Source organism: Bos grunniens, chromosome 2 (assembly GCF_055505025.1).
Source record: "Bos grunniens cultivar Pamir isolate PY7600 chromosome 2, Bosgru_T2T1.0, whole genome shotgun sequence".
NCBI classification, from domain to species: Eukaryota; Metazoa; Chordata; class Mammalia; order Artiodactyla; family Bovidae; genus Bos; species Bos grunniens.
Genome location: NC_141166.1, coordinates 102,036,250 through 102,606,943, shown reverse-complemented (window position 1 = coordinate 102,606,943; position 570,694 = coordinate 102,036,250). Strand labels below are relative to the sequence as shown.

Genomic DNA, 570,694 nt, shown 5'->3' with positions numbered 1-570,694 from the left:
CTGACGTTTGCTCTCTGTGCTGTCCCTCCAAGAAATGTTTATTAAATTTCTCCCAGAAGGTTTCTTATTGTCAAAAGCATTTGATAAAGATAAAGTCAGAATGTTGAATCCAGGCTCCTTTTAAGAAATGCTTCAAATTTGGAAATGTTCCTATTTTAGATTCCTTTTTAGAATGAGTAATGGTAACTGTTTTCAGATTGCTACGCCACACCAAACTAAATAAAACAAAAAATTAAACAAAATGGACATCAATAGCTAGAGAAGGAAAGTGTTACGTCTATGAGATTATTCTGGGGTTTTTGTTCTATAAGTTTATTTGAAAAAGAAAAAAATACCAGAAGTACCATAACGTCTGCAGTCCCAAAGGCAACGCTCTGCCAGTAACTGTCCCTGTCAATTAGAAACACAGCTAGTGTGCCATCTCTGTGATGACCATAGAATTAAAAAGGTCCACACCAGGTCACCATAAGATATCTCTTATATGAATGTTGAAAGTATCCATGAAACCACCGCTGAGGGGACTTTTCATTGGCATGGTTTCCAGCATTGGATTACCCTGCATGATTTCTCCCCACCCTTGGCTTGATCCTGCCCAGTGGTAGACAGGAGACCCTCAACCTCTGTCAGGCTATATAACCATAAGAGGCATGGAAACTTACAGCTCCAAGGGGCCTCAAAGGTCATATACCATAGCATCTTCTAGAGTTTTCTGATCTTTCTTAGTCCAGAACTCTTTCTCCTATGACTTTCTGAAATCGTGCTCCCATTCAGGTCACAGAGTCCCACCTCACCTGTCAGGAAGGGCACGTTGTGGATGTCAGGGGGCCTGGGCAACACCCCTACAGATTCAGGACTGGTCATAGCCCCTCTGCACATCTACGCAACAGCTGATGCTCTGAGGGTCAGAGGGAAGCTATTGCTGTCGTCTTTTCTTCCACAGGGAGCAGTCTGCAAAGCAAACCCAAGACATTTCTGCATAATTTACTCCCCATTTGCTCTCTACAACTAGGAAATGAAGAATAGTCAACAGTCATTGCCTGACACTCTATCAAGGGAGATACAAGGGCAATTACAAATAATAAGGAAGTCTTGTTACCTTCACTTATTTTCTGTCTTTGTGAAATGTGTGAAGCTGACATTTAATATCAACGTGCAAAAAGTCATATCCAGTCTCAAGCCTTGGCTCCCACTACTGTAGAGGTAACTTCTATAAGACAGATTGCCATTTTCTCCAAGTAGAAATCTCTAAGGATTCTCCATGGTCTGAGAAATAATATTGTGGATATTCGATGTAGAACATTGTCATCATCACAGAAAGTGCTATTCAGTGGTGCTGTCCTAGAGGAATCTTCACAGACCATATCTTGGAACATAGCATATTGCATAGGCTCGCCAACTGGTGAATGATTGACCAACTCAACTCTGTTCATGGGAGACTCAGGCTTTCTACATCACTGTTAACGCAACCTTCCCTAACTCCTCAGGCAGAATTACGCAGCAGCTCCTTGGGACCGTGTGTGTTTATGTACTTATCTATCCATTCAAAAAACATCTGTCCAGTTTGTCTATATACCGGACACTATGCAAGGCTTTGAGGACGTAGAGCAGAACAAGGAAGCAATGAGAGTGACAAGGTTATTTTGTAAATTTTTTTTTTTTAACATTCACATTTTGTACAGATTTACCAGATTTTTCTTTTAGCTTGGAAAATAAGAGGTACATAAAGTACAAAGATTTTAGTAGAAAATACCAAACTAAAAGGGATAATTAAACATCTTATCATTTCTATTTGCAGAAAGTGAATCAAAATAACAACTATCATTTGCCACACTTTATTCTTGCATATGGGATTTGGGAAGGAGGATGTCCCACCATATTAATTCACCCTACAGGGTATAATAATCTTTCATACATTGCAAACTCGAGATTTTCCTGCATTCATTCAACAAATGCAATTGCAAGTCCCTGATTTAGGTACTATAGGTGACCTTCTCCCAAAAAAAGATATGTATGTTAAACAGTATGCATATCTTTATGCTATGCTATACTAAGTCACTTCAGTCGTGTCCGACTCTGTGCAACCCCATAGATGGCAGCCCACCAGGCTCCCCCGTCCCTGAGATTCTCCAGGCAAGAACACTGGAGTGGGTTGCCATTTCCTTCTCCAACGCATATCTTTAGGCAGAGCTTAAAGTCTGTAAAGATAAGAAATGAATGTAACTACATTGCAAGTTTAAATGAGATCAGGACTCTGGGGGTGAGATTCTTGTATGTGTTAGAGGAAAACCATAAAAAAAATGATGCCATTTCAAAATAATCTCAAATTTTAATCCTGCCATGCTGGCTTTAGAGGTATTTCAAGAGGTTTCAAAATTCTGAGTGACCATCGTATATTTGTTAGCATGAATGAGAAAGAAGCAATAAGAAAATGGGTATCTTACTAAATTTGATACAAATGAGGGAACCTTTATTGAGGCTTAATTTTTTTTCAAATCTTCTTCAAAGTATGACATGTATGATTTATTTCCTTCAATAAACATTTTTTGAGTACCTATGTTATGCACAACAGTATTCTGTGTCCTGCAGGGGTTACAAAGATGAGTTTTTGTGACAAGTTCTCAATTTCTAGACTGTTTCAGTGAAGGCGACTTAACGAATCTGATTTTCCCAACATTTGAGCATTTTTCAGAAACTGACAGATCTTTATGCAAATGTTGTTGCCAAGCTGTTTGTAATGGTGAAATTATACTTTGACAGTAACTCTTTAAAATACATTAAACCCAGCTAAGGTTTTCTTTGAAATGTTGCCAATTAAGTGACTTTAATGAGCTTCTTGATGGTAATGTAATTAAAATTCAGATGTTCTAATTGTAAAAAAAAAAAAATACAGTTCTGGGAAACTTAACAGTAAAATAAGCAAATGTGAAATGAAGTAAGGCTAATTTAAATGGTGGTTATGTGGTCTTCTGAGAAGATTCTACGAAAACAATGCTTTCAATTATCCTGTTTGTAAAGAAGAAAGATGGCACCTAACAGATATTTTAAATGTATCCCGTAAAGTAGATACTTTGAGTTTATCTAATAAGACAGATTAAAAAATTCTGAACACAGGCAGTCATTCCCACCTTGTGAAAGAACTGCTAAAACACTTCCTTGGTTTTAGGAACAGGTATCCTGGCAATCTGAAGTGAAATAATTTCTAATTCAGGGAGAAATTAGTGCCTGAACCTTACCAAGCTATTCACGGGGGAATAGATCTGGCTTCTAGTGAAAGTCTCTACTGACCACCTGCTCAGATTATTGGCATGCAATACTAGCATGCTGGTCACAGACACTTCTTTTTGACACACAGGTAATATCGTTGGCAAGCTAGAGCAGTATGATTTCATTCTATTGGCCTCTATTAATACTCCATTACTTTCTCCACCCACTTGAAAAATGGCCTGACAACATGTGAGTGAAGTGAAAGTTACACACTCGTGTTTGACTCTTTGCAACCCCATGGACTGGAGCCTGCCAGGCTCCTCTGTCCTTGGGGATTCTCCAGGCAAGAATAGTGGAGTGGATTGCCATGCCCTCCTCCAGGGGATCTTTCCAACCCAGGGATCGAACCCAGATCTTCCTCACTGCAGGTGGATTCTTTACCATCTGAGCCACCAGGGAATCCCAACTATACTGGAGTGGGTAAACTATCCCTTCTCCAGGAGATCTTCCAAACCCAGGAATCGAATCGGGGTCTCCTGCTTTGCAGGTGGATTCTTTACCAGCTGAGATACCATGATTTACATATATTCTTTGGTGCGGCATTACATCTTTTGCTCTGTGGTTACAGAGTCCATATTATGTGCATAAGAGGGAGGGGTAATCAAGCCAAGATAATGCCACCATCGTTTGACAGTTCATCTTCCTTCTTTCATAATTACTGTTTATAGACCAGCAAAGACAGGAGCATCTTTGCTAACCATGAATTAATAAGGTTAGGCATTTTTTTTATGTTATAGAAAGCAAATTGTTGAAAGAAATGTCTTAACGAAATATGTAAAAATATATAAAAGTTATTTCTTTGCTAAAAAGCTACTATCTATTCACTCATGATTCAATTTGTTATGGAAACATCCTTTCTGATAAAAGACATAATAGAAAATTTATATAGGTCAAAAAATTTGCTTTTATCACACTGACATTTTGCTGAATTTCCAGCTTTAAGAGACAATGTTTTACTATATGCAAGTGCTTTTTATACCAACAGGAGACAATGCTACTCACTTTGCAAAATTGCCTTCCTTTCAAATGAATTGGCTCACATGCCAATTCTTTTAAAGATAATATGTTCATTGTAACTTATTTTAGAGGTAATTGACTGTAACAGATTAGGGCACAAATACTAAAGTTAGATTACCTGGTTTGAATCCCAGTTCAGCCACATACTAGCTGCCTAACTGTGGTCAGCTTTCACACGTTCTTTCTGCTTCCTCTTCCTTACACGTGAAATGGGGGATAATAATACTTCCTACCCCATGGCATTTTGGAGATTTAATTTAGTTGCTATTGATACAGTTCATAGTGTCTGGCATATAGTAAGTATTTGGTAGGAGTCTGCCTAGATACATAAAGTAAACCACTTTTTAGTTGGCTTCTTCAGTAAATTAATTCTCAATAAATTAATAGTTTAATCAGAAACCAATAATTTCTTCCCAGTATTAGTGAGTTTAGTAGAAATATCAGAATCATTAATCAGTTAAAAATGAATTTCTGTCTTTTTCTGAATCAATATGGCCCTTTAAAAAAAACCAATATGATGGGGAAACTCATCGACCCTAATGAATCATTTGACAATAGTAATATTGTCAATATTTGATGGTAGTAATGAAAACACCTTTGGGGAAAGCAGACCACCAAGGAAAAGTGTGCTTGAAGGACACGGACAGTTCCCTCAGCCAGCTTCACACACAGCCACAAAGCACCACACCATTCCTTCCATTCTGGTTCTGTCCTCACCTGCTGCCCTCCAAACGCCACACACCAAGTCTCCTTGCTTTTATGCAGTCCAAACTCATTCCTGTTTCAGGGCCTCGAATGTGGATTTCTTGCATTTTTCATTTGGCTGTGTCCTTGCCATCTAAGTCTCAGGCCAAGTATCACAACCTTAGAGAGAACTTCTCTGGATTCAACAGTCACTGGATTTAAAGTTTCTTCTTCCACAGCCAGACTTCCAATCACAATATCTAACTTTGTTGGCTTGATCGCACATATAACCATCAGAAATTTATATAGATATATGTTTGGAACCTAGTTCTCCTACTCAAATATAAGCTCTCTGTTAGCAGTGACCTTATCTGTGCACCCAGGAACTTGATAGCCTTTGGAATAAGGTGGAAGGATCTTGATAAACCATTGCTGAACGAATTTCTACATTTTGCAGATAGAAAGGCCTATGAAACTAGAATCCTTATGTGTGATCTCACAGTGGAAACAGATCTCACCCTTTCTGGAAATGAGCGTGTAATAGAAACTTGTCTTTTCCCCTTCAAAGTGAAGAAAAAAAAAAAAAAAAATCCCTGAGTTGCAGGTGATTCACAGTCAGGAGAATGCAGGTAGGGAGGACATGAATCTTAGCCAGAGATCTAAAGAGTTGGCCTTTGGAACAAACATTAATTGGCTTAGGAAATAGAAACCAGCCCAGTGCACTGTCCTACCTCCAACTCTCACTGCCCCTAGATGACACCACAGACCAAGTTTAGCACAAAACGTTCAGACTGAAAAAAGTCATAGAAGTCTCTGGAATGCGATCGATTATTTTAGCATCTTTCACTTTTTTTAAGTATTTTTAAGAATATATTTTACTTAATAAATATATTTTAAGTACTAGTGGTTTCTTTCACATTATAAAACAAGCATGTTTTACACTGTTTCTTTCTCCTGATCAGATAAATCATAAGTTCAAACCCAGAACGTTTGACTGGTTGGTTCTTTTAAATTCAAATTATAAACATGGAGTTATCAAAAATAAGCCAAACAAATATGTCTTTCAAAAGTTGTAAATTAAAGATCATATTTTTCTAGTTGATCATTCAACATGGGTGAATTGAACTTTCTAGGGTCCTATTGATACAGCAGAGTATGGTCTTGTATATCTGCAAAGCTGCCAAACAGAATCAAGACAACTGAATTCTAATTCTTATGATTTGAACAAGCTCCTTCTTTTCCTGAGTTTCATTTCTCTCTGTTTACCACAGTTACTGGGCTAAAGCCATGGTTTGTAAGTCCTAAGAATTAGTCTGTATTCCATTAGGTGATGGTACAAGGTAATTGCTAAGTGCTAAATCATATTCCTAAAACTGAGACCCATAAATTGGACAACTGGAGTCAATCTTGTGTTTTAATTCATTCTTCCCTCCCCTGGATCCTATCACCTTCTGGGATTAAAGTAGTTACATTTAGGATTTTTGTTTCCTCTCAATATAGATCTCTCATGGTCTCTTTTCAGGCTCTACTTGTAGAGATGGGGTGAGATAATGATGCTTTATTATTTTTGGCCACATGGCACATGGGATCTCAGTTCCCCAAACAGGGATTGAACCCATGTCCCCAGCACTGGAAGCATAGAATCTTAACCACTTGACTGCTAGGGATGTCCTTTTTTTTTTTTTTGACGAAAAATCTCATATCCCCTAGAAACACTGAGATTGAAGTGTTCTGCCTGACTTGGATGATGAAAGTGAAGTCAATGACCCAACATGGCACTTTGATTGGTGCTAATACAGTATAATGGCAGAACTAAAGAGCCTCTTGATGAGGGTGAAAGAGAAGAGTGAAAGTTGACTTAAAACTCAACATTCAAAAACTAAGATCATGGCATCTAGTCTCATCACTTCATGCAAATGGAAAAGTGGAATCAGTGACAGATTTTATTTTCTTGGGTTCCAAAATCTCTGTGGACAGTGACTGAAGTCATGAAATTAAAGGACACTTACTCCTTGGAAGGAAAGCTATGACAAACCTAGACAGTGTGTTAAAAAAGCAGAGACACCATTTCACAGACAAAGGTCCGTAGAGTCAAAGTTTTTCCAGTAGTCATGTATGGATGTGAGAGTTGGACCATAAAGAAGTCTGAGCACTGAAGAATTGATGCTTTCAAATTGTGGTGCTGGAGAACACTCTTGAGAGTCCCTTGGACTACAAGGAAATGAAACCAGTTAATCCTAAAGGAAATCACTCTGAATATTCATTGGAAGGACTCATGCTGAAGCTGAAGCTCCAAGAGTTTGGCCACCTGATGCGAAGAGCTGACCCACTGGAAAAGACCCTGATGCTGGGAAAGATTGAAGGCAGAAGTGGGCAGCAGAGGATGAGATGGTTAGGTAGCATCACTGACTCAGGGGACAGGAATTTGAGCAAACTTTGGGAGATAGTGAAGGATAGAGGAGCCAGCATGCTACAGTCCATGGGGTCACAAATAGTCAGACATGACTTAGCAACTGAGCAACAGCAACAACAATATGGTAATATTCACAAAGGAATTGCCATGACCACTCACCATCTTCCTTAGTGAGATTGATTTTATATGAATTAAATTGATAGTTGAGAATCTTGTATTGGACAAGTGCAACAGATGCCTTGGAGTAGAGTTCTGCATCTCAACCAACTGCTGAGGTCAGCTAGGCAATCAGAATAAATGAAGCAAACCAAAGAGGGGGTGAGCAGGGTCTCAGTAACCTAAGGATGGGACTCAAACAAGCTGGTATGTCCTTCTAAAAGGATAACCAGTACTGACTCAAACTGTTGCTAGTGACAATATGGGCCTATTATTTCCCAACTTGATTTTTGTCAAGAGAAGCCAGAAAACTGAACTGTTAAGTGTAAACTCTCTCTCAATTTTGAACCCTTGATAACTAATTTATGAGTAAAGAAAATTCATCTGTGTGCCAGATTTGGTCTATGAGTATTAATTTCTATTTAAAGTAATAATTTAGTTGCCTATTTTTGAATGTCAATTACATATCAAGTACTCCATATACATTATTCCACTTAATTCTCCGAACTGTAAAGTTATAATTTTAAATTAAAAAATTAAAATATGTGTATTTCTTATTAGGAAAATTAAATCAAGTTACAGAGTCCACTGAATATTCCTAAATTCAAATTTGAATTCCTAAATTCAAAAAGACCATGCTGGGCCATGGTCTTCCTACAACTCCATGGAACAAGGACAGTGCCATTTATCAGGTATTCCAGAGGAGCAAGCGGAATGCCTTTTCAGGTGGCTTTGTTACATATTACTGCCATTAATCAATGTTCAATATAGATTATCAATAAACACAACCCTAGTGGCAGGCCCTCAGTCACTGTTAGAATTTAAGTACAGTTAATGGAGTAGCCATTAAGTGACTGCTTAAATAAACATTGGTAGGGTGGCTTGGAAAATGGAGTATGGTGCCCCTCTCTATAATTCGATGATTTCTACAGTGTTTCCATCTTGTTTCTGTCCCCAGCAAAATTTTGTGTATGTAGAGGAAAGCCATCCAATATGTAAATCCAATTCGTGACTGGACTTAAAATGTCGTTAGCATTCCAATCTCCCCATCACCTCTCCTCCACTCATCAGTATTTCTTCTGGATATCTTCTCTCTGCCGTTACCCCTGCTTTGTATCTTCCCACACCTCCTACCGGCTCCCACACTATGGCCATGGAGCCGCAGAAGGGGGCAGAACAAGGGGGAAGCTCCTAAGAGACCACACAAGAATGGGCCCCAAATTGGAATCGAGTGTATCTTGCCAACAGCACTCAGGCTGCCAAAGCAGAGGCTCCAAAAATAAACAATGGAAGTCTAAACCTGAGATTTATTCCTTCAGATTAGGTTTTTAGAAAAAAAAAAATGTGGAAACTTCAAAGTTCCATGAAAATAAGCATTTTCTCTCTCTCTTTTGTTTTTAGTTAGTGGCTATCAGTGTATGTTTTAAAAAAAATATGTATCACACGGGCCTCCAGGTTGCCAAAGCACCTTCAACATATCCGGAGTACTTTTGTTATTTACTTTCTCAAGTTACAGTATCAGGAGCCATAAAACATTGTTTACTTAATCTTTGGTGAAAAAGCTGTGCCTAGTGAAACCTGCTACCCTAGTATCATTTCCTTGACATAGAGTCTTTTGCATAGTGTTTCCTCTTAACAAGTATTAGTAATTTGTCATCAAAGTGTTAAAGATGTGTGGTAAACCTTATATCTTAGATATTCAATATTCACATATTCCTGTGTCATAGCTCCCAGAAAATAAGTAAAGTCATGGAAACTATGTCTGCAACTGTTAATATGTATAATTTATTGAAATGCATAATCTTTTCATTGAAATTTTATTCATTTTTAAAAAAGAACTTCATATATCATATACATAGTTTGTTTATATGTTTATAAGTATAATGTACATATTTAAATATACATATGTATATGTATATACATACATATCTATATTTTTAAGGTTCAGTATCTAGAATATATAAGGAACACTTGCAATTCAACAACACAATTTAAAAATGAGCAAAGGACTTGAATAGACATTTTTCCAAAGAAGTTATGCAAATGATCAATAAGCACATGAAAAAAAAGTTCCATATCCTTAGTCTTTAGGGAAATGTAGATCAAAACCACAATGAGATACCACTTAATACTTAGCAAGTTGGCATTAAAGAAAAGAAGTGTCAGCAAAGATATGGATACCCTAATATATCGCTGGCAGGAATGTAAAATGGTTCAGCTGCTGTGAAAAACTGTTTAGTAGCTCTCCTAAAAGTTAAACATAGAATTACCGTACAACCCAGCAATTCCACTTCTAGCTGTATAGTCAAAAGAATTGAAAACAGGTTCTCAAACAAATACTTATATAGGCATATTCTTTGCAGCACTGATTCATGATAGTCAAAGGATGGAAACAGCCCAAACATCCATCAATAGATGAACAGACAAATGAATTGTTCTATGTACACATAATGAATATTATTCAGCAATAGAAAGAAATGAAGTACTGATACAGGCTACAATGTGAATGAACCTCGAAAACAAGCTACGTGAAAGAAGCCCAGACTCAAAAGGCTACTTTATGATTCCATTTTTATAAAGTATTCAGAATAGGTAAGTCCACAAGACAGAATGCAAATTAGTAGTTGCCTGAGGATGAGAAGACACTGCTTAATGAATAAGGCGTATTTTCTCTTGGAGTGATTGAAATGTTTTGGTACTAGGTGAAGTTGGTGGTTGCACAATATTGTGAATGTACTAAATGCCACTGAATCGTGCACTTTAAACAGTTTGATTTTGTCATACAATTTAATTTCAATAAATGATTTAAAAATCTAGTTTAAGAAACTCCATTTGTAAAGATTTTCAGCATAAGTAACATAATAATTATGACATCCTTTCTAGAATCAATAGACTCAAGTTTTTCATCTAAGAGAAGAGTATATTTCAGGAAATTAGGCTCTTGGATACTTTATAAGTATTTGTTTTGATTCATCCTCTTTGCTGATAAAAGGAATATTCCTAATCTCAATTTAAAAACTTAAAATTTGTTATACTTATTTAACTGCTTGTCATTCACACTTCCATACCTCTGGACACAGAAGAGAGGAACCCATAGAATTCACTCCCTTCAGTCATACCTTACACCTTATGAGCATTCAAAACACTTAGGCTTTCCAAATACCAGATATTTGCTTCTCTGCATCTTAAATTCTGTTCTTCCAACTTCCTGCTCAACTGCACTGAGCATAGCAGTTCTTCCAAAATGACTTTTTCAAATAGCCAACCTCAAGCTGCCTCCTACTTTGCTCCTCCCATTCTGTTTTCACATCAATCTACAGAAAACTATAAGAACAAGCTCTATTTGCCAAGACCTGTCCCATTTCCATACTCTGCTCTCAATCCTATGCTCTTTCAGTGTTCCAGCTTCTTCAGCAGAAAGTGAAATCTGTAGCTGTTGAAAAGGGTGAAAAGTCAATTGGGTGACATCTCCAAAACTCATGGAACTGATTCTTAAAAAATGAACCTCCACAGTCACTTTGGAAAGCAATTTGGCAGTCTCTCAGTAAGTTAAACATAACCCATCAATTCAACTTCTAGACTTCTTTAGAATTCTAGAATTCTACTTTGCCTGAGAGAATTAAAAACAGAACCAAATAAACACTTGCACTCAAATATTTATAGCAGCATTATTCATAATAGCTCAAAAGTGGAAACAACCCAAGTGTTCATCAATTGATGAATAGTTAAACAATAAGTGTTATAAACACATAATGGAATATTATGCAACCATAAAAAGCAACGATATACTGATACATGCTGCAGCATGGATGAACTTTGAAAATACTATGCTAAGTAAAAGAAATCAGATTCAAAAGTCCATGTACTGAGTGATTCTATTTATATGAGAGGTTCACAGAATAGGCAAATATACAGAGAGAAAGTAGATGAGTGGTTGTCAGGGCTTGGAAAGGGGCAATGGGGAACAACTGCTAAGGGTACAGGGATTATTTTGAGAGTAATGAAAATGTTCTGGAAGCAGACAGTGGCAATGGTTATACAACACATCGAATAAACCAAAACTAGTGCATCAGGGAGCCTGGTGGGCTGCCGTCTATGGGGTCACACAGGGTCGGACACGACTGAAGCGACTTAGCAGCAGCAGCAGCAGTGAATCATACAGTTTTAAAATAAAAGCTAAACTATAAAATATCTGGAATTGCCAATTGTTTGTATTTTAGACCTCTTGCTGTCTTGGCCATCTGGTGGTTGTAAATGGATTCAGACAGAAGCCAAGGCAGATTCTGAGGGGGTTAGGAGATCCCGCCTGGACTCCCACCACTGCTTTGCAGTCTTCCTCTACAAAGGCCATATGATCTGGATTCTTAGCAAGTGGCTTTAACCAACTTGGTTGCCTATTCTAAGCCCCTGAATCAGTATTTGTAATATAGAGGCAAAAATATTTAACTTATTGTGTATTAGGAGGATTAGACAGTGATATATTGAGAGATTTTTGCTTTTAGTAGACATTCATACATGGTAGCTATCTCTATTATCTTAGAGGACTTGCTCCTCATCTCTAAAATATTAAAAACAATCTGTCCTTAAACAATAGAAATATTTTCAAATTATCATTATTTTCTAAATCTGTTGTCTATAATTAAGCCTATATATGAATTTCGAGTGAAAATGAAAAAAAAAAAAGCAATCACCTAATTAGGTGGTTGGTACCCAACGAAATGAATGCCTATTACACTTTCATCCAGGTATGAAATCAAACATTGCCCTGAAATCATAATTTATACATGATTGTTTTCATTAATGTCAACTATCCTAAAGGATACATTTATGCAGGATAATTGTCCAGAAAGACATTAAATCAAATTGGTGCTTAATAAATCAAAGCAAAAGTTAAGATACTCAGCGAGTCACCTTTTTTCAATGTATTTTGACTAGTGTTGAGAGAAAGAGGTGGAGAAAAAGGTATAAGATCCAGACTTTGACTCCTAGAGTTAGCTGATCAATGTTTATGAAAGAGGATGCTGGTGACCATGGACTAGATTTATGAGAAAGTAAGGGAGAATCAATGGCACCCCACTCCAGTACTCCTGCCTGGAAAATCCCATGGATGGAGGAGCCTGGTGGGCTGCAGTCCATGGGGTCGCTGAGGGTCGGACATGACTGTGCGACTTCACTTTCACTTTTCACTTTCATGCATTGGAGAAGGAAATGGCAACCCACTCCAGTGTTCTTGCTTGGAGAATCCCAGGGACGGGGGAGTCTGGTGGGCTGCCGTCTATGGGGTCGCGCAGAGTCGGACACGACTGAAGTGACTTAGCAGCAGCAGCAGCAGCAAGGGAGAATCTATCTTTATAAAACATTAGGAAGGGGTTCACAGTTAATGCTCTGGTGTGCTCTGTAAAGATTAAAAAATCTTTAATTAAAATGGAAGTGAGAAATCAGTGTTTACTTCCTTTCCTCTGACAATATGGCAACAAAGAAACAATTTACTTTTCAGCCAGAAAGAATTAGGATGAGAACACAGTACTGAGGCCATAAATTTGTTTATGAGAGCAAAGATAAATTTGAGGGGTGATTTATTACAAAATGAAATTGTAGAAATTAATTCTGTATGTTTGAAGAATAAAATAGTGAAACAATGAATTCTTCTAAATTAGATAAAAATTCTACTTAAAAATAAGAAAATAGCCTAGAGGACTTTATAAATTAGCCTTCAGTCTATGATTATATCATTTCAATATCACCAAAAAAAAAAAAAAAACTGGGCATATCTTTACAATATATCTGATAAAATATGAGTTGGCAGCACCAGCACTGAGCAAATTTCAGGCAGGGGGCAAGAATGATTACAAGACATCATGAATAAGAAAAAGTGTTTATAACTCCATTTTGCATTTTATGCATTTTTTAGTATAGAGATTTCAAATTTTAAATATTTTAATGACTGAAGTTACTTCCTTTTACAGAAGCCTTTGAAAAATTGCAATGTTTTAATTGGTTCACATTAAACACTCTTAGAAGCTTGAGGGAAAAAAGTCTTTCCAGATGAGCAAGAGGTTGGATAAATGTAATGACATATGGTTTGTTTTTTATAGCTACAATATGCAAAAAATAGAAGCATAACACATGTATTCAATGATATATATGTATTTATACATATAAATATATATTCTGATATAAATTATGAGATATGATTATTTTGTATCAGTGTGATTTTGTTTTTCTCTTTCTTGTTCCCTTTATGAATAAAAATAACAACTGAAACTTAGAACAATTTTAAACATCTCATTATACCCAGGATCTAACGAAAGATAAAATCAACGTATGCAAAACCATGATGTTGCTTGGTCCTCTCCAACTTGTGAGCTAGGCTGTTGGAACAGGAACAGCTAGGTTGTAGGTCTTGGAACCTTGGGGTTGTAGTGGGATGGTGGGGGGCAGATACTGAGGAACTGCCTGCTGATCTTATTACAGAATTTTCTCCCACCCAGCAGGATTCCACAGAATCACTCCAGATGAATGGGTCACCAACTGTTTCTTAAATATCTCTCAGTAACAATATATCTCACATCCTTTGGCAACAACACCCCCCAACACACACTGCAGTGTTCTTCTTTTATTGCCCCTGGACCCCTGAACTCATCAAGACACTCAGGAGACTTGAAAGGCATCTGATCATTATGTGCTATATACTTAATTTCAAAAGTTTCAAAGGCTTTTGTTAAATGGCTACATTTTTTTCTTCAAAGTTAAAAAAAAATCTGAGTTAATGTAAAGTTTCCTTTCATATGCTATAGACAATTTTGGGGGGTAAGGGGGAGTGAGTTTTTTGCAGGCTCACAGACTATTTTCAGAAGATCCTTCTTATGGAGTCTGCATGCATATTGAGAGGATCACCTCTGAGAAACCAAAATGGACCTCAAACCAAAATTTTCCTCATCGGGAAAGTGTTAGCGGTCACTATTAAGCCTTTCGTGACAGGGCAGAGGCATACTCTCAAGACAGGCCTTAAAAATGGTGGAGAAGGAGCTGGGATCACTATCCCATTACCTCTGAATGGTGGTTCTCACATCCTGCCTTCATTGCAGTGGTTTTTCTGTTACCAAGACCTGGGCCTGTGCTACCTTTTTACCTTCAACTTTGAGGCCGCCATGAGTCCCTGAACTTCACTTACTTTACCCAGCTCATGTTTGATAACGAAGGGTCAAACTCTTTTACTTCCAGAGTAACTGATTGCTGCTGCTGTGCTGTGCTCAGTCACGTCCAATTCTTTGTGATCCCGTAGATTGCAGCCCACCAGGCTTCTCTGTCCATAGGGTTTTCCAGGCTAGAATACCAGAGTAGGTTTCCATTTCCTCCTCTAGGGGATCTTCCTGACCCAGGGATCCAATCGGCATCTCCTGTGTCTCCTGCATTGCAAATGAATTCTTTATCCACTGAGCCATCTGGGAAGCCCAGAGTAACTGGTGCTAATGGCCCACCCCTCCAAACTTATTTTTTTATAGTTTTGATTTAACTTTTTAGCTTGGAAATTCCGATCATGTATAAATACAATTACATAATAAAACTTCACAGTAATAACTCATCAATTTCAAAAATTATTGATATTCTGCCATGCTCTCTACCCACATATCACGCTCCTTTTTAATTTTACCATTCTTTTTCTTAGATAGAATTTTCATAAATTGAAATCACAACTCTTGGCTGTACCATTTTGACAACTGGGCATTCTTGGTAAAGCACTGGCCTTTCACAACATGGAATACTTCCACCTCCCCAGAAAGTTACCCCCAGATGATTCTCCTCTTCTGAGAGAAAACCATAATTCTGCATTTTATTTAACTTTAGTTTTGCTTCTGAACTTCTATGAATGGATTCATACTGTATGTAGTGTTTTGAGTCTAGCTTTTCACTCAGCATCATATCTATGACAGAGAAGGCAATGGCACCCCACTCCAGTCTCTTGCCTGGAAAATCCCATGGATGGAGGAGCCTGGTAGGCTGTAGTCCATGGGGTCGCTAAGAGTCGGACACAACTGAGCAACTTCACTTTCACTTTTCACTTTCATGCACTGGAGAAGAAAATGGCAACCCCCTCCAGTGTTCTTGCCTGGAGAATCCCAGGGACAGGGGAGCCTGGTGGGCTGCCATCTCTGGGGTTGCAGAGTTGGATACGACTGAAGTGACTTAGCAGCATATCTACGAAATTCACCCATATTGCAAACAATATCAGTTATTGTTCAGTAGAATTTCATGTTATGAATTCTGTACCACAATTTGTTCATTTTTCCTTTTGTTGATAAATAATTTGGTTCTTTCCAGCTTCTAACAGTTTTAAATAAAGCTGTTGTGAATATTTTTGTACAAGTCTTTTTGTGGATATATTTTTTCATTTCTTTTGGGTAAAACACTTAGAAGTAGGATTACTAGGTCAAAGCATAGCTGTACATTTAGCTCTAAAGCTTAACCTTTTCCCTAAGTGGGAAAATCAGTATTTAGAAGTACTATTTGTACTCTGGTCTTGTCTGGCCCACTACTCCACACTGCCTCCTACAGGTAAGCACTTTTATTAAATTCTTGTGCATGCTTCCAATTTTTAAAATTACAGTGATGAGTAAATAAATATCTATTTGTCCCTTTCTGTCTTCTAACCCACACAAAAAGGTAACCTACTATATATCCATAAACTGTCCTATTTTTACCTAACAACATATCTTAGAGTCTTTCCATATTGACTAATCATTAATAATAAACGGCTTCCTCTTTCTTTTTCTAGAAACTGCTCTATTGATGGCCCCTTATAGTACTTCCAACCTGTTTCTACTATACATATGCTGCAATAAAGAACACTGTATGCCCCCCACCCCGACCCCGCTGGCCTCCCAGCCCAGCTCCCGTTGTGGCCGAAGCCAAGAGCCAGCATGTCGATGCCCCTCCATCACTGCAATTTTGTGTTTAGCTTCAAGGAAAGAGTACTTTGTGCCATTGCAGCAGCTCCCTGGGCCTGGAAGGGCCCCGCTCTCCCTCATGGCTGGGGGGACACGTGCTTGCTGCCTCTGTGCTGGCCCAGACCAAGTTGGGGAAGAGGGACTAGGCGGTGCAGTCTTTCAGTGCCAAACACAGAGCCAAGGGTCGGGGGACACCTCGTGATGCCCCAGGACTTGAGGTTGGCAGAGGTCGGGCTGGGCTGGGCTGGGCAGAATCCAGTGACCTGGGCAGGAGTGCAACCCATGGAGATGTTTGAGGCAGGAACTCCAGCTCTCCGAGCCTTTGGTGGCAACACAACTGCCAAACTCATTGAGCCTATGGGCCAGGCGACCATGCACACAGACACGTGCCAGGCACACGTCTGTGCTCACGGTGAGCCCAGGCACAACTCCACCCCAGGCACGTCCAGGGAGGGATGCAGGCCCTGCACCCGGTTCCTGTGGTTCTGGGGAACCACCAGGTAGACGTGAACAGTTGACCAAAGTGGCCAAAACCTGGGCTTCCAGAAGCTCCCTGGACAGCGCACCCTTCCCAGTCCTCTGGTCTCTGTGGGCACTAATTGGGTGCACCTCAGGCTTCTGTGCCCCAGTCTTGGGGGGGGGTTGAGGGTGGGGGCAGCCCCCCAAGAACAGTTTCATTTCTCAGGATTCTCTTAGCTGAGAAAGAGCCAGGGAGCAGAGCATAGCCCCCTCCCTCCTCGGGGGCCTGATATTTCTGGAGCTTCTAAGCCACAGAGCCCACTGGCTGTGGCAGATGGGGGTGGGGCCACCCCACCTAGACCATCTTGGGGTGGGGGTGCCCGCACCCCACCTGGCATCTGAACGAATGTGGATTGAGAGAAGGGACCGACTGCTGAGCGTGGGGTCACCAAGGCCGGGCCAGAGGCCACTGGTGGGTGATGCCGTGTGTCCACCCTTAACGGATGTGGAGCCCAAGGCCCAGGTGCTGTGCCCCTCCCCGATGCTTGTGTGTGTGTCAGTGGGGCCTGTGCCCTGCCCCACCCACGAGTCTGCTGTGTCCACATGGAGAAGGTGCTAGTCCTGGTGCCCCCTCCCGTATGCCCCACACAGCTGTCCCCTGGAAACAAGCAGTGACCAGTCCATTCACCTCACCTGGGTCCACACCCGAACCACCACCACCTGTCCCCCGCCCCCCATGGTGATCACTGTACAACTTTTTTATTCACAAATTCGTGCTCCTCTCCCCCTTCAGCCTTCACCCTGGGGGATCGGTAACTTATTTGTCTGGATTCTTGGAGGTACCTCTGTGCATTTGTCCTCAGGTGGTCTTACGGATGTCTTTCAAAAGATGGTTATTTTATATGATTTGTCATGGAATTTATTCTAATAAATCATTCTTCTATCATGTGGCAAAAAAAAAAAGCTTTGTACCTTCGTCATTACATATAGATGGGATAAATTTCCAGAATGGTGCTTCAGCTTTACTGGGCTGAAGGGTGAGAGGTATTTGTACTTTTGTTTACTATTGCCAAATAGTGCCTCAAACATATTGTGATGTGTTTTACTCCCATCAGCAATGCATGAGCATTCCCCTGGTCCATCCGCTTGCCACCAGAGTGCACTGTGAACCTGGATCTTTGCCATTTGCAAACATTTCAACCCAAGTTTCATGGGCAACTGATGAAACTAAACATGTGAAACCCCTGAAACCTGTGATTTTGTGAGGTGAGATCCTAAGAGGAATTTGCTACTTAATTTGTGGCATCAACTGAAAAACAAAAATGTGGAGTCTTTGTTCAAAAATTATTAAGAATTTCAAGATGGTATGAGTAGAACATTAAGCCAAGTGTGTGGCTCCATGCAATGGCCCAGGCTGAGAATCTTAAACATCATAAAAAAAAAAATCATAAAGGAAATAAGAGATCTTTGAGTAGACATTTACTTTACCTGAAAACTTGATGTATGTTTTTGCACACTGCTCCATATAATACTCATATTTTAAATGACTTACATCAAGTTAAAGGATGTTTCAGAAAGGCATATTGTAGCTATTCTGTGGCCATCCCCAGGTACTCTCCACACAGCCTGATGGGAGAACTCTAGATGACATCTCCCAGGACTTTCCTGCTCCCAGACAAGCTGTTTAATACTAGTTACATAAATATAGGGTCACCACTTTTCCTGCCTGAGTAACTGCAATGATAGGAACTGAATACCAAGTGGAGGTTGATTTTGGGACAGTCATTGGAAGAAGATCCCCTAGTCCAAGTGGCACTTGATGTTCGTCTTAATTTCTGACAATACAATGTCCATGAGGGAGCCTGAGTTCCCCTTCCAGGGGAGGAGAGCGGTACCTTATTCAGTGGGACTCAGTGCTTCTATACTCTCAGAACGCTTGCCATTAATGGTATTGGGACCCCCAAGAATTAGTCTTGTTGGGCTGGAGATAGATGACACTAGAGGAAATTTTCTGAAAGAAGTGAGGATAGTCGTTTCTGAAATAATAGAAAGCAAGTAGAGTGGAGGGCTAAAAAGGAGTTTTGTGGTGAGCTATCGGAAGAGGGAATTTACTGAGATGCCAGATGCCATGTTAAGACCCTTACGTACAGCATCACAGGGCCCGCTTCTTAGGGCTGCTCCCACAAACAAATAGCATCTGCAAAGGAAAGAGAGACAGACGGACTGACAGAGACAGAAAGAGGGTAAGAAACCTCTATTCAAAGAGGCAAATGGAAAAAAATAAAACTGAATGTCAAGCAATTCAAGAGAAATATAGCCGATATACTCATGAAGATTGAGGCCAGAGGGAAGAACAATTTGCTCCTGTGTCAAACTAATCCACAGTGTCCAGTCATTACAGTCTGTATCAGAGATAATCCAGCCGGCCCTGAGGTGAGCCACAGTTCTCTGCTCTTTCACCCCCTCTGCTGGTGAAAGGAGTCCTCAGGTCAAAACACCAGCAAGCACAGGGAGAAGGTGAAGAAAATGAGATCGGTATTTTATACAGCCGTGCTTCTCAAACTTTAACATGCACATGAATCGCTAGGAAGCTTGGTAAAATGCAACTTACTCGGTAAGTCTGGGCTTGGGCCTGAGAGTCTGCATTTTTGGTAAACTCCCAGGTTATACTGGGGTGCTTGGACCACACTTCTAATAGCAAAGCTAACATTAATGATATACCACCAGCAATTACCAGCACGAATACCGCTTCCTGAGGTTACCTAATTTCACAGAGAACTGATCTCTTATGGTGTTTAAATAGCTCTACATCCAACAGTGGGTCCAATCCACAAAGGGAACTGTTTAAGTTCATTGGGAATATTTCTATAGTTGTCTCTGATTTACTCCTGTGCAAGTTTCATCATGCAGTTGATTATATTAAAGTGTTGGAATCTAGTTAGCAAAGGTTGCAAGGCTTTTGTTGAATGAAAGCACATTTTTAGTTTAGAAGATTCATTTAATCAACACTCATTTCTGAACAGGAAGCTGAGGCATAAACAGAGTATGTGACTTGACTGAAGCCACACAGCTTATTGATAGCAGCCAGACTAAAATCTAATTACACTAACACTGTCTCATGCTGTCTGTCCAGATGATTTCCCATTTTCCCGTTCCTCGAAGGGCATCAGACTCATAACTGCTAAATCCCATAGATCACTGAAGTCTTAAGTGGCAGATCACAAAGCTCAGTAGTATGACATATACATAGTAACTCATTCTTTTGAAAATTAGTGTCCAGCTCTGTTATCAATAGAGTTAGCCTTTAAATATGCATTGGAAGAAAGAAGAAATATTAGACCTTGTCTTATTAGCATCACCCATCTTGGATGTTTAATCCTCACTTTGCTTTATCTTTTCTTCCTGAATCCCATTTTAAACAACAGTCTTAATTGGCATTCTTAATTGAAAAGTCTTAATTGATATTCTTTAAAATTCCTCACGAAAATAATACAAATTAATTTCACATAACGTTGATGAGAAGATCCCTAATGTTTTGAGTGAGTGATTTATTATTTGGGTAGATGAAAGAATGAATTGATTATTCTATTAAGATAAATTCATTATCACTAAAGAGCAAAAAAGGGCTTCTAAGACCCTCAAATAAGGCTATGCTCAAAGAGGTTGGCCACAGACTATATAACTTCACATTCTTTTGTTCTGCAACATAAAAATTCACATCAGAGTACTTAAGTGATTTTCTTTCCCGATCAAGAGTGAAGGTGAATTTCCAAACTTCCCTTTCCATTCTCAGCCAAAAAAAAAAAAAGCAAGAGTAAATAAAAAGTTTCCTGGTCTCTGAGTTCCCACCCAATATAAGCTTATTATGCAGATGAGCAAAGTGAGTGGGCGAGTGAAATCGTTTGTAACAAAAACCCATTATTCACAGATGAAAAATTTATATTGTCAGCGTAATATCTGCAAGGCTAAACACCACTGGAGAGTATATAAAGGCAGTGAGCTTTGGTGCACAACTACAGAGCTCAGGACACTGCACACCCAAACGAGGGCTCACTCTCTCTTCACCTGCTCTGTTCCACCTCCTGGTGTCAGAAGGTAAGGTTAATATTGAGTGATTGTAAGACTGTACATTCTGTTTAGGGTACAGTTAAGTGTTCATAAGGGGGCAAAGTATTATGAATTAAAGTGCTGTTTTTTCAACTTATACTTTGTTATTATACTACGCGAGGCAGAATTGAAATGAAAAAGTGATGTAAAATGCATTTAAATAAACTTTAACATAATAAAGCCTCAAAGCGAGTCAAAGAAATAATTCAATGAAAAGATATAAGATAGAAAGAAAAACAAAGATTCAAATCAAGGCACTTATTACAAAATTTAACTAATGAAAATTGCATTTTAAAACCAGTGGTGACATTTTGAAAAACAAATATTTTTCTTCGGATTCGATAAATGTGTATACCATTTTGAACAGAAGGCGCCTTTTAAACAGCAGAAATGTGCCCATTTAGAGAGGTTATAATAGTAATTGATCCTTACCAATGAAAACGTATGGTTTTCCAGAAAAGCAAAATCAACATCATCATTCAAATATTCAAATTTCTGATAAGGCTATCAAAAAATCAAAGTCCATGAAATCAGCTCTTTGTAGATAAGACATAGCATATTCAGGGCAGAGAAGTAATGTCATCAGTTATTGGGAATTCTGTGGATGGAGCTGAGTAAAAGCACAGATTAATAATTACTATGTTTTGGGGACCAATAGTAATAAATAAACTATCTAAAATGTCTACATTCCAAAATGAAATTTTAGTAAATACCTTAAGAAAAAAAATCAGATGGTCTAAAGTACCTATTTAAGCTCTTAAGGACAAGGAACAATTTTACAAAGATCTTCAGGGGAGAAAATGATTTCATCGTGTTTTTTTGTGTTTGTTGGTTTTCACACCTCCCCATCAAATTCAGGATCTTAGTTTCCCGACCAGGGGTCAAACCTGTGGCCCCTGTATTGGGAGCACAGTGTCTTAACCACTGGACCACCGGGGAAGTTCCATGTGGTATGTTTTCTTTCACACATACTAATTAATACCTGTGAGAAGAAATTACCTAGCCAGTTTTAAAAGAATTTATTTGGCCTATGGCCCCAGTATACTTAGGGATATACTATATAATATATGTCACCTTGCCTAGATCAAAGATTAATCTTTGCAAAAGACTTCCTATTTAGGAAATATGATTGGTACCACATCTCCTTTTAAATTTGAGTGGAAATGTATAGGTTTTATTAAAGTGCAGACTCTCTCTGTAGGCTAAAGCAGGGGTGGGAGAGTAATTGGAAAGTCTCTCCTCACTGAATAAGATTTTGATACCAAAATGATGCAAATGTTTGCTTTCTCAAGTAGCAGTATTCAAAAATCCTTATTCTTAAATATTTCACAATTCTGTTGACTTTTACACAATGAATAAATAAAGTTTCAAAAATCAGTTATTTATTTAAATAGAAATATTCTACTGCCTGGGGAGGACTTCAAACACTGACTTCTCTATGGTTGTTTCTTATACCAGCTCTCCCAGAAACTACATGTTCCATATCTGCCATATCCATATCCTAATAGAAGATATTGTAAAACCTTTAGGGACATTACATGAAAGCAATTATAGTTTTCAGTTGACTTTCCAACAATGATGTAATCCTAAAGAGGAATGTTTGCTTTAATTTTTTATGTTTCTGAATTTTATGAATGTATAATTAAAAATTGCAATCAAAGACCCTGCCTATATATTTGGCAAGGTTTCCCAAGTTTTCCAACTGTATAAACTGAAGCACAGAAACACACCAAATTAGTAATTGAATATTGGTGAATAAAGGGTGAACATGTAATGCCTATTGTGTTGCTTTATCTAATTGATCACTTAGTCTAAAAGGCAATATTTCAAAGGGAAAAAAAAAATACCACTGCAGGTATTTCCAGTCCTCATGTTTTAGTGCCAAAGAAAGATAGGAAGTATGGCTAAGATGTTAAAGACAAGGTTGATAGTTTAAAATGATAATATTTGTAAAATACTCATTTCAAACCAAATGCCATTTGCTAAAAATACTCAGTCAAATTTTTAACAAATAAGCATAATCAAACTTGGATTGAAATCCCCACTTCTCAAAGTAAATATGGTCGGACTTGAAAGAAGCAGAGAGAAGTTTACAAGAAACACTGGATTTGAGATTTTCATTCAGAAAATAGAGGTGCTTGTCCTGTGGGGTCATTCTGCCCCACACTCATGCTGGTTCCACCCCACCCCACCCCATCCACAGTACATCATCATGTCCTTGGCATCCTATGGCCTCACGGGGCATCTGCTTATGATGCAAGGTATCTTGCAACATGGTCTAGGGTGTCACTAGCAGTGAATGACACATCCTGGACTCAGTCCAATTATAAAACAACCTGGGGACTTTCAAGACTTCAGAAGCAAGCATTAATTTTCTTTATGACAGTGATCTCTTAGTTTCTTAGTTGTGATTGTTCAAGTTGCCAGAAGCATTAGTTCTTGTTGCAAATTGCTTGTCTTTAAAATGATTTTTTTCCTTTAATTTAGAACAGGTCAAAGCACCCTAAAATACCTCAAATCTGTTGGCCGCTTTATAATTACAAAGTCTAGACCAAGTTACACTATTTAAAATATAAATGAATAATACATCTGAACCGACAGCTGGTATGCCAAGTTGTAGCCTGAGGCTGCTTTAAGATGGTTGAAATGCAGTATAATGTAAACGCTTGGAAGTGAAGGACTATTAATTGAAAGCCAGACTGATAGTGGAGAGGGTGGGATCATGGATAAGGTGCCATTCAAGCTAACCATATGTAGCATATCATCTACAGTGGGTATTTTCAATGTTTATCATGGACAATTTTAATTTCAAGTCTGGAAATGAGCCTTCCAATTATTAACAGAAGTGTCCTACACTAATGAAGAAATTTCATAGTGCTGCACATCTTTTGTATTCTTTTTAGCCACCAAAAAAAAAAAAAAAAACTGCAAGAAAAATATATTATAATATTTTAAATTAAACTAGAAATATAATCAGAATAAAATTGATGACTAGTGTTTTCTTTCTACTCTCAATATTTACTTAGTCAAAACTGAACTGGGCACTCTTTCTGCCCCCTTCTGATGCCTATGTCAGAAGCTTTCTCCATCTCCTTTATACTTTAATAAAACTTTATTACACACACACACACAAAAAAAAACTGAACTAATTCACCTGACACTTTTAATATGGTTGAGTGTCTTTATGTCTCCCCTGACTCTGTGTTTCAACAGGCAGCAAAAATGAAAAGCCTTTACTTTGTGGCTGGATTGTTTGTAATGCTGGTACAAGGCAGCTGGCAACGTTCCCTTCAGAACACAGAGGAGAAATCCAGGTATTAAATCTTTAGATTTGAGCCAACATAGCACTATGCTTATAATACAGCCCAAGATAAGTGTGACTAGTAAATAGGTCTCAGTAACTTGGAATAAATGCCCTGTACTGCTTTCAAACGTTTAAAGTATCATTGTGATAAAGGCTTTTCTGGAGTATAGATAGGAGTATGTTATTTCATAACTAAAGGAGTGGGGAATGTTGAAAAATACAATATATGGGAAATTATAGCTCTTCGAAATCTTTGGCTGATCCTGTCTGTCCATTCATTACTCACACTGCATGGTAGATCATTTTAATTATTCACATCAACTTTTTCTTTTTATTTCAAAAAATAACATTGTTTCCTACTAATTGTAAAATTAGTAAGAAATTTTACATGCACATTCATGATAGACAATATGCATGTACTGTATATAAATACATCCCAGATCATTTACAGCTTTGTATTGTATTTTTTCTCTTAGCATTGTATTGTTAGATTATTTTTATAACATTACAAATATCTATTAAAAGTATGATATTTAATGACTACATACTATTTCATCTTATAAAGTACAATATTTATTTAGCTACCCCTCCTCTTTTGAATACTTAAGAGTTCTTCAAATTTTCCTACAAAAAGCCTGCCAATAACATTTTTCCTACATTTCTTACTATTTTCTGAGGATTTATTTCTAGTGGTAAAATAATTATGTCAAAGGATTTGAATGAGTTTAAATTTTTTATATCTTGCCAATTTGCTTTCCAGAAAACTAATACACATACACATTCCCACTGGCATTATAGAAATACTCCTCTCACAATATCCTCCCTGGTATTTAATCCTTGCTAATTTGACAGGTAAAAATAGTATCTCATTTCTATTTTGAGTCTTAATCATATTGAATATTTCCCCACATAGCCATGCCAACCAACTGTTGATTATTGGCATGTGGATTATCCACTACATAGTTTCAAATTCGCAAGTGGGCTTTTTCTTTTCTTTCTCTGAACTTTTAATTGTCTTTCCATTAGCTGCCACATAACCAGGTGATGGAGCTACTTTTTTATAGTAATATATGCAAAACAGAATTTGGAATATAAATCTGCTGCCCAAACAAAAATGATTTGGGACGCTTCACTCTTTTAAAATATTCAAGGCGTGTTGCTCTCTTCTGGCATTATTAACATAATGAGTAGATGAATTTGTTGAAAAAAGATTTATTTAATCCTATTTCAGAAAAAGAGAAGCCAGTTGAAAAATCAGTTGCTAGAATTCCAAATCAGAGTATATTCAACTCTGGTAAAACCATGGGAATCCCATGGCAAATTAAGGTCTTTCTGAACTGCCAACTAAAATGCTGGGGGAACCTGCCTTCCAGCTTCATGTGGTTCTATATTTTGTAGAGAAGCTGCTTCTCAAATGAATCTACTCTTGAGGAGAGATGTAGTTGCACCAATCACTGTTCTTCACAGTTCATTCCCAGCTCCCCAGACCAACCCGCTCGGCGATCCAGATCAGATCAATGAAGATAAGCGCCACTCGCAGGGCACATTCACCAGTGACTACAGCAAGTACCTGGACTCCAGGCGTGCCCAGGACTTCGTGCAGTGGTTGATGAATACCAAGAGAAACAAGTAAGAATTTGAACCTGATCGGAAATGTACACTCAAATGTATTACTTAAATATGTCTAAAATTCTTCCTGACTTTCTTAAGTTATCATACCTATCAAATAATGCCCATAAACTCATTTGATTCTGATGATTTTTAAGCTTGGTGGTGTTAACCTCCGTATTATGCCTTTGCATGTCCCACCTGTCACCCCTTCAAAACTCTTGCTGCTAAGTCGCTTCAGTTGTGTCCAACTGTGTGCAACCCCATAGATGGCAGCCCACCAGGCTCCACCGTCCCTGGGATTCTCCAGGCAAGAATACTGCAGTGGGTTGCCATTTCCTTCTCCAATGCATAAAAGTGAAAAGTGAAAGTGAAGTTGCTCAGTCGTGTCCGACTGTTAGCGACCCCATGGACTGCAGCCCACCAGGCTCCTCCATCCGTGGGATTTTCCAGGCAAGAGTGCTGGAGTGGGTTGCCATTGCCTTCATTACCTACCCTCAAATGGGACATAGACTTTAAATAATTTTCCCAACTTTGGTCTTAGCAATATTTACTCTGTTGCCAATTTTACTTTAAAATTGAAAGCTGACTTTTGTGAAACTGCAAGGTTAGGAATCTAATTCCTGACCAAAAGACAAGAGTAAATTCAACATTCTCTTGTAGGGTTCAAACTCATGACTATGATCACATTCAAAGTATCCTCTAGCCAAGTTCATCACGGTAAGAAATGGAAACAGATGCAGTCTTTTTCTTGTAGAATACAATCCAAGATGCACATTAAAATTACAGCCTAGCAGCACAGCATAAAGAGAGAAGAAGGCACATAGGAACACAAGCCTATCGTAAGGCATACATTTTAATGTTGAATTTCTTTGACAGTGTTGGGGTTTTTGCTGCATGAGGCTACTGGAGGAAATCAGCCACAAGGGTTTCACAGGGATGGTGGAATTTCACAATTTCTTTGGAGGGTGGCCCACAAAGGGAGGGAGTTATGCATGCAAAGTAGCTGAAGGAATCTAAAAATCAGGAAAAGGGAATATATTTGTCCGGATAGAATGGAGAAGGGTAGAGAGAAAGAGAGAAACCAGCAAGAAGAATTAAAGAGGGTTGTTGACCAAAAATTCATAAAGTGGAGAATACAGGAAAGACGGTGATCATGGTCAAAGAAGACACTAGAAGTTCTTGCTAAGGATTACAGACGGGGCTTCCCAGGTGGCTCAGTGGTATTGAATCCGCCTACAAATGCAGGAGACATAAGAGATGCAGGATCGGTCCCTGAGTCAGGCAGATCCCCTGGAGGAGGAAATGGCAACCCACTGTAGTATTCTAAATTCCATGGACAGAGGACCCTGGCAGGTTACAGTCCATGGGGTCACAAAGAGTCGGACATGACTGAGCTACTGAGCATGCATTGGTGAAACAGGAGAAATTACAAATTTGAAAAAATGCAAACTGTCTTCATTTCTAGAGAGACAATGCCACAACTTGGCGAATGAATGTAAAAGAATCCTAGCTCCCAGGTGGTTTCTGTTGTGTTTAAGATGAAACCTTCCAGGGCTTATATATGATGGAGCAACTGACCATCTTTCTGGTCAACCCCTTCCACGGGGCATTCTGTACACATGTGAGGGTGATGTAAGGTCATTTTCTTAGCTTTCCTCACTGCTAGCCCATCATACATTTCCTTTAATTCATTATCCTGTGGTCCTTTCAATGACATTTTGTGACGCTCCTTTGCTTTCCTTTGATTCAATAAACTAACTTTGACCCCATGTGTTGGAATAGGAAATAGAAACCCACTCCAGTATTCCCGCCTGGAAAATTCCATGGACAATGGAGCCTGGCAGGCTACAGTCCATGGGGTCACAAAGTGAGTGACCGAGCACACACACACGACCCTATATGTACAAATGACATGCTGCTGCTTTGTTTTCGAGTGGCATGGCACAGTAGATAGCCCTCACACTTTTGGACTGAAGTAAGGGCAGCGTTAAGAATTAATGATACAGACAAGCAGAAGAGGTGAAAATGGGTCACTGGGTGGAGTAAGGGAGCTTAGCCTCCCTTAATTGTCATTAGATTGCCCCCATCAATCTTCACTCCCAATAATTAATGCAGCTTTCTGATGAGTCTCCTACACACCCTCATCTCCCCAGTCTCCCTCTAACCCCCCTCCACACAGAATCCAGAACCCAAAGCTGCCATTGCTTATAGGTGAGAACCATATTGCTAAAGAGACAGATCTTCAATTTAACTTTCACATTTCTTTCAGGAATAACATTGCCAAACGTCATGATGAATTTGAGAGACATGCTGAAGGGACCTTTACCAGTGATGTAAGTTCTTATTTGGAAGGCCAAGCTGCCAAGGAATTCATTGCTTGGCTGGTGAAAGGCCGAGGAAGGCGAGAGTAAGTCTGTACATTCTTATTTAATTTTTTTTTTTTTTGCTTGATGCTGAAAACTTAGATTACAGTTATCCATAAATGGATCTGCATTATGAAGCCATTAATATAGTCTCACAAAGTAAGGAAATAACTCCTGTTGGTGGGAGACAGTTTATAAAAGTCTCATCTGTTTTATCTTTGAGAGCAAGTGTTAATGATAGCGTCACACAGGTTACTATTTATCCCCCATTATTAGTTGTGTTAAAATTAGATATTAATTTGCCAGTCCAGGAAACTTTTGAGGATAAACAGAGTGCTTCTGATAACTACGCCAGGAAAATATGCTTAAACTAGGACTGTCCAGGAAAACTAGGGATAAGGGAAGAGAAGAAATACTGCTGAAAACTTAGTTTCATTTTAAATATTTACATAGTTGATGTGTTAGTAAGTATTCAGGTAAAAATGTGATGCAGACAGGAACTAAGGATGTTTAATGAAATGGCATTCAAAACAAAAATATGTAGAAACATTCATCTATTTAATGATGTATCCATTTTTTATGAGACTACCATAGAGATAGTCATTAAATTATTACAGTTGAAAATGAGCCTAAGACCTTTAGGTACTTCCTTGGATCTTACCACAGCCGAACAGACCCACAGACCAAACAGACCATCTCATTTTCTTGTGACCATTCTGATGACTTTGAATTATGAAAATCAAGAAATTCATGTTCCACTCTATTTTTTCTTTAGTTGTTTTGGCTGTACCTTATGGTATGTGGGTTTCCCAGCCATGGATCAACCCAGGCTCCCTGAAGTTGGAAACACAGAGTATTAACCACTGGACCATCAGGGATGTCTTTAGAGAGATTTTCAATAAGCGTATTGAGATTTTAAGGAGCTCTCAAGACAAAAGGGAACTAGTATTGTCACTGATTTTTAAAACAGCAGCAATAAAATTTATAAAATCAATGCAAAAATAGTCACACGAGATTATTTTAGAGTGTTTTAAAGAGATACCAAAAATTCTGTTAAACAAACCAGTCAGAGAAAATATCTGATATAGACTAAGGTTTAATCCCTTAAGACTACTTGGCAAGGCTGTTTTGATCATCATTAGTTTTATAGGATATACTATATGTTTCTGAATATGCTGCTGCTGCTGTTGCTGCTGCTAAGTCGCCTCAGTCGTGTCCGACTCTGTGCGACCCCAGAGAGGGCAGCCCACCAGGCTCCCCCGTCCCTGGGATTCTCCAGGCAAGAACACTGGAGTGGGTTGCCATGCCTTCTCCAATGCATGAAAGTGAAAAGTGAAAGTGAAGTCTCGCAGTCATGTCCGACTCTTCACGACACCATGGACTGCAGCCCACCAGTCTCCTCCTTCCATGGGATTTTCCAGGCAAGAGTACTGGAGTGGGGTGCCATTTCCGTCTCCATTTTCTGAATACAGACAAATCAATAGTTTCAATAATAAGTTCTATGTTGACAATACACTAAAATCTTAGAAGCAGCTGGAATACAGAAAAGGGCTTTGTTTCAGGTCCTGGCTCTGCACTTGTCTACCTAATTCCCTTTCTGACATTCAAGTTATGAGGCTTTTTGTGGTAAGCCTTCTGTAAATAGAAACATATGGTTTTCTCAGTGACCCTTACACAGGTTACCAGTGACAGGCAACCAATAAGCATTTCTTTGAAACGTTTAACCAAGTGCTGATTTTACCCCTCCGTTTCTCAGTTTTCCAGAAGAAGTCAACATCGTTGAAGAACTCCGCCGCAGACACGCTGATGGCTCTTTCTCTGATGAGATGAACACCGTTCTCGATAGTCTTGCCGCCCGAGACTTTATAAACTGGTTGCTTCAGACGAAAATTACTGACAGGTGACTGTATTTTAGTTCATCCCTGAAACCATCAAAACTTTCATAAATATTATCATACTGCTATGGGTTGTTCCTACATGAAGGAGAGAGTCTTTACTTTCTTGGTATACAATGAAAATTATGAATCATTCAAGAGTATATTATTATATTTGTTTTTGATCATTACAATTTTATCCTTTCACTCACTGATTCCAAACACTTTTCCTGAATGTTGGTAAGGGACAAGTCATTAGGAATACAGGTATGGAGATGTTAAGCTGGTCATATATTAATAATATCCCAAATTGCTGTGTATGTTGAAATTATAGCACAAAATACCAGTATATATGATATTTAAATACTTAATGCAATAAGTATAGCAGTAAAATTTAAATGCCAAGATTAACAGGCATGTAATAGGTTGGTTGTAATTACTTTTTATAATTATCTATATACTTTATATTTCTTGCTGGGGACAAGTTAGGATAAGCCATCTGTGAAGGTAAATATTTGAAGAGTTCAAAACACAAACGGATGTATAAAATGAGAAGATGAACAGCCTTTATCAAAATAAATCATTGAAACATTTTCTGGCTAAGTTAACTATCATCTATGTATTATACTATGTTAAATAATTGTCTCTCTCTTTTTTTTTAATTTCTAGGAAGTAAGTGTGTCATTCATTACTCAAGATCATCTTCACAATATCACCTGCCAGCCATGTGGGATGTTTGAAATTTTTAAGTTCTGTAAATTTAACAGCTGTATTCTAAAGCCATATTGCTTGCATGCAAATAAATAAATTTCCTTTTAATATTGTATAACCAAAAGATTATAAATTGAATACACCATTGTCAAAATAGTGCTAAAATATCAGCTTTAAAATATGTTAATTCAGAATTCTCTTTCTTTTCTTCTGCTAACCTGCTTAGCAATGAAATTATTTCTCTGTGATATAATTTGTATATATAAATTACTCCAATCACAACATATTTGCATTATAATAAGATAAGGGGAAGGACTGGTAGCCACAGTTGTGAAATGGGAAAGAGAATTTTCTTCTTGAAACTTTTGTCATAAAAATGCTCAACTTTCAGTATATAAAAGATAAACTAAATAAAAATTTCAAGCTTCTTCATCAATGCCTGTATTCTCTCTTCTTTATGGTCCCACTCTTTCCAAATACTCCTGCTTCCTAAGTTGGTAAGCCATAAGCCAAATCCAATGCACAGATATGGCTTCATGTTTTAAATTGCTGCACAGTACTTTAACGCTTTCAGCCAACATCAAAAAACCAAGATATTTTACATCAAAATGTTGATTTCTCATGTTTCTTGAAAAATTAGATCATCAGGCAATACTAGACCCACAAATCAAATCTCTTCTAAAGATGAGTACCAGTTGCCTCCTTCTGAAAAGTAACATGATTTTCAACTCACTATTGTGCCCCCTACACACACACACACACACCACGCACACACACATACCACACACACACACACCGCACACACATACACCGCACACACACACACACCACACACACACACCACACGCACACACACACCGCACACACACACACACACCACATACACACACCACACACACACATCTGTGAATGTTACACATTTGCATTCAGGTAATACGCATAAGTAGCCACTTTCCCTGGCCCAGTTTATTTTTGTGTCTTATTTGCCTGGCACCTGCAGACATTTAAGCTTGTCTATCATACCTTGTACCTTCATCTCCCTATCCTGCAATGTCCAGTATTTTGGGCCAGTCTGGTGCTCATTGCCATGTTAGGGGTATTTTTTTGCTGTATACAGACAACATTGCCAACTCTCTTTCTCTCTTGTATTACATAGATATAATAATCACATAACATTGTATATACTTATGGTGAACAACTTGTCAATCTGATAGGGTTGCACTCTTTACACCAAAAGTTAAAACTCAAGCAAAAAATTACTAAGGAAAAGAAGGACACTTTAAAATGCCAAGTGTTCAGAATCATAATGAAGACCTATAACAGCTGTTAATATTTATGCACCCAATAACACACCAACCACTTTCATAAAGCAGAAACTACATGAGATTCAAGAAGCAATAGAGATAAACCGATAAAAGGAAATTTAAACTCTTTTCCCTTAACACAGGATAGAGTCAGGAAAGCAACAGAGACCTAAATAGCATAATCAATAAGATAGATCTCATAGGCCTAAACTGAACTATAAATTCTGATGAAAGAAGATATTCTCCAAAATGCAATGGAAAAGTCACAAAAATTGACCACATAGTTGGCCACAAAGAAAACCTTAGTTATACAAAAATTGTATAAATTTCTAAGTTTGGAATCATTCAGACCATAATGAAATTAAGCTAGAAATCAAAAACAAAAGAGAGCTTAAAAATTTACAATGACTTGAAACTGGGCAATCACTTCTAAATAAACCATGGATCAAAGACATCGTAAAAGAAATAAAAAAAATACTTTTGTATTCTATTCTAATGAAAATACAATAAATACAAATGATAGCTATAACTAAAACAGTATTTAGGAATAAAACATAGCTCTGTCTGGGGAGAGCTATGAATAGCTGTGAAAAGAAGAGAAGCAAAAAGCAAAGGAGAAAAGGAAGGATATAAACATCTGAATTCAGAGTTCCAAAGAATAGCAAGAAGAGATAAGAAAGCCTTCTTCAGCAATCAATGCAAAGAAATAGAGGAAAACAACAGAATGGGAAAGACTAGGGATCTCTTCAAGAAAATCAGAGATACCAAAGGAACATTTCATGCAAAGATGAGCTCGATAAAGGACAGAAATGGTATGGACCTAACAGAAGCAGAAGATATTAAGAAGAGGTGGCAAGAATACACAGAGAACTGTACAAAAAAGATCTTCACAACCCACATAATCATGATGGTGTGATCACTGACCTAGAGCCAGACATCCTGGAATGTGAAATCAAGTGGGCCTTAGAAAGCATCACTATGAACAAAGCTAGTGGAGGTGATGGAATTCCAGTTGAGCTATTCCAAATCCTGAAAGATGATGCTGTGAAAGTGCTGCACTCAATATGCCAGCAAATTTGGAAAACTCAGCAATGGCCACAGGACTGGAAAAGGTCAGTTTTCATTCCAATCCCAAAGAAAGGCAATGCCAAAGAATGCTCAAACTACCGCACAATTGCACTCATCTCACACACTAGTAAAGTAATGCTCAAAATTCTCCAAGCCAGGCTTCAGCAATATGTGAACCGTGAACTTCCTGATGTTCAAGCTGGTTTTAGAAAAGGCAGAGGAACCAGAGATCAAATTGCCAACATCCGCTGGATCATAGAAAAAGCAAGAGAGTTCCAGAAAAACAACTATTTCTGCTTTATTGACTATGCCAAAGCCTTTGACTGTGTGGATCACAATAAACAGTGGAAAATTCTTCAAGAGATGGGAATACCAGAGCACCTGACCTGCCTCTTGAGAAATTTGTATGCAGGTCAGGAAGCAACAGTTAGAACTGGATATGGAACAACAGACTGGTTCCAAATAGAAAAAGGAGTTCGTCAAGGCTGTATATTGTCACCCTGCTTATTTAATTTATATGCAGAGTACATCATGAGAAACGCTGGACTGGAAGAAGCACAAGCTGGAATCAAGATTGCTGGGAGAAATATCAATAACCTCATATATGCAGATGACACCACCCTTATGGCAGAAAGTGAAGAGGAACTCAAAAGCCTCTTGATGAAAGTGAAAGTGGAGAGTGAAAAAGTTGGCTTAAAGCTCAACATTCAGAAAACGAAGATCATGGCATCCGGTCCCACCACTTCAGGGGAAATAGATGGGAAAACAGTGGAAACAGTGTCAGACTTTATTTTTCTGGGCTCCAAAATCACTACAGATGGTGACTGCAGCCATGAAATTAAAAGATGCTTACTCCTTGGAAGGAAAGTTATGACCAACCTAGATAGCATATTCAAAATCAGAGACATTACTTTGCCAACAAAGGTCCGGCTAGTCAAGGCTATGGTTTTTCCTGTGGTCATGTATGGATGTGAGAGTTGGACTGTGAAGAAGGCTGAGTGCTGAAGAATTGATGCTTTTGAACTGTGGTGTTGGAGAAGACTCTTGAGAGTCCCTTGGACTGCAAGGAGATCCAACCAGTCCATTCTGAAGGAGATCAGCCCTGGGATTTCTTTGGAAGGAATGATGCTAAAGCTGAAAGTCCAGTACTTTGGCCACCTCATGCGAAGAGTTGACTCATTGGAAAAGACCCTGATGCTGGGAAGGATTGGGAGCAGAAGGAGAAGGGGACGACAGAGGATGAGATGACTGGATGGCATCACCGACTCAATGGACGTGAGTCTGAGTGAACTCCGGGAGTTGGTGATGGACAGGGAGGCCTGGCATGCTGTGATTCATGGGGTCAGGAAGAGTTGGACACAACTGAGTGACTGATCTGATCTGATCTTAAATGTATTTGTTAGGAAAGAATAAAATTTGAAACTCAATAGCCTCAGTTTTTAACCTCAAAAAGTTGAAGGAAAAAAAGGACTGCAAATTTCAAAATGTAAAAGAATTATTTTTAAAAATATAGGAGAAAATAATAAAATGGAGAAAATTTGGCACTGAAAAGTAGCAAAGCCAAACTTAGTTCTTTGACTAGATTAATAAAATTAAGAAACCCCCAGCAAGACTAGGCGAGGAAAAAAAAAAGGAGGAAAAATTACAAATATCTGAAAGTGGGCCTCTCTAAAGAGCTCTCAAACAATAAAAGAATAATAAGTATATGGTACATAAAAATTATATGCCTGGTAAATTTGACAACTGGATAAAAAGAACAAATTCCTTTGAAAAATGTTACTTAAATAGACATAAATAGGAAGAAAATCTTAATTGTCCTCTGTTATGGAAATTGAATCTGTTATTTTAAAAACTTTTCCAGAAAAGAACCCCAGGCCCAGATGGTTTAACAGGTGAATTCTTCTAAACATTTAAGGAAGAAAAACACCAATATTACCTAAGTTCTTCCAAATAAGGAGCAAATAAAAAATATTTCCAGGTCACTTTATAGGACGAGTATAACCTTGATGAAAAATCTGACAAAGATTTTATAGAAATGGAACACAACAGATCAATCTGACTCATGGACATAGGTAAAAAAAATTCTATACAAAACATTAATGAATCAAATCTAGCAATATATAAAAAAATACTACAGTACAAACAAATAAGGAGTAAGAGAAAACAGCAATATATAAAAATGAATTGGGAAACAACCATCGAAACAGATGAAATTGAAACATGTTAGACTGTTGAGAATGTCTATGATATATTAACATAAAATATATTTGAAAACCTAGAAAAGATGGATAAAATTGAAAAGAAAGTATAATTTGTAAAAATTGACACAAGTACAAATACAAGAGCTTAAATAAACCAATTTCATAGAAGAAATGGAAAAAGAAATCAAAGAACCATCTCATAAAAACTCACCAGGTCCAGATGGTTTTGCATGGAAATTTTATCAAAAGTTCCAAAGAAGCTGGTAGTCACAATACTTCATAACTTATTCCAGAGGCTAAGGGGAGAAAAGAAGAAAAAAGAATTTTCAAAGTCTTTTTATAAAGAGAACATAAAATTGATACCTAAACTTGATAAAGATAGAAGGAAAAAAAACAGAAAATTATAAGCTAATTTCACATATGAGGTTGATTTAAAAATCCTAAAAATCCCAGAAAATAGAATTCAACAGCATATTAAAAATATTAGATAGCTAGTTGGAAGTTGCTATACAGCAACCAACACAATATTGTAAAGGAATTATCCTCCAATTAAAAATACATTAAAAATAATACACAAGGCTATGGTTTTTCCTGTGGTCATGTATGGATGTGAGAGTTGGACTGTAAAGAAAGCTGAGCGCCAAAGAATTGATGCTTTTGAGGTGTGGTGTTGGAGAAGACTCTTGAGAGTCCCTTGGACTGCAAGGAGATCCAACCAGTCCATTCTGAAGGAGATCAGCCCTGGGATTTCTTTGGAAGGACTGATGCTGAAGCTGAAACTCCAATAGTTTGGCCACATCATGTGAAGAATTGACTTATTGGAAAAGACTCTGATGCTGGGAAGGATTGGGGGCAGGAGGAGAAGGGGACGACGAGGATGAGATGGTTGGATGGCATCACTGACTCGATGAACGTGAGTCTGAGTGAACTCCAGGAAATGGTGATGGACAGGGAGGCCTGGAGTGCTATGATTCATGGGGTCACAAAGAGTCGGACACAACTGAGCAATTGATCTGATCTGATGCTTGAATTTAGTTTATTCCAAAATTATCCAGGGTGGTTCCATATTAGAAAACCAATTAATGTAATATACCATATTAAGAGATCTGAAAAGAAAAAAATTATCATTTATCTCCACACAGGCTGCATATAAAAATATAATAATATAGAATTAAAGTGTGGGGCTTCCCTGGTGGCTCAGACAATGAAAAATCTACCTGCAATGCAGGAGACCTGGGTTCCATCCCTGAGTCAAGAAGATCCCCTGGAGAAGGAAATGGCAACCCACTCCAGTATACTTGCCTGGAGAATTCATTCCATGGACAGAGGAACCTGGTGGGCTTTAGTCAATGGGGTTGCAAAGAGTTGGACACGATGGAGTGACTACCACTTTCACTTACTGCATTACCCGTTTATAACAAATTTGTGAAAGCCAGCTGCCTAAATGGTGGCGAAGATGTGGCACTGGAATTCTCATATATTCTGAGCGATAGTAAAAATGAGATAGTCACGTGGGAAAATTGGCAATTTGTTATAAAGTTAATATATGCATGTTATATATATATTACCTAAAGAAGCAGACTCTTATAAACAACCTAAATACTCATCCATCCATAGGATACTGGTTGAATGAATCAAGTTGCTTCAACAAATGGACAAACTGCACAGCCATTGAAAAATGTGTGTGCGTGTGTATGATTTGAACAAGGTTGTTCTAGTAACTTCCCTAATAGCCAAAATATTGGAAATCCAAATGTCCATAAACAGAAGAATGGACAGAGAAACTGGCATGTTCATCATAAAATATTACACAGCAATAAAAGAATAAATTAGCAATAAAAGAATAAATTACTATAATGCTAGCAACAATACAAATAAACCTCGCAAATGATATGTTATACAAAATTATCCAGACACAAAATAGACCATTCTGCTTGTTTCTATTTTATGAAGCTTAAGAACAGCACAAACTAAGCAATGATGGTAGAATAGCTCAGTAGGTGCTTCTGGGGAGGGAAGTATGGAGTTCTGAGTAGAATGGACACTGGAGAGCTTCCTAGAATGATGGAAATGCTCTATTTCATGATTAACACGGGGGTTACAGGGATGTGAACATTTATCAGATATCAGCAAAATGTGCACTCAAGATCTGTGCATGTGTGCATAAATTATGCCTTGATAAATAAATTTAAAAGTGCAAAAATCTGTGTGAATAAAACTGTATTGATATATTATTTCTAATTTGAAAGCTTAACAATACACTCTGTTGACAAGGATGTGGGTACATAGAACCTTCCAAACACTGCATGCTGCTGCTGCTGCTGCTAAGTTGCTTCAGTCGTGTCCGACTCTGTGCAACCCCATAGATGGCAGCCCACCAGGCTCCCCCGTCCCTGGGATTCTCCAGGCAAGAACACTGGAGTGGGTTGCCATTTCCTTCTCCAATGCATGAAAGTGAAAAGTGAAAGTGAAGTCGCTCAGTCGTGTTCGAGTTTCAGCTTTAGCATCAGTGCTTCCAAAGAACACCCAGGACTGATCTCCTTTAGAATGGACTGGTTGGATCTCCTTGCAGTCCAAGGGACTCTCAAGAGTCTTCTCCAACACCACAGTTCAAAAGCATCAATTCTTCAGCACTCAGTTTTCTTCACAGTCCAACTCTCACATCCATACATGACCACTGGAAAAACCATAGCCTTGACTAAACGGACCTTTGTTGGCAAAGTAATGTCTCTGCTTTTGAATATGTTATCTTGGTTGGTCATAACTTCCCTTCCAAGGAGTAAGTGTCTTTTAATTTCATGGCTGCAATCACCATCTGTAGTGATTTTGGAGCCCAGAAAAATAAAGTTTTTTATTTTTCCACTGTTTCCCCATCTATTTCCCATGAAGTGATGGGGCCAGTTGCCAGTCACATTAGGAAGTGAAATCCACATTGGAACCCAGGAATCCAGGTTACTAAGGCATCTTGGGGGTTGAGGGAACAACCTGCTGGGCTAAAGTGACTCCATCTTTGATGGTATCTAGATGCTGTGAAAGTGCTGCACTCAATATACCAGCAAATTTGGAAAACTCAGCAGTGGCCACAGGACTGGAAAAGGTCAGTTTGCATTCCAATCCCAAAGAAAGGCAATGCCAAAGAATGTTCAAACTATAGCACAATTGCACTCATCTCACACGCTAGTAAAGTAATGCTCAAAATTCTCCAAGCCAGGCTTCAGCAATATGTGAACCGTGAACTTCCTGATGTTCAAGCTGGTTTTAGAAAAGGCAGAGGAACCAGAGATCAAATTGCCAGCATCCACTGGATCATCGAAAAAGCAAGAGAGTTCCAGAAAAACATCTATTTCTGCTTTATTGACTATGCCAAAGCCTTTGACTGTGTGGATCACAATAAACTGTGGAAAATTCTGAAAGAGATGGGAATACCAGACCACCTGATCTGCCTCTTGAGAAATTTGTATGCAGGTCAGGAAGCAACAGTCAGAATTGGACATGGGACAACAGACTGGTTCCAAATAGGAAAAGGAGTGCGTCAAGGCTGTATATTGTCATCTTGCTTATTTAATTTATATGCAGAGTACATCATGAGAAACGCTGGACTGGAAGAAGCACAAGCTGGAATCAAGATTGCCAGGAGAAATATCAATAACCTCAGATATGCAGATGACACCACCCTTACGGCAGAAAGTGAAGAGGAACTAAAAAGCCTCTTGATGAAAGTGAAAGTGGAGAGGGAAAAAGTTGGCTTAAAGCTCAACATTCAGAAAACGAAGATCATGGCATCCGGTCCCACCACTTCAGGGGAAATAGATGGGAAAACAGTGGAAACAGTGTCAGACTTTATTTTTCTGGGCTCCAAAATCACTACAGATGGTGACTGCAGCCATGAAATTAAAAGATGCTTACTCCTTGGAAGGAAAGTTATGACCAACCTAGATAGCATATTCAAAATCAGAGACATTACTTTGCCAACAAAGGTCCGGCTAGTCAAGGCTATGGTTTTTCCTGTGGTCATGTATGGATGTGAGAGTTGGACTGTGAAGAAGGCTGAGTGCTGAAGAATTGATGCTTTTGAACTGTGGTGTTGGAGAAGACTCTTGAGAGTCCCTTGGACTGCAAGGAGATCCAACCAGTCCATTCTGAAGGAGATCAGCCCTGGGATTTCTTTGGAAGGAATGATGCTAAAGCTGAAACTCCAGTGCTTTGGCCACCTCATGTGAAGAGCTGATTCATTGGAAAAGGCTCTGATGCTGGAGGGACTGGAGGCAGGAGGAAAAGGGGATGGCAGAGGATGAGATGGCTGGATGGCATCACTGACTCAATGGACGTGAGTCTGGGTGAACTCTGGGAGTTGGTGATGGACAGGGAGGCCTGGCGTGCTGCGATTCATGGGGTCGGGAAGAGTCAGACACAACTGAGCGACTGAACTGAACTGAACTGAGACTGCTTGCCCTGAAGGAGGCGCTAGCAAGCTGCTGCTGCTACTGCTGCTAAGTCACTTCAGTCGTGTCGGACTCTGTGCGACCCCATGGACAGCAGCCCACCAGGCTCCCCTGTCCCTGGGCTTCTCCAGGCAAGAACACTGGAGTGGGTTGCCATTTCCTTCTCCAATGCATGAAAGTGAAAAGTGAAAGTGAAGTCACTCAGTCGTGTCCGACTCTAGCGACCCCATGGACTGCAGCCTACCAGGCTCCTCTGTCCATGGGATTTTCTAGGCAAAAGTACTGGAGTGGGGTGCCATTGCCTTCTCCAGTAGACCCCTGAGACCTGTGGAAATCAGCCAGGTAAACAGCTGCAGGGAGGGTGGCTGAGCATCAAGCCCTATGAGAAGAGTTTCAGCCAGTGAGCTACCAGGTGTGGATTCTGACCCAGAGCTCACCTCCCTCTACATTGAATGGCGCCAATGGAAGTGATATATAAGGAGCTGTTCCGTCCTTATTGTTGCTGTTCAGTCGTTCAGTGGTGTCCGACTCTTTTGTGATCCCACAGATTGTAGTCCACTAGGCTCTTTCGGAGAAGGGGATGGCACCCCACTCCAGTACTCTTGCCTGGAGAATCCCATGGACGGAGGAGCCTGGTGGGCTGCAGTCCATGGGGCTGCTAAGAGTTGGACACGACTGAGCGACTCCACTTTCACTTTTCACTTTCATGCATTGGAGAAGGAAATGGCCACCCACTCCAGTGTTCTTGCCTGGAGAATCCTAGGGACAGAGGAGCCTGTTGGGCTGCTGTCTATGGGGTCGCACAGAGTCGGACACAACTGACGCAGCTTAGCAGCAGCAGCAGCAAGCTCTTTTATCTATGGTATTTCTCAGGCAGGTATACTGGAGCAGGTTGCCATTTCCTTCTCCAGGGTATCTTCCCAACCCAGGGACTGAACCCATATCTCCTGGATTGGCAGGCAGATTCTTTACCACTGAGCCACCTGGGAAGCCCGTTCTCTCCTTATACCATGCCTCAGATTATATCCCAGGCAGAATGGCCTCCCAGTGTAATCAAACGAGATCCATCTGGCTGGCAGGTTTGTGTCCTAATGATCCTGCTGCTGCTGCTGCTGCTGCTAAGTTGCTTCAGTCATGTCCGACTCTGTGGGACCCCATAGACGGCAGCCCACCAGGCTCCCCCGTCCCTGGAATTCTCCAGGCAAGAACACTGGAGTGGGTTGCCATTTCCTTCTCCAATGCATGAAAGTAAAAAGTGAAAGTGAAGTCGCTCAGTCCTGTCCGATCCTTAGTGACCCCATGGACTGCAGCCTACCAGGCTCCTCCGCCCATGGGATTTTCCAGGCAAGAGTACTGGAGTGGGGTGTCATTGCCTTCTCCACCTAATGATCCTACTATATATATAATCTCAGTGGGACACTCTCTGGATTGTGAAGTTGCCATTCACAAAATGTTCCTACAGTTAACCCATCAGTGTGCCCAGAAGCTACACATTAAGGAGGAACTCTCCACAGAGCTGAGTCACAGATATCACACTCTCCTTTGCAAGGTACCCGTGATGATCCTACAGAGCTCACTGAGATGTGCTCAACTAGCATTAGATCCTGCACTTGTGATTTCACTCTGAGACAGGCCTCTAGCATACACACTCGGAACATGACACCAGCCAGCCAGTCCATGAGTCTCTCCCCAGGGAGGTCACCTTCCCTGGAGCTGGCTGCCACCATCCCCAAGACCCCAGAGACTCAGAGGACATAGCCCCAGCCCAGGAGCTTGCTATTGGAGATGCCAGCACCTCAGCCAACACACCTCAACTCCACTAGATATTTGGATGCCCCCTTTCTTGCATCCTCCCTGCCAGGTGGGAGATGGCTGGGTGACTATCAGCCTGGAGGATGAGTTGCAAAAACAGGTCCTGTTGGTCAGCTCAGATCAGATAGGCTTCCCCAGTGGCTCAGTCAGTGGTAAAGAATCTGCTTATGATGCAGGAGCATCAGGAGATTCGGGTTTGATCCCTGGGTGGGGAAAATCCCCCGGAGAAGGGAATAGCAACACACTCCAGCATTCTTGCCTGGAGAATCCCATGGACAGAGGAGCCTGGTGGACAATAGTCCATAGGGTCACAAAGAGCCAGACACGACTCAAGCAACTGAGCATGTGCTGTCAGCTCAGAAGACATAGATATTTTCTGAAATATCTATCTGCTTACCTCAAGAACCATGCCTCTATCAGAACATTTGCAAAACCTAAGTTCCCCACCAACTGTCTGGCTGCACTAGACATTTTCACCTCAGTGTTGTCAACCACGATTTGGCACTTGCCATCTACTTCTACAAGGATTAAATCATGTGCTGCTACAGCTTTTGACCCTCAACACCCCCTTGAAAGGAGCTCAGGGTGGAGCGCAGAAATGAGGCACTCTGTGCTCTGGGAAAAACTGGCAGAACAGGTCTTCAGACAGGATTTTTCAGGAGCTGATTTTATAAGCCCAATTCTTACATCTCTTCATATCTAGAAAAACACTAAATTCCTTCATGGTGACATCTGCTCCTCATGACTAGCAGAAACGTTCTGCAAAAATGTGCTTGATTGCCTGTGCTCCCCCTTCAACAAAATCACTCATAGATTAAACCTCCTCCCTATCTCTTTGGAGAAGTTTTCTTAGAACTCTCTGAAATGCTGTCTAACAAGCTGTAGCCTTCATTTTTCCCCAAATAAAACTTAACTTGCAACTCTCACTTGGTGTGTTTTAAGTTGGCAACGTCAAGTCAAACAATGTATTTGAAATCACGTTAATCTGAAATAAGGCACTTCCTCAAAACATCTCTAGCTTGACCTGCTTGGAGCCCAAGGTCAGGAACTTCTGGGTACTGTGTTCCTGCTCAATGTCCTATTAATAGATTACAGCCTTTCTTCCCTCCTGAGGCATCCATGAGAGACCTTGCTCCCCCATTATTCCCTCCCCCCACTTTCAGCAATACCTCCACACCCGAAATTGCCACTTCTGAGTTGAACAGTAATGTGTTGGTAAATGTTCACTGGCTCATCATCAAGGGGTTGGAGGGGGATAATGAGGAAATGCTTGATTATGCTATCTTTGTATAATGTTTTATGCAGAATGGAACATGCATGCATTCTTAGTTACTCAGTTGTATTTGACTCTTTGGGATCCTGTGAATGTAGCCCACTGGGCTCTTCTGTCCATGAGATTCTTTAGGCAAGAATACTGGAGTTGGTTGCCATTTCCTCCTCCAAGGAAACTTCCCCCAGAGATTGACCCAGCGTCTCTTCTGTCCCCTGCATGAGCAGGCAGATTCTTTTACCACTGAGCCACCTGGGAAGCCCCAGAGAACAGAGAAAATTTACTAATTGTTCAGATGGTAAAAGGAGGAAAGAGACGACTAATTAGTAGAACCAAGGAGTGGTTGTTGTTGTTCAGTTGCTAAGTCATGTTTGACTCTTTGCGACCCCTGGACTACAGCATGCTAAGATTCCTTGTCCTTCAAGTCATTTGTTGACTGAATATTTGTTGGTTGGTTTGTTAAGATGTGATGACTTTAGAACAAATTTGTATCTCCTCCCTCCCAGCCTGTGCAGATCACATGGAAAGCAGAATTGGGAAAGGTTGGTATTCAAAAGTAGTTGCACTCTCTTCTCTTTTAAACAGAGAGAAGTGGGAGAAGGAAGCAGACACAGAGATAAAATAGCACCCTTCCTAACCTAACTGGTCAAATTATACAGGTAACCAAAAAATGACTGAAGAACAAACAACATGGGTTCAGAGACTTACCTTCACAGGGCAGAACATAAGTTTAAACAATACATTTTCTGGAAACTAATTCTAAAGTTTTGCTGTTTAGAAATGCTGTTTCCCCTAGGAAATCACAAGTTCTTGCCAAGGCAGAGTTCTCACTTTCCCCCTAATGTTTTTGAATGCTCTCTCACTTTTCCAACAATTATCATTGCATTTTGATGTTTGAAATCATTTCTATCTGACATCTGGAACAAATGCATGGCATTTCTAGGAAACTAACTTTTCTTTTTTTTTTTTTCCCCCAAAAAAGTTACATTTAGAGTAACACATCTTCCTCGAAAATTCATGTGCTTCACATTCTTAACATTTTTATATCCCAGTGAGAGAAATAAAGCAGAGAGCAGTGGCAGGTCAAGTTGAAAGGAGATGAGCTCTAAAATCAGGCAGACTGGGACTTGCATGACAGCTCTGTTGGTGAATAAAGTGGTATAATAACCCCTACTTCATGGTTATGTCTTGGCACTTAACTGAGATAGCACATTCCAAGCTCATGGTGCTGTCCCCGGCACACAGTTCAGTTCAGTTCAGTCACTCAGTCATGGCCGACTCTCTGCAACCCCATGGACTGCAGCACGCCAGGCTTCCCTGTCCATCATCAACTCCTACTGCTGCTGCTGCTGCTAAGTCGCTTCAGTCGTGTCTGACTCTGTGCGACCCCATAGATGGAAGCCAACTAGGCTCCCCCATCCCTGGGATCCTCCAAGCAAGAGTACTGGAGAATACCAACTCCTAGAGCTTACTTAAACTCATGTGCATCGTGTTGGTGATGCCATTCAACAATCTCATCCTCTGTCGTCCCCTTCTCCTCCTCCCTTCAATCTTTCCCAGTATCAGGGTCTTTTCCAATGAGTTGATTCGTAGCATCAGATGGCCAAAGTATTGGAGTTTCAGCTTCAGCATCAGTCCTTCCAATGAACATTCAGGACTGATTTCCTTTAGGATGGACTCTTCTATTACTTAAATTATTTCAAAACAGTTGATAAGAAGTTAAGGTTACCAATAGTCCAATAAATACCCACTGGTATTGTTGTGGCTTTGGATGGTGAGAACATAATACTAAACAACCTTGATAAGTCCAAAACTGGTCTATTGTATAAAATCATGAATTTGAAGACAAGCACAGATATATAAATAAAGCTGTGTTAGTTTCTTATTCCTGCTGTAACAAATTACCACAAATTTCGTGGCTTATTACAACATGAATTTATTATCTTACACTTCTACAGGTCAGAAGCCCAAAGTACTGGCAGCACCACACTCCTTCCAGTGGCCCTGGGGAAATTTTGGTTCCCTCCTTCTTCCAATTTCTTGGAAATTGACTGTCTGCATTCCTCTGCATTCCTGCCTCTTTCTCCATCTTCCAAGTGCCTCTCTCTAATCTCTACTCTTGTCATCATATCTCTTTTGCTGCTGAGCCTTAATCTCTCATCTCCTTTTTGTAAGTACACTTGTGACTACATTCAGTTGAGTTCAGTCGCTCCATCGTGTCTGACTCTTTAGGACCCCATGAAACGCAGCACGCCAGGCCTCCCTGTCCATCACCAACTCCTGGAGTTTACCCAAACTCATGTGCATTGAGTCGGTGATGCCATCTAATCATCTCATCCTCTGTCGTCCCTTTCTCCTCCTGCCCCCAATCTTTCCCGGCATCAGGGTCTTTTCAAATGAGTCAGCTCTTCGAATCAGGTGGCCAAAGTATTGGAGTTTCAGCTTCAACATCAGTCCTTCCAATGAACACCCAGGACTGATCTCCTTTAGGATGGACTGGTTGGATCTCCTTGATTACATTGGGTCCACCTAGATAATCCAGATAACTTCTGCTTTTCAAGATCTTTAATTCAATATCATCTGCAAAGTCCCCTGTTCCGTGTAAGGTAATATAGTCACTGGTTTTGGGGATTGGGATGTGACATTTTGAGGGGGCCATTCATCAGTCTACAGCAAGACCCAAGACATGTTACACAGATATGACATATAGAAAATAGCAGTTTGACAGTAAAAGGCTTGGGATTTATTGTGGAACATAATATGTGCCAGAAACAGAAAGGAAATGCTGTAATTTAAACAGCAAATATGATACTGGGGTAAGATAAGAAGAAAACTATGCTGTTTATTTACAGCTGATTTGGACTTAGGAAGAAATGCCATTACCAGTTTTATATAGCGAAGTATAGAATAGACTCCAAGGAGAAAAATTCTTAATTACAAAAATCGTCATATATAGAGGAGAAAAATGTCTTCTGAAAAATAAGTGATTTTCAACCGTTGTAGCTTGTGGGGGAGGGGGAAGGTACAGCATACATCTTAATAATTAATTGTGAAAGTAAGAGTGTCAGCCAGAGATAATTAACAGAAAAGGTTGATCGTGTATTCTCCATACTCACAGAGAACTGAGAAAAAGGAAATGGGCCAAACTGCAAAGAGAAGCTGGGCTTTTAAAAAAGGAAGTTCTTGACCATGAAGATCAGACTACCAAGGGAAGCTGTGTAATCTCCATCCTTAAAGAGCTTTAAAAATAGTATAAACAGCCATCTGCACAAGATGATTTATGCATTGACCTTCAGGAGGCGGGCCCAGATCATCTCATGAAGTCCCTTCCAAGTGTGGGATTCTATGATTTAATCAGTATGTGATTTTTCTCAGCTCCACATTTTGTGAGATAACCAGCAGATGGAAGCCACGAATTCCCCAACATCATACCAAAATCATGGTTCCTCGTACTGGTAGGGCCCGGTCAAGCTTGCCAAATTGGCATCGGTTGTAAAAATCATTGAAGGACCCACCTCAAACATTTATTTATCTCCTCATGGGTGTCTGGACCACCCATGTCCACAAAATACAGATAATCTTTATATTGATTCATGTGCATTTAGCTTTCACTTAGCATAAGAGAAAATTGCATATGTTAGAAGTATTTGTCTGGTTTTAAAATCTGAGGCAATAGCTCTTAAAAATGTTATGAAAGATTCACAGACCCCCATCTGAGCAGAAATTGGACCAATCAGACACTTTGCTCTGAAAAGACTGGTGACTCACTTGGACCTCAGTGTTTGTCACTTAAGTAACAGATACAGTTCTCTGTGTATGTTTATTTGTTCATTCAACAAATATCTGAGTGCTGACTGCATTCTAGGTTATGTACAAAACATTAGAATGCAACAGTGAGGCAGACTCCCCTCATGGATCTTTGAGTCTTCTGGGAGAAACAAATAAACAGCCCATTTTGCTACAGAGGGATAAAAGCTATAATGGGGTTAGGAACATGGTGCTAACTTCAAAGGAGTAACCAACCCAACTTGAGGAGACTTTTAGGTCCCTTAGGATGAGATGGTTGGATGGCATCACCAACTCAATGGACATGAGTTTGAGTAAACTCCGGGAGTTGGTGATGGACAGGGAGGCTGTCCTGGTGTGCAGTCAGGTGTGCTGCAGTTCATGGGGTCAAAAAGAGCTGGACACAACTGAGCGATTGAACTGAACTGAACTGAACTGAAGAGGATTTCTGGGCTTCTCCAGTGGCTCAGTGGTGAAGAATCTGCCTGCGATGTAGGCACTGCAGGAGACACAGGTTCGATCTGCCCCTGGAGAAGGGCAAAGTAACCCACTCCAGTATTCTTGCTTGGAGAATCCCATGGACAGAAAGGCCTGGCATACTACGGTCCATGGGGTTGCAAAGAGTCGTACACAACTGAATCAACTTAGCATGCAAGAGGATTTCTGGAGAAATGAAGCCTAAGCTGGGATCTGAAGGATGAATGGGGGTTACTAGGGGAGAAGGTGGTGGAAACATATTTCATGGAAAGAGAACAGCCTGGCTGGGAAGCTTGCTGTGCCATGGTATGGGAATTGAGTGTCTTAGCATATGGCTGGGGCTTGGAGGGTAAAGGGAAGGTTGAAAGTGAATGGGAGGAAGGAGACAGCAAGAGAAAGTCAGCAATAAAGCTTGAGAGATCATGAGAACTCTCATGCTAAAGAATTGGGACTTTTACATGAAAGTAATGAGCTTCCATTCAAAGGTATAGATCAGGTTTGTCCTTTCAAAAGATATATTATGGTACAGTTTTGAATCCAAGGACAGGAAAACACTGACATTTGTTTTAGCAAAAGGAAGAGTTTCTCAGAAGAATATTGGGAATATAAGGAATCCAGGTAGGAACTGAACGTCGGAGCTGAGTGCAGGGCAGAGAGGTTAGCTGGGAGCCACAGAGCTTGGTGTGGGAGCAACGTGGTACTTCATTCATCTCCTATTGTTGCTTCTTGGAGCTTTGTCCCTTCCAAATGCTTTCTGTTCCTCCAGTTCTGTTAATGGTCACCAAAGTCTCCTAAATTGTAAGCTCTCAGACTTAGCCAGTTCTTTCTAGTATAAATCCTACTTGTCAATGGAGGGGACTGCCAGGCTCATCTTTAATCTAGGAGCTCACCTCTTGACCACAGAACTGTGACAGGGAGCAGAGTTGCATGATAATGAGGCAGCTGCGCTTCAGCCACTTGGATGGCAAAGGAGGGCTTGCTCCTAGATATGCAAGTGCTGCATTGCAGATTTAACCGAGTTGCTTTGCTACAACTTAGATGGAGTAATGGAAAGCCTGGAGGCACAGCCATTGTGGACTTGGTTACATACATGTCCTTGCATACAAGATGGAGCTTGTATCTAAGATCCATGAGGAGAGCTGAAGCCTCCATTAATTCCAGGAACTACATAGCCACACAAGCCACAAGCCCAGAGCAAGCTTGGAACCTCCATCAAGCTCCACAACCCAGAGAACAGGTTTCTGGGAATGTGTTCATATTCAAAGATATAACTACTGGCAGGTTCTACTCTCACATGTGAATTTCTAACCAGCATGCTTTTACTCAAATTGTTCTTTTGTTTCATCGTGTTACTAAAAAAAAGTATGACAGGTTGGCATGCTTGTTCATGAATGTCTGCAACTGTAATTTCTTACAACTTAGCTTATGATCACTATATAGGCTACCATTTACAATATCCTCTGAAACAGTTAAAATCATCTTATCAGTACTGACAAAACTTTCCTTAAATTTGTGAAGTATGAACTATAAGCCTTTTTATTAATTTACCTCCCTCGTGTTTCCATTTGTTTTCAATTTCTGTCAATAGATGTTACATTAAGCAATATATATGCAGTTACCTATTTCACCACTAGATGGCATCATACATCTTTCCTTCTAATTTGATCTCAAACCAGCATTTTAGAAAAAGGATTTGCTTTTGTTTTTGCCTGTTGTTTTTCAAAGAGTTAATCAAATTATTGCATCATTTATTGAGCGTTCATTAATGTCACTATTTATTTGTAATACTATCTTTAATCATATACTAAATTTCTATATATGCTACACGTTTCCAGGCAATTTTATTATTTCCTCTGTCAATTCTTATTACAACACCATGCTGTTTTAATTACTTTAGTTTTACAATGCATTTTAACATATTTTATCACCACCATTACTCCTCAACTGTGTCTTCAACTTCAAAATCTTTTTAATCCATTAATTTATCCACATGAAATTTGGAATGATTTCATTCCCTTAAAAATTTTACTAGCATTTTTATTGGAATTGACAATAATTTGACAATAATTGTATAGGCTAATTTTTGAGGAGGTTACATCCTTGCAGTATTTATTCCTTTACACGTAATAAATGCTTCTGAACCAGAGATGCAGATAAGAACATACTCAGAATTCTTGGCATATGCATGAGTGTGTGTGTATGTGTACAGAATAAATGATTAAATAGAGAGGGACGCATTCAAATATTCTTTTTAAAAGGAGAAAAATAACTCCTCATGTCCAACTGTAGCAGATGGGCTAAGTAAATTACTGTATAATCTCAATGGAATACTTTGCTCTACCACATACAGTGATTTCAAATGATTGTCAAATGAGAAAATGCTCATAATAAAAGGTTAAGTAAATATAGTAGATGTGAAATTATACATACAACAATTTAAAAATAGAGACAGAAGGAAATAGAATCTATGCTAACTCATCCCATCTAGGAGGTAGAATTGCAACTAATTCATATTTTATTAACACTTTCCAGACTTTTCTGTATTTCCTATAGTGAACATGTATTGATTTCGTAATCAGAAAAAGAAACCTTCTAAATCTTTAAAGCAAATAGATTTCATGGAGATTTCAAAGGTATATCATTTTCTTTTATATCTATATACAGATTGATTTATTGACCAGTTTTTAGTAAAAATACTCTTGTGTTATTCAAAGTCAGGAAGTTTCCCATAGCTCAAAAAGTTACTTTCTGTTGATTTTTTCCCATATGTTTCCCTGCCATCCCCTTAGAGACATAATCTCAAGTTGTAGGTCACTGTCTCCAGAAAGTCCCTCCACTTCGATTTCTTTTGCACAGGTCTGACCTTTCAATCATTCCCTGAGAGCAGGTCTTCACCTTCCAGTAAGCAGTAGAAATCAGTGGGTCTCAAACTTTCTGATCTCAAGACCTCTATATTTTAAAAAATTATTGACTATGCCAAAGAGATTTTTTTAGATTATATTTATCAATATTTAACATATTCAAAATTGAAACAAATTTCTATATATTTATTTTAATTTATTTAAATAAAAAAATAAGGAGGAGGTTGACCAAGATGATGACATTGGGGGCTCCTGGATGCCCCGCCTCCCACGAACATGAAGAATGTATAGCTGCACACAGAGAAATCATCTCTGAATGAAATTCGAAAGCCCTGCACACTGAGTGAATTAGAAAATGCCTACATTGGATTGGGTGGGAAATGCTGAGACAAACTCTTGCCAAAAACCCTCACCCTTGGTACAGTGCATACAATCCTGAGGGAACACTCAACTCTCAACTTCTCTCTGAAGAGTGAAGAGTTTGGACCCCACAGCTAGTGCTCCAACTTTTCAGACTCTCACTTGAGAGATGGGCCTCCCAAAACTTAGCTCTGAAGGCTAATGAGGCTTGTGTTCTTGAGATGCTTGAGACTACAGCTAACAAAGAGTTCTTAAGGGACAGGCAATCACTCACTGTAGCTACCTCCCCAGGGGTCAGCACGTAAGGAGCAAGGAAAAAACACCCATTTCCCAGTCTTTTTGTAAAAGGGGTCCATCTGCAGACTGAAAGTTGCTGCTTGAAGGTCAGGCTTCTAATGTAACATACATCTAGGGGCTGGTGGCGATTGCCGTCAGAAGATGCATACTCTTACCACTTTTATTCAACATAGTATTGGAGATGATCAAGGCAGTTATTCAAGAAAAAAAAAATTGAAGTCGTTCAAACTGAAAAGAAAAGTAAAAGCATCTCTATTTGCAGATGACATAATACTGCATATAGAAAATCCTAAAGACTTAACCAAAATATTAGAACGAGAAAAACAAATTTAGTAAAATTGCATGACATGAAACTAAATATACAAAATCAGCTGCATTTCTATACACTAACAACAAACAACAGAAATAAAATTAAGAAACAATCTCATTTACTATAGCATGAAAAAGAGTAAAATACTTAAGAATAATTTAACAAGGAGGTAAAAGTTCTATAACTTTAAGATGTTCATGAACAAAGTTGAAGAAAACACAAATAAATTGAAAGAAATTCCATGTTCATAGACTGGAAGGATTGATAATGTTAAAATGTCTATATGAAAAATAAATAAATAAAATGTCTATATGATACAATGTGGTCTACAGATTCGGTGTAACCCCTATAAAAATGACAATGGCATTTTTTACAGAAATGAAAAAAAGCAATTCTAAATTTCTATGGAGTCACAGAAGACCTCAAATAGCTAAGGCAATCTTGAGAAAGAAGAATAAAGCTGGACACATCACATTCCTAATTTTAAGTTACATTACAAATTTATAGTAATGAAAAGAGTGTGGTGCTGAAACAGAAACAGACACATAAATCAATACGGAACAGAATACCGAGCCCAGAAATAAACACATACATATATGTTCAATTAATTTTTCACCAAGGAGCCAAAAGCATACAGCGGATAAAGAACAGTCTCTGCAATAAATGATGTTGACAAAGCTGAATTGTCACATGTGAAAGAGTGAAACTGGATCCCGGTCTTGGACCATGCACAAAAACCAACTCAAAATGGACTGAAGACTTGAATGTAAGATCTGAAACAGTGAAATTCCTGTAAGAAAATACAGAAGGCAAGCTTCTTGACATTGGTCCTGATCGTAATTTTTTGGGTTTGACACTAAAAGCAAAAATAACAAGTGAAGCTGCATCAAACTAAAATGTTTTTGCTCAGCAAGGTAAACCACCAACAAAAGGAAAATACTTGCAAATTACATATCCAATAAGGGGCTAATATCCAAAGTAGATTGGAACTCATACAACTCGATCACAAAACAAACCAAATAATCCAATATAAAAATGGGCAAAGGACCTCAATAGGTATTTTTCCAAAGAAGACACACCAGTGGCCAACAGGCTGCATGAAGAGGTGTTCAATATCACTAATCATCAGGGAAATGCAAATCAAAACCACAATGAGCTGTCACCTCACACCTGTTAGGATGACTTTTATTAAATAGAAATCACAAATGTTGTCAAGGTTGTGAAGAAAAGGAAATATTTTTACACTCTTGGTAGGAAAACAAACTACAATGGAAAATACTATTAAGTTCCCTCCAAAAAATGGAAAGTAGAAATACCATGTGACAAAAGGAAATTCCACTTCTGGATATATATCCAAAGTAAACAAAACCATATCTCAAAAAGATATATGTACTCCCAAGTTCACTGAAGCATTAGTTGCAATAGCCAAGATATGGACACATTTAAATGTCTGTCAAGGGATGAATTAATCAAGAAAATGTGTGTGTGTGTATCTTGTGGTTTGTGACATGTATGAACCTGGAGGATATTATGTGAAATAAACCAGGCACAGAAAGACAAATACTGCATGTTATCACTTACATGTGGAATTTTTAAAAAGCACAAAGTCATAGGAACAGAAAGTACAGAAGTGGTTGCATGGGCTGGGGTGTGACCAGAATAAGGAGAGACTGGTAAAATGGCACAAAGTTTCAGTTATAAAATGAATAAAAGATGAATAAGATCTGAGAATCTAATGTATAACTTGGTGAATATAGTTGATAACACTGTGATTGTATAATTCAAATATTCTTACCAAAAAAGGTAAACATGTGAATTTATGGATATGATAACTTGATGAGGGAATCCTTTTACGATGTGTACATGTATCAGATACCCACATTGTAGACTTACAATTTTATTTGTTAATTACACCACAAGAAATTTGAACAAAAAACTATTGTGACTGAGACTTTAGCCTCATCTGAAGTTCTGCTGGGGAAGGATGTGTTTCCCGTCTCACCTGGGTTGTTGGCAGAACTGTTTCTTGCTGGCTGTGGGTTTGGGGCCGTCCTCAGCTCCCTGAGGCATCTACAGTTCCTTGACACCTGGGGTTCCCCAAATGGCCACTTGCTTCCTCACAGGAGAGATGGAGCACGTCCAGCAAAATGAGCTTGTTTAAGAGAATCACAAATCACCTATTCCCCATTACGCTTGGCATAGTTGGTTAGTGTCTCAGATGTATGTATGGAGCATCCTGGCTGTAAGATACATCAAATAATTTACCTGATAGAATGAGGCAAAGTCTTCATGTTCCCTAAGACCCCAGATAATAATGAACCAGCCATGAGAAGATGGAGGTTAGGAGCATTCTGCAAAAAAGGAACAGAAAATGGGAAATGTAGTTATACCTACAGAGAGACCATATTATCACGGCATTATAACTTTGAGTTTTGCTTCTGTGTCTATTTTCTCTGTCATCCAATGCTCTGTACAAGATATCTCAGAATCAGCATATATCCCTGGTGGTCCAGTGGTTAAGAAAACACCTTCCAATCAGGGAACACAGGTTTGATCCCTGGTGGGGAAATTAAGATCCCACATGCGGTGAGACAAGGAAGCCTACATGCCCCAGCTAGATAGAAGTCCACATGCCACAACAAAAGATTTCACCTGACGCAAGAGATCTTGCTGCAACTAAGACCCAAAGCAGCCTAACAAATAAATATTTTTAAGCAATAACAACAACAGAAAACTAATTATCTCAGAATCTTCAACATGTATTATACAGTAGACAATCAGCAAATTGACTTAACAAAAGGGTGAACTTTTAAATAAATAAATAAAAATTTTAAACTAAACTCATTGTAAGTTAACATAGATAACACATTTTTATGGGGGAAAAAATCCTTTATTTTCCAAAACAACAAAAATATAGTTACCAAAATGTTGTCATTTTCCATGTTTTGAAATTTATTTCATTTCTAGCTTAATATAAACCAGCTGGATTCTCATGTCTGCTTCTGAACTCAATCTGTTGTGCTCTCATACATCACATAGCCTCTGGAAAACTCCACTGTAGAGTCACAAGACAAAAAGGAAAAATGGTTAGTGATTTCTTAGTATCCTTAAGCATAAAGTTATGACTTGATAAAGTTCTGGAGGAATTCCAGGGCACCCCCCCCCCAGTCTATACTTTGAAATTCATTACTTAATTGGATTAAAACAATCATCAAATTCTTTCCTCTCTCTGTTATAATACTCAGGTACTCAGCTGAAACTGAAAAATAATGATGATGAGAGTAAAAACACTAACATAAAATCTGGTCCCTCATTGTCCACGTGATTACGTGGAACAACAACGGGACTATTTTTAAGCTAGACCTGTGTGTCACTCCAGAGGTGACTGGGTTTGTTGACGTCATCTCCCACACCTAAATCCACCACTGCTCTCATCACTACGTGGTTACTCCTTATTCCTCTTGGGAGATAGTTTAAGATTCACTCTTTTCAATTCTACTCCTCTTTTACTTCCCGATGAGTTCATTATCATAAAAGTGATGTTTTCCATGCATGCCCTCTCAATTCCTAGCTCTCCCTTCTTTCATTGATGTTGCCCGCCCCTTCACCCTGGCTACTCATTCCCATGGATATACCCTTGAATAACTGCAAACTCTCCACAGTCTCAACTTTAAACAACCTAGTTTCTGGCCAATAGCTACTGTTTTGTTGTGGTTTTTTTTTCCTCCAGTTCACTTCCTATACCCCAGTTTCAACAATCTCTCAACTCCACACAAACACTTCTAGTCCATTGAGCCTACAAACTTTTCACTGGTTCTCCTTGTATCCTCACTCGCTTTCCCATTATCCAGGTTAAATTCCATGGTCACTTATTATAATCACTCCTGTAAATTTGCTCCTAATTTCTTTGCCTTGCTCTTGCTTCATCACACTTTCTTGGATTAAAGCCCTATTCTAATTAAATACAATGTCTGCCTACTCTATACCTACACCTTCCTGGTTGAACATGGCTAGAGAAAAATCCACTGATGACATCAATCGAAATTCATAATTACCAAAATGTTCACAAGTGAGTCTTTCTTTAATGGACACTTTCATAGGTCTCCAGTAGGATCGCTCCTGAATGCCTCCCCTGAGATTCCCTTGTCTCAGACAGACAGATGCATCCTATTATGGATTGTCAAGCGAAGGGTGACCAACCATCCTAGTTTGTTTGGTAGTACCCCTGTTTCAGCATTTACAGTCCTATGTCCTAGGAAACCCTTCAGTCCTGGAAAAACAAGAATGGTGGAGCATCCTAGTCATAGGTACCCTGTACCCCTTCATTAATCTGATATCAACGCCAACTGCTAGCTTCTGGTCCTTCGCTCATTTAGGGCATTAGATAAAATCAATGATAATCATACATTGATTCACCCACACAAGTGATTCACATCTCTGGTCCATAGCAAATATTCTCTGGCTGTTTTGAAATCTGGAGGTATAAACCCTCCATCCTGCCTGAATCCAAATATTTGCAGTGGTCATCTCCAAAAGCAGCTTCTTGTACTTCCCCTCCTTTTCCTAAGAGGAATTAAGTGTGTCTTGGGCCCATTGGAACAGATTCCTCCCCATGGCCTCTGGGAGGATTTGGTGATGGCCAAGAGTCCTCAGCGGGGGTTGGGTTTAGGCTTCTCAAAAAGATACATGTTCCTCACAGATGTTGGTCATGTCTGTGTATAACCGTTATGATAAGTATGGTGAGCCCATAAATAATCCTATCCTGGGCCTACCTACCTTGCTTACTCTATGGTGGAATAATAAAAACTTTAATTACTGTTACGTTTTAAAAATAGTAGCAATTTTAGTAGAATAATAAATAAAATAAAAATGTTATTTTCAGCAAAATAATAATAACCAATACAAAATTTTAATATAATAAGATTTTTAATAAAAAAAATAACACTTTGTCTTGTTGCCATTGCTCTAAGTCTTCTGAGAATTGGGCACTAGTCTACTGAGAATCGCAACTGCATGAAACATGTTTCAAAACTCTCCAAACAGACACACTGAAGTCTCTTCTTACTTAAGTTGCAGTAAAAGAAATAATGATGGCTCAGATGGTAAAGAACCTGCCTGAAATACAGGAGACCTGTGTTTGATCCCTGGGTCGGGAAGATCCCCTGGAGAAGGGGATGGCTACCCATCCCAGTAGACTTGCCTGGAGGACTCCGTGGAGAGAGGATCCTGGTGGGCTACAGTCTATGGGGTCACAAAGCATCAGGCTAGACTGAGTGACTAACACTTTCATCATTTTCTATAATGGAGCAACTTCTCTTCCCAAAGAAATCATTTCAAAATTCTCCTCCATATCAGCTCTCTCCATATGAAAGTGATTGAGGAGTTTCAGACACGGAATGTAAACTTTTCACATCGTGATCTGGCTACGGAATATTATCTCAAGTCTATATTGGAGTTTCGGTCTCTAACTTTAATTTGAGCATTCTAGTATACAAGATTATCCAAAATAAAAACTGTACCCAGTAAGTGGCACCTGCAGAAATATGTGCAGAATATTTGTAGCAGATTGTATTTTCCACCAAATGTGATAGCAATATTTATGTTCTCATATAACCTTGACATCCTTCCATCAAGCAGTGGTATCTATCCTTCTCTCTTCAAATATGGGAAACCTCAGTGACTCACCTCTGAAAAATGCAATGTCACGGGAGCCTGACTTCCTAGATGAGGTCAGAAAGGGCCATATAGCCTCTGGCAACTTCTCTTTCTCTGGCTCTCAATCAAGACCAGCTAGATAATTGGTGGGACCCAATACAAAATGGGACTTCCCTGATGGCTCAGATGGTAAAGCGTCTGCCTACAATGCGGGAGACCCGGGTTCGATCCCTGGGTCAGGAAGATCCTCTGGAGAAGGAAATGGCAATCCACTCTAGTACTATTGCCTGGAAAATCCCATGGACAGAGGAGCCTGGTAGACTACAGTCTGAGGGGTGGCAAAGAGTCAGACATGACTGAGTGACTTCACTTTCACTTTCAATACAAAATGAAAATGAGCAGCCCCTTTTGCAAAACTTAAAAATTTCAAGACAAGTACCACAGAACACTACACCAAGCATGAGATGAGTGTGGGGCCTTGTGTGATGCACAGGTCACCAGCCAGATTTGCTGAAGATGCTTACCCTTGAAAACCAGCCACCATGTGGAGAGAAAATCTAGGCTAAACAGAGCAGTCATGTGTACCACTTCTAGCTGACAGCCCTAGAAAGATCCTCAGCCAATAGCCACGTTGACCACCTGACATGTGAGTAAAGTAGCATTCAGACAATTCCAGCCACCAGGCCTCTAATCTTCTGGATGAAACTCCAGACCTAATAAAAACAAGCTGCCTTCATTGTTAATATAACTATAGATTTTTTTTAATGCCACTATATCTTGAGATTGTCACACAGCCATGTAAGTACAACAACCTGATTTACAGACACAATACGTGAAAGACGTGCAGCCAGCCACACCTGCCCTTTCTCTGCTCTTCAAGCGTCTGCACACAACCTGTCTCCTCAGACACCAGAGTCCTCCTGTGTTCTGCTGAAAAAGCTTCAACCACCGCAACAGCACGGTAATGGAACAAGTGCAAGTCTCCCCTCTTCCTAAAGCAGCTCCTGCCTTTTAGCACCTTTGCCAGCATCAAAGTGTAATCTCCTTGAACTTCCTTGTCCAGCAGTTAAGACTCTGCACTTACAATGCAGGAGGCATGGGTTCGATCCCTGGTCAGGGAATTAAGATCCCACATGCTGCATGGAGCGGCCAAAAAAAAAAAAAAAAAGCTTAATCATCTTTCACACTAGAGCTCCCTTTACAGGGTTTCAACCTCAAGACAAGAGGGCCACTCAGAATATCCAGCCCTGACTCCACAGGCAGCCTTTGAGGTACACTCACCAATGGGACAAGCTTCCCAGCTGTAGTTTTGGGGTTACTGTATATCCAGCAACCATGTATATTAAACTGGCCCAAGGGAGTGGCTTTAGAACTTAGACCAGGGATTTTTATTTATATTTATATCAGGGTTTCTATGAAAATGAGGATCTACCTTTTTGTTAGTTAAAAACAACAATCCAGTCTGTAATCACATACAATCCATCATTTGACTTAAACAGCTGTTGGAGGCCAGTGACTTCGTCTTTCCGCCTGTTTGTTTAGTGACTTTGGAAGTCATGTCTCTCAGAATTTAAAACACTCAACCCAAAGCAATTTAATGTCATTGCACTCTAGAAAAGAACTACAAAAACCAAAGATTCCAACTAAGAAGTTTAGGTTTTACAAATTATGAAACCATGACCACAGAAAGAAGCTCATCTATTATACAAAATGATGTCATGAGTTATTTTGAAAAATATAGGAATGTTCTCAAAGTAAATGTTGTTTTTACCATAGTAAGTTATTCGGTGCAACAAGTCCCTGAAGTATCTGTCTGCTCTACTCTTGATAATTCCCAAATGTAGTCATTCCTAAGTGAAGGTGTCTTTTATCCCCTGACTTTTCATGTCAGTCATATATTAGTGCATGTACCATTTCAACGTCATGTAAGCATTAACTTAGATAAATACACACTTTAAAAAAATCTAAATAATCTCCAACTTTGAAAAGATTTCTTGGACTTCCCTGGTGGTCCCGTGGTTAAGAATCCACCTGCCAATGCAGAGGACACGTGTTCGATCCCTGGCTCAAGAAGATTCCACATGCCTCAGGGCATCTAAGCCCATGCACCACAATTACTGAAGCCCACACGCAGCTATAAAGACTCAGAGCAGTCAAAATTTAAATTTTTAAAAAAGAAAAGATTTCTTACATTTCTCTTTGGTATCCAGTTGTCAAACGAACATAAATTCAGATTTTATCAAACTTGTTTTCCATACTGAAAATGTAATTATTTGGGACACACCAAGCATAATAACACTGAAGAACTGTTGCTTTGAACTGTGGTGTTGGAGAAGATTTCTGAGAGTCCCTTGGACTGCAAGGAGATCCAACAGGTCCATTCTGAAGGAGATCAGCCCTGGGATTTCTTTGGAAGGAATGATGCTAAAGCTGAAACTCCAGTACTTTGGCCACCTCATGTGAAGACTGGACTCATTGGAAAAGACTCTGATGCTGGGAAGGATTGGGGGCAGGAGGAGGAGGGGACGACAGAGGATGAGACGGCTGGATGGCATCACTGACTCGATGGACGTGAGTCTGAGTGAACTCCGGGAGTTGGTGATGGACAGGGAGGCCTGGCGTGCTGCGATTCATGGGGTCGCAAAGAGTTGGACACAACTGAGCGACTGAACTGAACTGAAGCATAATAAAAATTAAAATTGAAATAAAATGGCTCTGTATCCTTAAGGGATTAAATTTCATTATTAAAAAATAAATTTGTGAATTTCTTTTTTCTGTTTTCTTTTTCTTTTTCCTGGACCAATCCAAATTGAACCAAGCAGGATCATAAATTGGGATATCAAAATACTCACAGTCCAGATTCTCTAAGGGACCACCCATATCACCGTAGCACTACAAAGTAGAAGTGTCAGTAAACTATGAGGAAATGTGAGCTCCTTCCTGGGAAATCCAAAAACAGGATGTTCAAGAACAATGAAAATCTGCCCTGCCTACTGGTGTATGAATGATGAGAGTGACTGGCCAACCAAATTCTGTCATGATATAAATGGAAACAGTATCATTTGGTTAAGGACTGGGAATGTTTTCACAATATTTAGCTCCAGATTAACTCACTGTTATAAGCTTGCTAAATAAAATCATCTTGCTTATCTCATTTTTTTCCTCTCTACAACCTCTCAAGATGAGTAATACTATCCACCATTACTGGAAAGAAGTCCTGTGTTCAAGAGCTACTGGCTATGTACAACACTCTTTCAATATGACAGTCAATCAGATACTGCACTCATCCATCCATCTGCTCATTCACTTACTCCTCAAAGCCAAACTTGTGGTTAGTACATATGAAGAGCACACAGTCCCGATGGGAACAGATGGGGAACTTGAACACTGCATTCCAGACTGAGTGGTGCAATACAGGAACACGGTTGTGGAGGCATTCAGGGCTCCCTGGAAGAGGTGATACACTGCTGAACGCTGAGTAGAGATAATCTAGTGAAACTGTTTTAATCCACATATTGTCTAACTCAGCACTTCTCAAGCTTTGTTCAAAGGAACACTAATGTTTGGCTTGATATCAATAAATATCCTGCGGATGATGGAATATCCCTATTAGCAGCAGTTACCCTGTGGTCTGACCTAGCATTTCATTCATTGTAAATAATTAAAGTTGACCCACTGTTTCACCAATGAACCTGCTGGATCTGATCATTCAGAATTAGCCCAACATGAACTGGCTCATTTATGCAATAAGACTCCACAGATGGGCTCATAACTGACTATTCTGTCCTGGTGGGATGAAGACATACCCCAGAACAAGTGTGGTATCATTGCACCTGACCACAATTCTCAGCTTTCCTGGAGCTAACACTCTGGGTAGCTTTTCTTATTTGCTTAAGGTGATACTGGACATTCTTTGGATGAATTTAGTGGATGTGGTTAAAAGATAATTTATTTAAAAACAAGCCAGAAGTGATAAAAGGTTATTGCTGAACCATGCAAAAATGCCAGGATTCTTGGCCTCCGGAGAAGAATTCAATCCAGGGCCAGAGACAAGGTTTGATCACTCAGAGCTTTTATGTAAAAAGTTTTAATTAAGTATTAAGGAGATAGAGAAAGCTTCTTACATAGGCATCAGAAGGGGGCAGAAAGAGTACCCCCTTGCTAGTGTTAGCCATGAAGTTATATACTCTCTAATTAGTTATTACAGTGAATCAAAAGAATGTCTGGAGGTTGTAAATACCTCACTAGACCTACTCCCATAATTTACACCTTAAGATAACAGGATCAGCCAGAAAGTTTTTTTCCAGAGACTGTCCTCAAGCAGGATACATTATTGTTATATAATCCTAAGGATTTAAAGGGACAAAAAAGTTTGTCCTTTATTCCTCCTTGAGAATTCCAGACCCCTCTCTCCTTGGGGACCCCTAGACTTCTTATCAACCTACCTAGGAAATGACTCTTTCATTCCCCCCTTTTCTTTTAGGAGAATTATGTTGCCAAGGGAAAGGGGCATTGTTTTCATTCCATAACTACTTCCTGCTGTTTAGGGGCATGGTCCCTGAATTGTTGAGGCAACATATTCTCCTAACCCTCATATTGAGGGTCTCTGATCCAGGGGCCCCAAGTAATAGTTGGAGGAGGCTGTGGCACTCATAGGAGCTTGAACAACCATTTGTAACTTTAAAGCTTTTAGACAGTTAGAAAACTCCATTATACAGTTACAGACGTAAGGCAAAATAGTCATTAAACCAAGTTAAAATCAAAATGGAAAGTCACATTATGTCCATAGTTATATCAGTCCATCTTAATGTTGTTAGATGTCATCAGTTTAAGAAGAGGCATTGCATATGATTGTTGTGGAAGGTATTCGCAGACTTGGAGAAAGTATTTTCCTTGAAGTGGAGAAGCCTTTCACTGATGAAGAGCGGAGTGCTCCACAGACCCAGCAGTTAGACTGATTGTGAAATGCTGCGTAGGAGTGAGCCCAGGACAGGAAGGCATTGTCTTGAGGATAAAACAGCAGACACAGGATTTTTGGAGTCAACAGAAGTAGGCTCACATAGATTATCAGGCCCATCTGAAAAGTACAAAGTCAGAGCATAGAAAGTAAAGACATAAAATGAAGTCACTTAGTTATGGTCAGGGTGCCACCTCTTAACTTGAGTGTGATGTACCCATGAATCAATTCCTGGCACTTTGACAGCTGTAGGAGAAGAAAGAATAACCTGGTGAGGACCTTCCCAGAGGGGTTCAAGGGCTGCGCCCCCAGCCCCAGTGTTTTTATGAGGACCTCGGTTCCTGGCTCAAATAGAGGCTTGCTTGACTCAGAGGCTGGGTCAGGAGTCATCTCCCAGAGTTCTGTTAATGTCTGTTGAAAAGCTGAGAGCTGAGTTACATAACTAGTTAATTTCAAGGCTTCAGGGTCTATAACAATGTCTGTGCATAAGAAAGGCCTTCCATAAATACATTCAAAGGGGGACAGTCCCTCCTTTTTGGGGGCAGTTCGAGCCCTCATTAAAGCTATGGATAGGACTTTAATCCAGTTGTCCTGTGTCTCTTGAGTTAATTTGCTCAGATGTCTTTTGATAATGTCATTAGCTTTTTCAACCTTTCCTGAGGATTGGGGTCTCTAGGAACAGTGTAAGTGATATACTATTCCTAGAGCTTTAGACACCCCCTGAGTTACAGCAGCTTTAAAGGCAGAGCCATTGTCACTCTGAAGGCTCCGTGGCAGCCCAAACCTGGGAATAATTTCATGGATTAAAATCTTTCTAACCTCCTTAGCCTGTTTACTAGGACAGGGTAAAGCCTCAATCCATCCAGTAAAAGCATCTATCCAAACTTGTAAGCAAGAATATCCATTAGCTTTTGGCATATGAGTAAAATCAATTTCCCAGTCCTCTCAAGGATACTTTCCACTTCGTTGTAATCCAGATTTTGCTAGCTTTTCAGTCTTTGGGTCTTTCTAATTCTTCCTCAGTATATTGTGGTTTTTCCTGTTCCACAGGACCTGTCCAGATCAAAGGCGTCTGTAGTGAAGGGGTTTCGCAAAGTGCCGCTTTTCTGGCTTGACAGTCAGCCAGCTGATTACCTTCAGCTGATTACCTTTACTCCCATATCTGTTGTGTCCTTTGCAATGCATAACAGCTACTTCTTTAGGACAATATATCACAGTTAGAAGTCTCTTGATCTCTCTGAAATGTTTAATAGGTTCTCCTGTTGCTGTTTTAAATTGTCTTTCTTTCCATATTACAGCATAAGCATGTAAAGTCAAATAAGCGTACTTAGAATCAGTGTAGATATTTACCCGGTGCCCTTTGCTTAACTCTAGAGCTCGGGTCAGGGCCATAAACTCCACTAACTGAGCACTGGTTCCCTGGGGGAGAGATTTTGCTTCTAAAACCTGTTCAGCAGTCACCACGGTGTAACCTGCTTTACACTTTCTGTCCCAAACAAAAGAACTGCCATCTGTAAATATTTCCATGTCAGGATTGTCTAATGGGGTATCCATTAGATCTTCTCAAACTGCATAGTTTAAAGTTAGAGATTGAGAACCATCGTGATCAGGTGTTTCATTTTCCTTCTCAGGAAGGAAAGTGGCTGGATTTAAATTTCCACAAACTTTAAGCTTAGTTACTGGTCCTTCTCGGAGAAGGCAATGGCACCCCACTCCAGTACTTTTGCCTAGAAAATCCCATGGACGGAGGAGCCTGGTAGGCTGCAGTCCATGAGGTCGCTAGAGTCGGACATGACTGAGTGACACTTTCATGCATTGGGAAAGGAAATGGCAACCCACTCCAGTGTTCTTGCCTGGAGAATCCCAGGGACGGGGGAGCCTGGTGGGCTGCCGTCTATGGGGTCGCACAGAGTCGGACACGACTGAAGCGACTTAGCAGCGGCAGCAGCAGCACTGTCCTTCTAACAACAATGACTGATATTTAAGAAGCCTACTGTCTGTCATCCAAACATTAACCTTAGAATTTAAGATTCCACTCACATCATGAGAAGTCAGTACAGTAAGGTTTCGTCCATTAATTATTTTTAAAGCTTCAGGTGCTAATAAAGCCGCTGCCCCAATTACTCTTAGGCAGTGGGGCCACCCACATGAAATTACATCTAATTCTCTGCTTAGATAAGATAGGTTGATGGTGAGGCCCTCGGGGTTGTGTCAAAACTCCCAAGGCCACACCTTTTCTTTCAGTGACAAACAAATTAAATTTTGACCCTCTGGGCAACTATTTAAGAAAGAGAAATCAATTTATCAAAGAAGCTTTTTGGAGCCGCAGGAGGCAAAATCATCTATACACCAGGGTGAGGTCAAGTAGCACACACCACAGAAAGCCACTCAGCTCCCAGATTTCCCTGGAGAACAGAAAAGAGTCAGGAGGGTTGTCTGTTTAAAGTAGAAAATCTGAGCAGAGGACTGTTGAAGTGGAAGTCAGAATTAGATTAGTTAGAAAAAATTTTAAGGGAGAAGAAACCTCTCCACATATCTCCACTTGTGCACAGCAGCAGCCAGCCCTCCACTAAAATCATGAGAAAAGCACACCCCTTTGTGAATTAGAAACCTGGCAGCAACCTCTGTAGGTCCACTTCTTCAGTATATTTCATGTCAAAACACATATAGAAGTCCCAAATGGGTGCTGGTAATCCCTTCTAAAACTTTCCCTCAGGATAAAATTGGCAGTCCTGGGAATACATTGTAGGAGTTCTAAGGTTTGTTTACGCTTGTCCTGTTCTTAAATGTTTGAAGCAGGATAGCACAAGTTTGAGGTGGAAGGGATGCCCTCGACAACAAGACAGGGCCCATTCTAACATCTAAAGAGATTTGATAGCCCATAGCACAGAATCCTCCTTATTTCAGATGATACTTCATACTTGCAAGCCAACTCCTTGGACACTGTGGGGCTTGATTAATTTGCACCAAGGCTCCTGTTTGGCGCAGTCTGAATAGTGACAAAGATTTGTTGAGTATTTGCTCTGTTCTAGCCTCTTCACATTAATTATTTCCTATCTTGGTAGAGAAGCAGGACTTTCTGATTCAGAAATACAAAACCCTGGTTGCTGATACCGGCAAACTTGTCCCTACGGCACCTGATTGGGACAGAACAGGAACACGCTTTTGTCCCTCATTCAGAGAGTCCTGGTTCTTTTTTCTACGGTTCACGAGAAGGCTAATGTGCTATCTTATTCTACTAAACTTCACAGAGAGGGGAGGAGTGGGAGAAAAGAGGAACTGAGAAAACAATGCTTGGCTTTCCATATGATGCCTGTGAAGCTTTCTTCCTTGAAGCAAGCACAAGCTGTATGAGAGGGTCATGTTCCTCCTCTTTCTACATCTCTTCCTCCACCCTATTTTCTTGGCTCTTTTTCTAAAACCCATCTTTGACCACAAGAAAGTAGAGTGGATTTGGGCAAAGAATGTTTGAAACAATGTTAGTTGTCTCCTCCTTATTTCAAGTTCACAAACCATGAAAAATCACAACTATTCTCGTATTTAGCATCCGTATCTAAGCTCCTGCGATAGCTGCACTGGCTCATGAGTCCTCTACCGTCACACCTCACCAGTGCTCCCTGCACGGTGATAAAAACACGAGTGAGGACACAGCACCATCTCCATACTGTGTGGATACTCAATTCGTTGTTTGTTTGTTTAATTTGGAATTTCAAAGCAAAACCAAATTGTACTTTTTAAAAAAACAAGTTTTCCAAACTATATACACAAGTGATTCTTACAGGAAATTTTCCAATAAACCATTTATGACATTTGGCTTTACTCTGTTTTAAAAACACTAAATCAATCATCACTGATCCAGTCCAGTGAGAAATGAGACTTAAAAATAAAAACCAACAAAATAAAAAGACTCATTTTTTTTAGCATTCTAAGGAATTTTCACAATTAAACACAATCATGTGTGTATGAGTATTTGTGTACAAGTAATCTTGTAAGTTTATTTACTAATTTAGCAAATATTTTTCAATCATCTACAATATACCAAGTTTGCCAACTCATGCTAGGGGCTGAAGATAGAGTAGAGATTTAATAGAATTGTGTTGTGATTATCTATTGCTGTATAATTAACCACCCCAAAACATAATTTTAACCTTACTACAGATGGCATGGCTGACTCGATGGACATGAGTCTCAGTGAACTCCGGGAGTTGGTGATGGACAGGGAGGCCTGGCGTGCTGCGATTCATGGGGTCGCAAAGAGTCAGACACGACTGAGCGACTGATCTGATCTGATCTGATCTGATAATTCATTATGATCTTTCATAGTTCAGTAGGTTGACTAGGCTCAGCTGGGTAGTTGTCATGTAGGTCTTTCATGTAGTTACAATAAGATACTGGTTGGGGCTGAAGTCACATGAAGGCTTGACTGGTCTGGATGTACTGGACCAGTACATGGTGTTTGCTTGCAACCTGGATGGCTGGACCAGCTGGAGCTAGCCAAATCTGCCTGTCTGTCTCTCTGTCTCTCAAAATCGCTCTCTCACCATCTGGTCTATGCTCATAGCCAAGTTAGGCTTCATTATAGCCAGACAGTCCCAGGTAACCAGAGTTATCAATTTCTTCCGGAGCACCGAAAGACCAAGGCAAACATTGCAAGGTTTCTTGTGACCTAGCCTCAGAAGTTATGCAGACTCAATTTCACTGAATTGTGTTAGCTACATAGGACAAGACTGGATTCACTGTCGGAGATAACTACCCAAGATCCTGAATGCAGGGAGACATGGTTCGTTGGGAGTCGTCTTTAGAAACTAACCTAGGTAAAGAAGCATGGTCCCTAACCTCTAGAAGCTTATAGTAATTAAATACACTCTGAAATAAGAGTTGTAATTTTAACTACTAATTTTGGTTTTGCCATGCTATTGTGGAAGAATTGTTGCTTTTAAACTGTTATGCTGGAGAAGACTCTTGAGAGTCCTATGGACAGCAAAGAGACCAAACTAGTCAATCCTAAAGGAAATCAATCCTGACTATTCATTGGAAAGACTGATGTTGAAGCTGAAACTCCAATACTTTGGCCACCTGATGCAAAGAATTGACTCATTGGAAAAGATGCTGATGCTGGGAAAGATTGAAGGCAGAAGGAGAAGGGGACGACAGAGGATGAGATGGCTGGATGGCATCACTGACTCAATGGACATGAGTCTGAGTGAACTCCGGGAGTTGGTGATGGACAGGGAGGTCTGGCATGCTGCGGTTCATGGGGTCGCAAAGAGTCGGACAGAACTGAGTGACTGAACTGAACTGATACTTATCCAAATTTTCTATAATGAACACGTACTGCTTTAACAACAAAAAATATACTATATTTATAACTAGCATGCTGAGAAAAGGAAAGTGAACAGCTAATCCTTATACTTATTTCTGGGACTTGGGCTTTCTAAAATCACCACTGAGGATGATAAGTTATCATAGAATACTAGTACGACGATCGGCAAAAATGAGGACACAAGGTGGCCAGGAGCGCAGTTCACAGGGCTGCAGTGTCAGCAGTCTTGAGAAAGAGGAGTAAAGCAACAGGGTATTTCCTAAATCCTCTTAAAGACAGAAACCACATCTTGACAAAGGAGAGAGTCAAAGGCTTGGACTTGTCCTGGAACACTGAAGTTCTCAAGAGAGAAGTGTCTTGGCCACTTCTGTACGAATCTGTATGAATAAAAGAAGGTGAAAGAGTAAATATAATTAAATATAGTATGACTCCACAGTGTATGAGAGCAAGAGATCAAGGCCACCCATTGAAGATTCCAATAAATTGAAATATTGATGGTGAAGAGGTGCTTTCCTGTCTCAGATGATTTTATAGATGGGAATAGGATGGCATTTCAGTGGCAGGAGCCCATGCATGGTAACCAGAATCACAGACTTAGTGGTGAATGTGGTGGCCAGATGAGCACTGAGCCATAGCTCATGTGGCTCAGCCTCAAATCTAGGTCAGAGACAATGACATTTAGTACAGAAACCAAGGTTTTATTTCAAAATAACTCAGATTCTTCACTTCACATCTCAAGGACTGTTAAAAACATTGAACTACACAGTCCACAACACCACCTTAAAATTACCTTCTCTTTCGGTATGGGATGTCTGCTATTCCTCCCCTCCAATGGGTGTTTTCCTTTCCTTAATTAGACATGTACATCTTGAATAAAATCAGACGATTCCCAGGTGTGGTCAAGCGACTAAGCAATTTCCTTAAAGAATGTCTGCAGGCCCTCTGTGCCCCTTCTTCCTTTATGCTGGCAATAATACAGATGATTTGGCTGGAACTGAAACATCTATTTTGGACCATGGGAGAGCACGCTAAGGTTAATGGAACAGGAAAAGGATCGCAAGTCCTTGATGGTCTGGAACTTCCATGACGGTGAAATACTACCTGCATTTGGACTTTGTAAGTGATCGAGGAACAATCTTCTATCTTATGTAAGCTATTATTGTTTAGAAGTTTTTCTTGCTTGCAGCCAAACATAATCTAAACTAATTTAAAGTCAAATCTGTACATTCTGCATTTGCCTTTCCTAAAATCCCTGAGAGAAACAGCCCCCTACATGAAGTCTCCAGAATCCCAGCCCCAAGAGAGAAATATCTACCCTTTCTGATGAAAGGAATGTCTGATGATTAGAGGGAAGCCTCTAACCACTCCGCCCCCTCCTTTCCTCCAGACCCCGAGGCTCTAGCTGCCTGTCCTCATTCTCAAATTCTGCAACCCACATTCCACTTACCTGTTGGGCAACAGGAGGAGGAAATAACAAGCAGGCACAGCCTAACCTCTCTTTAGGAGGAGGGGGATAAGGAATTAAAAGCTGTAGGAAGATTCATACTCTAATTGCTAAATCACACCACTATTTTCAAAGTATAACAATGAAGGAAAAATGTCAGTGTTAACAAGACACCTTTTTACATATGCAGATAACTTTATTGAAACGTAATTTTTATTTTCTGTTTGGAATGAAAAATTGAAGAGGGAAAAATTGCATAACTTTTTGGAGATGATATCTGAGAAAGAGCATGCTTGGGGCAGCAATTAAATCCTTTCCACTCTCACATTTACCTGCCGCTTGAATGCATTACTTCATCTTACCTCTAAATAACCCTGAGGGTGAATATTATTACCATCCCCTATATACAAGACAAAGTTGAGGCTCAGAGAGATAAAATGTCTTGCTCAAGTTCATGTAATATGTCAAGTTGTGTTTTTTGTTCTCCAATATTGGCTGCCTGGCACCACTTGTAGGATTAGATGTTGTCACATCTTTGACCTCAGGCTTAATGCTGTGATGATCTGCTTGAGGAAAGTAAAGTAGTAAAAGTGTCGACTAATAAGAGCTGTGTTAGTTGTGTTCCACTCTTTGTGACTTCATGGACTGTAGCCCAGCAGGCTCCTCTGTCCATGGAATTCTTCATGCAAGAATACTGGAGTGGGTTGCCATTTCCTACTCCAGGGGATCTTCCCAACCCAGGGATCAAACTTGCATCTCTTGCTTCCCCTGCATTGGCAGGAGGATTCTTCACCAATGCGGCACCTGGGAAACCCGAAGGCCAGGTGCCGATTTCCAACACAAGCTTTAAAGCAATTCTTCCACTCTCTTTTTCCTGGCATAGCCTGCATGCCCCAGGTAACTGCTGGGTCATTGATCAAATACTCAGATTTGAGCCCCAGATGATGCACAATGCACATGTAACCTGAGCAAGAAAGAACAGCATGTTTATTTGTGGGTCATTTATTCCTGTCATATAATTTAGACTAAGGTGATCAATGTGCAAAGTGAGTGAGTAAAAATCCTGGGGCTGAAAGATCATCCCATTTAAGGCAGCATTTGTTTAGCACCACCAGACATTCCAGCAGGACCCAAAGAGCAGAAGGAGTTAGAGGCAACTATCCGCTCCCAATCTCATCCCCCTTCTCTCATGGTTGGAAGTTCTCCAATCTACAGGTATATCTCAGAGATAATGCGGTTTGGTTCCAGACCATTTCAGTAAAGAGAATTTCCCATGTGCATTTTTTTGGCTTCCCAGTGCATAGGAGTTATCTTTACCTTATACTGTGGTCTATTAAGTATTCAATAGCACTATGGCTAATAAAGCAATGTAATGCCTTGGTTAAAAATTACTTTGTTGCTAAAAAATAATAACCATCATCTAAGCCTTCAGCGAGTTGTAAGCCTTTTGTTGGTGGAGGGTCTTGCTTCGATGTTGATGGCTGCTGAATGACCAAGGTGGTGGTTGCTAAAGGTTAGGGTGGCTGCGGCAATTTCTAAAAATAAGAAAACAATGAACATTGCCTCGTTGATTGTCTCTTCCCTTTACAAAGAAATTCTTTGTAGCATGCAATCCTGTTTGATAGCATTTTGCCCACAGTAGAACTTCTTTCAAAATAGAAGTCAATCTTCTCAAATACTACTGCTGCTTTACCAAGCAGTGTAACAGGCTTGTGTAATATTCCAAATCTTTTGTTGTCGTGAACTGTACCAGTACCTCAACTGTGGCTGCCATGGCTGCCAAGGAAAACCCAAGATCCCCAGATTTCACGGCAAAGAATCAGCTTGAGAGCTGGGGGACAGAAGCTTAAGGGTCACGGAAATCCTGCTGGGTAGGACACAACTTGGTCATCCTCTCCCAGGTTGTTGTGGCCTGAAAAACATTATATACAGTTTATTTTTCATTAATACACTGATTGTATTTGCCATAGCAGGTGCTTTGTTGCTAAAAATATTTTTCCACCACCAACAAATACATGGGCTCCTCATTATGCCTTTGAGCTGCATGAAGGTTCCCACATCTTACTATCAATTGAATCATGATTTATTGCTATAAGAGAATAATGAGGACATTTTCAACATCTATAAGGAAACAAAACTGCATCACTTTCAGTTTTATGGAAAATTACTGTTTGACTTTTATTTTTTGGGAGCCATTATGGATTGTAGTAACTCCTTTAAAGTTTATTTTAAAAACTCATTTCCTCTAAGGCTTACTGAAAACCCTACAGTATAGTAAACTGAGTGTAAAAACATCTTTACCAGGGCAAGTGATATGAGGAGATGTGGAGAAAAAGCCCGGATACATTTCTGATGTTTTTGTGGCAAAGATACCTTCTTTGAAAGGTCTCTGTAAACTTACTAAGAACCTGTTTATCTACGCAGGGGGCCCACATTTTAGCTATTTGACCCAGTCCTGAAGAGAGTGAAGTCTGATGGCAAAGGAAGAGGATTAGAAATCGGAACAGGAGACAACTCAAAGATTCAAAGGAGTAACGTGTGCATTTGCCAAACAGGTTTGACATGCAGTACGGAATTGATACTGAAGCCAGATAAGGTGATGTTTTACTTGCTACCGAACAACTTGACTGTGTTTTGTAACTGGATCCATTTCTATGTTCAAGTGTTCCCGAAAAGCCATGTGTGTGTGTTTCCAAAAGCTAAGAAGAAAGGGGATTTTCCCCGTTGTGGCAAAGCTAGCTGAAGAAACCTGTTTCTAGATGCTGTAAAATCCTGTAGTGGCAGCTGCTTTAACTGGACAGCAAGGGGAGAAATGCAAAAGGCAAGATGGAAACAGCCATTGTAACTGATGCTATGCCTCTCGCTCCTCCCTGAAGATTCCTTTAATAGCTGTTAGTGTTTTTTCACTTTTTGACATGAGTTCTGTATTTTAACACTCTTTCCCCAGATCTCCTCATGGCCACTTTCTCACCTCCCTCACGTTTTGCCCAGATGGCCCCTTCGAGTGAGCCTTCTCCGACCTCCCCATTCCAAATTACAGCTCTAAGCTTCCCTGGTGGCTCAGTGGTGAAGAATCCACCTGCCAATGCAGGAGACACAGGTTCGATTCCCGGTCCAGGAAGATCCCACCTGCCGAGGAGCAGCTAAGCCCGTGCCCCACAGCTATTGAGCCTGTGCTGAGTCTGAACCACAACTACTGAACCCATATACTGCAAATACTGAAGCCGAACACCCTAGGGCCCATGTTCCACAATGAGAGAAGCCGCAGCGAGAAACCCAAGCACAGCTAGAGAGTAACCTCCACGTGCCGCAACTAGAGAAAACCCCACGCATCGGTGAAGACCCAGTCCAGTCAAAAATAAATAGATAAAATTGCAGTTCTTCCCTCTCTAAACCAACATTCCCTATTCCTTGTTTCTACTTATATTATCCATAGTCCTATTTTATTCTTTTAAAGTGTAATATTTGATGCATACAAAAGGATATACATATACATGTAAATAATAAATCATAATCATAAAATAAAAAAGTTCACCACAACTTAAGAATTGAAACATTTTGAATACTCTGTCCTCTTTTGCATTGTATCCCTGGCATGTGCGCCAGGAGAATGTACATGATAGCACACATGGTCACAACACAAAACTGAAAGCAACAGAAACACCCATCAAACGAAGAATAGATAAGTGAATTATGAAAGACTCACCACATAAAATATTCATTTGGTGGAAATGAATGAACTATAGCAATACACAATGAGCATGGAGAAATCTTAGAAACATAATGAGTAGAATAATTAAGTCCCAGAAGACCAAACTGAATATGATACCACTTATATAAAGCTCTAAAACAAGCAAAACAAAATTATTAGCATGAATCTTAATAAATGTTAGCACTATGATATATTCATCATCTTTATCTTAGTTTATTATTCAAAGAGGACTCTTCCAACTTCAACATACATACATGTAAAATAATGTTTTCTAAATTCATGCCAGTTTTAAAAACTCTTAGTTCCAAAACCGTGAAACTATATTTAGACCTCTAAGCTGAAAATAAGAATCAATCTTGATATCTTTTGTTTCTTGCCCACCATAAAAAACTGGCTACCCAATCAGGTAACTGCCTCTTGAATCCGGCCTCAGTCTTCATCCAAGGTCAAATTATCCTTAGATCAGGTCATCAACTTTGAATTCTAACATTTAATAATTTCCTAACTCATCCTTCCAATTTAGTCTATTCATAAAGTATCTTTCTGTGAGTTATACAAAAGATTAATTTTTTTTAGTTTTTATTTCAATGATAAATTTCAAATTATTTAATGAACATAATTGACTTCTCAGATAGCTTAAACCTGACACAAATTTGTACTGGAAACAGTTTTATTCATTTCTCCAATTGCCACATTCATTCATACCAGGATAAACCCTCCTTTCAGGTTTCCCAGGTGGCGTTAATGGTAAAGAACACACCTGCCAATGCAGGAGACACAAGAGATGCTGGTTCGATCCCTGGGTTGGGAAGATCCCCTAGAGGAGGGTACAGCAACCCACTCCAGTGTTCTTGCCTGGATAATCCCATGGACAGAGGAGCCTTGTGGGCTACAGCCCATAGAGACTAAAAGAGTTGGACACAACTGAAGTAGCTTAGTATGCATGCACACAAACCCATCTTTCAGTCACTTTCAGATAATTTCTAAGCTAGTTCATTTTAATCCAGCTAAAACTTTATTCTCATAGAGCTCCCTCCCCCCCACTCCTAGCTCATGCTGCTTGACCTTTTATGGCTTGAAATCTGTAGGGCACAAGAGTGCCCTGATTATTGCCTCTTCTCTGGCAAGTATAGGTGAGTGGGGGAAAAAGAGTTATGGAAAGGGATGACTGGGGACTACTTGAGATGCTGTTGTGATTCTCTCTTGGCTACACTGGTTACTTATTCACTCCCTCAGTATAGCAGGAATCCAACTGATGCTCTTTACGGGGGCAGAGTGAAGTTCACTTTGGGGCATAGTGTGTTCTTGTTGGAGGGCCCACATCACCATTTGATTCTGGGGATAGGAGATCCGATCCAGCTAGACTTATTCCCATCTCTTTATCCCGTTATCTGCTGCAATTGTTAAATTTTTAGAAATTTTGTGAGCAGAATGTTAATCTGCTGGTAAGCTTGAAAACAGCCATGGTGGCTGCTTTATTTATTTTTGGCTGTGCCGGGCCTTCGTTGCTGTGTGGGCTGTTCTCTAGTTGCAGTGAGCAGGGGCTACACTCCAGTTGCCGTGCACGGGCTTCTCATTGCAGTAGCTTCTCCTGTTGAGTAAGATGGGCCCTAGGACACATGGACTTCAGTAGCTGTGGCACATGGGCACGTGGGCTCAGTAGCTGTGGCTCCCAGCCTCTAGAGCACGTGCTTAATAGTTGTGGCGCATGGGCCTAGTTGTTCCTCGGCATGTGGGATCTTCCTGGACCAGGGCTTAAACTCGTGTCTCCTGCATTGACAGGCGGGTTCTTTACCACTGAGCCACTAGGAGATCCCCTTTTGTATGATTTTTTGAAAGTAAAATTTATTAAAGTATAATATATATACACAGAAGAATGCCTGATAGATTTTCATACAGTGCAACATCCATGCAGCCAAAAGCCAGATAAAAATCCAACATCAGGGTCCACCTTGTGTTTCCTCCTAGTCACTTACAGCAGAAAAGAGAAGCCATTCTCAACTCAGTCTGGATTTCTGACTCCCAGAATCTATCAGCATAATAAAATAGAGGAAAATCTTATCTGACTTCTAACCTCATAGATGATTTATGCCTGAATAACATCTTTATTGAGATATCACTCACATTGCCATATAATTTAATCATCTAAATTATGTAATTCAATGGCTTTTAATATATTGATGAACTGTGCAACCATAAGTACAATCTAAAATTTTAAAACATTTTCATCAGCTCACAAAGAAACCCCATATTCATAAGCAGTCGTCCCCTAGTCTTCCTCACTCCTCCTTAGCTCTGAATAAGACTTTGAAATGATTATCTCTTCACATTCTTGAGATCTGACAACAGAAAAACTTAATTCATTTATTTGCAACTAATCAAACATTTCCAACAGCTGAAATTATAAACTAATCTAAATGGCATTTCTTCCCTTAGCAAATCTGATATTGATATTTCCTATAAAAACATGAATGGTGCTCAATATTGGCACTTTGTCAAGGATGGGTCGTCTGCATCTGGCTGGTGCAGTAGACAGGTACATGTACAGATGGCAGGGTGCCACCTTGGCTGTGCTGAGCACTCAGAATAGTGGCAGAGGAACAAGTGCTGCGTGTTTTTCCATGGGGACCTCATGACACTCTGTGTTCCATGAGAAAGGAGGAAACAAAGCCTTTGGCCATTTCTTTAGTCGTAATCGGTGTATCTAATGCCTAATAGTATGCCCTCCAAAATGAGAGATACCACCTATTTGTGGTGTTTGGAACTTAATTGCTAATTTTAGAGCCTAAGGAAAAAAACTTAATTATTATTCTATGAATAAGCATACTCTGGATTATCCAGATGACTACCATTTAAAGATGCCTTTTTAATGTTCCATGTTGGTTTCTTGTGTTATTCTCACAGCTGTGATAGTTTTCAAATGTGGTTGAAAATTCTTCAACACTCCTCCCATTATGACATGGGGTCTTATGCCTCCACTACCTGAATCTAGATAGACCTGCGGTCTCACTGTAACCAGTAGAATACAGAGGAAATTATCTTGTGTGACTGCTGAAGCCAGAAAAGAACATGTGAAGCAAGCTCTGCTTTGTGAGCTGGGACACTTGGGAGCTCTGAGCTGCCATGTAAGAAATGGGAGCTACCACTGAGTTCTGCCAATGATATGACTGCCCTGGGTTCCACGCATCGCGGAAGCTGAGTCTACCTGCAAAGGCACGTACTGAAGCTCCAGTCAACTGCCCAGCTGAGGTCCCAGCCCAGAGGTAGCATCAATCACCAGAGTGAAGATGTTGAGTTATCGCCAGCCCTTGAGTCTTCTCAGCTGAGCCCCAGGTATCCTGGAGAAAAGAGAAGCCATTCCCAGCTCAGTCTGAATTCCTGACTCACAGAATCTATCAGCATAATAAAATGACTATTTAAGCAGCTAAGTTTTGAGGGAAACTTATAGAAAATGGAGGTCAAACGACTTCATAGCATGTGATATAGATGAAAGATATGCAATAGTTTGAGCAACAGAAAGAAGTGGAAGAATTGAATTATCTTAAAACATGAGGTATTATAGGCATGCTGAGATCTCATGATTAAAGACATTAATTTTTTTCATGAATTAATTTTAGCAAAACATACTCCTTCATGTTAATGAGAATGTGAACTTTAGAATTCATATGGTTTTGTTTTTATTGTATCAATCAATTTTGGTTTAGTTGTATAAAAATTATAAGCAAAAAGAATTTATATGTAATTAGCCAAAGCTTATACATATAGGATATCTATCATAATAAAAATACATGTCAATCTTGAAAAAGTCTTCAAAAAAGATTGCTATTAAAGGATGCATGGAATAATCAGATTTGGGAAATACTGTCTTCTGCTTACGGAGAAGGCAATGGCACCCCACTCCAGCACTCTTGCCTGGAAAATCCCATGGACGGAGGAGCCTGGTAGGCTGCAGTCCATGGGGTCACTAAGAGTCGGACAAGACTCAGCGACTTCACTTTCACTTTTCACTTTCATGCATTGGAGAAGGAAATGGCAACCCACTCTAGTGTTCTTGCCTGGAAAATCCCAGGGGCGGGGGAGCCTGGTGGGCTGCCGTCTCTGGGGTCTCACAGAGTCAGACATGACTGAAGCGACTTAGCAGCAGCAGTCTTCTGCTTAATAACCCACCGTTAACCTGTTGCCTTTGGATTGAGTCCAAATACCTCTATAGGAAACACAAGTATCCACTCCAAAAGTATCCTGATTTCTGTCTTCCCTTTATCCATTTACTTTATGTTCTAGCCACCTTGAAGTTCTCCCCCATCTCTTTAGGAACGCCCCCTCTCCCTAAAAGACGCATCCTCAGTGCCACTTCTGTGAAAGTCTTTCTGGATTCCCCAGAGTTCTGTCCTCTGTGTTCCCACAGTGTGTCAGTAGGGTCTGGCAGGAAACAGACAGCACAGTCGAAAGAATAATTCGAGGACGTTTCTTGAAAGCAGCTATGACTGGCTGACAGATGCAAGCAGCCCCACGTGGAAGGAGAAGGGGGGTTCGATACCTCACCTCAGCTATCTCTTCCTCCAATCTGCTGCCTGGGTCCCCATTGGTTGAGCCTAACCAGAAGCCAAAGGGTAAAAGAACCCATTGATATAGCCCACTCAGATCAGCCTCCCCAGGGAAAGTACAAGGTGGAGATTGAATATGGGGGCAAGGGAACAGAAGATATCCAGGTTTTTTAATTTATTCTTGAACGACATTCTACGCTATGACCTTTTTCATGATTGCTTTCCTTTTGGACTCACCCTGCCATTAATATCTCCATATGCTCTTTGCTTGGCAAAAGCTACGAGGACTTCCCTAGTAGCTCAAACAGTAAAGTGTCTGCCTGCAAAACAGGAGACCTGAGTTTGACCCCTTGGAGAAGAAAATAGAAACCCACTCCATTATTCTTGCCTGGGAAATCCCATGGATAGAGGAGCCTAGTAGGCTACAAGTACACGGGGTCGCAAAGACATGGACACGACTTAGTGATTAAACAACAACAATCTATTAATAAGTATTTATTGAATTGATGAATTAGTAAGAAAATGACATGGTTGAAAACACCGAGAACATTACTTGTATTCTTGAATATTCCCCAATTGTTATTTTAAAATTTTTTTCTCTAGTTATTAGTTTATTTCTATTTTTTGAAATCCATTTTTTTCCCTAAAATAAGTTTTGTGATTTTTTTCCCTGAGTAAAGCAGCTATTTGTATTGTATTTTTGTTTGTTTGAATCTTGTTAGTGAGATTTTAGTTCTTTAAGCCAGTTAGGATGATATCTTATAATAAATCTCATTTTAATCTGTTTTATTTTTGTGTATATAATTGTGGGACAATTTTAATTTATAAACTAGGACACATTTATGGCACATAGTTTAAAATTTTCCCTTCAGTTTTGTACTGATTTCCTAAATTCCTTTACACTATTTGTATGGATCTTGTCAATCAAATTTATTCTGTATAAGAGATTAATAGAGGGATGCTACATTATAAGCTTTCCAGTTTCCTTGAATGATTTTTAGTATTCTATAACACTTTTTTGTAATTAAGATTTAAATACCCAATCCCTCAAGACTTGCCATACAGAGAGCTGTCAATCAAGGAATTGGCAAGCTCTATGAACGGCATGATGAAATCTTTATCCCTACTCTCTGATGCCTTCAAGACCAGCTTTTGCAAGTTGATCCTTCATTTCACATGTCTTAGAACTCACTCACACTTCTTATGCTTGGAAATGTAACACACAGAGTGACAATGTAATCCACAGCTAATAAGTTAGCGGCTATAAAAATGAACATCCACATTAACTTGCCAAGCATGGAGGCTGGAGGTGTTATACTGTACTCGTGTATATATGTCTGCCAGGGCAATAGTACATATGCCTTTGGAAATGCTTCTAAGTTATGCAGAGAAGCCGACAATAATTCTTGAACTTTGTTGTCAGGATCCAGTTTCATTTAAGAGCCAAACCAACAGCATCAAAACACTTGGCCATGATCAGCTACAATCCAACCGAAGAAGAAAACATACAAAACTAGCCCTTGGGTTGTAAATTTTGTGGAAATAAGGCTATCTCAGTACTTTCTGTTGTGAACTAGTTTCGAGTATAATACATTTTCACTGAAAAAGTAATAACAATGAAGGAATTAAAAATCTTTTCTCTGCATATCTCTTAAATCATTACACAGTCAAGTAAAATGAATAATTACTATTATTATTTACAAAAAAATTTTTATCTGAAATTTATGTCATCATTACAAGTATAAAAACATAATGCCATTGCACTTTATAACTTACATTTAAAATTGTGTTTTTGGAGTTTATTCTGTTACAAACAATATTAAAAATAATGCACTATAAACTTGCATAGCTGGTTAAAATTTTAGCCCCCATACCTTAAAACTGAGCTCTACCCATCAAAATCTAATATTACATTTACTTATCCTGTACATTAGGATAGGATGTTTGACACATAGTGTTTTAAACATTTATAAACTCTTTATATAGACATATCCTCTTAATGTGTTATACTTTTTAATAAATATAATGTTTTTAATAAATGTTTTTATTTTTAAATGTTTTTAATAATGTTTTTAATAAATATAAAGCTCTCCTCCTACTACTACTAAGTCGCTTCAGTTGTGTCCGACTCTGTGCAACCCCACAGATGGCAGCCCACGAGGCTCCACTGTCCCTGGGATTCTCCAGGCAAGAACACTGGAGTGGGTTGCCATTTCCTTCTCCAATGCATCAAAGTGAAAAGTGAAAGTGAAGTCGCTCAGTCGTGTCTGACTCTTCATGACCCCATGGACTTCAGCCTACAAGGCTCCTCTGTCCATGGGATTTTCCAGGCAATAATACTGGAGTGGGGTGCCATTGCCATCTCCAAAGCTCTCTTACCTTTACCCAATATAATTTTTTTTTAATCATGTGAATTTGTCATCATACCCATGAGGGAAGATCATCTTGAGTCCACTGGAAAGTTGAGTAGAGATTTATGTTAAATGGAAGCTGTGCTATATGTTGGGAGAAAAAGGAAGCCAGCATTATCCTGTGTCTATTATGGTACTTGTTTAATGTCTCCTATGTTGTTACCTATAAGAACCCAATGAAGTAGTTGTCATTTATTGCTATACTGATTCATATGTTAAATTTCAAGAAGGTTGGATAAACTGCCCAAATTCACAGGACTAGTAAATCATAATGCTGGGATATAAATCCAAATCTCTTTAAAAAGTATGTTTGTTTGTTTTTTTTTTTTGTCATTCCACATCCTCTTTCAATGTACAGAAAATACTACATACTCCAAGCTCCTCAAAGACAGGAGCTCTACCCAAAGCACCATTGTGAATCTGACTGCCCATCTGTCTGTTTCATCCATTTATTCTATAAGTATACAGTCAGTGTCTTCTCTGAGCCAGGTACTGTCCTAGGCCCTGGGAATACAATGGTGAACAAGACAGACAAGGGGTCCTGTCCTTAAGGAGTTCGCAGACTATGAAAAGTTCAGAAAAGCAGAGAGGCAGTGGTAATATAGAGAAGTCACTGCTACAGGGAGAGGGGAACAGATATGCCAGGGGGATTCACATTTGGCGGATCTGGGAAGGCAACTTAGAGAAAGCAGCATTTAAACACGGACGACAAATGAGGAATTTCAAACTGAAGCTGAAACTCCAATACTTTGGCCACTTGATGCGAAGAGCTGACTCATTTGAAAAGACCCTGATGCTGGGAAAGATTGAAGGTGAGAGAAGGGTACGACAGAGGATGAGATGGTTGGATGGCATCACCGACTCAATGGACATGCTGCTGCTGCTGCCAAGTCGCTTCAGTCATGTCCGACTCTGTGCGACCCCATAGACGGCAGTCCACCAGGCTCCGCCATCCCTGGGCTTCTCCAGGCGAGAGTACTGGAGTGGGTTTCCATTGCCTTCTCCTCAATGGACATGAGTTTGAGTAAACTCCAGGAGTTGGTGACGGACAGGGAGGCCTGGCGTGCTGCAGTCCATGGGGTTGCAAAGAGTTGGACACAACTGAATGATTGAACTGAACAAACAAGGAGGGCTAACCCAGGTTATCAAGCATTGTAAGGTATTTAATCTTTGAAGGGGCTAGTGGTCTTAATCTAACTTCTGGTAATGCAGGACATGGGGGATGCTGCTGGGGAGAGAGCTCCCAGAAAACAGTACTGAACAACCAGAGGTTGGGAATGGCACCCCACTCCAGTACCCTTGCCTGGAAAATCCTATGGACGGAGGAGCCTGGTAGGCTGCCGTCCGTGGGGTCGCAAAGAGTCAGACATGACTGAGCGACTTCACTTTCACTTTTCAGTTTCATGCATTGGAGAAGGAAATGGCAACCCACTCCAGTGTTCTTGCCTGGAGAATCCCAGAAACAGGGGAGCCTGGTGGGTTGCCGTCTATGGGGTCGCACAGAACTGGACACGACTGAAGCGACTTAGAAGCAGTAGTAGCAGCAGCAGAGAAGGTGGCAGGAAAGAAGGGGAAGGGAAATGAAAGGATCAATACTGCATTTGAATATAATCTCCCTGAGCTGGGTTTCCCTGGTGGTTCTGCTGGCAAAGAATTCGCTCGCAATGCGGGAGACCTGAGTTCAATCCCTGGGTTGGGAAGATCCCCTGGAGAAGGGAAAGGCTACCTACTCCAGTATTCTGGCCTGGAGAATTCCATGGACTGTATAGCCCACAAGGTCGCAAACAGTTGGACAGGACTGAGCGACTTTCACTTTAACTTCCCTGAGCTGTTTAGAGAACTAAAGAAGGAGAGGCAGATGGGGAGGGCAGGGAGCCTGGAGTCGGGGGACCACTAAGAGAAGGGGTGGTGGCCTGTGCTCTGACTGGCCTGGGAACTGGGAACAAGCACTCTTGGGGAGGGAGGGAGAGCACCCTGTGGGCTGTCCATGACGTTTTGCTAAATTTCTCAGGACAACTGAGGGGAAAGTGAAAGTGAATGCCGCTTAGTCGTGTCCGACTCTTTGTCTCCCACATTGCAGGCAGATTCTTTATTAGCTGAGCCTCAAGGGAAGCCCAAGAATTAATGCAGGTGAAATCCTATCACAGAGAACTCCACAGGAAACCAGTATTAATGAAAACTCCCAATGGATCAAAGTGGAGACTTCTCAGAAGCTCTAAAGTATAACTCCTCCTTTAAAAATCTTAAACTGCAGCATCCAGAGGGAATATCTCTAATAAAGAAGGCCTCAAGTATTTTAAGGTGTTTATCTTTGAAGGGGCTAGAGGTCTTAACCTAACTTCCTATAATAGGAAAGGAGCAATTCTTTCCTCTCTAGTCAAGGTGCAGTCATTCTATAATTGCGGAACATTTTCTTGTTTTCCATATAAAAAGATTTACTCCACAATTAGTGAGCTTTTTGGTTTCCTCCTTATGTTTGTGCTGCACCATACCATCAGATACTCATTATCTCCTTCATTAAGACTGTTTATTGGATGCACACACTCTGAAGAAGAGCATTATCTCTTTTGCATAATTTGGAGTTGTGAATTCTCACTGTACAGGGACTAAAATATAAGTGAGGGAGTTTACTTTTGAACATTAGTCAAACTTTCAAACCCAAAATGCTTCATCTATTTCTTGAAATTCCCATTATTATAGTTCATTAAAATTATTATTAATTTTTCTATTTGATTAACACTGTATATTAGCACACTGTATTCAGTACAAAGTAGTTTTTTAAAAATGAAGCTTTCTTTTTTTTTTAATACATAGTCTTTAGTGAGATAAAGGGAGATTTCCCAAACCTCCTCAACACCATTCACCTCTGACTCAAAGAACATAATAACGAGTTGCTTCACAAAATGTTATTGACTTAAGGGCTAGCTAATAGTAAACCAATATATTTTTTATAATTATAAGGCTCATATTTAATTACTGGGTATAAAATAACATAATTGGATCTTCTTTCATCAGCTACTGGTTTATTATCTTATGGAATTATGGTATCATGTTCCTGTTTTGCAACTGTACTTAAAACAACTTTTGAATTTTGGAGATTTAAAAAATTTTTTGAAGTATACTGTGTTACTATTAGAACATTGGAGAAGGCAACGGCACCCCACTCCGGTACTCTTGCTTGGAGAATCCCATGGCAGAGGAGCCTGGAAGGCTGCAGTCCATGGGGTCGCCTAGGGTCGGACACGACAGAGCGACTTCACTTCCACTTTTCACTGTCATGCATTGGAGAAGGAAATGGCAACCCACTCCAGTGTTCTTGCCTGGAGAGTCCCAGGGACGGGGAAGCCTCATGGGCTGCCGTCTATGGGGTCGCACAGAGTCGGACACGACTGAAGCGACTTAGTAGCAGTAGCAGTATAGAATGAATTGTTTTATGAATAAATTCTGGACATATTAAGTTGTACTATGTGAAACCATAATTATGTAGATCAAAAATGGTCAAGGTCAATATCATATGGTTCAAATTAAATCTTCCCATACAGATTTTCTCATCCATTTCACTATCAGGAGGAATTAGCAATGGTTTTGTTGTTGTTCAGTTGCTAAGTACTGTCTGACTCTTTTGCAACCCTATGCACTGTAGCCCTCCAGGCTCCCCTATCCATGAGATTTCCCAGGCAAGAACTCTGGAGTGGGTTGCCACTGCCTTCTCCAGGAGATTTTCCAAGCCCAGGAATTGAACTCATGTCTCCTGCATTGCAGGCAGATTCTTTATCACTGAGTCACAAGAGAAGTCCTTAACCCAATCAGTAAATGAATACTTCCTTTAAGGAAGTACTGTTCATATACCATATAGTCCATTAACCAATACCTAAAAATATAATAGCTCAGTTCAGTCCAGTTCAGTCACTCAGTCATGTCCAACTGTTTGTGAACCCATGAATCACAGCACTCCAGGCCTCCCTGTCCATCACCAACTCCCAAAGTTCAATCAAACTCATGTCCATCGAGTTGGTGATGCCATCCAAACATCTCATCCTCTGTCGGCCCCTTCTCCTCCTGCCCCCAATCCCTTCCAGCATCAGGGTCTTTTCCAATGAGTCAATTCTTCCCGTGAGGTGGCCGAAGTATTGGAGTTTCAGCTTTAGCATCAGTCCTTCCAAAGAACACCCAGGACTGATCTCCTTTAGGATGGACTGGTTGGATCTCCTTGCAGTCCAAGGGACTCTCAAGAGTCTTCTCCAATACCACAGTTCAAAAGTATCAATTCTTTGGCGCTCAGCCTTCTTCACAGTCCAACTCTCACATCCATACATGACCAGTGGAAAAACCATAGCCTTGACTAGATGGACCTTTTTTGGCAAAGTGATATATCTGCTTTTTAATATGCTATCTAGGTTGGTCATAGCTTTCCTTCCAAAGAGTAAGCGTCTTCTAATTTCATGATTGCAATCACCATCTGCAGTGATTTTGGAGCCCCCAAAAATAAAGTCTGACACTGTTTCCACTGTTTCCCCATCTATTTCCCATGAAGTGATGGGACCAGATCTTCGTTTTCTGAATATTGAGCTTTAAGCCTACTTTTTCACTCTCCTCTTTCACTTTCATCAAGAGGCTTTTTAGTTCCTCTTCATTCTTGGCCATAAGGGTGGTATCATCTGCATATCTGAGGTTATTGATATTTCTCCAGGCAATCATGATTCCAGCTTGTGCTTCTTCCAGTCCAGTGTTTCTCATGATGTACTCTGCATAGAAGTTAAATAAGCAGGGTGACAATATACAGCCTTGATGTACTCCTTTTCCTATTTGGAACCAGTCTGTTGTTCCATGTCCAGTTCTGACTGTTGCTTCCTGACCTGCATGTAGGTTTCTAGGTTTCTCAAGAGGCAGGTCAGGTGGTCTGGTATTCCCATCTCTTTCAGAATTTTCCACAGTTTATTGTGATCCACACAGTCAAAGACTTTGGCATGGTCAATAAAGCAGAAATAGATGTTTTTTCTGGAACTCTCTTGCTTTTTCCATGATCCAGCGGATGTTGGCAATTTGGTCTCTGGTTCCTCTGCCTTTTCTAAAATCAGCTTGAACATCTGGAAGTTCCGGTTCGCATACTGCTGAAGCCTGGCTTGGAGAATTTTGAGCATTACTTTACTAGTGTGTGAATGAGTGCAATTGTGTGGTAGTTTGAACATTCTTTGGCATTGCCTTTCTTTGGGATTGGAATGAAAACTGACCTTTTCCAGTCCTGTGGCCACTGCTGAGTTTTCCAAATATGCTGGCATATTGAGTGCAGCACTTTCACAGCATCATCTTTGAGGACTTGAAATATCTCAACTGGAATTCCATCACCTCCACTAGCTTTGTTCATAGTGATGCTTTCTAAGGCCCACTTGACTTCACATTCCAGGATGTTTGGCTCTAGGTGAATATCACACCATCTCACCCATACATAAAAATCAACTACTCATAAAAAAAATTCAGTGGATGAGAGGTCCAGAAATCTGATTTTGTATATGTTTGAGTTAACTTTATGATGAAGACTGACTTGTTTTACAGTAAATTCTGTGTTTGGCTGAAACTTCAAAGGGTAGTTGCTAAACATAAATGATCTCTTAGCAATTATGCCTTTCAAAACAATAGAGAAGAGAAAGCTACTGAAAATTTTCTACCAGCAATGACTTCATAGAGAAGTGTAGGGAAAAACAGAGGCTCTTCTTGAGAAAACATGAACTTTAATCAGAGAACCTGGTTAGTCCAGGCTGCTTTATTTCACTCCCTTCATAAATAAGAATGCCTAGGCCACTCCTCTGTTAAAAAAAACTGGATCTGGAGAGGACAGCAGGTCATCACGGCTAGAGCAAGAGGCACCCTATGCCTCTGAGTGTCGGAGATCCAGGAAGGAGATTCCATGTACAAAGTGAAGGTCTCTGCAGGGCCAAGGGTTGCTGTATTTTGCCACTATGTGTGATATACCAGGTGCTGCACAAAGTCATTGGATAGAAACTCTTGACAATTGTATCAAATCTTGCCAAATATAATTTTATGAATTGTATTTATATGAAACTCTACACATGTTTAGCAACACAAGTAACTTGAATTTCTGGGTCTGTTTTATCCGTATGTGCCTTCTTAGTTCCTGAAAACTAAGAGAAAGAAAAAGAAAGGTTATAAAAACAAATGTGAAGACATAGTCTCTGCTTATAAAGGGTGTATATTCTTCTCGGGCAGAAAAGATGAACTATACACACAAGAATTAGAGAATACATCTTCTCTTACAATTCCCCTCCTCTCTTGGGACATTAAATATTTCAGTTACACTTATACCACCCCCTTTCTCAAGAGCTCAAACACCGGCTGTGGAACAAACTTGGATAAAACACTTCTCACAATCCCTTTTTAGCCAGGGAGCCCATCTGGGAAACCCATGCAGTGTCTTCATATTAATTGTAAGTTCCACTGACTTTGGGATCTACCTTAGTCAGTTTTCCCCATGAGGCAATACCTCCAAAGTCTTAGATGGAAAATTAAGAAAATAATGCTAGCAACAAGCACTAATGATAAACTCACTCTCATTGGAGCCTACCAGTGGCCCTTTCATATCTTCTGTATTTTCTTACATCAGGCTTACAATACAGCCTGCAGGTGTGTTAGTCACTCAGTCATGTCTGACTCTTTGCCACCCCATTGACTGTAGCCTGCTAGGCTCCTCTGTCCATGGAATTCTCCAGGCAAGAATACTGGTGTAGGTAGCTTTTCCCTTCTCCAGGGGATCTTCCTGACCCAGGGATTGAACCTGGGTCTCCTGTATTGCAGGCAGATTTTTTTTACCATCTAAGGCACCAAAGTGCTGCTCAAAAAAGACAAAGAGGTATAGCCTGAGTAAGTCCTTGCCCTTTCTCTCGCTGTATCAACATGTCTCCCATGTAATAACTACCAAATGAGCCAGAGATTAAGACATGAAAATTGTCTTGGATTTTTTGGTGGCATGACTATGAAAGTCTGACCAGTTCACCACCCTCATTCCATCCAGTTTTAAAAGTTTCTAGAAAAATTCTGCAACACATTTTAAAAAAATCAATTGGCATTTAGAGGAAAAAATGTAAAATACACCTACTACCCAGGAAACAAGGGTTTCCCTGGTGGCTCAGCGGTAAAGAATCTACCTGCCATGCAGGAGACATGGGTTTGATCCCTGGGTTGGGAAAATCCCCTAGAGAAGGAAATGGCAACCCACTCCAGGATTCTTCCCTGGGAAATCCCATGGACAGAGGAGCCTGGCAGGCTACAGTCTATGGAGTTGCAAAGAGCTGGACAAGACTTAGCGACTAAACAACAACAACAACCCAGAAAACACTATCAATACTTGTCACCTACCTTCCAGCTCAGTGGAATCCCAGAGCACTCAGGATATCCCAGGATATTCTTTTATCATGTTTTGCAGAAGTTTCACCTGTCATTCCTCTAGCTGTCCCTTTCCCCATATCTCAGCCTTACAGAGGTCAGTCTAGCCCTATTGCATGCTCTTCTCTGTGACACCTGGGAACATCTGCTCAAAAGCTTTCAAACTGGAGTTTGGAGGTTGCTCAGGGCACTGGAATACAGACTCCAGCTTACTTCTCTCCAAATTTGACTGCAACTATTTTTTAGCCTTGGAATTCATATTTTTCAACATTTAGGTCTTTTTTTAATTTCTGCTTATTCTCTCCTATTTCTCTGTGTTGTGTAATATTCCTTTGAGTTATCTTTTTCCAAGGAATTCGAAGAACTCAGTGACTCAGCTCTCCACCCACATGCCCACATGAGGCAGGAGGTTCTCCTCCCTGCTGCCCTGAGATACAAAACTGTTTGCCTCCAGCATGGCTCTGTTTTTCCAGCTGTCGAGCAGCAGCTGGCCAGATTTTTTCCTACAGGCTGAAAATTCACATGCAGCAAAGTGGGCTATGGCGTGGCAGGGTGGATGCAAGGTCTCAAAAAGAGCACAGAGGAGAAGTGGAATCTTGGAACTCAGAGAGACAGTGAAGCTATAGAGAGAGACAAGTTTATCGATTTTACATGCCATGTACCAGGCTAGTTATTGGGAATACATGGAATAAAACCTTCTCCCCAGCCCTTAGTAGGAAGAGACACAAATGTATTAGCATTTACTCATTCAATAAATCTGTAAACACTATGTGAACAGCTATTACATGCCAATCCTTACTGGAAAATGGTGGAGTAGGAGGACATTCGATCATCTTCTTCTGTGAGAACTCCAAAATTACAACTCACTGCTGAAAAACCATCGACAGGAGAATGTTGGATCCCACCAAAAAGATACCACATGTCCAAGGGCAAAGGAGAAGCCCCAGGAAGATAGTAGGAGGGGATAAATTGAGTTTAGAATCAAACCCCATGTCACCAGAGATGCTCAGAGGGCTCAAACAAAACATTGTGCACACAAGGAGATGCCATGTCGCTCAGTCATGTCCAACTCTTTGCAACCCCATGGACTGTAGCCCACCAGGCTCTGAGGAGCCTCTCAGTCCATGGAATTTTCCAGGCAAGAGTACTGGAGTGGGTTGCCATTTCCTTCTCCAGAAAGACTAGGCCAGACCTGCTTTTGATTGTTTGGGTGTCTCCTGTGGAGCTATGGATCAGCAGTGGCATGCCACAGGGGCAGGGGCTCTGGGTGCAGCCGACCTGCATATGACATAAGCCCTCTTGGAGGAGGTCGCCATTAACCCCACCAGAAAGCCACCAGAACTTACACAGTACTGGGGAAACAGGCTCTTGGCCCAAACAAAACCTTGTGCACACCAGGACACAGGAGAAAGGGACAGTGTCCCCTCAAGAGACTGACCCAGATTTGCCCGTGAGTGTCCAGGAGTCTCTTGCAGAGGAGTCGATTGGTGATGGCCTGCTGCAGGGTCCGGGGCACTGAGTGAGGCAGTGTGCCAGGGACTTGTTGAAGGAGGTAGCTATTATCTTCATTATCTCCAGCACAGTTTGGCCTCAGGTCAGACAACAGGGAGGGAATACAGCCCCACCCATCAACAGAAAATTGGATTAAAGATTTATGAGCATGGCCCGGCCCAACACAAAAAGACCCAGTTTCCCCCTCAGTCAGTTTCTGCCATCAGGAAGCTTCCATAAGCCTCTTATCATTATCCTTAGAGGGCAGACAGAATGAAAACCACAATCACAGAAAACTAACCAATCTGATCACATGAACCACAGCCTTGTATAACTCAATGAAACTATGAGCCATACCATATAGAACCACCCAAGACAGATGGGTCATGGAGGAGAGTTCTGACAGAATGTGGTCCACAGGAGAAGGGAATGGCAAAACACTTTATTATTCTTGCCTTGAGAACCCCATGAATAGTATGAAAAGGCAAAAAGATAGGACACTGAAAGATGAACTCCTCAGGTTGGTAGGTGCCCAATATGCTACCGGAGATTAGCGGAGAAATAACTTCAGAAAGAACGAAGAGACGGAGCCAAAGCAAAAACAACACCCAGTTGTGGATATGACTGGTGATGGAAGTAAAGTCTGATGCTGTAAAGAACACTATTGCATAGGAACTGGAAATGTTAGGTCCATGAATCAAAGCAAATTGAAAGTGGTCAAACAAAAGATGGCAAGTGTAAACATTGACATTTTAGGAATCAGCAAACTAAAATGGACTGGAATGGGTGAATTTAACTCAGATGACCATTATATCAACTACTGTGGGCAAGAATCCCTTAGAAGAAAGGGAGTAGCCCTCATAGTCAACAAAGAGTCTGAAATGCAGTCCTTGGATGCAATCTCAGAAATGACAGAATGATCTTTATTCATTTCCAAGGCAAACCATTCAATATCACAGTAATCCAAGTTTATGCCCCAACCAGTAATGATGAAGAAGCTGAAGTTGAATGGTTCTAAGAACACCTACAAGACCTTCTAAAACTAACACCCAAAAAAGATGTCCTTTTCATTACAGGGGACTGGAATGCAAAAGTAGGAAATCAAGAAACACCTGGAGTAACAGGCAAGTTTGGACTTGGAGTACAAAATGAATCAGGGCAAAGGCTAATAGAATTTTGCCAAGAGAATGCACCTCTTCCAACAAGAGAAGACTCTCCACATGGACACCACCAGATGGTCAACACTGAAATCAGATGGATTATATTCTTTGCAGCCAAAGATGGAGAAGCTCTATCCAGTCAGTAAAAACAAGACTGGAAGCTGACCGTGGCTCAGACCATGAACTCCTTATTGCCACATTCAGACTTAAATTGAAGAAAGTAGGAAAAAGCACTAGACCATTCAGGTATGACCTAAATCAAATCCCTTATGATTATACAGTGAAGTGACAAATAGATTCAAGGGATTAGATCTGATAGAGTGCCTGAAGAACTATGAACAGAGGTTCATGACATTGTACAGGAGGCAGTGATCAAGACCATCCCCAAGAAAAAGAAATGCAAAAAGGCAAAATGGTTGTCTGAGGAGGCCTCACAAATAGCTGAGAAAAGAAGAGAAGTGAAAGAGGAAGGAAAAAAGGAAGGATATACCCATCTGAATGCAGAGTTCCAAAGAATAGCAAGGAGATATAAGAAAGCCTTCCTCAGTGATCAGTGCAAAGAAATAGAGGAAAACAATAGAATGGGAAAGACTAGAGATCTCTTCAAGAAAATTAGAGATACCAAGGGAACATTTATGCTAAGATGGGCTCAATAAAAGACAGAAATGGTATGGACTTAACAGAAGAAGAAGATATTAAGAAGAGGTGGCAAGAATACATGGAAGAATTGTACAAAAAAGATCTTCATGACCCAGATAATCATGATGGTGTGATCACTCACCTTGAGCCAGATATCCTGGAATGTGAAGTCCAGTGGGCCTTAGGAAGCATCACTATGAACAAAGCTAGTGGAGGTGATGGAACTCCAGTTGAGCTATTTCAAATCCTGAAAGATGATGCTGTGTAAGTGCTGCACTCAATATGCCAGCGTATTTGGAAAACTCAGCAGTGGCCACAGCACTGAAAAAGGTCAGTTTTCATTCCGATCCCAAAGAAAGGCAATGCCAAAGAATGTTCAAACTACAGCACAACTGTACTCATCTCATATGCTAGCAAAGTAATGCTCTAAATTCTCCAAGCCAGGCCTCAACAGTTTGTGAACTGTGAACTACCAGATGCTCAAGCTGGATTTAGAAAAGGCAGAGGAACCAGAGATCAAATTGCCAACATCTGTTGGATCATCAAAGAAACAAGAGAGTTCCAGGAAACTATCTACTTCTGCTTTATTGACTACGCCAAAGTCTTTGACTGTGTGGGTCACAACAAACTGTGGAAAATTCTTCAAAAGATAGGAATACCAGACCACCTGACCTGCCTCCTGAGAAATCAGTATGCAGGTCGAGAAGCAACAGTTAGAACTGGACATGGAACAGCAGACTCGTTCTGAATCAGGAAAGGAGTACGTCAAGGCTGTATATTATCACCCTGTTTATTTAACTTATATGCAGAATACATAATGTGAAATGCTGGGTTGGATAAAACACAAGCTGGAATCCAGAATGCTGGGAGAAATATCAATAACCTCAGATATGCAGATGACACCACCCCTATGGCAGAAAGCCAAGAAGAATTAAAGAGCTTCTTCATGAGGGTGAAAGAGGAGAGGGAAAAAGTTGGCTTAAAACTCAACATTCAGAAGACTAAGATCATGGCATCCAGTCACATCATTTCATGGCAAATAGATGGGGAAACAATGGAAACTTTATTTTGGGGGGCTCCAAAATCACTGTAGATGGTGACTGCTGCCATGAAATTAAAAGAAGCTTGCTCCTTGGAAGAAAAGCTATGACCAACCTAGACAGCATATTAAAAAGCAGAGACATTATTTTGTCAGCAAAGATCCACCTAGTCAAAGCTATGGTTTTTCCAGTAGTATGTATGGATGTGAGAGTTAGATTATGAGGAAAGCCGAGTGCCGAAGAATTGATGCTTTTGAACTGTGGTGTTGGAGAAGACTCTTGAGAGTCCCTTGGACTGCAAGGAGAGCCAACAAGTACATCCTAAAGGAAATCAGTCCTGAATATTCATTGGAAGTATTGATGCTGAAACTCCAATACTTTGGCCACCTAATGTGAAGAACTAAATCATTGGAAAAGACCCTAATTATGGGAAGGATTGAAGGTGGGAGGATAAGAGGGTGACAGAGGATGAGATGGTTGGATGGCATCACCAACTTGATGGACATGAGTTTGAGTAAGCTCCGGGAGTTGGTGATGGACAAAGAAGCCTGGTGTGCTGCAGTCTATGGGGTAGCAGAGAGTCGGATATGACTGAGCTATTTAACTGAACTGATTACATGCCAGACTTTATTCTAAGCCCTGGGAGTACACCAGTGAACAACACAGACAAAATCCTTGGAGATTATTGGATACAAAAATGCACGGTTGGGACTTCCCTGCCATCCAGTGATTGACTTTGCCATCCAATGCAGGGTGGTACAGGTTCAATCCCTGGTCAGAAAACTAATACCCCACATGTCTTTGGCAGGAGGAAAAAAAAAGCACAAAAATATAAAATAGAAGGAATATTGTAACAAATTCAATAAAAATTTTAAAAATGATCTACATAAAAAAATCTTTTAAAATATTTTTTTAAATGTAGATTGGATAATCATATGGAGTCTGTAGTCAGACCTCTTGGGTTCAAATGCTGGCTATGTGATACTGAGAAAAATATTTGTTAATAGTTCTCTATTCCTCCATGTCTTCCATCTGCAACATGAGGATGATAACAGTACCTGTTTCATAGGATTTTTATGAGACTAAATGAGCTAATACAAGTAAAGAACTTAAAGGAACATCCAACATGTAAAATAGGGTCCATAAATCCATAAATCAGCAGTAAAGATTGCTCCTGCAATGTAGGAATCACAGGTTTGATCCCTGGGTCAGGAAGATCCCCTGGAGGAGGAAATGGCTTCCCATTCCAGTATTCTTGCCTGGAAAATCCCATGGACAGAGAAGCCTGGCGGGATACAGTCCATAGGGCCACAAAGAGTCGGACACGACTGAGCATGAACTCACACACACAATTATTATATTCGATAATTACATTGCTATGCTAAGTCGCTTCAGTCATGTCTGACTCTGTGCGACCCCATAGACGGCAGCCCACCAGGCTCCCCCGTCCCTGGGATTCTCCAGGCAAGAATACTGGAGTGGGTTGCCATTTCCTTCTCCGATGCGTGAAAGTGAAGTTGCTCTGTCGTGCCCGACTCTTAGCGACCCCATGAATTGCAGCCTACCAGGCTCCTCCGTACATGGGATTTTCCAGGCAAGAGTACTGGAGTGGGGTGCCATTGCCTTCTCTGCGATAATTACATTACTCAGTGACAAATGCTTTGTTAAAAAGATGTAAGCACAAAGTTCCCTGGGAGCAGAGAGGCAAAGCACTTCACTTGGACAAGTGGTGGTCAAGGCCTCTTAGAGGGAATGGTACTGGAATCTGGGAGGGTGACTGGAATTTAGCCAGATGAAAAACAAGGGAAATGGAATACCAGGCAGAGGGAGCATCATGTTTGAAGATCTGGAAGTAAAGGAGAGGACAGCAATGCTTAGAAATGCCAGTCGCTTGATATAGGTAAAAGGTTAAGGAGGTGAGCTTAGAAGGAAGATGGAGAGACTAGATCACGTTAAGGAATTTGGACTTTATTCTGCATCAGAAGCCACTAACTTTAAACAAGAAAGTAATAGAGGCTGCACTGGAGTGAAATTACAATAAAAGAGGCCAGCTGGGAAAGATTGAAGGCAGGAGGAGAAGGGGACAACAGTGGATGAGATGGTTGGATGGCATCACTGACTCAATGAACATGAATTTGAGCAAGTTCCGGGAGTTGGTGATAGACAGGGAAGCCTGGCCTTCTGCAGTCCATGGGGTTACAAAGAGTCATACGACTGAGTGACAGAACAGATCAGAGGAGATTGGAAGGATGGTCTGAACTGGAAGAGAAAAAGGCCTAAAAAAGATGGAGTGAGCTTAAAGGGATGCAGACAAATAAAAGAGATGCTAATGAAGTTGATGTGTGGGGTGCCGAGTAGACACTGAGGAGGACCCCTGGGTTTCTGGCGTGGGCAATGTGGCAGCACTACCTCTTACCAAAGTGGGGCATGAGGGAAAGGCCAGAACTTTGTAGATAGGGTTGGGGATGAGCAGGGTAGTGGCAACAATAATTAATAATTAACTTACTTTTGGATAAATTGCACTTGATAGGCCTCTGAGTCATCCAGGCCAGGACATCCAAGTGACTCAGAATCCAGACTAGAGATCCCAACTACAGAGATACATCAGCATGTAGATAAATTTGCAACGTTCAGGGAACGGCCGAGATTACTCAGTTATTATCTCATTAAATCTCCACCACTCTGTGAAGTAGCTTTTTCAGAAAAGACCCTTGGGCATGTAGTAATTGAATGACAGACCCAGGCATGTCTGACTTCAAAAGCCTTTCTCTTGTCTCCTCCCAGCTGTCTCCTCGGTGGTACATTGATTGGCTGGATGAAGCTGGTATTTCTGTGTTCTTTGGTACTTTGCTGAGTTCACGAAGTCCAACACTTCTGTAGTTTCTCGAAATATAAATATTAATGATACATACCTGCCACAGTCAAAACAGGATAAGAGAAATAGAAAGCCAAGAGATACTGTCAATGAAAAAAATTATCTGTCGATCTAAGAAATTAATAAGAGAATTTTACTTGAGCAAAATTGAGGATTATAACCCAGGAAAAGCCTCTTAGAAAGCTCAGAGAACTATTCTTCCCATTAGAGGTCAAAGCACAGTTATGTAACTTTTTGAGACAGAGGGCTTTACATTAAATCATGTTGATAGTTTGCACAACCCAGATCTGTAAGTACAAAGTGAGTAGTGAGTCATGGGTCATTGAAGCCCCTTACAAGATTAAGAAGCTTATCCCCTAGGGCATCATCTCACTGATGTTCGAACAATGTTGCTGTTTATGGCTGAGAAGGTATTTTCTGCCAATGAGGAACCCTGGTTGATGCATGTGCAGTTTTATAATGCATAGTAGGGGGGAGAGACATGGCCAGAGGGCAGAGAAAAAATAGTATGCTTAAATTTTACTTAGCCTTAGAATATGAATTTTTGCTTCATTCATCGTAAGGGGAGTGATGGAGGTATGTGCAGGTGTATTTCCCAAAATGTTTTGAAGGCTTCTGGCCTTAGAAGTCCAGACAAAATGCCTATGTCAATCCTGTCAACCTCCAGGAGAAGCTACTTACAGAATAGATGGAATTTGAGAGAAGAGAAAGGGGAGGAGAGCCTCTGCCTCTGGGGATTGGTTCAAAACAGATATTCCTGAAAGGGATACCATAGCACAGAAGAGAAAATGAGAGAAGAGACAGCAAGACCTGGGAGGGAAACAGAAGGAAGAGCACCTACAGGAAGAAGCCAAGAGGACTGACGACCGAACTCTAAACATCAGATCCACAGCCCAACACTCTCCTGTGGTCTCTGGGAGGCTAACCTCTCCCACTCCAACCTCCCCTCCCTCCAAATGCTTTCTAGGGGCCTACTATTGTCTTTCAGCCACTAAGTCATGTCCAACTCTTTGCGACCCCATGAACTGCAGCATCCAGCATCACCTGGAGTTTGGGCAAATGTGTGTCCATTGAGTTGATGATGCCATCCAACCATCTCATCCTCTGTCACCCCCTTATCCTTTGGCCTTCAATCCTTCCCAGAATCAGGGTGTTTTCCAATCAGTCAGCTCTTCAAATCAGGTGGCCAAAGTATTGGAGCTTCAGCTTCAGCATCAGTCCTTCTAATGAATATTCAGGGTTGATTTCCTTTAGGATGGACTGATTTGATCTCCTTGCTGTCTAAGGGACTCTCAGTTGTCTTCTCCAGCACCACAGTTGTAAAAGCAACAATTCTTCAGTGCTCAGCCTTCCTTATGGTCCAATTCTCACGTTGGTACATGATTACTGGAAAAACCATAACTTTGACTATTCAGACCTTTGTCATTAAAGTAATGTCTCTGTTTTTTACTATGCTATCTAGGTTTGTCATAGTTTTTCTTCCAAGAAGCAAGTGTCTTAATTTTGTGGCTGCAGTCACCAGTCTGCCACTCTTTCCATTTTTTCCCCATCTATTTGTCATGAAGTGATGGGACTGGATGCTATGATACTAAGTTTTTTGGATACTGAGTTTTAAGCCATCTTTTGCACTTTCTTTTTTCACCCTTATCAAGAGGCTCTTTAGTTCCTCTTCACCTCTGCCATTAGAGTGGTATCAGATTTGTATATCTGAAGTTGTTGATATTTCTCCCAGCAATCTTGATTCCAGTTTGATTCATCCAGTATTAGGGGCCAGTTGAGTTTGGGTGAACTCTGCGAGTTGGTGATGGACATGGAGGCCTGGTGTGCTGCGATTCATGGGGTCGCAAAGAGTTGGACATGACTGAGTGACTGAACTGAACTGAATGAAAGCTTGGAGAAGGGAATGACAAACCACTTCAGTATTCTTGCCTTGAGAACACCATGAGCAGTATGAAAAGGCAAAATGATAGGATACTGAAAGAGGAACTCCCCAGGTCCGTAGGTGCCCAATATGCTACTGGAGATCAGTGGAGAAATAACTCCAGAAGAATGAAGGGATGGGGCCAAAGCAAAAACAATACCCAGTTGTGGGTGTGACTGGTGATAGAAGCAAGGTCCAATGCTGTAAAGAGCAATATTGCATAGGAACCTTGAATGTTAGGTCCATGCTAAATGCTAAGTCACTTCAGTCATATCTGACTCTGTGCGACCCCATAGATGGCAGCCCACCAGGCTCCCCAGTCCCTGGGATTCTCCAGGCAAGAACACTGGAGTGGGTTGCCATTTCCTTCTCCAATGCATGAAGGTGAAAAGTGAAAGTGAAGTCGCTCAGTCGTATACAACTCTTAGCTACCCCATGGACTGCAGCCTACCAGGCTCATCTGCCCATGGGATTTTCCAGGCAAGAGTACTGGAGTGGGGTGCCATTGCCTTCTCCATAAATCAAGGCAAATTGGAAGTGGTTGAACAAGAGATGGCAAGAGTGAATGTTGACATTCTAGGAATCAGCTAACTAAAATGGACTGTAATGGGAGAATTTAACTCAGATAACCATTATATCTACTACTGTGAGCAGGAATCCCTTAGAAGAAATGGAGTAGCCATCATGGTCAACAAAAGAGTCTGAGATGCAGTCCTCAGATGCAATCTTAAAAATGACAGAATGATCTCTGTTCGTTTCCAAGGCAAACCATTCAATATCACAGTAATCCAAGTCTATGCCCCAACCAGTAATGCTAAAGAAGCTGAAGGTGAACGGTTCTATGAAGACCTCCAAGACCTTTTAGAACTAACATCCAAAAAAGATGTCCTTTTCATTACAGGGGACTGGAATGCAAAAGTAGGAAGTCAAGAAACACCTGGAGTAACAGGCAAATGTGGCCTTGGAGTACAGAATGAAGCAGGGCAAAGGCTAACAAAGTTTTGACAAGAGAATGCACTGGTCATAGCAAACACCCTCTTCCAACAACACAAGAGAAGACTCTACACATGGACATCACCAGATGGTTAACAACGAAATCAGATTGATTATATTCTTTGCAGCCAAAGATGAAGAAGCTGTATACAGTCAGCAAAAACAATACCGGGAGCTGACTGTGGCTCAGATCATGAACTCTTTATTGCCAAATTCAGACTTAAATTGAAGAAAGTAGAGAAAACCACTAGACCATTCAGGTATGACCTAAATCAAATCCCTTATGATTATACAGTGGAAGTGAGAAATAGATGTAAGGGACTAGAACTGATAGAGTGCCCGATGAACTATGGATGGAGGTTCATGACATTGTGCAGGAGACAGGGATCAAGACCATCCCCATGGAAAAGAAATGCAAAAAAGCAAAATGGCTGTCTGGAGAGGCCTTACAAATAGCTGTGAAAAAAGAGAACCAAAAAGCAAAGGAGAAAAGGAAAGATATTCCCATTTGAATGTAGAGTTCCAAAGAATAGCAAGGAGATACAAGAAAGCCTTCCTCAGTGATCAATGCAAAGAAATAGAGGAAAATAACAGAATGGGAAAGACTAGAGATCTCTTCAAGAAAATTAGAGATATCAAGGGAACATTTCATGCAAAGATGGGTCCAATAAAGGACAGAAATGGTATGGACCTAACAGAAGCAGAAGATATTAAGAAAAGGTGGCAAGAATACACAGAAAAACCATACAAAAAAGATCTTCAAGACCCAGATAACCACGATGGTGTGATCACTCACCTTGAGCCAGACATCCTGGAATGTGAAGTCAAGCGGGCCTTAGAAAGCATCACTACGAACAAAGCCAGTGGAGGTGATGGAATTCCAGTTGAGCTATTTCAAGTCCTGAAAATTGATGCTGTGAAAGTGCTGCACTCAATATACCAGCAAATTTGGAAAACTCAGCAGTGGCCACAGCACTGGAAAACGTCAGTTTTCATTCCAATCCCCAAGAAAGGCAATGCCAAAGAATGCTCAAACTACCACACAATTGCACTCATCTCAAACGCTAGTAAAGTAATGCTCAAAATTCTCCAAGCCAGGCTTCAGCAATACGTGAACCATGAACTTCCAGATGTTCAAGCTGGTTTTAGAAAAGGCAGAGGAACCAGAGATCAAATTGCCAACATCCGCTGGGTCATGGAAAAAGCAAGAGAGTTCCAGAAAAACATCTATTTCTGCTTTATTGACTATGCCAAAGCCTTTGACTGTGTGGATCACAACAAACTGTGGAAAATTCTTCAAGAGATGGGAATACCAGGCCACCTGATCTGCCTCTTGAGAAACCTGTATGCAGGTCAGGAAGCAACAGTTAAAACTGGACATGGAACAACAGGCTGGTTCCAAATAGGAAAAGGAATACGTCAAGGCTGTATATTGTCACCCTGCTTATTTAACTTATATGCAGAGTACATCATGAGAAATGCTGGGCTGGAAGAAGCACAAGCTGGAATCATGATTGCTGGGAGAAATATCAATAACCTCAGATATGCAGATGACACCACCCTTATGGCAGAAAGTGAAGAGGAACTCAAAAGCCTCTTGAAAGTGAAAGAGGAGAGTGAAAAATTTGGCTTAAAGCTCAGTATTCAGAAAACGAAGATCATGGCATCCGGTCCTATCACTTCATGGGAAATAGGTGGGGAAACAGTGGAAACAGTGTCAGACTTTATTTTTTGGGCTCCAAAATCACTGTAGATGGTGATGGCAGCCATGAAATTAAAAGACGCTTATTCTTTGGAAGGAAAGTTATGACCAACCTAGATAGCATATTCAAAAGCAGAGACATTACTTTGCCAACAAAGGTCCATCTAGTCAAGGCTACGGTTTTTCCAGTAGTCATGTATGGATGTGAGAGTTGGACTGTGAAGAAAGCTGAGCGCCGAAGAATTGATGCTTTTGAACTGTGGTGTTGGAGAAGACTCTTGAGAGTCCCTTGGACTTCAAGGAGATCCAACCAGTCCATCATAAAGGAGATCAGTCCTGGGTGTTCATTGGAAGGAATGATGCTGAAGCTGAAACTCCAATACTTTGACCACCTCATGCAAAGAGTTGACTTACTGGAAAAGACTCTGATGCTGGGAGGGATTGGGGGCAGGAGGAGAAGGGGACGACAGAGGATGAGATGGCTGGATGCCATCACTGACTTGATGGACATGAGTCTGGGTAAACTCCAGGAGTTGGTGATGAACAGGGAGGCCTGGAATGCTGCTATTCATGGGGTTGCAATGAGCTGGACACAACTGAGAGACTGAACTGACCTGAATGAAAGGCTAATCATTTCTGACATTTGGTCTTGGGTTTTGCTGACAAGCTTGGATGGATTCACAATGATAAACTTTTTTGTAAACACTGTGATCCCCCTATCAGACCTGACTTGTTCACTGTGAATTTTCCAGTACACTGCCTGGCAAAGTAGCATATCAACAAGTATAAACCTTGATTGAATTAAAGTTAAATGTAAATAAATAATGAGCCACAGTAAAAATATTTTTTAAGAATCTAGTAGAATAGTTTAGCACCCAACTAATAAAAGTATAAAAAAATAAGTCTTCAAAGTCTGAATAAGATTGGAAAATGCTTTACTTAGTTGACATTTTTAGAACACCAGCTAGTAATACCCATTTGTTTTTGAAGTTCCCATTATATATTCTCAAAGGTAGGCCACGTGCTTAACCATAAAGTACATCTTAAGAACTTAAAAATTATTTTCTGATCATAACAAAATTACGTTAGAAGTCAACAACAATAAGAAAAGGTAAGTAAATAAATAAGTAATAAAATAAAAATCTAAAATATATTTTGTATTTTACATAATAGACTTGGCATATTGAAATATTTTTGTCTCCCATTAGTAGAAGGCAGACTCCTAGGCTAACCTTTGAGCAGCCACCAATTAGGCTTTCTTCTCAATATTGATGGCCATCACCCAGTTTCTATCTAAAAGTCTTTGGATGGTCTTTGCTTTGTTACTCACTATTCACATGAATTCACAATTCCTCTTTTAGTCACTGCTGAATTTTTTTTTTTAGTTTATCTGCCCGCTGGTGGATATGACAGAAAGTCTTAACTCTAAAGAGAAAGCATTTGTAGTAAAACCCTCAAGAAGTAGTCATTTGAGCAGTGAGCAATTTTCATATCAAAATTGAAGTTAACATGTAAATATTCAAGAAACTAAGTAACAGTGTCTTTGTATGTATAAGACTCCCATTGAATGACTTACTAAACTCTTCTGGCACTTGCCTGCATTTCCAAACATCTTTGAATATTATGACTGCTGTAGTTAAATAGCCAAAACATCACTTAAATTATTCACACAGTGTGACTGATAAAGGACAAGATAAATAACAGCCTTTGGGATGGTTGAAGAAAACAGAGATCAATAGATGAGCCATGCATGCTGCTGAAACCTTGAAATGGAGAAGTTAATTATTAAACCTGTGGTGTCTCTTTAAATATGTACGGTCTTCCTTGGCTGCAATCTTCATTCTGTATTATGGAAATAAACAAAGATCACCCAAATGAGAACAAGCCACGGCTATTTTTTCAGAGCTTAATATAGCAAGAATCAGCCCATAATGACATTTGGACTCAAAGGTCAGCAAGGGAGTGGCAGCGCTTTACCGTGAAAAGTAGTGGGGCTTCCAGTATGCTGGACCTGGAGATGGGTCTCCTGTGGGAAACAGGAGGCAGGCTGATGAGAAGTGGGGCTTCGGACAAGATTGAATTAACGAGCATATTCATCTATTTCTGGTTGGTTCTGGGTTGGAAAGAAGGGCAAAAATAGGGAAGCTGACAATCAGTGAAGACCTGACCACTTTGGACAGATTGTTGTAGAGGCTGTGAGTGAGAATTCAGTTGTCTGGCCCTTGTCTATTTGCGTGTTCAGTCTCTCAGCATTAAGATTTCATACGTTAGCCTTACCAGAGTGAACTTAGTATTTCTATCCTATGCTAGAACCAGCACTCTACAGGAGTAGTTATATTCTGGTGATCCTGAGTAATTGCCACGTCCACTCTGAAATCAGTGTCACTACAGAGCATACATTCTCAGTGAGGGCAATATCACCCCCTTGGGAGTGGTTCTTGGGGGCAAAAATAACGTTCTCTTCTGATGTATGAAGCACAGATTTATGTAGAACATATAATAATATGTATTTATATAGAACATGTAATACATAAACAGACATACAGAATTCAAGTTGAGTGTGGGGCTCAGGAAAAAAATCTCTGAAATAGAAGTGAGAGTGGGGAGAGGGTAAAGAATAAGGAAATTAAAAGTTTGAGAAACATGCTGTAGAGCCTAGATAAATACTTCTACCTAAAACAAAGCTTTTCCACCAGGGAGTTAAATAGCATCGGACCTTCCCTCTTGGAGTACCTTTGTTTGGTCATTTCTGGCTTGAAATTTCTCCCCAGTTGGTTTAGTTTCTGTTCTAAATACAACTACTGTCACTTCTCTCAAAGCACTAGGTATAGTGCCAGAATAAAGGCCCATACAGCCATAGCAGACTCCCCTGTAATATCAGTAAAAAGATCCAATTCCCACATAGTCACTCTTTTCCATTGCCAGAAAACAGATGTTAGTTCAAAAAATATACAGTGAGAGTCATGGTTTTACTCCACCATTTTGTCAAGATAAAGGAGAGTCATGTAATTTTAAACTGTATGTTTGATCCACTAAAATTACACTACAATCACTGGACTATTATGGATAAAAAAGAAATGACTGTACACTTAAAAATGGTTAAGATGGTAAATTTTATATTATTGTATATTTGACTACAGTTTTAATAAATGACAGGCTAACTTTTCACTCTAGTCCAATGCCAAGGTCTTTGCATATAGCAAAGATCCTTGTGTACATGAAGTCTTTTTTCCTTATTGTTCTTAACAGCGTACAATGAATCTGAAGGCCTTTCTGCATATAACTTTCTGATTATGTGCTCTACCACTCAGAAGAGAGTATGTGTTTCCTTCCATGGCAAATTAGATATCTCAGTTTAGTTAGAGTCCCTAGCTTTGTTCTATTGGCTCTTGCTCTTTCCTACAATGAGAGCAACCTAGTCAACCTCTCCCCTCCTTCGCTATCGCAGCCTCATATACATGTATTAGCATCACCACATCACCTCCCGTTTACAGATTGCATGTGTGCCCACTCAGGCTCTTCAGTCATGTCTGACTCTTTGTGACCCTACGGACCTTATCCCACCAGGCTTCTTTCTCCATGGGATTCTCCAGGCAAGAATACTGGAGTGGGTTGTTTCTAAAGTCTCCTGCATTGGCAAGCAGGCTCTTTACCATCTTTACCACTAGGTCCACCTGGGAGGCCCAAGCCATAAAGGAATTATCATAACCATGGCCATTTTGTAAGAATCTAGCTCCAAGGATCTTAAACATATTTTCTCATAAAATCATATAATTATGTCTTAAGTCAGTAGCTAATATAAGCAAACTGTTCAAATTTTTAAAAACCCATAGACTATTCAAAGAACAATCAAAGAAGTGCACAAAAGCCTCCTCTCTGGCTAATGTCTGTTCTAATAGGAAGCAAGAGACCTTAATTATGTATTGAGTATAAGATGAACTACTTATTTGGTATTACTGATCATTGGGGCAAGGAAAACATTTCACACTACACATGGGAAATAGTTTTTAGAGACTTGTATATAAACAAATACAAATCAACATGATTTAAATTCTTTTATGACAAGCTCCACACAGAGAAGCACCTGCCCAATCAATTTTGCAACATTCAAGTTTATGATTCTCATCCCATCTCTCGTTCTTCCATTCCTCAGCTATCCAGCCTATGCTGTTGCCTGTTTTTTATATCTAAAGTTAAGTCTGATTGTGTTCCTTCACCTGGCAAAAACTCTAAGTGGCTCCCTAGTACATACTGAATACTGAATTTAAGACTAAAGCATATGTCCAGGATCAACCTTTATACCTTATATCCTGATGAAACTAAACTAATAGATAGTCCCTAAAGATCTCCAGGTTTCTCACTCAGCCTTTGTATACAGTTATTCCTTTGGCTTGAAATTTCTTCTTTCCATACATCTAAATCCATAGGATTATCCACCTAGCTAACTATCATCTCTGTATCTCTAGGTGGAAATTAATTTGGTTGTAAATAGCACACTCGCTTGGTGGCTCAGTGTTAAAGAATACGCCGGCTAGTGCAGGAGGCCCAGGTTCAATCCCTGGGTCAGGAAGATCCCCTGGAGAAGAGAATGGCTACCCACTCTAGTATTCTTGCCTGGAGAATGCCATGGACAGAGGAACCTGGTGGCTATAGTCTGTGGGGTCGTGAAGAGTTGGACATGACTTAGCAACTGAACAACAACATCACAAGCAGAATAATCTGCCAAACTCTGGTTGGTAGGGAAAGCAGAAAATGGTATGGAAACAGATGGGGTTATTGTTGAAGGTAACCCGGAGGAAGTGACTTTTGACCTGGGTTATAAAGGACATGCGGAGAAGGCAATGGCACCCCACTCCAGTACTCTTACCTGGAGAATCCCATGGATGGAGGAGCCTGGTAGGCTGCAGTCCATGGAGTCGCTGAGGGTCGGACACGACTGAGCGACTTCACTTTCACTTTTCACTTTCATGCATTGGAGAAGGAAATGGCAACCCACTCCAGTGTTCTTGCCTGGAGAATCCCAGGGACGGGGGAGCCTGGTGGGCTGCCATCTATGGGGTCGCACAGAGACGGACACGACTGAAATGACTTAGCAGTAGCAGCAGCATAAAGGACATGCTAGAAAAGTCATTCCCACACAGGTGGACAGAGTTCTCTAATTAGGTGGAGGTCAAGGAGGGCACTGGGAAAAAGAAGAAATACCTTTGTACTTCCTTTACTTCTCTTGCAGAGCAGAGGGACAGGAGTAAGATCTGTTCAGCTCCCTCACCACTCTCAGCCCTGTCATTCTCGCTCTCTCCTTTCTTGCCACACATGAGATCCCATTTTTTCCTCACTTCCAGTTGCAGCCACCAAGAACACAGAGAAAGACCCAATGTTATATTTTGCTCATTTAATTTTTCATTTATTCCACCAACACTGATTGACTACTCTGTTCCAGGCATTTAACGAGGCACTAGAGAGAGAAGGATGGAAGAGAAAGATAAAAGAATAAATGCGATCCAAAAGTCTACAAATAATAAATGCTGGAGAGGGTGTGGAGAAAAGGGAACCCTCTTACACTGTTGGTGGGAATGCAAACTAGTATAGCCACTATGGAGAACAGTGTGGAGATTCCTTAAAAAACTGGAAATAGAACTGCCTTATGATCCAGCAACCCCACTGCTGGGCATACACACTGAGGAAACCAGAAGGGAAAGAGACACGTGTACCCCAATGTTCATCGCAGCACTGTTTATAATAGCCAGGACATGGAAGCAACCTAGATGTCCATCAGCAGATGAATGGATAAGAAAGCTGTGGTACATATACACAATGGAGTATTACTCAGCCATTAAAAAGAATACATTTGAATCAGTTCTAATGAGGTGGATGAAACTGGAGCCTATTATACAGAGTGAAGTAAGCCAGAAGGAAAAACATAAATACAGTATACTAACGCATATATATGGAATTTAGAAAGATGGTAACAATAACCCAGTGTACGAGACAGCAAAAGAGACACTGATGTATAGAACAGTCTTATGGACTCTGTGGGAGAGGGAGAGGGTGGGAAGATTTGGGAGAATGGCATTGAAACATGTAAAATATCATGTGGGAAACGAGTTGCCAGTCCAGGTTCGATGCACGATACTGGATGCTTGGGGCTGGTGCACTGGGACGACCCAGAGGGATGGTATGGGGAGGGAGGAGGGAGGAGGGTTCAGGATGGGGAACACATGTATACCTGTGGCGGATTCATTTTGATATTTGGCAAAACTAATACAATTATGTAAAGTTTAAAAATAAAACAAAATTAGAAAAAAAAAAAAAACTAAGGCACACTTAAGGCTCAAAAAAAAAAAAAATAAATCACTTTTGAACTACAAAAAAAAAAAAAGAATAAATGCAACATCTCCAATCTTTATTAGGAGACAATTTAACAAATAATATGTAGTGTTGGGCTGTTTATCTGGTTATTTTTCATTTAGACCCTCCTGTCCATCCTTCACCCTTATCTTCCCTGCCCATTGCCCCAGGAAAATGACGCCTGCAGATAACATCCTCTATTATCCAGGTTCCTTTGTCCTCTGCCTTTAGTTGGGACATACAAGCAGGAAAGACTAGAAGAAAGAGACCAGAGTATTTATTCCGTCTGTTTTTTATCTGCTTTGTGCTGCAATCTGACATTGGCTGCATCCTTCCAGGGCAATAACTCACAGGGACCCTACTTCAAAGACTCCGTTTCTTTAAAGAAGCTATTACTATAAACATCTCCAGGGATAACATGGTAATCAAAACGTGTAACCTCCAATGGTGGTGTTTCATTTATCATGGGGTACTTAAGAACGAAGTTCATGGGTAACATTCTAAGTTATGGTTTGATTTCACCACTTAGAAAAATTCTAAATCTGAGTCAAAAATCTCACTTTAGTTGCCATAATAGAAATTCATGTCTTTTCATTGTTTCCAGATTCAAGTCAGTTCGTAGACCCAAAACGCCCTGTTTGAAACAGGGACCAGAGCCTGCAATGCTCCTACAGTACATCCTTAAATCTTCTTCCCAGTCTCCTTCAGAAAGACATGGGATTTACAGCTATGTTTGAGAATGCTCAGTGAGAAGGGATATGACCAGACCTCCCAGGAGTTATTAAATCCTGGCTCTAGGAGTTAAAACATCCATTGCTATGGAGTTAGAACATCAGCCGTGTAAAGGGTACATTAATTTTTCTATTAATGCTGTAACAAATTATTATAACCTAGTGGCTTAAAACAACACAAATGTATTGTCTTATACTTCTGGAGCTCAGAAGTCTGAAATAGGTCCTACTGGGTTACAGTTGGAGAAGGCAATGGCACCCGACTCCAGTACTCTTGCCTGGAGAATCACATGGGCGGAGGAGCCTGGTAGGCTGCAGTCCATGGGGTCGCTAAGAGTCAGACACGACGGAGAGACTTCACTTTCACTTTTCACTTTCATGCATTGGAGAAGGAAATGGCAACCCACTCCAGTGTTCTTGCCTGGAGAATCCTAGGGACAGAGGAGCCTGGTGGGAGGCCGTCTATGGGGTCGCACAGAGTCGGACAGGACTGAAGCGACTTAGCAGCAGCAGCAGGGTTACAGTCAAGGTGTCATCAGAGCTGCATACCCTCTAGAGGTTCTAGGGGAGAATTCATTTCCTTATCTTTTCTGGCTTTAAGAGGCTGTTTGCATTTCTTGACTCATTTCTCCCCTCACCCACAGAGATGGTGCAGATTCCCTACCCTATACTCAGTTAACTTCCTGCTCAGCCCAGACAAAAGATGGATTATGGAACCATGTCCATTGTACCAGCATGGTAACTTCACTGGACCAGACAATACAATCCTAGTATCTGTGGCTATTAACTTGAAGAGTACTTTTTTTTCCTTCAGGGCCATCTCAAATTGCCATCACCTGGAAGAGTGAGCAGTATAATTTTACCATCTTACTTTCAGGGAAATGTCAACTATCATGTTGTTTAATCACTAAGTTATGCCCATCTCTTTTACAAACCCATGAACTGTAACCTTCCCAGCTCCTCTGTTCATGGGATCTTCCAAGCAAGAATACTGGAGGGGGTTGCCATTTCTTTCTCCAGGGATAGAACTGCATTGTCTCCTGTGTCTCCTGCATTGACAAATGGATTCTTCACTGCTGAGTCACCAGGGAAGCCCCAACTCTCTTCTCTATCATAATATAGCCTCCTGGGATCTTGATCATCTTGAAATCCCATAGAACATCACATGGGTCCATTACATTGGTGACAAGCTAATTGGACCTTGGGAACAGTAAGTAGCAAGTTCCTTATATATTTCAGCAAGACAAATATGACCACAGAATAGAGGATAAGTTCCATGAAAATGTTTGCAAGGATTCAAGGGACTTAGTAGTCTAGAACATGTTATGATATCCCCCCTAAAATGATGGGTAAGCCACTACACCCTGTGTGCCCACCAAAAAGAGTAACAGTATTTGCCAGAACTCTCTGGATTTTGGAGACACCATATACCACAACCAGCTGTGCTTCTCCAACCTATTTGCTCGGTAGTACCTATGGCTATCTGTTTTGAATGGAACCTAGAACAAGAGAGGGCTCCCTAGGTCTAGGCTATAGTGCAAGCTGCCCTGATCCTTGGATCTTAATGACCCAACAGATAATAGTTATTACAAGTGTCTGTGGCAGGCAAAGCTTCTGGCAAGCCCCAATAGGAAAATCACAGATAATCTGCCTAGGATTTTTAGAAAAAAGTCATGCCCTTCGCCTAAATATTAGTTATCTTTTGATGTATATTAAGGTTTCCCAGATGGTGCTAGTGGTAAAGAACCTGCCTGCCAATGCAGGAGACACAAGTCTGCAGTTTGATCCCTGGGTGGGGAAGGTACCCTAGAGAAGAAAATGGCAACCCATTCCAGTATTCTTGCTTGGAGAATCCCATGGACACGGAGCTTGGCCGACTGCAGTCCATGGTGTCATAAAGAGTTGGACACGACTGAAGCAACTTAGCCTGCATACACAAAGGTAACACCCAAACTCTGGGGCTCATTTTAGATGTGGGCTACAACAGTCAATGACTATTCACTATATGAAAATCAGTTCCTCTCTTTCTACAGGGCCCTGGTAGACACTGAAAACATGATCGTAGAACAGCTGGTATATTAGTGTGTGGGGCCCATTTAATACACATATAGGATGGCTTAACAGCATTTCATTGCCTGACAGTTCTGAGGCTGGGGTTGTTGTTGTTCAGTTGCTCAGTTGTATCTGACTCTTTGCGACCCCATGGAGGGCAGCAGGTCAGGCTTCCCTGTCTTTCACTATCTCCTGGAGTTGGCTCAAATGCCCGTCCACTGAGACAGTGATGCTATCCATTTGAAGGCTGAAAGACTGAAATCAAGGGATCAGCAGGGTTGGCTCCTTCTGAGACCTGAGGGAAAGGATCTGTTCTAAATCTGCCTCCTAGACTTGTAGATCATAGTCTTCTTTGTGAGTCTCTTCATACCATCTTCTCTCTATGTGTATCTGTCTCTGTTTTCAAATTTTCTCTTTTTATAAGGACACCACTCATAGTATATTAGGTCCCACCCTAATGACTTCTTTTTGACCTGATGACTTCTACAAAGACCTTGTCTCCAAATAAGGTAACTTTCTGAAAAGTTACTGGGGATTGGGATTCCAGCATATCTTTTTTGGAGGTGACACAATTCAACCCATAACTATACAACCTGAACTTCAATAACAAACTGGTTGTTACCTGGCCCACCAAATGACAAAGCTGAGTATGTTCAGCCACGTCCCATGATTAAGTGAAAATGGTATCTATAGATCCAGTAGATGAGCACAAGTGATTCAGATGGCATAAGAAAATTACATAAGCAATGAGCTTGGACTCCATGGTGCTTCTCCCTCTGCTTGGTGTTTTTCCCTAAACACACACCTATAACTGCATAGCAGTTCCTCATAAACAGGCAACAGAGAAGGGAAGAGTCTGCCTTATGCAAAGTAAGCTGGCACCAGTCACGAATGATGGCTGCTACATTATAGCCCCTCTCGGGGATGCTCTGAAATAGAGTAGAAAGAGAAATCTTCCTAACAGCGAGAACTTGGAGTAGTACATCTGTTTTCCATTGTGCATGAAAAGAGAGATGGCCTAATATAAGATTTACACTGACTTACACGTGGTGGCTAATGTGTTGGCCAGTTGGTGTCTTAGAGACTTGGGAAGAGCAAGATGGAAAGACTAGCGACAAAGAGGTCAGGTGGGAGAAATTTAGGAACGAATCTCTTGAAGTTGACCGAGTGTGGAGATATTTGTGTTTTGTGGAATACTTTCCAGAGAACAAGATGATCTGCCCATGGATGTCGGCCAGCTTCCCTGGAGCTTGCTGAAAGGATAGTGTCATGGTCGGGGTATGGAGGTTAAGCATGTGGGCCGTTGTACAGACTTCCCTTCTCCATTGCTGAGTACACGAACCGATGAGAGCTGAGGCCAGCACTGAGCCATTCCCTGGAGTCCTTTCCAGCTCCAGTTCACAGGCTGCAACCACACTATTGATTCACCTTTCCCAGCAGCTGGAAGAGGGAGGAGGAGATGGATCTGAGAAATACTTGTAAAGGCAGAACTGAGAGGAAATGATGGCCATGTGAAAGCAGCAGGAGAATGGAGAAGAAAAACTGAGACGACTCGAGTCTTTCATGTTTGTAACTGATGAGTGAGGACACTTTGAATGTAATTGGCGAATGGGGGTACTTTTAACGAAGACAGAAATCATCAGAGGAAGGTGAGGTGAGACTGACGGAAGGGATAAAGAGTTCAGTTTGGGCCTCTGAAGGTGGGTGTGGGTAAGTGGATGTGTCATAAGCAACTAGCAGTCAGAGGGGAAAATGATTCCTGAGTTCAGAAGTGCCATTCAGACTGGAGATAAAGGATGGAAACTGAAATTTATTCATAATCATATATTAATGCCCCACAGGACTTTGCATTTCGAACTTTTTACCTCTAACTTTGGAAGAGAGACTTTGTTTTGCAGCTGAGTGAACAAGTTGAAGAGGCCTTTTAGAGAGCAGGAGTGCTTATCCACAAGAGGAAGTAAGTAGAGGGACCCTAATGCAAAGGTTCTGTTGTGTATTTCAGACTGAAAGTGCCAAGTGCACAAACCTCATCTATCTTGTCTCACTTCTCTATCTCTGAAATCTAGATGAGAGTCTGATGCTTTGTATCCATACAAGTATTTGCGGGATGGGTGAAATAAATGGGAGGATATGGGGATGAATGAGTAAAGGAAAAGGGGAATGAATGAAGGAACCTACCAGGCATCCTGGGGACCTGGAGGAAGAAGCCACACCTGCTCTTTTAATTTTTTTTTCCAAATGTTCTTTGGAAGACTGAAAGATAAAAGGCCGTATGGAGCGGCAGTTAAGAACATGTACTCTGAATTCAGGCTCCACGACTTCCTAGCTGCCTTTACTTGGACAGCTGACTTAACCTTCTTCTTCCTCCCTGTAAAATAAACACAAAAATGCTTAGAGTAGCTCCTGGGAAAAAGTAAGTTGCACATAAGTGTTAGAGTTATTATTTCTGGCATCATGATGAGAAGGTAAGCCTGAAAGACAAACCAGAAACCCCCTGCGGAGAATGAATCCGGACACTTAGCCTCTAAGTGCCATTCACAAGCGAACAATCGCTTTTTCTCTCTCTGCCTTCCAGGAGCTATAAATACCCTAGAAATCCCCACCATACCATTCACTGGCAAAGGACAGAGATCTGGGTTTTAGTTTCAGCTGCCAGCAATGAACTCTCTCAGTCTGCAGAGCCCTATACCCTCTCTGGGCTAAGTGCCCTCACTTGCCCACTCGAGGTTGCGGGAATTGAGCGCAGAGGTCCCTTTCAGTGAGGGCGGGCCATGCTCTCCCGCCGACCTGCAGCCTCCGTGTTCCACGTCGGATGCCTGCCGGGCGCCCGCTCGCCGCAGCTCGGGCTGTCACACCCCTCCAGCGCGTTCCCGGGACCTCGCACCCTGCGCGTCCGGCGGCCACCCAGTGCCCCGCGCGCCCATAGGGAGGTGCCTCTCGGGCGCCCCCCGGCCCGGACGCTAGTTCTCCGGGCCGGCGCGCCTTCTCCCGCAGCCTGCCTGCAGCCCTTTATACCCTGCCAACCCGGCGCTCACTAATGTTTAACTCGGGGCTGAAACTTGGAAGCGCCTTGTGACTACGTGCCCGGAGCTCCGGAGCTGCACGCGCGTCCGGGCGGCTCGCCAGACTTCTGACTGCGCTCCGGCTCCGAAACTTCAGTTTCGAAGAGACGCAGACCATGAAGGTGAGTGATTAAAGGGCCCCCCCACCCCGCCAAGAGCCCCAGGGGTGAGTTGTAGATGCCTCTTCACTAAAGTCTCGCCAGATTACCCCCCACCCAAAGCTCGCAGATCGAAACCAGGGGCTCTCATTAGGCGGAAGCTCCAGAGCCACCCTCTGACAGGTGAAGGGACGCCCCAAGGCTCCTGGCTTGCTCTCGAACCCGCGGGGCTAAGAACCCAGGAACCGAGCCTTGGAGGACCTGGAGAGCCACGGGCAAAACGCGCGCCAGAACCCTTACTTGGCTTCTGAGGTGCGTTTAAACGCAAACATTAAATTGCCCGGAGGCCAGAAGTTCAAGGGAAAGCTCTCTTGCAACCTCCGACTCGCGAGCTCCAAACCCTCCCAGCCCCCTGTGCCCCTCTCCCAGTGCGTGCGCGACGGCAAACTCCGCTGCCTTCTGGGCAGCCGGGGCCCCGACCCTCTTACCCAGACTGGGGCCAGATGGCTGGCTCTAACTGGACCTGACCTGCCCGGCTTGCAGACACCATGGAAGGTGCTCCTGGGATTGCTGGCGATCGCTGCGCTCGTCACCGTCATCACTGTGCCCGTGGTTCTGCTGACCAAAGGCAGTAAGTTTAAAACATTTGAAAAAGATAAGACGGTTGGAGACCGGGATCAGGTTCTATTTTAACATTCCAAGGAGACCTAGGAATTTTGCTGGGGACTGGGTGGGACCAGTGTGCCAGGTCGTGGAGCTCAGGCTTCGCTGGCGTGATCGCTGCTTCTAGCGTAGCCGCTAGATTCGCTTCGTTGGTCTCCTGTGTTTAGGCTGCGAGAGACCTGCACCTGCCACGTTTTACATATGGCAAAAACATACTTCCTGAAAATAAGGGGAAATTTTGAGATCTCTTTTTATCAAATTTAAATTTAGTACCTTTTTAATCTCCGTTTTTTTTTTTTTTTCTTAAAAAGAACTTTCATGATTGTGATCTTCAAAGGAAAAGAGACAGTGTTTAAAGATCCCAACAAGCTGTAAGGATGCCATGAAGGGAGGGAAAAAATTAAGAAAAAAACCCCAAATACAGTTTTGAGAAAAGAAAGTCCATAGGGAACCCAGGTGGTTTTCCATAAAGCTGATGGAAAATATCACTGTGTCCATGGTGAAATTCAGGTGGTTTTCCATAGAGCTGATGGAAACTATCACCATGTCCATGGCGATATTCAGAGGAGGTGGGATCAGTTGTCTTTAGTGGAGTCTTTCATTTAAATCCACCTTGGTTTCTTTTAGCTGGCTTCACTGTTTCAGTTTAGTCCTAGTTTTTAATATAAAACATCCATATAATGAAATGCACAGTATTGGATGCAAACAAGTGAGAAAAACTAGTTTGGGTCTCCTCTGGCCCTGCTGCTGCCTCTGCTGCTAAGTTGCTTCTGTCGTGTCCAACTCTGTGCAACCCCAGAGACGGCAGCCCACCAGGCTCCCCCGTCCCTGGGATTCTCCAGGCAAGAACACTGTAGTGCGTTGCCATTTCCTTCCTCTCTGGCCCTACTTCCTTTTAAATAGTTCTTTCATTTAAATATTCACATTCTAGTCAGCTAACTGAAGTGCCTTCTCTGATGGTCTAGTCAACCAGGAAATGTGTAGACAGTGCTTATATACTGGGAGGTCTTATCTAAATTTCAAAGTGACAGTTCAGAATTAGTTTGTAGAACCATCAAAAACCATGTTTGGCCAGCAATTTCAGGGCCAGGGCAAAGGTGCCAAAGGTTAAATAACTGAGTCTGTTGACCTATTGATAATAACTTTTAGTAACTTAAAAAACCCATGGCTACCACCATTTTAGGCTATTAAATGGTGGGCATCTGTCCACTTTCTCAACTCTTTGTTACAAGCTGTTAAAATATAACTGCTTTCATAAAGTGGTACTTTGTATATTTAAACAACCACACGCACACAAAGCCTTCCTGTGGGGAAAGGATGGGTCACCCATACAATCAGTAAATATTCACATGACCTACATTATGTTCCAGGAACTGTGCAGGTCGCTGCAAATCCAAAGATTAAATTTTATAAATATAAAGACCTCCAACTTCAGGAAGTTTACAAGCTAGTGGGAAGCAGATATGCAAACAAATCAAAGTAACCTGGATAGTCTGTTCATCTCTAACATATTGTGAGGCACCCAGGCCTCCTTGGCAGAATGGATGAAACTATAATTATCAGAACTTCCCTTCAAGAAAGTTGAAAGGAACAGCAAACTTTGATAATAAGTCACTTGAGATGGCAGTGGAATGAGTTAGGGGCCTGAGTCATGCAGCTGACTTCTGTGGGGTTTGTTTAAGTTAACTACAGAGATTTTGTTTTGCTGGAAGGAGTATACAGACTGGGGAGGGACTGTCTCACCATTTCCCTTAAACCATACCTAGTCTCTTCTCCAAATGAAATTTGAACAAAGATTTCAAAGACATTCTCTTGAAGGGGACTTCCAGAGAGGTTCACGTGTCTCCACCTAACTTTTATTATGATGCAGTGAGGAAGTTTAGAGAGGCTTGAGCAAACTTCTCAGAGTGTTAGGAAGATCGCTTCTGGGAAAGATGTCTCACAAGAGGTTTCTTTTGTGGGGAGGCCTGAAGGGTTAATATCAATTCCTGGAGGTAAGTTTTCAAGAAAATTTAGAATGACTTGTGAGTCATCTTAGAGACACAATATCACCTCCTCTATCTGGGATCCTACGAGGACTCTTAGCAAGAAAGAAGAGTGAGCGGCAGGACTTTAACCTGTGAATGATGGAAAATTTTAGTGTGCCTGCAGTGTGGAGCAGGACAGTGGGAAGGTGGACGGACATGGGACAAGGCTGGAGGGGAAGAAAAGGAAGTGACCAGGAGATTGATGATGCAGAGTAGAATTTGGAGGCTATAGGGATACTCAGAAATGTGTATGATTAGACTTTGATAATTGGAAACATAGGGAGGAAGGGGATAGGGTGGCTGAGAACTCCTCTTAAACTACTGGTGGAGATGTGGTTTCATTGTGTGCTTTATTTACACTTAGACAATCAAATTACTTTTCTCTTGTATTTCTTAATTGGCATGTATGTATATTTGAGGAGAAAAAGGAAATTATCTTGTTTCAACTCCTCCATTATCATAAGGAACAAAGATAAAAGCTCAGCTTTTTTGCCAAGCCACCAATACCATTTCTGAACCACAATAAGGGATAACCTTTTTACAAAGGATCCAGACACGTCACCCAAGAAGCATCCCTTGATATTGTCCATCAAGGTTTTAAAGTCAAAACCAGAAAGGAAGAGAAGAAGTGAGATGGGAGAAAGGAAATATAAATGAAAAGGAAAGGAAGTGGGGGGAAAAAAAGAAAGAAGGAAAGAGGAAAGGAAGAAAGATTTTGATAGAACAACAAAATAAAGTTTTGGATTACGTGCAAAGCAAAGTATTAAAAAGCCAAGAGAAAAAGGAAGAAGAAATGAGCAAACTCAAGTTCATCCCCCAGAGAGGTTGGTTTAAAAGGTTAAGTGTTTCCATATGAAGAGCTGACTTAGGCAGAACTCTGGACACACTTGGAGCAGAGAGAGAGATGGAGACAGAGAAAGACGAAGGTGTGAGCTTAATACTGTTCACAGTACTTTTTTAGAATAAAAGCTTCTTGAGGTCAGGAGTTATGCATTTCACCAGGTAATATCAAAAGTTTACCTCCTTCTGTATATATACTAACAGATTGAATTTTGTTTTTAATTCCTCAAATATCCTAAGAGAGAAGGATATTGCATATTTAGACATCGTTTTTCAGAGAATCAGCAATAAAATGTATAAAAATAATTTACTCATAGTGGAATTGAAATCTTCATGGCTTAGAGGCAATAAAACTTTCTCACTCAGTATTTGCAATCCCTTTAATTCCCTCTTTATGATATATTATAGGCTGAGTTTTTTAAATAGTTGTCAAATTGTTTTGAGTTTTGTTATTTGTCAGATAGTTTTCTTACTGGGTTTTGTTATGGGATAGAGACATATCGGTTCTTCTTGTATTCTTTCCACTGCTGTAGCAGTAAATTTCCTCAGTATCTTCTTTCAGTGCATAGGAAATTTGACTGCTCTGCCATCCACCAGTAATAAAAGAAAACCCAAATGTGAAGGAGGAGACAGGAATAATCAGAGAAAAAAAAGATAACATCTATGAAGTTTGCCTGAGGAAGTCCAGGATCTATTCCAGATTTTAAAACACAGAAGCAAGTCTGAATGAAAGCTTTGTATATTTCAGAGGACGAATTCTAAACAAAGAGCCCTGTAAAAGCTCTAGCTGACTCCAAGCTCACTCAGTTATCAAGCTTTGTAGAGTGTTCCTGAGGTCAGTGAGTTGGCCTTTTTCAGGCCAGCTATTTTGGCTTTTGGTTCCCTAGCTATAGGATGTGCCTTAAATTTCTCTATCTTAGACATCTTGCCTCTCGTCTTAAAAGAGGTCAGAAAAAGGGAAAGCTATTTGCCTAACCGATGGTCAGAGAAAAGTGACATCAAGAGACTGACTAGAGCTAGATCAGTGTGCTTGAAATTTTAAGACTTAAACTGCTGAACCTAGGAAATGTGACAGTAAGTACATGCAGGACCACCTTCCTTGTGGAAGAGAAGGTGCAAAGATGTAATAACCAACACAGATTCACTCTGTGCCAGGTACTGGGCAGGGGTGTTCAATACACCTCTCATTTGATCCTTACAACAACCCTTTGACAGAGGTTATTATTTCCAGTTTTACAGAAGATTTAGAGAAATCTTGAGAGGGCACTTTAGTTATTTATTACTGCATAATGAATTGTCTCTAAACTTAAAACAAATATTTGTTATCTCACAGTCTCTGTGGGTCAGGAATTTGTCAGAGGCTTAGCTGGGTGATTCTGGCTCAAGGTCTCTCATGCGGTTACAGTCAACACATCATCTGAAGGCTTAACTGGGGCTGGGTAATCCACATCCAAGCTCTCTTATATGGCTGTTACCCAGAGGCCTCAGTTCCCTGCCAAACAATGGGCCTTTCCAAGCAGCTGTCTCCCCTTAGAATGAAGGATCTAAGAGAACAACCAAGTAGGGAACCTCAGAGTCTTTTTGACCTAGCCTCAGATGTTCTGTGCCACCACTTCTGTTGTGGTCTATTGGTCATACACACCAACCCTGACACAAAGTGAGAGGGCATTGCACAGGCTGTGAATATTGGGGTGGGGCTCAGTGGGGCCATCTTGGAGGCGGGCTACCAAAGAGATTAAGGAACTCGCTCAAAGTTCCACAGAGCTGGGATTCATGCTCAGACACCACGCTTCTACAGTTGGTACTTTGTGATTAAGTATAAAATTAATGTGGCCATATTAGCATTAATGTGACCGCTTCGTCTCTATATGACTGTATTTCATTTCATGACTGCTCATCCCTGAATGCTAAGTGTTCTGGGGGAAAGTAATTGCCGCTGCTGCCTCTGTTCCTACACAAAGCTGTAGAGAAGCAATGGCTCCCAGTCCAGAACTGCATGCCACTCTTTTTTTTTTTTTGACTGTGCTGACTGTACTCCCTTGTGGCCCTTGGTCTCTTCATTGTGGTACACAGTCTTCTCTAGTTGAAGCAAGCAGGCTTAGTTGCCCTGCAGCACGTGGGAATCTTAGTTCCTGGACCAGGGATTGAACAGGCATCTCCTGAACTGCACAGCAGATTCTTTATCACCAGAGAATTCTTTGTCACCTCTCTTCTGACTGGTCTTATAGGTGTTTTCAGTGGCGATAGTTGGTCCAGGTTTAGTCCTTGGACTGGATTACACATGCTTCTAATGCATGTTATATCATTTCATTTGATCCTCACAAAACAATCCAGGTCAGAGAAGGTATTCATTTCCTGACTTGGTACACGGAATAAAACTGAGGCATAGAAGTTTAGTGCTTTGGGAGGAAGTACTAATACTTGGGAATTCAGATCCTGTGACTTCTACCCTTCCCTAAGTCTGCTGATTTCCATGTATGCTCAGTCACTTCAACCGTGTCCCATTCTTGGCGACCCCATGGACTGTGGCCCGCAAGGCTTCTCTGTCCATGGGGTTTCCCAGGCAAGAATACTGGAGTGGGTTGCCATTTCCTCCTCCAGAAGATCTTTTTGAGCCAGGGGTCAAACCCCTGTCTCCTGTGTCTCCTGCTTTGGCAGGCAATTCTTTACCACTGAGCCAGCTGGGAAGCCACTGATTTCCATGAATACTGTTTTAAAGAATTACTTTGGTGGCAACTTTTGTAACTTAATGACTTATCATCGCTTTATGGCTTTCATTACTGTAAACCAATTATCTTGTAAATATTTTTACCTTTAGTCTTCAGAGGTCCCTTGTGACCTCCCAAAGAGGGTGTGTCTCTCAATCTGAGAGCAAACTGAAACTACAAAATCAGCACTTCTGAGTTAGCTGTTTTATTTTTGCCAAGTACTATACTTGCGGTTGTGTACTGCACTTCAAAGTCACAACTTCCTAGGAAATCTTTTCAAACTTAATGATAAACCATTTGCTTTAGCTAACTGTCTGCATTAATAAGCACAAGCGATCAAGAACACAGAGGGACACAGGAAGGAGTTTCTCTGTTTCAAGCATGAATGTGGCCTGATCTTGTTTGTATTTCTAAAATGTCTTTGACTCTGGCCTAGATCATGGTGCAGGGTAGGGAGTGATTTATCCCGGTGAGAGATGATGATTACTTGGACAGGATGGTATCAGTGGAAGGAGAAGACATAAGGATGACTCCCTGAACAATTGACTGGCTGTTCCAGGCCCAATGGAGAACTTTCTTTTGCCCTCATGGTTCTGTGCTTGCCACAAGAGCTAATCTGCCGTGGTTCCCCTAACTCTCTCATCATACTTGGATACATTTCCACTTTCCAAGACAGGGCTCTGAGGGCCTTCTACATTACTCACCCAGCCTGTCAACATAAGGTCATTCTTTAATCCAGCAAATATTTATTGAGTATTTTCTACATCAGGCACTTTGTTGATCACTGGAGATATAAAAATAATAGACATGGCCCTTGCCCTCAAATAATTCACAATATTAAAAGAAGCATAAACATTAACTATAATAAAAAGCCCTAAGCGGCCTTCTAGTAAATGATCAAAGTGCTGTGGAAGGTCTACAGAGAACATGATAAATGCTGCCCAGGAAAGTTCATATGGAAACCAACCAAGCATAAAGAGTTAATAATTATTGAGCCTGGATATAATCCTTCCAACCTTGGGGCCATGAGAGTAAACTGGCTCCCAGGATTGCAGTTCACCTGTGTGTTTAGCTCTCAAAAACGTAAAACCCCTCCCCCCATCCTAATTCTGTATGAAAGTTGTGTCAGATAGAATACTTTTGGCTGCAAGTAACAAAATATCTGGCCCAAAGTTATTTAAATTCTGCTGCTGCTGCTGCTGCGTCGCTTCAGTCATGTCCAACTAACTCTGTGCGACCCCATAGACGGCAGCCCGCCAGGCTCCCCCGTCCCTGGGATTCTCCAGGCAAGAACACTGGAGTGGGTTGCCATTTCCTTCTCCAATGCATGAAAGTGAAAAGTGAAAGTGAAGTCGCTCAGTCGTGTCCGACTCTTAGCGACCCCATGGAATGCAGCCCACCAGGCTCCTCCGTCCATGGGATTTTCCAGGCAAGAGTACTGGAGTGGGGTGCCATTGCCTTCTCCGATTTAAACTATAGAGTCTTACTATTTCATTATTACTTCACAGGTGGTGCAGGTGGTAAAGAATCTGTCTGCCAATGCAAGAGACAAAAGAGATGCAGGTTCAATCCCTAGGTTGGGAAGATCCCCTGCAGAAGAGCATGGCAATCTCCTCCAGTACTCTTGTCTGGAGAAGCCTTATGGACAGAGGAGCCTGGCAAGCTAGAGTCCATGGGGTCACAAAGAGTCAGACATCACTGAGTGACTGAACACAGACATTGCCTTATTGCTACTGTCTTCTGTAACTGGAGGTGCAGAAGGAGGACAGTTCTAGAGTTGCAGTGGTCCTCCCAACCTCTTCAAGAGCTTGAGGTCGCTTTCAGCTCTGCTGTTCTCATACTGCTGACTTTCATTCTCAAGCTTGTCCTCTCAGGTCGAGCTGCAGCAACACATCATTTGCTCACACAGCCATTTCACAAGGCAGAGAGATTGCTGTTCCTCATTCACAATCTCTGTATCAAGGAGGAAAACTATTTCCAGAAGTCCCCTGGCCCAAGGCAGACTTTCCCGCATGTCTCCTTGGCCAGATTTGTGTCACTTGTCTATTCTAAACTGATCTCTGGCAAGGGAAATGGATTGACATGCTTGGACTAGATAAATCAAGACTCATCTTTTAGCACCAGGAAGAAGCTCTTTCCTTAGCCCTTGGAAGGGGAAAGGGAATTACTTGAGTTGAACTGGAGATTCTAAAAGAAAGAAAGGGGAGGTCTATGTGGGCATATCAGATATTCTATGATTTCTCATTTTTAATTACATTGGAAAATTTTAATTTGCTAACAAAAGAAAATAGATGTCAAGCTAGCTCTGATCTCTAAAGAATCTGATCATATAACTCTCTCCTTCTCTTCTCTCTTTTTTTTCCTAACCAAATGAATTTATCGTAAAACAGGGTGTTTTGATGCTGCCTTTTTTTGGTCCTGAAGGAATTTTGAGCCCAGCACTTGCTTTCTCTTGGCATCCAAAATGATTAAGAATATGAAAGAATTGAGTTTGTAACATTTAAGATACAAATCAGAAAATGGAGTGGATCAGAAATATCTGAGGGCAATTACTCCCAAGTTTCTCATAAAAAGCACAGATAAACTGTTCTATTTTATCCAGTTCATAAAGGGTATTTTTGTTGTTGTTTTAGTCACTCAGTCATGTCTGACTCTTCTGCAACCCCATGGACTGTAGCCCACCAGGTTCCTCTGTCCATGGAATTTCCAGGCAAGAATACTGGAGTAGGTTGCCATTTCCTTCTCCAGGGGATCCTCCTGATCCAGGAACCCAAGTCTCCTACATTGGCAGGTGGATTTTTTTACCAATGAGCCACCTGGGAAAAACAACAAAAGGCATTATTTACCTACTATTTGCTCCTGTATCTCCACACTCCCATTAAAATGTAAGCTTCATGAGGGCAGGAATTGTTCGTGTTTTGTCCACTCCAGTCTGTAGTGCTCAGAACCTTGAGGACATTGGACACGTTCCTACTGCTGCTGTAACAGGTTACCGTGCATTGAGGGGCTTATGGCAACAACAGCAAAAATATTCTTTTCACAGTTATGAAGCCCCGAGGTCCAAAATCAAGGTGTCATCAGGGCTGTACTCTCTCTGAAGGTTCTGGGGAAGGAGACCTTCCTTGCCTCTTCCGGTTGCTGATGGTTACCAGCCATCCTTGATGCTCCTTGACTTGTAGCTCTATGACTCCGATTTTCCCTTTCATTGTTACATGGCCTTCTTCCCTCTCTTTCTGCATGATCCTCTTCATTTTCCAAGTCAGCAAAAGCCTGTCTTATAAGGACACCAGTCAGTATGACCAGGCCAGCGTGACTTCATTTTTTATATTTTTATTTTAGATTGGAGTATCGCTGATTAACAATGTTGATGGTTTCAGGTGCACAGCAAAGCGACTCAGCCATCCGTCTGTGTGTATGCACTCTCCCCCAGGCTCCTCTCCCACCCAGGCTGCCATGTAACTTTGAGCACAGTTCCCTGTGCTCTATGGTAGGCAGTATGACATCATTCAACTTAACTAATTACATCTACTAAACTCCTATTTCCAAATAAAGTCAACTTTCTGAGGTTTTCGTGGACATAAAGATTTTGGGGGGTCTACTCAACGCAGTGGTGCTGGTGGTGGTAAGTCTATTCAGTCATGTCTGACTCTGTGCATCCCTGTGAACCATAGCCTACCAGCCTCTTCTGTTGCTGTGCCCACTTCCAGGTGATCTTCCCTACCCAGGGATTGAACCCACATCTCTTATGTCTCCTGCACTGGGAGGTGGGTTCTTTACCACTAGCACCACCAGGAAAGCCCACTCAGCCCAGTACAGCTTGATAAATATTTGGTGAGATAAAGAAATTATCTTAGAGCTCATGTAAAAACATATTTTTGATGAACATTTTTAAATGTTACTTTAATTCTTATTAAAATTCTTTCATAAATATGGGGCCAAGTCATCCACCACTAGATCATGCTTACCTATTCATACAATACAGTGCTAGCAGCTTTTCAATAAAATAAATTCAGCCTTTCAGCTTACTTACAGCCTACTTAAGATGTGACTGTTCAGATTAAATTTTTAACTAACCATAGAAAATTACTTGATTAACTGGCAAACAATTTGGTATAGGTAATAAACACCAAAGAAGATGACGGGGTAGCAAAGTGTGATGGATGGAGCAAAGGGTAATTCCAGAGCATGAAGAGGGACTGTGAAAAACTGAAGACCACAGATGTGGATTGTTTATTTCAGAAATTTGCTAAGTTCAAGAGAAGAAATAAGGAAATGGCTACAGGATGCAGCAAGGTCAGTGTTTGTTTTACATGGGTGTACCCTGTGCATGCTAACAGAGAGCTGCTGCTCAGTCATGTCCAAGTCTCTGCAACCCCATGCACTGCAGCCCACCAGGCTCCTCTGTCCACAGGATTCTCCAGGCAAGAATACTGGAGTGGGTTGCCGTTTCCTTCTCCAGAGGATCTTCCTTGACCCAGGGATCGAACCCACATCTCCTGTGTTGGCAGATGGATTCTTTACCACTAGCAACCACCTGGGAAGTCCAGGACAGAAGTAAGCAATGAAAAGGAAGTGAAGATGATGTGGGAGAAGAGATGAAAAACCTCAGAGCCTCTAAGAAGTCAAGAGGAACCAGGATCTGAGCCCGAGGCAGGCCCATTTCTGACTCCAAGTGCCAAGGAAAGGGTTAAAAAAATGGCAGGACGGACAGCCAGAAGTGGAAAGCCCAGGAAAAAGCAAGCCCCTATGGTGGCTTTTGCTCTAAAGGAGGAATCATTGAATCTTTTCACTGGAAAACTTCATACTCTTTTGAACATGTGTACTGCAGGGCCTGAGTTATTCAAGATTTGTTATATTTAAAATCTAGGAAACAAGGGGAAAAGGCAGGAAGAAAAGAAACCAGTTATAAAGCTTGCATGACTACTTTTCATGAGTGTAGGGAAAAGATGAGAGTTATGAGTTGGAAGAGAAGATGGTGCTACAACTTTCTTTCCAGAAGTCATAGAGTTGCCATCCTTAATAACACTCCAGGGAGAAAATTTTAGGGTATACAGAAAGAATCAGTGCCCCTTTGACTTCAAAGCACTAGAAAAAATTATATTCTAATGTAGTCTATCTACTGTCCCAGGTTCAAATAATACTACCAAGCTGCCTGTTTAGATTATTTGCAAGCATTTCATCTAGACACTTCTATAAAGTCTAATGCATCTATGCTAACTCACAGAAACTTCCAGCAAGCATTTACCATGTACCTCACCCTGCTGAACACTAGGTTGTTTACAATGGTGGTTATGACCACAGGCTTCAGAACTCTATTGCCTAGGGCTTACTAGTCATGGGACTTGGGTCTGGTTTCTATCTACACATCAGTTTCCTTTCCTGTAAAATGGGGATGAAAATAAGTTAATAAGTGTGTGGTGCTAGAATAGCACACGGAAGGTCTCTGTGAGCCTTTGTAATGATTATTGTTTATATCTCTGGTGGCTGAGATGGTAGAGAATCTGCCTGCAATGCAGGGGACCTGGGTTTGATCCCTGGCTTGGAAAGATCCCCTGGAGAAGGGAACTGCTACCCACTCCAGTATTCTCACCTGGAGAATTCCATGGACAGAGAAGTCTGGCAGGCTACACTCCATGGGGTTGCAAAGAGTTGGACACAACTGAGTAACTAACACTTTCACTTTTCCCTCTGTATATATTTTTAACATTACAAAATTTTAACAGTCCCAGAGGCATGTACTATAATAATACTTGTCTCACACTCTTGAAAGTTTTGCTGGGTGAATGCCGGAAAGGGCAATGTCTGTGGTAGTTTTGTTTTCCAGTGATCATTTTCTTCATCCCTTGGAAGACAAACAGGTGTCACAGAGAGTAGTCTTGCTGATTATACCTATAAATCCTTCTGGAGAGTTCTTCAGTGACAAAGTATTAGAGCTTTCAGCTTCCCCAGATGAGATGTTCTCTAATCAGTTTTCTCTCCAAACTAATCATTTTTAGCTTTGATGTCTCACTACAGCTACTGACTATTTTTCAAGAGAAACCAGCCCTTTGCTAAAATAGTAGCTTGTTCCACAGGCCTCTGGGTCATTTATTTATACGGTTAAGATGTTTCTAACTTTCAACTGTTTCTCATCACCTTGGATTACACTGATTAAAGTCAGTCAACATAGTGAGGAATAAAAGCCTTGTCAATATTAATTTTGGCCACTATTATCCAGTTTCTTTATTCTCAGAAGAGTCCTAGCAAAGGGTGAGGGAGTGACTATAATCAGAATTTTTTTAAAAATAGGACAATTTGCATTTCAGAAAGGAATAAAGCCATCCTGAGGTCCTGTTTATGCTGGCTTCCTGTGTGTGCAGAGCCTCCTGGCTCTTCACTGGGGAGAAGGCAGGGTGAACTGGATTTAGTTCAGGCAGTGTCTTCAGCCTTGCATGTCTTCACCAGTGGCTATAGATATTTCCATCTTGAGCTGAAATTTGAGACATGAATATTCTGCCAATTTCACTTCTCTGCCATATATATTGAAGTCTTATGTTGATAGTTGTGTTGTTTCAAGACAATTAGAATTTCAATATCAGCTTCTATATTTCTAACTGATCTTGGCAGCATTTTTTTTTTTTTTTTTTTTCAGAATGGTTGCTGACCATTCCGAGGAATGTCCAGATAGGGTCATCAAGCCATAGCCAGGGCTGACTGCCTATTTTTGCAAGTTAAGTTTTATTTGGAATACAGCCACATCCATTCATTTACCTGTGGTCCGTGGCTGTTTTCAGGCTGCAATGGCCAACCTGAGAGGTTGCAAAGCCTAAAATATTTAGCATCTGGCCTTATAAGAAAGGAGCTTCCCTGGTAACTCAGTCAGTAAAGAATTTGCCTGCACCACAGGAGATCTGGGTTTGATCCTCGGGTCAGGAAGATCCCTTGGAGAAGGAAATGGCAACCCACTCCAGTATTCTTGCCTGGAAAATCCCGTGGACAGAGGAGTCTGGCAGGCTACAGATCACGTGGTTGCAAGAGTCAGACATGACTTAGAGACTAAACCATCACCTATAAGAAAAAGTTTGCCAACCTCAGATCTAGATGTTGTAACCCTGTAGCCAAAAGAGACTTTCCATATTACAGGTAAGATGTGTAAATCTTCACAGAGATATGACAAATATAGAAATCACAGTAGATGTTTAGCAGAGAAATTTGATATAAAAATTGGTTATACAAATTAGAGCAACAACAACAAATATTTCTGAGGTAAGTGAGAGACAGGAGCTGTAGGAAGGAGGTACCTCTAGGGCTTAGGAAAAAATGGAGAAGAGGAACACAAAAGGTCTGGATTCTGAGCTGCAAGGCGTGTGAGGCGTGTGACTGCTTCTGACACCCCCAAGAGGCAGGATGCAGCAGGTTCAGGTATAAGAAGAGAAGCGTGAGCCAGCACGGGCACTCCTTTTGGGGCACATGCTGACGGAATGGGCAAGACAGAGGAAGACCCCCTGCTCTTCTGGTCACTCCACTCCTTCTCTGTGTTTCCGTAATGGCAGGACCCAACAGGAAGCCTGAGGATGAAGGGGCCCGGGAAGCGTAGCTGTAGACTCCCTGCTCAGCATTACTGAGCAAAGAATAGAAGTGTACATTTGAGCTGAAAGACGATACGTAAATGACGGTCACAGGCATAGAGAAGTGCCATGTCCTAGTGACCGCATGGAAGGTCGGAGCCTAAGGCTCTGTTTAGACCCAGCTGCCCAGTGCACTGTTTTCCTACTGCCCAGCGGCTTGGAGTTCACAAAATTTAGAGCTGTGTTTCTGTGTCTGTGTTCTCCTGTTGATGTTGTCTGGCTTTTATCTTTTCTTTTGACAAATATTTATGAAGTGCCTACTATGGCCAGACACTGTTCTAGGCCGTGGTGAGATAATAGCAAACCAAAGGTAGCACAACACAATCAGTGTCCTCCTGGAGCTCACAGGTGACCAAGAGAGGCAGACAAGTTAAAAAATATAGTATGTCAGGTGCTATCACTGTTGAGGAAAAAATGTAAAGCCAGGAAGGGCGATACAAAGAGACTTTCTTAACGAGAAGATTGTAAACATTAGTTCAGGGAAGGAAGGTGAGGTTTAAATAAAGACCTAAAGGAGATAGGGAGCAAACTTTGGGCACATGCCAGGGGAAGAACATTGCAGGCCGAGGGTATAGCGAATTCAAAATCTCTGAGGCAGAAGTGGGCCCAGTGTGTCTGGGGAACAGTGGGGAGGCCAGAGTAGATGTAGAGAAGGGAGAGGAGAAGAGGGAGGGGGAGGAGGAGGGGAAAGAGAAGATGGAGGCCAGAGCCATGACATGGACAACCCCTCGTAAAGTTGTTTCCTTTGTTCTAAACTGTTGCTGTTCTGGAAAAAGTGCATTGTACTATTTGGTTGGCCTTTCAAAATAACCTTTGAAAATACATTGGTTACATGCCTAACAGAAGTTTGGTCATGTGACACTCTGATCTTAGAGTAAATGCAAAGGGGACACAGTCCTGGGTTCAAGGGCTCTAGCTCAATGGCAATGCATTTATCAGATGCACTTGACATCCCTGGGAAGTTTCTCTTATTGAGAAGGGAAATCTGGTGACAGTGATTATATTCCAATACCTCCTGTGTATAATAACCTTCTGTGTATAATAATCACTCCTCACAAATCCGGTAATTCCCCTAAGCTCAACATTTTCTCTCCATGTGAGAACACTGTGGATAGTATTAAACTTGTCAAAGGAGGAAGTGATGTTCGTTAGTACTGAGCAAATGATTCGATTGTGCTTATCCTGGGTGCTTTCTCAATGTGATGCTCTTGTGCTATCTTATTAGGATCATTTGGCATATGAACACAGTGAAACTTAATTAGCTTTTATTTTATATAAACACAGTGAAACTTAATTAAAAAATAAATAAATTTGCAGTCAAATTTCTAATCTCAGCAGCACTCCTAGGTACTCCCAGGGAGAGACTCTTCTTTCATCTCTCTATCTTGATTGCCTAGCACATACTTGGAAGAAGACAGTAATAGGTAGTATAACCTATGTAGAGGACTTCCTAAATTTTAAGTCCTGAGCCAAGAACTTTACATCCACTATCTCATTTCATCATGGTAGATCCCTTGAGGCTGGATAATGCTATTATTATTTTATAGATTACAAAGTTGAGGTTTTGACAGCTTCAATAATTTTCCTAAGGCTGCTGTGCAAGAATTAGGTCTGGGCTCAAATCCAAGCTCTCTGGTTTCAAAGCCACTAGGGACCCAACCCCTTATTGGTATTTGTTGACTCATTGGTGATGGGCAGCAGACCACATATGCTCCTGGTTAATAAGGGATGTGAGCTGATTTCCAGTCAGTTTCTTCTTCTGCCTTCTTGATTTTTCTTTCTCTTTTCCCATTGTCAAGGCTGCTATTTTGCTAGAGCAAATTCTAAAGTAATAGTCATTTTATGTCTTTCACATCAGTATTAAATGTTAACTGATTACCATATGGAACACAAGAACTCTGTAACCAGGTATCTTTTCCCCATGTTTAACAACTTTATGAGTTTATGAGCTGTAAAGTGTGCATTTCTTTTTAGTTGCATTTCATTGGCCATTTATTTACCAAAATAATTTAGCTTTCTGAAGTAGAAATATTTATATCATAGTTTCATACAGGTCAAAGAAGTTTAGTATTAATGAGTATAAAAATGTTCAAAATATCCTATAATCATAAAATAAATATTGGCCAAAGCAAGACTAGTCTGTGGAACTACAGCACTCTAAAATTCTTTTTTGTTCAGAAATGATTTTGATCCTATGACAAGGGCTCATTAAGATATCATATACTTTGCTGCTGCTGCTGCTAAGTCGTTTCGGTTGTATCCGACTCTCTGCAACCCCATAGACGGCAGCCCACCAGGCTCCCTATCTCTGGGATTCTCCAGGCAAGAACACTGGAGTGGGTTGCCACTTCCTTTTCCAATGCATGAAAGTGAAAAGTGAAAGTGAAGTCGCTTAGTCATGTCTGACTCTTCGAGATCCCATGGACTGCAGCCCACCAGGTTCCTCCATCCATGGGATTTTCCAGGCAAAAGTACTGGAGTGGGGTGCCATCGCTTTCTCCATCATACACTTTAAAGAGAAATTATTCTTAGGTTGAACCATTCTAAAAGCTGCTTTTCTGCCATTTTTGATGGATAGAAATAACATTTTCATTTTGTTCAATGTAATAGTTGCTCTCAGTGAAGAAAGTACAGTAAGTTCCCTACATATGAATGAGTTCCATTCCAAGAATGCGTTTGTGAGTCCAGTTTGTTCTTCAATCCAACAGAGTTAGGATTCCCAACTAACACAGTCGGTTATACGTTGTGTGTGTAATAGGTTCATATCATAATAGGTTTATAATACTTTTCATACAAATAACATGTACATAAAAAACAAACAGAAAAAATAAAAAACATTTTTAATCTTATAGCACAGTACACTGAAAAGCATAAAAGTACAGTGCAACAGCTGGCACACAGGGGCTGGCACACAGGGGCTGGCACTCGCATTCACGTCTTTGAAAGTTTGCAACTTGAACGTTCATATATAGGGTACTTACTGTATTAAAGTTAACTATTTTCTGATTTTTAATTCAAGGAGGCGTAAATCTTGGAGTTTTGGTATAATCTGATGGGTAACATATGATTAACCTCTCTGCTTGGCCAGCACAGTGCTTTGAACTGATCAAATGAACAGCATGTTCCATGCTAACCAGGAAAACCAAAGGAGCAGCCAAAGACCTTCAGGGGTGCCCTATCAGTGAGCAAGCAGACAAGGAAAGAGAAATGTGAGCATGTCCTCTGGTGTTTGACAGAATAGGTTGGCAACGAACAGTGAACTTGCCAAAGGTCAAAACCTGAACTTAGCACTCACGTCTCACAGAACTTGCTTATCTAGAGGTTTCGAAAGTGTCTTCCAATGAGCGCTGCTCGTCAAATGGCAAGGCAAAAAACAAGGAACATTTGTTGCTCTGCTTGTTCCAATTTTGCAGTGGTGTTTGGGGTGTGGGAAGCCAGGATAGGGAACCCTGGCACGCAGGGTAGTTGTAAAGGAACTTAGTGAAGGTACCACAAGTTGGTGGCCCAGGCCTTGCACCCATGTTTTGGGCCATAGCAAGAGCACAGCATCAGTGTTGGTATCTGAACATCAGCAGATGGATTAGAGTCATGCTGAGCAGAAGGGAGCCTAAATCCGGTGGAGATGGTGGGTTTAGAAATTCTGAGGCCTGATGAGAGGATGAGTCCCGCAATGTCTGAGGTGAGTAAGGTGGTGGGAGAGGTAAGTGCCCCGTGAAGGAGAAGCAGCCTCTTCTGAAGGGGTCAGCAGGTGACATCACAGAGGACTTTTGCCTCAGTTATTTTATTATTCCAGATTGAAGTGTGCTATAAAAGCTGGGCAAACACCCCCACTTAGATAGCACTGTATCTGATCTATATTGTAGGTACTCAGTTCATTCTCTTCTTATGAAATCAAAAGTCAGTGATAGACAGGAATCCCCTGGTGGCCCAGTAGTTAAGACTTGGTACTTTCACTGCCAGGGGTTTGATCCCTGGTCAGGGAAATAAGATCCTGCAAGCCATGTGGCTCAGCCAAAAATTTTTTTTTCAATACTTAGTGATAGATGTTTTATGTTGCTATGTCTGTCTTCTTATAGATATGTAGGTCTTAGTATGTGTGGACTGCTGTTATAAAACAACCAGAGACAGGTGGCTTAAACAATAAGCATTTATTTCTTACCGTTCTGGTGGCTAGGATGCCCAAGGTCGAGGTGCCAGCAGACTTCGTGCTTAGTTTCTTGTGTCCTCACATAGCAGAAGAGGCAAGAGAGCTTTCTAGAGTCACTTTGTAATTTTTTTATTTTATTTTGGTCACAAGACACATGGGATCTTAGTTCCCCAGCCAGGGATGCTACACACGCCCACTGCATTGGAAGTGTGGGAAGTCACTTTTTAAAGGGTATTAATCCAGTTCATGAGGGCTCCACCTCATGACCTAATCACCTTCCAAGGGCTTCCCCTTCCAATACCATCGCATGGTGGTTAGGATTTCAGCATGTGAATTCTGAGAGGACACAAACATTTATTTGGTTGCATGTGTATGTGTGGTTGGTGTATAAATCGACCTATTTCTATAGATCTGTCTAAACATATTCATCAGCAGATAATATTTGGAATGTGCACATCTATAACCGCTGATACTTTGATTTGTACTAATTTGGGGATATGTTTTACATCTGTCCATTTTAGACTAATAGCTCTTGATAGCATGGTATTTATTCTCTGCAATAATATTCACTTTATAATGATTTGATATATAATAGGATGATTGGATGAATATAGGCAATTGAGGGTGTTTAGTGAACAAATCCAGATTTGTAGTTTTGTAGTCCAACATGAGTCACAAATACTATTTTCTGTAGCACAAGTCTTTATTTCTTATTTAAAAGTTAGGTTCAAGGACCAGCTTCACCCACTTGTATTTTTGCTAACAAATACAAATGTTTTACTAACCTTCAGGGAAGAAACGCAGGACTGAATTGAAAAAGACAATAGTTAAAAAAAAAATCTTTACTTAACAAACTAAGCTTAAGCAAAATCAATAAAATAATAAAATGAAGTGTAGCAAGTTTATCTGCCAAAACTGAAGGTTTTATAAGCAGAAAAAAGATTATGAGATCAAATCCAAAGAAATAAAATCTTAAAAACCTTTTTTGAAGTGACATTTCCTGTAAGAGAACTACCTTTCCATGGGCTGTAAAAAATTAACAAGAGAAGATGCTGCTGGCTTTGAAATCCCTCTTAAAGAACTGCAGTTATAGGAATATTATGGTAGTGGCTGATTTTGTGAGTGTTTGTTTGTATCTATGTGAAAAATATAGAGAATTTGGAAAAAGACTTTAGGGTATTTGTAGTCAGCAGATGCTCTGGGACTGAGGAAGAGGAATCACATTGGTTTAGCTGTGCTTAATGATACCCAACACCAACCAATGAAAACTTTTTTTACTTGTCTCTATTAAGGCACGGGCTTCCCTGGTGGCTCAAATGGTAAAGAACCCCCCTGTAATGCGGGATACCTGGGTTTGATCCCTGGGTTGGGAAGATCCCCTGGAGGAGGGCATGGCAACCCACTTCAGTATTCTTGCCTGGAGAATCCCCATGGACAGAGGAGCCTGGCAGGCTACAGTCCATGGGGTCATAAAGAGTCAGACATGACTGAGTGACTAAACACAGCACAGCACGTTAAGGCACACCTCTGTGCTAGATGCTAAGGTTGATAAAAAACAAAAACCCCAAACCAATCAACAAAAACACAAAGCCTTGTCTTCAAAGAATACATGGCCTACCTGAGTAGATCACACAAGTAGGCATGGAAAAAGAGTTGTCAACACGAGGTATTAAGTGATAGGAGCCCAATGAGTAGTGTAGGGGCAAAAGTCAAAGGCAGAACTGAATGACAGAGGAAGGAAATGGAGGCTGGAGGATTGTGACAGATGGAGAAATAGTTGAGGACATTCCAGCAAGTAGCTTAGGGCAAGGAACAGAGGTAGATAAGCCTGAGAGGATCCATTGCCTCCAGCAAGATTAGTGTGATTGGACCAGAAGGTTCTTGCAGAAAGAGCAGAAATAAGCCTAGAGCCTCATGTCAGATTGTGGAGGCTGCAAGTGCCAGGTGAAGGAGTCTGAATCTTCCTGTAGACAGTGAAGACTTGGTGAAAGCTTTTGAGGAAGAGCTCACCAGATGACATTGGCACTTTAGAAAGATCATTCCAGTGATGGTGCAGTACAGGAACTGGTGTGGAAGAACCTGATGGAAGAATACCTGGAGAAAAGATTTCAAAGGAAGAGTCAATAGGGTAGATTGTTTGTAGGTGATGGTAAAAAAGAGGGAGACATCAAAATGATCTTCAGATCTTGAATTTGGGTTTTCAGTAACAGAATATAAAATCACACAATTTCCTATGGAAATCTAGTTTTGGAAGGTGGACAATTATTCTAGACAAGATATGATAGGGTTAGAGTGGGACAAGTCAAGTAAGAAGGCTGAACACAGCACTGGAAATGTGAGTGTGGGTGTAGTAGGCTAAGATAATGAGTGCAGGTCTTGTCATTTATCTAAATGGAAAGTATTCCTGAAGCCACATTCTCTGGAGTTTCCTGCAAGGAAGACTGTAGAGAGAGATGAGCAGAAAGTTGAAGACTAATTCCAAAGCATTTCTGCAGTCAATGGAGAAAAAAAGAGTCAAAGTAGGAGATGGAAAAATAATGGTCAGAGAGTTAAGAGAAAGACTGAGGTGTCACAGAATCCCAGAGAAAGGTTCCATGTAAATTTTAATTAAGGTCAAGGAAAAGTGATGGTAGAAACAAAGATCTCTGAACTAGGTGATTAGCATATCTTTAAGATCTGGTTTGTGTGGAGCAAGAGGACTTAGAAGTGAACCTTAGGGCCTCACAGAAGGATGATCTAGCTTTGTGTCACCCGTTGCATGGTTACATGACTGAAAAAGTACCTATCAAGTTGAGATATACTCAACTCGGTACATCAATTGCATATCAGAATTTAAAGACAATACAGAAAGGAAATAATGTGAAAAATCTCGTTGTCGTTGTTTAGTTGCTAAGCGTGTCCAACTCTTTGGTGACCCCTTGGACTGTAGCCCACCAAACTCCTCTGTCCATGAGATTTCCCCAGCAAGAATACTGGAGTCGGTTGCTGTTTTTTCCTCCAGGGGTCTTCCAGACCCAGGGATCGAACCCAAGTCTCCTGTGTCTCTTGTATTGGCAGGCAGATTCTTTACCACTGAGCCACATGGGAAGCCCTTGAAAGATCTCATTAGTAACATTTAAATGTTGATAACACATTGAAATTGTAACATATTTGATATGTTGGCTAAATAAAATATGCTATTAAAATTAATTTTACCTTAAAAAATTTAAAATATGGTTACTAGAAAATGTACTCATACTATATTTCCCTTGAGCATTGCTGATCTAGACCTTTGAAATTAAGCTCATTAATGTAGCACTGTGAAACACATGCTCATCTCCACTTGAGCAGCTAAATGCATGTTTACCCATCTACTCAGTCCAAAATCTTTCAGAGTGTCTTTTGCATTTTGTGAGTGTATTTCTGTATTTTGTGATCAGTGTATACTGTAGAAATCCATTTTGAAAACTTTTATTCAAAATGAGTTATCCCTTCATACTGAATATTTGACTTTTTCCCAACCAACAGATGATGCTTCAACTGATAGTCGCAGAACCTACACTCTAGCCGATTATTTAAAAAATACTTTTAGAATGAAATTCTACAACTTGAGATGGGTTTCAGGTAAGGCTTTCTGGTGGAAAGAGGGGCGGATTTTTATGCTTATTTTCATTTTATGCTTATGTTAGGTTGTGGGGCACCTTCATGGTAATAAGAATATATTCTTATTTTTTAAAACGATATGGGAAAGTATTATTTTCTACCAAAGGGTGCAAAAGGAGATAAGACAGAAAGAAACCTTAGTATTTCTTTGACATGTACTATAAAAAATTAAAAGTGAATTGAACCCTTTACAATGATGATGGGAAAATGAAGGCATATTAGTGTAATACTTATCAGTTCATGTTTTTCCAACTTAGAATTTATATGAATTTAAATCTTACATTTTTTGCATGATTTTTTAGTTTATGAAGATGTTTAATAGCAACTTGAAATATTGATCTGGTCATTTTCTCTCTTTAGATCATGAATATCTCTACAAACAAGAAAATAATATCTTGCTATTCAATGCTGAATATGGAAACAGCTCCATTTTCTTGGAGAACAGTACATTTGTATGTTTAATCACATAATTAATTCATGCTTTAAGGGAATTCTGGGGATTTTTTTTCATAACCTTTCAAATCATGAGTACTATCGTTTCTCATCCTGTTGGACTCTTTCTGCAGCATATGGTGCGGTGGATCTTTCTCTTCTTGGAATGCTCCCTGCCTTGGTTACTTTCTAGTCTCCTTTGACGATTCCTCCTCCTCTGCCCATTCTCTTACGTGTAAGTGCTCCTCAGGGTCCTGTCTTCACTTCGAGCCTCCCTCCTCACCTTGCATGCTCCCCTTCAGCATATTCCATGCATTTCCACAGCATCAGTGCTTCTCAAATACACGCTTGTAACACTAACCTCCTCCCAATATCTAGACCTCTGTTTCCAATAGCTTGCTGGCTCCTGCACATGGATAGTCTGCAGGCATTTTAAACTCAGTATCCTGAGCTAAGCTAGTTATTCCCGCTTCCCTCTCCTAGCAAAGGGAAGGCATCCTATTCTTCTTCCCAGTCTTGGTAAATAGTGCCTTCCTCCACGTCATTTAAAGCTAGAAATCTCAGAATCCTCCTTGATTCCTCTGTTATCCCCCTTATATAGCTACTCAATAAACCCTATCCATTCTCTCTTGTGATGTCAAGTGTCTCTCAGATTTCCATTTCCACTGTATAGCCCTGGTTGAAACCCTTGATTAATTTTGTGACAGTGAGTACTATATCATAACATGTATTCCTCTCTCCATTCTGTAAATCAGAACACAACTTTGCCCAAGTCCAAGGCCAATGCAACCCCTCCTCTCTCATCTCATCTTAGCCACTGGGTTGCCAGAGCATCTTTGGACAAGGCAGATAAGATTCTGTCATATCCATGTGCAGAAAAAGTAGTTCATAGCTCCATTTCTTGTATTTAGACATTACCTATTTTTCTAATTGTATGTCCTCTCTTTGTCTGACAGACCCTATACTGTATTCAGATTACACTTAGGCAGTCTCTAAATATGCATGCCCTTTCCACATCTGGGTTTACACTCTTGCCATTCCCCTTCCTGAGAAAGTTCTCTGTCTGTTCCTGATCCCCACCTTCATAGCCATCTTTCCTTGCTTAAAATCAATCCTTCCCTCCCTGACTCTCTAACCTTGATTACCACCCACCTTGCCTCATGGTCATCTGTGTAGGGGAATGTGCCCCCTCTTCTAGACTGGAACCTCCCAAGGCATGAGACACAAGTCTAGAATCATACCCTCCACATAGTAGGTATTCAACAATAGCAGTTAAATGGAATCATTTAACCTTAATCATTCTTTTTTCTACTTGATTGACAGGATGAATTTGGACATTCTATAAATGATTATTCAGTTTCACCAGATAGACAATATATTCTCTTCGAATACAACTATGTGAAGGTAAAAGAAATGCTTTTTCACTGTGACATTTAAAGAATCCTATGAGTGTGTTATTTTATGACCTATCACAAGTCTATGAATATTTAAGGTTGTTACCTAAGTCAAGCAATAGGCTCTAAAAACTCATTAATTCAGTATCAAAAGAAGAAATGGTCATTCTCCTTCATAAAAGATATATCTAATGAGTGTTTTTAAATAAATTCATTTTAGGGTTTTCAAATACTAAGAAGTTTAAGTAATATTATAGACTAAAACTATAAGTTAATAAAATAGAACTTATAATTTAAGAGTCAGTTTACATGTCTGACTTGTAATATCTAGTAATAGACTGTTTTATTTCCTTTGTCTGACAAATAGTAAGACTCTTGATTATTTGCTTTAAAAACAATTAAATGTCTCATTCCAGAAGAGATTCTGTGAAGTGACTCAGACCACCTCTCAGCCCTCAGGTCCCACCGTATACAAACCGTTCCTAAGGGGCAGGCTCGGCAGCAGTCATCAGCGCCCTGTGGGGAGCACTGAGCTTCCTCCAGTCGCACAGCCCAACATCAGATTCTCACGCCTTCAGGAGAGGTTTCAGCCTAATCACACATTGTTTTCACGTTTAGTTGTTGTTGCTCAGTCACTAAGTTATTGCTCAGATGGTAAAGAATCTGCCTGCAATGTAAGAGACCCAGGTTCAGTCTCTGGGTCAGGAAGATCCCCTGGAGAAGGGACTGGCTACTCACTCCAGGATTCTTGCCTGGACAATCCCATGGACAGAGGAGCCTGGTGGGCTACAGTCCATGGGGTCACAAAGAGTCAGACATGACTGAGCGACTAACACTTTCATGTTTAGGGTGGCTGCCAATCACCAGTGACTATAACTGCAGCTTTTTGATTATTCATGGATTTGACAATGGCTGTTGAGTATAAGAAGTTTTGAAACATACAGGAAAGATTAGAAACCTGTAGAGAGATTCTACTTAAAAACAAAACACAAAGCTGGAGATCCCAACCTCTGCCTTTCTTTTCTAGAATAAAGAGTAAATACTGAGTGGTCTTAGCTCGCATCATCACTGCCGTACTCAGGTCATGCAGACCATCCCATACTCCATTTCCCATTTGAGGATGGTGACTCCCAATCATAATATTTACCCTGGTTCATTGTGCTGGGCTCCATTTCCTGGACATGAAGACTAGGTCCTGCTAAACCAGTCCGCCAGGAACGAATCAGAAGTCTATGCCAACTTTAACACATCTGTTTCCAATTAATGAATTAGTATTTGTTTAATTCAGTGGTTCTTATTGCTATCTACAGATTAAAATCACGTTAGAAGCATTTAAAAACTCCTAAGTATCCAGGTCCAACCTCGGGTCAATAAAGTGAAGTCTCTGGGGGTGAAGCTGGCATCAGTTTTTTTGTTTTTTGTTTTTTAACATGTAGGGTATTTTAACGAGCAGTCAGGGTTGAGAACCACTGGTTAACAATTTCCCATGTTAAAGTCAAACATGTAACAACTATAAAGTTAAGATAGAAACAGCAAGGTAAATACCAGCTCAATTTATTCTTTGGCCAAGTTCAACAAGTGCCATGTGATATGTACTAACAGATATATTTCATGGGTAGACCTTGCTGGACAACCATCATTGGTAATTTGTGTTTGTTGTGTCACTGAAGTTTTCATGCGCATTTAACTTCTTTTGCTGTTTTCATTCTGTTCCCTTCATCCTGCCATCCATGTTTCCCAAGAGTATCCATGCTCCTTTTAAAACCTAAGTTAGATTATGTTGTGCCTTTGCTTAAACTCTTGTGATCAGTAGCTTCTCATCACTTTCAGAATAAAACCCAAACTCTAACCAAGGCAACCTGAGAAGCCTGGGTGATTGGACCTCAGTCTGCCCTTCTGAACTCACCACCACCCCCCAACCCTGCACTCACCATGCTTAGTCTGTGCTTACAATGGATCACCTGGGGAGGTTAAACCTCCTGCATGTCATCTGACTCAGCATAGCCATGGGTAATTTTAAGGACTCCCAAGTGAAACAGTCTTCCCTGATAGCTCAGCTGGTAAAGAACCCGCCTGCAATGCAGGAGACCCGGTTTCATTCCTGGGTCGGGAAGATCCTATGGAGAAGGGATAGGCTACCCACTCCAGTATTCAAGAAACATATCCAGAACAAAGAAAAGTCTAATTTTATTCCATTTCTCTGGAAGTCTATTTCCAGCGTTCTTTAGACCCTGCTGTGTGGCTTCTCCATGACTGAGCCAGCACATTCAGAAAGATCAGTTCTTACTTTTAAGTTGTGGCTACCCAGAGGGATGGTATGGGGAGGGAGGAGGGAGGAGGGTTCAGGATGGGGAACACATGTATACCTGTGGCGGATTCATTTTGATATTTGGCAAAACTAATACAATATTGTAAAGTTTAAAAATAAAATAAAATTTTAAAAAAAAAGATAAGTGAGTGAGTGAATGAGAATGTGAATAAGTACCAGGCAGCCTAGTACAGATGTTCTCATAGTATCTCCCCCCTTTGCCCAATGCTGTACAGACAGTAATAGTTGCATCATCTGTGATGTGTTCACAGGAGCCCTGCTAAGTCCTTCACATGCATTCTCATGTTCCCGACATTGTTTCTGTCACCATCCTCATCTTCCTAAAGAGAAAACTGGAGCTTAAAAGGAAACCTGTCTGATATTGCATATTAGAGACTTGTCTTCATCCATTTGGGTCACTATACCACCACAGACTGGATGACTTAATAACAGAAATTTGTTTCTCAGAGTTTTGGAGGCTGAGAAGTCCAAAATCAAGGTGGCACCAGATTCAGTGTGGCAAGGTCCTACTTCCTAGGTCATAGTTGGCCATCTTCTCCAAGTGTCCCCACATGGTGGAGGGGACAAGGAAACTAATATATGAGGAAATGAACCCCACTCATGAGGGCTTCCCCCCTGCACAATCTAGTCACTCCAGAGTGGCCCCATCTCCAGAATACTATCATGTTAGGAGTTAAAGTTTCAACATATGAATTTGGGAAAGGAGGAGCTACAAAGATTCAGTCTAAAGGAAGACTTGAGTCCAGGTTAGAAGACTCCAAAGCTTGTATTCTTAAACATGATCATTCCTATCTTTTTGCTTGAACCTCTCTCTGCCGTGAAGCCTCTAGGCCTCCGCAGTTCCTAATTTGATTCCTGCCTTTCCCCACCCATCCGCATTGCATGCTCTGTGATTCTTTTCTGGTAGTTTATGTCTCCATATTCCCCATTCAACTATGAGCTCCTTAAAAAGAGGGAGCCTGTCTTATCCAGTAATGCCTAATCAAGAGGATAGGTGCCAATGTTTACAGCCTAAATAGACTGATGAGTCTGTTTCAAAAGATGAAGTGAATATACAAACATCTTGGATTTCCCTTTACAGCCCCTGATAGATCTGTCATCCTGAAATGATCTCAAAACTTCTTAAATCTCTTAATATTTTTAGCCTGTACCACAACGTTTGGCTCTAGCGAGCATTATACTCTGAGGTTTCCCAGAAACAAGCATGGAGTGTTTCAAAATAATCCAGGATTCAAAAAGAAATATATGACTTGCAAAAAGAGGAGACTTAATAAATATTTGTTGACATGAGAGGATAGGAGGGTGATAAATGATGAGTGAGCAATATTATTCAAGATTAGGAGCCTGACTTGTGTCTCAGCTCTGGCAATACAGCTCGGGGTCCTTGGGCTACCCACTTCATTATTTCAGCCTCATAGGTAACATTTAATTATTTTAGTTTGGTTTATTTCTTGAATATATCCTATGTGGCTTGTGCTAGGACAGACTCCAGGTGTTTAAAGCTGAATAAGACACAATTTCTTACCTCTGGGAATATGGTAGGAAAAACAGATATATAGGTAAGTAGTTTTTTTTTTTTTTTAATTTATATCTGCATCCTCATATAAACATTAATTTTTCATAAATGCAAATATGTGATCATATTTTTAAAAAACCTTCAGTCTCACTGTTTTTCCATTTTTTTGCTTGGCCCTCTATTCCTCATGGGCTTCCCATGTGGCTCAGTGGTAAAGAATCAGCCTGCCAATGCAGGAGTCATGGGTTCAATCCCTGGCTCGGGAAGATCCCCTGGAGAAGGAAATGGCAACCCACTCCAGTACTCTTGCCTGGAGAATCCCCATGGACAGAGGAGCCCCGTGGGCTACAGTCCACGGGGTTGCAAAGAGTCGGCACGACTTAGTGACTAGACAACTGCTCCTCATCTCACTGCCTTTTCCCCAGGTATCCCATGTTGAGAATCTATTGTATATCCCTCTATATTTTATATTTGTTTATTCACTTAATTCTATGAAGATAGAGATTCTTCTTAGTTATTGCTTATTTTATAAAAATGGAATCCTATTTTCCATACTTTTCTGTAAATTGCATTTCTCACTCAGAGATACCATGTGGATATTCTTCCAAGTCATCTGCTATGGCTCTAATTCATTTATTTTTTGAATTAATAGACTTTATTTTTTACAGCAGCTTTAGGTTTACAGAAAATGAGTAGAAAGTGCAGGGAGTTTCCATATACTTCATTACCACCCCTCCACCACACTCCATCCCTGTTATTTTTACTATTATTACCATTTTGCATTACTGTAGTAGTACATTTGTTATAATTGATGAGCCAATACTGACACATTATTTTTAGAGTCCATCATTTGCATTAGGGTTTACTCTGTGTTGTACATTTTATGAGTTTCGACAAATGTATAACATATAATGACTTTTATCTGTCATTACATTAATAGTATCATACTGTACTAATCCATAAATAACTTCTGTACAAAGAAAACTCTCAGCTCAAATAATTCTACCAGCAAATTCCTTGTTATTTATCCAAATGAGCTAAAAACATACCTATGCAAAAAACCTACACACACAAATTTTACAGCAGATTTATTCATGTTTTGGCAAACATGAATATTTGTCTGTATGTATTAAAGTCTGCAGTTTACATTAGGGTTTACTCTCTGTGCTGGACATGTTTTCATTTTTCCTAAAAATCCTCTGTGCTCTTCCAGTTTCTCCCTCCCTTCACGTGAACCCCTAGGAACCACTGGTCTGTACTCTCTCTGTCATTTTGTCTTTTTCGGGATGTCACGTGGTTGAGACCATACACTATGTAGCATTTTCAGATTGGCTTCTCTAACTTTGCAATATGCTTTTAAGTTTCCTCCATCCCTTTTAGTGTCTTCTGGCTCATTTCTTTTTGTTGTTGAATAATATTCCATCGTCTGCATGGCTGGTTATGTCCAAGTTTTGGCAAACATGAATAAAGTTGGTGTAAAAATTTGTGTGTAGGTTTTAATGTAGGTATAAGTGTTCAACTCGTTCAGATATTAACAAGGAGTTTACTGGCAAAATTATTTGAGCTGGGAGTTTTCTTTGTACAGAGGTTATTTATAGACTCAGATGTTTATTAGATGTAAAACTACTCAGATTCACAATTTCATCTTACTTTCAATAACTCATTTTTCAAGGAATTTGTCCTTTTATCTTACTTTTAAAATGTATAGGTAGGAACTTCCCTACTATGTATACAAGGAAAAAAATTTTTTCTTCTTTTCTCTTAAACAAATAAAAATATCTTAAGATATTTTTTTAAATTACTTGTCTATGTGTTTGTCTTCCCTACCATACTCCTAGAGGTAAACGTATTGTGGTTGGGACTTCACCTTCCAATCTGGGGCAATGAGGTGTTCAATCCCTGCTCAGAGAGCTAGGATTCCCACATGCTTCACAGCCTAAAACCAACGCATCAAAAATAGTGTTGTAACAAAGTCAATAAAGACTTTTAAAATGGCATATCAAAAAACTCTTTAAAAAAGTGTATGGCTAAAACACATTTGACATAAGTTCTTATAATCTTTGTCTGTGGAGCCTGTTGTGTGGCTTCCCAGGTGGCATTAGTGGTAAAGAATCGCCTGTCAATGCAGGAGACAGGGGTCAGGAAGATCCCCTGGGGAAGGAAATGGCAACTCACTCCAGTATTCTTGCCTGGAAAATCCCATGGACAGAGGAACATGGCAGGCTACAGTCCATGGGGCTGCAAAGAGTCAGATAAAACTGAGCGACTGAGCACATACATACACAGAGCTCGTTGTGGTATCCCGTTTTTTATTTCTGATATATTCATTCATACTTTTTTTCTTACTCTCTGTTAGTAATTTTACCAGTGTCTTCAAAGAACCAGTTTTCAGCATTTTTGATTTTTGTCTATTGTATTTTCTTCTATTCGATTACTGCTTTTACCTTTATTAGGCTTCCCTGGTAGCTCAGATGGTAGAGTCTGCGTGCAATGCGGGAGACCTGGGTTCAATCCCTGGGTTGGGCAGATCCCCTGGAGAAGGAAATGGCAACCCACTCCAGTATTCTTGCCTGGAAAATCCCATGGACAGAGGAGCCTGGCAGGCTACAGTTCATGGGGTCACAAAGAGTTGGACATGACTGAGCAACTAACACTTTACCTTAATTATTTCTTTTCTTCTAATTCTTTGAATTTAGTTTTCTTTTCATTTTTTAGCTTCCTCAGATGGTTATTTAAAATATTGATGAAAATGAAAGTGAAAGTCTCTCAGTTGTGTCTGACTCTTTGCGACCCCATGGACTATATAGTCCAAGGAATTCTCCAGGCCAGAATACTATAGTGGGTAGCTTTTCCCTTCTCCAGTATATGTGTGTGTGTGTGTTTTAATATACATTGCCAAGTGACTTTCAAGAAAACTATAGCACTTTGTATTTTCATTACCAGTGTAGGAGAGTAAACACCTCTCCTCATCACTATCACCAATAGAATTTGAGATCTTTAAGATGTTTTGCCAATAAAATGGCTGAAAAGTGAACATTTGCATTTTTTAAAACAGATGAACTTAGCATTACTGTGATAGGTTCTGGGAATTATGTTTGCACAGAAAGTGGAACGTAAGCCCACTGTGGTCCTTTGCAGAAGCAAGGCCAGAGATAAATGATAAATGAAATCCAGAGGAGTTTGTACTAGATAATTTCTGAGATACTTTCTAATTCCAAAATTTTAAGACTCTAGATAGGGAACTATAAGATATAAAATGTGAGAATTATACAATGTTATATGGCTTTATCTCTCACCTGAGCTTCTATAGCAAGTGGTCAAGCTATCAAGAATCACAGAAGCCTGAAATGTCTGTTTTCTTTTGTAGCAATGGAGGCATTCCTACACAGCTTCCTATGACATTTATGACTTAAATAAAAGGTCAGTGACTTCCTCTCAAAATCAATTATGCTTCTTGAGTGTAATAATTAAAAAGAAAAGAAATTTATCCAAGTGGAAATATTCTTTTTATCTTTTTCCAGGCAGTTAATTACAGAAGAGAGAATCCCAAACAACACACAGTGGATCACGTGGTCATCAGTGGGTCATAAATTGGTTAGTAAGTCTCTCTTCTTTTCAGGAAAACAATGGCTCAAATCTTTCATTTGCAGAAGCTCCTAACCCTGATACAGAGCAGATTCTTAGGGAGGCTATAGTCACTATTACATAGAGTGTTATTGCCTAAAATAACATTTTATTAGACTAACAGAGTAAATACTAATACAATTCCTGAAAGTTTCTGAACTACTCTTAGGAAATTGTTTATTTCCTGGCAAAATGTCCATTAAACTCAAATTCTAACCCTGTTGTATTTTGTTTTTTGTTCTGTTTTATTTTGATAATTTTTCTTGAGGCTTTCCCACTTTTTCTGTTAGTTCTTTGATTTTTCCATATCACTATAGATACACCTCCATGTCCTGTAGTCTTAGGAGAATGTCAGAAGTCCTGAAGAATCTAAACAGGAAGACTGTTTATCTGCAGTTGACTCTGGGCTTGCAGCTGCCTTCTCTCTACTCAGCCCCTTCGGAGAGAAATGCAAAGCACGCATCATTCCGTAGAAGTGGACAGTCTTTGGGATTTGCATACACTTTACTATTCAATAGCAGTGGTTGTGGGCTGCTTCTTTTTGGTAGATAAAGGGTGTGTTTAGGATTATTTGGATATTATAGCATGTATACTTACACATTTAAAACATAAATGACTCTTCCTCCTGCTCAAATGGAATAATCTAAGGTAGTCATTCCACTTGCATACCAAAATTATTTGAGCATAAAATAATAGATAAATTTTTTAAACTCTAGGATAAAATATAACATGTTGTGTATCCATCTTTTTTCCCAATCTTTCTAGGCATACGTTTGGAACAATGATATTTATGTGAAAAATGAACCAAATTCTCCAAGTCAGAGGATCACATGGACTGGGAAAAAAGATGTAATCTATAATGGAATAACTGACTGGGTTTATGAAGGTAAAGACGTTAAAACTTTTTCAAATCAGAAAATCTGTTCATTTTCAAAGACAGTTAAACTTGTCTTTGAAAACAGGGAAATTCAATGGCATTCAAAATAGGTTGTATTCTAAAAAAGTCATCAAATCTTTAGCACTCATGCACCAGGTATCTATCTCACAGACCAAGAATTTCTTCACAGAGAATGTTACTGCTACATCCTCCTGTCACTTCAATGCTCCCATTGTCTTTGCTCTGCTGCTACAATTGACTTGTCTGTGTAGGTAGCTTTTCTTCTTTCAGTTCAGTTCAGTTCAGTTCAGTTGCTCAGTCGTGTCCAACTATTTGCGACCCCATGAATCGCAGCACGCCAGGCTTCCCCGTCCATCACCAACTCCCGGAGTTCACTCAACTCAAGTCCATCGAGTCAGTGATGCCATCCAGCCATCTCATCCTCTGTCGTCCCCTTCTCCTCCTGCCCCCAATCCCTCCCAGCATCAGAGTCTTTTCCAATGAGTCCACTCTTCGCATGAGGTGGCCAAAGTACTGGAGTTTCAGCTTTAGCATCATTCCTTCCAAAGAAATTCCAGGGCTGATCTCCTTCAGAATGAACTGACTGCATCTCCTTGCAGTCCAAGGGACTCTCAAGAGTCTTCTCCAACACCACAGTTCAAAAGCATCAATTCTTCGGCGCTCAGCCTTCTTCACAGTCCAACTCTCACATCCATACATGACCACTGGAAAAACCATAGCCTTGACTAGACGGGCCTTTGTTGGCAAAGTAATGTCTCTGCTTTTGAATATGCTATCTAGGTTGGTCATAACTTTCCTTCCAAGGAGTAAGCGTCTTTTAATTTCATGGTTGCGGTCATCATCTGCAGTGATTTTGGAGCCCAAAAAAACAAAGTCAGACACTGTTTCCACTGTTTCCCCATCTATTTCCCATGAAGTGATGGGACCGGGTGCCATAATCTTCGTTTTCTGAATGTTGAGCTTTAAACCAACTTTTTCACTCTCCACTTTCACTTTCATCAAGAGGCTTTTTAGTTCCTCTTCACTTTCTGCCATAAGGGTGGTATTATCTGCATATCTGAGGTTATTGATATTTCTCCTGGCAATCTTGATTCCAGCTTGTGCTTTTTCCAGTCCAGCATTTCTCATGATGTATTCTGCATACAAGTTAAATAAGCAGGGTGACAATATACAGCCTTGATGTACTCCTTTTCCTATTTGGAACCAGTCTGTTGTTCCATGTCCAGTTAACTGTTGCTTCCTGCCCTGCATACAGGTTTCTCAAGAGGCAGGTCAGGTGGTCTGGTATTCCCATCTCTTTCAGAATTTTCCACAGTTTATTGTGATCCACACAGTCCAAGGATTTGGCATAGTCAATAAAGCAGAAATAGATGTTTTTCTGGAACTCTCTTGCTTTTTCCATGATCCAGCAGATGTTGGCAATTTGATCTCCATTCCTCTGCCTTTTCTAAAACCAGCTTGAACATCTGGAAGTTCACAGTTCACATATTGCTGAAGCCTGGCTTGGAGAATTTTGAGCATTACTTTACTAGCGTGTGAGATGAGTGCAAGTGTGCGGTAGTTTGAGCATTCTTTGGCATTGCCTTTCTTTGGGATTGGAATGCAAACTGACCTTTTCCAGTCCTGTGGCCACTGCTGAGTTTTCCAAATTTGCTGGCATATTGAGTGCAGTACTTTCACAGCACCATCTTTCAGGATTTGAAATAGCTCAACTGGAATTCCATCACCTCCACTAGCTTTGTTCGTAGTGATGCTTTCTAAGGCCCACTTGACTTCACATTCCAGGCTGTCTGGCTCTAGGTCAGTGATCACATCATCATGATTATCTGGGTCGTGAAGATCTTTTTTGTACAGTTCTTCTGTGTATTCTTGCCACCTCATCTTAATATCTTCTGCTTCTGTTAGGTCCATACCATTTCTGTCCTTTATCAAGCCCATCTTTGCATGAGATGTTCCCTTGGTATCTCTAATTTTCTTGAAGAGATCTCTAGTCTTTCCCATTCTGTTGTTTTCCTCTATTTCTTTGCATTGATCACTGAGGAAGGCTTTCTTATCTCTTCTTGCTAGTCTTTGGAACTCTGCATTCAGATGCTTATATCTTTCCTTTTCTCCTTTGCTTTTCGCTTCTCTTCTTTTCACAGCTATTTGTAAGGCCTCCCCAGACAGCCATTTTGCTTTTTTGCATTTCTTTTCCATGGGGATGGTCTTGATCCCTGTCTCCTGTACAATGTAATGAACCTCAGTCCATAGTTCATCAGGCACTCTGTCTATCAGATCTAAGCCCTTAAATCTATTTCTCACTTCCACTGTATAATCATAAGGGATTTGATTTAGGTCATACCTGAATGGTCTAGTGGTTTTCCCTACTTTCTTCAATTTAAGTCTGAATTTGGTAATAAGGATTTCATGATCTGAGCCACAGTCAGCTCCTGGTCTTATTTTTGTTGACTATATAGAGCTTCTCCATCTTTGGCTGCAAAGAGCATAATCAATCTGATTTCGGTGTTGACCATCTGGTAATGTCCATGTCTCCAGATTAACATCAGATGTTTCTCAAACCAAGTCTACCTAACCCAGAAGTTACTGAGGAAAACTAAAAACTCCAAGAACATTCCAAAAGATGACAAAACATTGTCTGGAGATTGTGGAGTCCAGGGAAAGAACATGCCTCTTTTATAGAGGATTTGGGTTCATTTGAACTTGGATAAATTATCATTTCCTGTTTTTAAAGAAGAAAAAAAAAATAATTAGGCTTAGGGGAAAAATGGGTTCAAATAACAGAACCAAAAAAAGTTAAAAAGAATGATTCTCTCTTTTAGGGTAAAGAGTTTTATAAAATATTAGGAAAATAGTATTCATGTCTGTAGTTGCCAAGGTAAAAAGGCATTTTGAGGCTATTCCAAACCCTTTACAAGATTGCATAATGCTTATTAAAGACTCATCTTTTTTTTTTAACCTGTTATTTCTTCTCTATACTTAAAAAAAGTTAGTTTTTCTTCATGACTCAATTTTGGTTCTTACCAGTTCAAGTTGAGTTCAATCAAGTGGATAACATTGTAAGAACAACAGAAAACACTTTAAAAGACAAATAAATTCCCATGAACCAGAAACAAGTGTTAGATTAAAACTTATAATAAAATTTACTAACACTTGTCACTTAGATATTAAAAAGCATCTTTAGAACTTGTTGGACAGCACAGCACAACCTCAGGATCCCCAGCATGAGCTGGATAAAGAAATTCTCCTCCCAAAGCTCTGACCCACCCTTCCTCGGAACAGCTGGGCATCTCTAAGATAAATATATCCCAACACTAAGGTTCTTTCAAAGGTAGATAATAGCTGGAGGAATCTTGTTTTGCCTGTTTGTGACTAAGCCATTCACAAGCGAAGAATGGCTTCACAGTTCCAATGTGGGTCTGTCTTTAAAAATGGGACTTCAGTCCCTACAGGGAAATTCCTACAATTGGTTTTGTACATTTACAAATACTTAGAAAGAGCATACCTGTTTCTCCATATATCAGATCACTCTCCTTTTGGACCACCCTCTCTGCTGCAACCGTGAAGACTTGTTGGGATCAAAAAAGTGCATTCGGAGAATCCATAGGTTCATTAGTAAAAGAACAAACAAAGCTGCAGGATCTAAACAGGGCCATGTGTTGCCCTGGGGAGGGACTCTCACAGAGGAGCCTATAATCTGGAACTTGGGCCCCCTCCCCACCCTGGGTCCCCAAATAACTTTCTCTCTCAATTTCTCTGTTTTCACATTATTTCATGATTTTCTAGTTGATTATTATTTATTTAACAAAGAGCTTCCCTGGTGGCTCAGATGATAAAGAATCTGCCTGCGATGTGGGAGATCTGGGTTCAATCCCTGGATTGGGAAGTTCCCCTGGAGAAGGGAACGGCTACCCACTCCAGTATTCTTGCCTGCACAATTACATGGACATAGGAGCCTCTCGGGCTACAGCCCATGGGATCACAAAGAGTCAGAGAAAACTGAGTAACTAACACTTCAACTTCAACGTTTAGTTAATAAATGGTTTCCTTCTTTCTTTTTTAATACTCTATCTTCTAGGAAGTTGAGTACATAACAATCACTTTTGAGTATGAATATCATTTACCTGACCCAGAGATGAAAATGAAAATTTTGTTGAGAGCACAGATGAGAAGGGATAGGCAAGGAAATAACTGGGAAGAAGAGCACTCCTTACCCCCAGAGGCAGTAGTGTTGACAAGGGGGTGTGTGATTCACGTGGAGTGCCAACCACCAACCAGTTGCTATGCCAGGTGCTGGGGAAACAGACACAAATGCTACTCAGCTGCGGCTCCCAGAGAGAGACAAAGAAGCCAGCAAATAATTGTCATGGAGCAGTCTGGTTAGAGGGAGGAAACTAGGTCCCAGTGGTGCCTAAGGAAACTCAGAGTGGCAAGATGGGGGCTGTGGTGGGATGGGAGGTATCGCAGGATAGTGTGTAAGGGGGTGCTCACAGCCAGTTCAGGTAGGGCTGCAAATCTTTTCTTTCCTTCATTGTTCTTCTTTCTCCCTACCCTTGATCCCTGTATTCTTAGGACTTTGAGTTTGATCAGAGTAGTTTTATAATAATCATTGTTATGGAAAAATGTGTTCAGTATTCTCCCAAGTCAGAAAGAGACAATAAGTACCATGTGATATCACTTACATGTGGAATCTAAATGTGACTCGAATGAACTTATCTATGAAACAGAAACAGACTCAGACAGAGAAAAGACTTGTGGTTGCCAAAGCTGGGGTGGGGGTGGGGAGGAAGGGACCGGGAGTTTGGGATTAGCAGATACAAACTATTATATACAGAATGGATAAACAATAAGATCTTGCTGTATAGCATAGGAAATCATATTCAATATCCTGTGATAAACCACAACAGAAAAGAAAAATAAAGAATGAAAGAGAGAAAGGGAGAGTTCAGTATTCTAAACAACTACTAATTCAAAACATTTAACTCTACCTGCCACCTGTACTTAAACGTGACTTTACAAACCATTACCTTGCTGTCACTGTATGCATTTTATGTAATTCCATCTTGATCTGAGATTAGAACCAATGAGTAGAAGCCACGGGGAATGAGACATCAATTTGGTATGAAGACGTTTTTAGTGGGAAGTCCCCTTAGTTTGGAGTCACAAGGCCTGTGTTCTTATCTCTGGCAATTCACTCACTCTCTCTAACCTTAGTTGTCTTCTCAGTAAAATAGTCTATGAATAGAATCACCTAGGGTTCAATTAGATAAGTGTTTTGTAAATTCTAAATTGCTGCATAAGTGTGACTCAATGATATAGGTATAAAGCAGCCAAAGGAGGAGCAAGCTGCCTGATCAAGTAGCAGGTTTTCTGTTACTGCTGCTAAGTCACTTCAGTCGTGTCCGACTCTGTGCGGCCCCATAGACGGCAGCCCACCAGGCTCTGCTGTCCTGGGATTCTCCAGGCAAGAACACCGGAGTGGTTGCCATTTCCTTCTCCAGTGCATGAAAGTGAAAAGTCAAAGTGAAGTCGCTCAGTCGTGTCCGACTCTTCGAGACCCCATGGAATGCAGCCCACCAGGCTCCTCCGTCCATGGGATTTTCCAGGCAAGAGTACTGGAGTGGGGTGCCATTGCCTTCTCCGTTTCTGTTACTAGAAGTGCTGAAATAGGCAGGAATGAACAGTGGAACTTGAATTCCAAAGAGGAAAATCTGGATTCATTCTTGATTCTAGCAACTGTTGGTCACATGCTCGCAAGTAAATGACTTGCTCTCTTTAAGCCTACCTACTTTGCTTTGCTCACCTGCACAATGAATTATTATGAGAATTAAGTGAAATAATAGATGTTGAATATCAGTGTCTGGTGCATGGACAGCAGACATCAAATGTCAGCTGCTCATCCTTATAATGATTATATTTTATCATTATTATTATTACTGTAACTACTACTACAATTATCACTGTTATTGAAAATAAGCATCTGGAAAATAAACTTTTGTCAGGAGGCTGTGAAAATCAGAAAAGTAGGATAAAATGATTTCCTAATTCTAAGATTCAAATTTTTATGCTTTCGCTTTTACCTTTACACTCGCAGCAGAATATGAAATGTGTAGATGAAGTCTGCATAAAGGACTAGAAGGCTCCATCAAATCCACTTGAATCCTCTCTTCCCAGTTGATGAAAGAGGCTTTGGCATTTTAAGAGCCAGAGATTGCAAGTCCCATGAATTGACTCCATAATAAACATAGGAAAGAGCTACCTTTGCCAGAGATTGAGGATGAGTCCAACATTGTTCAGGAAAGCAGGGGGAAAAAAAAGTGTCTAACTCTTTGCAACCCAGTGGACTGTAGCCCATTAGGCTCCTCAGTCCATGGGATTCTCCAGGCAAGAATACTGGAGTGGGTTGCCATTTCCATTTCCAGGGGATCTTCCCAACCCAGAGATCGAACCCATGTCTCTTAAACCAGACGAAAGTGTTAATCCAAGAGAGTTCTCAGTTTCTAGGCAAAGGAGGAGCTCCTTGGTAGGAGTCTCATGGAGCTCCCTGCCATTCTAAATCCATCCTTCCCACATCTTTTGTGCCAAGAGGAGTAAACTCTGGGCACCATATTGGTTTGATAGCCTGGAGCCACATACCACCCACCGGTACCCTGCAGAATCGGTACAAACTGTTGACTGTTTGAAAATTAGAAAGGAGAATCAGCCCCTTATGTGAGATTTACTTTTAGTATATTTTGTGTCATAAATTTAGAGGATTATAAGATAAAGAAAAAATGTAGAGTTTATATTAAATATTGTGTGCTAAAATATTCAAAAATGGTCCAATGGGTTACTTATTTTTACAATCCAGCTCTATCCTTGAAGATTTTATTTTTATTCATTTGTATTACTCTGATTTTGGAAGCCCAGCAAATGCAAAGTGGTTCATTAGTTGAACTCTACTGTAATTACTAAAGCTAATGAGAACAATATTTTGAATGCCAAAGCCAATTTATCAGTTACTTCTTGTAACAGAACAATTTCTGTCTTTTTTCAGAGGAAGTCTTCAGTGCTTATTCCGCTCTGTGGTGGTCTCCAAACAGCACTTTTTTAGCATATGCCCAATTTAACGACACAGAAGTCCCGCTGATTGAATACTCCTTCTACTCCGATGAGTCACTGCAATATCCAAAGACCGTGAAGATTCCATATCCAAAGGTCTGTGCTCTGTTCATATAGCGGTTCCGTGATTTGATGGGAAGAGAATGGTTTCATTTAATCCTTTCCTGCTAATGAAAATATTGTCAGTCTCTCTTCAACAGCTTGCTGTGATTACTCTTGCTGAAGTCAACAGCATCTGGCAATTTTAAAGTATTTTTATTATCCCAGGAAAGAGTGTGATTTAAGGTTTTGTAATTTCTCCAAAAACTTTGAGGAATGACAAGCCGAAAAAGATGGGGAAAATGCTTTTGAAAGAAGCAGGGGGAATGAAAATATTTGAATGGAGGAAAAGAGAGGCTGTAATTGAATCAGAAGCTCATCTCATTTGCAGAAGTTGGATTGTGCCCTAGATAAAGTTGAAAAGCATGCTTATATATCAGGTTGTATTACTAACTAACAGATACATGACTAGTTTTAGTAGTTCTGTGATAAATTTGGCATTGATGTAAATTTCACACGTCCCACATTTGGAATAATAGTGTCACGTCTTGGTTTTCAAGACTGTTTCTCTCTCCAGGATGCATGTTTATGAAAACTGAAGAGCTTTATTAAGCCAAGGAAGAGGGAGATTTAGGAAGGGACCAGGATTCTTCACTAGTGTCATAAAAATAGTGGCCACACTGTTTTTTATAGGAAAATCTAATAGTGAAGTGTTTTTGCTGTAAGCAATTTGGGGAAAGGGATTTTTATTTTTACCAACTCACTGTTCAATTTGCTTTATGAAGAGCTGCCATTTTAGGAAGACAGAGGAAGTTAAAAGAAAAAAAAAAGTCGGAGACTAAATATGGGAATGTATTTTCAGTGGAATGTTATTTTTTGAAGAGTAAACTGGCAAAAAAAAAATCATAGAACCTTCTCACTAAAAATATCATATTATTTCTAATTTGTCAATTGAAAATCTATGTGTATATATAAAATAATTTTATAGATTTCTGTCACAATATTGACTGTAAAGCTCCAAAGTAGTGAACCTGAATTTGGAATGGAAATGTTGGCTTCCTAATTAGCATTTTGGCTCTGGGCTCAGGTAAACTAATTTTACTAGTGGATTGTATCTTTGGCTGAACCCAGGTAGTCTTCCTAGTGGTTAGCCATCAATCTTGTTTTCTGGAGTCAGGATATATTTATAGATTAAAATAATTGATTTTAACAAGTTTATCCTTTTTTGCTTGAAGCACATAAATTATGAATATTCATTACTTAAACGGGAGCCATTTATGTATTTCTGCCTGAATATGAGAAGGTTGCATGTCATGACTCTCCTTTAAGTTTATTTTATCTATATTAAAATGTTTAAAAGTGTCTGGTTATAATTTTATGGGCATAATTTAGCCATTTTTGTATAGCTTTAAACTTGTGCAATGATATCTTTTTTTTTTTTATTAATACCAATTCTGTGATTGTTTTTTTCCTAGGCAGGAGCTGTGAATCCAACTATAAAGTTCTTTGTTGTAAATATCAGCAGTCTCAGCCCGAACATTAATGCAACTTCCCAACAAATTGTTCCTCCTGGTTCTGTGTTAATAGGGTAAGACTCTTGACCCAAATGCTCATGCTGTAAACAATTCCACAGTTCTCAGGGAGAACACTTTCAAAATGAGTGACAGAATCAATGGCAGCATCTCATGGTGTCAACTGGCCTGGCCCATCATTCATTCTTCCATTCAACCACTCTGTTGGGCTATACCCCCCAGGCTTATAAGGCCTGCACTTGCCCACATTTAAGACCAAAGACAGAGCCCAGTGTCAGCAACAGAGACATCAGTGGTTTAATGTAGATCTACATGTCTGAAGCAAGGTCCTGGAGCAACATGTGCGCTGGTGACATGACAGGACATGGCAGCAGGCTTTGCTCCCAGAGGGCAAGGGGAGATTGCCAGTTATAGGAGGAATTATGTCAGCTTGGCTTATTAGTTACCATGGAAACCAGCAGAGGGGCATGCCCCTCACCACCCCTTTGATAAGAACACTCACTAGCTGGGGCCTGGAGCACGTATGTAGGAATGTCAGTCAGGTGAGTAGGGTGTAAGTGGAGCAGGCTCTGGTCCAGCAGGAGATGTACAGAGAGCAAGAGAACAGCCATCTTGGGTGGCCTGACCCTACACACTTTTCACCGAGTACAAACTTCATGTCTTCATGTCGGACAGGGCTCTAGGGGTGGGCTTGCAGAATGAATAGGGCAGTCAGAGTCTCTGGTATCATGGAGCCTACACTCAAGGCAGGGGAGACTAACAACCAGGTAAACAAATAAGGTTATATCATGTGAGGCAGTGAAATGTGAAGACGATCAAAAGAGGGCAGGTGTGATGGTGATGGTGGGGGGAGGTCAGGGAAGGTCTCTCTAATAAGATGCCTGTGAGGAGTGATGTGGAGGAAGAGGGGGAGATCCTGCCACATGGAGAGTTTGGGAAGCAGTAGCCAGGCAGAGGAAGAGCAGGTACAAAGTCCCTACAGAGGGAGCATGTGTGGTACCGTAGAGGCCCTGCAAGGAGCCACAGATTCCAGAGCATCTGAGTGGAGAGGGGAGTGTGGGAGGAAGCTCAGGTCACACGAGTCTTTGCAGGGCCTGGTAAGACCTAGACAAATTCAGGGGAACTGTGGATTAATTTTAGGGACCACTGCCGCCCCATGATGTGTCTCAAGATGTCACTTGCTTGAATAATCCTTGGTGGTTTGAAATTCTCAGCCTTTCCTTTATTATTCTATAAACACTAAACTGTGTGAAACTTTTGGCTATCAGGTTGCTGTCTATTTTCCATTACTTATGTTGGTTTTGCCATTGCTTCTAAATGATGACTAGCATCTATTGAGCACTCTCTATGTACCAGACACAGAGCATTACAGGCTTTATTTTATTAGTCTTTAAGTAATTCTTTCCAATAATAATTATTACTGTTTTAAAATTTTATTTACTTATTTATTTTTGGCTGTGCTGGGTCTTTGTTGCTGTGCACAGGCTTTTTCTCCAGTTGCAGCGAGCGGGGTCTAGTCTCTAGTTGCAGTGCTTGGGCTTCTCATTTCAGTAGCTTCTCTTGTTGCAGAGCACAGGCTCTATAGGTGCTCAGGCTTCAGTAGTTGCAGCCCAACAGCTCGGTAATCGAGGCTTGTAGTTTCTAGAGCACAAGCTCAATAGCTGTGGTGCTCAGGCTTAGTTGCTCCGTGGCATGTGGGATCTTCCCAGACTAGTGATTGAAACTGTGTCTCCTGCATTGGCCCGTGGATTATATACCACTGAGCCACCAGGGAAGCCCTCCAATAATTATTATTATATGCCAGATACAGATAAGAAAATGAGGTCTAGAGGTTAGAAAATGACCCAGTAGGAGTCTGTATTCAAACCTTTCTGACTTGAAAGAAAGACCTTGTAAGCACTCTGCGAGGTGCCTCTCCCTCTGTGGATTCAGCTGGTGTCCTCAGATGCCTGGAGTTATTATCAGAGCAAAATAAAAGCATCTTCCTGTTCAGGGTTGCATTGACTACATCAGGCAAGCTGGAGGCTTTGCTCTATTGTTATTAATTCATTCACTTGCTTAGAAAAGATCTGTACTAACCTATTTATTCTGAGGGAAAATTAATTGTCAATTAAAAGGTTTTATTTCTTTTCCTGAATTTGTCCAAGGATGTATAAATTTACCTGGAGGTTCTAAAATCTGCTGTTTGATCCCCTCCAGCCATCTCTCCCATCAACATTAATTAAGCACTCACTGTTTACACTCATGGATGTCCATAGGAGTGAGTCTGCCTTCCAACACTTATGATGGGGTGGAGGATATAAACTATGTCAATAAATGACTCCCAAAACGCCTATGACAGAGGCATAAACAAAAGTCAGGAGGCGCTCTGAGGAGGCGGAGATGGGTTTTCCGTGACCTGGGGAATCAAAGAAAGCATCGTGGAGAATGAGCAGATTGGGCAGGGCATGATGGGGAGGAAGAGCGTTGGAGTAGAAGGATGGCTGAGCATGCGGAAGCTCAGGACTGCCCAGGAAGGGGCTTTGGATCTTACAGATGTTTTTAAGGACCCAGCAACCTTGGTGCAAGTGAGATAAAACACAGAGGCGTGGTGCCAATAAGCAAATGGCAGGCGGCTGCTTGGGTTACAGGCCCAGTCCCCGTGCCCTCTCCTTCCCCTAGGAGTCTCAGAATAGCCACACCCATCATTGTTCCAGAAACACTCAGAATACCACTGGGAGGCACAGATGAGAGATCTGAGGCTGAAAGAGGTAAATACGTTTGCTCAAGGTCACACAGCAAGTTGGCTTGGGAGCTGGAAATAGGACAGAGGCCCCCTTCTGCCAGCCAGAGTGAATACTGTAATTAAGCTGTACTGGTCGGGGATTGTGCTTGGTGCTCTGCTCACATTGTCTCATTTATTACCCACATGCTGCTATCTATGGTATCATTTTCACGGCTATTTCCTAGATGAAGAGATGGCATTTCCCCACTTGGAAATCACTTTCTGAGGCCTAGTTGTGAATTTCAGAGCTTGGGAAACTTAAGCAATTTAAAGATTTGTTTTTCACCCTATATGAATGAATCCTTAAGTCTCTGTTCTTCATAGTTCTCTATGCTGCTCTCATGGTGAGGGCTGCCTCGCTCACTATGGGTATTTTCTATGGGATGTATTTCAACCAAAGAAGTGTTTTTGGAAATGCTACAGGACTGTGTTGTGCCTGAAATTGCAAATCTAGCTCTGGTCTCTGTTAGCATCAGTACAGCTGCAGCTTTTCTAAAACCAGGCTTGAGGTTCCTCTGGTGAAAAATTTTCTAGTACACAGTGATGCTCTATTTTCTGGCCTCCTGGGAAGATCAGCAGGGTCAGGTTCATCCAGGCAACTTATGCCTCTTCAGCTGCCTCGAAGCCTCTATGGTGTCACATGGTAATTCACTCACTCCTGGAGTGAGGCCCCCCTCTGCCCGCGCCCATCACTGATTTTCTTTCTAGGCCTCATCCTTTCATCATAGAGCTCCCAGCAGCTGAAATCCTACAGGAAGATTAGGCTCGTTTGTTAGACGGGGCTCCTCTGACAGCCAGTGAGAACCAGCCACTCCTCCAGTGGCTGCCCTCAATGAATTAAAAGTTCAAGTTGATCAGATTACACTGTTCGTTTGCATTGACTGCCTATGTTGGGAATTTTTGTTCTTTATTTCTTATTTATTTACTTATCTTTGACTGTGCTGGATCTTTGTTCAGTGTTGCGGCGAGTGGGGTCTCCTCTTGGTAGTGGTGTGCGGGCTCCTCATTGCAGTGGTTTCTCTTGTTGCTGAGCACAGGCTCAGTAGTCGTGGTGCATGGGCTTAGTTGCTCCTCTGCATGTGGGATCTTCCCAGACCAGCGAATCAAACCCGAGTCCCCTGCATTGTCAGGCAGATCTGCACCACCAAGGAAGTCCTATGTTGGGAACTTGAGAGCTCAAAATATCTGGGAGAAAATAGCAGATAACGTAAAATCGGTAAGTCTCCTAACTTTTACTTAGAGAAGTGCTTCACATGACTGGACTGAAACAGGGCAAGTTTATAGGTAGGGGTTGGGCCAATCCTACAGTAATATCTCCAGTACCTTGAAGGGGGGCTTCCCAGGTGGAGCTAGTGGTAAGGAACCTGCCTGCCAATGCAGGAGACATAAGAGATGTGAGTTCGATTCCCTGGAGAAGGGCATGGCAACCCACTACAGTATTCATGCCTGGTGAATCCCATGGACAGAGGAGCCTGGCGGGTTATGGTCCACAGGATCACATAGAAACGTACATGACTGAAGCGACTTAGCACATATGCACCTTGAAGGGTGCCTGGCACATAGCAAGTGCCTAATCAATACATGTAGAATAAGTGAATAGATAAGTTCGTGTACAGATGGTTGTGTTGGGGGGATAGGAGTTTATACAGCCTTTGTGTCTCCTCTGAACAGTTGATGACCCTTTTTCTATAAAGTGGGGACCTTCAGGGTCTTGGATTTTCACTCCAGAGGTCAGTGAACTGGACTGAAATACGCTGCAAGGTATGCAAAAAGGAGGCACTTTTGGAGTTCACATGCCTTGGGCTCTGCATCCCTCAGCTCTCCTCCATCTCACCTCCATCATTCTGGTCCTCAGCAATCTGTCAGTAGACCCAGGAGGGCTGGCATTGCTGTCAGAGCAGAGGGTGGCATGAAACCTGTGGTAGCGGTGGCAGGATGCCCGCTTCAGTGATTCACTGAATTAATCACTCCACCACCTACAGTTGCTTTTAGTGTTGTTGTTCAGTCACTAAGTTGTGTCCTACTCTTTGCAGCCTCATGGACTGAAGCACACTAGGCTTCCCTGTCCCTCATCATCTCCCAGAGCTTGTTCAAACTCATGTCCATTAAGTCAGTGATGTCATCCAACCATCTCATCCTCTGTGGTCGCCTTCTCCTGCCCTCAATCTTTCCCAGTATCAGGGTCTTTGCTCTTAGAAGTGGTATTCTTTCCAATATTCTTTCCAGTTAATAATAAGTACTTTATTTTAAGTATCTTTAACATAACAAAAGAAACATTTACACAAATTAGGGGACTTAATATCACACAACAGACATTTATTACATGCTTCCTCTTTGAAAGGCAACAGCCACTTTACAAAGGGATTCCCTGTCATGTGCTTTCAAAGGCAAGTTTCTCCTTGCACATTTAAATGGGGTTTGCTTTGTAATATTCAGTTATTCCGTCTATACACACTCTTGAGGAATAGATTTCATAGAGTGAGAAGTTTTATCCAGAAAAGAATTAAGACAGTGAAACTAACCAGCAATGTTTACCAGAGGGATGGGTGGAGATTCTACTGAGGGAGTGACTAGGAGCAGGAAATCTGAAGCCAACTGCTTATTTTTTTTTAATATAAATTTATTTATTTTAATTGGAGGTTAATTACTTTACAATATTGTATTGGTTTTGCCATACATCAACATGAATCCACCACATGGATGATTTGGGAGAATGGCATTGAAACATGTATAATATCATATATGAAACAAAACTGCTTATTTTTAATCCTGACTCCAGTCCTGTCCAGCACATGACCTTGGATGAATTACCTAACCTCTCTACACTTCTGTTTATTTGTCTGCAAAACAAGAATTCTGACATTCCTCATAAGGTGGTCATGAGTTTTATGTCAGCACTTAGACCAGTTCCTAGAACTCTCCTTGTGTCCAGAAATTACTTCACTGCTTTAGTATTAAAATCGACCGTATTCCTCTTGGACTAATTCTGTTCCAGAAGTTAGAAGAGCTGGTTGAATCACTATGTCTTACCTGGGATAGGCGGTCAGCAGCTCACGGGGATACCAGGCTGCCTATACAGTGCCTGGTCACACTTCCACCCCTCCCCCAACCACTGTGACCAGTCTGTTTTTACAGAATATAGTTGGCACCAAGGGCAAAGTGTCGTTGATGATCCCGCTTGTTGGATTTTTCTGACCTTGAGTGGGGACTTAAATCTTCCTGTAAAAAGTACAATTAAGCCATTGGTTTCCTTATGTCTTTTTCATGACTCACTGACATCCTGACCTGGCATGATCACAGATCAGGGGTGGATTATGCACCCTCATTCCATCTCCCCTGAATTCCAAATCCTAAAGAGAAACCGTGATTAAAGAGAAGTGTGTTTATATGTGAATTCAGAATTTACGGTCCACTCCACTGGTGAACCGCATTTACGGAGCCCTCGCAGGGTACAGAGTACATCTTGGGCTATGAAGAATGACAAAGGTAGTTGAAGATACAGGTTCAGGAACCTTTGATCTAGAAACAGGCAGGGAAGATGCCAGATGCATGTGAGTTTCCTGGCAGACTTCCCAAATTCTGTTGCTCAATGTTTTCAAATGGAAAAAAGTTATTTTTATATGGCTGATTGCTGAACCTGAAGCATAATTTATGGCTTTCAGTAGATAAATTAAGTACCAGGAGACCCACTAATCATGTTAGTCAGGGTTTTCTTCCACCTCACCTGCCCCTTCCTGCTACCAGGCCACTTTAGAAAAGAGGAAGGCTGTTTATTTCTGGAGTCCACTATCATTATTGATGTCCATGGAAGCCATGGAAAATGTGTGCATGTGTGTGGGGAAGCTTTTTCTCTCTAGAGAGAGGTACATGATTTTCATCCAGTTTACAAAGGGGTTTTGACTTAAAACAGTAAAAACTACTGGTACAGAACCAGGGTTAGCACTCCCGGGGCCTGCCGGCCTAATCCAGCCCCCACCCACTTTTGGATGATCCCACAAGTAAGAACGGTTTTCACATTTTTGAATGGTTGGGAAGAAAAATCATTAGAAGAATAATACTTCCTGACACGTGAAATTTACATGAACTTCACATCTCAGCCTCTGCTTGTTGGCACACAGCCACACTCATCCCTTACATATTGTCTCTGGCTGCTTTATGCTGCCAAGGCAGAGCTGAGCTGTTGTGACACAGAGCATGTAGCCCAAAAAATTGGAAATATTTACTGGCTGGCCCTTTCCTGAAAAAGTGTTCTGACCCCTGGTCTAGAAAGTTAATTTCAAAAATTGTTGTTTTCTATCTTGTGCTTCATTCTTCCATTCCCTTTGCAAGTATTTATTCCCTATCCCCAGGAAGATAGATTTGCCTTTCCATTTTCCCATTTAACTCCTCTGCCTTGGGCTCAGCGCAGTAGAGTTTGATGAGATGCCCTCACTCCTGGGTCAGCGGAAGCAGCGTTCAGCTTCTCAGACTCTGCAGCCTTGGGGTTTGGATAAATGGCACAAGACCTGTGATAGCCATTTAGAAGGAAGGGTCTTCAAAAAAGCTTCATGGGCAAGGGATATTTAAGAAAACTCTGAGGGGTTTCCCTGGTGGTTCAGTGGTAAAGTAGTTGCCTGCCAATTCAGGAGATGTGAGTTTGATCCCTGGGTCAGATGATCCCCTGGAGAAGGAAATGGCAACCCACTCCAGTATTCTTGCCTGGGGAATCCCATGGACAGAGGGGCCTGGTGGGCTGTAGTTCATGGGGGTCACAAAAGAGTCGGACACAACGAAACAGCAATGACAACTAAGGAAGTTCAAGCATGTCAACTGAAGGGCTGGTTGACAAAGCTGGGAAACCTCATAGGCTGTTCATGGGACACCAGCCGTGCAGACTGGAGAGGGCACAGTTCTTAATAAGGAAGAGAAAGGACTGAAGTAGAGAGGAGTCTCTGTGTGAAAGTGGTGCTGTGCTGCTGGGTGAGGGGCTCTAGTCTTCTTTCAGTGCCTGCCACCTGCAGCAGGGCAGCCTGGAGGCCCGGGTACTGCCGGGTATATTAACACTGTGAATGTTCCACACCATAAAGGTGAAGGATTTAAAGTGCTTTATCTAACACCTAGTCCATCCTAAGTACTTGATAAATATTTGTTGTTTGATTCAGTGTCTGTGAAAGGAGTGGAGACAGAAAGTGATTATTAATTCTGAGGAAGGACAGAGCTATTTAAGTGGCGAGGATGGGACAGGATTACCCCATCTGTTCAGAGCCACATCCACAGAATTGTAGTGAGTGCCTGTTTTGTGCCAGGTAGTATGCTAGGCCCTGGAGATACCCCATGAACCCTCAGAGAGTCTGCAGTTAAGCAGGGGACAGAGCCTAGTAACAAGAGGAGGGGACAGGGACAGCCTGTGAAGTAAAGAAGGAGCGTTTTAGGGGGAACAGATATGGCCATAGGGTCAGATGGGAAGGGGCTGGAAGAAAAGATTCCTTTGGAATCCTTGTGACAAAAGGAAGCAAGGTTTTTATCAGACACCTGACGAGAGTGATTTAAGAACAGTCATACAGAATCACACAAAGGTGTGGGAAGCAAATGAAATAACATAAATTATCCAAAGCAAATATTTAGGGAGGCTAGCAGAAAGGTAAATTATGAATTCCATGCATCTCACTATCACTCAAAATGTAATTCCAAAAATTCTTAAAGGTATGTGTTGGAGGAGGCTGCACTGCTTGAGATATCTCTATTTGTATAAATTTATGCTAAAATAACAAAAGTTTCCTTAATTTCTTCACATGATTCATATTTTGACACTTGAGAAAAGATTAGTATGATACAATGATTTGATTTTCAAAGTTTGCAGAGATATGAGTCCATTTTTCTCCCCCTTTGAAAATGAAGTTGAGAAAGGGGTCAGCTCTAGTTTCTACCTACTAGCAGGAATTTTCTAGAGAAGCACATCAAAGCATCAGAAAAGACTCAAATCTCAGCCAGAGTCCCTGGCTTCACTGTAATGCTCCTTCAAGACAGCAGAAAAGAGACAGGAAAAAGTCCCTCTTGATACCCCAGCTCCACCAAAGGCCAGTTGAGGATTTGCAAAGTCCTGAGTCACGGTATGAGTCACATATGCTACCCTGTGAGATGCTAGCTACTTCTTCCTGTCAGATATATTTTCATTTCCATTCAGATTTAAGTTTCACTTTGTGCTCTAAGAAAGGGTAAAATGCTATGGTGTTAAATGGTTTCAACAACTATTGAAAATTGTATTCCCATGAAGTTTGATTTCATCAAGCAAAATGTCTATTTGTCCCAAGGTCTGGAAATAGTCTCTCTCTCTCTCTCCTCCCCACCCTCCCTTCCTTGCATCCTTTTGTCCTCCCTTCCTTCCCTCCTTTCAGGGACCACTACTTGTGTGACGTGACATGGGTAACAGAAGAAAGGATTTCATTGCAGTGGCTCCGCAGGATTCAGAACTATTCGATCATGGATATCTGTGACTATGACAGGTCCACGGGAAGATGGATTTCCTCAGTGGTAAGGTTGAATTGGAATATTCTGCTTCCAAAGCTCCATGTGATCTGAGGGCTGTATGAAAACAGGAAGAATGCTATTAGGAAATACAGTTTGAGTTTCTATTCTTTCTGTGTCTGACCCTGAGGCAGTGAATAAGTCTTGATTGATGTTTAGATAATTTGATAACCTGTTGGTACTTCTATTTCACCTTCTTTCACTGCTCTGTTTTAGTTATGGTGACAATCACTTGAGATATAGGTGGTGGCTGGAAAACCAGAAAATGGAATTTAATGTCAAACTTCACAAAGTCCTTGCAGTCCATGGGCTGCAAGGTCAAGGAAACATGTTTCAATAGAGAAAACAGAGTATGCAGAGTAACTTGCTGAATATATGTTCAAGAAACAAAACAACTATCAAGAGGCCACAAACCTATTATTAATAACCACCCTAGGACTATGACTGCTTTTCAGCAGTAAACAGCTTTAGAAAGTAAATAGATAACTTCTAGGCTGACAGGGTGGCAACATTAAGGCAAGTGTTAATCCAACCTTGAAGTGCTGGGGGCCTTTCCAGCTCACAGACCACAAGGTTCAGCTCTTGGATCAAATTTAAAGCCCCTTAGAATAAATGAGTTTATATTAAAAAAATTAATACATTTATATTTAAAAATAAATAAATAAATAAAGCCCCTTAGAGATCAACAGCCTCAAGAGAGGCAAGTCTGGGGGAGGTTTTCTGGTATATACCAAGGACACTTCTATGAGCCCTTTTCTGGTAATGGGCTCTGTGCCTGCACACCTCCTCTCCCTGCTTCATTCTGGGTAGGCACAGGGCAGAGTTGCCTCAGAAATCTTGGGCCCTGTATCTTGAGCCACTCATTCATATGTATATAGCAATCATTGAATATCTATTTTGTTCCTAATTCTATGCATGGCTCTGGGTGGAAAAAAATATTAGGTAGCATGCCTGTCCCCAAAATGTTTATTTTCTAGTAGGGAATACTGTTATGCAGACCAATAATAATTAGCATTACTGTGAACACTCACAGTAGCCAGACACTGCAGAAACAGGCTCAGTAATGTTAAGGAGCTTGCTTAGGTCACAACATCAGCCAGAATCTAAACCATAAAACCAAGCTCTTTGCTTCCTGTCAATTGAATAATCCCAATATCAGGATAGTGTGCTCTAAAAGTGTATATGTAAGGTACAAAGGAAATCGAGGGCAAAAGAGATAATCAACTTGATTAGGGACAGGCGAAGGGAGATGGGAGACGACACAGAGGAGACGAGAGCAGCCTGGAGTAAGCTACCATATGCGGGGCACAGGATGGCATGTGGACCCTTAGATGCAAAGGCATCTAAGGTGAACAGCTTGGATCTCACAGGGGCTGGGGATACACAGGACTAGGGTTGAGGGAGAGATGCAATGTTGCTGAGGTTTGAGATATAGGCTAAGGCTCGGGTACCATTCTGAGGGGTTTGGCCTTACCCCGTAAGACAGAGGGAGCTTACTTCAAGGTTTTAAATAGGAGAGGATCATAATGAGATAAAACTATCTGTTGACTGATGAAGTCATCTGCGGGTTGAGTGGAGTGGAAAGCAGATTGGAAGGAGAACAGAACAGCAGGGTCTACAACCAGCAGATCAGGGCAATGGACCTGGGAAACCTGAAAGGACACAAACTAAGGCAGAAGCAGTGGAGAAGGGCAAAAGAAGTCTAAAAGTGGAAGACAGGGGCTAAGGAGGTTCCTGTGAGAAGAGTGGGAGGCTGGAATGATTCCCAGGTCTCTGGTTTGAATAAATGGTGCCACTAACCTGGAGAAGAATAAAGGAGTAAGAACAAGCTGGCGGGGACGGAGGAAAGATGATGTAATCTTCAGTTCTGTACTCACTGAATTGAAAATGCTACATGAGTTTTAGGGATGGCCTACGAGTTACACTCCCAGGACAGAGCTCTAGGCAAGAGAGGTAAATGTTCTAATGTAGTTATGTAAAAGGTACTAACATAAATATAAATATGTGAATAGAGAGAGCTTTCGTTTCAGTACAATAAATCTTGCTTATATTGCCACCAATTGCAGCTAAAGATAGAATTCGTATCTCATTTCTCTATTTTTTCCCTCCCTAGGGACGGCAGCACATTGAAATAAGTACCACTGGCTGGGTTGGAAGAGTAAGTTGTAAAAATTATGGACTTTTCTGTTCTGTGGATCAGATACTCAGAGCTATTTCATACGCAGATATAACAAACAAGGGCTCTATGTTATTTGTTATTAATAGAGATATTCGTTGACCTTTTCCTCATAATATTTAAATGCTCCCTCTAGCGAGACCTTTTTATAGAGAATATATAACATGTTCAGTTAAAAAAAGTAAAAGGACAACTGAAAATTCAAGAGAACAGCAGATGAAACAAAAGACATACTCTAGGCAAATTTCTAGCTCCTGGAAAGTTAAAAAACAACCGTTGCTGAGAGGCAGCCAAGATACCAACAAGATACCAAATGTCCTTGTTGACCTCATGTTTGAAGTTAGGTACTTGGGAGGCAGAAAACGCGGGTTTTGCCCACAGCCTGCACAAATGCAGGAGACACGACTGCCTACTGCTGAATCGAGGTGGCGTACACACCACACCCACTCTGCCCGTCTCTTTGGAGGAATCATATGTGGGTTCATACTTTATTATACCCCGAGGCAGAACTTTATCCAAGAAAGCAGGTGCCCCTCAGTGACTTCTCCCGCCTCACACTACGCCTCGGTCAGGGCTCACTGGCCCACTGCTACAAGACCATGGAGTGAAGCGAGCCGATGAAGGCACTCCAGCCACTGTGGCGGTGTGAAAGGGGAAGATTGAATCACACCTAATTTTTACAGCCACTTCTATTCAGCCCCTTTATGAGAGAAACAAAGTGACATTAAAAAACATAAAAATTTCTTCTCTCTCAGAGCACAGAGGTGCGGCCCCCTGGTCAGGAACACAGCGCTTCCAGCGGGGCTTGGAGCCCCCGCCCCCGAGCATTCACACGTCCTTTTTGTTCAGGCATTGATTGGGCAGAGGGGAGAGGTTTGCCAACATGAAAAGTGGTTTCCTCCATGGCAAGAGACATGCTACACTTCCTCACGACTCTTTGAAAAAAATATGTTTTTTCCTCTCTGTATTTAACCAGACAGATGCCACTTTTCACACATTTCTACTAGGCACAACTCCATCCAGGGGAAACAGGGAAATGTATTAAAAAGATAAGGCTGTGAACACAGGTCTAGAGAGGGGAATGTGTTTCCGAGCTCTGTAATGAGAACACCAAGTGTATTGCACGCCTCGGCTTGCTCCATAAATGAATTCGCTTTGAATCACTAAATAGAAGAGAGAAGCATTTTTCTTCCTTCCCAAAATGGGAGCTGATGAGAGAGGAAACAGCGAGGGTGAAGTGAACCAACAATTTTAAAAGACCATCTTCTACCTGCTCTCAATGTAGTAAGGAAATCGAAGTCGGAAAGAGACATATTCTTATCAGGCTGGGAGAGACCCTCTTCTGCTTAAACGACATTATGTTCTGAGAACTATCTTCTATCGAACTGTAGAAAATGGAAATTTTGTTCTATATTTCCATACAACTATTTTTTGGGGTAAATTGTTGATCCTATTTAGCAAAATGAGAAGGCTTATAATAAAAATGATAACTATATGAATGTTTCCGTATGAAATATACGACAGACATTCCTTATGGTATCTAGTCCAGAAATGATTAAAGAGTTTCTAAGTCTGACTTTCAAAAAAATGATGTATAAGAAACAAGGTTGGGGGCGGGGCATCCCTCAAATTACAAACCATCCTCCAACCAGAAACAGTCAAAAATAATATTAGTCTGTTTCAAGAAAGCATGTTGTGACATGGACGAAATTTACTTAATAGAACTGAAAGACTGATGCTATTTTTTTTTTTTCATGCTTGTATCACAACATCATAGCCTTATTCTCCACAGATAGAAGATGCCTAAGGGTAACAGTGACCACTGCTATATGCTGAATGTCATGTGTAATCCTCCCTACATTCTTTCGTTTGCATGCATGCATGTTAAGCCACTTCAGTCATGACAGACTCTGTGACCCTATGGACCATAGCCCACCAAGCTCCTCTATCCCTGGGGTTCTCTAGGCAAGAATACTGGAGTGGGTTGCCATGCCCTCCTCCAGGGGATCTTCCCAACCCAGGGATCAAACCTGCATCTCTTACATCTCCTGCATTGGCAGGCAGGTTCTTTACCAGTGGTGCCACCTGGAATGGAGAAGGAAACGGCAACCCACTCCAGTATTCTTGCCTAGAGAATCCCAGGGATGGGGGAGCCTGGTGGGCTGCCGTCTATGGGGTCGCACAGAGTCGGACACGACTGAAGCAACTTAGCAGCAGAAGCAGCAGCAGCAGCCACCTGGGAAGCCCATTCTTTCATTTGCTCCCCACCAGAAAGCCCTTAGGAGTTAAATCTTTTGTCTGTATTTTCTAGGAGAATTTTCTCTTGAGACCCTCTGATTGCATTTGGCAAGTAAATGAATCATGGGTTTTGAGCATAGGTGTTGGAAGGACTTTCTGAAACTAAAACTGGTACTGAGCTAAGACTAATGTGCTTTAACATGTTTCGTGTTTTCTATTATTTTCTAGTTTAGGCCTGCAGAGCCTCATTTTACCTCTGACGGGAATAGCTTCTACAAGATCATTAGCAACGAAGAGGGTTACAAACACATTTGTCACTTCCAAACAGATAAGAGAGTGAGTATTTTTACATGATTTATTTTGGGTTGATCTCCTTTTTTGGGAAACTAATTTGAAGTGGAAATCATGTGGTAAAGTCGATCACTATGTACAAATAATTAGACTAATTCAGATACCCCGGTGGTATCTGGAGTAAGGTAGGATGGGGTAAAGAGACCCAAGAAAAAGACCTGAGATTACCTGAATTCCTGATATAAATTATTTAATCCTCCCCTTAACTTTGATCAGAGAGAGAATCTAATAAACCTATTTCTTTTTAAATCCCATCAGAATTGCACATTTATTACAAAAGGAGCCTGGGAGGTCATTGGGATAGAAGCTCTTACCAGTGATTATCTGTAAGTATTCTAATCATCAGTAGGATGTCGATGTATTTGTCAGAATCACGCCCTCCTTTACCCAGAAATAAGGAAAAAATCTTCTACAAATAAAGAGTAGTCTATTTGGAATGTGTTCAGGACTTTTTTCTTTCTAACATACGGAAGCCTTAATGATTTTCACATATGCTCAGCAGACTTGATACCATGCCACCAAGCAGCACTACCTCTTGCTCTTACCTGCTTTACATTAGAAATGCTGCAGCCTCTTTTTCTTAAACGTTTTGGAACACTGAACTATTCTGGGGCATTTTGATAGATTTCAGCTGACGCCGTATGTTTAGAAGGCTTGGAGAGGCTACTGTACCTGTCTCAGCCTTCACCTGTGGCAAACGGAAAGCTCTGCGGAGGCTGTCGATGACCATGCACACGATGGCGGGTCAGGGAGTGTTGTTTTCCACTAGAACCTGAGGCACTTTTATAATTTTGTATCAGTTTCACCACAGAGGAGTTTTGCCATTGCTCAAAGCAGTTTTTGAAGGTCCTGTTTAAAAGTGGCTCTGCCACTCTCAGAAGGATAGGGCACCTGCCACCGAGTGGTCTGTTATGAAACAGAGAATATGGAAAACAGTACAGATAAATGGGGGCTTCCCTGGTTGGTAAAGAATCTGCCTACAATGCAGGAGACCTGGGTTCGATCCCTGGGTTGGGAAAATCCCCTGGAGAAAGAAAAGGCAACCTACTCCAGCATTTTTGCCTGGGAAATCCCATGGACAGAGGAGCCTGGCAGGCTACCGTCCATGGGGTTGCAAGAGTCAGACACAACTTACTGACTAACCCACCACCACCGCATAGATAAATGGGGCTTCACCTTCAGGCTAGTTGTCCAGTCTTATTTTTCTGAAAGAAGACTTTTTTGAGTCTTTACTTGTCATTTTAACTAAGGGAGTATTCCTCATATTCAGATACTTCAGCCTGTTAAAAAAAAAAAAAAAAGAGTCCCCTATTTAGAGATGATGCCCCTATTTCTGAGAAATAAAAGGGCAGGAAAAATGATACAAGTAGAGCAAGCACTAATACACATGCGCCTGTATGACTACTAATGCTGGTAGTTGAGTTAAAGGGAGTATACTTGACTTTTTCTGTAAAACATAATTAATACATTTCATTTGTTTTCTCCCCAGATACTACATTAGCAATGAATATAAAGGAATGCCAGGTGCAAGAAATCTTTATAAGTAAGAGTTTTATCAAATTGTTAATGAGCTTTTAGCTAATGAACATTTTCGGCTCTTATGTTTTCATTTTTTATTTTATTTTTTTGCCTAGTCCTAATATATTAAATTGGAACTACTATCGAATGCTTTTATTCCTGTGTAAACCAACCCATATGTCATCAAAAGAGCATGACTTTATAGATGCTTTGTGATATTTGCAAACAATAGGAGGTTTGAGGTTATCATGGATTAATTCCTGCATTTATTGCATATTAACTCATTAAGTTTCATGAGTATTTCTTGGCATTCTGATATCTTTGAAACTAGTGCCTGGCATTATTTAATTCCTTCTTTCATTTATCCCTTTATCAAGTACTTAATCTCCACCATTGGTTTTACAGAATCCAACTTAATGACTACACAAAAGTGACGTGCCTCAGCTGTGAGCTGAATCCAGACAGGTGTCAGTATTACTCTGTATCGTTCAGTCAAGAGGCAAAGTACTATCAGCTGAGATGTTCCGGTAAGTTTGAGCAGAGGGTACCCACAAAGTCCCTCTCAAGTCACTCCCTCCATCCCCTGCCCTCTCTGGACAACCTTCTCACCACCCTCCTGGCTCAGCATCTCCATCCCTGAAACCTCCTTTTCAGTGTCCAGTTTAGGAAATATTTTTCTGCCTTGATCACTTCTCTCCTATTGAATCTGAATGCATGAAATCACATAAGTCCTTTTCCCTTTCCACTCACGGGTAAGTGGTGAGTTAGCCATCCTTCTTTCCCCTTCTAACCAAGAGGCTTGCTTTTAGGCTGAAAGCATACGTACCCAGAGCTTATGTATGGCAGAGGCACTTGCATCCTTATGTATACACCAGTGTGCATTTTTAATGCAAATTATAATTGTATGCACTTGCCCCCTTAAATGAGAAAAATGTATGTAAGGCGGGTCCTGTGACTCAGCCTGCTCACAGCTTCATCTTCTATAACTGTTGTTATTATTGTTTTCTTTATTAAAAATGAAGAAATCTGGACAAAGAGAGGTAATGTGATTTCACAGGTCATGCAGCCTTAAGAAGCACAAGAGAGTTTAGACACAGGCCTCTGCCATTAAACACTAGATTACTTCTCAAAGTGAGAGGAAGAAATTTGGATATTCTGAAAAGTTGACAAGAACTGTCCATTGCCAAAAAGAGGTCTCCTTATCTGAACCTTTCTGCCTTGGCACATTTTCTTTAATATCATATTTTTCTTCCTAGTTCTTTACTATGGCTGTTTCCAGTCACCATTTTGGGGCATGTGTTTTATGTATATTAGGCACTGTGCTCAAGTTTTGTATTCATGATCTTATTTGATCCTTAATAAAACTCTGTAATGTAGATATGATTATCCTAATTTTATACATGAAGAGACTGAAGCATAGGTATGCTGTCCTAAGTCACAAAGCAGGAAAGTCAAGGACTCAATCCCAGGTCCTTAGAATGCCTCCACTGTGGTTCTGATCAAATGTAAAAATTAATAGTGTGATCCAAATGTGTCAAAATTAAATAGCTCACTAAGTAGCTTTTTCTATACATTACCTTCCACTCTGAAACCACCACAGTTGGGATAAATAGTGAAGATCTGAGCGTGTGAGAAAAACACGTTCGCATGCCAGGAAGGAATCGCTTATCCAAGTCAGGCACATTGCAGATGTGCCGCCTGGCCCAGTCCTCCATAGTGGGGACAGCAGCGGAGGGGATCTGCCCTTTGAAGGTGGGGAAGTGGAAAGTGGAGTGGCAGTGGAGTGTGGGTGGCGGGGTACCTGTCTCCTGAGCTCCACCCCTAGTGGGCAGGGCCTGCTAGAGGGTGTGGCCTCTCTGGACCTCGGAGTTAGAGCCAGGAAGGCTGGGGGCTTACTCTGGGCCTCAGAGGCTTAGTTCACAGAAAAAAAATTGGGTTCAGACATGATAATGTGCGTAAGGCACTAAGCAGGGCCAGATGTGCAATTTCTGTTTCATTCTCCAGAGCTCGGTACCTTCCCAGTAATATTAATACTTCTTAGACTCAAATTGCGCTCGTTTTAAGGAAAAAGAAAATCAGCTAACACTTATAAGCCTCTTATCCACTGTGATATTTACTCTATCAAAGCTAAGTGGTGTCAAAGTTATATCAAAGTTAAATGGTAACAAATGCTATTTTTGAAAAATATGGTATTTTTTTTAAAGCTCTGAAATATTTTTTTTTCCCTGATTATTTTAACAGGTCCCGGTCTGCCCCTCTATACTCTGCATAACAGCAACAATGATAAAGGTAACATTTTCATATTTTACCCTTGGTTTGCTTTTTAGGAAAGTGTGTGTGAATAGGAGCAACATGTGCTTAGCATAATGGGATTTTCTTCAGCTTTAGAGTGTCTTGACAATGACTTGAACACAAGGCTTAAAATATGAAGTATGTATAGTCTCATCAGTGAATCACCCACTTGTTCCTTATTGCTTTGCACAATCCAAATTCTTCACGTTGTAACAAATGCTTCAAATGTTTGTTGAGAACTGAGAGTCCTGGAAAACAATTCAGATTTGGATCAAGTGCTGCAGGATGTCCAGATGCCCTCAAAGAAACTGGACTTCATTCATTTGCATGGGACAAGTAAGTGAAATTTCTCTCGGAATGTAACTTTTCATGGAAACACCAATAAAATTATAACCAAATGTAACTTGATCTGACAGTATGTATTTTATACATAAATCTATTATAATGTTACTTTTTCATAAAATGTTCTATCACAAGAATGACTAGTTTTATATTTTTTAATCTAAAAATATAATATTCTACATAAAATATATTATTTTAAATGGAAAATATTTGGATAAAATGCACTGTTGCTAGCTAGTTCAGCGTCATCCCATTAGTAATTTTATTCTACTATTAAGTATTAATTGTGTTTTTAACAATGAAATACTAATATATTTTACCTTTAACCCAAACAGATTGAAAATGACTTGTGTAAAAAAATTTAAGTTTGGCTATAAAATGTTGAAACTTCAGTCCCAGGACAGAAATCTTGAATTTTTCCTAACTTCCTCTCCATGAGAGGCCCTAGCCTAGTGGCCCGATCGTGTATTATGTTCAGGGACCACTAAGAACAAGGGGTTTCTTTGAGTAGGAAATCCTGTCATTTTTTTGTAGTTGTTTTTGTTTGTTTTTTCCATTAAGGGCTAATAATTCATAGGGAAGGGGGGGATCCATTAAGAGTGATTTATTTTAGATTATTTTTTAATAAAAGCTAATAGTAGAAGGCATTCAGCTCCTCCAGTTTTAAGTGTCAGGAAAAGCATGGAGAGTGGAGGGTGCTTCTGAGGAAGAGCTTAGAGCAATGCTCCTGAAACTGCAGGTGCTTATGGCTCACCTGGGACCTCATTAATGTGCACATTTTGAGCCAGCCCGTGAGCGTGGGCCCAGGATTGACGCTTGTAATAAACTCCCACGTGATGCTAGTGCTGCTGGCCCTTGAATCTGGTTTGACTGGCAAGGGCTTAGGGTTTTGAAGAGCTAACTGGACTTCCTGGAACAGAAGGCATTGAATATTACAATATAACATATTAAATATTTGGATGTGACCCCCAGAGAAGAGACTGTGCATCTTAAATATAGGAAGTAAAACATTTCCAGTTAACTAGTGTTGATTCAAACAAAGGAGAGATCAAATACTGGGTTTGACATATTTTTAAAAAGCATCGTGATTGACTGATAGTTTGACATTCTACTCAAATATAAAAGAGACTAAAATTTTTGTTCTCATAAGCACATTTGATCAGAAAGCATAAAATAACCAGCAAAATACAAATTAAAGAAAAATCTACCTATATAAATATTTTACTCCAAAACTTTTCTTTTTTTCCTCAACTAAAATAATTATAACAACCAAAATACAAAAGAAAGGTGAACATAAGGAAGAAACATCTCTAGAGATAAGGATTTTTTTCCTTGTAGGTTAAATCTACTGAAGCTGGAAATAATCTTATTAAAATATGAAACAACTCTCCTCTCTCTCTTTCTCTCTCATTTTTAAAGATTAGTCTAACTAATAAGCCTGAATTTGGTAGCAAAGGTAACCAATTTATTGTTTAGGGACAAATTTTATTAACCTGATGTTAAATCAAACGGAGCGAATTAAACGGACCTGCACAAGATCGTGCAGAACAGTTTGCCCCACATAAACCTAGCTTCATTCTGCGAAACACAGAGCTGGGAATGGGAACTCAGCTTGCAGCCTGGGATGGCAACAAGAATTACAAAAATGTTATTAAATCAGAATTTTAAAATAGTGTTAAGGCCAACTAAAAATCCTAAACATCTTCAAAGAAATTCAAGACGAGGAAAACATTTTGGAGGAAAACTTAGAACATAAGCCATAAACAAACTAGATAAGTAGATCAGATGCCAAAGAACAGAATCATAAAAACAAAACATTAGCAATTCTAAGATGCACTTTTATTTTACAAAACACCAATGTATTTAATAGACCCATTAGAAACAAATTCGTTTTAACCTGAAACTAGTATTTTAACCTGAAAGAGAATATTTTTTATAGCTGAAAAGCATGCTAAATCAAAACAGTTCATTTTCTTTTTCTATTCTAATTTAACAAATTGCTAAACGCTACATGTTACTTGTCACTGACAGAGATAAGAAACCAAAACCACGTGCTAATGTGTTCTTAATTCATTAATTAATCTTTCTGTTTGTTTAGAATTTTGGTATCAGATGATCTTGCCTCCTCATTTTGATAAATCCAAGAAATATCCTCTGCTATTAGAAGTGTAAGTATTCAAGCTAAAGGAATAATGTAGAAGCTAACCATTGTCCATATTTACCCAGTGTAGCTCACTGAAAAATAGAGACAAATGCATCCTTTCTCTCTTCCTGAATTATTGTAGAGCAATTTTAATAATTCTTCCATTTTGCAATCAGAGATCCAAGCCTGTATTGTCTACCATCTTTCTAATAGAGAAGCTAGACACTCTTTTTCCCTCATAATGGCATATGGGTTTTGTTTTGTTTTGTTTTTTCCCCCTTGAACTCCAAGAGAATTTGAAAGAGATCCTCAAGTCCCAATTTGCATCCTTACCTCTTAGATATTTTAATAAGCAATAGATGGGTATTACTAGTCTTCACAGTTTCCTTATCCCTAAATTTACCCAGATATCTCTCATTGGTGGTCTATTAATTCATTCCAGTGTCAGGTTTCTCTTTATTTAGTTCCTGAAATATCATTGCCTGGTATTTTCCATTCCCATTTTTGGTGAAGAGAAGATATGATATGAGAAAGTATTCATTATATAATTTAAACTTCTCCAAGTCCTAGACAAAATTATGAAATCACAAGTCTTTGAAGAGTAAATGTGAGCTCCCATGAGGTCTAACTATGGTATCTTTGTATTTTGGGTAATTAGTAGGAAAGCATTTTACTTCAATCTTTCCAAAATTGCCCTGACTCACATATAGGGCCACAATGCCACTCTTCCTATCCCAGCTTGCCTCATTTCCCTTATTCAAAACTAAACAAACCAGCACACATGCTATGTGCCTGCTGCATGCCGGGTAATTTGCCTTATTCTGTCCACACTGCAAGCCTGTGTAGTCAGTTCTATCGGGTCCATTATACAGAAAAGAAAACTGAAAACTTGGGGATACTTTCCATTTGTTACTACCAAAAAAAAAGAAAAGAAGGAATATAGATACTAACATGAGACACACCCTTTATACAGCACGTTCCCCTGCATTTACAATTCCATGTAAGCCAAACATAAAAGTTCAGAAAAAGAGAAAGAGGTATTTTAAACTTTCAGATACACTGTTGGATTCTCATTACACCTAATTTAGTCAAATTTTGACTACAATAACATTCACTTGCTTGGGGCCTTATCCCCAGTACTGAACAAGATTCTTTACAATTAAAAAAGAGTAATGTTTTGACACAAGGGTTTGTTTAAAAAGAAAAAAAGTGATATTTTTATCTTCTTGGAATCCTCAGTAAGTAATAACTAAATCTCCCTTTCATTAGGAAAGTTTTAAAAAACATGGTAAATTCAGGCCCAGTTCTTTTCAGTGATTTTCCTCTTCATTTTCTTAGATGTCAAAATCTTTGTTTTCTATTTTTAAAAATAATGTTGCTTAATCTTCAAGTTTATTTAACCTGACACATAGTTAATACTAAGGGAACCTATTAACTCTACCAAATTTAATATCATTGAAAGGACCAGGGTATTTCACAAGTTAAAAAAAATGTTTACTTGCTTAAGAAATTCATGAATGCCTTCTTTTTCTAAAACTTAAAATGATACAATATCTAGTGTAAAATTAAAGTTGCACAATGGAAAAAAAAAAAAAACACGTGAAACTGTTAGTCAATCAGTTGTGTCCAGCTCTTTGCAACCCCATGAACTGTAGCCCATCAGGCTCCTCTGTCCATGGAATTCTCCAGGCAAGAATAATGGAGTGGGTAGACATTCCCTTCTCCAGGAGATCTTCCCAACCCAGGGATGGAACCCAGGTTTCCTGCATTGCACGCACATTCTTACCTATCTGAGTCAAAATTAAAGTCATATAATATTTGGCTTAAAACTGAAGTTCTTTTGACTGCCATCCCCAAGGAAAGGGAGGAAGATGTTAACAAAGATGTCCAAGCAGGTCTTGTCCAATCCTGTTGGCAGGGAGAGTGAACAGATGAGTAGGAGAGATGGGCTGGGAAGGGAAGAGTTACCCAAGAAGTTCTGGGTCCAGGAGTCTTGTAGATCATGCAAAGAAGACCTATTTACAAGACCCGATGACCTGGAGGGAATGTCTTGATTAACAAATGGAAATGAGAGGGCTTGATGAAGACTGTATACACAGCTATGTATGGATAAGTTACAGCCTGTGAAGAATGCAGCTATGAGAGAATTAAACTTGTTAATAAGTAGAATACCAACAATAACCCATTTTCCAATAGTCTATTTCTTTCTCCTTTGAAGTTTGTTTTTTTTGTTTGTTTGTTTGTTTTGGCTGCACCATATGGCATGCAGGATCTTAGTTCTCTAACCAGGGATCGAACCCATGCCTCCTGCACTGGGAGTGCAGTCTTAACCACTGGATCGCCAGTGAAGTCCCTTCTTTGAGGTGTCCGTTCATACTTTGACCCATTCCACAGTGCCTTGTGGAGCCTTAGTGAACAGCACTGTGCTGGCCATTGAAGCAAATGCAGTGCATATCCTACAACAGTCAAAGTCCTTAAGGAAGTAAGTGAAGTCGCTCATTCGTGTCCTACTCTTTGCAACCCCATGGACTGTAGCCTACCAGGCTCCTCTGTCCATGGGATTTTCCAGGTAATAGTACTGGAGTGGATTGCTATTTCCTTCTCCAGCGGATCTTCCTGACCCAGGGATCGAACCCGGGTCTCCCACATTGTAGACAGACGCTTTACTGTCTGAGCCACCAGGGAAGTCCTCAAGAAGTTCTAATCAAGGAAACGTGTAGTCTAAGAGTGTTTGTAAGCTCAATCAGGAAGATATATTTGAAGCTGCATTTATTGTCATCGTCATTATTTTTTCATAACACAACTCCCCTCTTCTAATTGTTAGAGTATTTACTTCTTTTATTTCCAAGATATATGCAACCTAGTAAACATTGGACTCGGAGAAAGCGATGGCAGCCCACTCCAGTACTCTTGCCTGGAATATCCCATGGATGGAGGAGCCTGGTAGGCTGCAGTCCATGGGGTCGAGAAGAGTCGGACACGACTGAGCGACTTCACTTTCACTTTTCACTTTCATGCATTGGAGAAGGAAATGGCAACCCACTCCAATATTCTTGCCTGGAGAATCCCAGGGACGGGGGAGCCTGGTGGGCTGCTGTCTATGGGGTTGCAGAGTCGGATATGACTGAAGTGACTTAGCAGCGGCAGCAGCAAACATTGGCCTGTGAAGTCTGTGTTTCATAGCAATCTTCAAAGATAAAACTGATGGGCATCTTCGGAGGAAACACACAGCCATTATAGTCATGTTGTCATGACTATCAAGTTTGACAGGACCCACTGAGAACACCCTGGCGGCTGGCACGATTTCAGGCTCATGAACAGGAAAGATGTACACTTCTTGTCCACAGGGAATTAGAAACGCAAGCCCTCTTCATTTGATTCAGGAAAACCACAAAGGCTAACAATTTGGGATTTTTCACAGATATGCAGGCCCCTGTAGTCAAAAAGCAGATGCTATCTTCAGACTCAACTGGGCTACTTACCTTGCAAGCACAGAAAACATTATAGTAGCTAGCTTTGATGGCAGAGGAAGTGGTTATCAAGGAGATAAGATCATGCACGCAATCAACAGAAGATTGGGAACATTTGAAGTTGAAGATCAAATTGAAGCAACCAGGTGAGTGACTAGGAGGTGAATTCAGAGGCTATTTAATTCCCTGCCTCCCATTTATATTTTAAAGTTGTGAAGTATAAAGAATTTCAAGTGTCCTGGGAAGAATCATTCATCCTTGGGCTGGATTTTTAGTGAAAATATTATGTTTAGACTTAGGGAATTGATATGTGTGCTACCATCTTCTAGCAATAGGGACTCAGCATTCATCAAACACATGGACAAAACAGGGATAAATGTGCCTCTGAGTAAACATCTAACTAAACAAGCAAGCCACCCCTATAGTCAAGGATAAATAGAGGAGATTGGTGTACATTTATGTCAGAGTAGGATGACAGCCATGTAGTCTTAGGAGTGGTTCCTACATTCTGCTGAGTTGAGAGTTCCTCCCCCAGTTTGGGAAAGTTGTGGAATACGACCGTTGTCACTCAGTTATAAGGGATTCTTTAAGGATGAATCACATCAGTTGTGAGACTATAAATAGATGTGGTGTGACTTCAGAAAGATTTTACTCTTAATTGGTGGTTATCCTGGAGTGCACATGTAACATGCACTGTTTTACCTGCCTTATCCCTGAAGCTACCCAGCAACCCTCAGAGATGAGTGTTCAGACCTTACACTTCAGGTAAAGACATGGAGGCTCTTAGGTTAGATAATTTGCCAAGACTGATCAGGTCTTGAATCTGGGTTTCCCTTCAACTTTCTTTCAGTTGCATTCAACCAGTAAATGGGGAATGTAGTCTTTGAGGTTCCATAACCAACTGCAGAGATGTCTGGAAAGCATAATAAATTAACGATTTTAAATAGTGTGAAATTAGAAACTAGGAAATGGAAAAAAAAATTGTGAATGATTAAATGGATGGAAGAAAATGCCTTTAAAAAAAGGAACAACCAACAAGGAGAAAAGATGACAATTTATTAAGTAATCCTAAATCTGTTAAATCAAAGTTAATGATTAGCTATTTTCCTTGAAAGTAAAAAAAATAAATAAGATTTAGATATGAGCATAAGTTGTTTTCAGGAGCGAGGCTTTGATATTTTTACAAATTCATTTTTATTTATCCAGATTTGTCCTCTGTGAGAAAGGGCATGGCTTCCAGCGCCTCTCAAGTCTAAAATGATAGAATTGTGTTACCCACAATATACAACTCTGTTTCAGAAGTAATGAGTAGTTGCTTTTCAGCAACTCAAAGGAACTATGTACAACAATACAGATGAATCTCACAGATTGTTGAGTGAAAGAAACCAGGAACAAAAGTATATACCCTATATCCACAATCGAATTTATATTGGTACAAAGTCAGGTGAAAGTCTTCTGGGATTCAATGAAAGAGTTTTTGTTTTTTTCAAAGAGAAAAATGACCCAGAGGCTTCTGGGTGATAGTATTGCCCCATTTTTTGGTTTAAGGTATGTTCACTCTGTAAAGGCTTATGAGCTTGTACACTTGTGATTTGGTACACGTTTCTGTATGTATGTGTTCTAAGTTTAAAAAGTTTACATGGAGAAGATGAGTTGAAAACTACTTACATTGAATTTTTTCTAATATTGCTTAACTCAGAGCAGTCTAAGACATATACCGTCAATTGAAAACAAAGGTTCTTAAGGTCACATATAGGTCAGTGTGAGGGTCCCCCACCTCCCTCGATACTACCAAGTTAAGAACCCCATTTGCTAGATTTTTTTTTAAGTAAACCAATTGCCTTTTGATGTAAGGCTAAGACTAAGAAATAGATGCAAAGAATATTTTTCTTCTTTCTTTACCTGGATTCCAACCACACAATTTAGTGACAGAAAGACATCTTAGTCCTTCAAGGAAGAATTGCCTCATATTTCACAGTGTTGAGATAACTAATCAACACCCATCATAAGAAGGGATGTATTTAGAGAATGGTGTTTAAGTCCTCAGGTAGGGGGCCCAGAGATATTTCTCAGCCCTACACAGATGTTCTCCATGCTCCCATGTTTCTCTATTGCAGGGGCAGCCTCTCTAAACTGAAAAACATCTGGAGAGGTTTAAATTCAATTATGTTAAAAAAAAGTGCATCTGGGCTGCAAATTTTTATATACAGCTGTGAAAAAAACAGCCAGGATTTGTTTTCTGTGAATCATACAGACACACACACACACACACATACACACACACACAGACATAATTTTTATGGACTCCAAAACAAGTAAACCTTGTTCATCTGGCTCTTAAATTTAAAATGATAGATATTGATCTCAGGTGTTTATTTGATTGCTGGCAGCAATTAATCTTAATTTCTAAGAGAATGAAATAGAGAACAAATGGCAGGGTTTCACATTTGTGCGGTTACCTTCGTTTTCTATACACAGTGTGATACTAATTCGTGGACTTCCTCCATGCATTTTAGACAGTTTTCAAAAATGGGATTTGTGGACGACAAACGGATTGCAATTTGGGGCTGGGTGAGTACTTTGGCTGATGTGTTCCTTAGTGAATATAATCCAAAACAGGATAATTTACTTTTGTTTGTACATATTTGGAGGTGTAAATCACAACCATCATGTCCATCTAAGAAGGTCCAAATGTCTTAGATTTCTGGGCAATGAGTCCTCCCCAGGCTTACACTTTTGTTTATTACAATGGGGAAAGGAGGTGAGCAAGTAAGAAGAGGCAAGAAAGAGGGATAAAGAGAAGGAAAGATAGAGGGGGAGAGGGAAGGAGAGACACTTTTTCTCAGGAGTCCAAAAAAATAAAAACTTAGAGTTTATTGCCTTTTTGTTTTGTTTTTTTTCTTTAACTTTTTTTTGTTTTTGTTGTTTTGTTGTTAATTAGTCCTACTCAGCAGAATGTCAATACTTTCCCTCTTACACCTACCAAGAAAAGGGACCTTGCAAGGCTCAGAACGGGTAGTCTTTAGATACTGCCCAATTAAGGCCAATTTAAACCTCCTCTATCCTGCTTTCTATCTCGAAAGAGGCACAGTATATAAAGATGTGAGAAATGTGGAAACTGCGACTTGCTTACCATATGTCCTTAATTCCTTTACCTCCATAAAAATAACTGTTTCCATTTCTTAGTCATACGGAGGGTACGTAACCTCAATGGTGCTGGGAGCAGGAAGTGGTGTGTTCAAGTGTGGAATAGCCGTGGCGCCTGTATCCAAGTGGGAGTACTATGGTAGGTGATGGCCCTCAGGTACAGAGATGCTGAGTGCCAACCTTCACATCTCAATGCCATAATCATTCTTTTTTAGTTCCCTGTTTCTACAGTGAAGAAGCTGATTCATCTTAGATGTACTTTATGGATACCTGTAATAAAACAGTCTTACTTCTTCTGCTGTTAGGAAAGGCTGGGTGGTATTAAATGCTGCTGCTGCTGCTAAGTCGCTTCAGTAGTGTCTGACTCTGTGCGACCCAATAGAGGCAGCCCACCAGGCTCCCCATCCCTGGGATTCTCCAGGCAAGAACACTGGAGTGGGTTGCCATTTCCTTCTCCAGTGCGTGAAAGTGAAAAGTGAAAGTAAATGCTACCTACATATTTACTTAGCAACCAATTCTGTTTCCTAAATGTCTTATCAAGAAATTATGTTTTCCACATTTTAAAACATTCCCAATGCTACGGTTCTTCAGATACCCTTCCTTACCTTTATTCTACTTTGACTTTGGGGCTTCACATATTACAAGAATAAGAAAAGTATTTCTTTCCCTTCATGTTAAGGTTGAATATAAAGTAGGATTTTGGGTGGAAAGAAGAGACTTTGGCAGGAGAACTCCTGGGGGCTTTGTTTCCACTAAGTAGGTGAAAGCCACTCTAGAATATTCTTTTCACCACTGAGAAAGTATTGTTCTCTCATACACATGTAAGGCTGTGATTCCCAAGGGGAAGGGGGAAGCAGTGGAACTCTAGGTAGTGGGGAAGAGCCAGAGGTGGTGAAAAGATGAATTATTTTCCTGTATCTCTTCTGACCCCATCTCAAGTCGTCTATGCAGTATAATGATAGAATCATTGATAATGAGTATGCTTATTAAATATTTTATGCCTTAATGTATGGTAGTATATGGTAATACCAAAGCTGTGGAAAACTCCAAAGTCAAGAGAAGCCAATGTGTAAAAGATACATCATTGTCTTTCTATTGAAAAATATTGGAGAACATGGTTAGGATTGACCCTCACATAATAGATTTGTTTTCATATAATACTTTCCTGCTTGATACTAATTGTTCTGTATGATGGCTTATTTCTGGAGACCTCTGGTGGTCAGTAAGATAATAGAAACAATCTTCATGAATTTGGAAATATATAATGGTAAGAAGAGTTCATTAAATGTATATGGACCAATCTAACAAGAACTTTCTAGAATTCCTACATATGTGAAAATTTGGACAATATTACTCAAAAATCAAATGGAAGGCGTGCATAAATGGTATTGCAAGACATACTTCTAAAAGTTTACACCGACATTAGTGAAAGTGAAAGATGCCTAGTCATGTCTGACTCTTTGCAACCCCATGGACTATACAGTCCATGGAATTCTCCAGGACAGAATACTGGAGTGGGCAGCCTTTTCCTTCTCCAGGGGATCTTCCCAATACAGGGATCGAACCCAGGTCTCCTGCATTGCAGGCAGATGCTTTACCAACTGAGCTATCAGGGAAGCCCCACATTAACCCCCGACATTAAGCATTTTTTAAATTGTATTTTAAAAAATTTAGATCTTCTTACACAAGAAAACCTGGTTAGCATAATAGGAAAGGGCTATTATGTTCTAGGACAAGAAGAATTGTGCCTGTTTGGGGGAAAAATTACTTTGCCCTTAAAAGCTATTCCTACTCCCCCACCCCATTAAACGTACATCGTGTTATTTATATTTAACAAAAAATTAGGGTTAGGGTTAGGGTTAAAAGATGAACATTTTGGGAAAGTCTTATATTTTAAAGTGTGCTTTAAAATATTATATTTCCTACATTAGTGTCCTCTAGATATGTACAATTGCATATAGTCTATATTCACTTTAATCAAAATGATAAAATAATAAAAACTCATTTTAGAGGAAAATATTTTGATTTCCATAGAAAGGGCCTGAGCAATATATATGGAACAGCTAATACTAGTTATCAATGCCAGTCATTCAAAAGGGTTAGAATGTTGCTTAATCTTATTGTTTTGATGATCTATTCTTCTAAATAATTAATTAAATTGGTATGGAAATACTGGTACAATTACAGTGACATCCATTAATTTATATAGCACAATGGAAACATATTATACTTATTTACTTACTGTAACCTGGCCATTTTTCAAAAAGTTATTTCACATTTTTAAAGTTATATTGGAATTCAGCAACAATACATTTTCTCAGTGATATTTTAAGAAATATATATATGTGTACATATAGCTATATGTATATATATATCTCTCTCCACAAAATGAGAGAAAACAGATGTTTAACTTGCTTTATGATGGAGTAGCTGAGCCAGTGTGGTGTTGTACTTCAAATAATGATAATTGAATTTTTTCCTTTCAGTCTGTCCCTCCCCCACCTAAAAGAATATGTTTTAAATGAGCAACTAGTAATTGAAAATTATGAGGTGTTTCCAGTAGGAGAGAGAATATCCTAAAGTAGGGTATATACATATGTCAGGACCAAGAAATTCAAGACAATTTAGACATTAAATGACTTGCTAATCAAGATCTTTAAGGCAGTCAGATGTTTAATGTAGTGTCCTTGTCACTGAGCACTTCACATTTGACTTTTCTGCAGGTGGGTTATTGATTGGGTTTTAGGTCACCCTGTTTTGATCTCCCTCTGCCCTCCAGGGAAGGGCTAATGGGAACTGGTTACAGGGCTGAGTGTGGAAAGACAGGAGTCTGGATGCATCAACAAGCCAAGCAGAAACGATCTGAAGAAGATACTTCTGATGGTATAACACTGCGCAAATTAAGCCATAAAGTAACCCAGTAAAAGGGGGTAAAGCTTTTATTGTATGAATTAAGTTTTTTTTTTCTTTTCTCCATCACAGACTCCGTGTACACAGAACGTTACATGGGTCTTCCAACTCCAGAAGACAACCTTGACTCTTACAGGGTAAGCAATGGTGAACTAGATCCATTTTATAACCTATTTATAAGTGGTATAAGAACATTTTTAAGTGAATCTATTCTAGAAAATATATATTTTTTTATTTCCAACAAAATTCTTGTTAAAAAAATAACACAGGTGGTTTAGAGTTACTCCAGTAGCTTCCCCTACTATATTCTGCATAATTACAGCCTTTATCGTATGCTATATAGGTCACAATATGCATTCATTTGGAAATACAAAGCAACACCAGATAATTACTTTAATTATAAAAAAATTTCCGTTTAGAAAACATGTCAAATTCAACATATTCCTTTAGAGCCCAGAAGACACTCTAAGTCTTTAACCACATATTAAAATTTCTTATGGTATTATCATAATTAAGATGTATGTACAAGCCTATAATTTTCTTATTCTTAGCCAAATGTGTACATTTTTTTTTCACACAAGATTTGAGTAAAGCAGGTGTCCTATAGGTGCAGGAGGGTAATACTCTGAAAAGCTCTTGAACCCAAATTACTGAATAGCATCCACCAGGCTGGTTGCTTGCTTGGAAGAGCCAGTGGGCAGGTTACTGCGCAGATGGGCTATAGCATCTGAAGTGGGGCCTGGGTGCAGCCATCATTGGCAGCCTGCATGCCAGTGTGGGTGCCACTGCAGGGCCAGGGCATCTCTTTGGTAGCACATTTGCTTCAGCTGGAATATCAGCCTAAGTACTAGGGACCCTTCAGGGCATTGCATCATTCCCCAAAACTTCCAGATTTTGTCATGTAAGTTGGAAACCCCTAAATGTACAGATGGCTGGGTCAGTCATCCGATGTTTACATTCTTCAGAGGATATTCAAAACTCTTCCCAGGACAGTGAATTAAAAAGAAAGAAAAACAATAACCCGTATAATTTAAGAGCACAACTTCTTCTCATCTGTGCCACAGCTCTCAGACGCTTGGGCTTTGTATTCATACATTGTATTCATACATTGGTCTAAGCCATAGTTGTACATTTTTGTAAGATGTCATCATCGTTAGGGGTTCTGAAGCCATTTGATCAAAGCACAATAAAATGCAAATACAATTTCCAGTTTTGCTAGACATGTACAGTTTAGTTCTACATCTTCCTTTCAGCTTTATTTAGCAAGCCTTGTGTGGGGTGTAGCGGAGAGGGGTATGAGTACATTTGTGTCTGAGTGTGTGTTTTCATCTCTGTTTACCAGTCAAAATACAAAAGTAACAACTGTATAAAATAGAATGCTGATGAGAACCTACTATGTAGCACAGGGAACTCTACTCAATGCTCTGTTGTGACCTAAATGGGAAGGAAATCCAGAAAAAGAGGAGAAATGTAAACGCATAGCTATTCACTTTGCTATACAACAGAAAATAACACAACATGATAAAGTAACTATACTGTAGTACTTTAAAAAGAAAAAAGAGAGAGAAAAGTAACAGCTTATGAAATGGGATCTATGAATCACCTTCTACTACAAAGCAGTCCCATAATCAGGTTGCCCTTATGTCTTCTGATTGTCCCACATGATACTTTGGATACAGTGTTTCCCATTCTTTCTCCTCCACATCCAATCAGCTGCTTTAGACATCCTTTCCCTGCTTCATGATCACATTGCTGATGCCGCGTGACCACCACCTTTCATAGTCATAACCCCGCTGCTCATTCCTTAGCTGGTGTCCCTACACTCCAGGCTGCATCGCACACAGAGGTAGGAGCTTAACCTATACTCACAGCACTTTCATGGACTTTTCCCATGGACTCAACTAAGTCCAGCTCTTATTCTTTAACCAAGTGTTTAATACCTTTCTTACAGCGGCCCTGGAATGTCATTTTCCCCCTTCCACCTCCATCTATTAGGTAGAGAAGGAAATGGCAACCCAGTCCAGTATTCTTGCCTGAAGAATTTCACAGACAGAGGAGCCTGGCCAGCTATAGTCCATGGGATCACAGGGAGTTGGACTCGACTGCAGGACTGTCACTCACTCCATCTATTAGGACACTTGTACTGCTCTCCTGGTGGACTAGCATCCTCTCTTTTGACTCACATGACGTTTTCCTTGTATGTCTCTCAATCCTCAATTTATTGTTCTTGGATTCATAGTTATTTTGTGCTCCTTTCTCCCCCCTCTGTTTTTTTTAATATAAATTTATTTATTTTAATTGGAGGTTAATTACTTTACAATATTGTATTGGTTTTGCCATACATCAACATGGATCCGCCACGGGTATACACGTGTTCCCCATCCTGAACCCCCCTCCCTCCCTTCCTCCCTCCCTGTACCATCCCTCTGGACACCTTCTGTTTTATTATTAGTCATTCATAGCTGTCCTCAATATTGTATTCTTTGGATCACCCAGTATAAAATAGAAACCTTAAAATCTTTTTTGATTTAATTTTAAAACTTCTTGAGTGGAAACATTGTTATAAAAACTATACATCTCCATCATCTCTCTCATTTTACAGCTCTAATTTTCTTGTCAGTGACCTAATCAGGATGCTTACACTTGAAAGCATCCCTCCTGTGGTGCGCCATATTTGGGCCATGGCTAAAAGTCTTTCTCAAATAATCCCAAAGTACTAAAAAAAAAATCCCCAAACATCAGAGGTATACTGCCCAGGACCCTCATCCTGACTCTAGATCCTGGTGGATGATAAGTCAAAGTTAATTTTAAAAATCCCATCTTGAAAATCTTTGAACCTCGAAGGACAGGGTGAAGTCCAAACCTTGATATCCAAGGAAGTCCATGGCACCTACCCTACTGCACTCCAAAGACATCAGCCAACAGGGTGTTTCCTCTTCAGTCAGTCCTCGCCCTAGAGGATAAATAGTTTTAATCCGCCATGTCAGCCTCTATCTTTTTCCAGATTTTCCTAGAGGCTCCTGATTCCCATCCCCAACCCCCTCTTCTCCAACTCTGCCCCCCCACCAAGGTGGCCATTTTCCTCTCTCCCCTTAGGTGTTCTCCGCGTGAGGTAGTCATGTAAATAGAAGTCACTTCCTACTGCCGATGGCAACACACGCGCGCTGGGAGCACAGAGTCACTGTCTCACTTTGCTGCACAGATGGCTCCCGAGGACTGTTTAATCCTTCCACGCCAGGAGTCGGGTTTTCTTGGCACAAAATTCTCTGCTGGCAATGGACACATTAAAACTGCCAGTACCAGGGCGCTAAAGGTTCCCAATGTGTTGCTCAGAGGAATTATTTGGGTGGGCGATAGTTAAGGTGGGCAGGAGAAAGTGAGGTAAATGTATTCTCTGTACTGTTTCTGCCCTGTAAGTTGCCTCCTCAGAAAGTGGAGAACTGAATCTGAGTACCTATATTTGGTGCACAGCAGGCTTTAGAATAAAGCTGCCCTCCTTTGTTTTTTAAATGAGTCTGTGCTTTTGTCTCTGGCAGGAATACATTCAAAGATTCTATTTTCCTCTAAGGCCCCAGCTGCCCCTCTGGACCCCCATCTTCTTTTACTTTTCTTTCCCAGGTTGTTTTTATTTCCCCCCATTCTCTCTCCTCCTCTCCTTCCCTCCTCCTACCCTCTTGGAAAAAACAAAGGAGACAATTCCTTACAGCCTTTCCCTGTTCTCTGTCTTCCCGTGGGTCAGGAGAGAAACATTTTGAAAGAGCCCTGTATAGGATAGCCTGTTGACTTTCTTCAGTACATCCAGGATAGGAATGACTGACGTGTGTAACAAGCAAGGTCTTGATCTTTGTACACTTTTTCAACTATAGAATCATTTATCTGTAACCAAAATTATAGCCTTTGGAAGAGAATATAATTTTTGATGAAACTCAGATGAGGAGAGGATTCATTATTAGGTCATTAATGACTAAGACTTGGAAGAATGTAGAGAAACACACCAAGAGAAGGACATTTTGTGAAATAAAGGTCATACTTACTATTTAGGAAAGGAACTTGAAGGAACCATTTGTATATGTAAATGGAACAATTGGGGATGTCATGTATAGCTGTGCAGCTTGTGCACTGCTAGAGGCCAGTCAGCTCCATTCACTAAGGCATGCACCTCTGGGGCTGCATCCAACCAGAAGGCGTGCCTTTGTTTATTCTTACAAAGCCACCATATAGGTTATGGGACCCTGGGACTAAGGCTTGGACCCAATGCCGTGACATAAGCAGTGATCCATAAGACCCTTTTTGTAGATAATCACCCACCTACTGCCAAGTGGCAAGATAGAAGCACTTTTAAAGAATACTGGGCACTTAAAGAGGAAGAAGACATTCATGGCCCTTAAACTCCAAGGAGCTGGTCCCAGAAGCTCTAAGCAGGCAGGCAAAGTAGAGGGATGACAGTGAAGCTAATAGGGCAGTGAAACTCTGTGGAAGCACTTTTCTTTCTGCTGAAAGTCTCAGTCAGAGTCTCAGTCCATAGCCAATAGAAATGGCAACAGATTTGAGCAAAAGAATCAGACAGACAATAAGATAACGCTCACCCCCAGTGTGTGCTCGACTCTGCAACCCATGGACTATAACCCACCAGGCTCCTCTGTCCATGGGATTTCCCAGGCAAGAATACTGGAGTGGATTGCCATTTCATACTCCAGGGGATCTTCTCAACCCAGGGATAGAACCCTCGTCTCTTGTGTATCCTACACTGGGGGGTGGATTCTTTACCACTTCACTGCCTGGGAGGCCGTCACCCCCCAATAGCAATAAGCAAATAGCAACCATGGCCCCACCCTGAGGAGTGGGTTCCTAACAGTGATGAATAGTTTCTACTTGGCCAGTCACAATTTCTACAAGGCCAAGCAAATCTGTGAAAAATCATTAACAGGGTAGACTTTCATTCACCTATTTGAGGTCCCGGTGTTTTAGTTGTTCAAAAGTTGGTGACCTTGTTGGTGGGACAAAGTATAGGGTCAAAATTTTTGAAGAGAAATGAAAGTAGTAATAAAGCATGAACTTGAGCATGACAGAGTGCCCAATATATATGGAAAAGGTTAGTGATTTCCAGATTGTGACTGTGGAGCCCCAGCATGCTTCCGAGCAGGTAGTGGGGAAGGGAAGTGGCTGAGAAGCTGGGATTTCACCTTCCCCCCTACTCCTCTCAACCAAGGGGGACTCAGTTTCATTTATTTCATTCATTTTTTTATTCACTCATTAAGTGCTTCTATGACCAGATGGGCTTCCCTGGTGGTTCAAGTGGTAAAGAATCTGCAGGAGGCCCAGGTTCAATCCCTGAGTCTGGAAGATTCCATATAGAAGGGAATGGCTACCAACTCCAGTTTTCTTTCCTGGCAAATTCCATGGCGGTAGCCTGGTGGGCTATAGCCCGTGGGGTTGCAGAGTCAGACACAACTGAGTCACTAGCACTTCACTGTTCTAAGCTCTTTACATGGATTATTAGGTCCAGTTCTCCCTCAAATTCTCTGAGATAAGTGCTTTAATTATCTCCATTTTATTGACCCAGAAACTGAGGTGCAGTGATGTTATATAAGATGTAGCTACTGAGGGGTAGGAAAGGGAGAGGGCACTTATCTGGAGCCAGTCAAGGAAGACTGTGGGAGATACAGAGGAAGAGCATAGGTGCTTTCCATAGGCTGCCCGAGGGGTGAGGCAGAGGAGCACAGAAGAGGAGTGGTGGGCAGAGCTGTTTTCCGGGGATTTGTGAAGCAGATCGGATGAACCGAGGGATAACACAGAGCAGGGCTGTGGGAAGAGCAGGCCAAATGGTGGCTAGTAAGGCAGGATGGGAGGCTGAGGAGGGAACGGATTCACAGAGAGCAGCATCAGATCAAGGGCAAGAGAAATGAGGCCCGAGTCCTGAGCCTTGTTGCCAGGAGAAGAGGGCAGCCTGGAACACACAGAAGGGACTGATTTAACTTGTAGAGGAGATTTATTTTGCATTTTGCTCAGAATTTGATAGGCTTTTGGCAAGTGTACGAAACAGTCATAGATTTGGCAGTCTTCTGCTAGCAGATTTGAAATGTTCAATCCTTAAGAACTGCTGCATCGTTAGGTTATGCAAAACAGGGTGCAATTTTGTAAATATGCCATCTTGTACTGATTTGACATTTGTTCTATTATCCCAGAATATGCCAAAGGGAGAGAGACCTTCAGATTTAAGCCAAACCTTAACTTGTTTGTTGAGTGCTGATAAAATGTTGACTGCTGTGTGATCTTTAAAGAAGCCAGTGTTGCTGGTGAGGCCTGAGGTAGGGCCCCCTGTCGGCGGATAGGGACTGTTTCCTTGGTACAGTTGTTTGATTGATGTGAACTAATAAAACACCTGATGTGCGGGGTTGAATTAATTTTTTCTTAAAAATTTTTGTGGCCTTTGTCATGGCATGAATGGTGCTTCCTTAAATAGCTTCACTTAATATTACTTATGAGGCTTTGACGGCAAGTGGGAGTCTGCGCAGGGCAAGTCAGCATACTGAGGGTGCTCTCTCATTGAAGTAATGGGGTGTCCATTAGACCAGTGGCTGCTCTTTCTACCAGATAACGATGAGTTATTTGGCTGTGAAGTAAAGGGACATTAGAATATGATGTTAAGAGGTGAGGACTTTTGAGTTTGACCTGTGCTCAAATTCTGTTTCCACCATCTATTCGCTTGAAGAGGTTACTAAATCCCTGTGAACTGCTGTCTCCTCATCTGGATGATAGGGATAATCAGACCTGTCTCATGAGGTTATTGAAAGGATTAAAGGAGACACCTGAGCCTGCCATGAAGTAAGCTTTCAAAAACATGGCAGCTGCCACCATTATCCTTGGGAAGCAAACTGTCCTTCTGGTTCCTGGATGGCACAAGGGGTAGCTTAAAAATTGTTAGACCTTCTGTTTCTCACAGTACTTCCCCACTCTTATCAGCTCTCTCTTTTATTTCAAAAATACAAAGATTTATTTGTTGGAAGGTAACTGAAGAACCAGCATGATCCAACGAGCAGCTACAGATGGTTCTTCTTGGGGCTTGAAGGAAAAGCTCCTCGCAGAGATGCTGAGGATCGGCGCTGCCACTGGTCCAGTCCTTCCCACTTCGCTTTGCCAGGCTGTTGCTGGCAGCGGGGCTCTCCGGAAGTTTCTAGCCTCGGGAGAGTGCCAACTGCACCACCATTGCATCCCTGCCCATTTATCACTCTAAGCTTCCTTTTTAGGAGCTGGTGACAGACTATTCGGCTTCTAACTTAGTCATCCATTTCCTTTTTTATTTCTGTTTCCATCGATAGGCAAGTGGGGATTATCCTATTTTGGTGGGTTGAATTAGCACAATTAAATTATTTCTGGTCATTAATCCTCCCTTAAATTAGTGCCTGCATTTCTTTCACTGGCTTTGGCTGCTGCCCTTCACTGGTTAAAGTGTGCCATACAGCGGGCTGCCAGGAGTCTTTCTCTTCGGAGAAGCCAGGGTGCTCAGTCTGGTAGGGAAGGATCAGTGTTCTGGAGGCAGGGGGACACAGCTGCATCTTTCCCAGGGGGGCGGGGAAATGTTCTCAGCAGCCTGAGAGCCTTGAAATGGGTGTGTGCCTGAGGCTGCCTGGCTCCCACGCACGGAGAGGTCCCAATGATGCATCCCCAGCGAGCAGGGGGACGTGCACATTGGAAATGACACTCTTATCTTGTGGTTGCAGGGGAAGCCTTTGTTTTATTTTTCGCTTGCTGCATTAAAGTATTTGTCTTTCTTTCTTTGTAGTGTAATATTGTTAATGTAAAACAATTTGCATCATGACACTTTTATCACAGTTTTCGTCTTTTTCTCAGTATGTTGCATTTCTCACCATGTCTAGTTCATCACAGCTACAGTGTGTACATCACAACATTTATCTTAGGCTCAGGGTTTTACTTGTTTATAAAAATTGTCTTCTTTCAGCCTGTATTCACTCCATTTAAGAAAAAAAAAAGGCAGCCAGAAACTGTTTTGGTCCAAACTCCAGTAGTTATCACATTCCTTGCTAACTGTCCTGCGTATTTATATGTCTCCTAACTATTACTCTATGTTTCAATGACATTTCTCAGTTTTATGGCTCAGGGAGGTTGTGAAGTAGCTTTTGCTCTGCACTCTGCCAAGCAAGGAAGCCCTGGGAGGCTTTTAGAGGTGGGGGGCGGGGGGAGGTTACACAGCTGTATATTCGGGTCAGGTCTAGATGTTAAAGTTGACTGTCTTTGGCAAGTGAAGAACTTGCTTCTCGGAGAAACAAGGTGAAGGAAACAACTGCGCAGGCGCAGGACGGATTCGGGCGCCAGGGCCTGGGGCTCCCTCGACTGTCAGCGTTCACTGTCCGTGTGTCAGCCCCAGCCTCTGCCGGCGCCAGGTTTGAATCCTACACTGGCCTTTTTGGTAGATTGATTTTGACCCTTTCCTCTCTCCGGGGCAGAACATCGCTCGGGGTTCTATTGCTGTGATAGGCGCCGCATCAGCCACACAGTCCAAAAATGCCTCATAAATTTCGCAGGGCCGTGCAAGGGTGCTCTCTTCCAATGCATGCACTCTTCCGATGAATTCTAAGGAGGCCATGAGCACGCAGGCGCAAAGAATACCCCATGTGTCGTTTACGGCAAATCCCAGGACAGTTCAGTAACAATTTCTTTCCTCCTGTATTTTTGCTGGAAGATCACATCATAAGTAGCTTGGAACTTTACTGGAGACTCAGTGCAGCTTAGGAGGTAAAAGAGGTTCTACCGTCAGACTTTTTGTCCAGCTCAGATTTCCTCCTGTAACCTGGTGCACTTGATTGTCTCCATGTAGAAGTGGGACTGCTATTAATAGACCTATCTCGTAGGAACGTCATTAAATAGAGCGGTGCTTTAATAAATCCTTTAAGATGCTTAGCAGAGTGGCTGGCGCAGAGCACACAGTAAACGTCAGCTGTTATTACTAATGGCATTGTGCATGGATTGAAAGTGGGCAAAGCATATTTCGGTAAATTTCAGAATGAGAATATTTTATTTCACTTCCCCTAGCTGTTCCCACTTGCCTCTGCAAAAGTAGGACGGAATATAGTGAACAGTACAATATAAGTGGTTACTTTTCTTTCATTTATCCCTTTAATTGATATTTAGCACTGTATTAAATGCTCAGAATAATGAACAATATAGACAAATTCCTTTTCTCATGGAGTTTATTGTTTAGTTGGGTATATAACAAATATTGACTGACAATGAATAAATGAATGCATAGAAGAATGGATGGAGTAACATTGGGATGGATGAACAGATGAAGGGATGGATGAATTCATATGGGACATCTCACCAGATAACACATTCCCCTAAAAGTAAAGTAAAATAAGAGTGTGACTTTTAATAAGTCCTAGATGTTTCTCCTGAAAGTTTGTGGGTAAATTCTCAATTGGGTCAGAAATGGCATATGGTCAGGACAAGTGGGACCCAGCCTGCACAGAGTAAGAGGGCCTTTGCACTGTTTTCTGGGACAAGATCACTTTGTCACTGCAAACATGTTGGGTGACTTTGTCCTGAAAGCCGTAGACAGAATGTCTTTTTTCCAGAAACACTGTTACAGCATCCTGACATCAGTGTCAGTAATTTAACCTTAAAAAAAAGCCACGTCTCTTGATTCCAATTTCAGTGACAGTAAGAGGAGTTAATCTTCCTCCCGTTTCAAACAAAACAGTGCTCAGCAGCATGTCTCCTGGTGCACAGTTCACTGATACTGAAGCTGGGGCTAGAATACAAACACTCGGACCATAGCCTCATCCTCTTCCTGCCAGACCTTCAGGGTTCCCATCCTGATGTTAGCTACAAAGATATCTGTAAAACATAAACCTTGCCTCTCATAAAGTTGACCTGATTCACCAAGATGCTGCAGGACAAGTTGACTGATCTGAAATCTGTCGGGAGGCTAATGGCCCTTCCTCTGCCCAACTCACAATGAGACAACAAAAGTAGGCTCCAGCTCACCCCTTCCCAAAGTCACTACAATGTCTGTGACATTTTTACCTTCATCCCAACTCTGCAGACATCTCCAAATTAAGAACGGATGACTAGTTCCATACTTTCAAAACGTTTTCATTCGACACCCCAGCCTCATTTTAGAAGTCCTTCCTAAGGTTATGAAGCAGCCTTCAAAAAGCTGGCCTCCCAATTTTTTCTCCTAATTACCTGGCTTGGTGCAATAGTGACATTTTCCTCAGGACAGAATGAGGCAGGCCACCAGCCACCGATGACTTTCTAAGGCCGTATTTGATCTTTGTCACCCCTCTACCCTCCCGTATGTTACATTTGCCTAGGTTTCAAACATCTGTTTCAAAAAAGGTAATGCCTGCTTCTCATTCAGAGCCTAGCAATGTGGACCAAAGTTCATATGACATATTGCAGAGTATGTTTAGTTGCAAATGCTATGTACAGGCTCTTTGAAATGTAGCATGTATGGCACCATGTGACACATGGTTGCCATGGCAATACACTTTTTGGCTGAACTACAGCATAAGCCCATGGAACATACATTACTAATATGAGACTCTGCCCTGTGCTAATGCATAGGACCCAGCCAATCTGGGATCTGGGACTTGAGGGGTTTTGCATGCAGCCTAGGTGGCAGGTGCCCTCTTCTGCATGTGCAGGGAAGATGTGGCATTCTCCCTTTCCAGTCCTTCTCCCAAGCACAGGGCATGCTGTGCATTCTGCCTTGCATGGAGACAGCATTTGCTTGAATATCGGTTTGCTATATTTTGTATCAAAGGGGGCCCCAGCTGAAAACATTTTATTTTGTAAACTGAAGTGAAAAATCAGTTTATGGCAGATCTTTTTTTGAATAATGACATTCTTTTTCCCAATTCCAGAATTCAACAGTCATGAGCAGAGCTGAAAATTTTAAACAAGTTGAGTACCTCCTTATTCATGGAACAGCAGATGGTGAGTTTCAGTTAATTAGACTTTTTAGTATCACAGACAGGTTTGCAATTTCACTACTGACAAAACAAAAGCATGAGGGGCAAGACTGTTACATTTACTTCAATAAAACAGTGTTGCTTTCCACAACTCACTTGTCTTGGGATAAATGGGATGCTGAGTCCTAGAACTTCAGACAGTCCCCTTTCTTCCTGTGCCTTTTCCTACCATAAAAGTGGAGCAGCTATTAGTTACTTTGTGTTTCCTTTCTCTCCCTGCAGATAACGTTCACTTTCAGCAGTCAGCTCAGATCTCCAAAGCCCTGGTGGATGCTGGAGTGGATTTCCAGTCAATGGTATGTAGCAAAGCTTCCTGCAAGGGGAAGGAACTTCCTGGTGGGGTCTGGTTCCCCTCTCACGATTACTTCTCTCATCAAGGTCCCAGGAGAAAGGGACAAAAGCAAAAAAGAGTCTTATTTTTCTAGTAAGAAGTTGAAGAAGTGATATACTTGAGCCAGAAACACAGTCATGTTCAATATCAGTTAGGGGTTGAAAAGCACAATATTGCGTATCTTGTGAGCATCAGATCCCTAGTCTTGTGATTGCTCTTCTAGCCCTATGATTGTCCCATCTCTCCCTAATTTGACTCAAAAGTAATCACTTACCCAGTGAAAAGTATGGCAAAGTAATTCTAAAGTGAAAGCAGCATGATAATCGCTCAGCTCAAATATGAAAATCCATCTCTAGTACGTGTTCCTAGCCCTTCTAACAAAGGTGGGGTATAATAATCAGCAAGTTTCAGTTTCTGCAGCTTCCATGTTATCTTTTGTTGAGCAACTACAGGTAATAAACAATTAGGCTGGGTTTATAAAGTCAGAAATGGCTAGAGAGTTGTTGCCTGTTCAGAGGATGTTTCTAGGTACTAAGCAAAATTCATTTTATGCACTATTTTCAGATTAAGAGAAAAAAAAAGATTATATGTGTGTGTTGCACTAAATATATTTGTGTTAAGAGCTTTCTTGTCTGTATTAGCTTTAATAGCCTGCTTTCCCTCGCTCTCTTTTAACATACACACTTTGCTCTGTGCTCAGTTCAAGCAGTACCTACTGTATTTAAAAGCGGGACAGTCATTTGATACCAGAAAACATGGCATATATTTTTGAGGTTAGATTCTTATGAGGTTATGGTATAAAGACATGATACTTTAAGCAATTTTTGAAAGTTAATTTATGTCTCCATGATATATGTTTTCCTGGCAGTGACTTCCCACTTGTTTAACATGGTGGTATGAGTTGATAAATTTTTGCCTCAGGTCATCAACTCTTCCTAAATAAATGTCAGACATACAGATAAGAAATTCCAGTGAAAAATCTTACGTGTTTGAAAAGAATACATTTGATTTTTGACTTCACTTATGCTAAACATATATATGGAATATGGAAGTAGATTTTTCTAGTTCCTTAGTAATATACATTAGGAAAAATTGCTTTTTAAAAACATTTAATAGTTTTTTTTACTGCAGTGGAGGAGAAACTTAACAGGTGATAGCACTTAATTAAAGTGGGCTTTATGGGATAAACATTCCATCCTATGCATGATGAATTTCTAAGTGTCCTTTGAGTCAAATTTGAAAATGGACTTAGATATTTTCATGTAATACACATATCCTTAAAGCAGTGTGCAGTGAAGTCAAACTCATGGTGAGTTGTCTCAGCACTTAGCAGGGACAATCGGAGACTCCTGCAAGACAGAGCCTACGTGTCTTGGAAAAGCTCTGGGTGGGGGGAGAGGGGGATAAGAAAACCTGTTTGATCATGTTTCAGTTTACAAACTGATTGAGGAGTTAAAACATGTGTGTTATGCCATGTATGCTCATGAGAACTCATTTGGATTAAAAAAAAAAAGGGCAACTGACTTCCTAATTCTGACCTCTCTCTTTTGTCTCTCCAGTGGTATACAGATGAAGACCACGGGATCGCCAGCAGCACAGCACACCAACACATATACACCCACATGAGCCACTTCCTAAAACAATGCTTCTCTCTACTTTAGCATCTCAAAATGGCATGCCATTTAAAGCTTGTGAAAAGCTACTTTTGCTCTCATTATCTCAAAACTGCACTGTCAGGATGATGCCTTAAAAAAAAAAACAAACACTCAAATCAAGAAATTTAAGTTTACCTTGTCCCCAAATTTCATATCTATAACCTGAAGTAGGGACTTCTGTCTTTGCAACAGACTTACCTTATGGAAATTTCAGTCTTTTTTTTATTATTATTTAAAATAATTTCCATATCAGTTGGTGAAACAACTAAGAATTGTTTTTATGGGAGCTTTGCAGAGGTTCCCTGAGCAGCATTATTTTCTAACCGAACTAGTGCAAATTTTGTTCTCTTCTTTGAAGGAATGGCAGGATGTGGGCAGTGATGTCACTGAGGCAGGGGTAAGAAAAGAGGGGTTAGGGAGAGAAGCTGGCAGGGCAAGGCTGTGAACCCGAGTCCAAGCCTGCTGACCCAACCACGCTACTGTCAGCTCCTCAGAGAAGAGCTGTTCACAGCCAGACTGGCACAGTTTTCTGAGAAAGACCATTCAAACAGTCTCAGGAAATCATAAATGCAAAGCACTGACTTCTGAGTAAAACCACAGCAGTTGAATAGACTCCAAAGAAATGAGAGGGAAACTGCCAACAATGCAAGGCCCCCAGGTGCCAGTTATGGCTATAGGTGCTACAAAAACACAGAAAGGGTGATGGGAAAGCATTGTAAATGTGCTTTAAAAATACTGATGTTTCCTAGTGAGAGAAGCAGCTTAAGGGAGATGTGAACACATCAGCTTGCCCTGTTAGGATATGAAAATATTTGTGTTGCAAATCCTAACTTGAAGGAGTCTTTGCATCAGTTTTTCTTACTTCATTTCTTTGAGCATCTAATTAAAAAGAATATTTTACTTTCTTGGACTTGTTTTTAAAAATCGAAAATAAGCTACAAATGTATATAGTATGATTCCCATTCTATATACTGTGGAATTTCTCCTGGTCAGTAATAAATATGCCTTCATTTTTTTCAGAGGTGTTCTGTGTCTTGAATCAGACCTAAACTGTATTGGCATATGGACATGCTTACCCAGAAAGGCTCTTGTTTATTTTGCTTGTTATCCCAAACTGCCTTGTAAACATGGAGAGGGTTCAGCTTTTGTAAGAAACAGATACAAAGAAATGTGCTAAATTAAGCAGTTCATAGGGTTTTAATCTAATATCTCTCTATATACAATTTATATTATCATACTTATATATAAGCTTTTAAAAGTCAACTTAAAGTAATTTTGGTTATTTATGTAGTATATAATTTATAATTTCATTCCAGGGAACTATGATGAGGCACATAATATCAAAAATATCATCTTGATAGCCCAGATGGCTTAGTGGAAGTTTAAAAAAGTCAACAACTTAAGTGTTTAACTAATTATTTTTGGTTGACATAACTATATTAATGAAACCATAGATTTAAGATGCTGAATTTAGCCTAGCAAAGTAAAGTCTCGATAAATGAGAACACATAATATTTTTGTTCAATTATTTGTAAAATGGCCTCATTTTTAACAATTGATTTTATAAACTCAAACATAGAAAAAGTTGTCACAGACAGGATGAGCTACAGCACAAAAATCTAAATAGAAGAATTGGAAAAAAATTTATCAGTTCAATATGAGACTGGTGAGTCGTGTATAGGAATGGACAGAAGATTCTGAAATGGTTTCAACTGTATTTTCAGAACATGGAATTGAGTGGTTTCTTCTTAATTAAGTCTCATATATTATTCATTCATTTGGAACCATAAGTCAACCCTCAAACCTATAGGGTTCTTGTCATAATTCTAATAAGAGATTTCATTCATCATGAGTAGTGAGACCAATCTTTGAAGAGTTCTATATACAGAAACAGAAACCATAGGTTACATGTTCACATCCCGGACTGAATTTAGTAATCAGAAAAGCAAAGTAAGTAGAAATTCTCCTTTTATGTTAATTGAAACTGGATATAGTACAATATCAGATATTGTTTAGATACTAATAAGATCATTTTACAACCATATATATTGTATAATATTAGATGCTATACAGATACTAAGACCATTGCATGATATCTGATAGTGTACAAGTATTGAACAATATCAAAACTCTATGAATTTATTGTTTCTTTAGTTTCAAAACATGCTCCATGTTTTCAATGGAGCCCAGGATAGTTTTAAAAATCCCAGCACATATTTTTCACATAATGAGACTTACAAATGGTGATAATGTGCTTGAAGTTAAAGTAAATTTCATCTGACCCTCATAAGACAGTTTTACTCTCCAGTAAGAGTTTTAGATGTGTTTTTTGGGAAAGGAAGTTAAATTGACAAATAAGAGACAGACAGTCTGAGGGTATATTTGAAACACACAGAACTAGTCATGCCAGTAAGATATGCAGACTTGCTTGCCTTTAACTGTCGCAGCCTCCACAGGTACCTGGATGATAAGATGCCTTCATAAGCAACCTGTTAGACCACAACAGCACCCAGGAGTGCACATCCCAAAGGAAGGAAGAAATGGTCACATCTCTATGGATACAGTGTTTCTTCTTAAAGTTTTGACCAAGATTTTTAGAAAATCACTTTTTAAATTATTTTTTAACTTTTTTTGTTGGAAACCTTGCTAAAAATGATTACACACCTTCAAACTTTCTTAAATAACCGGCATAGACCATAATTCGGTGCATCCTGATGACTTTAGGCCACCACCAGGGAAGCTCAGGGATCATATCAGGCTCTATGTCATTCTGAGTGTTTCTTATCTGCAGGTGGTCACTAAGGCTACCAGTTTCATCGCTTGGCATTTGTTGCTTTTGCTCTAAGTTGATGTGAGAATTCCAATTTATAAAACTATTACATTTGTACAATATTGAAGATTGAATAATCTCTAAATGAAAAAAAATCAGTCAATCCTAAAGGAAATCAACCCTGATTATTCATTGGAAGGACTGATGCTGAAGTTGAAGCTCCAAATATTTTGGCCACCTGATGCAAAGAGCCAACTCATTGGAAAAGACCCTGATGCTGGAAAAGATGGAGGGCAGGAGGAGAAGGGGAGACAGAGGCTGAGATGGTTGGATGGCATCACTGACTCAATGCACATGAGTTTGAGCAAACTCCGAGAGATAATGAAGGACAGGGAAGCCTGGTGTGCTGCAGTCCATGGGGTCACAAAGAGTCAGACACGACTGAGAGACTGAACACAACAAATGAAAAAAAAAAAAAAAGAATGGGTTTCTTCAGAGTGAAGTAAGAGAATCTTGTGGTTCCAATTTTGTGACAGTTCTTTCAGCAGTGTCCAAGAGCATTTTTATATACATCCTGAAAGATTTGGAGTGTGTATTCAGGATACGTCTGAGGGATACAGACGGTTGAGAGTGAGAGATGAATGTGAGTAGTCAAGCATAATGTCAGTACCTGTAAGAAAAGCTCAGAGCACGGTATTAATAAGACCAATGTCATGCTCAGAAGAAATGTGTCATCTTTCTGGATGTCACCTTTCTGTGACAGGATTACATTTAAACTCAAAACTTTGAATTAATAAAAAGAAAGGTAATTTTCTTACTGCTAAATTGACAGTGGTTTTTCTGGAATTAATCTCCAGTAAACTCAATAAAGATTCTTATTCTAAATAATCTTTCATCTGAGCAGTCACCCCAAGTTGGTCAGATTATTTAAAATACATGTATGATGAAAAGTGTGACTTAACGAAAACTCTAGTTATTCCAATAAGTTTTGCCTGTGCATGGCAGGGTTATGCTGACTTACGGTGCTTAACTCACCCCTGGTCATAGGGTTATTGGGTTTTCTAAAGCATCCTCTGACCTTATTTGTTGAACTTTCTGGCAGATGTGCACGGTCTCTTGTATGAGTCCTCTAAACCCTCTGTAGGGTTGTGTGTCCGAATCTGTGTTAAGTGTGTGCCTTTTCATACTCAAGAGACACAAGTTTGATCCCTGGGTCAGAAAGATCCCCTGGAGTAGGAAATGGCACCCCACTCCAGTGTTCTTGCCTGGAGAGCTCCATGGCAGAGGAGCCTGGCGGGCTACAGTCCATGGGGCGGCAAAGAGCCAGATATGACTGAGCAACTGAGCACATCCAAAGTCATAATATTTTTAACTTGTGAGGAAAAAAGTATTTTCATTGATTAGGTTTGGTTTCAAGTGTTAATCGCAGAAAGATGAGTGACAAGGAAAATGTAACATTGAGAAGAAATACTATTCAACCCTGTGCTGGTTGCATGAACCTGAATGACTGTCCGGTTAAGGAGGAAGGCGGTCACATCGCGCCTCCTGCTGGGCGGTGAGTGCACTCCAGTCTAGGCTAGACAGACGTGCGTTACAATCTCAGCATGGACACTCACAGAGAGGAACATTTTAAAGAACATTATTCAGCTACTTAATTTGAAAGAGATACCAGAATGCCTACCTTCCACAACAGTCACATTGTTGTGAAGATTTATGCGCTTTGCCTGGTTTGACGATTTCATAGTTTACACCAGTTCTGCCCACAGGTGTCTTGTGTCCACGGGTGTAGGGCACGTGAAGGTTCTCAGTGAGCATGTGCTTTTCTTCCAGTGCTGCCATGTCAGTGAGAATCCTTTTTGGAGCTTGAATCATTCTTAATAAACGAAGAAGCCACATCTTCTGATGTATTTTACTTACAATTCTGTCTACAGCCTTTGCTGGCTGAATAAACAGCAAAGCACAGGAAGAGCTAGGTTCTAGAGAATTACTAAGAAGGGACAAAACACTATTCTTACCTTTAGGGAGCTTATAAGCAAATGGTCTATAACTCTACACACACCAGAAGGTACAAATACATAAATCCAAAGCTAAGTCTATGGGAAGAGTGGATGAGGAGTGTGGGATCAAAAGGTAAGCAGTGGGGACGGTGGTTTCTGGACTCACATGAGCCAGCCCCTGGCTGAATTTTGCTTCGGACTTAGATGTTTTTAATTGTCTCAGGAATACTGTTGATACCATGTTTTTCTGAACATTAAAAAAAGTCAACCCCAAACACATTATATAAAGGAATACTCTTATGTGAAAGGATGTGTCATGAAGTTCTTGGGCCTGGAGTTGCTTATTAAGTACCTACAGCATAGGCTTCAGCCTGTGTGGCTTCAATCATAATACAAGTTTATAGACCACTGATAGAGAGTTTGGTTTCAGTTTCTGAGAGTCACTCTGGGCACAGGATTCACTTTTTCCCCATTATGTTTCCAATCATGCTGCCAGACTAATCTTTCCTAAAATGCATGCCTCTTCATTACTCAAAACTCTTAAAGGATAAAGTTGAAATATCCTAATATAGAATTTAACAACATTTATAATGTTTCCAACTTGTGTTCCTACCTTTTCATATGGGTCCCCACTAGTCTCCTAACATCCCACCATATTGGGCTGTCTGCTGAGTTCCAAAAATCCTATATTATCAAGTATGTCAGGCTTCTGTATTACCATATATATTTACTTTTTAATTTTATTGTTTTCAATACTGACATGTTTGAGAATCACTGCAGTTCTTGGAGTAGGTTTCCTTCCCCATTACCATCCTAATTCGTATGTTACCTCATATAACATTTTCTTCAAAGTTTGCTGTACTCAAAATTCCATCCTTGAGTTATTCATTGCTTTTATTGTACAACCGACTCTGTACACATCACATTATGTTAAAGCTATGTGTCTACCTTGCCCTTAGAAGAAAGGATCACAGTCCTATTTTCAAAGTTCCAGCACAGAAAGTAGTGGCTAACATACCAATAGAAACTGTAATGAAGTGACAGTTGTGTCCATGAGCTACAATTTTCTAAGAAAAACACCCAAGGATCTCTTTAAAAGGATTTTGAGTAATCCTTGAACATTGGGTTTCTTCAAGGTGACTGATTACAAGTAGCCTTTCAAAGTAGATATTTAGTGAATCATCATATTAACCAAATTACTCTCATAAGTTTTTCAAATGGTTATAATCTCTTTCATTGTATGAATATGTGAGAGAGATATACAGGAAAATTTGGAGAGCATTCTTGCAATGATAGTAAAATAGTCCCACATCAAGAGCAAACAGGCTAAAGTTAAATAGAAACAGAGGTAGATCAGTGAAGATTAAAAAAAAAAAACAAAAAACTGAGTCACACAAATTTAAGAGCCAAGAAAAGTCCTGAAAGATCTAGGGATTGTCTTTAAATACAAGTTGCTAGTGAATCATCAGTGGAGAGTTTCTATCATGCTAAACTACAACAAGGAGATACTCAAATTATATTTAGGAGAAAACTTCCCAATATTGAAGGCTGTTAAGTGATAGCAATTACAAAGTCAATTCATAAGTCAAGAAAAAAGTACTAACCAGTACATTAGAGTCCTGAATGCAGTTACCTCCATAACATATTGCCAGATCACGACAAAAGAACAGTAATATCATCTGACCTACTATAAAAAATAAGGAGGATGAAAATTTTAAGAAATGCTTTTCCCAAGAGGGGTAAAAACAGAAATCTAAAGAGTTTCAATGATGGGAAACCTTACTAATGATCTTGGAAGTTTTTACTAGTAATGAGTACAATGCCATTTGTATCTAAGTCACTGCTTTCTGGGAAAATGAAGAGGTACATCCTAATGTATCTCTCATCATAGTTTGCTCATGAAGTTCAAATTATTTCAATACTCTTGAAACATCAACATCACCAAGTCTTCTTGACATCATTGCTTGTGTCTAAATTTAAATATTATGTTCAAAATGTTCTACATTGATTTACTGATGAACACTAATGAAAAAAAGACAAGACACTTTGCATCACAGTTTAAAATGTGCAAGGAAATTAGTTCGGATAAATATTTATTTTCACATAACATGTCTTAGTTGTGAAAAACACAATATCCTAGTCACATTTACACATTACTTAAACTTTGCAATAAATTACATTCAAGATATTCAATAATTTTGACCAGGAATCTGAAATTAGGAGGAAATATATAACACTATGCTTTTCTTATATTTTATATGATTTCAAAATATTAAGATCAACATAGGGATAGCATTAAAATTCACACAAGAACAAAATGACTATAAAAGTACTCAGAAATACATAATTTCACTGGATATGAGTGCTTATTCAAATAGGTGATCATGTGAAGATTTTCATTCACTATGATCATCTTAAACAGAATAGTCATTAATATATTAAAGCACTAGAAGGCTGCTTTGGGGACTGACCGACATGTACAGCTAGTCTAACTCATAAAACAACGGGAATGTTTACATCTAGTGTCTGTATTATAAAATACACAAAGGCAATGCATTTGGAATGGAAAGTTTCTGTAGTTTTTCCTTGGCGTTTATAAACACAGACTTTATTAACTACAAACTCTTCTTATATTTTTTAGGCTTATGCTTCATTGAAGAAATGGCTCCTTGAAAAATTGTAAGGGGAATTTACAGAAGGTATCAAAATGTTGAACCTAGTGGAGGCCCTGTTGTTCATTTCCTTCATAAGCTTAATCACAAGAGGATTTGTGGTTTTTTTTTCACTTTCATGTACACTTATACTCAGAATATTTATAAATAGTTTGTAAAAGCCACAAGGCTCTGAATTATTGTAAAACTAGACACTGAAGATTATAAGGTTGATGATCATTGGTAATTCTTAAGAAGCAAGAACACTATGAGATTTCATCTTTATTAATTCACATTACTCAAAAATTCTATACTTTCCTTCCTCTTGTATAAACTTAGTAAAGATGAATTATTTCATATAGACTGAAATATCTATAGAAGCTTCTCAAACAGAATCTGAGATTTTCATTTAAAAGATTATTTTTCTACAACATGCATTTAGTTAAGAAATGGAAAAGAGCTCTGCAGAAAAAAAAAGACAATTGGAGACCATCAGTCTAACATTAGAACATGATTCAGAAGCAGCATTAAGCAGTCTATGACCTTTAGCAGTGGAATAAATGTACAGGAGTGGAATTTCACATACAGTGACTCACCATGTGGCATTCCACAAGTATGTATATAATAGGCTTATTTGGAAAAGACTTGTCAATGGGAGATAAATTTAACAGTATATTTCTGATAAAGATTTATATTGAAAATCTCACAAAACCTACAAAGTTTTTCTAAAGCATTTCGTACAAGCCTAGTATCTGATCATGTAATCAAAACTTGAATATTAAGCAAATACTACTTGGTTCTTTGCATTAGTATCTGATTCTTTTAAACAAGTTGTGAATAGGTTTCCATATATATTTTTCAAAATGACTTTAAGTTTTAGTTACATATAAATTCTTAAGTATTAAATATCATATTAAATCAAGGAAATGCATAAATACAATTATTAAAAATGCTTTCAAACTAACTTTTTGATTTGGGTATTTTGAAATAAGTCACTAATGCTAAGCTATAAAAAATAAAAAGAAGTAAGACTACCTTCCAAAATTCTTCTGAATGAAATTATCAGGTATCTTCAGGTCCCTAAGTAGGAAAATACAAACTAGGTAAATATGACTTATCTCTTTAAGAAAGCTATTGCTCTCGTAAAACTGACAATGAGAATCTAGTGTTTACAAATGTCTAAAATACAGCAAGGAACACAGAGATTCTTGCATTAGCTTTTGTATATGCTCACAAGGGTGTCTCACTGTTCAGAAGTTTAAACACAGTAATGAAACAAGTATTGCACTACTTACAGTATGAAGGTGGATTTGAGATGAAAGACAGAATTTATAGTACATGATCAAAGCGGTTTTATGAATAATTGTGGCACTCTTCTCTTATATATGTAAAAAATAAACTGAAGATCAGTCATAGACAAGTCTCCCTGTCAACACCTTTCCCTGAGTCAGCTTTCTTCTCTTTTCGGCTTTCAATGCTACAGGGGAAAAAGGAGAAATGTATTACTTCAATCCAGTGAGGCCCCTAGGAGACCTCATTCAGACACAAAACCCATCAATTTCAATGACCACAAGGGCCCTTAGGCATTGCTTTTTCATGCTGTGAAGCATCCATAGATAGCAACGATTAAAATCCTCTGCACTCAGTGAGGTAGAAACCCAGAACTGCAGAAAAAGGGAAATTCAAAAAACAGAAACTAAAAAACAAAACCAGACATTTTAAAAACAGCCCCCAAAGCATGCAAGATTAATACCATGGTCCTCATTTGGCCAAATGAATCATTGATGATTGTCGCAAATGCCAGTCATGCCCCTCCCTGTCTTAAGATAGCACTGTACGATGAATGACATAAACAAGATGTCGCAGTAGGTATTTCTGGGCCCTGCTGCAAGTGGTGCATCCTTTGTGAACAGACTGGAGTCTGATCTTGCGTGAGAACTTCATTGTTGTCAGGGGAACAGGCATGCCTCCGCTGGTCTGAAGGACCCGGTCACCCCGCACACTGCCCTCCAAACACCCATGCCATCTCCTCACAAACTCCTCCTGTCCATTAGAGGAATCATGTTTCACCTCACTCCTTTTGGAACAAATCCATTCCCAAGTGGCTTCTGTTTTAACTATTCTCCAATTAACTTTATCAATGGGCAACCTGGTAATGTGACACTCTCATTTTTTTAAAAAATATTTTTCCAATACACACTTTACCTAATCTCAAGTTGACAGTTTTCATGCAAAATTCAAATAACGTGCTGACACACAGGAAGCTCACACCAAGAGCACATGCTCCAGAGGGCAGCTCGGCTCCTTCCCAACCACGTGCAAAACAGGCGAGCCCCACACTGAGGCCTCTCCCCGCCTCTCCTGCTGCTGACTCGAGGGCAACCCACAGTCGGCCTTTGGGTCCCTCAGCTGCAAAACCCATACATTTTTAGTGCTCATTTTGGCTCAATATAACTATGAAATGGTTGATGGTGGGGAAACCCTTGGTTTTATATAACTCTCCTCCAAGTACAAAAGTGATAGTTAAAACCCCCTTTCTCCTACGGGGCTTCCTGTGCAGCTTTCTTAGTGGTCAATAACTTAAGACACATTTTAAGAATGTGTTTTTTAAATTGTTTTTTCCTCCAATTCAAGCTAGAAACAGCCCTTCTCAGTTGTCACCACCACCCGGCGCCATCAGGTAAGAAGTGCTGGAGCTTCTGCCATCTGTGGCACGCTGCCAGCACTGAGAGCTGGTGTGAGCGGGTGTCTATGGCACCCGGGTTTGTGCCTGCCACACTTCACAGCACACGCTCCTTACAGGTCAGAGCAAAGCAACTTTTTCTCTTTTCTTTTCTCCTTCCATGAGAAAAGATGACAGTGTGCACATGATGTGTTGAGAGGCTTAACTCTGTATTTTTAACTCCTCTATCTGCATGACTCACTTTCTTCTACTTTAAGTTCCTTTCAGATGACAAGTGTCTGCTACCCTACTTTCCAAATTAACTTTTCCCTGGGTACTACCTGACTCCCAGTCTCTTCTGGAAAACAAAGCCAATGAAAAGGGGCAGCATGGAGCAGTGGAGGAAGCCCTGGGCTTAGAGTCAGATGATGACATTCAGTTTGGGAAGCAAAGAAGGAGCTATGTGACCTTGGACTAATTATTTAATTTATCTGGGACTTGGTTTCCTCATCTGTCAATTAGTTTTGGACTAAATGGCCTCTCATTTTCTTGCACCTTGAATACCAGAATCCTGAGGCTAATAGTCTCAATTCCAGTGAGCTCTATCTTTTGAAAGATAGAAAAGCACATTCTATCTGATGAAAATTTTAAAACTTGCTCAAGACTTTCATGAAAAATATTATTGACTTGAATCTTCTTAGTGCATGGCTATTACTCTATTCCTTGCTACATCATTTTCAGGATGCCAACCAATTCTAAAGTTCCATTGTAACAAATACATTAGATGTATGTATTAAATTTATATCATATCTATTACATGCTACCACAATAAACACATATTGCATATCTATTATATACCAGGTACTCTATAAGGACCAGGGGACACAAGATGGATGAGACAAAACATAAGGAAGTCATATTTCAAGAGAGGGCAAAACATGACCCACTACCTTCATGCTGCCAGGCAAGCTATGAAACTGCTATTTGTCAATGACACCATAATAGCTGATATACACAACGTTTACCAAGCAGTCATGAGAGGGCTGAGGCCTAGCAAAACAGCGTGAAGAAACATCCAGCACAGAGCGGGGTGGGGTGGAGGGACAGAGGAAAGCAGCGAGAGAGTCCCTAGACCCCGCTTCTGCCACCAAAACAAAACCAAGTGCAGCCAGGTACCTGCCCAAGAAATGCTGCTCTTGGGTGTCAGTTTATCAAAGCAGTTGCCCACCTACTCTGAGTCAATACGGTTTTTAATGGGACCGGTTTTCACCAGTTCATTTAAATAAGCTGTGGAGGAGCTTGTCACAGGTTTGTATAGCGCTATTGAACTAGGATCAGATTAGACACCCCACGGATGTGGTAGAGCCCACAGTCAGTTCTTGGATACTTCTTTCAGTTAAACTGGATGAATATTTTTAGACAAGTAAAGTAAACGAAATAATGGAGAAAATATAACCGCTATATTCTGCCACTCAGAAGAAGGCACCTGGGCTTCTCTGATAGGCAGTAGGGCCTATAGTGGGGGCAGGAGGGAGACAACTAGGGCTGGGGAGTCAGAGACACTGGGAAGCCGGCTTAGGTCTTGAGAGTCAGACCCTGGGAAGCTGGCCTTTAGGGCTTTTCTTGCCGGTGGATACTCCAGCAGGTATAGCATTTCTACAGTTCCTAGTCGTCAAACTGCAGTGCCTCCAACAGATACCAAGAGAGAGCAGTGGCTTTGGGAGAGTGCTGCTGTTACTAGTATTGGTAGTTTTAGGATTTCTAGAAGCCACACTCTTTCTGCCAGTTTCCACCATTACGAAGACATTAATCACTAACCAATAGACATTTTATCACATGGAAAGCTACAGATTTTTATCACATTTAAAGGTAAAGAAAACTGGGCACACTTTCATTCCACAATAGTTTGAATCTTATGCTAGTGGGAACATATGTTCAAAGAATAAGAAAAAAAAAGTGGTTAGATGAAAATATAAAGGATGATCTATTTAAAATTGGATCTGCTTTTAAGCATGGTACATTGTTCACTGGAATTAATCTACTGTGAGAAGTAATCTGACATAGATATTTTAAACAATTGAATTTTTCTGGTGAAAAGCATCACATGACATTTACTTTAAGGAGTACCTAAAATATCATGACATAAAGCTGCTGCTTGAACCAAAGGAAAATAGGGAAAGCATTTTCATCTATATTGCAGGAAGAAAAGCAATCTCTAAATTTGATTGCCTCAAATTTCCCACATATTCTCATGCCTGGAATTTTATTTTGAGCTCATAAACTCGGGGTTCACATTTTTAAAAATCAGAAAAATGCCATATTTTTAATGAGAAAGGGTCCCCAAGCATATATTTCAATATCTTTGAGAAACTACCCTTCTCATGACTCTGATTTTCTTCCAAGACTTCTAGCAAAACAGAGTTACTGTGAGGATGACTCTATAAGACTGCAGCAGGGATCTTTGGGAAAGGAAGATCAAGCATGGCTTAGAATAAAATATTACTTCCACTTGAGCCAAGCGAAGAAATACATGAAGATTTTAAAGCTCTGTTAAAAGACAGAAAATATCAACCAGAAGTCTTTGAAAGAGCCTTTCAAGTAATTTTTGGAACAAGTGTTGGAGGTATCTGAAGGAGGGAAAGAGAGGGAGATGGGGAGAAAGCAAGAGAAAGAGGGAGAGGGAGAGAGAGAACTGGAAGTAATCCCCAGCTTTATGGGGTGAAGACCCCTAGGCTCTCTGCACATCCATTGCTGTTTGACATAGAACACTGAAGCAGCATGCCATTTTGGGGTGACAAAAAACCAGCAGCAAGAGATAGTCTCTAAGTTTAATATTGCTTCTTCTTCTAACCCATGCTTCCAAATAATTCTCATGAAGATAAAGCTTGCAGTTTTGGAGGCATGTTAAATGGAAGCTCTCAGCTTTACAATTTCTTAATTCAAGGGATAAATTTTCTTTTTCCAATATATAACTCTGATGTTATTACAAAATACAGTTCTATAAGATTTATTGATTTATATACGATGCATTTGTATAAGTCACGTGCAGAAAAAAAGTACTCAAGTTGCAAACCCTCTTAAAGAGCTGAGGAGTTATAGGAACACTGTAAACAGTCTGATACTGGACCTAAGCCCAAGACTCTCCATGCCTTTTGCCTCCCCAAAACTCACACAAAGAACATGGGCTGATCAGGTTTCTAGAAGACACCACTTAACAAAAGGAAATGCAACCAAGGAATAGGTTTGAGGGAAAGGGTCTTACCTTTGGGAAATCAGCTTCTAGAGTGATTAGGAAGGGGAGCTTATGACAAAAACGTAATATAAAAAATTAAGTAGAAAAAGTTAATTTAAGGTCACAAAAATAAAGGAAATTAATAATTAAACACTGTTCCAAATCCCTGTCTCTCTTAATAATAAATATTAGCATAACACAGAGATTTTTCTTCAGATCAACATCTAAGAAGACAAGATGGTTTGAACTCTTATTTATAAATTCTGGAAAATGCATTTTGGAAATCCTGTGATGACTCTTGGTATTTAAGAACACATTCTTCCCACCTCATGCATTTAAAACTGTCATCTACAGCTATAGGAGTTGTATGTAATGTTTGCATACAGAGAAGAAAAATGCATAAAACTTTCTGGAGCTGAAAGTTTTGGGGTAAAAAGGTTAGGGAAGATTTTTCAGGGCTGGAATAAGGGACTGGAAATAAACTAAATACAAAATTACCATTGCAGGTGCCATATGGGTTTTAAAAAGAACAACAGGAGAATGCAAAGTATGGTCAGACATCTAAGGGGGTCCTAAGAAGTGGATGATGAAGGAATACACTAAATCCTACTGTCAAAGAGCAGGCCAAAATGAATGTCCAAAAGTGTCCTGCACTGAAACTCATTTATACCCCGCTTCTCCCCACTGTCATAGTTTTGGAGTGAGCTTTTAATTTGAAAGGGGGATACTGAAAACATACCAACAAATGGGATCCTTGTGATTTCTAACCTCTTTTTAATTTTCTGAAATATTTTAGAACTAAGTTAAATGGAAACCAATACTATTCTTTTGCTCATGGAGTCATGTCATTAAATGACTGGGTTCAGTACAAATTCACATTATTTTAGATTTCAAACCTTTTAGAAGGAAAGCTTGACTCCTTATCTTTTGAGTTATCGGCAGTAATCAGAAGGTTCCTCCACAAGGCAGTCTTTGACATTTCATCAGAAATATTGATCACAGATGGATCATCTCTAGATAGGAGTTTACCCAAAATGAGATAATAAACATTAAATAAGAAACTGCAGTTATCTATCCATAGACACTAAATATAGGACAGTATTATGCCTCTGTACAGAATTTTTGATAATTAAAAATTCAGTATTATTAATAATTGTTCTCTCCAAACAATTTCACAACTATGAAAAATAAAAATCTAAATGAAAGATTCTAGTTATACAGAAACTGGTTTGGGGTACAGTTTTCCTAATTCTTTCCCAATGACGGAGTTTAGGTTCTGCATGTTCAGTGCTGGGCCTCTTGTCCCTATATTCATAGACCAGCATAGCACTTCACCCCTCTGCTCAGACTCCACAGTGGCTCCCATCCACTCAAAGTAAAAGCCCGGTGGATGGGCTCTAAGGCTCTGTCCCCTTGCTTGCTTCCCCTGCAGCTTTACCTTCTGCTATTACTCCCCTCATCTTTCCTCTCCAGCTACAGTGAAATGCCTCCTGATTGTCCTGGGATACCCCACAGGCTTGCTGCTCCCTCAGGGTCTTGTACTTCTCTTCCTCTGCCTATAATGTTCCTTTACATGGTATGGGTTTGGCTGAAAATGTGTTAGGGCTTTTCCATAATTTAAGGAAAGACCCAAGCAAACATTTTTGCCAACCAAATATAAATAACCCTTTCCATTCTTAGTTCAAATGTCACCTGCTCCAATAGGCCTTTGTTGATTGCTTTATTTAAAATTTCTGTTTCCATCTCCCCATAGCAACTTCATCCCTCTTTCTGCTTTGTGTTTTTGTTTCATTTTTCACCATTTGAAATATATACTATATTATTTGTTCATTTATGTATTTTCTGTCTCCCCCACCTCTATTCTACTTGAATGCAAGCTTCATGAGAACAAGGATTTGTGAACATTGGTCCTCTGCTGTTTCGCCATGACCCAGACAAAGTCTGACATTTGGTATCCACTCAACAAATATTTTATTCAGTGGCTGGGGGAGCCTGTAATATAAGGGCCTGTAATTATGCTGGATGCATTTTTTTACGTTTTAAAACTGCACCAATTATAAGTCCATTTAGAACTCTCTAAAACATTCCCAGGGCCAGAAAGGCAACCAAATATCAACAGAGATAAAACACAGGCCAAGCCAAAGAAAGTGTCACTGTGTGAGAAATCAGTACTCTTTTCTACCACAGGTAAAAATGATACTTTGCTATGGAAAAAGTCATGTTCTACAGAAATCCTAAACTGAACTCTCATACCCCTCACTGTGGACATTCACAAGAGGGCAACAAATTAAATTTTTAAGAGAAACACTGAGAGTCTGGAGCAAAACAGTTCTCACAGACTCCTTCCTTCCTAATCTGGACATCCTAATCTGTGTTCCTTAATATGTCTCATTAATTCAGCCCTTGGTAACAAAGAATGAGATCAACTAGTTTCCAAAAGAGTCATGGAGAATACAAGTTTTTCATAACATTATGTGAAAAAGAGTCTTGTGAACAAAAGAGTTTAAAAAATGCTAGCTACAACAAAGTTAAACTTTTTTTAAAAATGCCAATACTAGTTAAGATTCTTTAATATGCCAATATGCATTGTGAATCTCTAAACTGGAATGTGGTAGAGAACATTTTTCAGACTTATTAAACCACAAAATCCTTTTAAGAGGGGTACCACAGGAAACTAGGCAGATTTCTATAGAATACAGTTGAGAATATGCTGATTCAACTAAACAGTCAACAGGATTTTAAAACTTGAATATTATTTTAAAAAAGAAAGATACAGGGGAAAATGTCCTCTGTACTTATGCTCACTCTTAAGTGGTAGATGATAATTGTATTTTTTATATCTAGGAAATATGATCTTACAGTCAGACCCTGAAGATCCACTCCTATTTTTTTAATGCTATGAAAAATTTCCTCCTTAGTCAAAAGCCTTCTATGCTTTTTTCTTGGCATGGCCCTAAATTATCCTTAAGCACTTTGGGATCATATATATATAATTTTTTGCCAAATACTTTCAAACGTTTTTATTATAACTTAGAGGAGTTTGCTTTTTTTGCTATGTCTCTGCACATGAAGAAGATTAGCATATTTTGGAGAGTTACATAAATATTTCCTAAAATTACTAGTATAACTGAATCCTTCAATTCAGGAAATAGATTATCTCTTTGGAAGTGTCTTTCAGTAGGGGTAAATCCTATGTTTTTCCCAGAGTTCAAACATTTACAACTGATGGCTTTAGTGAATACCTAACTCATTTATTCCAGAATTGAATACTGATCTGTCTTCAGGTGCTACTTTAAGAGAATATGAAAGAACTTTCATGCTCATTATAAAATACGAGACCTAAGAGAACAGTTTCCCACCTCACTTCATTTTAAGCTACTTAGCCAGAGTCATGCGGCTTCTGGTGGCAAAACTGGGGCAGGATAATCTAACACCCAGTTTCAGTTCTTTCCACTCTAACAACTTCAACAAACCTCAGTAGGAATCCACACACATGAAATTCTCAAGTAGCATATATAACAACATATTACATTACTCCAGTTGGTATGTTTTTACATTTATATCTTACCTATAGTGCCCTTCCAGTGGGAGCTGTACTGTGCCTTCATCTTCCATAGCTAGCATACTTTGTTCTTCCTGGAAAGACAAATGTAAAATATACAATGTGAATCTGATGAGCCTCCATTTTACACTAAAGGAGAAACAGAAATTAATATTTCACTATCTCATTAACCTCAGAATCTTCCACTTTGTTTGCATTTATTAATGCTAGCACAGGTCCTTCCAATAAAGTATCAGCTACCAAGAACAGAAGTAATTAATGAGAGTCTCATACCACAAAGCAATTTAAATGCTAACAACAATCTCCTTCATGTCATTCAATATAAAATATGGTTAATTTCCAAGCAGATTAAAACAAAAATCTAAATTTTACAAGGACAAATGTACTGGTAATCATTTTCATTATTGTAAAGTTGAAATTACATTCCCAGAATGCTCTATTAGAAAGCAAAAGAGACATATTTAATAGAGCAGTGGTTCTCAAACTTTCGTTTACACCAGAATCATCTGGAAGGTTTATTAAACATATAGATTACTGGGCTGTACCTCGAGTCTGATTCAGTCGATTTGGAATAGGGCCTAAGTACACATCTTGGGTGATGTTGATTATGCTGGTCTGAAGACCACACTGAGAACCATTGCTCTAGAGACTTGGTAACAGACAGTAGAAGATATCTCCCTGAATGGACCAGAACACAGGAGTACTTTCCACTTAAGACTCATTATACGTTTTTGTTTTAGGCCTCAGATTTCTTCTTTAATGCAATATTCCACCCTTCTCCAAAGGGTAGAAATGTTTCATATATTCATTTCTTCATTTATAAAGTCCATACAGTCAAAGTTATAGTTTTTCTAGTAGTCACGTACGGATGTGAGAGTTGGACCATAAAGAAGGCTGAGTGCCAAAAAACTGATGCTTTCAAACTGTGGTGCTGGAAAAGACTCTTGAGAGTCCCTTGGACAGCAAGGAGACCAAATCAGTTAATCCTAAAGGAAATCAACCCTGAATATTCATTGGAAGGACTGATGCTGAAGCTGAAGCTCTGATACCTTGGCCACCTGATAAGAAGAGCTGACTCACTGGAAAAGACCCTGATGCTGGGAAAGACTGAACGTAAAAGAAGAAGAAGGCAGCAGAGGATGAGATGGTTGGATGGCATCACAGACTCAATGGACATGAGTTTGAGCAAACTCCAAAAGATAGTGAGGGACAGGGAAGCCTGGTGTGCTGAAGTTCATAGGGTCACAAAGAGTCAGACATAACTTAGCAATTGAACAACAAACGTTTTAAAAGTATATCTTTGGGATGAAGATAAACTTATGTAGCATGAAACACCCTAGTTTAATTTACAATAATGTTATCATTAGCCTTTTTCCATGTACCAAAAATTAAATGTAGTTTCTACAGATTATAGCTCCTATTTCATGCATTTATTTTCAAATGGGTCAATTAGGAATGTTCAAGTTTAGAAAACTATTTGGGGCCATTTAAAACTGTTAGAATTATTGGCCCTAACTCGAGAAATGAAATTTTAAGTTGTGGAGAGATGAAGAGCTAGGTCATTTTCCTGACCAAATGGGAACTGAAGAGAGAAAAAAAGAAAGGCCCTGGAGAGTCATCGCTTTCCCTCTTTCAGTAGCTTAGCAGAAGCTAGGCTGGTCTAAATCAGCTTTGGTTGATGTCATTTTTCCTGGCATACAAGACTATTCCCTAGGGTCCTCAACTTGCATACAGCCTAGTCTGAAGAACCACTGCCATATTTATTGATACTTAAAGAAATGGTGTTTTCTACCTCCTCTTCAGCTAGCCTACGAATTTATGAGGCAATGTGGTGGCAGGTCTTGTTTCTCTCTTGAAATGCTCTCTGTACAGACCTAACCTGTGACCAGGCAGGCTCCCCTCTGCTGAGCCCTCAGCCTCTGCTGAGGCCTTAGCCCTAAGGCCTTAGGCCTTAGAATACTTCTGCCCAACCTATGCTATGTAATAAAGGAGAGGTCAGGGGACTGTATGGGATCTGCTATTTCTCTGCTTAGAAGCTACCCTCCCAACCAACCCAGTGTTATATCTGTAGTCTGTGATACTATTGACATGTAGCTGTTATCCCTTTGCATTATGGGAATTTATTCTATTCTCTTTCTCTGTTACATTTCAAGGAAAATTTTCCTTTGAAGACCTCTCAGATATATATTATTTCTTATGTATTATGCCTGTTCCTCATGTTATGTGGAGGAACATACTCAAAGTGAGTAGACAGTATCATTGGTTTGAGTTATGTATTTAAGCACTTGTGCAGAGCTAATCTGTAGTCTAAAATGACCCACACCTTGCAAATGGATTAGTTTCTATATATGGAAATGATACATGGACCATATTAATTTATATGCACACCACTGAGGCCATGGGTAGAACACATTTATCCTTTCAGGAATAAAAGGTTACTTTTTCTATAGAAAAGGTTATCTTAATGCACATGTGAAAGTGAAAGTTGCTCAGTCGTGTCCGACTCTTTGTGACCCCATGGACTATACGGTCCATGGAATTCTCCAGGCCAGAATACTGGAGTGGGTAGTCTTTCCCTTCTCCAGGGGATCTTCCCAAGCCAGGGATCAAACCCAAGTTTCCCACATTGCGGGCACATTCTTTACCAGCTGAGACACAAGAGAAGCTCAAGAACACTGGAGTGGGTAGCCTATCCCTTCTCCAGCAGATCTTCATGACCCAGGAATCGAACTGGGGTCTCCTTCATTGCAGGCAGATTCTTTACCAACTGAGCTATCAGGGAAGCCCTGATGATGCACATGGAGGGACATAGAGATAAAATAATCAGCAATCCCCAATGCTGTTTAAGTAAAACCAATAGAAGCAAAATGTAATTCTTTTCTTGGTTGTCCACTGAAAGGTAAGATTGGTATGTAGTATCTTTTCTGATCAACTCATAATAAAATGTAGAGAAGCCAGGTAGAAAGGTTTAATAAAGAGTAAAAATTGGGGGGGGAAAAAAGAACTGAAGAGAACAACGGTGCCATCAATGCCTGGATTACCTGGCAGCAGAAAACGAAGGCTCAAGATTCAATCTAACAGCAAAAAATTGGATCAAAGCTTTGGGAACAATTTTGTTTTTTTCCTCAGATGATTTTCCACTTTTCTCTCAAATTACTTTCAATAATTATTTTGCACTCTGTGGCTTGTTAGCATGTGTGGGCTTTATACTAGTCATAATTCTATCCAAACAAAAACTCATCACCTCTAAAGATAGCATTTCCAAGCCATGCTTATCTGAAGAGAAGGGTGGCGGAGCAGCCGCTGCCTTCAGTGCCAGAAGGAAGCTGGGTGGGCCCCAGAGCTTGGGGATAGAGGGCCGGCTGCATCCCAGGCAGCTCTGTGAGGAAGCCAAAAATTGAGACTTTCTGGGGAGGAGCAGTCAAATCAGGCACTAGCCGTCACGACAATCACAACCTCTTTTATCTCCATGATACAAGGAAAGAGAGAGAAAGCAAAAAGCTTACTGGGTATCCTTAACTTTGTTAGTCTGAAATATCCTAAAATGAGTTCCATTCAGCATTTCATTTACACAGTGTCCATCAAAAATCTGCTGAGTTCTACAAGGATGATGATCAAAGTTTACCAAAGAGCACTTGAGGGGGTTTTGCCAATTTGACTACAGGAATGTTCACAGTCTGATTTGAGAACACCAACTTTTCATTCAGATAGCCAAATGTTCTGATATTAAACAAGTGAAGGACAGTTGATTCTATACCCAGGAAAAAGCAGAAATACAGAGGCTTAAAAATGAATCTCTTCAACAGCACTCAAACATTTACTGGGTATGAATCATGTGCTAAGCATGCAGTGAATAAAAAGAATAATTCAGGAGCTATTCATGAATCCAATAAGCAAATACATATTAAGCATGATTTCATGACAGGTTTTATGCTAGGTACTGGGCATACAACAATGAAAATAGAGTCATAAACCTTACTCTTAGAGGACAAGAAGGATCACTGTAAAAAGAATAGAACAAGAGGCAGTGGTATCTGGGCCAGTCTCATTTGATCAGTTTGGTAATAGAAAGGAAGAAATTTAAGTAGGAAGAAACAAGGTAATAAAAGGTAGGAATAAATAAGACATGTTTTCACAATAACGAACAACTAGCCTGGCTGGGGCAAAAGGCCTGTGCTAAGTAGAAAAGGAAATTAAAATCAGACGTAAATTGTGGTATGTTTTGATGATGGATTTACATATAAAGTTAGATAATGAATCTGATGGAGAAGACAATGGCACCCCACTCCAGTACTTTGCCTGGAAAATCCCATGGACAGAGGTGCCTGGTAGGCTGTAGTCCATGGGGTCGCTGAGAGTCGGACACAATTGAGCGACTTCACTTTCAATTTTCACTTTCATGCACTGGAGAAGGAAATGGCAACCCATTCCGGTGTTCTTGTCTGGAGAATCCCAGGGACGGGGGAGCCTGGTGTCTGCCGTCTATGGGGTCGCACAGAGTTGGACACGACTGAGGTGACTTAGCAACAGCAGCATGAATCTGAATTATGGTTTGTGATAGTGTGAAAAATACAATTCATATATTATGATATCTAACAAATGCTCTACCTTTAGTGAAACAGATAGCATTCTTCATGTAAAGTCTGTATCTATGGAGGAGTCCTCAAACAGCTCAAAGTACAAACAACAGCAGCACAGAGCCAATGTTCACAAAGGTGTCTAGAGTATTAAACATTCAGCAATTTTAAAATGGAAGGAAATTCAGAAATCAAGTTCAACCCCTTTAATTTCATGCAAGAGAACATGAAATGCAACAGAACGCATGAAGTGCCTGAGCATCTCCTTCCTCATTACTAATAGGATAGATAATGCTGCAAACATCACACACACACACACACACACATACATACACACCCGTAGAATTATTTGTAAACCATAAAATACTATAAGAGATATTCCTTAAGACTTCCAATATGCAGAAGAGCCAATACATACAACTACTCTCTTGAACGATGAAAACTGAAAAGAAAAAAAAGCGGGGAGGAGTAGTCCATATAGAATTCATATAAACAGATGGAGGCAACATACGTTTTTCATCAGCATATTTGATTCAGTTTCTCTAATTGACTTATCAAAATTATTACAAAATAAAAAAATTCTGACAGAGTAACTCTGGATTTAGAGGAATATATTCTGGTGATACAGAGTCTGGGGGTTTAGGAAAGGTCATACCTCAAATTTCAGAACTCATGAGAATCACCTGGAGATCTTGTTAACACAGATTTCTGGGCCCATATCCAGAGTTTTGATTCAGTAGGTCTGGAGTAGGGTCCAAGAATTCAGATTTATGACAAGTTGACAGGTGTTGGCTGATACAGCAGAGATCCTAGGACCATACTTTGAAAACCACTGCTTGAGGAAGAATAATATGCTTGCCTTGCTCTGAGATTCAACTAGAAGTAAGATTTGCCTGTACAATAATTAGGCCATGCTTCCTAAATCCACAACTGATGCTGATCTTTCTTAGCATAAGATATGCTCTCTAATATGTATAATCTTGGCCTTGCTCACGAGCCTGCTTCAGACAGATCGTAAGTCCCACTTGCACCCCTCCATTTCTTCCCCATAGCATATATGTTGGAGTGAACCTCCCACAAACCAAGAGATGTCAATATCATGATCACTGAGCAGAGCTGAATTTCTAGGATTTATCTAACATTAACCTCCTCTTCCCTCACTGAGGAGCAAACATTCTGCTGGGCTTTCTGCTTTATCAGCAGCCCTTTTGTCAAATGTGTACAATGTCCTAGAGAATACTGAAGTAGGAAGTAAAGTGTGTTGGTACTCTGAGCACATTTGGACATCCAGAATTTGATTCTGCAGTCTTCCCTTTACACAGAGCAATGTGCAAAATGTCAGGGTTCCAATATTCATTTCTATCCTGATTATAATCCTTTCTTTCTAAAAACTGAACCATATGCATATGCATATGCATGAAGTACATGAAAATTTGGAACAGAAGCTCTGCGACCTTGGACTGGCCTGTGTAGCTATTTATTCTGCTTAACTCATTATTGAATTTTAAGGTCAAACTAATGTTTTCTCAATGCCATAAGACCAGAAGTGGGCTACTGATAGTAAAGCCCTGAAAGATAAAGGTACAAGCTTGTAACTATCATCAAAAGGACAAGAGGTGAGTCTACTTAAAATTCAAATCTCAGTGAGCTGAGACATTTCTGCTCTTTACCATCTTTCTGGATCACAATGAGAGTTACTCAATTAATCTAAGTAATTGCAGAAATGCAACATTTTGTGTAGAACTTGTTCATTTACCACATTCATGTAAATGTCTTCTCCAGTCTTCTCCTGGAAGACTGGGCCTTGGTATAAGATGCTACAGTAAGATCACACTCTTCAGTGGAGTCCATAAGCCTCAAGCAAATGAAATACCGAAATCTGGGTTACCAAGTAGAAAATCAACCAGAATTTTAGTTTCAGTATGCTGCTGCTGCTAAGTCGCTTCAGTCGTGTCCGACTCTGTGCGACCCCATAGACAGCAGCCCACAAGGCTCTGCCATCCCTGCGATTCTCCAGGCAAGAACACTGGAGTGGGTTGCCATTTCCTTCTCCAATGCATGAAACTGAAAAGTGGAAGTGAAGTCGCTCAGTTGTGTCCGACTCTTTGCAACCCCATGGACTGCAGCCCACCAGGCTCCTCTGTCCATGGGGTTTTCCAGGCAAGAGTACTGGAGTGGGTTGCCATTGCCCTCTCCGAGTTTCAGTATAATCCTTCTTAAATCTTCCTACTCTCTATACTGATCGTATTCTTTTAATACTAATTCCAGGTTAGAAAGTTAATATCTTTAAATTATACTTTCTCTCTTCAGTTGTCAAATGTAGAATTATCTTTCGTTGCACTGGTCCGAACTATATTTTAATGTCCTACTATGGATTATTTCATGACTGTATTATTGGTTTACTTGTTTCTTTATAAGTACTGAGGATCACATTAAAGTATATCATATTAATCTAATTGAGAATTTAAAGGTCTGTAAACCTACCTGATTAATGTATTGCAAGGCATTTTCCTTTACTTTTTGTCATACTCTGAACTGAAGGATACAGCTGTAACTTTTCCTCAATAAATCCTTTATCTCTTTTTGAATCCTTTTAGAAAATACTTAGAAGATTTAGTAATATTAATTACTTCTAAATTATTTACCTACATAATCATAAAACAGTCAATAACCATTGGTATATAATGAGTCTATAATGTAAAAAGATTAGAAGCTCATTCCATAGCATCTCTGCCTATCTGAAGTTACTAAATTCCAAAATGGACATATGGCACACATACATATGAGTACCATACATATGCAGCTATGTGAATGGTTCTCAGCAATGGAAATAGCATATTCTAATACATTTATGATTACTGTCAAATTTGCTTTCTCCTATTTCACAGACATATAAAGGAAGAATATGAAATTTTCTTTGAATGAAAAAAGGGAAGAAATATTAAGCATAATATATTGTATATATTATTCATATGGATCAAGCCAGTCAATCCTAAAGGAAATCAACCCTGAAAATTCATTGGAAGGACTGATGCTGAAGCTGAAACTCCAATATTTTGGTCATCTGATGCGAAGAGCCGACTCACTGGAAAAGAGTCTAATGCTGGGAAATACTGAAGACAAAAGGAGAATGGGGTGGCAGAGAATGAGATGGTTAGATAGCATCATCAACTTGATGAACACAAATCTGAGCAAACTTCAGGAGATAGTGGAGAACACAGGAGCCTGGTGTGCTACAGTCCATGGGGTTGCAAAGAGTAGGACACAGCTCAGTGATTGAAAGACGATAACAATTATATATACATGGTATTTTTCTTTTTACAAAGTTTTAGAAGGGCAAGAATGCTCCATGGTACGGATATGGCATAACATGAATGCTGTAGAAGATATGATTGTATGCCTGGGGCTGTTGCTAGCTGATTCCTACAGAAGTAGTAAAGACATTTGACAGGAAATCAGAGCAGGAAAATAAGGCAAAATTATATTTACAAGTCACTGCATCAGAATACTTAACATTTTCATTATCAGGGAATCTAAGGAAAACCTTGTGGTCAATGAGTTTTGTATTCAAAGTTGTCTTCCTTAGAATTTGAAACTTCTTAGAAATTATTTTCAACCTAAATAAATTTTAATTATGTCAAGTATGAATAATTTAAGCCTTTAATATTTCTATACTCATATTCACTTTATTTACATTTATTTTATACCAAATTCTGTTGCATTTTTCTTGAATAGTACCTGAGGATGACAGCAAACCTTTAATAAAGCCCTAAAATCATATACAGATTATCCAAATACCCTAGTTAAAGCACTATTAAAATATCTCTCACACTTAAATGAGAGTATAAACTTAGAAAAGTAGTTAAAGCTTAGAAAAAACAGAAAAATAGTTAAAGCACTATTTTTTTTTAATTTCTCATACTTAAATATGAGTATATCAACCTTAGAAAAATAAAGATGCTTGATAACTTTATATTGACATTTTCAACATTATATCAGTATTACTTTTCATACAGTTCATGAGGTTCTTGAGGCAAGAATACTGGAGTGATTTGCCTTAGTATGCCTAGAAGTATAATTCAAAGTATGTCTTCTACAACATATAGGACAAGCTCTTCACCATGGAAATGTGAAGAAATGCCAGTCACATATTATGTAGAGATGTTTGTAGAAACATCTGAGCAGAAATCCCATTAGACTTCATGGCCTAATCTGGACTCATCTAATGGTTAAGTAAAACCTAAGACCATTGAAATGTTTGCAAACAAATTCCTCAGAAGAAAGAGGAATATGCCCATGGCTTGAGAAAATATACCACAGAGAGGAAACCAAATACATTTACTGACTGCTTTGTAGAACAAAAAAGGGAGGGAATAATGCACAAGTCTCACTAAGTATTTTCTTTCAAATTCATTTCCAGTTATACAGAAATTTTGTTCTTCTGTTTTACAACTTATGGACTCAGTCATTCTGCTAAATGATGTACTGGTCATTTTTTTTTCATTTATACTCTTTGCAATACTTTAAAAATATTATGACTACTAGCCTTCAAAATAGATCCAGATTTATACATGAATTTTAAATGTCATAAAACTTAAAACAAATTGTTTTAACATGTAAAACAGAATAGGATAAATCAGTAGTTTGTGAAAGTAATAAAATCCCCAAAGTTTCTCAAACAATATTTACTCAGTCCTAAAGCACTTTGAAAGATTGAGGGCAGGAGGAGAAGGGGACGACAGAGGATGAGATGGCTGGATGGCATCACCGACTCAATGGACATGAGTTTGGGTAAACTCCGGGAGTTGGTGACGGACAGGGAGGCCTGGCGTGCTGTGGTTCATGGGGTTGTAAAGAGTCAGACACAACTGAGTGACTGAACTGAACTGAAAGCACTTTGAAAGAAAATCACACTTGACCTAACCAAAAGGCCAAGAAGTGATGAAAGCAAATATTTCAAGAATAACTATTTTATCTTTTAATTAGAATTAGAATCTTTTGAGTAAAACTTTGTTCCCTAGGAAAATACCAACAGTAATAATGTCTCTTTTTTTCCTTCTCACATATTCAACCAAAAATCAATCACTGTTTGATCACAATTTGGAAACAGTTAAGGATCAGCAAGTTTCTGCCATCCTAAGGGGAGGAATCAGAAAAATAAACCTTATAATTCGAAGGATAATGAAGTACAAAGTATTTGCATATTTCACTAGAGTTTGCTCATATAAGACATGTGCTCTCTCTGTTCAAGTTTCAGCTTTATGATTTTACACACTCATCTTTCAAAGTAGTCCACCTGTGCTTGTTAGTAATCACTAAAGAGAAACACAATAATTTATTTTGCAAAGCTGTTACTGTGCATGTGTTGCTTTTTCTTTATAAGATATTGATTTTGCTCTGACTTACTTCTTTTTCAGCATCTTCTAGTTTCTTTTTCTTACTCTCAGGCATTAAATCATCCAACCAGCTGAGTTCCCGTTTGGTAAACAAAAAGTCCATCAATTTTCTTACAAATACCAGAGCTAACACCTGAAGGAAATAATAAAAGATGTTAAAACAAGGAAAAAATATAAATGGGAGATTTAGATTTGTTTGTTTTTTTGGTAGAAACAAGTCAACTAAAATTAGGTCTGATATTAAAGTGAAATTTTGATATATGTGTGTATAATAGATATTGTCTAACTTTTGCTTCCTTCAATTTCTTTTCTTACCACATCTCCAGAATAGTGGCTATGATTCTACCCATTATAGGAGGCATTTAAAGAAGCAATGAAAAAAACTATATTTTTGACCATTTCCTTAAAAACACTTTAAGAATATTAAACCTTTAATACCTATGCTGATAATATTTTAATCATTTATAGTCATTCAAATTCTAGTACTTTAGCTTTGAAATACTTGAAACTCATCTAAAATATTTAATAAAATTTAATTTTAAAAGTTTCCTTAACTTTTCAGATTTGCTAGTATATCTTTAAAGTTAAATTGTGCAAGTTTACATTTTCTACCCAACTTTAATTAATTCAAACTAATGTTCAGAATGATAGAGATAAAACTAGTATGAATCACTGAAATTCATATATAATCTAAAACCCAATCTTAATTACTGGTTTTAGTGGCTAAAGTTTATACCAAGGTTTCCAATAACTGTTCAAAATTATTCTATTGTTCCAATTTGTTCATGGATTTTTAGTGAGAGCAGAAAATCAGAGGGAGAAAAAGAGCTGACTTAGAAGTTTCATACCATCATGGGAAAGACAATAGCAGCTCGTGAAACTTTTATTATCCACAAAAGGCCGAGGCAACTCATCTGAATAACTGTGAAGAGATGGACTTTTCGAAGTGGCACATGCCTTAGATATATAAAATCTGGTTGATGTTTTGCAGGCATCCAGAAGAGCTTTATTCTATCAAAGAACTAAAAGATAAACAGACTAAATTGCTTTTTACAGACAACAATAAAAGTAGGACAAGTAAATGTATAATATAGTCCAATATATGGTACATCTAGATCACACTTCCATTGACATCTGGGCGTCAGGACTATGCGATTGTTAAGTGTACATTCTGAAAGACCACAACTTCAGTTTTATAATATCTCATATTTTCTCAAATGTGGATACAGGTTATAATTAAGAGAGTTTAATAACACTGATGCCAATGCTAAACATTGCTCCCTCAGAGAGTATAGCCTTGAGACAAAACATAATCATCACCCTTGTCTTCATCATCACCTGTCAATTTCTTCCTTTACTTGTCCTTTAAGTACTGGGGTTCCCTGCACCCTTCTTTACTGAGTATTTCATCCATAACCTCTGTTTCGGCTTTCACACACTTGCTAGGCTCCCAGCCCTCAGTCTCTACTGCAGCTCTTTCTGACTCGAGCTCTAGACTCACATGCAGCTGCTGTGTGGGATGTTCCTCCCTATTTTGATTCTGCTGTTTTGACCTTGCCACTCTCATCCCCATAAATGGTTTTGGTGCTGTTCCTAAAAATACAAATACCTTGGCCATAAAGATTTAACCTAGATGAATTGTTATTAATAAAGGATTTCCAGAGCAAATTTTAACAGTTTAATTTATTGATCAGTTTCCTCTACTACACTGTCAAATCATTTATATATATTTTCAATTGTATCTTATTAACATTATTTTCATCTGGATCAAGGTTATTCCTGTTTAAACTTTATCATAAAGACAGTACATTATTTTTGGACTAGATATTATTTTAATAGCTTTGACATTTTTACCCATCAAAGTTAATTTTATCAATTCAAATTTTATAGATTAAGTGTCCACAAGAATGTGAAATCTTCAATCATATTTTACTTAACAAAATGTACTGCATGTTATGCAGTTTATGCAGATCATTTTGTTTAATTTTTCTCAGGCCAAATTTTACAGTTTTCAGTGTTTCCAACAAGAAGTGATGATTTAGAAAATGACAGTTTCAATCACTGTCAGTTCTATTTTATACAATGGAATATCTCCTATGTGTTTTAAGAGTAACATTAGATTTAGTCCTTAGCTAATTCATATGAGAATATTGTAAGCAATCTTCACCAAATTTTCCAAAATTACTCGAATACGCCGAGGAACAAAAATGCCCATAGAGTCAAATGGGTGTCAGTGTAGAGTCCAGAGAAGGCAATGGCACCCCACTCCAGTACTCTTGCCTGGAAAATCCCATGGACAGAGGAGCCTGGTGGGCTGCAGTCCAGGGGGTCGCAGAGAGTCGGACACGACTGAGCAACTTCACTTTCACTTTTCACTTTTATGCATTGGAGAAGGAAATGGCAACCCACTCCAGTGTTCTTGCCTGGAGAATCCCAGGGACGGGGGAGCCTGGTGGGCCGCCGTCTATGGGGTCGCACAGAGTTGGACACGACTGAAGCAACTTAGCAGCAGCAGCAGCAGTGTAGTGTCATACATCATGTTTTACTGACACCTTCTCATATCCCCAATTCAACACGTTCCTTCTGTTTTTACCTGTCTTATGGCACAGCATGACCTTCCCTGGGGCATCTAAACCAGAATCACACATAATTGAGTCCATCCAGTGTCCATTTATTTAGTCATATTCATTTACACCTTCCAAAAAATTTGTTGAAAACCTATGCAGAGTACTAAGTGCTGAATTAGTTCCTGGTTTGTCCCTCTCTATATTGTCCACAAATATTTCACTGGGTCTTTTTATCTCTAACTCCTAAATATCTCTTAAAATTACATATCATTAAATAAATAAAACTCAGTGCATGGTGGAGATAGGAATAAGGAAAAAATAAAGTTAAATCCTCAGGGCTATAAATGAATGTTTCAATTTCTATAGAACTAATTTTTTCCCCAGCTACCATTTCTCCATGTGTGAAGTTATGTTATTGCATAACTGTACTTCAGTGTGTGGGTGATTCCATTGTTATTGCTTAAATGGCACATTTGCTTTACTTTGGATCCTTAAAGTGTTGGAATGAATATAAATGTGGTTATATATCTGAGTACAGAAACAGCGTTCATAAGAACACTATGTTCTGTTTTTCCTGCCATGTTGCACAATAAGAAACCTAGATAAATTTCTTAATATTGCCAAACAGGTAATATACAAGATTCTTCGAACAAACGGGGTAACAAATTAACACGTTTCTTGAACTGCTGATATTCTGCACATTTTTAATTATTACTGCTCAAGTACCTAATGATAGTCATGATAAATGTATTCTGAGTTTTGCATGTACCTTTGATCTTGTCCTAATATCAGCATCCCATTTCTCCATACAGTTAGCCACAATATTCCAAATAGGAATTTCAGTTCCCTGAGTTCAGGGCTCACTTAAATTTTCACTAACTCTGTTTCTTAGTGTGAGACCCTATTTGCTGTTTCATTTGTGCTATTTAGAACTCATTATACTTTTCTCATGGGTCTTTGATAATATTTTCCTCAACTTTCATTTGAAAGATTCACACCCCAAATAATTCCAAAATTTGACATTCTTGTTTAGTTCCAAAGCTCATGGGTATAATAAAATCATGTGAGTGGAATTAGGGGGGGAAATCTGTTGAAGTTATCAAAATGATTTTACTTTATTTCTTAAACTTCTGCTGCTGTATTTATGTGAGCCTGAGGCCTAATAATAAATACTTTTCACTTACAGATGAAATTAGTACTCATAGAACTTTTGCCAAAGGCAAAAAAAAAAAAAACCCAGCAAAACAAATAAACAAAACCTCTTCAGCACTCTTCCCTATCTGTCTTACCAGACCAATTCTTTAAAAAATTTTTTTTCATACATAAAGTTATAAATGAACAAATTAAATGTAGTTAGAGTAAAATTAAATGCATAACACTTCTCAAGTGTTATAACAATGAAACATTCAGTTATAACCCTAAGGATTGTACTTGATTTCTTAAGATTCAACACATCTTCTCCCAAGTTACTTTTACCCAGTATCAGGATGAACACACTCATCCTATCGACTTTGGGTGATTAGTGATCTTACAGTAACATCGTGTTAAAGTTCTATCTTGGTTCTGACATCCAATAGCATCCTCGGGCCTAAGAGGTTTTCTTCTCCCAAGGTCAGAAACTGATTTATTATTTTTTCAGGAAAAGAGTTCCTGTACTGCCTGTCCCTCAGCGTTGAGAGTTTAGCCAAGATCTTCCACGGTGCTGCTGCCACATCACACATTTTGTCCAATCAAGCAGGCTGTAGTGACCTTAAATAACCCTAGCCCCTCATGCAAGTGCATACCTTAGACAGCTACCCGCAGAGTCACAAGTAAATATAAGTTCCTAGTATAATTTCCCCAATGGCCCTTGTGATCAACAACCTCCTCTCCCTGCTCCTTATGTACCCCTTAGATAAGACCTCTGTAAAGCTCACCAAACCCTGCTCTTCCGATCTGGAGAGCCCAGTTTCAGCCTTAGCCAAGGAACCCCAAAGTGCTCCACCCACTGACCCTAATAAAGGCTTCTGCCCTAGGTCCTGTCTCTCTCTCTCTGTCTCCACTTTGTCTTGGCCTCCCCACGTGGCCCCTCAAGGCCAGGTCCTTCCTGTGAAGACCTATGAGTGATAAACTTTTCTATTTCTGTTTCTCTTGTGGTCTGTTGTTAAAGCGCCAGTTCACCATCTAACACCCTGTGCTCCACTTAAAAAGTGTTAATTTGACGAATTAATAACATTTAGTCAGATGACTGTTCCTTTATAGGTCACTGAACAGTAATGAGTCTATCTTGTCAAAGAAAAAATGGCAATTTATATTTTCTTTTAGCCAACAAAAATAAATTATACAATAAATAATCCTCAAACTAGTCTCCTTTTCAAGAAAATTTAAGTGTTTGGGAACAACAGTCTTGTTATAAAACAAGATTATTCAAAGGAAATTTTATTTATTTTTTTGTTTGCTAATGTATGTGTATTTAGTAGTATATTCATTTTTTAAAATTTAAATTTATATATTTTAATTGGAGGCTAATTACCTTACAATATTGTATTGGTTTTGCCATACATCAACATGAATCCGCCATGGGTAGAAATCTGTATTAGTTTCCTAGTGCTGCTGTAACAAATTATAACTCGGTGGCTTAAACAATAGAAATTTATTTTCTCACAGGTGTGGAGGCAAGAATTTCAAAATTGAGGTTTTGGTGGGGTCTTGTTCTGTCTGAAGGCTGAAGGGAAGAAAATTTTCTTGCCTCTTCCAGCTTGTTGGTTCCTGATATACCCTGACTTGTGGTGGCAAAATTCCAGTCTCTGCCTCGACCTTTATGTGGCTTTCTTCCCTGTGTCTCTGTGTCCTCTTGTCTTCTTATAAGGACTCCAGTCATTGGATTTAGGGTTCATGCTAAATTCAGGGTAAGCTCCTCTTGAAATCCATAACTGATTTTATCTGCAAAGACTTTATTTCCAAATAAGGTCACATTCTGAGATTCCAGGTGGATGTGCGGGGAAGGGGTACTATTCAACTCACTATAATAACATAAGCAGGAATAATTTGCCAACAGTCTCAGTAAAAATGTAAAATAATCTTGTGGCACTTAAAAAAAATGTTTTAAATTTTATTCATTTAATTTTGGGCTGCTCTGAGTCTTCATTGCTGCAGGCAGCTTTTCTCCAGTTGCAAGTTGGGGCTACTCTTTGTTGCACAGCATGGGCTCTAGGGCACACAGGCTTCAGCAGCTGCAGCACATGGGCTCAGGAATTGCGACCTGAGGGCCGTAGGGCGCGGGCTCAATAGTTGTGGCGCACGGGCTTAGTGGCTCCATGGTATGTGAAATCTTCCCAAACCAAGGATCAAACCAGTGTCCCCTGCACTGGCAGGCAGATTCTCATCCACTGTACCACTAGGGAAGTTCCTCTTCTGGTATTTTTTAAATGTGTCCACAAATTCCTTGATATTATTCTCTTCAAGCGATGGAGTCTAAATTTCCCTCCTTGTGTGTGCCAACTGGCCACAATGACTGGCTTCTAACAAATATAAGAAAAGTGGAAGTGACCACGTGTGACTCTGTAGACTGTCAGTAGGCACAGTGACTTCAGCCTCACTCTGCCTCATATTTCTCATTCAGATGGAGGTTAGGGTCTCTGTTGTGATGACACTTAAGTGTCTGATGGAGAGGCCGCTTACCAATAGCCAGAGAAGCACTACCATCTCTTGCCCTCAGCATTGGGATAAGCCATCTTGGATAAACACCTTCTAGTCCTATCCAAGCTTTCAAATGACTGCAGTTCTTGTCCACATCTTGCTAGCAGCCACATAAGGCATCTTGAGCCAAAATCACCCAGCTATTTTGTTTCCAAGTTTATGACCCACAGAAACTGTGAGATAATAAATGTTTACTGTTTTAAGCCAATAAGTTTTACAGCAATTTTTTAGGTAACAGTGGGAAATTAATGCAAAAGCTATTTTTATTTAACAAATAATTAAACAATCTATAAGGTTTTCCTTATTAATTTATAAAAATAATTCTACAAAGACAATTGCAATAATAACAGAAAAGCAAACATAAAAGGCAAAAATCACCCAGAATCTTACTACCTTAACAAATTGTTTTTCTTTCTCCACCTTCCTTTTTAATCTACCCACACTCAGAGTTTCTTAAACCTGTGGTAGTTACAACTTGTTTTCTCACTTTTTCACCTCACATTTCACTTTGTCATAAGCATTTTTACTGTGTTATTTTTATGGTCATTGTATTTATCAATTTTAAATTACTTTATCAAATTTAAATTAACCATAGATTGCTTAATCATTTTACTGTTGTTGAGTAATTGTATTGTTTCCAGTATTTTGATAATATGTGTTACAAGGAACATCTTTGTGTATACTTTTTTTTACTATTTTCATTGATCCACATATATCATACAGTATCAAAGATTAAAAGCATTTTAATATTTTATACAGTTTTAAATATACTGATATCCTTTTCTAAAAGGATTATAAAGTATAAACTTTTTACAGTTTTAACATGTGTGTGTGTTAGTCACTCAGATGTCCAATTGTTTGCAACCCCATAGACTGTAGCCCGCCAGGCTCCTCTGTCCATGGGATGCTCCAGGCCAGAATACTGGAGTGGGTAGCCATTCCTGTCTCCAGGGGATCTTCCCAACCCAGGGATTGAACCTGGGTCTCCCACACTGCAGGCAGATTCTATACTGTGTGAGCCACCAGGGAAGCCCCACAGTTTCAATATACTAATAGTAAACAGAAGTACCCTCAGATTATGAACCATTTTTAAGAATTTTTTAAGACATTTAACTGTAGACTGAAAGCTACTCCTCAGATAATGACATTTTCTTAGCTCTCAAGTGACTTTGCATCAACAGGCCTTAAGATATGTCATCACAGCTTTACTGTAGATACTTTACTTACTATATTACTATAAAGTAATTTACCTGAATTCCTTTTAGTGACGAAGCACCCATATAAAGAAACACTCCATACAGCACTGGCATAGGAATAAACTGTAAAAGAACAATTAGAAAAAAGGCACAGGTTATTTTCAAATATAATGTGGTTGAGACATTTTGTACTTCCAAAGAAAAAACACAGAAAGGTAAATATTTTAGAAGTATGGGGCAGAGCCAGAAGACACAGGCTCAAATCCCAGCTCTAGCACTTTTTAGCTGCATAGCCTTAGGTAAGTCACCTAAGCTTTCTGTGCCTTAGTTTCCCAATATCTAAACAGGGATAATAAGAAGTCTATTAGACATTTTTAATAGGTCAAAATCAATAAAATCACATGATGTATAATAAACAATTAATATCAAGTATATTTTGCTACATTAGGGAAATTTAAATGAATTCAATTATTTTAAATGAATTAAAATCTTTAAAATGAATTCAGTTATTTTAAACATAAAAAAAAAGTACATCCAATAACAATGTCCATGTAGTAGTTTTATGGAACATTTAAAATACAAAACTGTATATGTGGCCATGATCATGGCATTGCTTATCTCTACGCCTCCCCCTTTACTGCTGCTGCTGCTGCTAAGTCACTTCAGTCGTGTCCAACTCTGTGCGACCCCATAGACGGCAGCCCATGAGGCTCCCCCGTCCCTGGGTTCTCTAGGCAAGAACACTGGAGTGGGTTGCCATTTCCTTCTCCAATGCATGAAAGTGAAAAGTGAAAGTGAAGTCGCTCAGTCGTGACCAACTCTTAGCGACCCCATGGACTGCAGCCTACTAGGCTCCTCCGTCCATGGGATTTTCCAGGCAAGAGTACTGGAGTGGGGTGCCATTGCCTTCTCCGCCCCCCTTTACTAAGTAATAGTAATTGCAAATGTATCTGTCCACTGACAAGAAATTAGAAACTTTCTTTTGTGTAGGCATACATTAAATTCAGGTCACAAGTTAGTCAGAGATGAGTGACTGTTTCCCAGAACTTGATTACCATTTCAAAATTACAATAATAATTTATACATCAAATTTACTTGGCCAGATTAAATTTTTTACATACTTAAGGATTCTAAAATATAGCACATAATTTCCCTTGGTAAGAAGCTATATAAACATGATAAAAAAAATTCATCACTTTCATCACATGCCATACAATATTTACAAATTGATGGCTTAGACTCAAATTAAATTTCTTAAAGAATAATATATATATTCTGCCTTTTCTCAAATTCACAAAGGGAGATTTCATTACCTTCAGAATACTAGTCATAAAGACTGATGAGCCCATGAGAATGAAAATCATAAGCCCAGTAACTCTTTGCTCCCGAATGCCAAGAAATTTGGGTTGTTCTCCTGGAGCTGAACATTCAGATTCCAGTTTCAGGCTGTTGACATGAGTGATGGAAAGGACAGTGGCAGCCACAAACCATGGCAGGCCCATGATGGAGCACACACCCAGCATGACAGCCACCATTAACAGATCCAGATGGTACCCACAACCTTTCTGTTAAGAGAAAGAAAACAGGATTCTCATTCCACCTGAATTTGGCATAAATACCAATGACACCACCACCACAGAACAGAAAAGAACAGAAAAGAGGTACTGTTTTGAATCTTATATAACCGATTCTGAAATGCAAAATAAATTAAAGATAAAAAGAGAATAGTCTCAAAATATACAGTCCACTTACAGAAAAGCTACAGATGTTCCTACTGCAATTATGATAATAGTGACTTCTACATATTTTAATAGATATAATTCTGGCTTACTAGTACATTAGTTTCCATTCTATTTCTACTGAACAGGTAAAGTCATTATCAAATACAGTCCCTTTACTTTGGTTCCTTAAATGGGCAGGCTAATTTGTAATTCATGTCTTTCATCATTAATTTATACAAAAAATTATTGAGCATCAATTATATATCAGGCATTAGGCTGAGAAAACAAAGTAACAACTGTGTCCCCAGTAGAACTAAGAATGGCCTGGTTGTGACTAGACACCACTTCCTGACAATATCCAGGAAGCCCTTTGCTAAGAACTCCTAAAGGATAAACTCTTGTTAAGTCCTTTCCATTTACCCTCTTTTGTCTCAATGGTTGACTTTTATTGTGAAAAATAATATCATAGAACCTAAACTTCCTTTTACATACTCATTTTTATCCTAGCATAGAACTATCTTGTTCTCATCTCTTGCAGCACTAGAAAATTTGGCCTCTCCTTAAAATGACAGTTTTGTGCTTTCTATCCCCTATATGATTCTACTCCATCACTGACTTCCAGATGTTGCAAACTTCAGTGCTCTCTTGAATGAAATAGGAAATGTAAATAAGGAAAAATGGATGCATGGGACATGCGGAGGTGTGGAGAACTGAAGACTGTTCCCTTGAGGAAACTGGTTGGCTAAGAGTCCTTAGAGGACACAAACAAGATGAGGAACAGCTCTGTCACCATCACCCATAGGAAACTGACAGTGTAAAGCCTAAGAGTTAGCAAACGTTATTTTACATTCCAACTTTAAATGACTACTTCATGAGAGGTAGTGTAATAAGATGGTTAAGCGTATAAGTTCTGGAGACAGGTTCAATTCAGTTCAGTCGCTCAGTCATGTCCCACTCTTTGCAACCCTATGCACTGCAGCATGCCACGCCTCCCATCCATCACCAACTCCCAGAGTTAACCCAAACTCATGTCCATCGAGTCGGTGATGCCATCCAGCCATCTCATCCTCTGTCGTCCCCTTCTCCTGTCCCCAATCCCTCCCAGCATCAGAGACTTTTCCAGTGAGTCAACTCTTGGCGTGAGGTGGCCAAAGTATTGGAGTTTCAGCTTTAGCATCATTCCTGCCAAAGAACACCCAGGACTGATCTCCTTCAGAATGGACTGGTTGGATCTCCTTGCAGTCCAAGGGACTCTCAAGAGTCTTCTCCAACACCACAATTCAAAAGCATCAATTCTTCAGCGCTCAGCTTTCTTCACAGTCCAACTCTCACATCCATACATGACCACTGAAAAACCATTGACTAGACAGGTTGGAAGAAGCACAAGCTGGAATCAAGATTGCTGGGAGAAATATCAATAACCTCAGATATGCAGATGACACCACCCTTATGACAGAAAGTGAAGAGGAACTCAAAAGCCTCTTGATGAAAGTGAAAGAGGAGAGTGAAAAAGTTGGCTTAAAGCTCAACATTCAGGAAACGAAGGTCATGGCATCTGGTCCCATCACTTCATGGGAAATAGATGGGGAAACAGTGAAAACAGTGTCACACTTTATTTTTTTGGGCTCCAAAATCACTGCAGATGGTGATTACAGCCATGAAATTAAAAGACGCCTACTCCTTGGAAGGAAGGTTATGACCAACCTAGGTAGCATATTCAAAGCAGAGACATTACTTTGCCAACAAGTGTCCATCTAGTCAAGGCTATGGTTTTTCCTGTGGTCATGTATGGATGTGAGAGTTGGACTGTGAAGAAAGCTGAGTGCCGAAGAATTGATGCTTTTGAACTGTGGTGTTGGAGAAGACTCTTGAGAGTCCCTTGGACTGCAAGGAGATCCAACCAGTCCATTCTGAAGGAGATCAGTCCTTGGTGTTCTTTGGCAGGAATGATGCTAAAGCTGAAACTCCAGTACTTTGGCCACCTCATGCGAAGAGTTGACTCATTGGAAAAGATTCTGATGCTGGGAGGGATTGGGGACAGGAGGAAAAGGGGACGATAGAGGATGAGATGGCTGGATGGCATCACCGACTCGATGGACATGAGTTTGGGTTAACTCTGGGAGTTGGTGATAGGCAGGGAGGCCTGGCGTGCTGCAGTTCATTGGGTCACAAAGAGCTGGACATGACTGAGACACTGAACTGAACTGAACTGAACTGAGACGGACCTTTGTTGGCAAAGTAATGTCTCTGCTTTTGAATATGCTATCTAGGTTGGTCATCACTTTCCTTTCAACGAGTAAGCATCTTTTAATTTCATGGCTGCAATCACCATCTGCAGTGATTTTGGAGCCCCAAAAAATAAAGTCTGACACTGTTTCCATTGTTTCCCCATCCATTTCCCATGAAGTGATGGGACCAGATGCCATGATCTTAGTTTTCTGAATGTTGAGCTTTAAGACAACTTGTTCACTCTCCTCTTTCATCAAGAGGCTTTCTAGTTCCTCTTCACTTTCTGCCATAAGGGTAGTGTCATCTGCATATCTGAGGTTATTGATATTTCTCCCGGCAATCTTGATTCCACCTTGTGCTTCTTCCAGCCCAGAGTTTCTCATGATGTACTCTGCATAGAAGTTAAATAAGCAGGGTGACAATATACAGCCTTGATGCATTCCTTTTCCTATATGGAACCAGTCTGTTGTTCCATGTCCAGTTCTAACTGTTGCTTCCTGACCTGCATATAGGTTTCTCAACAGGCAGGTCAGGTGGTCTGGTATTCCCATGTCTTTCAGAATTTCCCACAGTTTATTGTGATCCACACAGTCAAAGGCTTTGACATAGTCAATAAAGCAGAAATAGATGTTTTTCTGGAACTCTTTTACTTTTTCCATGATCCAGCCAGGAATCAAATGCCAGCTTAAGCAATGATCTTGAATGAATCATCTAAACTTTTGTGCCTCTGTTTCCCTATGTGAAAAATGGTGATGATGATGACAAGAGACATAGTGCTGAGTTGTTCTGAGAATTAAATAATTTACAAATGATTTTCACATCATTTAGAACAATGTCTGATATATTAGCAAGCACCAAGTAAATGTTAGGGACTACCATATTTTCACAGTTGAACAAAAACTTTCTTCTTTTGTACTTACTTGTTTCAAGGCTCTTTAATAAAAATATGTATATGTTTCTTAAGGGCAGGTAAACTTATCACATAATTTCTCAGTATATCCCAGTTTTTAGTGCAATCATTAACATACAATAAGCAATCAAAAAGTCACAGACTGGCAATTTTAAAAGGAAATATGCATAACTGAAACATTTTTAGAATCAAATTTAGGTGTAATTTTAAAATAAATATAACTGTTAAATTTATTATTATGAATGTGAGCAGAAATTCCTAATTATTCTAGAGGAGTAATTTTGACTTTTTTTACAGGCAGTCTTACCAAGCTGCAAGCAGTGTCTCGTTTATCTGAAAGCCAATATAGCCTTGAAGGTAAAACATACTGAGTATTTGATGTGTATTTGTCATGGTAGTGTTTTCTTTCTGCTATTTTATTTCATTGTTTTATTAAGAAAAACACCCTTAAAATCAGTTGTACTTCCTTCCCTTTCTGCTTACCCCTGCCAAATTATAAAAGTGCAGGAAATGACAGAGAAAAGAAAATGAGAATGCCCACACAAGAACCTTTTTCCTCCTGCATTGCCACCGATTCAGTGGCACTCTTCCTTGGGTCAGCTTAGCTGCAGTAACGCTCCAGGTTCACCCAATGCCTAAACTCAATTTCACTTGTGAATATGACCCTAGACAATTTTTCGGCTAATAAATCTGGAGAGATTTTCTGCTAATAACTCTGGAGAGGTTTTCTGGAGAGAGCTGGAAGGCGGGAAGAGAAACACCTTTGTATCAGCATGACCAAGAAAGTATAAGAAGCTTCACCAGAGCCAGACTATGGTCCCCTAGTCCTTTTGCAGAACATCTTGGAAGATGTAGTTGCATAGGATAGAACTCAAATTTTAGTCCCATTGGGCTTCCTATGACTCAGTGGAAAAGAATCCTTCTGCCAATGCAGGAGACGTGGGTTCGATCCCTGGTCGAGGAAGATCCCACATGCTGAGGGACAATTAAGCCCACATGCCACAACTACTGAGCCTGTTCTCTAGAGCCTGCGAGTCCCAACTACGGAGTCCACGTGCTCTAGAACCTGTGCTCCACAACAAGAGAAGCCACCACGGCGAGAAGCCTGCACGTCCCAACTGGAGAGTATCCCCCACTCACCACAACTAGAGAAAAGCCTGCATAGCAACCAAGACCCAGCGCAGTCAAAAATAATACGTTAATTAAATAAGCAAAAATTTTCAGTCCCAAAGAAAAAGAAGGACAGTCTTAACCAGTTAGACAAGTCTTGTCCTAGGAACATAGGACAGCAAAGGACCTGATCTTCGAGCCCTTGCCACTGAGGCAGTACAATATAAATGGTGCCCCTGGGCTGTTGTGCAAATCTGTGGTAGTGCTAAGAGAGAGTGGAAGAGGTGCTAGCAGCTGAGAGATAGACACGAGAGGAAGGCAGAGGACATGGGGACTTGAGAGTCAGGCTTATGCTTTCAGGACACCCCGGTCTTTCCCACAGTATATGCTCCCTATGGCATAAGAACATGAGGAAGGCCTTCTTCATGACAACCATTTCCTATAGTTCTTGTCTTAGTGTTTCAAAAATATGACGTGGTAGCCTGGATGGGAGGGGAGTTTGGAGGAGAATGTAGGGCTGAATCCCTTCGTTGTTTACCTGAAACTATCACAACATTGTTAGTTGGCTATACCCCAGAACAAAATTATAAGTTTTTAAAAAATAAAATCACTTGCTTGCTGTTAAAAAAAATATGATACAAATGTAAACTGTGGGATGCTAGACTGCAGTAAGCAGACAAAATAACACTTTCCAAGAGAATAATTTCCTTTTTAAATTTAGAAAGCTAGCTTTGTAAAGTCCAAGCAGATAATAAAATCAAAAATACAATTTCCCCCTGATTATGTTGTACAACAATGGGAGCAGCTTAATTTAATGTGAGTCAAAGGAAATAAAGCAGTTCTGGCACTTCCACTAATTAATCATCATCCTTCATCTTGCCTTCCATTTAAAATGTCTTCAAAACCATGGTCTTTGTAACCAAATTATTAGCTGATAGGCATGCCAGCCAAAAGGAAGTATCCCTTTGTCAGAGAGAGAACTCTGTACCTTCTAACATATTTCTGTAGATTTTTTTTCTGAAATAAAGACAGAATCAGAGCTTCTATTCTCACATTCATCCATGAAACACGGGAAATGGACATATGGGAGGAAAAGGGAGCATAGCAACAGGTGATGCTACACCAGACCCCACTGAAACCAACATGCAGCAAGACAAGAGGCCAGCCAAGAGGACCATCTGATGCCCAGATGCCACTGCTGAAAAAATTCATTCCAAGCTTGGCAGCAATTTCCTGCATCTGTCAAGTTAACCACATAAAAGACTATAGATTGACATGAAGAACCAGGCTGACAAAGAGGGCAGAAAAGAACATATCAAATGCCATAATCATCAAGAGAATGTGGTGCCAAATGAATGTGGCAAATGCATTCATTTACTCCAGTGATCTGGGATTGTATTGCTGTTTATTAAAAAATGATGTCAAAAGAAGCCTGAACTGTCTACAGAAACATGAAGAAAAGCCCACAGTTATATCTTAACAGAAACTTTCTTTTCTGAAAGACAGTAGCTTTCCACTTTTAGAGAATATACTTCTTTTAAAAGTGGAAATTTTTCATGATTTTCAAAGGGATTCAGTTAACCAATGTTTATTCTACTTCTCTAGGGTAGAAACAAACAAATGAGAAATGCTAGCGAGAGTATGGATTTGCATCTACATATAATATGAATGGCAATTTGCATTCTCAAGTTTTTACATTTGCAACTCTGATGCTTTTGAGTGACCTAAAGATCATGAGGTGTTGTGAGTTAAAGTTTTGCTGGTCTTGAAATTCTTCATTCTGAGGGAGGAGTCAGTCACTTACCCTGTGAGTTGGCGCTAGACTCTTCAGCTCAACACAGCTTTATTGCATATGTAGTAACACAAAATGACAAAAAAAAATTTAGTAGTAGGAGAAAAATCCTCTAAAATAAAAAAATTCCTCTAGGAGAAAACCTCAGCAACTGGTTTTGGTAATGGAAGGGAAGAAAAAAGTGAAAAGATCTAAAACATAAGTTTGGAAGAGATAAAGAATGAAATGATGAAATTTCTAGGTGACTTGGCTATGTGATGTCGACTTAAATATATAACATGACCTCTACCAGATGCTTGATACAGAATCTAGAAATCGTCATTCATTTAACTATCTCAGGGAACACTCCAATCAAGAAAAAAATGGGTTTTCAAATAAGAAAAGAAAATCAGCAAAAGTTGATAATGTGGTTAACTTGTGGTCTGGGGATATATTCAAGAAACAGGTGTCTTTTTGTGACAGTGTGGTTCAAGTAAAAGCCAGAGAATGTGCAGACATTTCAGGGAAGCAACAGGTGGGGAGAGCGGTTATGGAACAGACCGTTACTCTGAGTAAAGAACATTCTGAGAAAGTGATTTTTTGCTGTTAACAGGAAAATCAGTAGCAGCAGGCCACGTGATACTGAAGCTTAGAGAACACAGGGTTAGAGGCCAAAAAGAAAAGAATTCAGTGTAGATAAAATATGTTCACTGGACAGAACTTACTTTGAAAATATCCGTATCCAAAGGAAATTGGGGGTGTTCAGACTCATAGTGGCCAAGAAAAGACCAACTCTTCTTCTTGTGACAATATAGCAAAGCCTTATCTGGCTTTATGATTACACCAGATTTGCTCTGTCTATTAAATCCAGGCTATTAAGGGGTAAAATAGGCATCTTTTGACTATACAGCAATTTGTACAATAAAAAGTAATGTATAAATAATATAATACAGTTTAATAATATAGTCTCAACTTCATTTTAGTGACAAAAATATTAAATGCTTTAATTCGACAAAAGCATTTAATTCTAGAAAAGAAGGTAATTGAAAGGACAACTTAAAGAATGCTTTACTATATTTTAGCTATTCTACATGATACATAAAGGTGGAATAACATAGTACATTTATTGATCTGGAGCTTTGGAAAGTCTGTGAATGTCAAGGGCCTACCATGGACTCAGGAAGAAGAGGAACAAGCATTATGTGATTATAAGGTAGAGAGACTTGGAAAGGGCAAGCATACAGGACAGCCACAGAGGTAACATCACTCTTGGCAATTCTTCATTTACTTCTACGTTCTGTCTTAATACAATTCCACTAATATTTGGGAAACAAATATACAAAGAGAATTTTTCAGTGAAATTAGTAATATTTCTGCCTAATAATAAAAGCAAAAACAAAAAAACCCCAACTTCCTTTGAAAGGGAAAGAATGATTATATAGCTTTCTTTCTAAAACAAGAGTCTTTTAGTTCATTTAAAAACACGTGTCATACAGGGAAATATATAAACTTCCATTAAAATGATAATGCAGCCTATACTGTTGACATGGGAGGATTACCATGATAATGCTCTTACGCAAAAAAAAAAAAAAAAAAACACATGCAACATATGCAGTATGAAAATACATATTTTGGTATACAATAAAAATAGAGATGAGAAAAATGGAGATATTTTCAGTTTTAAAAAATAAACTGGTGTCTAGGAAAAATGTTTTCCTACTTCTTAGAGAATAGCAGACTAACAGTGTTCAACATAAAGTTCTTAACACCAGCTTTATAGATTACTTAACTCTGTAACTTTAATAATTAGGTTGTGGCAGTATTTGCTTTTGCAGAAGGCTGATATTTTAATATCAAATATTTTTGAATGATTGATATTAAATAAGTTGACTACTAACTTGGAAATCTGAATTTCTTATTTCGAGAGCTGTAAATGATTCAAAGTTTCCAATATTGAATAATGTAGTTCAGCAGTATTTTGGAGCCAGCTCATATAGACTTATAAGAGCCAATTGTTTAATTTTCAATTTTCTTCCTGCCAATTGATGTCACTTTGGTAGCTTGAAATGGGCCATGATGGGAGTATTCACATCATGAAAATCGGCAAACATTATAAATCAGGGTATTTTTTTTACACACAGAGAACTGGTTGTTAAACATGTACCAGCACATCATTGGTCTAGTTCCTAAGAACTTAATGTGATATTTTTGTAGAATATATCTTTAATAATTAAAATTTTCCTTTGACAAAAACAAGAAGTTAATATGAACTCATTTTTTTTAAAAAGTTTTGAGCACTCTTGTTACTTTCTAAAAACAGAATAAAAAAAATGCTCTTTATTTTAAAACAGATACACATTCTCCCCAATATAATAGGCAAAATTCCTTTTCAGTAGGATTTATTGCAAATAACTGTGGTTTCTTATATTTATGTCATTACTGCTGCTGCTAAGTCGCTTCAGTCATGTCCGACTCTGTGCGACCCCATAGACGGGCAGCCCACCAGGCTCCCCTGTCCCTGGGATTCTCCAGGCAAGAACACTGGAGTATGTTGCCATTTCCTTCTCCAATGTATGAAAGTGAAAAGTGAAAGTGAAGTCACTCAGTCATGTCCGACTCTTCGCGACTCCATGGAGTACAGCCTACCAGGCTCCTCTGCCCATAAGATTTTCCAGGCAAGAGTACTGGAGTGGGTTGCCATTGCCTTCTCCATACTGGAAACCTAAGAGTTTCAAATTTCTGGAGGAGTCAGATAGAGAGAAAATAAAATTGTTTTGTTTATAACATATAATTTTACCAAATTATTTTCATAATTAGTTTGAGAGGAAGGTTTTCCCTACTCCCAGAAAACACAAGATTCAAACCTGTAATTTTTCAGATAGAAACCATAAAAGTTATAATATTCACTGGTTCATTCAGTCCTTTGTTAACTTTTGTGAAGTCATCAGGTTTTACTATGTCATTACTACTTCCTATCAAATAGTTCAATCAGGTTTTTAAAATCTTTCTAAGGTACATACTTAAAAATTCTTAAAGTATAATTTCTGTTGCTCTGACAAAATTTTTCCTAGAATTTAAAGAATATATGACGATAGCTCAACCATTATCCCATGATACCAGAAAAAAACAAGATTGTGCGTGCTCTAATTTTTATAAGGTTTGATTCAGAGTACTTTTAACCATTCAGTGATTTTGTTGGTTCAATTTAACTTAATATATTCCTATAAATGACAGTGCTCACATTACGTATCTCATACCAATGAACAACTTTATTCACAGTTGCAAAATGGCAGGGTCAGAATATAATAAATAAAATATATTTATATTTATTCTCTTTGTAAAAGAAAATCATTGAAATCTGCAATAAAACTAAACAAAGATGTCACTTAAAAACTATAACATTTATAACTTGGTTTTGATGTCATAGACATTATAGATGGAGAAATAACTAAAGAAAATTGAGAATTATTTGAAGATGCATTTTTTTCCAAAATAAATGCAATCTAATAGACAGAGTCAAATATAGAAATAGAAGAATCTCAGATGTAAGACAAATTGGTAAAACTACACTTCACCAAAACAGACCATTTCATTAAAATGTGTTAAACATGGTAAAGAACACTAGAACTTTGGCAACATTTTAAAATTTTAAGTCCTAGAGATAAGGTTTTAGAATTTAGAGCTCAGCCAAGTGCCATAAATAAATTAACTAATAATCAATTTAAGCTTATTGTAAGACAAAGTACCGTGAATATAGAAAATAAAATTATAAATCGGAAATTTTAATATTTCACTCTGCAAATGACTATAGAATACAAAGTATAATACAGAATACAAAGCATAATGAACATAACAAACATCAATTGAGCTCAGTTAAATCATAATGATTTACATTAAAATAGATGCTAAAACATACCTTTAGCTTATGTTCTTTTCTGTTGATAATGACAGCTGTAATCTGTTGGTCCATAAAAATTAGAATAGTACAAAGTAAAGCTGGAATAATAGCAGCTATTACTGTCCACCATGGATTTGGACCTAAAGGTGTAACAAACCAGCCACGATCATCTCTTGTGGGCTGTGAAAAATTAAAGAATGCACAGTTATTAACTGGATTAATAAATATCTAATCAAATGAAGTCTTACAGACAATACCAGGAAAGCCCTAATTATAAACTGATACGCCAAGTAATTATATTTTTTTTAACTTTTTATTTTTTTAAATTTTATTTTATTTTTAAACTTTACATAATTGTATTAGTTTTGCCAAATATCAAAATGAATCCGCCACAGGTATACATGTGTTCCCCATCCTGAACCCTCCTCCCTCCTCCCTCCCCATACCATCCCTCTGGGTCGTCCCAGTGCACTAGCCCCAAGCATCCAGTATCGTTAATAACAATATTCACAAAACCTGGTACCAGGCACCATTCTAAGTGTTTTAAATATTTCAGCTCACTTTTTCCTTCACAATAGTCTAAAGAAGTAACAGACAAGGAAACAGGCATAGGGAATAAATTTCTCAAGGTCCCAAAGCTAGTGAGTGGTGAAGACAAGATTTCAACTCTGATAGACTGGCTCAAAAATCTGTGTTCTCAATCAATATCTATATTAAATAAAATTATATTACCATTATCATATGTGCTATTGGATTGGCAAATTCATTCACTTTTACAAATATCACATTGACAACTGTGTATAACTCATTTTAGATGTGTATCCAGGCCACTAAGTAAAAACAGCAAAAAGACACTCAGGGAAGGGTTCTAAACATGGCTGGTGCCTGAGATGAGTCCCAGATGAATTCATTTTGACAATTCTTTGAGGAAGTCCCCAGCTCTGTTTGATAGGTGAGAAAACAAGGTTCAAAGAGATTAAGTAACTGGCCCAAGGACATAGTTGTAATGTGGTTCAAACTCTATTTCAGACCTAATTTTATTTGTTTTCCAATCCCTATCCATTGTGCAATTCTGCAAAAAGAAAATGCATTTCCCTTATTTTAAAAATGTTTCCTTATCTTTTAGGAATATAGATATTCCTACTGGAAGAATTAACAGGAAACTTTTTCAAGTGGCTTCCAGGTCTCTATTTCTGTGATTACTATTTATTTTTTAATATTAGACCAAAATTGTAGTTGGGCTGTGAGCATTTTATTTTCTGTTATATTAATCAATATTCTTTATATTTTCATGAAAATCCCAAGTGGTAGGTTTATAGCTATCATCTGAATAAAAATTAGACCTACAAAGATGGAGAGATAGTAAATGTTATGATAACTTCACCTTGAAAACACTTGGTACTTGTAGTTTTGGAGACGGGATCCCAATGGCATAGTCAATTAAAACCATACATAGAATCGTAAGAAAGACAGCAAAGTCACTCACTATGGATCGAACCTAAAGATGATTAAAACACTTGTCACTTGAAGGAACTATAAATAGTGAGGAATACTCAGGAACATAATCTAGAATCACACTTTATGACATGATATCATAATATTACATTTTATACATACTATAATGTTACTGTTAATTCTGTCATATTTATATTTATGTACCTCTGTCATTAAGATAAATATACACTCAACCTGTTCAAAATGAGGCATTATGGAATAGCTACAATGCTGATTGTACTGTTTTCAGTATTTATTTAAAATCTAAGTTTATTAAGGGAATCATGCATGGTACTTACACCAATGATGATGATAAAAATCTAAGTTTATTATGAATTCCAATGTGTGAATATTTAAAATACAGAATAACATTGAATGGAGAGAATTTGGCTAAATTTTAATACTCTTTCTCACACAGGTAACATTTTAATATGATAAACCCTCAAACACTATAAAACAAAATCTGTTTTTATTGAAGTATCAAAATAGTTAGTTTATCTGAGATATAAGTATAGCAGCAGGTAATGTGCACAATAGAGTAAGTAAAATTAAAAGTTATTCTATTTCTCATTTATAAAGTCTTCTTTGAGCAAAATCCTTAAACAATATTCAGTAAGATCTGGCTTTTATTAGGATGCCTTTATGTCACACACACAAACACATACAAAATTCAGGAGTTTAATGAAAAAATCAATTCTATATTAATCAAATTAAGCTGTTGGAGGAAAGAAATGAATCTTCCAACTTAGAGAAGGAAGAGGTAACAAAAACAGAAGTTTCTCTCAAACAGTTCTTAAAACATTTTCCCAGAGTAGAATTTTCATCACAATTTTTAGCTCATCTCTCAAAAGCCTGTTTTCTTGTTTCTCTTCTTTCTTTTCTTCTCTCTCCCTCCCTTCCTTCCTTAGTCCTTTTTTGGCTGAGTCAGGCCTTATAGGTGTTACTTTGCAGTGTTAAATATTGAACTAAGCTGTTTCTCTGTTTACTTTCTTTTCCAAATATGCAGATGCAAACGTGGTGGGTTAGGGGGAGGGACTGACACTTTAAAAATGAAAAAGAGGATAGTGTTCCAATGAGTCTTGCAGGGGCTTTCCCAATTACAAAATGTAACAGTGGCTCCTATGAGGTGTCTGTCAGGCTGGAATAGTTCCCACTGTTCACTGGGCAAGAAAGTGACAATCAGTAATGCAGTGTGCGCTTCTGAGTTCCAAAAATGAAAGTCGGAACGTGGGAGTTTATCTCTGGGATTTGAAGTTAGGAGATAAGCCTAGAGGCCATCTGCACTCCCAGCATCAGTCTCACGAAATGCTTCCTCTTCCCCACCTCACCACACCTCACTCCTAATATGGCAGCTCAATCACCCAAAAACCTTTTAGTGGCCCCTTTAATGACAGTAATCGCTCTTTATTTTGTCCTAAAATACACATATCACCGTAACATGCTTTATGCTGGTAGACATTTTGATCAGAAAAACTGTAGTCTGAGTACCTTGGTTGGAAAATAGCGGCTAGTCTTGAACTGCTTCAACGTGGCTGACAGAGTAACTGTGGAAAAGAAGAGGATCACTGACCAAAACAGAACATCTGGAACATAGGGGTGCTCGTGGCCGCAGGCTCGTCCAACATACTCCCCGTGCAGTGATTTGCATTCCTGCCAGAGAAGTAAAACAAATGGAGCTATTAAGGAAAAAAGGTGGATGTAGTTCTTTCAGAAAACTAATGTCTTAGGATCACTTGTAGTTGAGTTGCCAAGGTTTTTCATTAAGGCTCATGTTTGGATAGGTAGTGAGGAGTAAGAACTATTTCTAAAATTTTTGCTTTTTAAAAATTGAATCTATAAAACTGATTCACCAATCATCGTCTTTATTAAGTATCACATCAACCCTATAAAATAGGTAGTTGCTATTATTTCCATGTTGTATCTGAGGAAAATATGGTATAGAGAAGGTAAGTAATTTGCTATGGCCTCACCACTGCTGGGCAGCAGCAGAGCTGGTGGGAATATTATTGCATATTAAAGGAGAACAGTGATTCTCTGAATTATCTAGTCCTAAAGCTCCCAAGCAAGGTGAGAAAAGCAACAACAAAAAAATACGATATATTATTACTTAAGTGAAACTAGAAGTCAAAGATGGAGCTCAAACTTAAATTATAGAACAAAAGAGAAAAAGTACTATAGGCGCAGGGCAAAGTTCATATTCACTATGACTTTTTCAGGAGCTTCACAGGTGGCTCACGGGTAAAGAACCCACCTGCCAATGCAGAAGACCCGGGTTCCATCCCTGGGTAGGGCAGATACCCTGGAGAAGGAAATGGCAAACCACTCCAGGATTCTTGCCTGGAGAATTCCATGGACAGAGGAGCCTGGCAAACTATACTCCATGGAGTCACAAAGACTCAGACATGACTGAGCGACTATGTAAGAACAACAACAACAACAAATGATTCATGATCTTTCTTTTTTTTTTTTCCTGGTATATATTTTATAAGCCCCTGAAGAACCATTTCTAATTGCTGTCTTAGCCATGAGGTGGCAGCAAAGTCAAAAAATTTTTCTTTCTTGGAGGAAAAAACAGCATTTTAAACAATATTATTTTGAAATTGAGACTTTTTTTTAAAGCTCATATAAGATTGGATTTTACCATTTCATTTTAAAAATTAGAACATTAAATTTTAATTTTTTATTTCAAAACAGAAAAGAATGGTTTAAGTGATCCAGTGACCTTGCTAGTACCTGAGATATTCTGAGCCTGAATTAGGAATTGAATTGTGCCATGGTACAGAAAGATCTTAGGAAAAAATATGGACTGCCAGATTGATCACCAGCAGAGACTGTCCAATGAACAAAGCCTCAAGCCCTGGAGTACAGTAGGAAACACATACCTTTGAAAGATTCTAGACTAAATCACAGACCGCTACCTTGTTATCTAAAAACAAACTAGTAAAATCACTTGGGACAGTTACCTGTAAGGCTAGGATTTTTGAGAAATTTTGTTTGTATACTTTATCTAAAAAAATTCTGTTCCTTTTTCTAATCTAACTGCAAATGCTACATTTTTGCTAGCTAAAGTTGAATTCCAATTAACCACGTTAAGTTAATACAGAGCACAGAAACTTTGCTAATTGGGGGAAAAAAAAAAAAAATCCCCAAGCCTTAATTATAGCTTTAGTTTTTCCTTCTCTCAAAACTCTGTTAAAATGGATAAAGTAGCAAAAACAAATCCTTGAAATTTTTAGTCCCTTCTCTTGCCCCTTGTTCAGCTTTACTAGTAAAGCAATTACTAAGCAAAGTAATGGGATAGAGGCTAGAAAGCTAGAAAAATGATACTGATGAACCTATCTGCAGGGCAAGAACAGAGGCCCAGACATAGAGACTGGACTTGTGACTGGGTGAAGGAGAGAGTGGGATGAACTGAGAGTAGCGCTGAAACATATACATTGCCATGTACAAAATAGATAGCTGGTGGGAAGTTGCTGTATAACACAGGGAGCTCAAGCTGGTGCTCTGTGATGACCTAGAGGGGTGGGACGTTGGGGGAGAAATTCAAGAGGGAGCAGGTATATGTATACTTATGGCTGATTCATGCTGTTGTACGACAGAAACTAACACAACACTGTAAAGCAATTATCCTCCAATTAAAAGTAAATAAAAAAAAGAATGGATAAATACAAACAGGAGCTAAAAGTTCCTTTGTAAACACATTACCTATATATTTGTGATCATCTTCTATCTTTTGTGCAGATATAAAAGTCTTCCAAGTCTTGGACTTGGTTGAGTCTTGTTCTCAATTTTTGGTAATATAGAAACCATTTAAAGAATTATTTAAGTGTCTTATAAGCTATAATACATTGCCATTAGCCTGCCTAGTCACTTTAATTCAAAGCAAATTTGAAAAGTATATTTTTCTTTCTTTTAGGGGGGCAGTATGTTATTTAAAAAGGAAAAATTGTGAGCTACTATATTCTACATTTATTTTCTGGTTTATACCAACTGTACCCTTAAAACACACACACACACATGAAGTCCTAAGATTTGGAAGAGAAAACTAAATCTAAATCCTGTTCTCTTATTTTGAGTCTCACATATGGTTTCACTTATGAAAATGAAAAAAATGCTTGTTGACAAACTCATTTCTACTAATTATTCTTCAACACGTTTTAAGCTTCAACAATTTTATAAGTTGGTAAAAATTAAGTTTGATAAAATAAGAAATTAGAGTTGGCATTAGTGTCCTGCCCCTTATTTATGTATAAGCTAAATATGTAATTCTGGCATTGAAACAATTCTTAACCAATTGCTAGTTAATTGCCTGTGAATATTTTAAACCTTGTCTAGGAATTCCTTATAATGACAGATTTTGATATACTGCTAAAATATATATATAAACATAGAAACCTAAGTACTCTAGCTTGCTATAAAACACTTGAATTAAGCATTATTCACAATAGTCAAGATTGGAAATAACCTAGATGTCTGTCAATGGATCAATGGATTAAGAAACTGTAGTATAAATATACAATAGAATATCATTCACCCTTAAAAAGGAAGGAAACGTTACTGCAACAACATGAATGAACCTGTAAGAAATGCTAATTGAAACAAGCCAGACACAGAAAGACAAATACTGTATGATTTATCTTCTATGTGGAAGCTAAGAGTCAAACTCAGAAGCAGAGAGTAGAATGATAGTTACCAATGACTAGGGAGAGAGGAAAAATGGGGAAATATTGGTTGAAGGGAACAAAGTTTCAGTTATGCAGGATAAATAAATTATGAAGTGCTAGTGTATAACACAGTGACTATGGTTAATAATATTGCATTAAATGATTGAAATTTGCTGGGAGAGTAGATCTTAATTGTTTTCACCAAGTAAAAAGGTTGCTTATGTGAGGTGCTATGTGTGTTAATTAGCTTGATTGTGGTAATCATTCACCTTGTATACATTCATCAAAACACATTTTATACCTAAAATACATAATTTTTATTTGTCAATTATACCTCAATAAAGCTAGAAAACAAAATAAACCAAGACATTTACATTAAATAGTAAATCTGCAATTTGAGACTGCTTTTCAAAATAATCATTAAATGTTTATTGGACACTTACTATGCATACAGCTATTTGGGGGAATCAAAGAAAGCTAAAGTTCTTGCCATTGCTGAGTTAGCAAGGTAAAAATTACAGTTCATGAGAAATGTAACAATTCAATTAAAAATTATCCAGTGACTAATACACAGAGTAAATACTACATGACCATTTTTACAAAACTAGTTATAATAGCCATTAGCACTGTTAATAAAATTAATAAAATGCTTTTGATGATCCTGATGGTTATGCTGAGAAAAAAATAGAATAACAATTAAGACAAATCATTATAGCCCTCAATGACTTAAAATTGTAAGTTTTTTTCATTATGTTGAATACCCTTTGGTGATAAGTGCTATTTCTGGCCAAGATTAGCAATTATTCATTGCAAACAGTGCTTTTACCTAATGAAAAATACTATGAAAATTTCTACCAGAATGTTAACACCTAGTGCAGAACTTAACAAAGAAAATAATAATAATAATAACCTCAGGATTAGATTTGCTTTGTTTGATTGCAAAATATTTTTCACTGTACTCTTCTTGATCCTAAAACTTCTAATATTGATCTAGGTAGATCAATTGTGCTATGAGTCTCTTAGAAATGTATGATTCAGGATTTGCTACTATATGGAATAAATATTATTATTTAACATTAAATTATTCAAGACTATAAAACACATAGAGTAAATTTTCATATTAAATAATTTAGAGATGAAATTATTGGGTAAGTGTATTGTAGGGGACACCAAGATGAGGGACAAAAGCAGGGAACTCTTAAAATATAATATCTTTATAGTTTATAAAAGGGGAATGTAAATGGAAGATGCATTGCTGAATGGATCAACCATGTCTAACTTCTGAACAACTGTAGCATTCTTTCTTGTTCAGCTCATCATTTCTTTTATTGGTCAACTTAAATGGCTCTCTGAAAGGGAAAAGTTCGATAAATCTTTTTTCTAAGGAAAAATACAACAGAATAAATGTTAACTATAACAGAAAAAAAAATGAAAGTGAAGACATTTTAGAGCAAATGACTAGGGTAAGAAGAAAGGTAGTAAGATACAGGTCAAAGATAGAATTTTAAAAATTTTGATTCTGAAAAAAATACTTAATGAGGAAAAGTGAGAAAAATAGGCAACAGATCAAGTGCTCTTGTAAGAACTGTGTTTAGAGTTTTATAATCATGCAACAAAAAAGGTTTGTGTGTATCACTAACTGGCTCACTCACTAAAATGTGTTTCTCATGAAATGAACTAGAGTTCATATAGTTTTATGCTGATGGTTATAATGGGATTTGAGCTTATACAGGTAGGTAAATTGGCAGAAGCTTTGGACTGTAATGTTTGTAACTGAGAAGAATGGAAAAGAAACGAGAATGATTCAGATTTTAATACTTATTAAAAGCAGAATCTTTGTATTTTTCAAGTTATGAGATTTGATTGACCAGAAGTAAAGGATGTAAATATAGATGGAAATAGGTGTGCACAAATATTACAAGAGATTAAGAAAAACAGTACTTTGGCCACCTCATGCGAAGAGCTGACTCATTGGAAAGACTCTGATGCTGGGAGGGATTGGGGGCAGGAGGAGAAGGGGACGACAGAGGATGAGATGGCTGGATGGCATCACTGACTCAATGGATGTGAGTCTGAGTGAACTCCGGGAGTTGGTGATGGACAGGAAGGCCTGGCATGCTGCGATTCATGGGGTCGCAAAGAGTCGGGCACGACTGAGCAACTGAACTGAACTGAACTGAAAAAAAATAGAGACATTCAACTATGAAGGGGAAAAAAGATATCATTATAAAAAGGAAAGACAGAAATATTTTTAAAGGTATAAGATTTAACTTTGATAGATGAAAAATATGTTGTGATTCTCTTTGTTAAACGGAAGGAAGATAAGGAGAAAATGGAAGTAAGAAAACTCTTTCTGAGGAAGGTGCCAGAATTTTAAGAAAAGTGACTTTGGTTTTCCCCAAAAGTTCAATATTTATACCAAAATATTAACAAACATCCCCTCCTCCTCAACATATTCTGAACAGCTGGAGCGGTATTATGGAGCGAAGTAAAAGCATTCTTTACACAGAAGGCTGACTTAGTTCTGTCATATGGTTTAATTTAGGTCAACATTGCTCTTATTTAATGTGCTTTCAGTTAATCTAGTCACATTATGCCATATAGGTGTGCTTTTGGAGTAATTCAGGACTACTAACTACTGGAAAAGCTTAATAATGAAAGAAAACCCCCAGTTAACTTATGCATATTTGAATGGATGAAATAAAACTATCACTTTTGTAATAGTATTTATTTAAAATAATTTACCTTAGTGGCAATAATTCATTCAAAATGTCAAAAAAAGACCTTATAGTAATAAGATTCAAGACATGTTTCACTTACCGAAACAGTTAGGTTCTCCCAAATTATGTCAGAGGCAGAAATATTGGACTCCCTCCATTCCTTCAATGTATTATTACTAGGATTATGTGGCTCCACACAGTTACATCTGCAAAGACAGACCAGTGTCTTTTATGAAATAAGTATATTTTTGTGACCAGACTTAAAATAGATGTGTAAGTAGTCCTTCTTCCCCAGTCACAGCCTTCCTCCATTTGAGAGATAAGTAGTTAGGTCATCCTAAATATTCCAAAACACGCTATTTTCAGACAAATGATAGATATATTACTATCATATGTATTAAAGATATATATTAAATGTATATTAAATGTATATTAAAAATATATATACATTTTTAATGTTTCCTGGAATGAGACGTCATTCCCTCTCTGTTCCAGTCAGAGGAAATTTTTTAAAGTATAGGTTAGAACACAAGGTTTTGGGGGCCTTTTAAATCAAGATGCTTTCTAAATCTTACAACAACCATTTACCCCTAAATTATAAGTCAAGTGGGAAAAAATGATAAACATCCAAATGTATTTTTATAATTTATTAATATTGTAAAAACATATCATATATGTTTATATATATATTTCATGTTCTAGAGATCACTTAGAATCATGCTATGTAATTTTAAATTAAAGCTAAGTTGAAGTAAGAACCCTGTGTATCTCAGAATATACTTTTCTTTGTGATGAGTGATAGTCTTATTAAAACTCAAACAATCAATATGCAAAAATTTTTTGAATAGCTACTATATATGCAAGGTAACAAGATGAATGCTGAGGGTAAGAGCAAACCAGTAAGAAAAGAAAATCAATCCTCTGTCATCCGTATACTCATTGGAAGGACTGATGCCGAAGCTGAAGCTCCAATCCTTTGACTACCTGATGCAAAGAGCCGACTCATTAGAAAAGACCCTGATACTGGGAAAGATTGAGGGCAGGAGGAGAAGAGGACAACAGAGGATGAGATGGTTGGATGGCATCTCTGACTCAATGGGCATGAGTTTGGGCAGACTGAAAGATAGTGGAGGACAAGGAAGCCAGGCCTGCTGCAGGCCACGGGGTTGCAAAGAGTAGGACACAACTGAGTGACTGAACAACAGCCACATACGGGTGACATGATGAATGCTGAGGGTAAGAGCGGAAAGAGTAGGAAAGATCTGGGCAATTGTTACTACTATGTAATAGACAACAGCTTTTGATATCACATTCTTCATAACTTTGTAAGTAAATGAGAACACACAAGCAAAGATTATCAACAAGTTAATGGTCTTAGATGTTAACTTCAATTTACAAATGGTTTGTTTAAAAAATTCATTGTCTATTATTTGCCCTTCAGAGAGCATTTTCTTCTAGAAGCATTTTATAAAAATCGTATTTGGGCTCCCAGGTTAACCCACATATACTACAAAACTTAAAAATAGGTTGGACTGCTATTTTAGTGATATTAATTAAACTGTAGAACTCAACTATTATTTCTATAGGAAAATATACTACAGTTTCTACTTGATAAATTCCTTTGCCTGAGCTACAGTCTCTCTTTCTACATCAGGAATTTTAGTCTGTTCTTTTTTATCACCACTCATTCATTTTTCAAAGCGTACTCAGTGTCTATTATTATATAAAATTCTACTTGACTTGAGCAATACAGACAGGCCTGCACCTATTCTCACTAAGGATGGTTAGAGTATTCCCACCTGGGCTCACTTGGGACTGGAGCATTAAAGAAACAGAGGATTCCAATGAGAAGGCTGTTAATGAGGATTTTAAGGGGATGAGAGAAGAAGCATTAGCCCTTATGAGTAGCTGCGGTGGCCACTGTGCTATCAGAGGGAGGAGACAAAGCAAAAGGGAAACAAAGGTCTTTGAGAGGCAGTAATAGTCATTCATTAATGCAATTTGTTCAAATCTATAGGTTCCCAAGTCCCAGATTAGTTGAACATAATCACAGAACACAGGCCTTTGTATCAGAAAGCTCTGTGCTTCACTGGTTATGTGGCATGGGCAAGTTATTTAAGCACTCTAAACTTTGGTTTCCTCATAAAGTAAAATGAGGACTTGACATGCCTACCTAGTAGAGCTATTATGAAGAATATGTAACATGATATATACTAAATGGCATGTATACATTTATGCATTTTGTAATTGTTGCTCCTATCATCATCATGATTATCATCATTATTTTCTGGTTCATTTATTGGTTTTTCATAAGATGTAATAAAACTGTTAACTTTCAATTGATGTAATACAAAAAAGAACAATAGGCTTTTCTCTAACATGCTGATATTCTTTTTTCTTTTGCTTCCAATTCTTTAAAGAGAACTAAATTCTGACCAGCATTAAAATAGTTTCACTACTAAGAATCTATCAAAAGAAAGAAAATTCCCATTCAATTTTGACTCTGGGTCATTAGGTCACTAGGCAAATATAGTAAAGATAATATATGAATAGAGAGAATAATTTCATTTAAAAAATAGCTTAAATTATTAAAATTACATTAAATCACTGATTATTTTCTAAAATTAAAAATCAGATTTGGCTTCTACCTTAAAAAAGAGGACTGAATACACGTTTATTTTGTTATGACCTATAATTCACTAAGCTAAGGGATAATATAAAAAGAGACACGAGGAGGAACATCAGAAAGAGAGATATGTAAACAAACGGAATATGAAAGTCATATGAAAATAGGGTTTTTGAAAAAGCAGAACAGAAGAGCAATACTACTAATAATAGTACCTTTACATTTAATCCTTAAACTAGGTTGTCACATGAATATATCGAGACACAAGTGACATGGGGCCAAGTTTACACAGCTAGAAATTCCAGAGCCAGAATTTAAACCTAGGTAGTGCTCTCTTACTCACTCACTCACTCATAAATATATGTATATATTTATATATAAACAGATATATGTAATTACATATAAAAACAAAATTTATAAATTTATATAGGGTATATATATATATTTATATAGGATATATATATTTTTATATAGGATATATATATATTTATATAGGATATATATATATATATATTTATATAGGATATATATATATATATGTGTGTGTGTGTATATATATATATTCTTCCAACTGTAGTAAAAGAGGGAGCTTGCCTGATGAGTAAAATATCAAAGAGGGTCTTGACTAAGAGAAGAGTTTATACTCAAAAAAGAAACAGAGTAAACAGATGGAGCCAAAAACATGAGAACTAGTTTAAAGTTTGACTACACAATAGTTGATACCAGAAATCCATCCCCAACTGCTACAGACTTACATACATACCACTCCAAGAATAGCCTCAGTCTTTTCTCTAAGCAATACCATCAACACTGTAAGGCAAAATTACTTTGGACCTAGAGGTCTCTATGGAGTGAAATCATCAAATCAAATATAAGGAAGAATGAAAAAAAATGTTTATTCTTTGCAGATTTTAGTTTTTTGTGCATGTGTCATTAATTAGAAAGCATAACTTGTAAGTAAACAAAGATATAGGATGGAGGAAAGAAGGCTTCCGACCTAAGAAAGCAGTGAAAGGACTCTCAGAAGGACAAATATAGTACAGCCCAAGAGTAAATCACAGAGGCAGTGAATCACAAGATGGATGAATGCAAAGTTCCACTCTCTTTCCCCCATAGAAACTGCAATTTAACAAAATATGGACCAAAATACTGTAATGAGAATTCTAGAATCTAGTCAAGATGTTGCAGTACCAGAGTGCAAAGCTGTGAAAAGCCACATTCAAATGGATAAGAAGAGCAATTTCACTTTAATTGCCTCAGCCCCTTTTCTAAGCTGGCACAGCTCAGCAGTGGTAGAGAATAACCTGGCTCACACTTTTTACACTGAGGGTGAAGAGAAAAGTAGAGGCTGTATCTGACATTCCAGCTTTTCAGAGGGCTACTGAGGAACTGGTATCTGTCTTGCCTAATTCAGAGCACTGACAGAACCATTGTAGTCTGGATGCCTTGGTGCCACTGAGAACAAAGAAGAATGGCTAACTTGGCTTTCAGGGACGAGGATGGCTCAATGCAGTTAGGGGTAGGAGAACAATCTGAGGCTTCTCCCTCTGGAAGGAGTGAAAGGAGCATATGTCTGATGTTCAAGCTCTTTAGAAGAGTGCAGAAGGGGCTGGTATCTTTCTCACCTAATTCAGGCTGCTGATGGGGAGTCAGCATACAGCAGAAATCTGGAGGCCTCTGAGAACAAGGGACATCAAAGCAGCTTGCTGCTGTAAAACCAGGACTTCCTAGGTGGCACAGTGGTGAAGAATCTGCCTGCCAATGCAGGACCTACAGGAGATGCAGGTTCAATCCCTGAGTCAAGAAGATCCCCTGGAACAGAAAATGGCACTCCACTCCAGTATTCTTGCCTGGGAAATTCCATGGACAGAGGGTCTGACAGGCTACAGTTCATGGGGTCATAAAGAACTAGACAGAACTCAACACAAACACATATCGTAAAACCAGACAACTTGCAGTACCGCAGAGTGACCCCAGGTAGAGCAAAACATTATGAGTCCCTGGAAAAAGAAATCAGCCAACTCTACCTAATTGAGAAATTGCACACACAGGCTCAAAGAATTTACATTTCCTTCCCTCTAAGAAAAGGTTACAGAGACCCCAGAACCTCTAGTCAAGCTAATTAGAAGTCTTCTGCAGAAAGGGCCAGTCTATAAAGGCTATGAGATGTGGTTTTTATTTCAAGTGTGCCAATCCTAAAACAAAGTTATGGGATACATGAAGAAACAGGGAAACATGGCCCATACAAAAGAATAAAATAAATCAAATTTATCTTAAAGAAATGGAGGCATATAAATTACCTGACAGGGAATTAAAATAGCCATTATAATGATACTCTATGAGGTCAAGACGATGCATAAACAAAATGAAAATATCAGCAAAAAATAAAATATTAAAAAGAACAAAACAGAAAATTTGGAGTTAAAGAATACAATAATTGAAGTAAAAAAATTCAGTAGGAGGATTTAACACTAGGTTCAATTAAACTGAAGAAAGAATCAGTGAACTTGAGGACAGGTCACTTGAAATTATCCAGTCATAAGACATAAGAAAAAAGAATGAAACAGAGTGAAGAAAGCCCAAGGAACACATGGGATATCATAAGCAAATCAATATATGCATCATGGGAGCCCTGGAAGAAGAAAGAGTATAAGGGAGAGAAAGCTTATTTAAAGAAATAGTGCCCCCAAACTTCCCAAAACTAAGGAAGGAAATTATATCCATATTTAAGAAATCCAATGGATTCCAATGATAGTAAATCCAAAGAAATCCACACTAAGACACATTATAATCAAACTGTCAAAAGAAAACTACAGAGAAAATTCTAACAGCAACAAGAGAAAAGTGGATCACCATGTGCAAGAGAAGCCCCATAATACTATCAGTGCATTTTTCAGCAGGAACTCTACAGGCCAGAAGGCAGTGGGATGATGTATTCAAGGTGCTAAAAGGGAAAAACTGCCAACCAAGAGCACTATATGTGGCAAAAAAAAAAAAAAAAAAAGTGGTACTTGAAAAATGAAGGAAAAATAAAACCTTTCCATGTTTAAAAAAAAAAACAAACAGCTGAGGGAGTTCATCATCACTATAACTGCCTACAAGAAATGCTAAAGGGATTCCATCAAGTTCGAACAAAGGGATGCTGAACAACAACACAAAGCAATGAAAGTATATAGCTTGCTAGTAAAGGTAAATATACAGACATACACAAAATACTGTAACAATGGTACATAAATCACTTTTTCTGGTATAGGGGTTGAAGGACAAAAGTATTTTTAAAAACTATTACTATAAAAATATGTTAATGGATACATAATTCAGAAGGATGTAATGTTTTGACATCAATAACACAGAAAGTATAGGGAAGAGGGAGTCAATGTGAAGAGTATTTGTATGCAATGGACATGGAACAACAGACTGGTTCCAAATAGGAAAAGGAGTACATCAAAGCTGTATATTGTCACCCTGCTTACTTAACTTCTATGCAGAGTACATCATGAGAAACGCTGGGCTGGAAGAAGCACAAGCTGGAATCAAGAGTGCCGGGAGAAATATCAATAACCTCAGATACGCAGATGATATCACCCTTATGGCAGAAAGTGAAGAGGAACTAAAAAGCCTCTTGATGAAAGTGAAAGTGGAGAGTGAAAAAGTTGGCTTAAAGCTCAACATTCAGAAAACGAAGATCATGGCATCTGGTCCCATCATTTCATGGGAAATAGATGGGGAAACAGCAGAAACAGTGTCAGACTTTATTTTTTTGGGCTCCAAAATCACTGCAGATGGTGACTGCAGCCATGAAATTAAAAGACACTTGGAAGTCAAGTTATGACCAGCCTAGATAGCATACTGAAAAGCAGAGACATTACTTTGCCAACAAAGGTCTGTCTAGTCAAGGCTATGGTTTTTCTAGTGGTCACATATGGATATGAGAGTTGGACACTGAAGAAAGCTGAGTGCTGAAGAATTGATGCTTTTGAACTGTGGTGTTGGAGAAGACTCTTGAGGGTCCCTTGGACTGCCAGGAGATCCAACCAGTCCATTCTAAAGGAGATTGGTCCTGGGTGTTCTTTGGAAGGAATGATGCTAAAGCTGAAACTCCAGTACTTTGGCCACTTCATGCAAAGAGCTGACTCATTGGAAAAGACTCTGATGCTGGGAGGGATTGGGGGCAGGAGGAGAAGGGGACGACAGAGGATGAGATGGCTGGATGGCATCACCGACTCGATGGACGTGAGTTTGAGTGAACTCCGGGAGTTGGTGATGGACAGGGAGGCCTGACGTGCTACAGTTCATGGGGTTGCAAAGATTCAGACACGATTGAGTGACTGAACTGAACTGAAAATTAAGTTTTATCAGCTTAAAATAGATTGTTGTAAATATACAATGCTTTATGTAAGCCCCATGGTAACCACCAAGAAAGTACAATTTTGTGTAAAACATCCACAAAGAAAATTTAAAAGGGACCAAAACATATCACTACCAAAAGAAATCAACAAAACACAAAGGAAGAAAAAAAGAGAGGAAAGAGGGTGAAGGATAAATATAAGACAGAAAACAACTAACAAAATGGCAATAGTAAGTTCTTCTCTATCAATAACTACTTAAATGTAAATGGATTTTACTACCTAATCAGAAGATATAGAGTGGTTAAATGGATTAGAAAAAATCCAACTATATGCTATCTAGAAAAGATTTTTGATTTAGGAACACACATAGAGTGAAAGTTAAAGTATAGAAAAAAATATGCAAATAGTAACTGAAAGAGAGCAGGGGCCAGGGTGGGCCATAATCATATTAGACAAAATAGACTTTAAGTCAAAAACTGTCAACAGAGACAAGGAAGGACATGATAAATGATAAAAGGGTCAATTAATTGGGTAGATATAACAATTAAAAAGATATATGTACCTTATAGCAGAGCACCAAAATATAGGAAGGAAACACTGACAGAATTGAAGGGAAAGATAGATAATAACAATAATATTAGGAGATTTCAATACCTCACTTTAAATAATGGATAGAATCCAGACAGAAGGTGAATAAGGAAACATAGGATTTGTAAAATACTATAGACCAAATGAACCAAATATCATATACAGGGCATTTCATCCAAGAGCAGCAGAATATACAGTCTTTTCAAGCACATACAAACCATTCTCCATAAGAGATCATATTTTAGGTCACAACCCAGTCTTAACAAATTTGAGAAGACTGAAATCAAAGTAAGTGTACTTTCAAAGCACAGTGCAATGAAACTAGAAATCAAAAATAGAAGGAAACTAAAAAATTCAAAAATATATGGAAAGTAAGCAATGCATTCTTGAACAACCAATAAGCCAAAGAAGATATCAAAAGAGAAATTAGAAAGTATCTTAAGACAAATGAAAACAAACAAACAAAAATACTAAAACTTATAGGATGCAGCAAAAGCTGCACAAAAAGGGAAGTTTATAGCAACAATTGCCGATATTAAAAAGATGAAAATTCTCAAATAAACAACCTAACTTTAAAACAGAAGAGACTAAAATAATAAAAACAAACGAATCCCCAAGTTAGCAGAAGGAAGGAAATAATAATCATCAGAACAAAAATAAAACAAAAAATAAACAAAAAAATGAAATAGAAAATAGAAAAACAATAGTAGAGATCAATGAAAATGCATTATTTGTTTTTTTTTCCAAAAAATCAACAAAATTGACAAACTTTTAGCTAGATTAAGAAAAACATTAAGAAGACTCAAAATTATTAGAGATGAGATATTACAACTAATGCCACAGAAATTAAAAAGATTATAAGAGATTACTATGGGAAATTCCAAGCCAACAATTTGGATAGCCTGGAAGCAATGAATAAATTCCTAGAAACATGCAATCTACCAAGGCTGAATCATGAAGAAATAGAAATTCTGAACAGACCTATAACTAGCAAGGAGACTGAATGGGTAATCAAAAACCTCCCAACAAAGAAAAGCCCATGACCAGATGGTTTCACTGGCGAATTCTACCATACATTTAAAGAACTGGTGCCAATCCTTCTCAAGCTCTTCCAGAAACTGAAGAGGAGGGAACACTTCCAAACTCATTTTATGAAGCCAGAATTACCCTGATACCAAAGAAAAAGACATCAAAAGAAAACTAAAAAACAATATCCTTAATGAATATAGATGCAAAAATCTTCAACAAAATATTAGCAAACTAAATTCAACAACACATTAAAAGGATCATACATCATAACCAAGTAGGATTTATCCCTGGAACACAAGAATGGTTCACCAAACAAATATTAATCGTTGTATTACACCACATTAATGGAACAAAGGATAAAATCATATGATCAACTCAATAGATACACAAAAAGCATCTGATAAATTCAACATCCTTTCATGATAAAAGTACTTATCAAACTAGGAGTAGAAGAAGGCTGAGCGCCGAAGAATTGATATCTTTTGAACTGTGGTGTTGGAGAAGACTCTTGAGAGTCCCTTGGACTGCAAGGAGATCCAACCAGTCCATTCTAAAGGATATCAGCCCTGGGATTTCTTTGGAAGGAATGATGCTAAAACTGAAACTCCAGTCCTTTGGCCACCTCATGCGAAGAGTTGACTCATTGGAAAAGACTCTGATGCTGGGAGGGATTGGGGGCAAGAGGAGAAGGGGACGACAGAGGATGGGATGGCTGGATGGCATCACTGACTAACATGAGTCTGAGTGAACTCCAGGAATTGGTGATGGACAGGGAGGCCTGGCGTGCTGTAATTCATGGGGTCGCAAAGAGTCGGACACGACTGAGCGACTGATCTGATCTGATCTGATCTGAGAAGGACATTATCTCAACATAGTAAAATCCAGTATGACAAGCCCACAGCTAACATAGTAAACAATGGGGAAAAACCAGAAGTTTTTTCTCTTAGATAAAGAACAAAACAAGGATGCCCATTCCTGCCATTTCAAGTCAAAACAGTACTGAAGGTCCTAGTTAAAGCGATTCAGTTAAGGGGAAAAAAAAGCATCCAAATTGGAAAGGAAGAAGGAAAATTATCTCTACTTGCAGATTATATAATATAATACAAAGAAAACTCTAAAGATCACACGCACACTCACACACACACACACACACACACACTGTAAGAATAAATGAATTCAGCAAAGTTGCAGGATCAAAAGCAACATTAAAACATTAAAAAACTCACTAGAGTTTCTATAAACTAGCAATGAATAATCTAAAAAGGGAATTAAGAAAACAAACCCATTTACAATAGCATCAATAAGAATAAAATACTTAGAAATAAATTTAACCAAAAATGTGAAAGACTTGTACACTTAAAACTACAAAGCACGGCTGAAAGAAATTAAAGAGGACGCAGACAACTGAAAAGAAAGAAATGTGTTCATGAACTGGAAGATTTGATCTACAAATCAGTGCAATCGCTACCAAAATATCAATGACATTTTTTATAGAAATAGAAAAATTAATCCTGAAATTCATATAAAACCATGAAAGATTCTGAACAGTCAAAACAATCTTGAGCAAAAAGAACAAAACTGGAAGTCTCACACTTCCTAATTTCAAAATATATAGCAAAGCTAGAGTAATTAAAAAAAAAACAACAACAGCATGGTACTGGAACAAAGACAGATACATAGACCAATAGAACAGAACAGACAGCCCAGAAATAAACCTTCACCCATGCAGTCAAAGATCTTTGACAAGAAAGGCAAAACTACGCAATGTGGAAATGTTGAAGTCTCTTCAACAAATAATGCTGGGAAAATTGGATATCCACAAGCTAAAGAATAAAATTGGACCTTTTATCATACACAGAAATCTATTCAAAATGAATAAAAGACTTAAACATTAGACCTGAAACTAAAAATTTTCTAGAAGAAAATGGGGGAATGCTTTATTACATTGGCCTTAACAATGATTTCTTGGATATAACACCAAAACACAGTTAATAGAAGCAAAAAAATAAACAATCGGACTACATTAAGCTAAAAAGCTTTTACATAGCCAGGGAAACAATAAGCAGAGTGAGAAAGCAACCTATGGAATGGGAGGAAATACCTGCAAACTATATCTGGTAAGATAGCAATAAATATACGTTTAATGGTGCAGCCATTATGAAAAACACTATATAGTTTCCTCCAAAAAATAAAAAGAGGGCTACGGGATCCAGAAATCTCATTTTTAGATCCAAAGAGACTCGGATCTTGAAGACATGGTGTACTCCCGTATTCATTGCAGCATTGTTCAAAATAGCCAAGAAGTGGAAACCATCTAAATATCCATCAACAAATGAACTTTTTTAAAAGTGTAATTATATATACAGTGGAATATTATTCAGCCATTAAAAAAAAAGGAAATTCTCTCATATGCAGCAACATGGATGAACATTGAGGATATCGTGCAAAGTGCAATAGCCAGCCACAGAAGGGCAAATGCTACATAATTCCACTTACATGAAGTATTTAAAGTAGTAAAACTTATAGAAATAGAAAGTAGAATTGTGGTTTCCAAAGATGGGAAGAGAGAAATAAGGAGTTGCTTCAATGGGTATAGAACTTTAGTTACGCACCATGAAAAAGTTCTAGAGATCTGCCGTGCAACATCTGCTGTTCTATATAGTTATACTTTTAATAAGCAGTTAACAGGGTAGAATTAGTGAATTCTTGGGAAAGCTTGAGGACATTCAAGCGTGGAAGGCTGGAGAAAGAGCAGTTAGCAATACAAGGGGAAAAAAAAAAAGCTTTACAAGAAAAACATGTTCCAAGGAGGAAGAAAACTGAAATATATATAATGATTTTGAGCAGCTCATGAAATGTTGAAAGGAAATTCATTTTATCATGATGTTATGAACATTGTTGGGTTTTTATTCTTCACTATACATATTTTCAGTTATTTTCTTAGGACTTGCTGAAGGGATTACCACATACATTCAGTTATTAGGCTCCATTAACTGCCGGGTCATTACTCTTTTGTTTTGTTTGTTGTTGTTTTTTTTTTTAATCAAGATTTTTAAAAAATTAATTTATTTGTTTTAATTGGAGGCTAAGAAAGCTAGGGCATAAAACACTCTGGTGACATGATGCAATTAAACTCTAGCTTCTTTGCAACTGAGGTTGTTGTTTGAGTTTTTTCTGACCCAAAGAGGACTTTCCTTAGCTGTCTCTTTCCCTGGTTCTCTCTGGTATAATAACTGCCCTGTTGTTTAGTCTGTCTCTCATAAGGCTACCTACCTTCTCTTAACTGCTTCTTAACAAAACTTCCAATATTTTTAAAATTTAGTTAAAATTTTATTTTATGTGAGAGTAGAGTCGATTTACAGTGTTGTGTTAGTTTTAGGTGTACAGCAAAGTGATTCACTTATAAATATACATATATCCATTCCTTTTCAGATTCTTTTCCCATATGGGTTATTATAGAATACTGTACTGAGTACAGTTCACTATGTTATACAGTAGGGTTTTGTTGATTATGTTATACACAGTAGTGTCTATGAGTTGATTCCAAACTCCTAATTTATCTCTCTCAACTTTCCTCATTGGTATCCCTAAGTTTGTTTTCAAAGTCTGTGAGCCAGTTTCTTCTTTGGAAATGTTCATTTTTTTTTTAGATTCGATATAAAAAGTGATTTATGACCTTAAAACAATTCTATTATTGCTTCCTAAAATGATTTTTTACCAGTACAGTTGTTTCACCAGTGTGAGGGTCCTCAGAGTTCCTTATGAAACCATTCTGAAAGAACATTGTTGTCTGAATGCCAAAGGAGTCACAATACTAGAGCCATAGAAAAGAAAATGTAACCTAAACACACTACTTGACTAGAGTGAGAAATATTTATATCAATATAACTATGTAAAGGTTTTTTAAAATCTTTTTTTAAAAGGTTTTTTTAAAAAAAAAAAAAAAAACATTTTAGAACCGATCTTTACACAAATTCAGTGTAATTTAGTTGCTCAGTCGTCTCCAACTCTTTGTGACCCCATGGACTGCAGCACGCCAAGCTTCCCTGTCCATCACCAACTCACAGAACTTGCTGAAACTCATGTCCATCGAGTCGGTGATGCCATCCAACCACTCATCCTCTGTCGTCCCCTTCTGCTCCCGCCTTCAGTCATTCCCAGCATCAGGGTCTTTTCCAAGGAGTCAGCTCTTTGATCAGGTGGCCAAAGTACTGGAGCTTCAACTTCAGCATAGTCCTTCCAATGAATATTTAGGACTGATTTCCTTTAGGATGGAGTGGTTGGATCTCCTTGCAGTCCAAGGGACTCACAAGAGTCTTCTCCAACACCACAGTTCAAAAGCATCAATTCTTCGATGCTCAGATTTCTTTATGGTCCAACTCTCACATCCATACATGACTATTGGAAAAATCATAGCTTTGACAAGATGGACCTTTGTTGGTAAAGTAATGTCTCTGCTTTTTAATATGCTATCTAAGTTCGTCATAGCTTTTCTTCCAAGGAGCAAGCGTCTTTTAATCTCATGGCTGCAGTCACCATCTGCAGTGATTTTGGAGCCCAAGAAAATAAAGTATGTCACTGTTTCCACTGTTTCCCCATCTATTTGCCATGAAGTGATGGGACCAGATGCCATGATCTTAGCTTTTTGAATGCTGAGTTTTAAGCCAACTTTTCATTCTCCTCTTTCACTTTCATCAAGAGGTTCTTCACTTCCTTTGCTTTCTGCCATAAGGGTGGTGTCAACTTCATATCTGAGATTATTGATATTTCTCCCGGCAACCTTGATTCCAGCTTGTGCTTCATCCAGCCTGGCATTTCTCATGATGTACTCTGCATATAAGTTAAATAAGCAGGGTGACAATATACAGCCTTGATGTACTTCTTTTGCAATTTGGAACCAGTCCATTGTTCCATGTCCAGTTCTGATTGGTGCTTCATGACCTGCATACAGATTTCTCAGGAGGCAGGTAAGGTGGTCTGGTACTCCCATCTGTTTAAGAATTTTCCACAGTTTGTTTTGATCCACACAGTCAAAGGCTTTGGCATAGTCAGTAAAGCAGAATAGATGTTTTTCTGGAACAATCTTGTTTTTTCAATGATCCAATGGATGTTGGCAATTTGATCTCTAGTTCCTCTGCCTTTTCTAAATATAGCTTGAACATCTGGAAGTTCTCCGTTCAGTTACTGCTGAAGCCTCATTTGAAGAATTTTGACCTTTTATTTGCTAGCATGTGAGATTAGGCAAATTACTTAACACTTAACTTTGGTTACAGAATAAAGGACCACTACAATAGAATAAGAGGTAGGGAGATAGGAGGAGGAACAGAGAACTGGAAGGAAAGATAGGTTTGTTTCTCTCTTCTTACAAGTGTAAAAAATTAATAAACAGCAACCTCAATTAAATAGCCTTGGGAGACCAGATAGGGGAGCCTCACAGCAGACCCCAATAAGAAGAAGAAACATTTCCCCTTCTTCTCTGGCAAGAGCTCATCCAATTCAGCCAATGAAATGGCATGGACTGTTTGGTCACTATGGCCCTCCCAACTTCGTTTCCCCCTTTAGAAGAGCTCTCCTTTCCATTTTTGCAGGGAGCTTACATGTTGCAATGGTTGCAGATTCCAAATTGAAATTCTTCGCAAGTCCTGAATAAATTCTTTATTTTGCTAGAGAAATAACTGGTAGTCTATTTGTTGTAGGTCAACAATTTAATGGCCCTTAAGAGGATCCCCAGAAATCCCCCAAGAGCTCTGAAGCTGGTGAGCCAACAGGTGTGGTACCAACATTGAACCTATTGCTTCTCACTGCTTTTCTCACCAACCCTGGAGTTTGAGGGTGGGTCTTTCTCCTGGATCTGAGCTTCCATCTACTTTGCATTTTGAAGCTCTCCAGGTTTTACTCAGTATCTATTTTAAGGTTTCTTCCTTTCTGGTTAAGGCCTTGTTCTGTATGTGAGTATTCATTTGGCACTTTGGTCTGATTTTTGAAATCAGACTGTTCCAGCTGGAACTGGCTAGCTTTCGGCCCATTCCTTTTGGAACATGGGATGTTTCACTGGAGTTGTGCCGATTCAGCCTTTGGCCCCATTCCATTTTGAATAGGGGCTGTTATATTGGAACTGTGCGGAGCAGCTTTTGGCCTGGCTCCTCTGGGACCAGACTGTTCCCTTAGAACTGCTGGTATTAGGCCTGCAGGCTATTTGCACTGTTTACGCTATCTGAGCTATTTGAGTTGTTTGAGCTGCTTGAAAATTATTCTCTTTACTCTAGAGAAAACCCTCCAAGATTTGGGATCCCAGTTATCTAAATATTTTGAGGGTACCCCTCTTATAGGGACTCCAGCCAATTTTTATTTGAAAACCACGATTCTTCTTCAGGCACATTTCTAACTAAATGCACTGACCCAATCAAAGACAATGTATAGTATCTATGGCCATTATGAGAAAATTTTGAAGTCCCCTTAACTTTTCTTAAGGCTGAATTGGACAACCACAGCTCTAAAATTTCCAAAACTGAATGGAATTCATATTTCAATCAGTCATTTGAGGCTTCCAAATGTTATCAGGAGCTTAAAATTACCACACCACATAATAAGATTTGAAGATTTACTGAGGCAAACAAAGATAAAATGGCTTCCTAAGCCTCATGATCTTCTTCCTTATCTCAAGCCTCACCTCTTGTACTATCTTCCTCCTTTCCTGCTGTGCTATGTACAGCTCCTCTACTTTGTGGCTCAGATGGAAGGAATCTGCCAGCAATGCAGACCTGGGTTCCATCCCTGGGTGGGAATGATCCCCTGAGGAAGGGAATGGCCACTCACTCCAGTATTCCTGCCTGGAGAATTCCATAATTATAAGAGCCTGGTGGGCTACAGGCCATGGAGTTGCAAAGAGCTGGACATGACTGAGTGACTAACACACAATCTATGTACACTTAGTTCCTCCATATTAGTTCTCTCAATGAAGTTTCCTTTTTCTCTGAAACAACACACTCCCCCTTTCCTCTGAACTTGTCCCTTAAAATTAAACATTCTAAGGATCCAGAGGCTAAATGCTTAATTTCTTCTACTCCCTGGATTAAAGCAGAACTGCCAGCCATAGCCAAAGATTTTCCTAAAATAAATGAAGATTCTCACAGATTTGCTCAGGGATTTAATACTCAGTCAAATTTATCAACTAGGTTTCTCTGAATAATATCAACTAGTTCATATCCTTGTCATGATGACCAGACTCAGCATTAGATGAAAAATGACAACTGGGAAAATCCTGAAAGGTCTCTAGAATTACAGAGAGGAGCACACTAACATTATATGATCGTGCTAAGTTGCTTCAGTCGTGCCTGACTTTGTGTGACCCTACGGACTGTAGCCTGCTAGTCTCCTCTGTCCATGGGATTCTTGAGGCAAAAATACTGGAGTGGATTGCCATGGTCTCCTCCAGGGTATCTTCCCAATCTAGGGATCAAAGTCCCATCTCTCATGTCTCCTAAATTGGCAGGTGGATTCTTAACCACTAGTGCCATCTCAGAAGCCCCTGGGCTTGAAACTTGGATTTTCTAAATTTCATGCCCATCATTTAAAAGTGATGGTGTTGGACTTTTAAGTACATGGTTAACTATTTTCTTGTTAACTCTTTGCCTGAGATAGTTGAACCTCAATTTCCTTCTAAGGCTCTAAATGATACAGTGATAATCAAGATAGATACAGTCCCTGTCTCATAGAGCTTGGGGTTGAGTGATAATAAAAGCTGACATTATTTTTATAGGCCCAGTACTATGCTAAAATGCATCATATGCACTATTTCATTTACTCACACAATCCTACCAACCTAGGGATTGAACCCGCATCTCTTATGTCTCCTGCACTGGCAGGCAAGTTATTTACCACGAGTGCCACCTGAAAAGCCAATTATATGATCAGGCTCAGGCAATTGCTAGGTGTCTTCATAGGGCAGTTCCTAGGGCTTTTCCAAAGCTTATTAATTGAAACAAAATTCGGTCCTATACACAAAATCCTAATAACTCTGTTCATTACAATTACAATCAATTTCAGATTATTTTTAAAGAAAATTCTGGTCTTCCTTCAGATGTTCATTTCACCAAGGTAGCTTTTAATTCTGTATTTATTAGTGGGATGATCCTGGATCTTTCCCTTCTAGTATGAAGGAACAGGATGGAATAGGAAACTGTGTTTACTCTAGATTTAATCTGGCAAACCAGCTCTTTCATGGTCTAGATGAGTAACCTAAAAAGAAGACTGCTAAAATTCTTAATCTTCAACTCCAGCAAATTAAATCCCCTAAATGAAGCCAAAACCCTCCCAGTTTCTGCTAGTATTGCAAAGAGAATATTGGAAAGGAGATTGTTACAAATTTACCTTCAGCCCTCTAACCAGCCTTTCCAATGTCCACTCAATTCTCAATTATGTGACTCTGAGGGACTACAGGGGCTCTCCCCAATCTTCTTCCTAACTGATTTAAAGAAACCTTTCTTCAGACTGAGGATGACACTCTCCCAGTCCTAACTGACAAGAGAACCACACTCCGGGTCCTCAATCCGACTACAACAAAGCAGCCTCTGCCTTGGTGTACTAACAGTCCAAATAGTGGGCATCTCTAGTGAACCTCAAGAGGTTCCTGTCTCTGAAGCTATTTCCTTTTGTTTAAGCTCTTTGAGACATACACACCCTTTCTTCTTAGTTCTTCCGCCTCTAAGCATTTGCTAGACTGAGACTTATAGAACTATCATGCCAGAATTTCTTTCTCCCAAAAAGAGTAAATAATTCTAGAACTTCACAGTAGCTGTCTAGGAAGCCAAGAAGATGATTTAAATGGCTCTTTGACATTTTTTACTTGTTCTCTCTCTGATGGTGCTAGAGCCGAATTCAGGAAACACTGATCATTTCTCCCTATTGAATCAGCTACCATCCTCCTCATGGAGAAAATCTCCAACTAATATTGGCAAAATTCATAGCACAACTCCCATCAAGATTCAAATACATCCTTCAAAAGTTCTTCCTGGAATTAGTCAATAGCCTATAATTAGAGAAATCCTTCAAGTTATAAAGCCCATAAAGAAATGTGAGTGCCAAAGAATTGATGCTTTTAAACTTTGGTGCTGGAGAAGACTCTTGAAAGTCCCTTGGACAGCAAGGAGATCAAACAAGTCAATCCTAAAGGAAATCAGTCCTGAATATTCATTGGAAGGACTGATGCTGAAGCTGAAGCTCCAATGTTTTGTCTACCTAATGAGAAGAACTGACTCAATGGAAAAAACCCTGATGTTGGGAAAGGCAGGAGAAGAAGGGGACGACAGAGGATGAGATGTTTGGATGGCATCAACTCAATGGACATGAGCTTGAGCAAACTCAGGGAGATGACGAAGGACAGGGAAGCCTGGTATATTGCAGTCTATGGGGCTGCAGAGTCGGACATGACTGGGTGACTGAACAACAACAATAAAAGCTTACAAGGCTCAAGACTGCATTATCCCTTGTCTTGTCAGTTAGTTCCTATGATACTCCTAATTTTAGTGGGATGGGGCACAGTGGGTGTTGAGAGAGTTTATTCCTTAAGTAAGAACCAAGCTTTATTCATTTACCAAAAAAAAAAAGCTGGGGCAAGGGAAAAGACAAGTTTTACAGAAAATTTTAACAGTAATTCCCTTTGGTAAAAAGCACGGAAGTTTGTCTAGGACGTCCAAGCAATAAACAATATTATTATCCCTTGACACCCTGTTGCCTCTAACCCTCATATGCTTCTAACATCCATTCCCCTTGGAAATAAATTCTTTACTCTAGTTGAGTGATGTGGTGCATTCTTTAGTATTCCAGTTGATGAAGCTAGCCAATATCTTTTTGCCTTTACTTGGAAAGAAAAACAATTCACCTGGACAGTAATGCCTCAGAGTATTACTGACAGTCCTTTTTATTTCTCACAAATTCTGAAGGCTGATCTGGTTGACATAAAGTTCCCAGGGGTTCTACTTTGTTGTAATATATGGATAACTTGCTTCTTTGCTCTCTGTCTCAAGCCTCCTCAGCATCCATTTGCTAAAGCTTTTAGCTTAAAGGGACATTAGATTTCCAAGGAAAAACTGCAGTTTTCCCAAACCCAAGTTTGATATTTGGGGCATCTAATATCAGAACAAGAGTTACACCTAAATTTGGATAGGCTTCATGGTGTCTAAGTTTCCCCAAACCCAAAACTAAGCACCAACTGCAAGGTTTTTCTAGCTGGTTATTGGTGAAATTGGATTTCTATTTCTCTCCTATGGCCAAAAGTCTGTATTTTTTGATAAATAACCATCCTGACTCAATTTTATGGAAGAATAAGATGATACAATATTCTAATACTTAAAGGAGAGTTTGATAAACCCACTTGCCCTCGGGCATCCCTATTCTCAGATTTCCTCTGTGTTATGTGAAAAGGAAGGGAATGCCTTTAGGGTACTCAACTAAACATGGGGACCACCATCAATGTGCTGGGTGCTTTAGCAAGTAATTAGATCCTGTGGCAAGAGGACAAACCCTGCTGTCTTAGAGCCATTACTAACACTGCCCTTTTGGTTAAGGCCATGAAAAAAATGTTGTGGGATCCCTTTGACAATTTTTGTACCTCAAGCAATGTAAGCCCTCCTGAATTCTCAATCCACTCAACATTTCTCAATTGGCTTCCCCCTCTCCTATGAAGTCTGTTTGTTAACTCCTCCTCTTTTATGTTGTAATAACCTTAACCCTGATACTCTTTTCTCCTCTGTCATTGATGAAGTCTCTCACAACTGCTTAATGCTGATGAATCAACTTCCTACTACTCATGATAATCTACAGGAAATTCATTTTGGCAATGCTGACTTCTCACTGATGGCTCTTATTTTAAAGGTAAAAATGGCATATATTAAGATGGCTATGCTATTGCAACTAACTGCCTTTAATATTTTTGAGGGAGCGTCTTTTCCTCTGAGTACTTTGGTCCCAAAGGCTGAATTATACACTCTTACACAGGGTTGTACTTTAACCAAGGGCAAAACTGTCAATATTTAGACTGACAATAGATATGCTTTCAGAGTAACTTTTGAAAGCAATAGCAATAGTATGCTTTCATGATTTTTTAATATTATGAAACAATATGGCTTCTTTACTTCCATTGGAAATAAAGTTTAACGTGGCCCCTATGATTAAGAATTAATGGATGCATTCCTTTTATTTGCCACTTTGTGAAAAGTAGATAAAGTATTAGTCACTCAGTCATATCTGACTCTTTGTGACTTCATGAACTATAGCTGTCAGGCTCCTCTGTCCATAGAATTCTCCAGGCAAGAATATTGAAGTTGGTAGCCATTCCCTTCTCTAGGGGATCTTCCTGACCCAGAGACTGAACCCGGGTCTCCTGCATTGCAGGCAGACTCTTTATCATCTGAGTCACCAGGGGAGCCATCTGCCACCTTAGCTATCTATTATCAATATGCTGGGTCATTCTAAACTTGACTCTCTGAAAGCTAAGGGAAATTGCCTTGCTTACATTTTCACAAGGAATGCTGCCCTTAACGGAACTAACAGCAGAGAAACCTTTCCATGGTCCAAAGGGATATTTCTCCAAATGACAACTTAGAAAAACTGGCTAGAGAAGCCCAACAATTGACCTTGAAAAGGAAAGGCAAGATTAGAAATTCAAGAATTGTTGGTTTGATAAAAAGAGAAAGCTCTGGTTTGCACTAAATAACAATCTAGCCCTACTGGAGACTCTCAAATTCCCACTCCTCACCGCTGTAAATGCATTAAATCTCTGGTCTACTGACAAAATGATAGCCTTCATGAATTAATATTGGTAGGGAAACTTTAACAATGCCACAAAAAGTGCCTACTTTACTTGTTGGCTTGTCTGAAACACAACCCAGGGAAGCCTGTTTGTACTGTTCCTGGCCATTTTAAACCACCTAATTGACCATTTGAGGTCTGGCAAATGGAGTGATACAATTTCCTCTGTCTCACGAATATAAGTATGTTTTAGTCATGGTCTGTATGTTTTCACACTGGACTGAAGCTTTCTCTTGCAGACAAGCCACTGCCTCTTCTGAGGTTAAAGTTCTTTTGGAAAAGAGTATCCTCATCTAGGGAACTCCTCTTGAACTTCATAGTGATCTCATTTTACTAGTCAGGTACTTCAACAAGTCTGAACTGTTTGGCTTGTCTTACAACATTTTTACTGTGCATACCACCTCAGTTCTCTCGTTTAGCTGAATCCATGAATGGCATTGTGTGTGTGTGCTAAGTCACTTCAGTTGTATCCGCCTCTTTGCAACGCTATGGACTATAGCCTGCCAGGCTCCTCTGTCCATGGGGATCTTCCCCATCCAGGAATTGAACTCACCTGTCTTATATCTCCTGCATTGGCAGGCAGGTTCTTTACCACTAGCGCCACTTGGGAAGCCCATTAATAGCATTATTAAGACTCAGTTGGCAAATTTTGTAAAATTCCTCCAAATATATTGGCCAAAAGCATTGCTATTGGTCTTTTTAAATCTCAGATTCACCTCTTTTAGAATTCATAAATTCTCACTCTTTGAGACAGTCTCTGGATGCCCAATTCACTTGGCTCCTTGCCTCTTTTGAGCCATAACCGATGAAAGGCTGCTGCTGCTGCTGCTAAGTCGCTTCAGTCGTGTCCAACTCTGTGCGACCCCATAGACAGCAGCCCACCAGGCTCCTCCATCCCTGGGATTCTCCAGGCAAGAATACTGGAGTGGGTTGCCATTTCCTTCTCCAACACATTAATGCATGCTGAGTCGCTTCAGTCGTGTCCAAATCTGTATGGACAGCAGCCCACCAGGCTCCTCTGTCCACGGGATTCTCTAGGCAAGAATACTGGAGTGGGTGGCCATTCCTTCTCCAAACCAATGAAAGGAGATATTCCAATATTTCAAAGGCCTGATTACTTCTATTAAAAATGCAAAATATTTCAGTGGAGCAATCTTTTCATAGCTCACTCTCAGAAGACAAAGACCTTGAGCATCAGACCTTGAAATCTGAAGTTTTGTCATTGGAAAAAACACATCCAGAAGGACTCTCTTCAACCTTTCTGGAAAGGTTCCTATTAGGTTTTGCTAACTGAGCCTTGTGCTACCAAACTCCAGGGAACACTCTTGAGTTCACATGACACACCTAAAAAGCAAAAAATCCTAACTGGATTTTTCCAGAATTGAAGCAGATGACATCTGATGAGACATCTTTTCCAAGTTATACAAACCAGGCCCATTGGATATCTGTCACCACACCTTTGATGATGTCATATGTTCAGATGGTCTTCAATGTCTATGATTTTGATAACATGGACTTAGATAAAAAGTATCCAAGAGTTCTTCCTAGATCTCCTTGTTACTCAAATGTGACATAAATAGGTTTCAAATTTGCACATTTTCTTTCTAACCTGGGACACTATACTCAGGTAAGGTCCTTCCTTGTATTGAAGGACAAAAAACTGGTGAAACCAGAACACCTCTTTTTTAAACAAATTTATTTATTTTAATTGGGGGATAATTGCTTTAAAATATTGTGTTGGCTTCTGCCACATATCAACATGAAACAGCCATATGTAAAAATATGTCCCACACCTCTTGAACCTCCCTTACACTTCCCACCTTCCCACCCTCTAGGTTGTCACAGAGTATGGGTTTGAGCTCCCTGCATCATACAGGAAATTTCCACTGGCTATCTACTCTACACACGGTAATTCACGTTTCCATGCTATTCTCTCAATCCGTCCCACCCTCTCCTCCCCCACTGTGTCCACAAGTCTGTTTTCTATGTCTGTGTCTCCACCGCTGCCCTGCAAATGGGTTCACCAGGACCATCTTTCTAGATTTCATATATATGTGCTGATATATTTGTTTTTCACTTTCTCATTTACTTCACTCTGTATAATAGGCTCTAGGTTCATCTACCTCATTAAAACTGACTCAAATGCATTCCTTTGTGTGACTGAGTAATATGCCATTGTATATATGTACCACAACTTCTTTGTCTATTCCTCTGTTGATGGGTATGGGTTGCTTCCATTTCCTGGCTATTGTAAATAGTGCTGCCATGAATACTGGGTACATGTGTCTTTTTTAATTCTGCTTTTTTCAGGGTATATGCCCAGTAGTAGGATTGCTGGGTCATATGGCAGTTTTATTTCTAATTTTTTAAGGAATCTCCGTACGGTTCGTCATGGTGGCTGTATCATTTTACAGTCCTACCAACAGTGCAAGAGGTTCCCTTTTCTCCACACCCTCTCCAGCATTTATTGTTTGTAGACTTGTTGGTGATGACCATTCTGACTGATGTGAGGTGACACCTCATTGTAGTTTTGATTTGCATTTCTCTAATAATGAGCAATGCTTAGCATCTTTCCATGTGTTTGTTGCCTTCTCTATGTCTTTCTGGACAAATGTCTGTCTAGCTCTTTTGCTCACTTTTTGATTGAGTTGTTTTATTAGTCCTGAGCTACATAAGCTGCTTTTATATTTTGGAGATTAATCCTTTGTCAGTTGTTTCATTTATTATTATTTTATCCCATTCTGAGGGTTGTCTTTTCACTTTGTTTATAGTTTCCTTTGCTGTACAAAAGCTTATCTAAGTTCAATTCAGTTCAGTCCAGTCGCTCAGTTGTGTCCAATGCTTTGCGACCCATGGATTTCAGCATGCCAGGCCTCCATATCCATCACCAACTCCCGCAGTTTACTCAAACTCAAGTCCATTAGGTCAGTAATGCCATCCAACCATCTCATCCTCTGTCTTCCCCTTCTCCTCCCACCTTCAATCTTTCCCAGCATCAGGGTCTTTTCCAACGAGTCAGTTCTTCGCATCAGCTGGCCAAAGTATCAGAGCTTCAGCTTCAGCATCAGTCCTTCCAAGGAATATTCAGGACTGATTTCCTTTAGGATGGACTGGTTGGAGATCCTTGCAGTCCAAGGGACTCTCAAGAGTCTTATCCAACACCACAGTTCAAAAGCATCAATTCTTCAGCACTCAGCTTTCCTTATGGTCCAACTCTCACATCCATACACGACTACTGGAAAACTGATGCTTTGACTAGACAGACCTTTGTTGGCAAAGTAATGTCTTTGCTTTTTAATATGCTGTGTAGGTTGGTCATGGGAAATAGATGCGGAAACAGTGGAAACAGTGTCAGACTTTATTTTTGGGGGCTCCAAAATCACTGCAGATGGTGACTGCAGCCATGAAACTAAAAGACGCTTACTCCTTGGAAGGAAAGTTATGACCAAGCTAGATAGCATATTCAAAAGCAGAGACATTACTTTGCCAACAAAGGTTTGTCTAGTCAAGGCTATGGATTTGCCTGTGGTCATGTATGCATGTGAGAGTTGGACTGTGAAGAAGGCTGAGCCGCCGAAGAATTGATGCTTTTGAACTGTGGTGTTGGAGAAGACTCTTGAGAGTCCCGTGGACTGCAAGGAGATGCCACCAGTCCATTCTGAAGGAGATCAGCCCTGGGATTTCTTTGGAAGGAATGATGCTAAAGCTGAAACTCCAGTACTTTGGCCACCTCATGTGAAGAGTTGACTCATTGGAAAAGACTCTGATGCTGGGAGGGATTGGGGGCAGGAGGAGAAGGGGACGACAGAGGATGAAATGGCTGAATGGCATCACTGACTCGATGGACGTGAGTCTGAGTGCACTCTGGGAGTTGGTGATGGACAGGGAGGCCTGGCGTGCTGCGATTCATGGGGTCGCAAAAAGTCGGACACGACTGAGCGACTGAACTGAACTGAACTGTAGGTTGGTCATAACTTTTCTTTCAAGGAGTATGCGTCTTTTAATTTTATGGCTGCAATCACCATCTGCAGTAATTTTGAACCCCCCCAAAAATAAAGTATGTCACTGTTTCCATTGTTTCCCCATCTATTTGCCATGAAGTGATGGGACCAGATGCTATGATTTTAGTTTTCTGAATGTTGAACTTTAAGCCAACTTTTTCACTCTCCTCTTTCACTTTCATCAAGAGGCTCTTTAGTTCATCTTCACTTTCTGCCATAAAGGTGGTGTGCTCTGCATATCTGAGGTTATTGATAATTCTTCCAGCAATCTTGATTCCAGCATGTGCTTTATCCAGCCCAGCATTTCTCATGATGTACTCTGCATAGAAGTTAGAAAAGCAGAATGACAATATACAGTCTTGACGTACTCCTTTTCCTATTTGGAACCAGTCTGTTGTTCCATGTCCAGTTCTAATTGTTGCTTCCTGACCTGCATACAGATTTCTCAAGAGGCAGGTCAGGGAGTCTGGTATTCCCATCTCTTTCAGAATTTTCCACAGTTTGTGGTGATTCACACAAAGGCTTTGGCATAGTCAATAAAGCAGAAATAGATGTTTATCTGGAACTCTCTCACTTTGTCGATGATCCAATGGATGTTGTGTCAACCTGTCAACCTCTGGTTCCTCTGCCTTTTTAAAATCCAGCTTGAAAATCTGGAAGTTCATGGTTCATGTACTGTTGAAGCCTGGCTTGGGGAATTTTGAGCATTACTTTGCTAGCGTGTGAGATGAGTGTAATTATTTGGTAGTTTGAGGATTCTTAGCCATTGCCTTTCTTGGGGATTGGAATGAAAACTGGCCTTTTCCAGTGCTGTGGCCACTGCTGAGTTTTCCAAATTTGCTGCCATATTGAGTGCAGCACTTTCACAACATCATCTTTTAGGACTTGAAACAGCTCAACTATTGAAATTCCATCACCTCCACTGGCTTTGTTCATAGTGATGCTTCCTAAGGCCCACCTGACTTCACATTCCAGAATGTCTGACTCTAGGTCAGTGATCATACCATCATGATTATCTGCGCCGTGAAGATCTATTTTGTATAGTTCTTCTGTGTATTCTTGCCACCTTTTCTTAATATCTTCTGCTTCTGTTAGGTCCATAACTTTTCTGTCCTTTATCGAGCCCATCTCTGCATGAAATGTTCCCTTGGTATCTCTAATTTTCTTGAAGAGACCTTTAATGTTTCCCATTCTATTGCTTTCCTCTATTCTTTGTACTGATCACTGAGGAAGGCTTTCTGATCTCTCCTTGCTATTCTTTGGAACTCTGCATTCAAATGGGTATATCTTTCCTTTTCTCCTTTGCTTTTCACTTCTCTTTCTCAGCTATTTGTAAGGCCTCCTCAGACAGCCATTTTGCGTTTTTGCATTTCTTTTTCTTAGGGATGGTCTTGATCCCTGTCTCCTGTATAATCTCACGAACCTCCATCCATAGTTCTTTAGGCATTCTGTCTAACAGATCTAATCCCTTGAATCTATTTGTCACTTCCCCTGTACAATCATAAGGGATTTGATTTAGGTCATACCTGAATGGTCTAGTGGTTTCCCCTACTTTCTTCAGTTTAAGTCTGCATTTCACAATAAGGAGTTCATGATCTGAGCCACAGCAACTCCCAGTTTTGTTTTTGCTGACTGTATAGAGCTTCTCCATCTTTGGCTGCAAAGAATATAATCAATCTGACTTTGGTATTGACCATCTGGTGATGTTCATGTGTAGAGTCTTTTCTTGCGCTGTTGGAAGATGGTGTTTGGTATGACCAGTGCATTCTCTTGGCAAACTCTATTAGCTTTTCCCCTTCTTCATTCCATATTCCAAGGCCAAATTTGCCTGTTACTCCAGGTGTTTCTTGACTTCCTACTTTGGCATTCCAGTCCCCTATAATGAAAAGGACATCTTTTTTGGGTGTTAGTTCTAAAAGGTCTTGTAGGTCTTCATAGAACCGTTCAACTTCAGCTTCTTTAGTGTTACTGGTTGGGGCATAGGCTTGGATTACCGTGATACTGAATGGTTTGCCTTTGAAATGAATAGAGATCATCCTGTCATTTTTGAGATTGCATCCAAATACTGCATTTTAGACTCTTTTGTTGACTATGATGGTTACTCCATTTCTTCTAAGGGATTCTTGCCCACAGTAGTAGATATAATGGTCATCTGAGTTAAATTCACCCATTCCAGTCCATTTTAGTTTGCTGATTCCTAAAATGTTGATGTTCACTCTTGCCATCTCCTGTTTGACCACTTCCAGTTTGTCTTGATTCATGGACCTAACATCCCAGGTTCCTATGCAATATTGTTCTTTACAGCATTGGTCTTTGCTTCTATCACCAGTCACATCCAAAACTGGGGTTGTTTTTGCTTTGGCTCTGTCTCTTCATTCTTTCTGGAGTTATTTCTCCACTGTTCTCCAGTAGCATATTGGGCACCTGGGGAGTTCATCTTTCAGTGTCTTATCTTTTTGCCTTTTCGTACTGTTCGTGGGGTTCTCAAGGCAAGAATACTGAAGTGGTTTGCCATTCCCTTCTCCATTGAACCACATTTTGTTAGAACTCTCCACCATGATCCATCCATCTTGGGTAGCCCTACATGGCATGGCTCATAATTTCATTGAGTTAGACAAAGCTGTGGTCCATGTGATCAGAACAGTTAGTTTTCTGTGATTGTGGTTTTCAGTCCATCTGCCCTCTGATGGAGAAGGATAAGAAGTCTATGGAAGCTTCCTGATGGAAGAGACTAACTTGGGGGAGACTGGGTCTTGTTCTGATGGGCGGGGCCATGCTCAGTAAATCTTCAATTTTCTCTTGATTTTTTTCTGTTAGTTAAGTTTAATTAGATCCCACTTGTTTATTTTTGCTTTTATTTCCATTACTCTTGATGGTAGGTCATAGAGGATCTTGCTGTGACTTATATCAAACAGTGCAGAAAACCTGACTCTTGACCAGCAGTATTTTCAGAGGAAGATACTGATCAAAAGGAGAAAATGTAAAAAACCAATAAACAGAAACCTCAACAAAATAGGGTCAGGAGACCAGAAAGTGAAGCTCTCATGTCCTATCACAACAGCAGAGCCCAACAGAGAGAAGAAAAGGTTTTTTTTCCAGGCAAGAATTCATCCAATGAGAGACTTCAGAACTTGGCCAATGGAAAGCCATGGACTATTGGGTTACTATGGCTTTCCCAATTTCCTTTCCACTCTATAAAAGAGTTCTCTCCGTTTTTTCACGGGTCCTGTACATGGCTTGCCATGGTTTCAGATCCCAAATTGAAATTCTTTGCTGATCCTGAATAAACCCATTTTTTTCTAGAGAAATAACTTGCAGTCTATTTAAGTCAATACAAAGTAGAAAGTAAAGAGAATTATCTACAACCTGTGGAGACAGAAATAGAAGTATGTTACTTGTGGTTACTTGTTTATTTATAGTTAACCAAGGTTATGGGAATAATGGAACTTAAGATATGATAGAATTATTTTGGAAGGAGAGACAGTGCAACAAGAAAGGCTGGGTGTGGGAACAGAAAAGGAATTAAATCCATACGCATAACAGCAAAAGTAAATGAGTCACATTTAATATTGGTAAACAAAGAAATAGTAATATAAGCATATTATTTAGAGAAATTAGGTAACACCAAAATAAACACAAATCTAGATTAAAAGTGTTGTCTTTCAGTGAGCTGGTGCTTTGATTATAATCTTTCTTTACTATTTGTATTTTTCAGGGTATATATGGATTATTTTGATAACAATAAAATGTATCTGAAAAAATATGTTTCCCCTTGTGGAAGCTCTAAATTTACTTTCTTATTTCAATGTGTAAAAATTATCTTGAGGTCCCTCTTGTATTTAGTTTTATCTTTTTTCAGTTCAGTTCAATTCACTCGCTCAGTTGTGTCCAACTCTTTGCGACCCCATGAACTGCAGTACGCCAAGCCTCCCTGTCCATCACCAACTCCTGGAGTTCACTCAAACTCTCATCCATCGAGTCGGTGATGCCATCCAGCCATTTCATCCTCTGTCGTCCCCTTCTCCTCTTGCCCCCAATCCCTCCCAGCATCAGAATCTTTTCCAATGAGTCAGCTCTTCGCATGAGGTGGCCAAAATACTGGAGTTTCAGCTTCAGCATCAGTCCTTCCAATGAACACCCCGGACTGATCTCCTTTATGATGGACTTATTGGATCTCCTTGAAGTCCAAGGGACTCTCAAGAGTCTTTTCCAACACCACAGTTCAAAAGCATCAATTCTTCAGCGCTCAGCTTTCTTCACAGTCCAACTCTCACATCCATACATGACTACTGGAAAAACCATAGCCTTGACTAGATGGACCTTTGTTGGCAAAGTAACGTCTCTGCTTTTGAATATGCTATCTAGATTGGTCATAACTTTCCTTCCAAGGAGTAAGCGTCTTTTAACTTCATGGCTGCAGTCACCATCTGCAGTGATTTTTGAGCCCCCCAAAATAAAGTCTGACACTGTTTCCATTGCTTCCCCATCTATTTCCATGAAGTGATGGGACCAGATGCCATGATCTTAGTTTTCTGAATGTTGAGCTTTAAGCCAACTTTTTCCCTCTCCACTTTCACTTTCATCAAGAGGCTTTCTAGTTCCTCTTCACTTTCTGCCATAAGGGTGGTGTCATCTGCATATCTGAGATTATTGATATTTCTCCCAGAAATCTTGATTCCAGCTTGTGCTTCTTCCAGTCCAGCGTTTCTCATGATGTACTCTGCATATAAGTTAAATAAGCAGGGTGACAATATACAGCCTTGACGTACTCCTTTTCCTATTTGGAACCAGTCTGTTGTTCCATGTCCAGTTCTAACTGTTGCTTCCTGACCTGCATATAGGTTTCTGAAGAGGCAGGTCAGGTGGTCTGGTATTCCCATCTCTTTCAGAATTTTCCACAGTTTGTTGTGATCCACACAGTCAAAGGCTTTCTCTCTTTAAAATATTCAAAAGTTTTGCAAACATGGGGAAACCATTCTAGTATTTCTCTTACATTATACTCAGATTGATCAGAATTATATTCTCAAGTTATTTGGATTGTTTTCAACTTATAATTATTTTGAACATCAACTAATTTTAAAGTTATTATCTTCAGCAGTATCTGTCCCTGTTGGCTTTTAAAACAGGTTATTTCTCAATGCCATTTTCACTGTAATTCAAAGCTTACTGATTATATGATAAAGAAACATGTTAAATTTGCTTTCTGGTGAGTAACGTATCCATTTGTTAAGATTCTGAGATAAACAATGCTTAAATTTTCATTAACATTTCTTTTGACACCTTGAAAAATTATGTTTTGAGATTTTATGTAAGAATCTCTACAATAATGTCAGAGTTAGCATTTACTTGCAATCAAACTTTTTATGAATTTTAGTTTATAAAAGCTGCCTCACTTATTTTTCTGTGTAGAATAAGCATTGTAGAAATACTAAAAACATAAATTACTTGCGGATATTGAATACAGGACAGTTTTGTGGTGGTCTGTGTATGAGATAATTTGTATACCACTTCAAATCCTATCAGCTACACCTCTTCTTCCAGCCTGTGCTGCAGTGACCAATTCTTTATGGATTTCAACAGCTCACTTTCAAGTGCAATGCTTTGATGCCTTTCTTCAGGTTGCATCACATATCTTACTTCCTACTCTTACACTTCTGCCATCCTTAACCAATGGGCTACAAAGGCTGATAGATATATGCTTCCCCTTTTCATCCCCAGGGAAAACAATTGTGAGCTGAATTTCATAAGCCTTCAAATCAAGCATCACTCACCTATACTTTTAACCAATGCAGTAACACAATTTCTTACCAGCTTTATCTCTTTCCCAATATTACTGTATTAGCCTACTCAGGCTGCCATAATAAAATGCCATAGACTGAGTGGTTTAAACAATATAAATATATTTTCTCACAGACCTAGAGGCTGCAAGTCCAAGACCAGGGTGCCAGCATGGTTGAGTTCTGAAGACACTCTTCTGGCTTGCAGAAGACCATTTTCTCCCTGTGTCCTTACATGGCAGAGAAAGATAAGAGCACTTCCCCCCTCCTTACAAGCATACAACTGATCAGATTTGGGCCCCACTCTTATTACCTTATTTAATCTTGATTATTTTCTGAGACACTGTCTCCAAACACAGTCACTGGGAGTTAGGGCTTCAAAATATGAATTCTGAAGGGACATAATTCAGTCCACAGCAATCACACTTTTAATGTTCTTCACCCCTGCTCCTTAAGATCAATTAACCTTCAAGGAAGCCTCTGACTTAGGCTATGCTTTCAGGGGAACTGAGGTTACAGTATGTTTTGTTCTATATGTGTGATAACAGAAAAAAAGGATTCATAGAAAGTGCAGTCATGAGGAATTTTTCACAATGCTTAATTAATTCAATAAAAAGGTAATGAGTATCATGCAAGACACCATGCTAAGTGAAAGTTGCTCAGTTGTGTCCAACTCTTTGCGGCCCTATGGGCTACATAGTCCAAGGAATTCTCCAGGCCAGAATACTGGAGTGGGTAGCTGGTCCCTTCTCCAGGGGATCTTCCCAATTCAGGGATTGAACCCAGGTCTCCCACATTGCAGGTGGATTCTTTACCAGCTGAGCCACAGGGAAGCCCATGCTAAGACACCATGCTAAGTGTAGTATTAAATAAGAGACATGATCCTAGTGTTTTTTTTTTTTTTAATGCAGAAGAGAAATACAACACAGTCAATTATAATTATATAAAGACATTTGCGAAATGTACTATGAAGAGGTCTAGGTTGCTAAAAAAGTAAATAAAAGGAGAGCCACACTTTGAGTCTGGATACTCAAAGAAAACTTTAAGAAAACAAGGTTTAAGTTGAGGTCTAAAAGATTAACAAAATTTAGTAAGAAATGGTGTGGACACAGTGGTGGGGGTGGGGGATCGGGGGTGGTGGACTAGAGACAGCAAAAAGCAGGTAGAAAGGCTGAGTCAGGAGCAGACATGCACAGGGAGGTTAGCATAGCTGAAACAGAAGGGTAGTCAGGAAGAGATGAGGGGTGGGACTGTGGCATAAGCAAGGCCCAGACTGTATGAACTGAGCATTGAAGGTCCTAGTAAGTTCTCTGAATGCTAAAATGAGAACTGTAGGAAGCCTTTGAAGGATTTTGTGAAAGATTTGTTTATCCCATTGTTACTGTGGTTTTTGTAATGTATGTTGGTTATGCAGCCCTCATTTACAGTACTTAAAATCATTCGTTGAAAAGATCAGATCTAGGCATACATAGATTAATTGTAGCTCAAGCTCTCAAGAAATGACATTAAAGGGAAGTACTCAGGTCACTGAGAGGTCTTACAAGAAGAGTCAGTGGACATAGCAGGGAACTGTGGTAGGAAAGGTCCTTCATCTGGCATTCACCAAGTGAAGATTAGGACTCAGATCAGGTGAGCTACTACAGATGCCTAACCCATGTTACCCAAGACATGATTTCTGGGTCCCAGGTTGAGAGCCAAGGACAAATTCTAATATGAAAAACCTTTCCACTCTTAATGAAGATACCCAGACACTGGCCTGGGAACAAAAAAATTAACAATAGAGCTCCAAGTAGCATGTCCATAGTGTGAAGTAATATGACTACATTTTTTTTTTTAAAAAATGTGTATTTAGTTGTGTTTGACTCTTTGTCCCATTGGAATGTAGCCCACCAGGCTCCTCTGTCCATGGGATTTTTCAGGCGAGAATACTGGAGTGGGTTGCCATTTCCTTCTCCAGGGGATCTTCCCAACCCAGGGATCAAACCCACGTCTCTTATATCTCTTGCATTGCAGGCAGATTATTTACCTGCTGAGCCATCAGGGAAGCCCTAAAAAAAAAAAAATAGTAAAAGAAAAAAAAATTTTCCACACTGATCGTGAATCCTCCTCTAAATGGAGGCTTAGAGATTACACTTATGGTAGCTTCCAGAAATTATCCATGGTGTCTACAAATGTCTTGTCTTAAATCTCTTGCTCCAATTTTATAGTTGTGCTAGGATTAGATTAGGTGAAAAAGCAAGACTTGCAGGTATACAAATGTCTTGCTGCTGTCCTGCTCATACATATATGAACTTGCCAACATCTGTCTTTAAGGCAGTTCACTAGTAAGTGGTAATGTACTTCTATGATTGGAAATTCCTCCAAATGAATCTTTGTTACTTTGCCTCAAAAAAAAAAAAAAAAATGGCCTAATACTACAGGAACTTTATGGGAAAAATCTGGGAAAATACTTTTATATTCAGAAAACTTGATAAATTTATTGATGACAAAAGAAAACTAAAGTGCAAAATAAAGAAAATATGCCAAATGTCTTACAGGAGAATACAGTAAGAAAGAACTAGCATTATAGTAACTGTATGCATTAAACATACATCTAACATAAATATACATGCATATATATATATAACACAGAATTTTATTTGAAAGAAAGTTGGGAACAAAAACATTAGCTAGCCATTTGATCCCATTTATATCACTAAATCAGAGGACAGGGAAGCTTGGCGTGTTGTAGTTCATGGGGTCGCAAAGCATTGGACATGACTTAGCGATTGAACAACAACAGCAAGACACTAACAAACAGCTCATCCATGGATATTTCAGGTTATTTATGTGCATATTTTACAAAAATCACTAAATTAGTCAACTCTTCTGTTAACTTACCCCACTAAAGCAACAAAAGCCAAGCAAACTATTAGTTCTGACTCATTTGAATAATAGGCAAATATATTTAGGACCTAATTGTTAGTAAAATAAATTCTTTAAAGCTATAACTCATGCCCTTTACACTGGGGAAAATTAATCATTACTTCAAATGAAAATTTAGTCCTTGTTCAGAAATGAAAGTATTTACTGGTCGTTGTTCAAAGATTAAAGTATTAATTAGTACATTTTAAAAGAAGAAGAAATCAGGATAAAGCCTTCATCTTACTGGAAGACTCATGTAAGTTGGCTCCTGGGAACCAGGATCATGATACCTAGCTATGAGATTGACCCATCCATCTTCAGTAGCAACCTGGTCAATTCAGGGGCTGAAAATCTCTAAATGCTGGCCTCTGAGGCTGATTATCTGCACCTGGATACAACAGATGGGTATTTTGTTCACAGTACTTTTGGCCACCCTATGGTAGCGTCTCCAAAAGCGGCGAGGACAGGATCCTTTCTTTGACATGCACAGGATGGTTTCTAGGCTGGAAGAGTAGGTAAAGCCAATGGCTATAATAGGAGTCAATCCATATATACAAGAACCCAGGGGCTTTCATTGAAGACATTTGGGGCAATGAGATAAAGGTTGGACTTGCCATCAAACAAGGAACTACAGTTGAGTATTCGGTACCATGGGCTAATCAGATAGACATGGTCTTGGATAAGACAGTTGAATCTGGATTTTGAGGGTAGAAGTTTACTGAAGATATGATACCAAAGTCTGTTGGTTGAGAACACAGTTCCTGTCTTTTGGCAGACAGGTTAATGGTAAAACAGATCATGATACTCTCCATAACTATACAAAAACGGTGGCTAACATGATTGTGTCTGTCAGTGATATTATAAGGAATGAAGACCCCATATTCATGATAAACCTATTAAGATATACTTTCTCAAGAAGCTGCTCAGAAAAATTCTCTTCACAGCTGAGATTTCAAGGAGTACAATGAAATTTCTGTTTCTGTTCATGAAATTTCCCTTTTATTGGAAAATGAGAATGTTGACTACCAAGCCATATTGCATGAAGCTGTACTGCTTTCCTAGGCAATTATTCACTCCAATGATTAAAACCTACTGTGCAAAATGTTCTAAGAGATTAGAAACTGGGCTGCACACCTACATTTTCAATGATGGAATTTAAAGATTGTTGTTGTTCAGTCACTAAGTCATGTCCTCCTCTTTGCAACTCCATGGACTGTAGCATACCTTGCTCCTCTGTCCTCCACTATCTCCTGGAGTTTGCTCAAATTCATGTCCATTGAATCAGTGAAGCAATCCAACCATTTCTAACCAAATTTAAAGATTAGAGTACTAAATATGATCCAGTAATTCCACTCCTGGGCATGTATCTGGAGAAAATATGGCCCGGACATGGAAGCATTCCATAAACAGAGGAACGGATCAAGATGTGATACATACATTCAATGGAATATTACTCAATCCTTAAAAAGAATGAAATGATGCCATCTGCAGCAACATGGATAGACCGAGAGATTGTTATACTGAGTAAAGTAAATCACACAGAGAAAGACAAATATCATGATTTCACTTATATGTGGAATCTTAAAAAAATGTTAATGAACTTATTTACAAAACAGAAATAGAGTCACAGATGTAGAAAAGAAACTTATGGTTACCAAAGGGGAAGAGAAGAGGGATAAATTAGGAGGTTAGGATTGACATACCCACTGCTATACATAAAACAGATAACTTAGTAAGGACTATGGTGTAGCCCTGGGAACTCTACTCAATACTCTGTAATGATCTACATTGGAAAAGAATCCAGAAAAGAATGGATATATGCATTTGTATAATTGATTCACTTTGCTATACAGCAGAAATTAACACAACATTGTAAATCAACCATACACCAATAAAAATTAATTTAAAAAAATAAAGATTAGGACACTGAAATACCCTATTTTTCCTGGGAGGCTTCATTTTTATAAAGAGTAAAAATATAGCTGTCTTAAGATTATAAACAGAAACGTATCTTAATGCCTAAAGAAGGCATGTTAGCTATTATGAAGAAAATTATTTTTCTGCATTTATGGAAAGAATTTTCTGTTGTTTCCCATCTGTTAGCCAAAAGCAATGAAGTCCTTATGTTTCTCCTGTTTCATCACTTGTGATTTGATAAAATGAGCAAAATAAAACTAATGAAAACTATAAGCTTGAATCTGGCAGGGATGGCATGCTATATTCCTTTTGCATCTAAAACATCTATTCTTTTCCCTTCTTACTGTGTAGTCAAATACACAAAAACTATTTTAAAAACGTGTGAAGCCCAGGGGTTTTCAGGTGATCTGCTCTAAAATATAAGCACAACTTTATCTGGGTGTTTTCTTTGCTAGCTTTGCTGAAGGAGCAGATTATTCAGTGACTTTTGTCACCTTCTTAATGCTACCTACCATAAAATATTAAATAATCCTGTTGCCTTAGTTCTGAGTACAAAGAAAAGTAATATTGAACTAAATCTTGACTCTGTCCTTTAGGTCTATTTGACCTCTGAAAATCACACATCTTTGAGCTTTTATTAACTATTATATATCAAGTGTATTTTAACAATTGTGCAGGATCATGTTGAGCCTTAAAAGAAGTACCATAACACAAGTAAAACTTTCAGTACTATTCCTAAGAATTTAGCAGATGCTTAATACAAAGTAGCTATCATTTTATAAGTTTATGTCATGAGTTATAAAGTACTTTGGTATAATTGAATTAAATTTGTAAATCATTCTTACAACTGCTAGGACAGGTACTTTTGTCCCCATTTAAAAATAAGAAACTAAATCTCACCAGCAGTCTAGTACCATGGAAAGGCTCTAGTAGGGCATAGGATTTTTGGTCTGTACTCTTTTAAAGATGGAACCCATAGGCAACACATCCCAGCAAAATAAAGACCATGTGACAAGCCCACAGCTAATGTCATACTTAATGGCAAAAAAATTGAAAGCATTTCTTCCAAGATCAGGAATAAGACAAGAATGCCCACTCTTGCCACCTACATTCAAGGTAGTATCAGAAGTCTTAGCCACAGCAACCAGACAGAAAATGAAATAAAAGGAATCCAAACTGGAAAGGTAGTAATTAAACTGTCACTGTTTGCAGATGACATGATATTATACATAGAAAACTCTACAGACACCACACACACACACATACACACACACACAAACTAGAACTAATCAATGAATTGATCAAATTGCAGGATATAAAATTAATGTACAGAAATCTCTTACATTTCTGTATACTAACAATGAGAACCATCAGAAAGAGAAATTTAAAAAAATAATCCCATTTACAATTACATCAGAAAAAAGAAAATACCTGGGAATAAATCTAACTAAGGAGGTAAAAGACCCGCATTCAGAAAAAAACTATTAAGACACTGAATAAAGAAACCAAACTCAATACAAAAAAAGATGAAAATACATACCATGTTCAGGGACTGGATGAATTAATATTGTTAAAATGATTAAACTACCTAAGGTAATCTACAGATTTAATGCAATCTCTATCAAAATACCAATGCCATTTTTCACAGAACTAGAAAAAATAATTCTAAAATTTGTATGAAAACAAAAAGACCCTGAACAGCTAAAACAGTTTTAAGAAAGAACAAAATTGGAGGTTCACACCTTCTGATTTCAAACTATACTACAATGGTACAGTAATCAAAATGGTATCAAAAACAGAAACATAGTTCAATAGAATAAAGTGGAGAGCCCAAAAATGAACTCATATGGGCATTAATCTATGATGAAAAAGGCAAGAATATACAATAGAACAGGTAGCCTCTTCAGTATTGGTGTTGAGAAGGCTAAACAGCTACATACAAAAGAATCAAACTGGACTATTTTCTAACACTATGTAAAAAAATAAACTCAAAATGGATTAAAGACATGTAAAACTTTAAAGAATAAACATTCTAGAAGAAAACATAGGTGGCAGCCTCTTAGATAATGGTCTTATCAAATAAACAAATGGGACCATATCAAACCAAAAAAAACCCCAAAAAACAACAATTGTGCACAGCAAAGGAGCTATCACCCAAATGAAAAGTCCGCTTACTGAATGGAAATAGGCATTTACAAATGATATATCCAATAAGGGGTTAATATCCAAAATATACAAAGAACTCATACAACTCAATGTCAAATAAACAACCCAACTAAAAAATGGGCAAAGAGTATGAAGAGACATTTTTCCAAAGAAGATATAGTGATGACTAATAGGCACATGAAAAGATGCTCAATATCACCAATCATCAGAGGAAAGCAAATAAAAACCACAGTGAGATACTACCTCACATCTGTCAGAATGACTCTTCTCAAAATCACAACAAATAATAAGCATCAGCGAGAATGAAGAGAAAGGGAATCCTCATGCTCTGTTGACAAGGATGTGAACTGGTACAGTCACTATGAAAACAATATAGAGATTCCTCAAAAAACTAAAAATAGAACTGACCTAAACTTGAAATCAATGGAATAAGGTAATTAATGGGTTGAAAGAAAACCCTTGGCAACCCAGGACTCTATAACTAGTCATATATTCATCACAAATAAAGGTGAAATAGTGAAGGTGATCAAAAGGTACAAACTTCTAGTTAGAAGATGAATTCTGGGAATGTAATATACAGCATGGGGATATTGTTAACAATGCTGTATTGCATATTTGAAAGTTGCTAAGGGGACAGATATTAAAATTTCTCACAAAAAAAATATTCACTATGTGTGGTGATGGATGTTATTATTAAATTTACTGTGATGATGATTTTACAATATAATATATATCATTAAATCATTATGGTATATACCCCCCAAAATGGAGCCCATGTAAGGTGAGGTGGGCAAAGGAAGCTTTTTTACTTAACATCGTCTTATTTCTAGTTTAATTTTATTCTGTAAAGGAACCAAATGGCTAGGAATATTCTAGAACTATGAATATTGTCCCTAATGATATATATTTTATTATTCCAGAGTAGATTAGGAGATAACAGGGTACATATTTAATCCATAAACCATAGTATTTATAACTATGTTCTAAATTATAATTAGAAAACAAATATGTATCAACCATCTTATTCTTACACTCTTAATGTAAAAATATTGCCCCCCAAAATGTTAACAACAGGTATCTACTATATTTTTCTGCCTAAATTCTCATTTTTTTAATAAAGGTAAAAATAAATCTTTTCAAGGTCAGTTCTGGGGCCTCCAACCTTGTGAAGAAGAGATATTTTTTATATTCTTGATGATTTTAAATCTCTGGGGATGGTTTTTGAGAATAAAGTATACCGAAGGCAGTGAGGGGAAGGACAAAATTCTACCTACCTTCACTTCCCAATGGGGAATCCCAGCTAACTAAGTTTGTGTGAGTGAGGAAGCAGCAAGCACCTTGGAAAGCCACTCGACCTGCCAGCTAAAAAACATCAAGGTCCTCCTGACAGATGGTGTCCAATCCTTTGGTCAGGGATCTCGAACTCAGAGCCATATGAACATGTGCCTGGTTTTGAAACTGGTGTATGCTCCCTAAAGACATCTTATTAGAACCAGTTCAATTCAGTTCAGTTCACTCACTCAGTCATGTCTAACTCTTTGTGACCCCATCAGCAGCACACCAGGCCTCCCTGTCCATCACTAACTCCTGGAGTCCACCCAAACCCATGTCCATTGAGTCAGTGATGCCATCCAACCATCTCATCTTCTGTCGTCCCCTTCTCCTCCTGCCCTCAATCTTTCCCAGCATCAAGGTCTTTTCCAATGAGTCAACTCTTCGCGTGAGGTGGCCGAAGTATTGGAGTTTCAGCTTCAACATCAGTCCTTCCAATGAACACCCAGGACTGATCTCCTTTAGGATGGACTGGTTGGATCTCCTTGCAGTCCAAAGGACTCTCAAGAGTCTTCTCCAACACCACAGTTCAAAAGCATCAATTCTTCGGCTCACAGAAAGTATTTAAACTGCTACAGAGATAAAAATAATTATTTTAAATATCTGCATAGGTATATGTATATATAGGCTTCCCTGGAAGCTCAGACTGTAAAGAATCCGTCTGCACGGAGGAAACCCAGGTTGGATCCGTGGGTCAGGAAGATCCCTTGGAGAAGGGTATGGCAACCAACTCCTGTATTCTTGCCTGGAGAATTCCATGGACAGAGGAGCCTAGTGGGCTGTAGCCATAGAGTCGAGAAGAGTTGGACATGACTGAGTGACTGAACAGCAGCAGCTCCTTTAAGTTATTCCCCCCAAAACACCATGCAGCCCAGCCTTCATATCATGACAGCTACACCACTATCACCTCCCTTGTCCAACTTCCAGATTCCTATTTCCTCACAGCCTCATGTAAATTTGGCCACCAGGCTGGTATCACTTCATTCACTTTGCTTGCTGTGTGCACCACTCTCTTTGGGCCATGGTCTCTTGTTTTTCAATGTGCTGGTACTGTGTTAGTGAGGACAATGGCTTAAAGTGTTACTCTATTCCTGGGAGTGCATTTACATTACTAGAGTGACTTTCTGAAAGTGTTGCAGGGGGAAAGTGAATTCTGACTCCTTGTTGAAAACTGTTTCTTTGACTTGCTTTTATCATTATAATCATACTTCAAGGCTGTGCCTGGAGGACCCTGTCTCTCTGCTTGACTGTAAACTAAAGTGCCTTTGTTCAGTTCATGGAGAGATAGTTTGTCTTGCACACCTGTGAATAGAAGAGATTAACACACCTTTTCTGGGCTTTCCCTGTGGCTCAACTGGTAAAGAATCCACCTGTAATGCAGGAAATCTGGGTTCAATCCTGGGTTGGGAAGATTCCCTGGAGAAGGGAAAGGCTACCCACTCCAGTGCTCTGGCCTGGAGAATTCCATGGGGTTGCAAAGAGTCGGACACAACTGAGTGACTTTTACTTTCACTTTGCTGAAGGCTCACCATTCCTTTGGAGATATTTTGTAAGACTGAAGACCCTTCTACTTTACTTCCCCACTGCATCTCCCTCTCTATTCTGCTATTTGACTTTAGTTCCTCATCGCTTCTTTTCCTCTAATCTATAAAAGAACCTGGCATCCAGGTCCCAATAAGATGGTTATTTTGAGGTGCTAGCCTGCCATTTTCTCTGTCTACTGGCTCCCCAATTAAAGTCTCTTCCTTGCCTCAACACCTCCTCTCTCGGATTCAGTGGCCTATTGTGCAGCGAGCAGAGTGAATGTGGACTTGGTAACAAAAGTATTAAGAAATTTGGGATACAAATGTCAAGCTCATAGGGGAGATATTTTTGGGAGGGAGTCAGCTCTATAAGTGAATGTCACCTATGCCTCCTTGCAGGACTTTCTCTGCTTAATAACATTCCTCTTCCAGAAATCAAATCCAAGGAGAAAAGGTATATTTTTTAACCTAAAAGATTTATACATCACAGATACCAAGTAAATCATCATTGATCTTTCCTGAGTCCACACCTCTAATATTTGAAATCTCTGCAGATACTTCTCAGAGGCTTCACATTTATATAGGAAATTTGATAAAGATCTCTGTACCAACCCTTGAGGGCTTAAAGAGAGCTTTGGCTTAGATTTTATGTTTTTAAAATGTCAAAAGCAGATATTCTAAATAAATAAGATAAAATGAGAGAAAAAAAAAATCCCACTTTCTTTTTTTTCACCTATATTGATGAACTTAGTCCAAATAATTTTTTATCCAAACCTACAAAAAAGAAAACAAAAAAGAACTAGAGAAAGCAATGTGAGGAGACAGAATATGAGTTTAGAATGAGACCTTCTGTTAAGTACATATTATTAAGTACTAAAATAAAATTTAGTGCCTCTGTGCTTAAGATGGAAATATTAATGAAAAAAAAAAATTCTTTAGGTACATAAGAGAGCCTGGTGTCTATGACACTAGAGTTTGGATTCTTCAGCCAGAGTTCCTATATCATTCAAAACCAAGCACTTAACTGCATGACCTTAGACAAATTACTTAATCTCTCTATGTTTTAGTTTTCTTAAAGTTGGAATAGTGATATCAATCTACTTCATAGAGTTATTATGAGGGTAAAATGAGTTAATATAGGTAAAAGCATCTAGAACAGGGTCTGGCATAAGGAAATACTAATTAGGTGTTAGATATCATCATTGTGGTTGCGGTTATTACAATTGCTCTACCACCAGCTCATAGATTAGAAAGTTCAATAATCCAAAGGCAAAAGAATGGGCAGTATTGGCACTTTTCCTACATTTTTTAAAAAACGCCAGCATAAAATACCATCATTGTGTTGGACTGTTTAGCTTAAAACATATTCTTGACGAAACACAACCCCTACTATCCTTTACTACCCAAAGAAAAGTATGTGCTCTAAACCACCATAACTATATATATATATAAATGGCTATGGAATGATTAGATAAACATTATAATTAAATGCCTTCATCCAGAAATCTCTGCTTTCATTACAAGGCTAATGAAGGTGATCAGTCTTCCTTACACAAGAAGGGCCTAAGGATGCCTTCTAGAAAACATAATTTTCTAGAAGAAAATTAAGAACTCCCTTCAACATTATTACCAGTTTTAGTCCCTGAGTTGCAGATGCTCTGTTTTGCCTTTGTAAATTATTAGTACCATCCTGTGTGCACTGAACAGTAATGTTTGTGGTTCTTTCTTTTTTTTAAAGTCTCTTTATTTATTAAATCGCCTTAAGAGTGCTGTATAAGTTAGGTATTAATACAAAAATCAGAGAATTATGATGTATCTGTAGAAGTCAAACCTGTTTGTATGCCTATTCATTTTTCTTTTTCAAAAAGTATTATAAATTTCAAAAAAACTAAAGCCATATTATAGAATATTTATAAAATAAAAAATGAAAAAGAAATCTCTCAGAACCCACCAGTAACTGATTTTTTGGTATATTTCTTAAGTAATCCTTCTTATTTATATTTTCAACATATTTATGAGCATATGTTTCTAATCTCTTTGATATAGAACTATAATGTAAGTACTTTGTATTAATATTTGCTCATTACTCTTCATAACCACAATTTTTAATGGTTGTGATATAGTTCACTCATTCTTCTATTACTAAACCTTTAATCTGTTTTCCATTAAGATAACTATGTAAATAATAGTCTCTTTTGAGTACATCTATTTCCATGTTTCAGATTTTATTCTTAGAAGAGATTCTGTAAGTACTTAACACTTCTCTGTCTCTAATAAATTATTTAAACTTATAGCTATATCATATTATGCAGGAAACAGCTTTTCAAAATATGTAAAATAACTCTGCAAAACACCATCACTACTAGCTAAAACTAAAAACATACTTTTTCCATGAAATTCTTCTTAAACTTTTTCTCATCTGAATTTTATCTCCATTCATATAGCTAGTTTCTCCTTGGCCCCCAAACACAAATAACTTTGGAAGTATTTCTCACTCTCATGGCATTTTGTACCTTTACGTGATAGCACTTATGTCAAGTATAATTAGTAATTATTTGTGTGATATTTAATGTTTATGTCTTTCGGTAGATAATATGCTACACTGCTGCAGAGACTCACCTATGTTGCTACTTTTACACCCAAGTGTCTGGCAAATAGCATGTGTCTTGTTTGTTGATTCAATGATTTAACAGTTTAAAATTATTTTGTACAGTGTTATGCTAAGTAGGGGGAATATATAGGAATATATCACAGTTATTGTCTTTAAAAATTATAATAAAAATGAACTTTTACTATTTTTATTTTAATACATCATAGAAAAAAGTTCATGGGCTATAAAACCAAATTGACCTACAAAACAAAAGGCAACCTACTGACTGGGAAAGATATTTGCAAATTATATGACTCACAAAGGGTTAATAATCCAAACTATATAAACAGCTCATACAACTCAATATCCTTGACTCATTTCTGATCTTAATGGGAAAACTTCTAGTTTCTTACCATTAAATATGACATTAGCTGTGTTTTCCATAGATATTCTTTAACATTTTGAGGAAGTTCACCTCTATTCCCAGTTTACTGAGAATTTTATCACGAATGGGTGTTGGATTCTGTCAAATGCTTTTACTGTATTTATTGGTATGATCATGTGATTTTTTTCATCCATAGTCTGTTGATGGGATGCCTTACATTACTTGATTTTAGATGTTGAACCAGGATTGCACATCTGAGATAAATTCCACTTGGTTGTCATGTATAATTTTTAAATACATCATTGGATTTGATTTGCTAAAATTTTGTTAAGAATTTTTTGTATCTATGCTCATGAGAGAAATTGGCCTATAATTTCTTTTTTAAAAAATAATGTATTTGTCTGGTTTTGGTATTAGTCTAAGACTAGCCTTATAGAACAAGTCAGGGAGTATTTTCTTTGCCTCTATACTCTGAAAGTGATTATAGAGAATTAGTATAATTTCATCCTTAAATGTTTGGTATAACTCAACAATGAACTCATCTGGATCTGTGCTCTCTTTTTTGTAAGCTTATTAATTATTGATCCAATTTTTTTAGTAGATATAGGCCTATTCAGATTTTATGTATTATCTATTTATTCTTGTGTGAATTTTAGCATATTGTGTCTTTCAAGGATCGGTCCATTTCATCTATGGTAGCAAATTTGTTCATGGTACTATTTTATTATCCACGGGACCTTTAGTGATGTTCCCTCTTTCATTTCTGATATTAGCAATTTGTATCCTTTCTTTTTTTCTCTTAATTAGTGTGGCTAGAGGTTATCAATTTTATTGATCTTCCCCAAAACAAATTTTAGATCATTAATTTTCTCTATTGATTCCCTGTTTTTGAGTTCATTAATTTCTTTAATTTTTTTATCATTTCTTTTCTTTTGCTTACTCTATCATTAATTTTCCTTCTTTTTCTAGTTTCCTAATGTTGAAGCTCAGATCATTGATTTTAGATATTCTTTTCTAAAAAACATGAATTTATTACTATAAATTTCCATGTGAAAGTGAAACCGAAAGTGAAGTCGTTCAGTCATGTCCAACTCTTTGCAACCCCATGGACTGTAGCCTAACAGGTTCCTCTGTTCATGGGCCAAAATTTCCTTGTAAGCACTGCTTTTATGACATCCCACAACTTTTTATAGCTGTGTTTTCATTTTTGTTTAATTCAAAGTGATTACCTTTAATGTTTAGTTCAGTATAGTATACCTTTAGTATAGTTCAGTACACTGATTAACAAGCTAGTACTTTCACCAGTGAACATCCATTTCTGTCATTCAGCAAAGTCTTAGTATTGATTGAGATGTGGATACCAGGTGGGTTTATAGTAACCTTTCCTGGAGTTTAGACTTTCAGTTTTAATATTAGCTAACCACTTCTGGAGTTTAAACTCCTGATCAAAATATTACCTGTACATGGTTGTAACTTAATCTGACACATACATACACATGCTACCTCAGGGTCTGGGCTGAGTTTTAACGTAAATTAAATACATCATTATATATATCCAGGATATGGATATATACCGAAAAGTCCATCAACAAAGGAATGGATAAAGATGTGGTACATATATACAATGGAATATTACTCAGGCATAGAAAGGAGGGAAATAATGCCATTTGCAGCAACATGGATGGACCCAGTTATTGTCATACTGAGTGAAGTCAGTCACACAGAGAAAGACAAATATCATTTGATATCACTTATACATGGAATCTCTTTAAAAAGGCTATAAATGAACTTATTTACAAAACAGGAATAGAGTTACAGATGTAGAAAACAAACTTATGGTTCCCAGAGGGTAAGTGGGGGGGGAGGGGGATAAATTGGAACATTAGGATTGACACACACATACACACAGTACTATATATAAATATATCATCAATAAGAACCTACTGTATAGCACAGGGAACTCTACTCAATATTCTGTAATGGCCTATATGGGAAAAGAATTTAAAAACGTGGATATATGTATATGTATAACAGATTCACTTTGCTGTACACTTGAAACTAACACAACCCTGTAACTTAACTATACACCAGTAAAAAAATTTTTTAAAAACACTGTAACATTCCACTTTAAATATTTCAGATTATATCCTTAAATGTAGGTCAATTCAGGAAGAGAAATGGGGTCAGAACTTAAAGGCCTGTGAACTCTCTCATAACGGTCATCACATCTCCACAAAGTGAAATACTCTGTATTTGATATGTAGTCACATGGCTTTTGGCCATTCAATGCATCTTAAAGAAGAAACCATCAATTACTGCTTAGTGCTCTCACTCTAATATGGGATGCTCATTTAAATTTCTGCCCTTTCATAGCTACTTGATAAGAAAGTATAAAAATAATTCTATTGAAGCTCTGTATATCTGTAGTTACAGAGAAGAAAAATAATAGCTAAAGGTGAATCTGAGAAGTAACATTGTTGAAAAACATTTGAGAAAGTCTTACTGATTTCTACCAACCTCCCTGGCTTTCTGGAGGCAAAAAGTTAAAAGGACAGTCTCATACACAAAAGACTCATAATCCATTGGGAACAGTGAGGATAACACAAGTAAATATTAAATGTATACTTATCATCAAGATAAGAATTTTGTTCAAAAGCAAGACAGGAAACCAAGGACAGCAAGTGTTTAGATTAAGAATCAAGAATTAGATGGGCTATCAGAAGTTTAGCTGTTGAATATAAATTAAAAGATGCTTACTCCTTGGAAAGAAAGTTATGACCAACCTAGACAGCATATTAAAAAGCAGAGACATTACTTTGTCAACAAAGGTCCGTCTAGTCAAGGCTATGGTTTTTCCAGGAGTCCTGTATGGATGTGAGAGTTGGACTATACTACTCAGAAAGCTGAGCACAGAAGAACTGATGCTTTTGAACTGTGGTGTTGGAGAAGACTCTTGAGAGTCCCTTGGACTGCAAGGAAATCCAACCAGTCCATCATAAAGGAGACCCTGATGCTGGGAAAGATTGAAGGCAGGAGGAGAAGGGGACCACAGAGGATGAGATGGCTGGATGGCATCACCGACTCAATGGACATGAGTTTGGGTAAACTCCGGGAATTGGTGCTGGACAGGGAGGCCTGGCGTGCTGCGGTTCGTGGGGTCACAAACAATCAGACATGACTGAGTGACTGAACTGAACTGACTGATTCATTTACTGAGTACCTGCTATCATATTTATTTGATTCTGAAATGTCATATAATTCAGTTTCTTAATATCAGCTTTTTTAAGGGGGAAAAAAACTCTAAATTCTATGCTAAATGTGTTAATTGGTTATAAGATACATTTTCAAAAAATTTAAAAATGTAAACAAACATGTTCATTCTATATGTGCTAAGTGCTATATGTGCTAAACACAGTGGGTACAAAGATGTGCTAACTAGTCGTGGACCTAAATTAGGGAGGTTAATCTATTGGAGTTACACATGCATCACACAAACACATAAAATATTAGTCTGCTAATATATTGGATACTAGAATAATAGATCCTCTTCTTTGTGTTGACCCAACCAACTGCAAAGATGAATACGTCTCTAGTCTTTCTTTAGCTAGCTATCGTGAGAGCTTTAGCTTACTACTATATTGAAGAAATATTTCATCTTACATAAGCAGAATGATTTATTCTATTTTGCCATTTGTTAAAATCACAACAACCTAGAGAAAGTTATTTCCACAAAATGATTACTTATTGATAACAAAATATTCACCTTGATCATCTGGGGTAATTGGTATATTCTTGAAACTAAATTATCTTGACACTTGTTCTTAGCAAAAGAGGAAAGCTTATTGCTTCAAAGATAGGGTTATATATTACCACATTATAAGGTTAGGATGACAGAGAAGCTAAGAAACTCTTTTTAAAAAATTAAAGACATTTTGTTATTTGGTTGGTATAACTATGAATTTAAAGATATCTGAATATAGGAAGCCCAAGTATAAACAATATCTGAAATGTAGGTTGCTAAATATAAAACCTCTTTTTCAATATCTCACACTTAAAATATGTGGCAGCACAAGCATATCAAGCTTACAAAGAGTGCAATCTCAGATATTCTGCATCCTAGCTATGACACTTTCTAATAATTTTTCTCATAAAAACTGTGAAAGCATGAGGCCAGTAATATCAGTACAAAACCTTAGGTGAGCATGAGTATAGCAATGCCTACACACTTCAATCACTCAGTCGTGCCCAACTCTTTGTGACCCCATGGAGTGCAGCACGCCAGGCCTCCCTGTCCATCACCGACTCCCGGAGCTTGCTCAAACTCATGTCTATTGAGTCAGTGATGCCATCCAACCACCTCATAACTGTGGTCCTCTTCTCCTCCTGCCTTCAATCTTTCCCAGCATCAGAGTCTTTTCAAATGAGTCAGTTTTTCGCCTCAGGCGGCCACAGGATTGGAGTTTCAGCTTCAGCATCAGTCCTTCCAATGAATAATCAGGACTGATTTCCTTTAGGATGGAGTGGTTGGATCTCCTTGCAGTCCAAGGGACTCTCAAGAGTCTTGTCCAATACCACAGTTCAAAAGCATCAATTCTTCGATGCTCAGCTTTCTGTATGGTCCAACTCTCACATCCATACATGACTACTAGAAAAATCATAGCTTTGACTACATGGACCTTTGTTGGCAAAGTAATGTCTCTGCTTTTTAATATGCTGTTTAGGTTGGTCATAACTTTTCTTCCAAGGAGCAAGTGTCTTTTAATTTCATAGCCGCAGTCACCATCTGCAGTGATTTTGGAGCCCCCCAAAATAATGTCTGCCACTGTTTCCACTGTTTCCCCTTCTATTTGCCATGAAGTGATGGGACCAGATGCCATGATCTTAGTTTTCTCAATGTTGAGTTTTAAGCTTACTTTTTCACTCTCCTCTTTCACTTTCGTCAAGGCTCTTTAGTTCTTCTTCACTTTCTGCCATAACGGTGGTGTCATCTGCATATCTGAGGTTATTGATACTTCTCCTGGCAATCTTGATTCTAGCTTGTGCTTCATCTAGCCTAGCATTTCTCATGATGTTCTCTGCAAATAAGTTAAATAAGCAGGGTAACAATATACAGCCTTAACATACTCCTTTTCCTATTTGGAACCAGTCTGTTGTTTCATGTCCAGTTCTAACTGTTGCTTCCTGACCTGCAAACAGGTTTCTCAAGAGGCAGATCAGGTGGTCTGGTATTTCCATCTCTTTCAGAATTTCCCACAGTTTGTGGTGATTCACACAGTCAAAGGCTTTAGCATAGTCAGTAACGCAGAAATAGATGTTTTTCTGGAACTCTCTTATTTTTTCAATGATCCAACAGATGTTGGCAATTTGATCTCTGGTTCCTCTGCCTTTTCTAAAACCAGCTTGAACATCTGGAAGTTCACAGTTCACATATTGTTGAAGACTGGCTTGGACAATTTCAAGCATTACTTTGCTAGCGTGTAAGATGAGTGCAATTGTGCAGTAGTTTGAGCGTTCTTTGGCATTGCTTTTCTGGGGACTGGAACGAAAACTGACCTTTTCCAGTGCTGTGGCCACTGCTAAGTTTTCGAAATTTGCAGAAATATTGAGTGCAGCACTTTCACAGCATCATCTTTTAAGATTTGAAATAGCTCAACTGGAATTCCATCACCTCCACTAGCTTTGTTCATAGTGATGCTTCCTAAGGCCCACTTGATTTCACATTCCAGGATGTCTGGCTCTAGGTGAGTTTTCACACCATGGTGTTCATCTGGGTTGTGAAGATCTTTTTTGTATAGTTCTTCTGTGTATTCTTGCCACCTCTTCTTAATATCTTCTGCTTCTGTTAGGTCCATACCATTTCTGTCCTTTATTATGTCCATCTTCACATGAAATGTTCCCTTGGCATCTCTAATTTTCTTGAAGAGATCTCTAGTCTTTCCCATTCTATTGTTTTTCTCTATTTCTTTGTACTGATCACTGAGGAAGGCTTTCTTATCTCTCCTTGCTATTCTTGCTACACAAGAGAAGACTCTACATATGGACATCACCAAATGATCAACACCGAAATCAGATTGATTATATTCTTTGCAGCCAAAGGTGGAGAAGCTCTATACAGTCAGCAAAAACAAGACCAGGAGTTGACAGTAGATCATGAACTCCTTATTGTCAAATTCAGACTTAAATTGAAGAAAGTAGGGAAAACCACTAGACCATTCAGGTATGACCTAAATCAAATCCCTTATGATTATATAGTAGAAGTGAGAAATAGCTTTAAGGGACTAGATCTGATAGATAGAGTGCCTGATGAACTATGGACGGAGGTTTGTGACATTGTACAGGAGACAGGGATCAAGACCATCCCCAAGAAAAAGAAATGCAAAAAAGCAAAATGGCTGTCTGAGGAGGCCTTACAAATAGCTGTGAAAAGAAGAGAAGTGAAAAGCAAAGGAGAAAAGGAAAGATAATGATGCTTACAGATTGATTAGTGTGAAAAGTTCCCAGCAACAAGAACAAGACAGTCACCAAAGTGTCATGCGGGAGTTCGTGAAATAGTAAATGTTTTGTGCAGAAGTGTGAGGTTATATAATACATTAGAGTAGCCACTATAGTCAGCAATAACTTTCATTTAATGCACATGACTGAAAGTGCAATGATAAATACAAGCATTATATGCATAGAAAAAAAGATTTGTTTTACTACTCCAAAGAGTAAGGAATGGCAGTACCTAAGCAAATTCACGTATACAGTGTGAGTGGTTCTAGAAATTAGGGAATCACGGTATGAAAGCTGAAGACAATGCAGTAAGGGTATGTGGTCAGCACCACATTTCTCAGGGAGACTTTTATTCTACGTGTTTTTCTTTTACCCGTTTCAGGGTCAAGCACCACTAAAACCTCACTATCAGGATGAACCAGTCTTTCCATCGCTTCTACCTCCTAACTTGGGTTGGGGAGGACAATTGGGCAACGGAACACAGTGATTAGCACACCATTCCTGCTCAGTCTTCAAACTGTTAGCTTTCAGACAAGCACACTGTGACAAACCATAACTGTAACTTAAACTTGTGGGAATCTTTCTTTAAAACATGGAGATGGAAAGGAGAGGACCTGTGCCACTCTTCTCTTGATTGCCATGATAGGAAGGGATCATGGACAAATACAGCTATTTTTATGTTCAAAATATCCTTTGATCATTTGTCTTAACCCACAATTCAACTTGATCTCATCACATTTTGACTTCTGGGAGGCTACAATCCATGTTTATCTGCGCTCTCTGCATGATCTTTAATCTCTCTCCTTCATCTCTCTATTCTCATTTTCAAACACATGTAGCTCTTTTTCTATCACAAGTTACCATTCTCATGATCTCATTGCCTTCTCCAGAGGCACTTTTTTCATTTTTTGACACCAAAATGGCCTATGCAATGCTTTTTCCATTTCTTTACCACCTCCTCCCTTCTGAATTTTTTGCCAACAGGCTTGTAGTCCTGCTCCCCTCCTCACCGAATAGCTTTCCTTAAAACTAACAATGATCTCTTTTCCTTATTCTGTTTGATCTCTATAGCACTGTCTTCTCTAAAAATTTCTTGATACAGTCTTGACCCTTGCCTTCTATAGTCTGAAATTACTCATGGTTTTCTGCCTTTCTGATGACTCTTTCTTGTTTTTTATCTATTGGTTGCATTTTTTCATTCTTCTTCCCTCAAGCTGTGACCATTATTCAGAGTTCAGTCCTTGCTTGTCTGTTTTTTTTTCCTTTCTAGACCAGGGGATTTTAAATTGTGTTCCTTGATCTAAAATACTTTAGAATCTGCCACTGAGAACCCAGGGAATGAATCAAAGTGTGGACAACTGGTGCCTTCCCCCTACTTCAAACAGAATAGCTCTGATTTTATCTGTTTATTTGTTCCATATTGTTTATTTTGGAGAGCTTCACTAATTTATTGAAAACTACATCAGGATCATAAAGCCTGAGTCTAATTTCTTGTTTTACCACTATCTATATAACTTTGGAAAAATATTTCAAAGCATTAATAAATTTCTATATCCAAGCTTGTGTCCTTCCCTCCACCTAAACTACTCTCCAGCTCTACTCTTCAGTACCTTTTTAATTACTACTAATTTTCTAGTTTTCTGTCACTTCCTCCAGGAAGTCTTTGAATCTGAGATCTGGGTTAGGTGTTCTGACATGGTACCATAGCATTCTGAACCAATCCTTTAACACAGTACTTATTTGGTTGTCTGTTGGTCTATATTTCCTACTAAACTGGAAACTCATTGAGAACAGACTATTCATGATTTACCCAGCTTAGGGCATGTAGTAGGTTTGAAATCCCAAACAGAGGTAATTTTATATCCAGCAAAGATACCCAAATTAGGTGACACTGCTCTCTTTTCAACTAAACAAAAATGAAAAGGCATGTATCAATGTTATCTCTCATTGTGATCAAACTGCTCTCCCCATCTGCCTGCTTTCTGAATGTCCCTGACACCTCCTTCATCTACTTTTGAATCTTGTTCACAACATCCTCACCATTTACTTTTATTGGGGAAGTTATTTTATATTCCACTGATTTTTTTTTGGTCCTAAAACAGAGATGCACTGTTAAAGATATCTGCAATGACCAAGAAAACATCAAAATACTAATTCATCTTGTTTTCAACTTTGTATCATTATATCATTCTTAACAAGATTATAACATTGCACTATTTTGGCCTAATATTAACAATATAAACTTCTAATAATAAACAAAGATGAAAAATCTTCAAAGGAAGATTTTGAGGGCATATCTGAGCAGTTTATAAGAAAAGTATTGGTAGCTGATATAGAGATTATAACTGCCTGGTAAAGAATGTATTGCTTTAAATATTTGCTGTTTAAAAAATATATATATAATAACAACAAAAATCCTAAAATTAAATCAAAGAAGAATAATATAATGTTCACATATACTCTGTTAATATGGCCTTAGAGAAATTCCATCTTTAATCCTAAACTGTAACATCACCCTCAGCAACCATATTAGGGTACTTTCATCATAAAAGTCATAGGTTCCAAGAGCAAAATTACATTTCAATTCAGTGCTATTTTATTTAAGAGTTTATCATATTTTCACACACCAAGCTAATGCAATTTAGACCCAATGAGTATCTTTTACCTCACTGCTTTAAATCTGGAATCTTAGCTTTTTACTACTATGGTTCTTCAGATTGTATTAAATGGAAAAGTCCTAAGAAAGACCAAAATCAAAAATATTTTGCAATAAAGCAATCTCTGTATAGCAAAATTGATCATGGTTCATTATCTGCTTAACAGAGAATGCTTGACAAATAGAACTTCAAAAAGATATTATTGGAGTTGATGTTATAAAGAAAACTCATGTATCAGATGAGTAGCTGATTAGATGAAATCCTGTACAGCACTGAGAGACCAAGATTTAGGTCATGAATCAATTCAAGGAAGTCGATCTGCTGACTAAGTTTCTCATGTTTCTTATAACAATAGTAATATTTGTATAAAGAAAAGCCCCACAGCCAACAGGGGAAATGGTACTTACGAGTACTGTGTCAGCAGTTCCAAATCATTATGCATGTTGATTGGATATGCTTCGCTGAGTTCAAACAACTTCTCTAGGGCCTCATAAATGAAAATGATGCAAATAAGAGAAGCAAAAGCTTCTTCAGTAAACCGGGTGATATAGCAGACAAGGGAGCTTGCATCAGTGGCCACAAGTATGATACACAGGGTTGCAGTCCAAAGTCCAATACTAGCTCTTAAAGACAGGTATGATAGCCCATATTCTCTAGGAGGAGGGAAAGAACAGGGGAAAGAAGGTCACTGAACAGCTTGTCACCATTTTTAGTAGATGGAAATAAGTCTAACTCAGGAAGTGAAAATAAATAAGCTTCACATCCCTTGAGTATCTAAACTCAAAACTTTGTCTACAGGGAACACCTAAGGGTATAAAACTCAAAGAGGTTTCTCAGTGCTTAGAACTGAATATAATTTTTTATAAATATTACATAAAAAATACATAAATATTTTACTGTTTCTTTATTTCCATGGAGAGACAAAAATGGCAAACTGAATCAAATCAGCAACTTTCACCTCTGCCAGCAGATTTCCAAATGTGATGTTGAGAGAAGCATAAACACAGTAGAGGGATAGACAGGGACTAAGGGCAAAAAGTATATAATACTTACTTGCAAAATTTAAACAAAATCTTTTCAAACACCAAAACTGGTCCTGTACTGCCTAGTATGGTAAGAGGCTGTCCACCAAAAAGAGAATAGGCTATTCCAGTCATGGATGCTCCAAAGAGAGACTCGATTGCACTCTGTATGGAGATATAAATGATTCCATTGTCTAAGCTGTACAGGCCACCATTATAACTGGAGAAAAATATATAAAATACATGGGGTCTATTCTCTGAAGCACCTACCAGCAACCTTGGCCAGGAGGTGGGGTGGGAGAATTAAAAAAGGGGCAGGCTGTCAAAATGTGAATGGTAGTAGGCAAGGATACATTATCTCCCTCTTCCTTATCTTATCTTTCTTTCACTTACTGAAAGTTTACATGTATTCACAACAAATGTCTGGCAGAAGCATGGCCTATATAAGTGGGAAATGGACCTCTTAAGAGGTAAGAACCAATCTAAAGCTAGCCTAAGACTGGGGGCCAGGGATGAGATCAGAACCTTGTGCAACGTAAGAATTATCTATTCTGAGATAGTCCACTCCCTGATTCCCAGTTCCACTAGTCAAGAAATTCATATGAAGTTTATCTGCTAGACCATACATCAAATCTCTCCTCATAAAGGAATTCAAAATGAAACACACACTCATCTAACTATGAATCTTAAACGCGGATTCAAATTCAAAGTTCAGAGAAAAGAATAATACGTACTATTCGACCCTCAGTTGCTTCTCCCAGCAGTCCTCCAAATGTGATGACAGGAGACATACATGCGCAGTAGAGAAACAGAAAAGACGCTAAACACTGCAGGCTGAGAGCATCTGTGAAGTCACTCCAGAAGTATGGAGCTTTTCTTTTGATATCTAAAATAAGTCCCCCAAAAAGCCTAAGACAGGGGGGAAAACACAATAGTGACATACAAAGATAAAAAACACATATGTCAAAATACTCATTTGCTTTGTCGCCGGGTCATAGTATAAGTTTTCCATCAGCAGAGATGAGACCCGTATTAACCTGCTAGGTTCTACATCATGATCTACAGGAATAGCTTTGTACCACTAAGGCACTTCAATTCCTAGCGAAAAATCATGCCAACAACCTCAAAAACCCTAGGTTCTCTCAAACTAGGTTCTCAGCTGTTCAATAATCAAAATTCAAACAGTGAGATTTAAGGATTACTCTAATCTCTGTTCCATTTTACAAAAACCTAGTCCTAAAATCAGGCCTCTTATCCTCAGTTATTGGCAATATTGGAATTGTTTTCATTCCATTTAGTGTAGCAGAAAGTGAAGGAGGGAAGGTAAACTGATTTTTATATAGCCCGATAGTGAATATCAACCTAGAGAGAAAAGGTGTATATAACCATGGCTCCAACTATCCACTCTGTCAAAAAAATCGCTTGCCAAATAATATTTAATACAGGCACTTAAATGGCCTTATGGACGACAGTAATGCTTAGTAGAGAGAGGTAAGTTCCATTATCGTTTTCATCTTTGGAAAACTAACACAGGGGCCTTATAATAAGCAACCTAGATAAATGTACTTTTGGTCCACTGTTGCTAAACATATTCAAATATCTATAATTAACAAGACAATAATGACCTTACTTGGGGTAAATGCGTGTATTCTAAAAATATCAAAAAACACATTAAAAACATGTAAAGGATGATGTTTTGGTAGGAGGAGGGGAGTGGGAGAAGCATTAAATTGTGAAATGTCTAAAATCTGAGGATGAAATTTTTTAATCTATTAGGAATGAGAGCATTAAACAGGTATTCTCATTCTTTGAACATTTACTAACAATATGCAGATTTAACATTTGACTACTAAAAGCTCTTTGTGCTCTATGGAATAGAGATGTCATATTAAAATGAATAAGGCTATGATTAAGTTCCTACATGGAGGTTAAAAAAAACTGTTATGTTCAACATACTGCAAGTATGCTAAATACACCAGGGTTATGGAAAAATATTAAAGGTTTGTTCTTCGTTTTCTTAATAGGAATATAATGTGGCAATCTAAGAATCACTTCAAAAATGACTGTTCTCTTGAGAAGCAAATTCCTATCTGCCTTGAAAAACGTACCTCTTCGGAATAACTGAAATTCTATTATTTTTAATTGCCCTGATATAGACACAATAGTAACATATTAATAGCTATCTTATTATTATTTGAGTAATCGAATCATTACGTTTTCCACATCCACCAGAGGGATGTGGACTAGGAGAGGTTGAAAAGGATGAAATTTCAATTGAAAAAAAAAGGGACATTTAAAATTCAGAGAAGTTTGTACAGAACCTATGAAAATTCACACACATACACAAAGATCATCTTAGTTTAGGTTCTCCTACTTGTGTTTAGTAAAATACATGCAGAATTTTTATTTGGGGGATCATTTCTGAATGATGTGTTAAATTCTCAAAGTCATAATTCAGAACAGATTTAATCTACTAGTCTATTTATTCATGTACTTATTTTTTACATCCCACCTAATCCCCAAAAGAATGTGAAGTGGTTATGAACGATCACTTTGTAGTTAATATTTATAGGCTTGATAGCACTTTCTATTAGACTACTGTTTTCTAATTAATTACTTATTAGGCCATACATTAGTCTAAATAGCTGTTATATTACAGTGTAATAAACGTGCTTTTAGCAGCAAAAATCTAAATCCAGAAGTGGGAGGTCATTGCAGAGAACAGTACAAGAGCAGCCCAGATGTGCACCAGCAACTCCAGGAGAGCAGATGAGTAATGGATACTTCAAGTCCTGTCAGCAACAGAATCTGTGGAAGAACTCTGGAGAAGCGAAGATACCGGATATTGGTGACCTGGGAGGATTTAGGAAGCAGTAAGGAAAAGTGAACTTTGAAAAAAAAAATCTAAGCTATGTGGCACGTTACACCTGAGAGAGAGGGAAAAAAATAACACCAAAAATAAAAAGACAGCATTTGAAAATTTGGAAGTAAACAGAAGGAGTTACAAGGTTTCCAGTAAAGGGAAAGGGAAAAAATTGTCTGAATCATCTCAAATTAAGTACCAGACTGAGGAAGACATTTCCTTAGAGACAAAACATAGAAAAAGGGAAAGAATAGAGGAGAATTAAAATGCACAGAGTTGTCAAGAACTGGAAAGTCAGCTTAGAGGACACAGTGAGAGCGGTACAGGAGATGGCCCTGAGGAGAGGGGAGCACCAAGTCTGCAAAGTTTTTGCAATTGCCTTCGATTATAATGGAGGCTGTGTGCACATATTCCCTGAAGAGAGACCCACCCAAAGGTTTCTGATTTTCTGCTCACACATTTCTTGGAGAGAGACAAGCTGTCAAAAAAAAACTTAAAAATCATTTTAAGAAATAAATTGAAGCTTTCATCTCCTCAAAGATGTGTGATTAGAAAAATAAATCATATAGCTCTTTCAGATTACTATCATAAAAATAAAAAATATTATTATATACATCCCACTTGCATGTAATGAAACAGGGTCTATAAGACTGAATTCTTGGTATTTATTTTCGCTTCCATTTTGAACTTGAAGTTTTCAACAGGCTCTTTTGGAAGGGGCAACTGACAGTTTTCTCATTTATTCTAAGAATCTGTGAATGTGTTTTATGCACAGCAATGTGAAAGACTACGTATATAAAATGGAATGGTGTATTCACTGTTCTGGTTTAATAATAATGACAATCATTAATGATGAGATATCAAATTTATTAGCATATTTACCCCCAAAGAGTAGGTATTCAAAGTATAAAAACAAATTAGTCCTCAAAACAGTAATTCCCAACACAAAAGTGATATACCATTTGGTCTTTGAAGTCCCATACAAGGGCTTTTCACTAACCTTCCGGTTCGCTGGAGCTCAGGTCCACTATGTCCTCCATGGGGCTCAGCTTCCCCATGAGCTGCTGTTCCATTTGGTACAGCAGGAATCTTCCTCTTCTCCTGTGGGAAGTGTTTTTGTTTTTTAATTTCAGGTGCTAGTTGTAAACAATAAAAACAATTTTTTTTTCCCTTGAGGCAATATGCAGAGCAGTTAAGAATCCAGGCTCTGTACTTACTTGCTATACAACCTCTAGAAAGTTATTTAGCCACCTAAAGCCTCAGTTCTCGCCTCCTTTTACTGGTGATAACTCTGACGGCAAAGGGTCTGCCTCCAATGCGGGAGACACAGATTCGATTCCTGGTTAGGGAAGATCCCCTGGAGAAGGAAATGGCAACCCACTCCAGTACTCTTGCCTGGAAAATCCCATGGACAGAGGAGCCTGGTGGGCTACAGTCCAAGGAGGGGCAAAGAGTCAGACACGACTGAGAGACTTCACTTTCACTTTCCATTGAGAGAATGAAATGAGGTGAGGGATACTTATTCTTTCTTTCAACGAATATTTATTGAGTGCCTAGTCTGTGCTATTCATTTTTATGGGATGCTATAGATGCAAAAGTTAGCAAGAAAAAGCATTCTGTTAGTGGAGACAAAATAATCCTATAATGTCAGGGAGAGATAGAGATGATACAGCTGACAGTGTTAGCCGCTCAGTCATGTCTGACTCTGAGTGATCCCATGGGCTACTGTAGCCCACCAGGCTACTCTGTCCATGGAATTCTCCAGGCAAGAAAACTGGAGTGGGTAGCCATTCCCTTCTCCAGGGGATCTTCCCTACCCAGAGAGGGTAAAGAACTTGCCTGCAATGCAGGAGACCTGGGGTCAATCCTTGGGTCCAGAAGATCCCCTGAAGAAGGGAATAGCTACCCACTCCAGTATTCTTGCCTGGAGAATTCCTTGGATAGGGAAGCCTGGAGGGCTACAATCCATGGGGTCGCAAAGAATAGGACATGACTGAGCAACTAACACTCTCACTACTACTCTGAGATAGAGATCTGAAAAAATCTAAAACAAGAAGTGGTGAGAGGAGACTGGGATTAGGATAGGTTGAGGTAAGGAGGTGTTAATGGTGGTGTAGGCCTGGTCTAGTTCAGCTGTTCAATGAACATTAACTGTTATCATTAGCTATTTTTAAAGTATGTTTCCCTCTCTGATTCTGGCTCATATCTTCCTACTCAAGCTTCTTTCTGATACAAAGCAATCAGAAAGACTACTGCAAAAGGAAGCTTTTAATTGAGCCAATGACAAAATACTGAGGTTATGTAAGTGCTGTTTCTCTTCAGATCTATTCCACCCACTTTTGTCAGTGATAGAGAGTTTAAAAAAATCAGAAAATCCTTCCTACTGGTGATCTTAGAGTATATAGATGTGTTCAAAAATGCTTAAAAGGAAAAAAAAATTAATGGTGAAATTAAATTTTTTACTTAACTGCCATTCCAAAATTGTGTAAACATATAAACATGTTCTTCATGCTTAGTGTAAACTGAACAAGTGGGAATTATCAACTGATCTTATTACAATGGCATACTTAGATAAAATGGTACAGATTTAAAACATGACAAAAAATATATTTTGAAATGCAAAAAATATAGGAAAGTTCATTGACTGATATTTTATAATTTCCCAGGTATATAAATAGATACAATGAAATTAAATTCAAAGATAAAAGACAGTATGTCTGTCAACAGATGAAGGAACTGCCTTTATAGGTAAATAAGTATCATATGTTAGTAAAGGGCTTTAACAGTGGCCTTTAATACCCTTAATACCCAATAATCACCTGGGGAAACACTTCTTAACAAGTCTAAGAAGGCAAGTGGTATTATTTGTTCTTCTGGGGAATTATCCCTTACTGCATAAATTAATTCATTGTTTTACAACGGGAAAAAGCTATTTGCCTTATACACTAGGCAAATGATAAACCATGAAAGATAGTCATCATTCTAAAGTACCTATTTCCTCAAGGAGTGCCTTCTTACAGTAGGGAGAAAGGGTTTAGAAAAAATAATTGTGTACTGGTGAATATTCTGAGGGAAATACAGGAAAGTTTTTTTGTTGTTCAGACTTGACTAACAAGGGCCCACTGTACAGCACAGGGAACTATACTCAATATCTATAACAACCTATAATGGAAAATAATGTTTAAAACAATATATATATATACACACATATATATGTATATTTGTATGTATATGTATAAAACGGAATCACTGTTATACACCTAAAACAAACACACTGTAAATCAACTATATTTCAATAAAAATTAAAATAAATAAATAAAATTTGTTTCCGAGTTTCTTCTAGTATCTTCAATATGAATTACTGGAAGGAAACACTGAACAGATCTGTTTCTTCCTTTTGGGGATTGAGAGAGGTTTGCTAGATTTAATAAGATCCCCAAGAAGTCCATATTTATGTAGCATTATGTACATGCCAGATTCTAGGGACAGTTATGATGTTAAACTTATTTTTCATATGCAGAATTTATAATAATAAAAAAATAAAGAAATAAAAATGATGAAAAAGCAAAAATTTAGAGCATACTTAAGGGATCTGTGAGGTGTGGGGAGGAAGAAATGGCAATGATAAGGAGAGTGGTCAGGCAGGCTGAGAGTGTCATTTGAGAAAAACTTGAGGGAGTCAAGAGAATTAGCCATAAAATAACTGGGGGAACATCCAGGCAAAGAACTGCTAGTGAGTGGGATAGTCTTAACGCAGGAGTGTGCGGCAGAGATTGAAGAATAAGTAGGCAGGAGGCCAAGGAGAGGAGTGAGCAAGAAAGAAAGGCATGGGAGATGACTTAGAGGCGAAAGGAAGCCAGACTGTGGGGGGTTAGTAGATCATTTTAAATATTTGGCTTTTATTCTCAGAGAAATGAGGAGCTTTTGCAGGATTTTAAGGCAAAGAGAGCATGATCTAACACTCTGGCTGCTGTGTCAAAATCAGATTCCAGGAAATGAGAGTAGAAGCAAGGAGACTGGTTAGGGGGCTATTTCAGTAATCCAGGAGAAAAATGATGGTAGCTTGGAGCAAAAGAACTGCCGACATAGGGGATAAACAGGGAATTGGGAATTGGTGGGGTAATCTCTTTGAGTAGGTATAAAGAGATGGGATCTACTGCACAGGTAGAAAACTGACTTTGGATAATTCATCAATAGTAATATAGGAACAGGCAGAGAAGGCAGGTGCAGATGCTGGCAGGTACATACACATGGTTTGGGGAATCTAAGCAGGTAAGTGGCATGAGAGAAAAGCAAGGAAGTTGAGGGTATACCTAGGGGAGTGATTATAATGACTGACATAAAGTTCTAATGAGTATTTTCAGGGGTATCCCTTGAGGTGCTGGTTATTATTCTCTTAACTGAAAGTAAATATTTTTTAAAAAATACTGTGATTTACACACTTCTGGAAGAATAAAAACCATGGAGATTATCCCAGAGAGGAAAATATTTGAATGAATATGAATTCAGTACTTAATTTATTTTGATTCATTTTGCTCCACTTCATAAAAGAAAACATACTTTCATAGTATCTATTATTCAATTCCAACATACATTTTAAAAATACTAATGTTGTAAAGAAACACAGAACATATCTAATTCAAACTCATTATATAAAATTATGTTGTCTAACATGATAGCCACTAACTACAGTTGGCTATTTACATTTAAATTAATTAAAATTAAAAAATCAGTTCCTCACTTGCATAAGCACATTTCTAGTGCTCAATAGTGGCTTGACTTAATAGATAGCATAGATATAGAACATTTCTATCATTGCAGAAAGTTCTATTGGACACACTGATATATAACATCAATACAGAGAGGTTACAGCATCTGTTTAAGGTAATAAAAAGAGATAATATCAGAACCCAGGTGCCTTGATTCTTAGTTCAGTGTTCTTTCTACTGTTGTCACTGTTTAGTCTCTAAGTCATGTCTGACTCTTTTGCAATCCCATGGACTGTAGCACACCAGGTTCCTCTGTCCATGAGATTTCCTAGACAAAAATACTAGAGTAAGTTACCATTTCTTTCTCCAGGAAACCTTCCTGACCCCAGGGATTGAACACAAGTCTCTTGTACTGAGAGCTTCCCTCATAGCTCAGTTGGTAGAGAATCTGCCTGCAATGCAGGAGACCTGGGATTGATCCCTGTGTTGGGAAGATTCCCTGGAGAAAGGAAAGGCTACCCACTCCAGTATTCTGTCCTGGAGAATTCCATGGACTATGCAGTCCATGGGGTCGCAAAGAGTCGGACATGACTGAGAGACTTTCACTTCACTTCACTTCACTCTTGCATTGGCATACTGAGCCCACTGCTTCTCAATACCCAGACTCCAACATCCAATAATTAATCCTGGTCTTAAAGTCTCATAAAATTAATTTTAGCTCCCATGTCTCCACTTGTCTCAGAAACATCATTTCTCAAAGGCAAGGTATTTCCAAAAATGCTTGACTTTAGTTTTAATGTTTGAAAAACAAATTGGTATTAACAAGTGTCTTTCAAACTCTCACATTCAGCATATTAATATTTTTACTGAATTTTCCAAATAATATCAATTAAAGAGATTCTTTCTTACTACTTTAAGAAGCATTATAGTGTCTTTATTAATACTGTTAGTGTGAGGATGTATACAAGTACAAAGTAAGATAATCTAAACCCTTAAAATTACTCTTTAAGCAATTTACTAATTTTAGTAGGACATCAAATGAAATTATGTGATTGTGATTATAGAATCCCAGACTATAGAATCTCCTCTGAGAAAAGGAGAGCAAATAACCTTCAATAATTATGAAATAACTTCAGGATAGAAATGTAGAAATGAGCCATCAGTATAGTTTCCTTCAATTAATAGTGGGTTTGAGATGACTTTTTAAAAGACTCATGGTTAAGTCTTTTACTCAGTCATTTACCCATCTCTGGCTAACCAGGAAAACATCTATGCTTACAGCTGGGTCAATTAGGCCATCTGTTACTTCAACTAAGGCAGCAGAGTCAACTACAAACGTAGCTGGACTCCACAGGAACCAGAGCCAAAGGCAAGAATGAGTAGATGACAACAGGGAGAGCTGTAGGAGGCAGATGCACTAGGAATAGAGATGGCAATACCAGTGGGCTTAAAAAACATTTGGCCACCACCCTCAACAAAGTCGTGCCTGCATAAGAAAATTACCTCAAACAGTATCAATAGTCTTTATTTCTATCTGCATTGTATGCAAGTAAAATACACATCAGATTTTTATATGGAGGATTTTTACAATTTTCATACCACATGCCCACACAAAGGTAATAACAAACATAAGAATTATGAAGAAAATTCTTGAAATCATAAATGTGGTTAACAACAGTAATAGGGAGTTTTCCATACAAAATGACAACCATGCTTTTGAATTTTCCTAACACCAACTTCAAAGCTATGTATCTGAGTATGGCTGGTCCGTAATGGGCTTTTCTTAAGCATATTTTTCATCCTCATTAAAATTTAAATTTTCCTCCAGTATAGTATGCTTTACTGCTAAGTCACATCAGTCGTGTCCGACTCTGTGTGACTCCATAGATGGCAGCCCACCAGGCTCCCCCGTCCCTGGGATTCTCCAGGCAAGAACACTGGAGTGGGTTGCCATTTCCTTCTCCAGTGCATGAAAGTGAAAAGTGAAAGAGAAGTCGCTCAGTCGTGTCTGACTCTTCGTGACCCCCTGGACTGTAGCCTACCAGGCTCCACTGTCCATGGGATTCTCCAGGCAAGAGTACTGGAGTGGGGTGCCATTGCCTTCTCCAATAGTATGCTTTAAGGTGGGTCTAAAATCTTTTCAGGCATGTGGTACTGTTGTTTAGTAGAGTATCATTGATAGACCAAATTTGTGTTGAATACAAAGAAGGAAGATTTTGTGTCAGGGAATTTCACGTCCCTGCCTTCTTAGAGGTTAAGTAGGTTCTGGTACCCTGGTTGCTCAGACAGTAAAGAATCTGCAAGCAATGCAGGAGACTTAGGTTCAATCCTTGGGTCCGGAAGATCCCCTGGAAAAGGAAATGGCAACCGGCTCTAGTATTCTTGTCTGGGAAATCCCATGGACAGAGGAGCCCGTGAGCTACAGTGCATGGGGTTGCAAAGAGTTGGACACAACTGAGTGACTAACATACACCAAATCAAATGTGGTGGGAAATTTAACTCAATTCTGACACCATCTACCTGGAAGTAGCATCAGATTCCATAGGTCGAGAGTTCAGCCTTGGAAGACTACCCACCCCTCACATCCCATTTCAGATGCCCGTCACAAGCTCAGATTATTGCTGGTGCTCCAGACCCACTGGGGATATATCTGAAGCTCCTGTGAACCCCTTCTCAGGTTGGACTAATTTGCTAGAATGGCTCATAGTGAAGTGAAGTCGCTCAGTCGTGTCCGACTCTTTGCGACCCCATGGACTGTAGCCTACTATGCTCCTCCATCCATGGTATTTTCCAGGCAAGAGTATGGGAGTGGCTTGCCATTTCCTTCTCCAGAGGATCTTCCTGACCCAGGGATCGAACCCAGGTCTCCCGCACTGTAGGCAGACACTTTACCATCTGAGCCACCAGGGAAATCCCTAGAGAAACATTTTACTTACTTGATCACCAGTTTTATTACTAAAGGATATACTCAGGAATAGGAAAGGATTACTCAGGAACAGCCAGATTGAAGAGATGCATAGGAAAAGGCATGGAGAAAGGGAGAGAAAATTCCATGCCCTCTCTAGGCACACCACTCTTTCCAATCTCCACGTGTTCACCAACTCTGAACCCAGCCCCTTTGGGGGTTTATGGAGGCTTCATTACATGGGCATGATTGATTAAAGCACTGGCCATTGGTGACTGAACTCGAACTCCTGCCCCTCTCCCCTCTCCCCTCCCTGGAGGCAGGAGGGTGGAACTGAAAGTTCCAAACTCTAATCTCTTGGTCAGGCTCCACCTGGCAATTAGCCCCCATTCTTAAGAGAGTTTCTAAAGTAACCTCATTAACATAACAAAGACATCTTTGTTGCTTTCCTCACTTAGAAAATTCCAAGCATTTTAAGAGCTCTGTGCCAGAAATAGAGACAGAGACCAGATAAATATTTCTTATTATAATCACATCACAGAAGTTACAATTTAAATCATTTGAATCTTCAGCTATACTATCTTAGAACATATATTTAAAAGGCAAAAAATGATGGTAGTCCTAAGAGTATTTGTATATATACATACCTGGGAAGGAACATTTTTGGGAGGCTCTATTCGAATGCTTGGGTCCCACTCTCCGGGAGGAAGGACAGTCACCTGATCCAGAAATTCGTCAATTCCTGACACCAAGTCATTACGATCTTTTGCTTTGTAAGCAACATCATGAAACACCTATAGAGAGAAAATAACCATTCATAGATTTAAAAAATGCGTCTAAAATCTTAATGTATTTTGTGTTTTCATTTCCCAGTTAGCATACATGTGATTATAATGATTTGAATACTAAGTTCTTAACTAAAGAAGTTTTAGTGTAAAATATTATAGCCTCTTTTATTCTATGATTGCACAGATGTTTATCTTTTCTTAGAATGCTAGATGAATGTTGAAATTTCTGGTGGAAAGAGAAAAAGAAGGAAAAGGAGAATAGAAGGAAGCTCATTAAACTAGAATTAATGATTCAGGTTTGACAAACATTGTTTATATATATGTAAATCAAACTTTCTGAGAGAAGCCCCTCCCTGCTTTAAAATTAGAGATAAAAGTTTATAACAATATTTATACCATGGCATAAAACAATGCTTGAATAAATGATGGACTAATCAATAAACAGTACTAAGCCAAGTTATTACCTATATAAAAGTAAAACAGGATCTTTATCCATATCCCACTTAAAAAGCAATTCTAGGTATTAAAAACTTAAATATGAGTGTTAAACTATTAAATTAATTGGACATAATGTAGAAGGATATATTTATGACCTCAGAGTAAACAGTAATGCAAATCTCCAAGATTTAGTGTAGTGTCAAAACAAGCACATAACTAATTTCTGCTGTTCTTCAAGGGGAAAAAAACTACATGTTCAGTAATGTCAAATGCCAATAAGAGATTAAGTGACGTGAATACTGAACATAAGATAGTATATTTTGTAAATGATGACCTTACAGAAAGCAATTTCAGTAGAGTGGTAGTGACAAAAATTACACTGTAATACATTGAGATAAATGAAATTATTATGTTCAGGACCAAGTAGAGATTACTCTTTCAAAACTCTTAAGATTCAGGTTCAACCAACACTTCAGTGGGACATGCTATGTTAAGGAGTAAGAAATTTTAAGGATGGGAAAATCCTGGCCTTTTATTTCATATGTATTTTCTAAGTAGCTACTATATGTTAGGCCTGTTTGCTAAATGAACCAAAGGAGTCAGTGTTGAGTTAGCTAAGTGACAGAGAGAGAAAACTGTTGACACAAAAGTCCAGAACAAGAAGAAGAAAAGTTTCTCTTTTTTTGCTTTTGTTCTTATAAAACTATGATATTGATGTTAATATACAATTACTTTATTATTATTTTAAAATAAATTCACAAATATAGTTTTAAAAATTCTCATTTTTAAGTTCTCTTATAAATATCAGCATACTATCAATATAAACAAAAGCTCTTTGGAGTGCTTAATAATTTTCAAGACTATGAAGGGATTAAAAAATTGGTAATAGTGCCAATAAACAAAATCATATGATTTATCTCCAGTCATGCTCAACAGGAAGGGAGAAAAGAGGCTAGCTTAATTCAAGATAAGGTGTTGCTAGGATGACTAGAACATTCAGTCATTAATTCATATTAAAAAAATGTATTGAACCCTGACTGAAGGTCAGACACCATGCTAAATATGAAGATACAAAAGGAAAAGACAGTCTACCTACAAGAAGTCCCCAGTACAGAGAGGAAAAGAACAGCTTAGTCAACAAATAATTATTTGAGCACCTGACAAAATCAAAGAACAAAAATGAATATTAATGGTAATTGCTCACATGGAATTTAGAGATTAATAATGAAATTCACTTCATCATTTTCTTAAATTGTATGAATCAACATTGAATTTTATTCTTGAATATAATTGTTCAATGTATTTCAAAGCAGTTAGATGGCAGAACAATTTCTCCCCCTGAGCTTTGAACAATAAAAACCTTTCATTCTCTTTTAAAAGTATTTAGATTTTCTTTTAATATTCAATGAATGTACTTCATAATTAACATATCCTATTATAATTAACAGCTCTCATCTTTTGCAATAACTTTCTGGTTGAGCTTCCTCTTCTCTATTTCGCTCCTCATAGAGTTGGAAATTGCTCCAAGCTAACTTTCAAGTCTAAAGGATTCATGTTTGAGCCTTCATTCAAGGGCTCATTTGTTGTTGTTTAGTTGTTAAGTCGTGTCCTATACGTGTATATATAGGAAACTAATACACGACTGAAGTGACTTAGCATGCATGCATGCGTTGGAGAAGGAAATGGCAACCCACTCCCGTATTCTTGCCTGGAGAATCCCAGGGATGGAGGTACCTGGTGGGCTGCCGTCTATGGGGTCGCACAGAGTCAGACACGACTGAAGCGACTTAGCAGCAGCAGCAGTTGTTAAGTCGTGTCCTATACATGTATATATAGGAAACTAATACTCTCTTTAAGTTGGTTCTTTCTAAAACAGATGAAAAAATTGGTTTTGTTCTAACTTTTGGTTTCCTATGTGTAAACATCAATAACTAACTCATATAAAATCAATAAACATAATTTGAACAGATAGAATTTATATTGAACTCCAAACATAAGTTCGAATTTTCAGATTTCATAAACCTAGGAAAAGTTATATACAATACTAATTCATAGATATTTGAAATATTTCAATAAATTATTAAATACTAATTAAAAGTTATATACAATACTAATTCATAGATATTTGAAATATTTCAATAAATTATTATTTAGATGAGATTTCAGAAATGTATAATCTCATTTGGTATTTACTACTGAATTTTGAATTTATGTCACTTCTGTGATTTTTGCATCTGCTCTTCTTTTACAATAAAAATAGATTTTTGCAAGGCATAGTAGAATTCAAGAAACCAGTTATATGATATGATATTTTATGTTTATTTTTATGATCTTACATTTTTTAGACATAGTTCTTTGAGAAGCTGATGAAAGTTTTTTCCAGTTCAAAAACCTACATACAGTGTTTGTACACAGAAAAAATTGTGTGTTGAGTCAGAGATCACAGGCCTCCTTGAAATCTATCTTCAGCTATTCTAATGGTTAAAAGGCTCCAAGGTTAAAAACATCTCCATTTAGGCAATTACAAAGAGAGTTGATAGATGTCTTACAGCTTTTGGTGTCATGTATACTATCCAGATAAACTGCCTCTTTTATTTTTTGAGAGCTTAAAACTATTTTGCCCCAAACAAGACCCTCAATGATATTAACAATGGTGCTTACTTTGGCAACACAAATGCTACTCAGTTCACTTAAGGGAATATTAATAAATACACTCTAAATTCACTAAACAACAGATTTTCTTTAAAGTATAGGGTTTTAAAATGTTCATGTGTGTGAATTTATTACCCTTTTTGAACAAATTTTTCCAAGGGAAATTTTATAATAGAAGCATTTAAAGGGGATTCAATACCGAGAAATCTGATTCACAGTAAACTGTCATGAATACAGAACTCCAAAAGTTAGGTGTACCTAGTAGGGGGAAATGTTCCCAATGAACTTGAATAAATACCTCATCTGTCATTAGGGTTGCAATTGATCTGCCAATCTCATGGTACTGTTGACCCTTTCCCAGGGGTCCCAGAAGAATGAACAAAAATCTGTAATGAAGAAGAAAAAAACATGTTTCAAGGTAGAAATAAAAAATAATTTTAGTAGTACAGCATCACTCATCTCAAAGGAATTACTGAAGATAGGATTTCAATGTAAATATAGGATTTCCATATTTTTCCAGGTTATTATTACATATTTTGAAATATTTTATGTTTCAAAATGACTCATGCTTAAGATCCTTGAGCAATTGGAATCTGGGGTATTTTGCTGTTTCTTTCATTTAGTGACCTATAATGCTTAAGCAGTTAGTATGAATTTTAAGGATTCTATAATTCTTATAGGATAAAGTTAAGAAAAATAGAATCTGATTAAATCTTTTTGAATTGTAAGATAGATAACTCACTATCATATATGTAAACTGTAGAATTAGGTAGAAGAGGGGAATGGTAATACAGTAGCATAAGCAAAGAAAGAATATATGATAAAAAAAAAAGTGGGTGTGTGCAAAATTTACATTAAATAGAAAAAATGATTGCCAGGAATCAAAAATTAGAATTAAAAAAATCCATTAATTCCAATGCTGGAGGAATAATAATAGCAGCTGCACTGTGATATTCCATCTATTTAAGGTTGAAAGTCTAGCAAATTCATCATCACAACTGGAAATTTTGAAGAAATCAACATGTGTTTTAACTTTGGAGGACCAATTACTGTCCTGTCTCTGAAAAGGTCAATTCTACAAGGAAATGATGAGAATGTTAAGATGCCCTGTATTTCATAATATAACTACAGCATTCACTTGTTAAATGGTTTCTGCTTTTAAGTATGAAGACTAATGACTTTATAAGGTATACTGAAATAGATATCACAATTTTACCTTTCATTCAGTTATAAACTTCAGAGATTGTACATGTTTTTACATGATGCATATATTACAGTCTTAGAGGATCTGACAATTTTTTGTGTCAGTTGTAACTGAATCCAATTCTACTATACATAAATGTCCACTATACACTTAAAACAGGAATAATTTAGTGTGGTGGCAGATGCTTTACTAATTCTAGTCCTTTTAAGAAATTTCCTAACCTGTGTACATCTTACTATTTTCACATTTCTATTCCAAGGACTATTTATAAACCCTAAAATTATTTTCTGGTCTTTTTTACTATGCGTTACTGTTATACACACAGTGTGCCCTTTTGTCCTCCTAAGAAAGGATAATTAGGAACCTTGAATGGCTTTCTTTATTCTATTTGTCTAACTAATCTTCTTCCATTTTTCACCTTTCCTAACTAAACAGTCCAGTCTTTAAAACCTCTCCTTACACAGTGCCTCCATCGTGCCCCTAATTTCTCCTCCGCTGTTCTCTAGACACACTTTGCTATGTCAGTATGAAATGAGGTCACTTAAACCTTGACAGTTTTCAAAGTGAGGGTATATAACCCCATTATGGCTTTTCTCTACTCCTGGGAGTTGTTTTTTTTCTTTCCTTTGAAATACAAGAGCTATCATTGTCATAAATAACCATCATTTACTCAGAGTTCATCGGACACCTTCTTAGCTGATGGAACGAGAATGCACTGCTTGGAAGACACAGAGGAATTTTAATCTACTAAAATAATACCACTATGGTTAGTAAATTTCACATGTTAAATCTGAATCCCCAATTCCCAGAAACTGAATAGATTACATGGTGTATATGGAAAAATGTAGCCTTAATCATACGTCAGACACCACCTTAATGTGTTCAGTTCATCCTTCTCCTTTTTAATAAAACTTGGTATGCATCAGAAGTCTTGGTAGCCCTCCAGATGAACAGACACACTTCTCTCTATAACTTGAATTGGTAGCCAGTTTCCTGCCTCAGATCTGTTCATACACAGGTTCAGGCAGAGGTTCTTAAACACTGAATTCCTTTCCAGTCAGCTGAGCTCTAATGAAATGAGGCCTCTTCTGACTAAACTATTCTATATTTTTGGAATATCATATCCACAATCAAACCACAGAGTGATATAATTGGCTATGTTTTGAGTTAAGGCTGAAAGGTTCATAGAAGAAACATTCTACCAACTGAGTTATCATAGCACCTGAAGTTATCATCAGTTTAACTTGACTAAGACCTTCAATGTTTGGAAGAGGAGACAATTAACAGCATCTGAGACAATTATATGCTGTGTTGTGCTTTGTTGCTCTGTCATGTCTGACTCCTTGTGACCCCATGGACTGCAGCCCACCAGGCCCCTCTGTCCTTGGGGATTCTCCAGGCAAGAATACTGGGGTGAATTGCCATGCCGTCCTCCAGGGGATCTTCCCAACCCAGGGATCGAATCCAGGTCTCCTGCATTGCAGGTGGATTCTATATTGACTGAGCCACCAGGAAAGCCCAAGAGACAATTATGGCATCATACAAAGGGCACCAGTCATGACGGAAACAGGGCCATACATAGATAAGTTTTGCTGTGGGAACAGGATCAGAGTAAGAGCCTATCTGCACACAGGAATCACATTTGATGGAGGGAGAAGGGAGGAAAACAAGGTGCCCTAGAAGAATTGCTAGGAATGTAAATGTGTTGTGGCCAATATTCATTTTTCTTCACGAATTTGCCCATGGACAGTCTTATCTCTATAACATGAGATAAATAATAAATAACAAAATTCAGTTTATATTATGGCAAAGTTGTTAGTTTTTATGTGCACCTAAATGAAAAACACGTTCAGGTAATCAAGTTAAATTTGTCCTTTTGATTCAGATTCAACCACGGTAACTACCAACGATTCTTAAGACTCTATGTATGGGAACTATACTAAGATTGAAACATATAGTATGTAAGACACAGCAGGTAGTATCCTAATGATGGCACTTAAGCATAAACCGAGCCTTGAAAACTTTGATCTTTTCAAGTATGATCACACTCATATACTAGATCCTCTTTAGCCCATGCATGCATGCCTGCTAAGTTCCTTCAGTCATGTTCAACTCTTTACCACCCTACGGACTGTAGCCTGCCAGGCTCCTCTGTCTATGGGATTCTCTGGGCAAGAATACTGGAGTGGGTAGTCATTCCCTTCTCTAGAGAATCTTCCTGATTCAGGGATGGAACCCGCCTCTCTTTGTCTCCTGCATTGGCAGGCAGGTTCTTTACCACTGGCTCAGACCGGAAAGAATGCCTGCAATGCAAGAGACCCAGGTTCCATCCCTGGGTGGAGAAGATCCCTTGGAGAAGGGAATGGCTACCCACTCCAGTATTCTTGCCTGGAGAATTCCATGGACAGAGGAGCCTAGGGGGCTCCAGTCCATGGGGTCACAAAGAATTCCACAGGACAGAGCGACAAACACTTTCACTGTCTTTACCACTAGCGCCACCTGGGGGCCCTGTTTAGCTCATGCTGCTGCTACTACTGCTAAGTCGCTTCAGTCGTGTCCGACTCTGTACGACCCTATAGACGGCAGCCCACCAGGCTCCCCCGTCCCTGGGATTCCCCAGGCAAGAACACTGGAGTGGGTTGCCATTTCCTTCTCCAATGCATGAAAGTGAAAAGTGAAAGTGAAGTCGCTCAGTCAGGTCCGAGCCTTAGGGACCTCATGGACTGCAGCCTACCAGGCTCCTCCATCCATGGGATTTTCCAGGCAAGAGTACTGGAGTGGGGTGCCATTGCCTTCTCCGGTTTAGCCCATAGTCTAATGCAGTCTTTGAGAAAAGCCTAATACTTTATCACTTTTCACCGAAAGTCTAAAAAAGGAGTTCCAGTATTCTGGCCTAGAGAATGATGATACACCTTTTGAGGGATTCCCTGATAGCTCAGTTGATAAAAAGAATCCTCCTGCAATGCAGGAAACACCAGTTCAATTCCTGGGTAGGGAAGATCCCCTGGAGAAGGGATAGGCTACCCACTCCTGTATTCTTGGGCTTCCCTTGTGGCTCAGCTGGTAAAGAATCTGCCTGCAATGCAGGAAACCTGGGTTCGATCTATCCCTGTGTTGTGAGGCTCCCCTGGAGAAGGGAAAGGCTACCCACTCCAGTATTCTGGCCTGGAGAATTCCATGGACGGTACAGTCCATGGGGTCACAAAGAGTTGCACATGAGTGAGAGACTTTCACTTCACTTCAGGATGATGTAGACCAGGGTATTCAGAGATAAGGAGTGTGCCTAAAAGAAAACATAGAAATTTGAGAAGAAGGAAGAAAGAACAATTTTTAAAGCACTTTTGGCATTCCTCCACAAAGAAGAAACAACAGTTTTGTGGATTATACTTTAGTTTCAAGAAAAAAAAACTCTCAGAGGAAATTATATTTATACCTTTTTTTTCCTCCCCACAAAAAAAAAAATGGCTTAAGAAAGTGCAAAAGATGCTCTTATACTTTTACCTGGTTGGGATTGGGACCTCAGCTAATCCTTGTAGCAGTACAGCTGGGGACAGCCTGACAAATGCAACTACAGTTCGATCCAAAAACTCTAATTCCCCAACTAAGATGTTGGAGGCTTCAGCACCTGGAGGAATCTTCTTCATAAAATGCAGATCGACCTGAGAGCATCACAAAGTAAAATACATCAAAATTGGACAAACTTGTTAAATCATTCCTAGCAGAGTACTTCACACATGGTAACCCATCATTAAATACAGTTTAAATAAATATAGCTTATATAAGTATTATTTAAATCAAATTTAAAATAGTTAAACATCTTTCTTGCCCTTTAAAAATACTTTTTTCTTTTACTTCTGTATTTTTGGAATTTGTTAACAATACATTGAATATTCTAGTTTTCTGCTCAATACTTTTCAAAGATGCTTTTCAGCATTAGAAATCTTGAAATTTTCAGGGTGAAAAGATTATGTGTTCAATTAAATGCATATACTCTAATCATAATTTAATTAGTATTTGCCAATATATTTAATATTTGTATACTACATTATCTTAATTTTGTACATAATACATTTCAATTAATATGTAAAATATGCCTATTTCAAAAGAAACATAATCAAAATTTTCCTTATAATATAAATTATGACTTTAGTATTCAACTTTATCTTAATTGTTCTATATCCTTCACATTTTATAATTGTCCTGATCAATCTTCAAATTTAATTTCTCATCAGAGTATTTAGATATGGCAGAGTAAAGGAAACAAGAATAAAAATATTAACATTTGGAGTTGCTGAAGAGCCACAGCTGAGTTTCTGATATGAAATGTCTATGACTGAAATGAATGCACACAAAACAAATCCATCATTAATAAAAAGAAATGCTTAAATGGTGAAGTGTGAAAATGAATGTAAAATATTCAAAGAATAAGTATCAATTTTCACATAGAGAGCCTCAGTGAAAACCAAGTAGTGATTTTTAAAGTCACTTTTATAAAGCCTATTTTTTATTTCTAATTCATTGACTTGCTTTTAATGGAAACCTATTGGTAGGTAATAATGATTGCTATAATAATTCTTTCTATGCTCCAAATGAAATGGAGACTAAAGACCAAAGTGGGAATAGGAGAGAGTGAGGCAGAGAGAAGGAAAAGACAGAGAAGGAGAAAGAAGGAGAGGGAGGGAGATGAGAAGATGAGGAGGAAGTGAAAACAAAGAGAGGAGAAAGAAGAGAGAGACGGGGCGAGAAAAGAGCTCTCATAAATACTTGAGATCAACAAGACTTTTTTGGGGGCCAGATACTCCTTCTGTTTAATGATTTTCGAATTTTTTTCAAGCAGTTTAAAATGAAAAAAAAATTAAAACTTTTAGGAGGAATAACTTAGGGAGTCCATAGCCAGACTATAGTGACTATACTAAATTTGCTGCTTTCTGAAATCAAGACCTCAGCACTCTAGTATAGAAGGTTTATAACTACTTAATTTTCTGTGAGATAAAGGTGCCTCAAAACATAAAATCCATTATATGAAATATTTATTTTATCATAAGGATTAAATATAAAAATAATCTAGTATGCCACTAAAATGTCAAATAGAAGTAATGTTCTAATTTAAAGAAAAAAAAAACTATTTAACAAAGCAAAACTGCCTATAAAATTTGATGAATATTATAAATTTCAAAAATTTTAACCTATAAATATATTTCCAAATATACATTTGTAAATTTGTAATATCCATACACTATTAGCTCTGTGAGAAAAACATTAAATCTCCACAAGTCTTTCAGAGCCTAAAAAACTAAAATAAACTATTAAGTTTTTTCCCCCAATAGAAATATGATATTAATACACTGGAACAAAGAGACAATAGCTTTTTAAGAAAATCTACAACTGGTAAGCAATATGAGTCATATTGGTAATATCTGTCATAACTCTAATGAGAAGTTTGAGTTCAACCTGGAAGACTGTGTAAATTCCTTTATTCAATATATCTGTCATAACTCTAACGAGAAGTTTGAGTTCAACCTGGAAGACTGTGTAAATTCCTTTATTCAATATTTCCTGACATATGCCATAACCTTAACTACTGATGTCTGTGCCTCAGGCACGGGGCAACTACACACATGACTGCTTTAAGATTTACTTTAATTAAATCAAGGAGTACCTAGTACGCTGTGTGCATGTGTGCTAAGCTGCTTCAGTCATGTCCAACTCTGTGTGACCCTATGGACTGTAGCCCGCCAGGCGCCCCTGCCCATGGGATTCTCCAGACAAGAATATTGGAGTGGGTTGACACGCCCTTTTCCAGGGGACCTTCTCAACCCAGGGATCCAACGTGCATCTCTTGTGTCTCCTGTATTACAGGTGGGTTCTTTACCACTAGCGCCACCTGGGAAGCCCACCTAGTATGCTGCTACTGCTGCTGCTGCTGCTGCTGCTAAGTCGCTTCAGTCGTGTCCGACTCTGTGAGACCCCATAGACGGCAGCCCACTAGGCTCCTCTGTCCCTGGATTCTCCAAGCAAGAATACTGGAGTGGGTTGCCATTTCCTTCTCCAATGCATGAAAGTGAAAAGTGAAAGTGAAGTCCCTCAGTCGTGCCTGACTCTTACTGACCCCATGGACTGCAGCCTACCAGGCTCCTCCGTCCATGGGATTTTCCAGGCAAGAGTACTGGAGTGGGGTGCCATTGCCTTCTCCAACCTAGTAGGCTAAAGTAGCTTAGTTTTATAGAAGAAAATACATGGTCCTTAAATTTTGTTTTTGCATTATATAATACTTGATATATCATTGATTGATACCCGTTACTTAGAAAATCCACTAAAATATTTAGAATTTAATTTCAGGATTAGGAAATTTATTCTGATTTAAAATGTAACAAATTATAGTTAAATAACATATATCAAAAGACCCATTATATTATTGTAATACTCTATGCTATATATAGTATAATACTATACTAAATACTAATATATATAGTATAATACTATTCTCCAGGCCAGAATACTGGAGTGGGTAGCCTTTCCTTTTCCCAGGAGATCTTCCCAACCCAGGGATCAAACCCAGGTCTCGTGCATTGGAGGCAGATTCTTTACCAGCCAGCCACAAGGGTAGCCCAAGAATACTGGAGTGGGTAGCCTATTCCTTCTCCAGAGAGTCTTCCCAACTTTGGAATCAAACTGGGATCTCCTGCATTGTAGGCAGATTCTTTACCAACTGACCTATTAGGGAAGCCCACTCTAAATTATAGTACTTATTATTCTTGGACTAGTCATATATTTGGGGGTAATAGATATATATTATCTACTTATTTTATTATACAATTATATATTATTCCTGGGATAGCCCTATATTTTTATATTTATGTTAACATACAATTCATAAAGAACCTTATTTGGCAATCTAACTTTTAATACAACAAAAGGTCACATTTAAGGACCACAGTTTAACTTTTTATAAAACTACAAATATCAAAAATAGCTCTGAGGAGTTAGGTTGACCTACATTCCTAAGACAGTCCTCAAGTGGACTCAAATATGGAATAAAGAAATCCTGGAATTTTCTAGTCCTCTGAAGAGAATCTTGAAGAAACCAAGCTATATACTCATGGATCTGGACTTATACTCATGCATCTGGGGTCTCCAGACCTTTACACTAGGAAGGGAAACATGTTTTATTCTGGTTATTTGACACTTAAGTTGTGAATGAGAAACAGTTATATCACTGGGGAACAAGGTTAGACCAAAGATAATGGTGGAACCATAAGTGTCTGGACAAGCTACACACTAAGATGTGAAGGAAATACCCATGAGTCTTTAGGGAGAAAGTTTAAGTCTCAAGCCCATTGGAGAATGTACAGGAAAATGAATAGAAATTCCCTGGGGAGACATGGTCTTGTAACACTAACCAGCGAGTGATCTCTAGTAGCTCTCTTAATCTGGGATTCAGTTTTCTCCCCTTCTCAATGAGATTTTTAAGGTTTCCTAAAATTCTAGGATTTTATAATGCAATATATTTCATACTTTAAAGACTGATGATGAAGGGAGTTCCTTCTACATAGAAAATAATGTGGCAGTTCCTTTAAGTCACTTGAAATTAAAAGAAGCCATCAACATTTGACATGAGCCATAGTCAGATCATGAACTCCTTATTAACAAATTCAGATTTAAACTGAAGAAAGCAGGGAAAACCACTAGACCATTCAGGGATGACCTAAATCAAATCCTTTATGATTACACAGTGGAAGTGACAAATACATTCAAAGAATTATATCTGATAGACAACAGTGCCTGAAGAACTAGGGACAGAGGCTCATGACATTGTACAGGAGGTAGTGATCAAGGCGATCTCCAAGAAAAAGAAATGCAAAAAGGCAAAATGCTTGTCTGAGGAGGCCTTAGAAATAGCTGAGAAAGGAAGAGAAGAGAAGGCAAAGGAGAAAAGGAAAGATGTACCCATTTGAATGCAGAGTTCCAAAGAATAACAAGGAGAGATAAGAAAGCCTTCCTCAGTGATCAATGTAAAGAAATAGAGGAAAACAATAGAATGGGAAAGACTGGAGATCTCTTCAAGAAAATTAGAGATACCAAGGGAACATTTCATGCGAAGATGGGTTCAATAAAGGACAGAAATGGTATGGACCTAACAGAAGCAGAAGATATTAAGAAGAGGTGGCAAGAACATACAGAAGAACTATACAAAAAAGATCTTCATGACCCAGATAACCACAATGATGTGATCACTCACCTTGAGCCAGATATCCTGGAATGAGAAGTCAAGTGGGCCTTAGGAAGCATCACTATGAACAAAGCTAGTGGAGGTGATGGAATTCCAGTTGAGCTATTTCAAATCCTAAAAGATGATGCTGTGAAAGTGCTGCACTCAATATGGCAGCAAATTTGGAAAACTCAGCAGTGGCCACAGCACTGGAAAAGGTCAGTTTTCATTCCAATCCCAAAGAAAGGCAATGCTAAAGAATGTTCAAACTACCACACAATTGCATTCATCTCACACGCTAGCAAAGTAATGCTTGAAATTCTCCAAGCCAGGCTTCAACAGTACATGAACTGTGAACTTCTAGATGTTCAAGCTGGTTTCAGAAAAGGCAGAGGAACTAGAGGTCAAATTGCCAACATCTGTTGGATCATCGAAAAAGCGAGAGAGTGAGAGAAAAACATCTACTTCTGCTTTATTGACTATGCCAGAGCCTTTGACTGTGTGGATCACAATAAACTGTGGATAATTCTTTAAAAGATGAGAAAACCAGAATACCTTACCTGCTTCCTGAGAAATCTGTATGCAGGTCAAGAAGCAACAGTTAGAACTGGACTTGGAACAACAGACTGGTTCCAAATAGGAAAAGGAGTATGTCAAGGTTGTATATTGTCACCCTGCTTATTTAACTTATACGCAGAGTATATCATGTGAAATGCCGGGCTGGATGAAGCATAAGCTGAAATCAAGATTGCAGGAGAAATATCAAAAACCTCAGATATGCAGATGAAAACACCCTTATGGCAGAAAGTGAAGAACTAAAGAGCCTCTTGATGAAAGTGAAAGAGGAGAGTGAAAAAGTTGGCTTAAAACTCAACATTCAGAAAACTAAGATCATGCCATCCGGTCTCATCCCTTCATGGCAAATAGGTGGGGAAACAATGGAAACAGTGAGAGACTATTTTTAGGGGCTCCAAAATCACTGCAGATGGTGACTGCAGCCATGAAATTAAAAGATGCTTGTTCCTTGGAAGAAAAGCTATGACCAACCTAGACAGCATATTAAAAAGCAGAGACATTACTTAGTCAACAAAGGTCCATCTAGTCAGAGCTATGGTTTTTCCAGTGGTCATGTATGGATGTGAGAGTTGAACCATAAGGAAAGCTGAGCACCGAAGAATTGATGCTTTTGAACTGTGGTGTTGGAGAAGGCTCTTGAGAGTCCCTTGGACAGCAAGGAGATCCAACCAGTCCATCCTAAAGGAAATCAGTCCTGAATATTCATTGGAAGGACTGATGCTGAAGTTGAAGCTCCAATACTTTGGCCACCTGATGCAAAGAGCTGACTCCTTAGAAAAGACCCTGATGCTGGGAAAGACTAAAGGCAGGAGGGAAAAGGGATGACAGAGGATGAGATGGTAGGATGGCATCACCAACTCAATGTAGATGAGTTTGAACAAGATTTGGGAGCTGGTGATGGATAGGGAAGGTTGTTGTGGTGCAGTCCATGAAGTTGAAAAGAGTCAGACACAACTGAGCAACTGAACTGAACTGATCAACATTTGGGAAATAATAAAATAGTCATATATATAGTCAAATAATAAAATAGTCTCTATGTCAGTTTAAAAACACAACATATCTGCTTTTTAAAAGCATTATAGGAATCAAAAAAAATGAAACTGACAATTCAGATTATATTCAAAAACACTCCTAAATGAGTAAGTTTGATGGGCCTAACCACTGGAAGGGTTAAAAGATACATGGTTTGAATGTAGATAGAACATAGGATAAAGTAACATGAAATGAAAAAAGACTTTTTTTCACCTTCATATTTCAAAATTCTACCAGGGTTTGGAATCTACATATTAAACTTAAAACACTTAAGGTAATATGTAAACTAACTGATTCACTTTGATAAATTTACTACCAATCTGAAATCCCTAGGTTAAAAATCCTTAACTCATATACTTGCAAAATCTGGCACTAAAGTCTCTTTCCATAATGATGTACCACTTTTGTTATTTCCAAATTCTACTTCTCTACCCTTCCACAATATAAGGTAAGAAGTATTACTTTGCTGGGAAAAAAAAAAATCCAGAGCCGAAGGTCTGTTCAAATTGCCTTGAACTTCACAGGATTCATTGTACACATACATCCAAGACACTGTTCAAGACACTAAAGATCCAGTAGAGACCAAATCACATTAAATTTTGCTCTAGTGTTTACTTTTGGCACTACTGTTTCCACTAATATCAACAACAATACAGCAATAATAGTAGTAGCCACATTTTATTGAACACCCAAAGGGTTTGCAGAGAATTAGACGGTTAGATAGTATCACTGACTCAATAGACATGAATCTGAGCAAACTCCAGGAGATAGTAGAGGACAGAGGAGCCTGGTGGGCTACAGTCCATGGGGGTCGCAAAGAGTTGGACAGTACTCAGCGAGTGAACAACAGGAACACTATAAACCCAGCACTCTGACAGGCTCTCTCTATTTTCTCATTTAATCTTCACAAAAAATTATAAATAGGTATTATTCTTATTTTACAAGTGACAAAGGTGAAGTTCAGAGAACTTCTCCAATATCAGGTAGCTTGTAAATTGTAGAGTTAAGATCCCATACTTGTTCTCAAAAAACATGTTCTTTTCAATGTGCCATGCTATGGGCAAGACACCAAGAAATACAGATGGTTGGCACTGCAGAGAGAGCTCTAGAAATTTAACTTTCCCATTAAAAACTGGAGTGGTCCAGTGATCTGAAATGTAACAAGAAAGTAAAGGATTAAAGAAAACAAAATCTATGTTTCACTCTTTTATAGTTCAAATTGTTCTAGGGACCCTGAAGATAAGACTACTGTCTCCCATTGGCTATATTCATTTTCTTTCAAATGTGTTGAAGCATTTTTGAAGGCTGCAAAAATAGGTCAGACAACTAAAAGCAAAATGATATAGAGATATAAAATTCAGTGTCAGTGGGTTATATCCCTTAAGAAAAGGTAAAAGGTAATTTATTTGAAAAGATGTGATTTATTATCACTGTTTTTGAGAATGTTCACTGTGCCCTTGTTATACTGTTAATGCTTGCACAAATAAGTAAGCAACTTTTTATGTCATTGCTTTTAAGATATTTCAAATGAAGAACATCAAGAAATTAAATGTATGGCAATTTTCAACAATTTTATTCCAACTTGCAGACGAATGAAGATGTAATGCTTGAAAAAGATATTTTTTGGAGCAGAAATGGAATGCACTTGAACTGGCTTAATATTGAGTCACACGCCTCCATACAGTGAGATGAGCTTCGCGCCACTGTCGAAACAGAGCCCAAGGATGCCCTCACCTCTCTGTCTTGCTGGTGTGGAGGTCCTTTCTCATGTCTTTGTTTCATCCCACATGGGCTAGTATGCCCCTTTTGTTGGCCTCCCAGCCCCTGCACGCATAAGTAACAGACTTAAGCTGGTACACCATGCTCCCACAGGGACTCTGCCAGGCACCAGAGGGAGAGCATGCACGTGACTAGATCCAGACAATTGGGGCCTTGGCAGAGGGGTTCCGAAACAGCAACAAGGGGCTGGTCGCTATTACTCTTTTCAGAAGCTTGATGCAGGCAACCTCCTCTACACTGCCTCCCATTCCCATCTCCTCCCACTGTTAGAACCATTGCCAGTGCTAAGGACTTTATGGGGGAAAAAAAAATTACTCTGAGGTACCGCTGTTTCAGCCACTTCAATAAAGAAAACTGTTGACTCCCTTTATTTCTGGTCAATATTAAAATTCTTTCATGATTGTTTAGTTTGCCACAGCCTACAATAGCACATATAGGACATTAGGAATTTGCTAAGCAAAGTCACATTATTTTCACAGAACACATTCAAATCAATGATTTTTCATTTGAATTGTCTCCAATTAGATGGATCCCTCAAGAGAGTCAGTCTTTATTATGTTTTTATTCAAAATTCTGTCAGTCTTAATATGTTCTAGTGTTTTTTAACACTAATGCCTTTCTCTTAATTACAACAATGAAGCTTTAAGTTATACGATTTACTTTTCCACAAATAGAGGGGGAAACAATTTTGAAAAATGAAACCAGTGAAAGTTTTAAACAGTAAACATCTGTTAAATTCCCTGTGAAGTTCAGTTATCCTTTTTACTGGAAGAGATGCATCATACCAAGTGGCTGAAACCTGAAGACTATGTGTAAAATCTACACATTTGATTTTACGAATGGGCAAAACATTACACATGAACTTAAATGCTAACATTATAACAATATCAAGCTTTGGCTAAGAAACAAAACATACACGCATGCAAAAAATTGTGTCAACACCTCTTAAAATGGTTGGTAATATCTAGTAACAACTTAACAGACTACTTAAATTAGAGGGAGAAAACCTTACCTTGCTGAAATCAACTGTGCTGTTTTCCCTGCTCACATCATTTTTATTTTCAACACAGGCTGGTGCAGACTGAGGAGAAACAACCTGGCCTGCTAAAGAGATTGTTATTACAAAATACAAACAATTACTTACATAATTCTAGACATACTGCATGCAATATGAATTAAACTAACATAGGTTTTTTTAATGAACTTATGAGGTAAGCATGAAGGGTCAATATAAATAGATATCAAGAAATACAAATATTCTTATTTATCAGTTACAGATAGAAATGGGAGAATTCAGTCAAGGAGATGAAAATTCATTCTCAGATTAAAACTAAACAGTTACTCTCTAAGAAGAAAGAACAACTACAAAAATGATTTTAATCTAATTAGTCTTGAAACATCAGTGATTTTTAAATTTTATCCAAAACTAATGATATATATACATCTCTTATGATCTAAACTCAGACTGAAGAATTTTATAGATAATTTTTTTTAAAGAGCAAATATTTAACTGAAAAGTACATAGTGTATTTACAGTTTTCTACTGCATCTGAAAAACAAACCAAAGAGAAAAAGTTCTTTGACAATAGCTTTTGGAAATTTCTGTATGAGAGATTCAGTTAGAAATACCTTCACCTATATTTTACAAATACTGTATATATATTATGCTTCTCACTATTCAACTGTGTAAATATATTGATATTAGTCTGCAAAAGATCAATAAATTTGAATTGTATTTGTTTTCCATTAATACTAACTAGCAACTTAATTATTTTGTAGTCTTTATCCCATTAAAAGAAAGATTATGATATTAGTTAAGTGGACAGTACAGCTAAGAACGTCACAATGGTTAACGAAGGGTAATTACATTTCATTATTCACTAAATATGAAGTATTCTTTTCAGTCACATTATCTGAAATCTGTTCATATTTAGCAATTAAGTTATAAAAATAAATGTTTGCTTAATCTCAAATGTATCTCTCTTTTCCCTAACCTATTGCTATCCTCACTTGTTATTTTTACTGTGATATGAGTAATGACAATCCAGCTTTGAAGCCTTGATCATATTTTATGACCATACTCAGTTACTCCAAAATACTGCTCTTATTCCCCACTGTCTTAGATGGTAATATTCTCATTTTTCTGCCTAACTCTTCTCTCTACCTCCCTAAATCCCAACTTTATTCAAAGTTTACTTTTAGACTCATCTCTATAATCACTGCAGTCTGTATATAACTGAAGTTCTCTAAACTGCTAGTGTGCATACACATACTACTTCTTTAAATTCTCTCTTGAAATCCACTTATCCATTGATAGCTAGAAATTACCACGTGTGATGTAAAACACTAATAATTTACTTTCAAATATTACTATCATTTTGCTTTTTGAACATTAAGCCTTTCAGGCAGGGGTCATTTTTTAATAGGTATAATTTTTATGGTTTAAAATTATTATCTTGCCAGAGAGTAATGGGCTTAAGATTCTTCTAAAGTTTAAATATTTCACTGCTTTCATTAAACAAAGTAAAGTAACATATTTGATGAAGATTTTTTTTAATGATTTTAAGAGAAAATTCACCTTAAATCATGTATACCAATTCTGATTACAGCAAGTTCCAAAAATTATATTTTAGAGAGGTGACAGACTTAAGCTTCAGCAGTTATTTTCATTCTCCCATTTCTAACTGCAGTGTGCAGCTATGGCTGTGAACTGTTCATTAGCAGACATTTCATTTATCATTCTCAAAATAATAACTATACTTAAAAAAAAACCTTTTACATAATGCATTTGTGCTACTAACAGATGTCTTCAATCACCAGTTTCACATCATTTCTCCATATGAGTTAGAACATTAGATATATTTAAACCTAAATTTACTGAATGTTCCATAAAGCTGAATGGTGAAATTCAAGGCATGGATAAATTAAATAAACATATATCTGCTTTCTTTTAATAATTTATTTCATGTGATAGAAAACCACATGGAAGAACAATTATTTTACTCAATGAGCAGACACAAAAATAGTCAACTTAATAAAAAATCATCAACTTTAAAGAGATTTCATGGGATAGAAAATATGCTGCAACTTAAAATTTGAAGAAATTGCACAGCCTATGTTTTCACATATATACTCCAAAAGCAGACTATTTCATAAATTGCCTTCAACTCATGAGATATGTTTTAAAACTGGCACTTGTATTTCCTCTTATAAACATTCATATATTTTGAGATTTACTGTTATTCTTATTTTAAAAATTTTATAAAATATACCTCATAAAGTTGACCATCAGGAAGGGATTTGAAAAATGTTTTCTATAACTGTTTTAGTGATGTGGATAATAACCAGCGGAGAGTATTTAACTAGCAGGAGACATATTAGATGATGATAATTTTCCTCCTAGCTCCGGATTCTAAGTATGTGCATAGAATTCATATGCCAATGCAGGGGACAAAAAGTATAAAAACTGTAAGTTTGTGACATATGAATACAACCCAAAAGTTTGATATCACTCATATGTCAGTGATAATAGTTAACTATTAGCAAATATTAGTAAACACATTTAATCTCATCAAAGTTTAAAAAGTACTCCAACTCTTATTTCTAGTGTGTATGTTAATTTGTTAAAATGAAACAACACATATTAAATGTATATACTTTAAGGCAGTATCTGAAAGTGACAGGATACAGAAAAATGCACAGGTATAATATCATTATTGAAAAATTAAACACGAGGTTTGGTTTAGGTTATTTTGAAAAAATTGAAGCCTTTAAATAAAGCTTAAAATTTTATTTGTTCTATCTACCTACCACCTGTCTAAAATGTGCACATGAACTACAGTCTATTTAACTACTGAAAATTTCACAAATTAAATCAGTTTTATAATTCTGTTATCAACTATCTTTTTCTGTCTAAACACTGATTTCTTTAGTTTATTCCAGTTATCACTGCCTTTCAGAAGAAGGTGATGGCTTAGATTTCAAAATGACTCTCATTAACTCAAATATTATTACATAAGAAGAATCAGTAAATTTAGGTTTTGAAAGAGCCTCCCTTTTTTTCTCATTCATATCTAAAGCAATACTAGTTCACAGAATACAATTTTCAGGTACAGGATTTTATACTCAGCCAGAAGTGAATATGTTTCCTAAAAGGATAACAAAGAACTTGCTAGGATTTTCCCCACTCCAGGATGAAAGAGTATAGAGTTAGGATTTAGCATTCACATACACATGTAGCTGCTGCTGCTGCTGCTAACACTTTAGTCATGGCCAACTCTGTGCGACCCCATAGACGGCAGCCCACCAGGCTACCCTGTCCCTGGGATTCTCCAGGCAAGAACACTGGAGTGGGTTGCCATCTCCTTCTCCAATGCATGCATGCATGCTAAGTTGCTTCAGTCGTGTCTGACTCTGTGCGACCCTACGGACAGCAGCCCACTAGGCTCCCCTGTCCACAGGATTCTCCAGGCAAGAATACAGCAGTGGGTTGCCATTTCCTTCTCCCATACACATGTAGAAGTTCTATGAATGCTATTTTTATTATAATTTTTCCAATCAATATGCCACAGTGTTTTTGAACACACATGTTTTTGCCTGTTTCTTTATATTACCTTCACTTCAACCATTGATCACTGTCCATTTTAATATATTCTATAAGTAAATGTCATTGCAATATTTAATCAATTTGTTATTATAATATCTAAATAACATTTAGAGATTAAGATGATTATCCAAAAAAAAGACATTTATTAACTTAAAACTTTATTATATCTAGGGTAAATTATTCAAAAACTGATGAATTAGCTAAAAATTAACTGAGACCTGTTCATGATTGGGTTTCCCTGGTGACTCAGATGGTAAATAATGTGCCTGCCATGCAGGAGGCCTGGGTTCAATTCCTAGGTCAGAAAGATCCCTTGGAGAAGGGAATGGCTACCATTCATGATTATTTAAATGTAAACACTTAAGAAACCAGTACTTTTATTTTTCCAACCTTTCAAATTCGAAGAATTCACCATCTTAAATCCAAAATTTCAGTATTTGTTATACATCTATATCAAAGTATATATTACATAGTATTCATATCAACAACTGCTTGAATTGATTTTCCTTTGTGTCATGAATTCATTTTTTTCCTCTGGACCTCCATGTAGGGATCATATATAAGTTAAATAAAAAGTTATTATATGCCATGTACTTTTTCAAGGCAAATCATAAAATAGGTATGGGCAAGCACAGGAGGAAACTGAGAGCAATTCGAGCAACCTCTAACTAGAAAATAGAAGCTCTGCTTGTTACACAAAAATTTTTCACCAAGTCTGTTGTGAGACTAGCAGAATCATTTCCCTCACCATAAAGTTGTGGGGGAGGAACATGAGATTATCTCAAAAGAATTAGTTTTTTTTTTTTTTTCACTTTAAGTAGTGTCAATATCATTAAAGCCTCTCAATACTGAAACACAACCACAAAAAAGTTCTCAAAAAGATGATTAAAATTACATTAATTCATTTAATTCCTTACTTATAGTTTTCTTCCTCTTTAAATAAATTATGTATATAAAACAGCAGCCTTTAAATCTCTATTTGGCCAAATTCAAATCAGTAGGAGAAAAATATATCACTGAAGTAAACCAGTATTTTCTATTGCTTAATCCACTGAAAATCACATGTAATAGAAGGAAACTGGGATGAAGACATGGAGGTACAATACTGTTAACCTATAGACCAAGCTGGTTTACACTACCTCAGAAACCTTCAACGCATTTAGAGTACCCAAAGGGTAGGAGATGAGGGAGGTACAGAGATGAGATGAGCCTGTTAGAGACAGACACAAGACAGAGCAAAATAAAGAAATATAAAAATGAATGACAAAGTTACATACATGTGTAACAATACATTTATCCATGGGAATAGAAAACATGAAGAAAGAAAGGCTTAAATATTTAGAAAATGTTGATTAAGTGAGCTATACTTCAAAAACATGAAAATATGCACATAATTAAACTTGGAGAAAAATTAGTATGTCTGAAAATAATTATGTAACATAAGAAATAAATTTAAACACATCATCCTAGAAATATTTTTGCTGTTAAGACCTACTTTTGAGTTTCCAAAACTAAGTAGCAACAGTATAGTTTCTCAACAGACCAAACGAGTTATGTCAACGTCATCTTGATTTTTTTTTTTTGAGAAATGGAAAATACTTTTATTATATAATGTTTGATTGTATCATCTACATGAGTTTTTAAATGTTTTCTCTCAAGTAATTCTAAGAATTATTATTCTAGCTTTTTTTTTCCATCAAGGTTAAAACATTATAAATGGATACTTTTTAAACTCTTGATATCTCTTATGAGGTAACGGTATTTTAAAAATAAGAAAGCACATAAATATGTAAACACATAAAACATTATATATCTGGAAAAAGTACAGCATTTGTAAAAGATGCAATTATAAAGCCATAATACTGATTTTTAAAGCCATAAAAAAAAAATCATTCACAATACAGACGTGTACATCACTTTAAGGGCTGAAATCTGTGCCGGCCTAAAGAGTCAAGTCATTTCATCCTTCCAAATCTAAATGTTCTCCAGAAACCTACAGTTTTGAAAGTAAGTCAGAGACCTTCTGCTCTGCAATTCCTTTTAAGATCCTAAATAAAAGGTACAACTGGAAAGTGTTCAGAACAGGAGAGAGAAAAGATAAGTGAAGGAAAAGAAATAAGAGAATTATTAGTAAAGGAAACAGTGGAATGAAGACACCCTACACCTAAGGAAACCAAGTTATTTTTTTAATGTAAAGGTTACCACAAGGGTAATAATATTTTAGAATAGATTTGTAATCCAGAGTCTCAAAAATACAATTGAATGTATGATCTAAATGATTACTACAAATACTGATATATCTTGCTTTCTAAATCATTAAATACAAAAGCCTTTGTTTTATTTTGGAAAGTCCTTCCAGTTTCAAGAAATTATTCAAATATCTTTATATATTTGAGTACTTTCCACAGTATTCTTTTGAGTTCTAATGTTAAAGAAGATATGAGCTTTCTATTATCTTTTTGCTGTTGTTTTGCCAGATAGAACTGTCACTTTTTATTGAAACATCAGAATCAGACATTTAATTCTCACAGTTTTGATGCTTAATGAAAAGTGAAAGTTAAACACAGCATGGTGGCATTAAAAATGCATGGTGAATCCATAACATCCTGTGTCTTAGCCCTTAAGAGAATGTGCAGTACACCAAGAAAAAAATTATACAAAGAAGTTAAGCTAGCATACTTGGAGATAAGATTGATACATGATCACAAGTTACTAAAAAAGGTATGAACAAAATACAGCAGATGGGGAGAAGAGCAACAAAATCACTACCTTGTAAGTCTAATCACAACTTGGGGAAGAATCCCACTTGATCTTCAGGTTGAAAATGTCTAAACGTTTAACCCTTGGGACTACTACCAAGGTAGCATGTTCAAGGAACAGGTCAACCAAGGAAGCAGAAACTTTATTCGATATGGCTCTTTTATAGAGTTCCCTATACAAGTATCAGTTTGTTGCTGAGGGAGTATCAGTTGTTTCACTTCTATAAAGGTATTATATTATATAATGTTTTATATATTATATAATACTTTAAACAAGAGGGGGCTTGTTTCCATCCCTCTACTTGGCAAGGAAAACGTTTGCTGTTTTCTAGTTTCTAGGAAATCCTCACTCTATTTAATTCCTATAGTTTTAATTTTCAAAAGTCTCTTTTGCATAAAATAGTGAAGAGATTTTTTTAAATAATGAGAATATTATCTTTACCATTTTGGATGTATTGAAACCCTTTTGTATCTCTCTGTAGTATACTGCAGAAACAAATGTAATCTCTATTACATATCTTGAAGCAGAACATCAAATCTATATTTATAGTGAGTATTTATTTAGAGTGAACCAGTTTTTAGAGTCCATAAGTAGATTGAGAACCTTAGTAATAAAGGTCTTTCACCCTCTTTTTCGCTTTCACTTTTCACCCTCTTTCACTTCTGGATAGGAGATTTATTTCTAAATTGGTGATGTCTATTCACATTTTCAGAATTCTTAACACACATAATTATGCAAAGTGTGTGAGGAGGCAAAACAGAGTCACAGGGAGGTGTTATAAGCCTAGGCTTAGAAAACCACTTCTGACAGTGTACTTTATGATGATACTTAATTGGGTGTATGCATTTTATTAGAAATGTTTCCAAGTTTTTATTACCCTAATATATGCCTCAAAAAGATCTTATGTGTTCAGATACAGACTGATTTTACAGATGGTGACAGAACCACTTCAGAACTATTCATATTCTAGTTTTGAGAAAAACTAAGCAATTGCCTCAATAAGACAAAAAGCACGCTCTCAGAAAAACTTTGTATCTTTATGTGGATTTTTATTTAAAGCTATAATTCTATCACCTCTTCTTATGTTTAATGAAGGTTTAAAGCTGTAACAAATAATGTGTCTAGGTCTATATGATATTACAATAAATAATTCATCCAGTGAATTCAGTGCCCTTTCCCTCCAAAAGTATAATGTAATAAAATCATTTTATAGTAAATGTTATCCCCAGTGAAAATCTGAGATACAAATTATGGCTAGCTCACAAGGTCCTTACATCTTTGAATAAACACATAGTATTCTTACAGACATATATTTTATTGTCTGATTTCCAGTAAAGGTAATGAAATAAAAACAGAAGTTAACTTTTATAAAATTTGCTTGCATTCAAAGAGATTTACGTCATGATACTATTTTAATAAGGTCTTTAGAATCATCTAGATATAAGTCAATAGTCAAAATTAGCAAATATCTCAATCTGTTTTTTGTTTGTTAATCTGTTTTAAAAAATATCAAGCAAATACCAGTATTGTGAGCATAATAAATGCACTATATAATGTTTCAGAATATAAAAACTTCATTTTGTCATTTTCATATATAACGTATTTTAAAACAAATTGTGATTTAGAATATGAATATATTTTAAATGTATGATGTAATTCAAAGTAAGCTACAAATCCTCAAAATATCCAGTGGGATTGATAAATACAATATTGTATATTCTATAAAGCACTCATAACACTTTTATTGAATTTAATATATGTACAACTATAGAGTTTTCAATATAACAATGATTTACATTCAGTCATTAAAGGCTCTTTAAAAAAATCAAATTAGTATTTCCAAAATTATTTTGCTGTTTAGAACTGGTTCTGTGTTCTGAAACAATAGTACATCTAACCATTTTTATTGATTTATTAAAGCATTTCTTCTATCTGTCTATATTTGATTTGGTAGTATGGAAATTACCAAAGTACCTATATAAAGTAGAATCTGGAAAAACCTCATTTTCATGCATTTGTATTTAAGGCATCTTTTAAGCTTTTGAAAACAGGAGCGAAATTACATAAAGTCTATGCTGCCAATACACATGCTTCAGTCCGTTTGTGGAAATCAGTCTCTCTAGTAAAACACCTGAAATTACTTTTCACTAATTTGTATTTTTTAAAACTGGGAACTTTTCTAGCTAGCAGAAGTATAATAAACTCATATCATCTGCATGATAACTTCATTTTCCTTCACAGGACCAATGGAAAGGATGAGTGACAGATCTCTAAGCAACTTCCTTAGTGTAAAAGATGAAGGGTCAAATGGATACCAGGAGGGAACAAAATACACAGAAAGGATAAAACAGTCAGAAACATTGTTTTGGCTTCATGATTGCTAAGGAGTAAGTCATGAACGAGTACTAGAAAACAATGGTTGGCATCATCTACGTTGGTGTGCCAAGATGGTAAGTGTGGTGCCTCCATGGACGCTAATGAAACAGTACTGCAAAAGGCAATGAGCCCATGAACTAGAAATCAGGCTTAATATATGTAGAGACACAAGTAAGGTACTAGCTGCTCTTTTCAATTGTGATCTCAAAAGGGATTCGTTGACCATGAACAACATGAAGCCAATATTTTCCTCTCACTATCACTAAATGTTGATGATTATTCATGTTAACTAAAAGACATTAAGTCAAAGCACTGTTAAGCTATGAGACGCTCATTAAGCTATGACACAAAGACTAGGATCTTATTTGGGATGCAACTGACAGTTTGTGTTTGCTACAATGGAGTCTATAACCTCCTATTAGAAAAAGTTTCCCTTGCATTCTTTCATGAGCCTGTCAGGAAACTTAAACTCTTTGTCAAAATTCCTACAATTTGAATTTCAATAAATCATTTTCAAGTAAGATATATTTTAAAGGACTTTGATATTTCAGATAACTATAATAAACAATAAGTACAATAAAGAAATACTTACCATTTTTATCCATGGAATTTGGTTCTGATTGTTTCTTGCCAATATCAGCAAAGGAACGAACAATGGGAATCCTATTGGTGAGCTTCTTCTGATTCTGGTGGTGATGCTGTTTCATCAGAGCCTCGTGGACCCTGTGGCGTACATCCTCATTGAGCTGACCTGAGCTCACTTGTTGGTCAAGGACCATATCTGTAGAGTGAAGGCAGAAAGAAGATATAAGCACAGCTTTCCTGTGAAGTGATTAGTGAACCACTGAGTCCAAATATGCATACCCTAGGTAATCTTAGAAACAGAAGTTCGTCTTTGTAGAAGTGTTACGCAAGAAAGACATGGGAACTTTTTCATTATAAATCAAACATTTTAAAACATGTATCATATGGAGTTTTATTTTTCAAATATGAATAGCTGTATTGAGAACAAAATGCTTTATTGTCTACTTTATTTACACTGCTGAGAGGGAATAGTAGTAGGGGTGATATAAATACAAATAGTACGTCTAAAATTGGAAAATAGCTTCATACTTATATTTTAATATGATCTTCCTCTCCTTTTCTAGTAGAGAATAACTTCAGTGTTTTTTCTTTAAGTGAACAAAAGTCCACCTGTAAAAATTTGATGCAAGGTGGCTTAGGCAACTATCTGTGTGTGTGTGTGCTCAGTCGTGTCCGATTCTTTGCAACCCCATGGGCTGTTGGCAGCCAGGCTCCTCTGTCCATGTGATTTTCCAGGCGAGAATACTGGAGTATTCCAGTATTCTGGAATACTGGAATTCCAGAATACTGGAATACTGGAATTCCAGAATTCTGGAATCCTCCTCAGGGGATCTTCCTGACCCAGGGATCGAACCCTGATTGGCAGGTGGATTCTTTACCACTGAGTCACTTGGGAAGTCAAGTAAACAACTCTTTCACATGAATATAAAATCAATCCTCTCAAATCTTCCTTGATACTGTGTTTATATTTAAGAAAAAAACATTCTATATCCATAAAATAAAGAACAAAAGATGAGATTTTCAGAAGGCTATAGTTAGGCAGATTGATATTTATCATACGTGTCAGAAATGCCTATAAAATAAGTAGATGAGTAAAGGCATTTTTAGGTTTCTTGGTAATACAAAGTTCACCTCACTAAACCTCAGTGTAATTAATCTGCTTTCCTATGACCAAATATTAACTGTTTGATTTTCTTATATAAAGCAGATTACAGTGAATTGCCTTCCACTGCCCCGTTGAGTATACTGAAGATTTGAAAACTAGCAGAATCCTCCTTCCAAACAATGTCTTCCTTCCATGTGAAAGGCAAATGACTGGGGAAGCAGACTTGGGTCCTGTCTCATGTTCTAGCTGTGTGGCCTCGTGATGTTGAATAATTACAGTGTCCTTATTTCTAAGACAGAGATAATAGCTATCTCATACCAGCACTGTTACCGGGACATAAGGCATGACTGGAATATGGAGGTCCTCAGTAATTTCCAGGTACAAGATTTTCTTTGAAATTTCCTTTAAGTAGGTTATGGGTTTGTGGTTTAAATTTTTGGATAGTTTTAATTCATTTATCTATATTTGATAATAGTATATCAAGCAGAGGCAAAGTTGGATTTATCAGTAACAGAAAACCCAAATCAAACTATCTAAAACAACAAATTTCATTGGCTCACATAGCAGAAAAATCAAAGTTAAGTTGGATTCATTCCATTTTTTCAGTGACTCTATCAGATTCCCCCTCCTCATGGTAAGGAGGGGTGAGCTTTAACCTCAGGCTGTTTTCCTCACTATCATAAGGTGGCTGCCAGCAGCAACAAAGAAATATACATCTTCTTTCACATCAGAGTTTCTTTGCTTGTTTGTGACTTTCTCTTAAAAGAGAATTCCTTTTCCCTCTTCCTAGTGACAATTCTAAGTTCGACTGACATAGTCCTGTCTATATTTGCTGAGCCAATCACTGACTAAGAAGATGGGATCCCCACTTGCTTTAGGCTAATCAAGAACTTCCCATTACTCTGGAGTCATGTCCCTAATTCAGAGGCAAACAAACCTTTTATGTACTGGGGCAGATAATATTTTAGCCTTTGCAAGCCATACAATCTCTGTCACAACTATTCAACTCCATTTATATAGTATGAAAGTAGCCACAGACAACATGTACTGCTGCTGCTGCTGCTAAGTCGCTTCAGTTGTGTCCGACTCTGTGAGACCCCATAGACGGCAGCCCACCAGGCTCCCCCATCCCTGGGATTCTCCAGGCAAGAACAGTGGAGTGGGTTGCCATCTCCTTCTCCAATGCATGAAAGTGAAAAGTGAAAGTGAAGCTGCTCAGTCGTGTCCGACTCTTAGCGACCCCATGGACTGCAGCCTACCAGGCTCCTCCGTCCATGGGATTTTCCAGGCAAGAGTACTGGAGTGGGCTGCCATTAACAACATGTACAAATTACCATAATTGTGCTTCAATAAAACATTTTTATGGACACTAAATTTGGATTTCACAAACTTTTCACATTTCAAAATATTGATCTTCTTTTTATTGCTTTTAATAATATAAAATGTAATATTCTTTGTTAGTGCACATGCCTAACAAGATCAAGCAGTGGCCATATTTGCACATAGAGCATAATTTGCCAGCCTTTGCTCTATCACTTGGCTGTTTACAATGGAAAGAGGTAGAATGCATGTCTGGAAACAAGCCATAAAATCCTCTATAATTACCTCCAAAGTCTCTTCTGAAAATGTATGATAATATATTTAAACTTATATCTCAATTTTTTGGAGACTAGTAGTTATACTACACTTGGATTAATTTGAAATAAAGGAAATGTTAAATTGTCAACATATATGACTTCACATTGCAACCCTGCCAAGAGTGAAAAACATATATAAAACATGCATCATTGTTGTTGTTTTAGTCGCCAAGTCATGTCCAACTCTTGCAACCCCATGGACTGTAACCTGCCAGATTCTCTGTCCATTTTCCAGGCAAGAATAGTGGAGTGGGTTGACGTTTCCTTCTCCAGGTAATCTTCTCCAAATATGCATTATATACTTCATAATAGGAGTTGTAAAGTAGGTTATTCAGATCACACAGCAGTTTTATCTATAAGTCATGATATGTATCCCAAGTTTAATATTCTAATCAGAATAAAAATTAATCATATAATAAAACATGTACATGCTTATAATTTTTCATTCTTACCAAAGCACAGCTTTCCAGGCTTGAGTACCATGAAAAGCAATAAGTTACTGGCTTAAAAGTTTTTCAAGTACCTGTGGCGGATTCATTTTGATATTTGGCAAAACTAATACAATTATGTAAAGTTTAAAAATAAAATAAAATTTAAAAAAAAGTTTTTCAGAGATAAGGTCTTTATATAAAACAGTTGTATAAGAGAAAATAAATAGTAAAAAAAAAAAAAACTCATCTGCTCATTAGTCACACAGAAATAAATACACAGTAAACTCCTCGGAAGTAACTGCATCTAGCAATGCCTTAATGAACTATAAACGTTAATCTACTTGCTTAAAAATATAACTCATGCTAAAGGTGGAATTTAAGTACCAAAGAGAGTGTGATTCACTAATCACTTACATTGTTCTCCTCACCACTATAAAATACATTAGTATTAACCTTAAAAAGTAGGGAAGGATAATAAGTCATAATGGCTTTCAGCCCAGAGTCAAGACCGACCATCTCCACAGGCTCTGATGCCTAAATAACACAGTCTAGCCTGCCAGAGTACAGTGTCAGGATCTGATGGTAACAGAAGGAGCAGGAAGAAAAAGAATAAATCGGTCAATCTTCTAGCACTAAACGGACTCCAGAAAAATAGCATTTGTGTAAAAAAGCCTCCGAAAGTGAAAAAATACTTCTCGTCCTAATAAGGCAATTAAGTCACCATGATTAGTCCATTTTGACTATTGAATGAAAGCCTCTAGAGACCATGAGATTCTACAGACTCTATATAAATCTGTCTCTTTAAAGATGATCATATAATTGTTTTGTCTTAATAATCTATTGTCTTAACTTAAAAGATGCTGGAGGAGAAGAGGAGGATAGAGGTTTCTAAATTGTACTGTTTGGTTGCCAGTACCAACAGCAGTATGTGTAATAAAAATGTGAACTACCATGGTGCTGGTGCTAAGTTGATTCAGTTGTGTCTGACTCTGCAATCCCATGGACTGTAGCCTGCCAGGCTCCTCTGTACATGGGATTCTCCAGGCAAGAATACTGGAATGGGTTGCCATGCCCTTCTTCACTACTATACAAATACTTAATTTCCCGACCAAGAACGGTAACAGTATAGGCATTTAAAACATATATATGGCTATTCTCATACTCCCAAATCTGCAGAATATATTCAGTGGAGCAAACTATGGATTTTCTTTGGATGAAAGATTTTAAACAACAAAAGTTGTTTTAATGAACTGAGATCTATGAGTGCTAATCTGTCCATGATACTAACTTGGTTTGGTTTTAATATCTTACCTTCATTGACAGAATTAGGTTAAAATATAAATACCACAGAGCTAATATTTCCATTATTAATCTTTATAGTGCTGAATTTAAAACAGATTAACATAGATTGCAAAATTACCTATAATTTATGTGAATATAATTGAGCAGCATTTTTAATATAATTAATCTCTATATCAAAATAAATTGTGATAAGAAAATATATCTGGAGAATCTTGGATTTGAAAAGGTTAAGTACTATTTTGAAGGAATAAGTTTAAATTTATTCTCAGTTCCTTAAAACACTGGGAAATAGACATTTTTAAATTAACTTTATCCAGAAGAAAATCCTACTTTAATTACACCAGAAATTCTTGACAGACCTGCCAGATACAAATGGGATTTTCTCCTACTAAGTCTACAAAAATCTCTTTAAGGAATTATTTAAGAGTCGATCAAAAACATATCAGAACATTGATATAAAAATACTTGACCATTCTAAAACAATATCTGGGCCATATGCCTGTACTAGGAAATGTCTAGAAAACATTAAGCTGTAGAGTCTGTGCATTTACAAAGTACTAGGGCTTAGAGCTCTTAAAAATAAACAATTATATCTAGCTCTCGCAAGACAGAAACTAATGACTAATACGTTAGTAACTGTCTAATGTATAGAAATATATAATAAATAAGAGGTGAAGAAAAGCTTCCAAATCTTAAAGTTAATTATAATCACTATGATCCCAAATTATCATGAAATAGAATAAAACAAAATTTATGATTATAGGTTAATCAGAAGAAGCTATTTCCCATTTTCTGCAGGTGTTACCTGTAATATATTACTATTAACCTGTTTATAAAATGGAGGAAATAGTTTCCTCTCTACCTCACAAGGTGTCTTTGATAATAAAATATAGTAACGAATGTGAAAATATAAAGTTAGAAGTCTTCAAAATGTAAAACATATTTACTACACACTCAATAATACAGCTAAATTGTCACAAAGTAAAAATAGCAGTGAGTAAACAACAAGAAAATAATTACAAGCTATCACGAGAAAATGTTTTAATGAGATTTTATTGAGGACAGAAATAAATACATTTGGATTAAATAAGCCAAATTAAAATTACTCAGAGAGAATCTCTTCTCATTAATGACTGAAAAGGAACCTAAAGTAATAATCATCTACACAAGTATTTGTAATCATATTTTTCTACATGGTATTAGCTCTAAACTACTGACCTTTTCTGAATGGCAATTTACAGACTGTTGTACATTGAAAATGAGACATTAAAAAAGTTAGTCTACTTTACAGCCAGAAAGATACAGACTAATTAGAAGAGAATAAAGAATACTAAAAAGCTATTAATATTTGGGGTACAGAGACTTTCATTGAACTACTTTCATTTGTAAGAACAGACTTAGAAAATGTAATCTGCTTTAAAAAACTAGATTCAACACAGCTAACGAGCTGAGCTTGGGGAAGAGGGCAGGTTTAGGGAAATGAAACATAAATTTAGACAACAAAACCAAGCTAAGATGATAAGTGTTTTCATCAAACTATAACAGAATATTCTCTGGTGGAAATAAATTCCTAAAGAAGCCATTCAAAATTACATGTTTTAAGAAATTTAAAGCCTGGTAAAACTATGAGGACTACTTTCTGAGGCTAATTTTGCCATGCTGAGGAATTTGACAGCTTCATTAAAAAGAGCCAATATAAAACTCATTTGAATTAATCCATTTTCAAAGGTAATGAAATGCTACTGACTAAGTAGCAGAAATAAACTCCTTATTTTCACAAGACCTTTAACCTTCTGAGTCTCTTCATTTATGAAGGATAACAATAATAGTTCTCGGTTCCAAGTCTGTTCTGAGAATTAAAAAGATAGCTGTAGAATTACTAAAAAGAGCTTCCTAAATGGTGAAGTGCTAGGGAAAGCCTTACCATTTCATTTCTAATTAAAACATAAAATATTTATTGGTATCAGCAATACTCCATAATGTAAAGCTAGGAAATTGAGTTGGAAGGCTACTATACCAACATTCTCAGGAAGTTTGCTAATTCCCACGTTGTTGTTCTACTTGCTAAGTCATCCAACTCTTTGCAACCCCACAGACTGTAAGTCTTGGTTAATGTGACCTGTTGCTGTATCCTGTGTTCTTCCAAAAAGTATGCTGTGTATATTCTATACAGTCATTTAGGCTCTAGTTCTGTATTTTTCATCGCAGCACTGTTTATAATAGCCAGGACATGGAAACAACTTAGATGTCCATCAGCAGATGAATAGATAAGAAAGCTGGGGTACATATACACAATGGAGTATTACTCAGCTATTAAAAAGAATACATTTGAATCAGTTCTAATGAGGTGGATGAAACTGGAGCCTATTATACAGAGTGAAGTAAGCCAGAAAGAAAAACACCAATACAGTATACTAACGCATATATATGGAATTTAGAAAAATGGTAATGATAACTCTGTATGTGAGACAGCAAAAGAGACACAGATGTATAGAACAGTCTTTTGGACTCTGTGGGAGAGGGGTGGGGGATGATTTGGGAGAATGGCATTGAAACATGTATAATATCATATAAGAAACGAATCGCCAGTCCAGGTTCAATGCAGGATACAGGAAGCTTGGGGCTGGTGCACTGGGATGACCCAGAAGGATGGGATGGGGAGGGAGCTGGGAGGGGGGTTCAGGATGGGGAACACGTGTACACCCGTGGTGGATTCATGTTGATGTATGGCAAAACCAATACAATATTGTAAAGTAATTATTAAAATAAATAAATTTAAATTTAAAAAATTAAAAAAATAAATAAATAAAATGTAACTTCTTTCTAAGTGTTGTATGACTGAGGGGAAGGAAACTTATCTTCCCTGTGTGTGTGTGTGTGTGTGTGTTTTGTTCGTGATTTAACAAACAAAATATTTCTCCATGCTTACTTTTTCCCCCACATATTGCAATGTACGTATGCCTACTAGCACCAACAACCAAATAAATAATTTTAGAGGAATTAACGACATCCATTTCAAGCCACCTCTTTCTTCAGAGAGTAGTTGTAATGCCATAGAAAGAACACAGAGGTTAAAGTCAGAGGAACTTAAATGGAACTTAAACTGTGAAAGTTTCAGGATTTCTATTTTCTTATTGAAATATGGGAATGACACTTTATGAGGCTATTTGAAGATTAAATTACATACATTATTTTTCTAATACAATATTTTCTCATGTGATCAGAAAACAGTGTTTCGGTTTTTTTTTTTTTTTTCCCCATCCTTACAATATAATTAAGACATTGAAATCTCTCTGAAGTATTTCTATTCTACAAATAAATTCCACATGCAACTGCTTTTATTTTTTTCCAAACTAGAAATCTTTTTAAAACTGCTTGAGTCTTAGCTTTGTTTCTATTTTGAAAAAACCTTCATTAACCATTTTATTTATACCCTTTCAAAACTCATTTCTGTGGTGGTTTCTTTTGTATTACTTTGTTTTTACTAAAATGTGTTTGCTTCCAGATCAAAAGATACAGGAGTTCTTTTCTTTTATTTCCAGAGTAACAGTAAGAAGCTTCCTCAATATAACTGTTTGTGTGATAACAGGCTTCTAGTACAAATCATTCATCCCAGAGGCAAGTCACAGTTTCCAGTTACAAACTAATCTCAACTATATCACTTGGCTTCCTCTGGAATTCAAGACTTTTAATTCAATTTAAAATAAATGGAATATAAAAACAAAAGTAAACAATTGGGACCTGATTAAACATAAAAGCTTTTGCACAGCAAAGGAAACTATAAGCAAGGTGAAGAGACAACCCTCGGAATGGGAGAAATAGCAAATGAAACAACTGACAAAGGATTAATTTCCAAAATATATAAGCAGCTCATACAACTCAATAGTAGGAAAACAAAAAACCCAATCAAAAAGTGGGAAAAATACCTAAACAGACATTTCTCCAAAGAAGACATACAGATAGCTAACAAACACATGAAACGATGCTCAATATAGCTCATTATTAAGAGAAATGCAAATTAAAACCACAATGAGATATCACCTTACACCAGTCAAAATGGCCACCATCAAAAAGTCTACAAACAATAAATGCTGGAGAGGGTGTGGAGAAAAGGGAATTCTCTTGCACTGTTGGTGGGAATGTAAATTGATACAACCACTATGGAAGACGGTATGGAGATTCCTTAAAAAAAACTAGGAATAAACCACCAAATGACCCAGCAATCCCACTCCTACACATACACCCTGAAGAAACGAGGGTTGAAAAATACACATGTATCCCATTGTTCATTGCAGCACTATTTACAATAGCTAGAACATGGAAGCAACCTAGATGCCCATCAACGGATGAATGGATAAAGAAGTTGTGGTACATATACACAATGGAATACTACTCAGCCATAAAAAGGAATGAATTTGAGTCAGTTCTGATGAGGCAGATGAATATAGAACCTATTATACTGAATGAGGTGAATCAGAAAAGGAAAAATATCATATTCTAATGCACATATATGGAATCTAGCAAAATGGTTCTGAAGAATTTATTTACAGGGCAGCAATGGATAAACAGACATAGAGAACAGACTTATGGACATGGGGAGAAGGGAGGAGAGAATGAGATGCATGGAAAGAGTAAAATGAAAACTTACATTACCATATGTAAAATAGATAGCCAACAGGAATTTGCTGTATGGCTCAGGAAACTCAAACAGGGGCTCTGTATCAACTTCAGCTTCCTCAGCATTACTGGTTGGGACATAGGCTTGGATTACCGTGATATTGAATGCTTTATTGACTATGCCAAAGCCTTTGACTGTGTGGATCACAATAAACTGTGGAAAATTCTGAAAGAGATAGGAATACCAGACCACGTGACCTGCCTCTTGAGAAACCTATATGAAGGTCAGGAAGCAACAGTTAGAACTGGACATGGAACAACAGACTGGTTCCAAATAGGAAAAGGAGTACATCAAGGCTGTATATTGTCACCCTGCTTATTTAACTTCTATGCAGAGTACATCATGAGAAACGCTGGGCTGGATGAACCACAAGCTGGAATCAAGATTGCCAGGAGAAATATCAATAATCTCAGATATGCAGATGACACCATCCTTATGGCAGAAAGTGAAGAGGAACTAGAAAGCCTCTAAGTGAAAGTGAAAGAGGAGAGTGAAAAGGTTGGCTTAAAGCTCAACATTCAGAAAATGAAGATCATGGCATCTGGTCCCATCACTTCATGGGAAATAGATGGGGAAACAGTGGAAACAGTGGCTGACTTTATTTTGGGGGGCTCCAAAATCACTGCAGATGGTGATTGCAGCCATGGAACTAAAAGACACTTACTCCTTGGAAGGAAAGTTATGACCAACCTAGATAGCATATTCAAAAGCAGAGACATTACTTTGCCAACAAAGGTCCTTCTAGTCAAGGCTATAGTTTTTCCAGTGGTCATGTATGTATGTGAGAGTTGGACTGTGAAGAAAGCTGAGCACCGAAGAATTGATGCTTTTGAACTGTGGTGTTGGAGAAGACTCTTGACAGTCCCTTGGACTGCAAGGAGATCCAACCAGTCCATCCTAAAGGAGATCAGTCCTGGGTGTTCACTGGAAGGACTGATGCTGAAGTTGAAACTCCAATACTTTGGCCACCTCATGTGAAGAGTTAACTCATTGGAAAAGACTCTGATGCTGGGAGGGATTGGGGACAGGAGGAAAAGGGAACAACAGAGGATGAGATGACTGGATGGCATCACTGACTCAATGGACATGAGTTTGAGTAAACTCTGGGAGTTGGTGATGGACAGGGAGGCCTGGCGTGCTGTGATTAATGGGGTCGCAAAGAGTCAGACACAACTGAGCGACTCAGCTGAACTGAATTGAACTGATGGCTAATTCATGTTGAGGTTTGAAAGAAAACAAAATTCTGTAAAGCAATTATCCTTCAATAAAAAAATAAATTTAAAAAAATGGCCAGGGGCATCCCTAGTGGTCCAATGGTTAAGAATCTGCCTGCCAATGTAGGAGATACAGGTTCCATCCCTGGTCTGGAAAGATCCCATATGCTTGGGGCAACTAAGTCGGTGTACCACAACTACTGAGCCTGTGCTCCAGAGCTGGTGAGTCACAATCAGTGAGCCCGTGTGCTGCAACTACTGAAGCCTGAGCACTGAGAGCTTGGTGCTCCAGAACAAGAGAAGCCACAATAAGAAGCCTGTGCACCACCACCAGAGAAAGCCAGTGCACAGCAACAAAGACCCAGCACAGTCATAAACCAATAAATAATTTAAAATAAATGGCCATAGCTTTCCGTTCTATTCTAATCTTTTTCCTATTTATTGAAATTTTTTCATTTGGTTATTTCATGTATCTGAATATTGAAAAAACCAATCTCTAGCTTTATGGATTTTTCTTTCTGTTTTTTCATGGCAGCCTAATTACATACTATGTTGAAAAACAAAAACAGTATAGCCTAGATAGGAGCCAAGATATATAGGTTCTTGTTCTACTTGCCACTGTAAGTTAGACCATATATCTTTGAGACTCAACTTATTTTATCTTAAATGAGGTGGTAAAACAAAGTTGTTTTTAAGGTCTCATACATTAATCATGAGAATTAATTTCCTAAAAATTATACATATATAGAATTATAAGGAAAAAAAGAGTAAAAAAAATCAGCTGCACCATAACGATGAACTAGACTAAGGAGAATAAAAGATATACCTGCAATTTCTTCTAAAGTATTGGCATGCATGTCCAGCAACACAGTTCCATTCAGAATACAACTTCTTAACTCAAATAAGCTGTGCAGTGAAAGAGTAGCCACATAAGGCTTGCTCCACCTTTCCCCTCCATCTTCCACATCTTCTTCAAACTTCAACCACCTATACAAATAAATAATATCATCAGCACACTGAGAGTTACACTGTAGATAAATGAATCTTTATCTCCATAATAAAAGGTAGACACATAAAGATATTGACATTTTTTCTTGGTTTCAAGGGTTTTAGAAGTAAAAGCCAACACAAGACCTCTGGTTTATTTCATTTTAATTCCATTTAATATTCTATCTGTCACTGAAAGATATATTTAAAACAAAGAAAAACTTTAAGTTATTTTTATTAATATTTTGGCACAGGAGTGGCTAGCGGCAGTTGAGCGTCGCAGGAGCAGGAAGTGGCGTGAGGACATACCCCACGTCCAGGGTAAGAGAAACCCAAGTAAGCCGGTAGGCACTGAGAGAGGGCATCAGAGGGCAGACAGACTGAAACCACAATCACAGACAACTAGCCAATCTGATCACACGGATCACAGCCTTGTCTAACTCATGAAACTAGTCCATGCCATATGGGCCTGACAGAATGCAGTCCACTGGAAAAGGGAATGGTAAACCACTTCAGTATTCTTGCCTTGAGAACCCCAAGAACAGTATGAAAAGGCAAAAAGATAAGACACTGAAAGAGGAACTCCCCAGCTAGGTGCCCAATATGATACTGGAGATCACCAGAGAAATAACTTCAAAAAGAATGAAGGGATGGTGCCAAAGCAAAAACAACACCCGGTTGTGGATGTGACTGGTGATAGAAGCAAGGTTTGATGCAGTAAAGAGCAATATTGCATAGGAACATGGAATGTTAGGTCCATGAATCAAGGCAAACTGGAAGTGGCTAAACAGGAGATGGAAAGAGTGAACGTCGACATTCTAGGAATCAGCGAACTAAAATGGACTGGAATGGGTGAATTTAACTCAGAAGACCATTTTATCTACTAAGACATGAGTTTGGGTAAACTCTGGGAGTTGGTGATGGACAGGGAGGCCTGGTGTGCTGAGATTCATGGGGTCGCAAAGAATCGGACATGACTCAGCAACTAAACAGAACTGAACTGTGGGCAGGAATCCCTTAGAAGAAATGGAGTAGCCATCATAGTCAACAAAAGAGTCCAAAATGCAGTACTGGGATGCAATCTCAAAAACGACAGAATGATCTTTGTTCGTTTCCAAAGAAAACCATTGGATATCATGGTAATCCAAGTCTATGCCCTGACCAGTAATGCTGAAGAAGCTAAAGTTGAACGGTTCTATGAAGACCTACAAGACCTTTTAGAACTAACACCCCAAAAAGATGTCCTTTTCATTATAGGGGACTAGAATGCAAAAGTAGGAAGTCAGGAAACACCTGGAGTAACAGGCAAATTTGGCATTGGAGTACAGAATGAAGCAGGCAAAGGCTAATAGAGTTGTGGTAAGAGAATGCACTGGTCATAGCAAACACCCTCTTCCAACAACACAAGAGAAGACTCTACACATGGATATCACCAGATGGTAGACACCAAAATCAGATTGATTATATTCTTTTCAACCAAAGTTGGAGAAGCTCTATACAGTCAGCAAAAACAAGACCGGGAGCTGACTGTGGCTCAGATCATGAACTTCTAATTGCCAAATTCAGACTGAAATTGAAGAAAGTGGGGAAAACCACTAAACCATTCAGGTATGACCTAAATCAAATCCTTTATGATTATACAGTGGAAGTAACAAATTGATTTAAGGGACTAGATCTGATAGACAGAGTGCCTGATGAACTATGACATTGTACAGGAGACAGGGATCAAGACCATCCCTAGGAAAAAGAAATGCAAAAAAAACAAAATGGCTGTCTGGGGAGGCATTACAAATAGCTGTGAAAAGAAGAGAAGAAAAAACCAAAGGAGAAAAAGAAAGATATACCCACTGAATGCAGAGTTCCAAAGAATAGCCAGGACAGATAAGAAAGCCTTCCTCAGCAATCAATGCAAAGAAATAGAGGAAAACAATAGAATGGGAAAGACTAGAGATCTCTTCAAGAAAATTAAAGATACCAAGGGAACACCTCAAGCAAAGATGGGCTCAATAAAGGACAGAAATGGTAGGGACCTGACAGAAGTAGAAGATATTAAGAAGAGGTGGCAAGAAAACACAGAACTGTACAAAAAAGATCTTCATGACCAAGATAATCATGATGGTGTGATCACTCACCTAGAGCCAGACATCTTGGAGTGTGAAGTGAAGTGGGCCTTAGGAAGCATCACTATGAACAAAGCTAGTGGTGGTGATGGAATTCCAGTTGAGCTATTTGAAATCCTAAAAGATGATGCTGTGAAAGTGCTGCACTCAATATGCCAGCAAATTTGGAAAATTCAGCAGTGGCCACAGGACTGGAAAAGGTCAGTTTTCATTCCAATCCCAAAGAAAAGAATGTTCAAACTACCGCACAATTGCACTCATTTCACACACTAGGAAAGTAATGCTCAAAATTCTCCAAGCCAGGCTTCAGCAACAAGTGAAGCATGAACTTCCAGATAGTCAAAGTGATTTTAGAAAAGGAAGAGGAACCAGAGATCAAATTGCCAACATCCGCTGGATCATCCAAAAAGCAAGAGAGTTCCAGAAGAACATCTATTTCTGCTTTATTGACTATGCCAAAGCTTTTGACTGTGTGGATCACAATAAACTGTGGAAAATTCTGAAAGAGATGGGAATACCAGACCACCTGACCTGCCTCTTGAGAAACCTCTATGCTGCTCAGGAAGCAACAGTTAGAACCGGACAAGGAACAACAGACTGGTTCCAAATACAGAAAGGAGGATGCCAAGGCTGTATACTGTCATCCTGCTTATTTAACTTCTATGCAGAGTACATCATGAGAAATGCTGGGCTGGATGAACCACAAGCTGGAATCAAGACTGCCAGGAGAAATATCAATAACCTCAGATATGTAGATGACACCACCCTTATGGCAGAAAGTGAAGAGGAACTAAAGAGCCTCTTGATGAAAGTGAAAGAGGAGAGTGAAAAAGTAGGCTTAAAGCTCAACATTCAGGAAACTAAGACCATGGCATCTGGTCCCATCACCTCATGGCAAATAGACGGGAAACAGTGAGTGACTGTATTTTGGGGGGCTCCAAAATCACTGCAGATGGTGACTGCAGCCATGAAATTAAAAGATGCTTACTCCTTGGAAGGAAAGTTATGACCAACCTAGACAGCATATTAAAAAGCAGAGACATTACTTTGCCAGCAAAGGTCTGTCTAGTCAAGGCTATTTTTTCCAGTAGTCATGTATGGATGTGAGAGCTGGACTATAAAGACAGATGAGTGCTGAAGAATTGATGCTTTTGAACTGTGGTGTTGGAGAAGACTCTTGAGAATCCCTTGGACTGCAAGGAGATCCAACCAGTCCATCCTAAAGGAGATCAGTCCTGGTTGTTCACTGTAAGGTCTGATGTTGAAGCTGAAACTTCAATACTTTGGCCACCTGTTGCAAAGAGCTGACTCATTTGAAAAGACCCTGATGTTGGGAAAGATTGAGGGCAGGAGGGGAAGGGGACAACAGAGGATGAGGTGGTTGGATGGCTCAGCAACTCAATGGACATGAGTTTGGATGAACTCCGGGAGTTGGCGATGCTGTGGTTCATGTGGTTGCAAACAGCCGGACACGACTGAGTGAGTGAACTGAACTGAACTGAAAATTATATTAATATAAGTGTTTAGTCGGGCTTCCTTGGTGGCTCAGTGGTAAAGAATCTGCCTGCCAGTACAGGAGATGTGGGTTTGATCCCTGAATTGGGAAGATCTCCAGAAGAAAATGGTAATCACTCCAGTATACTTGCCTGGGAAATATCACAGACAGAGGAGCCTGGCAGGCTACAGTCCATTGGGTGGCAAGAGTCAGACAGTACTTAGCAAGTAAACAACAACAAATGTTTATTCAGTGGTCACAGGGAATCTGTAATAGAACTAATAAAGAGAGTACACTTCATGGAATGATAATAAAATGCAAAAGGAAATGAAAGAGTAGTCATTTTTATTTAGTGCAAAGTCTAAAAACAATATACGAAACTTTTGAAAATTTTGCCCTTTGATTTTTAGAGAAAGTAGTATAATTTGGGGATTATTCTGCTGGAAAAATACATATTAGGCCTGCTTGAATAAAATCTTGTGATTGCAGTCACTTCTAGGGACTAAATCTATAAGAACTGAGCTCAATTTGCATTACCTAAGTGTTCCTGCCAGGGCTAAGAATAGAAGACTCTTGATATCACAGTGCCAAATGGGAAACCACTGCCTTCTTGGAGTGAAATGAACAGTAATATCTGAGATTTTTTTCTAACTAAGATAAATGGAAGGAATAAAGAGAAATTGATGATTTTACTGCTTGGCAGTCATACTAAATATCTTATTCTTTTAAGAACTTCCTTTTTAATCTCAGTAGATAACCAATTTAATTCCACCATTTCTAACAAACCCTCACCTAAATGCCTCTCTTTTCTTCACTCCATACATTTTCCTCATTTTTTTCTTCTCCTTGTCACTTTTGCCCTAACTTCCTCTTGCCGTGCAATATCACTCGAACTTCCTCTCTATGATATTATATTACTGTTTTACATGAAAAAATTACACAATCAAACACTCCAACTCCAACAGAGGACAAGTATGTTGTCTAGTAAAGAATCAGTATACTGGCCAGCTAAAAAAGCCAACCAAAAGGGGTAGTCAGAAAGATTAATGTGTAGAGTTCCAAGAAAGATAAAGAAACTCTGGATCTGTTCTTAGTGTTCAAGAGCCAAAATGTCAGGAAGTAAAAAGGAAACTAATAGGGAAAAATGGCTATATCTGCCACAAGTTTAGAGAGGGGAGTATACCTACGCCCACCAGGAGTTTATAGAATGTTTGAAGGTTGAAAAAACACTTGAGCACAAATCATTGACAGCATCTCTTCAAATGGTGGCAATATTATAGCAATTTTATATATACATCTATATACAACATATACATGTATTTTTGCCTACGCAGTTCAGAATATTTTCATATTAGTGAATCTTAACAATTTTTACCCCTTTCGGGGTCATTATGCATCAGAGACCATGTGATAGTCATTAATAAGGCTCGTCAACTATAGCTTAGCAACCGAACAACAAAAGATTCAGTAACTGCCACAATAATCAAAATATATAACTGCTCCATCATCACAAATGAGCTTCCTTTATAGTCTCCGTCTTCACCCCGTTTCTGTCCCCTAGTAATCATTAATCTTTTCTTCATCACTATAGTTTTGTCATTTTGAGGACATTCAATTCAGTTCAGTTCAGTTCAGTCACTCAGTTGTGTCCGACTCTTTGCGACCCCATGAATCGCAGCATGCCAGGCCTCCCTATCCATCACCAATTCCCGGAGTTCACTCAAACTCATGTCCACCAAGTCGGTGATGCCATCCAGCCATCTCATCCTCTGTCGTTCCCTTTTCCTCCTGCCCGCAATCCCTCCCAGCATCAGAGTCTTTTCCAATGAGTCAACTCTTTGCATGAGGTGGCCAAAGTACTGGAGTTTCAGCTTCAGCATCAGTCTTTCCAATGAACACCTAGGAGTGATCTCCTTTAGGATGGACTGGTTGGACCTCCTTGTAGTCCAAGGGACTTTCAAGAGTCTTCTCCAACACCACAGTTCAAAAGCATCAATTCTTCAGCGCTCAGCTTTCTTCACAGTCCAACTCTCACATCCATACATGACTACTGGAAAACTATAGCCTTGACTAGCCAAAGTACTGGAGTTTCAGCTTCAGCATCAGTCTTTCTAATGAACACCTAGGAGTGATCTCCTTTAGGATGGACTGGTTGGACCTCCTTGTAGTCCAAGGGACTTTCAAGAGTCTTCTCCAACACCACAGTTCAAAAGCATCAATTCTTCAGCGCTCAGCTTTCTTCACAGTCCAACTCTCACATCCATACATGACTACTGGAAAACTATAGCCTTGACTAGATGGACCTTTGTTGGCTAAGTGTGTAATCATACAGTTTGCAACTTTTGGAGATAGACATCTTTCACTAAAGTACAATGTCTTTGAGATCCATCCAAGTTGTTGTATATATCAGTAGATTGTTCCTTTTTATTGGTGAAAAGTTTTCCACTGTATGGATGTATCCGTTTATTTAACCACTCACCCAATGAAGGATATTTGAGTTGTTTATAGGTTTTTGCTATCACAAATGAAGCTGCTATGAACATTCATGTAGAGATTTTTGTGTGAATGTGTTTTCATCTCTCTAGGATAAATGCCTAAGACTGTGATTGCTGAGTCTTATTCACTAGTACATGCTTAGTTTTATAAGAAACTGTCAAACTGTTTTCTAGAGTAGTGCTACCATTTTACATTGGTGCCAGCAATAGCAGAGAGATCCAGTCTCTTGAATCCTCATCAGCATTTGCTATTACGACTTTTTAAAAAAAATTTAGTTATTCTATTAGGTGTGCAGTAGTATCTCACAGTGGCTTCAATTTACATTTCTCTAATGACTTATGATTTTGAACACTGCTTACATCTCTATTTGCAATGTGTTTCTCTTCTCTGAAAGGTCTTTTTTTGTTTGCTTCTTTTTGCACGTTTTCCTAATTGATTTGTTTTTATACTGTTCAACTTTGAAAGCTTTTTACATATTCTAGATATAATATTTTTGTCAAATATGTGGTTTGCAAATATTTTCTCCCTGTCAGTAGTTTGTCTTCATCCTCTAACAGGTTTTGTTTTTTTCACAGCAAAAAGTTTTTAATTCCAATGAAGTCAAATTTTAAAATATTTTCTTTTAGTTAAAAGATTGTGCTTTCAATATCATGTCTAAAAATTCATCTTCTAGCCCTTGGTCCTGAAGATTTTCTCCTACATTTTCCCTAACGTTTGTATAGCTTTATGTTTTACATTTAGATTTACGATTTATTTTGAATTAATATTGTGTACACTGTGAAGTTTAGATTGAAGTTAATTTTTTTTTTTTTACTTATAGAACTCTAACTGTGCTAGTACCATTTTTTGAAAAGACAATTCTTTCTTCACCTTTGTCAAAAATCGCTTAGCTGCACTTAGATTCAGTTCAGTCACTCAGTTGTGTCCGACTCTTTGCGACCCCATGAATCGCAGCACGCCAGGCCTCCCTGTCCATCACCAACTCCCAGAGTTTACTCAACCTCATGTCCATTGAGTCAGTGATGCCATCCAACCATCTCATCCTCTGTCGTGCCCTTCTCCTCCTGCCTTCAATCTTTCCCAGCATCAGGGTCTTTTCAAATGAGTCAGCTCTTTGCTTCAGGTGGCCAAAGTACTGCAGTTTGAGTTTCAACATCAGTCCTTCCAATGAATATTCAGGACTGATTTCCTTTAGGATGGACTGGTTGGACCTCCTTCCAGTCCAAGGGATTCTCAAGAGTCTTCTCCAACACCACAGACCTTGGGTTAGTCTTTCTTAATTCTCTATTCTGTTCCATTTTAAAACTACTTCCTTTAGAATAATTTCCTTCAAATTGAGGGTTTGGTCTTTCAGAAAAGAATGGAGACTCTTGGGAGTTTCATGCAGTTTGGATGACCAAATATAAGTTATATGCATGGATGGTTTGATATAACCATTATGAGTATTACAGGAGGAAGCATCAGATGCTTCCCATAAAAAGGAACCCACGAGTTACAAATATCAAGTTACTAAACACTTCAAGATTCAGTGCTTTATGCCAACTCCAGAATGATGCCAAAAGCTTCGAAAGATATTTAAATGAATATATTTTAAAGATATATACGTATATCTCTCTTTTCTGTTTTTCATTCCATTTCATACTCTAAAGATAGAAATTAGCAGGCCTGAGAACACACCAAATCCTGTTTCAAGATCTGTAGTCACTGAATATACTGTCAGTTGCAAAATGCCTGACTGCAGTTAATGACCTAAACTGCTGTAATTTATTCCAGTTTTCAAATAAACTCAGCTGACACTTGTTTGACTAGCAAACCAAAGCAAACAGGAGTCTCACGAGCATGAATGAGATGTGAAAGACAATAAGAAAAACTGAAATTGTAGGCCAATTGCATGATATTTTCTATGGGGGAAGGGTGGATTTAAACTCTTTGAGTTTATTTTCATTTCTTTCAGTAAGTCTGGGTCTGTTTTCATCCGTAATTAACACATTGGAATCTCTTTCTACTAAGCAACAACAACATAAAATAGGTGTTTCCTGAATTCTTTGAGGATTAAGTTGATGATAATCTCCTCTACAATACACATATAAGAAATCTACAAAATAAAATTCTTCTGTAAATTAGAAATGGACTTTTTCTATGGAATTTAACTCTTTCTGTTTATTTTATTCTCACTAATTCAGTTTACCTTTTCTAACAATTTTATTCTCTGATTCTATCCAAATAGGGAGTTACTGTATCATCTAAAATCATAGCCTTGGGGAAAGTCATGAATTTTCAAGAGAAAACATCTTTTTATGGGGTAAAATTAAGGATATTGAGGGTTAAAAAGGAACATGGTTAGGATAGGGGCTGGAGAATAACATATGTGATCATAAAGTGCCTATTTCAAGGGGAAAGGGAAAATAAAATATATCCAAAGTTAGAGTTTATTGACATTCAGTTCAGTTCAGTCGCTCAGTCGTGTCCAACTCTTTGCGACCCCATGAATCACAGCATGCCAGGCCTCCCTGTCCATCACCAATTCCTGGAGTTCACTCAAACTCACGTCCATCGAGTCAGTGATGCCATGCAGCCATCTCATCCTTACTGACATTAGCTATTCTTAACCCATATTATTTTCACACCTCACACTCCACTTGAACCTCTACAAATTTTGAATATTGAATACCTTCACATCATGAATAAAATTGGTTTGATTTAATCATCTTTTTCCACATTACCATCTATGTATCAGAGGCCTAACTGCTACCCCTTGGTTTGCCTCTGCTGAGCTCATTTGTGGGTAACATTTTTAAAGGGCAACCACAGTGAGTCAAACATGTTGTTTCCACAATTGCACAGCTGTGGTACCTCTGCGTACTTTTCTATTAATAACATTACATGCTATTTATAAGCAGGACATTGTAATTGTGCTGATTTCATGAGCCCAGCCATATGGCTTCTTTTAGGGTCTTTAAAAGTGAACAGCTGGTTTTCACAAACATTTATTAAATAATTATGATTCAAAATTTAGCTTCAAAATCTAAAACTTTACCTAAGCTTTAATTGGCAACAACAGTGGGCATGAAAATTCTAGGTGTGATATGTGGCAGGTGCAATGTGCTGATAAAATATCCTTTTAATTTCTACTATTAGGGTAGAAAATTATTAATTACCCCTGGAATACTAATCAAAAGAAAGAAATAGTTCAAATGGTTAGGCTAATGATCTATTAGAATTAAACTGCATTTGAAAACTCAGACAGAGTCATGAATTAACTAAAATTAGTCTTTTTAGATGAACTAGGTTATCCAGAACAAAATTACTTTTACCACATTAAAACCTACTTCATTTCTAAGTCCTCAATAAATATATTCTGTTCTTTCCTGAAGTATTGTGCCTCAGCCAAAATTTCCTACTCTTCTCTTCAATGTCTGTTACTATTTTGACTGCTTATCAGATGTTTATTTGAACCTCAAATATATGCACCAGAAGCAGGGCTAAGAACACAGGTCCTATCTAATAATATTAGAGAATACTAATAATTAACTAAATCATCTCTTTCATTCTTTATAAATAAGTAGCAACATATTTTGGTGACTTAGAATAAAATGTCGTTCAAGTTAATCCATTAGACCATGATAAAACCTTACCTGCTCAACTGTGATAGGCAGAGAGCTAGATTCTGGTATTACTCTGCTATCTCCTAGCTTGAACAGAGTGGGAAAGTTACAAGAAGTTAGTGTTTAAAAGGAATAGATCACCATTTGATCTAGAAGGTAAAAAACTCTAGATTTTTACGTCAGAACACATATTCCTAATTCTCTGCTCTATTCTGAGGGATGAGAAAGAAGAAATACATTTTTAAAAAAATGCTGCCAAGAAGTAATTCTCAGCAATTGATTAAAGAAACTGTAATCAGAGCTGTACAGTCATCATAACCATCAATCTTCTTCGTTTAAGTCAGACAGGAACTCTTGTTTCTTAGAACTAGTTGAGGATGGATGATTCTAGCCTTAAACAGGGAGGTTTGCACTTTAAATTCCTTATCAAAAACTTTTCATCATAAAAGAGCAAAATTTATAAAACTAATTGGTGGAGAATATTATCATATATTGTTTTTCTGTCATCAAAAAAGATGAGCACATATATTATGTCTTTGAAAATAGTACTTATGTTTTGATGCAGTTCAAAGAAAAAAATTAGGTAGATGGTTCTTAATCTTAAAATTTTCCAGGTCATATATTAATAAAAACTGTTTCAAATTTAGTTCTACATTTAAAATATTAAAATAGCATCAGAAAGAATTTAATTTATATATATTTTTTCATTAAAAAAGGGTAATTCACACAGAATAACATACCCTAGTTTTAAGGCATTAAAAAACACAAATAACAAAAATGAATGACTTGAAATAAAACCAGTAAAGGAAATAAACAGCTAGTTCTCCAGAAAAACATAAAAACATATGAAAAGATATTCAATCTCACTAATAATTAAAAATACAGATTAAAACAATGAAATTTACTTTGCACCTATAAAATTAGCTAAAATTTTTACAAGTTTGATGATTTTCGGTAGCAACAGTTTGAGGGAAATAAGAATCCTCATACATTATTGAAGAAAGTGCAAATTACCAAAATGTTTTATCAGGGCAATTTTGTAATATCTACAAAAGTAAAAAGTCTGCTCTCTTTGATATACAAATCCCACTGTCAAAAAGTCATGCTACATAAATACCTACAAAATAATGCCAAAATATATGTGTAAATGATTATTACAGGAAAAATAAATAAATAAATAAAACAATCTAAATCCTTATAAAGACTGGCTGAATAAATAAAGTTCATCCATATAATTAAATGTAGTGCAGTCATTAATGAGATTAAAAGGACTGAGTAATCTATACTGATAATGTGGAAAATGATCCAAATATATTAGGTCAAAAAAACAAGGCATGAACACAGTATAAATTCCTCTTATATAAACATAAAAAGGGCATACATTTACATGCAGATGTGGGCATTAAAATGTTTATGAAAAAATATACAAGAAGCAATTAACAGTGATTGCCTTTGAGGAGAGATACTATAAATAAGAATAGAACAATACTCTTGCTTTTTTACTTTTCTATGCCTAGAGTTAAATGTATGTGTGCTCAGACCTGTCTGAAGTTTTGTAACCCATGGACTGTAGCCCTCTAAGCTCCTCTGTCCATGGGATTTCCCAGGATCTTTAGGGGATCTTCCTGACACAGCAATTAAACAGTGTTTAAATGCAAGATCCAAAACTCTGTCCCTGAGCCCTCCTGAATCTACATCTGAAAAAGATCCCTGGCAATATGTAAAACTAAAATTTGGTAGTTCCGTTCAGTTACTCAGTCATGTCCAACTCTTTGCGACACCATGGACTGCACCAGGCCAGGCTTCCCTGTCCATCACCAACTCCTGGAGCTTGCTCAAACTCATGTCCATTGAGTCAGTGATGTCATCCAATCAGCTCATCCTCTGTCATCCCTTTCTCCTCCTGCCTTCCATCTTTCCCAGAATCAGGGTCCCTTCTACTGAGTCAGTTCTTCTCATCAGGTGGCCAAAGTATTGGAGTTTCAGCTTCAGCATCAGTCTTTCCAATGAACACCTAGGACTGATCTCCTTTAGGATGGACTGGTTGGACCTCCTTGCAGTCCAAAGGACTCTCAAGAGTCTTCTCCAACACCACAGTTCAAAAGCATCAATTCTTCGGCACTCAGCTTTCTTCACAGTCCAACTCTCACATCCATACATGACCACTGGAAAAACCATAGCTTGACTAGATGGACCTTTGTTGGCAAAGTAATGTCTGCTTTTTAATATGCTGTCTAGGTTGGTCATAGCTTTTCTTTCAAGGAGCAAGTGTCTTTTAATTTCATGGCCGCAGTCACATCTGCAGTGATTTTGGAGCCCCCCAAAATAAAGTTTCATTGTTTCCATTGTTTCCCCATCTATTTCCCATGAAGTGATGGGACCAGATGCCATGATCTTAGTTTTCTGAATGTTGAGCTTTAAGCCAACCTTTTCACTCTCCTCTTTCACTTATCAAGAGGCTTTTTAGTTACTCTTCACTTTCTTCCATAAGGGTGGTGTCATCTGCATATCGGAGGTTATTGATATTTCTCCTGGCAATCTTGATTCCAGCTTGTGCTTCTTCCAGCCCAGCGTTTCTCATGATATACTGTGCATAGAAGTTAAATAAGCAGGGTGACAATATATAGCCTTGATGTACTCCTTTTCTTATTTAGAACCAGTTTGTTGTTCCATGTCCAGTTCTAACTGTTGCTTCCTGACCTGCATATAGGTTTCTCAAGAGGCAGGTCAGGTGGTCTGGTATTCCCATCTCTTTCAGAATTTTCCACAGTTTATTGTGATCCACACAGTCAAAGGCTTTGGCATAGTCAATAAAGCATTCAATATCACGGTAATCCAAGCCTATGTCCCAACCAGTAATGCTGAGGAAGCTGGAGTTGAACAGTTCTATGAAGACCTATAAGACCTTTTAGAACTAACTCCCCCAAATGATGTCCTTTTCATTATAGGGGACTGGAATACAAAAGTAGGAAGTCAGAAACACCTGGCTCCTACTGCTGCTGCTGCTAAGTCACTTCAGTTGTGTCCGACTCTGTGAGACCCCATAGACAGCAGCCCACCAGGCACCCCCTTCCCTGGGATTCTCTAGGTAAGAACACTGGAGTTGGTTGCCATTTCTTCTCCAAGAAACACCTGGAGTAATAGGCAAATTTGGCCTTGGAGTACAGAATGAAGCAGGGCAAAAGCTAATAGAGTTTTGCCAAGAGAACACACTGGTCATAGCAAACACCCTCTTCCAACAAGACAAGAGAAGACTCTACACATGGACATCACCAGATGGTCAACACTGAAATCAAAGGCTTTAGCACAGTCATAAAGCAGAAACAGATGTTTTTATGGAACTCTTTCACTTTTTCAATGATCCAACGGATGTTGGTAATTTGATCTCTGGTTCCTCTGCCTTTTCTAAATCCAGCTTGAACATCTGGAAATTCTCGGTTCATGTATTGCTAAAGCCTGGCTTGCAGAATTATGAGCATTACTTTGCTAGCATGTGAGATGAGTGCAATTGTGTAGTAGTTTGAACATTCTTTGTATTGCCTTTCTTTGGGTCTGGAATGAAAACTGACCTTTTCCAGTACTGGGGCCACTGCTGAGTTTTCCAAATTTGCTGGCATATTGAGTGCCGCACTTTCACAGCATCATCTTTTAAGATTTGAAATAGCTCAAATGGGGTTCCATCACCTCCACTAGCTTGTTTGTAATTATGTTTCCTAAGGCCCACTTGACTTCGCATTCCAGGATGTCTGGCTCTAGGTGAGTGGTCACACCATCGTGTTTATGTGGGTCATGAAAATCTTTTTTGTATAGTTCTTCTGTGTATTTTTGCCACCTCTTAGTATCTTCTGCTTCCAGTAGGCTCATACCATTTCTGTCCTTTATTTTTCCCATCTTTGTATGAGATGTTTCCTTGGTGTCTCTAACTTTCTTGAAGTGGTCTCTAGTCTTTCCCATTTTATTGTTAACCAATGGCACCCCACTCCAGTACTCTTGCCTGGAAAATCCCATGGGCAGAGGAGCCTGGTAGGCTGCAGTCCATGGGGTCGCTAAGAGTCAGACATGACTGAGCAACTTCACTTTTACTTTTCACTTTCCTGCATTGGAGAAGGAGATGGCAACCCACTCCAGTGTTCTTGCCTGGAGAATCCCAGGGATGGGGGAGCCTGGTGGGCTGCCGTCTGTGGGGTCGCACAGAGTCGGACACGACTGGAGTGACTTAGCAGCTATGTATGCCTGCAGTTCTTGTGCACACCTGGATCACAGCATTCATTATACAGTATTCACAACTTTGTTTACTATCTAAATCCTGCACTGGAGGTGAGGTTGTTAAAAGCAAGATCTAAGTTGTTTGTTTTTCTTATTTGGCTGCACAGAGCAGCTTGTATGATCTTTGTTCCCCAACCAGGGACTGAACCCAGGCCCTCTGCAGTGAAAGCATGAAGTCCTAACCACTGAACACCCAGGGTATTTGCTAAGATTTTTGTTGTTGTTGCTGTTCTATTGAACTTAGCACACAATAGAACATAAGTGTTTGTTAAATAAATGAGTAAATACGGAAGAAAAGAAGAATGAAAAAATAAACGCAAATTTATTTATTTTGCAAATAAATTTATTGTATTTATAAATAAATAAATGCAAATTTATTGCTTTTTTATCACAAGTCATCAAATGGCAATATAGAAATATTCATTATAAGTAACAGAAAAAGTAATCTCTTAAAAATTATTTTTTTAAAACCACTATGTTTAAAGTATACATTTCATAGAAACACATTACAAATATTTTCACCCTCAACAAACAGTACATTAGTCCAGGACTCCAACTAAAATCTCTTAAAATTTTTGTCCTTTCTTTTAAAAAGTCCCACATAATATCACCAGTTGGAGCACAAGTTAATAGTTGAAAAGATACAAATAAATTACTGTTAGATAGCTATTGTTTCTTTGATGACACACAAATTATGCTACTGTTTATCTTTAAGACTGCAGCTGCTGCTGATTCTGTGTCACTGTTTACTATAATTACAGTCTTCGGATCTCATTCTGACCCATATGCCATTATAGGATATGCCCAGGCCAGATGAGCAATTTCAGAAATCAGCAGCACTGATGGATGTCTGCAAAATTGTGGCAATAGAAATCTCTTTTTTCTGGTAGTATGAAAATTCTTTAGTATCACCTCCCCCTTCAACCAAAAACTCCTCACCTGGCTGTTTCTCGCCACTCAGCATCCTCACCTTCACGCCAGCAAATCTCATCGAGTTCTGTGAAGAGGTCATGAGGAATGTGCTCCTCATCATCATCCTCAGTCCCAAGAATAAACTGTACTCGCTGTGACGGGGTGTCTATGGATACCAGAGACAAGAACACGCATCAACAAGACCCTGAGCTGCGAATGTCCCAGTTACCACCTTCCACACTACTCACATCTCCCCCACCGCAGCACTCATCCGGAGTAGACTTGAGAAATGAAGATGAATTCAGTATTACATTAAGTCCAGTAAAATATGGGATCATAAACACATAAAATGTAAATATATTACATTTTACTATACTATACCATAATAGAGGAATAATGTACTATAATGTACTATATTACATAATATACTATATTATCAAAGATAGTACTATATTTGATATGCTATGTTTGATAGAACTTTGATAATGTACTATATTATCAAAGATAAAATCAAATGTGATGATTATTTTGGATTACTTAAGCATCATGGAAAATATTTCCACATCTCTCATACACACACGCACAGTTTCTCTCATCACATTGCTACACTTTACGGTCATATTCAGAAGAGTTGACTATGATAAAATTCACTTATATTAAACTATGCTGAGTATAATTCACCAAAAAGAACTTCTTTGCGAGGCTTCTTGGCAATTACACCCTTATCCTTCCCCTCACCCCTGGCAACCATTAATCTGGTTCCTACTGCTATAGTTTTGCCTTTTCCAGAATGCCATACAAGTGGAAACATATAGTGTATAGCTTTTAGAGACTGTTGTTCACTTACCAATATGCCTTTAAAGTTTTGAGATTTATCTGTGTCACAGAATATATCAGTAATTCACCCTTTTTATTGCTAAGTAATAGTCCATTATATGAATGTACCTTGTTTTGCTTATCTATTCATTTGTTTAGGGATATTAAATTTACAGTTTTTCAATTATGAATAGAACTGCTATAAATATTCTAAATTTTTGTGTGAGTGTAAATTTTTATTCTCTGGGGTAAATACCTAGGAGTAGAATTGCTGGGTTACCTGGTAAATATATGTTCAATCAATATACTTGTGATGAAAATTATAACACTTTATTGAATGATATAAAAGTACACCTAAATAAATGAATATATTTATATTAACGGAAAAGCCCAATAGTGGAAAACCATCTTATAAATTCAGTGCTATTACAATAAAATATATGGTATTTTCAACTATTTTTTAAAACACAAGAGAATGAATAAATCAGTAACAAACCACAGTAATCACTTAAGTATAATATTAAATATTTTGTGAAAATAAACCAATTAATAAGTAATTTAAAGGATTAGGTTATAATTAAGTCACAACTGGGAGGATTTTGGAAGTCAAAGTGAAAAAGATACATATAATATAAAATATGATATAGTCTCATACTTTTTGTATCAATAAATGTTTGCAGTGGGGCCCTTGCTTCTGCCTACCTTAATAGCCTTACCTTCTGCCTTGTAATTCCACTCTGGGTACCTTAATTTTCTTTCAGATTTTTAAAAATAGCATGTTCCTTCCCATTTCAGGGCCACTGTACATACTGTCTCCTCTAGCTCTCCTGTATCTTTCATCATCTACTTCACTATAATATACTTAGGCAAGCCTACCTAATCAGACTCATAAAACACATACACAGACACACATGAGCACTCATATGCAACAATTAAGTCAGGCACCTGTTATCTTAATTCACAGCACTCTATATTTCTCCTTATTATACTTTCCTTAATTGCAATTTAAAATTTACTGTTCAATAACAAATTAAATACTTTAAGTAGAAAATATTTCCAGCTGCCAGAATTAGTTTCCTAGAAGAAGACAGGATCAAGTTCCTAAAGAAGAATAATGCATGCAAAAAATACTTTTAAAATTATAAAGCATCATACAAATATTATTAATGATGGCTGATTCTAGTGGTAGTGGGGATGGATACAATGAAAATATAGCCATGTCAAAATAGAGAGGTTTAGACTTTGAAGCAGGGAGAATGAGAAAATACTAGTGCCATTAATTGAAAGAGGGTTATAACATGGATGAGCCTTGAAGATGCTAAGTGAAATGTCAGACAGAGAAACACAAATACTATTAATATATGATCTTACTTATATGTGGAATCTAAAAAAAGACAAAACAATAAAACCAAAGCATTAGCTGCTCAGTCTTTGTGACCCCATGGACTATAGCCCACCAGGCTCCTCTGTCCATGGAATTCTCCAGGCAAGAATACTGGTATAGATAGCCATTCCCTTCTCCAAGGGATCTTCCTGACTCAGGGATTGAACTCATATCTCCTGCGTTGCAGGCAGATTTTTACCATCTGAGCTAAACTCATGGAAAAAGAGTTCAGACTTGTGCTTACCAGCAGTACGGAGTAGAAAGAGGAGAAAGTGGAGAAAAAATAGTCAAAAGGTATAAACTTCCAGTTGTAAGTACTAGGGATGTAATAGACAACATGATCACTATACTTAACACAGCTTTATGATATGTAAGTAAGTTGTTGAGTAAATTCTACGAGTTCTCATCTGTGATGAATGTTAACTAAACCTATCATGGCAGTCATTTCACAACATATGTAAAGCAAACCATCATGTACTTATACCATGAGGTATAAGTTATTTTTCAACAAAACTCGGGAAAAAAGGGTTGTCAGAATGAGGAGCCAGTATTGTAGGCTGAGAGCACAGGAGACATCTTTTAGATATGCTGAGTTTGAGGTGATTATAGTTCAAACATATAAAGATGGTCACAGGATTGCTGGATATTTGATTCAGTAAAGAGGACAAGGTCAGAGGTAAAGACACAGGTTGCATTTAACTAGAGAAGTAATATGATTACAATGAATGAGGACTCAGAAATGAAAGACAAGAGAAGGCTCAGTATCAGGGGAATTATATGATTTAATATTTAGGATGAGGAAGAGGAGTTTAAAAATCAGAAAAGGATTAGATAAATATGTAAAAGGATTGGTACACTGAACAAATTATAATGAATACCTTCCATTGGTCAGGTGAACTAGACACAGATAAACAGAAATAAAAAACCCTCTGCCCTTATAAAACTTATATTTGATGAAAAGAGTAGTATAACAGGGTCAAGGTAGAAAAGAACAAGTCAATAATGTCAGATGCTGTAGAATCATTGATGAGAACTGAGAACAATAGGATTTTAATAGCTTAATATTCAATAGCACTGGAATTCCAAAGTCCATATATTGCTTTTATAATCACAAATAAACTATTTCTATTGGAATATAGACCATATTTTCAACAAATGGTTACTTAAAGTCAAATATACAAAGTTATACTATAGGAAGAAAACCACTAATAGAATCATAATTGGAAATAAGCAAGCTCCATTGCAAACTTTAATCTTTTCATTACTAGTTATGTTACTCAAGCTGATTTAGTTACTCACATGCTAATTATAAAGTGGTTGGCTATGGTGAGACTATAAGACAAGGTAAAAAGTCAGATTTTTAAAAGTATCAATATCTTCTACGGATCAAGCATTTTCATATAATATCTCTTTATGTCTAAGCAATAAACTACTCAAAAGGACACACATCACTCAGTCTGAAAATGCAATGAACATAATGAAAGAGCTAGAACATCCATGTCATGGATAAGAAGACTCAGTATTAATGGATGAGACATTATGGAAGAACAGGATGACAGTTCTTCCCAACTTGATCTGTAGATTTAATACAATCCCAATCAAAATCCCGTCAATTTATTTTATGGATATCAACAAACTGATTCTAAAGTTTATATGGAAAGGTAAAGGCAGAAGACCCAGAATAGCCAACAAAACATTGAAGGAGTAGTACAAAGTTAGAAGACTGACATTCCACAACTTCAAGACTTACTATAGAGCTACAACAATCAGGACAGTGTGATAATGGCAGAAGAACAGACAAATAGATCAATGAAACAGAATAAAGAGCCCAACTATAGAATTCCGTAAATATAGTCATCTGATTTTTGACAAAGGAGCCAGGGTAGTAAAGTTTCTTCAACAAATGGACATCCACATGCAAAAACACTGATTTAGACACAGACCTTACAACACTTTTCCAAAATAAACTCAAAATGGATCGTGTGTGTGAGTTTGTGTGTGCTCAATCATATCTGACTCTTTTGCAACCGCAGGGACTTTAGCCCACCAGGCTCCTCTGTGCATGGGATTTTCCAGGTGAGAGTGGAGTGGGTTGCCATTTCCTCCTCCAGGGGATCTTCCCCACCCAAAGATCAAACCCACATCTCTTGAGCCTCCTGCATTGGCAGCTGGATTCTTTACCACTGCACCACCTGGAAGTCCCCAAAATGGATCATATATCTACATGTAAAACACAAACATATAAAACCCTCAGAAGATAACATAGGAGAAAACATAGATGACCTGAGTATGGTGATGCCTTTTTAGATACAGTCCAAAGATAACTATCCATGAACGAAAGACAATGTCAAAAAAATTGGAAGACAAGCTACAGACTTGAAAAAGGCACATCTAATAAAGGACCATTATCCAAAATACACAAAGACCTCTTAATACTCAACATTAATAAAACCAATATGAGAGTCCCTTGGACTGCAAGGAGATCCAACCAGTCCATCCTAAAGGAAATCAGTCCTGAATGTTCATTGGAAGGACTGATGCTTAAGCTGAAACTCCAATACTTTGGCCACCTGATGTGAAGAACGGACTCATTGGAAAAGACCCTGATGCTGGGAAAGATTGAAGGCAGGAGGAGAAGGGGACGACAGAGGATGAGACGGTTGGATGGCCTCACCTATTCAATGGACATGAGTTTGAGTAAACTTCAGGAGTCGGTGATAGACTGGGAGGCCTGGCATGCTGCAGTTCATGGGGTCGCAAAGAGTTGGACACGACTGAACTGAACTGAATAAAATCAACAACTTGTTTTTAAAAAACAGGTCAACAATTTTAATGGGTAAGTCACCAAAAAAGATATACAGATGGGAAATAAATATGTGAAAAAATGCTCCACGTCATGTTATCAGGGAAATTCAGAACAAGATAACATTATGCACATATTAAAATGCCCCCAATCCAGAATTCTAACCACACCAAATCCCTGAAAGGATGTGAAGCAACAGAAACTCTCATTCACTGCTGCTGGAAATGTAAAATCTTATGGCCACTTTGGAAGATGACTTAGCTTCTTACAAAACTAACCATACTTTTACTACATGATCCAGTAATTGCTCTACTTGGTATTTACCCAAAGGAGTTGAAACGTATCCCTACCAAAGAAACTTTATACACGGATGTTTATAGCAGCTTTATTCATAATTGCCAAAACTTGGAAGAAAGCAAGATGTCCTTCAGTAGGTGAATGGATAAATATGTTATAACTCATATAGACAACAAAATATTATTCAATGCTAAAGTTAAATGAGATACTAAGCTATGAAAAGACATGGAGGAATCTTACATGTGTATTAGTTGGTTAAAGAACCTAATCTGAAAAGGCTACATTCTGTATGATTTCAACTATGTGACATTCTGGAAAACTACAGTGAGAGTAAAAAGGTCAGTGGTTATTGGAAGTGGGAGTGGGATGAAAGGACTGAATACAGACGATTTTTAGGGCATTAAAACATTCTCTATGATATTAAAATGACAGATATATGGCATCCGGTCCCACCATTTCATGGGAAATAGATGGGGAAACAGTGGAAACGGTGTCAGACTTTATTTTTCTGGGCTCCAAAATCACTGCAGATGGTGACTGCAGCCATGAAATTAAAAGACGCTTACTCCTTGGAAGGAAAGTTATGACCAACCTAGATAGCATATTCAAAAGCAGAGACATTACTTTGCCAACAAAGGTTCATCTAGTCAAGGCTATGGTTTTTCCTGTGGTCATGTATGGATGTGAGAGTTGGACTGTGAAGAAGGCTGAGCGCCGAAGAATTGATGCTTTTGAACTGTGGTGTTGGAGAAGACTCTTGACAGTCCCTTGGACTGCAAGGAGATCCAACCGGTCCATTCTGAAGGAGATCAGCCCTGGGATTTCTTTGGAAGGAATGATGCTAAAGCTGAAACTCCAGTACTTTGGCCACCTCATGAGAAGAGTTGACTCACTGGAAAAGACTCTGATGCTGGGAGGGATTAGGGGCAGGAGGAGAAGGGAACAACAGAGGATGAGATGGCTGGATGGCATCACTGACTCGATGGACGTGAGTCTGAGTGAACTCCGGGAGTTGGTGATGGACAGGGAGGCCTGGCGTGCTGCGATTCATGGGGTCGCAAACAGTCGGACACGACTGAGCGACTGATCTGATCTGATCTGATTATACATTTGTTCAATCCCATAGATATACAACACCAAAGTGAGCCCTAAGGTAAACTATGGCTTTGGACATGATTATGATGTGTCCACACACGTTCATCCTTGGTAAAAATGTACCATTTTGGTGAGCAATATTAGTAGTAGGGGACACAAGGAGTGGGAGCAATGAGTATACGGGAATTCTTTGTACCTTCCTGGGAATTTTTATGTAAACCTAAAACTGTTCTAAAAAATAAAGGTTTAAAATGTAGGGCACCTCAGTTTTCAAACTGTTCAATTGTTCCCACCAATATGCACCACTGTATCATATATATAATGACATATATTCAAGAAATTATAAGAAAAGGAAAAAGAAGCTACATTTACATAGTTTATCTGCTTCAGGCATTAGCAAAACATTTCTCATTTAGAATGCTAATATGTAAGATTTGTTTTTATTACCAAATATTTTAAGAAATTTGTTAACTAAATTTTACAGCAAAATGAATAAGAATTAAGTCAATAGACAAGTCTCCAGCTTAACTACTTCAAAAGAGATGCCAATTTCCTAGATGTAATATGAATGTTGATTTTGAAATGAGGCTGCTGAATTCCCATGAATGTCCTTCAGGAAATTACAGTGTAGCAGATACATTTATGATTTAGTTTATCTGAAATAAGATGCTAATATTATATTTTTACTAAAAGCATAATATCTGGGTGATAAATACTAAACCCAATATCAGAGTCAAGACAGCCTGTTACCTTTATGACTGGTTGCTCTGGACCAAAAAAAAAACTTAAATCAGAGTTTCAAATAGCTATAAAAAAAGAGAAAAAATGGCAATTTTAGAGTTACACTAAGAAATCAATTATATTTTTCTATTAGACCTACCCATGTGACAAGACATAGCGGTTTTGTATCTCACAACAGCCTGTTTTAACTGCTAACTCACTTATCACAGTCCAGAGCAGCCATGCCTCAACACTGGCATTGTTTCTCATGCTTTTGAAACAATTTCTCTCATCACTGTTTTCAATGGCTTATTTCAGTGTATTCTGTAGCAGTAATCTGGGGATCTGTACTATTTACCATGTACCCAATCTCCCTAACTCTACTATGTGCAGGAACCTTATGTTTAAGACTTCTTAGTGTTTCCCCTAGTAAAGCATGAGGATCACTCATCACAACAGAGCCATGAAATAATATGAAGAAATAAGGACCTCACAGTTATGAATAAAGAGGTTTGGAAAGTCTGAGGTAGGGTATCATATATTTAAAAGACTTCTCAAAGACACGATGATAACAGCATAGAAAATCATTTTAAAAGTGGGATAATTTATTCTTAGACAAAAGATATTTTATTTGGGTTTTAAATAAATAGAACTTCTTGTATCTGGCTTTTCATTCTTCAAAGTAGAAATGATTTTACAGATATTATATTATGCTCACAAAAATCTTTTTATGATCATCCTATCACCATATTTTTAATGTCTTAAAAAGAAATTCAGATTATGTTTCAACACAGCAAATGTTCAAAATGTTATTCAATGACCTTTTAAATGTCTGTTCAACTTAAAATTATATGACATAAATCATGTAAATTATAGTAATATCAATATCAGAAAAAAATTTCTAAGCATAATTATTTTTCTATGTTGATAGCTATTTTATTTATTTTTAAGATAGCCACTGAAAAATCCTGACCTGCATGCTCAGTCATGTCCGACTCTTTGCAACCTCAGGGACTATATAGCCCGCCAGGCTCCTCTGTCCATAGATCATTGTAATACAAACTATAGCTAAGGCTCTAATAGATTAAGATAAGGATTTGTCTCTGTATTTAGTAAAATTATAATGGAAATAAATTACAAAATATAGAAAACTATGCTAGTGAATAAGGGTCTCAGCCTCTTAGTAGCCTCTTCTGGAATCTGCAGATACATCAAACAATATCATTAAAAGAATGAAAGTATAAGCCACAAGTGTGGGAAGATAATTGAAATGTGAAAACAAAAGGCTTATATCCATAATATGTAAAGAACTTCCACAAATCAAACAGAAAAAAAAAAAAAAAAAAAAAAAAAACAAGCATAATACTTGAATAGGCACTTCATTGAAGAGACTATCCAAATGGCCAAAAGGCAAATGCTGTTACATAACCTCACTGGTAATCAAGAAATGCAAATTAAGACAATGACATACCATTATGCCCCTGATCAGATGGTTAATGTTAATAGAATGAAATTGTCAGCTGTTAGTTAGAATGTAAACAACAAATGCTCTCACACTTTACTGGTGAAAGTATAGACATGCACCCTACTTTGGAAACTGGTATCATCTACTAAAATTGAAATGCACATATCCTATGACTCAGTAATAAATAATTTAATTCTTAGGTATGAGAAATGCATATATGTACCAAGAGCCAAGAGACATGTGTTCACGGCACCATTCTACATAGTATCTCCAAAAATTAAATGATCTAAATGTCCATAAATAGTAGAATGCATGACAAATGAATGAACACTAAGCCATAATAAAAATGAATAAACCAAAGCTACAGTCAAAAACGTTTTGAATCCCACTAACACACTGTTGAGCAACTGATCAAGACACATATACCTCCTGTATGACTTCATTTATAAAAAATTCAAAAACAGGCAGGACACCCAATGTAAGAAGACAGACTAGAGATCCTTTTGGGGAGAAGGGAGAGAGTAGTAACTGGGAGTGAGGACAAAGTGGGTTTCTGGAGCACTAGCTAAATTAACGGTTACACAGATGTTTCTCTGTGATAAACTATTGAGTTGTACACTTGCATTTCTGTTTTAACATTTATAAATATTTGTGTTATACTTTATTAAAAATATTTTAAAAAAACTAATTGATATTCTCATCTATCAGCCAGCTGCAAATTAAATAGGAACAGAAAGCCATTGCCATCAATAAACAGATTTGAACTTAGACTTTTTCTGTATTTGCTTCATTTTTCCTAAAGCATGTATACAATTTAACATCTAAGAAAAGAAAAATCCCAAGCCTAATTCCAGTTGTGTTAATTCACATAGTACCTTTGAGTACCATATTTTAAATAAGCATTTAATAAAGTATATATCTTTAGTATTCATTTCCAGTGCTTATACATTAACTAATTATAATGTACATATCCTGTTATATTCTTTGTTGGGAGGCTGAGGAGCAAATTAACATTACAGTGTTCTGAATTTCCCTCAGTATCTTTTATATTTTCACTGACTTCAAGCTTACGCTTCAAACTTATTTTTAAACAATTCATCCATGTTACCAGTTGAAAATATAATTTTTAATTATATTAGGTGAATGAAAGATGACATTAAAAGTAACAAGATATAAAGTTTTAGCAGTTTTCTGTCATCAGGAAATTGAAGAAAAATCAATTACAGTATGAAGAAGAATCAATTAGTCATCACATTTTTGTACAAACAATTGTGTTTAAGTGCAGTAACAAAAGTAGGTTGAATTTAACTTCAAGAATCAAGTTTTCTGTAGGGCATGGCCAGAAAGGCGACTGCCCCCTCACTCGTCAGGCACCCCATGTTCATGGGCAACCGGGTGCTAAACCATTCGTAGATGACCTGCTTCTGGGTCGGGGTTTCGTTCATAGCAGAGCAGCTCCCTCGCTGCGATCTATTGAAAGTCAGCCCTCAACACAAGGGTTTGTAAAAATAAGATAAAAGTAGAATATAAAAAAGAAGGAAAAATGGAAAAAAAAAAGTTTTCTGTATAATCAAAGTTTTACCACCACCATTACTGCACAGCCAGAAGCTGGGTCTGTCCTTGGACTCACCTAGAAATCACATTCCAACCATGGGCCCTGGTGGACTAGACCCAGCTATCCCAGGCCTGTGACTTGAGCAGGCTCTTCGGCTTCAGTAAGGCCTGCTCAGTTTTCCCTGGATGCAGCACTAACACAATCAAGTTCCTAACAGCATCGCTTTATGTGACAGGGTCATATAATATAAAACATTCTGGATGTTTTTCATACACTAGAGAAACAAAATTTTTAGAGTGCCAAAATTCAAACATTTACACTAAAATCTTTTTGTTAAATTGATCCTTGCTCCAGAAATATGAGTCCAAATTATTCCACGTCTCCATAGACACACACTCCAATTTACAATATAAAACCTCTGGAAGCCCACAGAGGAACCTGATGCTTCCTCACACTCCTCCTCTAACCCATACCTCTTTGGAAGCTGAATTTTTAACCATTTTAAAGCACTTGTAGGCATGCATTCAAATGAATTTCTTGGAAATCTTTCCAAGTAAAATAAATATTTCTTAAGTAGTCAGAAATTTTCTTTGAAGCTTTCAGAATAGTAATCACATATATTCACACTATGCTGACTATCAAAGCCCAAATCAAGGGAATGGTGTTCATAACATGGTTTCAGTCTTAGCATGTAGCTGAGTACTAAATTATCAAGGCATTTAAACTGACTGTGGGATAGGAATAAAAGCAGATTATTAGTCCTGAAGAAATTGAAAAAAAAAAAAAAGTGAAATCTAGGAAGTTCTACTGCTTAGAGATCACCAGAGTGCCAAACATTTGTCCCTCATAAAACACATCTTAGGTCTCAATATCAATAAAGATACTCAGATGGTTGGGGGAGGAAGGAATAGGTGGCATCCAAAAACAGTGGCTGACACAACAGAGAGAGACTCTGGCTCACCTGACTTATTGCCAAGTTTCACCAAATAAAGAGGCAGGACTCTCTTAAGATCAATGGCTCTTGATCCTTGCTGGATATTAAATCACCTGGGTACTTTTTTAAAAATACCAGTGCCTAGAGAAACACCCAAAATTAAGTAAATAAAAGTCTTTGAGCATCAATATTTTTTAAGAGCTCTTTATGTGACTCTAACATGTAACAAGATTTGACAAGCAATATTCTAGAGTCTGTCTAATTTTAAATGGCATATAAATTACCTAAGGTTGCCATTAATGCATGGATTCCTATTCAATAGGTCTAGGAATGGGTATCAGATTCTGAATTTCTAAGCTCAGATGTGATGCTAATATTGCTGGCTCATGAACCACACTTTGAATAGCAAAGTATCTAGAACAGTGGATCTCAATCTTGGCTTTGAATCATCTAAGGTACTTTTAAAAATACCTATGCCCCACCCACAGAGATTCTGATCAGTATGGGGTTTGGCCATCAAAATGTTTTTAAAATTCCTGGGTTTTAAAGGTGAGAGCCACTGTTCTAGAAAAACTGACCTAATGTATCCAACTAAGAGCAAAAAAGAATAAAACGACAGAAGCAGAGGGAACAAGCTTATTTTTGTTTGCTTAATAATCACTTCTAAGATAATGTGAATATATTCCCTCCAATATTAGAAGAGAATGAAAACTCAAAGTATCCATGAAAGCTAATCCCAACAGATATTCCATTCTTAGAGTTTACGAGGGAGCCTCTCCTAACTACACAGATGGAGCTGGAAAAAGAGAAATCTACCCACCTTTGTCTTTATCATACTCCCAGACCCCACTTCATGAAACAAAAAACCCTAAAAATGTGGGAGACACTTTCATACCTCCACTCTCTGCCCACTAATTCAGAGATGACCATCCTTCCAACATGCTAGTGTAGGAGACTCAGAGTATTTTTCTTTATATACTCCCCACTATCAATCAATCTACCTTTGACATAAGTACAATATATCTGGGGAATTTTAATGCCCATAACTATACACAACAATGGAGACAAACAGCACGCTGAGGGCACTGTCTTTGTAAGCACTCTTAGGATAAAGCTGGACATATATAGTATGGATATCTTTGCCAAGTAAAAAATCTGGGAGCCTGTAAAAATACTACAAATCAATAGAAAGTCAAATAATCTTGATGGTCCAAAAGAAGATCATACCTCTGAAAATTATCTGCTTCAGAATCAAAAGAAAATGTCCAGAAATAACGGAGACCATCAAAGGACTAAAAACACAGGCTCTCAAGCAAGAAAAGTGTTCGTCGTTCAGTGGTGTTTCACGCTTTGCAACCCCATGGACTGTAGCCTGTCAGGCTCCTCTGTCCATGGGATTCTCCAGGCAGGAATATTGGGGCGGGGACTTCCCTGATGGTCCAGTGGTTAAGAATACGCCTGCCAACTCCGCTGGGACACGCGTCAGATCCCTGCTCCAGGAAGATTCCACATGCTGCAGAGCAATTAAGCCTGTGAGCCACAGCGAAGAGTAGCCCTCACTGACTCAATCAGAGAAAGGCCACAAAGCAAGGAAGACCCAGTGCAGCCAAAGCTAAAATAATTTTTTTTTTCTTTAAAAAGAATACTGCTGTGGGTTGCCATTCCCTTATCCAGGGGATCTTCCCAATCCAAGGATCAAACCTGCGTTTCCTGCATTCCAGGCAGATTCTTTACTATCTGAGCCACCGGGGAAGCTCATCAAGCAGGAAAACCAAAATCTAGGAAAGGACAGGAGGAAATGTAAAGAAAAATCTCATGAGATAAGAAATTAACTCAAGAAAACCAAAAATACAACAGCAAAATCAAAACCCCTAATAGAAGTAGTAAAATGCAGAACTGATACTGCAGATAATCAAATGAATAATGAGAGACTAACTTCAAGCTACAAAAAAAGGACAAAGAGCAGATATCATAAATCCAAGATGCAGATGTATTAATAATTCACAAAGAAGAGACCAAAGTAAGTGGAACAAAATCAAAAAAGACAAGAAAATGTTCTCTAAATGGAATACATCAGTGTGTGCAGACTGTAAAGGCGTTTTAATATATTCACCATTAGGCCTATCTTAGCAAGTTTTCTTAAATAAGAGAATGCAAAAAAAAAAAAAACTATGTATAAGCATTCAAGCTTAAAATAAATAAATTTAAAAAATGAAAAAATATAGAGACTAAAAACTTCTCTGCAACACTTAGCAAAACCAGGTATTGAATAAAGCAGTGCCTATAGAGTATTAAAAGTAAAATTGTTACCCTAAACTTAATATGCTAACTTAACCTCATATTTGAATACAATCTGACGGGGGAATGTGGGTTTGAGGAAGTTGGAAGGATAGATGACAAGAATAATCCAGTTGAGAAGAAGAAATCAACTAGATTATAAATTGTGTAAATTTCCAGGTGGGAGGGAATAGGAAATAAACATAATTGAAAACTCCCATATTGTTAAATTGGAAAAAACATAGTTGCAGATATAGGTATATGTTTATGTTTATATGGGAGGGAAAGTGAGTGAATTCTTTCTGGTGACATATTTTCCTTTTGAAGTAGAAAGCGGCTGCTAAGTGACTGTGAAAAAGGAGGTGTTAGAGAAGGAAGGAGATTGAAAAATAATTATTACAAAAATTGAAAAAATGCAATAGAATTGGGAGAAAGTGTTGAAGGTTCATGGTTACTAACATTTTTTTTTTTTTTTTTTTTTTTGCACACCTGTGCTGACCATGGATCAAACCCAGCTTGGCAGTGAAAGCGCTGAGTTCTAACCACTGGGCCACTGGGGAATTCCCACTTGCGTAATGAATTTAAATTGCTACAATCTGCCTGTTGAATGACTACAACTTGCAGAGCATGCCTACCAGGGGAAGTAGGCACATGGAGGAACCCCAACATAAATATGGTTTTTAAGGTAGAGGTGAAAGTATGGATAAAACTAAAACAGGGAACCTAAGGTAATTTGGAATATTAGCAAAAGTACTACTAAAATTGGCCATGAAATCAGAGTAGGATAAGGAAATAAATGTAACATGGATAGAAAAAAAGGAGAGAGGCCAAGTAGTTGAACAAGCAAATGAGAGAAGCTGTGGTCAGAGAGCAAAATGAATGCATTAGTGACTTCAGAGGAGGCATGACGTGACCACAGCTGAGTAAGTGAACAAGGTGCAGTGAAGGAGGTCATAGGAAGTGGGACGGTCAGACAACTGAAAGTCAAGTTCTTAATTATGTCATATACACAGACTCTCATGGCACTCAGGAATTGTTAGTAACTTCCATATCACTGGGCTTTGATATTCTGTATACAGTTGACCCATGAACAATGTGAGAATTAGGGGAACTGACCTTCCTCCCAGTTGAAAATTCATATATAATTTATGGTCACTCATATCTGGTTCCATATCCATGGATTCAACCAACCACGAACAATGTAGTGCTGTGGTATTTACTATTGAAAAAAAAATTCATGTACAAGTAGACACTCTAACTTCAAATCTGTATTGTTCAAAGGTCAACTGTATACTTTCAAAGGAATAACATTTAAAATAGAAATTTCACATCTTAACAGTGAAATTTGGAGAGCATCAACAGTAGTTTAAATGGGAACTTGATAAAGACATTTCTGTCTGGATTTTCAAACTACTTAGAGCAAGCACTATTATTTGTATAAATTATTAAGAATTAATACAATAAATTCTACTACTTAAGTGTATTTCCTCAATCACAAATCTAATTCTCACCTTCACAAAACAGATGCACAAGAGAAAAAGATGAAACATTCTCTCTCCCACTTTTCCCCAATCTGCCCAACATCTTTTATAAACGTATAAACAATTTTATAAGCATGAAGCATTACTGCTAATTATGGATTGTCTAAACAAGTATAATATTACAATGATAAATTTAATTAAAACAAAGAGGAAGATTCTTACCAAAGGAAGGTGACTCCCTTCCATCCTCTAGTCCTGAATCTCTCTCTCTGTCTCTCTTTCTGTGTTTATGACCACGATGCCTGTGACGTCGATGGCTTTTTCTTCCTCCCAGGGGCACATGAACGCCGATAAATAGTGTCCGATGACCTTTATCAGAAGTAAATACACAAATTAAACTCTGAGTTATTCCAAGGCACAGAAGATGATTATTTACTTGTTATTGGAAACCCAATACAATTCAATCCATCAAGTGGTTCTTGAGTATTTATGATGTGATAAGCTTGCAGCTTAGCACTGTACTTTGGTACATAGGTCTATCAAACATCTACACTACTAAGTATTTGGTTATACAGTATTTTATAACCACCATTATTTTATTAACTATCACAATAATCCCCTGTGTCTATTCCCCATAATTTATATTTTTTTCATTAAAAAAATTTTGTTCTATTTTCTCCCTGCACTTAACTAACCAGTTATTTTACCAGTTCACTTCCCTTCACAGTTAGGTGTGTGAAACGATCATTATCTCTAATTAAAACAGATTTCACCAAGATCCTAGTAATGTCAAATCCTGTGAAATTTTTAGGCTCTGCTGTTTCTATCTGTGGCACTTGATACTATTGACCATTCTCTTCTCTATGATTTAACTTTCTCTAGGTCATCCTCCTCCTTTATTTTTCTTTTTTTGCTCAAATTAGTTTCCTTTTCTGGCTCTCCTTCTATTTATTCATTCAAGATTGGGATCCCCAGGATTTGACACCAATTCTCTCTTACACTGTAGACTTATATAACAATCTATTAGACATATTCACCTAGACATCCTGCCCATAGGCATGTTAAATTCCATGGGACTCATCCTTTACTTTGTCTCCCAAGTATCATGTATCCAACACCTATCTCAGTAAATGCAAGCTCTGTCCAGTCATCTCAAAGCACATCCAGTTTGTAACCAGGTCCTCTTTTACATCTCATTAATTCATTCTCTCTTCAATATCTCTGGTGTCACTGTCTTAATTTGGACCCTCATCTCTCACCAGGACTATTAGAGCATTCTCCATAGCATGTTCTTCTCTAATTCCAATCTTGTCCCATTCTGAATACTGATGCCATTTTTTCCCAAAATGCAAATCTGACTACATTACTCCCCTGTTTTAGACTCATTGATTGCTTTCTGTTGCCTAAAGGATAAAGCTTTTAGTATCTATAAAGCCAAACAATAGTTGACATCTGCCTATTTCTCTAGGCTTCCACTCTGCCACACACACGATAAGGCAGCATGTATCCTTTTATTCCTAAATTGCCAGGTGTTCTCAAGTCTCTCTTTCACTTAATGTTGGTACTGTTCTTCCAATTGTATGAAATATCTGTCTTTCCTGATGAATGCCTAACTCATCTCCCACGTCTTAGTTCAAGGATTATGCCATGTATGAAACTTTTCATACTCCCTCAGTCTAAATATACATGGCCGTTTTTCCCCTTAGGATTCTCTGGTGCTTAATCATATACATCAAAGCACTTGATTGTAGTTGTTTACTTATAAGTAGTTTTCTTAGGAATCTTGTCTGGGGATGGTCCATGTGTCAGTATCTTTGTCACCTGACACAGTGCCTAGCATGTAACAGATGCCTAGCAAATGTTTACTGAAATGAACAACTTACTGAATGGTATTGTGATGGGTGTCAGGGATGCAAATACACATAAGACATTATTTTATTCTTACAAATCAGCTGGTTTCAGCCTTCTCCAATTTATATAAAAAACTAGCATTCACAAGTATGGTATATTGCTCTGAATGTACATATTAGAATCAATTTGAAGATGTGAACCCACCCCCTCAAAAAGACATGATTTAATCTATATACTGAAAAAATTGAAAATTTCCAACATCATTATTTTAACAGAAGTGGAACAATCTAAAATATACTCAGAAAAACTTTAAAGAAAAATAACCAGCATTATTTACAATTGCCAAGATATGAAAGCAACCTGTATCCATCAGCAGATGAATGGATAAAGGTGTGACATATATCTGTGTGTGTGTGTGTTCAGTCACTTCAGTCATGTCCAATTCTTTTCAACCCTATGGACTGTAGCCTGCTAGGCTCCTCTGTCCATGGGATTCTCCAAGTAAGAATACTGGAGTGGGTTTCCATGCCCTCCTCCAGGGGATCTTCCCGACTAAGGGATCAAAGACTCCTCACATGCATCTCCTATATTACAGGTTAATTTCTTATTGCAGAGCCATCAGGGATGCCCTGTGTATGTGTATGTATACACACACACACAATTAAATACTACTTAGCCATTAAAAAAAGAATGAAATTTTGCCATTTGCAACAACATGGATGGATCTGGAAGGCATTGTGCTAAGTGAAATAAGTCAGACAGAGAAAGACAAATACTGTAAGATATCTCTTATATGTGGAAACTAAAATACAATAAACTAGTGAATACAATGAAAAAAGAAGCAGATTCACAGATATAGAGAACAAACTAGCAGTTACCAATGGTGGGGGAATATAGAAGAGAGGGAGTGGAAGCTACAAACTATTGGACATAAGATAGGCTAAAAGATATATTGGACAACACAGGGAATATAGCCAATATTTTGTAATAACTGTAAATGGACTGTAACCTTTAAAACATATAAAAATAAAATTTTAATGAATTAATTAAAAGGAAAATAACAAAAACCTTTTGAGGAAGCTCTAGGAAGGAGAACTTACCTTACAAGATAACAGGACATACCATAAAGTTAAATATTTAAAATAAGTCACAAACGTTGGCATTTAACATTAATAATTTTGAATTACTTGGCCATCACTACATTGTAATCCTCTACGCTAGTAAGTTGAAGGCTATTAACCATGGAGAAGGTATAAAGCAACAAAGATTGAGACTTGCATAAAACTAACACTAAAAGCAACAAAGATTGAGACTTGCATAAAACTAACACTAAAGAGTTACAGAAAAAAATCAAAGACTTAAGAAACAATAAAAAAAATGAAGAGTGAATTTCCAATTAAATTAAACATGGGAGATTAAACACTTGCTTCTTACCACAGGAAAAGCTTCTGGGTGCTAAAAATGTTCTTTCATGATAGAAGTTTTTGCTTTAAAAATATTTGTTAAACTTTCTACATAAGCTTTGTGCACTTTTCCATATGTATGCTTCAGCTCACAATTTTAAAAATTTTAAAAGAAACCAAAGAAAAAGAGTTTTAAGAAGGTGAGAGTTACCACCTTATATGCTATAAAGGAGTCAAACAAAATTGACTAAAAATTAGCTATTACATTTGGAAATTAATGTTTATCTGTAACTTTCTTGAGAGCAGTTCCAGTGGATAGGGAAATGAATAAAAGTTGTAAGTTTAGACAGTGACTATTTCCTAGAGCTAAGCCTTAAAGGTTGTAAAGGTTTCTGCTGCTGCTGCCAAGTCACTTCAGTCGTGTCCGACTCTGTGCAACCCCATAGACAGCAGCCTACCGGACTCCGCCATCCCTGGGATTCTCCAGGCAAGAACCCTGGAGTTGGCTGCCATTTCCTTCTCCAGTGCATGAAAGTGAAAAGTGAAAGTGAAGTCACTCAGTCGTGTCTGACTCTTTGTGATCCCATGGACTGCAGCCTACCAGGCTCCTCCGTCCATGGGATTTTCCAGGCAAGAGTACTGGAGTGGGTTGCCACTGCCTTCTCCTAACAATTGTTAATGAAGAAAGCCATTACCAGACAGTCCATGGGGTCACAAAGAGTTGGACACGACTGAGAAACTGAACTGAACTGAACTGATTACCAGACAGACAAATATAAGGAGAATCGTGGACCCGACCGGCCAGTCCACAGGGCGTGGTTGAGGGTAATGAATATTGCCTTTGTTTGTAGAATGTGAATATCATGGGCAATTTCCAGAAGTAACATCCTAAGAAGTTGCCAAGTCAAGGCTGAAATAAACAATCTGAAACTATATCCAAATATGTCCAGATAAAAAGAGGATGCCAAGACACAGAGCTGACCTAATGTCTTTAGGTCAGAAAAGAAAGAACACTCTGAAGGAATTTCCTGACACAGAATCCTACAGAGCTGGTTAAAAAGAAGACTCATTTGGGTTTTTCACTACTAGTGTAATTGATGGATTATATGGTAAGCTTAGGCTTACCTTCGTTAGAAACTATCAGACTATCTTCCAAAGTAGTTGTACCATTTTGCATTCCAATGAGCAAAGAATGAGAGATCCTGTTGCACCACATCCTTGCCAACATTTGATGATGCCAATGCTTTGGATTTTAGCCATTCTAATAGATGTGTGCTGCTGCTGCTGCTGCTAAGTCGCTTCAGTCGTGTCCTACTCTGTGCGACCCCATAGACGGTAGCCCACCAGGCTCCCCCATCCCTGGGATTCTCCAGGCAAGAACGCTGGAGTGGGTTGCCATTTCCTTCTCCAATGCGTGAAAGTGAGACGTGAAAGTGAAGTCGCTCAGTCGTGTCCGACTCTTAGCGACCCCATGGACTGCAGCCCACCAGGCTCCTCCATCCATGGGATTTTCCAGGCAAGAGTACTGTAATGGTATCTAATTGCTTTAACTTGCAATTCCCTAATGACATATGATGTTGAGCATCTTTTTATATGTTATTTACCATCTATATATCTTCTCTGCTGAGATTTCTCTTCAGATCCTTTCCTATTTTGTAATTGGGTTATTTTCTTATTGTTGAATTTTAAGAGTTTTTTTGTATATTTGGGGTAACAGTCCTTTATCAGTTATCTTCTGCAAGTGTATTCTCCTGTCTGCAGTTGTCTTTTCAATCCCGTAACAGTGTTTTTCACAGAGTAGGAGTTTTCATTCTAAAGAAGTCTAATTTATCGAAATTTTTTCATGGATTGTGCTTTTTGTTGTTGCATATAAGAAGTCACCTCCAAGCTCAAGGTCACCTAGATTTTCTCCTATGTTATCTTCTAGAAGTTATATAACTTTTTTTACATTTAGGTAAATGATCCATTTGGTGTTAATTTTTGTGAAAGGTGTAAGGTCTGTGTCTAGATCCTAATCTAAGTGCTAATTTATTCACTAGCCATTTGACACTATGAGTTGAAAACTAATGCCCATGCAAAAGCATGCACACAAATTGTTATAGCAGCTTTATCTATAATCATCAAAAACCGGGAAACAACCAAGATGTCCTTTACTAGATGAATGAATAAACAAACTGTGTTACATCCATGCAATGGAGTATCAACAACAACAAAGACACAGAGGAAACTAAGATTCATATTGCTGAGTGAAAGAAGTCAGTGAAAAGGCAACATACTCTAATATGCTAACCTGTATATGACATTCTGGAAATGGTAAAACCACAGAGACAGCTAAAAATGTCAGGGATTCCAGGGGTTCAGGGAGCGGGATTAGGGATGAAGAGGTGGGGTATCAGGCATTTTTACAGAAGTGACAGTATCCTGGATGATACTGTAATGATGTATACGTAATATTGTACACTTGCCAAAACCCACAGAAATATACAAAACAAAGAGTAAATCCAAATGTCAACTATGGGGTTTAGTTAATAATAATCTATTGATATTGCTTTATCATTTGTGACAAATGTTGGGGCTTCCCTGGTGGCTCAGACAGTAAAGCGTCTGCCTGCAATGCAGGAGACCTGGGTTCGATTCCTGGGTCAGAAAGATCCCCTGGAGAAGAAAATGGCAATCCACTCCAGCACTCTTGCCTGGAAAATCCCATGGACAGAGGAGCCTGATAGGCTATAGTCCATAGGGTCACAAAGAGTCAGACACGACTGAGCGACTTCACTTTCTAATGCAAAATGTTAATAATAGGAAAACTGTGTGCAGGGGAGAGAAAGAGCATATGGGAACTCTGTATTTTCTGTATAATCTCCCCAGACCTTAAACTGCTCTGAAAAGTAGTCTTTTAATTTTTTAAAGAATTATGTTCTCACGGTCATATATTTTAGGAAAGTTTGTAAATATAAAACACCTTCATACTGGGGGGGCATTGTGTATCTGGAAACATTTTGGGGAAACTAAGAGGAAATAGGAGCATCCCTGGTGGCTCAGTGGTAAAGAATCCATATGCCAATGCAAGAGGCACAGGTTCAATTCCTAGTAGGGAAGATCCCCAGGAGAGGGATATAGCAACCCACTCCAGTATTCTTGCTTGGAAAATCCCACAGACAGAGGAGCCTGGCAGGCTGCAGTCCATGGGGCTACAAAAAGAGCTGGACATGACTTAGCAACTAAACAACAATAACAAGAGGAAATAGAGTTGGAGATACATTTAGGTTGGGTTTAAAGGAACATGTTTATGTGATTCACAATCACTTCCAGATATGAGTAAATTATTAGTTAGCTATCCTGACTATCCTAAAGTAGGAATAATTTCCAGTGGCCTATACTCATTGTGCTACATTGTGACACGAATGTTCAGGGCTGAAATGGTGCCATAATATCAAGAGGTATCATAATCTGCCTAGTATTGGAAGCATGTGGGCAGTGGAAAAGAAGCATGGATTCAATTGCACAGAGTCAGAGTTAGTCTTTGGAAAATTCTTCCACATCTTTCAGGTTATATATGCAAGAAGCTTCATAGAAGTTTTAAACTTTAAGACAACCCTGAAAATTTTCATAAAATTGTAAGTAAGTTGTAAAGATGAAAGAAATCTTTCTAGACTATCACTAGTAAAAATTAAATTTTAATTAATCATAATAAAGACTGATTTAACTTTCCATATTCTCAACAGAAAATAATGTTTTAAAATCTTTGACATTAAAGTTCAAGAATGTTGGAAGAAAAGTATTACAGATGTGTGTTGTTGCTGTTGTTCAGTCACTAAGCCATGTCCGACTCTTTGCAACTCCATGAACTACAGCATGCCAGGCTTTCCTATCACTCTCTCTCAGAGTTTGCTCAAACTCATGTCCATTGAGCAGAGGTATGTCAGGCAGTTTTTAAAAATATGCCATTTCTCCAAATGTTATGATTTTGCACTGCTTATCAGTTTCCAAATAAGTGTTATGATTTTTCTCATTATAAATAATATTCACCTTTGTATGTAATCTGAATTCAAATTCTGAATTCTTTCTCTTAGAGAATCCTCAAAATTGCTTAAGCTTAAGGTCACACAAAGCCTCAATCTGCCCCTAATACAACCTTTATGTGAGCAGCTCCCAATTTTCTATCTCCAGCTCAAACTTCTTTCCCAAACTCCAAACAAGCATATCCAACTGCTTACCTGATACCTCCACTGCATGTCTAAAAGACATCTCAAGATCAACATGTTCATGACTAAACTCCTAATCTATCCCAACACAACTCCCCAAATAAACTGTTCCCCCAAAATCTTGTCTATCTCAGTTGATGACTAAACATTTTTCAAGTTGCTCAGAAGAACAAAAACTTTGGAATCATTTTTGACCTCTCTTCTTAAGCTTACAACCAAACCTATCGGAAAAAGTGTTGGGACAACTTTCAAAATATATCCAAATTTTGTCTGCTTATTATTTAATTTCACTGCTCTGGTCAGGCCACATGACACCCAACCTGAATTACTGCATTAGCCTCCAGACAGGTCTTCTTGAATCTACCTTTAACCCCTACAATCTGTTCTAAATGCAGCAGCTAATGTAGCTCTCTTAAAAGGCAGGTTAGATTATGTCATTCCTCAGCTAAATCTTCTGCTAACCTGTTTCACTCAGAGAAAAGGCCAAGGTTTCTCTAATGCTCTATGAGGCCCTCTGAGATCCGCATGTCCCCTGAGATTTCCCCATTCCTGTCAGCTCTTCCATCGCCTCCCCTGCTGATTTCCCTGTCACTCCACTCCAGCCACACTGGCTTCCTTGGCATCCTCACTGCCACCAGGAACTTTCTATACTAAGTTATTTACATAAGCATAATAAATGTTTAGTGTTGAATTTCTAGTTTCTTCTGAAAGTTTTTAAATTTCAGAAGAGCAGGGATCTCTAATTTGATCACTGATGTATCCCAAGTATCTAGAATGGTGCTCGATAGTTTCTGCTTAAAAAATTTCTATTGCACATATAAATCTTTTCATAGAGATGATATTTTTAGTAAAATACATAGATAACAGACATAATGATGCATTATGCTACTAAACACACTAAAAAACAAGAATAGAAACAAAGCTAATGGCCACAAATTTCAGTGCAATGATACTGAAATTGCCACAATTTATGGCTATGAAATAGAGAAAATATTGTCTGTATGGTTAGAGAATTATACACCAAATAAACTGAAACCTAGGTTACAGGGTAAACTTTGGAAGTTAAAGATTGCCTAAAAAGATAGACCATTCAGGTATGACCTAAATCAAATCCCTTATGATTATACAGTGGAAGTGAGAAATAGATTTAAGGGCCTAGATCTGATAGACAGAGTGCCTGATGAACTATGGACTGAGGTTCGTGACATTGTACAGGAGACAGGGATCAAGACCATCCCCATGGAAAAGAAATGCAAAAAAGCAAAATGGCTGTCTGGGGAGGCCTTACAAATAGCTGTGAAAAGAAGAGAAGTGAAAAGCAAAGGAGAAAAGGAAAGATATAAGCATCTGAATGCAGAGTTCCAAAGAATAGCAAGAAGAGATAAGAAAGCTTTCCTCAGCGATCAATGCAAAGAAATACAGGAAAACAACTGAATGGGAAAGACTAGAGATCTCTTGAAGAAAACTAGAGATACCAAGGGAACTTTTCATGCAAAGATGGGCTCGATAAAAGACAGAAATGGTATGGACCTAACAGAAGCAAGAAGATATTAAGAAGAGGTAGCAAGAATACACAGAAGAACTGTACAAAAAGGATCTTCAAGACCCAGATAATCACGATGGTATGATCACTCACCTAGAGCCAGACATCCTGGAATGTGAAGTCAAGTGGGCCTTAGAAAGTATCACTATGAACAAAGCCAGTGGAGGTGATGGAAATCAGTTGAGCTATTTCAAATCCTGAAAGATGATGCTGTGGAAGTGCTGCACTCAATATGCCAGCAAATTTGGAAAACTCAGCAGTGGCCACAGGACTGGAAAAGGTCAGTTTTCATTCCAATTCCCAAGGAAGGAAATGCCAAAGAATGCTCGAACTACTGCACAATTGCACTCATCTCACATGCTACGAAAGTAATGCTCAAAATTCTCCAAGCCAGGCTTCAGCAATACGTGAACCATGAACTTCCAGATGTTCAAGCTGGTTTTAGAAAAGGTGGAGGAACCAGAAATCAAATTGCCAACATCTGCTGGATCATGGAAAAAGCAAGAGAGTTCCCGAAGAACATCTATTTCTGCTTTATTGACTATGCCAAAGCCTTTGATTGTGTGGATGACAATAAACTGTGGAGAATTCTGAAAGAGATGGGAATACCAGACCACCTGACCTGCCTCTTGAGAAACCTATGTACAGGTCAGGAAGCAACAGTTAGAACTGGACATGGAATAACAGACTGGTTCCAAATAGCAAAAGGAGTACGTCAAGCCTGTATATTGTCACTCTGCTTATTTAACTTCTATGCAGAGTACATCATGAGAAATGCTGGACTGGAAGAAGCACAAGCTGGAATCAAGATTGCTGGGAGAAATATCAATAACCTCAGATATGCAGATGATACCACTCTTATGGCAGAAAGTGAAGAGGAACTAAAAAGCCTCTTGATGAAAGTGAAAGAGGAGAGTGAAAAAGTTGGCTTAAAGCTCAACATTCAGAGAACTAAGATCATGGCACCTGGTCACATCACTTCATGGCAAATAGATGGGGAAACAGTGGAAACAGTGTCAGACTTTATTTTTTGGGCTCCAAAATCACTGCAGATGGTGACTGCAGCCATGAAATTAAAAGATGCTTACTCCTTGGAAGAAAAGTTATGACCAACCTAGATAGCATATTGAAAAGCAGAGACATTACTTTGCCAACAAAGGGTCTGTCTAGTCAAGGCTTTGGTTTTTCCTGTAGTCATGTATGAATGTGAGAGTTGGACTGTGAAGAAAGCTGAGCACCGAAGAATTGATGCTTTTGAACTGTGGTATTGGAGAAGACTCTTGAGAGTCCCTTGGACTGCGAGGAGATCCAACCAGTCCATTCTAAAGGAGATCAGCCCTGGGTGTTCTTTGGAAGGACTGATGCTGAAGCTGAAACTCCAATACTTTGGCCACCTCATGGCAAGGAGTTGACTCATTGAAAAAGACTCTGATGCTGGGAGGGATTGGGGGCAGGAGGAGAAGGGGACGACAGAGGATGAGATGGCTGGATGGCATCACCGACTCGATGGACATGAGTTTGAGTGAACTCCGGGAGATGGTGATGGACAGGGAGGCCTGGCGTTCTGCATTCATGGGGTCGCAAAGAGTTGGACAGGACTGAGCGACTGAACTGAACTGTAAAAGATAGAGACCTTCAAAGAGATATAGACACTTATCTCCCATATTTATATGTTTAGATTTCAAAAGATAATAAAAGTTCCAGAGCTACTGGTTTGTATTCCAAAGGGTTTAAACTGGGGACCTTCCCCTTATCTTCCCTGAGATTTGTTTACATAAGGTAGAAAAGATTTATCTGCCTCTCAAGATGGAAAAAGACTGTTATATAGTAGTTCCTATATAAATTTCCAGATTCATAATTTTGGGGCTCCCCTTCTATGCATATTACCATCTGGTTCTCATCTCATTATGCTGAAGGGGAAGAATAGGGTGTGAAGAACAAATGTGGTTACTGCTGTTAAATAATAATAGTCCTCCTTTGATACAGAAACGTTGTGCTTGATTTTAGGATGAATTAAATAATATATGTATTAAAAATTTATCAATAGATTTAGGAGATTTTCTACAAAAATTATATGAGATAATATAACTGGTATAAAATACTGAACATGTTGCCTATCACCTGGTAGACACGGGTTAGTTCCCTCCCCTCTTCATGTTACTCACTCTCAATGGCTTAAAGAAAGATGAAGACAAATTTTCTGTCTTACTTCATTGTCTTCCAGCTTTTCGATATATTGCCAACTTTTCTAATCCTAACTATATAAAGCCTGGCCTAAGAAATTAGAGAAACACCTTAGACTCTGTAGAAAAACATATACAAGTAACATTTCCAGGTTAATGTTATCATAAAATTTTCCTACAATATTATATTCAAATTTTAATATTAGAAGATAAAGAATTCAAGAAACTTAGTGATAAATGACATGGTTCTGAAATGCCTTATTAAACATGACTAGACTTATTTTTCAAGATTAGATACAGAACAATTTTTATTTTATTATAAAGTCCAGAATTTTATTCGGATTCATTTCGATATTTGGCAAAACTAATACAATATTGTAAAGTTTAAAAATAAAATAAAATTTAAAAAAAAGGAACTGTTTCAAATGAGCATTTCTTAAATTCATCAAAATGGTCAATAAGAATTAATTTTACATAATGTTAAGAAACCCAATTTAATAAAAATTTAGATATGAATATATTTTAAAGAAGTGAGAATGCAACACTGCTATTAAAAGAAATAAGCACTGAACACAAGAATTCATTTGAAATTTACTTGTATGTCAGCTGAGGAAAAATAGTTTCCCCATTAGAAAAACAAAGGGTTCATTAAAGGTAATACTGCTTTCTGAACACAAATCTTGTTAACAAATCCTGGATTTCTGACCCTTATATTGTGGGGAACTATCTTATTGAGCAGGTCCAGAATTATTGTAAATATTTTCATTATGTAGGAAATACCAGTAGTGAAACAACACTTTATGTGTCTGTGGTCATAGTATACTGAGTGTTTACAAAATGCTTTGAGAAAAGAGATGCATTTGGGGATGGAAAGGAATCCTACTACGATTCATAATAATACTAATTAACTACTCTGCTTTATTTAGCTGGCAGGAAAGGGGTCAAGCTATCTGCTCTTGAAGAGAACTGTGTGTTTTTTCCGTGAAATGAAGTCGAATATATAACACAGCTGGTGCATAATTACTGAGTTGCTACAGCCACTTATTTAGACATGCCAATCATGGGAAAAGGTCAAGTACATTAAGCTGAATAAGCATGTGATCTTTAATTCCATGGGTACTCTAACAGAGTCAGAAAACACAACAAGCCATCATTTATCCTAACATATCAAAGAGCTGTAAGTCCAACAGAAATTCTCTTCTGAGATTAGAGCTATAGAGAGCAAGAAAAGAAACCAGGAGGGTGTTGAGTGGGTGTGTGTGTGTACATTGCAAAGAGATACTATTAGGCTACTTACTGCACTGTTGTTTCTCCTGCTATTTTGCTGAAAGAATTAAAAAGTCACACCAATGCTGGTCATAGTTACCTGACGCTAGGACCGTATATGTAATGATTACAAAACAAAAGACCACGTGACTGTGACTGTTCTATACAGAAAATAAAAATCTTGAAAGTGCTAAAGTTGTTCATCAAAGAAATCACAGTTTGAGGTTTACTAGTTTAGAAGATACTGTGGAATATTTTAAAATATAATATTTCTTATAAGTTTATAATACTATCTTGATTGTATTTATCAAGTTTTTGATAGTTGTTATCAAAACATAACAACTAAATTACTTTGTACCTTGAGACATCAATGTTAGCTTTTATCTTGGAAGATATAAGCCTCAATATTTCTTGAATAAATGAATGAATCCTAATAACATGTATTTTCTAAGAAAAAAAAAAGAGAATTTCTCATCTCGATAGATTCTAAGACAGCCTGATGTTGGATGTTTAGGGTGCTCAAAGGGAATCTAGTCAAAATCAGTCAAGAAACAGGAATAATAAGAAATGCTTATAGGATATGATCCCTGCACTTAAAAAAAAAAGACAGTCATCCAATTGTTCAAAAATCAAATGCCAGAAAAGCAAATAGCAATCAATGAAACAAATAAAAAGTAGAAAAAAACCCTTTATTAAAGCTAATATTCTTGTGTTGTATCAAGCAGTAAATGCTGTAGGAGTTCACAAGAGAGTGAAATCAAAGGTAACCTGAGCAATCAAGGAAAGTTTCATGGAAAAGGACTTGAGTATTAAACTAGGGAATGGGAAATGGAGGAGTGGGAAATCTAGAAAAACAAGATAAATCGCACAAAAATAGAAGAACACTTTTGGGGAATAATGTGAGGTGCATGTTAACAGCAGGAGAAAAGTAAGGTGAGATAGAGCACGCATTTTTGTAATTACAAAACCTTTCAGTTTCACTATTATTTTCAAATATTTATGTTTTGCTATTTTATTTTATAAGGAAAAGAGATCAACATATGTTCTGGGATACTTTAAAAAAACGAATGCAAAAGACAAGGTTGTGCTCCCCATCTCCTCAACCTCATTTTAACTAAATTATGATTTCTGAACAGCCTTGATGCTTTGCTTCAGGGAAATTGGTAGGATATGAGCAAAAAGGTAAAACTGCAAAAGTTTCCAGATTTAGACTTGTATTAATCTGAAAGACATATGTATATGTAGAAAGTGGCTCATTCTAAGAATTGTGGTAATTAAAGACAGAAGGGTTGCCTGGAAAAACTGAAGACTTTTTGAAGAAAAAAAGATTTCCATGAAGACAGTTGATGGAATTCAAACTGTGAAACTGAAGGAATTAAAAAATTAAAACATCTGAAAGCAAAGAGGGAAAACACTTGTAACATTTCTACACAGAAGTTTACAAATAGGAAATAATGTTGCAGATTTTTTTTTTTAATGGCAACAATATTTTAGGAGATTCTCCCATCAAATAGTAGAATCTGTTCTTCTAATCCTTGAATCCTGGCTTGGCCATGTAACTTATTTTGACTTCTGGGACATTGGCACATGTGATACAAAAAAGACTTAGAGAAAGCTTTTGTTTTTTTCTCTACTGCTTTCTATAAGAAAGCTTGTGGTTTTTTTCCTTTTATGCCACCATGTAATCATATGTATCAAATCTGTCTAATTTTATCACATACCATCACCAGTATACATTCTATGCCTGCATGCCTGTGTGGGTGCTGTTGCTTCAGTTGTGTCTGACTCTTTGAGATCCCACAGACTGTAGCCTGCCAGGCTTCTCTGTCCATGGGATTTTCCTGCCAAGAATACTGGAGTGGGTTTCCATGCCCTCCTCTAGGGGATCTTTCCAACCCAGGGATCTAACTTGCATCTCCTGCCTCCCCTGCATTGTAGGTGTACTCTTTACCACTGAGCCACTGGGGAAGCCCATATATTCTATGAGCACCTTATATTTCCTTATAACATTTTTCAAAAATTCAGTTAAATAATTGTATAATCAGGTATATAATGCCTATGATAGGCTCTAGAGGCAGTAATAAGGTCTGTACAATCATGTTCTCATTCCCAGTACCTGGCACATTAAAAGCTCAGTAAGTGTTGAATAAATAAATGACAACAAATTCAAACTCATTTTTATAGAATTTTATGCTGAAGTTGGCTAGAAATTTTAAAAACTAGCTCAGAGGAGAGATAACTTTGAGGAAGATGGGATATGTATTGCTAAGTGAAACATAGATAGCATGCCTTGTGAAGGGAGGCACAAGCACAGAGAGGGTCCAGAGACATATAACTTGTTTTTATCAGGAAGTAAACAGAATTTTTATTTCTTTAAATATTCATTGCTTAATGAACACTTTATTCATTAAATGCTTTATTCATTGCTCATGAAGAAACATATACCTATACTACATATAGAAACCACACTTCTCTTTTTAAAAATTTTATGGGATATCTTAGATGAAGCCCATGACTTCACCACATATAACCTGACAGCAATGGTGTGCTGAAACTGGCTTATATCAATTTGCCAGAACTAGTTGGGCATGTCTCTTCCTAACTCTGTATTCAGTGAAAACATTTCAATGATGTGAAAGCAGCCATGAAAAATGGAAAATGCTATAAATTGAGGCTATGGAGGCAACCAAGAGAAGAGGAGGAGGGAGGGTTATCAAAACACCACTGCCTGGTACCTAGTGGGCACATAAAGATGGAACTTCCTTTTTTTAACTTGTTGACAACTGTCTATACCCAGATGTGATCTGATCAATTTATCTTAATAAGGCTGACTTCATTTTCTAGAAAGATCCACTTATGTAGTTTTGTAATTATATGTATAACAAGTATCCAATTCTAAGTAAAGAGAATAAAAAAATTATTGGGGCAATACAAAAGCATAGAGCTAAGATGATGGTGAAAGTGACGTTAGGGGGCATCTGTTTTCATCCTCTCCTTTATATAGGATCATTAGAGCATTTTAGGAAGAAGGGAAACTGCACCCAAATCCTTTTGCTTTGAGATATAAAGTCATTAAATAATTTCTGAAGGAGTATGGTACCCTAAATGAAGACAAGCAGGAATGCACGGAGGCCTCCCACTTCCATTCTCTGTTGAAAGGAAACTCCATAAATGGGAGGAGAGTTTGGACCCTTTTCCAGACTCAACAGCAGCCACCAGATTACTGTGTGTGTGTGTGTGTGTGTATTGATGGGTTTAGGTCCATCAAGTGAATGATGCTAAACACCTTTCTGACAAAGTCACTTAGGTACTAGAGAGCCTACTCTGAGTGCGGAAAACTTGAAGTATACACTCAAGTCTCAAGGCTGATTTTGGTATGCACATATGTGGAGGAGGAAGTTGTGTAGCTGACTGGATTAACCTGTACAGATAAACCAGGAAGGATCAACAACTTTGGTGGACAGGCCTTGCTCCAAATAATAGTGAGTAGTCACAAACTCCAGTGCAACTTGCATCATCCCAACTCCCTGGATGCCAGCAGATTTCTACTTGGTAGTAGAAGATACTGAGACTAATAGGTTAAGTTTTCTAGAGTTAAACAGTTGTTGAGATCAACCATGAGGGAGATACCTAGTTTATAAGGTCCATATTTTATCTCTTTTTTCACTGCTATATTACTCGTACCTAGAGTAGTACCTTTGTTGTTGTTGTCTAGTTCCCAAGTCAGGTCCAACTCTTTTGTGACTCCATGGACTGTAGCCCACCAGACTCTTCTGTCCATGGGATTTCCCAGGCAAGAATACTGGAATGGGTTGCTGTTTCCTTCTCCAGGGGATCTTCCTGACACAGGGATCAAACCTGTGTCTCCTGTGTTGGCAGGCAGATTCTTTACCACTGAGCCAGCACTTAATAATAGGCATTAAGTAGAACTGGAGGAATGAATGAATTAGTGAATCTAAAGTCCCATTAATTCTCACTGAGGGTGGCAACTGCTTAGAGATATTAAGGACTGATTAAACCATTTAGTCTAAGTAACCCTATGGAACTTGGGAGGAGAAGCCCAGGAGAAATGCCAGACAGGTTGTACCTCTGAGCTATTATATTATCAATGCTAACCAAATATGACCTAATTTTATATCTCAAAATAATAAAGCCAGATATACCCTTTCCATAAAAAATTTATATTTGATGATATTTTGCCACATCTTTTCTACTTCAAATTTCTTTCTCAAGAAAGGTAAAGAATAATTTTTCATGGTTTTCAAGAATCATGAATCATTAATAGGACATTTTTTAAACCCTTCACTTACACAGAGGGCTTCCCTGATAGCTCTTGGTAAAGAATCCTCCTGCAATGCAGGAGACACCGGTTTGATTCCTGGGTCAGGAGAGCTTCTGGAGAAGGGATAAGCTACACACTCCAGTATTCCTGGGCTTCCCTTGTGGCTCAGCTGGTAAAGAATCCATCTGCAATGCAGGAGACCTGGGTTGGGAAGATTGCCTGGAGAAGGGAAAGGCTACCCACTCCTGGAGAATTCTATGGACTGTATAGTCTATGGTGTCGCAAAAAGTCGGACACGACTGAGCGACTTTCACTCACTTATATAGAGCAAGCAGTCCTTTTCAAATACAAAACTAATGAACTTTTCTTGTCAGTCAGAGAACTGAAAACTTCAAAGTATCTGTTAACAAGAAATTTAAATTTTAAAGCATACTCTAGAAATTCATTTAAAGATCACAGAATTTAGAGCTGCAAAATTTAGAGAGCACCTGACTGATTCTCTCATTTTCATGAGAGAAATAAACAGATATAAATGTGAAATAAACAGAAGTCGAAGAATTTAACCCAACACTGCTAAAACTAAGCATTTCTAAGTAATTGTATCCAATAGGGAAATTTTAAAAACTTAAGTTTTTTTCCTCATGCAAAACCCTACTATTTCCATGTAACATAAAACAATGATACAGTTCATCTTTCATGTAACAGTCTTTCAAATACTCAGTTATTTAGCAGTTATGTTCTGAGTATTCCCTTAGCATTTTCCTCAACTAATATTTGTATAAGACGACCTCTACTTTGGAAACATTCCTCTTTGTCAGTGCCTGCTTTAGGCATATTCACTGCATGAAGGGCCGTATGATGCACATGGAACACTTTGGATACATCCATACAGACTCCTATAGCTCTCGTAGGTGGGAATAACATTCAAAGAAGTGAATAACATTCCAAGAAGTGAATAACATTCCAAGAAGTGAATCATACAGAGATAGAATAAAGAAAATAAAATCAAGGACAGATATACAGAGAGTAACCAACAGTTGAAAGATAGATGAGAATAGACAAAGCTTTGATGAAATGGATGGAACCTCTCACATTATGTCAGTGGGAGGGTAAAACATAGATCAAAAATTTTAAACTCTATAACCTTTTGAGTCAGTGATCCTTCTGAGAATTACATAGGGAAGTCAAGTGCACAAAATATATATATATATATATATATATATATATAAAATAAATCATTGAAACTTTGTTTAAAAGAGATAAATGAGAAATAAAATATCCATTGATAAGGGATTGGTTAATTAAAGCATGATATAATCATGCAATGAAATACAAAGTATGATTAAATGGGCAATATCAATATTAACATGGAATGATGCTGATTTTTTTAATAAAGAGAGTAGTTTAAAAGGTTATGAATTATACTATAATTCACTTAAACGTAATTTAGCTATCTAAAGAGCCTGTTGATGAAAGTGAAAGAGGAGAGTGAAAAACTTGACTTAAAGCTCAACATTCAGAAAACTAAGATCATGGCATCTTGTCCCATCACTTCATGGCAAATAGATGGGGAAACAGTGGAAATAGTGGCTGACTTTATTTTTCTGGGCTCCAAAATCACTGCAGGTGGTGACTGCCATCATGAAAATAAAAGACGCTTATTCCTTGGAAGGAAAGTTATGACCAACCTAGACAGCACATTAAAAAGCAGAGACATTACTTTATCAACAAAGGTCTGTCTAGTCAAGGCTATGGTTTTTCCAGTAGTCATGTATGGATGTGAGAGTTGAGCTATAAAGACAGCTGAGCACAGAAGAACTGATGCTTTTGAACTGTGGTGTTGGAGAAGATTCTTTTTTTTTTTTTTAAGGTTTAGTTTATTTATTGACATTTAGTTGATTTACACAATTGTATTTGTTTCACATGGACAGCATTTTTATAGGTGACTCCATTTAAAGTAACTATATAGTAATGGTCATGCTTATTTATTTTATTTATTTATTTAAACATTTTTTATAACAGAAGTATTTTTATTTTTTTTTTACAGTATTGTATTGGTTTTGCCATACATCAACATGAATCCACCATGGGTGTACACGTGTTCCCCATTCTGAACCCCCCTCCCACTTCCCTCCCCGTACAATCCCTCTGGGTCATCCCAGTGCACCAGCCCCAAGCATCCTGTATCCTGCATTGAACCTGGACTGGCAATTCATTTCTTATATGATACTATACATGTTTCAATGCCATTCTCCCAAATCATCCTACCCTCTCCCTCTCCCACAGAGTCCAAAAGACTGTTCTATACATCTGTGTCTCTTTTCCTGTCTTGCATACAGGGTTATCATTACCATCTTTCTAGATTCCATATATATGCATTAGTATACTGTATTGGTGTTTTTCTTTCAGGCTTGCTTCACTCTGTATAATAGGCTCCAGTTTCATCCACCTCATTAGAACTGATTCAAATGTATTCTTTTTAATGGCTGAGCAATACTCCATTGTGTATATGTACCATAGCTTTCTTATCCATTCGTCTGCTGATGGACATCTAAGTTGCTTCCATGTCCTGGCTATTATAAACAGTGCTGCAATGAACATCGGGGTACACACGTCTCTTTCAATTCTGGTTTCCTCGGTGTGTATGCCCAGCAGTGGGACTGCTGGATCATAAGGCAGTTCTATTTCCAGTTTTTTAAGGAATCTCCACACTGTTCTCCATAGTGGCTATACTAGTTTGCATTCCCACAAACAGTGTAAGAGGGTTCCCTTTTCTCCACACCCTCTACAGCATTTATTGCTTATAGACTTTTGGATAGCAGCCATTCTGACTGGTGTGAAATGATACCTCATTGTGATTTGGATTTGCATTTCTCTGATAATGAGTGATGTTGAGCATCTTTTCATGTGTTTGTTAGCCCTCTGTATGTCTTCTTTGGAGAAATGTTTATTTAGTTCTTTGGCCCATTTTTTGATTGGATCATTTATTTTTCTGGAGTTGAGCTGTAGGAGTTGCTTGTATATTTTTGAGATTAGTTGTTTGTCAGTTGCTTCATTTGCTATTATTTTCTCCCATTCTGAAGGCTGTCTTTTCACCTTGCTTAGAGTTTCCTTTGTTGTGCAGAAGCTTTTAATTTTAATTAGGTCCCATTTGTTTATTTTTGCTTTTATTTCCAATATTCTGGGAGGTGGGTTAGAGGATCCTGCTGTGATTTAAGTCGGAGAGTGTTTGGCCTATGTTCTCCTCTAGGAGTTTTATAGTTTCTGGTCTTACGTTTAGGTCTTTAATCCATTTAGAGTTTATTTTTGTGTATGGTGTTAGAAAGTGTTCAAGTTTCATTCTTTTATAAGTGGTTGACCAGTTTTCCCAGCACCACTTGTTAAAGAGATTGTCTTTAATCCATTGCATATTCTTGCCTCCTTTGTCAAAGATAAGGTGTCCATAGGTGCGTGGATTTATCTCTGGGCTTTCTATTTCGTTCCATTGATCTATATTTCTGTCTTTGTGCCAGTACCATACTGTCTTGATGACTGTGGCTTTGTAGTAGAGCCTGAAGGCAGGCAGGTTGATTCCTCCAGTTCCATTCTTCTTTCTCAAGGTTGCTGTGGCTATTCGAGGTTTTTTTGTATTTCCATACAAATTGTGAAATTATTTGTTCTAGCTCTGTGAAAAATACCGTTGGTAGCTTGATAGGGATTGCATTGAATCTATAAATTGCTTTGGGTAGTATACTCATTTTCACTATATTGATTCTTCCGATCCATGAACATGGTATATTTCTCCATCTATTAGTGTCCTCTTTGATTTCTTTCACCAGTGTTTTATAGTTTTCAATATATAGGTCTTTAGCTTCTTTAGGTAGATATATTCCTAAGCATTTTATTCTTTTCATTGCAATGGTGAATGGAATTGTTTCCTTAATTTCTCTTTCTGTTTTCTCATTATTAGTGTATAGGAATGCAAGGGATTTCTGTGTGTTGACTTTATATCCTGAAACTTTACTATATTCATTGATTAGCTCTAGTAATTTTCTAGTGGAGTCTTTAGGGTTTTCTATGCAGATCACGTCATCTGCAAACAGTGAGAGTTTTACTTCTTCTTTTCCAATTTGGATTCCTTTTATTTCTTTTTTGGCTCTGATTGCTGTGGCCAAAACTTCCAAAACTATGTTGAATAGTAGTGGTGAAAGTGGGCACCCTTGTCTTGTTCCTGACTTTAGAGGAAATGCTTTCAATTTTTCACCATTGAGGATAATGTTTGCTGTGGGTTTGTCATATATAGCTTTTATTATGTTGAAGTATGTTCCTTCTATTCCTGCTTTCTGGAGAGTTTTTATCATAAACGGATGTTGAATTTTGTCAAAGGCTTTCTCTGCATCTATTGAGATAATCATATGACTTTTATTTTTCAATTTGTCAATGTGATGTATTACATTGATTGATTTGCGGATATTGAAGAATCCTTGCATCCCTGGGATAAAGCCCACTTGGTCATGGTGTATGATCTTTTTAATGTGTTGTTGGATTCTGATTGCTAGAATTTTGTTAAGGATTTTTGCATCTATGTTCATCAGTGATATTGGCCTGTAGTTTTCTTTTTTTGTGGCATTTTTGTCAGGTTTTGGTATTAGGGTGATGGTGGCCTCATAGAATGAGGTTGGAAGTTTACCTTTGGAGAAGACTCTTGAGAGTCCCTTGGACTACAAGGAGATCCAACCAGTCCATCCTAAAGGAAATCAGTCCTGGGTGTTTATTGGAAGGACTGATGTTGAAACTGAAACTCCAACACTTCGGCCACCTGATGTGAAGAGCTGACTCATTGGAAAAGACCCTGATGCTGGGAAAGATTGAGGGCAGGAGGATAAGGGGATGACAGAGGATGAGATGGTTGAATGGCATCATCAAGTCAATGGACATGGGTTTGGGTGGACTCCAGGAGCTGGTGATAGACAGGTAGGCCTGGCGTACTGCGGTTCATGGGGTTGCAAAGAGTCGGACACGACTGAGCAACTGAACTGAACTGATGACTGTTTATGTACATAATTAAATTGTATTCTGTTTATAATATTAATTCTTTCAAAAATAATAATTTCTGCTTCTAAGTGGTGAGTTTGGGGGGTTATTGTTTTGTTTTGTTTGCCTTCTTTATACTTTTTTATATTTCTTGGATTTTCCTAACTCAAGTAATTTTTTTGTTTTAAAATATTGTTTTAATAACTTTTAAAACAATAAAAACTATTTTAATTTTGGGAATAAACATAGAAATCTCAAGTAGACTAAGAGACGCCAGTGGATAAAACAGAAAAAATACTAAGGAAGACTTCTCTGAGAAGCCACAGGAAGGGAGATGAGAAAAGAGAAGGAATATCTAAAAACAAAGGTATAGTCAAAAGTTTTACAAGCAACTGAGATTTCAAAAGGACATGTAGTTGGCAATTAAGAACACCTTTTTAATAGACAGAATGCATATTAATAAACCTTAACAGAAAATCAAAGTGAGATAGCATGAGAGAAGCAATCATTATTTCAACTTAGCAAACATGACTTTCATGTTCATGATCAGTACTACCATCATTAGAGTATCAAAAAATGCTTTCCCATTATATTGTCATCCTATTAAATAATAGCAATTTATTATTATAAGAAAAAATTGAGTTATGCAGAGGAAAAAATAGGTATAATTCTAAATAATTTAGCTAGATATTATAAATCCTTTTGGTAATAAGACTGTAATATGTTATTCATAAATGCTCCACAGGTAATTTAGAAGCAGGTTTGAAAAGTCAAAAGGAATATTAATAGTTAAGGACATTATGTATAATCTTAAAGTCATTATATATAATATACAATGTATAATACATAATGAAATATTACTCAGCCTTAAAAAGGAATGAAATTTTGCCATTTGTAGCAACGTGGATTCATGAACCTAGAAAGCATTATGCTTAGTGAAAGAAGTCAGAGAAAGACAATACTCTATGTTATCACTTATATGTGGAATCTAAAAAGTAAGATGAATGTACATAACAAAACAGAACAGATTCACAGATACAGAGGATAAAGCAGTTGTCACCATCAGGGAGAGGGAAGGGGGAGCAGCAAGCTAGGGGTAGAGGATTAAGAGATAAAAACTGCTATGTATAAAGTAGATAAACAACAAGGCTATATTGTACAGCACAGGAAATTATAGCATCCATTTTGTAATAATATTAAATGGAGTATAATCTATAAAAATATTGACTAACTGGCTATAATCTGAAGTAAATACAATATTGTAAATCAACTAAACTTCAATAAAAATGATATTCATAATATTCCTGCTGCAGAGACAAGATAAAAGCTAAATTTATCAGCAGAAAATCAAATTTTTTTTTTAATCATGCTTTCATTTGTTTTGATTTTGTGTATTATCTTCCCAACTGAAGCTCTCAGTTGGGATATAGATGATAGAGGAGTAGAGATGATAGAGAAAGAAACGATACTTAGTTATTTTCATTATGCTTTCAGCAGTCCTGACAAACTAAGGGTAATAGGGATGACTAGGTAGGTTAGGAAAGAGAAATGATAGAATGGGGTATTGTCATCAGAAGAAAATATAAAAGAAGATTCCAAAAAGCAACCTCAGAATACCAGTACACAAAATGGAATTAATTCTATCAAAGTTCTAGTGATACTATTAATAGCACTGATAAAAGTATCAGTTCAGTTCAGTCCCTCAGTCGTGTCTGTCTCTTTGAACCCCATGGACTGCAGCACGCCAGGTTTCCCTGTTCATCACCAATTCCCACAGTTTGCTCAAACTCATGTCCACCGAGTAGGTGATGCCATCCAACCATCTCATCCTCTGTTGTCCCCTTCTCCTCCTACCCTCAATCCCTCCCAGCATCAGGGTCTTTTCCAATTCTTTGCATCAGGTGGCCAAAGTATTGGAGTTTCAGCTTCAGCATCAGTCCTTCCAAAGAACACCCAGGGCTGATCTCCTTTAGAATGGACTGGTTGGATCTCTTTGCAGTTCAAGGAACTCTCAAGAGTCTTCTCTAACACCACAGTTCAAAAGCATCAATTATTTGGCATTCAGCTTTCTTTATAGTCCAACTCTAGCATCTATACATGACTACTGCAAAAACCATAGCTTTGACTAGACGGACCTTTGTTGGTAAAGTAATTTAATATGCTGTCTAGGTTTGTCATAGCTTTCGTTTTTTCTTTTTTTTTTAATTAATTTATTTTAATCAGAGGCTAATTACTGTACAATATTGTAGTGGTTTTGTCATACATTTGTCATACATGTCATACATGGCTGACATGAATAAGCCATGGGTGTGCATGTGTTCCCCATCCTGAACCCCCCTCCCACCTCCCTCCCCATCCCATCCCTCAGAGTCATCCCAGTGTACCAGCGCTGAGCACCCTATCTCATGCATCAAACCTGAACTGGTGATGTGTTTCATACATGATAATATACATGTTTCAGTGTGTCATAGCTGTTCCTCCAAGGAGCAAGTGTCTTTTAATTTCATAGCTGCAGTCACCATCTGCAGTGATTTTGGAGCCCAAGAAAATAAGGTATAAAATAAAAGTATAAATGTGTATAAAATTATAAAATGTGTGATAAAAGTATGCTGCTGCTGCTGCTGCTGCTGCTAAGTCGCTTCAGTCGTGTCCGACTCTGTGAGACCCCATAGACGGCAGCCCACCAGGCCCTGCCGTCCCTGGGATTCTCCAGGCAAGAACACTGGAGTGGGTTGCCATTTCCTTCTCCAATGCATGAAAGTGAAAAGTGAAAGTGAAGTCCCTCAGTCGATTCCGACTCTTAGCGACCCCATGGACTGCAGCCTACCAGGCTCCTCCGTCCATGGGATTTTCCAGGCAAGAGTACTGGAGTGGGTTGCCATTGCCTTCTCCGGTGATAAAAGTATAGATGTGTATAATACAGAATGGGGTTTCCAGGTGGCGCTAGTGGTAAAGAACCCACCTGCCAATCCAGGAGACGTAAGAGATATGGGTTCAATCTCTGAGTCGGAAGAGCCCCTGGAGGAGGGCATGGCAACCCACTTCAGTATTCTTGCCTGGAGAATCTCATGGACAAAGGAGCCTGGCAGGCTAAAGTTCACAGGGTCACAAAGAGTTGGACATGACTAAAGTTACTTGGGAAAGGAAAACGACAAGGTTCTATATTGTCACTCTATTTAAGTTACATACAGAGTACGTCATGCAAAATGCCAGGCTGGACCCACTGGCAGGCTCCAGTGGATCACAAGCTGGGCTCAGGATTGCTGGGAGAATATCAACAACCTCAGGTATGCAGATGATACCCCTCTAATGGCAGAAAGTAAAAAGGAACTAAAGAGCCTCTTGATGAGAGTGAAAGAGGAGAGTGAAAAAACTGGCTTAAAATTCAACATTCAAAAACTGAGGATCATGGCATCAGGTCCCATCGCTTCATGGCAAATGGATGGGGAAAAAGTGGAAGCAATGACCGATTTTATTTTCTTGGGCTCCTAAATCACTGCAGATGGCTACTGCAGCCATGAAATTAAAAGATAGATACCTAGACAGCATATTAAAAATCAAAGACATCACTTTGCTGACAAAGGTCTGTATAGTCAAAGGTATGGTTTTTCCAGTAGTCTTATACCTATGTGAAAGATGGACTAAAGAAAGCTGAGTGCTGAAGAACTGATGCTTTCAAAATGTGGTGCTGGAGAAGACTCTTGAGAGTCCCTTGGACTGCAAAAAGATCAAACCAGTCAATCCTAAAGGAAATCAACCCTGAATATTCATTGGAAAGATAGATGGTGAAGCTGAAGCTCCAGTACTTTGGCCACCTGAAGCAAATAGCCGGCTCATTGGAAAAGACCCTGATGCTGGAAAAGATTGAGGGCAAAAGGAGAAGAGGGCAGTAAGAGGATGAGATGGTTAGATAGCATCACAGAGCCAGTGGACATAAATCTGAACAAACTCCAGGAGATAGTAAAGCACAGGGAATTCTGGAGTGCTGGGGTCATAAAGAGTCATACACAACTTTGCAACTGAACAACAACAAAAAAATCCAGAAATTTAAGAACATCACCTCTTTCAATTACTATTTAACACTTACTATCATCATTATTTATTGCAATTGCTATTTTAAATGTAAACATTTATGTGCAAGGTGGCCACTGTAATTTTTCCCAAGGAAGTTTAGAGCTCAAGTGCCCTTTTGATAGCACCAGTATGTAAACCACCTTGGAAAATAAAGAGCATAAAGCAGAAGTTTTGCTCACTGCTTGTATACCATTAGCACGCAATTAATATTGGTGAATGATGATGACTTCACAAGGGAAGTCCAAATTGATTGGTAGCCCACCTGTGCTTCAATTGTGAGGGGATAACCTGTGGAGGTTCTGATCACATGCAGCTAAGGAGTTTTAAAGTAGGATAGCTCTAGAGGGAAGCTAGTAGAAATAGAGATTGAAGAATTTAATCAAGAAGTAGACTAAATTGATTCCTTCACAATGTCACTTTCAGAATACTACTCCCATACTATTAAACTGTATAACAAAATAATCAACTCATTTAAGTCTCAGATGTCTGGAAAACTCAAAAGTATAGTGTTAATATAAACATATTAAGAAGCTTTAGTCATTTGTGGTTTGTCTTCAAAGTATTAAATATTTTTGAAGAAAAATATAGAAGGATTAAAGGAATAAATTCTTTGCTGCAAAATACCCTATTTTAATATTTATAGGATTATATTTAAGGTAATGAAAAGGGATTTCTTTTCATCTATTATATCACTAAAATAGCAAATGACTGAAAATTTTACATATACACACACAAATATACAGTTCTCCTTATTCACAAAGGATATGTCTTAGGTCACATTACATAGCAAATACTTCAAATCTGTACTGTGCCTTTGATAAGTAGAGAATAAGTAGTAAATAGAGACAGATTTATAAGGAATAATGAGGGAGATTAAGAATATATGCTCTTATTCTAAAATCAGCTGCCTAAAAACTGACATTGTAAACTAGGGATGGAAAAAATACAACAAGGACTCCTAAATTACTAAACCACAAATTTGCTGGATTTCTTAGTCACATATACACATTAGAATATTTGTTACTATTACTATCCTCATGCAAGGACATACTTGCAAATGATATGACTATTTGCAAATGATCTAATAAGCCATGACCAAATTTAGAAAAATAGATCTTTAAAATTTACAATATACTCCAAAAACAGACTATAAATAACTATCAAGCTACCACTCCAAATAGAAAAAATATCACAAATAAATTTATATATCAAAATAAAGATGTGGGTCACACACAAAATTCATGTGGACCAATTAGTATGAAGAAATATGGAACATGATGTATAGCTCACCTGGGAGTTAATTTTAGGAATAAAAGTAATTCCATTATTAGACTGTTTAAAAACAAACATTCTCTTATTTAGTTTTTATTTTTAGGATACCCAGGAGAAAAATAAAACAATTCATTGTGAAATGTACATAGGTAGCCAAGATAGTCAATTAGGAAATAAAATTTACTACTGGCTATTTTTTTTTTTTTTCTGGTATCTTCACTTTTAGACTATCTGCCCAATTCCCATCCTCAAATATCTAAAGTGTGTGGCAGGCAGAATGTACAATTTTAAATGGACCTATGTAGTTAATTTACTCCACTAATTATTACCAATGGACCAAATACCAGTTAGAATTTCTCCATCAAGTGACATAGAACCTGTATCACAATATTAAATTGCACAAAAGCTAGCAACCAAAAATAGCAGGAAAAATGATTCTTTCTTTTTCAAACAAAAGACATTTGAAAACTAAACAATAAGATTATTCATTCTGTGGTACAGCAGAGACAAGAATTTAAAATAAGAGAACATGAGGTTACATTAAAAATTGTCTCCAAAGGGACAGAGCTCTTCCTTTTGTGTAAATGAATCGGTCTAATGGGAATTTACTAGTTTTAAATTTTTCAAATTTTTGCAAAATTATTTGGAAAGCTATTGAAATGCAGGTACTATAAAATTCTTTATTGCTTCATTGGATAATCTCAACTTTTTAAAAATAGTTATGACTGAGTAAATATGCCCCAGTCTTCCAGTTAATACACATGTTGCCCCAATTCAGTCACCTAAAAAACAAGTCTCCACATTATGTTTATATCTAGGTTTTAAAAGCCCAGATCCTTGAGTGTCTGAATCCCTGCTCTTACACTTGCTAGTCAGGGCCTGGGCAGCCCAGTCCTTTGGGCTTTGGTTTCTTTATCCATAAAATTGAGATGATAATAGCACTTACCACACTGAGTAACTTTAAAAAATTAATTCATTCTTCATTATTTGACTTACCTTATGCAAATATTTAAACTTCATTTCCAGTCACTCCTTAACCTGCATGTACACAATTCCAGTGTGTTAGCCACACCATATTTGCCATTCCCAGAATATGATAAATCCTTCCTTCTTTGTCCTCAGAACTCTCATTCATCCTTTTAAGCCCATCTCAATCTCTCTGAAGGCAACTTTTGTTTCTCTTACCAGAATTCATTTTTGCCTTCCGATGACAATTTTTAGAGATTAAAAAAATCAGAAAGAAAAATATATAAGCCTAATTTTTTGATTTTTCTCTATTTTTTTAAATTATTTTTTACTTTCGTTGAAAAATATTAAAATCATAGGATCAGCAATTATCTTCTGTTTTTTAGTGAAAAATACTTCTGACATTACAATAATTATAGTCAGAAAAGCATTTTAGTTATCTTAAGAGCACAGGAATGCATTAGGTGAAATGAAGGAAGTGGGAAGGTATTATCATTGATAAAATTATGTTGCATGACAGCTTTGCACTACATATTTTTACTTATATTTTCTCTGGACTTTGGGTCCACAATATTTTGAATGGTACTAAAAGAAGTAAACTAGTAAGCCTAATTTTTTGTCTAAAATAAAGTGAGCAAAAGAATATCAAGGTATAGGAATAATTTATTAAATCCATGACTTAAAAGTATTTTGCTCTCTGCTAAAAGCTACATAAAATAAACAAAATGTCTTTTTAATTTAATTTGTAGGCCAAGATTTAAATATTAGCTTAACTTTTCCATTAAAGTTTAAAATTTATGAATTCCTGAATATCTAATTAAGACGTAACTAGTTTTATTTATCTTGGTACAGTGCATAATCAGAACCTCCTGTATTTACATGTTAAATGTTTGAAAGGTAATTAAATATTTGATGAGTGTTGACTATGCATCTAATTATATTACATAAACTTGACTTCTTACATGTTTAGTGACATATTATTGAATTACATATAAATGAGATTCAATGCAACACATTTTTTAGTATCTATTGAGTATAAGAAAAAGTGCTGGATAGATACCATGATATAATGCAAATAACAGGTAAAACAAAGATTTGTTCCTGGACAAGCTTGTAATCAAATAAGAATGATAAGAAATATATACGTAATAATAATATATGAAATGATGTAAATTCAGAAAGAGTTATCTGAAGGAGGAAGATAATTATTCTGCCAGGAGGGATCAAGCAACACTAATGGATAGGTAGAATGAAAATTCTATTCTTTGTGGAGAAGATGAGAAGGCACCAATTTGGTATTGTTGTTTAGTCATGAAGTCAGGTCTGACTCTTTGCAGCTCCACAGACTGTAGCCCGCCAGGCTTCTCTGTCCATGGGATTTCTGTTCAGGCAAGAATACTGAAGTGGGTTGCCACTTCCCTCTCCAGGGGCTCTTCCCAACCCAGGATCTAATCTGCACCTCCAGCATTGCAGGTGGATTCTTTACCACTGAGCCACCTGGGAAGTTCCCAATTTGTGTGCTTAGTTGCTGAGTCGTGTACGACTCTTTGCAACCCTGTGGACTGTGGCCCACCAGGCTCCTCTATCCACGGGGATTTTCCAGGCAAGAATACTGGAGTGGGTTTCCATGCCCTCCTCCAGGGGATATTCCCAACCCAGGGATCAAACCCAGGTCTCCTGCATTGCAGGTGGATTCTTTACCACTGAGCCACCTGGGAAGCCCCCAATTTAGTATGGAACAACTAAAAGGTTTTGAACACAAAGTTTCTAATAATATTCTTAAGGTTTTACTGCCTCCTATATGTTTTCAAGATGTAGAAAATAGCAGGTATTATTTTAGAAATATGTGCTAAAAACACAGAAAACAAATTGTATCTCACTCACTAAAGAATTTATTTATATATATATATCAATGATTTTGGGTAAAGTTTAACCTGTGAGGAGGGATGCAAGCTGTAACAAGTATAAGGTTAGGCAACAAAGGAATATGAAGGATAAAAGGGCAAGCACTCTATGCCATATACAGAAACTAACTCAAAATGAATCAAAGACCTAAAGGTAAGACCCAAAACTACAAATTAGAAGTAAACATAGGAAAAAGCTTTATGACATTGGACTTGGCAAGTATTTCCTGAAAATAACACCAAAAACATAGGCAACAAAAGCAAAACTAGACAAATTGGACTACATCAAAACATTAAAATTTTATGTGTACCAAAGGACACAGTCAACAGAGCTAAGGGGCAATCTACTGGACAGGAGAAAATATTTACAAATCATGTATCAACAACATTAAAAATACAAATAATGCACAAAAGACTTGAATAGACACTTCTCCAAAGATGACACACAAACGTCCAACAAGCATGTGAGAAGATGTTTCATACCACTAATTATTAGGAAAATGCAAATGAAAACCACAATGAGAAATCACCTCACATCCATTAGGATGGCTACTATCAAGAAAACTTGGAAAACTGCAAGTATTAGCGAGGAGGTTAAAAAAAATGGAACCCTTGTACAATTTGGTGGGAATGTAAAATTGTGCATAAACTATGAAAAACAATATGACAATTACTCTACAAATTAAAAACAGAATGACCCTTGTTGTTGTTGTTCAGTCTCTAAATTGTATATGACTCTTTGCAACCCTATGGACCACAGTACACCAGGCTTCTCTGTCCTCCACTATCTCCAGAGTTCGCTCAGATTCATGTCCATTGAGTTGGTGATACTATCTAACCATCTCATTCTCTGCCACCCACTTCTCCTTTTGCCTTCAGTCTTTCACAGCATCAAGATCTTTTCCAATAAGTCAGCTCTTTGCATCAGGTAGCCAAAGTATCAGAGTTTTTCCAATGGATATTCAGGATATTCCAATGGATATTTTTCCAATGGATATTCCTTTAGGATTGACCCTAGGATCCAGCAAGTCCATGTAGGGGTATATACTCAAAAGAATTGAAAGCAGGGTCCCAAAGAAATATCTGCATATTCATGCTTATAACAGCACTACTCACAACAGCAAAGAGATGAAAGCAATTATGTCCATAAATAGATGAATGGATAAATAGAATGTAGTATATACGTACAATGGATATTACTCAGTCTTCATAAGGAAAGTACGTCTAACACATGCTACAACATGGATAAACCTTCAAGACATTATGCTAAGTGAAATAAATCAGTCAAAAAAGACAAATACTGCATGATTTCACTTTCATGACATGTACAGGGTAGCCAAATTCATAGAAAGAGAAGGTAGAATGGTGGTTGCCAGGGGAGAAGGAAATGGGGAGTCATTGCTTTACAGAATTTCAGTTTTGAGGATGAAAAAGCTCTGGAGATGGCTTATACAACATTGTGAATAGGTTTAACAACACTGAACTGTACACTTAGAATTGGTTATGATGATAAATTTTATGTTATGCTTTTTTACCACAAAGAACTTCTATTTCATTTCAAATAAGTATCTATTGGTATATTTTATCCATGTTACTAAAGAAGCTCTTAAAAAGTGGTGCTCCTGTCTTTTCCTTTAACTACACAAAAGGAGAAACTACCACACTACCTCCATTACCCTCAGAAATGCCACCTTTCTGTCTGGGGCTCTCACCTTGCCCATGTTATAATATATTATGCGACCAGTTGATTTTTTCTGAACCATGATAGCTACTTCATTGCCCCTGCACTACTTTCTGATGCAGGGTAATCAACTTGGGAATCACTAACAGATTTGTTTATTCTTTGCATGCATCACAACAGAATCCTCTACAGCATCCTCAAATGCTGGAATATTTATCTACTCACTATGATCTGGGAGCAAAACAAATACTTATAAAACCAACATAAATAAGGTTTTCCTCATTTTTTAAAATTCTATAATATAATATTATGCTTGCATTCTGTGATGTTATTTTCAATCACCAGTGACTTGGTCACAATTATTCACTTCTGGGATTAAAATTCCCACTATAGACATCAGCAAATGAAACAAATATGATTTATCTAATTGTGTTTTTTCAATCAGAAATCTCTTTTAAAGCACTATGCACTGTTATGTGCATTTCCTAATCATTCCCAGTAAAAGGAAATGTATGCAATATATGTTAACACAATAATTAAAATGACCTTATAAATCTTATTTTAGCATTATGTATTTTCCATTCAAAGGGACCATTTACCATTTTACATTAGCTATTTATAAATTTCCTTCTCCAGGGGATCCTTCCCGACCCAGGGATCGAACCCAGGTCTCCCACATTGCAGGCAGACGCTTTACTGTCTGAGCTACCAAGGAAGACCCATTTATAAATTACTAACTGTTAACTTGCATTTATCTGTGTGTGGATTATCAATCATAATCTTTAAACCCAAGATGATTTTTCCCTGGAATAGAGTATATTCTTACACTAAATTCTTGTTTTGTTAGGTTTTCTTGTGTGAGTTAGTGAACATAAGCATAGTTTAAGTCATGGTACAACTTAAGTAGGACAGTAAATACACTGCTGAGAAAAAAGCAATAGCATTTCAAATCTAAAGAAAAATTACCTTTATATTACTCATTACTGGGTTAGATTTTTCAAGTTTCTGCTTATTTCAGTTTATATAATAAACATGGATAGCATGCAAATTACTGAGCCCACCCAGTAAGTATAAACTTTCTAGACCTCGGGGGTTTTCTGTGAATCAAGCAAAATGTCAGGCATAGAGTACGTATAGTTTGAAAGTTGTCTCTAGATGGTATATTACCTCTCCTCTTACTTAATTGTTGTAGCTAAAGGTAAGACACAGGAATAATTAATTTAATTGTAATTTAAGTGGCTACATTACAATTCTTAAGGGGAATAAACACTTTAGACTGCAGTAGATTATTAGGAGCTATCTCCAATTCATTTTACTTCAGATAATTTCGGTATCACTTTTCAACAAAGAAATGAAAAATACTACATACCTTGTATCCCACTAGTAATAATCATTGTCTGTTTCACCCCCTTCATTGGCTCAGCCTAAAACTATACACTTTACTACAAGGTCAAAGCTAAAATACAGGTCTCTTGATTTTCCGTCTAGCCCAGCTACTTGATAAACGGAAGGCCAAGGAATTTTGAGTGCTATTAATTCCAAGATTTGAAAGTCTGCATTTGAAAGTCTGTAGAAATTGCACCATAGTAACCTATTTTCTTCCCTAATTTTCTCATTAAATGTTCTTAATATAAAAAATATCAACTAATGGTGTGCACACATAAATTGTGGTATAATAATAATTGCCAAAGAATGCTCAAACAACCACACAATTGCACTCATCTCACACGGTAGCAAAGTAATGCTCAAAATTCTCCAAGCCAGGCTTCAAAGTACGTGAACCGTGAACTTCCAGATATTCAAGCTGGATTTAGAAAAGGCAGAGGAACCAGAGATCAAATTGCCAACATCCGCTGGATCATCGAAAAAGCGAAAGAGTTCCAGAAAAACATCTATTTCTGTTTTATTGACTATGCCAAAGCCTTTGACTGTGTGGATCGCAATAAACTGTGGAGAATTCTGAAAGAGATGGGAACACAGGACCACCTGACCTGCCTCTTGAGAAATCTGTATGCAGGTCAGGAAGCAACAGTTAGAACTGGACATGGAACAACAGACTGGTTCCAAATCAGGAAAGGAGTACATCAAGGCTGTATATTGTCACCCTGCTTATTTAACTTATATGCAGAGTACATCATGAGAAACATTGAGCTGGATGAAGCACAAGCTAGAATCAGGACTGCTGGGAGAAATATCAGTAAGTTCAGATATGCAGATGACACCACCCTTATGGTAGAAAGTGAAGAAGAACTAAAGAGCCTCTTGATGAAAGTGAAAGAGAAGAGTGGAAAAGTTGGCTTAAAACTCAACATTCAGAAAACTAAGATCATAGCATCTGGTCCCATCACTTCATGGCAAATAGGTGGGAAACAGTAGAAACAGTGACAGACTATTTTGGAGGGCTCCAAAATCACTGCAGATGGTGACTGCAACCATGAAATTAAAAGACGTTTGCTCCTTGGAAGAAAATCTATGACCAACCTAGACAGAATATTAAAAAGCAGAGACATTACTTTGCCAACAAAGGTCCGTCTAGTCAAGGCTATAGTTTTTCCAATAGTCATGTATGGATGTGAGAGTTGGACTATAAAGAAAGCTGAGCGCCAAAGAATTGATGCTTTTGAACTGTGGTGTTGGAAAAGACTCTTGAGAGTCCCTTGGATGGCAAGGAGATACAACCAGTCCATCCTAAAGGAAATCAACCCTGAATATTCACTGGAAGGACTGATGCTGAAGCTGAAACTCCAATACTTTGGCCACCTGATGCGAAGAACTGACTCAATGGAAAAGACCCTGATGCTGGGAAAGATTGAAGGCAGGAGGAGAAGGGGACGACAGAGGATGAGATGGCTGGATGGCATCACCAACTCAATGGATATGAGTTTGAGTAAGCTCTGGGAGTTGGTGATGGACAGGGAAGCCTGGAGTGCTGCAGTCCCTGGGGTCGCAAACAGTCAGACATGACTGAGCGACTGAACTGAAATGAAAAATTGCCAACACTTATGTAACTCCTGCACCGGGTACTATTCTAAGTATTTTCCCCTTATTTCTCACAAGAACTTTAGGAAACACATTCCATTGTTATCTTTATTTTAACAAAAGAGAAAAAAACTGAGAAAGTGAAAGTGAAGTCTCTCAGTCATTTCCGACTCTTTGCCAGGCTCCTCCCTCCATTAAATTTTCCAGGCTAGGGTACTGGAGTGGGTTGCCCTTTCCTTCTCCAGGGGCTCTTCCTGATTCAGGGATTGAACTCGGGTTTCCTGCATTGCAGGTAGATGCTTTACCATCTGAGCCACTAGAGGAGCCACACAGAAGCTAACTAATTAACTAGCTAAAGGTTCTGTACCATATAAGGGACAGAGCTGATATTTAAACCCAGGATATTCTAGTTCAGAATCTCCCTGCTGAATTATCTAGTCACACAAATGATGCCTTGAGCCCTCTCTCACAGATATCGCAATAAAACTAGAACACCAATTGTCCTTAACTCCCAGTGACAGTCTACTCTGACAACACAGACTGAGTGAGATGCCTCTCCTGTCCTCCTCTGTCACATAGCCCCCACCCAAGATGCTAGTCTGTCATAAATTTTTTTCTTTTCATTTCCCAATTAATTTTAACTCCTTGAAGCAAGGGTTACTGAAAGACTGGCACACAATACAGTATAGGAATACAGGAGAGGTTCAGTAAAGGTCTGTTGAATGAATTAAGGCTCTCATTGTTTGCAGGACTGCCTCCTGGCTCTCCAGACTACACCAAAACAGTCATATCCAGGTCCCACCACCACCACTACTCTGATTCCAACTTTTGCAGTTCTCCACATTACTAAAACTTCACATCTCTTTGAAATACCAATAGGTATCCCCTTCCCCCCAGAAGTCTTACCTTCTAAATCTTCTTTCTCAAAGTGTGTTTTGAGAATAGAACGAGTTCCACCTCTATCCACAACTGCTTCTTCATCATTTCTCTGGAAGAGAGAGAAAGAAGACTAAATGATAGTACTATATAGTCTCTTAATTTCAGAAAATAAATTTTAATGTGACCTGATAATTTAGAGGTCTAATTTAGTAACATAAACCTACTGGCACATGACTATTCTGTTTGATTATCAAGTGTTAGTTTACAAAAGAAAAGACTAAGATTAATTTGACCACACTTTCAGAGAAGGAATGTCACTTGATTTTCCATGAAATTGAGGGCAGTCAAACATTCTAGTTGGCATCATTTGTTAGTGAGATGAAAAACAGAAAACAAAGAGTTATCCTGTCAATTTAGTAACATCCATTTTTATCTCTGATAAAGAATTCTTGCTAACAAGATGACACTTTGAACTGTACAAAAGCAATGTGAAAATCATTAATATTAACGCCACTAGTGCTATGGTAGGGACAAATAATTCCATTGCAGTTATAAACATGGTTGAGGAGAACTAACCTCTTGAAAGCAATTAGTAGCAATTACTAAATGAAGTACAACTCTAGTGACTTTGCTTCAGTATAATGCATTTTATTCAAACTGAACTGTAAATTACAATCATATGCATTAAACCTTCATTCAGTTTCTCTAAATTTTTTTACCTATTTAGAAGAACTGGACATACGCTCTGTATTTTGAACACTATACACATACTCAAAACAGTAGACTCAGTGATTAGGTATTCAGTAAAATAATGGGGGAGGTGTGAGTATATTGCAGTTTGACCATGTAGGAATGGACAAAATACTGAATGAAGAGAAATACAGATTATTTACAACTTGTATCTGATGGTGAACATCTATGTAAAAACTGCCTTAAAAGTGAACACTGGGCACAAAAGGAGAAATGAAAGGTAGAATAAATTTGAATGAATGTTTCAAGATCTATGTCTAAGCTTATTCCAGTTTATAACTATTAGAAAAGTAAAATATTTTTGTTTCTTCTTTGAAAGTCTTTTAACTCCTGATCATAATCTTAATAAAGATTTGTCCTCCATGTTCAGCAAATCAGTACTTTCAGCTGTAGGATTATAGACATGGGAAAAGTGAAAGTGTTAGTCACTCAGTCATGTCTGACTCTGCGACCCCTTGGACTATAGCCCACCAGGCTCCTCTGTCCATAGGATTCTCCAGGCAAGAATACTGGTGGGTTGCCATTCTCTTCTCCAGGGGATCTTCCTGACCCAGGGACTGAACCCAGGTCTCCTGCATTGCACACAGATTCTTTACCATCTGAACCACCAGGGAAACCCAAATTATAGACATATTTCAATCTAAAAAGATCAGCTCTCATATGCTTCAAACGCAGCAAAATATGTAGCAGAAGGACATGCTTTATACCCTGTTGTCTTTCTGACAACTTGTGCTGACACAAGGCAGGGTAAAGTCTTTGAAATTAGAATTAAAGAAACTTACAATATAATGAGAGAAAAAATTAAAATGAAGATAGATTTCAGAACCCATTGCTCTTCTGTTTGGCAAGGTTTAAGAAAATCTGTTGGTTTAAGCAATAACAGCAATAGCCAAAGTCGAGACATATCATTTTCCTGAACCAAATAAATGCAAGCTTCAGCCTATTTTGAATCTGCTCTTGATACATTTACAAATGAAATTTATCCTCTGTGCAAGACATTTTCAAATATATGTCACATTGGAATACAACTCTGCCCTCTGGGGTATTGTTAGGAAGAATGCCAAAAGCTAAGTCATGCATCCTTGTTCAAAGGTCAGAAAGAGCACTGTTCCACTATAACTCAAAATGGCAGTCTCTGAAAACAACTGCCAAATGGAAAGCTTTATATAGAATATATGAAGATGTTTTTCCCCATACATAAATATTTGATTTTGATTTCAAAGATCTGAAGCAATTCTCAACTTATACAAAATGTTTTTTCCCCTTATTTATATAAAGCATGTATACTCTCTGTATACAAAATTTAATTCTCTTGAATAGCTAATGTTAAGATACTGAGATAAAATAAATTCTGCATCAGAAGTAGAAGTAGAATCTAAATAGGAAATAGCTGATTGATTAAATACTATGCAGGTTACAAACAGAAGTGACCTAATTTCAATTTTTCTTTAAAAGAGAAAGAACTAGAAGCTAGAATATGAATATAACTCAGTGTAAGTGACTCATTTTGTAGTTTCACATTATCTTCTTTATTTTTTTAATTTAAATTTATTTATTTTAATTACAGGCTAATTACTTTACAATATTGTATTGGTTTATACTCCCTAGTTGTTCCATATTTGCAGCTAAAAATTCCAAAGATATAGATTAATGCTAATACATATACTGAAATTCCTCAACTTTGGCTAGAGCTCAAAAGATTGCTTTGATATTATTCAAGACTTTTAGCAGAGTAGTCCCCTTCCCCCATATGACCAGGAGCAGGTAAACATGAGGTGTGATATAGGGAAATGCAGAGCAACATATGGCACTGGGTCCAGTCTATGTGCTAATCCCAAATAGAGCAATAAGTAAAAATTTTACTTCATCTTGAACTGTCATTATCTTTAGAATTGGTGAAAATCAGATATATATATATATATGTGTGTGTGTGTGTGTGTGCCCTAATTTCCATATGTATTAATATTTACTCATCGAGGAGCAAATTTTAGCACTACGTTAGAGAGACAACACATAAATATATTATGTGTTGCCTTTCAATACAGTTCACCTTTTCTATACTGTTGGGTAAACACTTTTAAGATGGTTGAGTCCAGAAAACAGAGTTTTAATTGGGCGGGGGAACATGGCCCATACTGAAAAATACATATCCCAACACAGTCACATATTCATATACATGTAATCAAAAGTTTCACAAATTAGCATTGATTCTTACTACAAACGATGCACTCTGATATTTTCTGTTCAAGGGTATACTACTTCATTCAGAAGTCCTAGTCACTACCCATTACATTTATGTAAGGACTGAAAAATGGCTTGTGACCTGAAATTTGAAAAGCATTGGTATAGACTATGACCCTGGGACAGACTAACTCATTCACACAGAAATTTCTTCTAGAATTGTTTATAAATATCATCAGCTTTAAGAGTATGCAAAAAACACCTTTTTCTGATTTACCATGGCTCTTGTGCACAGTCATCAGTGGAATAAACTTTTCTGGTTTTACAAGCTAAAATCTAACAGCAATCCTCTGGGCAGGAAAATTGAAACTTTTTCATGTCCTTTTGATAATTCTCATCTCATTTGAAATGGATTAATAGAGGAGGAAGCAGTTCATTTTCTTTTTTTTTTTTTTTCATCCCCTGTCGTCCCCTTCTCCTTCTGCCTTCAATCTTTCCCAGCATCAGGATCTTTTCAAATGAGTCAGTTCTTCCTATCAGGTGGCCAAAACATTGGAATTTCAGCTTCAGCATCAGTCCTTCCAATGAATATTCAGGACTGATTTCCTTTAGGGTAGACTGGTTGGATCTCCTTGCAATCCAAGAGACTCTCTAGAGTCTTCTCCAACAGCAAAGTTCAAAAGCATCAATTCTTCAGCAGTCAGCTCTCTTTATAGTCCAACTCTCACTTTCATACATGACTACTGGAAAAACCATAGCTTGACTAGACAGTAATAGCTTTGATTATTACTTTTTTGGCAAAGTAATGTCTCTGCTTTTTAATATGCTAACTAGGTAGGTCATAACTTTTCTTCCAAGGAGCAAGTGTCTTTTAATTTCATGGCTGCAGTCACCATCTGCAGTGATTTTGGAACCCCCCCAAAATAGTCTCTCACTGTTTTCATTGTTTCCCCATCTATTTGCCATGAAGTGATGGGACCAGATGCCATGATCTTAGTTTTCTGAATGTTGGGCTTTAAGCCAACATATTCACTCTCCACTTTCACTTTCATCAAGAGGCTCTTTAGTTCTTGTTAGCTTTCTGCCATAAGGGTGGCATCATCTGCATACCTGGGGTTCTTGATATTTCTCCTGGCAATCTTGATTCTAGCTTGTGCTTCCTCCAGCCCAGCGTTTCTCATGATGTACTCTGCATATAAGTTAAATAAACAGAGTGACAATATACAGCCTTGCTGTACTCCTTTCCCTATTTGGAAACAGTCTGTTGTTCCATGCCCAGTTCTAACTGTTGCTTCCTGACCTGCATACAGATTTCTCAGGAGGCAAGTCAGGTGGTCTGGTATTCCCATCTCTTGAAGAATTTTCCATAGTTAATTGTGATCCACACAGTGAAAGGCTTTGGCATAGTCAATAAAACAGCAGTAGATGTTTTTCTGGAACTCTCTTGCTTTTTTGATGTTTCAACGGATGTTGGCAATTTGATCTCTGGTTCCTCTGCCTTTTCTAAATCCATCTTGAACATCTGGAAGTTCACAGTTCATGTACTGTTGAAGCCTGGCTTGGAAAATTCTGAGCATTACTTTGCTAGTGTGTGATATGAGTGCATTGTGCAGTAGTTTGAGCATTCTTTTGCATTGCCTTTCTTTGGGATTGGAATGAAAACTGACATTTTCCAGTCCTGTGGCCACTGCTGAGTTTTCCAAATTTACTGGTATATTGAGGGCAGCACTTTCATAGCATCCTCTTTTTTAATTTGAAATAGCTCAACTGGAATTCCATCACCTCCACTAGCTTTGTTCGTAGTGATGCTTTCTAAGGCCCACTTGACTTCACATTCCAGGATGTGGATCAGATCATGAACTCCTTATTACCAAATTCAGACTTAAACTGAAGAAAGTAGGGAAAACCACTAGACCATCCAGGTGTGACCTAAATCAAATCCCTTATGATTATACAGTGGAAGTGACAAAGAGATTCAACAGATTAGATCTGATGGACAAAGTGCCTGAAGAACTATGGACAGAGGTTCATGACATTGTACAGGAGGCAGAGATTAAGACCATCCCCAAGAAAAAGAAATGCAAAAACCAAAATGGTTGTCTGGTGAGGCCTTACAAACAGCTGTGAAAAGAGAGAAGTGAAAGGCAAAGGAGAAAAGGAAAGATATACCCATTTGAATGCACAGTTCCAGAGACTAGCAAGGAGAGATAAGAAAGCCTTCCTCAGTGATCAATGGAAAGAAATAGAGGGAAACAATAGAATGGGAAATACTAGAGATCTCTTCAAGAAAATTAGAGATATCAAGGGAACATTTCATGCAAAGATGGGCACAATAAAGGACAGAAATGGTATGGACCTAACAGAAGCCGAAGATATTAAGAAGTGGCAAGAATACACAGAGGAACTGTACAAAAAAGATATTCATGACCCAGATAATCATGATGGTGTGATCACTCACCTAGAGCAGTTCATTTTCAATTCGGAACTTTTTCTTCCTTATAACTGTTTACCATATTTTTTTAAAAGTAATCACTTTTTCTACCTTTTAAAAAAATATCAGATATTAGGATATTATGGTGTCCTATATATTCTCCACTAATCCTTACAGATCCACTTTCCACTCTTATTCACCATGCTCTGTTTCTTTACAGACTGCATTACTAGGATCCCTTGACTTTTAGCTTCCTATAATGACAGAGCACTATAGACTGGGACCAGAGAAACATAGTCCCTGTTGGACGATAGTTTGGCAATGACTGTGATCCATTATCAAAGAACAAAGCTCTTGTCATGTGACTTATACAGCTATAGATCTCACTGGTTTGCATTAACTACTTCCTTGCTCCTTTAGGCCTAGAAGTGGTAACAGTTTCCAGATGGTACACATTTCTAGAATTTGATTAAGGATTACCCTTTATCCTGCCTACACTTTTTAAAAAAATTTATTGGAGTATAGTTGGTTTACAATGCTGTATTAGTTTTGGGCATACAGCAAAGTGAATCAGTTATACATATATGCAGTCTTTTTAGATTCTTTTCCTATATCAGTTCAGTTCAGTCACTCAGTCATGTCTGACTCTTTGCGACCCCATGAACCGCAGCACACCAGGCCTCCCTGTCCATCACCAACTTCCGAAGTCCACCCAAACCCATGTCCATCGAGTCAGTGATGCCATCCAACCATCTCATCCTCTGTCGTTCTCTTCTCCTCCCGCCCTCAATCTTTCCCAGCATAAGGGTCTTTTCCGATGAGTCAACTCTTTGCATCAGGTGGCCAAAGGACTGGAGTTTCAGCTTCAACATCAGTCCTTCCAATGAACACCCAGGACTGGTCTACCTTAGGATGGACTGGTTGGATCTCTTTGCAGTCCAAGGGACTCTCAAGAATCTTCTCCATAGCAAAAATCAACAAAACCAAAAGCTGGTTCTTTGAAAGGATAAATAAAATTGACAAACCATTAGCCAGACTCATCAAGAAACAAAGGGAGAAAAATCAAATCAATAAAATTAGAAACGAAAATGGAGAGATCACAACAGACAACACAGAAATACAAAGGATCCTAAGAGACTACTATCAACAATTATATGCCAATAAAATGGACAACGTGGAAGAAATGGACAAATTCTTAGAAAAGTACAACTTTCCAAAACTCGACCAGGAAGAAATAGAAAATCTTAACAGACCCATCACAAGCACGGAAATTGAAACTGTAATCAAAAATCTTCCAGCAAACAAAAGCCCCGGTCCAGACGGCTTCACAGCTGAATTCTACCAAAAATTTAGAGAAGAGCTAACATCTATCCTGCTCAAACTCTTCCAGAAAATTGCAGAGGAAGGTAAACTTCCAAACTCATTCTATGAGGCCACCATCACCCTAATACCAAAACCTGACAAAGATCCCACAAAAAAAGAAAACTACAGGCCAATATCAATGATGAACATAGATGCAAAAATCCTTAACAAAATTCTAGCAATCAGAATCCAACAACACATTAAAAAGATCATACACCATGACCAAGTGGGCTTTATCCCAGGGATGCAAGGATTCTTCAATATCTGCAAATCAATCAATGTTATACACCACATTAACAAACTGAAAAATAAAAACCATATGATTATCTCAATAGATGCAGAGAAAGCCTTTGACAAAATTCAACATCCATTTATGATAAAAACTCTCCAGAAAGCAGGAATAGAAGGAACATACCTCAACATAATAAAAGCTATATATGACAAACCCACAGCAAACATTAACCTCAATGGTGAAAAATTGAAAGCATTTCCTCTAAAGTCAGGAACAAGACAAGGGTGCCCACTTTCACCATTACTATTCAACATAGTTTTGGAAGTTTTGGCCACAGCAATCAGAGCCAAAAAAGAAATAAAAGGAATCCAAATTGGAAAAGAAGAAGTAAAACTCTCACTGTTTGCAGATGACATGATCCTCTACACAGAAAACCCTAAAGACTCCACTAGAAAATTATTAGAACTAATCAATGACTATAGTAAAGTTGCAGGATATAAAGTCAACACACAGAAATCCCTTGCATTCCTATACACTAATAATGAGAAAACAGAGAAATTAAGGAAACAATTCCATTCACCATTGCAACGGAAAGAATAAAATACTTAGGAATATATCTACCTAAAGAAACTAAAGACCTATATATAGAAAACTATAAAACACTGGTGAAAGAAATCAAAGAGGACACTAATAGATGAAGAAATATACCATGTTCATGGATTGGAAGAATCAATATAGTGAAAATGAGTATACTACCCAAAGCAATCTATAGATTCAATGCAATCCCTATCAAGCTACCAACGGTATTCTTCACAGAGCTAGAACAAATAATTTCACAATTTGTATGGAAAGACAAAAAACCTCCAATAGCCAAAGCGATCTTGAGAAAGAAGAATGGAACTGGAGGAATCAACCTACCTGACTTCAGGCTCTACTACAAAGCCACAGTCATCAAGACAGTATGGTACTGGCACAAAGACAGAAATATAGATCAATGGAACAAAATAGAAAGCCCAGAGATAAATCCACGCACATATGGACACTTTATCTTTGACAAAGGAGGCAAGAATATACAATGGATTAAAGACAATCTCTTTAACAAGTGGTGCTGGGAAATCTGGTCAAACACTTGTAAAAGAATGAAACTAGAACACTTTCTAACACCATACACAAAAATAAACTCTAAATGGATTAAAGATCTAAACGTAAGACCAGAAACTATAAAACTCCTAGAGGAGAACATAGGCAAAACACTCTCTGACATACATCACAGCAGGATCCTCTATGACCCACCTCCCAGAATATTGGAAATAAAAGCAAAAATAAACAAATGGGACCTAATTAACCTTAAAAGCTTCTGCACATCGAAGGAAACTATTAGCAAGGTGAAAAGACAGCCTTCAGAATGGGAGAAAATAATAGCAAATGAAGCAACTGACAAACAACTAATCTCAAAAATATACAAGCAACTCCTACAGCTCAACTCCAGAAAAATAAATGACCCAATCAAAAAATGGGCCAAAGAACTAAATAGACATTTCTCCAAAGAAGACATACAGAGGGCTAACAAACACATGAAAAGATGCTCAACATCATTCATTATCAGAGAAATGCAAATCAAAACCACAATGAGGTACCATTTCACACCAGTCAGAATGGCTGCGATCCAAAAGTCTATAAATACTAAATGCTGGAGAGGGTGTGGAGAAAAGGGAACCCTCTTACACTGTTTGTGGGAATGCAAACTAGTATAGCCACTATGGAGAACAGTGTGGAGATTCCTTCAAAAACTGGAAATAGAACTGCCTTATGATCCAGCAATCCCACTGCTGGGCATACACACTGAGGAAACCAGAAGGGAAAGAGACACGTGTACCCCAATGTTCATCGCAGCACTGTTTGTAATAGCCAGGACATGGAAGCAACCTAGATGTCCATCAGCAGATGAATGGATAAGAAAGCTATGGTACATATACACAATGGAGTATTACTCAGCCACTAAAAAGAAAACATTTGAATCAGTTCTAATGAGGTGGATGAAACTGGAGCCTATTATACAGAGTGAAGTAAGCCAGAAGGAAAAACACCAATACAGTATAATAACACATATATATGGAATTTAGAAAGCTGGTAACAATAACCCTGTGTACGAGACAGCAAAAGAGACACTGATGTATAGAACAGTCTTATGGACTCTGTGGGAGAGGGAGAGGGTGGGAAGATTTGGGAGAATGGCATTGAAACATATAAAATATCATGTATGAAACGAGATGCCAGTCCAGGTTCAATGCACAATACTGGATGCTTGGGGCTAGTGCACTGGGACGACCCAGAGGGATGGTATGGGGAGGGAGGAGGGAGGAGGGTTTGGGATGGGGAACACATGTATAACTGTGGTGGATTCATTTTGATATTTGGCAAAACTAATACAATTATGTAAAGTTTAAAAATAAAATAAAATTAAAAAAAAAAAAGAAAGTCAAACATCTGAAAGTACAAAAAAAAAAAAAAAAAGAATCTTCTCCAACAGCACAGTTCAAAAGCATCAATTCTTCCACACTCAGCTTTCTTTATAGTCCAACTCTCATATCCATACATGACCACTGGAAAAACCATAGGTCTGACTAGATGGACCTTTGTTGATAAAGTAATGTCTCTGCTTTTTAATATTCTGTCTAGGCTGGTCATAATTTTCCTTCCAAGGAGTAAGCGTCTTTTAATTTCATGGCTGCAATCACCATCTGCAGTGATTTTGGAGCCCCGAAAAATAAAGTCAGCCACTGTTTCCACTGTTTCCCCATCTATTTGCCATGAAGTGATGGGACCAGATGCCATGATCTTAGTTTTTTTAATGTAGAGCTTTAAGCCAACTTTTTCACTCTCCTCTTTCACTTTCATCAAGAGGCTTTTTAGTTCCTCTTCACTTTCTGCCATAAGGGTGGTGTCATCTACATATCTGAGGTTATTGATATTTCTCCCAGCAATCTTGATCCCAGCTTGTGCTTCTTCCAGCCCAGCGTTTCTCATGATGTACTCTGCATATAAGTTAAATAATTAGGGTGACAACATACAGCCTTGACGTACTCCTTTTCCTATTTGGAACCATGCTGTTGTTCCATATCCAGTTCTAACTGTTGCTTCCTCAGCTGCATACAGGTTTCTCTAGAAGCAGGTCAGGTGGTCTGGTATTCACATCTCTTGAAGAATTTTCCACAGTTTATTGTGACCCACAGAGTCAAAGGCTTTGGCATAGTCAATAAAGCAGAAACAGATGATTTTCTGGAACTCTCTTGCTTTTTCGATAATCCAATGAATGTTGGTAATTTTATCTCTGGTTCCTCTGCCCTTTCTAAATCCAGCTTGAACATCTGGAAGTTCATGATTCACGTATTACTGAAGCCTGGCTTAGAGAATTTTAAGCATCACTTTACTAGCGTGTGAGATGAGTGCAATTGTGTGGTAGTTCGAGCATTCTTTGGCATTGCCTTTCTTTGGGATTGGAATGAAAATTGACCTTTTCCAGTCCTGTGGCCACTGCTGAATTTTCCAAATTTGCTGGCATATTGAATGCAGCACTTTCACAGCATCAATTTTCAGGATTTGAAATAGCTCAACTGGAATTCCATCACCTCCACTAGCTTTGTTCATAGTGAGGCCCACTTGACTGCACATTCCAGGATGTCTGGCTCTAGGTGAGTGAGTACACCATCATGGTTATCTGGGTCATGAAGATCTTTTTTGTACAGTTCTTCTGTTTATTCTTGCCACCTCTTCTTAATATCTTCTGCTTCTGTTAGGTCCATACCATTTCTGTCCTTTATTGAACCCATCTTTGCATGATATGTTCCCTTGGTATCTCTAATTTTCTTGAAGAGATCTCCAGTCTTTCCCATTCTATTGTTTTCCTCTATTTCTTTGCATTGATCACTGAAGAAGGCTTTTCTATCTCTCCTTGCTGTTCTTTGGAACTTTGCATTCAGATGGGTATATCTTTCCTTTTCTCCTTTGCTTTTTGCTTGTCTTCTTTTCACAGCTCTATGTAAGACCTCCTCAGACAGCCATTTTGCTTTTTTGCATTTCTTTTTCTTGGGGATGGTCTTGATTCCTGTCTCCTGTACAATGTCACAAACCTCCATCCATAGTTCATCAGGCACTCTACCAGATCTAGTCCCTAAATCTATTTCTCACTTCCACTCATACAGTCATAAGGGATTTGATTTAGGTCATACCTGAATGGTCTAGTGAATTTTCCACTTTCTTCAATTTCAGTCAGAATTCGGCAACAAGCAGTTCATGATCTGAGCCACAGTCAGCTCCTGGTCTTGTTTTTGCTGACTGTATAGAGCTTCTCCATCTTTGGCTGCAAAAATATAATCAATCTGATTTCGGTGTTGACCATCTGGTGATGTCCATGTGTAGAGTCTACTCTTGTGTTGTTGGAAGAGGGTGTTTGCCAAGACCAGTGCTTTTCCCATACAGGTCATTACAGAGAACTGAGTAGAGTTCCCTGTGCTATAGAGTAGGTCTTTAATAATTATCTATTAAGCAAGCCACTCCAGTACTCTTGCCTAGAAAATCCCATGGATGGAGGAGCCTGGTGGGCTACAGTCCATGGGGTCACTACAAGTCGGTCGCGACTGAGCGACTTCACTTTCACTTTTCACTTTCACGCAATGGAGAAGGAAATGGCAACCCACTCCAGTGTTCTTGCCTGGAGAATCCCAGGGACGGCAGAGCCTGGTGGGCTGCTGTCTATGGGGTTGCACAGAGTCCGACACGACTGAAGCGACTTAGCGCAGAAGCAGCAGCAGTGTACATGTTTCATCCAAATTAGTCCTTTCATTAAATATTTTTCTCACACTTTTTGAGTGACAATCTCTTTCTTGCTATGACTCTGATTCACATGTCACATTTATTTTAATGATTAAATACTATGACATCAAGTTTTGTAGAGATGAACATATAATCAAAATGGCCACCTACATACAGAACTTTAACTAAAAAATATCTGTCAAAAACACTGTCTAATTTTCAACTAGGTATATTTGTCTATTTTTTGCTTTTATTTCTCTTGTCTTTGGAGACAGATCCGAAAAAAAATATCGCTACCATTTATGTTATAGAGTGTTCTGCCTATGTTCTCTTGTAGGAGTTTTATGGTTTCAAATCTTAGATTTGGATCGTATCTATTTTAAGTTTGTTTTTCTATATGGTGTGTGGAAATGTTCTAATCTCATTCTTTTTTTTTTTATTTTTTTAAAATCTCATTCTTTTACATGAAGCTGTCCAGGTTTCCCAGCATTTCTTATTGAAGAGATTGTCTTTTCTCCAATTGTTTTTTGCCTCCTTTTTCATAGTCTATTAATAATTGATCACAGTCAATGGCTTTATTTCTGAGCTTTCTATTCTGTTCCATTGATCTATGTGTTTGTTTTTGTGTTAGTACCATGCTGTTTTTATTTCTGAAGTTTTGTGGCATAGTCTGAAGTCCAGATGCACATTTCCAGTTTTATTCTTTTCTCTCAAGTTTGCTTTACCAGCATTATTTACACTAGCCAAGATACAGAAGCAACCCAAGTGTCCATCAACAGATGAATGGATAAAGAACATGGGGGTATGTATATACAATGAAATATTATTCAGCCATTAAAAAAATGAAATTCTGCCAATTGTAACACCGTGCACGGGCCTAGAGTATATTATACTTAGTGAAATAAATCAGAGAAATACAAATACTACATTTCACTTATATGTGGAATTTAGAAAATAAAGCAAATGAATATATAGAACAAAACAGAAACAGACACACAGATAGAAAACAAACTAGTAGTTACCATTGGGAGAAGGAAGGAGGAGAGGCAAGATAGGGGTATGGAATTAATAAGATACAAACTACTGTGTGGATCACAATAAACTGTGGAAAATTCTTCAAGAGATAGGACTATCAGACCATCTGATCTGCCTCTTGAGAAATCTGTATGCAGGTCAGGAAGCAACAGTTAGAACTGGACATGGAACAACAGACTGGTTCCAAATAGGAAAAGGAGTACATCAAGGCTGTATATTGTCACCCTACTTATTTAACTTATATGCAGAGTACATCATGAGAAACGCTGGGCTGGAAGAAGCACAAGCTGGGATCAAGATTGCTGGGAGAAATATCAGTAATGTCAGATATGCAGATGACACCACCCTTACGGCAGAAAGTGAAGAAGAACTAAAGAGCCTCTTGATGAAAGTGAAAGAGGAGAGTGAAAAAGTTGGCTTAAAGCTCTACATTAAAAAAACTAAGATCATGGCATCTGGTCCCATCACTTCATGGCAAATAGATGGGGAAACAGTGGAAACAGTGGCTGACTTTATTTTTCGGGGCTCCAAAATCACTGCAGATGGTGATTGCAGCCATGAAATTAAAAGACGCTTACTCCTTGGAAGGAAAGTTATGACCAACCTAGACAGAATATTAAAAAGCAGAGACATTACTTTGCCAACAAAAGTCTGTCTAGCCAAGGCTATGGTTTTTTCCAGTGGTCACATGTATGGATGTGATAGTTGGACTATAAAGGAAGCTGAGTGCAGAAGAATTGATGCTTTTGAACTGTGGTGTTGGACAAGACTCTTGAGAGTCCCTTGGACTGCAAGGAGATCCAACCAGTCCATCCTAAAGGAGATCAGGCCTGAGTTGGAAGGACTGATGTTGAAGCTGAAACTCCAATACTTTGCCCACCTGATGTGAAGAGCTGACTCACTTGAAAAGACCCTGATGCTGGGGAAGATTGAGGGCAGGAGGAGAAGGGGACGACAGAGGATGAGATGGTTGGATGGCATCACCAACTCAATGGACATGGGTTTGGGTAGACTCCGGGAGTTGGTGATGGACAGGGAGGCCTGGCCTGCTGTGGTTCATGGAGTCGCAAAGAGTCGAACACGACTGAGCGACTGAACTGAACTGAACTGAACTATATATAAAATAGATAAGCACCCAGAGGGTTGGTAGGGGGAGGGAGGTGGGAGAGGGGTTCAGGATTGGGAACACATGTACACCCATGGCGGATTCATGTTGATGTATGGCAAAACCAATACAATATTGTAAAGTAATTAGCCTCTAATTAAAATAAATAAATTTTAAAAAAGAAAGAAAATTCAAGGAAAATTCATAAAATAAAATAAAATAGATAAGCAACAAAGATATATACAGCACAGGACAATGTAGCCATTATTTTGTAATAAGTTTAAAAGCAGTATCATCTATAACAATATTGAATCACTATTCTGTACATCCGAAACTAATGTGACATTGTAAAGCAACTATATTTGAATAAAAAACACATACCACCTAATAAGTAATCACATCTATATTTTTACAAATATACAAACAATTGTTTTGTATACAAACAATCTGTAACAATGACATACAATTCAAAAAATGTTATGATTAACAAAAAATACTGTTAAATGAAGATTAGAGGAAAAAATGGTAGGGAGGAGACTGAATCATTAAAGAACTGTTAGTAGCATAAATAACTCAAGAATGCTTAATTTATGAAATAAATTAAAAATAAGGGATAGAATAAACTTCTGGATGTGCAAAAGGAAATAAAAAGAGTAACTAATCAAATATAAGTATTAAACACTTGCAAAGAATTAATATCTGTATATATTTCTAGCCATGAGGCTCTACACAGAAATTACCTTTTAATTTAGTTTACAGGGTCTCTCTCAACCTATGGATTAATATCTTGGTTAATATTAATGAAACATTTTCCAGTATTGATTTAAGAATTAGAATGGCAACCCACTCCAGTGTTCTTGCCTGGAGAAGCCCAGGGACGGTGGAGACTGATGGGCTGCCGTCTATGGGGTCACACAGAGTCAGACACGACTGAAGCGACTTAGCAGCAGCAGCAGCAGCAGGAATATACAGACACATGTATTTTATAAACATGACCTGAGAGCTTATTTCACTTCAAAAATGTTAAAACATGTTTTCTATAAGTTTAACTGGAGCCTATTATACAGAGTGAAGGAAGCCAGAAAGAAAAACACCAATACAGTATACTAACGCATATATATGGAATTTAGAAAGATGGTAACAATAACCCTGTATACAAGACAGCAAAAGAGACACAGATGTATAGAACAGTCTTTTGGACTCTGTGGTAGAGGGAGAGGGTAGGATGATTTGGGAGAATTGCATGGAAATATGTATAATATCATATATGAAACGAGTCGCCAGTCCAGGTTCGATGCACTATACTGGATGCTTGGGGCTGGTGCACTAGGACGACCCAGAGGGATGGTATGGGGAGGGAGGAGGGAGGAGGGATGGGGAACATGTGTATACCTGTGGTGGATCCATGTTGATATATGGCAAAACCAATACAATATTGTAAAGTTAAAAAATAAAATAAAATTTAAAAACAAACAAAAAAAAACTTTAACATGTCACATACCATATTATTATTGTACTTTGCTTGAATAATGGGTTGCTACTGTTTTGTTGAAAACATGCAGAATTTTAACTTCTTGGTTTTCTTATCCATCTCACTACTTTTTATTTTAAATTGTGAAATATAAAAAGTGAACATTAACACCTGAATTCAGTGTTACTATTCACCATGTGTGTCCATATTTACTCTAGAGACATCCTACATTTTTTCATTTTTCCATGTGAGCTAAAGCATTATACAAATTGAAAAAGGTTAATTGTTTAACCTCTAATTATATTATGCTGTATTACACAGTGCAACAGATGAGAAAGCATCAGCTCAGAGATTAACATTTCATAAGAGTTCAATAAATACTAGCTGAACTGAAATCTAAGCATATATCAGGCTTAAGTTTGAGTTTCATTTAGTATATTATATTTCAATAAAATAAAAGAAACCATATATTTTTACTAGCATATTATTTTGCAATTAGGTATTTAAATCTTGTATCTACTTTAAAATATAGACTATACCATTTCATGGTAATGTAAGTTCAATCCATCTAATTTATACACTGTACTACCTGAATTATATGAAATATATTTATTCTAAAGTAGCACAAGAAATCTTTCTCCTTTTGGTGGTTTTTAATAAAAAGGCAATGAGTCCACTTCTAAAGTGTCTAACTGGGGAGGTGGCAATTAGGTTTCATTTGCTTATGCAAAGTAAACGTGTTATTTCATTTTTACACATACAAGAAAAAATAGAACTGAGACTAAGAATTGGAGAGTAAAACCCTCTGTGATAGGAATAGGGATAAGAAAGCATAAACCAATCATCATGTAGAAATTTTAAGATTTTTCTCTCTTTTACTTGGAAAACTTAACCCATGCAAATTTTAAAGACCTATTAGAGACTACAGAATTATGACAGGGAAATGAAGTAGTCCAGAGTCAGGCTTGAAATACTGAAATGTTAAAATGTTGAGAAGCTTACTGATGAAAATCTTGCAATGCTAAGCTGTCTCTGGCTCAGGATTACCTTCATCACAACATATAATACTGTATTTATTACCATCACTGTGATTCAAAGAATACTATCTCTCCTGTTAGGCCTCCTAGGGGGCCTTACATCTGATGGTTTAAGGATAAAAAGTGTATGAGACATTAAGAACAATTTCAATTAGTCAAAAATATTCTAATGGGCAATCGTTTTTTATAATTGAGTCTCTGTCTTGTTTGCCCATGTGATCCTCCAGATTTGTTTGCTTGTTTTGATTTCTCAACTCCTGCCTTGTCACTGCGTCCTCTTACATCCTCATTTCTGCAGATTAACCCAGTTTTGTACCCAGAAAAACAATGCTGCTGCTGCTGCTAAGTCGCTTCAGTCGTGTCCGACTCTGTGCGACCCCATAGACGGCAGCCCACCAGGTTCCTCTGTCCCTGGGATTCTCCAAGCAAGAATACTGGAGTGGGTTGCCATTTCCTTATTCAATGCATGAAAGTGAAAAGTAAAAGTGAAGTCGCTTAGTCGGCCCGACTCTTAGCGACCCCTGGACTGGAGCCTATCAGGCTCCTCCCTCCATAGGATTTTCCAGGCAAGAGTACTAGAGTAGGGTGCCATTGCCTTCTCTGAAAAACAATGCTGCTGCTGCTGCTGCTAAGTCGCTTCAGTCGTGTCTGACTCTGTGCGACCCCATAGACAACAGCCCACCAGGTTCCCCTGTCCCTGGGATTCTTCAGATAAGAACACTGGTGTGGGTTGCCATTTCTTTCTCCAATGCATGAAAGTGAAAAGTGAGAGTGAAGTCGCTCAGTTGTGCCGGACTCTTTGTGACTCCATGGACTGCAGTCCACCAGGCTCTTCTGTCCATGGGATATTCCAGGCAAAACAGTACTGGAGTAGGATGCCATTCATTGCCTTCTCTGGAAAAACAATGCTAACTGCTGCTAAATTTCCTGCTGCTGCTTCATGCTGTCTTTACTCTCTTCACACTGCTTGCATATAAAATGCCTTACAAGCCTCCATCTGTCTTGTAGGTCTTTTGTACACACACACATATATAATATTCTTGAAATTTAAAATTCCACGAATGGGTAAAAGAGTGGGCTGGAGAGACAATTAAGGAATTGGGGGAAATATCTGAAAAAATTATACAGAATGTATCACAGAAAAACATTGTGAAAAATAAGAAGTAGATATTTTTTAGATGAGGGATAATATGATAAAGTCTAACATATACGTGGAGTTCTAGAAAATGAGAACAGAGAAAATGAAGAATTACTGTTTGAAAATAGGTGTAAATCTTCCAAAATTGATAGAAGACATGAATCCTCAGATTCAGGAATCACAATGAATTACAAACAGAATAATTAAAAGACACACATACACATATCATGTGGAACTGCAGAATGACACATTTTTTAAGCAGCAAGGAAAAAAAAGATTACCTACAAAGGAATGACAAACTAATAAAAATAGAAGCCAGAAGACAGTAAAATAATATATTCAGGATACTAAGGAAAAAAAATCATTAATGTAAAAGTAAATATTTAGTTAAGCTATCATTCAAGAAACGTATTTTAGACAAATAGAAATTAAGAGAATTTATCACTAAGGCACCCCTTCTAAAGGAACATACATCAAGAGGAAATAAAACTATCCCAGAAAGAATGTCTGAGATGCAAGAAAGAATCCTGAGCCAAGAAAGTGAAGGATATAAAGAAAAACAAATTAAAATAAGATAAATTTAAACATTACTTTCATGAATGTTAGGACATACATATGTATCTTTTGAGTTAGTGCTTTTGTTTTCTTTGGATAAATACCCAGATGTGGAATTGCTGGGACATTTGGTAGTTCTAATTTTGAGGAGTCTCCATAGTGGTTTCCCCAATTTACATTTCCACCAACAGTACACAGGGATTCCCTTTCTCCACATCCTCTCCAACACTTGCCATTTGTTGGCTTTTTGATAACAGCCATTTTAACAGGTGTGAAGTGATATCTTACTGTGGTTTTCATTTGCATTTCTGTGATAATTAGTGAGCAACTTTCTATGTACCTGTTGGGTGTCCACACATTTTCTGTGGAAAAAAAAAGTCTATTCGGGTGTTCTGCCCACTTCTTAATCCAATCCTTTTTGCTACTGAGTTGTATGAGTTCTCTACATATTTATCCCTTATCAGATATATGATTTGCAAATATTTTCTCCCATTCAGTAGGTTGCCTGATTTTTTGTGGATAGTTCCCTTTACAGCTTTTTAATTTGATGTAGTTCTACTTGTTTACTTTTTCTTTAGTTACCTTTGTTTTTCATATCAAATTAAAAAAAAAATTCATTGGTCTCTATCTTTTATGTTAGAAGTTCTCCTCAGAGGTCTTGCATTCTTTGCTTTCATGCTCATATGTACAAGGATGAAATCAAAAAGTGAGTTGGAAGCCCTGTGTATTTGGATAGGACTTGTCAGCTTTGAGCATATTGTAAAGTGATTTGGTTTGGTTGTTTCTTGGGGGAACCCTGATGTCAATATGTCTGGGACATTTGTCTTGAGCTTGTTGAGTCCACTTGTATCTTTTATTATCCTGCCTGGCAGACGAAAGCCTGGCTGTCAACTTTCTAGGAGCAAAATGGAGGAGAGTTGGGATCACAGTATTCTTACTGAAGTTGTTTTTAATATGCTGTTTTATGAATTTATCTGTTCCTGGGTTTCTTAGTCCAAAGAGATTCTATTTTACCGCCTCCATAGAATAAAACTTCAGTTGACTGATGGAGTGACATTGGAATATTTGCCGGTTGATTGAAGTGAAGGAGGAAGATGATCCAGAAATATGATTGAATTTCAATGCATTACATTAGCAGCTTGATTCCTTCTTTCAGAGGTATCCGGTGCTGTTCAGGATGTTTCAGTATACACTGGGCTGTTTCTCAGCTTTTGCCACTGCCAGTTAACAATTCTATTTTCTCCATTAGTCACATCATTTGGCATTTTCCTCCTGTTTTTCGACTGACAAAATATGCCACTGTTTTCTTTTCCTCTCCCATTCTCCACACCTTAATATAGTATTAGCCTAGAAAAAAGGTTAAAAATACCATTACTTCTTTTCTTCATGGGATTTTGGGAGAAAGGAAAACTAGCTGTGGGTATTCTACTTTGTAGTTTTACAGAAAGTCTCCTGATTTTCCTTTATCTTTGCTATCCTTTCAGAAAATACCTACCAGGGTAATATTATCTTCTTAAAATTATTCTATTATTGTTTATTATGCTACTATTATAGTTCATTGTAACTATTATCAAATTTTCTAATCTCTAATTCACAGCACAAAAAACCCTCAATAAACTTATACTTTAGTATTCTTAGACTTATATATCACAATGCACCTATTGAGCTAATATTTACTAATAATTTAACATATGCCAGTTATCTATACAAGCAGTGGGAATCAGTTCAGCTCAGTTCAGTTCAGTCGCTCAGTCATGACCGGCAATTCGCAACCCCCCTGAACTGCAGCACGACAGACCTTCCTGTCCATCACCAACTCGCCCAGTTTACTCAAACTCATGCCCATTGAGTTGGTGATGCCATCCAACCATCTCATCCTCTGTCGTCCCCTTCTCCTCCCACCCTCAATCTTTCCCAGCATCAGGGTCTTTTCCAGTGAGTCAGTTCTTCGCATCAGGTGGCCAAAGTATTGGAGTTTCAGCTTCAACAGCTTCAGCTTGTGCTTCATCTAGCCCAACATTTCTCATGATTTACTCTGCATATAAGTTAAATAAGCAGGGTGACAATATACAGCCTTGATGTACTCCTTTCCCGATGTGGAACCAGTCCATTGTTTCATCTCCAGTTTTAACTGTTGCTTCTTGACCTGCATACAGATTTCACAGGATGCAGGTCAGGTGGTCTGGTATTCCCACCTCTTGAAGAATTTTCTGGTTTGTTGTGATCCACACAGTCAAAGGCTTTGGCATAGTCAATAAAGCAGAAATAGATGTTTTTCTGGAACTCTCTTGCTCTTTTGATGATCCAACGGATGTTGGCAATTTGATCTCTGGTTCCTCTGCCATTTCTAAATCCAGCTTGAACATCTGGAAGTTCATGGTTCACATACTGTTGAAGCCTGGCTTGGAGAATTTTGAGGATTCCTTTGCTAGCATGTGAGATGAGTACATCTGTGTGATAGTCTGAGCATTCTTTGGCATTGCCTTTCTTTGGGATTGGAATGAAAACTGACCTTTTTCAGTCCTGGGGCCACTGCTGAGTTTTCCAAATTTGCTGGCATATTGAGTGCAGCACTTTCCCAGCATCATCTTTAAGGATTTGAAATAGCTCAACTGGAATTCCATCACTTCCACTAGCTTTGTTCGTAGTGATGCTTCCTAAGGCCCACTTGACTTCACATTCCAGGATGTATGGCTGTAAGTGAGTAATCACACCATCATTATCTGGGTAGTGAAGATCTTTTTTGTATAGTTCCTCTGTGTATTCTTGCCACCTCTTCTTAATATTTTTTGCTTCTGTTAGGTGCATACCATTTTTGTCTATTGAGCCCATCTTTGCATTAAATATTCCCTTGCTATCTCTAATTTTTTCTGAAGAGATCTCTAGTCTTTGAAGCCCCAGCAAGATGGTAGGAGAGGTGAAATGACATTTAGAATCAAACCCCATACCCACAAGAGACGCTCAGAGGGCTCAAACATACCTTGTATGCACCAGGACCCGAGACCCCACAGAGACTGAGACAGAACAGTGTTTGAGTGTTTCCTGAGGAGGTATGGTCAGCAGTGGACTGCTGCAGGGGCAGGGGCTCTGGGTGCAATAAACCTGTGTATGGTATAAGCCCTCTTGAAGGAGGTTGTTGTTAACCCCACCATAGAGCTGTGAGCTTCCCTGGTGGCTCAGATGGTAAAGCATCTGCCTATAATGCAGGAGACCTGGATTCAATCCCTGGGTTAGGAAGATCCCCTGGAGAAGGAAATGGCAACCCACTTCAGTATTCTTGCCTGGAGAATTCCATGGACTGAGAAGCCTGGTAGGCTACAGTCCATGGGGTCGCAAAGAGTCAGACATGACTGAGCGACTTCATTCACTCACTCACTCAGAGCTGTGAGAACTTACACAAGACTGGGGAAACAAATTCGTGGAGAACACAAACAAAACATTGTGTGCACCAGGACCCAGGAGAAAGGAGCAGTGACCCCACAAGAGACTGACCCAGACTAGCCCATGAGGGTCCAGGAGTCTCTGGTGGAGGCAAAGGTTGGCGCTGGCCTGCTGCAGGGCTGGTGGCACTGAGTGTAGAAGTGCATGCATGGGACCTTTTGAAGGAGATCACCTTACCTCCACCATAGTTTGGCTTCAGGTCACATAAAAGGGAGGGAACACAGCCCCGCCCATCAACAGAAAATTGGATTAAAGATTTACTGAGTGTGGCCCAGTAAGTTCAGAAAACTAAGATCATGGCATCTGGTCCCAACACTTCATGGCAAATAGATGGGGAAACAGTAGAAACAGTGGCTGACTTTATTTGGGGGGGGGCTCCAAAATCACTGCAAATGGTGACTGCACCCATGAAATTAAAAGATGCTTACTCCTTTGAAGAAAAGTTAAGACCAATCTAGACAGCATATTAAAAAACAGAGACATTACTTTGCCAACAAAGGTATGTATAATCAGGGCTATGGTTTTTCTGTAGTCATGTATGGATGTGAGGGTTGGACTATAAAGAAAGCTGAGTGCTAAAGAATTGATGCTTTTGAACTGTGGTGTTGGAGAAGACTCTTGAGAGTCCCTTGGACTGCAAAGAAATCCAACCAGTTCATCCTAAAGGAAATCAGTCCTGAATATTCATTGGAAGGACTGATGTTGAGGCTGAACCTCCAATACCTTGGCCACCTGATGTAAAGGACTGACTCATTTGAAAAGACCCTGATGCTGGGAAAGATTGAAGGCAGGAAGAGAAGGGGACAACAGAGGATGAGATGGTTGGATGGCATCACCGACTCAATGGACATGAGTTTGAGTAAACTGCAGGAGTTGATGATGGACAGGGAGGCCCGGCGTGCTGCAGTCCATGAGGTCACAAAGAGTTGGATGTGACTGAGTGAACTGAACTGAGCATGGCCCCGCCCATCAGAACAAGACCCAGTTTCCTCCTCAGTCAGTCTCTCCCATAAGGAAGCTTCCATAAGCCTCTTATCCTTCTCCATCATAGGGCAGACAGACTGAAAACCACAGTCACATAAAACTAACCAGTCTGATCACGTGGACCACAGCCTTGTCTAACTCAATGAAACTATGATCCATTTCATGTAGGGCCACCCAAGATTGACGGGTCATGGTGGAGAGTGCTGACAAAACATGGTCCACTGGAGAAGGGAATGGCAAACCACTTCAGTATTCTTGCCTTGAGAAACCCATGAACAGTATGAAAAGACAAAAAGATAGGACACTGAAAAATGAACTCACCAGGTCGGTAGGTGTCCAATATGCTACTGGAGAACAGTGGAGAAATAACTCCAGAAAGAATGAACAGATGGAGCCAAAGCAAAAACAACACCCAGTTGTGGATGTGACTGGTGATAGAAGTAAAGTCCGATGCTGTAAAGAGCAATATTACATAGGAACCTGGAATGTTAGGTCCAGGAATCAAGGCAAATTGGAAGTGATCAAACAGGAGATGGCAAGAGTGAAAATCGATATTTTAGGAATTAGCAAACTAAAACTGACTTGAATGGGTGAATTTAATGCAGATGACCATTATGTCTACTATTGTGGTCAAGAATCCCTTAGAAGAAATAAAGTAGTCATCATAGTCAACAAAAGAGTCCAAAATGCAGTACATGCATGCAATCTCAAAAATGACAGAATGATCTCAGTTCATTTACAAGGCAAGCCATTCAAATACAACAGTAATCCAAATCTGTGCCCCAACTAGTAATGCTGAAGAAGCTGAAGTTGAATGGTTCTATGAAGACCTATAACACCCTCTAGAACTAACACCAAAAAAGATGTCCTTTTCATTATAGAGGACTGAAATGCAAAACTAGGAAGTCAAGAAACACCTGGAGTAACAGGCAAATTTGGTCTTGGAGTACAGAATGAAGCAGGGCAAAGGCTAATAGAGTTTTGCCAAGAGAATGCATTGGTCATAGCAAACACCCTCTTCCAACAACACAAGAGAGGATTCTACACATGGACATCACCAGATGGTCAATACCAAAGTCAGATTGATTATATTATTTGCAGCCAAAGACGGAGAAGCTCTATACAGTTGGCAAAAACAAGACTGGGAGCTGATTGTGGCTCAGATCATGAACTCCTTATTGCCAAATTCAGACTTAAATTGAAGAAAGTAGGGAAAACCACCAGACCATTCAGGTATGACCTAAATCAAATCCCTTATGATTATACAGTAGAAGTGAGAAATAGATTCAAGGGACCAGATCTGATAGAGTGCCTGAAAAACTATGGATGGAGGTTTGTGACATTGTATAGGAGGCAGTGATCAAAACCATCCCCAAGAAAAAGAAATGCAAAAAGGAAAAATGGTTGTCTGAGGAGGCCTCACAAATAGCTGAGAAAAGAAGAGAAGTGAAATGCAAAGGAGAAAAGGAAAGATATACCCATTTGAATGCAGAGTTCCAAAGAACAGCAAGGAGAGATGAGAAAGCCTTCCTCAGTGATCAGTGCAAAGAAATAGATAGGAAATAGTAAATGGGAAAGACTTATACACCTCAGTGAATATAAATTCCTAATGGTGTACAAAGTGACTTAGACTATATGTTTACACAAACATTTCATACTAATTACCCATTTGGATATTCAACAAAAATTTATTAAATAGTTATGGTGTGCCAGGAACAATATTAGTGCTGGTGTGAAAAAGTAAAAGACATTTGGCCTTTGAAACAGCTCAGAGTCAAGACAGGAAAATCAATGGATTCAATACTGCATGTACTGGGCTTCATTTAAGGTAAATACTAGAATCCATAAGAACACATGTAAAAAACATCTAATTCACTCTGAAGAGATGAAGGAATGTTTCAAAAGGAGGCAGTGCTTAATATAAATAAATCTTGAGACAAAAGAAATAGTTAACCAGGTAAAAACAAGTGAAATGAGGGGCTAAAGACATTACAGGCAAAGAGAACAGCATTCTAAAACGTTTGAGAGAGCCTGTCTCTAACTAGTAGAATTTAGAGTGAGTTTAACTAAAAATGGCTAAGTTTAAATGTCACTTCCTCATTCCTCAAAAAATTAAAAATAGAACTACCATATGATCTAGCAGTACCACTTCTGGGTATGTATTTGAAGGTAATAAAATAACTGTCTTAAAGAGGTATCTGCATTTCCATGTTCACTGCCACACTGCTGACAATATCCAAAATATGGGAACAATCTAAGTGTATATCAATAAACGAATGAACGGAGTAAATACAATGGAATATTATTTAGCCATAAGAAAGAAGGCAATCTTGCCATTTGCAGTGAAATGGATAAAGCTTGAGGGCACTATGCTAAATGAAATATGTCACAGAGGGGAAGATAAGTATTGCATGTTCTCACTTATCTGAACTCCAAAAATTATTAAAGTAATGGGGAGCCTTAGAATGAATTTAAGTAGGGAAATATCTGTTCCTGGTTTCCATCTTAGAAAGAATACTCTGGCAGCTGATTGGTGAATAGGCTGCTTTGGAGATGAGCAATGGGAAGAAAAAGAAATATCAATTAAGAAATGACTATAACAGTTCAGGTGAGAAATGAATGTGAATTCACACTGAGGTCAAGACAATGGGGAATGGAAACAAAAGGTAAATTTTGGACTCCTTAGGAGAAACATTCTGCATAACTTGGTGAGTAACTGGACCTATAATTGGGATTAAAAAGTTGAGAATTATTATTAGGTAATCATGCTAGGAAAAACAAAGAGGTTTTTGAAGATAAAATAATAAGTTTTGCTTAGGATATACCAAGTTTGAGATATTGACAAGATAAACGAGCAGAGATGCTATGTCTGGAACGCTAGACAGAGGTTAAAGTGCGGATTTAAGGTACAGATTTGCAAGTCATCACCATGTAAAGCAGCCGTTCTCAATTTTGGCTGCCCATCAGATTCACTTGGAAAGTTTCTTGCAAATATAAAAACATGGATTATAAATCCATAGATTTTATTTAATACTTCTGAAGTAAGCCTAGAGTATCAGTATTTTTTAAAAGCTAGACATTTGATTTTGATGCATAATGACAATTAAGAATCACTGGTGGGTAATTTAAGTCATGAGTATAGATTAGAATTAAGGATTTCAAACAGCACATTGTCCAATTAGGGGAGATCTAGAAGAAATTATCAGAAAGATTATGATAATAATAACAACTATAATTTATTGAGTACCTATGGTAGAAACTGTGCTGAAGACTTTACGCGTGTTATTTGCAGTAAAAAAGAGATAGAAGAGTGAGTGGGTCATATGAGACTTGTCACCCTTCTTCCATGAAGTCTCCCACAGCACTTTCAGTTTACCTTGATGTCTCTCGTCTCAATTTGGCATTTACAATATATGAACTTATACATGGCTATTTAAAATCTAATTTGAATGTATATAGCTCTAAGCCATATACATAACACAGTAGTTAAGAGCAAGAGCTCAGTTAGACCTCCTGGTTTGAACCCCATATCATCCTATCTTTTGTAGGCAATTTTGATCTTAGACAAGCTATTATATATAATATGTGTGTATGTATGTACTGGAGTGGTGTGCCATTGCCTTCTCCAGTATGTATGTATATATGGGTGTTATTGGGTGGTTCAGATGGTAAAAGCATCTGCCTGCAATGCAGGAGACCCAGGTTCAATCCCCGGGTTGGGAAGATCCCCTGGAGAAGGGAATGGCAACCCACTCCAGTATTCTTGCCTGGAGAATTCCATGGACAGGGGAGTCTGGCAGGCTACAGTTCATGGGGTCACAAAGGGTCAGACATGACTGAGCAACTAACACACTATACATACATATGTACTAAATATGTGTATTTATGTACACATGTTATAAATATAACATTATATATGATACTTTACACATACTAAAATGTAAATTCCTTCCCAGGTGAATCTAGTGGTAAAGACTCTGCCTGCCAATGCTGGAGACGCAAGAGATAGGGGTTTGCTCGCTGGGTCAGGAAGATCCTGGAGGAGGAAATGGCAATCCACTTCAGTATTCTTGCCTGGAAAATTGCATGGACAGAGGAGCCTGGCAGGCTACAGTCCATGAGGTTGCAAAGAGCTGGACACAACTGAGCACACACACACACACAAATTCCTTCAAGTGATGGATTTATTTTATATCTTGTTTATCTTTTGTAGCTTTCTCCTCAACTTTACCTAGTTTAGTGGGGACTAATTTTAATAAGCAATATTTGTTAAGCTAGGCACTGTTTCAAGTAATTTACTTATACTAATTCATTAATTTGATTGATTTTCATTACAAGCCTAGAGATTAGCACATTAGTATCCTCATTTTATAGACGACAGTACTGAGGAAGAGAGAGATTAGATAACATTACTAAAACAAACTATATCTGTAAATGGAGGATATAGGATCTAAACAAACAGATCCAGCTCCATAACTCTGGCTCTTAACTACTGTGCTATACTACCTCCCTCCACACTACACAATAGACTCAATAAATTATTATGAGTTTGAATAAAATTTTGACCAAAAAAAAGGAATGGCTCGAAATAGATAATATGCATTTATATGCAGCATATTTTGCATTTCAATATTTCATGAACCAAGTTCTGTTGCCTTTTACAAAGAGAAATTTGATCAAAGATTATTCAATTGTCTTTTTAACTTATTTATATTCCTGTAGTATGATTTTCTAAAAGACTTGGGATAAGGAAAGGATCATTTCAGTAAATGTCTTTTATCTGTTTTTTAAGGAGGGCTTTCTGGCGGTTCAGTGGTACAGAATCTGCCTGCCAATGCAGGAGATGCAGGAGACATGAGTTTGATCCCTGGGTCAAGAAGATCCTCTGGAAGAGGAAGTGGCAAACCACTCCAGTATTCTTGCCTGGAAAATCCCATGGACAGAGGAGCCTGGCAGGCTATATAGTCCATGGAAAATAAGTATTGACAATTTTCTGGGCCACTACCATATGTATAGCTATTTCCCAAGGCAACGTGAAGCCAGAGGATTAGTAAGAACAACTTCATAGGAACTTCTAGAAAAATGGGTTTTTCAAATAATGCAGTATTCTACAGAAAGGAACTGAGTATTCTCAATTACATGGGTCTGCTATTGCTCTAAATAAAGGGCCAGAAGAGCAACAGTGTCTGGTTTCATTTTTACTCACACTGTGGAATTCCATGTTTACTTCCATCGTTTATATGGATGATGTACTAAATAAGAGTATTCAGTTCCAATTTTTTCAATTCCCTTGCACAAATGCTATCCTCCTGATAACAAAAGTCACATCTCAGATGTCACACCTAAGGGAGATCTGCTCTTGGATGTTACCCAGCCTTTTTGCTAACCTCACACAATACTAAATAAGTTCTGGTGTATGGAATAGAAAATTTATAGACGATATTAAAGGTATTAGCAATGACACTTACTTTATCATTGCTATATTAGCAATAAGCAGAGCTTAAATATCCCTGTAACTTCCATGATTATCAGTAGCAATTTCTCCTTCCAATTTTTCCTAAGACAAAGTCTTTATTATCCAAATATTCACCATAGTGACACGCATATTCATTGTATTAAAATGATCCTTCTAGATTGTCCTTGGTCTAGGAAATGTCTAAAATAAAGCCAAAGCTAAAGCTGATTACTTAACAATAAAATGGAGTTTACATCAGGGACAAGCAGGAGGTCTCTTAGGGTCTGAAATCTAGGACTCCTGAGTAGTTGTGGACAGACCAAGAAATACTCTCACGTGCAACTCTGATAGAGAATTTGATTAAAATCCTTCATTTTGCTTCTACCCCCTACCTTGTCTACTAACTACTAAATCTACTCAGGAATTTAATTTTCATTTTCAAAGTCTCAGGAGGGTTAGAGCTCTGAATATGACTGCAAAATATAGGTGCTGTTTTTTTTTTTTTATCTTTTATTTTATTTTCTCCCAAAAATAATTAGTTCAGCACAGAAATGTTCTCAGTTTAGAAATTCATAATATAACACTCAAGATTCTACATTATCGGGTCCCAACAAATCTTTTCTTTGATAGTCTGAGTTACCCGACTGGGCTATAGACCAAAATGAACCATTCCATACTACTCAAACATATTATTTGCTTTCTGTCTCCCAACTTTTGCTCATGTTATTTCCTCTACCCAAAATGACCTTTTTCCCGTCTTGGCCAGTCTTCAAGGTCTACCTCATATGCCCCTTGTCATACTTCCCCAACTCCTCTTCTAGCTTTTCTTTCTCTCTCCTCACTTAGCTTGAAATATTCTGCCAGCTGAACTCAGCAGAATGATTTATGCCTCTTTCATCTCATTTTTGAACCTCTATGGCACTTACTACTTTCCACATCCTGTTATAGTCATTTGTATTTAGTGTTTATGATTCACTGTCTATGATTTCCTGACGGCAAGGACCTGTTGGTCTTTATATCCTTGCCCTGTACTGCGCTTACTGCAATACTACAGGGTTTTGCACGTTTGGCTTTTTGTTTACTTTAACAAATTGCATTGTGCTGAAATTTGATCGGCAATTTGATTGACCTTGTGCCAATTCAAGGGAAATAGCTGCACATTGAGAAAATTGCTCAAGAGAAGAGAACTAAAATGCAAAAATGTCACAAAATGTAACACAAGATTACTTAAGATTTAGATTTAGGTTTCATCCAAGCACCAAATTACACATGTGTACTTAGGAGTTTGACAGTGTTTAAGCACATTGATGTCTTTACATTAAATAAGCATCAGTAATTCAAAATATTATACTCTATCAAACAGGAACTTGAACTGCTGTATTCATATATAGTATTGTATTTATATTTCATTTTAGTCTTTCATCTAGAGTATAAATTTTCATTAACAAATAAAATTACTAAAACAAGCTATGTATAAATATGAGTGAAGAGTCTTCATCAAGGAAATTTTTTATGATTTAAAAAATAACTCAGGTCATTAAACCTAAGCTCTATAACCTCTCTATTATTTTATTTAAACCTTGATTTTTACTCCTTAATTTTAATCTCTAACTAGTATTTTTTAAAAAAGACCTGATATTGCTGTTAAGCTTTCCCAAAGACTCAGTAGTCTTCTGTTATGAAGTGTTTTTAGCTGAATTTCTTACTTGCTAAGAAGAATGAGGGTGAGAGGTCAAAATTAAACTCACAATGACCATTACCAATAGCTCATCCTAGCTCTAAGCATTTATATAATAATGTCTGCCACTAAGTAACATTGGCAGTAGTGTGCTTAGTATATTTCAGAACTCATAAGGTGATTTACATGTCTTAACTCATTTGACCTTCACAATTCTTTGACACAGGCACCAGTACTACGTCTGTATCACACTGAGGAAACTGAAACCCAGAAAGGTTAAGTAACTTGCCCACAATCATATAGCTGGTAAGTGGTGTAGCTAAGACTTGAATCTAGTGATCATGGCAGTCTGGATGCTTAACTACCATACTATACAAACCAGAAGAACTTGTAAATAATTTTCTATTGCTTTAATTCAAGAAAATAAGCATTATTGGACAGCATGCACCAGCCTGGGATTCCAGAGAAATAAGGTTTTTGCATCTTCTCTACCCACTTCCCTTCATGGCAAATAGATGGGAAAACAATGGAATCAGTGAGAGATTTTATTTTCTTGGGCCCAAAAATCACTGCAGATGGTGACTGTAGCCCTGAAATTAAAAGATGCCTGCTCCCTGGAAGAAAAGCTAAAACAAGCCTGAGTAAGTGAAGTCACTCAGTCGTGTCCAACTCTTTGCAACCCCGTGGACTGTAGCCCACCAGGCTCCTCCGTCCATGGGATTCTCCAGGCAAGAATACTGGAGTGGGTTGCCATTTCCTTCTCCAGGGGATCTTCCCGACCCAGGGATTGAACCCAGGTATCCCGCATTGCAGGCAGACGCTTTAACCTCTAAGCCACCAGGAAAGGAAAACAAGCCTAGACAGCATATTAAAAAGCAGAGACGTTACTTTGTCAACAAAGGTCTGTAAAGTCAAATGTATGGTTTTTCCAATAGTCATGTATAGATGTGAGATATGGACCATAAAGAAGACTGAGTGCCAAAGAATTGATACTTTTGAACTGCGGTGTTGGAGAAGACTCTTGAGAGTCCCTTGGACTGCAAGGAGATCCAACCAGTTCATCCTAAAGGAAATCAGTCCTGAATATTCATTGGAAAGATTGATGCTGAAGCTGAAACTCCAATACTTTGGCCACCTGATGCGAAGAACTGACTCATTGGAAAAGACCCTGATGCTGGGAAAGATTGAAGGCAGGAGGAGAAGGGGACAACAGAGGATGAGACGGTTGGATGGAATCACCAACTCGATGGACATGAGCAAGCTCCGGGAGATGGTGAAGGACAGGGAAGCCTGGCATGCTGCAGCCCATGGAGTTGCAAAGAGTCGGACACGACTGAGCAACTGAACAACAACCCACCTCCATGCTGCTTTCAGCCAGCACACTGGTATGAAAGAGAAGAGAGTTGTGCATGGATGTCCAACAGCCAGATGGTTAAGGTCTACTTCCCTACTAGTTCCTCCCAGTCCCCTTCCTCAGAGCCTAAGGTAAATCCTATCCTCCCCAATTTATTCAACAGACTCCCCAAATGACCCTGACCTACCTAGCATCAAACAGTTCAAAACTTACAACTCCTTACTTCCAAAATTTAATCCCTATGAAATCAAAATCCCCTTCCATAATAACCTATATAGCTCAGTCGGTAAAGAATCTGCCTGCAATGCAGGAGACCTAGGTTCAATTCCTGGGTCAGGAAGATCCCCTGGAGAAGGAAATGGCAACCCACTCCAGTATTCTTGCCTAGAGAATCCCCATGGACAGAAGAGCCTGTCAGGCTACAGTACATGGGGTCGCAAGAGTCAGACACAACTTGGTGACTAAACCACCCCCAAACTGGAATTACACAAATTTGGTCACATCCCTGTTTTGAAATGATTGTTGGGGTCCCTGCTTCTGCATGCTGCCAATATTTTTGCTCTCAAATTGGACTATGGCTTATACAATGTACAAGGCTGAAACTCCAATACTTTGGCCACCTCATGCGAAGAGTTGACTCATTGTAAAAGACCCTGAACCTGGGAGGGATTGGGGGCAGGAGGAGAAGGGGACAACAGAGGATGAGATGGCTGGACGGCATCACCGACTCGATGCACATGAGTTTGGGTGAACTCCAGGAGTTGGTGATAGACAGGGAGGCCTGGCATGCTGCGATTCATGGGGTCACAAAGAGTCGGACACAACTGAGCAACTGAACTGAACTGAACTGAATTTTATTAACAGTTTATAATGCCCTAATAAAAATAATTTTATTATAAAAGAAGTTAATGCAGTTATAAAAATTATATAATGCTTGATTTTATAGTTTGATCCAATCTTTAATGTCTCTAATACCAAGAGATTTACATGAGGAAAAAAGAATTATATGTAACTCATCCTAAGGTTCACCAATTAATAAATTAGAACTGATAGTAGCATACCACTTTTGAAAAGTCAATTCAAAATATGAGCATAATTCATTATGTACATTTTCTCATAATCTTGGAAACAGGAAACAACTCTTTCTTTTCCGTATTCCTCTCAACACCAAATACAATACTGTGCAAATGATCAGCTTTCACATAATGCTCACTGAATTGAACAATTACCCAAATAGTTGTTTATAGACAGCTTACCTTTAGAAATCTTTACAATGTATAATGAAATGCACATATAAAATGGTACCAATAAAGGCAACCATTACAAAAAGAAGATGACCAATTGTTACTGAGCAGATTTACAATCAATTTCACCATTCTAAAGGTCAAGATCATCTTGCTGTACAGGAAAAAGATTGACATTATATTAAATGTCTCTGACATTCTAACTAATATTTACTTTTTAATGTTATATACTCTGACATAGCAACAGAGAAACACTTTTCTCCACCTTGTAAAAGAAATGAGACTAAGACTGTAATTTTTTCACCTTACAGAACTATTGAGATATCCTTATTTAAGTGTCACTGAAGAAAGTAACTAAAAACCTTTATTGTTTGGTTCTTTTAAAAGGTCACAAACACAGTGAAAAATCTAGCAGAATGTTGTGAAACCAATACTTAGAGGAATCCCAAAGCAATGCCAAGAAACAGAATGTACTCATAGTGACTAATACATGCAAATACTGGAAATAAATTCTAACAGATTAAACAGGTTTTGTAGCAACTAAAAGGTATATTCAAATCATTCCAAAATTAATCAAGCTTAAGAATATGGCAAACTTCCCTGCTAATAAGAATCTAAGCAGGCTAAGTAGTCTGAATAGCATATAAAAAATAATAGTCAATATCAGTAAGTATAATTTTTAGTGTGCTTTAATTAAAAAGGAGAAACTGACCCCTTAACTGAATCAAATCACTGTTTCAGATTTCCATTTTAGTCTTTGATAAGTATATTCATATTTAACACAACATTTTACCTTGATGGGGTATTAAACCCTAATCAAGCTATGGAATCATGAATACAAAACTATCTTCTGAGAAATGCTACAACATTTTCTCTGTTTTTGTTCATTTAATATGGGATGCCTTGGCAAGTATCTGCCAGGTCCCCTAATACTGAGGCAGAAATATGTGTAATAAAAAAAAAAATTCCTTCAAAACTTGAATGTCAAACAGAGGCAAGGCTTCTTATCCAAGCATGTAACCCTGAGGATATGCTATAAAAAAACAAAGTTAAATGCATTATAACATGATAGGTGAAAATGGTTTAAAATAAATAGCAGAGTTTCAGAATAAAATGAATATATAAATCCAAATTCTTTGATGTGATGATTTTCTATTCTTTGTAGTTAACATGTTTAATATAATTAAGTCTTTCATTTTGAAAATGAAAGTAAGCAAAAGTAGAATATCTCTGGATCAAAAATCTTAAACAAGCTTATACGTCACTGGATTTCTTTGTAAAAAAAACAAAGAAAAAAAACAGATTTATTATCTGCTTTAATCTATAAGCAGTGCCTTAGCAGAAGGAACCAAAGCATCATTACGTCAATAGATCTGAAATATAATTAAAAGCAATGCCTTTTAAAACAATTTAGATACTGAAAGATAATTTCAAGAAAATAGCTCAGATGCTGATAAACATAATTCTACTCATCACAGTTGGGTTGCTATGTGTGGTTGCACAGTACAGTGGCAGTAACATCTATTTCTATGCTTAAGAAATCCCAGATAAAAAAATTTAATATGTCACTATATATAAGCAGCTAGCTATGGTGTATACTTATCAGTATGAAAGATTTATGCTATTTTTATCATTCAAAATAAAAGCTGCAATTTGACTGTATTCAGGTTTAATCTGGAAAAATCTGTAGAGCCCAAAACCTTGCCCTTAATCACATACAAAGGATCTCTTTCTTTACTTCCCACTTCCCCATAAAAAGCTAAAGTAAACACAAACTTAAAACACACACACATTTCTAAAACTCATATTGTTTATCTGGCATCTATTACTATAAATATTACTTGTTCGAATATTCTAAAGAGAATCTAATAATAAACAATTACATTGATTAATATATTCTAAATGAGCTAGAAAAAGCAGTAACTCTACAATCTAACAGCATCATCATAATTCATGAGGTCATACCTGATGACTTAGAGATTGAAAAGACTCACAGGTTCCAGACTGCATGACCTTTCTATTTCCAGAGATCCCTAAAGATTGCATTTCCTGTCTTACAAAAGATAATCACAGCCACCTCTATGTCTCAGCATCTTCAGGGCTAGTGAAGAAAACATCAAACAGCAGATCTGTCCATCAGTATCTGTTTAAGTCATCATGAAAATATCAGATCTCATATGCTGTTTATCATCTCCCCTTTGCAGTTATAAACACTGCGTATTAAGAGAGGATGACACAGTTGTATGTGCTGAAGCTGCTAATGCTGTCTGAAAACAGTAAGCTTACTGCTTAGAGCAATTCTGCATCATCCAAACAGAGAATGAGTCACGTCTTTCAGGTTTCCCACTTCTGATACTATAAAGATTTCAGGTGCCCAGGAAAGTTTGAATTTTTTGTCATTTCTTTACAAATAAGCAATGTTCTATTTAATTAACTGTCCAATGCATCTGTTGCCATGTTAAAGTGTTAGTTCTTAATTATTGGGCAATTTTCTCCACCTATGACTAAGCTTTAATGATTTAAGAAGCAACATTGTACTCTCTCTTAAAGGACTCTTTCTTCCAAACCATGTGTATCATCACTTATCCAACCCATCAAAATTAGAAGTTCCTAAAAATGATGAATTTTTCTTCTGGAAATCTTTGATAATTGTGTATAATAGCAGATAGATAAATAAGTAAGTGCATATTCACTTTTTAATTCTCAGGAACTATTTTTATTTCATATCTTTCAGACCAACACACTTCAAATCAAAATAATTTTTATACTATTAATAAAAGGTACAAAATCTCCTATAGAACTTAATATGCAAAACACAAAATGCTATTATGAAATTCCAAAACTGCATGGTTAAATCTAAATCTAGGAAATTAAACCTATGTTATTGGCATTTTTAGTCATTTTTCATTGCATATTATTTGTGTTCATTGAGATTCTTATAATGCTGTCTTTTACCACAACAGAGTAGAATTAAGGAATTTTAAGATTAATAAAATACTCTGATGATAGAAAACTGATATCCTCCAAGATTATAAATGGAAATACTTTCTCTTTACCATGTTATAAAAGATCATGTTTTAGAAATAAAACAAAGACTAAAATTATATTTAATTGAATGTAAAATTAGGACACCAAATATAACATATTACCCTAAAAGAGTCCTCACATTATATATAGCCTGAATTAATGAACACTTTCTTTATATAGCTCTGAATGCTTTATGTGTATACCTGTGATATAAACTAAATGAAATTTAATGATAGCTAAAAGTACTATACAGAAAATGTTTTTTAAGTGTAAACTAATTACAAACCCGGAGAAGGCAATGGCACCCCACTCCAGTACTCTTGCCTGGAAAATCCCATGGATGGAGGAGCCTGGTGGGCTACAGTCCATGGGGTCGCTAAAAGTCGGACACGACTGAGCGACTTCACTTTCACTTTTCACTTTCATGCATTGGAGAAGGAAATGGCAACCCATTCCAGTGTTCTTGCCTGGAGAATCCCAGGGACGGGGGAGCCTGGTGGGCTGCTGTCTATGTCTATGTCTATGTCTATTGTGAAATTATTTGTTCTAGCTCTGTGAAGAATACTGTTGGTAGCTTGATAGGGATTGCATTGAATCTATAAATTGCTTTGGGTAGTATACTCATTTTCACTATATTGATTCTTCCAATCCATGAACATGGTATATTTCTCCATCTGTTAGTGTCCTCTTTGATTTCTTTCACCAGTGTTTTATAGTTTTCTATATATAGGTCTTTAGTTTCTTTAGGTAGATATATTCCTAAGTATTTTATTCTTTTCGTTGCAATGGTGAATGCAATTGTTTCCTTAATTTCTCTTTCTGTTTTCTCATTATTAGTGTATAGGAATGCAAGGGATTTCTGTGTGTTGATTTTATATCCTGCAACTTTACTATAATCATTGATTAGTTCTAGTAATTTTCTGGTGGAGTCTTTAGGGTTTTCTATGTAGAGGATCATGTCATCTGCAAATAGTGAGAGTTTTACTTCTTCTTTTCCAATTTGGATTCCTTTTATTTCTTTTTCTGCTCTGATTGCTGTGGCCAAAACTTCCAAAACTATGTTGAATAGTAATAGAGTTGAATAGAGTTGAATGTTGAATAGAGTCGGACATGACTGAAGCGACTTAGCAGCAGCAGCAGCAGCAATTACAAACCAGTATAACTTCCCTTCTCCCATTCACAACATCTGATGAACATTTGAGCATAATTTGTATTATCATGGAGACTAATGAGTCTTAAAAATTGGGCTTCTTTAAAAGGCTGATGGGTAGAGGCACAGGGGAGATGTTGGTCAAAAGTGCAAACTTCCAGCTACAAGATGAATAAGTTCTAGGGATCTAATGCACAGGATAGTGATTACAGTTAATCATATTGTATTATATACTTGAAAGTTACATATGGTGGTAATTTTTGCAATGTGTAAGTATATCAAATTAAACTTATACAATGTTATATGTCAATTATATCTCAATAAATCTAAGGGAAATGATTATACCTTAAATAGATCTAATTTTTATTTGTAGAAAGAAATTAGTCTTGTTTAATAGTCTGATCCACATTATGCCCTTAAAGAAATTACTGCCTCTAACTGCACAGGTTCAGACAAAATGTTTTGTAGTTTTGGCTGTATGTACACAATGACATACCTGAATGGAAACTCATATGTATTATGATTTATGCAGTATTTACTCTTTTATTGTAATCAAAATAGGTAAGTTTTCCTTAAGAGCTATCTTAACATCTATCTCCCTTCCTATATTTATTTCTTCATGTGGAAAATATTAAACATCTTCTTTGTGTCAGATGCTGTGCTACAGAATTCATGACAATGTAGATATGCCATCACAAAAGCAGATAATTAAACAAGTATGCTTTGCCATGACAGAAGATCAAGGGATATGAGACTGATTAACAGGACAGATCCCTAACCTAAGGACCAGAAAAGATCTTCCTAAGGAATTACTGTTAAAACTGAGAAGATCTTGAGTAAATGATACCTGAAGGGTGCTGAATACAGCATGATGAGACCATGAAGCATTAGTAGGACAGAGAGAAAAGATGAGGCTGAAAGGTAAACCAAGGTCTAATCACAGGACTCTTCAGAAACCATTTGAAGAGAATGGACTTAAACTTCAGGGGAATGGGAATCCTTAAACAGAATCATTTTTGTAGTTTAATATTATTCTGGCTATGAGAGAGAATCAATTGAGTAAAATAAAACTGGAAAAGACAAGATATATAATTTGGGGCAGGGGATAATGATGGCCTGAACCAAAGTGGTGGCAGTAGGGATGGAGAGAAATTGATAGATTCCAGATATACTTTTTAGTTAGAAAGAATGTGATGGGAGACTAAATGTGAGAAATGAGGTAGAGAGAAGTGTCAAGGTTTATTCATAACTTCCTAAATTATTATAGATTTCGTCTTGACAGTTCATATATTTTCATCACATGCTCCACTGTATTGTCATTAATTTCACATGTATGTGTTTAGTTTTTATAAAATAGCCAGAAAATGTTGAGAAGGAAAGCTCATCTGACATTCATTCTGTGACCTCTTAAAATGTGCTTAAATTTGAGCAAAATTATTATAAATGCATAAGCAAAAAATAAACTGAAAGTTGTACTTTTCTTTCATATACTTTGTCACAGCACTGATGATCAGGCTTCTTTTTTTGTTATAGTCACTACTTTGTTGTATTTTTTAGATTCTACATATAAGTGATGTCATACAGTATTTGTTTTTCTTTGTCTGACTTATTTCACTTAACATAATGCCCTCCAAGTCCATCCATGCTGCCACAAATGGCAAATTTTAATTATTTTTTACATGGCTGAGTAGTATTCCATTGTGTGTATATACTACATCTTCTTTATCCATTCATCAGCAGCAAGTTGTATTTTCATCTTTTTCACGGTTTCCTAAATAAACGCTGTGAAAAGCTTTTATTTAGGCCCCAGTTGTTTAGTTTTGCTTTTATTTCCTTTACTTTAGGAGGTGGATCCAAAAATTATTGCTGTGACTTATGCTGTGTTCTGCCTATGTTTTCCTCCAGGAGTTTTTTAATATCCAGTCTTAGATTTTGGTCTTTAATCCATTTTATGTTTACTTTTATATATGGTGTTAGAGAATGTTCTAATTTCCTTCTTTTACATGTATCTGATCAGCTTTCCTAGCAACATTTATTGAAGAGACTGTCTTTTCTCCATTGTATACTATTGCCTCCTTTGTTGTAGATTAAATGACCGTAAGTACATGGGTTTGTTTCTAGGCTCTATCCTGTTTCATTGCTCTATATATCTGGTTTATGCCAGAACCATATTGTTTTGATTATTATAGCTTTGTAGTAGTCTGAAGTCAGGGATCATGATTCCTCCAGCTGTGTTCTTTTTTTCTCAAAATTGTTTTGGCTATGCAGGGTCTTTTGTGTTTCCATACAAATTTTAACAATAAAGAAGCAGACTCACAGATACAGAGAACAAACCATAGAGGGAATGTACCTCAACATAATAAAAAAAACATATATGGCAAACCAGCAGTTAATGTTATTCTCAATGGTGAAAATTTGAAATCTTTTCCTCTAAGATCAGGAAAAATATGGATGCTCACTCTTGCCACTTCTCTTCAACAAAGAATTGGAATTCCTAGCCACAGCAATTCAGCAAGAAAAAGAAGTAGTGGGCAACCAAATTGGAAAGAAAGAAGTAAAACAGTCTCTATTTGCAGCTGACATGGTATTATATATAGAAAACCCTAAAGATGGAACCCTCCAAAATCTGTTAGAAATAATAAATAAATTCAGTAAAGCCAGAAGATACATCAAGATACAGAAATCTTTGGCATTTCTATTCATTCATAGTGAACTATTAGAAAGACAAATTGATATAACATTCTCCTTTTTCAATTTTCTTTTTAACTGGAGGATAATTGCTTTACAAAATTGTGCTGGTTTCTGCGATGCATCACCGTGAATCAACCACCCCTCTTGGGTGCCACACAGTACCAGGTTTGAGCTCCCTGTGTCCTACAGCAAATTTCCACTGGCTATCTGTTTTACATACAGAGATGTATATGTTTCAGTGCTACTCTCTCAACTCATCCCACTCTTTCCTTTCCCCACTGTGTCCACAAGACTTTTCTCTATATCTGCATCACCATTAGCATCAAAAAAATAAAATATCCAGGAATATTTCAAGAAGGTGAAAGAGCTGTACACCAATAACTATAAGACTGATGAAAAAAACTGATGCATACACAAATAAATAGAAATATATCCAGTGTTTATGAAATGCAGGAATTAATATTGTTTAAAGGTCCATACTACCCCACACTACCCAAAGAAATCTACAGGTTCAATGCAATTCCTATCAAAAATCCAATGGTCTGTTTCACAAAACTAGAAAAATAATTCTAAGATGTGTATGAAGGGACTTCCTTGGTGGTCCAGTGGTTAAGACTGTGCTTCCATTCCAGGAGTCATGGGTTCTACTCCTGGTCAGGGAATTAAGATCCTGCATGCTGCATGGCATGGCCAAATAAATAAATATTTAAAATAATAATTTTTAAAAAATAAAGTATGTATGGAACCACAAAATATCTCAAACAGCTAAAACAACCTTGAGAAAGAAAAAAGTTGGAGGTATCACGCCCCCTGATTTCAAACTATACTACGAAGCTTATGGTGTTCAAAACACTATGAGTAGTGGCACAAAAAAAGAAACACAGATTAATGGAACAGAATAGAAATCTCACATGTGTTTGTACAATGAATTTATGATAAAGAAGCAAAGAACATACAATAGAGAAACAATAGACTCTTTAATAAATGGTATTGGGAAAACTGGATCAGTTCAGTTCAGTTCAAAAGAATGAAGCTAGGCCACTATCTGACAGCATACACAAAAATTAACTCAAAATGAATTAAAGATTTGAATGTAAGAACTAAAACCATAAAATTCCTTGAGGAAAACACAAGCTGTAACCTAATGCACATAAGTCTTAGCAATGGTTTTGAGGATTTGACTCCAAACGCAAGGGATTAAAAGCAAACATAAACAACTGCGACTGGGCATGCTAAGTTACTTCAATTGTGTCCGACTCTTTGGGACGCTATGGATCATAACCTGCCTTATGGCAGGCTTCTCCATCCATGGGATTCTCCAGGGAAGAATGCTGGAGTGGCTTGCCATGCCCTCCTCCAGGGGACCTTCCTGATCCAGGGATCGAACCATTATCTGGCATCTACCAGCATTGGCAGATGGGTTCTTTACCACTAGTGCCACATGGGAAGCCCCAAACAAATGCGACTACATCAGACTAAAAATCTTCTGCACAATGAAGGAAACCATCATCACAATGAAAAGCAACATACTGAATGGGAGAAGATATTTGCAAATCATATATCTGATAAGAAGTAGTACCCCAAAATATATAAACAACTCATACAACTCAACAACAACAAACAACCTGATTTGAAAATGGACCCAGTAGCTGAGCAGACATTTTTTCCAAAGAAGACATACAGCTGGCCAACAAGTACATGAAACGATGTCCAATATCATGTCATTATTAGGAAAATACAAACTAAAACCACAATGAGCTATTACCTCACATGTGTCAGAATGGCTATCATCAAAAAGACAAGATGTGAAAAATGTTAGGAAGAATGTAAAGAAATGGAAATCCTAAACTGTTAGTGGGACTGCAAATTGGTATAGTCAGAATGGAAAAAGTATGGAGATTCCTAAAAAAAAAAAAAAAATCAAGAATAGAACTACTACATGACCCAGCTATTCCACTTCTGAGTATTTAAGTGAAAAACATGAAAATACTAATTCAAAACTCCTGCATTCATTGCAGCATTATTTACAATAGCCAAGATCTTGAAGCAACATAAGTGTCCGTCAATGGGTGAATTGTTAATGAAGATGTGGTACATATACACAATGGAATACTGCTGCTGCTAAGTCGCTTCAGTCGTATCTGACTCTGTGCGACCCCAGAGATGGCAGCCCACCAGGCTCCCCCGTCCCTGAGATTCTCCAGGCAAGAACACTGGAGTGGGTTGCCATTTCCTTTTCCAATGCATGAAAGTGAAAAGTGAAAGTGAAGCTGCTCAGTCGTGTTCGACTCTTCATGACCCCCTGGACTGCAGCCTACCAGGCTTCTCCATCCATGGGATTTTCCAGGCAAGAGTACTGGAGTGGGGTGCCATCGCCTTCTCTGCAATGGAATACTACTCAACCATAAAAAGGATCAAATCCTATCATCTGTGACAACATGGATAGACCTAGGGGTTATTATGCTAAGTGAAGTAAGACAGAGAAAGACAAACATTGTAGGATTTCACTCATATGTGAAATCTAAAAGGACAAAACAGACAAAATAAAATAAAAAACAAACTCAGAGAAACAGAGAACAGATCAGTGGTTACTGGGGGAAAGGGGTTGGAGCGTGGCCAAAACAGATGAAGGAGGTGCATGGTGATGGATGGTAACTGTATTTGTGGTGGTGATCACTTTGTTCACAGATGCCAAATTATAATGTTATACCCAAGAAACTTATATAATTAAAAAAAACTCACTTCAGATATAGCCAGCCTACTGACCCCACAAGCCACGGTGGGTGAGGACTACTAATGGGAGGATAGCATCCTCTACAATAAAATCTTTAGCATGAAACAAATATATGAGACTCCGGAGCCACCCACGGTATGTCTGGGTGGCATGCTGGGGCTGCTCCTGTTGCTCAAAGCTGACCCTCTTCCCCCCAAAAAATGTTTATTCCAGAGAATACCTCTGAAAACCTAAGTAATCTATTTTGTTTTATGTAATACTGCTTTTTATTTATTTGCTTTTTAAAGTATAAATTAGTTCACTTTCCAAAGTAATTTGGCAAAATATGTTACAATTCTTAAAAACATTGAGTCCTTTCTAGTATTTCATTTGGAGAATCTGTACAAAAGAAATAGGCAGATGAAGGTTTCTGCACAAAGATGTTTGGTGCTACATTCTTAGAAGAGAAAAAACAGAAATAATATGAGAAAGGTTAACTAAATTATGAGACAACAAAATGGAACGCATTAGTAACCAACAAAGATGTTAATGACAATGAAAATGTGTACTGTAATAGAATATTGAATGAAAAACAAAATCCCAATATATTTATGTAGTACAATCTCAAATCAACGCAAAGAAATAGAGGAAAACAATTGAACGGGAAAGACTAGAGATCTCTTCAAGAAAATTAGAGATATCAAGGGAACATGTCATGTAAAGATGGGCATAATAAAGAACAGAAACGGTATGGACCTAACAGAAGCAGAAGATATTAAGATATTATGGTCTTTCTGATAGATTTAGCTATCATTAAAATACAATTTGGGCAATACTACAATTTGCCCGAGCAGCTGTGACCGGCGCACTTAGCATGGCAGAGAGGAGCTTCCCCACGTCCAAGGTCAGGGGCAGAAGCCGGGAGGACCCCATGCCCGAGGGGCAGCGGCCAAGAGGACTGACCCCACGTCCAAGGTCAGGGGCAGCGGCAGGGAGGAGCAACCCCGCCTCCGAGGTCAGGGGTGGCAGCTGAGAGGAGCTACCCACCGCCCGAGGCCAGGGGCAGCAGCCAGAGGTACAACCCCACATCCAAGGAGTGGTGGCTGCATGGGCGCAGGAGGGCCTAGAGGAGCTGTTCTACATTCAAGGTCAGGAGGGGCAGTGGTGAGGAGATACCCCTCGTCCAAGGTAAGGAGCAGCAGCTGCGCTTTGCTGGAGCAGCCGTGAAGAGATACCCCACATCCAAGGTAAGAGAAACCCAAGTAAGACGGTAGGTATTGCAAGAGGGCATCAGAGGGCAGACACACTGAAACCATACTCAAAGAAAACTAGTCAATCTAATCACACTAGGACCACAGCCTTGTCTAACTCAATGAAACTAAGCCATGCCCCTGGGGCCACCCAAGACGGGCGGGTCATGGTGGAGAGATCTGACAGAATGTGGTCCACTGGAGAAGGGAATGGCAAACCACTTCAGTATTCTTGCCTTGAGAATCCCATGAACAGTATGAAAAGGCAAAATGATAGGATACTGAAAGAGGAACTCCCTGGGTCAGTAGGTGCCCAATATGCTACTGAAGATCAGTGGAGAAATAACTCCAGAAAGAATGAAGGGATGGAGCCAAAGCAAAAACAATACCCAGTTGTGGATGTGACTGGTGATAGAAGCAAGGTCCAATGCTGTAAAGACTAATATTGCATAGGAACCTGGAAAGTCAGGTCCACCAATCAAGGCAAATTGGGAGTGGTCAAACAAGAGATGGCAAGAGTGAATGTCGACATTCTAAGAATCAGCGAATTAAAATGGACTGGAATTGGTAAATTTAACTCAGATGACCATTATATCTACTACTGTGGGCAGGAATCCCTCAGAAGAAATGGAGTATGGTCAACAAAAGAGTCTGAAATGCAGTACTTGGATGCAATCTCAAAAATGACAGAATGCTCTCTGTTCATTTCCAAGGCAAACCATTCAATATCACAGTAATCCAAGTCTATGCCAGAACCAGTAATGCTGAAGAAGTTGAAGTTGAACGGTTCTATGAAGACCTACAAGACCTTTTAGAACTAACACCCAAAAAAGATGTCCTTTTCATTATAGAAGACTGGAATGCAAAAGTAGGAAGTCAAGAAACACCTGGAGTAACAGGCAAATTTGGCCTTGGAATACGGAATGAAGCAAGGCAAAGACTAATAAGAATTTTGCCAAGAAAATGCACTGGTCATAGCTAACACCCTCTTCCAACAACACAAGAGAAGACTCTACACATGGACATCACCAGATGGTCAACACTGAAATCAGATTGATTATATTCTTTGCAGCCAAAGATGGAGAAGCTCTATACAGTCAACAAAAACAAGACCAGGAGCTGACTGTGGCTCAGATCATGAACTCTTTATTACCAAATTCAGACTTAAATTGAAGAAAGTAGGGAAAACCACTAGACAATTCAGGTATGACCTAAATCAAATCCCTTATGATTATATGAGTGGAAGTGAGAAATAGATTTAAGGGCCTAGATCTGATAGATAGAGTGCCTGATGAACTATGGAATGAGGTTCGTGACATTGTACAGGAGACAGGGATCAAGACCATTCCCATAGAAAAGAAATGCCAAAAAGCAAAATGGCTGTCTGGGGAGGCCTTACAAATAGCTGTGAAAAGAAGAGAAGTGAAAAGCAAAGGAGAAAAGGAACAATATAAGCATCTGAATGCAGAGCTCCAAAGAATAGCCAGGAGAGATAAGAAAGCCTTCCTCAGCGATCAATGCAAAGAAGTAGAGGAAAACAACAGAATGGGAAAGACTAGAGATTTCTTCAAGAAAATTAGAGATACCAGGGGAACATTTCATGCGAAGATGGGTTCAATAAAGGACAGAAATGGTATGGACCTAACAGAAGCAGAAGATATTAAGAAGAGATGGCAAGAATAAACAGAAGAACTGTACAAAAAAGATCTTCATGACCCAGATAATGACGATGGTGTGATCACTGACCTAGAGCCAGACATCCTGGAATGTGAAGTCACGTGGGCCTTAGAAAGCATCACTACGAACAAAGCTAGTGGAGGTGATGAAATTCCAGTTGAGCTATTTCAAATCCTAGAAGATAATGCTGTGAAACTGCTGCACTCAATATGCCAGCAAATTTGGAAAACTCAGCCTTGGCCAGAGGACTGGTAAAGGTCATTTTTCATTCCAATCCCAAAGAAAGGCAATGTCAAAGAATGCTCACACTACTGCACAATTGCACTCATCTCACAAGCTAGTAAAGTAATGCTCAAAATTCTCCAAGCCAGACTTCAGCAATACATGAACCATGAACTTCCAGTTGTTCAAGCTGGTTTTAGAAAAGGCAGAGGAACCAGAGATCAAATTCCCAACATCTGCTGGATCATAGAAAAAGTAGGAAACTTCCAGAAAAACATCTATTTCTGTTTTATTGACTATGCCAAAGCCTTTGACTGTGTGGATCACAATAAACTGTGGAAAATTCTGAAAGAGATGGGAATACTAGACCACCTGACCTGCCTCTTGAGAAATTTGTATGCAGGTCAGGAAGCAACACTTAGTACTGGACATGGAACAACAGACTGGTTCCAAATAGAAAAGGAGTATGTCAAGGCTGTATATTGTCACCCTGCTTATTTAACTTATATGCAGAGTACATCATGAGAAACGCTGGGCTGGAAGAAGCACAAGCTGGAATCAAGATTGCCAGGAGAAATATCAATAACCTCAGATATGCAGATGATACCACCCTTATGGCAGAAAGTAAAGAGGAAGTAAAAAGCCTCTTGATGAAAGTGAAAGAGGAGAGTGAAAAAGATGGCTTAAAGTTCAACATTCAAAAAACAAAGATCATGGCATCTGGTCCCATCACTTCATGGGAAATAGATGGGGAAACAGTGGAAACAGTGTCAGACTTTATTTTTGGGAGCTCCAAAATCACTGCAGATGGTGATTGCAGTCATGAAATTAAAAGATGCTTACTCCTTGGAAGGAAAGTTATGACCAACCTAGATAGCATATTCAAAAGCAGAGACATTACTTTGCCAACAAAGGTCCATCTAGTCAAGGCTATGGTTTCCAGTGGTCATGTATGGATGTGAGAGTTGGACTGTGAAGAAAGCTGAGTGCCGAAGAATTGATGCTTTTGAACTGTGGTGTTGGAGAAGACTCTTGAGAGTCCCTTGGGCTGCAAGGAGATCCAACCAGTCCATTCTGAAGGAGATCAGCCCTAGGATTTCTTTGGAAGGAATGATGCTAAAGCTGAAACTCCAGTACTTTGGCCACCTCATGCGAAGAGTTGACTCATTGGAAAAGACTCTGATGCTGGCAGAGATTGGGGGCAGGAGGAGAAGGGGATGACAGAGGATGAGATGGCTGGATGGCATCACTGACTCGATGGACATGAGTCTGAGTGCACTCCAGGAGTTGGTGATGGACAGGGAGGCCTGGCGTGCTGTGATTCATGGGGTCGCAAAGAGTCATACACAACTGAGCGACTGAACTGAACTGAAAATTGTATTTAAAAGGAAGATTATGAAAAATTGGAAACAAGTTTGTCCTTTTTGATTTTAATATAGGACTTGGGTCACATTAAAAATAAATTTTATTTACTGCAAATAAATGACTCAAAAAATACCTCTAAATAACCTTTGTTAAAAGGATTCAGGCTTACAGCTAAAAGCACAAGCTATGGAGGCAAACTGTAAAGTTCAAATCATGGTTTTACAAACTTGGAATATTTATATATTGTCTGCCTCAGTTTGCACATGCCTGCATGCTAAGTCACTTCTTGTCCGACTCTGTGTGGTTTGATCCTATGGACCCTCCATGCTCCTCTGTCCATGGAATTCTCCAGGCAAGAATACTACAGTGGGTTGCCAGTGCCTGACTCCAGGGGATCTTCCTAACCCAGAGATCAAACTCGCAGTCTCTTTTGTCTCCTGCATTGGTAGACAGGTTCTTTATCTCTAGCACCACCTGGAAAGCCCCTGCCTCAGTTTGCTTATGTAAAATGATGATAATCCTACTAGGGTTGTTGTAAGGATGAAATGTAATTAACATATATGAAACAGTTAAAGCAGTGCCTGGCACAGAGGAATCACTGAATAAATATTTGCTATTGCCATTCTAAGAAAGACACAGTTACAAGTTTGTTATAGTGTCAAAAAATGAAGAAGAATAAACAACTACATACAATAAGATTATAAAACAATTGGAAGTATATAAATGATTGAGTTTAAGATCTGAGGATGAGAGTGTAGACCCTCCAGACCTGGGTAAACAGAATATATTTTTTTAAAATTAGGTATATAATACAACTTTTATACTATAGTGGCTTTGAAGTCAGACAAACATTGATTAAATCTTAGATTAACCAGTTAGTGACCATGAGCCAGTTGCTTAAACTCCTCACCTGTTTCTTCACCTGTAAAATACACTTAATCATACTTAATCATTTCATCTATCTCACAAAGCTGTTTTGAAGGTTAAGTAAGAGAATATACATAAGGCAGTCAGTACAAACTACTAATATATTGAGTTGGCCAAAAAAGTTCATTCAAGTTTTTCCGTAAGATGGTAGAGAAAAACCCAAATAAACTTTTTGGCCAACACAATATAAACTCAATAAACAATAATAATAATAATATTGTCTATTGGTTCAGGGAAAAGAAGAATCAACAGATCATTTTAAAAGTTGTTAAGCTAAAGGTATGGGGGGATAGTATATAATAAACAAGGGAAGATGACCAGTTCCTTTCCCTTTGTCAAATACAGTAACCACCTCTGCCCTCATTATTCTCAATTTTGCCATTTGCCTCAAAATCCTGGCATAATGTAACCACAGAATAAATGTGGTTGATTTATTAATAATCAGCTAGTCACCAAATCCAGCAAAGATTTTTTATCTTTGTTATTTGCAACCTATCTCAAACTACTGTGTCATTACCTAGTCATGAACTCTCTACAAATGTTCTAGTTTAGCAGTTGATGACCTCCATGGTCTGACCCTGAAATATCTTTCCAATGTTATTAACAGGATCCTCCTAAATTGTCTGATACTGCACCTAAACTCAATAGCTCACCGTTCCCAATAATCACTCTGAGCTTGAGGTCTCTAGCTTTGTTCATGCTATTACATTTTGATCTTGGTTCAGATCCTGGTGCTGCTATTTATTACTGAAGACCACTTTACAAGTTATAAAACTTCCACAGGCCTCAGGTTCCCTATTAGTAAAGTGGAGAAAATAACAGCACCTATCTATATAGTGCTCCTGGAGGATTAGATGATATAAGAATATAAAATGCTTAATGCACACAGTGACTACCTAGAATATAATAAATGCTTTACAACTATTATTGTTATTGTTAGAATGCATGCCTTCTTCCCCTCATCTCCATAGGTCTAAATTTATTAGACATTGAATTTAGCCTATTTCTCCACACACGCATATAAATTCATCAAAATTTAACACAACAAATCTTCCACGATTCTTCTTACCACAAACTTTCAGTCTTACCTAGCTCTCTCACAGCTCTTTAACAAATCCTCATTTATCCTTTCTGACTTCTCTGAAATATTTGTGCTTTCTTTTAGAGTTATATATACCCTTATCTAATCTCTCTTAATTATTAAGTTCTTTAAGATAAAAATCTATATTTGATCATTTTTATATTGCACTTAATATAGTTTCCTGAACTTAATATGTACTTGAAAATATCTATGGAAGTAGTGAAAGAATGAAATCCATATCTTCCTTTCTGGGATAGTTGTTTCAAAACTGGTACTCTAACGGCAAATAGAGGAGCAGTTTCAAAGATGATTCAATAAGGCAAGTATGGTAAGTGTCAGTAAATGTCACAAAATGTTTGTTCTGTTTAATTTTTATTCTCTTTAGTGCTATAGTTGTAGAATGCAAGAATTAGCCTATTAAGAAGCCCTACAGCTCATCAATTAATTCAGTAAAGTTGAAGGATACAAAATTAATATACCAAAATCTGTTGCATTTCAATACACTAACAATGAACTATCAGAAAGAGAAGTTAAGGAAACAACTGCATTTACCATCGTATCAAAAAGAATAAGATAACCAGGAATAAACCTACCTAAGGAGGTAAAAGACCTGTACTCGGAAAACTAAAAGACACTGATGAAAGAAATTGAAAAAGAAATAACACATGAAAAGATATACCATATTCTTAGATAAGAAGAATTAATATTATTAAAATTATATAATTATAAAATTAAATAATTAAAATTATTAAAATTAAAACATACCCAAGGCAGTCTACAGATTCAATGCAATCCCTATCAAAATATTAAAGGTATTTTTCACAGAATGAGAACAAATAATGTTAAAGTTTGTATGGAAACACAAAAGACCCAAATAGCCAAAACAAAAGACCTAAATAGCCAAAACAATCTTGAGAAAGATTAACAGATTAAAGATTAACAGAGCTGGAGGAATCACAGTCTTTGACTTTAGTCTATAATAAAAGCTACAGTAATCAAAAGAGCATATTACAGGCACTTCCACCCTACAGAGTACAATTTTGTTTGTTTACCAAGATTTACTAGTTTAAAAGTATATGACTGTGGAGTAACTCTCTCCAATACATCACCAGAGAAAGAAAAATTGTAACTAGAAAGTGTTTTAGTGAGTGAGTGAGTGAAAGTTGCTCAGTCGTGTCCGACTCTGCAACCCCATGACCTATACAGTCCATGGAATTCTCTAGTCCAGAATACTGGAGTGGGTAGCCATTCCCTTCTCCAGGGAATCTTCCCAACCCAGGGATCAAACCAAGTTCTCATGCACTGCAGGCAGATTCTTTATCATCTGAGCCACCAGGGAAGTCCTGTTTTAGTGAGGATAGCATCAAACCTAGATGACTAAGTTATAAAGAACAATGTTTGATTGTTTCAAGACATCCCATCTATATCCATCAGTCATTTAAGGTGTTCAATAGGTCAAGTACACAGTTCCCTACACTGGACTTTATGGGTACTATCAGAATTTGCCCTAGTCACCTTCTGTTGTCCACGTTTAGCCACTGACTATTCCTCCTTCTGACTGGATAGTCTTTCTTTACCAATGTTAATAGTTGAATAAACTTTCTTAGATTTGGGAGTCATTTGGTCCCTTTAAATCAGTGTTTCATATCTCTATGTATTATATGTTGGCTCTAAGTTTTAACTCTCATTAGGTACTTATTACCCTGTATTTAAATAATTTGGGTGCAACATGCTGAAAGAAAATTCTACCATAATGCAGACAAAGAATATTTTCCCTCAATGAAATGGGTCAAATATGTTCAACATTTAAAATTGCATCCCACACTGTAAATAGCAATACAGGCTTACCTCAATAAACAAGAAAAAGTCAAATAAATAACCTAAATCTACACCTAAAGCAACTAGAAAGGGAAGAAATGAAGAAATGCAGGGTTAGCAGAAGGAAAGAAATCTTAAAAATTAGGGCAGAAATAAATGCAAAATCCTTAACAAAATTTTAGCAATCAGAATCCAACAACACATTAAAAAGATCATACACCATGACCAAGTGGGCTTTATCCCAGGGATGCAAGGATTCTTCAATATCCGCAAATCAATCAATGTAATACATCACATTGACAAATTGAAAAATAAAAGCCATATGATTACCTCAGTAGATGCAGAGAAAGCTTTTGACAAAATTCAACATCCATTTATGATAAAAACTCTCCAGAAAGCAGGAATAGAAGGAACATACTTCAACATAATAAAAGCTATATATGACAAACCCACAGCAAACATTATCCTCAATGGTGAAAAATTGAAAGCATTTCCCCCAAAGTCAGGAACAAGACAAGGGTGCCCACTTTCACCACTACTATTCAACATAGTTTTGGAAGTTTTGGCCACAGCAATCAGAGCAGAAAAGAAATAAAAGGAATCCAAATAGGAAAAGAAGAAGTAAAACTCTCACTGTTTGCAGATGACATGATCCTCTACATAGAAAACCCTAAAGACTCCCCCAGAAAATTACTAGAACTAATCAATGACTATAGTAAAGTTGCAGGATATAAAATCAACACACAGAAATCCCTTGCATTCCTATACACTAATAATGAGAAAATAGAAAGAGAAATTAAGGAAACAATTGCATTCACCATTGCAACGAAAAGAATAAAATACTTAGGAATATATCTACCAAAAGAAACTAAAGACCTATATATAGAAAACTATAAAACACTGGTGAAAGAAATCAAAGAGGACACTAATAGATGGAGAAATATACCATGTTCATGGATCGGAAGAATCAATATAGTGAAAATGAGTATACTACCCAAAGCAATGTATAGATTCAATGCAATCCCTATCAAGCTACCAACAGTATTCTTCACAGAGCTAGAACAAATAATTTCACAATTTGTATGGAAATACAAAAAACCTCCAATAGCCAAAGCGATCTTGAGAAAGAAGAATGGAACTGGAGGAATCAACCTACCTGACTTCAGGCTCTACTACAAAGCCACAGTTATCAAGACAGTATGGTACTGGCACAAAGACAGAAATATAGATCAATGGAACAAAACAGAAAGCCCAGAGATAAATCCACGCACATATGGACACCTTATCTTTGACAAAGGAGGCAAGAATATACAATGGATTAAAGACAATCTCTTTAACAAGTGGTGCTGGGAAATCTGGTCAAACACTTGTAAAAGAATGAAACTAGAACACTTTCTAACACCATATACAAAAATAAACTCAAAATGGATTAAAGATCTCAACGTAAGACCAGAAACTATAAAACTCCTAGAGGAGAACATAGGCAAAACACTCTCTGACATACATCACAGCAGGATCCTCTATGACCCACCTCCCAGAATATTGGAAATAAAAGCAAAAATAAACAAATGGGACCTAATTAAACTTAAAAGCTTCTGCACATCAAAGGAAACTATTAGCAAGGTGAAAAGACAGCCTTCAGAATGGGAGAAAATAATAGCAAATGAAGCAACCGACAAACAACTAATCTCAAAAATATACAAGCAACTCCTACAGCTCAACTCCAGAAAAATAAATGACCCAATCAAAAAATGGGCCAAAGATCTAAATAGACATTTCTCCAAAGAAGACATACAGATGGCTAACAAACACATGAAAAGATGCTCAACATCACTCATTATCAGAGAAATGCAAATCAAAACCACTATGAGGTACCATTTCACACCAGTCAGAATGGCTGTGATCCAAAAGTCTACAAATACTAAATGCTGGAGAGGGTGTGGAGAAAAGGGAACCCTCTTACACTGTTGGTGGGAATGCAAACTAGTACAGCCACTATGGAGAACAGTGTGGAGATTCCTTAAAAAACAGGAAATAGAACTGCCTTATGATCCAGCAATCCCACTGCTGGGCATACACACTGAGGAAACCAGAAGGGAAAGAGACACGTGTACCCCAATGTTCATCACAGCACTGTTTATAATAGCCAGGACATGGAAGCAACCTAGATGTCCATCAGCAGATGAATGGATAAGAAAGCTATGGTACATATACACAATGGAGTATTACTCAGCCATTAAAAAGAAAACATTTGAATCAGTTCTAATGAGGTGGATGAAACTGGAGCCTATTATACAGAGTGAAGTAAGCCAGAAGGAAAAACACCAATATAGTATACTAACGCATATATATGGAATTTAGAAAGATGGTAACGATAACCCTGTATACGAAACAGCAAAAGAGACACTGATGTATAGAACAGTCTTATGGACTCTGTGGGAGAAGGAGAGGGTGGGAAGATTTGGGAGAATGGCATTGAAACATGTAAAATATCATGTATGAAACGAGATGCCAGTCCAGGTTCAATGCACGATACTGGATGCTTGGGGCTGGTGCACTGGGACGACCCAGAGGGATGGTATGGGGAGGGAGGAGGGAGGAGGGTTCAGGATGGGGAACACATGAAAAAAAAAAAAAAAGAATATTGGAAATAAAAGCAAAAATAAACAAATGGGACCTAATTAAAAGCTTCTGCACAACAAAGGAAACTCTAAGCAAGGTGAAAAGACAGCCTTCAGAATGGGAGAAAATAATAGCAAATGAAGCAACTGACAAACAACTAATCTCAAAAATAAACAAGCAATTCCTGCAGCTCAATTCCAGAAAAATAAATGACCCAATCAAAAAATGGGCCAAAGAACTAAATAGACATTTCTCCAAAGAAGACATACAGATGGCTAACAAACACATGAAAAGATGCTCAACATCACTCATTATCAGAGAAATGCAAATCAAAACCACAATGAGGTACCATTTCACGCCAGTCAGAATGGCTGCGATCCAAAAGTCTACAAGCAATAAATGCTGGAGAGGGTGCGGAGAAAAGGGAACCCTCTTACACTGTTTGTGGGAATGCAAACTAGTACAGCCACTATGGAGAACAGTGTGGAGATTCCTTAAAAACTGGAAATAGAACTGCTTTATGACCCAGCAATCCCACTGCTGGGCATACACACTGAGGAAACCAGAATGGAAAGAGACACGGGTACCCCAATGTTCATCACAGCACTGTTTATAATACCCGGGACATGGAAGCAACCTAGATGTCCATCAGCAGATGAATGGATAAGAAAGCTATGGTACATATACAAAATGGAGTACTACTCAGCCATTAAAAAGAATACATTTGAATCAGTTCTAATGAGGTGGATGAAACTGGAGCCTATTATACAGAGTGAAGGAAACCAGAAAGAAAAACACCAATACAGTGTACTAATGCATATATATGGAATTTAGAAAGATGGTAACGATAACCCTGTATACGAGACAGCAAAAGAGACACTGATGTATAGAACAGTCTTTTGGACTCTGTGGGAGAGGGAGAGGGTGGGATGATTTGGGAGAATGGCATGGAAATATGTATAATATCATATATGAAACGAGTTGACAGTCCAGGTTTGATGCACGATACTGGATGCTTGGGGCTGGTGCACTGGGACAACCCAGAGGGATGGTATGGGGAGGGAGGAGGGAGGAGGGTTCAGTATGGGGAACACATGTATACCTGTGGCAGATTCATTTTGATATATGGCAAAACCAATACAATATTGTAAAGTTAAATAAAATAAAATTTTTAAAAAATAAATAAAAGAAAAAAGAAAAAAAAAACCACCAATACAGTATACTAACGCATTTATATGTAATTTAGAAAGATGGTAATAATAACCCTGTATGCAAGACAGCAAAAGAGACACAGATGTAAAGAACAGTCTTTTGGACTCTGTGGGAGAGGGAGAGGGTGGGATGATTTGGGAGAATGGCATTGAAACATGTATAATATCATATATGAAATGAATCACCAGTCCAGGTTCAATGCATGATACAGGATGCTTGGGGCTGGTGCACTGGGATTACCCAGAGGGATGGGATGAGGAGGGAGGTGGAAGGGGGATTCAGGATGGGGAACACGTGTACACCCGTGGTAGATTCATGTTGATATTTGGCAAAACCAATACAATATTGTAAAGTAATCAGCCTCCAATTAAAATAAATATATATTTAAAAAAACAAAAATAAATAAAATTGCATCCCATAGGAAAATGTATAATATTTCATTATTCTTACACATTTTATTTGAATAATTTGATTTTATATTTCTACATAGCAACAAAAAACTTTTAAAATCTTTGAAAAATACTGATTTATGAAAAGGCAAATTTCAGTGAGTGAAACAATATGTTTTTAAGTCCTTATTCTAGAGTGTTCTACCAACAGGCTCTACTTAGTAATTTTTGCTTTTTTAAGAAGAATTTAAGTCTTACCTCATAAGTGGAATTTTCTTCAATTACCCATATCTAAGTGACTATTCTTTCCTCTTTCCTCTAAAGCTCCGTGTTATGAACCTCACTTATTTGGCATTTAGCCTATATTACATTACATTGACATCTTTCTTTTTATGCACATGAGCTCCCAAATACATAATACTTTATTTGAAAGTCTATTTAATGTAGTTTGCCATTCACAGGCTTGTTTCATAATATCCATGTGTGTGTTTTATCTCCTCCTTAGCCTGTAAACTCCTCAGAGAAAAGATTTTTTTCTTTTAAAAATTTTTATTGTTTTTTTATTGATAAAATTCAAAGATTCTTCTAACAAATAAAATTTGTTACAAGGAACTTGCAAAAGAATGGGAGTCTTTTAACTGCCTATGTCTTGATGCTTACGGAACCCAAGGACACACAGCGTGTTTCAGACCGTGCTCTGTACACTGCAGCAGAAGGCTGGCTCTTTGGTAGGTGGAAAAGAGGCTGTTGTAATAAATGACTTATTCAAATATGGTTAAAACTCTTTAGGCAGTTCATATGTAACTGTTAGATAGTGTAGCTGAACACCATGTCAGAGAAAAGGCACAGCTGCAACAAGGTCTAAATAAAAACAATATTTTGAACAACCCATCCTTACCTGTTAAGACTCTTTATTAGGAATTTTTATTGGAATATAGTACTTTACAGTGTTGTGTTAGTTTCTGCTGTATAGCAGAGTGAATCAGCTATACATACATACATATCCCGTTTCTTGGAATTCCTTCCCATTAGGTCACCACAGAGCACTGAGTAGAGTTCCCTGTGCTATACAGTAGGTTCTTGTTATCTATTGTATACATAATAGTGTATGTATATCATCCCCAATCTCCCATTCGTCCCATCTCTTCTTTCCCCCATTGGTATCCATATGTTTGTTCTCTATATCTGTGTCTCTATTGCTGCTTTGCAAATAGGTTTATCTGTACCATTTTTCTGAAAGGATTTTTAATTATATATATAAACATTCAATAAATATCTGCTGAATTAAAGAATAACAGGCTATCTGATACTTCAATTAGATTATAAGCTTAGTTATGGCAGGAAACATTTTATGATTATTTAAAATCACAGAATGGAGTGCATAATAAGTGCTTAGTAATATTTTTATTGATGACAATATTAATTATATATCTGTAGGAACAGTCTCTAGTTTTTAAAATTAAATTCTAAACTTTCTCTTTTCAAGGCAATAATAAATTTGCATAAATGTGCTTTTTATTCTCTCAATGTACAATAAAAGTTTATATTCTCATCTCTGTATAATATCTGATTGCAGACAATAAAACACAATGTGAAAGATATTTTATACAGACTCCCTCTATGCACACACAAGTATATATAGTGTATATTCACAGAAATAAAATTAATATCTATTAATATCTATATTAATGTGACCCTCACCTCTTTAAAATTCCAGTTTAAGAAAATTGATTCTATGTTGTTGACTCCAGATCTTTTTAGTACACAAACAGCACCTGCCATAGTATAAAAGGAAACCAAATAAGCAAGGTTCTGTATGAGTAGCTTTGGAAACAGACCAAGATGGACTGGGCAGGCTCACACACTGGGATTTAAGACACAGGAAAAATCCCAACAGTGCCTGAAATTCTCAGCACCAGCTGTCATTCCATATTTTACTGGATTAAGAAATTATGTTACTTAAATGGAACTTTTAATTCATTTTGAAGATGAGTATGTGTCATGAATCCACTACTTTCTTTGAAAAATGAGAAAGTTTTAAGTAGTCTGGGAATATGAGGGTACTCAGGGCAGAGCTTGCCAAGTAGAATCTAAAAGAATCTGAATAGAAATGTCCCAAAAGAAAAGGTGAAAGGTCCAGAAATGTGTTTGTTTTACTTCCCAGTTTTGCCAAGAGCCTGCTGTTCTTACTGCAGAGTTGACTTGCCCACTAAAGTGTTGATTTAAATAGCAAAAAGTTTTGGTGCCCAGAAGCATAAATTAAAAATTTATTACAACATCTGTAAAGATCTTGTTTTTAAAAGACTATGATCTCTAAATCTTAATTACTAGAAAATCAATCATGCCTGATAGCACTCTGCTTGCTTTCATAATTTTCCCTTTATTCCTTCCTGAATAGTGAAAGCAACCACTAAATTACATCAACAATATTGTGAATATACCTTATCACTTAGTTGTGAGTGGAAGACTAAAGGACATAAGGGATACTTAAGTCAGTTCCTACCCAATAAAAAAATCATTCCTTAACATGAAAGCAATAGTTTCAAAGAACAATTTTCAAACCATAGTTTTGAAGGTAGAAGTTTTACCTAATAATTTTATAGAACTAATGAGTGAAACAATGTAATAGTTGTCATCTTAACTATCCAGTCTCAGCCAGTACTAATGCATTTCAGACTCTACACAGAAGATACATTTAGAGACTCTATTTGAGTCAGTAACTTTATAATCATTATTCTAGGGTATACTTTTCATTATTCTAAATACAAAGAATGGAGAAAATATTCTTTCTTAAAGACTATAAAATTTAAAATTATAAGCAATAGCAAGAGATCATTAAGTCAAGTGATTCTGCCTCAGTAAGGATTAACACCTAAGCCTTCTAAAGCAGATGGCTTTTCTATCCTATTTTTAGACACGATTTTTAGAATGGAGAGCTTATCCTTGGTAACCCTATTTAGTGTTTACTTTAAAAACAAAATTTTTAAAAACTTTGTTTATAAGTGGTTTTCTTACTATAATTAAGATCTTTCACTTTGATAACTGAATAAACTACAATTATACTGTTATTTTTTTATGATCAATAAAGAACAACTGTATTGAGAGAAAGATGATCATAGCTGACCATGTCTCTTAAAATGAAGACATTGCTTAATAAATGTCTACAAGACATTTTATTTGGAAAAAAGTATAGATTAGGGAGAAAAAAATCAGAGAAGTTAGGAAAGGCTATATTAAGCTTTTAAATTATTATAATTCACTTAATTTCATAACTGAACTGACACTAACTTATATGATCATTTTAACTTATAAATCCAAGATATTATTTTAAACTATGTCCATTTATTTTTTCTTAATTGCTAAAATATACCTGCTTATTATGGAAAACAGAGCACAAAGAAGAAAAACTTACCTGCAGTTTTAACACAATGAGAGAACCACTGCAAACATTTTGATGTATGTCCCTCCAATATTTAAAGGCATCCACAGAATCAGAATACATATATGTGTTTGAGTATATATATGTATTCTGAAAAAAGAATATATATATACATACTCTGAAAAAAGTATAGATTAGGTATATGTATATGTATATTACATATACACATATATGTATATATGTGTATATATGTGGAATATAGGTATGCGTATATATGTGTATATATTAGGAATGTATACACACACACACACACACACACACACACACCATTTTTAACTTAGGAATTCATTATGCATGTTTTTTGTTACTTTCTTGAAAGTCTTACATGCACACAAAAAGTCTTCTACAACCCATTGCTAACGGCAGGATACCAATCTGTCACAAAAACAAACCTCATCAATCAACCAGTAAGATTTCCATCATTTTGCTGATGTAAATGATGCTGCAATATAACTCCTACACACAATTTTGCTCAGACTTCTGATTATGTATTTCCTTCAAATGAAGTACTAGTAGTAAATTTTTCTTACAGAAGAAATGAATGCTCCCAGTACATGTTGGCAAAGGATCCTCTAAGAAACGTGAAACTAATCTGTGTCTATAAGAGAATGGTAGTGCCCCTGTCTCTTACCCTTGCCTCATCAACACTGGCTATAATCAAGCTTTTCATTTTTAATAAGTTGATATTTGAAAAACAGATATCATTTTTGTCATTTCTATTATTTTAGGGTCATTTGTAATTCTTCTGAGAATTGCTTGTTCTTTTCATTCTTCCACAAAGACATTAACAATGTGCTTTGTTAATTTCCTCTCTCCAAACCTAGTCTAAGAAGTTTGATTTAAGAATCAGTATACATACATATCACATATTTTGTATCACATATACTGTACATCTTTTTCCAAGTTTGTCACTTGGTTTTTAGTTTTATTGTTTCTTTTTAATCATTTCCCCTTAAACTTTTAGGCAACTCAGCTTCAACTGGATTATCTTTCCTCTAGCTTTTTTCTCCACCTCTATGTTGAGGGCTAACTCTTCTGCCCCCAGGACCTCGTCCTTCATTATAGTACTTGTCTGTCCATCCCCACCACCAGACTATCACCTCCATGAAGGCAAGACTCCTTTCTTAATATTGCAAATCTAAACCTTTATAATTAAAAAAATATGGAGAATACATAATCTCCAGGAGATGTTTAATAAATATTTATCAGATGAATGTAATGAAAGAATGTCCCTTTGCTCTGGTATAAGTTCCAGAGAAGGAAACTTAAGAATAAAAATATTACTTGAAAAAGACAATATGCAGTGATTTCATAATATCCTCCTCAAGCTTAAATGCAACATCTTCGCCCCTGAATTACTTTGACGTATAGTGCTTCTCTTTGTAGAAATGTAGAGAGTTAAAAATTAACATTAAGCAAAATACTGATTCTTTTCTCATTTTAACCTTCCTAATTATTCCTTTTATAACTTAGTAATTGAGAATCTTTGAGATAAATTCTGGGTAAATGTAATTGGTATTAAGTCAAATAACTTTGGATGATAGTTATCAGGATATAAAAAGGGGAAAAATCATTTTTGTGTAGTAGTTAAAGGCTCAGTTAAGACAAAGTGCTTGAGCTCAAATTCCAACTTCACCACTTTTTAGTATACAATCTTGGACAAATTACTTAAACCTGAAGTTCTTCATCTGTAAGATGGGATTCATGATGGTACATACATCATAGAATGGTTGTGAGGATTATATGAGATGACACGGGTAATGCACTTAACACAAGGTCGGGAACATAGTAAACATTCAATAAGTGGTAGCTATCATTAGTTTTTAACTGACCTACCTAGTGTTGCTTAAAAGAATCAATAACCATAACTGAATAAATTTCTGCTGGGAATCACCCTGAGTCTAGCAAAATTGAGACAGGTGATAAAGCTGCTCAATTGCAAGTCAATACCTGCAATCAGGCTGTCTGCCTTATGCTTCTCTATGGGGTCCATATGTGAACCTGTTGCTTATCTTCTCCTCCCACAGCATCTTAATATGTGTACCATGTGACTTCTGAGCTGGTCTCTTTCTGGACTTCAGTATCAGCAGGTCTGGGAGATGATTACCCATTTTTCACTACACTTTCTCCAGCCCCTGAAAGATTATGCAACAAATCCACATTTTAAGTTACATCATCCCAGGAATTTGATCTAATATTGGTGAAATCCAAAATCCATGATGCCAGGGGAAAAATGTGCAGAACTTTCATTCAGTTTATTAACCTCTAATGAGCTAAGTACTTTCATTTAATTCCTGCAACAAACCTGTGAGATAGATATTATTTCTACATTTTACAGTTGAAGAAACCAAAGTTCAGATAGATCTAGTGTGTTATCCAAGATCACACAGCTACCTAAGTGGCAAAATTATGTCCCTTTCTTTTTATAAAAACTCTATTTCCACACAAACATCATCATCTTATTCAAGCTCTTCTCCAACCATGAGAAAAGAATGGCCCTGCTTTCTATCTATAGCTGTAATATGTCTTTCACTGTTCTCTCTGGGGCATCTTTCCAGAAAATTTCCTGAATAAGCAGAACTAGCAAAGGAAATATGGAGAATTCAAATAGACTTCAAGCTAAGAAAAATTCAAAATTACTATTCTCATGCAAAAAACAAAAGAAAAAAGTCACAAAAACTAAAAGGTAGAAACAATCTATGGACAGGTGAATGGATAATGGATAAACAAACTGTGGTATATACATGCAATGGAATACCATTCAGCCTTATAAAGAATGGAATTCTGAATCATGCTTCAACATGGGTGAGCCTTGAAAACATTATGTTAAGTCAAATAGCCAAATACAAAGGGAAAACTGTTGTATGATTCCACTTATATAGGAATGTAGAGCAGTTACATTTATAGAGAAAGAAAGTAAAATAGTATTACCAGGAATTGTAAGGAGCAGAGGGAAAAATGGGGAGTTCATGTTTAATGGCTACAGAATTTCAGAATCAGGTGGTGAAAAAGTTCTGGAGACAGACAGTGATAATGATTACACAACAATGTGAATGTGTTTAATGCCTCTGAACTGCACATTCAAAAGGGTTAAAATGGTAAATTTTATCACAATTTAAAAAAACCTAGATATGATTTCCACTGCTGATTGTGACTCTAGAGTTTATTGTATTTCCTGATCCTATGAGTTTTTATACATATTATTAAAGATTTTACAAAATTATAACATTTTACAAAAATGTTTCAGTTACTTGAAAAGCATTATTCCCCTTTAAGTCTAATTATCATTATATGAATTCACTGAGGTCATTACACTTTAAAGTGCCAAAAGCAAGAAACTTAGTTAGTTTAGAGATTTACAAATTTGAGAAATCTCTTCAACCAACCAACAAAGTAAAACAGAACAGGAAGGATACATGCTGCTTTAAGGAATGCTAATAAAATCTTAAAGGCTTTTCTCTACCTTAATTCTCCTTGATTTTTACAGTGCATACTATCATCCACCATCCCTTCCATTGAAACTGTCCCTTTGGCTAATTCTCTGTCTTCTACACATCCCAATCTGTGATTCATTTTCTATTTTTTCAGTACTTAACCCTCTGATCTGCTCTTTAGATATATTCATTTATTAAACAAAAGTTTATTGAATTCCTCCTAAGTACTTCACACTGTGCAAATAGCTAGGAATATAATGCGTGCTAAATCAATTCAGTCATCTACGACTCTTTGTGACCCTGTGACCTGTAGCCTGTCAGGTTCCTCTGTCCATGGGATTCTCTAGACAAGAATACTGGAGTAGGTTGCCATTTCCTGCTCCAGGGGATCTTCCCAATCCAAGGATCAAACCCAGGTCTCCCACATTGCATTTGGATTCTTTACCAGATGAGCCACAAGGGAAGCCCAAGAACACTGGAGTGGGTAGCCTATCCCTTCTCCAGAGGATCTTCCCGACCCAGGAATTGAACCGGGGTCTCATGCACTGCAGGTGGATTCTTTATCAACTGAGCTATCAGGGAAGCCCTATCAAGGAAGCGCCACCTGGGAAGCCCAGGAATGTAACAGAAAACCAAATACAACCCTTGACTCAAAGTTCTAGTGTGGGAAAACTCAACTATTTAGGAAATTTAAAACTTTTTCTCGAATGGACCCACTTTCTATTCCCTTGGCTGTATGGCATCTGTAGTAATCTGTTGTATGGTGGCCCCCTATCAACGATGCTACTCTGTATTTACATCCTTATGTAGTCATCTCACCTTGAAGCTGAGCTAGGCCTGTGACTTGCTTTAAACAGAAAAATGCAGAATAAATTTATGTTGTGCCAATTCTGAGTCAATGTCTGCAGGTAGCCTGACAGCTTCCACTTTTGCATTGTTGGGAACCATGAGCTGCCATGTAAAAAGTCTGTCTACCCTACAGGAGATACAGTTAGGAGAGGTCCCACGACTATATGGAGTGAGGCAAAAAACCCAGCCACCCAAGAGTCTTAGCTGAGCCCAACTCCTAGCCAACCCTAGATGGGAACTCTCAAGAACAGCCAAACAGGTATGAATATGCACCCAGTCCAGATCGCAGAATCATGAGCAAATGACTGGTATTTAAATTTGGGCGTGGTTTGTTGTGCAGAATTAGATAAACAAAACAGCATCTCACCATACTTAAATCCTGTAAACTTTCAAACACACATTAACTTCTCAATCTTAGAAACTATAAACTGAATTCATCTATCTTCCCATTCAAGTTTCATCTGGCCAGCTTTCTTTTACTGGTAGCACTTACCATTCTTACAAGTATAGAAGTCTAAAACCATCATCTGTATTCACTCCTTTTAAGGTACAGTAGTATTAAGGGATATTAATTAATGTTAGAACAAAAATAATTCCACAAACAAGTATCCTTGAAAAACAATGGATTATATGAAATTATGAAATTGTTTTTACTATTAGATTTCTTAGAATCTTTGCTATTGAGTTCACTGAATTTAAGAAAGAAATATAAAATGAGTATTTTCCAAATATATTTGATTTGGAATTCTGTTTTCCACAAAGTATTTGGTGGGACTAGCTTTTTAAACACACTTTAAGAAAATGGACAAAGTAATGATAAAGTGACATATTAAGATCAAGAAACAGTTTCCAGGTGGTGGCAATGTGGAAGATCCAGGTTCGATCCCCGGGTGGGGAAGATCTTCTGGAGAAGGAAATGGCTCTCGCCTGGAGAATCCCATGAACAGAAGAGCATGGTGAGCTATAGTCCATGGGTTCCCAAAGAGTTGGACACAGCTGAGCAACTAACACAGGGCTTCCCTGGTGGCTCAGTTGATAAAGAATCCACCTGCAATGTAAGAGACCTGGATTCAATCCCTGGGTTGGGAAGATCCCCTGGAGGAGAGCACAGCAACCCACTCTAGTATCTTGCCTGGAGAATCCCCCAAGGACAGAGGAGCCTGGCATGCTGCAGTCCATGGGGTCGCAAAGAGTCGGACACGACTGAGCGACTGAACTGAACTGAACTGAATCATGTTAAAAGATATAACGAGGAAAGCTTAGTACATTAGTAAGGAGTGTATTATAACAGCTATATATGTCCTATAGACCAAACAGGCAGTCATGTGTAGGTAGGTATTAACAGAAGATGTGTAATTGAGTTAAGTAGCTCCTGAAGACACAGATCCTGGTAAAGATGAGGAGCCTGTTCAGTTAGTACAGGAATACAGGAGTAAAGCTATTAAAATTGTGGTTGAAGAAAGATCTAATCATGTTTTGGAATAAAGAATATTAGGGTTGGAAAATACATTATGATATAATTAAAGGCTTATTGGACTAAAATTCAGAAGACTAAGAAGTAACTACTGTATTACACTAGATAAGTCAGGGAATATTTCTAGCCTCCAATCTCACCTCAAAAATGAATATTAACTGTACAGTTATATACTATATATATATGTATAGTAGAAAATTCTTTCTGTTTTCAAACTTCTATGAGCCTTTGATTCAAGGTGGATTCCTGCCACACGATGATTAAGTCTTCAACACTACATGGTTGATTTGAAGTGCTGACAGTGAGGAATTATGTGAGTCATGAGCATGATGTTCACAGCAAACTGCAGGGAAAGGAAGATTGTCAGTCCATTATGTTCCCTATGAGTGTTATAAATGGATTTGGGTGGAGAGTAAATAATAATGAGCATCTTAAGTATAGGGTATCAACTTCACCCAAGATGAAGGAAAGAAAGGTGTACAATTTGATATTCATGTAAAACTGAGTAAGCCAAAATCCCCGGTTTCTTACTGAACAGAAAAGAGTTCAAGAGAAATAGCTTTATGTCCCAGTCTATTGTTTGGTCATATCAATATGTCCTTTAAAATATTACTTGATCTATCTCTTCCTCTGTATCCACAGGGTCATTATTGTTATCTAAATTCTCATCATCTCATCTTGATTACCTTGAAAAACTTATATTTGATCTCATTGGCTCTAATATCTCCTCTAATATTCATTCTGCAGATTTCTATTAAAATAATATTCCTTAAAACTTTCTTTCATTACTTTATTCCCCTATTCAAAGACCTCTAATGACTTCCTTTTGCTATCCGTAACAAGCCTAAACCTCTTAAGACTCTTAAAGGCCTCCATAATTTGACTTCATCCCACATTTTCAGTCTCTAGTCCTCTGTTCCTCAACATAAACTATCCATTCAGTCCAGTAGAGGCCACTCTTCCAGACACCTCTCCATTTAATTCTCCTGTTGCCCATACACATAATGTTAATTCCCACTTCCATGCTTTTCGTATATGTTCCACTTCTCAAAAATACTTTATCCCATCCTGTTCATTTAGAAAAATTCTATATAGTAAGTGACTAAAATTCCAGCCAATCTACATATTTATTGACTGCCTATTAATTATAAATGACAGCAGCCTTGCCCTCAAGATGGTCACAGTCAACTAGAGAAAATGAATAAATGAACCAACAATTACAATACTCTGTGAGCAGAATACATGGAGTTCTGAATACATGGAGCACAGAAAAGGAACATTTAAACGAGATACAGTTAATCAAAAATGGTTTCCTAGAAGTAAACTTTCATTCAAGTTTTAAAGGAATAGAAACACAAAGGAAAAATATCATATGCAAAAGTATGAAATATCATAGCAGATTCAGAAAAATGGAAGTAATTCAGGGTATACAGAAAATTATTTGTATACCTGTGAGAGGTGGCAACATACGAGGCAAGAAATATTGTCCAGAGCTAGAATATGATAAAAATTGTAAGTAACTTGGTAAAAAGTTTGATTTTGCCCCCAAAATAATAGGAAACAATTGAAGAATATCAAGTAGGAGAGTGACTTCAAATGATGAGATCTAGCTTTTAGAGAGAACATTCTAATGGGAAAATAGACAAAAAGGGACTCGAAATGAAGGGAGAAATACCACTCCCAAGGCAATTTCAATATAGGACACATAAACCAGCAAGTCAAAAATGTTGACCTGAAGTTACAGTAAAAGAAGCAAGAGATTTCAGATATTCAGAAAGCAGAATTGATAGCATTTAGTAATTGATTCAATATGAGAAACTGAGGAAGAAAAGTGCTTGTAAAGTTTATCTAAAAAAACACCAATGTCAATTCCTTTTTTCCATACTACTCAGTCTATCACATACAACTCAGAATTTACATGCCATCGTGTCATTTTGGACTCTGCATTTTATATGCATTGTTTTTATCTCCCTACACAGACTGTGCAATCATTGAGAGCAAGCACTATGCTTCTACTTTTACTTTTTGTATCCTTCTCAGCACTAAACACACTACTAAGTACTTAACAAGTATTAGTAAATGTCTAATTAATAAATTATTCTATGCTCCTAAACGGAACCAAAATGTGACTTTATGAGTTTGGACTAAATACATTTGAGCATCTTGAACACAAGAAGCTTGAAATAAATATTGATATCTGTTGAACAAAAAAAAACAAATTAAAGACACACAAGTCTCAAATTCCTTCCCATGCATGAACGAACTATCTATGTCACCCAAGCAATCACCAGAATGGCTAAAATATGGCTGCCAATACCAAGGATTAACAAGTATGTGGAACAAATAGAATTCTCATATGTAACTGGTGGAAATGTGAAACCACTTTGGAAAACTGCTGGGCCACAGGTACTAAAGCACAATGTATGCAAACACTATGACCCAATAATTTTAGCCCAGGAGAAAGAAGTTTATATGTCTATAAAAAAGAAATATGGGGACTTCCCTGGTGGTCCAGTGGCTAAGGTTCCAAGCTCCCAATGCAGGGGGCCCAGGTTCAACCCCTGATCAGAGAATTACATCCCACATGCCACAACTAAAGACCCCACAACTAAGCCCCAGAGTAGCCAAATAAATAAATAAATATTTTTTACAAAAGAAATATGCAAGAATGTTCTTGTCCATTTTATTCATAATAGCTAAAAATTGAAATAATCCAATATTGATCAAAAGTAAAATGGGTAAAAAATAAATTATGGTGTATATTAATGTAATGGAATACTGTACAGACAAAAGAGTGAAATATTACCACATGAAAGCTCATGGATGGATCTCATACATATAATGATAATCAAAAGTAGAATTCAGGAGGCTTCCCTGATGGCTCAGTGGTAAAGAACCTGCCTGCCAACACAAGGGACGCGTGTTCCATCCCTGGTCCGGGAAGAGCCTACATGCCACGGGACAACAAAGCCTGTGGGCCACAACTATTGAACCACGAACTACTGAGCTGTGGCTCTAGAGCCATGAGCCACAACTACTGAAGTCTGAGCACCTAGAGTCCGTGCTCCACAAGAGAAACCACTGCAATGAGAAGTCCACATACCACAACTAGAGAGTAGCCCCTACTTGCCACAAATGAAGGCCCACGTGCAGTAACAAAGACCCAGCAAAGCCATAAACAAATCAACAAATCTTTTTTAAAAAGTGCTATAAGAAAAAAGAAGAATTCATACCATATGATTTCCACTTATAGGAAGCTCAAAAACAGGAAAAATTAATCTTTGGTGATAGACACTGGAAAAATGGTTACTTCTGTATAAGAGAAAATTGACTGAAAGGAGCAAGAAAGATGATTCTTAGGTGTTGAAAAAAATTGTATCTATTCACTAGAATGGTGGTTACACAGGTGTATGCATATGCAAACATCCACTTGCTGCACAATTAAGATATATGCATTTTATCATGTGCATATTATACTTCAATACAAATTTTAAATATTTATATCATCCCTCATTTTGGCATTAATAAAAACAAACTGTTGCATTTTGAGGGAAAATATGAGCATCTAGCTTCATGTGTATAATATTTCCTCGCTATAAACAGCAAAAATGAATACTTTTTAAGTAGGTAAAGCACTTTCTTATCTCTTTGGAGGTATCCAGACCTTGAATGCAATGCTATATTCCCATTTCATACTCAATCACTTCCTAACTCCCCCAGATTCATTATCTAAATTAAGCATCCAAACTTCATCCTCAAAGAAATTCAGCTGGAGGAATTCAGGTTATGAGAAAAATGAATCTGTCTAAAGTCAACATTTTAAAATACACAGCAAAAGAGAGAAAAGAAAGAAAATGAGATTAGTGAAGAAGAGAAAAAAGGCCTCCCTCTTTCAAAATAACACCTTTTTGCTAATCTACCTGAAGCAGTAAGCAGCTCTTAAATTTGGGGGGATTATGAGCTTTTGGGGGGCCTCTCTGATGGCTCAGCAGGTAAAGAATATGCCTGCAATGGAGGAGACACAGGAAATGCTGGTTTGATCCCTGGGTCAGGAAGATCCCCTGGAGGAGGATATGGCCATCCACTCCAGTATTTTTGCCTGAAAAATCCCACGGACAGAGGCACCTGGCAGGCTACAGTCCTTACGGTCACAAAGAGTCGGAGACAACTGAGCGACTAAACAACAACATAATCTGACAACAGCTTTTTATAATCTGACAACAGCTCTCTTATATACACATAAGACACATCCACAAAGTGTTGTGCCTACAATTTCAAGTGACTCATGGAACCTTAAAATGTATCCATGCTCTCTGTCCCTCAGGTTCTAATCTAGAGGTTTAGTATAAATGGTGCTTTCCCAGCCTGCTTAATTCAAAAATGGAAATCTAATTTTGAATAAAAATCCAAAGAAAAGATACATTATTTCATTGAGGGATTCAAATACTTGTGACAGAGAATTTTAAAAATAGGCATAGAAAAGCAAAGCCAAGATATACGGTATTTATTTTGAAATAAAAATGCTAAATTAAGAGCTTATGCTTTACACATTTCTCACAATTTTTTTTGGTAAAAGTGAATTGCAGCAAAATATAACTATTTTATATTTAAACAGACAAAATGTAGAAATGTAAAATAATATATAAGAAAAAGAGTCCAAGAACTACAAAACTATAGAATTCTTTGGGAGTTAGAAAAGTACTTAGAAAATATTAGAATCCTTGTATCGTATAGATGAGGAAAACGGAAAGCCAAAAAGGTGAAAAGCCTTGACTAAAGTCATATAGCTAACAAGTGTAGCATATATTATGCTTTCTTTACTTTTACTTTTAATGCTTTCTTAATTTTTTTAATCCCATAACTATCTTTCAAAATAAAAAACTGCAATGAAGCCTTTTTTTTTAGTTTTGAAAAGATTATTATTTGAAAAAAGCTAACAGAGCAACTGATATTCTGAGCCCTCTAAGCTGGACAGACACTGTGCAGGCAGACCTCAGGCCTATCCTCTCTGTCAGAAAGATATTCACTATGATGAAGGTCATCTTTAGTATATGGTAAGGGCAATCAAATACAAAAATAGAATGAGAGGAAACTCATGAGGTTTCAAGAAGGCCTCAAGGGCACAATTAAGTCAGTGGCCAAGTGGAAGTTATCCCTCATCACATAATACAGGCTCTGGCCTTACAGGACACTGTCACACAAAGTTAATTACACCTACAGTGAGCTGGTTCGATTGCAACGTCACAATTCTAATCTTGAAATAGATTTTATTTTCTTAATATTATTGAAGTGGGATAGGTCTGCAGTGTTAAGAACTTTTTATTAAAAGTCCCATTAAGCTACTATAACCTGAAAGGAGAAACAAGCACTAGATGCTTGCACATTTTGAGAAATGTTATGCTTGAAAGATAGGTGCTTGAAAATGAAGATGTTTGGTTTCTTTTTTAATGTTTGAGTTAGCTTAACAAAAAACCTTAGCTCTTTATGTCTGTCTCAGTAGAATGCAGACTTGTTAACAGCAAGAGTCATTTCTATCCTATTCACTGATATATTCCTAGGACATCATACAGTAGTTTGTGTCAAGTATATGCTCAACAAAATGATTTCCATATTTATAGAAGTAATATTTGTAGTTACTACTATCTATTAAATATATGCTATAATACATCACTCATCTAGTACCTACCAGGTACTGCTGCTGCTGCTGCTGCTAAGTCGCTTCAGTCGTGTCCAACTCTGTGCAACCTCATAGACGGCAGACCACCAAGCTCCGCCGTCCCTGGGATTCTCCAGGCAAGAATGCAGGAAAGTGAAAAGTGAAAGTGAAGTCGCTCAGTTGTGTCTGACTCTTCGCGACCCCATGGACTGCAGCCCACTAGGCTCCTCCGTCCATGGGATTTTCCAGGCAAGAGTACTGGAGTGGGGTGCCATTGCCTTCTCTAGGTGCTTTAAATGTGCTATTCCTAACTCTCACAATTTTGTGAAGTAAGAATTTTATTCCATTTTACAGATAAGAATACTAAGGTTCAAAAGCAGGAGGCATAACCCTCCCAGACTTCACACAATACTACAAAGCTGCAATAATCAAAACAGCATGATACTGGCACAAAAATAGACTTAAGAATCAATGGAACCATCACCCCAATACCAAAATAAGATAAAGATACTACCAGAAAAGAAAATTACAGGCTAATATCACTGATGAACATAGACGCAAAAATCCTCAACAAAATTCTAGCAAGTTTGGTGGAGAAAAGGGAACCCTCCTACACGTTGGTGTTCTCCATTATGGAGAACATTATGGAGATCCCTTAAAAGAAAATCTAGAAATAAATCTACCGCATGATCCAGTAATCCCACTACTGAGCATATACCCTGAGAAAATTACAATTCTAGAAGACACATGAACCCTAGTGTTCATTGCAGCACTATTTACAATAGCCAGGATGTGGAAGCAACCTAAATGTCCATCAACAGAGGAAGGGATAAAGAAGATTTGGCACATATATACAATGGAATATTACTCAGCTATAGAAGAGGGCGAATTTGAGTCAGTTCTAATGAGGTGGATGAACCTAGAGCCTGTTATACAGAGTGAAGTAAGTCAGAAAGAGAAAAACAAATACCTTATATTAACATGTATATATGGAACCCTCCTACACTGTTGGTGAGTACGTAAGTTGGTGCAGCCACTATGGAAAACAGCATGGAGGTTCCTCAAGAAACTAAAAATAGAATTGCCTTATGATCCAGCAATCTCCCTCCTGAGCATATATCCAGACAAAACCACAAGTCGAAAAGATGCATTACAATGTTTGCTGCAGCACTATTTACCACAGTCAGGACACAGAAGTAGCCTAAATGCCCATCAACAGATGTGGTTACATATATACAATGGAATACTACTCAGTTATAAAAAAGAATGAAATAATGCCATTTACAACAGCATGGATGGACCTATAAATTATCATACTAAGTGAAGAAGAAAAAGACAAAGACAATAGATATCACTTATATATGGAATCTAAAATAAGACACAAATGAACTTATCTACAAACCAGAAAGACTCACAGATAGAACAGGAATCATGGTTGCCAGGAGGGGAGGAAGGTGGGGGAGGGATGGAGTGGGAATTTGGGGTTAGAAGATACAAATTCCTATATATGGAATGGATAAACAACAAGATCCTCCTGTATAGCACCAGGAGCTATACTCAATATCCTGTGATTAAACCATAATGGAAAAGAATATTTTAAAAAGAATGTATACATATGTAATTAAATCTCTTTGGTGTACAGCAGAATTAACACAACATTGTAAATTAAGTATCCTTCTATTTAAAAAAAAAATTAAAAGAACACTAAGGTTTAGAGAAGTCAAGATACTTCCTAAAGTCTCACATAGTGGAATATTAGATCCAGATTTCAAATTCAAACCTGCTTAATGCCACATTCCACATCATTTCAGTACATCCCATTGCCTTCTTAGGAAAATATTTAATAAATATTTATCCATTAAATAATGTTTAACCATTTCAACTGATAATAAATGTGAACATTTTATTGAAGTGTATCTATTTTTAAATATATTAATAGATTCTATTTTTTTAACATGTCTGATTAGAAATAGATTTTTTCAAATAATGAACTTCTAGTCTTCATTTAAGAAAAAAATGTGTTGTTATCTAATATACCCAATTTCAAGGCAACTTTAAAAAAATATTATGTGGCATTTTAATGAAATACAGAAGCAGAGGCTGTGTTACTTGTTTAACCTGTTTGTCAAAGTAAATCATACTCATTGCTCTCAGGAAAAATCTTACCAAATTGCATCTTTTAGATAATTTTGATAAAATGGTTATTTATCTCCTCCCCATTTCCAACCCCAGCAATTTACTCAGAATTAATGCTAATTTCTCTTTTTTTTAAAGTAACTACCACCATTGGAAACAGTGATTATTATTTCACCAGGTTATTTCTATCAAATATTTCAAAGAACACCTTGATCTGATGAAACTAACCCTCAAGACAAAACCATTACCAACTGAAATCAAGGCAATGAATGCTGTGTTCTAAAGTGAGGAAACTAAAATCTCGGGGTCACACAATGAGTTAGGGAAAGAGGCCAAATACAAACTCAGACATTTTCAACATCCATCCAAGAATGTTGTATCTAATTCCATGTTGCTAATTCCATTCTTAGTTATTCCACTGCTTCAAGAGTGTTAGCTCTATAGTTTAGTGTATCAGTTAGTGTACAATTCATTTCTCAGCTCCCTGCCTGAGGCAGTTTCCGAATGAGATAACACTATATTAACATACCCAGACAATCTAAGCATTGGTCTGAGTCTCAGAAAACTCCAGAGTGGTTTGCCCTTTTTTTTTTTTTTTGATGACCTAAAATAACTGTCCTTATTTCTAGAGCTGCACCATTCCAAGATGTTTTTCTTTTACCTTGTATCTCTGAACACAAATTTCTAAAATAACCATAATAATTACAGCTAAGTGAAAAAAGTCAAAAAAAATCCTTCATAGCATTCTTTATACTTAAACAAGTATAAAATTAGACAGTCACTTTGGTATAATTTAGCACTGGAATTTAATAATGACTAAGAATTAGATCATAATTTGTATCCTAGGTTAAAGCCTGATAACCTCAGTTGTTAATGCCACAATTAATTCTGCTAAATTGTGAACTGCTTGTTTATCTTGAAAGAACAAAACTCTATACACAAAAAGTTAAGTAAGTAGTACCGCATAAAATGTTTTCATATTTCTAACACCCCTCAAAGTAAAAGACAATACAGAAGATCACTAGGCAAAGGAACAACTCAGTTAATCAGAAAGACTGCTGCCTCTAATTCAAAACAGAAAGGGGAGGTAGATACTTGTTATTTAATTTCTCATTAGAAATGCTGAGCTTTTTTTACAGCATTAAATTTTGAAAGACACTCCTTAGATATTTTTCAGTTTCTAAAAATGCATAAAGCTGAAAATTTTCTTACAATAAAATTGAAATTCCCTTTTCAAACCATTCAAATCTCATTTATCACTAAATAGAGTCCAGCAGGGCTGTCATGCTTAACCAGTTTGGTCCATGTTATTTCACTTCTCAAAAGCCATCAAATCTTTAATGAACTGATTCCCAACTACATCACCAGCCTCACCTCAGCACATCCCATCAAGGACCTACCTTCCTATCATGACAGTTTGCCAACATCCCCATTCTCCTTCTAACAAATTCCTTTTGGGAGTTAAAGCTCAGCTCAATTTTCTTAATAAAACATTATCCTAACCAAAATTAAATAGTCCTTTCCCCACACCAGTAATACCAGTTCTTAAGAATCTTTTCCTTTTGGCCTTGATTTATGCTTTCCCTCCCTTTTTGAGTTGTAAGTACCCTGAGATCAAAGATCATATTAACCTTCTACATACCCCCACAATACCTAGCATTATGAATATAATATAAAAGCTAAAAATTCCCTAAACTCTGAATTGCTATGAAAAAGATTTAACATAGTTCAGTTATATTCAGACATGGAATTTATATTATATTTAACACTAAGATGTGTAATATAAAGAAACTGCCTCATGTGTCAATAAATGAAATCAACTGATATTTACTGAAGATTTATTATTATTTTACCTGTCCAACACCAAGTGTCGGAGGGAAGGATACAAAGAAATATTAAAATGGCTCCCACATTCAAAGAATGTTCAGCAACAGGCTCTCAAAGAAGGAAGATAAATTTCACTTAGAGTGATCTAAGAAGGCTTTATTGAAGAATAAGGCTTGATCTGGGGTCTGGAGAACGTAATTACCTGACCACAGGAAACACTATATTCAAGTAGAATGAACTATGTAAGCAAAGGTGTAGAGATAAACATGCTCAAGATAAATAATCATAATTTTTGAAAAACTAAGAAAATTAGGTTGGGCCAGACTAAAAAAAAAAAAAAAAACAAAGAAAACACTTGCAGACAGAGTTAATTTTGTGACCTGATTATGATCTGAAAGGAAAGTTAACAGGGGAGTAAATTAGGTGGATGTAGGATAAAATTTAGCCAAGAGCAGAAAGGACTCAAAATCTGAAAGACAAGAAGAAATGAGGGTATCAGAGAGTCTAGTACCCTTGCCTCCTTCATTCTGGACAGCAGAACAATTCAAAACAAGAGGCCTTCTAGACCAGCAGATTGTTCACTCTAACAAACAGGGGAAAGAAAATATTCTTCCCTTCATATACAATGCCTACAGCAAAGGAAGTGAAGTCGCTCAGTCGCGTCCAACTCTTTGCGACCCCATGGACTGTAGCCCACCAGGCTTCTCCGTCCATGGGATTCTCCAGGCAAGAATACTGGAGTGGGTTGCCATAAATGCCTGTGAAAAAAAAAGGGAGGGAGGGAAAACTGGAAATAGCAACTTAAAAGGTTGTTTTCAGAAAAACAGATACTGTAACCCTAGAGTCTGAAATAATCATATTTATCACTCTGTGCCAGGCATAGTTATAAACATTTTATATGTAACAATTCATTTAATCCTCACCACAACTCAAAAAAGTAGGTACAATTATTATAACAAATTTATGGATACAAGAACTGAGGATCAAAATGACAGCAAAATGCATACAAACGGTAAGCAGTACAACCAGAATTGTAACACAGATCTTTTGACTCCAGGCCCTGCACTTATAACCCTGAAAAGGAGGTCATTTTCCTCAGCCTTTGGAGAATGTATCAAACCACAGCTTCAGAATGTGTCTAGTCAGTTTCACTGAGTCACCCAGTTGAAGACCTGGATGGGAAACTAAATTATGACTCACCACGCTACTATTTTACAGAGTGACAGCAACAATGAGCCTCTGTTGCTTCATCCTTAAAATAAAAATAAAGAGTAACATACTTTCCTCTGCCTACTCTGGATGAATAGAGAGGGTTAATCACATTTTAAAGCATCAACTGGGCTTTATATTTATATATCACATGATATTCTTATTACCAATTTAATACTACAAAAGGTACCTATCATCATAAACTGAGCTCTAAATCCAAATGTGTTATTCACATTATTGTTGTGTTGCTGGTGTTTAGTCATTAAGTCATGCACGACTCTTTTGTGACCCCATGAACTATAGCCCGCCAGCCTCCTCTGCCCATGGGATTTCCCAGGCAAGAATGCTAGAGTGGGTTGCCATTTTCCTTTCCAGGCGATTTCCCAACCCAGAGATCGATTGAACCTGTGTCTCCTGCATTGGAAGGCAGATTCCTTACCAATGAGCCACCAGGGGAGCCTTCGTATTAGCATTGTGTATAACATTACCTGTGTACCAAATTAATTGCACCAAAAGTAACCATGGCACATTTAACTGCCAAATTAATCTGCTTAGATGGTAAAGGGGCAGCCCAAAAAACATTAATCTGTATTTTGTAAAATATATAATCTCAAATAAGGGAAACAGATCAAGTGCCTTTTTACTTAGAGATATCTTTCAGTGTTTCTGGATAGGAAACGCTCAGTTCAGTTTAGTCACTCAGTCGTGTCTGAATTTGTGACCCCATGGACTGCAGCACATCAGGCCTCCCTGTCCATCACCAAATGAAAACTGACCTTTTCCAGTCCTGTGGCCACTGCTGAGTTTTCAAAATTTGCTGGCATACTGAGTGCAGCACTTTCACAGCATCATCTTTTAGGATTTGAAACAGCTCAACTGGAATTCCATCACCACTAGCTTTGTTCATAGTGATGCTTCCTAAGGCCCACTTGACTTTGCATTCCAGGATGTCTGGCTCTAGGTGAGTGAGTGATCATACCATCTTGATTATCTGGGTCATGAAGATCTTTTTTGTACAGTTCTTCTGTATATTCTTGTCATTTCTTCTGCTTCTGTTAGGTCCATTCAGACGCTGCTGCTGCTAAGTCGCTTCAGTTGTGTCCGACTCTGTGCTACCCCATAGACGGCAGCCCACCAGGCTCCCCCGTCCCTGGGATTCTCCAGGCAAGAACACTGGAGTGGGTTGCCATTTCCTTCTCCAATGCAGGAAAGTGAAAAGTGAAAGGGAAGTCATTCAGTCGTGTCCGACTCTTCACGACCCCATGGACTGTAGCCTACCAGGCTCCTCCATCCATGGGATTTTCCAGGCAAGAGTACTGGAGTGGGGTGCCATTGCCTTCTCCGATTCAGATGCTAGTTTATCACAAATACTGACAGAAAGCAAAATTCAGCATGAAACAGAAACAAACTGATTCACTCAAAAGGAAGGAAAACTTCCACACAAAATTCCTAGCATAAATCATGAGAAACTAGAACTTGATAGCATGACACAATGCTTTAATTTAATGAAATATGGCATCTTGAAGAACATTCAAAGTGAAACAAATTGAAAGGTGAAAATGCAGCCTTATTTCTCTGTGCACAAATTTAAGATAGAGAACCAGGAATAAAGATAAATTAATGTTCGAAATCTTCTATAAAAGACTCCTCTAAAAGGGGGAAATTATGCATATCCATATTCTCTGGGGATAAAAAAAAAAACAAAACCAAGTAATGCATTCCAAGAGACTATATTATAACCTGAATATATTCCAAGATATGAGAATTGAAATGTATGTAAAGAATGTTTTGGATTCCCTGCACCAGTAAAGTCTATTTTGGAAAAGAAAATCTTCAGCTGTCACAGAATCACAGGTTGACAAAACACTATCATCTAATATTTCAATTCCCCCTCAATATAATCAACTGATCATGTGTTCTCTACCTGAATACTTCTAGTGATGAGGAGCTTATTGCTTCTGAAGGTGCCTTTTCCAATGAAGATAAATGTTTCTCTGTATCACACATTCACTGGCTCTAGCTTTGTTCTCTAGAACACACAGAATAATCCTAATTCTTCTACATGAAAGCCCTTCAGGTAATTTCAAACAATTAACATATCTTCTCTGAATTCCCTCCCATCTAGGCCAGATTTTCTTGACTCCTTCACTCATTCCTTGCTGGCATATTCAAGTTTCTTCTCCTCTTCTTCAACCCCAGCTGCTATCCTCTTCAATCCAAAACTCTAAGTACATAGACTAGAAGTGAGTGAAGTGAAAGTCACTCAGTCATGTCCAACTCTTAGTGACCCCATGGACTATATAGTCCATGGGATTCTCTAGGCCAGAATACTGGAGTGGATAGCCTTTCCCTTTTCCAGGGGATCTTCCCAACCCAGGGACTGAACCCAGGACTCCCTCATTGCAGAAGGATTCTTTACCAGCTGAGCCACAAGGGAAGCCCAAAAATACTGGAGTTGGTAGCCTATCCTTTCTCCAGCGGATCTTCCCGACCCAGGAATAGAACCAGGGTCTCCTGCACTGCAGGAGGATTCTTTACTAACTGAGCTATCAGGGAATCCCTAGAAGAGGGCTTACGAAAATCTGATATTCCTTATTCTAGTAGAATATTTAAAAGTTTTCAATGTCATTTAGTGTGTTAGTCGCTTAGTCATGTCCAACTGTTTGTGATCCCATGGATTTTAGCCCACCAGGCTCCTCTGTCCATGAAATTCTCCAGGCAACAATACTGGAGTGGGTTGCTATGCCCTTCTCCAGGGGATCTTCCCAACCCAGGGATCAAACCCAGGTCTCCCTCATTGCAGGAAGATTCTTACCATCTGCGCCCAATAAGTCATTTATTAGTCAAATAATACATACACACTGCAACTATAAAGTTGCTGTTACTGAAGCAACATATATCAGCATTGCTGCCCCAATGCAGCATGTTTTGATAACACCGTTTTTGAAACTGCCTTTACAGTCAGTGTACAATTATAGAAGAAAATAAAACTCATTGCCTCATAGTCACACTCTTGTTTGATTGCTGTATCTGTTATTTTAATTTTTAAACAACAAAAATAATTTTGCACTCTTATTTAACTATTGTATTTGATATCTTTTGTTCTGGATAATTTCTGGATCTTTTGGAAAACCAAATCTACCCTCAAAGCATGAAAATCTGCAACTCTAAATCAAAGCAATTTGCTGTAGGCTCTGAAAACAAGTCAAAAAAAAAGAACAGCAAACATAGTTTGAATCAAGGCACTATTATTTGAATGTATTTTTTTCTCAAAGTAACTGACATCAAGTTATTGTAATAGTTAGATTTTGATATGTTAAAAACTCCATATTAGCTTATGGTTATAGATTATATTGGTGGCACTACCGGTGGTGGCTCAGATGGTAAAAGCGTCTGCCTACAATGCAGGAGATCCAGGTTCGATCCCTGGGTTGGGAAGGTCCCCTGGAGAAGGAAACGGCAACCCACTCCAGTTTTCTTGCCTGGAAAATCCCACGGACAGAGGAGCCTGGCAGGCTACAGTCCATGGGGTCGCAAACAGTCGGACACGACTGAGCGACTTCACTTCACTTCAGTGGTAAAGAACCCGCCTGCCAATGCAGAAGATGTAAGAGACACAGGTTTGATCCCTTTTAGAAAAATCCCCTGGAGAAGGGAATGGCAACTCACTCCAGTATTCTTGCCTGGAGAATCCCATGGACAGAGAAGTGTGGTGGCCTACTGCCCATAGGGTCGCACAGAGTCTGACATGACTAAAGCAAGTTAGCATGAGTAGATTATATTTAACATATGCTGAAATAGTAAGTAGGGATGTCACAGTTTCTTCTGTTCCACTTTATGCAATGTCAAATTAGACATTTCTTTTTACTGCTGAATTATAAATGGCTAAGTGTATGTACATAATATATTACATATTGGGTACTGCAATTATTTGCTAACTTGTCTTTCCCATTAGAATATAAGCTCCCTGAGGGCAGAGGTATTAATTTTCATCACTGTTTCACCAGCTTCTTGAACAGAACCTGGAACACAGTAATAACACTTGCTAATATTCTTAATATTTTCAAAAATCGTAAAATTAGATAACTTATCCATATATTTCACCCCTCTTTTTTTTCAGTAGGTTGGAAAAATGGGAGGAAAACAGATCCTACCATCCACATGCTACCTTGAGACAGGGTGCTTAAAATTCTCAGGCCTATTATATCCCCAAATAAGGTAAATGAAATGTTGCACATACATATGAATCCATAAACTATATGTCAATACAAGTCAATAAAAATTATGATAAATACTCTTTCCAGTTTCAATAGTTCAAAAAGCCTATTTTTAATGAAAGGTATGTTTATTATTCACTTCATACAACAAAAGACTTTGCAAACCAACCCGACAGTGTCAAAGTAACCAAGTCTATTTATAGACTATAACTTATAAGCAATGAGTTTTACTATTAAATGGTTCATTGCATTTTAAAAATCATTAGCATGAACCGAAATATATTTACATAAATTACACGGTTTCTTTCAAGCTATTATTAACTAAAACATGAATTTCAATAGATGCTGGAAAGAATTATAGTATATTCAAGTAAGTATATAGCAAATCTTTAAGAACTCCTTCTATATTAAATGTTTCATATTCTTTATTATTTGTTATTTGAGAAATACTTGCTCATGAATTATTCATAATATCTAGCCAGATCTGTTACATCAGGTGTCAGATTAATCTAGGAGGTAGAAAGAGCTGAGTTTTACATGAAGTATTCATTAAACTTGGTGAACTCATTAAAGTATGTTAATTAGGTAATAGACAAAGGAACTTGGTATTTGGTAGAGATTGGGCACTGTTAATACCTTGCTTTGTGTTAATACCTTGGCTGCAGTTTTTTCCCCCTTAATGAGCACAGGGAAAAGCTGATTATTCCAAATGCAGAAAAAACATCACATGTGTTACGTGTTGGAAAAACTGCCCCAGGTGACAAAAGGAAACACATACCCAAGGAACTGGCATTCTAACAAAGAGAGTATCATTTCAAGCTTCTAACATTTTCTTTTGGTTCAATATTTGTCATGACAAAACTATATGTTAATTTTTATATTCTCAAAAATATTTCATTGTTAGCAATTACTTTTTGACTAACACAGCTTTCTATCTCAACCTGGTTCTGCCAATAACACAAGTATATGATGCCTGTCCTTGTTTTACTATTTTGTTTTTTTTCTTACACCGAAATTTAGAATATCTGAGAGTTTGTGTGTTTATTTATAGATAAGGACAAAAAAAATCATGGTGTCACTTTAGTAAAATAATTTCCTATTAAATGATAGCATTTTAAGGGTTATATACAGACTTCTCCAAAGAAAGACTTAATTTTGAACAAACAAAGAGAAAATATATGAATGGTCATGACATATCAACACATAAACTATATGAAAAGATGGTCTCTGGGCTCTTTCTACTTTTTATCTAGCTACCTCAAATTTGACTGTTTAAATTATACAAACCAATGTTCTATATGGCTCGGTGTGATATGTGAAAGTTTGCACATAAACCTTAACTTTTATAATAAGATGGAGTTTATTCATGAAAATAAAAATAAATGTCTCTTTCCATCTGTTAAAGACCTTAGGATTTGGCTCCTTTTTGAGGATTAAGGAGTTCAAAGTGTCTGGTACTATGTATTCAACCTTTAATTTAAACCCCCAGAGCCCAACATGAGTGGTGAAACCAATCTTCAAACATGTTTTCTTTTCCATAGGACATAACCTATCTTGTTTTCTCCTATTTCTTCTTTTCTGTGAAAACCACTGCCATTTTACATATAGAATTTAACTACACAAAGCAAAAGGATTCAACTAAGATTAGAACATATGTATCATATTTACTTAGTGATAAGAGAACACCACAGCTGGCTTCATTCAAAACATAATTATATCTAAAGACAAAACAAACAAGTAAACAAAACAAAATGGAAACAGACTCACAGATACAGAGAAAAGAACAGGTGGTTGTCAGAGGGGAGGTAGGTAGAATGTTGGGCAAAATAGGCAAAAGAGATTAAGAGGTACAAACTTTCAGATATAAAATAAATAGGCCATGGGGACATAATATACAGCATAAAGAATATGGTTAACACTGTTACAACTTTGTATGTGGATATATGTTTACTCGACTCATTATGGTGACCATTTCACAATACATGTAAATATCAAATCACTATGTAGTGCACCTGAAATTAATATTGTGCATCAACTATGTTTTTCTAAAAAATGACTATCCATGCCATAGGCCAGGCTAAAATATTAATCTTCTACCTTTGTTATCAGCATACCACACAGGCTCTCAGATACATGACCTTGAAAAGTAAAATAAGATACAATAATTTCTTTGGAAAAGCTAAGATACAAAATAATTTATCACTAATTGCAAGGGTACAATACCTCATTCTAAGGAATTACTATAGTAGCATTTATCAAAAGATACTATTTTTAGATTAAACCTGTCTTTCATAGGATGATTTCAGTTATACTACTGTAATTCTGTTTATAGAAATACATTCTTCAATTTCTGAAATATTTCACATATGAAATATCATAAGAGACTTTTCTATGAATATATTTCAAATTTTAATTGTAGTATATTCATTAATAAATAACATTCATTATTAATAAATATTTATAATAAATGTCAAGATACTAAATAGAATCTTTTGCTGTTGCCACTTCTTAGATTATTTCTCAAAACTTCAAATACTCACATGAAAATAAATGTGCCCACTGGGAAAACCATATGTATATATAAAACCACATGAATATGAAAATCAGCTAAAGCACCTAAAGATAGCACTAAGTCCTGTCTGACTCTTGAGATCCCACGAACTGTAGCCCGCCAGGCTCCTCTGTCCATGGCATTCTCCAGGCAAGAATACTGGAGTAGGTTGCCATTTCCTTCTCCAGGGGATCTTCCCAACCCAGGGATCGAACCCAGGTCTCCCTCATTGCAGGCAGATGCTTTACTGACTGAGCTAGGCAGGAAGCCCCAAAGTACCTAACTTTGCCTTATCATAAAAGCAACTATGGAACTATATAACTTTCTAATGTCATATTAACTCATTCCTCTAAAAATCAGAAAATACCAAAAATGAAAAACTGCTACTGCTACTGCAGTCGTGTCCAACTCTGCGCAACACCATAGACGGCAGCCCACCAGGCTTGCCGGTCCCTGGGATTCTCCAGGCAAGAACACTGGAGTGGGTTGCCATTTCCTTCTCCAATGCATGAAAGTGAAAAGTGAAACTGAAGTCACTCAGTCGTGTCTGACTCTAGTGACCTCATGGTCTGTAGTCTACCAGGCTTCTCCATCCATGGGATTCTCCAGGCAAGAGTACTGGAGTGGGGTGCCATTGCCTTCTCCGAAAATGAAAAACAATACTCACTAAATTTAGACATAAGATGTCACTGTTTCCCATTTATATTTTTATTCTTTTTAAATTTTTAATGCTTTATGCAGTTCATTTTTAAAAGAGCAATACTGTTGGAAAAGGATGTATTCAAAGATGAACTATAAATCTAAGTAATTTAATTTGGTCTAGTAATAGACCAAATTAAATGTATCCTCTAAATGTACTAGTGGCAGTTTGTTTACATAAAGCCATTGTAATGGAATCTGTAACGGCTCCTGTGGGGTCATTATCTCTGGTTATAATTCTAAAAATGCTTTCCTATTGGTTTATTCATCAAATATCTAATTTATCAACATTCTACAATTTACCAAGGTTTAAACACAAATGCTGTTCTATTTGCTAGCCCATGTAACTTTTAGGGATTTTTTCAATAACACTGCACAAAAGTTTCAACTATTCTGTTCATTTTTTCATATCAATTTTTGTGACACATTCATTGCAATAACCTGAATGTTTGTGCCCCTCCCTCCAATCCCACCCCAGATTCACATGTTAAAACGTAATCCTCAATGTCAAAGTATTTGGAAATGGCCTTTTTGGAAGTCAAGTGGGCCTTAGAAAGCATCACTACGAACAAAGTTAGTGGAGGTGATGGAATCTCAGTTGAGCTATTTCAAATCCTGAAAGATGATGCTGTGAAACTGCTGCACTCAATATGCCAGCAAATTTTGAAAACTCAGCAGTGGCCACAGGACTGGAAAAGGTCAGTTTTAATTCTAATCCCAAAGAAAAGCAATGCCAAAGAATGCTCTAACTACCGCACAACTGCACTCATCTCACAAGCTTCCCTGGTGGCTCAGACGGTAAAACGTCTGCCTGCAGTGCGGGAGACCCCGGTTCGATCCCTGGATTAAGATCCCCTGGAGAAGGAAATGGCAACCCACTCCAGAACTCTTGCCTGGAAAATTCCGTGGACTAAGGAGCCTGGTAGGTTACAGTCCATGGAGTCGCAAAGAGTCGGACACAACTGAGCGACTTCACTTCACTTCAATTCAATTCACACGCTAGTAAAGTAATGCTCAAAATTCTCCAAGCCAGGCTTCAGCAATATGTGAACCACGAATTTCCAGATGTTCAAGCTGGTTTTAGAAAAGGCAGAGGAACCAGAGACCAAATTGCCAACATCTGCTGGATCATGGAAAAAGGAAGAGAGTTCCAGAAAAACATATATTTCTGATTTATTGACTATGCCAAAGCCTTTGACTGTGGGGATCACAATAAACTGTGGGAAATTCTGAAACAGATGGGAATATCAGACCACCTGACCCGCTTCTTGAGAAACCTATTTGCAAGTCAGGAAGCAACAGTTAAAACTGGACATGGAACAACAGACTGGTTCCAAATAGGAAAAGGAGTACATCAAGGCTGTATATTGTCACCCTGCTTATTTAACTTATATGCAGAGTACATCATGAGAAATGCTGGGCTGGAAGAAGCACAAGCTGGAATCAAGATTGCTGGGAGAAATATCAATAACCTCAGATATGCAGATGACACCACCCTTATGGCAGAAAGTGAAAAGGAACTAGAAAGCCTCTTGATGAAAGTGAAAGTGGAGAGTGAAAAAGTTGGCTTGAAGCTCAACATTCAGAAAACGAAGATCATGGCATCTGGTCCCATCACTTCATGGGAAATAGATGGGGAAACAGTGGAAACAGTGTCAGACTTTATTTTTCTGGGCTCCAAAATCACTGCAGATGGTGATTGCAGCCATGAAATTAAAAGACGCTTACTCCTTGGAAGGAAAGTTATGACCAGCCTAGATAACATATTCAAAAGCAGAGACATTACTTTGCCAACAAAGGTCCATCTAGCCAAGGCTATGGTTTTTCCAGTGGTCATGTATGGATGTGAGAGTTGGACTGTGAAGAAGGCTGAGTGCCGAAGAATTGATGCTTTTGAACTGCGATGTTGGAGAAGACTCTTGAGAGTTCCTTGGACTGCAAGGAGATCCAACCAGTCCATCCTAAAGGAGGTCAGTCCTGGGTGTTCATTGGAAGGACTGATGCTGAAGCTGAAACTCCAATACTTTGGCCACCTCACGGGAAGAGCTGACTCATTTGAAAAGATCCTGATGCTGGGAGGGATTGGGGGCAGGAGGAGAAGGGGACGACAAAGGATGAGACGGTTGGATGGCATCACAGACTCGATGGACACGAGTTTGAGTGAACTCCGGGAGTTGGTGATGGACAGGGAGGCCTGGGGTGCTGTGATTCATGGGATCACAAACAGTGGGACACGACTGAGCTACTGAACTGAACTGACTGAAGGCAGAGCAGTCATAAATGGGATTTAGTGCTTTGGTAAATGATACTCTGGACAGCTCTTTGCCCTCATCCACCAAGAGAGGCTTCCCCAGTGGCTCAGAGGTTAAAGCTTCTGCCTGCAAAGTGGGAGACCGAGGTTTGATCCCTGGGTCGGGAAGATCCTCTGGAGTAGGAAATGGCGACCCCCTCTAGTATTCTTGCCTGGGAAATCCCATGGACAGAGGAGCCTGGTGGCCTACAGTTCACGGGGTCGCAAAGAGTCAGACACAACTGAGCGACTTCACTTTCAGTTTCACCAAGAGAGGACACAGCCAAAAGAGGCTCTCTGTGAACTGGGAAATGGGCTCTCACCAGACACTGAATGTGCCAACACCTCGATCCTAGACTTCCAAGCCTACAGAACTGTGAGGAATAAATTTGTTTTGTTTATAAATGCCCAGTCTGTGGCATTTTTGTTATAGCAGCTCAAATGGATTAAATCATAGATACACCAAAAAAACTCTTATGTATTTTATTAAGAAAATAGCATTACATGCAAGATCAAAAAAGAAGAATCAGAATCCCAGAGTTTCTTGTTTTCATTTTTCCTAGTTCAACAACCAACAGCAACAATTTAAAATATTTCCTAATTGAAGCTTAACATTTCACTAGTGCAATAAAGCAAATCTAACTGCAAAATGCTCTTTAAGATCATCATATTACTTTGCTTCAGAAATTTTCTTGGTAGGTTAAAAAAGTTATAAATATCTATTAACAGAAAACATATAATTATGAAATACATAGCTTCCACATTTCTACACAAATATCAAGGTCTCTTACTAAACTAGCAGCCATCAAGAAAATTCATATTATAGAATAGAAATAATTTGAAAAATAATTGTAAATAGAAATAATCTGTTTTATCAACATCTCTGGAAACAACCTGAAAGAAAAATAGTGTACAGATAAAACAAATTTTTACTACTGCTCCAACTTTGTAATACCTTGCGACAGAGATAATGCAATTGTATGTTCAAAGAGAGTTTTCTGCTTCTCCTATATTACCACCCTCACCCCACAGATTTCTGGTCTTCACCTTCTTTAACTAAACAGTTTTAAAACTTACATTTTCCTCCACTTTATACCCTCTTTCTCCATTTCATAAGGACTATATCTAGATTCAAATATGTTAAAGGGAAGTGTTAGATAATATTACATTCTAATGGGATATAATGATTACGATATCATATTACAACTTAACAACAATCTTTAAAAGGGAAAGCAAGGATTCAGAATGAACAAAAATGGTGAAAATCAGTGACCTAAAATAATTGTGTAGAGAAAAATTGAACTCTAAAACCAAGCTACCAAAGAAAAAGGTGAGTAACTATAAGTACAAAATAAGCAAAGCTAAACTTCTCATTCTGCACTTCAGTTTTGGGGGAGTCTTTTGCAGGGGTTGGGGGAATATTCCTATCTCCCTAAAATTGGTTTACAATGTGGGTGTTTTTCTCTAGAAAACTTAGCTCCAATATGGTAAAACATTTTTTCAGTCCCTTCAGAAATGACATAGAATATAAACAGTTAAACTGACTTATAGAGAGATTCCTAAAAGGCAAGTGAGGTACTGTGAGCAGTAGCATGATATTGTAGCTCTTCTCTACAGCAAATTTCAGATTAGCTGATAAAGCCAGGTGGGTGAGCAGAGGGAACAATACTCTCTACCAAAACTACCAGGTTCATATCTATCTTTCCTCTTGACTGAAAGTTAAAAAGAAACATGTTGTCAGTCTAACAATCACCCTCATCACCAAGTTGCTTTTTCAAAAATATCCACTTCAAGACAAAATAGACACTTGCAAGAAGCTTTACTTAGGACATACACAGGTAACAACAGTTTGTTAGTTTAGGACCAATAGGTAACTGTTAACTAACCATATGTGCAACTGGTTCAGTCCTGGGTAGAGAAACAAGAATGCAGAACAAATAATCCTAAAATTTATATAAAGTCACAAAAGATGCAAAGCAATCCTGAGGAAAAAGAACAAAGCTGGAGGCATAACCCTCCCAGACTTCAGACAATACTGCAAAGCTACAGTACTCAAAAGAGTATTGACACAAAAACACACATAAGGATCAATGGAACAGAATAGAGAGCCCACAAACAAACCCACACATCTATGGTCCATTGATCTTCAACAAAGAAGGCAGGAACAAACAATGAAGAAAAGACAGTCTCTTCAGCAAGGAGTGTTAGAAAAGTTAGACAGCTACATGTAAATCAATGAAATTATTGATTTCTCTCATACCTTCATACCATATACAAAAATAAACTCAAAACAATTTAAAGACCGAAGTATAAGACATGCCACCATAAAACTCCTAGAAGAGAAAACAAGCAAACCATTCTCTGACATAAATCACAACAATATTTTCTTAGACCAGTCTCCCAAAGCAGTAGAAATAAAAGCAAAAACAAACATTTTCAAACATTATCAAACCTAAAACTTATGCAAAGCAAAGGAAATCGTAAGAAAAATGAAAAGACAAATTATGAACCAACAGAAAATATTTACAAAGAATGCAATGAGAAGGGGTTAATTTCAAAAATCTAAATATAGCTCATATAGTGTTAGCTGCTAAGTTGTGTCCAACTCTTTGCAATCACATGGACTGTAGCCTGCCAGGCTCCTCTCTCCATGGAATTCTCCAGGCAAGAACACTGGAGTGGGTAGCCACTCCCTTCTCCATGGATAGTTTATATAACTCAAAAACAAAAAACAACCCAATTTAAAAAATGGGCAAACTCTCCACTGTTAATAGGAATATAAGCAGGTCCAGCTACTATGGAAAACAGTATGAAGATTTCTTTAAAACTAAAAATATGGTCTATCATACGATCTGATATCATATCATCTATTATATCATACATCATATGATCCTGCAATCTCACTCTTGGGCATATATACAGAGAAAATCATAATTTGAAAAGGTACATGCACCCTAATGTTCACTGAAGCACTATTTACAATAGCCAAGACATGGAAACAACCTAAATGCCCACTGACAGATGAATGGGTAAAGGAGATACAGTATATGTATATAACGGGATATTACTCAGCCATAAAAAGAATGAAATAATGCTATTTGCAGCAACATGGATAGACCTAGAGACTATCATACTAAATGAAGTCAGAAAGATAAAGACAATATCATACAATATCCCTTAATATGTGTAATCTGAAAAAAAATATACAAATGAACTTATTTACAAAACAGAAACAGACAGATATAGAAAACAAACTTATGGTAAACAAAGGGAAAGGTGGGAGCAGGGATAAATTAGGAGTGTGGGATTATATTTACCCACTACTATATACAAAATTGATAAGCAACAAGGACCTACTGCAACAAGGGAACTCTGTTCAATATTCTCTAATAACCTGTATAGGAAAAATTCTGAAAAAGAATAAAAATTCATATATGTATAACTGAATCACTTTGCTGTACAACTGAAACTAACAGAACACTGTAAATCAAGTATATTTCAATAAAATGTATTTTTTAAAAAAAGATGTGGTATATATACACAATGGAATATTACTCAGCCATAAAAAAGAGTTAAATAATGCCATTTGCAGCAACATGGATGAACCTAGAGAATATCATACTAAATAAAGTAAGTCAGACAGGGAAAGACAAGTATTGTATACCATGTATATATGGAATCAAAGCTGAACCACTGGGGAAGTCCGCAAAAAACAATACAAATAAATTTATTTACAAGACAAGAACAGACTCACAGACATAGAAAACAACCTTATGGTTACCAAAGGGGAGAGGAGTGGTGGAGGATAAATTAGAAGTATGGGATTAACAGATACATACTACTATATATAAAATAGATAAACAAGAAGGATTTACTGCAAAGCACAGGGAACTATATTCACTATCTTGTAATAACCTATACCGGAAAAGAATCTGAAAATAATATGTGTATATATACACACATAAATACATATAAATGTCTAATATATTTATGTCCACACATGGACATCACCAGATGGTCAATACTGAAATCGGATTGATTATATTCTTTGCAGCCAAAGATGGAGAAGCTTTATACAATCAGCCAAAACAAGACTGGGAACCGACTGTGGCTCAAATAATGAACTCCTAATTGCAAAATTCAAATTTAAATTGAAGAAAGTAGGGAAAATCACTAGGCCATTCATGTATGACCTAAATCAAATCCCTTATGATTATACAGGAGAAGTGACAAATAGATTCAAGGGATTAGACTGATAGACAAAAGTGCCTAAAGAACTATGGATGGAGGTTCATGACATTTTACAGGAGGCAGTGATCAAAACCATCTCCAAGAAGAAGAAATGTAAAAAGGCAAAATGACTGTCTGAGGAGGCCTTACAAATAGCTGAGAAAAGAAGAGACAGAAAGGCAAAGGAGAAAAGGAAAGATGTATCCATTTGAATGCAGAGTTCCAAAGAATAGTAAGGAGAGATAAGAAAGCCTTCCTAAGTAAACAGTGCAAAGAAATTGAGGAAAACAACAGAATGGCAAAGACTAGAGATCTCGTCAAGAAAATTAGAGATATCAAGGGAACATTTCATGCAAAGATGGGTGCAATAAAAGACAGAAATGATATGGACTTAACAGAAGCAGAAAATATTAAGAAGAATGGCAAGAGTACATAGAAGAACTATACAAAAAAAGATCCTAATGGCCCAGATAACCATGATGGTGTTATCACTCATTCAGAGCCAGACATCTTGGAGTGTGAATTCAAGTGGGCCTTAGGAAGAATCACCATGAACAAAGCTAGTGGCGATGATGGAATTCCAGCTGAGCTATTGAAAATCCTAAAAGATAAGGCTGTTAAAGTGCTACACTCAATGTACCAGAAAATTTGAAAAACTCAGCAGAGGCCACAGGACTGGAAAAGATCAGTTTTCATTCCAATCTCAAAGAAGGGCAGTGCCAAAGAATGCTCAAACTACCACACAGTTGCACTCATTTCACAACTAGCAAAGTAATGCTGAAAATTCTCCAAGCTAGGCTTCAACAGCACATGAACTGAGAACTTCCAGATGTTCAAGCTGGATTAGAAAAAGCAAAGGAACTAGAGATCATATTGCCAACATCCATTGGATCACAGGAAAAGCAAGAGAAGTCCAGAAAAACCTCTACTTCTGCTTCATTGACTATGCTAAAGCCTTTGAATGTGTGGATCACAACAAACTATGGAAAATTCTTAAAGAGGTGGAAATACCAGATCACCCTACCTGCCTCCTGAGAAACATGTAGCAGGTTAAGAAACAACAGTTAGAACCAGACATGGAACAGACTGGTTGCAAATTGGGAAAGGAGTACATCAAGTACATATTGTCACCTTGCTTATTTAACTTACATGCAGAGTACATCATGTGAAATGTCAAACTGGATGAAGCAAAAGCTGGAATCAAGATTACAGGATGAAATGTCAATAACCTCAGATATGCAGATGACACCACTGTAATGGCAGAAATTGAAGAGGAACTAAAGAGCCTCTTGATGAAGGTGAAAGAGGGGACTGAAAAAGCTCGGTTAAAACTCAACATTCAAATAATGAAGATCATGGATCTGGTCCCATCATTTCATGCAAATAGTTGGGCAAACAATGGGAACAGTGACAGCCTTTAGTTTCTTGGCCTCCAAAATCACTGAAGATGGTGACTGAAAGCCATGAAATTAAAACACGCTTGCTCCTTGGAAGAAAATCTATGACAAACCTAGATAGCATATTAAAAAGCAGAGACATTACTTTGCCAATAAAGGTCCGTATAGTCAAACCTATGGTTTTTCCAGTCATCATGTATGGATGTGAGAGTTGGATTATAAAGAAAGCTGAGCACCAAAGAACCGATGCTTTCAAATTGTGATACTAGAGAAGACTCTTGAGAGTCCCTTGGACTGCATGGAGATCAAATCAGTTACCTCTAAAGGAAATCAACCCTCAGTACTCATTGGAAAGACTGATGCTGAAGCTGAAGTGCCAATACTTTGGCCACCTGATAAGAAGTCCTGACTCATTGGAAAATACCTTGATGCTGGGAAAGATTGAAGGCCAAAGGAGAAGAAGGCTGCAGAGGATGAGATGGCTGGATAGCATCATCAACTCAATGGACATGAACTTGGGCAAACTCTGGGAGCTAGAGATAGCAAGGCCTGGCATGCTGTAGTCCAGGGGGTTGAAAAGATTTGAACACAACTTAGCAATTAAACAACTAATATTTCAATAAGATAGAATAATTTCTAGTCACAGGGATTACTGACAATTAGTTATTTTTAAAACTGCTTCTTTTAAATACAAACTAATTATGTGAAAGTCATTCAGTTGTGTCTGATTCTTCGCAACCCCATGGACTCTAGCCTGCCAGGCTCCTCTGTCCGTGGGATTCTTCAGGCAAGAATATTGGAGCGGATTGCTATTCCCTTCTCCAGGGGATCTTCCTGACCCCAGGATCAAACCCGGGTCTCCTGCAATGTAGGTAGATTCTTAACTGTCTGAGCCACAAGGGAAGACCCTAAACTAATTATAATTACAATAACTATATAAAAACTAAGATAAATTATAATTTTAAACAGACTAGAGTGCCATTCTGTATTTGCCTCCTCAAAACAATGAATAAACAGGTTTGATTATTTTAGACATACTTTTAAATATGAACAATTAAGCAATTTTTTTTATTTAAAAAAAATCTCTAAAATATTTGACTTAATCCACCAAGACATACAAAAAGAGCCTGGGTCTCTTCAGCACTTATTTATGATATCAGGAACGTGCACAGAAGTGATCACACCATATTAGGTCATAGCACTGGGAAAAACATTAAAGACTCCGTATAGTCAGGATATTATTCACTATAAAAATCGTTATTAATGAGGAGAATCTCTTCATAAAGCATATTTCTTAAGACTACTATTTATGCTTTTTAAAAGCAATGGCTATGAGGTCTTGTGATTAGCTTATGAGTATTATTACAAGATGAAATAAAATTCTGTTGCCTGAAGTAAAATATCCTAATGTACTAAAATATGAATTTATAGTGAAAACACATAATTTTCTTCTGAAAGCTTATGTTTCAACACTTATACTCCCTACTCAGCTTTGGACAAATCACCTGAACTATGCAGTTTGAGTAATTCAATCTGCAAAATGAGAATGAAGCCAGCAAACAGAAAACTTAAAAATATTGGGCTTCCCCAGTGGCTCAGTGGTAAAGAATCTGCCTGCAATGCAGGAGCCACAGGAGACATGGGTTCAATCTCTGAGTCAGGAACATCCTCTGGAGAAGGAAATGGCAACCCACTCCGTTGAATTTTTCAGACAACCATAAACAAACATTACTAGGAAGAAAAGAAGTACATTCTCAGAGGCTTTCTATCTCTAAGAAATTTTCATAGAGCATTTTCAAACAGAAACTAAGTATCCAGACTGTCATGAAGGCTTCTACTCTGAATACAATCAGAATAAAGACTTGCATCTATTCTATTTCACCTACATTGTCATTAAACATTATTCTTATTTGACTTTCTATGATTACACTAGCAGAGAAGTAAATTAAATTGAAATATTCTAATGAGCAGCAGTGAGAAAAGAAAACTATATAAATTAAAAATTGCTGATTATAATTTTAAATTGACAACATGTGATCTGCAGTGTTCTGAAATTGTATTCATATAATCAGTGCTTATATCTGATTTAATGGGTGTCCGAGATAGCTCAGTGGGTAAAGAACCTGCCTGCAATACAGGAGATGCCAGAGATATGGGTTCGATTCCTAGGTCGGGAAGATCCCCTTGGAGGAGGGCATGGCAACCCACTCCAGCATTCTTGCCTGAAGAATCCCATGGACAGAGGAGCCTGGCGGGTGACAGTCCATGGGGTCACAAAGAGTCAGACACGACTGAAGCAACTGAGCACAGCACAGCACACACAGAAGTATTTAATGAATACACAAGGTACGTCTGTCCTTTACTTTCATTCAAGCGGATTGTATACTGCTTTTGAGAAAATATAGTAAAAGTTGGACAATAATGCTCTCACATACCTCCACTGCTTCTTACTGAAAACCGTTAATACAGAATAACATTTTTCAAATTTGTATACTCAAGTTTTAGCAGATTAAAATTGCCACATAATAAAATGCTCAGAACAAAGTAAAGAGAGATAAGGAGAGCAGTATATAATTTGCCTGCATCAAAATGCTAGAATGCCATGCAACTCCATGTTCTTTACACCTTTATTGAGACATAATTACATACAATCTGCACACTTAAAAGTGTACAATCCAATAGCCTTTAGTATGTTCAGAGTTATGCAATCACAACAATTGATTTCAAAATCCTTTTATCACCCCAAAAAGAAACTCTGTGCCCATTATTAGTCACTTTTCTTCCCCTGTCAACCCTCTCCCCTTCACCGACCCTAGGCAACCACTAATCTACTTTCTGTCTCTATGGATTTGTGTAATCTGGACATTTCATATAAATGGAATCATGCAATAAGTGAAGTTTTGTGAATGATTTCTTTATTTCAACTAGCATAATGTTTACAAAGTTTGTTCATGTTATGACATGTATCAGTACTTTATTCCTCTTTATTTACACATAATATTTCATTATGTGGATATACTATATTTTATTTAACCATTTATCAGTCAATGGGCATTCAGGTTTTTGCATGTTTTATCTATTATAAATAACATTCCTATAATTATTCTTGTACAGTTTTTTTTGAGCATATTTTCCCCCGCAATTCCATTTTTGAATACTCATTTTTAAAAGATATATAAAATTATTAAGACATAGTAAAAATATTTTATAAGTGCCAGATACCTTTTCTTGGTGGTTATGATCATCAATTAAACATAAGTTTGCCATACTATACACAGTTCCAGTGTATAGTATATTCCCCTTATATTTTGAATTTCAGTCAAAATTGCTAAACCATTAAAACAGTCACCAGATTTAAGTTCCAAGAGACACAAAACCAAGAATTTTTCACAAACTCCTATCTCCTGCTCTCTATCAAGTAAACTAAAAAGGCATGAACCTATTAAACAAGCAAGGCCAACATTACCATTTATTCTAAATGTTTTTATTCATCTGGGTTTTTCTTTAAATTGATTTTTTTTTTTGTTTCTGGGCCAGTATATCTAAAATGTAATTGATTCAGTCTAAGAAACTCAACAATCCTAATGCAAAATTTTAATTCATTCACAGTAATGAATTAAAGTATCACTAATTTCAAAGTGTCAGTCAGTCAGTCAGTCAGTTCAGTCGCTCAGTCGTGTCCAACTCTTTGTGACCCCATGAATCGCAGCATGCCAGGCCTCCCTGTCCATCACCAACTCCCAGAGTTCACCCAAACTCATGTGCATTGAGTCGGTGATGCCGTCTCATCCACTGTCGTCCCCTTCTCCTCCTGCCCCCAATCCCTCCCAGCATCAGGGTCTTTTCCAACGAGTCAACTCTTCGCATGAGGTGGCCAAAGTATTGGAGTTTCAGCCTCAGCATCAGTCCTTCCAATGAACACCCAGGACTGGTCTCCTTTAAGCAGAACTTCTCAAATCATAGTGTTTGTTTGTTGGCATAATTTACAATCAGAGACACAAATTTATATAACACTTTGGTAAGCAGAAGACTAAGCTGGCCCCCATGATTCCCACTCCCTGGTATTTACAGCTTTGTGTTATCCCCTACCCTTGAGTGTGGGCAGGACCTATAATGGCTTCTAACCCAGAGAATAGGCAGAAGTGAAGCATGTAACTCCCATAATTGTGTTATGTTATTGGCAAAAGAGAAGGGATTTTGTACATGCAATTAAGGTCCCTTAATTAATAGTAATTTAATCAAAAAGGAGGTTTTTCTGGGAAGGCTTGACCTAATCAAATGAAGCCTTTAAAAGAGGATCTAGAGATTATAGACTTAAAGTAGCAACATTATAAAAATAATCATTATCTACTCAAGTATCTACTTAAGACAATTGCTTACAGGTACATGCATGAGGACAAAATCCAAAAGCAGATGAACAAACACAGGGTTGAATTTCTAAATAGTCATCCTTATGTATTATAGTGTTAACCATTCTTTAGAGTCAAGTTGAAGACACTACCAAGCAAAAAGCTTCATTCAGAACCTAATAGTGATCCTTCCAATATAGAACATTGACAAACTGCCTATGATTTACGCATGGTGGAGAATATGGAGTGAACAAGACAGGTTTATATCCTCCAGCAGCTTAGCATTTACTGGCAGAGTCAGAAACATACAGACAATTATCTATACTGCATGGCAAATAGCTACAAGGAATGTAAAAACAAAATATACCAGAGTGCAAATGGGGTAGGCATAAATAATGACTAAAGAAACAGAACCACACAAGCTGACCAAAGGCCATGCAGCAAATTTCTAATGTCACTAGGTAAAGGAAGGGGCTCACATTTACCACCTTCTATGTGCCAGGTACCCCACTAAATTCTTCACAAACAGTGCCATATTAATTCTCACAATCCTGTAAGGTAGTTACTGTATATTTATTGTATAAATAAGAATACTTCTAATCAGAGAAATTAAATAATGAGACAAAAGGGTAGAAGAGACTGCCAGGATTTATACTTAGGTCTCTAAGACTCCCTAGCACAATGCTTCCTTATACTAAAATAAGGAAGCAATATAAGAAAGTAATATAATTGTTGTTATTATTTCCACTTTATAGCTATAGAAACTACCATTCAGAGGTTGGCCTTTCACTCAATTAGTGAATAAGAACTAGATCTTGGCCTTCTGATGCCTGGCCTCCTACCTTTTTCACAATATTCTTTTCTACAACACTTAAGAGAGAAGCCAAGAACAGAAAAAGAAAATGAAACATAAAACATCTGTAGTTCTAATTGTAGCTGTCCTATAACAATGAAGCCCTATTTTCATATGTTCAGTTCAGTCACTCAGTCATGTCCGACTCTCTGCAACCCCATGGACTGCAGCATTCCAGGCTTCCCCGTCCATCACCAACTCCTGGACCTTGCTCAAACTCATGTCCATCGAGTCAAAGATGCCATCCAACCATCTCACCCTTTGTTGTCCCCTTCTCCTCCTGCTTTCACAGCATCAGGGTCTTTTCCAAGGAGTCAGTTCTTCCCATTAGGTGGCCAAAGTATTAGAGTTTCAGCTTCAGCATCAGTCCTTCCAATGAATATTCAGGACTGATTTCCTTTAGGATTGACTGGTTTGATCTCCTGCAGTCCAAGGGACTCTCAAGAGTCTTCTCCAACATCACAGTTCAAAAGCATCAATCAAGCACTGGACTTCCCTGATAGCTCCATTGGTAAAGAATCCACTTGCAATGCAGGAGACCCTGGTTTGATTCCTTTGCTGCAGAAGGGATAGGCTACCCACTCCAGTATTCTTGGGCTTCCCTTGTGGCTCAGTTGGTAAAGAATTCACCTGCAATGTGGGAGACCTGGGTTCGATCCCTGGGTTTCTACAATCAAGCATCTAGTTAACTTCCATCAGTCACTAAATTCTCTCTGTTCGCAGTCTATGATGTCCCTTCTTTATTTGTAATCCTGAAAAAGTAATTTCACAGATTCGGCGTCAACTGAAGGATCTACTGGCGTATTCCTTTGCTTTTGTTATTCTTTATTCTTCTCCAGTCTTCTGCAAAAATGACACAGGACAACTAATTGACCTAGTTCCTCCTCTCTCCTTATTCTTTCATATGCTCTTGTTACTTCCTGCACTATCCATAGCTGTCTTTAAACATTTCTTCTTCCTATTTGCTATGTTTCCCTCTAAATCCTCCTTCAAACGTCTTGAACTATTATCTTCTCCTTTTTACCTATAGAGATTTACATTGCTCTGTTACAGTGTCTAGTTCCAGAAGTCCTCCCTAGAACTCTAGGAATTATATTATCTGAAATACAGGACTGAAATGCTTCTTAACTCAATATTCTTTCTAAACAAAAAGAAGAAAGAAAAAGAAACCAAAAGAGGCAAATGTTTCATTATTAAAAGTTAAATGGGTTTTAGAATGTTTGAAATGATGCTTTTTTGATGCCTAAATATCTACCAACTAAGTTTTTATCAAATTGCAGTGACTTTCTAATCTTTTCTTTGTGTGCCTTACTTGGTTCCCTATTCATTGGTCCCCATGGTAAGTGCATAATGTACAGAAGCACTACAAGCCAGGCAGCATGAGCAATACTGAACCACTTGTTACCCAAAATGCTGCTGACTGGTTTGCCTCTGCCCTAATGATCATGCATAGAATCACTTCTGCTAATGAAGATAAGTGCTGCAATCACATAAAACCTCATGAAATATATGCTGACCATGCAACCCAGGAAACAGGACAAGGGGGCACAATGCTTGGCATTAAACAATGAAATTATATTAAAAGACACACTCCCTCTAAAAGATAATGAATAGGGTTCTCTTAAACATCAACTAAGGAAATACTTCCTTCACTCTTTCTTATTGCTTCTGTACCTACAAAAATTATAAAGTAAATAATAGGTTTTTAACTAAAAAAGTTTAATACAAAACTAAATACATCTTTTTATGGTACTTCATCATAACTGACATTTTAGTTATAATGTACATGGATGATTGCAGTCAAATGGAAGATGTAAAATCAAATTTTACACCTTAGATAAGAACTAACCATTTAAATATGCTTACTATACATAACCTAATTACAGTAATGCTATTTTCTGACACAACATTATTTCATCTTTTAAAAGTTTCAGAGTGCATCAAACCTTGGGGCTGGTGCACTGGGACGACCCAGAGGGAGGGTATGGGAAGGGAGGAGGGTGGAGGGTTCAGGATGGGGAACACAGGCATACCTGTGGCGGATTCATTTCGATATTTGGCAAAACTAATACAATATTGTAAAGTTTAAAAATAAAATTAAAAAAAATAAAATAAAAGTCTCAGAGTAAGATTTCAAATCTAACTCAAATTTTTGAACATGTGTTATAAAATTTATTTCTAACAAAATGGCATGGCCATCTATATACTCACTAGTGTTTTTCCTTAAAAGTTAATTATTTACCAGAAATAGAGATTCCTATAAAGCTTTAAATTTACATGCAGTCATCCACTCAAACATTCTGAGTTAGAATAGATCTCAAGTTGAAATAGCAAACAAGCAGAAAAATATAGCCATGGGGATTTGTTTTTAATTTAGGTACAGAGTAAAATTTTAGTTCTCTGCCCATATTTTTTGTAATAAGGAGTTCATGATCTGAGCCACACTCAAGTCCTGATCTTATTTTTGCTGACTGTATAGAGCTTATCCATATTCAGCTGCAAAGAATATAATCAATCTGATATCGGTATTGACCATCTGGTGATGTCCATGTATAGAGTCATCTCTAGTGTTGTTGAAAGAGAGTGTTTGCTATGACCAGTGTGTCTTCGTGGCAAAACTCTGTTAGCCTTCGCCCTGCTTCATTTCGTACTCCAAGGCCAAACTTGAGTGTTATTCCAGGTATCACTTGACTTTCTACTTTTCCGTTTCAGTCCCCTCTGATGAAAAGGACATCTTTTTTTGGTGTTAGTTCTAGAAGGTCTTATAGGTCTTCATAGAATCATTCATTCTTTAGCATTAGTGGTTGGGGCATAGACTTGGATTACTGTGATACTGAATGGTTTGCCTGGGAATGAATAGAGATCATTCTGTCATTTTTGAGATTGCACCCAAGTATAGTATTTTGGACTCTTTTTTTTGACTGTGAGGGCTACTCCATTTCTTCTAAGGAATTGTTGCACACAGTAGTAGACGTAATGGTCATCTGAATTAAATTTGCCCATTCCAGTCCATTTTAGTTCACGATTCCTAAAATGTTGATGTTCACTCTTGCCATCTCCCATTTGACCACTTTCAGTTTATCTTGATTCATGAACCTAACATTCCAGGTTCCTATGCAATATTGTTCTTTATAGCATCGGACTTTATTTCCATCATCAGTCTCATCCACAACTGGGTGTTGTTTTTGCATTGGCTCAGCCTCTTCATTCTTTCTGGAGCTATTTCTTTCACTCCTCTCCAGTAGCACATTGGGCACCTACCAACCTAGAGAGTTCATCTTTCAGTGTCCTATCTTTTTGCCTTTTCATGCTGCTTATGCGGTTCTCAAGGCAAAAAAATCACTGTATATGGTGACTGAAATCATGAAGTTAAAAGATGCTTTCTCCTTGGAAGAAAAGACAGCATATTAAAAAGCTGAGACATTACTTTGTTGACAGAGGTCCGTCTAGTCAAAGCTATGGTTTTTCTAGTAGTCATGTATGGATGTGAGAGTTGGACCATAAAGAAAGCTGAGCACTGAAGAATTGATGCTTTTGAATTGTAGCGTGGAAGAAGACTCTTGAGAGTCCCTTGGACTGCAAGGAGATCAAGCCGGTCAATCCTAAAGGAAATCAGTCCTGAATATTCTTTGGAAGGACTGATGCTGAAGCTGAAGCTCCAATACTTTGGCCACCTGATGGGAAGAACTGACTGAATGGAAAAGACCCTGATGCTGGGAAAGACTGAAGGCAGGAGGAAAAGGGGATGACAGAGGATGAGATGGTTGGATGGCATCATTGACTCGACGGACATGAGTTTGAGCAAGCTCCAGGGGTTGGTGATAGAGAAGCCTGGAGTCCATGGGTTTGCAAAGAGTTGGACACAAGTGTGCAACTGAACTGAACTTGCCATACATTTCTCCAGTGGACCACATTTTGTCAGAACTCTCCATCATGACCCATCCATCTTGGGTGGCCCTGCGTGGCATGGCTTATAGTTTCACTGGGTTAGACAAGGCTGTGATCCATGTGATCACTTTGGTTATTTTTCTTTGATTGTGGTTTTCATTCTATATGCCCTCTGATGGATAAAGATAAGAGGCTTGTGGAAGCCTCCTGATGGGAGGGACTGGCTGAGGGGGAATCTGTGTCTTGCTATATGATGGGTGGGGCCATGCTTAATAAATCTTTAATCCAATTTTCTGTTGATGAGTGGGGCTATGTTCCCCCCTGTAGTTTGGCCTCTGGCAAAACTATGGTAGGGGTAATGGTGGTAGTGCTAACCTCTTCCAAAAGGACTTTGGCCAACACTTCTAGGACTGTTGCAGTCAGTGCCGCTGATTCTGCAGCAGGCCACTGTTGACCCACGCCTCCACCAGAGATTTCTGAAGACTCACAGGCACGTCTGGTTCAGTCTCTTGTATGGTCAGCTCCTTTCTCCTGGGTCCTGGTGCACACAAGGTTTTGTTTGTGCCCTCCAAGAGGCTCTTTCCCCAGTCCTGTGGAAGTTCTGTAATCAAATCCTACTAGTCTTCAAAGTCAAAGTCCCTGGGGGTTTTTAGTCCCTTTACCAGACCCCCAGGATGGGGAATCTGTTGTGGGCCCTAGAACTTTGCAACAGTACAAGAACTTCTTTGATATAATTGTTCTCCAGTTTGTGGGCCGTCGGCTGAGGCTCTATGGTGGAGCTCATGAGGCCCTGATGAGATCCAGCCAAATTAACTTAAATTGAAAAATGTAGGGAAAACAACTAGACCATTCAGGTGTGACCTAAATCAAATCCCTTATGATTGATTATACAGAGGAAGTGAAAAATGGATTCAAGGGATTAGAGCTGATAGACAAGAGTGCCTAATAACTATGGACAGAAGTTTGTAACACTGTACAGGAGGCCGCAATCAAGACCATCCCCAAGGAAAAGAAATGCAAAAAGCCAAAATGCTTGTCTGAAGAGACCTTACAAATAGCTGAGAAAAGAAGAGACAGAAAGGCAAAGGAGAAAAGGAAAGATATACCCATCTGAATGTAGAGTTCCAAAGAATAGCAAGGAGATAGAAGATAGATTTCTTAAGTAAATGATACAAAGAAATAGAGGAAAACAATAGAATGGGAAAGACTAGAGATCTCTTCAAGAAAATTAGAGATATCAAGGGAACATTTCATGCAAAGACAGGAACAATAAAGGACAGAATGATATGGAACTAACAGAAGCAGAACAAGACTACATAGAAGAACTACACAAAAAAGATCCTAATAACCCAGATAACCACAATGGTGTGATCCCTCACCTAGAACCAGACATCCTAGAATACAAAGTCAAGTTAGCCTTAGGAAGCAACACTATGAACAAAGCTAAAGGAGGTGATGGAATTCCAGCTGAGCTATTTCAAATACTAAAAGATGATGCTGTGAAAGTGCTGCACTCAATATGCCAGCAAATTTGGAAAGCTCAGCAGTGGCTTCAGGACTAGAAAAGGTCAGTTTTCATTCCAATCCCAAAGAAAGGCAATGCCAAAGAATGTTCAAACTACTGCACAATCGCACTCTTCTTACAAGCTGGCAAAGTAATGCTCAAAACTCTCCAAGCTAGGCTTCAACAGTATGTGAACCGAGAACTACCAGATGTTCAAGTTGGATTTAGAAAAGACAAAGGAACCAGAGATCAAATTGCCAACATCTGCTGGATCATAGTAAAAGCAAGAGAATCCCAGAAAAACTTTTGCTTCATTGACTACGCTAAAGCCTTGACTGTGTGGATCACAACAAACTGTGGAAAATTATTAAAGAGATGGGAATTACCAGACCAACTTACGTGCTTCCTGAGAAATCTTTATGCAGGTCAAGAAGCAACAGTTAGAACCAGACATGGAACAATGGATTGGTTTCAAATTTCAAAAGGACCATGTCAAGGCTGTATATTGCCACCCTGCTTATTTAACTTATATGCAGAGTACATCAAGTGAAATGTCAGACTGGATGAAGCACAAGCTGAAATCAAGATTGCAGGGAGAAACATCAATAACCTCAGATATGCAGATGACACCACCCTTTTGGCAGAAAGCAAAGAAGAACTAAAGAGCCTATTGATGAAAGTGAAAGAGGAGAGTGAAAAAGCTAGCTTAAAACTAAACCATTCAAAACTAAGATCATGGCATCCGGTCCCATCACTTCATGGCTAATAGATGGGGAAATAATGGAAACAGTGACATACTTTAGTTTCTTGGGCTCCAAAATCACTGGAGATGGTGACTACAGTCATGAAATTAAAAGACACTTGCTCCTTGGAAGAAAAGCTATGACAAACCTAGACAGCATATTAAAAAGCAGAGACATTACTTTGCCTACAATGGTCCTTATAATCAAAGTTATGGTTTTTCCAGTAGTCATGTATGAATGTGACAGGTGGACCATAAAGAAAGCTGAGCGCTGAAGCATTGATGCTCTTGAACTGTGGTCTTGGAGAAGACTCTTGAGAGTCCCTTGGACTGCAAGGAGATCAAACCAGTCATCATAAAGGAAATCAGTTCTGAATATTCACTGGAAGGACTGATGCTAAAGCTGAAGCTCCAATACTTTGGCCACTTGATGTGAAGAACTGACTCACTGGAAAAGACCCCGATGCTGGTAAAGACTAAAGGCAGGAATAGAAGGGACGACAGACGATGAGATGGTTGGATGGCATAACCTACTCAGTGGACATGAGTTTGAGTAAGCTCTCAGAGTTGGTGATGGACAGGGAAGCCTGGCGTGCTGCAGTCCATGGGGTCACAAAGAGTTGGACATGACTGAGCAACTGGACTGACTTACTGACTGCTCATATTTTCCGGCAAAGAACTATATAAATACGTATTTTTAATTCCAATGTGGACAGGCATTGTAGAGGGACTTGCACTTCTGGTAATAGTGGATTGAGTACTTCAGACCAATCGTCCCACTGATAACTCTAAAATCCTTTAAATAAACTTAAAAAATATGGGCGAACCACAACTAAAATCTTTCTAAAAGCAAAGAAGAGTTAATGAAACAGTAAGGAATTAATGGGTGAAAAAACAGACTGAAAAGAAAGAGGTGAATACAGATTGGGGTCAGTTGCTGCTCTGACCTGATCCAATCTGGTTGAGAGGATGAACTATATCTTCTGACAGCCTCTTTGAATTGGGGAGTAAAGTCTAGAGGAGTGGAGATGTCAAAAGGCAGGAACCTAGATATAAAGATAAACTGAAAGTAAAACAGCCTTAACATTGATTTTGGTCATGCACTGAGTTATCTGAATGGCACAGAAAGATCTGACATAAAAATGGATTAAGATGTTCCAGAATTGCTGGTTCCCTGGATGCCTGGTAGTAGCAGAGCAAAGAAAATGTCTTTTATAGCATCATCCTAGACCTTAACTTATTTCTATGAATAATTTCACGAACATAATATTCAGCACATGACCAAACCTAACCAGATAGAAAATGAGCTATAATAACATGAATAGGGACCACCATAAATAACAAACAGAAACACACGCACCACTTTCCCATCTTGGAAGAGAATTATCAGAGACAGAACTTTGTTTTTTTAACTGTACTTATTATAGTTATACCCACAAAAATCAGTTAAAATGTCTCTAAAGGTAAAACTATAAAAAGGAGTCTCACATGTTGATGAAAGAATCATCTAGAAAGAACTAAATATAGATCTAAAACCTATTATGAATGAAACTAAGACCTCAATGAATGAGAGATAGGTCAAAAAAAAATCTAGGAAAACAAAAGGATAAAGAGTTAATCTATAGAAAATACAAGAGAAAGATGTCAAAGATATGGAGAAAATCTAACCTAAATCGAATGAAATTCCAGGAGGATAGGAAATAAAAATAAGAGAGGCCATATTCAAAAATATAATTGCTAAGAATTTCCCAAAGCTAATGAAAAGCATCAAGTCACAGATTTAAGAAGCCTGATTGACTTTGAATAAGAAAAAAAGCAAACAACTAAGAACTGTAAACTCTTATTTTTAGAGATGGCAAAGGAATCTGTAAACATATGCTGAAATGAAAAATGACTCAAAAGATTAACAATACTAAGGCTGGCTTTTTGAAAAGGTAAACAAATTGACAAAACTTTAGCTAGACTAAGGAAAAAAAGAGAGAAGACTCAAAAAATAAAATGAGAATAAAACAAGAGACATTGCAACTGATACTACATAAATACATGGGATCATAAAATATTAGCATAAATAACTATATATCAACAAATAAGATAATATAAAAGAAATGTAAGCATATGTTGAGGCAGTAACAATCTCCTAAATTAACAAGTCAGTTAAAACATCTAAAAGCCACACACTGCTTGCAGGGAAAGAAAAAATATAAGCAAGCATGGCATGAGCTCACTATAAATAAGTGAAGTCACTCAGTCGTGTCTGACTCTTTGCAACCCCATGGGCCGTAGCCTACCAGGCTCCTCAGTCTATGGAATTTTCCAGAAAAGAGTACTGGAGTGGGTGCCATTTCCTTCTCCAGGGAATCTTCCCAACCCAGGGACTGAACCCGAGTCTCCCACATTGCAGGCAGACGCTTTACCATCTGACCCACCAGGGAAGCGCACTATAAATAGGAGAAAAAAAAAAAAAAAGCATGTTATTAACTAAAATACTCTGTCATTTACTGTCATTGCCCAGAGGATTGCATCTTGATCCCATGTCTACTGACTTCCTAGATGGTGCTAGTGGTAAAGAACCTGCCTGCCAAGGCAGGAGTTATAAGGGATGTGGGTTCCATCCCTGAATCAGGAAGATCCCCTGGAGGAGGGCACGGCAATCCACTCCAGTATTCTTGCCTGGAGAATCCCATGAACAGAGGAGTTTGGTAGGCTACAGTCCATAGGGATGCCAAGAGTCAGACAGGATTGAAGTGACTTAGCACAAATGTACCCGTGTCTATTATAATTTCTTATTTTAGTTTTTTAAGCTAACACTTTAATTTCACAGAAATATCTTTTTTGCTTCCCATGGTAACAATCTCCAAATTACAGAAGGGGTAGCTTTAATAAATTTATCAAATCAACCATAAATGCCTGTCATCATACTGTCAACTAAGACACAAATAAAATATACAATGTGAGAGCTATGAGTTCAGTTTTATTTGGGGCTTACTGAGGACTATATAGCCCAGGATGCAGCCTTTCAGGTAGCTCTGAGGATCTGCTCCAAAGAGGTGGTGGGGGAGGTCAGTGTATATATGATTTTGGTAACAGGTATGAAATCAAGCATGCATTTCAGTAGAAGGTTGCTGCTAGTCACAAGGAGGAGGTGTCTCCATTAATGATTTTAATGCTTATGAGAAGATATAAGAAATTGGATTCTTAAAATTTTCTCCTGAAAATATCTAATTATCTGAATGCCTGTACTGCCAGTTTTTCCCAGAGCACAGAGTGCCTCATTCCTGATCTCTGCCCTAAACGCCTTTTGGTGCATTGCTCAGTCACTAAGTTGTGTCCAACCCTCTGCAACTCTATGGACTCTAGCCCACCAGGCTCCTCTGGCCATGGAATTTCCCAGGCAAGAATACTGGAGTGGGTTGCCATTTTCTTCTCCAGATTTTCCCAACCCAAGGATCAAAGCCATGTCTCCAGCATGTTCTGCATTGGTAGGCAGATATTTTTTTTTAACTGCTGAACCAGCTGGGAAGCAAACTCCTTTCAGAGTGTGTTAAAAGTCAGCGCCTGCCATGCTAGTGACCTAATCCTTGTACAGCTGAATAGAAGTGCCATTCTTTAGTTGGTAGTATCTTATATAACAAAAAGTTGTTGTTATAATTTCTTTATAAAATGTGTTCTCGGCCAATTATGAACATTTGCCCCATTGGGAAAAAAAAAACTCCTATAAAATGTTTGTTTGTATTGATTCATTATAAATATCCATAGTGGTCTTAATAGATCAAATATAAGCAATGTATTATAAATAACTAATAACTCTAGAAAAAAATCTGTATCAGTGAACTATAAAACACTTATTTTTTTATAAGTTTTATATGGTAAAGCAAAAAAGAAAGGAATTAACATTTGTGGATCTATATTTATGTGCCAGGGTTAATATTAGATGTTTCTAATTATCTCATTAATAACTACAAAAACCATGCAATTATAGGTGTTATTAGATCTCTCTTTTTCAGATAAACTGAGGTTCAGAGTAAGCTAGTTAAGACAGAGTGTTTTATCTTCCCACCCAGTGACCATATAATTTAATTAATAAAAAAATTTCATAGAGTAACATCACTAACTCTGTATGCTGCGAATTTATTGGTTTTGATTATTATAGCTTGCTACAATTAATTAGCATTAAAATCTTAATTTTAATGATGAAGATTTACTGTTTGAAGTAGAATCATCAAATACTTCTCAATATCATCTGAAATGTTTTATCTTAGAATCCAGCAAATTGTAAATCTTTGTAAATTTGATCACACTGTATATATTTTTCATGTTCAGGATATCAATTTTAAGCCCATACAATTCTCAATTTTCATTTTAAATGAACTTTGGTTTTTATCATATGAAACTAAATAAAATAGACACCTATATCAAGAATACATATGCATTTCACAATATATTTATAAATCAAACTATTTTTTAAAATAGTTTGGGAGGAGGGTTCAGGATGGGGAACACATGTATACATGTGGTGGATTCATTTTGATATTTGGCAAAACTAATACAATTATGTAAAGTTTAAAAATTAAATAAAATTTAAAAAAAAAGAAAGAAAAAAAATAAAATAAAAATAAAAATTCTTACAAAAGAATGTTCTGATTCTGAGGTCTATGTTCTATTGGCTTGAATATTAGGAATCTCTGAATGACAGGTGGCCCATGAACCAAACAGTATTTTCTTTTTCAAGTTATCACTTTTATGCAAAAATCTGTTATTTAATTTTATGTTATACTAATTTTATACATGTTATTAGAATGCAGTTTCAAAGATAAGAGATTTTCCAAAAATTCTGAATAAGTAATTGTTAAGTAGTGGTCACTTTTGTTTTAATATAGTCTACATATAGTCACTTATTTAAAAACAAAATTTTGCAATTGATAAGCAACAATTTTCCTATATTTCTTGTTTGCAAATATTTTTTATTTTAACAGCAACCTTTATATATAGTGGACAAATCATTCATTATTTATTACGCTGCCACTCCCAGGTGGCACTAGTGGTAAAGAACCTGCCTGCCAATGCAGGAGACCTAAGAGATGCAGGTTTGATCCGTGGGTCAGGAAGATCCCCTGGAGGAGAACGTGACAGACAACCCACTCCAGTATTCTTGCCTGGAGAATCCCCATGGACAGAAGGGCCTGGTGGGCTACAGTCCATAGAGTCGCAGAGTCAGACGCAACTGAAGCAACTTAGCACACACACACAAAATATAACTAGACAGTAATAAGTTGAAACAACTTTATAAAGAGACTTGTCAAAATACAAAAGAATTCTTAAAAATGAAATGTCCTATATCACTTTAAGTCCTAGGTATTTTCAAAGCAAAAGGTCAATATAACTGGAAATTATGTATACATATAATTTCAATATAATTGGAAAAATAAGTATTTTTGTGTGTTATTACTTTTTTTAACCCAAGCCATATATATCTTTTCTCTTTAATTCAACATGATCCCTCAAAACAACAATGAAAAATAGTGAGGAGCGAAACTGAAAATTCCCAATGGCCAAAGCTAGAATAATTTGAGGAAAAAATACTAACACATTATTGTATCATAATCCAATGAATAAAATAAATATGCATGAGTCCATATTGATATAAATAAATGATTGGATATATAGATTAATGGAAGAGAAGGGATAAATCTTTCTCAGAGAAGAATTTCAAATAATATATGTAGATACTTACCCACTTCCAGGAGGTAGAACTTCCTCTCTCTTTGAATGTGGACTGAACTTAATGACTTGCTTCCATAAAGTATGGAAAGGATAAAACAGTAACTTTATAATGAAGAAAACCTGGCAAACATTACTTTAACCAAGTGATCAAGGTTAATTAACATCAACACTGATAAGTCAAGTTGGTATCATGTACAACCTGATATAATGTAAAGAGAAGAGCAGTTCACCTCTATGGTAATGTTTCATAAACCACATAACCTCAGTTTAATTATGAGAAAAATGGGAGACAAAACCAACTGAAAGTCATGAAAAATGAGGAAACAGAAACTATCACAGACAGAAGAGTCTAAGAAGACACGAATACTGAATGCAATGTATCTTGGATAAGATCCCAGAACAGAAAATTAGCAAAAGTGGATAAACTAGTGAAACCTGAATAGACTTTGCAGTTTAGCTGAAGTGAATATGCCTACATTAATTTATTTTGACAAATGTACCACTTATGATGTTAATATTAGAGAAACTGGGTGAAGAGTGTATGGGGACTCTGCATCTCTGCAGCTTTCCTATAATTCTCAATTTATTCCAAAGTAAAATGGCTAGTTTTTAAAAGTCATTAGGTTTTGAATCACTACAAGAGAGTCTACCCAAGTATTTGACTACTTCACAATGAAAACACTTCTATAGGAAGAATATCACAAATAAACACGTAAAATCTGCAAAATAAAATGTATAATATAATTAACAAACAAATATTAGAGTATATAAGGATTATATTGGACAAGGGCATGGCAACCCACTCCAGTATTCTTGCCTGGAGAATCCCATGCACAGAGGAGCCTGGTGGGCTACAGTCCATGGCATCGCAAAGAGTCGGACATGACTGAAGCAACTTAGCATAGCATAGCATATAAGGATTATGTAAGAATCTACAAGAAAAAGTCTTTTTCAAGTGGACAGAAGAAGAAATGGACAATCAAATCAAAAATATATTCAAAGGAAATAATTTTTAAATAATTTAAATGTTTTAAAAACAGATTGTTTTTTATCCTGATGGATAAAACAAAATTTCATAGTATGTTTGAAAGAAGGCAAGAATTAAAAAATCTCATAGGCTGCATAAAAACACTCTAAGGAAATACAAATTTTATAATTATTACAAATTGTTTTTCATATATTAGCTTAGCAAAACCAACTTTTTATACCATATCACATTTGGGAGAAGGCATGGGTTAGCAAAAATATTTCAGAAGAGGCATAAAATTGGATCAGCCAATTTGGAGGGGAATTTTCTCAGCATTTATTTAAAATGTTAATGCAATTAAAATGCATTAAATGCAACTCTAGAATACATGTTTTTCTATGGCATTGTTCATAAAGAAAAAGAAAATTGAAAACAGAGTAAATGCCCATAATAGAAAATGGTTACACAGACCATGAAATATGAAACAAACAATTAACAATTAGATCAGTTATCCAATACATATAGATTCCCAAATCATACTGCCTAAATTTTAAAAAAAGAAAAAACAATTTATAAAGCAATAGTATGATGCCATTTTGTAAACACTTGCAATGTTATATATTATCTATGGGTGCATGCTGTGTCTAGAAGCACACTCACCAAACTGAAAACAGTGGTTAATTCTGTGAAGAATGGAGGGGGCAAGCAGTCAGGGTGGTGATCAACAGAAACCTTGGCCTCTATATTTTCTTAAATGGAAATACACTAATTTTTTTAAGCTTTATGAATTTCTTGTTTTAAGAATATTTTAGTCCTACTTATCAAGAGTCTTAGCAAGAACAATACGCTAATAAACATTACAACTATCACTTCAAAGTTCTTTGAAGTACCAAGGAAGTACCAAGCATAAAGGAAAACTGAAATCAGCTGAGCCAAGTCCTTGACATTCAATGGCACATAATGTATGTCTTCAATAAATAACTGAATGAATAAGTGTATGAGTGAATGAAGTACTACAGAAGAAAACTGTTTTGGAAAATATAGTTACAGCCTCACCTGAGGAAATTATAAGGGAATTCTGCCATTTCACACAGTAACAGAAAAATGCTGACAAAATTAAGATTTAAGACATTTGAGTTTTAGCCCTGCTTTAGACTAACTAGGATTTCCCTGTAGCTCAAACAGTAAAGAATCTGCCTGCAAGGCAGGAGATCAGGGTTCAATCCTTGAATTGGGAAGTTCCTCTGGAGAAGGGAATGGCAATCCACTCCAGTATTCTTGCCTGGAGAATTCCATGGACAGAGAAGCCTGGTGGGCTATATAGTACATGGGGTTGCAAAGAGTTGGACGTGACTGAGCGAATAACACAGTAGAGACTAACTTATTGCAAGATGGGCAAATGCCCACTTGAGCTCGAATTTGTTGATCACATTTTCAGGAAAATAATGCTGCCTGCCCTACTAACGTCATAGAGATGTGACAAAGGATGCGGGGAGACAGAATTGAGATATGGATATAATATTTTGAAAAATGCATGGATGCTAGTACAAGAACTTTTGGAGAATTTTTAAAAACCAGTCATTGCACTATTTGATTGGGTTGGTATCACTGCCCTGCCCAACTGCTCTTAGTGAAGAACTGGCCCATGACACTAGACCTACTCCTGTAACCCAAATTGTTGGTCTATATGACATCTGGATGATGGAAAGAAATTTTGTAATGTAAAAAATCCAGAAATGTGTGGGTGCTAAGTCACTTCAGTCATGTTCACGTCCAACTCTTCACAACACTATGGGCTATATAGCCCACCAGGCTCCTCTGTCCTGGGATTCTCCAGGCAAGAAGTGGAGAAGTGGAGTGGTTTGCCATACCCTCTTCCAGGGGATCTTCCCAAAACAGAAATCAAATCCCTGTTTCCTGCAGTTCCTGCACTGAGGGTGGATTCTTTATCACTGGGCCACCAAGGTAGCCCATATTCAAATTTTAAAGAAACTGAATGTAGAAAAAGAACAGTTTCCAAGAGAATTATCATAAATTTCAATAATGTCATACTAATACTTTCATTTCAGCTCAATCAACCTAGGTTTCCTTTTTTGCTGATAGAAACTTATTAGATAACTAATCACTCTGGTAACTATGTTGCGCTCACCCCTTTTTCCAAGAGTTTTTTCCTTAAACAAAACAATTTATACATATATTCTAAGTTGGCTGCAAAATTAATTTCAAATTTTGGTGGATATCTACACTAGTTGAGAACTTTAAATTGCTTTGTATTAAATGCTTTAAACTGTTGATCAAACACAACATCAAAAATTCAATTATAATCATGTACATAAAAATAAGGCTTGTACATTGATTTGGACTATCTTCTTGATTATCAATATTTCAAATTGTTCATGGTTTAATCACCTCTAATTTGGACATGAAAATGAGTGTTTCTTGACAGTAACTCTGACAGACTTTAAAACACTTGAAATTATTTTGTTCAATTGTTTGAAGAATTACAACACTATTAAACATGACAGGCATGTAAATATAGCTAACTACGTGGTTACAATGACATCTAAGGAACCAGTTAAATTGGGGTAATCTGATTTCTCCAAATGAGAGAACAATCAGAACAGATTTTGTTAACAGTCTTCAATTAATAAGATTCTGTATAATCATTCCAGAAAAAGGATGAATGTTTAAAAGACTGTTCTAAATTTTTGAGCATAAAAGATATGCAGTCTACAAGAATAGTATCTATTTTAGAATTATGAATAGATGAGGAAAATCTTAGAAACTGCATTGTCATAAAATTCTGCTTGCCAAAAAGAATGAAAATTCCAGAAATAATACATCAGACAAAAGGAAGAAATTCAACAAATGTGAAATGTTTTTATATCATAGTAGCTAGGCGTGCCATAAGCTTTTGTCAATATATCAAGGATAAAAATCGTGACATTGGTTATGTCTAATTTTGAAGCAACTAATTTACAAGGGAGAAATCATTTGCTGGTTAAAACTTCAGAGCACAATCAGTAGTCCTGATTATAAAATATATTTTTACTTATTTAGACATCTGAAGATATGTTCTCTTTAGATTCCCACATAGAAATTTCAAATCAGTCAATGGTCTATACAGGAATGAATCTGAGCTGTAATGTGTAGCTATAAAGACTTCCACAGTACCTGAAATTATAGTGTGGAAATTATCAATTTAGTCTGAAGTTTTTTTGTTTTTGCTTCACAGATCAAAACAGTTCCCATATATTTGTGATGCAAAATTTAAACTGGAAAAATGAGTGGAAGAGAAATTTTTGTATCCTAAGAGTCAATTTGATTTAAAGGAATTTTTAAAACAAATTTTAACAATTCAAGTTGAAGAACATCACAAATAAATGTAGCCAGACTTTAATAGGATTAATCCAAGGAGTCTAAACAGAGAGTACTCTAAATTTTAATTACGAGCCATAACATACTTTGCTTTTATGCATTGCTACCTTGACTCTGAAAATTACTCTTTTGGAAATTTAATCAATTTATATGTTTAGCTACATTACAAATAGATCACAGAATTCCATTGACTTTCCCAAAAAAATTGTCACTAGTACTAGAAGTTAAAATTGTCAAAGAAAACATTGGGCAATTACTAAATTTTGTAGTTAGTTAGCTATTATATTAAATGGAAATTTAAGATTCTGTCAAACTTTTATAAAAACTTGATTTAATTCAAGAATAGTCATGTGCAGTATAGAAGCTGTCTGTAATGACTCTTAGTCTTTTCTTTTCATTCATAGGTAAATGCTTACTAATATTAAATGGAGTTTTGTATATAATTCAGCAGAACAAAAATGAACCAAGATTCAAGAAGTTTCCAATACATTCTCAGCATTTGATAAACGTTCATTGGTCTTTATTTGACTGGCCCTCAGATTTATACAAAATTCCTTTACTTGGTTTCAACTTGAATGTTCTGCCAACAATAAATTCTTGGGAATATTACATTTTTTAAAAATCTTAGCTTCCTGAAAATATATCAAAGTCCAAACAATACAATGTGTTTTCTCATGCAGGCTTTTCCAAAATAATCAAAGGTGAACCCTTGTACCTTTATTTACATAAAACAAACCACTTTAATGGCTATCAGAAAGGAATACATAATTAGGAAGTCAGACTAACATTAAATAATCACTAATCCATTTGCGAAAGAGTAGAGAGAAAAATCAGTGTGAGGCTAATGAGAACTATACATTGTCTTTCCTATACATTTCTCTTTGCTGATGTCATATGTATACATTTATACACATTTGTGTGCATGTGTGTTTATGTACTCAGTCATGTCCCACTCTTTGTGACTCCATGGACTGTAGCCCACCAGGCTCCTCTGTCCATGAAATTTCCCAGGAAAGAATACTTGAGTGGGTTGCCATTTCCTTCTCCAATATATACACATATATATGTATTAGTATATATACTAATACACACACATACACATACATACATTAGCTATGAGCAAGTAATATCATGAGATTGTATAATATAAAATATATTACTGATACATCTGCAATTTTTAATAAAAATTCCATCAAAGTCCATAGTTTCAGAGGAGCATATAAAACTAAGAAATAAAAAGGTTTTGGGGAAATTCCCAAAATCCTTCCCACAAATGGATGTAGATAAAGTGGGTTGGTCACACCTGGCCTGACAGTTATTTTATTTTGTTTTAAAGAGAATTTATAGATTAATACAGGATATCCATTTGTTCTGTGTTTATCTGTATTTATCTATTTGACATCTATTCATCATCAGACCAATTATGGTAATTGTATATACTTTCTTATTTTTTGTACTATTTTTACTATGGCATCTGGAACCTTAAAGACTGGAGGAGAGATTGCTCCTTTGAGGCCTAGCTAAATTCTACAGAAAATTAAGGACTTGTCCATAAACATGCCTTTCATATGCAAACCAACCAAACCCAAGTCTATACCTTCAACTTCTTCCTTGTTAAACTTACACAACCAAACCAATATTTCTCCTGACCTAAATCATCCTAGGACTAGGTAACCAGGCAACTAGAGATCACCCCAATAGACAAAGCCTGCCAGAGGTATTCAAACTGGACAGTTCTAAACTGCTTACCCTACCTTGCCTTTCCAGCAGAAATCCCAATAAAGGCCCTGGCCTCAACTTTTTCCTTGCTTTTGTCTTCTGCCACCTGACTAAGACCCGGGCTTCCGCTTGACCTGGATGACCTGTCTATGGCCTGCTGCTGCTGCTGCTAAATCACGTCAGTCGTGTTCAACTCTGTGCGACCCCATAGACGGCAGCCCAACAAGACTCCTCTGTCCCTGGGATTCTCCAGGCAAGAACACTGGAGTGGGTTGCCATTTCCTTCTCCACTGCATGAAAGTGAAAAGTGAAAGTGAAGTTGCTCAGTCATGTCCAACTCATAGCGACCCCATGGACTGTAGCCAACCAGGCTCCTCTGTCCATGGGATTTTCCAGGCAAGAGTACTGGAGTGGGGTGCCATTGCCTTCTCTAGTCTATGGCCTTTAAGTATAATAAACGTGGTTTTCCTAAGCCTCTCTCATGTCTCTTCCACAACTGGCTGCTGCTGCTGCTAAGTCACTTCAGTCGTGTCTGACTCTGTGCAACCCCATAGATGGCAGCCCACCAGGCTCCCCCGTCCCTGGGATTCTCCAGGCAAGAACACTGGAGTGGGCTGCCATTTCCTTCTCCAATGCATGAAAGTGAAAAGTGAAAGTGAAGTCACTCAGTCGTGTCCGACCCTCAGCGACCCCATGGACTGCAGCCTTCCAGGCTCCTCCATCCAGGGGATTTTCCAGGTAAGAGTACTGGAGTGGGTGACCATTGTAAAAAATGACCTTATAAAAGAACACAGAACAAAAACTCTTTTAGAGATAACTGTGTCACTTGTAATCATATTGTTCCAAACACAGACATAATTTCCCTTTATATATTTATTAATACTTGATCAACCGACACATAGTTTCAATCATATCTTTTGTTCAATATTGACAAATTTTATAAAATAGTGCTCCTCCTGACCTTTTTTTAATATATATTTTCTGTTCACTTTTTATATAGTGGCTCTCCAGAAAGTATTTATTTTTCATAACTGAAATATTGTACCCTTTGACCAACACCTCCCACTTCCCCGTCTCCCCCAGTCCTGGTCAACCACTCTCTTACTAACTGCTTCTTTATGACTATTTTAGATTCCACATATAAGCGAGATCATGCAGCATTTCTCTTTCTGCATCTGGTTTATTTCATTTAGCATAATGTCCTCCTCAATTGCTTCTGATTATTAAATTATTACCTTTGAAAATAAAATGGTCTCTAACTCTCACATGCCTAATAACTTATTGTGAAGCGTTAGATGGATTAAGATCCATCCATATTTATCTTACTCTAACCTTACTGTCATTTCAAATTGTAGTACAAAAGTCCTCAAAAATTTTTGACAAATATATTTTTCTAGTTTGTGAGTTTATTCTTCTTTGACGAATACTGGATAGTGATGAAAATTTTATTTTACTCAGCCTCTCTTGGCTGTACCTGACTGACCATCTCACAAAAAAACACAGAACACTGAAACTATTGACTTAAAAAGATCACTTTAATTATCTTTGAGTCTCATTTATTTGTATGGATCTTATTCTCCTTTTATCATAGATCATCTGCACAAAGACATCATGATCAAAGCAGTGCAAAATATTTCTTAAGGCCATGATTGGAACATTTCATGATAGGTCCCAGAGAGGTATTAATAGAATCCTTGCTGCATTTCTTAAAAGACAGTAAAGCTACTTCTTTACTCCTCCATTCTCACCCAAAATAAGGGCTCCTATAATAGTAATTAATGTAAATTAATTAATTGAAATTTCAGATTCACTAAATAATATGAACTATTTATATATTAAGTTCAATTGCACTTTGTCAAGTGCTCTTGCTTCTTGCTTTCTATATATGCAGGTACTTTTAAGATAAATATAAACATGTGTTTATAAATTACTGAAACATCATCATCAAATTATTATTTTATGAAACAATCTGCGATTCAGTAGACTTTGGAAGGCTTTCCATTCCTTCCTTCAAGATATTTTCTGAACCAAGAAAAACATCAGTAAAGTATATTTTTCCAAGAAAAACTGATTCTAATGTCAAAAGTTTCAATGCAGTCATGAAGTTAGGTGGTAAATATTTGGTCTATATGAAATCAAGAGCTATTGAGCTAACTAGATACTGTGAGCTAACTAGATACTTTGCATCAAGACACATTATTCTGCAGAATCAAAGATACAAGCCCTTTTTTCATCCTATGCTAGACCATGCAATCATCTGCAAAAATGGGAGAAATTTATTTAGATGAGACAGACTAGGAGTACTGAATTATATAGGTAAGAGAGATAGTTAAGGTTAAGGATGTGAAGGGAAGTGAAATAATGTTTTTAAATCATAAAAGGGGAACAAGCAAAATTATAAGCTACTAAAATTGAGTTCATGTAAGGCTGATCTTTTTAAAGCTGGGTTCAAGGCTGACTCAATATGCTTTAAATGAATATGCTAGGGTTAGAATTTCCTGAATTATGAGAAAGCATCATTGATTTTTGAATGGACAAAATCAGAGTTCACCATTTCTGTGTTTTTGTCCTCATAAGGATTTGAAAAAATATTTTTTATTACCTTACATTACAGAAATGGTCTGTATGAGATTCCAAGTACCTTTTATTAGACTGGTACTGTTTTCTAAGCTTCTAATACCAAGCTAAGAGAATTAATATTCAGAAATTATTATTATTAAGCTTTTATGATAACCATTTATAATGGATATTTATGTTAAAGACCTAAATAGAAAGTACTTTTTTACTAACAATGCCAAGACAAATGTGCAACAGTTACTGTTGTACAACTGTTACTAAATTACTTGATTTAAAAAAGATTAATCCTAACCCCAGTTCTTATGAACAAATTTTTTTCAAACCACTAATAAGATAAAAAGAATTATTAAATCAGAGAATTATGCTCAGAGTCCAAATCATGTTTTATTTAAATAACAACAGATAGTAAGGTCTAGAAACTTCACTTTTGTCAAGTTCGTCATCAGTCAGGATCTTCAAGTACTTCCTCAACATGGTTTTGATGACATGAAAGATCCTAGATGGCTCAAATAAAAATGATAGTCTCATCATCTTAAGGATCGATGAAATTGAAACCACTGTCCATAAGAATCATCTTAACACAGCAAATAAGATCTGAGTGTCTGTATCTATTCTGTAACAGACTAATCCTCCTGGGGATCTTTCCCACCCCAGGATCAAGCCCATGTCTCTCATGTCTCCTGCACTGGCAGCAGGTTCTTTACCACTAGCACGACCTGGGAAGCCCAGTAAACAGTAAGGCTGAGGAAAACGACAAGACACTGAAACACCTTATTAACTGGACTCATCTCAACTTCATTCTTTTAAAAAAAATTTTTTTAAATAATGTCTGTGGTTTTTGAGAAAGTAGAGGAACCATTTCATTCTATCAGACTGAAAATTCTCACGGCCAAAATGGTACATAGTACAGATCTGTAATGACAGGCTTGAGGCTGTACAAAGGAGCCATGTATAAAACAGATGTTAAAAATCGACTTATGCAGCATTTCGGTAATACCTTATGTAAGGTGAATTAAACAGAGGGATTTTTCAAGTAGTTCAGTGTTTCCTCATATGAAGAAACCTACTTTATAGAAAAACACCACGTAAGGGTAAACAAAGTTGGAAACGGAATACAAAAGGCTATGTTGTTAAAAAGTTTACTAGGCAAATTGTCACTTTTAAAAACACTAGTGAAACTTCAAGCGAAAGGTAAAACTGGTTATATAATCTTTTCAGAAAAAAAAAATTGGCAGTGTTTATAAATATCCTTAACACTTAGCCTAGTAGCTCCTTAAAGAAATAGTTGATTCTGGGTCTGAGACAGGGTAAATAAAGGTTGACCCTGGAAACTCTTACGGTCCCAGATACTACGGAAATGCTCAAAAAAGAATGGGGGCATGTTGAAAGGATGGAAGTCAGATGAAAGGAGTTCCTAATCTCCAAATATAAAACCATTTGAGCAACTAAATGAATTAATTCTTAGAGTACTGGATTATGGCCTATAAAATAAAACAAAATAAAAGAAATATCTTTGTGTTGTTTAATCACTTAGTCATAGCCGACTCTTGTGACTCCATGGACTGCAGACCGCAAGTTTCCTCTGTCCATGGGATTTCCCAGGCAAGAATATTGGAGCAAGTTGCCATTTAAGCAATTAAATAAATAAATAAATGGAGAAAAAGTGACAGCTATTTCTTACAGGAAAAAAATTCTAATTTCCAAATGCAGAAAGAATGAGAGAAATAGCAAGTCACTATTAAGCAAATAAATAAAGTAATAAATAGGTAATACACAGGAAATATTCACTGATGAATGCTAAAATTAGTAGGCAAAAGTTTGAAGAGAAATAAGATATTTGCATAGTCTCAAAGTATCTCCCCAAAGATATTATTACAAAGGGAAATTTTTAACTCTACAGTGGAAAATCCAACCAACACTTCTATCATCAAGGTTAATATCCCTAGTAATAAGACATCATCTATCCCCTGACACGATGCACTGGGAACAGTTCATTTCATTTCAGTGATATTAAACAAAAAAATATGCATGACCTCAGGATAATTAGGAGAACTGCAGACAAGCACAAACTGAGAGATAATCTACCAAAAAAAAAATCTGTATACCTCAAGAGTGTCAAAGTTATGAAAGACAAGGGAAGACAGTACCTCACAAATTGGAGATGATTAGAGAAATGATATCTAAACACAAAATGGAATCCTGGAACAGAAAAAGGATATTAGTGGAAAAACTGGTGATATGCTAATAAATATTTGGTTTAGTTAATAGAATTGTCCCAATGTTAGTTTCCTGGACTTAATAACTGTAGTTATGTAAGGTATTAGCATGGCAACATAGATGAAAGGTATTCAGGAACTCTTTGTACTGTTTCTGCAATTATTCTTTAGGTATAAAATAATCTCAAAGAGCTAAAAAATAGTAAAATGAATGTTTCCTTTTGTATTTATTTTTCTATGCTTTCTAAACTACCCTAAAATATATTAATTTTATAATTAGGAAAAATATATTTTATTATACTTCCAAGATTATATTACTGGCACACATCTTATTACTGTTAAATGAATAAAGTTATTTTATAAGCATTATTGAATCACTGATTGAATGAATTGTGCATATTAGTTATAAAAATCTTCAATATAATTATTTTCAAAGGAAAAAAATTAAGCTAATAACAATAATCACTATTTGTCATTACTCAAAAAAAGTATAACATATTTACAAATATATATACATGGGAACATAATATGAGTGCATAATATTTATACATGCAAATATATATGTATGGGTACACAATTATGTACGTAATATGTACGTAATTCATTTATTCTCACAAGCCCATGAGACAGATGCTATTATTGTTATCATCCCTATTTTATAGATAAGTAAAGGGAGGCTCTGAACCACTAGGCAACTTGCCAATGCTGTCATACCTACAAATTAGAACAGTTAGAACTGTCTGTCTTCAGAGTTTCAGTTCTTGACAGTTGATGTCTACTACTGTTGCTGCCTAATAACCCAAGAGACATTTAAGAAGGACTTTCCTGCACTTAGCTTTGTGAAAGCGGCACAAAAGTATCTAAAGTAGACTCTACTTTTAGGAACCTACACTCTAATTGAGGAAACAAGTTACATGTATGTGTATTTATATATAAGTAAAAATAGTTTTACATACATATAGAAATTGCAAAGTGATACGTAATATGTACTAAATGCTAAACGAGTAAAACAAGCAGTAAGAACTTACTTTTCTAATCCATTATGACTTACTTAAAAAAACATATATGATATACATCAGTGTCTCTTTGGCTGTCTCGTATACAGGGTTATTGTTACCATCTTTCTAAATTCCATATATATGCGTTAGTATATGCATAATACTGGATGCTTGGGGCTGGTGCACTGGGACAACCCAGAGGGATGGTACAGGGCAGGAGTAGGGAGGAGGGTTCAGGATGGGGAACACGTGTATACCTGTGGCGGATGCATGTTGATATATGGCAAAACCAATACAATATTGTAAAGTTAAAAAATAAAATTAAATTAAATTTAAAAAATAAATAAATAAAAGTTAAAATTAAAAACAGCTCTATTTTATTGCAAGATTTTGTCTTCTACCATTCATTCCCACAGGAAAAATAATTCAAAGAATTTTTTTTGTTTGTTTGTTTAGGTAAAGATTCCCAAGCTTCCATATTCATAAGGATCACCTGGAGAGTTCTTTAAATTCTTTGTTTACTGGCACCATCCCTTTGATATTCTAAGCTATAAGTTTGAATAAGGCCCAGAACTTGCATTTTTAATGAGTCCTCCTGATGATTCTGATGCAAGTGGTCTTTGAGTTTAGGGTTTTCAATAATCCTTTTGCTTAGCAGAAAAAAATACCAAAATTTTATATCTACCAGAAGTGCTCTGTGGGATTACATAAAAATCAGATTTTTGGACAGGCATTATACTGTGAAGTTATTTGTTAATAAAACAAAGTGTACAGCATGCACTCAAATTATAATCATATTATATATTAGGTTTATGTCTTGTTGTCTACATTTCTTTTTCATTTTTTAACCATATTCTTGTTTCCGAGCAAATCAAAATGAGTTTGAATAAGCTTATTACCAGAGCAGCTTAAATATCAACAAAAAATCACCATTGTATTTATGCCCACTGTACTTATGAAAGAAGCAGTACAAATATAACAATAATCAAATATGCTTCATAAACAAAGCTATGTTTTACAGTAGTTGTTATATATCTAACTACTTTTTATGGCATTTGCTTTCTGGAATTTGATTAGGTCATCATCTTTGATATCAAACCCTCATGTGTCAAAAAGGGAAAAAAGCCATTAGGAAGCAATAGCAATCTCTAAATAATTTTGGTTTCTCAGGGTAAGCAAGAAGCAGAAGTACAAATAAATACTGGAGGCACTCCAGCAACCTAACACATTCAATATGGAATGAGAAAATTCTTTAAAAACTTGCTTATTAGATTTTTAGAGCACAATTTTCATGATGAATGAGCAAGTTTTGATGCTACTGATAATGTAAGGTCTTTATCATTAAATCAAAACTAAACAGAATCCTTGGCTACAATACATTCTCACTCTATCACACTGAGTCCATATATTAAACTCCATTTAGGCCCCTGAGAAAACCCCTGGAGTTCTGAACTATTTGGAATTGGGTCTAAGCTTAATATAGAAACGTCTGTACAAATGGCACCTCAGGAATTTTTATGTCATCCTTGATACACTGCATAAAAATTCTCACAAGACAAAACTAGGAAACACTGCCACAAGAAATTAAAGATCTAAAAATGTAGAGACAGTTCACATTTGGAAGACTCAATATTGTCAAGATAGCAATTTTCAAATTGATCTACAAATTCAAAGCAATTCCTATTAAGACCCTTGCAGGCTTTTCATAGCAGTCAACAAGCAGGCCCTAAAATTCATATGGAAATGTAAGGTATCTAGAATAGCCAAAACAACTTAGAAAAAGAACAAAAGTGAAATATTTATACCACTTGATTTTAAATATTATTAGAAAGCTTCAATAATCAGACAGTGGTATTAAGGTGAAGATATGCAAAGGAAATGGCAACCCACTCCAGTACTCTTGTCTGGAAAATCCCATGGACAGAGGAGCCTGGTGGGCTACAGTCCATGGGGTCGCAAAGAGTCGGACACGACTGAGCGACTTCACTTGACTTATGCGTGTACATCAACAGAACAGAATCAGAGTCCAAAAAAATAACCTTATTATCGATTTAATTTCAACAAAGCTGCCAAGAAAATTCAGTGGAGAAAGGAGGTGTTTTCAACAAATGATGCGGGGGAAATTAGATATCTTTTTTTTTAAAAAAGCAAAAACAAAAAAATAGCAACTTTTATCTCATACCATACATAAAAATTAACTCAGAATGGGTATTCAAAAAAAAAGTGTTAGTAAAAGTGTGGAAAAACCAAAACTGTAAAATGGCACAATCTCATTGAAAAATAGTCTGGAAATTTCTTTTAACATTAACTATAACCCTACCATATAGTAACAGTATTTTATGAAACTAGACCAACAATGACCCTAAAAATATTAGTAAAACAAAGTGACCTTTAATGGAAAAAGTAGCTTCTCAGAAACTTAGTTGCTTCGATTTTCCTTATGGTAAAGTTTAAAGAGTATCAAGAGAAATTTAGAAAGGTGATTTGAATAAGAAATAACAATTTTACCCAAGTTAAATACTTCTCTTCCTCTCTATATACTTTCTTAACTCAGCTTTGAATATATATTTCAGAAGATCTCTACAAATAGTTTGCTGAAACCATGGCCAACCTCAACATTATATTCACAAAGAGAACAAATTTTATGGTACGGACTGGGTGTGCGTGTATACATGAAGTTATTTTTAATTTTCATGAGTATCTTATTTGCCCTTTCATTGATTTGTATAAATATGAATAATACAAGCATTGTCTAAATCAACCTTCTCCCTGTTAGTGATAATGAGTAAACAATAACTTAATTATTTTGTGATTTTCTTACATAAAATTGACCATTTTGCCATGTACAATTCAGTGGTGTCCAGTACTTTCACAATGTTGTGCAACCATCACCACTAACTACTTCCAGAACACTCCCATCACTCCAAAAGAAACCCCAGAGCTCTTAGTTCTCAGTTCTCTGCTACACCCTAAGCCCTGGAAAACATTAATCCACTTTAGTCTCTAAGAATGTGCCTATTACAGACATTTCAATAAATGGAATCCTGCAATATGTAACCTACAATGCCTTACACTTTATAGCACCTTGTTTCATAGAACTTTGATTTTTGAAGATGTAGATATTAAAGCTCACTTTATAATGGGATTCTGGTTTTTATTTATTTTTCAGTTCAGTTCAGTCACTCAGTCTTGTTCAACTCTTTGTGATCCCATGGACTACAGCACACTAGGCCTCCCTGTCCATCACCAACTCCCAGAGCCTACTCAAACTCATGTCCATTGAGTTGGTGATGCCATTGAACCATCTCATCCTGTCGTCCCCTTCTCCTCCCACCTTCAATCTTTCCCAGCATCAGGGTCTTTTCAAACGAGTCAGCTCTTTGATGCCATCATAGTCATTTTTTGAACGTTGAGTTTTAAGCCAGCTTTTTCACTGTTCTCTTTCACCTTCATCAAGAGGCTCTTTAGTTCCTCTTTGCTTTCTGCCAAAAGGGTGGTGTCATCTGCATATCTGAGGTTACCGCTATTTCTCCCGGCAATCTTGATTCCAGCTTGTGTTTCATTTAGCCTGGCATTTTGTATGATGTACTATGCATAGAAGTTTAATAAGCCGAGTGACAGTACACAGCCTTGATGTACTCCTTTCCCCAGTTTGAACCAGTCTTTTGTTCCATGTCTGGTTCTAACTCACGCTTCTTGACCTAGTACTAATGAATGGTATAATCTAAAAGCCTGCAAGTATTAATTTTATGTTGAAAATACTGCAATCAGATAAAGAAGTGGGATAGTTTATGATGGAGGATTACAAAATATCTGAACCTTCATCTAGAACTCGAATAGTCAAGAGAGCCTGGCAGAAAAATAATCATACCTCCAATGTGTCATTACTTTCTAACCTTAGGATGATGGTTATTTCAGAAGTCTAAACTGGGTATAGACTGCAGTGCATTGTAAGATGCTTCAAGTAAATGGAAACTTGTGGGTGCCATTCTCAACCCATTTTCTATGCAGAGAAAATTCCATTCTTCCTTTCTCATATCTCATAGGATACATGCCACTTGATCATTCGGCTTTTTGTGAAGATACTACTTTCAATCTATATAGTAAACATTAGTTACATCTTACTTATTTTTAGATAAATGTAAATTAAAGTTCTAGTATATCCTTCCTATTTAAAGAATTGTCTAAGATACTCCTTGAGATTTATTGCTCTTATTTAGAAAAAAGGGAATAACTAATATATAATACATTTACTGCTTGAAATAAGATACGTTTTGGTCAGAAAAGGACTGTAGCAATCAATTGGAGACTAGAATTTTAAACTAACTTAATTTACAGATGAAGCTGAAAATCAAAGAGATAAGCACATATATTTAAGGGCAGGCACTTATACTAGTTAATGGCAGAGCTTGGTCTAGAGTTCTCATTTCTTGACTCTCAGTTCATCATTCTTTCCACTGTCCTATTCTAACATAAACAAATGAGTGCTGAATTGAAATGACGATGATAATTAGACAATCTTTGTGAAGTAATAATATTAATAGGTACTGTCTCAGGCTTGTGCTAAGCACAAACATCTCTAGTCTTTATGATTCTCTTGATAGGTTGCTAATTTTATCTAGCCTTGATGGATGAGAAACTGATGCTAAAACAGATTGAATAAGTTACCCAGATTCATATAGCTAAAAACTGAGCTAGGATTTTAAAATATTGCATCTAACTAAAAATTCATTCAATTCTTTTAAATTAAAGCCAATTAAAAATAAACTGCACTCATCTCACATGCTAGTAAAGTAATGCTCAAAATTCTCCAAGCCAGGTTCAGCAGTACATGAACCATGAACTGCCAGATGTTCAAGCTGGTTTTAGAAAAAGCAGAGGAACCAGAGGTCAAATTGACAACATCCACTGGATCATTGAAAAAGCAAGAGAATTCTAGAAAAACATCTACTTCTGCTTTATTCACTATGACAAAGCCTTTGACTGTGTGGATCACAATAAACTGTGGAAAATTCTGAAAGAGATGGGAATACCAGACTGTGTGGATCACAATAAACTGTGGAAAATTCTGAAAGAGATGGGAATACCAGACCACCTGACCTGCCTCTTGAGAAACCTGTATGCAGGTCAGGGAGCAACAGTTAGAACTAGACATGGAACAACAGACTGGTTCAAATAGGAAAAGGAGTATGTCAAGGCTGTATATTGTCACCCTGCTTGTTTAACTTCTCTGCAGAGTACATCATGAGAAACGCTGGGCTGGGGGACGCACAAGCTAGAATCAAGATTGCCGGGAGAAATATCAATAACCTCAGATATGCAGATGATACCACCCTTATGGCAGAAAGTGAAGAGGAACTCAAAAGCCTCTTGATGAAAGTGAAAGTGAAAGAGGAGAGTGAAGAAGTTGGCTTAAAGCTCAACATTCAGAAAACTAAGATCATAGCATCTGAATCCATCACTTCATGGGAAATAGATGGGGAAACAGTGGAAACAGTGTCAGACTTTATTTTTGGGGGCTCCAAAATCACTGCAGATGGTGATCACAGCCATGAAATTAAAAGACGCTTGCTCCTTGGAAGGAAAGTCATGACCAACCTAGACAGCATATTAAAAAGCAGAGATAATACTTTGCCAACAAAGGTCCATCTAGTCAAGGCTATGGTTTTTCCAGTAGTCATGTATGGATGTGACAGTTGGACTATAAAGAAAGCTGAGCACCGAAGAATTGATGCCTTCACATTATGGTAGTGGAGAAGACTCTTCGGAGTCCCTTAGACCGCAAGGAGATCAAATCAGTCAATCCTAAAGCAAATCAACTGTGAATATTCATTGGAAGGACTGATACTGAAGCTAAAGCTCCAATACTTACAGCTGATGCAAAGAACTGACTCATTGGAAAAGACCTTGATGCTGGGAAAGATTGAAGGCAGGAGAAGAAGAGGACAACAGAGGATGAGATGGTTGGATGACATCACCAAGTCGATGAACATTAGTTTGAGCAAGCTCCAGAAGATGGTGAAGGACAGGGAAGCCTGGCAAGCTGCAGTCCATGGGGTCACAAAGAGCTGGACATGACTGAGCGACTGACCAACAACAACTCATTACCTATCTTAGCATCCTATACATATAATTTATTTCTATATTCACTCACCATGAAAGTGAGTCATGAAAGTGAAAATTCTTATAAGAAAATTAATTTCTTATACTGTATTTCTTGCTTCCTATGTATTACCCTGTGTAATGAGTACATTTTCTTTAAGTTCATATAATCTAAATTATAATAAAATAGAAACATCAATATAACTTAGTTAACCTAAGTTGCTCTTTTTGTTACTTTGACATTTAAGTTCCATTTTCCTTAAGATAATAATATAAAATGTTTTCATAGTATTTTTTCACAAATAAAACAATTCAATATACTGGCTCATTTGGAAATCTGGAATTAATATTCTAAATGGTACTAAACTCTACCATCTATGTTATGCTGCTGCTGCTGCTGCTGCTAAGCTGCTTCAGTCGTGTCCAATTCTATGCGACCCCATAGACAGCAGCCCACCAGGTTCCCCCATCCCTGGGATTCTCCAGGCAAGAACACTGGGGTGGGTTGCCATTTCCTTCTCCAATATATGAAAGCGAAAAGTGAAGGTGAAGTTGCTCAGTCGTGTCTGATTCTTCGCGACCGCATGGACTGCAGCCCACCAGGCTCCTCCGTCCATGGGACTTTCCAGGTAAGACTACTGGAGTGGGGTGCCATTGCCTTTTCTGCTATGCTATAGTACATTACCTTTAAAAAAGCAACCTTTATTCTAGTGGCATAACTCAAGGCAGTTTTATAAGTAAGTTTAACTTAAATTAAGTTCCTTTTGGGACATCTGAATTTTCGAAGGGATCTAACATAGACCACTACATATCATCTAAGATTAAAGGTATAAAATAGAAATACTTGTTATAAAAAGATTCACCTAGAAGCCTCCTCTGTAGCCTATAATTTAAAGATTATCCAATTATTTACCCCTAAAACAAATTCAGTGCTGTCAATAGAAAATTGAAAGTGATGTACAATAAACTGGTTCATATTTTATTTGGTTCATACTTTTAAAAGATTAATTCCATCCTCTAAAGTAATACCACCATCATTACTATTACATAGAGTTTCTATATATACTCATATCAAAGAGCTTACAACTATGATTAAATATTGAAGACAAAACAGCAGTTTCTCAAAAAGTTAAATGGAGTCTTATCTCTACTCTAGATTAGCTAGATTGTGAGGTCCATGTGCACAGGGCATTTGTCTGTCTTGCTCATTGCTTTACCCCCACCACCAAGAACATGGTTGGCCAATATTAAGCATTTAATGGGCTTCCCTGGTAACTCAGCTGGTAAAAAAATCCAACTGCAATGCAGGAGACCTGGGTTCCATCCCTGGGTTGGGAAGATCCCCTGGAGGAGGGCATGGCAACCCACTCCAGTATTCTTGCCTGGAGAATCCTCAAGGACAGAGGAGCCTGGTGGGCTACAGTCCATAGGGTCAAAAAGAGTCGGACATGACTGAGCAACTAAGCACAGTACACAGGCATTTAATAAGTTAATGAATCTTCTGAACCTCAGTTTGTTCTATTGCTTCAGAAATAACAGTCAGGTGCTATGAAAACCAGACTCAATTCTGAGCCTATGAGAGTTGAATGTCCTAACCTTAGGGTATCTAGGGCCTACAAACGCAACAATGCCTGGTGCAACAGAAGAAAATAATCTCTGACACTCGCTTGGAAGGACTAAGAGAAAAGGGGACACGGCAGGGCCTCTTTCACACAAAGTCTGAAGATGTACTCTATATATACTAAATTAAAGTAAAAGTTGGAGGCTTAAGAAGAATGTATTCTACCCTTTCACTTAAGTCAGAATTACTATATTCAGGCATTTGCATTCTTATCCATTCTTATTGTTTTTCTCTCTCTCTCTTTCTTCTCTGCCTACCTCTGACTGCTGCTTTCCCATATCTAATCTTGGCTTTTAATGCCTTTCTGCTGCGAAGTTTCCATAGCTCTAACTAAAAACTCCACCTTCCACCTCCATTGTACGGTGTTTGCCAGGGTTCCATTTCCCCACTTTTCCTTCTGAGCAGATAGTCCTGATAAGCCATCTGTCGCAAAAGCCTTAAACCTAGAATTTATCTCATCTGTACTTCCATCAACAATGATAACAGCAGCTTTTACTTAGAACTAAATGCCAGCCATTTCCCATAGATTATTTCATTTGTTAATCACAAAACACAAGAGAAAAGTACCATCACCTTCCCATTTTTCAGTTGATGAAACTAAGACTTAAATCTGTCTTCCAAAATTATATAGCATGTAAGTAGCAGTGCTGGAACTTGTAAGACTGTGTTTTAAAATACTATGTCATACTGCCTCTCACATAATTATTTGCAAAGTCATCTGATTAATTTTCTAAAACAGAGCCCCAAACTATCTCTTCCTTTTTCTTCCAAGTATAAAAACTCCAGCCCAGCGTCCAACTATTATAGGTCTGGTTAATAATATATTTTTTTTAAAAAGCTTTATTTTCTGAACTAGATTTAAAAGACCTATGTTGTAGTTCTGGTTTCATCACTAATATGACCTTAAACATGTGTTTCAAACTACCTGTGTCTTCATTCCTTATATGTAAAATTAAGACAGTAAAATCTGCTTTACTCAACATGATTATTTGAGGCAGAGAGGTCATAAAAGCAATTGAAGAGGTTGAAAATACTATACAGATATAAAAGTAGGCCAATAATTCAACAAGATTTCTAGCCTCTCATGCTTATTTTCCTTATAATGAACTGCTAAGATGATTCTCTCTTGCTATTAACTTTTGTAACAATTTTGTGCTGGGCATAATCCACATGAAATGCACTTTCACTTACTGCAGACCTTTTCTAGTTAAACTTGTATTTTCTCTACTCTTTTAAGTCACAAACTGTTTGTCCATCTAGCCCAATAATGTCATCATCTTCTAAATTTTTCCAGTTAATCCTCATTTGGTCCTAAACCCTTTAAATATTTCCCACCTGGGACAATTCATATACCACATCAAACTGACTTCAGCCTGCTTTTCTAGGACAACTTCCAAACCCTTTTCCCACTTAAAAAAAAAAAAAAAAGGTTCTTCCCCTATATCTTAATCTTCCTTAAAACTCCATTCCCCAATTCCTGTGTTTAGTTCCTCTCTCTCATACAGGGTACAATTATTCTCTGACATTCTTGATACCCTTTATTCTGAATATCCACAGAATCCTAATTTATGTATCTATTCAAGTTTGGAAATACAGATAAGCCTTTTAGTCTCATTTTTGTAAAATAACTCCACTTTGATCTGTAAAGAAATATCTCTATTTTAAGCAGGCAGGCTAATTGGCAAGCTTTCCTTTTTCCCCCTCTTTGACATTCCCCTGCCTTATATCTAGGCTCCATTCTTAGTGGTGACCCCTGCATTATTCTCATCTCCCAGCTCTCTCCCTGCCCAAGACTGGTGTCCTGAGGAGAACTGGGCATGCTCAGTAACCACAGCCAATTCCGGGATGCAAACTGGAATCTTTTGCAGATTTTGAGCCCAGCAGGAGAGGTAAGGCCCTAAATATACAGTGGCCCAGAATTTACTCACTCCCCCTGGGGAATTATTTGATTGAAAGATGTGTTCAAAGACTAGGAATGGGCTCAGAAATGGACAGCTTGCTACCAGTCACAAGTCTGCAAGGTGGGTCACCAACCTGAGTAACAGAGAGCTGAGAACAGCCCCTCGGCCTGGTTTGGTGCAGGGAGGAGATTTCTGCTGCCCTGAGCCGTGATAGCGCTGATAGATGGCTGGAAGCTAGCGCGTGGCATCTCTGTTGCCTCAAGAAAATAGTACTGTTGTTTTTATTTTCTTTTTTTTCCTTTGAACACAGCAACATCAGCTGCTCTAGACTGAGAAAGGATATTGCCTGAAGAACTACAAAGTCTGTGAGCCAGCCAAAGATTGTGGAGAGGAGAGGCAAATCAACTGCTCACCCAGGAATCAGATCCAGGGAGGCAGCCTGTGACCTAGAGATAAACAGGCGATTTCTAAATGACAGTTCAGGGACATTTCAGATATTCAAAACTGAATCGTGTGCCTGACCCTCAAAATGCATACCTTCTTTGTATGTGAACCATGACACATTTCCCTTTGAGAGAAACTGACAGCACGCACGCACACACGCACACACACACACATACACGATCCTTCTGTTTTCCTTTTCCCTCTTTTCTGCAGAGACTAAATCTCTAGAGCTATAACAGCAGCAGATTCCCTCACCTCACTGGCAGAGGGATGAGGCATGGGGAGGAAATTTATCACAGAAGAAAAATGATTAAATGAGGGCTTCTTTGCAGGGGCTAGACTGCACAGCCTAACAGACAGACAGGCAGTAACAGACAGGGAAAGAGATACACAGCTGCCCCTGCTGCTAAACCTAGCCATCTCTTCAAACAGCAGCAAACATGAGACATTTCATCACCGTCGTGCATCCATGTTGAGAAGGGGGAAAAAAAATCATGTGCTTCGTATTATGCATTTCAGTCACCCAAGATGGGAGGAGACCCCTGTCCATATGTCGTGGGAGCTATCCACCACCCCAAAAGTACACTCGCTGAACCTAGCCTGCAAACCGCTTGCCTGACAGGTTTTGCTGCAAACGCTGTTAATCTACGTGACAGCAGGTTATCTCTTACCGTAGGCAGCAGCGGCTCCATTTGGGCTCCCTGGTCTTTAATCTCCATGTTCTGTAACGCCTCTGGAATAAGCACCTTTCTCTGCAGTGTCTTCAGTGTCTTACACTCAGCCCGGCACTCGCTCTGCTTAGTATTCGGATCAGGTAGCTCTGAAGCAGGAGGCAATTGCACACTCCAACTCACCAGAGTCACATGGCTCCTACTCACTCGGGCTGCTAGCCAGGTTTTGCACTGAATGCCTTGGATTCCTGGGCCGGTAAGAAAGATTTCCCCAGCCCAGTATCACTGCCCACACCTGGCTACTGGCATAAAGTACAGTCTGCAATGCTGCAAGTCTGATGGACATTAAGACACTCACATAAGACGCTAACTTCTTATATAGACTAGTCCACGGTGGACTCCAATCAGTTCAGCCAGATTTTGACACTTTGAACCAATTCACTGTATTCCCAGAAACCGACAGGAGACAAAATTCAAACAAGATGATGCTAATAAGGTACTTGGTATCCTGCTCTGAATACCTGGGGTCACTAAAAACAGGTAAGATGACATCAAAATTGATCTCTTAGTGAAACTACATTATGCACTAACAAAAAAATTCAGCATTTTAGGTCATTGCTGACTTAAGAAGAATTTGGCAGACAAATACTTGCAATATTTTAATTGTGAAAACCTTAGATATCACACATTGTTACAAATAAAGTATCTTTCTATTATTTCCCAACAAAAATAACAGGGAAAGAATGCATTCTTGAGTAACTAATAATTATCAAAGATTATAATTGTATAATATTGAGAAGTATAGGACAAAATACAATTATTGGAGGACAACTGCTCTACAGTATTGTGTTAGCCTCTGCCACACATCAGCACGAATCAGCTGCAGGTATACACATGTCCCCTCCCAGCTGAACCCCCTCCCATCTCCCTCCCTGTGTATTTTTGTATCATTTCTCCGAGAGGAAACTAAAGAACTTTAAAAAGAATTAATCTAAACCAAAGTAGCCCAAGAACAATCCCTTTTGCTTTACAAGTCTCAGTGAAAGAGGGGTGGGGGATTCTCCAACTAATACATGGAAGAAAAAAAAAGTTCAAGAAGCTCTTCTGTAGGAAAAGCTGTTGATACTGTTTTTTGAGTGACGATACATATTTCCTAAAGTAATGAAATCATATATCAGTGGACCCCAGATTGAGTAGGAGGTTACAAATGAAGAAAGGTTAAAAGATAATGACAAAATTATTAAGATAGTTTGTTTTAAGTAAGAAAAATTTCACCAGATTTTAAAAACTCTTCATCAGAAGGACTGAATAGTAATTATTTCCTGCAACACACAAAAATTTTCCACAATGCTCATCATAGGTGGAATTATACATATCTATTTTCCTTGTTAATGCAATTTTTATAATATAAACTCCTATTATTTTATGATAAGAAAATATTTTAGGTCACCGCCGGGGAGCGTCGCCAAACGCTCCGACGTCCCGCCCCCTTCGTCCCGGCAGCGGGTCGGAAGAGTGTTTCTTAAAAAAAAAAAAAAAAAAAAGAAAATATTTTATTCTTAAGCCATAATGATTAATATATTTGAGTAGCAACTTTGTGTACAGCACATGGAGATGAAACCAAGGATTTAAATAATAAGATGTCTGATTAAGAATTTGCTAATCTAGGGCTAAACTAGATTTTCTTTTTTTTTTTTTAATTTTTTGTTTTGTACTGGGGTATAGCCGATTAACAATGTTGTGATAGTTTCAGGTGAACAGTGAAGGGACTCAGCCGTTATATATATGTATCCATTCTCTCCTAAACTTCCCTCCCATCCAGGCTGCCACAAAATATTGGGCAGAGTTCAACAGCAATTCCTTGTTGGTTATCCATTTAAAATATAGTAGTGTGTAAATGTCCACGCAAACTCCCTAACTATACCTTCCCCCATCCTTTCCTCTAGTAACCATAAGTTCTGAACTTGACTTTCTACCATGAACTGAAAATAAAAGCTCTATTCTTACTCAAATGACCATAACAAATAATCACACACAACTGACTAGAAGAAAAATAACTTCTATTTAGAACAATTATTTCTATATCATTAAGAAACCCTAAGTCACCCAGTTTATATTTCTTAAAAACAGAATTTAAATATAACTAGGAAAAAGTCTGAACTCTTTTATTCCAAGAGTCAAAAAATAAAACAGTATTTTAAGTTACTTTTAATTACTATTTTCCTATAATAATGTGTATTATTAAACCATATAGATATTTTGCTGAAACAATCATTTCTTAAGTGCTTACGTATGCTAGAGCTACTATTTCTACCAGTATAAGACTTACTCAGAATTTTGACAGCAGATGTTAGACTTCTAAAAACCAAAAAAGCCCATGTATCTAAAGGTCTCTGATCCAAGAGGTTGAATGCTAGCCTAGCAAAAACAAAGTGGAGAAAGATAAAGTAATCCTCATTTAATCTACTATCTTTGTCTTCAACTTCAGGCTTTAAAATTAAGGTTCATAACCTGACAGAATATATCCGGATATTAAACAAATTCCAGTGAATGAGGTAAGTATTGATAACTTCTGGGAATAAGATCATCACTAGGTAGCAGAATTTTTACCGGCAAAACCATTCAATTTTTTTTTAATATAAATTTATTTATTTTAATTGGAGGCTAATTACTTTACAATATTGTAGTGGTTTTGCCATACATTGACATGAATCCACCACGGGTGTACACGTGCTCCCTATCCTGAACCCCCCACCCACCTCCCTCCCCATACCATCCCTCTGGGTCATCCCAGTGCACCAGCCCCGAGCACCCTGTATTATGCATCAAACCTGGACTGGTGATTCATTTCACATGTGATAATTTACATGTTTCAATGCCATTCTCCCAAATCATCCCACCCTCGCCCTCTCCCACAGAGTCCAAAAGACTGTTCTATACATCTGTGTCTCTTTTGCTGTCTCGCATACAGGGTTATCGTTACCATCTTTCTAAATTCCATATATGTGTTAGTATACTGTATTGGTGTTTTTCTTTCTGGCATACTTCACTCTGTATAATAGGCTCCAGTTTCATCCACCTCATTAGAACTGACTCAAATGTATTCTTTTTAATGGCTGAGTAATAGTCCATTGTGTATATGCACCACAGCTTTCTTATCCATTCATCTGCTGATGGACATCTAGGTTGCCCCCATGTCCTGGCTATTATAAATAGTACTGCGATGAACATTGATGTACAAGTAACCCCTGCAGCTCAATCCCAGAAAAATAAATGACCCAATCAAAAAATGGGCCAAAGAACTAAACAGACATTTCGCCAAAGACGACACAGATGGCTAACAAACACATGAAAAGATGCTCAACATCATTCATTATCAGAGAAATGCAAATCAAAGCCACAATGAGGTACCATTTCACGCCAGTCAGAATGGCTGCTATCCAAAAGTCTACAAGCAATAAATGCTGGAGAGGGTGTGGAAAAAAGGGAACCCTCTTACACTGTTGGTGGGAATGCAAACTAGTACAGCCACTATGGAGAACAGTGTGGAGATTCCTTAAAAAACTGGAAATAGAACTGTCACACAACCCAGCAATCCCACTGCTGGGCATACACACTGAGGAAAACCATCCAATTTAACAGATAGTCTGTGGCCATTCACCCTGAATGCACCTGAACTCTTCTGATCTCAGAAGCTAAGCAGGATCAGGCCTGGTTAGTATTTGGATGGTAGTAACAGATAGGCTCTTAGAGATCAACTTCTCCATTAATTTTCAAACTCAGGAGGTAAAGTGAACAGAAGGCAGGGAAGAGGAAATCCAAATTGCATGAGCTGCTTTTTTTCAACTACATAATATCTGCGGGAATACTCCCAGGTAACTCATGCTTTTTCAAGTCCAGAGTTCTTTACACTATAGTCAAGTTTCCTTGGATCTTGGATTGTTAAAAATGCATTCCTATTTAGTCTGTTCTCATTTAGAAATCCAATAAGATTTTATTAGAACATTTTGACACTTTCAAACACCACATTAAATACTGCGAGACTGAATTTGTCCAACAAACTGAGTGCTTCAGACACTCTACTGGAATGAGACAATAGTCAGATTTCATTCAGTCAGTCCTACTATGTGCAAGGCGCTGTGCTACCGAAGCTATTTTATCATACCCAGCAATATTAAAGTGGAATTTTCCTCTCTGATGAATGAAATAAAGCAGTGATCGGCCACAAGCCAACCATACAAACAGAGAGGAATTACAGAAAGCACTAAACACAAGAGCCACCTTCCTCTCCAGCTGCTCACGTTGTGGCCAGCAGGAAAGGAACACAACCTCCACGGTGTGCTTCCTTCCTTGATCTGTCCTGCATCATGGGACTCTTGCTGACCTCAATTTTTTATTAATCCCCCAAGTATACAAGTCAGCATGCACCCAATATCCTTTCAGTTCCTACCTCCTTTTGCTATTTTAAGCCCTGGGGGTTAAGATATGCACATTAATGCAATGTTTATCTTAGAAAAGAAGCCATCTAATAGTATTTGTATTTGAAGAAGACACTGGATTTTAAAAAGTACTGCCAACACTAGTCTTTCAAGAGAATACCTTTTCAGTTCTGGTAATATTAGGTTTCTGGTTTAGACTTCAAAGTCCTTTGCTTCATCTCTTTTTTGTATCTGAACTTTAGGTAGGCAACAAGATCAGAAATATATTCTGAATACTAATACTATATTGGTGATTACATTACTAGCTTAATATTAATATTTCAAAAACTGTTTTTCACATATGTAAAAGTATCATAGCACTGTTTATATCTTTTACTTATTTTTATCCCTTTGTGCTTCTACCTTTTGGAACCTGTACAAATGTTCTGAACAACTAAAACATATTATGTAGATCTGGCTGATTTACCAATCCAAAAGTATTTAGTTAAATTTAACAAGCTCAAGAAATAACAAAAAAGCTCTTTCTTGACAGCTTAAAAATAGTGATATCTGACCAACAAAGAAAAGGGTAAGAATTTCCAGTCCCAAATCTGGCACACAACAAGGAACTTCATTGTATAATACTAGAGTTTAAAGGCATCAAATATTACTCCTTTTTTACAGATGTTCTTAGCCACCAACTTGATAGTCATGATTCTAGCCATCAACTATTAGAAAAGGAACATATGAAATAATTAGGAAGCTCATTACAATGTTGGGTGAATGTCCAGATTTAAGAAATCCTCTGAGTCACATTTCTCTTAGTTCATGACTGGCTTTTTTGGAACAAAGACTTGATTTTCATTCTTTGACTCATACAGGGAAACCTATAGTAGGCCTGCCCTCTAAATTGAGTACTAGAGGATAGCATCTTAATCCAATTTAACTCAATTCAGTAAATATTTGAGTATATATCATGTTAGCAATAACACAGGGACAAACAATAATCCTGGACTCAGAGGTCATACTTTAGAAAAGAAGAAATAAAATATTTGATAAGTGCTTAAGGAACAATATGTGCAAAAAACAGAGGTAGACTAGAAGACAAAATGATTAACTTTTAATAGCATTTTTCTCACCTTTACTGTAGAGATTTAAAATCCTTAGGGAATTTCCTTTTGTGGGAAAAAAATTCTAATTTTTCTTTACTTGTTATGTAAACAAGAAGTATATGTATGCCTCAACTTATTACATCTCCAATTATCAGCCTTTAAGCCTAATTATCACTGTCTTTGTTAAATGGTCCTAAATGTATCATTTCTATTCCTAACTTGAAAATAATCACTATCACACTTATTACTGAAATAATCTAATAGCTAAATAATCCTTAACTTGTCCTTTTTCTATAAAGTTATGAAAAATTAATCATTATTCAGTGTCTCATGTGTGAATTTTATCATACATTCTCAAATTAAGACAAACAAGAAAAATATCTCAGTGTTTATTATTGAGTTGCCTTGACAATGTAAATTGTCAAAAAAAAAAAAAGATGACAAGGGATGACAAATGCCATACAGGAAAAAGGGAAGAAAAGCTACCAAAACTCTTTCTCACAGCAATTTCTAAGCTTCATCGCAAGCAACCAAACTATTAGTGAAGATAGTCTTCAGATATATTTTATACATGATGTTCAGATATATTATATACATGGTCTTACATTAACTAAGAACCTGAACTTGTGTTCTAAACTTGCAATAATATTCAGAGTTCCACAATTCATATGTCTTCACTTATGTCTTTTCTACCTATTTATAAGCAGTTTTTTCTAATGAAGAGAAAAATCTTATCTGAACCTTTAATTTGGGCTACTCATAAAATAACTTTTTTTGAATTAGTTCAACAAAAAGAATTATCAAACACCTATTTTATAATATATGTCAGTAAAAAGATAAATAAGATATAATCCTTGCCTCTCTAGAAAACGAAACAGGTGATTATTTCAAAGTACTATGGCATCTGGTCCCATCACTTCATGGGAAATAGATGGGGAAACAGTGGAAACAGTGTCAGACTTTATTTTGGGGGGCTCCAAAATCACTGCAGATGGTGACTGCAGCCATGAAATTAAAAGACGCTTACTCCTTGGAAGGAAAGTTATGACCAACCTAGATAGCATATTCAAAAGCAGAGACATTACTTTGCCAACAAAGGTCCATCTAGTCAAGGCTATGGTTTTTCCAGTGGTCATGTATGGATGTGAGAGTTGGACTGTGAAGAAAGCTGAGCATCAAAGATTTGATGCTTTTGAACTGTGATGTTGGAGAAGACTCTTGAGAGTCCCTTGGACTGCAAGGAGATCCAACCAGTCCATCCTGAAGGAGATCAGCCATGGGATTTCTTTGGAGGGAATGATGCTGAAGCTGAAGCTCCAGTACTTTGGCCACCTCATACAAATAGTTGACTCATTGGAAAAGACTCTGATGATGGGATGGATTGGGGGCAGGAGGAGAAGGGGATGACAGAGGATGAGATGGCAGGATGGCATCACTGACTCAATGGACGTGAGTCTGAGTGAACTCTGGGAGTTGGTGATGGACAGGTAGGCCTGGCGTGCTGCAGGTCATGGGGTCGCAAAGAGTCAGGACACGACTGAGCGACTGAACTGAACTGATGGTAGAGAATGAGATGTCCAGAATATTAAAATAGTATGAAGTAGGGATACACTGCTGAACTAAGGATTAACGGGGAAGATAAAGACATGAACTATAAATAAGATGAGTGATGTTTAACCAAGCAAACCAAGATGAAATCACAAGCAATTTCATTCTGGAATTTTTTCAATATTCAGACCAGTATAAATATAAAAATGACAGACATTCGTAATCCCACCATCAAGAGATAATCGCTGTTAATATTTCAGCATGTTTCATTTACATATTCCTTTTAAAAATTAGGGGGTGGAATGGGAATTACTTTTTTTCCCTAATGGTTGAATACTTTTTTAATTTTTTTAAACTGTAAAAATACTTTATGTACAATTTTTAAAGTTTACTTTCCATTTAGAGTTATTACAAAATATTGTCTATATTCCCTATGTTGTACAATACATCCTTGAGCCTATCTTACACCCAAAAGATTGTACCTTCACTCTCTGACCCCACATTGCCCCCACACTGGTAACTACTAGTTTGTTCTCTATATCTGTCAGTCAGCTTTTCTGTTATATTCATTAGTTTATTGTATTTTTTTAGATTCCACATGTGATATCATAATTTGTCTTTCACTAACTTATTTCACTTAGCATAATGCCTTCCAAGTCCATCTATTTTGATGTAAATTGCAAAAGTTCCTTCTTTTTCATGGCTGAGTAGTTTTCCTGTGTGTGTGTGTGTGTGTGTGTGGTGTGTATGTATGAATCTTCTGTATTCATTCATCTGTTGATGGAGACTTAAGTTGCTTCCATATCTTGGCTATTGTAAATAAAGCTGCTATGACATTTTGATGTATGTATCTTTTCAAATTAGTGTTTTGGTATTTTTCGGCTACATAGCCAGGAGTGGAATTTCTAAGTCATATGGAAGTTTTATTTTTAGTTTTTTGAGAAACCTCCATACCACTTTCTATAGTGGCTGCACCAATTTACATTCCCCACCAACAGTGTACAAGCTTTTCTTTTTCTCCACATCCTTGCCAACATTTGTTATTTGTGTTCTTTTTGATGATAGCCATTCTGATGAGGTGAAATCTCAACTGTGGTTTGGATTTGCATTTCCCTGATGATTAGTTACGTTGAGCATCTTTTCATGTGCTTGTTGACCATCTGCATTTTCTCTTTGGAGAAATGCCTATTCAGTTCTTCTGACGATTTTTAATTGGGTTGTCTGTTTTTTTGATGATGTTATATGAGCTGTTCATACATGCTGGATATTAATCCCTTGTTGGTCATATCATTTGCAGATATTTTCTCCCATTTAGTAAGTTGTCTTTTTGTTTTGTCAGTGGTTTTCCTTGCTGTGTAAAAGGTTTTAAATTTAATTAAGTCCCATTTGTTTATTTATGCTTTTATTTCCTTTACTGTAGGGGAGAGATCAAAACAAATATTGCTGTGATTTATGTCAAAGAGTGTTCTGCCTATGTTTTCCTCTGGGAACTTTTATGGTATCCAGACTTATATTTAGGTCTTTAATCCATTTTGAGTTTATTTTTGAATATGGTACTGGAGAATGTTCTAATTTTATTTTTTTTACACACAGCTGTCCAGTTTTCCCAGAACTACTTATTAAAGATACTGCCTTTCCTCCATTGTATATTCTTGCCTCTTTTGTCTTATATTAATTACCATAAGTGTATGGATTTTTTTCTGGGCTCTCTATATTGTTCTATTGGTCTATGTATCTGTTTTTGTACCAGTATCATACTGTTTTGATTACTGTAGATTTGTAGTATAGTCTGAAGTCAGGGAGTGTGATTCCTCCAGTTTGTTCATTTTTTATTTTGACCACATTTCAAACAACAGAATTATCTATCATAAATATGAAACTGAAGTCCTGATTGAAAAATATAATATCCAAAGAACCTTTAAAGGTGATCATTTACTACTATAAAAATATATCTATCCTATTCTTCCATGCTGTATCTCTAATGGAGAAGCTTTCAAAGCCTCTACTTAGGACTTGGAAATGGTTCTACTTTAAAATACTACAAATTTATCTGAATTATCTATCATTCTCTCTTTGTCCTCCAACCCCAAAGGCTCAACAACTGAAGAAAGAATACAAGACTCTCTCTCAAGGTTCAGTTCAGTCAGTTCAGTTCAGATGCTCAGTCGTGTCCAACTCTTTGCGACCCCATGAATCCCAGCATGCCAGGCCTCCCTGTCCATCACCAACTCCCAGAGTTCACCAAAACCCACATCCATCGAGTCGGTGATGCCATCCAGCCATCTCATCCTCTGTCGTCCCCTTTTCCTCCTGGCCCCAATCCCTCCCAGCATCAGAGTCTTTTCCAATGAGTCAACTCTTCACATCAGGTGGCCAAAGTACTGGAGTTTCAGCTTTAGCTTCATCCCTTCAAAGAACACCCAGGACTGATCTCCTTTAGAATGGACTGGTTGGATCTCCTTGCAGTCCAAGGGACTCTCAAGAGTCTTCTCCAACATCACAGTTCAAAAGCATCAATTCTTCGGTGCTCAGTTTTCTTCACAGTCCAACTCTCACATCCATACATGACCACAGGAAAAACCATAGCCTTGACTAGACAGACCTTTGTTGGCAAAGTAATGTCTCTGCTTTTCAATATGCTATCTAGGTTGGTCATAACTTTCTTTCCAAGGAGTAAGCGTCTTTTAATCTCATGGCTGCAATCACCATCTGCAGTGATTTTGGAGCCCCAAAACATAAAGTCTGACACTGTTTCCATTGGTTCCCCATCTATTTCCCAAGAAGTGATGGGACCAGAGGCCATGATCTTCGTTTTCTGAATGTTGAGTTTTAAGCCAACTTTTTCACTCTCCTCTTTCACTTTTATCAAGAGGGTTTTTAGTTCCTCTTCACTTTCTGCCATAAGGGTGGTATACACACTAGCAATTAAAGCTCTTGCTCCTTTCTAATCCCTCCCCTCCAGAAAATTTTCTGCTATGGACAGCCTAGCTCTTCATCTTTTCTTGTTGTTGTTCAGTCACTCATGCAACCACATGGCCTGTAGCATGCCAGGCTTCCCTGTCCTTCATCTCCCAGAGCTTGCTCATTAAGTCCATTGAGTCAGTGATGCTATCCAACCACCTTGTCCTCTGTTGTCCCCTTCTTCTTCTGCCTTCAATCTTTGCCTGCATCAGGGTCTTTTCTAATGAATCAGCTCTTCCCACCAGGTGGCCAAAGTATTGGAGTTTCAGGTTCAGCATCAGTCCTTCCAATGAAAATTCAGGATTGATTTTCTTTAGGATTGACTGTTTTGATCTCCTTGCAGTCCAAGGGACTCTCAACAGTCTTTTTCCGACTCCACAGTTCAAAAGCATCAATTCTTCAGTGCTCATCTTTTCTTACAATGCTGTTATTGGGAATTGTGTCCACCTGGGTTTAGGCTTCTCAAACTTAAAATTGACTTTTCTATTGCTTCATTCATTTCTGAGACATTAAATGTCAATATTCAAATAAGGAAATGTAAGGCAGTTAAGTAAATGCAGGGGGAAGAACAATTAAGATTAAAAAGACTATTTTACTTCAATATTAATAAAACAAGACAAAATCAAACAACTGAAAACTCTTCTTTTACTTGTGATAAGAAAGTTAACTTTGATTAAAGGGTTTGAATTCAATGCTACTTCTCACAATCATCTCATAAACCCAGAAAAATACATTATAAATTGATTTATTCATTTAGTAGACATTTACTAAGTACGTCCTATGAGCCAGTATTGTACTAGGAACTGAAAATCCAAAGTGCCTGACACAAGGAGCTCACAGTATGGAAGGAAAATAAACACTCCAGACATTTCCTATAACACTGTAACAAGCATATGAAAGAAATAGAAAGGGGACCTAATCCAGATTAGCGGAAGCAAGGGAAACTAGAGAAGACTTCCCAAAGGAGAACTGTATATGAAACATATGAAAGAGTTTGCCATATTAAAAAGTAAGTTAGGAGAACATTACAGTAGAGAGGCATATAAAAAAGCATAAGCATTATTATGTTCATACTACATAAGTATAAATAGTAACTGTTGCTCAATGTAGAATTCAGGAGGAAGGGTTGACTGGAGTCTGCTTCCAGGTTTGTTTTTATTTTTGCTTGTGTGCCTTGTTTTGGTGTTTAAAGTTGATGGTCTCTAAATCAAGATTAAATAACTAACATGGGCAAAGAAACTAAATACTCAATTTATTACAAATATTAGTTTAAATTGGACATTATAATCAGAAGCATGTTTTTTTCAAATAAAATTGATAATTGATTTAATAGAAGAATTAATACAATCCATATGACCTTGAAATTCCACCTAGAAAATACAGATGCTATCATTTCACATACTCACAAACTAAGAGGTCTACCATGTGCTGTATTATCAGTGTTAGAGGTTAAGTAATCTCAGTAGAAATAATTTCATATAAAAATGAAACATTTAAATCAGTTAACAATTCTCAAGAACATACCTTATAGGTAAGTATTTCTTAAAGCTTATCCAAGGGCAATTTACATTAGAATACAGTTGAGTGCTTCTGAAAATATGTGATTCCTAGGTCCCATCTCCAGCAAATTGGGATGATGACATGGAATCTGTATTTTAACAAGAAACTCTGATACATCTGTGCATCACCTATTTCAAAATTGATCCCTATACTTTATGTTTCTCTAACTACAGTCCTTACCTTTCCTGAAAGGAAAAACTTTTAATGTTTTTATATTATTTGTATCTAATAGTATTAATATTTAATAGCTAAATATCTATAATTATTAGAAAACAATATATAGCACTGTATTATGATAGATCCTAAATGAACTAACATGACATCCATTGTTTAAAAACAAATACCTACCATCTATTTAGTGTTTACTACACATCAGATACTATCAAGTATTTGGTATGATTATTTAATTTACTCCTCATATCAACTCTGAGATATGTAAATTTAACCTCTATTTATACATGAGAATGCTAAAGCTAAGTGAAGTTAAATAACACTGAAATCCACAGAGCTATTAAGCAGTAGAGTCAAAATTCTAATCCAGGCCACCTGCCATTGAAGCATTTTCTTTCTGTGTCATGCTATAACTTATCTCTAATTTGTCAAGGTTGCCAGAGGAAAAGTTTACCCCAGTTCTAATTACCACAAAAAAGAATAAGAGCACCAAATCCAAACTCAAAGTTGGTACTACAGACATAAAATTTTAACAGTAATCCTGATCAAGCCAAAAATGAAGTATCTGTGTCACCAACAATGCATACAAACTCTGCTTCATATTTAGGCTTCTTTAAGTTCATTCAAAGACTAATAGAGTTTTGCCAAGAAAATGCACTGGTCATAACAAACACCCTCTTCCAACCACACAAGAGAAGACTCTATACATGGACACCACCAGATGGTCAACACCGAAATCAGATTGATCATATTCTTTGCAGCCAAAGATGGAGAAGCTCTATACAGTCAACAAAAACAAGACCAGGAGCTGACTGTGGCTCAGACCATGAACTCTTTATTACCAAATTCAGACTTAAATTGAAGAAAGTAGGGAAAACCACTAGACAATTCAGGTATGACCTAAATCAAGTCCCTTATGATTATACAGTGGAAGTGAGAAATAGATTTAAGGGCCTAGATCTGATAGAGTGCCTGATGAACTATGGAATGAGTTCGTGACATTGTACAGGAGACAGGGATCAAGACCATTCCCATAGAAAAGAAATGCAAAAAAGCAAAATGGCTGTCTGGGGAGGCCTTACAAAGAGCTGTGAAAAGAAGAGAAGCAAAAAGCAAAGGAGAAAAGGAAAGACATAAGCATCTGAATGCAGAGTTCCAAAGAATAGCAAGAAGAGTTAAGAAAGCCTTCTTCAGTGATCAATGCAAAGAAATAGAGGAAAACAACAGAATGGGAAAGACTAGGGATCTCTTCAAGAAAATTAGAGATACCAAAGGAACATTTCATGCAAAGATGAGCTCGATAAAGGACAGAAATGATATGGACCTAACAGAAGCAGAAGATATTAAGAAGAGATGGCAGGAATACACAGAAGAACTGTACAAAAAAGATTTTCACAACCCAGATAATCACGATGGTGTGATCACTGACTTAGAGCCAGACATCCTGGAATGTGAAGTCAAGTGGGCCTTAGAAAGCATCACTACGAACAAAGCTAGTGGAGGTGATGGAATTCCAGTTGAGCATTTCCAAATCCTGAAAGATGATGCTGTGAAAGTGCTGCACTCAATATGCCAGCAAATTTGGTAAACTCAGCGGTGGCCACAGGACTGGAAAAGGTCCGTTTTCATTCCAATCCCAAAGAAAGGCAATGCCAAAGAATGCTCAAACTATCGCACAATTGCACTTATCTCACACTCTAGTAAAGTAATGCTCAAAATTCTCCAAGCCAGGCTTCAGCAACATGTGAACCATGAACTTCCTGATGTTCAAGCTGGTTTTAGAAAAGGCAGAGGAACCAGAGATCAAATTGCCAACATCCGCTGGATCATGGAAAAAGCAAAAGAGTTCCAGAAAAACATCTATTTCTGCTTTATTGACTATGCCAACGCCTTGGACTGTGTGGATCACAATAAACTGTGGAAAATTCTGAAACAGATGGGAATACCAGGCCACCTGATCTGCCTCTTGAGAAATTTGTATGCAGGTCAGGAAGCAACAGTTAGAACTGGACATGGAACAACAGACTGGTTCCAAATAGGAAAAGGAGTTCGTCAAGGCTGTATATTGTTACCCTGTTTATTTAACTTATATGCAGAGTACATCATGAGAAAGACTGGACTGGAGGAAACACAACCTGGAATCAAGATTGCCAGGAGAAATATAAATAACCTCAGATATGCAGATGACACCGCCCTTATGGCAGAAAGTGAAGAAGAACTCAAAAGCCTCTTGATGAAAGTAAAAGTGGAGAGTGAAAAAGTTGGCTTAAAGCTCAACATTCAGAAAACGAAGATCATGGCATCTGATCCCATCACTTCATGGGAAATATATGGGGAAACAGCGGAAACAGTGTCACACTTTATTTTTCTGGGCTCCAAAATCACTAAAGATGGTGACTGCAGCCATGAAATTAAAAGACGTTTAAGGAAGGAAGGTTATGACCAACCTAGATAGCATATTCAAAAGCAGAGACATTACTCTGCCAACAAAGGTCCATCTAGTCAAGGCTATGGTTTTTCCTGTGGTCATGTATGGATGTGAGAGTTGGACTGTGAAGAAGGCTGAGGGCCGAAGTATTGATGCTTTTGAACTGTGGTATTTGAGGAGACTCTTGAGAGTCCCTTGGACTGCAAGGAGATCCAACCAGTCCATTCTGAAGGAGATCAGCCCTGGGGGATTCCTTTGGAAGGAATGATGCTAAAGCTGAAACTCCAGTACTTTGGCCACCTCATGCGAAGAGTGGACTCATTGGAAAAGACTCTGATGCTGGGAGGGATTGGGGGCAGGAGGAGAAGGGGACGACAGAGGATGAGATGGTTGGATGGCATCACTGACTCGATGGACGTGATTCTCAGTGAACTCTGGGAGTTGGTGATGGACAGGGAGGCCTGGCGTGCTGCGATTCATGGGGTTGCAAAGAGTCGGACACGACTGAGCGACTGATCTGATCTGATCTAAAGTTCATTCAGAAAAGACTGAGTAGGGAGCATGTGATCCTTTGTCTAGACAAAATAACGGGAGTGATCACTACTGTGTCAGGGTGAGAATTCTTGCAGGGGGCAATGCCCAGAGCCAGGTGGTTTAAGTCTTTCTTTGGCCAAGTAACACATAGCCTTCTTTTTCCATGCTGTCTTTCATAGACCTGATAACTCACAAATTTCCAATAAATTATTTTTTTAGTGTTAAAGACTATGAAATATTTATCTAATTGCTATTTTCCAAGGATAAGAAAGTTTATTAGTTTTTTAAAATATATATATCAAATGCCTCTTGTGTGTTAGACACTATGCTAGATCCTTGACTGGAGCAAGGTATCTACCCTTTAAAATCTCACAGTCCATAGTGGGTAGAGATATGAAAAGAACTGCAATACAGAATGACAGATCCTATAATGTAGACTCAGTGGGAACTCAGTGGAGGAGAAAGCATTATTACTACACTTTTTAAATAAAAAATGATAGGTAATATTTTCATTAGTCTTCAGTTCAGTTCAGTTCAGTCGCTCAGTCATGTCCAACTCTTTGCGACCCCATGAATCACAGCATGCCAGGCCTCCCTGTCCATCACCATCTCCTGGACTGCACTCAGACTCACGTCCATCGAGTCAGTGATGCCATCCAGCCATCTCATTCTCTGTCTTACTATGCTGCAATTTCTGAGGGCTTCACTGTATTCACTTACTTAAGCTTCACATTAGCCCTGTGATGTGGATACCCTCCCCACTCTACAGAAAATAATACTGAATTTTTCAAAATCACAGACTCAGTAAATGGCAAGGCTGGGATTTAAGTCCAGGCAAGTTTGCTCTCCTGTGCTTCTTGATCTCCACATTTTACTACATCTTAAAATGGGCAAGGCATGGAACTGGAAATTTCTGTCTCTAACTAGTTCTGGATCCATCTGGAGAGATTACACACCCTAGTATTTCCTTTATTAGTTAAATAAGAGACTGGACTAAACATGTTGTATTCTGCACTAACATAATACTTAAATAGGTAAAATTGAGGACTCTGACTCAAATTCAAGACCAGCAACTAACTGGTTGAAACAGGTTAAGTCAGTCAGTCAACACTCTTATGTATCCAAACCATTCCATAACCTATCACTAAAAATTTATGGGTTTCTAAATATACCATATACTCAAAATTTTCCAAAGAACATTAAAAGAATGTTCTGTGCCTTACAATGGGCAAGGTATGGAATTTGAAATCTCTGTCTCTAAGTAGTTCGGGAACCATGGACAGATTATTCACCCTCAACTCAGTTCAGTCACCCAGTTGGCTCGGACTCTCTGCGACCCCATAAACTGCCCATGCCACGCTTCCCTGTCCATCACCATCTCCCAGAGCTTGCTCAAACTCATGTCCATTCAGTCAGTGATGCCATCCAACCAACTCATCCTCTGTCATCCCCTTCTCCTCCTGCCTTCAATCTTTTCCAGCATCAGGGTCTTCTCCAATGAGTCAGTTCTTCGCATTTACTGGCCAAAGTATCAGAGCTTCAGCTTCAGCATCAGCCCTTCCAATGAATATTTAGGACTGATTTCCCTTACGGTTGACTGGTTTGATCTCCTTGCAGTCCAAGGGATTCTCAAGAGTCTTCAACACCACAATTCAAAAGGATCAATTCTTTAGCACTCAGCTTTCTTTATGGTCCAACTCTCACACCCATACATGACTACTAGAAAAACTCCAGTATGTTGGGGGCCGGCGTGAGGCACTCCGCCCATGGCAAAGGTCATGAGGAAGGAGGCTCGACATACGCAAAGGTGGGATCGAGCCTCAGGAGTACCCCTGGAAATTCTCAAGCATCTACCCCCATAACCAGAGCCTGCCTACTTTGCTACTGTGTGCTCTCACCTACACCTCTGACTTTACGGGGGGCTGTCCCCCACCACATCTTTCAGAGAAGGAGTTAACTTAGAGCTCTAGTTAATAATAATTCCTGGGCATGATAGGAGTGTTTCAACCTACAAACTCCTCTGAAGGTTCTCTAGCCTGCCTGACAGGGTTGTCCGGCCACATGTGATTGCTCACAGCCTCCCAACCGTGAGAGGCACGAGATGCTTTAAACCTTCTAAAAACAGGTTCCTTAGAAAAGTTAGAAAACCATTAGTATAAGTATAGTGGGCTGATTAGAAATTGTATTGGTGAAGGGTTTTTCATTTGTTGAGCCAATGTTTGTTGCTAAGACTCCACATCCCCTGCCCTTACACACATTAATGAATATATAGAAGAAATAAGTATTAACCTTTGATATATATCACATTAGACCTTAGGCTAAGTAACTTCTTTCCTTAACTAAAACCCACTACACCCTTACCCTATAGAAATGTAACTTTATTTGGGTGGCGTCTGTTTTAAGAATAATCACCCTTGGAAAAAAAAGTGTTCTGGTTGACTGACCACTGTCACGAGGAGAGGGTCGTAAATTGTCAGCAGGCCCCCCTGGCCAGAAGATGATGTAACACCCCTAAGACCTCTGAATACATTTGTGTGAAGCACCTGACTTTAATCAAAGTCAGGACTGCTGTCCCGGCGTGACTTTTGTATAACATCTCAGTGTATAAAAACAGACTCTGGAAAATAAAGAACTGGGATCAGTTCCTCGAAAGACTGGTCTCCCCATGTCGCTCTCTCTCTCACTCTGGCTGAGTCTCCATCTGGAGCGTGGAACTCGCCATGCTTACTAATTATGCCTGGGCTTCTAAGATCCGACCAGGGAGGCCTCAGTGTCTCCTCTCCTTCGGGAGAACGGAAGGATGCCTGCGGCCTACGTAAGTGGTGCAAGCTTCTTGCCTTGAAGTTTTATTGGTCTCCCGCGTAAACCAAGCTACTCAGCCTCTTTTCTCCACTGAATTTTCCTACTGAGCTATCCTCATTCTATTACTCTTTACATCTCTAATTAATGTCTAATTGAAGCTATTGTATCCTGATCCTCGCCGAAGCCGTCTCCCCTTCGAATACCCTGGATCAGCCAGGGCTGGACCCCGGCATCTCTTTATATATCTGAAATATATAAAAGGAAAAATACATTGACTTATTGATTATTCTAATGCAGAAAAAGAAGAAGATAAATATGTGTAGGAGTTTGGCTTGACAGACAGTGGTAACATTCAACAACATATGGAAAACAGTAAAAGAAACAGACTGAGACAACACCTACAAAATTCTATCTTGAAAATAATAACAGTGATTAAGAATATAACTTTGTATTCAGAAGTGTCATTTAGTATTAGTATGCTTGCATGTTTAGTCACTTCAGTCCTTTTCAATGCTTTGTGACCCTACAGTCAGTAGCCTGCCAGGCTCCGCTGTTCATGGGATTCTCCAGGCAAGATTACTAGAATGGGTTGCCATGACCTCCTCCAGGAGATCTTCCTGATCCAAGGATCAAACCTGCATCTCCTATGTCTCCTGAATTGCAGGTGGATTCTTTTCCCACTGAGCCACCTGGGAAGCCCTAATACCTGTGTGGTGTGAAGTCAAGTGAAGTGAAGTGAAATTGCTCAGTCATGTCCAACTCTTTGCGACCCCATGGACTGTAGCTTACCAGGCTCCTCGGTCCATGGGATTTTCCAGGCAGGAGTACTGGAGTGGGTTGCCATTTTCTTCTCCAAGGGATCTTCCCGACCCAGGGATCAAATCTGGGTCTCCCACATTGTAGGCAGATGCTTTACCATCTGAGCTACCAGGGAAGCCCCAATATCTGTGTAGCCTTGGGCAAATTTCTAAAAATCCCTAAAGTCTCAGTTTCCTCACCTATAAAACTAAAGTAATACAAGAACCAACTCAAAGTTGTTCTGAGGATTAAATCAGCTAGCACATGTGAAGCACTTAGAATAGCAGCAAGTAAATGATAATTCCTCAACAAATGGTGGCCATTATAATAATTCCATTGAATTTGAGGTTGTGGAAGTCATCTGAAGGCAGACAAATCAGAAAATAGTTGGCAGTATAGGTTTGGGACCAGGAGAAAGCCTGATGATGGACTGTGTTTCTTCAAAAGGTTCAAGTCTTCCAGACTTTTCATTGATCCATTTATTACCTAAATATGTGCTTCAACTATTCCTGATTCCCAGTTTGCAACTCTAGAAACCATTTTTCCAATACATCCAACCATTTCTCAACCTTCAGAAGTATATTTAAACTCAATATATTCTTAAAATTGTTTTTATTTGTATAAATCACTGTTGATGTTTTAACTATTTCAGCTCCCCTGCAAAACTGTAATACCCTACAAGACCCTATGCTGTGCTGTGCATTATAGTTGAATAAAAAAATATAATATTCTCCCTCTCAGTAAAACCTATGTCTATAGAAATAAACCTATTCAGACTATTTCTGACCCAATGGAAAATTATCCTAGAAACAACAAAATTTATTCCTTTCAATGAATAATTATTTGAGCACTTTTATGTGCCAGATACTTGATAATTTCTGTCCTAGGAACTGGAGATATAGTAGGAAAATAAAAAATTCAGAAAGACTAATTGGTGTAAAGGGATGCTGCTGCTGCTGCTGCTGCTAAGTCGCTTCAGTCGTGTCTGACTCTGTGTGACCCCATGGGCTCCCTGTAAAGGGATAGAGAAGACAAAAAGTAAATAGGTATGAGCAAAACATACAGTATCTGAGATGATGATAAGTACAATGAAGACATAGAGAGCAGGAAAGAAGAATAAGGCATGTCTGGATTTTCAACGTTAAGTAGGTAGCCATAGAAGACCTCACTAAGAAGGTGACATGTAAATGAAGACCTGAAGGAAGTGAAGTAGTGGACCATGAAGCTATAATTTGGGTGAATCAGTTCTCCAGCAACGAGAATAAGTGTCAAGAATAGACAGGTTAGCAAAGAAGAAAGTAGAGAAACCAGGTAAGAAGCTACTGTAATAACGCAACCAAGAAATGATAATGGCTTGAACTAGATGAGAAATGGTGGAGTTCTGGATATGTTTTGAATGTAGAGCCATCAGAATTTGCTTAAGGATGGAATGTAGGATGGAGGAGAAAAAAGAATTGAGGATGATGCCAAGGTTTTGGGCCTGAAAATTGGAAAAATGGCGTTTCCATTACTCAAAACAGATGAGGAGTGAGAATTCCTCTTGTATTTAACAAGAAGGAAGTTATTGAAGACCTTCACAAGAGCAATTCATAGAGTGGTAGGAGGCAATTTAAGAAACCGTAGGAGGAGAGAAATTTAGGTATAGACAATTATACTCCAGGAGACTAAGAAAGAAAGCAAAGAGAGCAGAAACTGGAGGGAAGGTAGGCTCAAAAAATAAAAAAATAGAAGTCAGTTATTGTTTACCTTAAAAACTAGATGAGTAAAGTGAAAATAAACACCTAATCTTGTCTTTTCAAATTATTTCATTACATCCTATTTGTGAGGTTTATTTTTGTTGTTTTTGCTTCCTTCCCTGCAGCAAGTTAGCAAAATATTGAAGTAATTGGACTCATTCAACTCAAATTACAACAATGTAACAATAATGTCTCAAACAAATTAACTGTAAGAATATGTATAAAATAAGCAACAAATCTTTTTTATCAGAAGGGGAGGTAGAATATTCACTGGGAAAAGAGTTTAGTAGTTTGATCAGCGATGAATAAGAATCATTTCTTTTGTTAAAATCTCTGATTACATAAAAGTGCACAAATATTTTTAAACTGTATCATGGTGTCAGTTCTCTCACCATGAAATTTTAATTCCTGTGGTCCAGTAGACATAGATCTGCTGGAGACAGGAAGCAAAGAATGCCATTCAGCTGAATGAATGAATGAATCATTATGGTAAACTAAATAAAATTTCCAGAGTCAGGTCAGGACATCAGGGATAACAACAGTGTGACTCTCTTCATAAGGGCATGCAAGTTTTGGGTTTTTATTTTCCACCAAGAGTGAAAAAAGATACTGATTTTGAGCTTCATTCAAAATATTCTACTAGAGTCTCTTCCATGATAGTATGGAATAAATTTGTCTCATTCCCTGTTGTTTTTCCAGGATCCATCATCACTCTGCATGTCTATTATGAATTCAACAAATATTTTTAGTGAACAACTGAATGAAAGCATGCAGTAATTAGTTAAATGAATAAATGAATGAATAGCACCATAGTCCTATGAAACTACATTAGACTATAAATTCACAGGAAGAGTCTCAACTAATAAAAACACTTCTACAGTAAAAACCACCACACCTAACTCTACTGGAACCACATACTTAGAACACTTTAAACACTGCACGTTATCAATATTGATTATTCAAACCAAAAATTATTACTAACCTCACTGGTAAAGTAAAACATTAAAGTGGCTTTGTTTAGAAGCACTGTAGGCGTTCAAGAGTTACAGTTCTTAAAAGTAAGACTGTCTTTATTTTGAGAGAATAATCATGAAGAAATCTGTGATGTAACCATAAATAAGAATACTGGTGTTGAAGGCTCAGAGGTGTGTCCTTTAAACACTATAAAATGGATTAATCTTTAGCCCAACTGTGCCCTTCTAGAACAACAGAAATATTTCCCACATATATATTAATATCTCCCACTTGATATCACTTATTACTAAATTACAGAGACTTTTAGGAATATACTATTCAATATTTTTATTCTTTGGCTAATGGAGAGTACATCACACCTGAGGGTGGAGAATTTCCCTAAAAGAAATAGATGATTCTTTCTGTCAATCATCATGGGGCAGGCCTTAGACTGGGCATAAAAAGGAGCTTCTCTGAAATCCAGGATTGCTATAGATTTCTCTATGGTGAGGATAGAGCTTTCCCTGCCACATGATGCCACATGGGAACAAATGGATATGGGGAAAACAGCTTTGAGAACTTCAGACCATCTTTATTCATCAGTACGTTTCTAGAATAACAATATTTCAGTGTGTGAACGACTAGTAGAGGGTGGAAAGAACCACCAAGACATATCAGCCAAACACAAAAAATTCCTTTGGTAGTCCCAGACATTAATTCAGTAAAGGAATCTAGCAGAAAAAATATTAACCACCGTATCTGTTGAATGCAAGTTCTGAGCCATGGTTTGGATCTTATATTGGAATTTTATTGTTTTGCCTCTTGTATGGAAAATGTCCTGCTTAGCTCGAATTTATTGGTCCAGAAATGAACACCTGACCCAATGTGAGCTAACAGCATTAGTATCTTTCTCCTGGGTTCTTAAACTTGATACGGGACACATCTAGTCTCCATGCTTCTCTACTGGAGGAATGAGAGGCTCTAGAGCTGATATGAGACCATGACTCACCATAGGAAAAGTACTTGCAGGAGAATGCATAAAACATCACAGAAAATAAGCAAGGAGAGATGTAATGAGTGACAAGTAATAATTATCCCTCAAATCTATGTACAGTCCAGCACTTCTTGTGGTTTGATAACCAAAGCCAATAAACATTTTCTTCCAAAGCTACTTTAAACTGAATTTCTTTCTCTTTCAATTCTAAAACCAGTACCCCTTCACTAACCACTTGCCTTATGCTGAAATGACTATGTTATGGGCATTTTGACATTTACTGATGTATTTATAAAATATATTCAAAAGAGTCAATAGTGGATGGGTTAGGAGTTTGCAGAATTAGCAAATGGGTTAATATTACATAACTCATAAAGTTTCTATTCAACATAATTTGTTAATAAAGGACTTGTAGTACAACTCATATTTGATCTGGAAGCTTTTTATTCACTGGACAAATACTTGTTTCATGTGACAACTCTGTAAAATAAAACATGATACCAATGTTCTATGCATATGAATCACCTGGGAATCTTGTTAAAATACAAATTCTAGTTCAGTAGGTCTGAAGTGGGGCCCAAGATCCTGCATTTCTCACAAGCACCTAGGTGATGCCAATGTTGCTGGTATGAAAACCTCATTTGAGTACCAAAGTACTAGAAACTCTAGGAAAGTCTATTAATCATTCTTGAGAAGCTTTTAGAGAAGGATGAAATAAATATTAAATGCTACCTTAGTAAAAATAAAGTGTTACAGCAACCAAGCAATACGTGCGACACTGGTTATACGATCTCTAAGTTAAGAAGGTTCAGTAAAGAGGAAAAGGATTGGTTATGGGATCAGGAATTGATTGGAAACAAGCCACAGAGTAAGGTTCATGCATAGATAAAAGTCAGTATTGTTGAACAGATTACACAAATTCTAAAAAGTCTTTTTAGGGACTTTCCTGACAGTCCAGTGGTTAGGACTCAGATTCCACTGCAGGGGGCATGGATGGCATGGATTTGATCCCTGGTCAGGGAACTAAGATCTGCAAGCTGCATGGCGCAGCCCCCCTCCCCCAAAAAAAGATTAAGTACTTTTACAATTTACAAATCAATAGGGCTACTTCAAATTGGCTATATCAAATTGTCATTTCAGAAAAAGATATTCACAAATAAGTATAATATGAGCACTTACCCAATAAACATTCATTAATTTTCTACTGTATGCTAGGAGGTGTTCTAGGCACTGAAGATAAAGTATAAAATAAAATACCAAGAAAAATCAGACTATAATAAGTACAAAAATCAGTACCTAGTTAGGGTTAAGAACCTTGGGTATAATATATACATATATATATATATGTGCATTAGGAATTCAGAGGGAAAAGACTGACTGAGGCTATCAAGGAAGACCCATGAAGGAGATAGCAACTGGTCTCAGTTATTAGCAAGGAGTAAGATTTCCAGAGGTAGAAATAAATAATAAGGCATTTTACATTGAGGAGATGGCCTAAGTGGAGAAAGAAAAGCAGCAGTTTAATTCAGGAATTGAAAGGAGCTCAAAAGCCAGTTCCCTGTGACAACCTAGAGGGGTGGGATGGGGTGGGAAGTGGGTGGGAGGTTCAAGAGGTAGAGGACATATGTATACCTAAGGCTGATTAACATTGATGTATAGCAGAAACCAACATAATATTGTAAAGCAATTATCCTCCAATTAAAAAATAAATTTTAAAAAGAGCTCATATTGGCTGAATAATAAGGTCATAATAAGACAACTGCTACCCACTCCAGTATTCTGGCCTGGAGAATTCCATGGACTGTATAGTCCATGGGGTTACAAAGAGTTGGACACAACTGAACCACTTTCACTTTCACTCAACTGCAAATGATGAGGTTAAACAGATAGGATTGAAATTAATCTTAAAAATATACAAGCAGCTCATGCAGCTCAATTCCAGAAAAATAAACAACCCAATCAAAAAATGGGCCAAAGAACTAAACAGACATTTCTCCAAAGAAGACATACAGATGGCTAACAAACACATGAAAAGATGCTCAACATCACTCATTATCAGAGAAATGCAAATCAAAACCACAATGAGGGACCATCTCATGCTGATCAGAATGGCTGTTATCAAAAAGTCTACAAACAATAAATGCTGGAGAGGGTGCGGAGAAAAGGGAACCCTCTCACACTGTTGGTGGGAATGCAAACTAATACAGCCACTATGGAGAACAGCGTGGAGATTCCTTAAAAAACTGGAAATAGAACTGCCATACAACCCAGCAATCCCACTGCTGGGCATACACACTGAGGAAACCAAAATTGAAAGAGACACGTGTACCCCAATGTTCATCACAGCACTGTTTACAATAGCCAGGGCTTGGAAGCAACCTAGATATTCATTGGCAGATGAATGGATAAGAAAGCTGTGGTACCTATACACAATGGAATATTACTCAGCTATTAAAAAGAATGCATTTGAATCAGTTCTAATGAGGTGGATGAAACTGGAGCCTATTATACAGAGTGAAGTAAGTCAGAAAGAAAAACACCAATACAGTAAGTATGCTGCTGCTGCTGCTGCTAAGTCGCTTCAGTCGCATCCGACTCTGTGCGACCCCATAGACGGCAGCCCACCAGGCTTCTCCGTCCCCGGGATTCTCCAGGCAAGAACACTGGAGTGGGTTGCCATTTCCTTCTCCAATGCATGAAAGTGAAAAGTGAAAGCGAAGTCGCTCAGTCATGTCTGACTCCTAGCAACCCCATGGACTGTAGCCTACCAGGCTTCTCTGTCCATGGGATTTTCCAGGCAAGAGTACTGGAATGGGTTGCCATTTCTTTCTCCACCAATACAGTATATTAACGCATATATATGGAATTTAGAAAGATGGTAATGATGACCCTATATGCCGGGAGCCGGCATATTGCATATTGAGTGCATATTGCATATTGCATATTGAGTGCAGCACTTTCCACAGCATCATCTTTCAGGATCTGGAATAGCTCAACTGGAATTCTATCACTGCCAGGAGCCAGCGTGAGGAACTCCGCCCATGACAAAGGTCATGAGGAAGGAGGCTTGGCATACACAAAGGCGGGATCAAGCCTCAGGAGTCTCCCTGGAAATTCTCGAGCATCTACCCCCCAAACCAGAGTCTGCCTACTTTCTGCTTTGTGCTTTCACCTACACCTCTGACTTTACGGGGG

The 570,694-nt window shown here is 38.0% G+C and overlaps 4 protein-coding genes, 3 long non-coding RNA genes and 1 pseudogene across 17 annotated transcripts; 4 read left to right on the top strand and 4 right to left on the bottom strand.

Annotated features, from left to right (window-relative positions):
- Positions 1-20,869: 20,869 nt before the first annotated feature.
- GCG (glucagon) lies at positions 20,870-31,347 on the top strand. Its single transcript, XM_086363712.1, has 6 exons — positions 20,870-21,036; positions 24,262-24,362; positions 25,820-25,981; positions 28,233-28,370; positions 30,083-30,226; positions 30,870-31,347. The coding sequence occupies exons 2-6, from the start codon at positions 24,271-24,273 to the stop codon at positions 30,874-30,876; spliced, it is 543 nt and encodes a 180-aa protein (XP_086219838.1). The 5' UTR covers positions 20,870-21,036; positions 24,262-24,270; the 3' UTR covers positions 30,877-31,347.
- Positions 31,348-67,868: 36,521 nt separating this feature from the next.
- Positions 67,869-75,613, top strand: LOC147378434 (uncharacterized). 2 transcript variants are annotated; one of them, XR_015152300.1, is made up of 3 exons: positions 67,905-68,150; positions 70,903-71,074; positions 75,095-75,613. It is a non-coding gene; the product is annotated as an uncharacterized LOC147378434 (long non-coding RNA). The 2 variants fall into 2 exon arrangements; XR_015152299.1 differs by lacking the exon at positions 75,095-75,613 and having other exon boundaries at positions 67,869-68,150; positions 70,903-72,019.
- A 7,288-nt stretch (positions 75,614-82,901) lies between these two features.
- Positions 82,902-90,276, bottom strand: LOC147378433 (uncharacterized). Its single transcript, XR_015152296.1, has 2 exons — positions 86,517-90,276; positions 82,902-85,285 (listed from the first exon to the last, which is right to left on the bottom strand). It is a non-coding gene; the product is annotated as an uncharacterized LOC147378433 (long non-coding RNA).
- A 9,006-nt stretch (positions 90,277-99,282) lies between these two features.
- On the bottom strand, positions 99,283-104,767 carry LOC147378432 (uncharacterized). Of its 2 annotated transcripts, XR_015152282.1 has the most exons (4): positions 103,567-104,767; positions 103,232-103,415; positions 100,342-100,390; positions 99,283-100,206 (listed from the first exon to the last, which is right to left on the bottom strand). It is a non-coding gene; the product is annotated as an uncharacterized LOC147378432 (long non-coding RNA). The 2 variants fall into 2 exon arrangements; XR_015152289.1 differs by lacking the exon at positions 100,342-100,390 and having other exon boundaries at positions 103,567-104,020.
- Positions 104,768-107,521: 2,754 nt separating this feature from the next.
- Positions 107,522-110,675, bottom strand: LOC147378431 (uncharacterized). The gene is made up of 4 exons (XM_086323915.1): positions 110,565-110,675; positions 110,283-110,511; positions 109,674-109,863; positions 107,522-108,935 (listed from the first exon to the last, which is right to left on the bottom strand). The coding sequence occupies exons 1-4, from the start codon at positions 110,673-110,675 to the stop codon at positions 108,920-108,922; spliced, it is 546 nt and encodes a 181-aa protein (XP_086180041.1). The 3' UTR covers positions 107,522-108,919.
- DPP4 (dipeptidyl peptidase 4) lies at positions 109,981-195,005 on the top strand. Of its 6 annotated transcripts, XM_086369829.1 has the most exons (26): positions 110,387-110,679; positions 111,199-111,286; positions 132,155-132,250; positions 132,650-132,741; positions 134,045-134,125; positions 141,328-141,380; positions 141,482-141,554; positions 142,350-142,470; positions 149,516-149,676; positions 151,095-151,207; positions 160,290-160,425; positions 162,533-162,577; positions 165,062-165,169; positions 165,443-165,510; positions 166,674-166,727; positions 167,108-167,229; positions 168,944-168,991; positions 169,232-169,330; positions 171,435-171,504; positions 174,901-175,095; positions 177,466-177,520; positions 178,136-178,235; positions 181,079-181,143; positions 191,893-191,965; positions 192,223-192,296; positions 193,891-195,005. In XM_086369829.1, the coding sequence occupies exons 1-26, from the start codon at positions 110,674-110,676 to the stop codon at positions 193,990-193,992; spliced, it is 2,298 nt and encodes a 765-aa protein (XP_086225955.1). In that variant the 5' UTR covers positions 110,387-110,673; the 3' UTR covers positions 193,993-195,005. The 6 variants fall into 6 exon arrangements, with proteins under 6 accessions (XP_086225967.1, XP_086225955.1, XP_086225983.1 ...); XM_086369841.1 differs by lacking the exon at positions 111,199-111,286 and having other exon boundaries at positions 109,981-110,679; XM_086369833.1 differs by lacking the exons at positions 110,387-110,679; positions 111,199-111,286 and adding an exon at positions 127,854-128,179.
- A 7,741-nt stretch (positions 195,006-202,746) lies between these two features.
- On the bottom strand, positions 202,747-545,750 carry SLC4A10 (solute carrier family 4 member 10). Of its 4 annotated transcripts, none has more exons than XM_086369819.1 (27): positions 545,484-545,750; positions 416,043-416,124; positions 380,737-380,883; positions 365,715-365,853; positions 350,633-350,793; positions 339,447-339,635; positions 330,125-330,216; positions 329,068-329,157; positions 321,018-321,175; positions 316,611-316,698; positions 313,082-313,228; positions 305,821-305,921; positions 302,692-302,866; positions 301,989-302,122; positions 301,343-301,588; positions 248,892-248,997; positions 242,896-243,057; positions 241,298-241,411; positions 239,932-240,093; positions 229,588-229,839; positions 228,329-228,397; positions 221,682-221,855; positions 220,844-220,966; positions 210,867-210,934; positions 208,195-208,311; positions 207,329-207,367; positions 202,747-202,881 (listed from the first exon to the last, which is right to left on the bottom strand). In XM_086369819.1, the coding sequence occupies exons 1-26, from the start codon at positions 545,529-545,531 to the stop codon at positions 207,355-207,357; spliced, it is 3,357 nt and encodes a 1,118-aa protein (XP_086225945.1). In that variant the 5' UTR covers positions 545,532-545,750; the 3' UTR covers positions 202,747-202,881; positions 207,329-207,354. The 4 variants fall into 4 exon arrangements, with proteins under 4 accessions (XP_086225945.1, XP_086225918.1, XP_086225938.1 ...); XM_086369792.1 differs by lacking the exon at positions 545,484-545,750 and adding an exon at positions 450,246-450,390; XM_086369812.1 differs by lacking the exon at positions 329,068-329,157 and having other exon boundaries at positions 545,484-545,706.
- On the top strand, positions 282,157-282,841 carry LOC147378429 (ribulose-phosphate 3-epimerase pseudogene; annotated as a pseudogene).
- Positions 545,751-570,694: the final 24,944 nt, after the last annotated feature.

Coding starts and splice junctions, on each gene's coding strand:
- GCG (XM_086363712.1), top strand. CDS start 24,271: ATGAAAAGCCTTTACTTTGTGGCTGGATTGTTTGTAATGCTGGTACAA. Junction 24,363..25,819: donor AACACAGAGGAGAAATCCAG/GTATTAAATCTT, acceptor TGTTCTTCACAG/TTCATTCCCAGCTCCCCAGA. Junction 28,371..30,082: donor AAAGGCCGAGGAAGGCGAGA/GTAAGTCTGTAC, acceptor TCCGTTTCTCAG/TTTTCCAGAAGAAGTCAACA.
- DPP4 (XM_086369829.1), top strand. Junction 111,287..132,154: donor GGTTCTGCTGACCAAAGGCA/GTAAGTTTAAAA, acceptor CCCAACCAACAG/ATGATGCTTCAACTGATAGT. Junction 132,251..132,649: donor CAACTTGAGATGGGTTTCAG/GTAAGGCTTTCT, acceptor TTCTCTCTTTAG/ATCATGAATATCTCTACAAA.
- LOC147378431 (XM_086323915.1), bottom strand. CDS start 110,675: ATGGTCTGCGTCTCTTCGAAACTGAAGTTTCGGAGCCGGAGCGCAGTC. Junction 110,512..110,564: donor TCCGGGCACGTAGTCACAAG/GCGCTTCCAAGT, acceptor CCGGGTTGGCAG/GGTATAAAGGGCTGCAGGCA. Junction 109,864..110,282: donor GTGGAACACGGAGGCTGCAG/GTCGGCGGGAGA, acceptor TTTATTTTACAG/GGAGGAAGAAGAAGGTTAAG.
- SLC4A10 (XM_086369792.1), bottom strand. CDS start 450,326: ATGCAATCTTTAGGGATCTCTGGAAATAGAAAGGTCATGCAGTCTGGA. Junction 339,636..350,632: donor TACTTTAGAAGAAATTGCAG/GTATATCTTTTA, acceptor TTCACTCTACAG/ATATGGTCCTTGACCAACAA. Junction 305,922..313,081: donor CCAAAAATGTTCCTTCCCAG/GTATGTATATAT, acceptor CACTTCCCACAG/GAGAAGAGGAAGATTCCTGC.